The sequence below is a fragment of the Typopeltis vanoorti genome, chromosome 20, assembly GCF_054136105.1.
Source record: "Typopeltis vanoorti isolate ZY-2024b chromosome 20, IOZ_Tvanoo_1.0, whole genome shotgun sequence".
In the NCBI taxonomy this organism is placed as follows: Eukaryota; Metazoa; Arthropoda; class Arachnida; order Uropygi; family Thelyphonidae; genus Typopeltis; species Typopeltis vanoorti.
The window spans coordinates 90700960-91229354 of NC_143568.1; the positions used below are offsets into that span (position 1 = coordinate 90700960).

The 528395-nt window shown below is 35.4% G+C and overlaps 4 protein-coding genes across 7 annotated transcripts; 3 read left to right on the forward strand and 1 right to left on the reverse strand.

Moving 5' to 3' along the window:
• Window positions 1-4477: 4477 nt before the first annotated feature.
• On the forward strand, window positions 4478-209727 carry LOC150095640 (uncharacterized). 3 transcript variants are annotated; one of them, XM_090409716.1, is made up of 22 exons: window positions 4478-4546; window positions 14464-14539; window positions 24133-24270; window positions 29168-29211; window positions 38998-39061; window positions 41928-42041; window positions 55487-58114; window positions 71242-71431; window positions 80726-80817; window positions 84625-84720; window positions 87830-87964; window positions 99612-99733; window positions 110387-110571; window positions 127682-127725; window positions 135235-135273; window positions 149082-149140; window positions 156867-156984; window positions 173236-173404; window positions 187125-187225; window positions 189661-189792; window positions 200689-200764; window positions 208926-209727. In XM_090409716.1, the coding sequence occupies exons 2-22, from the start codon at window positions 14465-14467 to the stop codon at window positions 209000-209002; spliced, it is 4698 nt and encodes a 1565-aa protein (XP_090265842.1). In that variant the 5' UTR covers window positions 4478-4546; window position 14464; the 3' UTR covers window positions 209003-209727. The 3 variants fall into 3 exon arrangements, 2 of the variants coding, with proteins under 2 accessions (XP_090265842.1, XP_090265841.1); XM_090409715.1 differs by having other exon boundaries at window positions 4508-4637; XR_016550027.1 differs by lacking the exons at window positions 156867-156984; window positions 189661-189792; window positions 200689-200764; window positions 208926-209727 and having other exon boundaries at window positions 4508-4637; window positions 187125-187224.
• Window positions 209728-233317: 23590 nt separating this feature from the next.
• On the reverse strand, window positions 233318-324323 carry LOC150095641 (mediator of RNA polymerase II transcription subunit 19-like). The gene is made up of 6 exons (XM_090410283.1): window positions 323993-324323; window positions 315175-315331; window positions 277262-277361; window positions 260066-260174; window positions 245413-245516; window positions 233318-234523 (listed from the first exon to the last, which is right to left on the reverse strand). The coding sequence occupies exons 1-6, from the start codon at window positions 324168-324170 to the stop codon at window positions 234452-234454; spliced, it is 720 nt and encodes a 239-aa protein (XP_090266409.1). The 5' UTR covers window positions 324171-324323; the 3' UTR covers window positions 233318-234451.
• Window positions 324324-324618: 295 nt separating this feature from the next.
• On the forward strand, window positions 324619-478980 carry LOC150095642 (leucine-rich repeat and WD repeat-containing protein 1-like). 2 transcript variants are annotated; one of them, XM_090410281.1, is made up of 14 exons: window positions 324619-324754; window positions 329162-329384; window positions 332508-332624; window positions 344493-344645; window positions 351249-351512; window positions 366807-366933; window positions 374440-374546; window positions 397396-397591; window positions 408252-408327; window positions 426103-426240; window positions 441272-441369; window positions 445172-445339; window positions 465339-465505; window positions 478721-478980. In XM_090410281.1, the coding sequence occupies exons 1-14, from the start codon at window positions 324681-324683 to the stop codon at window positions 478823-478825; spliced, it is 2013 nt and encodes a 670-aa protein (XP_090266407.1). In that variant the 5' UTR covers window positions 324619-324680; the 3' UTR covers window positions 478826-478980. The 2 variants fall into 2 exon arrangements, with proteins under 2 accessions (XP_090266407.1, XP_090266408.1); XM_090410282.1 differs by lacking the exon at window positions 351249-351512.
• Window positions 478981-508251: 29271 nt separating this feature from the next.
• On the forward strand, window positions 508252-509497 carry bisc (TM2 domain-containing protein 1 biscotti). Its single transcript, XM_090410132.1, has one exon. It carries the CDS (start codon window positions 508380-508382, stop codon window positions 508983-508985), a length of 606 nt encoding a protein of 201 aa, XP_090266258.1. The 5' UTR covers window positions 508252-508379; the 3' UTR covers window positions 508986-509497.
• The last annotated feature ends 18898 nt before the right edge of the window (window positions 509498-528395 follow it).

The following is a 528395-nucleotide window of genomic DNA, read 5'->3' on the forward strand; positions in this document are numbered from 1 at the left end:
GAAACTCATAGATCTTAATCCTAGTTCTTAGAGTTTCGCTTACTGGCAGATGAACATCAAAGGATTTGTATCTCCTTCATTATTATTAAGGTTGCCAGAAAAATAGCCTTTTGGCTTTTATTCTATGTTACATTATGAAGGTATATTGACATTTTTATTAAAATGACGGGACGGCCGGGAAATATGGAAAAAAAAACGGTACGTATGGTCAGCCTATGTATAATCTTCTTCATCCGCCTCTCGTTATACACGAAACATTCGTAAGTAATCATCGTGGAGGAGAGTGGCGTCTGAGCTTCCTATGGCCGAAAGTCGCAGGCCAGGTTGGCCGAGTGGTCAGCGTGTCCGCTCTCCGGCGAAATGGCTGCAGGTTCGAATCCCGCCGTGGGCATGGATGTTTGTGATTGTCTTTGAAAATACTAGTGGTTGTGATCAGCGGTAGATGGTGTAGGTGAGGATGAAGGTAGTTGCGATTGGCAAAGTGGTGGAGACGGAGAGTGCTATAGAACAGCTGCCCTCTCTCGATGAGTCTTTAGACTCCCTGGCGGTGTTATATAATAATAATAACAATTATAATAATGTACTGAGAGCCTGTGTAGCTCAGCGGATGTGGCGTTTGCACACCACGGTGCTTGACCGCACAAAGGAAACTTCTTGGTTTCGAATCTAGTCAGCGACTAGAAGAAATTTTTCTAAGCCTTTCTTCGACTGGTTCCCGAGTTAGTCAATCTCTGGCACGAGCAAGCGGGTTTTTCTCACGGTAACTCGGGTTTTTCGTCCCGGGACCACGAGATGGCGGCACTCATTGAGTTGCCTCTCTTCACTGCGTGCGGCTTAATTAGTGATAGCCTTCGGACAGCTATCTCTGATTGGCTACCAGTGGAGATTGAACTGCCCACTCAGTCTCCAAAAGAAAAGTTAGATTGGTTCCCGAGTTAGTCAATCTCTGGCACGAGCAAGCGGGTTTTTCTCACGGTAACTCGGGTTTTTCGTCCCGTAAACCCAAGAAAATCGACCTTAGAACCCACATTATTTCAGACATTAAGCACAAGTGTTAGGGCTAGGGACCACGAGATGGTGGCACTCATTGAGTTGCCTCTCTTCACTGCGTGCGGCTTAATTAGTGATAGCCTTCGGACAGCTATCTCTGATTGGCTACCAGTGGAGATTGAACTGTCCACTCAGTCTCCAAAAGAAAAGTTAGATAGAGCTAAACGGCCTCGCCGACTTCCTATATATGGGAATAAAAAAGCGTTAGCTGATTTAGCTGATTATCTATTCATCTGAGCAGTAATGGGATTTACAACTTTAATCTCTCTGCTCTGAATTTACTTGAATTCGCGATATTAGTAAACTGCCATCACAAACAAATAAAAGAAATAGAAAACAAGGAAACGTGACATAAACATGTTACAATATATTGATGAAACTACACTGCACTACAGATACTTTTACTTCACTGAAAAACAATATAAAGTGCTTATAATATCAGTGTATTTTTAGAGTATTATAGGATGCTCATGATGCATAAATAATAATAATAATAGCAATAATAATCAGCCAGTGCCTTTTATTCTCTTATAGGAGGTAGGCTAGGACATTTAACCCTGTCTAGTTTTTGGAGACTAAGTGGGTATTTCAGTCTTCACCAGTAACCAATCAGAGATAGCTGGCCCATGACTATCAGATGATTGTAAGCGACCATTGATGGAGAGAAGGAGCAATTAAATCAAGTGTTGCAAACACTAATAGAATATGTTAATTTCTGAAATTATGTGGATTAAGGAGCAATTAAATCAAGTGTTGCAAACACTAATAGAATATGTTAATTTCTGAAATTATGTGGATTCTACGGTCGCCTTTTTTGATTTTACGAGACGAAAAACCAGAATTTCCGGGAGAAAAAAAAATAAACCCGGAAAATGACGAATGAAGTAATCTATAGATTTTGAAAAGGAATGTTTAGAAAATTAAAAATTGCAAGAGCAAAAAGTAGGAAAATGCTGTGAGAAAATGTTCAGGTATTTTTCAGTATTTACTACCCCTTTTAGGTCTTTAAATATTTGGAAAAAATTAGTGAAATTATTTGAAAAAACTAGTGATGCTTCTGATTCTGTATATATATTTCACTAGTTTCGGTTCCTTTTTTTGTCATTATGTTTTTTTTGCAAAAACCGATGCAATTATGTGAAATCTATTCAAAAACTAGTGAAACGCAGAAACTAGTATTGCTGCTGGTCGGTTTCCAAACCGACTTTTCAAAATCATATCGGCCTCCGGAATTAGTGTCTGCCTCCATATCACTGGGCAGCTGAAAGAAAGAACGTTCTAAGTTGTATTCTAATCGCCGACTAGCGGAATGTTTTTTTAAGCCTTTCTTCGTCTGTTTGCCGAATTAGTCGATCTCTAGAACGTGCAAATAGTTTTTTTTTTTCTCCTGAATAGCGTGTTTCGTTCCGTAATCTCAAGAAAATCGACTGGAGAAACAGCACTATTTGAAACATTAATACTCTGCGTTGGGGAAAACGAGATAGCAGCACTTATCTGCCTCTCTTCACGGATGGCTTTTTATAATTAGTGAGAGTCTTGGGCCAACTATTTCTGATTAGTTACTGCTGGAGACTCAAGTGTTCCTCAGTCTCTAAATGTTAGATAGGCCTAAAACGGCCTTGCCTACTCTTTACTGGTAGTGACAGGCGTTAACGGATTTATTTGTTATTTTCAAAACCTGTTGTTCATTTGATTCATCATTTTCCTTGTTTACTTGTTTTATTTATGCATCTAAGCCTTTCAAACTATATTCAACCATGGAAAAAAAACACACACACAGTAACGCCTGAGGATATAAGCAAGGTCTTCTCTGGCTATTAGGGACTGAGGGAGAAGCTCAATCTCCTCCGGTAACCAATTAACAATAGTTGCCCAAAGAAAATTACTAATTGTAAACAGCATTTGGGAAAGAAGCGGCTGCTGAAAGTGTCGCAATCTAGTGGTCCCTCACCTTAATATAAGATATTTATTATCTGAAATTGTTTGTGTTTTAGGTAGAATTTCTGGAGTTTATGGGACGTTTGAGGGGGAGCTCAATCTCCTCCTGCAACCAATTAGCAATAGTTGGTCCTAGACAATCTCTGATTGTAGTATAGCATCTGGTGAAGAGGCAGCTCAAAGTGCTGCAATTTTGTGGTCCCTAACCATAACATAATATAATTATTATCTGAAATAACATTTTTTGAATTTCTGAGGCAACAACAAAAACAAACAAACAAAAAAGAACAGTTGCCTCTGCAAGAGATTGACTAACTTGGGGAATCGGTCCAAGAAAGGCTTATAGAACGTTGCTCTAGTTCGGCGAGTAGGATTGATTAAATTTTTTCAGGCAGTCTTGGGCTATGGATTAAGATCAAAATCCACTGCAGACTAATCAAAATAATAGATTTTGATTAGTGTGCATCTACTCGCCAGGTAACAAAATCTACTTTTAATAACTGCTTTACCTAGTCTATCCGTAAACACTCTTACAACTTGAACGGCTCATGAGCCTTTAATCTATCAGTAAGATCACTGACGGCTTTTAGCACATATAAACCATATGTATAACGTGCACATGGTAGCCCTAAATGTTCAAAATGTTCCTTTTAGCCTTCACGCACGTCCTAAGTCCGTGATGTCACATATCGATGGCAACATGTACAACATCCAAGGAAACGTTGTCACTGCTCTCTATAAATTCATCTTCGGGCTGTCGATGCTGGGGTGTCGTTTCTTGGATGTTACTCTCTCAAGCTGCGACCACAATGTGAAGTCTAACGAATTCAGATTGAGACTTCTAGACGGCCATTCAGATAGTGATATGTGGTCGAGCACATTCCCTCCGACTACTGTTGTGTTGTAATCACCTTGTGTGCAGGGGAGTGATGTTGGACGATCCACTGTTATCATAGCCGTAGTTGCCTCGTTGTATTTCCAACCACTACTCGATTCCGAATGCATAGGAATCGCTTTCATATAACCTCTTTCGAAACATAAAAGCAAGTTTCAAAAGACGCAGTTTCAGAACTAACATTTGCTGCTTATATAATTTTCGTGCTTTTAACATCCTTGTGATGCTACCAAGATAAATGCTTTGATTTCAAGTTGTTTTCGAATATAACATTAAAAAAAAAACCTTTAGGCTCTTTCTTCTCTGTTGTATTTGTTAAATTATAACCGAGCGATATTCAATTTATAAATGAAAAATGTTTAATTTATAACTCGGCAAATGTTTAAAATTTGCGACTTCACAATAAACACTTATCGAAACACGAGGAGACGGGGACATATTGTAAAACTTTTGAAAACAACACAAAAAAACCTTAATAAACAAACATAGCACTCTTAGAATATTTTTTTTTCTCATAAACTCTATTTTGATATTTATAAACTTTTTGTTTCGAAATCATTGAATGAGTTTCTCTGGTTGCGCTTAGTTAAATCGCGCAATGTTGCTTCGTTCCCGCGTAGGTTTGGAGAGAGTAGCGTGAAATTAAGAAGTGTACGATAAAAGGTGCAGAAAATTATCTTTGGCTTATGACACTAATTTCTCAATGAAATCTTTTGTGCCGAGATTGTTTTGATGTCGCGATTTAAATAAAAATGTAAGTTGATATATTAACGACTAACCAAATTTTGATCACTATACAATGAAAATCAAACTCACTGATTCCCGCGATAGTGGTGATTGCTGACACATGATATTTTGCTGACCTCCACATGCTAATATAATATATTATATATTTGTTATTTTCATTGTCTTTATTTATTATTTTTGGCTTTCCTTTTTCATTTGTCAGAACTGTTGTTGGGATAACTGTGGTGTATATTGCAAATATGACTTTTGATTTAAAAAAAAAAGAACTAACGTTAAGTTGTGACTTATCTTAAGCATTTTATCAATCATTTAATGAGTGATTTGGGGAAATAATTTCAAGTTGTGTGTCAGTTTTGTTCAATCTAAAATACGTTACCCTAGTTTAGAATGTCAGCGAACATACATTAAACGGAAATATGCAATTCTTGTTAACTGATAAAATATACCAGTTAACGAAAATACTGATGTTAAGATTATTAAAACTCATTCTAAAATGATAAAATAAACTTTCGTCAGATCTTCTTGTTTGAAGAGACATGAATAAACTATTACATCTCTCATTGCATCTGATATTGTTTGATATTCATATTTTGATGTATATTTAAGATTATCATCATTACATTCCTGATAATGATGATAATCAAGGGCTGTACAGGACTTTGATAGTTCTGCATGATTATGTGATTATTATCTCCTGGCAATAATTAACACGCTATTTATAGAACTTCAGTATTGCCTGAGCTTGCATTTTGCTTTTCTAGGTCATTTCTAACAGCATCAATCCACCTAGAGCTTGGTCTTCCTATCAGTCTTTTTCAGCCATCTTGGCATCAAACACCTGTTTTACTAGCCTTTTCTCTTCCATTCTGTTTAAGTGACCATAGCACTTTAAATTAGCTATCTGTTCACTACTAGCTGATCTGTTTACTTCCTTAATATTTTTGCAAAACTCTTATCTGCTGTCTAGTTTTCGAACAACTGTTTTATATCTAACTCAACTTTCATATCCATAAGATAACTGGTTTGAAAATTGTCATGTATACTATCATCACCATACTATTTTTGCCATCTATGCTAAAAACGGTACCTAAATAACTGAAATATTTTACTTGTTCTAGGCATTCTCCATGCATGATGCAGTTGAAAATTTTCCATCTTCCTGCCTATTTTCAAGTAGAAACTAGAAAAAATTTGACTGTTTTCAAGGTTTTTGTATTTTACTGATTTTTTTCCTTACCAAATTTATTACAATGTTATTGTAACAGTTATTCCATCTGGCAGAATAATCCTGACCATTTGCACTAGATTTATCTAGGAGTTCAACATAAAATAAAGAGCTAAGTTGAATATCTCCAAGTTTGATTGCCACTTTCCTCCATAATGTGATCCATGTTGATGAAGAGTAAGAGTAGAGATTGTGTGCATCCTTTCTTTACACTTATCCACATTCCTGCACCTCCTTCAGTTCTAACTGCTAACTGACAATATAAATATAGACTGTGTTGCTCAATAAAATATTCATTCACACTATATAACTGTAATGTTTTGAACAGTTTTTCTCCTGGCACTTTATCATCTGCATTTTCTGGATCTCCAACTGATATATATACAGATGTCATATTCCAATCATTTCTCAACTGTTTGTCTTAATGTGAAAATCAGATCGTGACAATTCTTAGTTGGCATGAGCTGATCTTGTTCTTTACCAAGTTTTCTTCCACAGTATTTCTTAGTCTCAGCTGATTTTGCATGAACCTTATGTGAAACAGTTAGCAGGAAATTGCTCTCTAATTTTTTCGGTTTTATTTCCCTTTTAATAGATGGAAATTAAGCACTCTATTCCAATCATTTGGAATTTGATTTTCAGGATTATGCACTGCAGTGTTGCCGTTACAAAACTTTTATACCTCAGTGGTTGAGCATTTCTGGCAAGTATCATATTGCTGCTTTTCAATATTTCTGTTTTTGAAGGCATTTTCTACCTCAAATATTATTATATACTTCTAATTGCATTCCTCTGATATATTTTCTACCACACCTGCACTTCTTGTTTCATTTCGTTATCTTTCAAAATAATTACTCCTGACATCTGAGAGATCTTTAATAAATCTTCAGTTTTCATGTAACCTCTGATTCATTCATTAATCATCTTTGATTCATCTTTCTCCATTTCTAAGTTTTTTCAATGGCCTTTACAATGTTTTGCCACTTTCCTGATATTTATCTTCAGTAATCTTGCCAGTCTTTCATTAACTGACTTTTTTACTACTTTACATATTACTTTGTTTTTATTATTATTACGTGACGCCTCCAGGGAATCCAAAGACTCATCAAGGGAGGTCATCTACTCTACAACTGTCTCCACCTCACACCAACTACAACTACACCAACACCATCTACTGTCCACTACCACTAGTATTTCCACAATCACAAACATCCATGCCCACAGCAGGATTCGAACTTGCAGCCTTTTGGCAGGAGAGCAGATATGCTAACCACCCAGCCAACTAGCCTGGCATGTTACTTTGTTTTGTTACACTTTTCTCTATATTTTCTCAGGTCATCTTCTTTACTTGCTAGGAATTATTTTGATATGCTTTCTTTTTCACTACTGCCTCTTCAACTTGTTGACTCTGCCACATTGAATTAAATTTTTCTATCCTTGCAAACAATCTCACCAGTTTTCTCTGTGGCTGAATCAATGTTTTCTTCAGGCTGCCACTGAATCTTTAAGGTTTGGTTCTTGATTTTAAATGCTTTTATGTTTTCTCAAGTAATATTTTTATATTTGTGTCTATAGTTCATTTCTGAAAGCTATTCAACTTTGATTCTTTTTGAAACTTGTTTTTACATATTTTTCTTTTCAATATGCTATTGACTTTTAACTGATCTTAGCTCTGTGACAACATTGTATTTATTGATACAGAACCAACAAATGCACAAAAACATCTCAGTCTACTAGAGGCACAGGCTAAACTTATTGGTCTGCAGATCAACATCCAAAAGTCCAAAGTATTCTCAATAGGTTATGAAAACTTTATACTTTATATCAACAATAAACCCTTAGAAAGAGTAAAGGACTTTCAATATCTTGGATCGTACATCAGCAATACAAAAATGATATTAGAAAATGTAAACAGCTGGCTCTAGTCTTCCATAACAAACTCCGTCCCATCTGGAAATCATCATTAATGCTCTATCATTAAAGACAAAATTAAGACTATACCATGCAACCAGTAGATCCATCTTCTTGTATGGTTCTCAAACCTAGACAATAAGCACCAAAAAAAACTAAAAAAACTACAGATCTGATTAACTCCTTTGGAACTACATGTCTCAGACTGTCCTTGGATATACTTGGAATATACAATACTAAGGTTAAATCAGTGCAGAAGTCATATATTTTCATATATAAATAGAAAAAAAAGATATATCACCTTACTAAATACTCTGGATGAATGAGAATTGGGGGAAATTTTTCTTCTTGGTTATAATGTTCGTGTGAAGTAACTTCATGACTAGTCTACTTGTACATAGAGTCTGTTGACTTTACATCTGTTGCCTTAGTATTAATGGAAAACATTATAGGAAGGGTCACCAATTAGGAAAACTTTCCAAGACTATCTTTCATGTAGAATAATTAATTATTATTAATATAATAATAATTAATTATTAATTAATTAATTAATAAAAATTATAAGTTGATGCTTTTTTTTTTCCCACTTGTATATGGAAATAAGACTTCTGCATTGATTTAATCTTGGTTTCTTCTTGGGTCTGGCTCCAATTGATGCGACCTCAATACAAGTTATAACAGATTTGGATAGTGACCCTTTCCCCATAATGTTTTTTGCATTATAGGATAGTAAGGCAATTGTTGTTAAGTCTACAGCCTCTATATGTAAGTAGACTAGTCATGAAGTATCATATACAAAGCAAAAAGTAATATTGTGTTATTTAGTGTAAATCCTATCATAAGTGAATGTGGAATAGCAGAGAGGGAGGTGGTAGTGAAAGATTGAGAATGTCTGGAATAAGAATGCTAGGAGTGAATTAGATAGAAATGAATTATGGTAGAGTGCAGAGTGAACTAGTGTTCCACTTGTTCAAGGTGAGTGATGGACAACAAAAATATTGGATGATAGAACAGTGGAGGGGGGGGGGTGATAGAAAGTATAGTATTAGGGATTCTGTTGCTAAGCATGTTAAAGTTGAACAGGTATTGAAGTGTGCGTGTATTTTTGAGAAGGGTAATAGGAATTGTATCTAAAGCTGTGATGAACAAAGGAATCGACTGTTAAACAAATGATTTTTAAGGAGGTGTGAATTTGAGGTAACTAGCAGCAGAAGATCTGAGTGTTATTAGATAGTGGAGTGGAAGAGTATGTGAGAGTTGCAAATTCATTACTGATGTATGATCATTACATTAGATTCCTTACAGAAGTGTAATGATCATGAATGGTATAATAACCAGGATATGTAGGTAGAGAAGCCTTGGTCGTGTAGTTATATGGGTTAAATTTGCAGGGAGAGAGAGACCTTGAGTTTGTAGTTATATGGGATAAATTTAAAGGTGTGTGTCTGTGAGAGAGACTGTTGTTTGCTGGAGATGGACTGCACCTAACTGAGATTGGTAGTGTGAATTGCAAATGAGAATTAGATGGTGAGGCTGTGTGAGTATGGGATAAGGAACTGTGGGCAATACTAGCATTTACAAGATATTATTTATAAGACAGAAGAAATGGTGATAAATAAAAAAAAAATTATGTAGTAGGATTCGCAAAAGATTGGATATAATAAATTTAGTTTAATCCTTTATCCAAGTGTGAGCAAACAAAGTTTGCACCTGAAAATATCTTCAGGACTGGGGTAAGGTAGTACAACACCGGGAAACTCGTAGCAAAGGTGGACCAAGCTGACATCACTCCTAACTCAGTATCTCCCATAATGCAAAACACATCTCCTTGCAGATATGTGTAATGTTATGCATTAAAGGAAAGGGCCACTACCCAGACTAGTTTCGACCTTTATTGAGGTCTCTTCAGTGGGAGCCAGGCCCAGAAGTCGAGATACCAGGCAGAAGCAATGGCGAGGTCATCTTTACCTATTGGAGTTGCCAAAAGCTGTGTCACCTTTTTATTAAATTACTCTGGATTTAGTTTCTCTAAATCCAGAGGAAAGAGTGGATAATTCTGAAGAGTATCAAAAATTATATATATATATATATATATATATATATATTACTCTGTAAAATATACTGATCATCAGTGAATAAAATAAAATTCTTAGAAAACCAATCAAAATATAAATAGAGATAAATACACATAACAGGCATAACAAATTGTACATGATTTGCTGCTCTATCAATCCATGTGTATACCTCCATGCCTTGATGAATCACCTGATGAACCATTATTAGTTCATTGGATTAGCCCCCCCCCCCCCCAAGTGGTTATTTACAGAGCTGTCAAATATATACAGCTACTCTTTATTTCTTGGTTAATTATTTATATGCAGTATGTGAATATGTCCCTAGAGTTTGAAGAACAAATAGAATGGGAGTGAAATGGATGTGCAATCTCATTAAACAAGAGATCCATAAGATGATGATGTGGAAGGAATATCTTGAGAATAAAATTGAGAGGAGTTATGAAATATATAAGCTCAGGCCAGAAAAGTTTGGGTATTGTATGAAAAGCTAAGATGGATTATGGAAAGAAATTGGCTGCACAGGCTAAAGGCAACCCCCCCCCCCAAAAAAAATGTTATGTTGCAAGTAAAAGAAAGAACGACTGCAGAAGAATAACTTTACTGCATGCAGATGGTATCCTAATATCAGAAGGAGATAAGATATTCCAAATAATGAATGCTCACTTCACCAAAATCTATCGACTTAGTGTGTGTAACATAGTGCACAGTGCTGAAGAGATAGTGGGAGATTCTGATTCACGAGAAGGAGATTCTGGAGTTATTGTATAACTTGGATAAATAGATGAGATATCAGTGTGTGTGTACTAAAAGGATGTTCAGCCAAACTTGCATACAGAAATGGGTGGACAAACAAAGTATACTTTGCAAGGGGCGGCAGCATGGGTGTACTAAAGAGGGGTCATGTCTGAGAAATTTGCTCATATTATGTAATAATATTATGGATTAAGGGAATGAATACACTATGATACTATTGGACTTTGCTAAGGCATTTGATAGGATATCACAATAAAGGGTGTTGCAGAAACTAGAGAATATGGGATTGGAATCTAAATTATTGGCTTGGATAAGAGTGGATGGCTGATGGACAGGTGTCAAAAAGTAGTATATGAGGGATGTGAATCTTCCAGATTTAAGGTGACCAGTGGTGTGCTCCAGGGATCAGTCCTTGGACCATGTTTAATCTAGACATTACTGATATTGGAAAGTGGCTGACAGGAGATCTTCAGTTGTTTGCTGATGATGATGCAAAGATAGGCAGGGCAATCAGGGATGCTACTGATATGCAGCATTTACAGGGTGATTTGAATAGGCTGGAAGTGTAGGTAAACGAAAATGGTTGTCATATCAATGCTAGTAAGTGTGAAGTTATGTACTTTGGCATGATACAATATCCAACAACATATTATGGGATTATGCTTGGAGTAACTGAGGCCAGAGACCTTTGAGTTATGATGGATAGAAAGTTGAAGTTTAGAGATCATATATTCATATCACATATAAGGATTATGGAATGTAGATTATAAGGACAAATTGAGAGTTGGTGGACTGCAGACACTGATGGACAGCAGAAAGAAGGGTTATATGATATAGGTCTACAAACTTTTGAGAGGACATTATAGGATATCAGTTGATAACATTTTTCATTAAATGGAAGGTGGGAAGAGGGCAAGGGGCATCCATGGAAGTTTATGTGCTGTAAGAAAGAGGTAAGAAAGCTAGATTTTTATCTCGTGGAACCTTGAGTGAGTGCATCTAGTGCGAGTTTAAGAGAAGGTAACAGTTGGTGCAGGTGATATATGGCCTCCCTCAATGAGTGTTTGCTGCAGGTCTAATGATAACAATAATCATATTTTGCAAATAAATCCCTTTCCCTCTTCTCATTTTTTAAATATGTTCATGAATGCAAATATGCACGTTTCAGTTTACAGCATCAGTAATTAGCTCTGCTCACAACTTTATAGGACTCGCATATATAACATCCCAAATGTAAATTATTACTAATTCATTTGCCAGTAATGACTGTTTGTTTCTATTCAGGTTTTCTTTATTCTCCTTATATTTGCCATTCTCACATGACTCATTGATGGATCACATATTTACATCTTTTAATTATTCAGATAAGCAATCAAATAATTGTTTTCTAAAATATCCTAAAACAGACATATTCTCCTCCCTCCCTTCCCCAGAGATCACAATATCTGGTATGTCTGCTGATATGCAAACACAAAATTGCGGTAGGATGAAGTGGATTCTCTCACCCTGCCAGATAATAAGAATAACAGTGTATATAAAATAATGTATGCAAAATAATAATAAAAATAATATGTCACAATGTTTATAGAAGACATGAACACATAAAATTACTCTAGCAAGTAATAAAATTATTTATATGAGCAGTCCATGGAGTCAGAAGACTCATCGCAGGAAACTCATTCTGTTCATTAACACAATACCTATCATGCATCTTCTTAAACCTCTTTACTGTTGGGGCACTCACAACCACCTCTGGCAATCCATTCCACTCATTCATCACTCTCCAAGAAAAGAAAATTCTCCACACCCCTTACTAACCACACTCTCTTAGACGGCTTCCAAGTGTGATTCCTTGTTTTTTCCCCTACTCCTCATGTATTGAAAAATTTCTTCTGTGTCAATCCCTTTAGTTAGTAACATAAGTTTCTATCATATCCTCTTTCCTCTGCCTGCCAGCTAAACTCTGCAACCCACACACCCCTCAATCTATCTTCATAGGAAACATTCCACAGACCTGTCACCAGCTTGGTCACTCTTCTCTGAATCCTCTCCACAACCTTCTGATCCCCAAGAAATGCAGGTGACCAAATCTGTGTGCAGTAGTCAACATGTGGCCGAATCATAGCCTTATAAAGAGGGATAATATCCTCCCTATCTTTACTTTTCAGTATGCTCTTCAGCATCCAAGTAATTAATCCTTTGAGCTATTTTGCCAACTCTTGCAGTATAGCCTCTGAATTTCAAATCTCTATCCATCATTATCCCCAGATCCCTAGCTTCATCAATTTCCTGTAAATTTGTACCATCAGTATGATACGAAATGTGTAATCTTTTCATCTCAAAGAGCATTGCCTTATATTTTACAACATTGAATTGACAATCATTGTCCTTTGCCCACACTGCCAATTTATTTAAATCACCATTATCAACTATTGCCCTCCCTAGTTTTGCATCATCAGCAATTAACTGAATGTCTCCTTTCAAATTTCTATCCAAGTGAATCTCTTTCTGGCATTATACATATAGAGAAGTGAAACTTAAATAAAATTTCAAGAAGCAGCAGCAGCATTTATGTACCTACAGTACTGTTTTTTTTATTACAAAAGGAGTTTTACAACTCCCTCAAAATTTTGGAATAATAAATCACCTAGGATAAAAATATTCATACACGCTGGGAAGGTCACAAAAATCGTTGCTGTTATTCAAAAAGCTAAACAATTAAAGTGTAACTTGACTGTCCATATAGCAAGGATGAAAGACGATAGATGAACAGTCCTTATTACAGTTTGCATTCCTAGAGAGAGAATAAGTGATCAAGAAGACAGAGGTTGAGGTGGAGAGATGAGATCATAGAAAAGCAGTAAACAACTGAATGAGGATGGCCCATGAAAGAGGAGAAATCTGGGAGAAACTTTTTGTATGGTAGTTGAATTCTACGGGACTGATATGATCATCAAAATCCATGTATGCATGGATATAGCACATTGATTTTTCTTCTGCCATCATTCTTGACTCTACACTCAGTAATTAGGTGACCCTGTTTCATTCACAAGTCCATATACTGGTTGTAAATGAAAATGGAAAGAACAGTATTATCAGATGTAGCATTAAAAACCAAAATAAACTAAATATTATTTTAAATATTTCAAATTTACCTCTGTTTCTAGTGATTAGATATGATCGTGAGTTGTTATTATGCAGGATTAGTATTACAAATGTTCTTTACACTCTCATATTTTTATTTACAAAATAAAGCACAAAAGAAAAAAAGGAAAGACAGAAGTGAACCTTACGCCATTAAGAGAATTGTCTTGTGGTATTTCATTGTTTAAATCAAGCACTATTGGTCACTGAAGATATTATAATGTTAAGTGCATTTCTTTCAACGCATGGTTTACTTTTGTATAAGCAACTTTTCTTAATAAATTCCATATGCTCGGACAGACTAGGCCAAGGAATGGGAAGCTTTTCATTAAAGGCAAAATTTACTCGAAAGAGTTTTCCTAGATTAGCCTATTGTGGATGTGGAAATTATGTGTGTAATGAAGGTAATCAAAGTGATTCCTTTTTCACATAAGATGTCTGTACAGTAGGAAACAAAATGTAGCAAACAAAAAAGTGTTCACATTTACTGAAATTAAAGTCTATAGTTCCAGTACATAGTGTGTTCCCATAAGTAATTAATTGTAGTACACTAAAGTGATAGCATTAATGCATATAGCTTTTGCAGCCATAGGTAAGCCATAAGAAATTTGTTAATTTAGGATTCCATGGACAATTTTTTATTATTGCTTATTCTTTTCAGATGTTTTATTTTTTTAAAAATTAGTAATTAATAAAATGTAATACAGTTACTTTTTTTTTTTTAGAATGACTGAGGTTAAAGCAGATCTCTTTAAAAGTGTGAAGTTTTGTTTAATTGAAGATGGCGATAATACTGATATGGTGAGTTTATTTCAACATATGAAACTTAATTAGTAAGTAACTTTATATTATTGCTTTTCATACAGAAATAAATAATCCTTATCAATTTTATGGTTGATGCAAACCATATAGAATTTTCTGACCAGTAGGACTTACATAAACAGCGCAAAATATTGGTACATAATAACATTAAGAACAATTTGTGTAGCAGAATTCCAAAAACTGTAATTGCTATTTAGAGCACAGTACCTTTTTATGTATTTTTAGATACAATGGGATATTACTCCCCATACACAACTTGCTGATGTCTATCAGATAGCCAATCTCCAATTCAATGCATTAGTCTTAATATCCAGTCTCATCTGCTCTTGTGTGATTATCAACTTATGTGGTAATCTGTCAAAAGCCATTGCAAAATCTAAGTAGTCCATATGTGATCTAATCAGAACATTATACAATGGAATTAGAATCTTTTCACAACTTTGTATCCATCCCCTTTTTCCAATGAAGTTGTTTAAGTAGATTATTAAAACATAATCTCTCTTTAGCAAATCCATGTTGTTCATCAAAGATAATACCACTGTTGTCAACCTATTTGTGGATCTTGGTTCTCACTAGTCTAACACTTTAACCATAACAACTGACACACAGATAAGCCAGTTAATAAACATCGTTTTTTTATAATTTGGTTGGTTTGGTGTTGTAATACTGTTAAATTAAGTTATGAATATAGAGAGATGATTTGTAAGACAAGGGTGCACTTCATGTCCATTGTTATTCATCATCTATATGGATGATATATGAAGAAATTATGGCGAAAAGTGACATTAAACCTGATATCAAAATTAGAGATGCTAATTTTATAAATCCAGCTGCATCCGGAATGGAGAACTAGTAAAACATTTCAACTGCTGGATGCACAATTTTTAGTGTAGACATCAAATTAAATATATAAAGTCAAAGGAATAACCAAAGCTGATATATTGGTAAGCCAGTTGAATAAATTTATATGGAATATGAGAAAAATTAGCTAAAACACTAGAATAGCAGTATACAAGACTATGTTCAAACTAGCTTTAGCCTGTGGGTCTAAAACTGGATTAGAATAAAACAATTGATCAAGACTAGAAACCATAGGTATGAGAGGTCTGAGAAAAATCAGAGGATTGAGCAGATAGCATGAATGCCAAAGTCATATTAAAAATGAGGATATTAGAAAGGAACTTAATATTGTTAACACCTTCATGAATGCATCATTCATGAATTGCTAACAATATTAAGTTCCTTTCTAATTAGCAGAATCTAAGTAGTATGGTTGCTTAAATGGGGAAGAAAGGTTAGCAAAAGAAGAATTTTTTGCTATAACGGTAGAAAAAAAGACTCAGAGGAAGACTAAGATCTAATTGGATTGAATCAGTTGTAAGTGAGCTAGAAGGCAGAAATTATTATTATTATTATTATTAAACAAGACCTCATGGAGTCAAAGACTCATCTAGGAGGTCCTTTTATCTCGCACACTCATCATACCGGGTCTTAAACACATTCAAACTCCTTGCAGACACCACACTCTCAGGCAAGGCATTCCAATCATTCACAACTTTGCACGAAAAAAACCTGCCTCTCACTCCTCTACTCACACCCTCTTTATACAGTTTCCAGGGATGACCTCTGGTTCTCCCCTGATCTCCCACTATTCTCTGTAGAACTTCTCCACCATTGATCCTATAACAACCCCTTACCAACTTGTAGGTCTCTATCATATCTCCCCTCTTCCTTCTCTCCACTAGACTCTGCAAATTACATCTTTTCAATCTTTCCTCATACTCGACATTCCAGAGGTCAGAAACTACCTTAGTCAGTCGCCTTTGGACCCTTTCCAACATCTCTTCATCCTTCTGAAAACCAGGTGACCAAATCTGGGCACAATAGTCCATGTGTGGCCTAATCAAAGCCTTATACAATGGAACAAGAATCTCCCTACTTCTACACGTCAGTGTCCTCCTCATCATTCCCAGAAGTCTTTGTGTTGTCTTCACAATTTTGGCGATGTGTCCCCTAAATTTTAGATCCTTATCCACTATCACTCCCAGATCTCTTATTTCCTCTACTTCCAACAATATATTCTCACCAAGCATAAATTCTGCATCCCATCTTTGTTTTCCAAATTTTAAAACCTTATATTTTGCAACATTGAACTCACATCCCCATTTGCTTGCCCAATCACTCAATTTATTCAAGTCTTCTTGCAAGGCCACAACATCTTCACTACTCTTTATGGTTCGTCCCAACTTTGCATCATCTGCAAACAACTGAATATCTCCATCCAAATCTTCGCCAATATCATTAATATACAAGTTAAATAGTAATGGCCCTAAAACAGATCCCTGATGCACTCCACTAGTGACTTTCCTTTTCCTGGATATTGCACCCCCATACACAACTTGTTGATACCTATCAGATAGCCAGTCTCCAATCCAATGCACTAATCTAATATCCAACCCAGAAGGATACATGTGTATAAGAACCAAGCTACATGCTGTTGCACTCTATACCGGTAAATATAAGATCTGATAATTATTGGAGTGCTGACAAGTGATGGAATAGCCACAACATGATTGCTTGTTGCATACTGGAACATGCTTCCGCTATATGGCAAGAAATTGTGGTCGAATCGTGTAGTGCTGCATGATCATGTTTCCATTAGTCATGGTATCCTGTACACACATCTAAGGTTCATATCAAGAAGCTGATGAAAATGCCTTCTTCGATTCTAACATCTGTCTTGATAGCTTGTTTCTCAAATGAATAAATGCTTGAATTTCCTTATTTAAAAATTTTTGCATGTCTCAGTCTGATGTAAAAGTTGCAATAAAAAAATTTTTGTGGATATGAGCGATTGATTTCATGCTTTTTTTACTCCTGCAATTGAATTTCAAATTTCATCTTCAAATCGATTGTTTGATAATAATGTAGTGTTTTGTCTGTTATCTTGTTCAAAAATAAAATATATTTAGTGTAATACTTCTGAATTCTTAATTAGGTTTATAAATTTCAAATTCCTACATTTTCAGTTTTTAATCAATGTTATAAGGTCTCAGAATTATGCAGGTACTTTCTTACTCGCTTGTATATCTTTCTGAATAGTGCAAATTTTCATTTGTTATAGATTAAGTTGATGAGAATATAAATGAAAATCAGAATAATGATCAGGGAAATTGTTAGAATATTACTTTTTTTTTTTTTGTCAAACCTCACAACCTTTTTATGCAGCTTTCTTGTATAAGCATAGTTGATGGATGCACTTCTGTTATCTAGAAATATCATTTTTAAAAAAAAAGTTGTGATGTATGGAGATTGCTTGCTAACTTCTCAAAACTGAACTCCATAGCCGTAGTTTTGAACTTCAAACAGTCATAACTATGGTTCGTTATTTTTATAATGCACTATAAATATTCTTCTTGAACACCCTTTACCAAGTATGTGGCTGTTTTGTTCTTATTTTTGACCATTGAAAATTCCATAGCCATTATTATTATTATTATTTTTTTTTCAAACAGCGATAGCTATCTTAGTTTTGTAAGTTCAGTTTTTAATCGATGTTATAAGGTCTCAGAATTATGCAGGTACTTTCTTACTTGCCTGTATATCTTTCTGAATAGTGCAAAGTTTCATTTGTTGTAGATTAAGTTGATAAGAACATAAATGAAAATCAGAATAATGATCAGGGAAATGGGAATGGTCAGAATGAAGAGAGGAGTTCATTATAGCAGAGAGCGAGTAAAGAGTGATTGTGTTGATGGGAATGGGATGGCCTCAAAGAGTGGAGAATTGTTATTCTTGTACACCAATGTACAGAGTGTCTGAAATAAAGGGGCTAAGTTTGTAGCATTGATTGAATCAGTATGCCTAATGATAATTGGCATAAGTGAAACTTCATATTTATTCATATTTATGAATTTAGGGACACAAAACACACGTGTTGAAAAGATTATTTTACTGATTAATAATAAAATAATAACTTCACGTTTCAACCCCTGTATTGAGGTCATCATCAGAAAGATACATGTGTATAAGAACCAAGCTACATGCTGTTGCACTCTATGCAGGTAAATTACATCTACGTTGTTAACTAATCTTTTTTCTTAGCCTGCCCTCTAGTGATAAAAAATAAATAAAATACCAATAAAAACTACAATAAACTCTGCTAAAGTCCTCACGTACTAGGATTCGTCTGGAATTATACAGTTTATATTGTTATATTATGATTATCTTCTGGATTTGTACAGTACAGGTTGCTATTGATTGTTCAGGGAAAAAAAAAAAAACTTCACCAAGTCTTCTTGTATTGAGATTTTTCTTTGTGGTTGCTATGAAGGTTGCAGATGGGTCCTCCACATTCTTGGAATGGTTAGACCATCATTTTTATTCAGATTCAGATCATGTTTGAGCATTTCACATGCTTCTTTGAATTTTCACTTGAACCAAGTTTTGGTGTGGTGTAGGGACTTGGTACCTTTCCAATCAATTCTGTGCTATGTTTGGAGTGTGTTGTCAGAAAGTCCAGTTTTTCCAAAATGGAGGTATTTTATGTGTCATTTGTGTTCATCCTTTCTGATTGGGATGGTTTGCCCTGTTTCCCCTATGCATGGTATGTTACATGTGCAATCTATTTTGTAAACCCCTGGGTGGGCTAGGTGAGGCAGGGGATCCTTGGAAGAACTGAGTGGGTGTCTTAATTTTGTCTGGGGTTTAAAGGTGGTTTTGATGTTGTATTTGTGTAGTGTTCTGTCTATTTTTTCAGAAATGCCTCCAACATATGGTATAGCAATAGCATTCTTGAAATCTTTTTTGTTAATAGTGGTATCTTTGTGGAGGATCTTGTGAATGGTTTTTATACTGTATCCATTTTTTATAAAGGTATGTTTGATGGTCTCATATTAATGGTTAAGAGCTTGTTCATTTGAACAAATGGTTTGAGCTCTGTGTTTAAGGGTGCTTATGACTCCTAGTTTTTATGTTGGGTGGTGATAAGAAGTTTTGTGTATGTACTGGCCTGTGTGTGTGTAGGTTTGCAGTAAACTGAGAAGGAGAGACAGCCTGAAGGAAGATGTGTGACAAGTGTGTCTAGGAACAGAAGAGAGTTGTTTTTTTCTATTTCAGTGGTGAATTGGATGCATTTGTGTTGTTTGTTCAGGTGGCTAAGGAATGTATCTAGTGCTTCGCAGCTGTGGTGCCAAATGGCGAAAAAATATTGTTCGACATATCTGAGCCAAATTTTGGGCTTTAGGCACATCGATTCTAGAGCTCATTGCTCAAAGTCTTCCATATAAAAGTTCGCTATTGGAGGGGAAAGTGGTGAGCCCATGGCTGTACCCTCTTTTTGAAGGTAAAAATTGTTTTGCCACACGAAATATCTGGAGCGGAGCATGTGGGCAAAGAGGGCCATGATGTTGTGTGGAAATATGTTCTGTAAGAGTAAGATAGTATCATTGATTGGGACATTGGTGAAAAGGGAAGTTATGTCAAAGCTGACTAATAGATCTTGGTCATTGAGTGTAATGTTTTTAATTTTGTTTATGAATTGTTGTGTATTTTATATGTAGGAAGGGGAATGACCAACCAATTCCTTGAGTGTGGGCGCTAATTTTTTGGCTAAGTAGTAATTCGGACTGTCGACTCTTTCTGCAATTGGACGTAATGGCATGTCTGTTTTGTGTGCTTTTGGCAGGCCATAAATTCTGGGCAACTGGGATACTACGGTATTAATTTTTTAATTGTTTCTTCCAGCCACGTGTTAACTGATTTAAGTAGTTCAGTAGTTTTCTTTTTGTTGCATTGCGTGAGGTTGTAATTTACCATTTGGTAAGTGTTGTGGTCCGATATCAGATGGTTCATTTTTCAATGTAGGTTGTCCGATTTAAAACAACAGTGGCATTCCCTTTATGTGCTTTTGTGATAATAATGTCACGGTTATTTTTTAGGGATCTGAGGGCCAGTTTTTCCGCTTTGTTTAGGTTGCTGCTTAATTTTTTGGTTGAATTTAGTAAACAAGAAGTTTCCATGCGTATTTTGTCAGCTAAATTGGCGGGAAGGGATCTTAAACCTCTCTCGATATGATAATCCCAGAAGAATCCTAGTACGTGAGGATTTTAGCAGAGTTTATTGTAGTTTTTATTGGCAATTTTATTTAATTTTTATTTTTTATCACTAGAGGGCAGGCTAAGAAAAAAGATTAGCTAACAACGTAGATGTAATTTACCTATATAGAGTGCAACAGCATGTAGCTTGTTTCTTATACACATGTATCCTTCTGATGACCTCGATACAGGGATCAAAACGTCAAGTTATTATTTTATTATTAATCAGTAAAATAATCTTTTCACGTGTGTTTTGTGTCCCTAAATTCATAAATACTAGTGTTGATCACCGTGTAACCTTAAAAGAAATAAGTGAAACTTGGTTGACTGAGGATGATATATTGTCTGGACTTGAAATTGTAGGAAATAGAATTTTCGGAAAGGACAGGAAGATGAAAAGAGGAGGGGGAATATTGTTAATGATAGCAGAATTGTGTCCTTCAACAGTCGAAGTGGAAAATAGTTGTATATGTGTAGATTTTGAAGCTGTTTGATGTAAGTTGAGATCAATAGAATACTATATCTAATAGGATGCTGTTATAGGCCAAGGAATGTGGAGAGTATTGATTGTGAAATGTTAGACAAATTAGTTGGGCAAGTAAAAAGAAAGATGATCCTAATGGGAAATTTTAATCATAGGAATGTAGATTGGAAAGAAGAGATAGTATATAGTACCAAGGAGAATGAATTTGTTGTGTTTCTGGGATAACTGTCCAGAGCAGCATGTGATGGAAACAACACAAGGTTTCTTGGTGTTAGATTTGGTGATATCTTCACAGGATGTGGTTGTGAATGAGGATGTGAATGTGAATATAAACTTTTCCAGTCAAACTGGAAAAGTTTATATGTGGAACTATAAGGTGGGTGATTATGAGAAGCTCCCTGGTCAACTAGCATCAATACACTGGATCAATGAATTGTGTGGAAAAGATATGGACTGCATGAGAAATGATAAGGCAGTATCTGACACAAGCAATGCATAATCAAGAGTTAAGTGAATAGAGTAGGAGCGAGATGGATGAACAATGAAATCAAGTAAGCAGTGTTACAAAAGATGTTGTTATGGAGAATGTACAAGTCAGTTTATAGTGAACAGATGCATAATGAGTATAAACTGCAGGCCAGTAAAGTGACAAGCATGGTTAAAAAATAAAAAAGTAGAATATGAGAGGAGATTGGCTAGTCAGGTCAAAGCTTATCCAAGGGAATTTTTTTGCTGTGTGGCAAGCAAGAGAGAAAAAATAATTATAACAGGTTGACACTGGTTGATAGTTCTGGTAGCAGAGTAACCATAGCAAATGATATGGTGGAATTATTTAACAAACACTTTATCATGTGTATATTTTAATGGGGTGAATAATTCTATGCAACATGTAGAAGGTATGCAAGAATTAGGAGAATTAAAGGTGAAAGAATCAGAGGTGCATCAAGTGTTGCTTGGGTTAGATGTTACTAAGGCTGTGGGAATGGCTGAAATATCGTCACGTATTTTTAACTTGATCTGGTTATTTAATTCAAGTCTTGCAGTGGGATGGTTTCTGAGGAATGGAAAGAAGGTAAACTAGTACCTCTCCACAAACATGGCTCTAGGTGGATATGGTGGAATTATTTAACAAACACTTTATCATGTGTATATTTTAATGGGGTGAATAATTCTATGCAACATGTAGAAGGTATGCAAGAATTAGGAGAATTAAAGGTGAAAGAATCAGAGGTGCATCAAGTGTTGCTTGGGTTAGATGTTACTAAGGCTGTGGGAATGGCTGAAATATCGTCACGTATTTTTAACTTGATCTGGTTATTTAATTCAAGTCTTGCAGTGGGATGGTTTCTGAGGAATGGAAAGAAGGTAAACTAGTACCTCTCCACAAACATGGCTCTAGAACAGAAGTTTCCAATTATAAACCAGTCTGTATATATGCAGCTGTGATCATTATGTTGGAAAAATTAGTTAGATATAGAATACAGGGTTGGGTTGATCGACATAAAATTTTCTATGATGGTCAGCAAGAGTTTGTGAAGAGCAGGTCTTGTTTTAGCAATCTGCTTATGTTTTATGATAAGGTGATGAATGTGTTGGATAAGGGAAAATCATATACGGTGATATTCTTGATCTTTGCAACATTACCACATGATAAATTGATGTACAAGCTGCAGAGGATAAGGATAGATAATATATTGATTACATGGATTGGAGATTGGCTCTCTGTCTCAGAAAAGGAAGGTGACCTGTGGCATGCCTCACCTTTCTGTTTTTGGGTCCCCCTACTATTTAACTTGTTAATGATATTTCATGTGGATTTACTGGGATCTTGAAATGTTTGCTGATGGTGCAAAGTTAGGTAGAATTATCAGGAGTAGTGCTGATGTTAATGCTCTACAAGAAGATTTAAATAGACTTTTAGCTTGGACAAATGAGTAGGATTTGTAGTTTTAATATTAATAAATGCAAGGTGTTACACTTTGGGATACAGAGATGTAAGGCTATGTACTGTATTGGTGGAGCTGTACTTCAGATAGTGGATGAGATTCAGGATCTTGTAGTGATAGTAGACAGTGGACTGAAGTTCTGGGGAGATGCATCACATGCATTGCAAAGAGTGCTCATCGTATTGCTGCTATGATAAAAAGTGCATTGACATGTAGGGATAAGGAGGTGGTGATGCCTCTATATAAGGCATTGGTCAGACTACATATGGACTATTGTGCTCAGATTTAGTAACCTAGTTTTCATTGTGATGTGGAAACACTAGAGAGGATCCGAAGCCAAATGACTAAAGTGATATCAGGACTCTGGAGTGTTGGCTATGAAGAGCGTTTGAGAGAATGTGGATTACAGAGGGTGCTGGATGGGAGGAAAAGAGGAGATATGATAGAGACCTTCAAGTTAGTTGAGGAATTCTATCTGATTAATACAGAAGAAATTATAAAAAAGTGGTTGTTAAGATGGGAAGAACAAGAAATCATTCCTAGAAGTTGTATAAAGATGTGGTGAAGAACGATGTGAGAAGTAGATTTTTTACGTGGAGAGTTGTAGTGAGAGTAATGTATCACCTGAGGGTGTTGTGAGTGCAGGCAGTGTAAATAACTTCAAAGTTCATTATAATAGACATGCTGTTGGTTGACTTCATGGAGGTTACCAAATAATAATAATTATTATTATTTTATTCACATGCTGCATTACGAATATGATAGTTGTGTTGTATTGAAGTCTAGCTTTTGTACGGATATGGAGACTATGCTTTCAGTCTTGGGATGTGTTATTAGAGTAATTAGGAATTGAAAATGTACAGATCCCTGTGAGATATTGTTTTTTTAAAATAATGAAATAGGTGATACTTTTAATGTGCTATATGCAGAAGCGATGTAGTCTAGTATATATGTTGGTGTTTATAAAACTATATATTAACTATTGATTTTAAGGTATAAATGAACTTACTATGTATATTTTAAGAATTAATTTCATTTTTCTTTTAGGTACGGAAATTGCTGTTAGATGGTGGTGGAAAGCACTTTAATTACTTATCAGATATTGTTACTCATGTAATTGCGGATAATCCTGATAGTCCAGATGTTAGTGAAGCTTTGGAGTTGTTCGAAAAACCTGTTATAACTGTAGGTATAAAGAAGCCAAAGGCTTATGTTACTATTGGCATTATTTTACTTATTTTATTATTATCATTATATGGGTATCTACATGGAATTCGAAAACCCATCTTGGGGAAACCCACACTAACTTTTATACACACAAAACCTATCATACCTCTCCTTAAACTCATTCACTCCTCATTCCCTTTCACCTCATTTGCTTGCTATCTTGCTTTCACCACCTAGTGAGCATTGTTGCCACAAAAGTATAACTTCCCTAGTTGCAGAAAATGCTGACTAAACCTCTAGGTGGTAGATATCTTTCATTGCCTGGTTTCTGTCCCCCCCCCCCATCCTTCCCACATGCAATGAGAGTGATATCCTCAATGACATACCACCCTCACTGTAGGGGAACCCAGATCCTTCCCCCATTTGAGAGTATAGCAGTAAAATTGTTCCACAGACCAGCCACTAGTATGGGACTGAACCAGTTAGTAACAAATCTAGAGGCTTTTCATTCAGCTAGTGTCAGATTCTGCAGCCATGTATTTTGCTAGTTAGTAACTGGTGGGAGACCAAATACTGTTGCTGCAGAACTGTCGAGGCCACTTATGGACATGAGACCAAGTTCCCTCTGTGTATGTGGTATTTTTGTCAGTCTGTCACCTTTTACTGCATGCCCTGCATCTTTTTTATCTCTTTTTCATCAAGTGGATCACAACCAAAAGAAATGCAATTTTACTGAGAATCATAAAAATTCTCTTGCAAAAAAGAATTTTAAAAAACCATATAAAACAAAAAAATCCAACCAAAAATATCATAAAAAACATAAAATCTTACCAAAAAAAAAAAAGTTTTCATTTCACTTCACCTAATCAGTAATATAAATGACATGCACTACCACCTACAGTCATGTAAACCAGAATTACTATTCATATCTGAATCCCAACTGGCAACTTCAACAACCACTGTATGCCTCAACTTCCCAAACTACACATTACAGTTTCTGCCGCAAGGGCAGCACTTGTGCATTCATCAGAACCAATATACTATGCTAGAGATTACAAAACCTTGAATCCCCCACAGTTTGATCTACTTTGGCTCAAAATTTCCCTTCTAAATCAACCTTCCCTTTTCATAACTTTCCCAAACTCAGTTAACCACTCTGACCTCTTCAACTCTCTCTCTCTAAAGCTCTGCCTTCTTCAGTTGAAATATCCCAACCAAGAAAATAATAATTCTTCAAGTTCAGCATAGAAGGTATTAGTGATTAGTAAGCCTCATATTTCACAAATCCCTACAGGAAAGTTAAGATGGAACTTGCATTCCAACTTAATGCAAATCCAAAATGGTTGAATTTATGGTTATTCACTACTCTAGTAACAAAAGTGAGAATTGTTTTTTATTCAAGTGTAGAATAAAAAGTGTTTTTTCCAGTGGTATAGAGTTGACTTTTGTATGTGTTACTTTTTAAAAATAAAATTTTGTAATAGCTCACATTTTTGGTCACCCTGTAAATATATATATATATATATATATATATATATATATATATATACAGGGTGTTCGGGATAAATTTGACATATTTATAATTAATTATATTTTTCCGTAAGTTACATGTATTAACACACACTTCTCTTCATTTAAAAGTTTGGACCCTTCTTCATTCATATACAAGATGTCAGAAAGGATGGATAGCTGGAACCCACCTGAATCATGGAAGAGAATAACTTGTATCATGATGATTCGTGCCCGCCATCAAAATAAGGATATTACGACTGCTGCCCAATGCTCCCTGAATACAGTAAAAACAATCAGGCATGAACTAGAGACTTGCAATGGTGACTACGAGGATGTAGCAAGAAGAAAGATCCCTAGCAGACGATCTGATTGCGTTCGTACAGCAGAATTCCTCGCAAATCTGCAGGAACAGGTGTTGAAGAACCCTGGCATTGGAATTCGGGCTTTGTTCGTGGAGTTGCTAACTGTAGTCAAGCCCTGGATAACAAGGGTAGCCAATGGTAGGCCGTATGTATGGCAGCAGGATTCGGCCCCTTGCCACACCTCTGGGAAAAGTCAAAAATGGTTGTCTGAAAATTTCTACGACTTCACCAGTCCAAATGTTTGGCCTCCAAACTCCCCAGACCTTAACCCCATGGATTATTTTGTATGGGGCGCAGTTGAAAAAGACACCAATCGCACTTCCAGTAATACAAAAGCCCAGTTAATGGATAAAATTAAAACAGTTTTTGCGGCCCTTCCCAGGGAGACTGTAGCATCAGCTTGTTCGAGGTTCCGAAGCAGAATTGAAGCTGTGATCGATGCTAATGGTGGTTATTTTGAGTAAATCTTGTTGATAGTATTGTAATTAACTCTGCCTGTAATGTTTTTTTGTCAATTCATTAAATTTAATAGATACAAAGAAGATTTTCTTTTTCCTTACGAAACTGTCAAATTTATCCCGAACACCCTGTATATATATTCTTCTTCCTCCTACTCTTATGTTCTTTTTCTTCAGGCTACACATTGCAGTTCATTTAATCAGAGCACTTTTTCTCTTCTTAATATTTCTTTCTTAATTATGCTGCAAAGTAACTTGGACACAGTGAATATCATTAACAGTTACTTCTTAATGCAATATCCTTTTATGACCAAGTCATCACAGCCATTGTTTTTTTCAGATTTGCATTTACAACAAACTCCTAAGAGCCTGCGTAGCTCAGTGGAAGTGCTGTGTGCACACCATGGCGCTTGACCGCATGAAGGAAGAAGACTTTGGGCATGGATGTTTGTGATTGTCTGAAAACACTAGTGGTGGTGGGCAGTAGATGGTGTTGGTGTAGATGATGCTGATCGCTGTAGTTGGTGGATTGGAGATGGAAAGTTGTAGAGTAGGTGCTCTCTCGATGAGTCTTTATACTCCTTGGAGGTGTCACATAATAATGATAATAATATTTTTGAGTAAATTTTATAGAGAAGTGTCTGCACAATGTTAATTCTCTGTTTAGTCTTGAAGAAGAATATGTATATATATACATTTTTCTTTTGTTTGCATATCTGTTGTAGACATTTGTCACTTAGAAAAGCAAAAATAATTTTCCTTCAAACTGGTTCATTTCTGTGTTGGTTTACTACATTCTTTCCTGAAGAAACATGTTCAAATGAAAAATGTTGCATTCTTAGCTCTAGGAATTCCTGTCATGCATATTGTCTGCTAGCTGATTTAACTAAAAAATCCATTGTTTCTCTACAACAACGTTTCCCAAATTTTTCCTACGACGGAACACTTCACAAATCCTGAAATTTTCACAGAACACCTTGGTTATTTTGTAATGTATTAATTAATAATTAATTGTTAATTTAGCTGATTTTTTATTAATAATTGATCATTAATTATTAATTAATTAAACATAAACATCATTAAATTAATTTGTGCTGATTTTCATTGACATATCCCATTCTGATCACCAAAAATTTATAATATAAGTACTTATGAGTGAATTTTTCTCCTGTGTGCTGGTAGTTTTCCCCTCCTTTTGTACATTCTGGAGATCGCTTTGTAGGCTGGTGGTAGATGACTCACTCTCTGTAGCGTCACAAACACTTTCAATAAGAGATTTCTTAATACCAAAATTAAACAAAGTCCCTTGTCTCTTCTTTATATTAAAATTTAAATGTCCAGGCCTATTGCTTTTAAAAAATCACGGCACTACGGTTTCAAAACTTTCACTCTACAATACGAACTTGCGAAGAAAGTATTCAGTATTACTAAATTTGAGAACCAGATATAGACTACCTTGATCTTCAATTTTAGTGGAAAATTTTTCTTTATACTTCCTTGCTGATCGGTCACTAACATTTGCAACACAGATGTTATTTCTTTCAGTTTTGAGAACAGAGGATATGCCGCCCATTGTTATAATCGGCTTGCAGGCAATTTTTTTTGATCGGTCATAAACAGCAGTATTCTCTTTCCCAAATGTTGAAAGGTTTCGATGTGTGAAAATTAAGATAATTCATGAATACTTCCACGTTTAAAAATACATGGCTTGGTCACTAACATTTGCTACACAGATGTTATTAGGCGTTCTGGGTCTGAGCTTTTTGACATATTCACGAATATTATTCTCCTCAGAATATTTCCACTATAAAATATTTATTCATGAAAAATGCTTAGAAATCTAAAATGACAAATTCCAGGAGAACTTCTCGTGGAATACTTATCACCTTCCGCGGAACACAGTTTGGAAAACCCTGCTCTAATGAATACCTTCATTGTCATCCCTTTAAGTTTAGTTATAAAAGTCATTTGCATTGTCCAAAAAAAAAAAAAAAAAAGAGAGAGAGAAAGATTATGATGTATATGTTGATTTTGTTAGCAAAACCTGAATATTGAAGTATTTACACAATCCTACAAATCTTAACTACATTCATTATCTTCTACTAGAAATGCAACATTTCAGAAGGGAAAAAACCTGCCCCCCCCTCTCCAAACAGCATATGCCATGCGCCATGCATACATCAGTAATATGGATTAGTCAATGGAAATGGAGAAATAGGTTATGTGACTGGCTACAATGTTAGTGTAATTATCTGAGGTTGCCAGCCATGTACAACATATTGGAATTAAATTTATTTTTTATAATTTATACATTTCAGGCTGAGGTTTAGCACATTTATTAATATATTAAGGCACAGAAGTGTTAAGAAATAATAAATTAAGTGAAACGTTTTCAGTCTTGTATTTTTTTAAACATTATTTTGAATTGTGCATGCTCTCTCTCTTTTTTTTATTAGTTTGAATATAATGTGATTAACTTCATTTTAACAAATTTACATACATTTTGTTAGCACATGTATATGTAATTTTTCACCCTAATATGTACTCTTCTCCCTAAGTTTTACTATTGTTTTTTATTTTCAGAGTCATTGGGTGATTCTGTCTGCTAAGTGTGGTTTACTTTTACCGTATCCTTTTAATTATAATTTTTATTGAATGACAAGTTTGTATTCTGTTCAACTTAGCACTTTTTTTTATAGCAGTTAAATGAAAATGTTTGCATAATATAACTGTGATTGGGTTTATGATTAGAATGAAGAACATTATTAACATTAACTAAATTAAGTATAGGTTGAAACTACTAATGAAAATGATGCTAAATTTTTCATGGTTTTATATTGTGCTATTTATATATTTAAACATGAAATTGATAGTTCTATCAGATCTTAGAGATAAAATTATATGCTATATCCTAGCAATAATTAAATTTACGAAAACTGGCATAGTATGTTATGTACCTAATATGCTAGTAGATGACAATCATGAATTGAATAATGGGGACAGAAAAAAAAAAAAGATTAAATAACTACCGTTTGTAAATATTGATGAAGAATAGGAGTATCTTAAAAGAAGAGATGTGAAAGAGAACACATATTACTAGGTTTAATAGATTGAAAACACTGCAGCAAAAGAATTAAACACATTCCCTGCATTTCATCAATCACAGAGGCGTCATCTTGAGAATGACGAGAATTGTAATAAAGCATACAAACAACACAAAGCATTAAGTCCTACCAGTGCTCACATACAGTACCCCTTGATCACCCCTCTTGCCTCTGCTTTGTGCTGTTCACACTCCTGCTAATCACCTTTCTTTTATATTTCCTCTATATTCCCCCCCCCCAACTACTGTTTCAAGGTCTTACTTAGGTAATTACCCTCTTTTTTTTGCCACAGGAAGGAGAAAGAAGAGGGTAATTACCTAGAATACCATTTGTGTGTTTTTAGATTACGAGTTTGAATTAAAATAAACAGAAAATGTCAACATAATGATAAAATTCAATATTGGAAAAATAATTATGTATGGAAGAAATTAATATTTAACACTTGCAGAATTTTTAGCTAGGTAAAATGAAGTGCATTATAATATAAGCTATTAGAATTCAAATAAACAAATGAAAAATGCAGAAATGAGGAGTGTGACTTCCCAAAATTGCAAAAGTTTAAGATAGTTGTTCTTGTTGGGGTTCAGCCTGTGGGCTGAACTGATGGCTTTGCAACTTGCTTTGTATAATCTTTCAAGTAAAAAATAATTTCTGTGTAAGACTTTAGTTTTATTCCAGTGAATTCTATGTCTAGTGGATGATTCATGGCTAGCTAAACCAGACTTCTCGTGAAGTAGAATATAATCTTGATGTTTTTCAAGATGGATCTGAGTTGAACGATCCATCTGCTCACAGTAACAAAGGCAACACGAGCGAGGGATTCTGTAAACTCCAGGATGAAAAGAGGAGGATATTTCTCTTTTTGGAGAGTTTAAAAAAGGAATTTAATTTTTCGAAATGGATGGAAAGATACTTGTAGTCGATTTGGAAAAGAAGTCTCACAATTTTTTTCAACACTCACTTTACATATGGAATAGAATTCTAGAAACTTCAAGAGTAGGATTTTGCCATAAATAAAGAACTATGAATAAACAAAGAACTTTCCTTTATCAGAACAACTTTCACTAACAGATATAATTCAGGTACGATTCAGAGGATAATTGCAATGCTGAAATGAACCCTTGACATGTAAAGATAGTCATTTCACTTCTTTATAAGGTCTTGATTCTCGTAGACAGGCTTATACGTTGGTTATGCATTATTAAAACACTTAAGGAATTGAACAACGTAGTTAAGGATATAAATTAAATTAAACTTTAATAAATATTTTCCGATATTTCGGCAACGTCACGTTGCCATCTTCTAAAGGAACTTACAAAAAAAGTTACGTGCACGTAGGCACTACAACACAGAAACTGGAATGAAGAGATGAAGCTATTGTTCTCCTAACAGTCCTGATGGTGCCCTCTAGCGGGCTAAGTAGGTGTTCTTGGCCGTTGGGCTGAAGGTCTGCTGATGTAGGCCTCCCAAATTTGGGGCAGTCGCATACAACCAAATTTGTTGAGGTTTGGAGAATTTCTTAGGGCTGAGGCTGATTCCATAAAGAGTCTTTCAAATTTGTATTTGCTACGGTGTATCACTGTAGCTTTCTTCCACCGTATTCTGTGGCGTGTATCCAGAGCATGGTCCGAAATATCAGAATTTCAGTACACAAGGACTACATCCGTTTTCACAAATACAGTCATTCTGGGCTTGCAGACCATGCTCTGGATACATGCTCAGAATACGGTGGAAGAAAGCTACAGTGATACACCGTAGCAAATACAAATTTGAAAGACTCTTTATGGAATCAGCCTCTGCCCTAAGAAATTCTCCAAACCTCAACAAATTTGGTTGTATGCGACTGCCCCAAATTTGGGAGGCCTACATCAGCAGACCTTCAGCCCAACGGCCAAGAACACCTACTTAGCCCGCTAGAGGGCACCATCAGGACTGTTAGGAGAACAATAGTTTCATCTCTTCATTCCCAGTTTCTGTGTTGTAGTGCCTACGTGCACGTAACTTTTTTTGTAAGTTCCTTTAGAAGATGGCAATGTGACATTGCCGAAATATCGGAAAATATTTATTAAAGTTTAATTTAATTTATACCCTTAACTACGTTGTTCAATTCCTTAAGTGTTTTAATAATTATAAGGTCTTGATAAGACCTCACTTATTACTGCTGATTTATTGATGATTACTGTTAGCCAGTAATTGTCAATAGTGTTAATAAAACGAAAGATCTTTTAGAGTTCAATAAAGGGCGTATTGTGGGTGCCGGTTTGAAGCCACAATTTTGAAAACAGCAGAGCTGACTGGTTTCTCAAAAAGTGAGATAATCCAGGTGTTTAATCAGTGGAAAACCCACATTGCTTGTCTAAGAGACGTAACTGTTGTCCTAAGACAGTCTGTCAGGAACAACATTGGCATCGTCTGAGAATGCTTGCACGGACAAACAAAACTTTCTGTGTGCAGCAATTGACCAAAGCATTTAATGAAGGCTGTTCCTGAACCATATCTCAACGAACTATGTGCAGGGATGCACATAGTTCGTTGAGATATGGTTCAGGAACTAAGAGGATTACTACTGGTAGTCGCATGCCTGTATAAAATAAGTTTCTAATTCAGTGGCCAGAATATGTAGGAAGCATGTGAGGTCCAGGTTCTTTTCATGGTATGTTGTGACTCTGTGGAATAGCCTACAGTTGTATGTTGTTAGCATGTCTTTGAATGTGTTCAAGGAAAGGTATTTAAGTATGTATCTAAATATGTCCTCTTTCAATGAGTCCGTACTCTCTGGAGAATCATTTCTAATAATAATAATTTGTTGCACTCTTTTGATTAGAGATATTGAGATGCAACATGTGTCTTACCATTTATCATATTCTGATGGAGTGCTAGCACTTCATATGAGAGAGGAATGAAATTGTTACCCATCTAGCCAAGCCATATATGCTTATGCAGATGTTATCAAACTCAGATGACTCAAATTGCATGAAGTTTTTAACCATTTGATTATAAATTTTATTTTTATGTAGATTGCATGTATTTATATATAGATGCATTGCTTAACTTAATTTTTTTACATATACATGATTTACTAATTTCTTTCTTTCTGACTAGTTATTAATACCTTGTGTACTGCTATAACCTTTGCTATGGTGCAGCATGATCTTTGCTGTCTGGTCAAATAAGCCAACCAACCAACTGCAGTTAATATACTGCAGTTGGTTGGTTGTAGAATAATCCTTTTTAATGTTGCCTAAAAAAAAATCTGTTAATTATGTATGGTCAATGTAATGTTTGTGTTTTCTCTTCAAACGAATTGCCAGTTGCCTTTTTTTGTGTTCTGTTCTCAATCTTGCCAGCCTGGTTGACAGAATAGTTAGTGTACCCACTCTCCATCCAACAAGCTGTTGGTTTGAAACTAACTGTGGGCATCATGGATTTTTGTTATTGTCTTTAGGTGGGAGATGAATTTCATCATCTGGTATAAGACCACTGTCCCGCTTACTGAAGGCCTGAAGTGGCTTGAAAAAGTTTCATGTTTAGTCTCTAGTGCAGGGTTTCTTATCATGTAAAAAACAAAAATTACATAAAATTAATAAAAATAGGAAAAACATTAGCTCACTTGCAGTACTCATGTACTCTAGGTTTACAGCCTTTTGTGGGTAGGAATCACAAAAAAACAAAAATCTACAACAGATCACAATGCATGACAAGAGCTTGCTGCAATAATGCGGTACATGCTAGCTATTCATTAGGATGTCTTTATAGTCACAAAGTTAAATGTAGCATTTTTAATATTTACATAACTTGGAATTAATATTACATAAATGAAGTTTGGGAAATTATCATAGTCAAGTTATGCTGTTTTTCTTGATGCTCTATTTTTCATGAAATTATGTTTCGTTTCTGCATCAAAAATGTAACAATATTTCAACATGGTATCTTCCTGAAGAACTAATGTAAATAGGAATATCAGTGCCATATACCAGAAGCTGCAAAACTATAGCACTTCAGTGTTCTCTTTGTGTGTGTGTGGGGGGGGGGGTGCAAGTGGTTAAGAAGAAAGAAAGAAGGAATGTGTTGATATATTTTTGAACTGGAACGACATCGCCATCGTCTGAGAACTTGGGAAAATTTATAGTTCTTGGGGAAACCAGTATAACAAAGACATAAGGAGGGTTGAATGAAACAGGATGAGAAGTTGGTTTAGTATGTTTGAAGCTAGACAGTGAATGGATGTTGACTAGTACTTCATGTTTATTCATGCTGAAGGGAAAGTGGAGGCGATAGTCAGTTCAGCAGAATAGTATCCTTGAAAATTTTTGCCTATGGAAGAGGCAAAAACAGAAATCTAAGAGAAAGAAATTGTTGTGCTCATTACTTAAGAGTACTAGGTGATATGTCATCCATTCCCACAGCCTTATTTACATATTACCTAATCAAAACCTGATACACCTCTGATTCTTTCACTTCCAATTCTCATAATGCTTTCCTCTCTTCTACGAGGGTGGTCTGAAAAGTTCTCAACCATAGATGGCGGCACTATTGGCAAGATTTTTTTTTTTTTCTAAATTGGTACATCTGTCATAAGCATCCATGTGAAATTGCAAGTCATTCTATCGAGTAGTTTGTTTTATACAGCTGTCTGAAGCAAAAGTGTTGTCTGTATCCTTTGAAATGGATAAAATTGAGTATCGTGCGGTTATAAAATTCTTTATAAAAGAAGGTTTAACACCAAAAGAAATTCATCCAAAGTTCATAAAAGTTTATGGGCACTCCTCTCCTTCATTTTTGACAATTAAGAAATGGGCTGCTGAGTTTAAACATGGTCGTACCAGCCTTGAAGATGATCCACGTGAAGGACGTCCAAAACGTGTAACAACACAAGAAATCATTGATCAAGTGCATGATGTGGTATTGGATGGCCAGCGAGTCAAAGTGGGTGAAATTGCTGAGACTATAGGCATTTCAAAAGAACATGTAAGATATATTTTGCATGAAGAATTGCAAATGATAAAGTTTTGCGCAAGATCGGTGCAGCACTTGCTCACAGCAGATCAAAAACACACTGGCATGAAAATCTCTGAACAGTGCTTGAAGTGTTTTAACAAGAATAAAACTGATTTTGTGCATCGATTTATTAGTATGGATGAGACTTGGATTCACCATTACCCACCAGAATCCAAACAGCAGTCAAAACAGTGAACAGAAACCGGTTGTTCAGCGCCAAAGAATACAAAGTCGGTTCCATCAGCAGGAAAGGTCATGGCATTGGTGTTTTGGGATGCTAAAGGCATTTTGTTTATTAATTATCTTGAAAAGGGTAAAACAATAACCGAGGAATATTATTCCTATCTTTTAACCAGACTAGACGAAAATATTAGTGAGAAAAACCCGGTTTGCAGAAGAAAAAAATTATCATTCATCAGGACAATGCACTGCCCACAAAGGTGTTTTGGCAATGGGAAAATTAAAGAATCTGCACTATGAATTGTTGGAACATCCACCCTATTCCCCCAGATTTGGCTCCCTCTGACTTCTATTTCTTCCCAAAACTAAAAATCTTCCTCACTGGTCAGTGTTTTTCTTTGAATTAAGAGGTTATTGCAGCTATAGAGAGGGATATTTTGCAGATCTTACTGAGAACCACTGCAGGGACGGTATAATGGTGCTTGAGCATTGCTGGAATAAATGTATTAGTCTTAAGGGAGATTATGTTGAAAAATAAAAATAATTTTGAAATTATAAATTCGTATTTTCATTGATAGGCTAAGAACGTTTCAGACCACCCTTGTATATATTGCATGACATCATGTAATAAAGTCCTCGTTCAATAATTCCACTATATCCTTTGCAGTAGTCACTCTGCTGCCATGACTATCCACAAGTGTCAACCTGCTATAATTATTTTTCTTCTTGCTTCTCATGAAGTGGAAGAATTTCCTTGAATTAACGTTGTCCTGACCATCCAATCTCCTCTCATACTGCACCTTTTCTTTCTTTACCGTGCTAGTCATCTTCCTAGCCTTCTCTTTATACTCTTCGTGGATCTGATTGCCACTAACTGTTTTGTACCCCCTCCTTTTTTCTTTTCCAACACAGCTTGCTTGATTTCACTGTTTATCCATTTCACTCCTACTCTCTACTTGCTTAATCCTTGGTATGCAGTTATACACTGCATGTGTCAGATACTGCCTTATGAATTTCCATGCACTGTCAACATGTTTTTCACACAGCTCATCTAACCAACATATTGATGCTAGTTGACTACAAATCTTCCAGTAATCACCCATCTTATAATTTCACATATATCCCCATTTTGGCAGTAACCTTTTCCTAAACAAGTGCCTTGTGAACACTCACAGCAACTGGCGGCAGTGTCAATACCTCATTAACAGCTACATCTTGCCCAGTTATCACTAAATCCAAAACACTAAAGACTCTAGTTGCTTCGTTCAAATGCTACTTAAGATATTTATCTCTCAGAAATTCAACAAACTCACTTTTCTTGTTTTCATGGGAGGGATCAAAACCCCTCCTTTTCATTCTGTGTTCTAGTAATTAGTGTCCCATCAGGATCACTTTCTTTTTAGATGTTCAACCAGTTGGCCTACACATTTCACAATCAGTATTCTTTACTTTTCCTGGCCTATAACAGCATCCAATCAGATATACTAGCATGTAAATTTCACACCACATGGATTCAAAATCTGCCATGATTATCCACCAGTGTCAACCTGCTATAATTATTTTTCTTCTTGCTTCTCACAAAGTGGAAGAATTCCCTTGAATTAACGCTGTTCTGTACTATCAACTTCCATTTTGTGTTCACAGTTCAGAGGAACTGTGAACATAAAATGGAATTCAAATCATTAACAGCACCCACCCATTCCCCTCTCCTTCTGGAAAATTGTATATCTTTCCATTTCTATTCCCAACATCACATCATCCTCAGATAACTAAGGTTCACTTATACTTTCTTTGGGCACTGACTATCAATGCAACAACCTCAGCTCTGTTATTTCGAATATTCCTCATATTTGTATACAAACATAACAATCCCTGTGCATTTGAGGCCATCCTACCAGCACCCACATTCTCTACTCTAGCTACTATACCATACCTCTCTTTTTGGTCTGACCACTCTCATTTCCCTGATCCTGACTGATTGCCATTCATACTCGTCTCATCCTCACTTTATGCATTCAATCACTTCATGCTGCTGCAACCATATCTTCAACCTCATATCCATCTTCCTCCTGTCATATTTAGCTGTGCTATCCTGCTTCACAAGTGCCCATTGATTGTTAACTACATTAACTTCTTGATTCTATACCCTCTCAGCAGACAATAGCCTTTTTAAATGCCCAACACCAAACCCATTCTAATGAATCCATCAACTTTAAACTGTTCCAACTTTCAAAAGAAAGATTCTGGTATTGCGACCACATGTTTATTAAGATAAATAAAAATGAACAAACCCGTTAAGTTTCATATGTCGTTTGACTTACATCTTCAGGGGTTTTTATTTATCTTAATAAACATGTGGTCGCAATACTGGAATATTTCTTTTGAACTGCTAAACCACAGAAACCTACACCTACATTCCAACTTTCCTTCAAATTCACTCCACAGATCACAAACTGTGTGAACCCCCTTCACCCAACTCAACTATCTTGTATATCTTTGCAATGACTTTTCCAGCAACACTATTATCCTTTACCTTCCGAAACTAATAAAGTACACAAACCATTCTTTCTTGGTGGAACAATGAAAGAAATAACTGATGCTTTGCAGAGAAGGAAAGAGTAGGCATCAGAATTAGTTGTGGGTGCAAATGACTTAGTTGGTGAAAAACGGAATGTTGATAAAAACTTGAGGTTTATCAAAACATCCTAAGAAAGGATGCTTTGTGTACTTTATTAGTGATCACACCTGATCAAGTCCGTCATACAATGATTTACGATTGTTCTTTGACTCTTTCTTCATAATACTAACTTTCTCATTCATATCAAGTCATCTCTTTTTTAGGTGTTTAATCTCATCTTACAGATGCTTCATTTATTATTATTATGTGACACCTCCAGGGAGTCCAAAGACTCATCGAGGGGAGAGCACCTACTCTACAGCTTTCTGTCTCCACCAACTATAATGAACCGCAGCTACACCAATGCCATCTACTGCCCACCACCACCACTAGTATTTTCACAGACAGTCAAACATTCATGCCCATGGTGGAATTCAAACCCACAGCCTTTTGGCCTGGAGAGCAGATACGTTAACCACTCGGCCAACCAGGCCAGTCTTTTCCACTTCACTTTAGCTTCCATTTTTAAGTGCTCTAACCTCTCGATATACTCTTCATATACATTAATGCTTTTCTTCTTTTCATTCACTCTAATAGGCCAAAAATCTTTCAATTTTTCAATACATACATGATGCAATTTTCGCATCGCATCCACTGGGGGAAACCATGACAGAACTCGATCTTCATGCCAAAGCTTTCCCTGCTGCCAATTCACTTCTTTATGGATGCCATTTTCAGAAAGTAGAAGTAGCAGGAACAAACAGGTAGCAAAATCACAAATAAACAAAATTCAACAACAAACATTACTTAAGGACATTTGTATTCAGCATGAAAAAAATGAAGCATAATTATATGATAAAAGACCACACTATACACTATTTAAAAACACTTTTTTTTTAGAATAGCTGAAATATACCACTACGTTCACTAGCAACACATTTTACCAATTTGACATTTGATGTTATGAAGGCTATTCATCAATTTATGTCATATTGAAAGTTTATTTTTCACTTGGTTAGAGTATAATATCTCCTATAATGCAAAACACATATCTGCAAAGAGATGTGTTTTGCATTATAGGAGATACTGAGATAGGAGTGTTGTTAGCTTGCTCCACCTTTGCAACGAGTTGCCTGGTGTTGTACCACCTTACCCCAGTCTTGAAGATACTTTCAGGCGCAAACTTTGTTTGCTCACACTTGGAAAAAGGATTAAACTAATTTATGTCATAAACAGCAATTTCCTCTTTTTTCTATTTATTTTTTATTTTTATTTGAATGTTTTGAATTAATTCTGTCATCCAGATTAAAAGACGAATTTATAATACTGATTACTATTATTATGTATTATGTATTATGTTAATTTCTTTGGTGTAAAAATTGGTTTCTGTTATCATATCTAAGTTTAATTTCATGTATCTTTTAGAATTTAATTAATAAACTTTTTTTTTTTTTCTTCCAGTGTTGTATGCTTTTCACTATTTGCTGTTATATTTTCCTTTATTTTAAGAACAGACTGTCTGGATTTTCCCCAAGTAGAAATCAGCTGTTTTCGGGAATAGTAGTTTGTCCATCCCAGGTGAGAATCTTACTCTTCTTAGTTGCAAACGCTAGTTTTTAATCACATCTCATAATATGCTGTACTGCACGAATGTGTAGCAGTATTATTATTTTCATTTCTGGATGTATATGAAGAAACCTTGATATATATATATATATATATATATATATCCATTTTTTAAAGATTTTTCACAATCTTTTTAGTTAATTAAAAATAAAATAAAAAGGTAAAACTAAAAATGAAAAAAGTATAACTCTCATTATATATCGTAGTTGTGTTCTCAAGAATTGGCATGCATATCGAAAACACATAAGACACAGTAGGCTTGTAACATGGGATAATAGAGATTGTTCACAAACAAGTGTGATTTTGATTTTTCAAGATTAATTTAATTGAAAATGTACCTATTTTTCATACACATTAAGGCATAAGAATGGTACATAAAATATTCAGTACATATAAAACAAATAACTATTAAAGTACTTTATTTTCACAATTACTACATCTTAATCATATCTTTAGCTGGCATGCTGAAATTGAAGGCTGCTTTTTCAAGAACCTCTCAATGGAAACCTGATTTGCAGTTTTCAACTTCAGATTGTATACATCCTTGTAGCATTTAATGATGTTTTCAGTCTCCTGGTCAGAGTCATGTTCTTTGAAGAGAGCCATGGCACTATCTTTCAGCTTAAAAGCTTGAGAACCTTCATTCTGAGAGTTTTCTCATGTTCTATATCCACAGAACTTGACTCAGATTCCTTATGGATTTGCTTTTCCATAGCCAGAGGATCTTCATTATTCAGGGTGTAGAAGTTATTTACAGATAGAGATAATACAGCATAGACCATTAAGGCAATAGGGATGCTAAATGGACACTGAGCCATGAGTACAGTGGATGGAGGTACAAAACAAGGCTTGCATAGAATCACCATTCTGTACATTAAAGGCATCTCAGAATTCCTTTTTCCTATCTTAAAGAAGTTTAATATCTCCATCACTTTCGTATGTATTAATTCAATCAGCTTTATGATACTGTCTCCAAAAGTTATGGACTTAGTCCCATGCAACTGCTAGTTATTCTATTTTGGTCAAATAGGCCAATCTGTTTCTACATGCATTTCTGAGCATCAGTCCTACATTGCCTTAGAAATGCAACAAATCAGGTTTATCAGAACATGGGATTACTAATACTAGCCACAGGATCCTTTGGAATGACACCAAATGACTACATAGATTACTAAAATAAAGAGCCAAAAGGCTTCACGTTGGCAATGTAAAATTATATAAGTCAAGTGGATATTAGATCCAACACAAACTATGACAAATTAAATTAAGGGGATAAAAATCCCTTATTATTTTACAGCCAGTATGCAAAACTCTGAGATCGAAAACTACAATCTAAGAGTTTCATGCCGAAGAACTATTGGCAAATCCAAGCGTAAGTGAACACCTGGTAGTTTTTGAGAGTTTCGCATACTGGCTGTAAAATAATAAGGGATTTTTATCCCCTTAATTTAATTAACTTCACCACAAAATATAGCCATTTGGCTTTTTATAAACTATGACAGTTTCATAAGGTAAGTTGACCAGAGAGCTTATGGGAATACATTTCCTGGCATTCACTAGTTGCCTTAGTATGGGCCATATAGAAGACATAGGTGCTGCCAAGTATCTATATATTCGCCTTTTATTTGTCCATTTTGATAAGGTTTCACTGACCTGACAGCTGTTTCGAACTGGTTGGCTCTCTTCAGAGATCAGGTAGAAACCTTAAGAGAGCAAAAACTGTCGTTCAGTACTAAGGAATTTGAAATGTCATAGAGATGTATTTTTCATAAGCAAACTCTCGGTCAGTGCGTAAAAGTAATTACTAAAATAAAGAGCCAAAAGACTTCAGTTCGGCGATGTAAAATTATATAAGTCAAGTAGATATTAGATCCAACATTATTTCAAAGACAGACTGAGGTTGTCTTACACCCAATTATGATGTGCTTGTTGTGAATTGTTCTGACCCAAATTGTGGTGGCTTATGGGTTGGATAATGGATAAGTTAAAGATCAAATGGGGGAATGAAAGTACTGATACAAGTAATAAACTTTTTTTTTTTTTTTTTTTTAATGCCTTCTGGGTATGTGTCATGGTTTGAAGCTGAGCAGTACTCCAATCAGGAATAAAAAATAAGTAGAAATTGTGAAAATCATTCCATTTGGCATGCTTGTAGTTGTGAAAGACAAGACTGGGAAGTATTGTCAGAGACATTATAGATTTAAAAAAAAAAAATTGATATCAAATCTAAACTTTGAATGTTGACATTGACAGTATAGTTATAGAGATTGTTAATAAGAAAAAAAGATGAAGAGCATTGGTAGAATAGGTGGATAACATATGCATATTAATTTTTCCACTTTGTTGTATTTCTTTTATTGGTTTTATTAGGTGTTAATAATTTTCCCTTCTGGTTTTTTGACATAAATCTGATCTAGTTTGTGAATTTACATTATGAAAAGAATTGCATGCATATCTTTCCTCTTCCTTATTTTAGGTTCTTCTTTTTTTTGGGGGGGGGACCAGTAAATGCATGCCTTTTGAATAAATTGTCTTGGTATTAATTCCAAATTACTTGTATAGTCCATATGATGCAGAATGTAGAAATGCTAAACGTTTTACATTTAATTAGCTGACTGCTCCATTGTGTGTATATATTTAGTATTTGAATCTGTTAAAATACTTGCTTTGAAAGGTGAATGTAATGTATTTCAAATAATAATAACTAACTGAAGCTACATTATTTTTATTTATTGTTATTTTTTATATTAGCATGATTTTTCAGTTATGTCTTTTGACATTTCATTATTAAGTTATATAAAATTTTTATATTTTCTAGCTGAGTAGTACAGATGTAAAATCACTTTGGGCTATGATAACCTATTATGGAGGAAAATTCCAGCTAGAACTTGATGTATGCTGCACCCATCTGGTAGCAGCTAAACCCAGTGGAGTAAGTAACTGATGATTAATTTGATTTATTTATTGAAATTGAATTACAGGTCTGACATTTAAAATTTCAAGACTGTGTGTGGGTGAGAATCACCAACAGGAATAGTAATATTTAATTTTTAATTATGCTAATCAAATTTACTCAAACCAATTAATTCTGTACTATAACTTCTCAAAACAGTTAATTACATGTTTAGTTTCTCATTTTTTTTTCTGTTTTTTTTTTCTATTGAATACCAGCTGTTTGTAGAATTACACTTGGCAAGCCCTTAAAACTTCAAAAATGTTTTTTGGAATTGCAGTCCTAAATGAAATTATTTATAAATGAATATAACCCAAATAATAGCACATATTTTAAAATATAGTCAATATCTGTAAAAAAAAAAAAAAAAAAAAAAAAAAAAAGGGGGGGGGGGACAATTTTATAAGACTATTACACTTTTTTATAAAATCTTTATCAAGTAACTTTATTTTTATCCTCCTACATGTTTCGCCAATCTGTTTCTATTGGCATCCTCAGGGAATACAAATCAGTAAGCATAAAATGAAGGTTACAGACTAGGTTATAACCGATGAAAATCGGTTAAATTCGTAAATTTTTAAGATCACCGAAAGATCCTCACCCATTCTACAAATACTCTGGAGTATATAATATTCCTTGCTCATGTGGTATTAGTTACGTAGGTCAGACATCTAGAAGCTTTGAAATGAGAAAGAAAGAACACATAGGATATGTCAGAAATAACAGACAAGACATTTCAGGCCTTTCATGCCACTTTGCCTCTACCAACCATCACATTGAGTGGGATAAGAGCCTTATGCCATACATAGAAGATAACTACCATTCAAGAACCTTTAAAGAAGCAGCTACAGTCGTCCATAAAACTGAAAACCTAAACAAGAATCAAGGCCTAATTTTACCAGAAATTTGGAAAACTTTTATCAGATCATTAAATATCAAAGAAATGAACTTTCATAACAATTACGTCATGAGTCATCACGAATAAATCACGTTAACGAGACACGCACATTGTCACGCACAATACCAATTTTTTGTATGATTTAGAACCATCGGTTATAACCTAGTCTGTAACCTTCATTTTGTGCTTACTGATTTGTATTCCCTGAGGATGCCAATAGAAACAGATTGGCGAAACATGTAGGAGGATAAAAATAAAGCTACTTGATAAAGATTTTATAAAAAAGTGTAATAGTCTTATGAATAATTGTCAAGAAAAAATTCAACATAATGAACGGGGGCAATTTTAATTTAAAAAAATTATTTTGCAATTTGATACTATATTTATATTCGATGTTCTTTTGCCCAGGCAAGGCATTCAGCCCAGAGTCATGCCGTTAGAGGTAGGACTCTTGTAATATTTATACACTGAAGTGACATTGAATTAGGGTAGGAGAAACTATGCAAATTCTGTACCACGACTCCTGCATCTGTGTGCATATGTGGCCGAAACTGTGGTTATATTTAGCTGTCAGTTTGGCTTCCCAAAGCATTTGTCATGAGAAGCGTAATGGGAAAGGCATGGAATTGAGATGCATTTGACAGATGTCAGATCGTAGGTGCCCGACCAATGGGTGACTTGATCTCTGAAATTGTCAATGAACTTGGGTTTTCTTGTACGACAGTGTTCTAGGAATATGAAAATTCTAGCAAAAACACAAGACCCGGACAAACTGCAAAGAGCAACCAGCCTTGAATGATCACAGGCTTTGTTGTCTGACTCACATCGTACAGACTGATAGGGGCCAGAAATGATCTCAAATCACCTCCCACCTTAACGAGGGTTCCAGCTGGAAAGTCAGTGCAAGGTCCATGCAACATTCACTTCACCATCTCAGCTTTGGGAGCCGCCAACCTACAAGAGTCCCACTTCTAACAACATGAGACTGGGCCGAATGCTTTGCCTGGGCAAAAGAACATCGAAACTGGGATTGAAAATTGGCGACATATAGCCTGGAGTGATGAATCATTATTTAAACTTCATCGCCAATGGGAGGCTGAGGATATGGTGCCAGCCCCATGAAGCCATGGATCCTGCATGTTGTCAGGTCGTTGAGAGTTGTTGGTATGTGTAACAATGACTCAATGCATCCCTGTATGTTGAACCCATGGCTGACCATTTACACTCATTTATGTCCATCGTGCATCCCAGTGGAGATGGCATCTACCAGCAAACAGCTGTTCATCTCACAGGTCCAAGCAGGTACTGCTTCGTTCCAGGAATATTCTGTGGACTTTGAAATAATGAAGTGGCCACATAGAAGCCCTGATTTAAATCCCATCAAAAATCTTTTGAATACCATCGAGCAGAGTGTTCAGGCCTGTGTCTCATCACTGCCAAACTTGAGCGAATTGTGGACAGCTTTGGAGGATGCATGAGTTGCCATGCCTGCGAAACATTTTCGTAAGCTTGTGGAGTCCTTGTTTCATGTAGCAGCCATTATCAGGCCAAAGGTTCCAACACGTTACTAAGTAGTTATCCCTAATTCAATGGTACTTCAGTGTATTTATAAGGGTGTTTCAGCCAAAGGTCATTTAAATGATCAGCTGTGGAGAAAGACTACCATCAATAAATACTATCAGGGAAATGAAAGTACACTTAGCTAACAGGCATATTACTTGGCTACAGTGGTTAAATTCAGCCTGGGCTCTCTAGAGCCTGGCCCTGGAACTTTTTTATGCACCATACCCAGAACATTTTTCTGTTTTGTGACTTTTCTCCTTTTACGGTAATTAAACCTAACACAAAACAGACAGCAATGGCAGGTTATTAAGACGTGTATATGATTGTGCGGTATTAACAAAAGATCACACGACCGAAAGATAAAAGCATAGCTGACAATTGAGTTGAAATGCTAACTCTCTTGCCGAATTCCATATGTGAAACTGCTATAACAGCATTCACTGTAGATATATATTTCTTAGTTTTAACATGTTTACGAATTTTAAAACGTTCGATTGAATTTTATTGCTGCTTTGCAGCAAGCGTAACTCACACACACACACAACACATCTAATTAATAACGGTAGTTTTTAGTTAGATACTGTTTTGCCAGTGCAACATATGGTTTTGCTTAAGTCTATACAGCATAGTTTCTGTATGAGGGGACATGATTCATTAATTAGTGTTGTTTTTATCCCAATTGCATATTTTATCTCTAATTGCATATTTGTTAAGAAATATATTACACAGACTGCTCATACCTTATTCACTGACATAATAAAAGTACTTGTTTTTCTTGCCTCTGCAGTATAGTGGCTGTTGGGGAGGGCGTGTTGTTTACTGCTGCAAGCGAGTTACTTTTTGCGAGGTATATGCGAAACGTTTTAATTTCTTTTTTCAAAAAATAAAATCAGGGGTGAAAGTTATATGTGAGGGCGAGTTATATTCAAGTAAGTATGGTATTTCAACTATGGATAAGTACATTGGTACCATCTTTAAATGGAAAAATAGCTCGGATGACATTGATAATGCAAAACGAGTTTGTAATGACAGTTTGTGTGTAGTTTCTGGAGAGAAAGAGGTCTGTAACGAATCCAGAGAAACACAGAATTCCCATCAGTTGCAATGCGATAATATTAATATGCTGAAATTTTGCGAAACTTTTATATGCGAAACTTTTTAATTTCTTTTTTCAAAAAATAAAATCAGGGGTGAAAGTTATATGTGAGGGCGAGTTATATTCAAGTAAGTATGGTATTTCAACTATGGATAAGTACATTGGTACCATCTTTAAATGGAAAAATAGCTCGGATGACATTGATAATGCAAAACGAGTTTGTAATGACAGTTTGTGTGTAGTTTCTGGAGAGAAAGAGGTCTGTAACGAATCCAGAGAAACACAGAATTCCCATCAGTTGCAATGCGATAATATTAATATGCTGAACAAAAGGAAAGATTTGCTGACTTGTTGGACACTCGACCAGTGGATCGCATTCAAAGGTAAATACCAATTGGTTATTTTGTAGGAACATTTTTCCGTTTTGTGACTTTTCTTCCTTTACGGTAATTATGCTTACATTATTGTGTTATTATTCAACAATTGTTTACGATTTCGAATGTGTATATAAAGTCAATATCAACAGTCGCCTGATTATGAATGCGTGATGAAAGGGATGGGGAGGTTTGGAGTTTCCCTGGATAGCATCCAATGGTAAATGCAAGGGCCCCAGAACTTATTCATTTACAATTTAACCACTGCTTGGCTATGTCAAGCCTTTGGGCATAATTCAAGGAAGATGTGGTGGGATGTTTTGTATAAATAGCAAAGGTTTTCTGTTTAAAACCTTTGCTGTTTATACAAACTCGATTTTGTTAACAGAAGTTAAAACAACCAACCTATGTGGCCACTTCATTAACCAATGTCTATTGTGAAAATAAATGAATTGTAGCTCATTTGAATTCTGATAGTATATACCTAAGTTTATACTTCGTGTCAACCAGACTTTAGACAGCTAAAGCTTTTCATAGTTTATGAAAAGTAGGTGCACTCTGATGAGTACACCTGCCCACATACAAAAAGTATTTTCCCTGTCACATACAGATTCTTCACAAAATGTTGTCAACTCTTTTATACACAATGAATGTACATTATAACAAACTGTGGAAAAACTTGGCTTTAGTCTCATAGAAACAATTCCATTTTAAGCTTGTCATGACAACTCAAAATTTTCATGATAATGGATGGAATTTTCTAACAAAAGTTGTTGCAATTCACACCTGGAAATTTTCATTTGGGAAAAGCAGATGCATGTTTTGTTATGTTTTTTTAAACATTATCTACCCAGAACAACTGCAATATGTAATATCTGCATTTGCATGAAAAACTCCTTGAAACAATGGATTCAAGAAGTACAAGAAGGCTTTCCTATAGAACAGAAAATGTCAGTATTGATACAGATGAGAATATAGAAAATAAATTAACTTATGATGTATCAAGACTAAACAAATGTTTATACAGATGATATGGGAATTGGAAAAAGTTGAAGCATTTAGAGTATCACATAGAATAATAAAAAAAAAAGAAGCAAAATGAGAGTTAACAAAGTACTAAAGTATGTAAGATACCATTTGAATAATGATAATCAGATAAGTATAATTTAATATAAAAGGGATGTAATATAATATAATGATTCACTTGTAAGGTGTGAATATATAAAGGATGCAGTATGGTATGGTGATTCTGTAGGATATCTGTATTAAAATTCAAATATCTCACAAGTTTAAAAATACAGAAATGAATTAAAGTAAAAAAATTGGCAATGAGGTATTATTTTGTGGTTAGTTGAACATGTTTGTTTTTTGTATGTCGCAGGCAAGACATTTTGCAATGTTAATCTTTAGTTACTGAAATCTTACTTAGATGTGAAATAAATTTATTTAAATTAGTTATTAAAGCTGTTAATTATAATTTTATATGAACTGTCAAAGGTTTTATAATGTTAGTGTTGTTTGTATGTAAATGTGATGTTTATGACATCTTGTTAATAGCAAGAAAAGTGAAATTACTGCTATAATTCACATAAGCTCTCTTTATCTCAAAACAGAATAAAAATTCTGTTTTGAGATAAAGTTGGATCTTTAACATCCTCCATTTCTTATTCATTCCTTTAATGATTTTTTATGCTTAATGAAATCTTTTACATTCTTTTATTCTTGAGTTATGCATATTATGTACAGTAAGAGAAAAAGAGCTAACTTTATGAACAAATATATAAAATCCTATCATATATATTTTTGAATGGAGTTTAAGGAACAAGTTGAACTGTGAGCACCACATGGTTTTTGTGACATTCCATGAAATGTATCCTGGGTGGTCTAATGAATTTTTTATTTATTTTATTTTTAAACATTTTTATTTATTTTTATATAATCTTGGAAATTTATTTATCTCTCTAGAAACCAAACATGGAACTTTTTCAAGCCACTTCAAGCCTCCAATAAGCTAGACATTGCTCTCACACTAGATGATGAAATTCATCTCCCAATTAAATGCTTCCACAAATATCCATGTCCAACACGGATTTGAACCCACCTGTTGGTTGGAAAGCAGGCACATTAACCACTAGGCCAGCGAGGTCAAAAAATCCCACTGGAGTTGATCTAAGGAAATTGACTGCACTCATCATAATAAAGAAAAAAAAAATTCATAATTTTTGCTATTTTAATGATATGTCATAAACTGAAATGCCACTGTGAAGAATGCAATTTTTGCTCTATCAGTGTACATATGAAAACAAGGCATTCAATATCCAAATCTTTCATCTATTGTAAGTCCTGTGGCTTATGGTCTTATTCTGTTGAACCCTTTACCATACTTGTTTTACAATTGTTTAACCTGATTCCGAATGTCAAGTTGATATAAATAATGAAAGATCTTATCAATCAGAAACTGAGAATGAAGAACCTTCTATCCTTGAAATACATTATCATGGGCAAGTTATCATTAGTAGATCATGCTTCACAGAGTATTATGAGAGTAACTCAGCAAGCAAGTGTTACAAGCAAGAAGCAGAACAAATGAATTGGAAATGAATGGTTTTCAGTAATACATCACTAGGTTGTAGCACAGTCTAGAATGATGAGGATACATGTAGTAGATTTTATGTTTTATAGCTGTTTTTAGCAGTCTAAAATGGTGACTATGCTCGAGAAGTGTACAACTATCGATTAGCATGCTGTTGTATGTTTCTTGTGGGCAAAGGGACTTCCTACAGAGCACATTCATAAAGAGATATATCCTGTTTATAAAGAGATGTTTGTCACATGCAGCAGTAACTATCAAAAAGTTGTTTAATGGCAGAACCTTAAACAACGTTTTAAAAGTTTATGCTTACAGTCTTTGGGGGGATTCCCAGAGTATTGCTGCCTTTTTTTTCAGAAGTGTGAAAATGTGAATGCCATATCATACTGTGAAGTTTTTATTGAAGCTTTGGATGCAGTTTGTCTCAAGCAACCAGGCCTACTAATAAGAGGAGTGTTACGCTTGCATGCCAATGCTAGACCTCATACAGCTACAGGACTCCTTAAGAGAACTTACCTTACAGCCCTGACCTTGCCCCAGGTGACTTTCACCTGTGTGGCCTGCTGAAACAACACCATGGTGACAAACATTTTGCTGGTAATCAGGTTGAAAATCTGTGGAGTTGCTTGAGACAACAGATAAAAGGAATTCTTTGCTGCAGGTTTTGAAGGACTAAAGTAATGGGACAAGTGTGTAAATGTTGAAGGGATGATTGTGTAGTGAAATGTTTTTCCAAGGTTCATATTTCACTCGTATTTCTTTTATAAACATTTATAATTTACTGACGTTTTCTCATAAATAGAAAATTACAGTAATTATTAGAAGCCATACACATATTTTTTTTAGGACTCTTGTTTTTATAGTGAAGTTTTTCCTGTATCTGGGCACTTCAGTAAAAATAGCCAGAACTCGGGAGAAATATAATCTCTACGCTGCTTTCAAACCTCACTTCAAGTGGGCTTCTCTTCTCCACTCTCCTAAGGATCTGCATTCTTCTCTCTCTATTCCACGTATTAAGGTTCCTTGTTCTTGCAAATTATCATATTATGGTCATATTGGGAGACCTGCTAACATCTGCCTAGAAGAATGCAAAAAATATTTGGTTTATCAGACTATGCCTTGGATGCCTTACACAGAACCTTATATGTAGCTGTTACTTTTACTGTAATTTTATTTATATGAAGACACTATAACTTAACTTTCATTAATTATATATTGGGTTTTATCCTTTATCCACGTGTTAGCAAATGAAGTTTGCACCTGAAGTACTTTCAGGACTGGGGCAACTCGTGGTAAAGGTAGTATAAGTTCTTATCACTTGCCTTAGTACTAAAGGAATCGTTGGTTTTGCTAACACTTGGATAAAGGATAAAACCCAATATATAATTAGTAGCATAGCCAAGTAAAAAACTCCCATTGACTTTGTACATTTTAGTAATCATAGTCTTTGTGCCAATAAAACATAAACCAAACCAAACCATATACAGAATTAGAAATAAGAAACCCACCATGCTCTATTGCAGCAAACACAAACTTCAAAGACTCTTTTCAGAATCTGCAGCAGACTTAAAAAACAAGCTGAATCTTAATAATTTTAAATTTGGGAAACTAATTTTTAGGCCTCCCACCCAACATTTAGGGCTAGCCAACAGCACCCATAGAGGGCAACCCCTCATAAAATTTTAGTCTTTATTTATTCTATCTAATTTCTTCCACTTATTGTTACTTGTTTTATTACAATTTTAACATTGTATTCCTCATGATGTCATTATGACTGAGATGAAATATTGAAATCCATTAACCGTGTTGTTTAATATTTCTATTTGTGCTGTAAGTTATTCCATTAAAGTTAACATGAATTTAAATTAGCACCTAAGCCTTATTATTAGTTTAGTAATTATTATACATATAATGTATAATTACATTTATCATCATCATCAAATTCCTGCCATGTACCCTCAAGGGGTGTACAGGATACGATAGTACTACATGAAAAAAATTACATCATTACTAACTTCCTATCTACAATTTTCCTCCAAATCAGTCTCTTACTTGTCAAGACACCAACATTATAGATCTTATATTTTTATTGTCTAAGGCACTTTGTACCGTATCAATCCACCTATATCTTGGTCTTCCTCTGGGTCGTTTTGCTGCCAACCTAGCAGAGAAAACTTGTTTTGCTAATCTTTCTTCGCCCATTCTGTTTAAGTGACCATACCACCTGAGATTAGCCTTGCTAACGCATTCCTGGATGCTGACAATGTCAAGTTCTTTCCTAATATCCTCGTTTTTAATATGATATTGCCATTGATGCCATCTGTTCATGCCTATAATCTTTCTCTGGACTCTCTTATCTGCGGTCTCTAGTCTTTGGTCAAGTGTTTTACTTCTGACCCAGCTCTCAGATCCATAAGTTAAAACTGGTTTGAACACTGTCTTGTATACAGCTAATTTAGTGTTCCGACTAATTTCTCTCTTATTCCCTATGAATTTATTCAATTGACTTCCCACCATACCAGCTTTGCTGATTCTGTTGTCTATTTCTATATTTAATTTACCATCTTCATTAAAAATCGTGCCTAAGTAGCTGAAATGTTTACTTGTTCCACAGGTTCTCCATTCACAACACAGTTGACATTTTCAGTGATTCTGCCTATTTTCATTGTCTTTTTCTTTTTATTGCTGACCTTCATACCATATCTATTACAACAGTTATTCAATTTAGTCAGAGAATCTTGCAGACTTGTAGCGGATTTATTTAAAAGTATAACATCGTCCGCAAAGAGCTGACATTAACATCTCCAATTTTGATATCATGTTTAATACCACTTTCCTTCATAATGCGATCCATATAGATAATGAATAACAGAGAGGATAATGTACATCCTTGTCTCACACCAGATTTAACATTAAACCATCTTCCTGTACTTCCTTCAATTCTAACTGCTGACTTACAACTCAAATAAAGACTGAGTATTGCTTGATATAATGCCCCATTGACACTATATAACTGTAACGTATTGAATAGCTTCTCTCTTGGCACCTTGTCATCTGCTTTTTCCAAATCGACAAAACTTAAATACAGATCTTTCTTATATTCCCATGCTTTCTGGACTATTTGTCATATAGTGAAGATCTGATACTGATAGCCTCTATTTGGCCTGAATCCAGCTTGTTCTTCACCAATCTTTTCTTCCACAATTCTTCTCAACCGTTTCTCAAGTATACTTGCATAGATCTTGACAGGAACACTCAGTAGGGAAATACCTCTGTAATTCTCACATTCAGTTTTATTTCCTTTTTTATATATGGGTACTATTAGAGCTTTATTCCAATCATCGGGAATTCTTCCCTCTGTCCAGGCTTTCTGAACTATGCAGTGCAGCCACTGTAAGACTCTTATACCACCATACTTCAGCATTTCTGGTCGAATATCATCTACTCCTGCTGCCTTTCTACATTTCAAGCCTTTGATGGCTTTTTCTACTTCAAGTATGGATATGTATTCCTGACTGCATGCCTGGGCAGTGTTTTTTACCACTGTGCTGTCATCACTGCTTGTTTCATTTAGCAGTTTTTCAAAGTAATTACTCCATACTTCAAGGATATCTTTTTCTCCCATTTTCATGTCAGGTTTATCATCTCTAATTCCTTTTACAGCACTCTTACCTCCATTTCTAAGTTTCTTCTACAACCTCCAGAATATTTTGTCATCTTCTTGATATTTATTTTCTATATTCTTGCCAAAGTCCTCCCATGACTTTTGTTTAGCTAGTTTTACACAGTGTTTAGCATTCTTGCATTAATCTCTATATTCTCTAAGAGCACAAGCCGACTTATTTACCAGGAACTTTTGATATGCTTTCTTCTTTTCCTTCACTGCCAATTTAACTTCCTGTGTCCACCATGGAGTTCTGATTTTTCTATCCTTGCTGACAACCTCACCACATGCCTCTCTGGCAGAATCAATCAGGGATTTCATCAAGGCTTGCCACTGAATCTCCAAGGTTTGATTTCTGTTCTCAGACTCTTTCATTTTTTCTTCAATAATCTTTGTGTACTTTAGTCTACAGTTCACATCTGAGAGCTGCTCAACTTTTATTCGCTTTAAAACTTTCTTACATGTTATTCCTTTCAATGTGAAATTCAATTTTATCGTGCTCAAGACTAAATAGTGATCACTTCCAATTTCAAATCCTCTGTACACTCTGGTGTCCTGCACTAGGGAGAAAACATCACTATCAACAATAACATAGTCAATGAGACTTTTCTTATTCCTTGCCTCTTCTCTCCATGTGAATTTGAGCACATTTTTTGTTGGAACATGGTGTTAGTAATAACCAGTCCATGTCCTGAGCAGAAATCCAACAGATATTTGCCATTATTATTAGCTTTGCTCTTTTCTCCGAATTTTCCCAAAATATTTTTTGTATGTCTGACAATAATTTCCCACTCTGCTATTTAGATCCCCAACAGGAACCAACTTTTTCTTTTTCATTGTGTCAGTTGCTTTTTCTAAAGCATAAAAAATTCCTCCATTTCTACCTTAGTCGAACCTTCTGTGGGACCATAGGCACAAATAAGTCTCATTGTCCAGTTTCCCATTCTCATATTTGCCCACATTACTCTACTTGTAACTGACTGCCATTCAAGAAGATTAGCCTCGTATTTTGTGTTGAATACTATGTCTACTCCTTCTTTTCCTTGATTTTCATTGCCTGAATATAACATTTTGTATTTATTGCTCAGAAAGATTTCACCATTTTTTATCTTTTTTGTTTCAGTACCCCTATTATGTCGATCTGGTACTTATCTAATTTCTCAGCTAGCTCCATTTCTTTGCCATTCAGGCTTCTTATGTTGATAGTACCAATCTTTAACTCTGGTGATGTTGAGTTGGGGTTTGTTTTCAGATTTGTTCCAGTAGCTGACTTTTCGCTTTTCACCCTGGTTCCTTGGCGAAAACAACGGGGACCTTGTTTAACCGGGCGACGCCCCAGCCGGCATGAAATTTTGTCATGTTGTGCCATCATTTTTTATTTTGGTTTAACCAATAAGAATACAATTTGGTAAAATCCCAAATTGCAGCCCATCCTCGTTCGTTCAGTGTCCAAGTAGATACCCAACAGGGTGCACCACAAGAAGGTGAGGATTGGAAATTAGGTCAGAAGCCCTGGTCGGTTTTCCGCATTACTTTAAAGGCTATGTGGAGGTCTCCTCTCAGTTATACAGCTTTGACCCTTAAGCACCCGAATTACATTTATATATAATATAAATATAATATAATTTATACATAATTAAAAGAAAAGCTGTGTATTTCTGGATTATTATTTTTTAAGATTGTGAGAGAAATCTGAACATGTAATGCCTTGGGAGTAAGTAGAGGAATTGGTATGAAAGTATGTTTAAGGATGATCACTTAATGTATGTGCTTAAATCTTTTAATTCCACATTGAAAGAAACTGCTTTGTATTTTCTGAATTTATTAGAAATTTTAATTGTGAAAGTGTTAACACTGTTTTCATAACTTTAGAGAAAATTCACTGAAATAATTCAGTCTGTTTTTCTTGCAAGGAATTTTCTTTAAGCATTCAGGTTAGTAATTTATCCAGGGCATTCATGTTGGGATCTTAAAGGTTCAATAATGTAGAGGCAACGGAGTTCAGGTTAACATAATGACTGAACTGCTGTTCAGTCATTATGTCCTGTGATGGACCTTGTTACCAGGTATCTATATGGGTGCTTCAGGATTGCAGATGAGAATTTAAGAACAGTAATTACAGAAATTCTGTAACTGTTGGATACTTTATTAATAAATGTCTCGCTATAGTCATTTCTTAATTGTATTTAAAGGATATCTTCTACTCAAGAATAAATTACTCTCATTCCACTTCCATACATCAAGAAAGTATAAGAACATATTGCTAAAATTCTCAAGCTTCTCAACATTCATTTGGCTAGCATTTTGTCTGAGCAGGAAGATTTCTACTTTTTTTCTTTCTTGACCTAAAGATAAGCTTCTTCCATTAAACTTTCTAGTCATCTGCCATTCATTATGACGAATATGCCATTTCCACTTAACATAGGGTCCTTTGGAAGAATACAAAAATATGCATGAGTACTTAAGGAACAGTTTTATAAAGAAAGCTGTGAAGCATCATTACATGGTCCTAATTTGAACATAACTGATGGCATACATTTATCTCCTTATGTTAAATATTAGTTGTAAAATCTGCTAATCTTTTTTAATTTTTAAATCTAGGAATTCATTGATTATTTGCTGCTTTACTAAACTCATGGCACATCATTGAATTTTTTTCCATGTTGTATGTTATTCTGTTATATTTTTTGTATTGTTAATGCCTGTTATACATGGTTAAAATTTTACTGTGTAACAGAAAAGGTTACTGATCATATATATTGACCGAGTATATGATCACTTGTTAAAACAGTGATTTTCTGTTTGGGGAAAAAATGGTAGTTACACTAATGAATATTGATTGACTTTGACTATAAGCTACACAATGGCAATACTTCTATACAAACTTGGCTCGCCACTTTCTCAAGTGTTGATGTACTAGGTTTTTTGGAGTGTGTATTATGTTTCACCAGGTTTTAAAAAAAAAATATGTATAATGATGATATTCTTTGTAGGTTTTGTTCTTATTGTTCTATTACATCTATCTTCAGAAAGATGTCTAAATGCATGCACCCCAGGTACTTTGATTTAAAATGGTTGGTGTATCATGTCATCAAGGGCATCTTGTCCTTGATAAAAATTTACTTTATCTCATTGTCAGAGAGCAAATGATTTGCATGTGTGTGTTTGTGTGCGCACGCGTGCATTTAACACTACTCACATCCGTGTCTTTTTTTTTTTTTTCCATTATTCTTTTATAGGCAAAATATGACTGTGCTGTTCACAATCAAGACAAGATGAAGATTGTCACACCTGACTGGGTAATAGATTCTGTGAAAAACAGAATGCAATGTGATGAAGATCTTTATCATCCTCGTTTGTTGATTCTTCCAGAACCTGATATACCAAAACCACCAGAGATTTCTATTACATCTTCATCTCTCACTTTGAATGCTATTGCTCAAGCTGTAACATCATTAGGGAAAATCAATATAGTAGATGCACGAGGATTAGGGCAACCACTGATTCATCTTCCACAACAGTTTGCAACAAGATCTATTAAGATTCCAACTCTTCCAGAATCTAAGCCTTTTATTCATGAGGGCAAAGTGATTGGTGGAATACTTCTAGATAAGCAGGACATTCATAGTAATCAGCATTCATTTTCATCTCAAGATCAGACGTTACCTCCAACTTTTTCTTTGGCTCAACAAACACAGCCACAGCAACAGCAGCAATCTTCTTGTCAGATTCCATCACCGCAACAGCCACAACAGCAGCTGTATTCTCAGAGTCCAAATTTGCAACTTCAGCAGCAAATTTTGCAGCAAGCAGAGCAACAGAAGTTTTCATTGCAACAGCAGCAACAGATATTGCAACGCACTCAACAACAGGTACAGACTCCACAAATATTGCAACAGAGAATGCAGTGGCAACAGCAACATCAACAACAAAGGATGTCTTATTTGCAACAGCAGCAATTACAACAGCAACTGCTAATGCAGAGGTATAGGCTAATGCAGCAACAGCAGTTAAACCAACTTCGAAACAGACAACCACTACCTCAATCAGCACAACTTCAGCATTTGCCACAACAGCCTTCTCATTTGCAAAAGCAACAACCACAGCAACCATCACAGCCAACTCAGCAGCCATCACAGCAGCAGCAATCCCAGCCACCACCTCCTCCGTCACCCCACATACAACAGCCAGCTATTAAATTACAACAGCAATTGCATTTACAACAGCAATCTCAGTTGCAACAACAACAGCAGCAGCAGTTACAACAGCAATCTCAGTTACAACAACAGTCACAGTTGCAGGTTCATATCCAGCAGCAGGCAGCACAATTGCAACAGTCTCAGTTACAAAGTCATATTCAGCAATCACAGAAACAGACTCAACAACAATCCCATTTGCAACAGCAACACTTACAAGAGCAAAAACTACAGCAGTCCCAAATTTTACAAGCTCAATCACACATACAACACATTGCTCAGACAGCACAACAGCAGCAGCAAATAACATCTCAAACTCAGCCCCATGTACAACAGGTTACGCCCCAACCACAGTCTCGTGTACAGCAAGTGCCACCCCAGCCACAGTCTCATGTACAGCAAGTATCACCTCAGCAGCAACCACTTGTACAGCGATTTCCACCTCAACTACGTCAGGCTCTTCACACAATTCAACAACAAAAACAACTTCAGTTTCAACAGGTTGCTTTTCAACAGGGTCAACAACCAATGCATGGTCAGCCACCAGTTCAGAATTTGCCACATCAACAAGTTCTATTGCAACAGCAACAGTTGCGACAACAGCAGATTCAGCAGCAACAGCTTGCCATTCAGCAGTTACGGCAAAGACAGCTCCAACAACAACAGCTTCAACAACAACAACAACAACAACTTCAGCCTACTCAACCACAGCAACAAGTATCAACACCACCTAGTCCACAAATCCTGTCTGGTCAGCCATCAGTAGTAATGAAGCCTCCTCCTCAATATCCTTTCAATGAACGCCAGCAACAGCAGTTGACTGGTCAACCAAGACTTCAGTATCCAACACAAACAAGACCACCTTCACAACAACCACAGCAAAGATTGGCGTGGCAGCAGTTTTCACAGCAGTCCTCACAACAACAGAGATCTAGTGGACCTGTGCAGCAAGCCCAACCTCAAGTTCAATCTTCGCAGTGGGTACAGCAAGTTGTTCAACAAGCAGTACAAAAAGAAGAGGTTCCTTTAAGTCCTCAGCCACTTCAGCAGCAACAGATTATCTGGCAGCGTCAACAACAGGAACAGCAAAGAGAGACTATGACTCCTGCTCTACCTCAGTCTTCCCAAATTGGATGGCAACCGCAGCAGCAACAACAACAGCAGCAACAGCCAACAAGAGAAACAAGTCAGGTTCAACAGCCATTACTTCAGTGGCAACAAATGAAGCAGATAGAATTGCTCCAGAGAAGACAGCAACTTTTACAACAGCAGCAACAACAACAGCAGCAGCAGCAGCAATTCTCATCCCAACCTTCCCAACCTCCCCCTACCCCAACACCTCAATTTCCACAACAAGCAGATATTTCCCAGAATCATCCAAGAAGACAGTCACTTCATTCCTCTTCTCAGTCATTGGCTGTTCCTGCACAGTATCAACCCCAGACATCACCTTCTGTGCAACCACAGCAAACTCCTCCTCCTCCACCACCACCACCTCCTCCTCCTCCTCCTAATGTAACACCTGTGGTTCAGCCCACACTAGTCACTCCTAAAACAAAAACTGCTTTAGCCAATCTCCTTAATACCAGACTTCAAGGAACAGGGAAAACATCAGATCTTACTGAAGATGGTCAAATTAGAGTACAGCCACTCACAGGACAACCCCTTGTGGTGAGTATACATATATTTCTGGGATTTTTTTAATTGTTTAGGTGTAAAATATAATGATACGTCTTCCTTGGTCTTATGGATACTGCTTAAAATAATTAGTAATACTGTCTTAGTATCATCATATATGAAGTACCTTTTGATCTGTTTGTCTTATTTCATGCAGATTCCACATTATTCCTGAAGTTTATAATTTTTTTGTCAAAAGTCAGACTGTAGGATCTGATGAGACATTTCAGGATATCCTGAAATTTCAGTGAAATAACACTCTAATATCTGTACTGGCTTTTAATTTTCTTTTTAAATTTTATACTTTCCGATATTTCTGATTTTTGAGCCTCTGTAGCTCAGTCAGCATAGATGAAGGAAGCCCTTTGGTTGGAAAGTCCTGGATTCGATTCCCATCAGTGACATCAGGAACCTTTATCTGGTCTCTTTTGACTAAAGGTGAGTTAACTGGTCTCATATGGAGGTGGAGGGTTTTTCCTCCTGGTAACATGGGTTTTTTCATCCTTCAAAACAGGCAAACCAATCCTGTGAACACACTGGCCACGGTCATAAAATATACTATGGCAAGGAAGGCAACGAGAAACCACCTTGCTCATAATCATCTCCCCAGTATGGTAGCATATAGCTACCTCCACCAGCCATATGGCTGAGGGGAAATAGGATAGGATAGGACTTTCTGATAATCTTAGAGTGCTTAATAACAGATCTGTAATCATTATCTGCTAACAAAGTCCATAAAAATATTTTGCTAATAGAGTTGTGAACTGGACACAATTTAGTAACTAACAAAGATGTATACATGCTATAGTGGTTTAAAAATGTATAATTTGTATACAATGTGCAAGATTTTATTATATCAAATATTTTGAGTAAAATAATATATTCAAAAATAAATTTGAATATATCAAAAATATTTGATATATTCAAATTAAATGGATATTGAATCCAACATTATTTCAAAGCCGAATAGAGAAACTGCAAGAGTTTCATGCCGAATATAGATAGAAGTTATAAAAGTTTTGGTGGATCCAAGCGTAAGCAAACCTTTCATGACAGGGGCAACTCGTAGTAAAGGTTTGCCTCACCTTTACTATAAGATGCCTCTGTCCTGGAAGGTTTGCTTACGCTTGGATCCGCTGAAGCTTTTGTTGTTTCTATCTATATTCAGCATGAAACTCTTGCAGTTTCTGAAACTCCTGTAGTTTCTCTATTCGGCTTTGAAATAATTTTGCATCACCGAAGTGAAACCTTTTGGCTCTCTATTTTAGTAATATTTGATATAATAAAAAAATGTGGCAAAGCTTCTTTAACTGGAAGGGAGTTATCCTGTTTTATCCAGTGGTAGGCCAACATGTTAATAGCTTATTACAGAATATATATTACAACTAAAGATATAGTCATTGATTTTAATTTGGTATATTAGAAAGAATAAGTTACAAAAAAGTTAGATAAGAAGATAGAGCATACCCTGAATTTTAGGGTGTAAGGATGATGTCCTGTTCGGTATTGAATTTGATAAAGGTTCTCAAAATAGTTTCAAATTGGAAATAATGTGAAGATATGAACCAGTAAATAAGAAAATAAAATAACAACTGTTCAAACATACATAAATAGGATAAAGAATTCCTGCAGTCGATAACATGACCTTAGATTAGATAGGTCAGTTCTTAATAGCAATACATTCAGAGCAATATAATTTGCTTTCATTATGTCAAAAATTATGGATTCAAAAAGATAATTACAAAAAAAAAAAAAAAAAAAACTAGTAAGACATGAAATATAAGAACTGATTCAGAGCTATAAGAACATTTAGAGCAGTATAATTTGCTATCATTATCTTGGAAATCAGTAAGTAGCCTTTGTGATTTGAGGGGTGTTTTGATTGTATGGAATGTAAGTTTCAGTGATTTTTGTTAATATTGTTTTAATTTTTTTGTCTGTATTGTCTTTGCTGTCATATGTAAATAGTCTGCCATAGGGACATACACATGATCAAACCATGCATTAAATCCATTTACAACTACACTTACCACTCTCTTCTTTCTCAGGTTATGCATTCCATTTACCAATCAGTCTTTATGCAAAAAAATTCTCCTCACACTGTCTTTATACTGCTTCCAGGGATGGCTTCTTGTTCTACTCCTGTCTTACTGTAATCCATTAAAAATCTCCATGTTAAACTGGTAACAACTCTTTGCCAACTTATATGTTGCAATCATATCTGTTTTCATATTCACATGGCTCTACTCATGACTTATTTTTAACAGTATTAACAACACTGAACAAATGATTTTATAAAAAGATGTTTTATTAACATGCTTATATTTTGCTGAATTTCAGATCAGCATCATCAGAGCACAACACAGCATGTATACCTGACAAAGAGTAGTGAAACAATACAATACAAAGCATCTAAAGACCTATTTTGGTGTCTCTAATGTAAATAAAATAAAATAAATATAGCTATGTGGGAGTTGCTCTTAAGATAAGTCTCCCAAATTTTTGGCAAATTAATGCAACCATATTTGTTCAGGTTAGGAGAATTCTTCATAACAATGACTGACTCAAAAAAATACTGTAACGACTTCTAAATAGCACATTACTTTTCCTCCATCCAGTTAACAGATCTTCCTGTCTGTCCATAGTAGGCAAAGTCACAGTTGCAGAGAACTTCATGCATTCCAGGGTGTGCTAGAGGATGAAGTTTATCCTTAGGTGTGCAGATCAGAGTTGCTAAATTAACATGAGGTTTGAATGTGGTGTGAAAGCCATGTTTCATCAGTACTTTAGCTATCTTTTCTGATGTATCTCTGACATAGGGAATAGAAATGGTAATGTTGTGTTGCTGGGTATTAGAGGAGAAAGAAGTAACAGGGCTATGTAGTATTTTATCAGTTTTGTAAGAATTGTAACTGTTAGCCAAGAAAGTATGGTGCAGATATTTGAGTTCTGTGGACAGAGCTGTATCTTTAGAAGAAATGGTTCTGGCTGTGTGTGTGTGTGTAAGTGTTTTTAAAATGTCATACCATTGGACTGAATGATGATGTGATTGTGTATGTAGATATCTTCCTGTGTGTGTTGGTTTTCTGTAAATGGAAAAATAGAGTGATCCATCTGAAAGATGGATGACTAATGTGTCAAGAAAAGATAAACAGTTATTAGATTCTTTTTCTACTGTGAAGTGGATTTTGGGGTGTTGGCTGTTTAGGTAGGTGACGCACATCCAACGTGTCTTGTCCATGTGCCCAATTGGCAATCACATCATCAACATAGCATAACTACACTAGGGACTTGTATGTAGCTGTGGTAAGTACTTTGTTTTCAAAGTATTCCATGTAAAAGTTTGCTAAAGGGGGAGGAGGAGAACCCATAGCCGTACCATTAATTTGTTTATAGATTTTTCCTCTCCACATAAAGTAATCTGTATACATAGTAAATTTGAATAATTCAAAGTGATCAGGAGGAAATTTAGACTTGATCAAATGAGGAGTGTCTATAAGAGTGGCACATTGGTAAATAAAGAGGTGACATCAAAACTAACCATCATGTCTGAATTTTTAAGCATATGATTTTTAATTAGTGATTTGAAATGGACTGATTTTTTTTTTACAAAAGTAGAGGAGTTGCCAGTAAGGTCGCAAGAGACTTGGCTAACTGTTGGGTGAGTTTATATGTGGGACTATCTATACTATTGACTATAGGGCACATAGGGGGATATCAGATTTGTGGATTTTTGGTAATCAATAAATGCAAGGTGGTTTAACATGAATCAGTTTTATTTTATTAATTTTTTTTTTGATGATTTCTTTTGGCCAAGAAGTCACTTTTTCAATAATTTGCAGACTTAGTTGATAGCATAGATAGTCCCATATATAAACTTGTCCAATAGTTAGCCACGTCTCTTTTTTTTCATCTCCCCCTACTTTACTGGCAACTGCTCTACTTTTGTGAAAAATTCAGTCCATTTCGAATTACTAGTTAAAAATCATATCCTTAAAAATTCTGATATAATGGTTAGTTTTCATGTCACCTCTTTATTTACCAATGTGCCACTCTTATAGACACTCCTCATTTGATCAAGTCTAAATTTCCCCCTGATATCTTTGAATTATTCAAATTTACTATGTATACAGATTACTTTATGTGGAGAGGAAAAATCTATAAACAAATTAATGGTACGGCTATGGGTTCTCCTCCTCCCCCTTTAGCAAACTTTTACATGGAATACTTTGAAAACAAAGTACTTACCACAGCTACATACAAGCCTTTAGTGTGGCTATGCTATGTTGTTGATGTATTTGACAATTGGCCCCATCTACCTAAACAGCCAACACCTCAAAATCCACTTTATGGTAGAAAAAGAATCTAATAACTGTTTATCTTTTCTTGACACGTTAATCACCCACCTTTCAGATGGATCACTATCTTTTTCCATTTACAGAAAACCAACACACATAGGAAGATATCTACATAAACAATCACATCATCATCATCATCATCCAGTCCAACGGTATGACATTTTAAAAATACTTACACACACACAGCCAGAGCCATTTGTTCTAAAGATACAGCTCTGTCCACAGACCTCGGATATCTGTGCCATACTTTCTTGGCCAACGGCTACAATTCCTACAAAATAGATAAAATACTACATAGCCCTGTTACTTCTTTTTCCTCTAATACCCAGCAACACAACATTACCATTTCTATTCCCTATGTCAGAGATACATCAGAAAAGATAGCTAAAATACTGATGAAACATGGCCTTCACACCACATTCAAACCTCATGTTAAATTAGCAACTCTGATCTTCACACTTAAGGATAAATTTCACCCAATAGCACACTCTGGAATGTATGAAGTTCCCTCAAGTGTGACTTGGCCTACTATGGGCAGACAGGACGATCTGTTAACTGGAAGAACATAAAAAAATACATTCGCTTCCATTATTATGGCAAGTCAGGACTGGCAGACCATGCTTTGGACACCTCTTCACACAGGATTAGATGGAAGAAAATTAATGTGCTATTTAGAAGTCGTTACAGATCCAAAAAATTATTTTTTTGAGTCAGCCATGGCTATTTAGAATTCTCCTAACTTGAACAAATATGGTTGCATTGATTTACCAAAAATTTTGTAGAGTGTAATCTTAAGAGCAACTTCCACATAGCTGTATTTTTTTATTTTATTTTATTATTATTATTTTTTTTTAACATTAAAGGGCATCAAAATAGGACTTTAGATCTTTTGTCCATGACAGTTGTATTGTTTCACTTACTTATTGTCACACATACCTGTTGTGTTGTGCTCTGGTGATGCTAGCATCACCAGAGCACAACCTGATTTGAAATTCTGTGTAATATATGACCTGATTTGAAATTCTGTATAATATGAGCAAGTTAATAAAACATCTTTTTTTATAAAATAGTTCATTCAGTGTTGTTAATGCCATTAAAAGTAAGTCATGAATAACCATCAACACCTAAGCTTATCTGTTAGACACATGGCTTTACGAATTGCTTTCTCTCAATCTGTCTTCATATCTGACACTGACTTAGTGAATCATCTCTGGATTCTTCGTGGAAAATCAGATGACTAAATCAGTGACCTGTTGGGACCCCTTAACTTGAAATTTCTGTTAACCATCAATTTGAGACCTTTCACCTATTTGAAAAATTCCCCATTAATTTTATACTATGCATCCCCATCCTTGTCTACTAATTTCAAGACTTTTACACTTTACAACATGGAACTTGTAGCATTGCTCACTTCTGTACTTCCAACTTATTGCAACTCTTTGTAGATGAAGCAGTCATCTGCAACTAGTTATCTCTAGTTATGCCTGTCCCAAATCATTAATGGACAAGATCTAGTGAAGATTCCTGTGACACACTACTAATGACCTTCCTTGTTTTTTTGTGTGTGTGGGGGGGGGAAATAGCATTTCCAAGTACACAACCTAATACCTGGCGCTGATCCACTCAGTAATGTGTTATCCAATTCTGTCTGTTCTAATTTTGTTACCAGATTGTCATATGACAGTCTATCAAAGGCTTTCAAAAAATCCACGTATACCATTGTACTAGTATATTCATCTTCCTTGTTCAGTGAATTTGTCACCTTGTAGTACATAAGCAGAATTCTAAAATATGACTTCTCTTTAACAAATGCATGCTGATGATCACAGCGAATAATATTATCAGGCTAATTCTGAATGTTAGCCTTCTCCATCACTTTAACAATTCCACCCCTCCCCACACACACACACACACACACACACAGATTGGCCTATAATTTATAGATTCAGTCTTGTCAGCCTTCTCCCATTATGAAGTAGTAAGATTTTTTTATCCTTTTCCCACTCCTTAGAACTTTCCATGTTATAAGGCTCTTGTTAAACAGGTATGCCAAGCTAAAGTTCTCTGTTAACTTCATGAAGCATTCCTTTAACATGAAGTTTTCAATAAATTTACTCATTAGTCATGGAAATCCTTTTTTGAACAGCAGCCATTTCAGCCATAGCATAATGCAAAGATTTTACCTATTTGTCATCTGTATCCTATTTTTATTTATTTATTTGTTTATTTACTTTTTTTTTTTAGATTATTCGATTTTAGATTTTGTGGTTTGATATTTCAGTTTCATTGTTTTTTTTCTACAAATTCATTGCTACTCTTGCATTTTGTACACATCTCTGCTTAATCATGTAAAAATGCAAGAGTAGCAATGAATTTGTAGAAAAAAACAATGAAACTGAAATATCAAACCCAAAATCTAAAATTGAATAATCTAAAAAAAAAAACTTGGTGAATATCTTGGTGTTCAGAAAAGAGAATCTTCTCCTTTCTGTACACCAAGATATTTTGTTGTTTACATCTTTTACACTTTGCAAATTTTGAATATGCATATAGGTTATAAAACCGATTATTGCTTTTTATTATTATTAATGGCCAAAGCCTTTGTATGCAGTTGTACAAAATAAGAGGGGGCTTTTCCCGGTTGGGAAAATTCACTGTTCACCAGTATGCCTTTGGTAGAGACCCTTGATCTTATTAAGCCACATTTCTCACCAGATATATTTGAATTACTCAAATTCACCATTTATTCTGGTTACTTTTTATGGAAAGGAAAAATATATAGACAGTTGGGTGGGACTGCTATGGGTTCTCTTCTTTCTCCCCCACTAGCCAACTTCTACCTGGAACATTTTGAAAACCAAGCACTCAACACAACTCAGACTAATGATCTGACTGCGCTATGTTGATGATATGTTTGCCATTTGACCTCATGGTCCAGATGCATTGAATACATATTTAACATATCTCAACAGCATGCATCCAAAAATAAACTTCATCATAAAGTAACAAATGTCTCCCCTTTCAAGATACACTAGTGACAAGACTTCCTAGCGCTCAATTTCCATTTACAGGAAACCCTTACATGAGCAATCACACCACCACTACCCATCCAAATAGTACAGCATTTAACCAACATGAAATATAACAAAACTATCCCAATCTCATATATTAAGGGCACATCAGAAAAGATAGCTAAAGTTCTCTCCAAATGTTATCTCTATGCTACTTTCAAACTACTCATGTAGCTAGCTACTTTCATCCTCTTGCACATCCTTGAGAGTATAGAATTTCTTGTTCCTGTAGTTTGGCCTACTTTGGATAGACTGATAAATCAGTTAACATCTGCCTTGCAGAACATAAAAATCACATCTGTGATCCACTTTATGGTAAGTGGGGACTAATAGACTATGCTCTGGATACTTCTTCACATAGGATTACATTGAAGAAGACAAGTTTTACACAGAAGTCGCTATAGGTCCGAAAGACATTTTAGAATTGGCATCTGCTATGAAGCCCCCCCCCCCCAACCAATATGTATTTGTGGTTTATGCCAATAAAGAGTACAATTTGATATGTCCCCAAATTGTCAGCCTATCCTCATTCAATCAGTACCCAGTGGATACTTACCAACAGGGTATACTACTTGAAGGTGAGGATTGGACATTAGGTCAGAAGCAGTGGTGAGCTATGACAATTTTAACCAAGGGCTCACATCGTCGAGCAAAAAAAAAAAAAACCCTACACCAACTCCATCTCTTGCCGACTGCCACCACTAGTATTTCCAGAGACACTCACAAACATCCATTCCCACGGCGGGATGTTTGTGAACGCTAATGGATGTTCGTGGGATGTTTATAAGCAAAATAAATTTGTTTTCTAATTATATGAAGAGCCAAAGGTTTCAATTTGGCGACATAACTTATTTAAGTTAAAGGGATATTACATCCCATATTGTTTCTTAGCCAAATAAGAAACTCAAAGAGTTTCATGCCAAATATAGAAACTATACAAAGTTTGGCGATTCCAAGTGTAAGCAAATACCTGGATACTGCAGCAACTGACCCTTTAGGTAGTGCAAGCTGAGGCAACTCATGTCAAAGGTGGAGCAAGCCCCGATCACTATTCTTGATATTTACCCGTAATGTGAACTTAGTTCCTAGCAGCTCCTAGGAACAATAATACAGCTCCTAGGAGCTAAGTTCACATTATGGGTAAATATCAAGAATAGTGATCGGCGCTTGCTCCACCTTTGACATGAGTTGCCTCAGCTTGCACTACCTAAAGGATCAGTTGCTGCAGTATCCAGGTATTTGCTTACGCTTGGAATTGCCAAACTTTATATAGTTTCTATATTCGACATGAAACTATTTGAGTTTTTTATTCGGCTAAGAAACAATATGGGATGTAATATCCCTTTAACTTAAATAAATTTGTTTTGTTTGCGATAGAAGTTTTTATGACAAACAATCTATAAATAATACATAAATATTATCTAAACACAATAATATTGAAATACCTTATATTTCTCTTGTTTTTATACTTCAAGTGATAATCAACGGTACCAGTCAAGGGACATTATTTTATAGTCCTATTTATTTATATGAGACTACCAAAAGTGAATTCTTATTTGTTAAATGGTAGTAACAGTAACTATAATATTTTATTAATTATATGAAGAGCCAAAGGCGTCAATTCGGTGACATGAAAACTTATTTAAGTTAGGGATATTTCATCCCATATTGTTTCATAGCCGAATAAGAAAGTAAAAGAGTTTCATGCCAAATATAGAAACTATATAAAGTTCGGCGAGTCCAAGCATAAGCAAATACCTGGATAGTGCAACACCTGACCCATTTGGTAGTGCAACACTGAGGCAACTCATAGTAAGGGTGGAGCAAGCTCCGATCACTATTCTTGGTATTTACCCATAATGTGAAACCCAGCTCCTAGGAGCTGTATTACTGTTCCACATTATAAGAGCAGGGAAGATCACTACCCAGACCGGTTTCAATCTTTATCGAGGTCTCATCAGTGAGTAGGTAGACCTAGTAATACCAAGTTTGTAGCGAACAGAACTTACATACCCTATTATGAGAATTGCCAAGAAGATGTCCTAATAAATTATTAATTATCCACCCTTACTATGAGTTGCCTCAGTGTTGCACTACCCAAATGGGTCAGGTGTTGCACTATCCAGGTATTTGCTTACGCTTGGACTTGCCAAACTTTATATAGTTTCTATATTCGGCATGAAACTCTTTGAGTTTCTTATTCGGCTATGAAACAATATGGGATGAAATATCCCTTAACTTATATAATATTTTATTTAATAAAATCACTTTCGAAACTATGAGATGATTTTACATGAAAAAAAAAAAAAAACTCATTGTCTGGTGCACATTTACCCAGAAAAAACTCTCTCCTTTACAGGTTAACATTTACAAACAATTACTTTAAGGAAATACTTATGACAACACTGCCACACCTTATTTCCTCCTTCACGTCTTGTGTTCTTCTAGGAGGATCTCTAGCCGAGCAATGATTTTCTAGAAAAGATTTGACATAGGGATTCGGATTAAATTCATTCAAGGGTTTCCCATTTATAGATGTTGTCATTAAATCCGAAATATGTTATAGTGAGAGAAGATCTCTTCGTCGTTACAATGTTATTCATCACACTAAAAGCTCATTCGGCTTCAGCGCTGCAAACTGCAATTGTTGCCATAATCGCTTTGGCTTTTTTCGCCGTGCTGGGAATTTCGTTTTGTAACTTTCCAGTCAAAGCCATTTCCACTAAATCTCTAAAATCATTAATTTTAATATCATATTTCAAAATAAAATTTAAAGATCTTATCTTTTTTTTCCCCTTCTAACCATGGAAACGTAACTTCTTCCATACTCCATGTTTCAGGATAATAACATACATTTAAAATGTTTTTGAGTTCATCTTTCAAATCCTCATAATTTTCATTTTTAAGTTTAAAATTTCTTTGCTGCATTAATCTATCCATTAAAGACATTATAAGAGAGTTTAGTAATGTTTCTTGCGGTAGTTTGTGAAATCTGATTTTGCTTTCAATTGCTCTTCCTTCAAATTGTTTTGATTTTAACATGGTATTAATTTTAGATTCACAAGAACCTACAGAATTTTTAAAATCATTACTTGCATTAATTGTTCACATGATTAAGGAGTTACCCTTATAATACTTATATTGCGACTTTGTAGAACTTCTGACAGATATGATAATTCCTGTAGGATATCAATCATTAATGCAAGATCTTTTAAAAATTCAAATTGAGAAGTCGGTTTAAAAAGCACTTATATTTATCGTTTGATGCAAAATGCTTGCATAAAGCTGGGTAATTTCTTCACACAGCAAGAGCCATTCATAAACTGCAAGCTGGCCATCGTGGTCCAAATACGAGGCCAATCTTTAAATTTTCGATACCAAGGTCTTTTGCAATCATATTTAATTCTCATTGATGTTTTGGTGTTTAATGATGAAAAGCATATAATTTATCCATAAATATTTCAAAATGATTTATTTCTTTAATGTTTTTTATCGAATTGTCTAATGCTAATTGTAAACGATGAGCTACACAATGCCAAATCACAATGTCGGGAAATTTTTGTAAAAGTTTGATTGCAACACTTGATTTGTTTCCTGGCATTACACTAGCTCCATCAGAACAAAATGCAATAAGATGATTTTTTAAATTGTTATCAGAAAATCCATATGAATTTAAAGTAGCATTTTGCAGTGGTATTTTCTAGTTCTGCAAGATCTAAAAAAAGCTCAATTTGTATGTGAATAACTAAAAAAATTTTTTTTTCTATAATAGCAGACGAATTGACAACATTATTGATTCGTCTGCTTTTATAGAAATTTTGCATTTTTTTTTTCTATTATTTTGGAGAATATTTTAATTTTATTTCTTTAGAAATATGTTCAACTATTCTAATTCATGAGAATCTAGAATGCAATGATAATCCTAGAACAATACAGTTTTTAATTTGGAGTTCGATTAAATCTGGCAAATCAGACATAGGTCGATTTCTCTTCACCAAACTATAAACAGAATTAAACATTTTTGAAGTTATCAAAATTTCTTTTTCATTTAGTTTGTCAATTAAATTTGGTAATATAGATTTGCCATTCTTCATTTAGTTTTATGATTTTATTATGAGCAAATGATTCATTATGTTTGGATAACTTTTTACGCAAACATGCGGTTCTTGAGTCTGTAGTGTTTCCATTCGGTTCCATTTTCATTTCTACCCATTCCTTTGATGATAAAACAACTTTTTTCTCCTTCAACACTTAAGTTTTTATATTTTGAGCAAACACTACATCCTAATTTACCATTTTTAACTTCTAACCACTTATACACACTGCATTTAGAAATGCGATGCTTGCTTCTCGTTCCAACAATCAGGTAAATTATTTTCTTTTTCTCCTCCAACTTGTTGCATATTCATTGAATCAATGTATGTATTATCTTCAAATTTCATCTTCGAATTCATTTTCAACAGCAGTAGAATCATCAAAATCACTTTTTATTATTTTTTTTCCCAAAAAATTTTAATATAATAAATTTCACTGTCTTTTCATGTTTCACAGGTAAAAATACTTTTACAATTATAAAAATAAAATTAGCTGATTATACAGTTTTTAAATTTATTATTTTTAAATTTTAATCACAAACAACTATTATACATACTGACGAACACAGAACTAATGTCCAGTGGAACAGCCCACTGATAACAGTTTTACGAACATCTGATTGTCTAGTGGTTTTACCATACGATTGCATATTTATTTTCAAATTTTCGTTATAGAGAAGTTGAAACAATAATTCCAAATAATCTATACACTGCTGAATAGACTAATTTTTGTTAGGTTACCAAATGAGTTTGTGGCTTAATATATTTCAAAAAATTATGTTTTTTTTTAATATATATAAAAAGTAAAGAAGAAGAACAAGGGGCTCGCAAATTTCAGAAAAATTTAACAAAGGGCTCGTGCATGTCCCTTATAGCTCACCACTGGTCTGAAGTGCTGGCCAGTCTTTGTATTTTTTAAAGCTGATGTTGTAGGTTAGCTTCCAGTTATTTGCCTTTAACAAGCATACCTTAAAGGAATGCAAATGTGCCATTTGCACATTTTGCTTGTTTTACAAAGTTTCTTTTTTATTGTTTTACAGAGTAAATGGATTTAATTATTATTTAATTGCAAGATTGAAATCTTGTTCATTTAAATTTTTAGCATAACCTTAGTTGACTCTGCCAAATTAATGGTGTTTGCAATACAGATCTAATTTTACGAGAAAGTTATTTCATGCAAATATGCCCTATCTCTTAAAAAAGATGAATAAATTAATCTAAGCCTAATGAACAGAAGCCAATGTTTTTATATAACTGAATCGAATTAAAATAATTGTTTTAATGTTGCCTTCGTCATGCAACTCATGCTAGTAGTTGAGACTGTTTAGTGCTGTTTGTTACAGTATAACACTATGGTATGAAACAGTTAAAGTTATATATTATGCTTTTGGGATTTTAAAATTATTTTGAACTATTTAAAATGTTGAATTATAAACAAGTTGCATATTATTTCCGAGTGAAATTAATAAACTGTATAAAAGTAATGTGCACAATATCACTTCAGTATCAAACTATCCAACCAGACTTTTTTTTATTGATATGAAGAGATTTGAAATCCACCTGTGATCTTCAACTATAAAGTCTTGTTTATTTCATAGGCCACACCAGATAATGAAGTATCACCATATCAGCACTCGGTAAGGGGTGCTTCAGCACCGAGAAGAGCGAGCAAAGAAGATTTACATCATGTGTCTGGAATAGGTGGTATTCATATAATTCCTGACAGTTCTGTTATATCAACTTCAGTACCGCAAGTGCATTTCTATGGTCACGATCCCAATGTGCAGGGTATATTTTCTGACTTTCTTTTTGTTCTTAGCATAGGAAAATTAGAGACTAAAGCAAAGCAGATTTGTATTATTTATGACTAACTGCCTATAGGTAGGATCAGACCTAAAATTGTGTATGTGCGTGTGTGATAGAGATTGTGTGTGTGTTGGGGGGGGCAATAGGAATATTTTCCTTGGTTTTTGGCATTTCTTGTTTTATTAATATAATTGATTAGATTTATATAATAATTCAACAAATCCAAATAATCAAGTGTCTGTGTGGCTTTTGCCATAATGCATCCATTTTCACAATCTAGACCACTAGATGAAAAAGACCATTATATGTTTGTTTGTAATCACTGCGTTCAGAATTTTGGTGCATACATAATGGATGCATTTCTGTCAAATGCACCAATTTAATGTTAGTACATGTCGAATAGTAATGGATAATCACAAGCATTCATATCAAGTTAGTGCAATAACTTGAAACTTAATTCTGTTAGAATACAGGAAATGATTGTCAAGACCAAATATATACTTAATAAGACTAAACAGAAGTTATGTACAAGATAAAAATTTCGAGTAATAAATATAAAACTGTGAATAATAAATAACCAGGTTTTTAACTGATGTACATTTTGTATTTATACTAGATATATTTCCTTGACATGTTTCACTCTATATGGCTGTAAAAAACCAAAAAAAAAAAAATTTTTTTTTCCGCCCGCCACTAATTATCTATAAATTGAAAAGACTGGAATGGTATGAATGGTATTTGTTGGAAGTTTTTCCACTTGGTTATACTATAAATTAAAGATGCCAGGGTATATGAGGTTATTTCAGGCACAAACTTTGTTTGCTTATGTTTGGATAAAGGATTAAACCAAGAATATAATTTCTTGGCATATTTAATTTATGACTGGAATGGTAGTTTAATCATGAGTATCGTTAGGCTCATTACTTGCAGTCTCTATTCTTGTGTAAACTGTATATGATTGCTGGCATAGGAGAGGTCTTGAATGTTAACACGTATTAAAGACTTCCAAATATTGTGAAGGATTATTCCTTAGTTTTTATTTAGTGTACCTTTTGAGTGAATAACTTCCTTGAACAAGCTGTCAAAGTAATCCTTTCCTAAGAAGGACATGGAGAATGCTTGCCAATTTACTGTATGATGTGTGCTACGAGTTTGCTTTTATCTTCCCTTTTGTTTTCAACATCTCCTGTATGTTCTTTGTTTAGAGATTTCAAAACTTCTCCAGTCTAACAAATAAGCTTAGATGTTGAAGTTTATTCATGACTTTTTTTTTAATGGTATTAACAACGTCAAAGTATTTTATAAAAAAAGGCATTTTATTAACTTGCTTATATTGCTATAACTTGCTTATATTTGTTTCACTTACTCAATGTTGTATATACATGCTGTGTTGTGTTGTGTTCTGATGATGCTGATTTGAAATTAAGCAAGTTAATAAAACACCTTTTTTATAAAATAGTTAGTTTAGTGTTGTTAATACTGTTAAAAATAAGTCATGGAAAACTCCAGTTTAACCTATGTGCATCTTTCCACAAGAACATAGACTCTTGTATACACCTGGATGTTTATAAAATGGAACTTTGTCTTTAGGGGAACATAAAAAGCTTTGTTAAGTGTTGACTGGTTTAAAGGCTATTCTAGTGTCAACTGCCATTAGTTTTGGGCTATTTTTCTTGATGCAATGCCAGTGTATATATAATTAATTTTTGGGTTATTACAGGATGGTTCATCAGAAAGTAAAAGTTTCTTTAGTACCTTTTTTGTATCCTGATTAAATAGGATTAGAAGTTCTTGTTTCAAGTTTAAAGCTCTATTTTTTAAGTTTTTTTTTTTTTATTATACCTAATTTTTGTTGAAGGTGATGGAACAAGCTTGCTTATAGGTACATGCATGTGTGGGTTTCTTTCGTATAGACCTCTAATGATAATCTCCCAGTGATGTTTTTGTTGTCTAGGAATGGTAATTTTCTGTTCTTTTCTACTTCTAATGTGAATTTATTTTTAGATACTGATTATTCAGAAAATATACAAAATCTTGAAGGTCTTTGGGGTATGTTTCCAAATAATAAAGACGTTATCAATATATCTCCACCATACATGTGGTTTTAAGGTTTCTTGTGCTATAGCTAATTCTTCAAATTTTCCATCTACAAGTTGGCAATAAAGGTTAGCCCATAGGAAGACCATATATTTGGTAGTAAAATTTTTCTTTCCAAGTAAAGAATGAAGATTTGAGTCAATGATGGAAGAGACGTGATGTCCAGAGGAAATCGATTTTCAAGTAAATGTTGATTCTTCCATAGAGATGTTGGTGAATAATGAAACTACATCTAAACTAGCTAATATATTATTATTATTATTATGTGACACCTTCAGGGAGTCCAAGGACTCATCGAGGGAAGACACCTACTCTACAGCTCTCCATCACCACTCAATCCACCAACTGCAGTGAACTGCATCATCTACACCAATGCCATCTATTGCCCACCACCACCACTACTATTTTCATAGACAATCACGAACATCCATGCCCACGGTGGGATTCGAACCTGCAGCCTTTTGGCTGGAGATCGGATACGCTAACCACTTGGCCAACCAGGCTGGCAATATCTGATAGGGAAGCTTGAATGTTTGACTGTTTATCTACAAAATGCCTCAAGTTTTTCCAAGTAGGAGTTTAAACCTTCAGTATGAAGCTCGTGAAGATATATTGGAGAGCTTCTGCCAACAACTATTAGATATGAGGGATGTTGGTTTTACGTAATCATAAGATCACCTCCATGTTATCGGACTCTTCTATGTATTCAGTAATAGACCATAATCCTTGGTTGTCACAGATCTTGAGCCAGAGAAGGTCAAAATGAGGAGATTCTAAATTAGTCATTCTCTGGTAGGCTATGTCATATTTCACAAAGGCACAGGTACCACCCTTATGGTGAAAAGAATCAAAGTATGTAGTTTGGGCACTAGAGGTGGACAGTAGTAGATGTAGCTGTGAACTGGGTTTCTGTCAGAAATAACGTCTGGTCTGTAAGATTGCAAGTGATGGCGGACATCATTTATGTTTATTTTAATGATGTTAGTAAAGTGGATGTGAAAGTGAGTTTTCAGTGAATGTTTACACACTGAAAACCAATCACAGCACACAAACCATCTAGTATGGTTTGTATGCTGTGATTGTTTGTGAGTCTTCATAGGTTTGTTCATAAGTTTTATTAGATGGAAGGATATAGTGGGAATGTGCAGTGAGAGAAGATAGACTGTTGGACATGACTTCCATACAGAGAGAAACCAGTCTCTGTGCTATGGCATGGCCTCTTCAGTGCCCCCCCCCTTCCCCCCCACACACATATCACTATTCGGACTACCTCTCCAGGCACGACCTGGCAGGGTATGTGGCAGTGAAATTATGCACCAGTTGATTAGGAAGCCTCTTGACTTGTTACTGACAGGTTCGGGCCCATGCACTAGCTGGCAGCTGGCCTGCAGCACCAGGGTTTTAACTGCTGTACCCTTGAAATGGAGGAGTTTCTGGATCTCTAAATATGTTTGTGGGTGGAAACAACACTTCCCACTTGAAGTGTTGAAATTGTCAAGTAGTCCTGAACTTTCAAGCTACTGTGATGCTCTGTAATAGAAACACCTGCCTTGTTTCCAAAAGTTAGGGCTGAAGGAGTTCTGTCTTCTCCCTTTGGGGAATAAAAGACATTTGAGAATTTACTGTTTATTCCATTTTATAATTTACCCCAGTTTTTCAAAAATAGCATTTGCTACAGATTGTTAATTTGGATCATAACAAACATATAAATGGTTTCATTTTTGTATTTAACTAAAAATTCATAATTTTTCTCTCTGATTAATATATAGCAGTGACACCTTCCATTATTCTCTACCTTTTGTCTGTCACTGTTGGCACATTTCCTCTTAATAGGTTTATTGGCCTGATATAGTTAGGTCAAGTTGACTTCATCAACTTTTTTTTTCTCTAGCATAGGATGTTTAATCCTATCTTCATAGTCTGCTGCATATGTTATCAAGAGCTTGTGTTTATTTTTAAATTCCTAGTGTTGAGAGTGGTGAGCCATTAAATATATTGCTGGTGTGTAGAGTGCATAAACAATAAATTTGTGTTGAGGAAAAATCACTGACATGATGTTAGATAGTAATGACCTCCTGTGATTCCTTGGAGAATGAGCTTTTCTAGCCAAGTCATGAGGACATGGATGGAAAGTCCTGGGTTCGAAATCTAGAACAATAAGAACCTTTATAAGGGATTTTCAGCTGAGGTGAGTTAGCCAATCTCATACAGAGATGGCAGCCTTTTTCCTTTCCAGAAACTTTGGGTTTTTAATCCCACAAAACAGGAAAATTGGCCAGAAGAATATATGCTGTTAACAAACAGAAACGCAGCCTTCCTAGCCATAGTTGCTTCATGTAATTCCAAAGAATCAAACCAATCTGCTTAAAGAGCTGATGATAATGGTATAAATAGATATAATAAATTTAGTTTAATCCTTTATCCAAGTGTGAGCAAACAAAGTTTGCGCCTGAAAGTATCTTCAGGACTGGGTTAAGGAGGTACAACACCAGGGCAACTCGTTGGAAAGGTGGAGCAAGCTACCAACACTCCTATCTCAGTATCTCCTATAATGCAAAACACATCTCCTTGCGGATATGTCTAATGTTATGCATTAAGGAAAGGGCCACTACCCAGACTAGTTTCGACCTTTCTTGAGGTCTCTTCAGTGGGAGCCAGGCCCAAGTGGAGATATCAGGCAGAAGCATTAGCAAGTCATCTCCACCTATAGGAATTGCCAATTGGTGTGCCACCCTTTTTTAATAATTTACTCTGGATTTAGAGAAAGATGTTGAAAGTTTATTTTTCATTTGGTTAGAGTATAATAAATTTAGTTTAATCCTTTATCCAAGTGTGAGCAAACAAAGTTTGGTTGCCCTGGTGTTGTACCACCTTAACCCAGTCCTGAAGATACTTTCAGGCGCAAACTTTGTTTGCTCACATTTGGATAAAGAATTAAACTAAATTTATTATACTCTAACCAAGTGAAAAATAAACTTTCAGTATAAATAGATAGCAAATGGGAATTTGGCATATATTCTTGTTTACTTATGACCACTCTTTTGGGGAATGAAAAGGTCTTAGAGTATTTACTTATTTTTTATTCATTTTACCTAAGACTTCAGATTTAATTACATTTTTCTCATGTATTTGTTTCTTATTTCACAACTCTGGCTTGAAAAATTGTATGTTACATATGAGCATTCTCATATCTTGCCTTTTAAAGAAAACAGTACCTATGTTGCAAGGACAAGTGACATTAGCTCTTTTGTTAGAAGTACCTGAATTCAGTTTTGTCTAGGATGCAAGGAACCTTTATAAATGGTTTTCAGCTGAAGGTGTGAATTAACTGGCATCATTTAGGAGTGCGGTTTCAGAGTTATAATATTCTTTGAATTTGGTGGGGATTGTGGCCATTTGCTAAGGTGTGAATATGTTAAATTCAGTTAATGCCATCACCACTGAACTTGAACATATTTACAACACGTTAGCCAATGGTTGCAATCTCCACCAAATCGAAAGAGTGTTACAACCCATAAAACCACACTCTTCCTCCTCCAGAACAGAGACTACAACAAATCGATTATCATCCCATATATCTGTGGCACATTGAAAAAACTGAAAAATTTTATAAAGAAACAACCTTATAACCACTTAGAGACCATATCAAAAATTTACATCCCTTATTTGCTCCCCCAAAGACCTCCTACAGTCATTAGACCTGTCAGGTACCTACCAGGTTTTCTGCAGTTGTATGTCCCACTATGGGCAGGACAGCCAACATCAGAATTACTAAACACAAAGACTACATCCAGTTCCACTACTACAGCCACCCAGAGCTTGCCAACCATACCTAGGACACGACCCACTACAAAATACAATGGAAAAAATCACCTTATCCATGGAAGCATATTTAAATACAAAAGACTTTTCTTGAATTTATCTCAGCTTTAAGGAATTACCCAAACCTCAACAAAGTTGGTTGTATAATACTGCCTCAAATCTGGGAAGTACTTTTTTCTAAGAACTTCAGCTTTACAGCCAAGAACACATGGCCCAGCTCACTAGGGCACACTATTTAGGACTTTAGATTTATCTTGTTGTTCTGCTTCAGTCATACTTGTAGTGCCTACATCGACATGTCAATTTGTTCATTGTTTCCTGATGAACAATTTAACTTTGCTGAAATATTAATGGCAAATACTTGTTGGATTTCTTCTCAGGACATGGATTGGTTATTACTAACACCATGTTCCAACATAAAAATGTGCACAAATTCACATGGAGAGAAGACGCAAGGAATAAGAAAAGTCTCATTGGCTATGTTATTGTTGATAGTGATGTTTTCTTCCTGGTGCAGGACACCAGAGTGTACAGAGGATTTGAAATTGGAAGCGATCACTATTTAGTCTTGAGCAGGATAAAACTGAATTTCATATTGAAAAGAATGACATGTAAGAAAGTTTTAAAGTGAATAAAAGTTGAGCAGCTCTCAGATGTGAACTGTAGACTGAAATACACAAAGATTATTGAAGAAAAAAATGAAAGAGTTTGAGAACAGGAATCAAAGCTTGGAGATTCAGTGGCAAGCCTTGAAGAAAGCCCTGATTGATTCATCTAGAGTGGCATGTGGTGAAGTTGTCTGCAAGGAAAGAAAAATTAGAACTCATGGTGGACACAGGAAGTTAAAGAGGCAGTGAAGGAAAAGAAGAAAGCATATCAAAAGTTACTGGCAAATAAGTTAGCTTTTTCTCTTAGAGAATACAGAGACAAATGTAAGGAAGCTAAACACTATCTAAAACTAGCTAAACAAAAGTCATGGGAAGACTTTGGTAAGAACATAGAAAATAAATATCAAGAAGGTCGCAAGATATTCTGGAGGTTATTGAAGAAGCTTAGAAATGGAGGAAAGAGTGCTGTAAAAGGAATTAGAGATGATAAAGATGATGTGAAAACTGGAGAAAAAGATATCCTTGAAGTATGGAGTAATTACTTTGAAAAATTGCAAAATAAAACAAGCAGTGATTATAGCACAGTGGTAGAAAACACTGACCAGGCATGCAGTCAGGAATACATATCCGTACTTGAAGTAGAAAAAGCCACCAAAAGTCTGAAATGTGGAAAGGCAGCTGGAGTAGATAATATTCAACCAGAAATGCTGAAGTATGGAGATATAACAGTCTTACAGTGGCTGCACAGTTCAGCGAGCCTGGACAGAGGGACAAATTTCAGATGATTGGAGTAGAGCTCTCATAGTACCCATATATAAAAAGGGAAATAAAATTGAATGTGAAAATTAGATTGTTAATTTGGATCATAACAAACATATAAATGGTTTCATTTTTATGTTTGTTATGATCAAATTATGTTCCTTACCAGGAACACTCAGTAGAGGTATTTCTCTACTGAATGTTCCTGGTAAGATTTATGCCAGTATACTTGAGAAACGGTTGAGAAGATTGTGGAAGAAAAGCTTGATGAAGAACAAGCTGGATTCAGGCCAAATAGAGGCTGTCAGGATCAGATCTTCACTTTACGACAAACAGTCGAGAAAGCATGGGAATATAACAAAGATCTGTATTTAAGTTTTGTCGATTTGGAAAAGGCATATGACAAGGTGCCAAGAGAGAAGCTATTCAATATGCTGCAGTTATATGGTGACAATGGGGCATTATATCAAGCAATACTTAGTCTTTATTTGAGTTGTAAGTCAGCAGTTAGAATTGAAGGAAGTACAGGAAGATGGTTTAATGTTAAATCTGGTGTGAGACAAGGATGTACATTATCCCCTCTGTTATTCATTATCTATATGGATCACATTATGAAGGAAAGTGGTATTAAACGTGATATCAAAATTGGAGATGTTAATGTCAGCTCTTTGCTTTATGCAGATGATGTTATTCTTCTAAATAAATCCACTAAAAGTTTGCAATATTCCCTGACTAAATTGAATAACTGTTGTAATAGATATGGTATGAAGGTCAGCAATAAAAAGACAGAGACAATGAAAATAGGCAGAAGTATTGAAAATATCAACTGCATTGTGAATGGAGAACCTATAGAACAAGTAAAACATTTCAGCTACTTAGGCATGATTTTTAGTGAAGATGGTAAATTAAATATGGAAATAGACAACAGGATCAACAAAGCTGGTATGGTGGGAAGTCAATTGAATAAATTTATATGGAATAAGAGAAAAATTAGCTAAAACACTAAATTAGCTGTATACAAGACAGTGTTCAAACCTGTTTTAACTTATGGATCTGGGAGTGGGTTAGAAGTAAAACACTTGACCAAAGACTAGAGACTGCAGATATGAGAGCCTTGAAAAAGATTAAATAGTGAACAGATGGCATCAATGGCAATATTATATTAAAAATGAGGATATTAGGAAAGAACTTGACATTGTCAGCATCCAGGAATGTGTGAGCAGAGCTAATCTCAGGTGGTATGTTCACTTAAACAGAATGGGATTGGAAAGATTAGCAAAACAGGTGTTTTCTGCCAGGTTGGCAGGAAAAAGACCTAGAGAAAGACCAAGATATAGGTAGATTTATATGATAAAAAGTGCCTTAGAAGATAAAAATATAAGATCTGGCAATATTGAAGCCTTGACAGAAATAGATTGATTTGGAGGAAAATTGTAGATAGGGAGTTAGTAATGATGTAAATTTTTCATGTAGTACTATCATATCCTGTATACCTCTTGAGGATAAATATGAGGAATTTGATGATGATGATTAATATTTTTTAAAAAATTAAGAAAATTAACAATGTATACTATATGTTAAGTAACCACCAAAACTTAGATTGAGCATATTCAGATGTGGCAAAATGGCAAAGACATCATTCACATAGTATATCCAGAATGATGACAGAAGTTTGGAGGAAAATAATTAGTATTTTAGATACTAAAGGTAGTAATTTGCTAAAAAAAAAAAACTGGGAATAACCAGTTTTCGTGCTTATTTGTGGATTATGTGAAGAGTATAGTGTTTAGAATCTAAACGAAAGACAGCACAACTTAAAATAACTTCATTCAAATTCACATGAAATTCAATATTCATGGATTCAGATCTCTAGAATATGCCATTTTCCAATTTTATATTGTGCACCTTAGTTATGTCATTAACTGACTGTATTGTTTAATGTTGGGAAATAATCTAAAAAATCATCATTTTTATATTTATTATTCTTTAGTTCCTCCTGATCTTTGCCTTTTGGGATGTATCTTTTGCATAATGGATTATGATAAACTTGTTGAGGGAAACAAGCTAGTCATTTGGAAAAAAGTGAGTTTACTCTTTTTAACAGAAGTATTTTCTTATTTATTAAACTTTGTGAGATTATATGATGCCATTTAATTCATACTAAATACTAAACAGTAAATAACCACAATTTCCAGTTTTGTGTGGACATCTGCACAAAACTGGATATTGTTTTTATTACTTGCAATGACTTGAAATAGAGAATGTTATAAAAACAGCTGATAGATATGAGAAAAAAGAATGAAATTGGTTGAGTGTAGTAAAAAAAAAAAAAAAAAAAAAGAATGAATATAGACAAAAAAGAGAAGGGAGAGTTGTAAGAATTCCCTTAAGAAGGAAAATTAAATACCAGGAAGGAATGTTGATCTTTTTTGTTTTGTTATTACCAAAAGTTCCTATGGATAAGTTAATTCACTTTTAATAGTACATGAGTTTTGAGCTTTTGTGATTAAAACTTGAAAGGAGAACCATACATGTGCTTATATATATATATATATATATATATCCTTTGATGATAAAATGCTGTAAGGAGACATCCTCATCTGATTAAATTGAATGCAAAAAAATTTAATCTAAATTTCAATAGTATGTCATAGTGAAGCAGAAAATACATAGTCCAGAGAAAGAACCTGTGTGATTAATTGGAAAGGGAGAAACATTGATTTCAAAAATGGTTCAATAGAACAAGATTTGAAAGAAAAGAAAACACAATAATAATTTTCAGTCTTTTTTTTTTTAAATTTTTTATTTTTATAAACTGGAATAACTATGGCCTTCTGCCAGGATTCAGTGGTTCTTCTCCCCCTTATTTTTGAATTGGGGTATAGAGTATTGTTTATCCAACCTTGAAAACTTCTGATATAGCACCATGTCACCATGTTACCTTCACTTATCTGATACATAAATTGTATGAATGGTATGTAACCGTAAATCCTGAGTCACATTGATTATTGCATTCTTTGTTTCTTGATTTAATTATTTAAAATTTTATAAGTTATTGGATTAAATTTTTGTTAAATCTCTCTCTAAATTAATGTAATTTAGAGAGAAATTAAACAAAATTCAATCCAATAACTTATAAATTAAATCATTCCAGCTTTCTCTATATATTTTCCTCACACCTTTTATTTCTGTTTTTCTTTCTGTTGTTTCTATCTTATTTTCAGTTGATCTAGTTGATAAATACTTGAAAGCATTACTTTTATCTTCTATAATCCTAAGAATTACCTTATCCATTACTAAGACCTCTTTTATGATACTCTCTCTCTTTTTGCTTATGCTTTCAAATGTTGCCTGTTATATACCTCTTTTTTATTTTTTTGCTTTCATTATTTTCAACCATTGTGGAGGAAATCAAATTGGTGAGACTAATAGGAAGTGATGAATTTCTTCAGAACCTCTTAAAAACCTTGTGTCAAGAACCAGTTTTGTTCATTTATTGTTTATTGCTATATAGTCTATTACAGATTTATGTTCTCTTGCCATCCAAGTCAAGTATGTTTATGACAGTGTTTGTGGGAAAAATGGGTAAAGTTATTATAAACTGCATAAACAATTTGCCTTCTCCCATTTCTATTAACTGTTTGCTCCCATGTCTGAGGAATGAATTCATTTTACTAATTCCACTTTGAGCATTTAAGCCCCACCCCCATCCACTAGATAGTCGAACTTATTTACTTTATTTATTATTTCTTGCAGAAGGGAGTAAAAGCTTTCATTATTTTCTACATCACTGACAACCAAATACTCTCATTGTAATTTAATTCTAATTTGTTTTATTCTTTCATTCTAATCAATGCTATATTTGCTCTCTCATTACTGTAAAATTATATATAATTATTAATTAACTTTGAGCATCTCAACTTCTTGGTTTCAGATATTACTGCAAATTTTTTTTTGTTTTTAATATGCGAGTTCATTTTTGTGGCTCATGCCTTGAACATGGTACTAATAGTCATTATATCCTTATCTTTACATTTCATGTTCTTATTCAAAACTTTGTCTTCAACCTTTAAAGTTAGTTGTTTGATTTCTCTTTGATTGAGACCTGAAAGCCATTCCTCTCAAAATGCCACACAAATAACACACACACACAAAAAAAACTAGGTTTAATCCTTTATCTCAGTGTAAGCAAACAAAGTTTGCACATGAAATATCTTCATCACTGGGCTACTTGTATGTAGAGGCTAATGACTTCACACCAATTGCCTTAGTATCCCATAATACAAATCAATCACACGCCTTTTGGACATTTATAATGCATGGATTATGCAGTACTTCAACCATGTATCTCCTTTAGATAGTGGTCCTTGTTCTGCTACATGACCCCCCCCCCCCCCCGTAAATACCTCGCAACAGTTTAAATGTCTCAATCATGTCACCAGCCCTTCATCTTCTATCCACCAAACATTATTTCTTAAAAAGAATTGTTCACACATGTGTATTGTGTACTATCAGACATTTCTGATATTTATATAACATATTTTACATTTCTATAGAATTTATAATGTATCTATTACTTACACCCTTTATTATATTAATGATGTAATCATTAAGATAATATTTTACCATATGGTAATAGCCAACAAGGGTGACCTTGTGAGGGTGCTCCCTAAATAATCTTGCTGTACTAGCTTATACCTGTTTGTATGCTACTCTGTTTGGTGCAAATCCCCCCCACCCCATCCCTCCTGCAGTTTCAAATTAAGTTGATTTAAATGTTTGTCTTACCAACTAGAAAATGCCAACTCCTTTATCGCTAAATCATTTTTTCTTTCACTATATATATATATATATATATATATATATATATATCATCATCATCATCATCATGCATATCAAGGATTTAGACCTAGCATAGCCTGTTCCAGCCTCTTAGAAGTCATCGTCTAAGAGGACGTCCTGGTTTTCTTTTTCCTAATGGCTTGTACTTTAAGGCTTGTTTTGGTAATCTTTCTGTTTTCATTCTTTGAACGTGGTCCATCCATTTATGTTTATATTTTTTAATTTTTTCTATTACTGGTTCTTGGTTTAATTCTTGACCTATATATATATATATATATATATATATATATATATATATATTTATTTATTTTTTTAGCTAAAATATGATTGCAAATGACAAATTATAGTTCCCCATCAGAACTGAAGAAAGGTATTGATCATTTGTTTCTAGTTTCACAAGCTAAGAGTTATGTATACTATAATTAAAGTATTGAACAATTAATAAAGTTCAAAAAGAAAAAAGTAATATCAGAAAATATTTAATTTTCTGATGTTTTAGGATCCGCATTATTAATGCCAGTGTCATAGTTATCAAGTTGTAGCTTGTCTTAACATTCGTTCATGTAAGCCTAGAGAAGAGTGAGCAGTGTAGACAGAGCTGTTCAGTATCATGTGATAAAATCTTTAATCTGCTACACAATATCTTTTGACAGTAACAGTTTCACATGTAGCTGTGTGTTAAAGCTAAGGTTTTCAGTAAACTTAGGTTATCAAATATTGTAAACTGCATGCTTATTTCAAAAAAAACAACTTACCATTTAATAAATCCATGTTAGTATTTTTCTTGTCATTTGATTATTTTAGGTTCAAATGACAGTTTAATGTGGTAAAATTTTGAATTTGTTAAAAGTTTAAGTTCTACTTGATTTGTTAAAATCTTGTTCTTCTTTAAATATTTCTTTTTTTTTAATTTTTTCGTCAGCTGAATTTGTGTTTATAAGTCCAAAATTAAAAGTATTCAAGATTTTGAGTTCTTTACACAACTTTACGTACTCTCTATGCATTTTTCTATAGAATTATATTAAAACACTCCTTATTTTTATGCAGATAATTGAACTACATGGTGGAGAAGTTGATTCAAATTACAGTAACAAATGTACCCATGTTTTATGTGAGAATCAGCGAAATTCTGTTGTACAGCAGGTGAGTTTTTATAAAATGCTAAAGATCTTAATGTAGGAAAAAGACATAATGAACTCATTTAGAGTTCTAATTTTCTCTGTTCTCAAAATAAGTTAGCTTATCTTGAGACACACAGAAAATTTTATTGAGGTAGAGCATTCTTCTTTAAATAATAAGGCATGTTAGCCAGGAAAAATATATCTATTATTATTATTAATACATGACACCTCCAAGGAGTCCCAAGACTCATCAAGAGAGGGCACATATTCTACAACTCTGTCTCCACCACTCAATCCACCAACTACAGCAAACTGCAACTACCATCATCATCTACACCAACCGCCATCTACTGCCCACCACCACTAGTATTTTCACAGACAATCACATCCATCCGGTGAAATTCGAACCCACAGCCTTTTGGCTCAAGAGCAGATCCACTAACCTCTCAGCCAACCAGGCCAGTGTGGTTAGTGTATCTATTCTTCTTTCTTCTGTATTCTTAGCATATTCTTTCTTTTGTTTACCAGTGTCTGCAGTCCACAGACTCTCAATCTGTCTAATGGATATGTTAATCACTCAGCCACATTCCAAATCGTGCAATATAATTGTGTGAGTTGGAATATAATGGGTTCTGTGTATTTACAGATAAAATATGGCATAATATCCAAAGGCAACAATAGAAAAACTGGCGTTCCTCATGTTGTACTGACAGAATTCCAGTAACAACAACAACAAAAAAAAAAAAAAGTTCATGCAGCCGAATTATTATTATTGTCTTCAAAGAGATTACAAGACATCATGGGAGGCTTTCTCTTAAAGTTTAAAAACATTAACATTACTGCATCTTTCTGTCACAAGGAATTATACTTTGCTCCTTGGTTTATACTTGGAATATTTCCATGTCATCCCATGTTGTTCTGTTTAGCAGAACATTCATGTTGTAATGAAAAATAAAACAACCAGCACAAACAAATTAATCATTTATCCAAGTGTAAGCAAACAAAGATTGCATGTGAAGTATCTTCATGACTAGGCTACATGTATATTGAGGCCGTTGACTTCATATTGATTACTTCAGTGTCCAATAATGCAAAAGCACACTTTGTCATGGAAGTTTATATTGCTGTGCATTATGGGAAGAGCCACTACTAAGACTGGTTTCAACCTTGAGGTCTCATCAGTAGGAGCCAGCCCAAGGAAGATACCAAGTTAAATTAATACAGAAGTCATATTTTCCATATACATGTGGTAAATGGTGTATCACTTACTGTTAAAATACTCTAGATCAGAGATAATTGTAGAAAGTTTTTTCACTTGATTCCAAAAGAAATTTACTTTTCAATTTAAAATATATTGTTAGTTGTCTTAATGTATTTATATTGATTTGTCACTTTCAGAAATATTCAGTGTCATTACTTCAATAATAGTCAAAAGTCTGGGCAGTGATCCCTCCCATAATGTACAGTAATATGCACTTCCATAAGGAAATGTGCTTTGCATTAGGTGATACTAAAGCAATCAATATGACGTCCACAGCCTCTATATACAAGTAGCTTCGTCGTGAAGATACTTCACATGAAAACTTTGTTTGCATATGCTTGGATAAAGGATAAACAATAATATAATTTACTTTGTAACTCAGTGAAAAAACTTTCTGTGGCACATACAATAGCCCAGATCCTACTTCATTAACTGTTAGTGAAGGATCATGCAAATTCAATTTTGTAATCATCTTCAAATATATTTAAGTTATACAGTGAACTTTGTATTATCCAAACCTCACTTAGCTGAGTACTTCGTATAACTAAATTACAAATTTTAGAACAGCCAGATTCCATATTTTGCCACCAAAGGCATGATGCCCTGATATTGGTTGTGATTCATTAGGTGCATGTAATCTGCTTAAAGGAAAATTGATAATTGCAACTGTTCAGTTTTTAACACATTCGCAGCCAACTACGAGTATACACGTAGTTGGTAAACCAGCTACACAAGCCAGCTACGAGTATACTCGTATGATGCTTACCGCCGGCAACGAGATTACCGTACTGACCTTGAAGAAGTGAAATTGCTTGGCGTACGGGAACAGACTATGCCGAAGTAGCGTGGCAGCGAACGTGTTAACATAACTATTTTTTTAAATATTTGTTTTTAATTTCCATTCCTATATTAGAACATCCCAATTAAATTCTACTACAATTAGTTTAAAGGCAGGAAGACTGGATATGAAATTTTTGTTTATGCTCTTGATGTTAAATGTAAATCTGTTCTGTTTTAGTAAACATTCCATTTTCATAGACCTACTTTATCTATAAATCATGCTATCCTAAAAAACTTTTGAAAAATAACCAGTGACTCACAGCCACTGAGAAATATCTTATGTTTTTTTATTATGCTAACCATAAAAGACAAAAACTCAGGTTTTCCTCTTTTATAGTTAACAAGTTTTATATATAAGTTTTATAGTTAACAAGTTTCCCTTTATTAGTGCTTGCATAGAGGTTTCACAATTATATTGTGGGGCATTCGAAGGAAATGCATGTCAGCCTTGTCAGATAAGTAAATAGCATCTCTGCTTACCAAACAAGAGGCCATAGGTTTGAATTCCACTGTGGTATGGATGTTTTGAGAACATCTTAAGGTCATATATGTTTTTTTGTCAACCAGAGTGAGAGCACCCTGCTTATTAGAGGTTTGGAGTTGCTTGAAAAATTGCCATGTTTAGGCCTGAAGCAGGTGCTCCTTGTTTATTTATTCCTTAACCTACCAACCTTTTTCAGACAGAATTATCCTAGGAAGAAAAACATTCTCACTATAGCCCAGTCTTGTTTGTGTCACTCATCCATGCATTTCTTTGGTCAGTCCATATAGTGAAATTCATTCAAGTCATAGATGTAAACAATTACTAGGAAATTTGATTAAAAATGAATAATTCATCTCAGTTTTGATATAAATTATATCTTTTAGAAGTATAACTGTTTGGCAGCAAGAGTTACTGTGATCAGTTTTCATTAGAAGTTATAAAGGAAGTGTGAGTGTGTGTGTTTGTGTGTGAATTAAAAATATTTAATTAATATATATATTTCTTTCCCATCTTCTTCATTATTCATTCATGCATTAATTTATATAGGCAATGAGAGAAGGAAAGAGATGCATTACTGCATACTGGTTAAATGATATCTTGAAACATAAGAAGATGCGTCCACCATGGTTAGCCCTTCATTTTCCCCCTCCATTTTCAGAAGATAAGCCTTGTAAAAATCAGGTATGTATAATCTTTAAAAGCATCTGTGGAATAACTATAAACAACAAACCATGATAACCACAGTAATTAACTTTAATGAAAGTACAGATATTTTGTACTGAAAATAACAGTACATCATCACTGTGTAGAAACAAGCAAATCAGAGAATAAGAATACAAAGTACATACAACAATCGGGTTACCAATATCTTGCTGTGAACTAGAAATCACCATCATCATCAAATTCCTGACATGTACCCTCAAGGGGTGTACAGGATATGATAGTACTACATGAAAAATTTACATCATTACTTACTTACTATCTACAATTTTCTTCCAAATCAGTCTGTTACTTGTCAAGTAACAAACTGAACCAACATTATCAGATCTTATATTTCTATCTTCTAAGGCACTTTTTACTGTATCAATCCACCTATATCTTGGTCTTCCTCTGGGTCATTTTCCTGCCAACCTGACAGAGAACACTTGTTTTGCTAATCTTTCCTCGCCCATTCTGTTTAAGTGACCATACCACCTGAGATTAGCTCTGCTAACACATTCCTGGATGCTGACAATATCAAGTTCTTTTCTAATATCCTTGTTTTTAATATGATATTGCCATTGATGCCATCTGATCACGCCTCTAATCTTTCTCAGGACTCTCATATCTGCGGTCTCTAGTCTTTGGTCAAGTGTTTTACTCCTGATCCAGCTCTCAGATCCATAGGTTAAAACTGGTTTGAACACTGTCTTGTATACAGCTAATTTAGTGTTCCGACTAATTTCTCTCTTATTCCATATGAATTTATTCAATTGACTTCCTACCATACCAGCTTTGTTGATTCTGTTGTCTATTTCCATATTTAATTTACAATCTTCAGTAAAAATCGTGCCTAAGTAGCTGAAATGTTTTACTTGTTCCACAGGTTCCCCGTTCCCAACACGGTCGACATTTTCAACAATTCCACTTATTTTCATTGTCTTTGTCTTTTGAATGCTGACCTTCATAGCATATTTATTACAACAGTTATTCACTTTAGTCAGGGAATCTTGCAAACTTGTAGCGGATTTATTTAGAAGTATAACATCGTCCACATAAAGCAAAGAGCTGATATTGACATCTCCAATTTTGATATCAGATTTAATACCACTTTCCTTCATAATGTGATCCATATAGATAACAAATAACAGAGGGGATAAAGTACATCCTTGTCTCACAGCAGATTTAACATTAAACCACCTTCCTGTACTTCCTTCAATTCTAACTGCTGACTTACAAATCAAATAAAGACTAAGTATTGCTTGATATAATGCCCCATTGACACCATATAATTGTTGCGTATTGAATAGCTTCTCTCTTGGCACCTTGTCATATGCCTTTTCGAGATCGACAAAACTTAAATACAGATCTTTATTATATTCTCACGCTTTCTCCTATTTGTGGTAAAGTGAAGATCTGATCCTGACAGCCTCTATTTGGCCTGAATCCAGCTTGTTCTTCACCAAGCTTTTCTTCCACAATTCTTCTCAACCGTTTCTCAAGTATACTTGCATAGATCTTTGAAGGAACACTCAGTAGGGAAATTCCTATGTAATTCTCACATTCAGTTTTATTTCCCTTTTTATATATGGGTACTATTAGAGCTCTACTCCAATCATCGGGAATTCATCCCTCTGTCCACGCTCTCTGAACTATTCAGTGCAGCCACTGTAAGACTTTTATACTGCCATACTTCATTTCTGGTTGAATGCCATCTAGTCCTGCTGTCTTTCTGCATTTCAAGCCTTTGATGGCTTTACTACTTCAAGTATGGATATGTATTCCTGATTGTATGCCTGTTGAGTGTTTTTAACCACTGTGCTATCACTGCTTGTTTCATTTAGCAATTTTTCGAAGTAATTACTCCACACTTCAAGGATATCTTTTTCTCCAGTTTTCGTGTCACCTTTATCATCTCTAATTCCTTTTACAGCACTCTGTCCTCCATTTCTAAGCTTCTTCAACAACCTCCAGAATATATTACCACCTTCTTGATATTTATTTTCTATGTTGTTGCCAGTCATCCAATGACTTTTGTTTAGCTAGTTTTACACAGTGTTTCGCTTTCTTACATTTGTCTCTGTATTCTCTAAGAGCAAAAGCTGACTTATTTGACAGGAACTTTTGATATGATATGCCTTCTTCTTTTCTTTCACTGCCTCTTTAACTTTCTGTGTCCACCAAGGAGTTTTGATTTTTCTATCCTTGCAGACAACCTACATGCCTCTCTGGCTGAATTAATCAGGGTTTTCTTCAAGGCTTGCCACTGAATCTCCAAGGTTTGATTCCTGTTCTCAAACTCTTTCCTTTTTTCTTCAATAATTTTTGTGTATTTTAGTCTACAGTTCACATCTGAGAGCTGCTCAACTTTTATTCGCTTTAAAACTTTCTTATATGTTTTTCTATTCAATATGAAGTTCAATTTTATCCTGTTCAAGACTAAATGAACACTTCCAATTTCAAATCCTCTGTACACTGGTGTACTGCACCAGGGAGAAAACATCACTATCAACAATAACATAGTAAACGAGACTTTTCTTATTCCTTGCCACTTCTCTCCATGTGAATTTGAGCACATTTTTATGTTGGAACATGGTGTTAGTAATAACAAGTCCATGTCTTGAGCAGAAATCCAACAGTTATTTGCCATTATTATTAGCTTTGCTCTTTTCTCCAAATTTTTCCAAAATATTTTTGTATGTCTGACAATCATTTCCTACTCTGCTATTTAGATCCCCAACAAGGACCAACTTTTCCTTTTTCATTGTGTCAGTTGCTTTTTCTAAAGCATCAAAAAATTCCTCCAATTCTACTTTAGTAGAACCTTCTGTGGGACAATGCACAAATAAGTCTCATTGTTCAGTTCCCCATTCTTATATTCCCACATCACTCTACTTGAGACTGCCTGCCATTCAAGAAGATTAGCCTCGTATTTTGTGTTGAATACTATGGCTACTCCTTCTTTTCCTTGATTGTCATTTCCTGAATAGAACATTTTGTATTTGTTGCTCAGAAAGATCTCACCAGTTTTGGTCTTTTTTGTTTCAGTCACCCTTATTATTTCGATCTGGTACTTATCTAATTCTTCAGTTAGCTCCATTTCTTTGCCATTCAGGCTTCTTATGTTGATAGTACCGATCTTTAACTGTGGTGATGTTGAGTTGGGGTGTGCTTTCAGATTTGTTCCAGTAGCTGACTTTTCGCAGTTCTCCCTTATTCCCTGGCGAAAACAACAGGGGCCTTGTTTAACCGGGCGACGTCCCCAGCCAGCATGAAATTTTGTCATGTTGTGCCATCATTTTCTATATTGGTTTAAGCCAATAAGAATACAATTTGGTCAGATAAATCCCAAATTGCCAGCCCATCCTCATTCATTCAGTATCCAGATAGATACCCAACATGGTGCACCACGAGAAGGTGAGGATTGGACATTAGGTCAGAAGTCCTGGTTGGTTCTCTGCATTCCTTTAAAGGCTATGTGGAGGTCTCCTCTCAGATATACAGCTTTGACTGTTAAGCACCTCCTAAAACTAGAAATTAATATTAATAAATAATATTAAAACTATTTTTGATGTTTACATAAAATGAAAATCTACCAAACTTTTGGGGAAGAGAGACAAATATTCTGATTCAAGTTAGGCTGAGTGAAATGGCTTTACAACTTTCTTTGAAGAGGCGTTCATATTTAAAACTGCTTTTGTGGAAAAGCCGAGCTTCATCCCACTCGATGCTGTGTTTAATGTCAATACTATGCTGTGCCAGACCCTGACTTTTGAGGTCTCGTGTATTTAATGTAATTATGATGTTCACTAATTCTTTTTTCCACAGAACAGCCTGTCTGTCCAAAGTATGCCAAAATTTTAATCACAAGGGAGCTGCTAAACACCAACTAAGAATGGATGTGACAGTTTGTCTTTTGTAGATGGTAACAGATGAGAAATTTTGTTGATAGGAAAATATGTGGGAATAAAGTGATACTTATTCACAATTCTACGAATAGGTTCAGAGGTATCAGAAATATAAAGGATTGGAATCCTGCAGTCTGCTGAAGAATCTTTAGGTGTTGGAACATAGGAGTCAATTATCTGCTGGATTGATTTGATGAGGGTTGTAACTGTTTAATCACATTAAAGTTTTGATAATGAGAAATTCTTGTTGTAAGCTTGAGGGAAAGGAGCACACATTATGTGCTCTATCAATTAAAGACTTGATAATACCAATTTTTTGATTAGCAGACTTGGTAAATGGATCTGCCAATAAAAGGAGGTTTTTGATAAACACTGGTTTACAAAGTAACAGCGGCTGTGTGCATAAGAAGAATGTCTAAGAATGGTAAACTACCATCATTTTCTTTTTCAGTGGTGGTTGAATGCATGGGTGAAGGCTATTGATCCATTGGATTAAAGTGGTAAGTTCATTTTCAGAATGAGGTGAAACAGGAAAAACATCATCACCGTAATGAAACCAAAGAGAGGATTGGGAATGAAAGAATGAGAACAAGGTATTTTCCAGATGGTTCAGAGAACAGTTTGCCAAAGGTGGAGATAGCTGAAATATCCTGATTGTATCACAAATTCAGAAAGCTTCACAACATGAGGAGAAATCATCATATAGTAAACTAATAGTGTCAGATAATGGAATGTTAGTAAATAGTGAAACACTGTCAAAGTTGACTAACATATCCTACTCTTGCATTTGAATATTCTTGATTTTTTTGAGAAAATGTTTGGAATTCTTGATAAATGATCTCGATTGTCCAATATGGGCAGTTAATAAATGTGAAAGACATTTTGGGAAGGTGGGGAGAGTCGATACAATTCACAATGGGTCTTACTGGACGACCTTCCTTATGAATTTTTGGGAGAGCATATAAATGAGGAGTCCTTCCAAAATGGGTGCATAATTTATACAAAATATTTTTATCCTAGCTAACAACTTCATCAAGAAGTTTATTTAATTGTTTAATCTGTATTTCTCTAGGATTATAACTAATTTCTTGATAGGTGGAAGTATCCTGTAAAGGGCAATCTATCATTCTGTTCATAATCGGCCTTATTCATCCACTACGGCTTTTCCTTTATCCACTTTCGAAATAGATATATGATTCTTTTGTCTTAACGAAAGCAGTGAAAAGCAGATTTTAGTACTAGATGAATTACATGATGGTAATTTGTTTCTAAAGAGTAAAGCAGCAACTTCAAGTCATAGTTTATTAGCATCTTCGCTTTAAAATCCTGACAGATTGTGTTCGATATGCAAAAAATCAAGATACCAAAAAACTGATTATTCATCACTTTGTCTGTGAGACTGCAGAAATCAGTGGATTTCTGTAATTTTATTAAATGTGTACAGTATTATATTTGTATTATATTTTATGTTTTTTGTACATCATGGAATTGCTGAATTATAAAATATGAATTACCAACAAAAGAAAGACTCAAACTCATGCTTTAAGTAACTAAAGTTAGTGAATTTCATTTCCATGGTAGGTTCAATGCTAAATTTTCGTGAAAATTCAGTTATTAAAAAAAAAAAAAAAAAAAAATCACATACAGTCCATTAGAAAATGATTTGCTTTTTACTATATGGTAAAGATCAAAATCATTCATATGGTCATATTTCATACTGAGTAAACTACTTAATCTTATGAACTTTATACTTTACAGTTGCATTTATTCCTTATTAGGGGACATCCAGAAAGTAAGTTCCGTTTTAAAATATTTTCACTGCAGCGCTGCAATCACAATGGTGCGCGTGCATGCTGAGTTTGTTGATTCTTTGGCAAGGTGTTGGTGCCATTTTCAGACAATCTCGCAGTGCGATGACGCTTCTTGGTGTGTGTGTGTTTATAATGTCTAAGAAAATCAAATCACCCGTTACATGTGAAATTAGTTCAGTTATCCATTTCTTGATTGCAAGGAACATTAATGCAGCTGAAATTCATCGGCAAATTATTGAGGTTTATGGAGAACACGCAACTAGTGATTAATGGTAAGAAGATGTATAAGTCTTTTTAATGAAGGAAGAATAGGTGTGCACAATGATGAACAGAGTGGGTGACCCTTTAGTGACTGACAATTTGGTGCGTTCAGTTGAAGAGAAGATTCGACAGAATAGGGGATTCGCTGTGACTTTGCTCTTGCTGCAATTTCCAGAAGTTTCACATTCATGTCTTTATGAAATTGTGTTGGAGAAACTGAATTATTGGAATTGTGTGCATGCTGGGTACCAAAGTTGCTTACAGAACAAAACAAAGTGAATCAGCTGGGCAGTGCATTGGAATTCTTGACACGCTACCATGAGGATGGAAATGCCTTCCTGAGCAGACTTGTCACTGGGGACGAGACTTGGGTGTCGCACACAACCCCTGAATCCAAACAACTGTCTATGGAGTGGAGGCACACCTCATCACCAGTTAAGATGAAATTGAAGACAACAGTTTCCACTCGGAAAATCATGTGCATTGTGTTTTGGGACAGACAAGGAATTTTGCTTGTAGACTTCTTGGGTCAAGGCTCCACCATCAATGTGAGTATGTACTGCCAAACCCTTAAGAAACTGCGTTGTGCAATCCAGAATAAACGACTTGGCCTGCTTACCATGATAATGCCTGACCACACACAGTCGGCGTACCACAACAACTTCTCGCCACTTTCGGCTGGGAACAATTCCATCATCCTCCATATAGTCCTGACTTTGCACCAAGCGACTTTCACCTGTTCAAACATCTGAAATCTTTCCTTGGTGGCTGGCAGTTTCAAGATGATGACGAGGTCAAAGAAGCAGTCAATACATGGTTTGCATCACAGGCGGCAACGGCAACCTTCTACGATGAAGGTATACAACTCTTGGTGCCCAGTTATGATAAATGCCTGAACAATGGCAGAAATTATGTAGAAAAGTAGTGAAAGGTGCCTACTTTAATTTCTAATAAAGTTTTTTTTCTAAGTATATTTTTGTTTACTTTCTGAACGTCCATTAATTAATTATGTGAGTGTTATATGTAAAATATATTAATGCCATTATTACAATAACAGTAACACTTTCAAAAAAAAAAAAAATCTCAAAATTCTCTTGAAATTCCAGAGAATTTAAGATATTAGAACTAATTACTTAAAAAAAAAAAATCTTCTTAAATGTACGCCATCAGTAAAACAGTGGTAGAGTAAAACTGCATTTATGACTATGCTTTAATACGATAAGTAGAAAAGGCTAGAAACCTGAAATGAGATAAAGTAGCTGGAGTAGATGATATTCAATCTAAAATGTTAAATATTGAATTTACAAAGTTTTACATTTGTTATATTGTAATTTAGAAGAAGGCTAGCACAAAGTTCCAATTTCCAGTAACAGTATCATTGAACCAATTAAAAACATGGAAAATAAAATTAAATGTGACAATTATAGTGGAATTTTAATCTAAATTTTACTGATATAAAATTTAGATTAAAATTGGAGAACAAGCTGATTTATGCCAAATAGACTAGGTATTTTACTTTAAGAAAAAAAGCAAAGAATGTGTGAGAATATAACAAGGATATCTGTTTTTGTTGATCTTTAAACAAAGATATGAGATATTAATAAGGAAACACTATTCCAAACACAAACTGTGTGAATTATCTTAAAGTGATACATAGTCTTATCATTTCTGGGAGAGGGAGTTACAAGAAAATTGTTAGTAAGAGAGTAATAGTGAAAACTTAACTGTGTTGGTTTATTGTTACACAACAATAAACCAACACAGTTAAGTTTTCACTATTACTCTCTTATTAACAATTTCCTTTAAATGTTATCTGTTATTTATTAGGTGTGCAGTATTGTCCAATCTTCATTACAGTTTTTAAGGTGCTATATTCAGTGCCTAGATTTTTCTTCCTTTAGATTATTCCCCTTACTGTGCTTGCATCAAACATCTTTTCTCTCCCATTCTGTTTATTTTTTTTTATTTCAATCCCACAAGAAAATGGTCACAAAACCTGTAACACAACAGTTGCTTTTTTTAAGAGCTGAGAATTGTATTCATTGGGAAAAATGGTATGGAAATGCTCTGTCTAAAGAACAGTGGTAGCTGGTATAAAGAGGGAATGAGAAATTGATTCATTACTTTTGGATTTGAACTGTACGGAATTTGACCAGCATCTGCCCATGTCCTAACATGATTAGAGGAAATGGTGGTGGCCAGTTTTGTGGAGCAGTTCCCATGAAAATATCTATAAAAAAAGACATAATGCAAATGAGGAAGTGAGTGGTGGAAGTTGGATATAATGAGGAGCGTTGTTAGTGAGAATTTAGGATTTATGATGTATAGGAGTTTCGGTTCTTACTTCCCTACCTCCAATAACTTCAGACTACCATTAAACCCCTATATCTCATTTTTCTTCTTCCTGCCATTTTGACTCAAACAAAATAAACAGTTATTTGAGCAGAAGATAAATTTGAACATTTTCATTTAAGTGACTGTATCATCTTAGATGAGCTTTGCCTACACATTCTTGAATATTAATGTTAAATTCTTTTGTGCATTCAGGAATGGGTTAGTAGAGTTAATCTCAGGTGGTATGGCCACCACTTAAACAGAATGGGAATGGAAAGAATAGATAAAACAAGTGTTCATTGTGAGGATGGAGGAAAAAGACTTAGAGAAAGACTAAGATGTAGGTGGATTGATACAGTAAAAAGTGCCTTAGAAGACAAAATAAGATGTGATAATATTGGAATGTTGACAGGTAACAGGCCAATCTGGAAGAAGCTTGTTGATAGGAAGTTAGTAATTATGTAACTTTTCATGTATTACTGTCATAAGATCCTCTATCTCCCCCCCCCCCAGTGGTATATTTCAGGAATTTGATGATAATGATTTCTTTTGTGATATTTTCATTTTTAATATGGCTATTGTTTATATATTGTGTATTTTATTTCAGCTCTATAAAGAGATTTTTACTCACAGTGTTTTATTAATTACACAACAGTTCAATTCCAATTGGTGCAATGACTTTTAACTATTTCTTTTAGAATCCTGAAAATCACCGACTCAAGATCAAAATAAAAAAAATATACATTTTATGAAACTAAAACAATACATACACCTTAAATAAAATTAAATAACACAAAATAATTGGATCCAAGACCTTCTAAAATAAGTCTACATTTTAGAGATTTTTCTTATCAAAAAATATTAAAATCATTCTTTCATTCTCTGACAGATTCTATTATTGGATTGTTATACTTAATCATGTCTGTCAGACTAAACACCTTGTTTTCACAACAACAAAAAAAATGTTCATCACAGTCAGTTTCTTTGTTAGACCATTTCTGCAAATATAAAATTTTCTTCTTCTTTTCCATGGGATTCTTTTTTATCTCCCTTATGTAGCATACAATATTATTCCTCCTGTCTCACTGAAGTATAAATATTGTTACCTCTTGCAGTTCTATTTGATACACAATTTACTAAATTTTGTGCCAGAGAAAGAAGTTTTAACACTACTTCATAAACAACAGATCTAAGTTGAGATCTTCATGTTAAGCCACTTAACAGTTTCAAATTTCACCAATTGCTTTTTCCATCGTAATCTGGTATCCTTAAGAAAGAAGATGAAATTTTCCATTCAGTGTTTCCTCAAACATTCAATTAGAATGTTGGATTGCAATATCTTCTTTAATTTACTAAATACTTGTTGACAGTCTCAACTCCTCCAGTTTAGACTCACAGTTCTACAATTTTTGGAATCTTCTATTAATATTCTCCTGACTGTCACGTAAAACTTAAAAACTTCCTAAGAACGAAATTTTCTGGTTGCCCTTCCCAAATTTCCATTAGTTCTCTCTTCTTGTTTTTTTCCTCATTACTCTCTGTCAGCTGTCAGTCGCCTCTCAATCTCCTCAGCAAGCATGTGCACCCCCATGTAAATGGCAAGCGACAAATTAAGTATAATGGCTGACACATTGTCTCCATTAGCATAACAGGAATGTCTTTTCAAAACGCAACACTTTATTTTAAATTATAATAAAAAGGATTGAAAGTAACATAATTATCAGAATCTAGTAATTACATCGAAATTTCAAATGCTTTACATTTCATTTTGACAATAATATCAATAACAGACACATTGCAAGTGCCGATATACATGTTACGAAACCAAAACTAATAATATATTAGAATAGAGAAACGATTGTAAAAGATTCATAATTGTAAATTATGATTATTTTTACACTAATTAATTAATGATATTTGTTCACTTAGATTTATATTGGTACTCTATCTTTGTTTTATTTGTAACCAAGCTTTCAAATCTGCATTAAAATTGGTTTGAACACCACCTTATGAAATCAGCAATTTGTACAAACCGATTTTTTTTTTTTTTTTTTTTAAATTCTTTATTTAACTGGCTTCTGGCCACACAGGCCTTTTAATTTACCGTCTTTACTAAAACTGTGCCTAAATCTGAAATATCTTTGCTATTGATTCAGGTGTTTCCCGCCTACGTATTTTATTTGTCTTTTAAATCACCCAGCCAGCTTTGACATGTATACATGTCAAAGTTGCCATAAATGTGAACTACATATTAATACTAAAAGAAAGGATGGTAAATGTTGGTTTTCATAAAATTTGTCACAGCAAATATTTCATTTGAATGAAGACCCTTGAAGGTATAGCAGATTTATTTAAGAAGGATAATATTATCTGCATAAAGAACTAAGTTTAATATCTTCTATTTGAATGTCAGGTTGAATACCACCTTGCTTAATGATGTAATCCGTATAGATTATAAATAACATTAGAGTCGTTGTATAGCCCTGCATTAAAAACTGGCCATCTTTCTATATATTCCCTTTTAATTTCTGATTTTCAACTTATGTATAAGATATATATATATATATATATCACTCTGTATAAGGTCCCATTTACTGTTTATTTTTAACATGTTTTCCTTTTTGCTTTATTATATGCATTTTCAAGAAAAACAAAATTTAGTGATCCTTATTATATTTGTGATTTCTTGATTATTTGTCATAAGGTGTTTTAAATCTAGTCTTGGCAATCTCTGTTTTATCTAGCTTGTTAGTTTTTCACTTAACGTTTTAAACTGGCTCCTTGTCACACAGTTCTTTTAATTTATAATCATCACTAAAATTGTGCTTAAATCTGTAACCTTTCTCTATAGGTTCACTGAAATATACGTGATGTTTATTTTCCATTTTTTGTCTTTTTATTGCTGGTTTTCATAGAAAATGTGTTACAACAGTTAATTCATTTCCTAGAATAGGGAGTGAAGAAACTGTCATGATTCTCACATTTATTTTCCTTTTTTGTAAATTTATTTATAATCTGTATGAATATAGAAATGTTATATGTGCTACTCCTCAGAGTTTTAATTATTTCTAGCTTTTGTGTGGGATGGTTTATTCCATATTAAGCACAGAATGAAAGTGATCTTCCACCTAAATTCATTTACAAGCCTCCATGCCATAGTGTCAACAAAGCTGATAATGTTTAAAAGATTTTTTTTAAGGTATTTTTTTCATGCTTTCCTCTGAATTGTGACATATACTGTACCATATTATTTCTTCTAATTAACAGCTGATTTTTATATAATTTCTTAATTGGATGCTTTTCTTATGTCAACAGATAATTACCGTCACAAATTTTGAAGGGGAAGAAAGAATATGGTTAAAACAGATGGTAGTTACTACCGGTGCAAAGTATACTGGATATATGACACAGCATAATACAGTACTGATATGTAAAAGGTAAATTGCTTTCCTCTCTCTCTGCTTGCATACACATGTGCATCTTAGAATATATAAACAGTAATATGCTTGATTGAGATTATGCTATTTTTTAGAGCAGGGGTTCCCAACCTTTTTGTTTCCTAGAGCACATTCAAAATACAGTAGGGCAACGGGCACCATCTATTTTTCAAGCAAATTTTTTGAATTCTTTTGTTAAATGAATACATACAAAGTTTACATTACAATCAAATGTTTTATTACTTAAAAGTTTACATTATATAAAAATTTAAATATATATATGTAAGTTAGTGTGATCTTTGGCATTACATTTCATTGGCCAGTGCTTCATAATTAGGAGAATATGATGATATTTCAGTTCTTAAACTGGAATGAACAACTTCGAATGCGCGTCTACTTTACATTGTATGCATTTAATACTCATCATGTGTCATTAACGCATGCGTCATATAGCATGCCATGAATTGTTGCGTGATTATTTCAAACTATACAGCTCACAGTTGAACAGCGGTGGACACACACAAATTGGTCGACAGGCGCCATGGTGCCCGCGGGCATAGGGTTGGGAACCCCCTGCTTTAGAGGATTGTTGAGAGCTGCTCTCCATCAATCAGAAAAATATTAACCTCTTATTTGTTAATTAACCAAAATACAGTAAACTCCATATAACCAAATCTCAGTTAACTGAGTACCTCGTGTAACCAAATAACAACAGAGCTGCCTAGTTCTATGTTTTGCTGCCAGTGACACAACATCCCCAACATCAGTTATGATTCATTTGTTTTGTGCATGTAAGGTTACTCAAGAACAAATTGATAATTGCAACTTTTCACTTTTTATGTTAAAAAGTGATTTTAATTTTCATCCCTTTATTAGAAATGTTCCAGTTTAAACTATATTTCAATAAGGCATATTCCGGTAATTGGACCACATTTTTTTTGTTATTATTATTAAGCTAAAAGCACAATAAAGATATAAAAACTCGACAAGTTTTGTAAGTCGTTTGACTTGCATCTTCAGGGGTAAAAGGTAACTGAAAGTTAAAAAACAAAAAAGAGAAATTAATAGTTCATACTATGCAGTTGTAGTCGTCATTGTTTAAACTGAGCACTGCTTTGAATCTGCATTCTGATTTTTTAATTTGATAAACAGTCAGACTGCTATAGTTCGCCCACCGTATGTAGGTCTCTGCTTGGCGTCTTGCCAAGAATAGTCGATTCGTGCTGAAGGGGAGAAAGAAATGGAGGACGTACGAATTGGTTGCCAACACGCGAAAACACGTGCTTTGTAGGTAAAATTTTCCAACTGTTATACAAGCAACATAGTTAACTACAATAATCATAAAAGAGAAGTTAATTTTCCGACCTGTAATAATAAACAAACTCATCCCACAATACGGACTGATTACCCTATTATCGGAATGGATTCTCCTCTTTCTGACATCTCTAATCGGTGGGCGAACTATACAACTGTATAGTATGAACTATTAATTTCTCTTTTTTGTTGTTTTAACTTTCAGTTACCTTTTACCCCTGAAGATGTAAGTCAAACGACTTACGAAACTTGTCGGGTTTTATTTCTTTATTGTGCTTTTAGCTTTAATAATAATAATAAAAAAAAAAATGTGGTCCAATTACCGGAATATTCCTTATGAACTTCTAAACCACAGAAACCTCCACTTACTATATTTCAATAAGTTTAAAGGGATGAAGACTGGTCTGAAATATTTTTTGTTTCATTTATTCTTTTGATGTTAAATGTAATACTATTCTGTTGACTCTTTATTTCCAAACCAGAAAGCAAGTTTTGGTTTGGAAATAAAGTTTGCCAATTTTCCATTTTCAATCCATAGAATTAATATCAGTATAATTTTTGAAATAATTTTTTATATTGAATTTAATTTTACAGATTTTGGACTTTTCGGTCATCTTCATTTTTCTCCATCTGTTTTCTAAATGTACCTCTCCACTCTTGAAAGCATTATTTTTATTTTTATTTTAATTTAATTTTATTTTATTTTTTACCAGGAACAGTTGCAAAAATCACTCAAATGGAATGAATATATTCTTGAATAAATGGGAATAATAATAATTCTATTATTATTTTCTGGATCTTCATACTTTTTTTTTTTTTTTTTTTTTACTTTAGACACGACTGCATTATATTATCATTATTAACTATTTCGGTCTTAACTCTAAATATGTGTTTGTATATTACAATTGTTTTTAAATTTCATTTTTCTCATACTTTCATAAATAAAAGCAAGAGGAAGAAACCATTGTCGTTAATATTAATAAGCTAAGTAAATTTTGCCATTTAACTGAATTTAAACAGAATGAGAGAGGAAAGATTAGCAAAACAAGTGTTTCTGCCAGGTTGACAGGAAAAAGACCCAAAGGAATACCAAGATATAGGTGGATTGATACAGTAAAAAGTGCCTTAGAAGATAGAAATATATGATCTGATAATGTTGTAGTCTTGAAAGGTAACAGATTGATTTGGAGGAAAATTGTAGATAGGAAGTTAGTAGTGATGTAAATTTTTCATGGTAGTACTATCATATCCTGTACACCCCCTTGAGGGTACATGTCAGGAATTTGATGATGATGTAAATTTTGCCATGTTGTAGATTTACACATATGTCAAATGAAAACTATTAGTTGCATTTGAAGAATTATTTGTTTTTAGCACATAAAATTACAATAAAATGAACTTTTCTCTTTTTTAGTGAGCTGTTTGTTGTACATCATATGGTATTTGCTTAGAGATTAGTTTGGTCTATCAAATTTTACTCTTACCACTACTATACCTGCTGTGATTGTCTTCATATAAACAGCCTGCCAGTCTCATCACTGTCCAAACTTCTGATTCATTTTCTACCTACAACTGTCTTAGTATTTATTAAACATTGCACACTGCACCTTGATTTATTGACTGATAAGTGGGAGAAGTTTTATTTAAAGTGTATGTGTCTGTGGTCTTAATTATATGCACTTTGCTTGTGAGGTCATAGCAGTGTTGCAGGTACCACGGCAGCTGTTACTTAAATGCTTGTTGCACCTACATATTCAAATCATTTCCCTGTATTGCAGTTTTTGCATTCTTGAAAATATGAAATTTGATTGTTTTTTAAATTAAGCTTTTTTAAAAAAAAAAATTCTCAGAATTTCATAATTTTTTTAAAACAAAACATGAAAAATGAATTTTTTCCATATTATATTATTTCAAACAGGAGTACAGACATCGCTTTTGCAGATAATTTTGTTTTCCTGTGGGCATTATAACTTTGTTTTGTTTGTTTTTTAAATGAAATTTGTGATGTAGCTAAGAGCATTAGTATTGTGATAAAGAAATTTACATATCTGACACACGATGGTGCTACTTTAGCACATGCTTGTGCCATTTCCCAAACATCTTGGGAAATGGTACTGTATCATGTTACCAAGGTATCATTTTATCATTATTTAATAGCAGTATACTTCATAAGAATTGCAAAATGTGGCTCATAAACATTTTATTGTACAGTGATCACCAGAAATCTTGTTCAGTATACCTTAATGGATGTAAATTAGCAATTTCTGAGAGATTTTTAGTTACTAGATGAGGAGATGTTTTGTGTGCATTGCACTGATTGCATCTCCTTTTGATTGCTTCTGATTTCTATTCCTAACTTATTTTTTTTGTAATATTATTCTCCAGGCATTTGTAAAAAAAAAAAAAATTAAAAAAAAAACAATTAATCTTCTAATGCTTTTTATTTTTAAAGGCAGAGCTTTTATGGCCTTAACTAGCTTCCAGGCAGCCAGTTCCCACTCTTCATTGACAGACATTGCTGATAGCGAACTCATGCTATTACTGAATCAAGGCTCTGAACAAGTGCCACTATCTCATGTCCCTAAATCCTAACATATTATGTCTAAAATAATGAGGTCTGTGGTCAATATTGTGAAGTAAAATAAATGAGCAAACACAGATTATTGTTTTGAAATAAGTATTGGTTTAAAACTAACAGTTACTACACTTGCACAGCGCAAATGTTCATTTGGGCAAATTAACTAGTATGCTCTATTTTTTTTTTTTTTTTTTCCTTTTTCCACCATTTTATTCAGTCAAATAGATAGCCACTTTCATATTATGTAGAGTGGATTGCAATGTAGAATGATTAAACAGTTGAATATTGGTACTTACCTACCTGTAGTCCAATACAAATGCTGTGAAAAACCTCTTAAAAGCATTTTACTGGCATTTTGTTAGTTAAATGGAATAGCTAGTTGCATAGTATGATGTAATCCTCTACAACACAAAAGAAAAAAAAAATCATTGAGAGATTGCTGACAAAATACCTGAAGCAATCAATGTTTTACTGATATACATCACCCATTTTTCATACTCTCGTATGCTAATCTTTGGAATTCCTCCTCCAAATAGTGCAGAAATCATGGGAATATAAAGGAACACTATTTAAATTAAGGGGATATTAAATCCCACATTATTTCAAAGCCGAATAAGAAACTCAAAGATCGGAATCAAAGTTTCATGCCAAATATAGTAAACTATAAAAGATTCAGTAGATTGTAGCGTATGCTAAAGCACATAGTTCAACACTAGGGCAACTCGTAGCAAAGGTGGGTAAAGTTCTGATCACTATTCTTAGTATTTCCCATAATGTAAAACACATCTAGGAGATGTATGATGTTATACATTATGGTGGAAGGTCACTACCCTGACCGGTTTCAATTCGACCTTTATTGAGGTCTCATCAGTGAGTAGGTAGATCTAGATAATACTGAGGTTATAGCGAAAAGAACTTATGTACTTTGCTATATGAGTTTTCAAAAATGTGCACCCATAAATTACTTAAATAAAGAGCCCATATGCTTCACTTTGGCAATGTAACATTATTAAGTAATCTATGGGTGCACTTTTGGGTAGGATTTAGTATCCCCTTAATTTAAATAATGTTACATCGCTGAAGTGAAGTGAAGCCTATTGGCTCTTTATTTAAGTAATTTATGGGTGCACCTTTTTAACAACTCGTATAGCAAAGTATATAAGTTCTTTTCGCTATAACCTCAGTATTATATAGATCTACCTACTCATTGATGAGACCTCAATAAAGGTCGAAACTGGTCAGGGTAGTGACCTTCCACCATAATGTATAACATCATACATATGGGAAATACTAAGAATAGTGATCAGAACTTTACCCACCTTTGCTACGAGTAACATAGGAGGTTGAACTATGTGCTTTAGCTTACGCTGCAATCTGCCAAAACTTTTATAGTTTACTATATTCAGCTTTGAAATAATGTGGGATTTAATATCCCCTTACTTTAAATAATGGTACATCTCCGAAGTGAAGCCAATTGGCTCTTTACTTAAGTAATTTATGGGTGCACCTTTTTGACATCTCGTATAGCAAAGTACATTCATCCCTCGACTTACGTCCTTTCGAAGATACGTCCGTGAAGCCATAAGGGAATAAATAACATTTTCAACTATACTTTCGAACAAGACGCAAGCTAGCGTAAGGTAAAGAATGCATAGTTGCAACAGCTCTTTCAGCGGCAACCTCCCTCGGCAGTCAGCACGTGTCTTCAACAGTTCCTATGTTAATTTTGTGTTTGAGAAATGGGTTATTTGTGTATTTATCATTAGTTATTTCACGATGTTTTGTGCAATATGGCCCCTACATGCATAATTAAAACACCTAGTGAAGAATTGCAGAAAAAGATGCGAGCAATTGATCTTGAAACGGAGTTGCAAGTTATAAAGCAACATGAAGCTGGTAAGCCCGGCAATGTGATCGCACATGACTTCAGATGGTCTCATTCTACAGTGACGACCACATTGAAAAATAAGGATAAAATCGTAGAGGCTGTAAAAGGATCTGCTTCCATTAAATCGACAATAGTGACGAAGCAACGACAAGGTTCTATCGGTAATATGGAAAGCTACTTGCATCATGGATAGAGGAACTGAACCAAAAGAGCATACCCCTTAGCACTGTGACCAGAACTGCTAAGGCATTAAGTCTCTTCAACATGTTGAAAGAGAAAGCAGAACTCGATTATGACTACGAATTCAACACTTCTTCCGGTTGGTTCATGAGATTCAAGCAGCATTTTGTGCTGCATAATGTGAAAATGTATGGGAATCTGCAAGTACTGAGAAGGCTGCCAAGGAGTTTGTGGAAAAATTGGATAAAATTATTACTGAGGAGAATTATTTGTCACAGCAAATATTTAATATGGATGAGACGTCATTGTTTCGGAAAAAAAATGACCGAGCAGACATTCAGCTACAAAAAACTAAAATCTATAACCAATAGTTTCAAAGCTCTTAATGCCTGTGTTACGATTCTGTTATGGGTAATGGCTGGATATAAACTAAAACTATTTGTAATATGGCACAGTGAGAATCCACCAATCTTCAAAAACATCAGGATGCATACTCCCAATTCATTTTTAGAGCAATAAGAAGTTGTGGATGACTCAAAAATTGAGGATGCCTTTATTAACTGTTATGCGAGTGAAATAAAAAGCTATTGTGTGAAAGAAATTGTAAAATTTAAAATTTTATTCTAGATAATGCTCCAGATCATCTGTCCTATACGTCTTATAGTGATGATCCTCACCAACTTCAAGGTCATGTTTCTTCCTCCAAACACTGCTTCATTGATCCAATCAATGGATCAGGGAGGCTTGCAGTGTTTCTGGCTTATTATCTATGGAGAACTTTTTCACAAGCCATTTCTGCTACTGAAGAAAATGACCAGACTCTCATGCAATTCTGGAAAACATTCAATATTTATCATGCTATTAAAAATATTGCTGTGGCTTGGGACGAAGTGATCTCTCAATGTATGAGTGGCATATGGTAAAAGACATTAGAAAGGTTTGTGTATAATTTTTGAAGTTTGTAATAGTGGGCCTAGCAAGCAATCTGAATCCCGGAATGAATGATGACGACATAATTCAACTCATAGAAAGTTCCCCTGAAGAGTTGACCAACGAAGAATTGGTCAAACTGGAGGAACAACTGTTGCAGAAGAGATAAAATGAGAAAAGGAAGAGGGAAAAGAGAAACAGGAAGAGGTAGTTAAACAATTTGCAGTGAATGGTCTTGTAGAAATGTTCTTTGCAGTTAGTGATGTCCTCAAAATGGCTGAAGACATGGACCCCAATGTTGAACGCTACTTAATAATAGAAACGAAAGTACATGATGCATTTGCTTGCTATGAACAAATTTATGATGAAAAGGAGAGGAATAAGCAAAGCACATTGGACATTTTCATAAAAAAAAACAAAGGTTACACCAGAAGAACCACAGCTTGATCATTCATACAGGGAAGGTAATGAAGATGTGATTGTGGAGGAAGATTTGGATGATTGTTCTCCTGTTTTATCATGGCAGTAACACACAGCAAAGTTTTATAATAAGGTTTAAAAATTAAAATGACAGTATACTTATTACTGTTAAGTCCCCCTAACCCCTATAACTCTGTTGATTCAATGTATCGACTTGCATCCGATTTGACTTACGTCCTGCCCGATGGAATGGAACCTGGATATAAGTCGAGGGATGACTGTATATAAGTTCTTTTTGCTATAACCTCAGAATTATCTAGGTCTACCGAATCACTGATGAGACCTCAATAAAGGTCGAAACCGGTCTGGGTAGTGACCTTCCACCATAATGTATAACATCATACATCTCCTAGCAGATGTGTTTTACATTATGCGAAACACTAAGAATAGTGATCAAAACTTTACCCACCTTTGCCACGAGTTGCCCTAGTGTTGAACTATGTGCTTTAGCTTACGCTACAATCCGCTGAAACTTTTATAGTTTACTGTATTCGGCATGAAACTCTTTGATTCTGATCTTTGAGTTTCTAATTCGACTTTGAAATAATGTGGGATTTAATATCCCCTTAATTTAAATAATGTTACATCGCCGAAGTGAAGCCTATTGGCTCTTTATTTAAGTAATAAAGGAACACTATTTAAGTTTTATAGATCTGGAAAATGCATATGACAAGATGCCAAGAGGAAAGCTGTTTAAAACTCTCCAGTTATACTGTTAATGGGGCATTATATCAACCAATACATAGTCTCTATTGAGTTGTAAATCAGCAGTTAGAATTGAAGGGGGGGTACAGGAAGATGGTTTGATGTTGTCAGGTGTGCGACAAGAGTGTACATTATCTCCACTGTTATTCATATCTACATGGATCACATTATGAAGGGAAGTGGTATTAAACCTGATATGCAAAATGGAGATGTTAGTCTCAGCTGTTTACTTTATGCAGATAAGTCTGTAGGATTCCCAGACCAAATTGAATAAATGCTATAATAAATTAGGTATGAAAATCAGCATTAAAAAGACATAGACAATGAAAATAGGCAGAAACTGAATAATTTCATATGAAATAAGAGAGCGAGAGATTAGTGAAAATACTAAACTAGCTGTATACAAGACTGTGTTCAAACCAATTTTAACCTTATGGATATGAGAGCTGAGTTAGAAATAAATCTCTTGATCGAAGACTGGAGACCACAGATATGAGAGTCCTGAGAAAGATTAGGGGAGTGAACAGATGGCATCAATGGCAATATCATTTAAAAAATTGGATATTAAGAAAGAATTTGACATTGTTAGGAATGTGTTAGCAGAGATAATCTCAGGTGGTATGGTCACTTAAACAGAACGGGAGAGGAAAGATTAGCAAAGCAAGTGTTCTCTGCCAGGTTGGCATGAAAAAGATCCAGAGGAAGACCAAGATTTAGGTGGATTGACAGTAAAAAGTGCCTTAGAAGACAGAAATATAAGATCTGATAATATTGGAATGTTTACAGGTAACAGGCTAATCCGGAAGAAAATTGTTGATAAGAAGTTAGTGATGATGTAACTTTTCATATAGTACTATCATAAGATCCTGATATATGTCTGAAATTTTATGGTAACTTAAGCAGGGACATTTTTAAGACCAGTCATATTCAGCAATAGCAATTAACTTATATATATTCATATACATGGAGCTAGAAAAATATTAAATGATTTCCTATTTTAAAGTTCTTTCATAAATTAAAAGAAAGCTTAAAATTTTATTTTTATTTCTGGAAATTGAACTTTTTTTTTTTATTTATTAATGGTGCTCATCATCATTACCTGATATGTATACACAAAGGATGTACAAGATACAATGATGGTCTTACATAATTAAGTTAGCATTGTTACTCCTAACATTAGTTTTCCCTTCCAAATTAATATGCATTTGTCATATCTCCAGTATTGCCCAATCTCACAATTCAAACTTCTATAAATGCATCGACTCACATAGAACATGGTCTTCTATGGGATCTTTTTTTCCCTATCATCAAACACTTGCTTTGCTGACATTTCCTGTTATATCCTGTTTAAGGAATCATACCACTTTAAATGATTTCGCTCACAAATTCTCAAATGCTAACAATATTAAGTTTCTTTGAAATATCTTCATTTCTGCCATTGATGTCATCTGTTCACTCCCAACTTTCAACCTAAACTCTGATTGTATAAGTATAATATTTTTTTTCCCCCCTCTAAGTCTTTTTACTTTTCTATTCCCCAGACTGTCATCACCAGAATACAAGATTCTGCTATTGTATTTCTTGTGCAGTGCAATCTCTGGGCATCTTGACAGGGGAATCTGGTGATGTACATACACTGCTTTGGTCCTTGCTTCAGCAAAACAGGTTCCTGGATTGTTCAAGGAGCACATTTCGAGGGTTGCAAAGGTTACACAATCCATTGCTTCCAAGATAAGGCGCATACTGACAAGTAGAGATACTAGTCTCTACTTGTCAGTATGCTCTTTATCCTTGTGCTACTGTGTAAGGCATTATTCAAGAAGTGCACAAATTTTATCACACAATTTCTCCATTACGATGTGGAAACTGAAGAAGGTATGGAGATGAGAGTGACTAAGGCAATATCAGAATTCCAAACTGTGGGTTATTGGGAAAAGGTGAGGAGATGTAAATGCAGAGTTCAGCAGTTAGGTGGAAACAGAGGTGATATGATGAAAAAGATGATGTGAGGAGTAGATTTTTTTTTTTTAGAGAAAGTGGTGAGTGGAATGCATTGCCATAGAGTGTTGAATGAATTGAAGGTTCAGTATAATTGATATGTTGCTTGCTGAGGAAGACCTCTTATGATAAGCTTGACTCTGTTGAAGGTTTGGTGCTGATGATAATAAACTGAGGAGCACTGGAAATAGAGATTTGAATATTTTTATTTCTACAAACTGGGATTCTGAAATCAAGTGTTTTGTTTATTTTTTTATGCGCATTTTGATTTTATCCTAAAACATCACATGAACTTCTTGTGGTCACCTGATATATGGCACATTAAATTTAGTTATAGAATATTGTAACCTGAAAGACAGGCATTTGATTAAAATTATTAAATTGAGCTTGTATCATCCCAAAGAACATGAGACAAATAAAATTATGAAATACACAGCTGTTCTGTTAACTTTTGTTTTATTTCATGTTATTTGATGTCGGATCCTCACCAGTACTAATTCAGATACCTTATTTTTCAAATTACTTATTCATCAGATAACCCTATTTTTTTTTCAGCATAGTTTTATAATTTTCTATTTAGGATAGATGGAATAAAGGTGCAAAAAGCTCGAGAATGGAGAATACCAGTTGTTAATGTTCAGTGGCTTCATGATGTAATGTTTGGACATTATGATGCACTTAGGTTATCAATGGCACATAAATATCAACAGTATGAAGTAGAGGACCATTTCAAAGTAGACTATGCTCTTGTTCCACACTTCATGGGTATGTATGAGTTAATAAGACTAATTGCATTGGAGAATAACTAAGAATGATAACAATTTGACTGTTAAAATATTTTATGTTATTTCCTTTTAAATACTAGAAAAAATCTACAAACATTCCTCCTGTGCTTACAATAGGATCTAGTATGAATTTTAGTACGTTGAGTTTTAAAGATGCACTGGTAATTTTTAATAGAAATACTCAATTTGGCTATGAACTGCTTTAAATCATGTCCTTTCAAATTCTGAAAAATTGGTTCCCCATTTTTGGCTTCACATTGAGCATGATAATCAACTAGTACCTAAAACTGTCTTTAGGTACAGATGATTGCTAAAAATAGCTGTTTTTGGCAATTATCTGTTATTACCTAACAAAATTTGAACACAGTTTATTGTTTTAGTTAAGATAAAAAGCCAAATGGCTAGTTTTCTGGCACCTTAATATAGAAAATAAGGGGCTAAACATCCTTTGTTGTTTTATAGCCAGTAAGCGAAACTAAAGATCGATAACTACGATCTATAAGTTTCATGCCGAAAAACTATCGGCGAAGGTTTTTGCTCCACCTTTACTTCGAATTGCCTTCGCCGATAGTTTTTCAGCATGAAACTTATAGATCGTAGTTATCGATCTTTAGTTTCGCTTACTGGCTATAAAACAACAAAGGATGTTTATCCCCTTATTTTCTACAGGTTTATTGTTGTCAAATTCAGAACTTCACTCAGCTGTCCAAACTGGCCATTCATCTGGAGAAGCAGATACAGTTGTGGAGTTACATTATGAATTAATAAAATCGTACTTTAAAGAATACCATCAATAAAACAAAAAATAGCAAAATAAAATTTCACTGGATATTATTGATATGGTTCAGAAATGGAAAGCTTCTGAAATTTAGTTGTATGTATCAAAACATCATATTTCTGCTGTTTGTATTTGGAAAAAAGTGCATGAATCTGGCATAAAATATAAAATAACTACCAATGAAAAAAGTTCAAATAATGAACTTTTGGAAACGTACTTTATTCCACTCATTCTGGTTCTCACTGCAAACACAGTTGGGAGATAAATTTCATTGCCTAGTGTGACCTCCACCTCACTTATTGGAGGCCTAAAGTGGCTTGAAAAAGTTCCATGTTTGGTCTCTAGAATAGGATTTCTGGATTATGTGAAAAATAAATTTAAGATAAAAAAATATATAATTAATAAAAATAGGGCAAAAAAATCCTTAGTCCAACAAAAGTACAAAAGGCACTATAGATTTTCAAATAACCTTTCGTGGGTGGGAGGAACTTAAAAAATAAAATATAGTTTGAGTTTTTTAAAAGCTCTACCTTCATAATGTAGGTTGGTAATGTGAAGGGAGAATTAGTCTATTGCATGTTTAAATAATTGCTTGCCTGATAAAATAACCTGAATGTATTCAAGTGATAGGTACGAAATACAATGCCATATACTGTTATACTACTACCACCACCTCTGGAGATTTTTATTCTGGTTGTATTTAATTCCTCTGGAATCACTAGCAATACTTGCCCATCCTTCTTATCTTGTCTATCTTCCCTGAAATTGAACCCATCTCATTCTGTTCCTGTAAAGATATCCTCTTTTGTTTATCAGGTCTCATGAATGCCAATAAATTTTGGTCTGGCTCCATTTATCTTTGCTAAAAATATCTTGTTTTGCTGACCAAATTTGATATACAGCTTTCCCTTATCATACTTTTTATAAGCTGCATATTGTTTTTTCTTACTGTAAACAGTTGGTGAACAATGAAATTAGATTCGTAATAATGCTTCACGGTATAAACAGTGCATTTATTAAACTCACTAATATTTCATTAGTTTTCTACCCAACATACTGAGTAGTTGGGTAGAAAACTAATGGCACAGATATAATTGTGCTCATCAGAACACACTTATAATTGTGACAGGCACACGACACTGAACTAAGTAATTGTAAAAAACAGTTCAAATTGTAACTGAAAACACTAATGTCCTTAAGGTCAGATAACCATAAAGTTAATTTTGAGAAGTCAAGCTATCAGGTCTTAAAATGATAATCTCTCACATCTTTGGTAAATTAATGCAACTATACTTGTTGAGATTGAGAGAGTGCTTCATAGCTGATGCTGATTCTAAAAATAGTCTCTCAGACCTATAATGACTTATATGTAATATACATGTTTTCCTCCATCTGATCTTATGTGAAGGAGTTATCCAGAGCATGGTTTGCCAATCCCAAAGAATAAGTTCAAGTACACCAACAAAAGTCGAGTAGAATATAATTTCTTTTAATTAATTAGAATTTAGGATCCAATTAAAAGAAACAAAAGACTTTAGTTTAATCCTTTATCCAAGTGTGAGCAAACGAAGTTTGCTCCTGAAAATATCTTCAGGACTGTAGCAAGGTGGTGCAACTGTTGGCAACTCGGAGCAAAGGTGGACCAAGCTCTCATCACTCCTTGTCTCAGTATCTCCCACCATACAAAGCACATGTCCTTGTGGACATGTATAATGCTAGGCATTGAGGGAAGGACCACTACTCAGACTGGTTGCAACCTTTATTGAGGTCTCGTCAGTGGGAGGTAGACTCAGAGGTGGTGACACCAAGGCAGAAGCAATAGAGAGGTCATATTTACCTATATGAGTTGCCAACCGGTGTATCTAAATGCAGAGTAATTTAATAATAAGGTGGTACACCAGTTGGCAACTCATATAGGTAAATATGACCTCTCTATTGCTTCTGCCTTAGTGTCACCACCTCTGGGAGGCAGACCCAGTGGTGGTGACACTTTATTAAAGAGACCTCAATAAAGGTCGAAACTGGTTTGGATAGTGGCCCTTTCCTCAATGCATAGCATTATACATGTTCGCAAGGACAGGTGCTTGGCATGGTGGGAGATACTGAGACAAGGAGTGATGAGAGCTTGGTCCACCTTTGCTCCGAGTTGCCAACAGTTGCACCACCTTGCTACAGTCCTGAAGATATTTTCAGGCACAAACTTTGTTTGCTCACACTTGGATAAAGGATTAAACTAAATTTATTTTAGTTTAATCCTTATTATCAAGTGCAAAATGAACTTCCAACATCAAACAAAAGAGTTGAAAAGAAAATTTGGTTCGGGTCAAATTCTTAATTGACCAAAATTAAACATGGAAAGAGTTTTATGTTTGATTGAGTATAAAAGCAATTGTAATTAGTGATTTTACACATTAATAGATTCAGATGAGTACATGGCTTGAATTACAGTATTTTTATAGTTCTGTTCAGCACAAGTCCAAAATAAGGATTAGAATGTGCATCAAAGATCTGATAAACTGAAAGTATAAGTGGAACTTTGTGTCTTGATTCATATTTAAAATTTATTCATTTTTAAAAAAAAAACTTTTTTTAATAATGCTGAATATAATGCGGCATTGACAAAAGATTTTAGTTCAGATCTAAATGTGTAAATTCCAACAGTTATGCATTTATGGTGCTGTGAAAGAGTGCAAAAGTAAGATCCTTGTGACCTTATTAGATCAGTAAAGTGCTGGGATGGGGGTGGAAGTGGTCGTTATTCTTACCAAATGTCATCCCTCCAAAATAGTTTTGGAAGTGGAATAACTGAGTGCATTCAAGGTATTCTTATCGAAAAAGATATGACCATGTATAAGTAAGTAAGTAAGATGAGACTGAAAGAAGAAATACTGAGAATTGGTGTCCAGAACATAAGATCACAGACAGGAAAAGAAGACTTAACCAAAAAACTTTGAAAATCATTATAATAAAATTTGTGCAATATGAGAGAGCAAAGAAAAAGACAAAGGAATAAAGCTAACTTATAATCGCTTATTAACATACAGTGGAGTAGAAAAACATGAGTAACTGAGGGGGGGGGTTAAGATAATGATGCATAAAGATAGAATACATTCAATAATATATATATATATGTGTAGCATTTATCAGGGGGAGGGGTATAAATATCACTAGTGTATATAGTTCAGAGGAAGGGAACCAAAACTAGAAATAGAAAAATTTTATGAAGTTCTATAACATATAATAGACAAATGAATAAAATGTCTATATAATAATGATAATTTTAAATGGAAGAATTAGCAGTGTAACTATTTCAGGTACATGTCAAAGATTTGATTAAGAATAACTTATAAAAATGGAATAAACTTGCTACAGTTTTGTATTATGATTATTATACAAAGCAGTAGCAAATAATAATTTTAAATAACAAAAGATATTGTAAAAACTCGTAAAGAACTAAAAAAATAGACAATATATAATGTGAAAGGGAAAGAGGAAAATAATTTTGTAGTACTCTATTCTAAATACAGTAAAGAAAGAAAAATACTAAATGACTGGTGAAAGACCATAATGTGTACCAGTTTTCAAAAAAAAAAAAAAAAAAGAGGGGGGAGGAGAGACAAAGCCAATATCACATTTTCAATCTTTTCTATCAGACTAGCATCTACCCTATAACAGGGAAACATGTCTTCATTTAGCCTGTAGTAAAAGGTGATGAAAGTTTCAACTTGCTATTAACCAGTTACTTTGACCTGTTCTCACAGAAATCATGGAGATCAAGGCCAACCAATTAATTAGTGACCAACAATATGGATTTTGCCACTCATGATCTTGAGGGACACAAACCATAGAATGGTTTGGATGAACTCATGTGGCTGATGTTGACATTTCCAGAGAATTTATTAGGTTTGGCTGACATATATAGGCCTGCTTTCCCAAGTGCCATCTACCTTCTATTCTGTTCATTTACTATATATTCATGGATTGCTCTCCTCTCCTTGCAATTCTCCAATGCTGGAGTACGTGAGGATTCTGCATTTTCGTCTATTTTTCCTCTTGTTCCTCAAATGGCTGTTGTACTCAAATTCCAATGTGATGTGGAAACTCTGGAGAAGATAGTTCAGAGACAAGTAATTGAGGCAATAACAGGATTATGGAATGTTGGTTATGGGGAGAGATTGGGTAAATGTAAATTGCAGGGTTTGATAAACAGAAAAGCGGTGATTTGATAGAGACATAAGTTGGTGAAGGAATTTTATCAGATTAATATAGAAGGAATACACAGTGCAAAGTGAGAGTGGGAGAACAAGAGGCAATCGCTAGAAGTTGTGTAAAGGTGTGGTGTAAAAGGAAGTGAGGAGTATATTTTTTATAGAAGATAAGTGGAATATATGGTATGTGGCCTCCCTTGATGAGTCCTTGACTCCCTTGAGGTCTCTTAATAATAATAATAACAATGACAGATGTGTTGCTGACAGAGTGAGACCTCCCATAATGAGTTCGTTGACTTTATGAACGAATGTTATAATAATAAAATGTTTTTTTCATCGTAGACAGAATTCATTCAGCATATTTTCAGTAAAAGAACAAATATTTTAAAAATAAATAAATAAGGATTTCATTTTTAAATGTTAGGTTCAAGAATATGTGAAGAAAAAAAAAAGATCTTCAAGTAATGGGTTGTAGAAGCAGAGAATTTAAATAATTATGTGTACAGAGGGTCAGTTGGTATTCAATGCTTACTGCTATGTGGAATGCATTGATATTATTTGTTTTTAAGAATTATTAACATGTTTGCACAAGAAGATTATTTAATATATTGCCAGATATTTCAGTTTGAAAATAACAAACTATCATCAGTGGCTTGACAGGAAACAATCTTTTACAAGGTAGAATACAAACAATTTATCATTTAAAATTAGAAAGAGCTGCGTGATGTTACATTGTGATGTAACATCACACAGCTTGAAAATTATGTGAAATTAATAATTTCATGTCACAAGTTTCTCTCAAAAACATTATTTCTTTTTGAAAAATTAAATGATGATGAAACAAAAAGAGATTCTTATTGTTCATACGTGCAAAATTCTTTGTTTTATGTATGTATTGGGGGGGCACGAGGATATGTGTTTTGAACAGAGTAGGTCATGGCTGATTGTAGTTGTGTGTGGAGAATTGATATTTTTCTGAGTTACTCTGTAACACACCAGCATAAAACCAACCACAATACTTTATTAGACATAAGTTTAGATGAATGTGGAGCAGGAATTGTATAATTATTAGCAAAATTTGTCATTCTGAATAGGCTGATAATAACACTGGACAACAAAATTTTACAAAAGTCATGACCCCCCCCCCCCTCATGATTTGTGAGAGATCCGCAATAGTTTCTTATATCATAGAGTAATATGTACTTATCACATTTACTGGTAAATGTCTGCTTCTATGTCTGATGTCGCTTTGCACCTGTTGCTCGTATAGCTGCTCAGGATCATCTCTAGTGAGTGTCCAACAGTAGTCAGCCAACATGGAAATGGACCACTTTCCCTGGTATTTCATTTCTCCATCATTGTAATTTCTTGATGGAAACGCTCAGAGTGCTCATTGCTAATCATGCTGCAGTTGTCAGAGAAGAAATCCAAGTGGGAATGGAGGAAGTGTAGTTTTAAGGACATAAAGCAGCCAAGTTTGTGATAAAGAGACAACAAGTCCTCAACCAGTTCCTTGTAGTTCGCTGCATGACATTTCCAAGGATTATTAGTGAAATTTGTCATTCTGAAAAGGCTGATAATAACACTGGACAACAAAATTTTACAAAAGTAATGACCCTCCATAATTTGGGAGGGATCCACGATAGTTTCTTATATCATAGAGTAATATGAACTTATCACATATACTCAGTAGTGAGCTATAAGGGGCTTGCGTGAACCCTTTGTTAAATTTTCCTCAAATTTGCGAGCCCCTTATTCTTCTTCTTTACTCTTTATCTAAAAAAAAAAAAAAAAAAAAACATAATTTTTTGAAATATATTAAGCCACAAATTCATTCGGTAACCTAACAAAAATTAGTCTATTCGGCAGTGTATAGATTATTTGGAATTATTGTTTTAACTCCTTTATAACGAAAGTTTGAAAATAAGTATACAATCGTATGGAAAACCACTAGATAATCATATGTTCGTAAAACTGTCATGAGCGGGTTGTTCCACTGGACATTAGTTCTGTGTTCGTCAGTACACTGATGTATAACAGTTGTTTGTGTTTAAAATTTAAAAACTGTAGATTCAGCAAATTTTATTTTTATAAGTGTAAAAGCATTTTTACCTGTGAAACATGAAAAAACAGTGAAATTTATTATATTAAATTTTTTTTGGAAAAAAAAAATAATGAAAAGTGATTCTGCTGATTCTACTGCTGTTGAAAATGAAGTGGAAGATAAAGTTTGAAGATAATACGCACATTGATTCAATGAATATGCAACAAGTTGGAAGAGAAAAATAAAATAATTTACCTGATTGCTAGAACGAGAAGTAAGCATTGTATTTCAAAATGCAGTATAAGTGGTTAGAAGTTAAAAATGGTAAATTAGGATGTCGTATATGCTCAAAATATCAAAACTTAAGTGTTGAACGAGAAAAAAGTTGTTTTATCATGAAAGGAATGGGTAGAAATGAAAATGGAACCGAATGGAAACACTACAGGCTCAAGAACCGCATGTTTGCATAAAAAGTTATCCAAACATAATGAATCATTTGCTCATAATAAAATAATAAAAATAAATGAAGAATGTAGCAAATCTATATTACCATATTTAATTGACAAACTAAATGAAAGAGAAATTTTGATTTATCTTCTAAACTATAAACAGACTTAAAAATGCTTAATTCTGTTTATAGTTTGGTGAAGAGAAACCGACCAATGTCTGATTTGTCAGATTTAAACGAATTAAAAATGGTATTGATCTAGGATATCATTGAATTCTAGATTCTCATGAATTACAATAGTTGAACATATTTCTAAACAATTAAAATTAGAAGGGGTGCTTAAGGGTCAAAGCTGTATAACTGAGAGGAGACCTCCACATAGCCTTTAAAGGAATGCGGAGAACCGACCAGGGCTTCTGACCTAATGTCCAATCCTCACCTTCTCGTGATGCACCCTGTTGGGTATCTACTTGGATACTGAACGAACGAGGATGGGCTGGCAATTTGGGATTTAGCCGACCAAATTGTATTCTTATTGGTTAAACTAAAATTAAAAATGATGGTACGACATGACAAAATTTCATGCCGGCTGGGGCGTCGCCCAGTTAAACAAGGTCCCCGTTGTTTTCGCCAGGGAACCAGGGCGAACAGCGAAAAGTCAGCTACTGGAACAAATCTGAAAACAAACCCCAACTCAACATCACCAGAGTTAAAGATCGGTACTATCAACATAAGAAGCCTGAATGGTAAAGAAATGGGGCTAGCTGAGGAATTAGATAAGTACCAGATCGACATAATAGGGGTGACTGAAACAAAAAACACCAAAACTGGTGAGATCTTTCTGAGCAATAAATACAAAATGTTATATTCAGGTAATGACAATCTAGGAAAAGAAGGAGTAGCCATAGTATTCAACACAAAATACGAGGCTAATCTTCTTGAATGGCAGTCAGTCTCAAGTAGAGTAATGTGGGCAAATATGAGAATGGGGAACTGGACAATGAGCTTATTTGTGCCTATGGTCCCACAGAAGGTTCTACCAAGGTAGAAGTGGAGGAATTTTTTGAGGCTTTAGAAAAAGCCACTGACACAATGAAAAATGAAAAGTTGGTCCTTGTTGGGGATCTAAATAGCAGAGTAGGAAATGATTGTGAGACATACAAAAATATTTTGGGAAAATTTGGAGAAAAGAGCAAAGCTAATAATAATGGCAAATATCTGTTGGATTTCTGCTCAGGACGTGGACTGGTTATTACTAACACCATGTTCCAACATAAAAATGTGCACAAATTCACATGGAGAGAAGAGGCTAGGAATAAGAAAAGTCTCATTGACTATGTTATTGTTGATAGTGATGTTTTCTCCCTGGTGCAGGACACCAGAGTGTACAGAGGATTTGAAATTGGAAGTGATCACTATCTAGTCTTGAGCAAGATAAAATTGAATTTCATATTGAAAAGAATAACATGTAATAAAGTTTTAAAGCGAATAAAAGTTGAGCAGCTCTCAGATGTGAACTGTAGACTAAAATACAGTTCACATCTGAACTGTAATTAGTGAAGAAAAAAATGAAAGAGTTTGAGAACAGGAATCAAACCTTGGAGATTCAGTGGCAAACTCTGAAGAAAACATTGATTGATTGATTCTGCCAGAGAGGCATGTGGCGAAGTTGTCTGTAAGGATAAAAAGATTAGAACTCCCTGGTGGACACAGGAAGTTAAAGAGGCAGTGAAGGAAAAGAAGAAAGCATATCAAAAGTTCCTGTCAAATTAGTCAGCTTGTGCTCTTAGAGTATATATAGAGACAAATGCAAGAAAGCGAAATACTGTGTAAAACTAGCTAAACAAAAGTCATGGGAGGACTTTGGCAAGAATATAGAAAATAAATATCAAGAAGGTGGCAAAATATTCTGGAGGTTGTTGAAGAAGCTTAGGAATGGAAGAAAGAGTGCTGTAAAAGGAGTTAGAGATGATAAAGGTGACATGAAAATGGGAGAAAAAGATATCCTTGAAGTATGGAGTAATTACTTTGAAAAACTTCTAAATGAAACAAGCAGTGATGACAGCACAATGCTAAAAAACACTGACCAGGCATGCAGTCAGGAATACATATCCATACTTGAAGTAGAAAAAGCCATCAAAGGCTTGAAATGTGGAAAGGCAGCAGGAGTAGATGATATTCGACCAGAAATGTTGAAGTATGGTGGTATAAGAGTCTTACAGTGGCTCCACTGCATAGTTCAGAAGGCCTGGACAGAGGGACGAATTCCCGATGATTGGAGTAGAGCTCTCATAGTACCCATGTATAAAAAGAGAAATAAAACTGAATGTGAGAATTACAGAGGTATTTCCCTATTGAGTGTTCCTGGCAAGATCTATGCAAGTATACTTGAAAAACGGTTGAGAAGAATTGTGGAAGAAAAGATTGGTGAAGAACAAGCTGGATTCAGGCCAAATAGAGGCTGTCAGGATCAGATCTTCACTTTACGACAAATAGTCGAGAAAGCATGGGAATATAACAAAGATCTGTATTTAAGTTTTGTCGATTTGGAAACGGATATGACAAGGTGCCAAGAGAGTAGCTATTCAATACGCTGCAGTTATATGGTGTCAATGTGGCATTATATCAAGCAATACTTAGTCTTTATTTGAGTTGTAAATCAGCAGTTAGAATTGAAGGAAGTACAGGATGGTGGTTTAATGTTAAATCTGGTGTGAGACAAGGATGTACATTATCCCCTCTGTTATTCATTATCTATATGGATCACATTATGAAGGAAAGTGATATTAAATATGATATCAAAATTGGAGATGTTAATGTCAGCTCTTTGCTTTATGCGGAAGATGTTATACTTCTAAATAAATCCGCTACAAGTCTGCAAGATTCTCTGACTAAATTGAATAGCTGTTGTAATAGATATGGTATGAAGGTCAGCAATAAAAAGACAAAGACAATGAAAATAGGCAGAATCATCGAAAATGTCAACTGTGTTGTGAATGGAGAACCTGTGGAACAAGTAAAACATTTCAACTATTTAGGCACGATTTTTACTGAAGATGGTAAATTAAATATAGAAATAGACAACAGAATCAACAAAGCTGGTATGGTGGGAAGTCAACTGAATAAATTCATATGGAATAAGAGAGAAATTATTCACAACACTAAATTAACTGTATACAAGACAGTGTTCAAACCAGTTTTAACTTATGGATCTGAGAGCTGGGTCGGAAGTAAAACACTTGACCAAAGACTAGAGACCACAGATATGAGAGTCCTGAGAAAGATTATAGACGTGAACAGATGGCATCAATGGCAATATCATATTAAAAACGAGGATATTAGGAAAGAACTTGACATTGTCAGCATTCAGGAATGTATTAGCAGAGCTAATCTCAGGTGGTATGGTCACTTAAACAGAATGGGCGAGGAAAGATTTGCAAAACAAGTGTTCTCTGCCAGGTTGGCAGCAAAACGACCCAGAGGAAGACCAAGATATAGGTGGATTGATACGGTACAAAGTGCCTTAGATGATGGAAATATAAGATCTGATAATGTTGGAGTCTTGACAAGTAACAGACTGATTTGGAGGAAAATTGTAGATAGGAAATTAATAATGATGTAAATTTTTCATGTAGTACTATCATATCCTGTACCCCCCTTGAGGGTACATAGCAGGAATTTGATGATGATGATGATGATGATAAAATTAGAAATATTCTCCAAAATAATAGAAAAAAAAAGTGAAATTTCTATAATAGCAGACGAATCGATAATGTTGTCGATTCATCTGCTATTATAGAAAAAAAGTGTTTTAGTTATTCACATACAAGTTGAGCTCACTGAACCATGTATGATTTTTGTAGATCTTGCAGAACTAGAAAATACCTCCGCTGAATGTATACATACTACTTTAAATTCATATGGATTTTCTGATAACAATTTAAAAAATCATCTCATTGCATTTTGTTCTGATGGAGCTAGTGTGATGCCAGGAAACAAATCAGGTGTTGCAATCAAAATTCTACAAAAATTTCCCAAAGTGATTTGGCATTGCATAGCTCTTCATTTACAATTAGCATTAGACGATTCAATAAAAAACATTAAAGAAATAAATCATTTTGAATTTATGGATAAATTATATGCTTTTCTTCATCAATCACCAAAACATCAACGAGAATTAAATACGATTGCAAAAGACCTTGGTATCGAAATTTTAAAGATCGGCCTTGTGTTTGGACCACGTATGGCCAGCTTGCAGTTTATGAATGGCTCTTGCTTTTTTTTTCTTTTTTTGAATGGCAATGTGGAGAAATTACCGAGCTTTATGCAAGCATTTTGCATCGAACCATAAATATATCTGTCAGAAGCTCTACAAAGTCGCAATATAAGTATTATAAGGGTTAACTCCTTAATCATGCGAACAATTAATGCAAGTAATGATTTTAAAAATTCTGTAGGTTCTTGTGAATCTAAAATTGATACCATGTTAAAATCAAAACAATTTGAAGAAAGAGCAATTGAAAGCAAAATCAGATTTCACAAACTATCGCAAGAAACATTACTAAACTCTCTTATAATGTCTTTAAAGGATAGATTAATGCAGCAAAGAAATTTTAAACTTAAAAATGAAAATTATGAAGATTTGGAAGATGAAGAATTCAAAAACATTTTAAATGTATGTTATTATCCTGAAACATGGAGTATGGAAGAAGTTACGTTTCCATGGTTAGAAGGGAAAAAAAAAGATAAGATCTTTAAATTTTATTTTGAAATATGATATTAAAATTAATGATTTTAGAGATTTAGTGGAAATGGCTTTGACTAGAAAGTTACAAAACGAAATTCCCAGCACGGCGAAAAAAGCCAAAGCGATTATGGCAACAATTGCAGTTTGCAGCGCTGAAGCCGAATGAGCTTTTAGTGTGATGAATAACATTGTAACGACGAAGAGATCTTCTCTCACTATAACATATTTCGGATTTAATGACAATATGTATAAATGGGAAACCCTTGAATGAATTTAATCCGAATCCCTATGTCAAATCTTTTCTAGAAAATCGTCGCTCGGCTATAGATCCTCCTAGAAGAACACAAGGTGTGAAGGATGATATAAGGTGTGGCAGCTGTTGTCATAAGTATTTCCTTAAAGTAATTGTTTGTAAATGTTAACCTGTAGAAGAGAGAGTTTTTTCTGGGTAACAGCGAGTTTTGTTGTTTTTTTTTCATGTAAAATCGTCTCATAATTTCGAAAGTGATTTTATTAAATAAAATATTATAGTTACTGTTACTACCATTTTACAAATAAGAATTCACTTTTTGTAGTCTCATATAAATAAATATTACTAGAAAATAATGTTCCTTGATTGGTACCATTGATTATCACTTGAAGTATAAAAACAAAAGAGAAATATAACTTATTTTAATATTATTGTGTTTAGATAATATTTATGTACTATTTATAGATTGTTTGTCATAAAAACTTCTATCGTAAACAAAACAAATTTATTTTGTTTATAAACATCCTGCGAACATCCATTAGCGTTCACAAACATCCCGCCGTGGGAATGGATGTTTGTGATTGCCTCTGTAATTACGTTGATGGCGTTGGCATAGTTTTTTTTTTTTTCTCGACAATGCGAGCCCTTTGTTAAAATTTCCATGGCTCACCACTGCATATACTGGTAAATGTCCACTTCTAGGTCTGATGTTGCTTTGTGCCTATCACTTATATAGCTGCTCAGGATCATCTCTAGCGAGTGTCCAACACTAGTCATCACCAGATGAAACACATCCCAAGCTTTATTCTCATCACTCTATAGCAGGTTTGTCGAACATCTCATCAATGAAGAGCTCTCAGGTCTGAGAATCCACAAAAACCTTCCCCTTTAATTTTCAGACGTGAGAGCTCTTCATTGATGAGATGTTCGACAAACCTGTTATAGAGTGATGAGAATAAAGCTTGGGATGGGTTTCATCTGGTGACTACTGTTAGACACTCGCTAGAGATGATCCTGAGCAGCTATATAAGTGATAGGCACAAAGCGACATCAGACCTAGAAGTGGACATTTACCAATATATGCAGTGGTGAGCTTGAAAGCTGATCCAGTAGGTCCATGGCTTTTATGAATTTTTTTACCAGACCAAGTTTCACGTGTAGGAGTGGTAGCAGAATTTTTTGTTTCTGCCAGCTATGACCTTCAGAAATTTTCTCGCAGGGCAATTTCTGTTCACATAGTGCAAAGTCCTTGCTCGGCCATCCCATTCACACATAAAACAACAGTTCTTCGTATCCCAGCTGCAGACCCATCAACACAAACATGTAGATGATACACCATGGCCAACATATGGATCATCATTAGATGCTGAAGGCTCAGGAGAACCCAATATTGGTTCACTTCCTTCCTCATCATCATCCTCTGAATCGATGGAAAATTCTTTCAGAGGTTTGGGAACACGAAGTCCTTCTATGTGTGGAACTGGTCGGAGAGCAGATGGTATATTCGGGTACACTATTGTCCACTTTTGTTTCCTCATGACGCCTCCTGAAACAGGTGGCACCATGCAGAAATAGCAATCATTTGCATGATTGCTATTTCTAACCATAGGAACAGCAAACAGCATCAACACTTTACCACTTTTCAGCCACTTCAGAAGATTTCTAGCAGAGGTACTACAGCATATGTGTGGGGGCCCAGGCCTTGTCCTGGTCCCCAGTCTTACATCCGAAATAAAGCTGATACGCCTTTTTCACTAATGGAGTGATGGCCTTTTTCTCTCTTGCAAACATCACGTCCCTGCAAATGTAATAAAAGTTTGCACTATTAACACAGTATGAGGCATCACTACTGCTGGATTTTCGCTGTGGGAATCACTTGTGTAGTACTTGTGATGCAGGAATAAATGGGATCGTAGCCCAGGAAGTCGCACAAACACTTGCTCACCCTACGAGGCTTCACTTTATACTAATGATTGCATCATCTTATGACAGCAATGTCATTGCTCAACTGCATTGCATCAGCCAGTGATACAGTCACTCCTGGGGGGGGGGGGGGGGGTATGTATGATAACATCCATCTCTTCCTACCATTCCATAACAGCTGCAGCTTTGTGGCATGGGGTATTGTCGTCTTGATAGTAACATGGGTCCATTCCATAAAATCTCCACAGGGTAGACCCTGAAAATCTCCTGATTATCCAGAATATCAAGGTACTGAGCTGCCTTCATGGAACCACGGTCTACGACCAGTGGTCCCACTCCACACCAACGGAATGCACCCCTCACCATTACTCCTCCACCACCAAACTTTACTGTGGATACACACACTCTGTTAAAGTGCTCACCAGGCTGCCTCCACAGCCACACCCTGCCATCAGACTGGAAACAGGTGAACCTTGATTCATTGCTCCAGAGTACCATTTCTACTGTCAATTGTTCTGTTCACATGCTCTTGCACCAAGCCAGATGAGCCGCCTTGTTCATTGTTGTGATGTTTGGCTTTTATGCTGCTGCTCTTCCATGGAAACCCAGTAAATGGAGCTCTTTTTGTACAGTATAGTGCTCACCATGGTGTTACTGGCACTCTGGAACTCATCACAGATGGTCTGTGCCAATTGTAGCCAGTTTTTGTGTGCCACCCATTTTAACACCCTCCTGTCCCTGTCAGTCATTTTCAACAGCTGCCCTGGGTGTTTTCCTGCATTAGTGATGCCAGAACATTTCCATTTGCTGATCACATAGCTATTCGTTAATTTTGGATGCTCCAATTGATCAGAAATGGCACATATGGACATGACCACCATTGTGACAGCTCACGATGACACCTCTCTCTCGAAGTCACTAAGTTCACATTGTGTTGCCACACCACCTGTATTCAGCTGCTTCCTACTATCTTACACCAGTTTTTATGTTATTAACAAGCCTGGAATGTTCCATAACTTCAAATAACAGGGGTGTTCGAACAATTAGTGGTAGAGAGAGAGTGTGTGTGTGTGTGTGTGTGTGTGTGTGTGTGTGTGTGTGTGTGTGTGTGTGTGTGTGTGTGTGTGTGTGTGTGTTTCTAACACACACACACACACATTCTTTGCTAACAGGAAGAATTGCAAATATATAAAATTTTATATAGTAAATATCTAACAAAGACAGTGAAAAATGGAAATTTCATTAAATGACTAAGCTTCTTTGCATAATAGATGAACATGTAAAAAAATTATTGATACAATATAAATGTACTGCATCCATAGGTAATGTTCACCACTGTTAACAGAGGTGATATGCTGTTTCGTTGTGCAGCTTCCAAAAAAAAAAAAACAGTATGTATGTTACACTGCTTGGAAAGAAGTCAACAGACACCCCCATGGGCAATGTACATCAGGCCATGTAATGAGTCATGTGTTTACAGCAGTATAAATTGGAGAAATATGGTGCTCCCAAGTCACTGCAACTGTGTCCAGGTGAAATGGCTACAAGAAGGGAACTGTTAGAGTTTGAAAGAGGCATTGTGATAGGATGCCATGCTGTAAGCCTATTTGTTTGGCAAATTGGTTCAGGTCACTAGTCACTGATATCATACTTAGATGGAAGCACAGGAAGTCAACTGCAAGTGCTACCCACAGTAGACAACCCATCACACTCACTGAACGTGACTTTAGGGTGCTACAGAGCATAATATAATAATACTCACTGGCCAACACATTCAGTGCAGAGTTCCAGGCATTGACTGCAAATAAATCTGCAGAAAATTCGGAACTGAGGCTCACAACATGGGTTTTAATGGCAGGACTGCAATATGCAAATCCCACATTATCCGAACCAACATGCAGCATCTTCTTCAGTGGTGCAAATAGTATACAGTGGGACATGGAAGCTTGGAAAGCTGCGTTATGGAGCGACTAATTACACTACACCCTCTACCGAGAATATGAATGGTGTGGGTGTGGTGGATGCTCAGTGAACATCTCTTATAAGAATACATAACTCCAACTATGAAATTCAGAGGTGGGATGATATGGTCTTGGTTTGGCCTCGGACTGCTATTTGTTGTGCCACAAACGTTGAACTCTGAGAGGTATCTTAACATTCTGAACAGCAGCCTTATAATGCATGGTATCATAAGGTTGCTGCTGTTGTAATAACTCTATGGTTTGTGGACATGAATGTCACCACACTTAACTGGCCTCCACAGAGCTCTGATCTCAACCCTATTGAACATCTGTGGAATGAACTGGAGTATCTGGTGAGGTCAAGAGATGTCCGTCCTGCAACAATCCAGAACCTCATTACATGCCTACAGGAAGAATGGTCAGAAATTTCTGTTGATAGCTGTTGTACACTTGTGGACAGTATGCCAATAGGATTGCTGTGGTCATTACATCAAAAGGAGGTCCTGCATCTTATTAAGGTGGGTGCCATGGCTATTCATTCCTCACGCTGTGGTGTCCGTTGACTTCTTTTCTAGCAGTGTGTATATATATATATAAGCTACTTGATACCTCTAATTGATATTTGGTATTCTCTGGATATTATATGTGCTATTATATTATATAAACATATTCAGAACTGCTTAATTCTGAATCAAGCAGATATTGACCTTTTGTTATAATTTGCTTAATAGCTGCTTGGAGAACTCCGGTAAAAGTTTCAGAAGATACTTGGAAGGTAAGTTAAATACTGTTGAATATTTCTTTACAAACCTGAAGAATTATTCATGATACTATATTTTGTTTTGCATGTTGTGCAAGAAAAAATACAGTATTGTGGGATTAATTTATTTTTACCCAAATTTATTTATTATCGATGTGTGTGGTTGGGTAAGTGGCTTGGTATGTTAAAGTATTGCACGGTGAAATCCTCTTTCCCTTACTGAAAATCTTATTGCTTTTAAGACAAAACCTGTATTACGGAGACTGAATGCTTCTGCTAATTCATTTTGTCAGCAATTTCTTTGTATTTCATTATTTAATAGTGAGAATTATCAGGTTCATTTGACAGATCGTACAAGGGAATCTTTATGGTGAATTCACTTAACTAGAAAAAAGCTCTGTCTCTCAACCATTGCACTATAACAGATGATTCATTTTTCTTCTGGTGAATTTCTTATAATGCATTTTTCAAGTTTCAGTATCATCATTAGATAACTTTAAAACTAATCTTTCATTAACGAAAGGTGTAATATTGTCTCTGCTATGTGTCTCTGACCTCTATCATAATGCATTTTCTTCACCATTCTTCCTATCAGAGTTTTTTGTTTGGTGCTTGATCTGTATGTAACTCTAGTTTCCTTTATGTCGATTTTTTTTTGTTTGTTTGTTTTAATTTCTAATTTTAGGTGTATATTGAAGCTGTTGTATTGTTTATACACCTTGTGATAGTCACTTCTAACACAACATATAAATTTCATTTTATTAGTCTTTATGTTGCAGACTAAGTATGGTGTATGTTTTTTGCATTTTGTTTTTCTATTTTTAATCTTTTCATTTCTAGTAGGAATCACAACCAGCAGATAACTGTCACTAGTGAAAAATATACTGATTAGATAGAAGACAGTGTTTCTCTGTAAAAGTGCTGACATGCTTATGAATTTCATTATTTGAAGGGAAAAAAAATTGTGATTGTATAATTAATTCCTGAATGTACCCACAAGAAGCTATAATAGCTCAACAAAAATTTTCATTATTAGTTTATTACCAAGAGTTCCTTCCAGATTAGTTTACTTCGTAATATTTAACTGCATTAGCTATTAATTTCTGTTCTCTAATTGCTTTCCTCTATCATTTTTCATTCAAGCTTGATCATTCATCTCCCAGTCTATTTAAATGTCCATATTATGTTACTATAGATAGTTCTGTTATTTACTTCACTGTTTATAATGTCACGTTCTTTTTGAAAATAATACTAAGACATTTTCTGTCTAGAATGTGAATTCATGTGTTCTTGCCTGTACTTTTGCTGGCTTAAAGACTTTTCTGTTTCAGCTACTTAAGAGAACTGTACCAATAATTATTATTATATCCTATCTCCACAGGACCGCGCGGTTAGCCTAGTGGCTTTGCGCTTCGCAACCATATGTCTGGGGAAGGAGTGTCCCAGGTTCGATTCCCGTTGTAGACGTGAGGAATTTGAGGATCTTCCTCAGGCAGAGCCAAGTTAGCCGGTCTTGGGCGCGGTCAGTAGGGTTTTTTCCGCCAGTTTATCTGGCGTTTTTCATCCCGCAAACAGGCAAACTGGCCCCATGTACATACGCTTCTACAGTCAAGAATATATCCCACCCCCCAGCGGCAGACCAGGCAACAGGTCGGTTGGGAGCAGTACTAACAAGAAGTCGCATCTAAAAGTAACATGCGGACCCTGCATGGGAAGCGGGAATAACACATAGTAGAAGAAGATATCCTATCTCCACACGGGTCTGGAGACTCACACTAATGTTTATACTCACAAAACCTATCATACCTCTCCTTAAATTCATTTACTCTGAGGGCACTTGCAAATAATTCTGACAATCCATTCTACTCATTGACCACTTGCCATGTAAAAAATATAATCCACACATCCTTATTAACCGCATTCTTCTACATCTTCCATAGATGATTGCTGGTTTTCAACATAAACCTTAGTTCTCTATTTATCATACTATTGAAAATTTTCTGAAGAGTCTCTAGCCTCATCAATTTCCTGCAATTTAGTACCATCAGTGTGATATATCCTGCAGGGCAAAATATCCTGCAGGATATCTGCATCACCTTTATCAGCTGTTGCTCTTCCCAGTTTTTCATTGTCAGCAAACAACTTTTAAATTATTCTTTATGTCATTGATATATAAATTAAAGAGTAGCGGCTTCAGTATAGATCCCTGAGGTACTCCACTACTCACCCTCATTCTTCTAGATTTTCGACTCCACTATATGCAGGCCTGGTTGGCCAAGCGGTTAGCATATCCACTCTCCAGCCAAAAAGTTGCGGGTTTGAATCCCGACATGGATGTTTGTGATTGTCTGTGAAAATACTAATAGTGATGGTCGGCGGTAGATGGCATTGGTGTAGATGATGAAGGTAGTGCATTTGGTGTAGATGAGAAACTGTAGAGTAGGCGTCCTCCCTTGATGCGTCTTGGACTCTCTGGAGGTATTATAATAATAATATGCTACTCTCTAAGTCTATTTTCCAGTCAATCCCCTAACCATTTTAATAGCTTCATATCCATTTCCATGTGGTATTCTGTCAAATGTGTTTGCAAAGCCCAGCATAGGCTTTTCCTTTATCCAGCTCTGCTGTCACATTTATTATAAACTATGAACAAATTACTAAGACAGGACCTGTCGCTGGATGGATACCCAGTGTTTGATTTTGCCTTTAATCAACTTTTCCAATACTTTAAGCAGTTACTGATATATTAATTAGTCTGTAGTTTGTTCTTTCTCTCTTTTATTTTATATTCCCTATTTTCATATCAGGTTTATCATCATGTTTCCTATAGTGTGATCCATATACAGATTAAAAATTACAGTGGCATAATAAATATCCATCACCTTTCACATCCTTCATTTCTAATTGCTGGTTTTCAACATAAACCTAAATTCTTAAATCTAAATTGGACTCCTTATAAGTTGTATTGAAAAACTTTTTACTTGGCACTTTGTCTACCCCTATTTTGCCTTGCCTAAGTTTTTTTGCACCCAAGTTTTCTTCAGCAAATTTTCTTGAATCTCTTCTCATATATACTTGTATAAATTAATATTAGACACTTCAGATAAGATTCCTTTGTAATTCTCATTCAGTTTTTTTTTTTTTTTTTTTTTTTTTTTTTTTTTTTTTTTTTTTTTGTAGGTTGGCATATAATACAACTGCTTTAAATTTTTTTGTTTCTCCATATATAAATATTTCCTACCTCCAGTATTGAAATTTATTTTAGCTGCATGATTCATAGATGTTTCTTTACCAGTGTTTGAATGTTATGTGCATTATCGGTTGCAGCTCATCATCATCATCAAATTCCTGACATGTACCCTCAAGGAGTGTACAGGATATGATAGTACTACATGAAACATTTACATCATTACTAACTTCCTATCTACAATTTTCCTCCAAATCAGTCTGTTACTTGTCAAGACTCCAACATTATCAGATCTTATATTTCTATCGTCTAAGGCACTTTGTACCGTATCAATCTACCTATATCTTGGTCTTTCTCTGGGTCGTTTTCCTGCCAACCAGGCAGAGAACACTTGTTTTGCTAATCTTTCCTCACCCATTCTGTTTAAGTGACCATCCACCTGAGATTAGCTCTTCTAATGCATTCCTGGATGATAACAATGTCAAGTTCTTTCCTAATACCTTCGTTTTTAATATGATATTGCCATTGATGCCATCTGTTCACCCCTCTAATCTTTCTCAGAACTCTCATAGCTGCGGTCTCTAGTCTTTGATCAAGTGTTTTACTTCCGACCCAGCTCTTAGATCCATAAGTTAAAACTGGTTTGAACACTGTCTTGTATACAGCTAATTTAGTGTTCTGACTAATCTCTCTCTTATTCCATATAAATTTATTCAATTGACTTCTCACCATTACCAACTTTGCTGATTCTGTTGTCTATTTCTATATTCAATTTACCATCATTCAGTAAAAATCATGCCTAAGTAGCTGAAATGTTTTACTTGTTCGACAGGTTCTCCATTCACACACAGTTGACATTTTCAGTGATTCTGCTTATTTTCATTGTCTTTGTCTTTTTATTGCTGCCCTTCATACCATATCTATTACAACAGCTATTCAGTTTAGTCAGAGAATCTTGCAGACTTGTAGCAGATTTATTTAGAAGTATAACATCATCCGCATAAAGCAAAGAGCTGACATTAACATCTCCAATTTTGATATCATGTTTCAATACCACTTTCCTTCATAATGTGATCCATATAGAAAACAAATAACAGAGGAGATAATGTACATCCTTACAGCAGATTCACATTAAACCACCTTCATGTACTTCCTTCAATTCTAACTGCTGACTTACAACTCAAATAAAGACTAAGTATTGCTTAATATAATGCTCCATTGACACTATATAACTGTAGCGTATTGAATAGCTTCTCTCTCTTGGCACCTTGTTATATGCCTTTTGTAGATCGACAAAACTTAAATACAGATCTCTGTTATGTTCCCATGCTTTCTTGACTATTTGTCGTAAAGTGAAGATCTGATCCTGACAGCCTCTATTTGGCCTGAATCCAGCTTGTTCTTCACCAATCTTTTCTTCCACAATTCTTCTCAACCGTTTTTCAAATATACTTGCATAGATCTTGCCAGGAACACTCAGTAGGGAAATACCTCTGTAATTCTCACATTCAGTTTTATTTCCCTTTTTATATATGGGTACTATTAGAGCTCTACTCCAATCATCGGGAATTCGTCCCTCTGTCCAGGCTTTCTGAACTATGCAGTGCAGCCACTGTAAGACTCTTATACCACCATACTTCAGCATTTCTGGTCGAATATCATCTACTCCTGCTGCCTTTCCACATTTCAAGCCTTTGATGGCTTTTTCTACTTCAAGTATGGATATGTATTCCTGACTGCATGCCTGGTCAGTGTTTTTTAGTGCTGTCATCACTGCTTGTTTCATTTAGAAGTTTTTCAAAGTAATTACTCCATACTTCAAGGATATCTTTTTCTCCCATTTTCATGTCACCTTTATCATCCCTAACTCCTTTTACAGCACACTTTCCTCCATTCCTAAGCTTCTTCAACAACCTCCAGAATATTTTACCACCTTCTTGATATTTATTTTTTATATTCTTGCCAAAGTCCTCCCATGACTTTTGTATAGCTAGTTTTACACAGTGTTTAGCATTCTTGCATTTGTCTCTGTATTCTCTAAGAGCACAAGCTGACTTATTTGACAGAAACTTTTGATATGCTTTCTTCTTTTCCTTCACTGCCTCTTTAACTTCCTGTGTCCACCAGGGAATTCTGATTTTTTTATCCTTGCAGACAACCTCACCACATGTATCTCTGACAGAATCAATCATGGTTTTCTTCAGAGTTTGCCACTGAATCTCAAAGGTTTGATTCCTGTTCTCAAACTCTTTTATTTTTAATTCAATAATCTTTGTGTATTTTAGTCTACAGTTCACATCTGAGAGCTGCTCAACTTTTATTTGCTTTAAAACTTTCTTATATGTTCTTCTTTTCAATATGAAATTCAATTTTATCCTGCTCAAGACTAAATAGTGATCACTTCCAATTTCAAATCCTCTGTACACTCTGGTGTCCTGCAGCAGGGAGAAAACATCACTATCAACAATAACATAGTCAATGAGACTTTTCTTATTCCTTGCCTGTTCTCTCCATGTGAATTTGTGCACATTTTTATGTTGGAACATGGTGTTAGCAATAACCAGTCCATGTCCTGAGCAGAAATCGAACAGATATATGTCATTATTAGCTTTGCTCTTTTCTCCAAATTTTCCCAAAATATTTTTGTATGTCTCACAATTATTTCCTACTCTGCTATTCAGATCCCCAACAAGGACCAACTTTTCCTTTTTCATTGTGTTGTTTTTTCTAAAGTTGCTTTTTCTAAAGCCACAAAAAATTCCTCCACTTCTACCTTAGTAGAACCTTCTGTGGGACCATAGGCACAAATAAGTCTCATTGTTCAGTTCCCCATTCTTATATTTTCCCACATTACTCTACTTGAGACTGACTGCTATTCAAGAAGATTAGCCTCATATTTTGTGTTGAATATTATGGCAACTCCTTCTTTTCCTTGATTGTCATTTGCCTGAATATAACATTTTGTATTTATTGCTCAGAAAGATCTCACCAGTTTTTGTCTTTTTTGTTTCAGTCACCCCTATTATGTCGATCTGGTACTTATCTAATTCCTCAGCTAGCTCCATTTCTTTGCCATTCAGGCTTCTTATGTTGATAGTACCGATCTTTAACTCTGGAGATGTTGAGTTGGGGTGTGTTTTCAGATTTGTTCCAGTAGCTGACTTTTCACTGTTCACCCTGGTTCCCTGGCGAAAACAATGGGGGCCTTGTTTAACTGGGCGACGCCCCAGCCGGCATGAAATTTTGTCATGTCGTACCATCATTTTTTATTTTGGTTTAACCAGTAAGAATACAGTTTGGTCGGCTAAATCCCAAATTGCCAGCCTATCCTCATTCGTTCAATATCCAAGTAGATACCCAACAGGGTGTACAGCGAGAAGGTGAGGATTGAACATTAGGTCAGAAGACCTGGTTGGTTCTCCTCATTCCTTTAAAGGCTATGTGGAGGTCTCCTCTCAGTTATACAGCTTTGACCCTTAAGCACCCCTAATAGCTATTTTAAGATTCATTTATTCCATTGGCTATAGGTTACTTTCAATCAAATTGCAAAGGACAGCATAATAGGACATTCGTTCTTTTCTCTTTAACGTTATGAGCTTTGCCTTTTACATTATGTTGACTGCTGTAGATGATCTATTGATAGTGGCAGTTCGGCATGGCTGGTGATCATGGTGGAGACAGAGAGTTGTGGAAGTAAGTACCCTCCCTCGATGAGTCTTTAGACTCCTTGGACATGTCATGTAATAGTTAATAATAGTTTTTACTTGATTGTTAATGTTTTTTCTATGACATGTGTGCTCCAAAAATGAAAAATTCATGATAAATCCACATCTTAATAAATCATTATATATTTTATTCTTAGGGTGTCAGGTCAGTACACTTCTTCTTTTTCAGCCATTTTATTGTCCACACATAAGCTTTTCAGCCATTTGAATGCTTATTTCAGAGAACTTCTTGTATTTTCGTGTCACTTAAATATGATTATTACTGTGAAAAAAAAAAAAAAGTGAAATTAAACATTTGGATTGTTTATTATATGAACAAACTTTTTAATGTCATACATCAAAATGAAAAGACTTGAAAAATGTGAAACTAAAATAATTACTTTATTTACAGATTGAGTTAGATTGAAATTACATGCAGTCAATATGTCGACTGCAGTCTCTCATTGAAAGATCTTTTGCTTTATATTGCTCTCAAATCCTCAATTTTGTTATAATGGAATGTCTGTTAATTTTAACTACTGTGTTTGTATTTTGTTGATACTTGTAAACATTTACAGAATTATGCGATTATAAATAATTTATCATTTGCCTGTTCTTTTTTTTTTTTCTTAGAAATTTTTACCTGTTTTAAGTTCTTCTCATCTTAACCAGGTAATATTTTATTGTTTATCTTCATTGGTTAAGAAATTCATTTTCTATCAATCTTTAATAGATTATTTATAACATAAAAAACACTAGAAACACTAATATTCTAATCAGTTTGTTGGTGCTTAGAAATTTTTTGAAATTACATTTTTGTGTGTGTGTGTGTGTGTGTGTGTGTGTGTGTGTATGTGTGTGTGTGTGTGTGTGTGTGTGTGTGTTCATAGAATAATTTATGCAATGTAGCTTGGCAAAACTAAGGTGCTCACTTTAGATCTTAGCACTATAATCTTACCATTACACCAGAGTATGGTAATCATTGTTACAGCCCTTTTTTTTTTAATTTGGAATAACTTAAAAAATTGATAATCTCTCTTATTTAACATTATTACCTCTTAAATTTGCTCTGTCTGTTCATTTTTATAGACATGATAACTAATAATTAAGGAATTGACAGCGTACACTAGAAATATAAATTAAATAAACTTTAATATATACTTTCCGATATTTCGGCAAACTTCACGTTGCCATCTTCTTGGGAACTTATTACAAAGACACGTGCACACAAGTACAGCAAATGAGAACCGAAGCTAGGAAGCTAACGTTTTCCTAAAGTCCCCTGGCAGGCTATATTGGTATCAGGACTTTAGGAAAACGTTAGCTTCCTAGCTTCAGTTCTCATTTGCTATTATGTAGTACTTGTGTGCACATGTCTTTGTAATAAGTTCCCAAGAAGATGGCAACGTGACGTTTGCCGAAATATCGGAAAGTATATATTAAAGTTTATTTAATTTATATTTCTAGTGTACGCTGTCAATTCCTTAATTATTAGTTATCATGTATAACCAGCGTATAAGCCTCTCAACAAGAATAATTTTTATAGACAATTTAATAAAGATTGATATTTGAGATCCTTACAAACATTTACTGAGACACTTCATTGTTTTTATATGTGTATCCCACCCATGAAAATAAACTAATCATATATAAAATATTACTACGGTAGCCAAAGGAAATGATCCAAAAACTCTACATCAGAGGCAAAACCTTTCACTCTCCAGGTCTCCAGTAAGTGGCATAGTAGTCTTGGTGGTTTCACACCAGGTTGTGAATAATCTCTCAGCCAAATGCATTCATGCCACATTGAAATTCAAACCCATAGTTTTAAGAGCAGGGATGCTATCCACTTAGCCAATCAGTTAGTTTAGGATATTTACTGTAATGTCATGTGATTTTCATTTTAGTTTAAATCTATGCATTCATATGGAAAAAATTAGGAATAACTTTTAAAGTAATGGAAGAGCAGAGTAAAAATAATTATTCCACTCTACTCTACTTATAATTAATGAAATTTGTGTGTATGTACATAATTATATAATACACACACACACACACACACACAAAGATTTGTCATATCTCAGTTTGGTTTAAATTAGGTCATTTATTTAGTTGCAGAATCAGGATTAGGCAAGATTATAACTTGCCAATGACATTACATAAGTGAGCTATCTATAGTACACATGCCAAAAATTAATATAGGCTCAGTTTGCTGTGATGGTAAATTAGTTGTCATTCTGAAATCTTATAACACTTTTTCTTTTTTTAGAATTGTCTTGAATTATTTCACATTAATTTTTTTTTTTCTAATTTGAGAAAGGGTAATTTTATTTGCAATAAAAAAACATTATAAATTCTATGACTAAATTGCTATGATAGTAAATAAAATAAACTGAACTAAATAAAAAAAAAAAATTTTTTTTTTCATGTCAGTTTTTAAGCTTTTCCTCGTAACTTTAACAATGTGAATTTTGGTTTACTTGAACCTGAAGAACCATCCCTTCTTCCTGTAAAAGACTCATTTCCATCTTTTTCATTCATTGTATTGCACAAACTCCTGGCTTAATCAATAATTAATTAATTATGGATAAAGCTTAATTATGCATAATTAAACATCTCTATTGCACAATTAGTAGAGTGGGGGAATATTGTGCCCTTCAATTGAAAAAGACCTGCGTTTAATTCTCATCTTGACGAGAGGAAACTATATGGATTTTTCAATCAAAGGTAAGTTAGCTTATCTCATACTGAAGTAGGCAGAGATTTTTTTTCTCAGAAACTCTCGTTTTTCACCCCACATACAGGCAAATCAGCAATAGTACACATGCAGTTTGCAGGCAAAAACTACTGTTAGTGGTAATAGATTGCCACTGTCCATCATCTTATGGCAAAGTGTGTAGACAGTGGCATTATGTATGGAGTGGAGCATCCTCTCACGAAGAGTAGTTGGATGAGTCAAGATATCACAATAATAATAATAATATCTGTGTTCTGGGGATGTTGCATTGATTCATGTCATCAATGATGCATAACACAAACATTATATCATGCTCTCATGTGAGTATGCTATCTTGGAGGTTCTAGCAAGGACTGATAATTCAAAGTATTTTTGGGTCTCTGAGAATTCTTCATTAGAGTACAATTAATTGAATTGGCCAGGTTGAGTTCCACACACACACACAGCATTTCCATTTTAATCTCCATTTTTGTCCTCCACACTTATGGATATGCATGCCTTCTTATTGTCTTGTTTACTGGGGGTTTTACTATTACTAGCTAACTTATAACTTTTTTAAATTTCATGCATTTATTTTATTTAATATTTTAAATTTCATGCATTATAACAAAAAATAAATGCATTTTTTCATGCATTTATTTTTGTTATAATTATTATATACTACTGTATACGCATTTTGTTACTGCAGCTTAATTCACTTATAATAATGCAAATAAAAATCATCACAGTTAAAGCTGCATTAATCACTCTTCAAATTCACACTTGTGAATTCATTCAATAATGAATGAGAACTGGCAAGAAAAATTCCCTAAAATGCTAGATTCATGAGGAATTTTCCATATTTATTACTCTAGAAAAAATAAAATTTCCATTGTTATTTCTTTAATTTTTATTAATACTTAATGTTTTCCACAATACAAATAAACTGGTATTATTCTGAATGGACATAAATTGTAAAGCAAAAAACATCATAAACTGAAGCCCCTATCTCTCCCCCCCTCTCCCTCTGTATTTTGCTGTTCAAAACAGTAATAAATTGTATGATTGATTTGTAACATACAGTATACTGAGCTCCAACTCAAAATTCCATTCCATGAATTGCTAATTTCATTAGAATAAAATCTATTTCAGGATTAGTATGGATATTTTTGTACCTTACGTTTTTTATTTTTTTTAACTTAGAAAATTTTTTCAGAGTTAACTTTGTTGTTAATTTAAGCAAAGTTGTAGTCTCTAGAACAAAAAATAAAAAGACCATTGCATAATCAACATGTCAATCTTATTCTATACCTAAATTATTATTCTCAAAAAGTTCTTTTTATCTTGCACAAGTTAAACTCATTATATTCAGAAAGGAATGCTAAAGGAGTTATCCTGATAAAATTTGATTTCATCTAAAATATCATATGCAGTAACTATTTTTTTTCCTCATTAATGTAACTAATTCATCTTTGTGATAATAATCAACTCTTATGAAAAGTCCCAGCCAAAGTTCAATCAATATCAAAAGCTAAAGAACTTTGTTATAGCAAACCTTCCACTATATAACACTATTCCTTTGTGCTCTACAAGTTTACTTGTAGTGAGAGTTGACTATGTAAATACCCATTATAATGAAACTTACTGGAAAATTATTTCAATGTGCTTGGACAGGTTGCATAGAGCTATAAGGTATGACTTCAATGCTTTTTTTTAAAACATCAAATTAAAAATGAACAACAGTTACACTGAACTGTAATTTTTAATTGACATATATTTGTGGTCATCCTCTTACACTTTGCACAAGTCTCTAGTCATGTTTCTAATATCAAGAAATAACCTGTAGCAGTTACTTTGTTTTCAAAATTTATTTAGCTAACAATTTTGAGGTGGTAGATGAATTTTGTCCTGGTGTGAGACTATTATACTATTTTTTTATTGGAGACTTGAAGTGGTTACAAAAAAGTTCATGTTTTTTTTTTTTCTCTGATTATGTAACCCTTAGCCAACTCAGAGTATTAATGTACTATTGATTTATAATATCATTAGTATATTTTTACTGCATTGCGTTTAAATCTTAAATGCTGTTTCATAGTTTTGAAACACCAAATGTCACATTTCTCAGTGTTATTCAGATAGATAAAAAAACCTTCTGCTGATGCAGAAGGTAAAGAAGGTTTTCTAATGGGCACAACACACTGTGGAACAGTGCCAACACAAATGGATAAGATCATATCATTGAAGAAATCTTTAATAAAAAATGACCTCTTGCTTTTGAAAAATAGACTTAGTACTTCCTTCCATACGCTTACCTGCTTTCCATACACTCTTAATAATGAGTTCAGTTTTTAAGCAGAAAAAGGGGTCTGTGTACACTTCTGCTGAAAATGCACTCTTCATCCTAATCCTGAGTTAAGAATGGAACAAACTGTTATTCCAGTAGTAACTGAAGCCAAGTTCTTGGGACTTATCTTTGATAGACAATGTACATTCCTTACACATATTTGTGAACTAAGAGAAAAATGCAAGAGAGCATTAAACCTCCTTTGTACTCGATCCTCTACTGAATGGAGTGCAGATCGATCTTCCATTGCTTCATCTTTATCATGTGCTTATACATTCAGAGATGGATTACAAGTCTCAAGTCTGTAATTCTGCAAGGCAGAATACCTGCTATGGTTGGATCCCATCCATCATTAAGGTATGCTAGTGTCTTTTGCACATCGCCCACTGCAAGTCTTTATGTTGAAGCAAGTGAACCAGCTCTATCACTTAGATGGAAACAGTTGTCTCTTAACTATGCCCTAAAAGTCTTCTGGAGCATCCTCTGTCAACTAGTCTCTTTCTCTACACTAGGAGGCTCAATATCACACACAAATACACACATCAGACTGTGATACGTCATTTTACTATGCATGTTAAAGCAATTTTGGAAGCTTTTGGCATGAATGTCGATAATAACATTCCTCCATAGCAGGTTTGCACTCCCTCTTGCAACATCTCACTTTGTCAGCTACAGAAGTCTCATACTCCATCATTTGTCTACCTGCAATTGTTTAATGCACACACAGCAGCCCACTCTGATTTGTTGTCCATCTCTACTGATGGTTTAGTTCTCTGTTGGCTGTTCTGCTGTGTTTCCTGACATTATTATCTTCAACCAGGTCTCACATGTGCAGTAATTATACAGCAGAGTTGCATGCCATTCAGCTTGCACTAGTGCATATAAAAGGAAACTGCTACAAAAAGTGGGTAATTTATATAGACTCATTGAGTTCTTTACCAGCTATTTCCTCTCCCATGCATAATCTAGGGATTCAGTGCTCAACAGTTTTACAACTGTTGTACAAAATGAAGACCCTTAATTTTAATGTTTTATTGTGCTTGATTCTCAGCCACATTTTAAATAAATGACATGAGACTGCAGATGCAGCTGCTTGATAGACTTATATTTTTTCAGCATACTGTTTGACATTACCATTTACAGACTACAGAGTTTATAAGATCAAAGATAATTGCCCAGTAGCAGTCATAGTAGGAAGCAGTGACAAACAAATTGCAGGAAATTAAGCATTGGCGGTCTAGTTTAGCATCGAAAACAGAAAAGAGGAAGTTGTTTTTGTTAGATTCTGCATAGGTCACAGTCATCTTCCACATTTACTGAGTGCTGATGAGCCACCTATTTGTGAAAAATGCAGCATGCATCTCACCATTTGTTATATTGTGATGGAGTCCCAGCACTTCATGCAAAAAAGGAAATTTTTTACTTATCTGGACAAGCCCTGTGCACTCAGGTAAATGTTATCAGACTCATACAAACTATATGACATTTTAAAGTTTTTACAAAAAATTAATTTATACAAACATGTTTGATTATAAATTCTGTTTATTTGTAGCTACTGCATTCTTTAATTTTTTTACATACATATTTGCCAATTTATCTCTTTATGACTATTTATTTACACCTTGTGTGTAGTGCTGTAACCTTTGTTGTGATGCAGCATAACCTTTTCTGTCCTTGTGCCAATAAACCATAAATCAACCAAATCCCATGCACTGGTGATCTCTCCTTTCCAATTCTTCATCCATGGAACTGCTCCAAGTTGATTTCTAAGATGATTATTATAATCACCTACCTTATAATTCATGCAAATTCCTTTCTCCCCCTTCATACTTCAGCATGCCTGTTAATCCTTGAAATCAGAAATATGTGCTCATTCTCTCCAACTGCAGACAAGATAACATCTCCATTACAATCAGATCTTCTAATGCTAGGACCAAAACTCTTCAACCTTGTTTATTCTCTACTACATGTAGTAGACATTTCTCTGAAGAATTCCAGAAATTCTATTTTCTTATCATTATATGGCATTTAGATTTGAAGATGGGAAAGTTGTACTGTGAAGGAAATACATAAGAGGTAGGAATGTTCCAAAGGACAGAAGTAGAAGAGTGGATCAAGAAGAAGAAAATTTGTTTTAAGAATAGTTGGAAAATTATTAATGATAATTTGGATGAACTATGTCCATGGAAATACCCTAAGAATCTTTTCCAGAGATTTTGATGTTTTCAAAGATAGACTGGCAGGCAGAAGTATTTTTGCAATAAAGGATTACATTTTGCAAGCAATGAGTTTACCAATCGCCAGAACTCTAATGTGTCAAAATTGGCATTGCAGAAATAAACATTCTAGAAGTTTTGATGAAACACATGGTACAAGGTTTGTTAAATGAGAAATATAAGTGCAGCGTAGGGTCATCATGAAAACTGGATTGTTTTCAGTGAACCAGAGAAGATCATTAATATACAGAAGGAAGAGAGCTGGCAAAAGAGCTTTAGTTGCACAGTTTCAGACTATAGATTCATTAACTGTCACATGTAATTTGCATCCAGGCAGAAAGCTGGTAACTCTTGCAGAAGTCAGAAAACAGTTAATATGTTATGGCAGCTTGAATCTGTCAAATGCCAGAGTGAGATCAAATGCATCTACTTGAGTTCCTCTGAACTTTTCTGTGACATTTGTCCTGAAATGTATGACATGACCAAGGAATCTTCTTGCTTTATAAGTTGCAAGATTTTCAGGTAGTAGCAGCCACATGGCATTCATGATTTTTTTTCAGTTGTTTTTCATTTCCACCTATTTCCATTACAGAAGAAATTTAAGAAGAATATTTAGACAGTAATTTGATAGTAAAGATTTTGCCACTCTCTCCTGGAATAGTTGGATATAGGCTGATAACCAAGATGCAAGATAATTACCAGTAAAATTATCTTGCATAAAAAGGTGAGAAAAAAATTGTCAGTGAACTGGATCACAGATCTACAGAACAATTGGAGTAATGCCATGAGGATTAGGAAAATTTTTGGTATTCAGTTTTTTCTGGAATTTCCCATGATCATCAATGAACATTCAAGGAAAAGTTAAAACCCAGAAGATTGATCTTTTACTGGTTCTACTGCATTAGAACCATCCAGGTGCAAAAGAGGTGGAAGAAAAGTGGGACAAAAGTTACATCTAATTTGCAGTGGATATGAAAGCAGGAATGTCATTTATGCATGCCATTCATCCTTTCAGATTGCCCCCCCCCCCTTTTGCTCCCTTTCGAAATCACTGTTGGATATGTCACTGGTTTGCCTTGAGACTCTTTTGAGGTTTAGCATAAGCAGAAAAGAAAGATTTTGGAAGTCAACTGCAGTACACTTAATTCTCTCTTTAACATCCTTGCACTTCTCATGAACCAAAGGCTGAAATAAGGGGCATGTTTTTAAATTGGAATGGGGAATTTTGGATTGTTTCTTTGCCCATAAGAATTGTTTTAGTGATGCATTTGGTGCAAATATTTGGATCAGAAGACTATTCTGACCAAGGAAACAAATCATAGAAGTTGTGTGCACAGACTTATCTGTTCGTCGAACATGTTGTTTATTATTTTAACGGTATAAAAGAACACAGAAACTAAGTAAATAATTAATTTATTAACTTGATGCTGATATTTCGCTGGTATTATAACCAGCATCTTCAGAGCACAAAAACACTGTTTGTCACAATACGCGAGACTAAAACAACATGGTGTACTTAAACAAAATTGTAGCAGCAACACAAAGACTAGAGTCCTGATTTTGGCGCCCTCTATCTGAAAAAAAAAAAAACCTGCTATCATATATTACTAGAGTTCTAGAAAAGTGCTAGTTTTTTCTTAATATGACTGTCTCCCAGATCTTCGGCAAGTTAATACAGCCATATTTGTTGAGATTTGGAGTGTGTTTTAGGGCTTCTGTCGCCTCTAAGAACAATCTCTCTGATTTATATGGGTTTCTGTGTAGTACTTTTGTGTTTTTCCAGTTGATCCTGTGTGCAGGGGTATCCAGAGCATGGTCTGCTAGGCCCGACTTCCCATAATGATAATTCCGGACGTATCGTTTATGTTCGCTGATGCGGATATTCACAGTTCTTCCTGTTTGACCGTAGTAGGCTTGATTGCATGAGCAGGGTACTTGGTAGACTCCTGGATGTGATAAAGGAGGAATGCTGTCCTTGGGTGAGCGGATGAGGGTGGCTAATTTGCTACATGGTCTGAATGTAGTGCGTAGTTTATGTTTATTGAGAATTCTTGAGATCTTTTTGGATGTGCCTTTAATGTAAGGGATGGTGACTGTTTTGTTGTAGTTCTCTGTGGTGGATGGTGGGAGGGGTTTCTTAGGAGTGTTTAGTATTTTGTTTATTTTTTGTGGATTGTAGCCGTTGGCCAAGAAGGTGTGGCGTAAGTGAGTCAGTTCAGCAGTAAGAGCCTTGTCATTTGAACAGATTGCTCTCACTCTATGGGTTAGTGTTTTTAATCTGCCATATTGTTGAGAAGGATGATGGTGTGATTGTTTGTGTAAGTATCTGCCTGTATGTGTGGGTTTTCTGAAAACTGAAAATGATAAGGAACCATCTGGGAGACGTGTGATGAGTGTATCCAGGAAGGGCAGACAGTTGTTGGCTTCCAGTTCCATAGTAAAGTGGATTTTTGGATGTTGGCTATTTAAATGTGCTAAGAATGTTTTCAATGTCTCAGGGCCATGTGGCCAAATAGCAAGCACATCATCAACATAGCGTAGCCAAAGTGTTGGTTTGAGAGTGGCTGTATTGATTGCTTGTTTTTCCAGGTGTTCTATGTAAAAGTTGGGGGGGGGGAGGGAGCCCATGGCTGTCCCATCAATTTGTTTGTATATTTTCCCTTTCCATGTGAAATATCCTGCATGTATTGTGAATTTGAATAGTTCAAATATATCAGGGGGGAAGTGTGACTTCAGTAGATTGAGGGTTTCTATTAGTGGTACATTTGTGAATAGTGAAGTGATGTCAAAGCTTACTATTAAGTCTGAGCTTTTTAGGGTGAGGTGTTGTAAGATGCTTTTTAGGTGTGCTGAATTTTTGACAAAGGAGGGAGAATTGTTAGTGAGAGTGGCTAGTAGCTTCGCTAAATGTCTAGCCAGTTGGTATGTGGGACTATTTATACTGTGCACAATTGGGCATAGGGGTGTGCCTGGTTTGTGAATTTTTGGTGATCCATAGATCCTCGGTGTTTTAACATGGAAGGGTTTGAGTTTGTTAACTGTGTCTTTGGGCCAGGAAGTGACTTTTTTTAATAATTTTCGTGCCTTATTCTTTTGTGTGTTGGTGGGATTGCGATCTATAATTTTGTATGTTGACTGATCTTGTAATAGTGTGTGCATTTTGTTTTCGTATTCAGTTGTGTCCAACACCACGGTTGCATTTCCTTTGTCTGCTTTTGTTATGGTAATCTGGCTGTTGTTGTGTAGCTCTTTTATAGCAATGAATTCCTTATGTGGGATATTATTTTTGGGAGGCTTAGACTTGATTAGGATGTTGGCCACATCTAAACGTATGTTGTTAGCTATTGTTGGAGGCAGGTTGTAAATTCCTCGTTCGATGGACGCCATTATTTCGGCTTTTGGAACTTGCTTGGGAGTTATGGCAAAGTTGTGCCCTCGACTTAAAGCAGTCGTGGCTTCTTTGCTTAAGGTGAGTGACGATAGATTCACGACGACGAGGTCTTGTTGTAATTGCGGTCGTTGTATGGTGTTCCGTTGTTGTAGATTTTCGAACTTCTTTTGGTGCCGGTTTTTGACTCTGTCGAATTCTTTTTTTGCCGTTGCGTCGGTGATGTTCTCTAAGATCTGCCAAAGTTCCGCATTTAGAATATTATGCAGTGATTCTCGTAAGGCGCTGATGGTTGTATTTGCTTGTGCTAATTCCCGGCGAGTGGTGTTAATTTGTTCGCGTAAAAGCACTACACTCGCTCGTTTATAGATGCGTTGGGCTTTGGCCGAGTGGAACTTATTTTTGATTTTAAAACAGTTTGGTATTAATTTGGTGTCTCGGCACCTCTTTAAGAAGGCTAACCTGTTTAGTTGCCGCGCCAATTTCATGGGCTCCCCCCTTCCCCCCCAGCCAACTTTTACATAGAACACCTGGAAAAACAAGCAATCAATACAGCCACTCTCAAACCAACACTTTGGCTATGCTATGTTGATGATGTGCTTGCTATTTGGCCAAATGGCCCTGAGACATATAAAACATTCTTAGCACATTTAAATAGCCAACATCCAAAAATCCACTTTACTATGGAACTGGAAGCCAACAACTGTCTGCCCTTCCTGGATACACTCATCACACGTCTCCCAGATGGTTCCTTATCATTTTCAGTTTTCAGAAAACCCACACATACAGGCAGATACTTACACAAACAATCACACCATCATCCTTCTCAACAATATAGCATATTAAAAACGCTAACCCATAGAGTGAGAGCAATCTGTTCAAATGACAAGGCTCTTACTGCTGAACTGACTCACTTACGCCACACCTTCTTGGCCAACGGCTACAATCCACAAAAAATAAACAAAATACTAAACACTCCTAAGAAACCCCTCCCACCATCCACCACAGAGAACTACAACAAAACAGTCACCATCCCTTACATTAAAGGCACATCCGAAAAGATCTCAAGAATTCTCAATAAACATAAACTACGCACTACATTCAGACCATGTAGCAAATTAGCCACCCTCATCCGCTCACCCAAGGACAGCATTCCTCCTTTATCACATCCAGGAGTCTACCAAGTACCCTGCTCATGCAATCTAGCCTACTACGGTCAAACAGGAAGAACTGTGAATATCCGCATCAGCGAACATAAACGATACGTCCGGAATTATCATTATGGGAAGTCGGGCCTAGCAGACCATGCTCTGGATACCCCTGCATACAGGATCAACTGGAAAAACACAAAAGTACTACACAGAAACCCATATAAATCAGAGAGATTGTTCTTAGAGGCGACAGAAGCCCTAAAACACACTCCAAATCTCAACAAATATGGCTGTATTAACTTGCCGAAGATCTGGGAGACAGTCATATTAAGAAAAAACTAGCACTTTTCTAGGACTCTAGTAATATATGATAGCGGTTTTTTTTTTTTTTTTTTTTCAGATAGAGGGCGCCAAAATCAGGACTCTAGTCTTTGTGTTGCTGCTACAATTTTGTTTAAGTACACCATGTTGTTTTAGTCTCACGTATTGTGACAAACAGTGTTTTTGTGCTCTGAAGATGCTGGTTATAATACCAGCGAAATATCAGCATCAAGTTAATAAATTAATTATTTACTTAGTTTCTGTGTTCTTTTATACCGTTAAAATAATAAACAACATAGAAGTTGTTAAGATTATTATAACACTTGTCGTCATTCTTGTGCCAGACAACACATAATGATTGATAATGTTAGCATTTTGCTTCATGGGAGAAGGAATCTGTTTAATTTATAATTTACTGTGAAACAAAGCATCTCAAAAGATACTTCTGATTTTGAGTTGACTAAAGAAGAGAATTCTCAATAAAATTCCAGTTTTTTAAAACTGCATTAACTGAAATGATATACAGATTTCATACTATTGTTTTCTTAATACTGTACCCTCCATGGAGTTGCAAGGCTCATCTAAGGAGGTCAGTGCTAGTTAATACAAAGTTTATCATAACACTCCTTAAACTCATCAGTGGCTTGCACTTTTATCACCCTCTCAGGCAATGTATTCCATGCTCCTACCACTCTCCATGCAAAAAACTTACATCTTACTCTTTTACTCACCACTTTGTTTTTCAGATTTGCAACATAAAGTATTACTTTGAACCTGTAATGTTTTATCCTTATTTACACTTATAACAGAGGAATAAGCAAGGAGATCTGTTGATTATTAGCAGAGAATGTTTTGGGGTATTTCAGCAGCTGACTGTTAATGACTTTCTCCATTACTACAGAAAGAATTAAAGTGAGACCAATATAATGAATTTAATAATAAAGATTTGTTTCCTTCTCTGTAAATATTTGATATAAGCTAATTTTTAATCATCCATTAAGTGATATAGGAAAATATAAAACTTATTAACTCTGGAATACAACCCTTTAGAGCAATAAGAAAAATTTCATCATTACCAGGAAACTTGCATTTGGAATTGCACAAGATTAATTTTGATCTCTCTCTTTGTGTGTGTGTGTGTGTGGGGTGGGGGGGGGGAGACATTATGTTGCAAGTTTGTAACTTCTTAGATAACCATTAAGTAGATTAGAGTTAGATTGAAAGCTGAATAGGAAATAAATTTCCATGACATATAAAATGTGTGTATTGAAAATACATAGGATACATGTATCAATTGTAAACCTATATACTTATGTTAGTTTATATAGTATATGAGTTCTGTTGGTAAGCTAAGAGTTAGATTATCCAGAAATCCTGCTTTAGAGATCAAGCATGGAACTATTTATAAACTGTTTTGGGCCTCCAGCAAGCAGAATGATGGTCTCATGTTGGGCATTGAAATTCATAAACACCTTCTAACTGGAACCTGTTGGTTGAGGAACATGCCTTGAGAAATAATTTAATACCATAATATAATCACAAGAAATTTGCCATTCTGATCTCATTTTATTAGATATACAACAAGCCTGGACACTTAGATGCGTTCGATAATTTAGGATCCATGCTGTAGAGAACATATGTGGTATTTTTCATGCCAGTTTTGCTGTAAAGCAGCGCTTACTTATTCTGGATAACAAAAAATCATCTGCTGGATAAACTTTCACAAAAATCTCAGTGAGATTCTAATCACCTCCTATTAGTCCAGAGCAGAGATTTCATTTGCTTGGTTACTGAAATTGGCAAGCTTATATATCTGCAAAGCTGGAGATTATCATAAGGTCAGTAGAAACCTTTGAGAAATGGTTGGCATTAGTTGGGTGATATTTGACAACAGTAACAGATTGTATATCTAATACCATAAGAAGGATATATAGGATAGGAGTCAAATGGATGAATCCAAAAATTAGGCATGCATTGCAAACATAAAAATTTATTAGAAAATTATAATGATCAAGAAGTGAATAGTTTGCATGATGAGCTTAAAATACAAGTTAGGAACATTAGAAATATTGTGCAGCAAGTGAGACAGAAATATGTGGTGGGATTAGTGAAATAAACCAAAGGAAATGCAGTTGAAATTCAAATAATTTCTGTTAGCTAAAAATCCCCAATCCTTTCATTGGCAGATTACGTATGCTCGAAATAACGGATCTTCAGCATTTCAGCCTAGTTAATTTTTAAATAAATAATACTGGTTAATGATATTTATTTTATTTAATTAAAATGTTATAAAATTAACAGTGAAATTACATTTCATTGTTAAAATTCATATGATTCTTTATAGGAGAACAAAAAAAGAAAAAATAGCGAAAAGGGTGATAGTGTTGCACACAAACAACAGAGGTAAGTAAACAGTTTATTTTGCATATTTATGATTTTTTTTTTGTAATTGGAAACAAAAATATATAGAAAAACTATACATAATTACAGACCTATATCTTTCATTCTGGAAAGTGTTGTATAACACTTCCAGGTAAAATTTTGGAGTGCATTTTTATAATTATGCAGATTGCCAGTTTGTCAGTATGTATATTTTTCAAATTTTCCTCACCATTTGCATCTGTTAAGAATATTTCCTCTTTCATATGCTGAGGTATGCACACTAAATCTAATGTTCATGTAGTCTTCTCGCTATCATCCGACATTCAGATCTGCTGCAGTTATATACTTAGAACTGGATAAGTCAGGGTTGCAGCCCATACTATTTGCCAGAGAGAGCAGTTTCCTTTTGATGGACTTCTGATAAAAATTGAGAGGTCTTCAAACCAAACTGAAATTGTATTGATTGATCTGTTTATCATACATCAGAGAAGTTCTATTTAATTGTTCCTCTCACCGTTAGCTTTTTTAAGTAAAAATGAAGGTTGTATAAATCTTACATTGCTCTAGTCACATTGCACTAGTCATTTATTAGTAAACAAACTAACTTTGAATTTTTCATTTTATTCTTTTGACCATTCTAATCTAATTCAGTATGTAATTGCAGTAATGGTCTCCAGCTCTTTGCCTTGAAATGATCAGTGATATACATTAACAAGTTTCAGTTTGCTATCTGCTGTTTATTCAGTATAGAGAAAATTCTTGAATTACAAATATGAATTTTGTTTTTATTTAAAAATAAAATTGCATAGATTTACATGTACTGTAGGTTTACCTGTGATGGGTGGAGTCACATAAAATAATGTAATCAGATCATGTCATGCTGATCATCATATAATCTCATGCATTACATCATAATCAGCAGGTAGTGCACATTAATAACTCAAGAAAAAAGTAAAAGGCAAGAAATTTCAGGTGGTTAAATTATACTCAACAAGAAATTATATTCTTGATTAATCCTTTACCCAGGTGTAAGCAAACAAGTGCATGTGAGGTGTCTTCACAACTAGGCCACTTTTGTATAGAACCTGTTTATGCTACCCAGACCCCTGCGAAAGTCATATATTTCTTATGTATAGTAGTAGAAGGTTTATCACCTTATTACTAAAATACTCCAGATCAGAGATAGTTTGTGGACAGTTTTTTTACTTGGTTACAAACAACCAAGTTATACTTGCCAATAATTCATGTTTAATCCTTGATCTGATGTGATTTTCCCTTTTAGTCATTTCCGACCGTAGGTGACTTTGTAGGTATTGCCCACAAAGTATTCCAGGCGAGATTTTTTTACAGCGTAGTTCACCATTGCTCCCCGTTCCCCGCCCCGCCAATTTTATCTGGGCTCAGTACTGGCATATGGCTGGGACTTATTCATGGCTGTAATCCATGTGTGTTCACGGAGCCAGTTTGCCTGTTCTGGGGGACGAAAAACCCGAGTTTCCAGATGAAGAAACCCCCTACCTCCGTATGAGACCGGCTAACTCACCTTTAGTTGAAAGAGACCAGATAAAGGTTCCTCATGTCACTGATGGGAAGCGAACCCAGGTCTTTCTGACCAAGCTTCGTCTACTATACTGACTGAGCTACGGAGGCTCTGTTTAATCCTTGCCAAAGATTAAACAAGAATTATATTCTTGTTTAATCCTTGATTCAAATGTACACAAAGAAAGTTTGCACATGAATTATCTTTTCAAGTATGATGCAAGTGGTAGAAGTTCTATGTAATCACCCAAACTTAACTCTAACAGTTGTGGAAAGTATATTTACTTGGTTACAAAGTAAATTATACTTGACAAGAAATTATATTCCTGATCAGCCCTTTACTGAAGTCTAGCCCACACTCACAAGACTTCAGCCCTTTACTGAAGTCTTGTGAGCGTGAGCTAGACTAGGGACTTCCCATAGTGACTAGTGTCATATACATGTCCAAAAGAGAGTGTGTTGTGGGATATTGAGACTGTCGACTTTGCATCAGCTGCCATCTGTATTTGGACATGTATATCACTATACATTATAATCCCTCAGTCTAACTCATACCAACAAGATCTTAGTAAAGGTTGAAACCAAGCTGAGTAGTGATTCCCCCCCCCTGCTTAATGCATAGCATTATGCATCCAAAAGGAAGTGTGCTTTGCATTATGGGATAATAAAACACCCAATGCAAAGTCATCAGCCTCTATATACAAATAGTCTAGTCATGAAGATACATCACATTCAAGTTTTATTTGCTTACACTTGGATAAAGGAGTAAGCAAGAATATTTTGTAACCAAGTGAAAAAACTTGCCACCTATATAAGGTACCTGGTAATCATGATGCGAGATGAAGGATAGCATGCCCTTGGCAAATCATTGCTCATGTTCCTTATGCTATCCCATATGGGAGAAATGAGATTTTCATTATGGAAATCTGCTCGTGGTATGCTTAGAAAGATTAGTGGTGAGGAAAATCAGAAGTAGTCGAGATTATCTAGTAGACATATTTTTGGAATAATTGGTGATATCAAATGCACTGCATCTGCTTAGTCAGAGTAGATGAAAAAGTAAGATTATTTTTCAGTAAGTCAGAGCAGATTTTTAACATAAAACTTTCTTTTAAGTTGAACTTTGAGTTTTTCCAAAACATCTTTTGTAATAGCAATCATTAAAGAAAAGGAAATCAGTAAAGTTAAAATGGTTGTAGCATCAGGAGAATGATAGAGACAACAAACTTGACAAAATGATTCAGAGACTTTTAGTTGAAGAAAAATCAAAATGAGATTTTAATTTGAACAGTGATATCCTGTATCGGAATGAACTTATGCACAAATACTATAACATAAGCTTTATATAAACAGAGTCTTCTTGAGAAAACCTGAGATGCATAGTTATTGAAGTTGAGAATAAGATGTGACTTTGCAGAAAGGAGATGGAAATAAATATGAGGTTAGAGCTGAGGTCGTGATACTTAAAGTGTGTCTGAAATATTTTGAGTGGGTTATCTTTTTTCACATACAATCTGTTTTTCTTTACTTGACTTTTCATGGTTGTTTAGGGTAAGATTTGAAATTGGAAAGGAGTAGTAAAGCACAAAGAGAGAGAGAATGTGTAACATAACATGCACTAATGAATTCTTTGCTAAGTCATTACAAATGAAAATTTTGCCCAACTCTTCTGCAAATCATTCTCCACACTGCTCCCCCCCCAATTTAACTACCTGGGCTTTCTCCAAGCCCACCTACAGAATAGTGGCAGCAAGATTATTTACTAGCTGACTTGTGAGGCTCTTGAGGTATCATATTAGTTATAGTCCCATATACTCCCTGGTGGCCAGTCTGCAGAATAAACTTTTTAACGGTTTATCCTTAGAAATGTTTATTCTTGTGTTATGCCAAACATCACTCATATTGTTGGAACAAATGGGGTAAAAATAAACTGAGGCATTTGTTCTATTCCAATGTGGTTTTTACCATTTGCAGGACTCCTAGGAAGGTATAAGGTATTATACCTTATCCTCTCACCAACCCTCTTCTTACTATATATATCAATGACCTACTTCAGCTTACCTCCAACCCAATACACAGTTTTGCAGACAAGCACATTACTAAGTACTCCTCCCTTTCTTATGATAAACCTTACTCCACACAACTCGTCTCAACCTACAGAACATCAACCACTAGTTCCCTCAATTCTAATCTCCAAGCCATCCTCCAATGTGGTTCAGATAACCTAGTCAATTTCAATGCTAATAAGACCTAGTAGAGCCTTATTTCCCATATAAAAGAACCATTTTCTCCCAGTATTATTTTTGACAGCACCCAAATTTCCAGACAATTTGAGATTTTCCTTTGTGGAATTACCCTGACATCAAACCTCTCCTGGCATAAACACATAACAACCATTGCATCCTCATCTTCTAAAAAAATAGGATTTCTCTTTCGCTCAAGACGTTACTTCACCCCCTGAACAGCTGTTAACCTTATATAAATCACAAATCCGCCCAGCCATCAAGTACTGCTGTCATATATGGTGTGGGGGCCCCAAAAGCTCCCTCAAAATGCCCAACTCAATACAGAGGATAATGTCATTAATCAGACTTATCAATGACCCATCTCTTACTCCCCCCCACACACTTTCTCACAGATGATCAGTCTCTGCACTATGTGTATTCTACAAATATTTCCATGAAAAATGTTCATCTGAAATAGCATCAGTAATTCCCCCACTTAGTACTAAGCTCATTGTAACACGTGCAGCTGTTGCTCAATATCCCTTCACAGTGCACCTTGAAATCCACAGAACAAGTTTCTTCTGCTCGTCCTCCTTCATCCCTGCAACTGCTGTGCTGTGGCAGTCTTCCCCTTATTGTGTTCCCCAGGGAATACGATATACAGTCATTCAAATCAAATGTGAACAAGTACCTTCTCTCCCAACCACCCATACATGGTACTAACGTACTATAGGTTAATCAACCAACCTCTCATGTATGGGCTCAACATAAAAAAATACTTGGTGATGAAACTCATCTGCTACCTAGTATTGCACAGGGCTACAGAAATATGGCCTTTTCTCTGAGGGTTATAGATGCTCCATGCCTTGATTCTGACCTACATTGATTTACATTCGAAGATAATTTCCTCCACACAACAACAACAAAAATAAAAACACACAATACTTTATAAACAAAATTAAAAACATAACACTCGACAAAGACGACTTATTAGTCAGTTTCGACGTTTCTGCCCTTTTCACTAATGGCCCCATCAACGACACACACAATTCTCCTACTACAGAACAAATTTGCCGATATTACGGCCCTCTTTGCCCACATACTAAAGTCCAGTTACTTCGTGTGGCAAAACAAATTCTACCTACAAAAAGAAGGTACAGCCTTGGGCTCACCACTATCCCCCTCCAATCGCTAACTTCTACATGGAAATCTTTGAGCAAAGGGCTCTTGATTCCGCCACTCTAAGACCGACAGTCTGGCTTAGATACGTTGACGACGTGTTCGCGATCTGGCCGCACAGGCGACAAATGCTAAACACACTCCTCAGCCACCTGAACAAACAACACGAACGCATACAATTTACCATCGAAATCAAAAACCAAAATTCGCTCCCGTTCCTAGACACACTAGTCACACGTCTTCCTTCAGGCAGTCTATCCTTCACAGTCTACTGAAAACCGACACACACTGGCCAATACATACATGCTAATTCATACCACCACCTATCACAAAAATATGGAGTTATTAACACCCTTAAAAACAGAGCCACAACTATTTGCTCCAACTAGCAAGCCCTGAAACAAGAACTAAAAATCATTAGTGACACATTCATAAATAATGGCTATAACAAAAATACTGTTAATAAAATACTCTATAAAACTACAACAAAAACGAATCTAGATTACAGTAAAACCATAGCCATCCCATACATTAAAGGGTTATCAGAAAAAATCAACAGAATCCTACTATAACCTCTAATTATAACCTCAATGCCACCCTTAAACCATCCACTAAACTTAAAACCATATTCAACTCCTCTAAGGATCCTCTCCTCCCATTAGCACATCCTGGAGTCTATTGCATCCGCTGCACCTGTAACTTACCGTACATTGGTGAAACAGGACGGACATTCCTTATACGCAAGAAAGAACACATTAGACACATTAAATATAACCATTATGGTGAAGCAGGCCTCTCAGACCACGCACTCAACACCTTACACCAAATCAACTGGAAAAGCACCTGCTCCTTACACCGCACAAAAACCTGGTACGAAAGGAAATTTAAGGAATCCTGCGAAATCCTGATAAACCACCCAAACATCAACAACAAAGATGGCATGAAAATTCCAAGGATCTGGATGGCACACATTCAGCCTACCTAATATGAAAGATCCAGCATAAGTCAGGACTCTAGCCAATCCTTAGCTAGTATTAGAAACCATTCCATACCAACTGGCTGGAATGATGTTAATATATGTATATAGTAGACAACACTAATAATAGGACTCTAGCGTTGATGTATAATTTTTTTATTTTATTTTTTTATTTATTTATTTATTTTTTATTTTTTTATTTATATATATATATTTTTTTCCTCACCAGAGATCAGGCCAACAATTGTTGTAGCGGTTGGTCAGTGTCTTTAACAAACCAGTTTGATTGTAGTATAGCTTGTTTCCTGTGTATAGTTGTATGCTCCAGAAGATGACCTTGACATAAAGGTCGAAACGTCGAATGTAGATTTTAGTTATATTAAACTAAAGTGTTTATTCAAACACGGTAGTTGTCTCCATAATTTTCAAAAATGCGTTCGGATCACCGTGTAAGCCTAAAAGAAAGGATAATTTCCTCCAGTGTGTGGTTTAATGCCATTCGGCTGGGGGATACATCAAAGACTTAAGTCTCATCAGACTTGAAGGTGTAATAAGAGGATTTGATTGTCTGACTCTCTGGACATCACTAAAGTTCATCTGCATTCACATTGAGATCGTCTGAATGTAATTTCTTTTGACATTTAGATGTGGAAGAATTAACCTAGTTAGGCCTGTGAATTGTACGTTCTATTTCACCTGTCTCATGAATACGTATAAAGATTTTTCACATGCATCCATTCCAGAGTGGTGGGATTTTCATATCCTGTTGGTTGAAAGAATGAAAATAGTTGATCATTCAAGGGGACATCTTTAGTAATCTGGTACCTTTTCAGATTTTTAAATTAAATTCAAGGTCAGGCAATAATTAAGTAATGAATGAAAGCAATTATTTCTCTTTTTTATTATCAGGTTCATTAAAAATATTTTATCTGAATGACTTTCACAATATAATTGATAACATTTCTTCTCCCTAAGACCATTTAATTTTAAAAAAATCCGGGAAAATCCTCTAATTCTCTTCTCAGATTACATTCATAGATAGGATTTAAATCTAGTTGTATCATAAGTGATATATGATGATGCCATTCAAACATAAGGAGTGTAGTGCTCTCTTTTAATCTACTTGGAAAATATTGTATATGATATTTAATTAAAACATGTATAATAATAATTATTCTTAAACTGTTCATTTTTGGTCTAAGCTGTTAAAACAGAACTTTTATTGTTAAAAGACCATAAGATTTAATGATTACAAATACAAAGAGCCAACACGTTTCACTAGCTACTGTCTAGCATTTTCAAGGCTGTACTGATGTGAAAACAAATGCATCAAGTTACATGAAAACATACACTTTAGTAACTGTTAGGCTGTTATATTTAAATAATTATTGTTATTTAATTTAGAATGATTAAATTAAAATATAATTAAATTTTTCCACACATATATAGCATTTATTTGCCATAGGGCCTTCTGCCCTCGATTGTGGGAATAATATTAAAAAAAATCATGTGTATATTTGTTTTCATTCCATTTGGTCTTTAGTATCCTAATGATTTGGAAATTTTATATATATTTGAATGAAACAGTGAAAATGGTCAGAAGGTGTCAACTGAATCCATATTAGTAGTGAGTTAAAAAATGAAATTAATGATATTCAGCAAGTGCTATTTCTAGTTTACTTTTGGCACATTTTGAGATATCTGACTTTGCTAATATAACTTTGTAATACAGAAATACTTTTTTTTTTTTTTTTTTTTTTTTTTTTGAGAGGGCTTGAGAAGACATTATTGAAGTGACTTGTGACAATTTGATCTATTTTTGTATTAGGACACAGTCACCACCACTTGATGAAAACATTCCACTCACCACAGCATATCCTCCTTCAAATGGTGCAAAACCTCATGTTATGTTCACTGGAATGAAATGCATAAGTGTCTTAGCTAGGGTGAGTAAAGCAAATATTTTCATTTTATTTTCATGATTCGATATATCTTAGTTCCTTCTCCCTATGTCATCTGTTTTGACATTAACATATGGACACACATTCTAAATACTATTATTATTATTAATAATATCTGACCTCCATGGAGTCAAAGGACTAATTGCAGGAGATTTATACTCTTTCGTGCAGAAAGACTATCTACCCATGCCTTAAATCCATTCACAGTCTCTGCATTCACCATGCTTTCAAACAATGCATTCCACCCACCAACCACTCTCCATGCAAAGAACCTGCTTCTCACTCCCTCCTTATACAGCTTTCAGGGATAGCCTCTAGATCTCCCTTGCTTCTGTCATTGTCCTTATTATTGCCATGACCTATTGTCAAGCTCATCACACACATTCACAAACTATACTGTTTTGTCTTCACACATTTCTGCTAACATTTTATTCTAGATTTTTGCTCTCTCTGCCCCCAATTCATCATTGCTATACTTGGGCAACACGCATACCAACTTCCTACCACACTATTGTTTTTCACTCTTCTCAATAATCTCCTAATATCCAATCTTGCATTCTCCCTATGCCAAACTAAATCATATGCTCCAACCACAACCACTAATTCCCTCACATGCTTACTTCTGATATACAGTATCTCAATCACCCTGTTCATTCTCCATCCTGAAAAATATACCTTATGCACCCTCTCATTCACAACTCACCTTTTATGATAGAATTTCCATATAGTGATATTCTTGAGTCATTCTTTTTTTGCTACATCTACTTCTTTCTCTCCACTATCTTTCATTTTATTCTTTCACGCTCTTCTGTTCACATCTATTACACATTTAATTTCATTCTGTCATTCTGTACACACCTCATTCTTCAACACTTGCATTTCCACAATCATTCCTGCTATTGCATCATCAGTCAGGCACACTTCCCCTTTTTTAATCATTTCCATATTCACAATCACATTCTACATGCTCATATTCTCATGCTCTCTCTCTCTTCTGGCTATCCATCTTACATCCATCACTGCCTTTCATCTGGTATTATTCATTCCAGATTCCCTAATTTCATTCATATCACTGCAATCCATTGCCTTATCAGACTTTCTCCACACCTTCACTCTCTCTTACTTCTCTTATTTGATTTCTCAACAAAAATATCTGCCACATGTGCTCCCACATATATATTGCATTCCTGACAACGAACCATCTTGGTAAAATCTGCACCACTCAGTACACTTGTGTGTCTGAATGTGTCTGAATGACCTTATTCTTACTTCCATTTTTGCCTCTGTTCACTGTTATTCTGAAAACGTGCTTTACACCGATTAACTTCCAAATGCAAACACGCCTCACTCAAAACCAAACCAGATTAAAATTACTCTAAAGTTATGATATATCACTAACAATGAATATCTATATTTTTTTGCAGACTATATGTTGCAGAATTTCAAAATCTATCCAGGTGCTGACATTAGTAGTGACCATAACCTTGTCTTAATGAAAACAGAACTGAAACATAGGAAACAAATCCAAAGATACAAACCAATAAGATGGAACCTTGAAAAATTAAAGGGTAAAGAAGTAAAGAGAGGATACCAAGAGGCAACTGATCATAACATTCCAGAAAACATAAATAGTCAGAATAATATTGAAAACCAATGGAATATGATTAAAGAGTTAATTACAAATTCATCAAATCAATTATTGAAAAATGCAGAAAAAGAAAAAAGAAAACATTGGATAACCGATGAAATACTTGGCCTTATGGATGAAAGAAGAAAATATAAAAATGCTATTAAAGAAGATGTGGCCAAATACAAATATCTTAAAAATCAAATTACAAGAAAATGTAGACAAATCAAAAAAGAATACCTGGAAGAACAGTGTAATAACATAGATGAATTATTTAAAAAAGAAAACATAGAGAAAGCCTATAAAGAAGTTAACAAACTGACTTTCAAATTTAATAAGAACAGCAAAACCAATGCCATCAAAGATGAAAATGGAAAATTACTAATAGAATCTGAGGATATATTAACGGAATGGAAGAATTATCTTGAAAATCTCTATAATGGCAACGAACTTGATGTTGATGTCAGCATAGAAAATCAAAATGAAGATAATCTAGGACCCCCAATAATGCGAGAAGAATTTGATAAAGCACTGTCTGAAGTCAGTAAGGGAAAAAGTCCAGGTGTAGACAATATTCCCATAGAACTGCTACAAAATCTATGTGATGAGACAAAAACTTTACTCTATCAATTAATAGCCCAAATCTATGATAGAGGAGAAATACCAAAGGAGTTTATGAAGGCAACCATAATACCAATACCAAAAAAGAATAATGCAAACAAATGCAGCCAATTTAGAACAATAGCTGTAATCTCACATGTTAGCAAAATTCTGCTAAAAATTATTCAAAAATAGATTGTCTATTGGATGAAGACCAATTTGGATTCAGAAAGAATAAAGGAACAAGAGAGGCAATACTCTGTTTAAGAACAATAATAGAGAGACGATTAGACCTTAGTCAAAATACTTATATTTGCTTCCTTGATTTAGAGAAAGCGTTTGATAAAGTAAACCAGCAAATACTCCTAAATTGTCTAACTAATATCGGCATAGATTTGAGGGATAGGAAATTAATTTATCAAATTTACAAAAATAAATGGACGGATTAAAATCAATGATAAGGAGAAAATATAAGGAGTGGAGTATACTTTCACCACTTTTATTTAATTTATATATTGAAAAGGCCATTCAGGAAACTAAAGATAAAATAAATAGTGGCATAAAGATAAATGGTGAGCAAGTAATGTGTATGAGATTTGCTGATGACATAACCCTTGTAGCAGAAAACAGAAGAACGTTAAAAACAATGCTAGAATTGCTAAATAATAACCTTGAAAAATATAAAGTGAAAATCAACACAGATGAGACTAAAATCATTGTTACAGGCAAAATCTCTATCAATATAGAGCATATAGACATCAGCGGGAAACAAATAAAACAAGTGAAAAGCTTTAAATATTTAGGAAGCCTAATAACAGAAGATGATAGAATAAGAGAAGACATAAGATCAAGAATAAACATTGCAAAAGCCCAATTCTCTAAGATGAAAAGCATTTTAACAGGAAACCTCAACCTACAAGCGAAAAAAAAAAATTAGTAAAGACATTGATATGGAGCATTGCACTGTATGTATGTGAAACCTGTCAGAGAAGATGTAAGAAGATTGGAGGCTTTTAAAATGTGGTGCTGGCACCACATGAACAAAATAAAATGGACAGGAAAAAAATCAAACAAACACGTCCTGAGAGAGATAAACGAAACAAGAACTCTAATTAAATCGATCAAAATTAGAAGGGATAGGTGGTTTGGACATATACTTCGACATGATGGACTTGTGAAAAGAATAACTGAAGGCAAAATACAGGGGGATAAGAAGAAGGGGGTAGACCAAGGAAAAGTTTTCTTGACCAAGTCAAAGACAGCACAGGTTTGAGGAGTTACCAGGAGGTTAAGAAGAAAGCCAATGATAGAGCGGAATGGAGGAAATTGCTGCTGAGCTACCAGTCCCAAGACTGATGCAACTGATGATGATGATACGTTGCAGGAGACTGAACTGTTGGACATTACACAAAAATATATTTATGTAATGTTTCATAAGTGAAACATTGTTATGTATAAGATAGTTAATGTCTGAAAACATTATATGCTTTTCTACGATGTATTTCCATATATTATGCACTAAAATTATTTATATATTAATATAAATGAGAAATATAATTATAGTTATAAACAGTGCTTGAAAAATTTTGTGGTGGTCCATCAGTCAGACAAATGGCAAATAACTAATATCTCACGAGTCAGGTGTCAAACTCTAGGAGTACCACAGCTGCTTTATGTATGTAATATATATATATATATATCATAGTTGCATGTTCAATTCCAGACCTAGTCAGTTACAACAAGCTTTTTTTTTTTTTTTTTTAATGCTGTGGTGTAAATATGTAATGGTGAAATGTGATATGTACATAAACTTAGTTGGCAGTAGTAATTCTGGGATTTGATTCATGAGACCAAGGAACAAACTTTGGAACAAACTTTGGAACAAACATATCAGAAGAATTGAAGTTAGGCACTATCAACATAAGGGATATCTTTGGAAGGGAAATTGACTTGGCAGCCGAATCATAATTACAGTTATAAGCATGGCTTGAAAAATTTTGTGGTGGTCCACCAGTTGGGCAAATGACACATATCTCACTAGTCAGGTGTCAAACTCTAGGAGTACCACAGCTGCCTAGTATGTAATATATATCATAGTCGCATGTTCAATTCCAGACCTGATCAATTATAAGCCTTTTTTTTTTAATTCTGTGGCTTGAAGAAAGCATACCAAAAGTTCATAGACATAATTGGTGTTACTGAGATAAAGGATAAAACAGTCATGATAGTGCTAAATAATAATTATAGCATATTATATTTGGACAGTAGTTATCAGGGGAAGGAAGGAAGATATGTTTAACATTCAACACCAAACACAAGGTTTAAGTTCTTGATTATCAGGCGGTTTCAAGGAAAGTTATGCAGGCATATTTCAGAATGGATAATGAAACTGTTTGTGGTCCCATAGAAGGTTCTGCTAAGGAGCAAATGGAGAAATTTTTTGAATCCTTATTAGAGAAAACAGCTGAAATAATGAAAATAGAAACGTATTCTTTATTAATGACTCTCTGGTATATATCATTTTTTTTTGTGAAAATTTGGAGAAAAGGACAGGGCTGATAATGACAATAAGTGTCTACTGCATTTCTATTCAGGACATTGACAAATCATCACTAACATGTTTCATAAAGATATGCACTAATTCACCTGAAAAGAACATGCAAGAAAAAAAGAAACATCTTGTTGACAGTGCTGTTCATGATACAGGGCAACTGAAAGTAATCATCACTTAGTTTTATACAGGATAAAAATAAATATATGTTTTTTGATATGATATATTTATTTTTAGATATTTTTCTTTATATATGTATTTTATAACTTTAAAAAGTTTTAAAAAGAATTAGTCAGCTTTTAAGAATGAACTTTAGACCCAAATATACACATATTGTTAAAGGAAAAAAATTAACGAGTTTGAAAAGAAGAACCAAACCTTGGAGTTTTGATTGAAAACTCTGAAGAAACATTGATTGATTAAGCTAAAGAAGCACATGGTGAAGTTGTTTGGAAGGACAGAAAAATCAGAACTCCATGGTGGACACAAGTTAACAGAGCAGTCCTGAAAAAGAAGAAAGCATAGCATACCAAAAGTTCATAGAAAATATGTCAGCAGATGTCCTAAAAGATTGCAGAGAAAATTGTTAGAAAGCTAAGCTAAACAAAAGTCATGGGGAGACTTTGGTAAGAATTTGAAGACAAATATCTTAAGTTAGCAAAATAATCTGGAGGATAAAAATCTTTGAAGTAGAGGAAAGAGTACTGTGAAAGGAATCAGAGATGGTAAAGATAATTTAAAAACAAGATAAAAATATTCTTCATGTCTGGAGTAATTGCATTGAAAGATTACTAAAAGGAAAAAGGAATGGTAGAAAGTGTTCAACAGGAATACAAACAGGAGTAGATGATATTTGACCAGAAATACCAAAATATGGAGGTATAAAAGTTTTGGAGTGGCTAATTCAGAAAATTTGACAGAAGGTTATATTCTGGAGGATTGGAGCAGAGCTCTTATAGTGTCCATCTATAAAAAGGGAGGTGAAACAATGTGAGAATTACAGAGAAATTTTCCTACTAAGTTCCAAGAGAAATTTATGTGCACACTTGAGAAAAGGATAAGAAAACTTGTGGACAAGAAACTTGGAGAAGAACAAGTTAGATTCATTTATCAACAAATAATTGAGAAATCTTGGGAATACAACAAGGATCCTTGTCATATACCTGATTTTACATCCATCATCTTTCTATACTTCTCTCAATTCTAACTGCTGACTTAAAAAAAGTTAAATATAGAATAGATTTTAAAAATGCATATTAAGTTATTATCAGTGATATTAGAGCATGGGTAGTAATGGCTATAGATTGACTTTGATACTGACCAGTGGTGTGTGTATATACAGCAATCTCCTTATAAAGAAAGAAATTAAAAAATACAATATGTATTATTTCACACAAACAGTTCCATAAGCACTTAAATGTATTGTTCATTCCTCTTAGGTATGAGCACACCATTCTCAGAGGCACATTTCCATCCTTGAACACTATCAGTTTTGCACTAAATTTCAGATTACTTCCATGGCTTTCTCAGGTTGATATTCTTCCAAAGGAAGCTTATTTAGATTGGCCATTATCAGACCATCCAGTGTTCTGTGAGTTTTTTTTCTATCAGGTTTATCTAGCTGAATCCCTACTCAATAAGGCTTACAGAATTACCACTAATATTAAAAAAGGAACCAAGATTTATAATACCTGAGTGCAGTCCCCAAAAAATGACTCTAATAGAACATTAATTAAAAAAAAATCCTATGTCAACCTTCAAAACAATCAGATAGACAGGAATGCCAAGACTTCAGAACAGCAGTGATTCTCCCACACACATATATATATATATATATATATAATCAGTCACAGATAAAATAGCAAGGCTGCTTCATCTGAAAAATATAAAGGTTTCTTTTCCCCAATCAACAAGCTCTCTGATTACCTGAAACCTCCATATCCACCACTTAAGAAATTGTAAGTTTAGCTATAGGGGTGGTTTACAATACATAGGACAAGCAGGGAGGTCTCTAAACCTCTCTGCCTACTCTAGCAGTATGCCGATCAGGACACTTCAAAGACATTGGGAATGAAAGAAGACATAAATCAGATTTATTAAGAAATATAACATCTTCTGCATAAATCAGAAAGTTAACATTAACATCTCCAACTTTGATATCAGGTTTAATACCACTTTCTTTCATAATGTGATCCATATAGATAATGAATAACAGAGAGGATAATATACATCCTTGTCTCACACTAGTTTTAACATTGAACCGTCTTCCTGTACTTTCCTCAATTCTAACTGCTGATGTACAACTCAAATAAAGACTAGGTATTGCTTGATATAATGCCCCACTGCCATACGACTGTAGCATTTTGAATAGCTTCTCTCTTGGCACCTTGTCATATGCCTTTTCCAGATCTACAGTACTTAAATACAGATGTTTGTTATATTCCCATGATTACTCAACTATTTGTCTTAAAGTGAAAATCTGATCCTGACAGCCTCTATCTGGCTTGAATCCAGATTGTTCTTCACCAAGCTTCCCTTCCATAATCCTACTCAACCCTTTCTCTACTACAAGCTTTCTCTGTAGCAGCCACTACAAGACTTTTACACCCTTTGCCCAAAAAGAAACCAAACTTTTCAAAAATAGAAGAAACTAGTGGCACTACCTGTTATATCTTTTTGTTGTCGAAAGCGACAACCTTCATTAGTGTTGTGTCACCTGTTTATGACATTTGTTTCATTAGAAGCTGAGTTATAGTGCCAAGGGTGACAGTGTGTTTTGACTAACAGTTGGAAAATAAGTTTTAAACAAAGAGCTACGATTGACTTTTGTGTTAAACTTGGTAAAAGTTTTTCCGAAACTCATCAAATGCTTCAATAAGCATACAGTGATGAATACTTTTCCCCGTACTCAAGTTTATGAGTGGTTTAAGCGATTTCAAAGTGGTCCTGAGACGCTTGAGGATGACAAAAAGCCGGGCCATTCAAAAACTGAACTGAGCTAAGTTGACATCCAAAAAAGTGCACGATTTCATCAAAGAAAATCCGAAATCGTCTGCGAGATTGATTGAAGATGAGTTATGGATTCCAAAATCAACTGTGCACAACATTTTGACTGAGAGTTTGGGCCTTCATAAATTGAATTCGCGATTTGTTCCGCACAAGTTGACTGACGACCAAAAAATGTATCAAATTGAACACCGCAAGAACCTCATTAAAACCGCTCGTAAGGACTCAAAATGATCGTTACTGGTGACGAAACGTTCACTCTGGCACCAGAAGAGGGGCATCCGAAAAAAGTCACTTGGAGAAGTCAAAAGTGAAGACAATGCTGATTTGTTTCTACGATTCCAAGGGCATTATCCACAAACAATTCATTCCGCCTGGCCAAACGGTCAATGGTGAGTTTTATCTCGAACTTTTGAAGCGATTGATAGCAAGAATTCGTCACATATGGCATGAATATTGTGATGCAGGCAGCTGGTCATGATAATGCACCGTCTCGTTGTTCGAACATTGTGAGACGGTTTTTGAGCAAAAACCAAGTTTGTATATTGGATCACTCGCCGTATTCACCTGATTTAGCACCCTATGACTTCTTTCTCTTCCCCCGACTTCATTTGCTGTTGAAAGGAAAGCGATACGACATCATTGAAAACGGTTCAAGTGGCAGTAACCACGACCCTTAACAGTGTCCCAAAAACTGATATAAAAAAAACTCATTTAACGAATTAATTGACTGTGCCAAACACTGTATCGAAGCTGAGGAAGAATATATTGATTGAAATAAATTATTTGAATAATTATAATTGGCCTGTGTTTTATTTTCTATCAAAAGTTCGGTTTCTTTTTGGACAGAGGGTGTATACCACCATACTTGAATTCTGGTCGATTATCATCTACTCCTGCTGCCTTTCCACATTTTAGACTTTTGATGGATTTTTCTACTTCAAGTATGGATATGTATTCCTGTTGAGTGATTGTTGAATGTTTTTTTACCACTGTGCTATCGCTGCTTGTTTCATTTAACAATTTTTGAAGTAATTACTCCTTTCTTCAAGGATACCTTTTTCTCCTGTTTTCGTTTCACCTTTATCATCTCTAATTTCTTTTACAGCACTCTTTTTTCCATTTCTGAGTTTCTTCGACAACCTCCAGAATATCTTGCCACCTTCTTGATATTTATTTTCTATATTCTTGCCAAAGTCCTCCCATGACTTTTGTTTAGCTAGTTTTACACACTGTTTCGCTTTCTTACATTTGTCTCTGTATTCTCTAAGAGCACAAGCTGACTTATTTGCCAGGAACTTTTGATATGCTTTCTTCTTTTCCTTCACTGCCTCTTTAACTTCCTGTGTCCACCATGGAGTTCTGATTTTTCTATCCTTGCAGACTTATCTAACCACATGCCTCTCTTGCTGAATCAATCAGGGTTTTCTTCAAGGCTTGCCACTGAGTCTTCAAGGTTTGGTTACTCTTCTCAAAGTCTTTCATTTTTCTTCAATAGTCTTTGTGTATTTTAGTCTACAGTTCAAATCTGAGAGCTGCTCAACTTTTATTCGCTTTAAAGCTTTCTTACATGTTATGAAATTCAATTTTATCCTGCTCAAGACAAAATGGTGATCGCTTCCAATTTCAAAATCTCTGTACACTCTAGTGTCCTGCACCAAGGGGAAAACATCACTATCTACAATAACATTGTAAATGAGACTTTTCTTAATCCTTGCCACTTCTCTCCTTGTGAATTTGTGCACATTTTTATGTTGGAACAGTGTGTTAGTAATAACACCAGTCCATGTCCTGAGCAGAAATCCAACAGATATTTTTGTATGTCCGACAATCATTTCCTACTCTGCTATTTAGATCTCCAACAAGGACCAACTTTTCATTTTTCATTGTGTGAGTTGCTTTCTTTAAAGACTTAAAAAATTCTTCCACTTTAGTAGAACCTTCTGTGGGACCATAGGCACAAATAAGTCTCATTGTCCAGTTCACCAAGAAATTTCAAGTAGAGTGATGTGGCCAAATTCACTCAAGGGCTCACTTTAGTGAATACGGGCATGGCAAACCCGAGGTACCTGATGCTGGACCATGCCTTACTTCATGTAATATATATATCTGTTATATTATTCTGTAGACTGGTCCCTCCTCTTCTTTCTTTGCTTCTTTCTCCTCTCCTTGCTCCTTCCCCCTGATGCTATTAGAGTATTCGAGGGCTAGGGGTGAGTCTTTCCTATCTTGCTAAGTCATTTCGTCTGATGCAGCCACCGAAGGAGGCAAGCTAGCCTCAATAGGTGCCGGTCCCAAGCCCGGATAAATGCGAGGGTTGATGTCAGGAAGGGCATCCGGTCGTAAAACTTCAGTGCCAACTCAAACTATGATTATGAGTCGAAGAGAAAATGATATAAGGGCTAGGGCGTACCCCTTAAGCGACGCGCAGCCACATCGCCCTACAGCTGTGAGAAGTGGACGAGGGCTACCGCATCAAGGGCGGGTGCGGTTAAAGAAGCGAGCCCAGCAGGTGGAGAGGATGTTGCGAGTGGGAACACTGAATGTTGGAAGCATGACTGGAAGGGGAAGAGAGGTGGCAGACATGATATGAGGAAGAGGAAGTTGGACATTTTATGTGTGCAGGAGTCAAGGTGGAAAGGGAGAAAGGCAAAGGAACTGGGAGATGGATATAAATTGTTCTACTCTGGAGCGAATAACGAGGGAAGAAATGGTGTAGGAATTGTGGTGTGTGGCAGAATGAAGGGTGAAGTACTGGACGTGGGTAGAAGGAACGACAGGATCATGCGAATGAAATTGGGTCTTGGAGAAGAGCGGGTGGTCGTATTATGTGTATATGCCCCGCAAGTTGGTTGTACTGCAGAGGAAAAAGATGAGTTCTGGAACGTGTTAGATGAAGAAATGAGGGAATTGGAAGAAAATGAGATGGTGATTGTCGGAGGAGACTTGAACGGGCACATAGGAAGACAGAATAGAGACTGTGAAAGGGTGCATGGTGGCCACGGAGTGGGAATGATGAACCAGGAAGGAGAGAGGGTTGTGGACTTTGCAGTAGCGTTTGATCTGGCAATTGTGAACTCGTTTTTCTTCAAGAGGGAAGAACATTTGATAACATTTAGAAGTGGTAACAACAGCTCACAAATTGACTACATTTTGACTAGAAGAAAACATCTTAAGGTTGTGACAAATTGTAAGGTAATTCCAACAGATCAGGTAGCACAACAACACCGACTGCTGTGCGCAGACTTTAAATTAAGATCGAAGATAAGAACTTCTGGTTGCCATGAGATGAAGACAATTAAGTGGTTTCGCTTAAAAGAAGAGAGTGTGAGGAATCATTTTAGGGAGAGAGTGTTAGAGAGGATTTCGGATGGACTGGAAAGTGTACAAGATTGGTGGAAACATAATTCAAAAGTAATCCTGAGCTGTGCAATCGAGGTGCTTGGTGAGACATCTGGAAAGATTAGAGAGCAGAAGGAGGGTTGGTGGTGGAATAATGATGTACAAGTGGCAGTGACAGCTAAGAGGAAGGCAAAGCAGAAGTGGGATGAGTCAAGAGTGGAAGAGGACAGAGAGGTGTACAAAGAGAGAAAGCAAGAAGCCAAGAGAGTTGTGGCACAGGCGAAGGCCATGGCATATCAAGATCTGTATGATCAATTAGAAACAAAGGAAGGACAGAGAAAAATTTACCAACTAGCGAAATGTAGAAATAAAGCAGCTAAGGACATCTTACATGTGAGGCAGATCAAAGATGCTGAAGGAAGAGTATTATGGAGGGATGTGGACATAAGAAACAGATGGAAAATATACTTTGAGGGACTTCTGAATGAGGAAAATGCAAGGACTCACAGAGGAGATGGGCAGCCTTCTGAGGGGATGGTGCAGAACATCAGTAGAATGGAAGTGACGGAGGCCATGAAGAGGATGAGGAATGGAAAAGCGGTGGGCCCCGACAGAATTCCAGTGGAGGCATGGAAGGCACTGGGGGAAGAGGGAATTGACCTGCTGTGGGACCTGTTCATGAAAGTTTGCCAACAGGAAAATATACCCGAGGAATGGAGGGAGAGTACTCTTGTTCCCATCTACAAGGGTAAAGGGGATGCACAAGACTGTAAAAATTACAGAGGAATAAAGTTGATGTCCCACACAATGAAGATCCTAGAAAGGGTTCTTGATGGTAGATTGAGGGAGGAGGTGGAGATTGCAAAGGAACAATTTGGCTTCATGCCTGGAAGATCAACAACAGATGCTATCTTTGGGTTATGACAGATGATGGAAAAATATCGAGAGAAACAAAGGGAGCTACATCTGGTATTTATTGATCTGGAGAAAGCATACGATAGAGTGCCAAGGCAAGAAGTCTGGAGGTGTCTGAGGGAGAAGAAGGTGCCGGAGAAATATGTCAGGTTGGTGCAGGAAATGTACAGAAATGTGAAGACAAGTGTTCGGATCTGTTTGGGACAGACAGAAAGTTTTCAAGTAACAGTTGGCTTGCATCAAGGGTCAGCATTAAGTCCGTTTCTGTTTAATATTGTGATGGAGGTGGTAACAGAGGAGGTGAGAGAAGATGCACCTTGGACAATGTTGTATGCAGATGACATCTTGCTGTGTGTAGATTCAAGAGAAGAAGCGGAAACTAAACTGGAAAGATGGAGAAAAGTACTGGAAGAGAGAGGTATGAGACTGAGCAGAAGTAAGACAGAGTATATGTGTTGCGCAGTGGGCGGTGGCCAGGAGACAGACCTGGAGCCGGAAGGAAATGTCATCAGGAAGGTGAGAGACTTTAGATACTTAGGTTCGACAGTGGAAGAAGATGGAGGAGGTGAGAAGGAAGTGGGATGCAGGATACAAGCAGGTTGGAGGAACTGGAGGGAGATGGCTGGAGTGTTATGTGATAAGAGGGTGCCGATCAATCTGAAAGGCAAAATTTATAGGACAGTAGTGAGGCCAGCTATGACATATGCTATAGAAACTGTGGCCCTGAGGAAAAATAACATTAGCAGGATGGAAGTAGCAGAGATGAGAATGCTTAGGTGGATGTGCGGTGTGACCAGAAAAGATCATCTGAGAAATGACTATGTCAGGGGAACAGTGAAAGTTATGAACTTAGGAGCGAAAATACAGGAGGCAAGGTTGAGATGGTTTGGTCATGTGATGAGGAGGGAGGACGAATATGTGGGAAGAAGGGTCATGCAGATGGATGTGCAAGGAAGGCGGAAGCGTGGGCGGCCAAAGAAGAGATGGAGGGAGCTGGTAGAAGAGGACTTGAAGATGAAGAACTTGGATGTGGTGACAGCCCAAGACAGGAAGGTGTGGAGGAGACTCATAATAAACAGTGACCCCACTTAAGTGGGAGAAGCTGCAGAAGAAGAAGAAGTGATGTGGCCAAATATCACAACACTCTACTTGAAATTTTTTGCTATTCAAGAAGATTAGCCTTGTATTTAGTGTTGAATACTATCGCTACTAATTCTTTTCCTTAATTGTCATTGCTTGAATATAACATTTTGTATTTATTCTCACCAGTTTTTGTCCTTTTTGTTTCAGTCACCCCTATTATGTCGATCTGTTACTTATCCAATTCATCAGCTAGCTCCATTTCTTTGCCATTCAGGCTTCTTATGTAGATAGTACTGACCTTGAACTTTGATGATGTTGAGTTCTAGGATTTTTCAAGTAACTGACTTTTCACTGTTTGCCCTGGTTCCCTGGCGAAGACATTGGAGGCCTTCTTTAACTGGGCGATGCCCCACCCGGCATGAAATTCTGTCACGTTGTACCATCATTTTATGTTGTGGTTTAAGCCAATAAGAATACAATTTGGTTGACTAAATCCCAAATTGCCAGTCCATCCTCGTTCATTCAGTATCCACGTAGATACCTAACCGGGTGCACCACGAGAAGGTGAGGATTGGACATTAGGTCAGAACTTCTGGTCGGTTTTCCGCATTCCTTTAAAGGCTATATGGATGCCTCCTCTCAGTTATGCAGCTTTGATCCTTAAGCACCCCCCCCCCTCCACATATTTATTTATGCTCCCACATATATATATATATATATATATATTTTATATGTGTGTGTATATATATATATATACTGATTTTATATGTGTGTATGTATATATACACACACACACACACATATAAAATCAGTCACAGATAAAATAGCAAGGCTGCTTCATCTGCAAAATATGATGAAATTTGTTGAAAGTTTATTTTTCACTTGGTTAGAGTATAATAAATTTAGTTTCGAATTGCCAGTCCCCAGACTAGTTTCGAAAGGTCGAAACTAGTCTGGGTAGTGGCCCTTCCCTTAATGTATAACATTAGACATATCCACAAGGAGATGTGTTTTGCATTATAGGAGATACTGAGATAGGAGTGTTGGTAGCTTGCTCCACCTTTGCAAGGAGTTGCCCTGGTGTTGAACAAACTTACCCCAGTCCTGAAGATACTTTCAGGCGCAAACTTTGTTTGCTCACACTTGGATAAAGGATTAAACTAAATTTATTATATGCAAAATATGAAGATTTCCTTTCCCCAATCAACAAGATCTCTGATTATCTGAGACCTCCATATCCACCACTCAAGAAACCAGTTGTCTGTTAGTTTAGCTGTAGCTATGGTTTACAATACATAGACAGGCAGGGAGGTCTCTAAACCTCCCTGCCTGCTCTAACAGTATGCCAATCAAAACACTTCAAGGACATTGGGAATGAAAGAAGACAAATCAGGACTGACAGTGCATATAACTGAAACAAAACATCAAGTAGTATAGCAATGAACACAGATGCTCTACATAGATCAGTGTTCTCCAAAGTGGGGTACGCGAGTCGATACGTGGGGGTACGTCAAAAAAAGTTTTATATTGATAGGGAAAAAATTAAGTAATTAATTAAAGATAAAGAATATTACTTTCTTTCATCAATTAAAGATATATCTAATATAGACAAAGACGTTATAAAGATCCTTACAGGATCTTTATAACGTCTTTGTCTCATTAGTATATATATCATGTATCAATTTGCAAATAGCACACATTGGGTGACTTTGCACACATAATCGTCCGTGGCAAAGTTGTCATGTTTTTTAAAACTAGGGAGTAAATCTCTTACTTCTTATAATTGCCATTGTTTGTAGAGCATCCTAGTGTTGACAAGCCCAACTAGAGAAGGAAAATTGCTTAGTTATCCTGCTATCTGCAGATGACACCGCAGTTGTATTAATTATTTGACTATTAGTAGTATGTTTAACGATTTTTTAGTATATATTGTTTCTGTGCAATTCCAACACCTTTTTGTGCTTACTTTTACGTTTACACTAGAAATAGTGAATTAATATTATCAAAATTGCTTACATTTTTTAAAAGTGTTTGATATTATCAATAGTAAATGAATTATATTTAAATTTTACAAATTAACCCTCACAAAATGGATAAATGGATTATAACAATAGATTTTTGCTCAGTCAATTGGGGGTACGTGCTATTTATTTTTTCTGTCTTGGGGGTACGCGATCGAAAAAGTTTGGAGACCACTGCCATAGATTACTGTATTTTCTCAAGAGCATTCAAAGAATCAACTGCAATGATGAAACATCCTCTACAGTGTAACAAAAATCAAGGGATGATTTTACATCAGGTTTGGTCTTTACTAATTCATCACGACAAATCTCTTATTTGCTAGTATACAACAGTCCATGAACAATCATGAGCATCATAGCAAACTCACACTTTCCATTGTTTATTCATGTTCATATATTTTCACTAAGGTTGTTAACTGTTATTACCAGTTTCCTTAGTTTTTTTTAGCTTATTCACGTAATTATCCTCAACAAAATTATACAATTACCACAGTAATAAACTTCAATAAGTCTTTAAAGTTTATTATTGTAGTTATCATGTAAATTTGTTGTTTATAGTTATTCCACAGGTACCTTTAAAGATATGTAATTATCCTAATGAAACAAAAGAATGTCACAAAACTAGTTATGAAATTAATAAAATAGTTTCTTATTCTATGTGCTACTTTATTTTTGTGGAATAATACCAAAAATCATATTCCTGGCATGTCCTCTCTCCACATTGCCTGTGCAATGATTAATATCAAGGCAATTCAACTTTGAATGTACTTGAGTTATGCTTGCACCAGTTATTAAACAGAACTCTAATAATATAGGCAAACTATGTCACTTGCACTATGAAACTAAAAAAAGAAGTTTCATAGCATAAATGCTAGTTTGCCTATTTCACCATAATGTTTGTATTATATTAGGATGGATTTTATCATATAAAAATAACCTGCAAAGTAATATTTCGGTTTCTCGTATATCTTCAACTCATTGAATTATTTGTAAATTCACAATCTGTTCTTTTTAATTTATTAATAAACAGGTGGTTATATAAGTATGATAAGTTAGTAATTTAAATTCAATTGCTTCTATATTTTGATCAGGTTACATATCAACTTGGAGGCTGTATTGTTAATTCTCCCAAAGAATGTACTCACTTGGTAACAAGAAAATTTATGCGCACAGTAAAGTTCCTCTGTGCTATCAATGTAGCAAAATATGTGTTGACACCTGAGTGGTTAAATGAGAGTGCAAGACAAAACAGATTTGTTGGTAAGTGATTTTATACTAGATCATACTATAAAATTCAGTTAATACTCCTAACTAAAATAAGCATATAGTCCAGCAAATGTACACTTTATTTCATTCTTGAAACAGTAGGAGCACATTTACAAAAAAAAAAAAAAAGAAGAAGAAGATGCGCACATAAAATACTGAAAAAGGAAACAAGGAAACGGACAAACATTAACTTAACTTTTTGCACATGAGTAATTATTTGAGACCTTCAACTTTATTATCATTCTTGAAAACATGATGATGATGAAGTGTGCCCTAAGAGTCAAATTCATGAATGGTTTAAAAAATTTATAATTTCAAGGACCTATTGAATGTTTCTCTTCTCAGATTATTATGCATCTGAACTATTGTAGATTAAATACCAGTACTAAAGACCTACCTGAAAACCTTGTAAGCTTTGTAGGTATTTAATGTAATAAAAATTCTGTTGAATTCATGCAGTTCGTAATTGTAGATGATCCACTATGAATATTGATCAGCCTTTAATGTTATCTGCCTAAAAATAATTGTAGTCATATTATATAGTAAAGTATGTATTTACATACTTTGTCTGATGTTTCTGTGGTTTAGCAAATGTGTATTTGACTTAGACTACTTGCTTGTTTAATAACAATAATTAGTTTTTTAAAAAATACCAGTAAAAACAAGATATATTTCACGAGTCATTGAACCAGCATCATTAGGGGCATAGGACTTAACTAGAAAGAATAATTACACATGAAATATTTTTTTGCTGACTACAAGTCTTATATATATAACAAAGTGAGAAAAAAAAAACTTTGACAGTAGAACAAAGCTAGTTTGCATGATGTGATTAGCAAAATGCATGTCCTATTCCAGATCCACTGCTATTAGATTTTTGATAAATGAAGATCAAACCTGGTTAGAATTAAATCTTGGTTTTTGTTATACTATGTTGGGGAGTATTTCTGAGGCTTCTTGACATTCTCCTATATAACAGTCATGATGAATATATTATTTTCATTGTTTACCAAAATATTTGGTAGTTTCTGTTTCTAGTGTGAAAGGCTAATCCTGATTTATGGTTCCTTTTCTTTTCAGTATCCTCGACTAAAACTTTGTCTGGCCTACATAACAAATGCTGTGCAAGAGCAATGCATTTTATATGCTTTAGGTTTCTTAGGTTGATGTGGAGGTTTCATTGAATGCAAGAACCTAGAAATTGTTTGTATTGGGATAGAAGTCATTTTGATGCAGAATAAGATGATGGCAATTTTCAAATCTTGCTTATTAGAAGGAACTGTCAGAGGAGTGTCTAAAATGTTGTCAGTCATCTTCAATTTTTACCCATTGAAGGAGAGAACGTTACATAAATGAATACATTCATTTTGCATATAATTTTATGTAAAATTATTAGTGTGGGGAGTCCCAGAATGTAAGTTGTTCAAGAGTTTAGTATGGTTCCTTTGGACTTGGTGATCTGCACTTATAATTTTCAGTTTTTCAAACACTTCTCTAAAAGTTGCTGACAGAACAGATGATACATGCTCTGTTCATTATTACTTGTGCCTCATTTTTTTTTATGATTTGTATTATTAATGGTTTATCTGAGATTTGCATTATTTTATACTCTTTGTATCCTTACCCTTATTCTGAAGAAGCAGCCAATCATAAATTGTGAATCTAGTATGTTTGATTAATAACTAATAGCTAGTGTAATGTTAACAACTAATAAATTTCAATTTTAATCAAAAATAATCATATCGTCATAAAGTATTTTACAAAAGAAATAGGACCGAGTTGAAATTTGAGTTCAGAAAAAAAGAATATCTTGGACCCATAAAAGGAAAGAAAAATCAAGCAATTTTCTTCCACAAACCTTACATGTATTGGGGTATCAAAGAAGCCACTAAAGTAATTCTTTCACACAGTTCCTTCAAGAGGAACTGAGTATTATTTTATGTGATGTCTGAAATTATGCACCAATAATCACCTGAAGAGTCTCCAAAAAAAAAAACTATGACTCATGTTTTTTTTTTTTTTTTTTTTCATAATTGTTTGTACTTTTAACTGGTTTTAGTTTCAGATTAACTTTTTCTGTGCTCTGTGTGTGTGTGTTTGGTTCGAGAAAGTCATCATGTAGATGAACAGTTATTGTAAAATTTAATGAATAATAATAATAAATCTTTTTTTTTTATTTTAAATGCGTGTGTGTTGCCATGTTTGAGCAGTGTTTTTTAAACTTTTAAAGAGAGGCCCACTTTTTTTTTGTAAAAAATAAATAGATAGATAAATTCGTGCACTCCCTTTCTATACTTTCCTATAGTTTTCTTAACATGCAATTTATTCTAGTAAAGCAATATTCGTACAGTTTTTTTTTTTTTTGTTTTTTAGTTATACTTCAAATCAAAGTAAAAGAGCACACAGAGATATTTATTTTAAAAATTACCCTTTTAAATTTCTAACTCAGTATATTAATAACAATAAAATATTTAATGAGGTGGCTAAGGCCTCCCCCCCCCCAAAAAAAAAAAAAAGAAAAAAAAAGTGGTGTTGATGATATTGCCAATCATAATTCCTTGGAAGAAGAAACTGTGATGGGAGAGTTCTTTTCAAAAATTTCTCCACTGCCAGCAAAAAAAAAAACAGTTCATAGTATTTTAAATCTAATCAGAGAATGAGAAAGCAAACCCATTCACTGAGCATTGTATATCATACTTCTAAGAGAAACAGAAGTACGATTAAAAGAAAAAAAAACTGCAGAACAATTGTGCATTGGAGAATTTGATAATCTTAGACATTGAATGAAATCTAATTTTGATGGTGTTGCAACTACAATTGTAGATTGTAGTCATAACCACAGCGATAACTTACAATGTAATAATGTTAATAAATGTGGAAGTTGCAAGTAGTTTTAATACTATATTGTACTGAAATAAGTGGATGGAATATCAATTACATCTGAGAATCATGTTCAAAAACAAACAATAATATTGACCATTGCTTTGTGCCCCATCCCAGAAATGGTCTTGTGCCCCCACCTCCCATTGCCATAAAATGTTCTACAAAATCTAATGTGTCATTTGTTCTCTTTTTTTTTTCAGATATTTAGATTGTTGGATTCTGAATATATAGAGATTTGAGTAATTAATATTTACTTCAGAATCCAACATGATCTTCCATCACATAAGCTAGACTTGTAATTATTATTTAATGTAAATCACTTGTTTATAAATTAATATTCATGTAACTACCTTTAAGTTCTATTAATAATTAAATAATTAATCAAGGATATATAATAATATGAAAAGACTCTATATTAAAATATTATTAAGTTTATTTTATTTATTGCTATGTTAATATTATAAGAATTTGTATTCAACATTTTAACTGCATATTAATTGTAATGTAAATATTCCTTATTTGTTCCTGTATGAAGAGGTATAACGTTGTGCAATGCCTCAGTTTTATTATATTTTGTTTTAGTTGTCATGGAGACGTATGTAAGGTAGCAAGCGCAAGTTTAGAACAGAGCGTGGCAGATCGGTATTGAAGGGCTGGAAAAGGATTTTAATAGAAGTAGAGCATGAGAATAATTTCGGCAGGAAGATGGGATATATAAACGAAGAACAGACAAAACAATTCATTTGGGGAATCAGAGTGAGATAATAGCGAGTCGGCGAGTCAGTTAAGTAGCTTGCTAAGATCTACTAGTCGAGGAGCGAGTTAGCTAGTAAGTTGCAGAACGACAAATAAAGCAACGGAAGATAATAAAGTAGCAACTGGATGACTAGCGATAATTTAGTTGGGATTTTGACTCAAGACTGACCTTTCGGAGACACACAGAAACTTGAAGAATAGCACGGAGTAACTAAGAGAATAAATAGAGGCAGCAAAGTTAAATTTAAACGATAGCTGTGCTAAGAGATATAGTGCCTGAAAGATTAATTAAATGCTGGAAGAATAGGCAACCATGCATAAAAACTTCAAGTTAAAGAATTACTGCATGTTACCTTAGTTCATGAGTTATTGGTAGAATACTGAACTGGTCAAGTGATGTCAAAGATAGTACAAGTTTTGCCCCAAGCAAGAACCTTTTAACTGTGAATTGCGGCCATTAAATTATTCAGTTATTACTAAGAGGATTTGTTTTGTTTTTAATGAGTGCTGTTAATTGTTTTAAGTGAATACAGTTATAAATGGTATCCGTACATAAGTAGATGAACAAGGAAATTTACCGGTAAGAATTAACCAACTTTGTTACTCCTATGCAGAGATATGTGTGTGTTTCTTCCTAAAATATCCCTACATTAACAGTAACTTTTGCGGAGAATAGCTGGAGTGTGGATTTAAGAGTGTATACTTGTGAAGAAGCGTTGCCGTCCTTATATTGTATTTGAAACTTAAGTAACTATAAGATATTATTGTAGTTGGTTACTAAGGAACTTATGACATTGAACTTTTTTTCAAATGGTTCATTGAATTTTGTGAGAGCTGTATTTCAGACAACAGATTATCATTGCCTAAAATTATATGACTAAATTACCAGATGAGCCAAAATGTTTGTAATACCTTATTCAGTGACTTAAAAACTAAAGTGTATAATTTGTAAGCCTATATTAAATGTTTGTTTTGTTGATCTAAAGTTGTACTTTGCCTGAATCTCTTTTACTGCACCGTTCATAAAATAATCGAACCAAAGCGGGTGAAATAAATAAGTTAAATAAACTCAGCCTGTATACATAGTAACAACACATAAAAAGGAAATAGTTGAGAGTTGGTTTTACTTTAATTCTTTGACTAATTTAGATACAGAGTGGGTCAATCAATAAATACAAATTTTCTCTATATTTGGATTAGAAATCAACTAGCAACTTATTTTTTTTGTTTAAGAACATCGTAGTGACAAATTGACGGATCCAAGGTATAGGTTAAGACGAAATAGGATCCAACAAGATGTTCTCACTTTCACATGTGTTAAGGTACAGTTCAAATTTGGAAAATAACTGCTGCATTAAGGTTCCTCCAGGAGCCAGATAACAACAAAGTTAATTCAGAGAAGTTAAACTAAATTTTGTCTTAGAATTGCTATCTCTTAGAACTTAATGCAATCATTCTTATTGAGGTTAAAGGGGTGTTTTATATCAGATGCAGATAACAAAAAAGGTCTCTCAGACCTGCTTTCCATACAGATGATCGTCAAAAATATAGTCTTTATGTTCGTCAAGGCAAATATTAAGCTGAAATGCAAGTGCAAGGAATTTTATACACTATCTTTTCATGTGTACCTAGGATATAGAGAATGGGGATAGTTTTGTTGTGATCAGATGAGTACGGGAAAAGGAGGGGTAATGCAATATTTTGTCTTTTATAGGGATAACAGACATTGGCTGTAGCCATAAAATAAGCAAAATATTTTGTGAAGATAACATGTCTTATCCTTTTGCATGTCCTGAAGTGTATAAGATTTCTTCCTTGTGCATGCAGCTTATCCTACTTTGGACAAACTGGTACATGTTCTGGTAAATCTCTTAACATCTGCCTTGAAGAACATTAACACAATATATATTAGTGTTAGAACTGCAGACCATGCTCTGGATACTCCAACACGTAGAATTAAATGCAGGTAGTTGGGGCCCATTTATGAGCTGGTGAGCATGCAACATATATCCTTTCCCAGCCAAATTAATCCCCACCTTTCTATGGTATAGCCTGTTTCCACAAACAGGGTTCGCTTTGGTGAGGTATTGCTATAATTAAAACATCCCTTCCTTAGTTGGGAGGAATGCCATCTGCCATATAGATCTCTAGATGGTAGATGGCTTTCATCACCCAGTGAAACCACCCTGCTTTATTAGAGGCATGAAGGCAATTCCTTGTTTCGTTTCTAGAGAAGGGTTTCTTTCCCTTACTTTTCTCCTTGCAGGTGGAGACCTGCTGTCAGCATTCTTCACTCTGTTATTGTTTAACTAGAAAACCAGTTATTTGGGTGTACAGTAATGAAGTATTTTTCCCAGGCAGGGCTGAACCTGTTCGTAACATCTCAGGAAACCTCCTGATCAACTGGTGAATAATTCTGTTATTACCACATACTATTTAATTATTCAACTAGGGAACCACTACCTCTATTTGAGTGTACAGTAATTGGGTATTTTTTTCAGGCAGGACTGAACCTGTTGGTAACATCTCAGGAGATTTCCTGATCAACTGGTGAATAATCCTGCTACTGCTTACTCTGCTAAGTTAAATTACCCACAAAAGTCAACAAACCATATTAAAAAAAAATGCAAAAAAATGGCAATAACTACCAAAAAATTCAACAAAATAACAAAATTCCATGCACCCCCCCCTCTCCTACTTGACCATCCTAGTTGACCATCAATCCAATATACAGTTTTGTCGACAACAGTATACAGTATACTACATATCTTCTTCTCACTTGAAAAACCTTGTACAAAGCAAACCACCTCAACTTACAGAGCAACAACCTTTGCAAGCCTAAATTTTTATCTCCAAGCCATTCTTCAGTGAGGCTCAGATAACCTTGTCAATTTCAATGCCTGCAAAACACAGTTGTTTTCCCCCGTTGTTTTTGATAGGGAACCAGGGCGAACAGCGAAAAGTCAGCTACTGAAACAATCCCTAAAACACACCCGAACTCAATATCACCAGAATTGAAGATTGGTACTATCAACATAAGAAGCCTGAATGGCAAAGAAATGGAGCTAGCTGAGCAAATTAGATAAATACCAGATCGATATAATAGGGGTGACTGAAACAAAAAAGACAAAAACTGGTGAGACCTTTCTGAGCAATAAATACAAATTGCTATATTCAGGCAATGACAATCAAGGAAAAGGAGTAGCCATAGTATTCAACACCAAATATGAGGCTAATCTTATTGAATGGCAAGCAGTCTCAAGTAGAGTGATATGAGCAAATATGAGAATGGGGAACTGGACAATGAGACTAATTTGTGCCTATGGTCCCACAAAAGGCTCTACTAAGGTAGAAGTGGAAGAATTTTTTGAGGCTCTAGAGAAAGCAACTGACACAATGAAAATGGAAATGTTGGTCCTTGTTGGGGATCTAAATAGCAGAGTAGGAAATGATTGTGAGACATACAAAAATATTTGGGGAAAATTTGGAGAAAAGAGCAAAGCTAATAATAATGTCAAATACCTGTTGGATTTCTGCTCAGGACATGGACTGGTTATTACTAACACCATGTTCCAACATAAAAATGTGCACAAATTCACATGGAGAGAACAGGCAAGGAATAAGAAAAGTCTCATTGACTATGTTATTGTTGATAGTAATGTTTTCTCCCTGGTGCAGGACACCAGAGTGTACAGAGGATTTGAAATTGGAAGTGATCACTATTTAGTCTTGAGCAGGATAAAATTGAATTTCATATTGAAAAGAATAACATGTAAGAAAGTTTTAAAGCAAATAAAAGTTGAGCAGCTCTCAGATGTGAACTGTAGACTAAAATACACAAAGCTTATTGAAGAAAAAATGAAAGAGTTTGAAAACAGGAACCAAACCTTGGAGATTCAGTGGCAAACCTTGAAGAAAACCATGATTGATTCAGCCAGAGAGGCATGTGGTGAGGTTGTCTGCAAGGATAGAAAAATCAGAACTCTATGGTGGACACAAGAAGTAAAAGAGGCAGTGAAGGAAAAGAAGAAACCATATCAAAAGTTCCTGGCAAATAAGTCAGCTTGTGCTCTTAGAGAATACAGAGACAAATGTAAGAAAGCAAAACAGTGTGTAAAACTAGCTAAACAAAAGTAATGGGAGAACTTTGGCAAGAATATAGAAAATAAATATCAAGAAGGTGCGAAAATATTCTGGAGGTTGTTGAAGAAGCTCAGAAATGGAGGAAAGAGTGCTGTAAAAGGAATTAGAGATGATAAAGGTGACATGAAAACGGGAGAAAAAGATATCCTTGAAGTATGGAGTAATTACTTTGAAAAATTGCTAAATGAAACAAGCAGTGATAGCACAGTGGTAAAAAACACTTAACAGGCATACAGTCAGGAATACATATCCATACTTGAAGTAGAAAAAGCCATCAAAGGCTTGAAATGTGGAAAGGCAGCAGGAGTAGATGATATGAAATGCTGAAGTATGGTGGTATAAAAGTCTTACGGTGGCTGCACTGCATAGTTCAGAAAGTCTGGACAGTGGGATGAATTCCCGATGATTGGAGTAAAGCTCTAATAGTGCCCATATATAAAAAGGGAAATAAAACTGAATGTGAGAATTACAGAGGTATTTCCTTACTGAGTGTTCCTTCAAAGATCTATGCAAGTATACTTGAGAAACGGTTGAGAAGAATTGTGGAAGAAAAGCTTGGTGAAGAACATGCTGGATTCAGGCCAAATAGAGGCTGTCAGGATCAGATCTTCACTTTACGACAAATAGTCGAGAAAGCATGGGAATATAACAAAGATCTGTATTTAAGTTTTGTTGATCTGGAAAAGGCATATGACAAGGTGCCAAGAGAAGCTATTCAATACGCTACAGTTATATGGTGTCAATGGGGCATTATATCAAGCAATACTTAGTCTTTATTTCAGTTGCAAGCCAGCAGTAGTATTGAAGGAAGTACAGAAAGATGGTTTAATGTTAAATCTGGTTGAGACAAGGATGTACATTATCCCCTCTGTTATTCATTATCTATATGGATCACATTATGAAGGAAAGTGATATTAAATATGATATCAGAATTGGAGATGTTAATGTCTGCTCTTTGCTTTATGCGGATGATGTTATACTTCTAAATAAATCCACTACAAATTTGCAAGATTCCCTGACTAAATTGACAGCAATAAAAAGACAAAGACAATGAAAAAAGGTAGAATCGTTGAAAATGTCAACTGTGTTGTGAACGGAGAACCTGCGGAACAAGTAAAACATTTCAGCTACTTGGGCGTGATGTTTAGTGAAAATGATAAGTTCAGTATGGGAATAGACAACAAAATCAATAAAGCTGGTATGGTAGGAAGTCAACTGAATAAATTTATATGGAATAAGAGAGAAATTAGTCAGAAGACTAAATTAGCTGTATATATACAAGACAGTGTTCAAACCAGTTTTAACTTATGGATCTGCGAGCTGGGTCAGAAGTAAAACATTTGACCAAAGACTAGAGACCACAGATATGAGAGTGCTGAGAAAGATTAGAGGCATGAACAGATGGCAATATCATATTAAAAATGATGATATTAGGAAAGAATTTGCCACTGCCAGCATCCAGGAATGTGTTAGCAGAGTTAATCTCAGGTGGTATGGTCACTTAAACAGAATGGGCAAGGAAAGATTAGCAAAACAAGTGTTCTCTGCCAGGCTGGCAGGAAAATGACCCAGAGGAAGACCAAGATATAGGTGGATTGATACGGTACAAAGTGCCTTAGACGATAGAAATATAAGATCTGATAATGTTGGAGTCTTGACAGGTAACAGATTGATTTGGAGGAAAATTGTAGATAGGGAGTTAGTAATGATGTAAATTTTTCAAGTAGTACTATCATATCCTGTACACCCCTTGAGGGTACATGGCAGGAATTTGATGATGATGCAAAACACAGTTCTGCTTTATTTCCCACAAAAAAGATCAACATTCTCACAGTCTTACCTTTGACAACACCCAAATCACTAAGTAAGGTGAGGTTATCTCAACATCAAGATTCTTGGCATAAACACATGACAACCGTTGCTTCCTCTGCATCCAAGAAAAAAAAATAGAATTCCTCTTTTGCTCAAGGCATTACATTAACTCTGTACAAATTACATATCCATCCATCCATCTATCAAGTACGGCTCACTCATCTGGGAGAATACATGAATGAGGATACTCAGTATGGAAATGGGATGTATAGGGTGTAGTTGAGTCTGAAGAGATAGGGATAATTTGTGATAAAGGCAATTGGGAATGGTTAGGTGTGGGGAAATCACAACTTACAAATGGCATAGGCAGGACTGGTTATAGACCTAACAGTGAATTGTTGTGTTTATTTGCAAATGCCAGGATCATCAGAAATAAGGGAGATGAAATGATTTCGTTTATTGAGTTTATTCAGCCAAAAATTGTTGGAAAAATGCCCAAGAGCTCCCTAAAAATACTCAGTGCAATACAGAAAGCAACAATCAGACCGATTAACAACCCATCTCTTACTAACTCACTCCATCCACTCTTGTGCAGGTGTTTAATTTCCATTGCATGCATCTTTTATAAATATTTCCATAGTAAATGTTCATCAGAACTATCATAAATAATTTCCCTTCTCTCTCTCTCTCTCTCTCTGCCAAATCCTCTTAAATGCATGCAGATACCACCCAACATCCCTTCACAGTCCAACTCCATACTCATAAGTTTCTCCTCCTCTTCTTCCTTCATTCCTAGGGTTGCTGTACTCGATAACAGCCTTCCCTCCCATGTGTTTTCCCAAAGAATACAATGCACAGGCCGTCAAATCCAATGCAAACAGTTCCTCCTTTCCCAGATCTTTTCCTATACATGATATGGCACTAACATACTATAGGTTGATCAACCAACCTCTCGTGTATGGGCCCAAAATAAAATATAAAAATAATAATAATAAAAAAAATCCTAAGCTTTTCCACATTCCATAATGCCTTTTGCAAAAAGTGTGGGACTTGTGCATTTGTCAAGTCTGGTAACCCAATGCCAAAGGTTATCATACCTGGAATCCACTTTATAATGACCTGTTTCACTGTTTATCTCTGAAAGTTGATCACATGCAATCTAAATACTCTGTGAAGTAATCCTTGCTTGGAGACTTCAGCATCCATCATTTAGACTGGCTTCCCTTCTCTCATTTCACAGACCAGGCTGGAAGAGCAGTTGAAATGTTTGCTGTCACTAATGTTTTAACAGAATTTTTCATCAGTTCAACAGAATTCCAGATAACCGTCATCATTTTCACCACTCCACCCCCATAGTTTTTTCTCAATCATCTCTCTTTCAAATTTTTGACACAAGAATCGGTCAAACAGCATGAGTATCCTTCCACATGCCTTGGTCACTGAGCTGCAACTAAGACATGGAAGTATACTTGCTCTGTTTGACTTGTTCTTGTGTTAAATTTTGAATGTTGTAGCCAAGTCTTTTCTTTCCCTCCTGGAATGATGCTCATGTCAGCAAGTGAAATAAGAAGTTTTAATAAGTTGTAATTTCCCTTACATGTGCTAAACAATTTTTTCTTCAAGTATCATTGTGGTTTCCTTACATCATATTTTTCAGTCAGTGCTGGGGTGCCTGAGTACCCCAGAGCTTTTGGGCATTCTCCTACACTCTTATACATCATTGATCTTTTTTCTCTATGACATCTGATCCTATTTATAGCTTTGTTTGTAGATTGAGAATGTCTGGGATAAGTGCATTGAGCTCCTGGATACTATTATAAGTAGTACGAAACATTGTTGTGAACAATGTATTGCTTGTGAAGGATGACCACATTGCTTATTGAGACACTTTGACAATCTCATTTTGACCTCTTGTCTTCATGTACCCATTTGTTACTGACTTAAACTATTTATTTATAATTTTTGTGGGTATTTCTTTTACATCTCATATCATAATCATATCACTGAATTGCATAAAATTCATCATACAAATTTTGAGTTATCATATTTTTCTCTTTGTTCCTTAATTTATAGAAACCACCATAGTCACACTAAGACCACAAATAAGGTTAAATTTTCTGTATTTACTTTTTTTAAAAAGTCTATATATATATATATATATAGATAGATAGCCCTTAACCCTCTCATCTACAAGGCTGCACATGCCACTCAGTTTTCAGTGGGATTTTCCATATAAATCGAAGTGTGCCAAACCAGATTCTGACATACAGTGGACTATGGCATAACATCTTGCCAACTCCTCCTAAGATCTACAAATTTCAGCTCAGAGAAACTGATCTGTGTCTATTCGGCGAAGTTTCAGGTACCTTGGAACACACATATCTAACCTGTCCTGCAAACAAAGCGATGATCACCTATGTCCTGAGTACTGCCTCTAGCACCTGTAACTACGCACACAGCCCACCAAGAAGACCACTGGAATTTAGTCCATACAGAAGAAAACAGACACAGAATATGCAATTTCCTCTTCATCTACATCTTCTACCTAAAACACACAAGAAATAACCAGCACCCATCCATCACTGAATTAGCACAAACCCTCATGTATAGCTTACGTCGGAAACTACAATGCAGGCTTTCACTGGAACTTGATTACTACAAAGAAACATGAACTGTCGCAAAATTCATAGAGGAGTGGAATCCAACTGGTATCCTGTTCTGGATTGCCGATGACAATACACTTCATCTGAAAGATAACTAAGAATGAAACTGAACTGTAATGTTGATTCCTTTATTGCATTTTCTGTTGTATATCCGAAAGGAAAATCTTTCTTTCTCTGTAATATATATACTTATATACTTACAATATGTAAATAGTCCTTTTGTTACCTATCTTCTAATGTATATTTTATCAAGTTAAATAAATAAAATAAAATATCTATCTATATATATATATATCTGACCCACATGATAGGTTGCATGACTTATTAATATCAGTGCCGTATGTGGGCATCTTCATTGTTATCTAATCCCTAGAGGGCACCTTGATAGGATATTGGTTTCTTTTCATACAGTTTGAGTTGTATGAATAATTTCTATAACAATATTTAATATATTTTAATACAATCATTTTTTTTTAAATAAAAGTCAGTAAAAAAATGCAGTCACAGTTCAAAGCATTTTTTTTTTCTGTTCATGTCCTGAAGCTGCTCACATAAGTCAGTAATGATGAACAGGGAATTATGTATATGTCTGTGGCTTTTTAGAACAGTTAAGGTACCTTATGTGATGGAAAAACAATAGTTACCATAGTGAATACATAGGAAAATTTATCAGCAACGTAATTCAGATCAACAGTTAGCCAGGTATATCTACGTTGACGAAATTGGATGATTCTAAAGTACACGCATACTCTGGTCATATGATGTGTTAGGCTCCAGATCACCATCATGTAGTGAATTTCATTGTATGGCAAATTATGGCTTCTTTTTTAATGCATGTAATGATTTACTAATGTTTTTAGGAGTCATATATGTGCTTAAACGAATCACTTATTTATATCAGATATTCATATGAAAACTTTAGAATAATTCTCAAACCAAAAAGTTATTCTGAATAGCTTAGCTTAAGGGAACGTGCTAAATAGTTTGGTCATCAGTGTATACCATTAAAAGTTTTTCTATTTTGGCAATAAGATTGTTACATTTATGGATAACTCTAGTATTAATCATTTTAATCTCAGTTTGTATCAGGTTTACATATCTTCTTTTCACCGGAGCAATGGCACCCTTGTTTTGAATTTTATCTGCTATTATTAACAATAATAAAATAATAGTTATAAACAGTTTATAATTCACAGTGAAGCACAAAACACAGAGGAGTGCAGCAAGTAAAGACATTATAAATAAATTGAGTTCATATGGCAACATCATGTCACTAAAACTATCATGTGCGTGAATTGGCATAATGCGGAGTATTACTGAATGCAATTTTTGGTTTAATTTTGTAGTAAAAATTTCAATCAGTTCATTGCACTCAAGACTTCTTAATAGTATAACATGCATATAAATGTATATTTAGACAAATTGTTTTAATAAGATGTCTAATTTGGATCATATAGATGAAGATCCCTATATCTTATATGACCCAGAGGGAGAAAAACAGTTTGGGTTTAGTTTGAGGCAAACTCTTAACAGAACTTCAAGAAGTGGAATTTTCAAAGTAAGTGTTTTAATTTATAATGTTTCAAATAAGTGAAAAAATTCAAATTCACAAAATTATTTTTTGACAGAATGATATCTTAAACATTCATATTATTTTTATTATATATAGTGATAGACTGTAGGTGAGAGTAATAGCATGATAGAATGGGAAGGAGAAAAAAAATATTCTATGATTACTGTAGTGTAATTAATGAATGTTGTGGACCCATTAGTTTCAGATTATTGTTAACATTATGTTAATATGCTCAATAAGTATTGGTTATGTGCCAATATCATGCGTTTTAATATTGAGTAATAATGAGATAAATATGAATGCCAAATGTATAAACATTCATTACATTTATGAATATTCATTACAGTAATCCCTTATCCACAGGGATATGTTCCAAGACCTCCACCATGGATACCTGAAACTGTGGATAGTACCGAACCTGATATATATTATGTTTTTTCCTATACATGCATACATATGTATCTATGATAAAGTTTAATTGACACAGTAAAATTAGACACAGTAAGAGATTAACTACAATAATAAAATAGAACCATTATAACAATATACTGCAATAAAAGTTATATGAATTTGAATGGAATCTTAGCAATCCCATCATATGTTTATTATTATTTATTTATTATTTTATGAAGTCGAGAAATTTCACCTTTTCACTTAAAAGGAGGCACTTACAGCTTCTCTTTGGTATATCTGAATTGCCAGCATCACTACTCTTGTGCTATTAAGTAAAATAATGGTTACTTGAACACAAGCACTGTGATACCGCAACAGTCACTCTTATAACTGAGAACTACTCGGAACGATGCACAATTTAAAACTTATGAAATGTTGATTTCTAGAATTTTCCATTTTATATTTTCAGATGGCAACTAAGTGACTAATGGACAAGTAGTGCATATGGTACAGCGTGGATACGCTGGACAAGGGGTGATTCACATCCCATGTGAGACGCCGTGAGATTTCATCGCATTACTCAGAACGGCGTGCAATTTAAAAGTTATAAATGTTTATTTCTGGAATTTTCCATTTAATATTTTCGAACCAAGTATGACTGCAGAAAGCAAGTCTGCAGATAAGGAGAGGAGGACTATGGTATATCCAAACAGTACATTTTGTCAGGATGGTGATGGCCATTTTTGAAAAGCAATTTTGAAATTATTTTTGCTATAGTTTTCTCTCTGCCTAAACATTCAACGTTTCTTATATACAAACTACTGAAAACTCTTAACCAATGCACCATAATATTTGTGCCATTTTACAGGAAATTAACTGCTGCAAACTTCCACTGTGAAATAAATGCTTGCTGTGAAATTTGTTTATTGCATTGTTTTTTCAGTCTCAATTAATAAGCAGGCATCCACTACTATTTTAGGGATTTTTTGGTTATCATAGTGTTCATCAGAAAGGTGGACACTGTGATAATCAAAATTTATTTCTGCTTGAAATATCAATAGTAAATTTGATATTTTGGTGACTGTTAAAGAAGCAGTAAAAATTATTTAGTTCTTTCTAAGTGTTCAAATGACAAAAATATCTATATTTTGCCTCCAAAAAAATGGTTCGAGAGAGAGTACTGTTACTTCATGTATAAGTTGACAGTTGATAGAGACAAAGAGTCATGTTAGTCCATCTCTAGGTTTTTATAGCTGATATCTTAATTTAAAAAAAAAATAAGAAAAGAAATTCATTGTTTCATATTAATTACACCAAAGTTGAACTGCATCCAGTGAAAACCAGATTTTCTGTGTTACTTTTTCCATTAGGACACTAGTGAATAGAGATAGCATCTGCATTAGCCACATTATCTGAAGTAGAAATTTCTAACTCTGAATGCATTCAAATAAGATATTGGGTGAGGGGATTTCAGAGTTGGATTCTCTATGTCCAGTTTGATTTTTTTTTCCCTTTTTTTTTTTTTTTTTTTTTTTTTAAGTGCATGTCTAATTGTTTGGACAATAAATATGAAAGTGATAGGCAAATCATCTGCCTGTCATATGCAACATGAGATCAAACGGCATCTTGTGCTGCAGTTCTCTATTAATTTTTTCCATGAACCTGTTTAATTTTTATTATTTTAATGATTTACTTGGATAAAGATTTCATAACCAAAATCAAATACTATGCATTTTATAATTTACTTTTAACTAAATTTGTTTGTTGTGAAATCCTTACATTAGAAAAATAAGTTTACTTGGAGTTTTTAATCATCATAAATGCTCAGTATTTATTATTAACATAGAATTTCATGTCCATGTTTGAATAGTTGCATTATATATCATGAACTTCAGGTGCAAAAAAATATACTCCCAGATGATCATTAGAAATCTCATGCATATTATAAATTGCATTTTTAATGCTTTTTCAGAAATGGATAATGAGGATGAAAAATACTGAAAATATTTATTATTTTTTATTTTCAGGGTATGGTATTTTTTGTTACCCCTGGAGTTTTCCCTCCACCAGCTGTGTTAAAAGAAATTGTTGAGTGTGGAATGGGAACAGTAGTATTGAAAAGAAGACCTACTAACCGGCAGATTATTGCAATGGCACAGGTTTGTATAAAGACCAGTCTTGAGATATCTAGTGAAATTTTTTGTGTGTTTATCATCATGTTGCATTTTTTTTTATGCGACTTCCACCCATGAAAGGTGTATTTGTCAATCTATAGTACATTTGTACCATGGGTAGGCTGATATATTTTTACTTATGTTTTACATAGTCTGGAAACCCTGCTCTACAGACCAAACATGATTCAACCTCAGGCCTCCAATAAGCAGGAAGGTGGTCTCACACTGGAAAATGAAATTTGTTTCCCACCTAAAGACAATCACAAACATCCATGCCCACAATGGAATTTGAACCCCCAGTCTGTTGGTTGGAGAAACAGATACACTAACCACGTGGCTAACTAGGTCAGCATGTGCAATTACTTAAGTTGTATGTGAATAATGTGCTGTATTAAATATTTTAATAGTCTGGGCTCATTGTGCTTATCAAAGTTTTATACAATGGCACCACCAATTTTTACAAAGCTCTTGTGGGGAATGTCCTTTTCAGTATTGTAGCAGTTCTACAAGTGGTCTTCACAGCCTTGCAATATGCCCTCTGAACTTAAAATCTCTGCACCCTCCATTGTTATTTCATTCTCTTCAAAATTTCTGTAATGAGATATGAGCACAGAGATCCAGATGTGGTCTTATCAAAGTTTTATACAATGGCACCACCAATTTTTACAAAGCTCTTGTGGGGAATGTCCTTTTCAGTATTGTAGCAGTTCTACAAGTGGTCTTCACAGCCTTGCAATATGCTCTCTGAACTTAAAATTTCTATTTACAATTACCCCAAGGAAACCTTGCTTCCTCTTCTTTTCCATTATAATTTCACTAAGTAAATATGAAGTATCCTATCTGTGGATCCAAATTTTCAAACCCTACATTTAGGTGCATTCAACTGATGCTCTCATTTATTTGCTTACCTTTCCAGCTTATTCAAATCCTCTTGAGCAGCCTAAACAGCACTGTTATTAATATCTCTCCCAAGTTTCACATTATCATCATATGCAAACAATTGAATATCTTCCTGTACACCAGCCAAAGCATTATTGTCATAGATTGAACACTAATTGGTTTTCCAGTACCGAACCCTGTGGAATCTATTGGCAACCCGAAGTGGCATATGCCATGTTTGTTCTGCAGAGCAGGAATTCCAATTCCCCCCCTCCCTCCTTTCTTTGTACAATGTGAGTCATTTCCTTTAAGGTCATGTCACACATGCTTACAGACCCGTAACCGCTTCCATTTTGAGGATACATCAATTATAATGGTGGTGCTACATGCCAGCCTCCATTTAGTACACGGACCCAGTGTACTAAACGAACCTGTCAGTAACAAGTCAGGAGGCTTCCCAGTCAACTGGCACATCTTCTCTCACTGTATGTCCCACTCAATCCCTCCATCTAACCACAAATGAACTAATGATGAATCTTATTGACAGTGACACTGTGACAAAAAGGACTTTCCCTCATAAACTAACCCTAATAAAAAATGTACAATGCAACCAATCACAACATACAGTCCATTCCATAATCCCCTCAATAAAAACTCACTTTTTTCATTCACTTTACTTACATCCATGGCATTAACACCAACATAAATGACTATCACTAGTAGTCATCCATACTTGTTACTCTTGACAGATATCCAAATAGCATCTACTGTTGTCCATCTACTGGTGTAGATTTGGAGGAAAATTGTAGATAGGAAGTTAGTAATGATGTAATTTTTTCATGTAGTACTGTCATATCCTGTACACCGCTTGAGGGTACATGGCAGGAATTTGATGATGATGTTGTTGTCCACCTCCGGGGTGCTTAAGAGTCAAAGCTGTATAACTGAGAGGAGACCTCCACATAGCCTTTAAAGGAATGCGGAGAACCGACCAGGGCTTCTGACCTAATGTCGACAAAAGACAAAAACTGGTGAGATCTTTCTGAGCAATAAATACAAAATGTTATATTCAGGCAATGACAATCAAGTAAAAGAAGGAGTAGCCATAGTATTCAACACAAAATACGAGGCTAATCTTCTTGAATGGCAGTCAGTCTTAAGTAGAGTAATGTGGGCAAATATGAGAATGGGGAACTGGACAATGAGACTTATTTGTGCGTATGGTCCCACAGAAGGTTCTACTAAGGTAGAAGTGGAGGAATTTTTTGACGCTTTACACAATGAAAAAGGAAAAGTTGGTCCTTGTTGGGGATCTAAATAGCAGAGTAGGAAATGATTGTGAGACATACAAAAATATTTTGGGAAAATTTGGAGAAAAGAGCAAAGCTAATAATAATCGCAAATATCTGTTGGATTTCTGCTCAGGACATGGACTGGTTATTACTAACACCATGTTCCAACATAAAAATGTGCACAAATTCACATGGAGAGAAGAGGCTAGGAATAAGAAAAGTCTCATTGACTATGTTATTGTTGATAGTGATGTTTTCTCCCTGGTGCAGGACACCAGAGTGTACAGAGGATTTGAAATTGGAAGTGATCACTATTTAGTCTTGAGCAGGATAAAATTGAATTTCATATTGAAAAGAATAACATGTAAGAAAGTTTTAAAGCAAATAAAAGTTGAGCCGCTCTCAGATGTGAACTGTAGACTAAAATACAGAAAGATTATTGAAAAGAAAATGAAAGAGTTTGAGAACAGGAATCAAACCTTGGAGATTCAGTGGCAAACTCTGAAGAAAACCATGATTGATTCTGCCAGAGAGGCATGTGGTGAGGTTGTGTGCAAGGATAAAAAAATCAGAACTCCCTGGTGGACACAGGAAGTTAAAGAGGCAGTGAAGGAAAAGAAGAAAGCATATCAAAAGTTCCTGGCAAATAAGTCAGCTTTTACTCTTACAGAATACAGAGACAAATGTAAGAAAGCTAAACAGTGTGTAAAAGTAGCTAAACAAAAGTCATGGGAGGACTTTGGCAAGAATATAGAAAATAAATATCAAGAAGGTGGCAAAATATTCTGGAGGTTGTTGAAGAAGCTTAGGAATGGAGGAAAGAGTGCTGTAAAAGGAGTTAGAGATGATAAAGGTGACATGAAAACGGTAGAAAAAGATATCCTTGAAGTATGGAGTAATTACTTTGAAAAACTGCTAAATGAAACAAGCAGTGATGACAGCACAGTGATAAAAAACTCTGACCAGGAATGCAGTCAGGAATACATATCCATACTTGAAGTAGAAAAAGCCATCAAAGGCTTGAAATGTGGAAAGGCAGCAGGAGTAGATGATATTCCACCAGAAATGCTGAAGTATGGTAGTATAAAATTCTTACAGTGGCTGCACTGCATAGTTCAGAAAGCCTGGACAGAGGGACGAATTCCTGATGATTGGAGTAGAGCTCTAATAGTACCCATATATAAAAAGGGAAATAAAACTGAATGTGAGAATTACAGAGGTATTTCCCTACTGAGTGTTCCTGGCAAGATCTATGCAAGTATACTTGAGAAACAGTTGAGAAGAATTGTGGAAGAAAAGCTTGGTGAAGAACAAGCTGGATTCAGGCCAAATAGAGGCTGTCAGGATCAGATCTTCACTTTACGACAAATAGTCACGAAAGCATGGGAATATAACAAAGATCTGTATTTAAGTTTTGTCGATTTGGAAAAGGCATATCACAAGGTGCCAAGAGAGAAGCTATTCAATACGCTACAGTTATATGGTGTCAATGGGGGCATTACATCAAGCAATACTTAGTCTTTATTTGAGTTGTAAGTCAGCAGTTAGAATTGAAGGTAGTACAGGAAGATGGTTTAATGTTAAATCTGGTGTGAGACAAGGATGTACATTATCCCCTCTGTTATTCGTTATCTATATGGATCACATTATGAAGGAAAGTGGTATTAAACATGATATCAAAATTGGAGATGTTAATGTCAGCTCTTTGCTTTATGCGGATGATGTTATACTTCTAAATAAATCCGCTACAAGTCTGCAAGATTCTCTGACTAAATTCAATTGCTGTTGTAATAGATATGGTATGAAGGTCAGCAATAAAAAGACAAAGACAATGAAAATAGGCAGAATCATTGAAAATGTCAACTGTATTGTGAATGGAGAACCTGTGGAACAAGTAAAACAGTTCAGCTACTTAGGCACAATTTTTACTGAAGATGGTAAACTAAATATAGAAATAGACAACAGAATCAGCAAAGCTGGTATGGTGGGAAGTCAATTGAATAAATTCATATGGAATAAGAGAGAAATTAGTCGGAATACTAAATTAGCTGTATACAAGACAGTGTTCAAACCAGTTTTAACTTATGGATCTGAGAGCTGGGTCAGAAGTAAAACACTTGACCAAAGACTAGAGACCACAGATATGAGAGTCCTGAGAAAGATTAGAGGCATGAACAGATGGCATCAATGGCAATATCATATTAAAAATGAGGATATTAGGAAAGAACTTGACATTGTCAGCATCCAGGAATGTGTTAGCAGAGCTAATCTCAGGTGGTATGGTCACTTAAATAGAATGGGAGAGGAAAGATTAGCAAAACAAGTGTTCTCTGCCAGGTTGGCAGGAAAACGAACCAGAGGAAGACCAAGGTATAGGTGGATTGATACGGTACAAAGTGCCTTAGACGATAGAAATATAAGATCTGATAATGTTGGAGTCTTGACAAGTAACAGACTGATTTGGAGGAAAATTGTAGATAGTTAGTAATGATGTAATTTTTTCATGTAGTACTGTCATATCCTGTACACCCCTTGAGGGTACATGGCAGGAATTTGATGATGATGATGGGCTCATTGTGACCCATCTACATTCTAGCATGCACCTTCTCCTTGTGCATATTAGTCAGGCAATTCCATCTCCCTCCCTCTGTTCACTATCAGCTCTTTCAAACACACACAGCAGAATATTTGATTTTATACCTGCCTAGACAGATTATTCGGAACCACAATCACCAGTGGGATCTGCAGCTGTTTTCCAATCTCACCAGAATGTACTAACTATGGTGCTGTGCATTATTCTATTATCTTAATTTATATTAGCTATCGCACCCCCCCCTTCCACACATGCACACACACACACAAGAGGTCCTAAAAGCTATGACATGACAGTGCCATGTGTGAGCAAGTGATTAGAAGGAAGAAATGAATGTTGATAAATTACATAAGATTGAAACAGTACCCAACTTGCATTATTTATACTGATACATAAAGATCTCTTCAAGCATCTAGAAATCTAGCATACCAACTACATCCGCTGCTCTCCTGAATCCAACATTTGGTCTGTCAGATAAGAAGGCTTCATCTGGATATTCACCTATATTGGATCCCAAGCCACTTTGAAATCAAGGGAAATGATGCTTTACTTTAGATTACATGGATTACAAGCAAGTTATAAGACAAATTAATAACTCAAGCTATACCAGTTTTCTTGCTTGACTCTACATACAAGGTGTGTTCAAAAAAAAAAAAAGACCTAACTTGGCTATAAAGACTTCATTGCTCATTTTACAACATTTTAAATACTGTCTCCTTCAAAGTAGTTCCCTCTACTGGTAATACACCGTTCCAACGGTGTATTACCAGCATAAAATTTAAATCATCAGCATAAAATTTAAATTAAATTTTTGTTTCCTATGCTTGTTTCATTAAATTTTATACTGATGATGCCCTTGATATTTGAGTGAAAACTCTATAAAATAAAACATCTTTCACATAAGTTTTCAATTACCATTACTGTATTAATTATGTCTATTACATTCCTATTGTTCTTTACAATAAAAATAATTAAAAAAAAAACCATAGTTAATCCCACAGCACTAATATACTGATAGTTTACAACCTTTCATTGGTGAGTCACACAAAAAAATAAAAGATGGTGAATGAATGAAGAACCTCATGTGTTCTCTTCACATGCCAGAAATTACCATTAATACAATCCTGAGTAACGAAACAGATGTTGATTCTCTAACAGGGCTAAATGAAGGCATGACAATCTGAAATTAATGTGTCAAAGTAAATCATGTTATTGAGATAATGAAAAGCCATTTAGCTACAGTGGGTTGTTTGTGCTGTGAAAGTCAAACTTGAATTGAGAATGTTGTGTTTAACTTATTTAAAATTACACTAAAGAAAGTCAACACTTTATTCATACTTGAATGGATCTAAGAAATAGCACACACTTGAATTTTAGCCTTCTTTTACTTCTATAGTCTCTTTCCATCTACTGCTTGATATAGGCCCCCCCCCCTTAACTTTCCAGTTCTTTCGTATCCACTCAGTGCCTAATTTGGCCCACTTTTTATCTGGCAATCTGCTAAAAGTGGCAGTGCATCTCCATTTATGTGCTTTACAACACTTCACATCTTCTACTGCAGTCATCTCTCTGATTCTAGTGTTTCTTATTCAATCCCTTTTTGTAATGTGGAGCATTCTTCTCTCCAAGGTTCTTGGCCATGAGCAACCTGTCTTCCTGGTTACGTTAAAAGAAGTATTTAAAAACGTGTCATGAGAAAATAATGGAATTAGCATCAATGAAAAAAGTCTTAATTGCTTACATTTTGAAGATGACATTGTTCTTTTAGCCAAAAATAAAAAACCTCCGAAAATGCCAAATGACCTTGACAGAGAAAGCAGGAAAAAAGGTTTAAAGATTAATTAACTGAAACCAAACCGATGATTTTATTTTTATGTTGCTCCCACCCACAGAAGGTTGTTAGCAAACTTATAGTACATTTTATACCATTGGGGGACTACAGATTTTTTTTTCTTCTATTTTTTATCAATTATTTTATATATATTTTTTTGTATTTTTAATTTATTTTTTGCATAGTCCCAACAGAACCTTGCTCTAGAGACCACATATGGAACTTTTTCAAGCCACTTTAGGCTTCCAATAAGTGAAGCTGGTGGTCTCACAACAGGCAGTGAAATTCATCTCTCACCTAAAGACAATCACAAATATCCATGCCCATGGCAGAACCTTGAACTTACAGTTTGTTGGTTGGAGAGCAGGTATGCTAACCACTCAGCCAACCAGGATGGCATTTATTTATTATGAATTTTTGGTCCTAATCTGAAGTAGGTTCACTTTGTGGTCTTTTTCCAGTACCAGTTATTCCCAAATAACCAGCATTTACTGTAGTAAATTCCACATTACTCAAGCTTGTCTGATAGAAAACTGCATGTTGAAGGTATAAATTAATATATTATATTTTTCCTGGGTGCCCCCTGAATTATTTTTTTGCCGGCCTGTCTGGCTCAGTGGTTAATGTATTAACTCTCCAGCCAAAAGGCTGCAAGTTCGAATCCTGCTGTGGGCATGGATGTTTGTCATTGTTGGTGAAAATACTAGTGGTGGTGGTAGATGGCGTTGGTATAGTTATGGTTTGTGTAGTTGGTGGAGATGGGGAGCTGTAGAGTAAGCCCTCCCTCAATGAGTCTTTGGACTCCCTGGAGATGTCACGTCACCATCATCAAATTCCTGCCATGTATCCTCAAGGGGTGTAGTACTACATGAAAAAAATTACATCATTACTAACTTTCTATCTACAATTTTCCTCCAAATCAGTCTGTTACTTGTCAAGACTCCAACATTATCAGATCTTATATTTCTATCATCTAAGGCACTTTGTACCGTATCAATCCACCTATATCTTGGTCTTCCTCTGGGTCGTTTTGCTGCTAACCTGGCAGAGAACACATGTTTTGCTAATCTTTCTTCGCCCATTCTGTTTAAGTGACCATACCACTTAAACAAAATGCTAATCTCAGGTCTGCTAACGCAGACTTCAGATTAGCTCTGCTAACGCATTCCTGGATGCTGACAATGTCAAGTTCTTTCCTAATATCCTCGTTTTTAATATGATATTGCCATTGATGCCATCTGTTCACACTTATAATCTTTCTCAGGACTCTCATATCTGCGGTCTTTAGTCTTTGGTCAAGTGTTTTACTTCTAACCCAGCTCTCAGATCCATAAGTTAAAACTGGTTTGAACACTGTCTTGTACACAGCTAATTTAGTGTTATGACTAATTTCTCTCTTATTCCATATGAATTTATTCATTTGTCTTCCCACCATACCAGCTTTGATGATTCTGTTGTCTATTTCTATATTTAATTTCCCATCTTCACTAAAAATTGTGCCTAAGTAGCTGAAATGTTTTACTTGTTCCACAGGTTCTCCGTTCACAACACAGTTGACATTTTCAATGGTTCTGCCTATTTCCATTATCTTTGTCTTTTTATTGCTGACCTTCATACCATATCTATTACAACAGTTATTCAATTTAGTCAGAGAATCTTGCAGACTTGTAGTGGATTTAGTTAGAAGTATAACATCATCTGCATAAAGCAAAGAGCTGACATTAACATCTCCAATTTTGATATCATGTTTAATACCACTTTCCTTTAATGTGATCCATATAGATAATGAATAACAGAGGGGATAATGTACATCCTTGTCTCACACCAGATTTAACATTAAACCATCTTCCTGTACTTCCTTCAATTCTAACTGCTGACTTACAACCCAATTGACACCATATAACTGTAGCGTATTGAATAGTTTCTCTCTCTTGGCATCTTGTTATATGCCTTTTCCAAATCGACAAAACTTAAATACAGATCTTTATTATATTCCCATGCTTTCTCGACTATTTGTCATAAAGTGAAGATCTGATCCTGACAGCCTCTATTTGGCCTGAATCCAGCTTGTTCTTCACCAAGCTTTTCTTCCACAATTCTTCTCAACCGTTTCTCAAGTATACTTGCATACATCTTGCCAGGAACACTCAGTAGGGAAATTCCTATGTAATTCTCACATTCAGTTTTATTTCCCTTTTTATATGTGGGTACTATTAGAGCCCTACTCTAATCATCGGGAATTCGTCCCTCTGTTCAGGCTTTCTGAACTATGCAGTGCAGCCACTGTAAGACTCTTATACCACCATACTTCAGCATTTCTGGTTGATTATCATCTAGTCCTTTCCATATTTCAAGCCTTTGATGGCTTTTTCTACTTCAAGAATGGATATGTATTCTATTCCTGACTGCATGCCTGGTCAGTGTTTTTTACCACTGTGCTGTCATCACTGCTTGTTTCATTTAGCAGTTTTTCAAAGTAATTACTCCATACTTCAAGGATATCTTTTTCTCCCGTTTTCATGTCACCTTTATCATCTCTAACTCCTTTTACAGCACTCTTTCATCCATTTCTAAGCTTCTTCAACATCCTCCAGAATATCTTACCACTTTCTTGATATATATTTTCTATGGTCTTGCCAAAGTCCTCCCATGACTTTTGTTTAGCTAGTGTTTCGCTTTCTTACATTTGCCTCTGTATTCTCTAAGAACACAAGCTGACTTATTTGCCAGGAACTTTTGATATGCTTTCTTCTTTTCCTTCACTGCCTCTTTAACTTCCTGTGTCCACCATGAGTTCTAATTTTTCTATCCTTGCAGACAACTTCACCACATGCCTCTCTAGATGAATCAATCAGGGCTTTCTTCAAGGCTTGCCACTGAATCTCCAAGCTTTGATTCCTGTTCTCAAACTCTTTCATTTTTCCTTCAATAATCTTTGTGTATTTCAGTCTACAGTTCACATCTGAGGGCTGCTCAACTTTTATTCGCTTTAAAACTTTCTTACATGTCATTCTTTTCAATATGAAATTCAGTTTTATCCTGCTCAAGACTAAATAGTGATCACTTCCAATTTCAAATCCTCTGTACACTCTGGTGTCCTGCACCAGGGAGAAAACATCACTATCAACAATAACATAGTCAATGAGACTTTTCTTATTCCTTGCCTCTTCTCTCCATGTGAATTTGTGCACATTATTTTGTTGGAACATGGTGTTAGTAATAACCGGTTCACGTCCTGAGCAGAAATCCAACAGATATTTACATTATTATTAGCTTTGCTCTTTTCTCCAAATTTCCCCAAAATATTTTTTGTATGTGTGACAATCATTTCCTACTCTGCTATTTAGATCCCCAACAAGGACCAACTTTTCCTTTTTCATTGTATCAGTTGCTTTTTCTAAAGCCTCAATAAAATTCCTCCTCTTCTACCTTAGTAGAGCCTTCTGTGGCACCATAGGCACAAATAAGTCTCATTGTCCAGTTCCCCATTCTCATATTTGCCCACATTACTCTACTTGAGACTGACTGCCATTCAAGAAGATCAGCCTCATATTTTGTGTTGAATACTATGGCTACTCCTTCTTTTCCTTGATTGTCATTGCCTGAATATAACATTTTGTATTTATTGCTCAGGAAGATCTCACTAGTTTTTGTCTTTTTTGTTTCACTCACCCCTATGATTTCGATCTGGTTCTTATCTAATTCCTCAGCTAGCTGCATTTCTTTGCCATACAGGCTTCTTATGTTGATAGTATCGATCTTTAACTCTGGTGATGATGAGTTGGGGTGTGTTTTCAGATTTGTTCCAGTAGCTGACTTTTCGCTGTTTGCCCTAGTTCCCCTGGCAAAAACAACGGGGGGCCTTGTTTAACTGGGCGATGCCCCAGCCGGCGTGAAATTTTGTCATGTTGTACCATCATTTTTTTTTCATTTTTTATTTTGGTTTAACCAATAAGAATATAATTTGGTCAGCTAAATCCCAAATTGCCAGCCCATCCTTGTTCGTTCAGTATCCAAATAGATACCCAACAGGGTGCACCACGAGAAGGTGAGGATTGGACATTAGGTCAGAAGCCCTGGTCAGCTCTCTGCATTCCTTTAAAGGCTATGTGGAGGTCTCCTCTCAGATATACAGCTTTGACCCTTAAGCACGCAGGAGATGTCACGTAATAATAATAATAATATTAGCTTGTTTTTGATGTTTAAATCAATTCAGTGTAAAGCCATTTCGGTGATGTAGATTATTATTTTTTTTTTTTATATTTATTATTATTATTTTTTTATAGGCTGGAACAAAATTCCTTGTGATTACCTGTGATAACGATCTTCATTTATGTAAAGAATACCTTTCTAGGAAAATTGGTATGTGTGTTATGTTTTGTAAAATCAAATTTCCATGTAAATAAATTTCATACTGTGATAGTCCAATTTAATTAAGGCATTGCTAGTTTCTTGTTAACAGTTTTCTTCAAATTGGCAGCTTAACAGATCATTTCAAACTAGGTCTTTGATTTGATAAGTTCTTACATGTAGAGTTCCCAAAGCACGGTTAGAGGTATGCAAAATATCTTTAGGGAATGCATGGCACTTATTTAAAAAAAATTTAATTACTTTGCAGTTCTGTTTTATAATTAATTTTTTAATAATTAAAGGCTAAATGTATGTCTCTTGGCATGTATCAGCTGACCTTGGAGTTCAGTCGGACCACATTCAAATTGTGTGGTTCAAACTGTTTGTAGTAAAAGTTAAATTTAAATAATCCAAAAAATGGCAGAAGCACTCTGCTAAATTTCATTGTTCCCATTAAACTTGTTTTTATTGCTGAAAATTTAATCTCATAATTTTTGTGTTTCATAATTATGTATATTGGATTTGCATAACTAAAAATGTTTTTAATCATTAAATGGTTTCACATGTTTGTATTTTATTATAATTCAAATGTTATTTTAAAAAAAAAATTATAATTATGCATTACATAAATTAAGGGGATATTAAATTCCACATAGTTTTAAAACCGAATAAGAAACTCAAAGATTGGAATCAGAGAGTTTCTTGCCGAATATAGTAAACTATAAAGTATCGGCGGCACTAGCGTTAGCCAATGCAAGTGATCCTAGTACGTAGTACAATACCGGACGACTAGTTGCAAAGGTGGGGGAAGTTCAGATCGGTATTCTTAGGTATTTTCCATAATGTAAAAACACATTTCCTAGGAAATGTATGCTGTTATTACATTATGGAGGGTGGTCACTACCCAGACCGGTTTCAGCGTTTCTCAATTCACAGCCAAAAAAAATACTATTGGTGTTGGTGGGCAGTAGATAGTAATAGTCATTGTTAGAGGATTAAGTAGGGAAAAAACAGAATTGTGTAGTGGAGTTGTGCCTCTCACAATGAGTCTGGACTCCTTAGTGTCATGTATTAATAATAATAATTGGGGCTGAATATCTTGGATATTGTCAAAATGAGAAGATTATGTGAAACCAGTCTTTTGCCAAGATAATGATGAAATTAAAATGCTACAAAAGGTCAGAAGCTAAAAATTGATGATACAATTAGCCATGCAATCCAGAAGAAGAGCGGGCTAAGAAGGTAATTTGATTGGTAAGGAAGCCAGAAGTGTAGTATGAGCAGCATTAGCAGGCCAAGATAAATTTGAATTTCTGAGGGGAATGATATTAGTTGACAGAAATGGTAGACTTGTAATTAAGATACAGTTGCAGTTTGTAATAAGCAGTTCATCGGGCCATTTCTTATCTTATGTGAAATGACTGCAACTACATTGCAGTCCTTTCAAATGTTAAAGAAACACATTAATGGTCCTTAACTACTTGCCCAGATGTATGATGAGATGAATTGATTTAAAAAAAGGGGAAGGAGAATTTTCAATATTTGAATATTGTTACTCCAGCTGTCCTAAAAATTTTGCATGGCTTTTAGTTTTGAAACAACAGTCCTGATTGCATTCCTCCTGGATATTATTTTTTAAAAATATTGGATGACTGTTGCTTTTTTGTTCAATTAGTTTCTCAAATAACCAAAAAACTTCACTATTTTTTTTTAATTGAGTGTATCATTGTTTTCTTCAGGTTTTGCAATTCTATATTTGGGGTTTGTATTTTTGTTTATTATTATTATTGCATGGGCACTTCATGGAGTCCTAAGACTCATCGTGGGAGAACCAAAATATTAACACAATATCTATCATGCCACTCCTTGAAACATTAACAAAATACTCACAGCTGACTTGGGCAACCCATTCACCACTCTCCAAGTGAAAAATCAGGTCTCCTCTTGCCCTTACTAATCATGCTCCTACCCAACTTCCAGGGTTGACCTCCTGTTCTGTCTCCCTCTAGCCAAGTGCAGAAACATTTCCCCTGCATCAGCTCCTATAAAATCCTTTAAGTAACTTAAATATTTCTATTATATCTCCTATATAATAGAAATTATTTGCCTATCAACCAACTTTTACAATTCACATCCTCAATCTATCATCATAGGGAGGATTCCACAGACCCACCATGTTGGTCTTACTCTCAATCCTCTCCACCACTTCATCATCCCCAAGAAACCCAGGTGACCAGACCTTGGCACAGTAATCCAGATGTGGTCATATTAAGGCTTTATAAGAAGAATGATAACTCCCTTATCTCCGTTTGTTAATGTGTTCTTCAATAACCAAGCAATTCTGTGAGCTAGCTACCCTGGCTACTTTAGCAATGTACCCTCTAAACTTCAACTCTATATACCACAACCCCCAAATCCCTGGCTTCATCAATTTCCTGGAGTACAGTTCCTTCAGTGTGATACATAGCTTGTAATCTTTGTATCCCAAAATGCATAACTTTACACTTTTCCACATTAAATCGACATCCATTATTTTTGGCCCATACTGTCAGTCTAATCAAATCATCCTGCAAGCTCTCAACATTACTTTTAACTATTACCCTATCCAACTTTGCACCATCAGAAACAACTGAATATCTCCCTTCAACATATTTCCTATATCATCTATGTGCAAATTAAACAGCAGGTTCAACACAGAGTCCTGCAGCACACCACAAGTCACCTGCCTTCTGCTCTTCCATATATTACTTTTTTGGTATATGTCCATCAGCCACCCTTTTATCCATATCACTCATTTACTATTCATTCCCCATTTGTTGCAGTTTGCATAACAAAGTTTGTGATATCCTTTATATTTTGTCCTGTCAAACATCTTTGCAAAATCCAGCAGTATCATCATTTAGCCATTCCCTTTATTCAAATCAGTTGTCACTCTGTTATAAAAGTTGAGTATATTACTAAGGCATGGCTGATCACAAAGTAATGTCCCTCATAGAGTATCATATTCATATCTATCCATTCCTGAATTCTCTTTCTGACCAACTTTTCTAGTACTTTTAACACCACTTCTGAGATACTGATTGATCTATAATTTGCACCATAGACTTTGATTTTCTTTATACAAAGAAATTATTCCACTCTCTTTGGACTTTGCTACTACAGCTGAGACTTAAACAGCCTAGTCAAAGGCATTGCTAGTTCCCCTGCCAATATCCCATCGTATTTGCATTCAGATTCTGTGATATACTAAGTACCTCCAATTCTTCAATATCTGTACTCGAATCAGTCCATTACCTCTGTCATAACAGTAGTATCTTCACTTGGATACTCAGTAGGTCATAAATTTCATCTGCCTGCATTACCTCTCTATCATCTGTACTCATTAAAGTTATCCTTCCATAGTCCCTCCTACACTTGCCATATATAATGAAAACTCTTTGGGATTTCCTTTTTTGCCTGTTCAGGTAATTTCTTCTCATAATCTGATTTTGCCATTCCTTACTATGCAGGTCACCTTTCATATTACTCCTGCATAATCCTTGTACTGTTCATGAGTTAGATTGTCACCTTTCTCCTTATATATCCTCCATAACAATTTCTTTGTTTGCGGCTCATGCTTAATGATACTACTCACCCATCTGAATCCTACCCAATTTATCCTCCCAACCTTGGGTGTGGTACATTTTGCCACCCTTGTAATATTTATTGTTTGTATGTCTCAGTTTTTCTCAGTACTTTTGTTTATTTGTGTGATATCTTTATGCCAGTACTGCTTCATGTTGCTTCTTAAACGTATCATAATTACCTATCTTGTAGTTCCATATATTCCCCCCCCCTCAGTTGAATTTCCACATATTTTGCTAACTCCTAAGTCAAGGCCACATGATAACTTCCCCTAATCAGAGGCAATGTAGCCACCTTTGTTATGAAAAGTTCTTCTGATCCTGTAACAAGATCCAACATTTTCATACCCGAAGTCCCAGAGAGGAAACAGAAATTATCTCTCATTAGGTGTATAAATTCCATTTCCTTTCTGTCATAATCTTTCCTCTGATACAGTTTGGAAGGAGGAAAGATCATATGGCATGTCTTTCACATCATTCCTGGCCTATAGCAGCAGCCAATTTTATATTTTGTCCTGTTTGTCTCAATCACACCAGATTGATTCAAAAGAACTGTCATCTTTGTTTTCAAACTCTTGCACTTTTTTATAATCTTTTCCTCCCAAATTGCATAATTTGACACTTTTTCACATTAAACTAGCACCTGTTATCTTTTGCTCATATATTCAACCTATTTATATCATCATATAGGTTCTCTCTAACATCATCTTGATTAACTATTACCCTATCCAGTTTTGCATTTCAGGAAGGAAATTACTGAATATTTCCTTTCAAATGAAACATCAATGCATTATTAGTATTCCTATATCTTTTACTATTCCTCTCCCCAGACCCCCATTTGACACTGATCTTTATATTAGCCCCACACACCCAAGATCTATGATATGGCAGTGCCATGTATAAGCAAAATATTTCCTAGTTTCCTGCCCCAAGAATAGTCTTCCATTTTTTTTTTTGTGTCCATTCATGTTCAAATGCAGTCCATCTCACACATGTAGCTCTTCTAAATCTTCAGATATTTAAGACCTCTCTGAATATGCATTCTCACTATCATGTCATTCACGGTTGCTTCACTTTTCCTCAATTCTGCGTTATATCTGAGCAATATGTTTTCTGTCTTCCCTCTCACACTTCTGCAGCACAATTCCTAACATTAACCTCAGATCTTTCACCAATTGATTCACACTACCTCTCTTGTTGTTTATATAGCTGTCACATTCTCTGTTCTTCCATAAGACAAGAACTGCTGTAACATGCTATTCTGTGCATCACAAATCATTACTCTCCATACATTATACCCCTCACAGATCCATCTATTCCTTGCTCACCTGCATTTTTCTCTCGCTCACCTGCCTTCTTTTCCTCTATCTCTTGCTCCTGTACTCTCTCAAAAAAAAAAAAAAAAAAAAAAAAAAATGTACACACACACAGTCATCCCTCAACTTATGTCCATGATCCCATAAGGGAATAAATAGCATTTTAATATGGATGAGACGTCCTTGTTTTGGAAAAAAATGCTCAACCGGACATTCATCCACAAAAAGCTAAAATGTGTACCTAGTTTCAAATGCCCACATTATGATTCTGTTACGGGTATTGTGACCAGTGGGGGCCCAAGTGCCCCCCCCCCAAGGGAAAAAACATTAGAAAATCTTTTCCTAATTAAAATTCGTTTTTTTATTTATATTGTGTCGTGTCTTCTATTTCTACACTACTTATGAATTAGCGGTCACATAAGGTAGGAATACCCTATAGCTCTCAGGAATCACGGCCGCTGTGAATGAGGTGGTGCTCGGGCAGACCGAGCGCTATTTCGTTTGCCCAAGCCGGGCCAGAGGAGATACTGGGTTTCATGTATTGGCGATCACTGCAAATGCTCAGTCATAGGTCATATGCAATGCATAGTGTCTATTCTCAAATCATCTACTCAATATTCAATCCCCCCCCCCCCAGATTAAATCCTGAGTGCGTTACATTGTGGCTTGATATAAAACTGAAACCATTTGTGATATGGCACAGTGAGAATCTAAGAATCTTCAAAAACATTAGGAAGCATACTCCCAGTTCATTATCAGAGCAATAAGAAGTCGTGGATGACTCAAAAATTGTGAAATAAAAAAGCTATTGTGTGCAAGAAAATGTAGAATTTAAAATTTTATTAATTCTAGATAATGCTCCAGGTCATCCGTCTTATAGCGGTGATCTTCACCAAGTTCAGGGTCGTGTTTCTCCCTCCAAACACTACATTGATCCAACCAATGGATCAGGAAGTTCTTGCAGTGTTTAAGGCTTATTGTCTACGGAGAACTTTTTCACAAGCCATTTCTGCTACTTGAAGGAAATGACCAGACTCTTATGCAATTCTGGAAAACATTCAATATTTATCATGGTATTAAAAATATTGCTGTCACTTAGGACGAAGTGACCTCTCAATGTACGAGTGTCATATGGAAAAAAAGACATTAAAAATGTTTGTGCATGATTTTGGAAGTTTGTAATAGTGGGCCTAGCAAACAATATGAATCTCAAAGTGAATGATGACGATATAATTCAACTCTGAATGTTTCCCTGAAGAGTTGAACAACGAAGAATTGGCCAACAACTGTTGCAGAAGAGGGAAAAGAGAAACAGTAAGAGGTAGTTAAACAATTTACATTGAAGGGTCTTGCAGAAATGTTCTTTGCAGTTAGCGATGTTCTCAAAATGGCTGAAGACATGGACCCCAATGTTGAATGTTACTTAATAATAGAAACGTACATGATGTGTTTGCTTGCTATGGACAAATTTATGATGAAAAGAATATGAGGAATATGCAAAGCACATTGGACATTTTCATCAAAAAAACAAAGATTACACCAGAAGAGCCACAGCCTGATCATTCACACAGGGAAGGTAATGAGGATGTGATTGTGGAGGAAGATTTGGGTGATTATTTCCCTGTTTTATAGTGACAGTAACACACAGTACAGTTTTATAATAAGGTTTAAAAATTAAAATGACAGTATACTTATTACGGTTTTAAGTCCCTAACCTCTATAACTCTGTTGATTTAATGTTCCGACTTGCGTCCTGCCGGATGGAATGGAACCAGGACGTAAGTCGAGGGATGACTGTATATAATCTTTTTTTTTTCTTCCCCTGTAAGGGACAATTATGCTGAGGGGAAACAAAATATTTGGTTAGAAATAAAAACAAACTAGGATTCACTTGGACATAGTGTTATGATGAGAAAAACTCTCTAGAACAGAGTTTTAGATAATTTAATTTCAAATCTACAAAAAGTTTAGGTTGCTAAGTTTATGAAAAAGCTGTTTAAAGAGTTAAACACATTTTATAAAGAGAATACTTGGCCTTTCACCAACAAATATAGCTTGTGCATTCCTTATTATAAAAACAAACAACCTGGTTTTTTATTAAGCAATACCAGACAACATTAAAATGTACCGAAAACCCAAACCATTTTACAGTAGTATTTAGAAGTGGGGATAAATAAATATTCTCTATCATTGTGGAACATCCTATTTAGAGAAGCTAAATAGTGATGTGTATTTTGTGCCTGATTTGAACAGTATAGAGGAATTATTAGCTACCTTTAATGGTGCTAAGTTGTTCTCAAAACTTCAATTTTTTTTACAACGAGAAGGAAGAGACAGCTCCATTCACTGCTTCTAGTGAGTAGAATTAGAAGAGCAACTATTTTAAGGTGTCTCCATTATGTTATGCAAGAAATTTTTCATATTGCATGGAAGTAGTAAATGTTTCTGCTGACAAATATTCTTTCTACTTTTGGAAGATAAGACTGTTTTTTTCTTCAATTAAATTCTCTCTTGCTGAAGGAGGAATGGAAATCTGAGATAGCAACAGCATTTCATAAGTACAAACCTGGTTGGCATCTCACTGTTTAAAAGATAATACACACTTTACTGTGAAATTACCTACATGATTTCTTTTATTATGTATGATATTGTTTCATTGGAAATATATGTGGACATTTGAGTGAAGATGAATGTTATGAAAAATGATGCAAGTGAATGAAAATATATTTCCATTCCATAGTGCATAGGTTACAAACAGTTATTGACAAAATAGTTTAAAAAAGAGGAATAAACAGATATTTTAAACAAAAGTTCCCCCTCCCCTCTAAAACAGAAAAGTTCTAACGACAGCAATCAACACTATATCTGTTAATGTTGTGTTTCACCAGAAAAAAAAAAAAAAAAAAAACTTTTAGTGAAAATTTGCTTATTGTTGGTTGCCATATTTAGAGATATTATTTAGTATAATTCTGGGGGGAAAAAATTTGATACTTTTTTTTTACCAACAGAATTCTGTTGGTAATAAAATACATAAAAACATTTTGAAACATATGCACAATAAAAATAATTATTTTATGATAGCTTACTGCTGTTGTAATTTAATTATGTAGTACTGCCCTTCTTTTTTATATTCATGAAAAATATATGAGAAATTAGTAATTCTAGGACTTGATAATGTAATATATGCTGATGTACTTTAGAAATAATTCCTGTATTTTTTTTTTTTTTCCTTAGGAGTCCACAATGCTGAATTTATATTAACAGGCACTCTGAAGCAGCAGTTAGATTTCCAAGCTTTTGCCTATACCTGATTCTGTTTTTTTTTAAGCTACATATCAATGAGATGAAAGGGCTACATATGTAGCAACAACATCTTTAATAACAAAGTATGATGTAAATATTTTGAGATTGCACTGCTTCTTTATCATAAAAGCTGCATAATTAATTATCAAACTTAACTCATTTTATTGAAAGACTTAAGATACTTTAGAAAAATGACCTATAATGTAATATAATCCATTTTTCTTTTAAACATTAGAATTCATCCAGTCTGTATAATATTTTGATATTCATTAAAATCATTCCAATATAACAGTATATACTAGTACATTAATACTTTTATGTACTGATATATACTATTATACATCTTATAAATCAAAACTTATGCAGCACAAGAAACAGAACATTTAAATGATAACAGAACTTTTTGCTCTGTTATCATTTAAATGGCTTTATTTTCAGTGATTAAAGATTTGAAATTTAATAAATACCAAATTTGTTTGTATAAATAAGAGTAATGAATGATTATAAAATACTTTATTTCAGAATGTAAACTACAAAATATTAATATATTTGTGATGCCTTTGTAAAATAGTTGAAAAAAGCATATTTTCTTGTAGCAATAATGATTGTATCCAGAAAGAGAATATCGACATTCTTTGCCTTTATGAGAACATATATATATATACTGCAGATGTTATTTTTTGCATCTGTCTTTTTGTATATGGTTTGTATTTGAAAATAAAACATTTTGTGAAATGCAATATTGTATATATTGTGTAATAAAAAGGTATTATACGCAGACTAAATGAAATGTTTGATTTTATTAGTATGTCTTGGGGAAAGAGTATCACTAGACCTCCATATATAGTCAAAAATGACTCTTAAACATAATGTTCATCAAACCATTCCTTAAACCTGTTTAATATTTTTACACCCCTTGCATACTCACACCATTCCATTTATTTGCTGCTTTTAAATTCAAAAAATTTAAAACCACTCAAGTCCTCCTTATGTGACTTTTGGGGATTGCTTCTTATAATGCTTCTCTCTGACAAATCTTTCTGCATTAATCCAGTACAAATCTCTCACTAGCTGTTATATCACTCTTCTTCCTGTTCACTAGGCTCTGCCATCTGCAGAGCATAGTGGATAGGAACAAGAGAAGACTATACATTTATCCCTCACTTGGAAAGACCCAGATTAGAATCCTATGTAGGATGTAGAGAACTGATAAGGTCTATTTTCAGCTGAATGTGAGTTAGCCAGGTTAGTTTGCTATGGAAGTAACAAATTTTATTTCAGAAACTTACTTTTTTTACTTTACACAAAACATGCTGGCCTCATAGTTGTTTTGGTCATAATTCCAAGCAGGTCCTCAATCTGTTCTCATACCTAATACTACTGTACTTCTCCGAACCCTTCCAAAAATCTCATTTCTCCACAATCTCTGCACATTAATTCATATGTGACCTGATCGTCCTTGTAATACAGTGGAACTATAATCTCTTTATTTCTATCTTTTTCTTTTAGTGTTGCATGGCGGTTAGCATTCATTTTAGAAATTATGGACTTTACAACTGTGTTATAAAAAACTCTTTTAATTTCCCAACGTTTCGATCTTCATATTAAGATCATCATCTGGAGCATATATAGGACAAGCTGAGTTACATTACATACAGAAACAATGATTTGATCACAAGTTATTCTACTAGCATGATCTCTAGTGAAAAAAAAAAAAAAAAAATTAATTAGAAACTACATCAAGCTAAATTCTATTTATGATAACATGAATAATTGTAGATAGGAAGTTAGTAATGATGTAATTTTTTCGTGTAGTACTGTCATATCCTGTACACCCCTTGAGGGTACATGGCAGGAATTTGATGATGATGATGAATAAACATTCTTTCTTTCAGTAACATGAATGTTATAAATATAATTTAGCTTGATGTAGTGTCTATTTTTTTTTTTTTTTCAATAGAGGTCATGCCAGTAGAATAACTTGTGATCAAATCATTGTTTCTGTAGCTTACTGTATGTAATGTAACTCAGCTTGTCCTGTATATTTGTACATGCTCCAGATGATGATCTTAATATGAAGATCGAAACGTCAGGAAATTAAAAGAGCTCTTTATTTCTACATTTTAGTGTCTTTCTCTTCATGACCATGATCTGTTATCCTTACTGTGTGATCCCTAAATTTCAGTTTCCTTATCTCCAGTGCATCCCCACTAATTGAATGCATATCATTCTTTCCGAATTTCAAATCCATGTATGTTGCAAAAATTGAATTATCCTCGCATTCTATTGAAATTGCCCTTGAGAGCCATAACATCATTTGTATTATAAGTCAAATAACAATGGTTTTAAACAGATCCATAGCATATCTATAGACTCTTTGCTTCTGGGGTGCTGCTCTCTCAAAAAAAAAATCACGTGTCAGAATAAACTATTGTATAAACTGTATATCCCATTTTTCAATGTCTCTCTCTGTTGTAATATGGAAGTAAATTTTTAATATACCTCCTTAAAGTAATCTCTGCTCACCCTTTATGATAAGTCTGTATTATTAGCACAAACCTGGATTAAAGAAGAACCCTCACTTAATCACAACCTAACAAAAAATAACCTGTAATTTGAGTCTCAGTCTTTCTACCTTTGTGAAGTAGAAAATTTTATCCTCTCTCTCTTTTGGGACCTTTGGTTTTGCAAGGTTGTTATTAAATAGACGTGAAATATGGTGACAACTCCTAAAAACATTTCTCTTAAACATGCAATGAATAGTATATGAAATCTTACTGCCTTATTGACATTGTTTACTTAATTTCTTGTGTACCTTTTGCTCACTCACTACCATCCCCACCTCCTCCATCATTGTCCACACAACTCAAACTTGGTGCATGAAACACTGTGAAGATTTGTTTATCATATACTTCAAATAAAATTGCTTCAGCACTTATTCTGCCATTTCTGTCGGCTAATATCTTCCATGATTTACTGGTCATGTATAAAGTGAACTCCCTGTTTTTCCTAATTTCCAGAAAGTTGTAAATAGAGATTGCTTTATTCTTAATTTATGAATGTAAATCTGCTGAATACTTTTATTTCTGAAAGAGAGTATGAAACACCTTTTAGTTGCTAACTTTTTTCCAGATTAATTGGCGACTAATTACCACCTTAATCTATTAGCTGGCTTAAAGCCATTGATGATTTTTCACAGACATCTGGCAAGGAGAGTATGGCAGACAACTGCTGCCATTTCATTGTCATTAAACCTAATCCTATATATTACTATGAGAAATGGTGTGCAAGTTCTCTGGTCAATTTGAATTACTGTGTTATAAAACCAAGCCTTTTTTTGGGGGGGGGGGGAGACTACTTGCTTGTGAGAAAGGTCAAACCAACTTTGGAATCTGCTGAAATAATACCTAGAAGAGTCCCTTTAGTCAGCAACTAGACTCGAACTTATAACAGTATTTTTTTCTGGCAGTCTAGCCTTATGGAAGCAAATGTCATCTTCTCATGACTACACAGGGACCTACCACCTATTATCTTTTTTTTTTTTTTGGGGGGGGGGGGAGAAGTGTAGGGGATTTATCCCAGTGGCAGTCAAATTATCTCTTCTGCTTGCCATGCTTACCTTAATAGCCATTTAACTTTGATTTTATATGCCCAATTAATGCAGTAGTAGGTATTCACAGTGAACTATTAATCCTCTGGTCAAACCACCTGCTTTGATTCAAAAACCACTTTCATGGAAAAATGCATTTTAAACAAATTATCAGTATTTTGATAAGGCTGCTTGTATTATGTTTTTCATCTCTGCATACAAAGTTCCCCTAGTCATCGACTACAATGAAATAATCACTGAAATATGTTGAGGAAATTGAAGAGGATCGGCATTGGCAAGCTGCCCGTCCATACAAAAACCTCACAGAAACACTGTGACCGGACACTTGAAAAACATCAGGTAGTGCAACAAATCACAGTACATCTTGTTCTGTACTGACAGTGCTTAGAGAGTGGTGGGAGTCTCATAAAGCATTGCTTGTCCTGTAAGCACAACTCAAGGTTCTGGAGGTGGTGTCATGGTGTGGGACATGTTCTGTTGTACGGTTATGATATCTGGAAGGTCATGTGTACTCCAAGGAATATCTGAACATTGTTTCTGATCAAGTCCAGCAGTGTTGATTTTTATCCAGCAGGTGACAGTTGTTTCATGGATGATACAAACCACCCCAACAATGATATTTAAACTAAAAACCTGTTGGTTGTATAGTGGGCTATTCATTTGAGAACCAGGATTGTGGATTGCAAAGTTATGGCTGACAACGTTTTTATCAGTATTCTTTGTGGCAGCAGTGACCTACAAAATGAAACGTTTAAAAAAAAGCTGTAAAGCTATTTGCTTCATGCGGATATAAACTTTACCCTGTACCATAGTAAATAATGTTCCTTACAGAACCACAAAACGAGTTCACATAAACATTGCAAAGTTTATCTAAGTTTTACAATGAAAAAAATAGCACATGAAATTAACTGGTCATTTTCATTATTTCAAAAATAATGACCTAATTATCGGATATCATAATGGAGGCATTTCTCTTAAATCCTTGACAGAGTTTTGGATAAATTCTTTTGGATTTCCAGAATAGTTAAAAGTAATAATCAATGCCAGTATTTTTTGCTTGTTATAGATTGTTTCGTATTGATTAATAAAAAGAATAAAGAATCTACAATTACTGTATAGATAATTTAGTAGATCATGAGTAGTGCTGTCTATGAAGAATTTATTAAATCAAAATATGGTTTCAGTCAGCAAAGGTACATCAAAAAAAGTCCAATTGATTGTCACCTTTTCAGGTAACTTTTAGGTTATCTGCTTACTTTTAATAAGGTGTGAAAGAGTGTGCGACTTTGAAAAATATTAATTAAATCTGTTTATTTCTTGTCCTTTAGTAACACCTACAAAGGTTATAAATCCACTACTACTTCAGTATACCGTAGTTGAGCTAAGGTATATACAGTATATATGAAATTCGAAAGTTTCAGAATTTACCAGAGTGCTTATGAGAATGCATCCTTCTACATCGTAGTTGCCTTGGTTCACACTAGAAGTCATGAAATCTACTCAGGAAGCTGTATGTTTTGATCATAAGAACTCTTCATAGATGCTTAAATACGAGGTGGTATCAAAAAGTTTCGAGACTAGTTCTGTTTACGAGAAATTACTTGATTTATCTACGTTTACACACTATCACCTTCAAAATAGTCCCCTTGCATATCAATACAGCGTTCTTGCCACTTCTGGAATGTGTCCTGGAAGTCTTCTTTTCGAAGCATGTCAAGCACATTCTGCGATTCACGCTGGATCTCCGCAATGGTGTCAAAACGGTCACCTTTGAGCTGGATCTTCATGTTCAGGAAGAGGGCGAAGTCTGCAGGACCCAAATATGGCGAGTAGGGTGGGTGCGAAAGTGAAATCATGTTTCTGGCGAGAAACTCGCATGTGAGGAGAGCTCGGTGACAGGGTGCATTGTCGTCGAGGAGCATCCAGTTTTTTGTGCCACAGATCCGGTCGCTTTTGCTGAATGTCCTCCCTCAGAAGCCTTAAAACCTGGCAGTAGAACTCGCTATTGATGGTCTGGCCCCTTAGGATGAATTCTCGATGCGCAATGCCGCGAATGTCAAAAAAGACTTGGTCGAGCTGCGGACCTGCCTCGCCTTTTTTGGTCGTAGAGATGATGGGCTCTTCCACTATGAAGACTGTTACTTCGTCTCAGGGTCGTACCCATACACCCAAGTTTCGTCACCGGTAATAATCCTCGACATGAAGGATGGGTCATCCACGGCACGCTGATGGAGTTCTTGGCAGACTTTGATACGGTGTTCATTCTGCTTCTGGGTCAGCAGCCTGAGGACGAACTTGGCAGCAATACGCCGCATGTTCAAATCACACGTGAGGATTGCCTGGACTGTTCCATATGACACACCGACAATGGCAACAATGTTGTGGAGTGTTCTGCGATGATCCTCATGCACAAGCTGCCGAATGGTTTTGACATTTTTGGGAATTGAGCTCATTGAAGGTCTTCCTGATCTCTCATCGTCTTCCAGTGATGTTCTTCTGCTGTTGAAGCACGCGTGCCGCTCAAAACACCTCGAACGACTTGTAGCATCGCAGTAAACTTGCCGAATCATGTCAAATGTCTCTATGGCAGATTTGCCCAGTTTCATGCAGAATTTCACGTTTACTCTTTGTTCTAACTTGCTGTCCATGATGAAATCGCAGGTGGTCAGAATAGAATCAGTTGCACAGCTCCCGATGTACACAGGACGATGTCTTTTGGCACTCTGACTCATGAAGGTAGGTGCTTCCTGACTGTGCATGCAGCCTTGTGCTGCCATCTGTTGGCGTGTTACAAACCTAGTCTCAAAACCTTTTGATACCACTTCGTATATATGACAGTATACAGCCTAAAAGGCTTCAAATTTGGCTTATTTAAGATTTATTAGGAAGAATAGTATAAATACATCAATATTTTATAGATTTCTGACAGAGATTTTGCTATCGTAAGATTTCTGCCTAGTCTATACTAAAAACAATAAGAACAGTAAGATTGTCACATTTTTCTATTAAACAAGAAAGGTCCTATTTTTTCCCCACCATGTTGTTGGATTGCAAACTCCCTTTCACAAATATGAGAAATTGTTCTTTGGAATGCCAAGGAATAATTTATAACATTCAATTATTAATTACACCGTATATCCATAAATTTTTAGCACAAGAAAACAGGGAATCTAATATAGCATATTAAAAAGCTGTACTCTTGAGCTACATTCTCTCTCATTTTTGGCAACCCACGTGCACAAAAAAACATTTTGTGCACTACTTTTCAGCCTGAGATTTAATGTGTGCAGTAATCTCTACTCAACAGCAAAAGTCAAACTCATAATTTGATACGTTTAAAATTAGTGACATTTTTGTATGTTGCACGATCAATATTTCTATAGAGCAAATATTTAAATATTCTTGCCATATCTGAATATTTCACATGTTGTATTCAGCGTATCTTTATCTTTGGTTTTCATGTCTCCTCGATCATTTCTGAATGCTTTTTGCTACATTTCTCTCCATTTCTAAGCTTGTTTCAATAGCCTACAGAATTTTTTGCCACCTTCCTGACATTCATTTTCTGTGTTATTACCATAGTTTTCCACTGACTTTTGTTTACACAGTGCTTTGCTTTCTTACATTTTTCTCTGTTTTCTAAGATCCACAAGCCAAGTTATTTTCTAGGAACTTTCGATATGTTTTCTTTGACTGCCTCTTTATCTTCTTGTGTACAACATGGAATCAATGCAATTCATATCTGGCAAATCAAACAATGTGTTCTGAAAGGGCCTTGTCACTGAATCTTCAAGGTCAGTTCAAATGAACATGGCATCTTGACATTGAGTACAGTGCAAAATATGCAATTTTTTTTGTTACAATTCACTTCTGAAAGTTGATTAACTCTGATTCGATTAAAAACTTTCTTACACGCTCTACTTTTCAATTTTGTGCTGCTCAATACTAAATTGTGATAACCTCTCACATTTCAAATAAAATATATTCAGGTACTAGATAGATATACAGCTTTAAACAAAAGACAATGAATTAATATTTTTTTTAAAAAAAGCTATTGCCTATGGAGTGTGAAGTACTATTTCCTATGATGGCCAGAATTTTAGTTCATTTCTCATCAAGGCCTGAACAGTGTAGTAACACTTAACTGCTTCTTGTATAACTGTTCCATAAGATTATTACTTTTGTGAAGGACTTAATCTTCCAAATTATTCGATATTTGGTAGAGATAGCATCCTGAATATTCAGGCTCGTGGTATTGAATGTAATAAGATGGTGCCTTAACACTTTCATCAGATAATAATACTGTTAATTTTGAAAGATGTAGTCTTTTGTTAATGTTCTCGATGATTCTGGCTGCCGATATGTCATCCGATGAAAAAAAATTCCTCATTTAAAATCTAAGATTTTTCTCCATATCCCACAATACACACTTAACATATATGCATTTGTCTTACATTTCTACCCGTCTCAGTATACTGAGACGGGTAGAAATGTCACAGACAAAAAAACCACTGATGTGATACCCGACTACCATACCAATTTGGAAGTCTGTTCAGTTGAGTTTAACGTAGGGTCTGGATATCGAATACCATGCGAAACATGCAGCATGTCCCACCTTTTTTTTAGCAGAGTTACCAGATGCTCCCTGCATATTTGCATGACACGTAAGGTGTCGACATACTTTTGGCACCATGGTGCAGTTTACATTCAGCACCATATTTAGTAATAAGGAATAGGTTGATTAATCTTAGAATAATGCTGTAAAGGCATTTAGAACACAAAAGGACTGGTGTTTTGCAATTTATGACTTTATTTCCAGTCAAGTGTTCTAAATTTAATTTTTTAAAATTAATGTATTTGTAAATAAATATATTGATTTTGAATTTCCTGTCTCTAAATCTCTTAATTTATCATAATAACAATATCCCAGATACAAATCTGTGGTATTTACCATTTCTCTTATAATAAAAAGAAAGTGGAAACACACACATATAAAACAATATGATATGCTGTTCCTGTTATTCTATTGAAGTAGTGTTTTAATTTTAATATAACTGTGTGTAAAGGCATAGTGTTTTCACTTAAATATTTTGTGATCTGTCACTGCTGCCAGTAGAGTGTTCCACTTTTCTTTGTTCTCAGTAAATTAATTTTACTGCTTTATATTGCCCTGATAGTAAGATGTTTATTAGCCTGCACAGAACGCATATGTTGTTATTGCGGATCTTATGTTTTTGCATAATGCTTTATATATGGGAGCTACACTATACTGGCAAAATAATGTGAACACCTAAGGTGCCACGCAAATTTCAGATCCTACCACATGCAAATATTCAGGGAGTGTTAACACGTAAGTCTGGTAATAAAAGGTGGGATGTACTGCATATTTTGCACTGTACTCAATGTCAAGATGCCATGTTCATTTAAACTGACAAATTTTCAACATGAGATGTCACATCGGTGGTCTTTCAATCCACGACATTGCTACCCATCTCAGTATACCGAAATCTGCCGTTCCTTATGTAGCTCGTAGATGGAAAGTTCATGGTACTCCCACAGCAGGAAAACACCACGGGAGGCCACAGACACTCACTGTACGAGATCAGCGAGCTCTACCTCGGAATGTTCAAGAATCCTGTACATCACACTGGGTGGACGGACCTCACAGTCGACCTGGAAAATGCTGCAGGGACATCTGTTAGCACTAGAACTGTCCACAGAGTTGCATGCCTTAGGTTACACGTCATGCCATGTAACCTAAGGCATGTGGGTGATGTGAACAAGCTACACATCACCCACTCACCTCAACTCCAAATGACATTTGAACTGTTGTAGTTCACACTGTTACTGGATCATAGATGATTGGGAAACTGTGGAACGCTGAATCATGCTTCCAAGATCTTGCACATGTGTATTCTCCACTGCAACAAGTGATATTGTATTTGCAGTGAAGAATTTACCCAAGAATAGTATAAGCATCTTAAAAATGCTGCATTTACAATTTTTTAACGTAACATATTCTGTTAATTACGAACCTCAAGTTATTGTTAAAAATAAGATATGGGAGTTCCATTTCAGATTGCCATCAATATGAAGGCTCCAAAAAAAAATATATATATATATATATTTTTTTTTTTTTGAGTAATGAAAAGAAATGCATTTTCATTGTAAAATTAAAGAGAAAAGCTTGTTCTTCAACCATATGAGAAAATGGTTGAAGAACAAGCTGTATTCAGGCTAAATACAAGTTGTCAGGATCAGCTTTTCAATTTATGACAAATAGGTGAGAAATACAAGGATCTGTACTTAAAAAAAACTCCACATTTAAATTAAGTCAACAGTTAGAATTGAAGGAAATACAGAAAAATGGTTTGATGTAAAATCAGGTGTAAGACAACGATACACCATTATCTCCACTCTTATTCATCTATTTGGTTCAAATTATGAAAGTGGCATTAAATCTGGTATTAGAATTGGAGATATCAAACTTTGCTCTTTGCAGATGATGTTATACTTCTAAAAACATCCAGTGCAAGTCTCCAGGATTCTCTAACTAAATTCAATAACAATAAATTCAATTACAAATTTTGCATGAAAATCAACAATAAAAAGACCAAAACTATGAAAATAGGCAGGAACATAGAAAACTCCAGCTGCATTCTGAATGGAGAGTCTATACAACAAGTAAAATATTTCAGCTGTTTAGGCACAGTTTTTAGCAAAGATGGAGGTTAAATCTGGAAAAGATGACAGAATAAGCAAAGCTGGTATAGTGGGGAGCAAGCTGAATAAATGTATGTGGAATAAGGGAGAAATTAACCAAAACACCAAACTATCAGTATACAAGACATTGTTCAAACCAGTTTTAAATTATGGATCTGAGAGTTGGGTTAGAAATAAAGCAGTTGATCAAAGACTAGAGACCTCTGAAATGAGAGCAATGAAAAAGATTAGTGGAGTGAATCAAAGGCAGAATCATATTGAAAATGAAGATATTAGAAAGGAACTTGACATTATTAGCATTCAAGAATGTGTCAGCAGAGCTAAAAGGTGGTATTTGCATTTAAATAGAATATTTACAGATGTTTGAACCAAGCTCACAGGAAAAAGACCAAGGTCTGGATGGATTGATTCAGTCAGGAGTGCCTTAGAAGAACAAAATGTTAGATATGGTAATATTGGAGGGCTCACAAGTAGTACACTAATTTGGAGGAAAATTCTTAATAAGAGATTAATAATAATGTAAACTTAATAGTGCTATCATAGGTGTCTAAACACCCTTTTAGAGTGCATATCAGGAAATTGATGATAATTACACAGTAATTCTTGTAGTAAGCTTATATGTTGGTAAAACATGGCTATTAAATTATTTCAGGAAATTACATGTATACTATAATATTAACCGATGATATAATATTACAAAGAGTTGAAGAAGAAAGGAATTTACTAAAGACCATAAGAAGAAGAAAGCATAACTGGATAGGACATGTATTAAGAGGAGACAGCCTACTGAAAAGAATGATAGAAGGGAAAATTGAAGGAAAGCGACCAAGAGGAAGGAGACGACTAATGATGCACCAAGAGGAAGGAGACGACTAATGATGCTTGATGATATAATGAGCACAAGAGAATATCAGGAAATGAAGGAGGAAGCAAGAGACAGAAGAAATTGGAGGAAGAGAATCTGCTGAGTTATACCATTGGACCTGTCAAAAGACAGAACACTAATGATGATGACTATAATCTTAAAAGAAAACTTTAATACTTCCTATATTTTGGCAATGTCACATCACCATCCTCATGGGAATATAAAAACTATGACACGTGCACGCAAACACTAACAACGAGTAAATCAGGCAGAAGAGAGAAACTAACGTTGCTCCTAGAGTCCTAAAGGTGTCCTCCCCAGCTGGCTAAATTGGGTTATCGTGGCTGTTGGACTGACGTTCTCATGATGCAAGCTTCTCAAATTTGGGGGCAGTCTCATGCACCCAAATTTGTTGGGGTTTGGAAAGTGGAAAGTTTTTCAGAGCTGAGGCTGATTCCATGAACAATCTTTCATATTTATACTTGCTTGTGGTGTAGTAAAGTGGCTTTTTTCCAGTGTATTCTGTGGCGGGTATCCAGAACATGGTCAGCAAGTCCTGAGCGACTCTTTAGATTACACTAAATCTATCACCATTCTCTATATCTGGGGCACCTCTGAAATGTTAACCAAAATCTTAAAAAAATATGACCTAACTTCCTGTTACAAACCATATAAGAAATTGGCATCCCTTATTGGGATCCTCGGTCTTCTCTGTTTATAGAAAACCAACCCGTACAGGCAGATATATTCACCAGCAATCTCACAATCTGACTTCCCTCACAACAATATGGGGTTATAAAAACCCTACATAACAGGGCTAAATTAAAATGTTCAGATGACAATGCCCTAACCACTGAACTAAACCACATCCATAACACATTCTTAGCCAATGGCTACAACCCTCCCAAAAATCCAAAAAATATTGAAACCAGTTAACCACAAACCCCCCCCCCCCAACTTCACAATAAAGATTACACTAAATCTATCACCATTTCCTACATCTGGGGCACCTCTGAAAAGTTAACCAAAATCTTAAAAAAATATGACCTAACATCCTGTTACAAACCATATAAGAAATTGGCATCCCTTATTCGCTCTACCAAAGACCAGCCACTTCCCCTAGACCTACCTGGAGTATACCAGGTCTCTCTCTTGCTGCTGTAAAATGTCCTACTTTGGCCAAACAGGCAGGACAGCCTGGATACCCACTACAGAACACACTGGAAGAAAGCCACTTTACTACACCCCAGCAAGTATAAATACGAAAGATTGTTCATGGAATTCGCCGCAGCTCTGAAAAACTTTCCAAACCTCAACAAATTTGGATGCATGAGACTGTCCCAAATTTGGGAAGCTTGCATCATGAGAACATCAGCCCAATAGCCAAGAAAACCCAATTTAGACCGCTAGGGGGCACCTTTAGGACTCTAGGAACAACATTAGTTTCTCTCTTCTGCCTCATTTGCTCATTGTAGTGCCTGCGTGCACGTCATAGTTTTTATGTTCCCATGAAGATGCCGATGTGATATTGCTGAAATACAGGAGGTATTAAAGTTTTCTTTTAATTAATATAGTATAAGTTGTAATTTCCTGCAATAATTTAATAGTCAATTACACAGTATTAATATACATTTCCTGTGAATGAAAAGTAAATTAGAAATAAAACTGCACTAAACCATCACTGATCTTATTTCAGCTGTTAGTACAGGCAAAGATGCTTGTTTTATGACCACATAACCTACTAGCTGGATAGAGTAGACGTATAGAAGGCTGAAGTAATCTAAATACAACATTTGTTTGGATTCTTAGCAATGAAACTGACCTTTTTTATATATCTCCCAGAGACTCCATAGCTCGGTTGATATGGACGAAGGCCTTTGGTCGGAAATACCTGGGTTCAATTTCCATCCACAACATGAGGAACTTTATCTAGTCTCTTTCAACTAAAGGCGAGTTAGCCGGTCTTATACAGAGATAGAGGGGTTTTTTCAATCAGAAACTCAGGTTTTTGGTCCCTCAGAACAGGCAAACCAGCGCCATGAACACATGCACCTACAAACATAAGATACTCCTGGAATAAGGATTGACCGACCTATTCTGTGGGATTTTCAGTTTCAAATGCCTGCACAGTGAAGTGTGGATCTATGCGCAAGCGTAAATCAGGATATATCTCCCATGCAATAAAATAGATAACATACAAAATACTATTAGTTACTAGTCTACCCAAGGTGATCAATTCCTGGATGCACTAATAATGAATTGCAAAAAGAGGGAGCTTTAAGTTTCTGGTGCTTTCAAATACAGTATTATTTTTATAATACCAATATTATATTTCTTCCAACAAAGGGGAAGGGGGGAGCTATGATCATATTTTAAGATTTATAGATTGAGAAATGTGAATGAAGTATTCCAATAATTTTAAGATTTCTTTTCTCCATAAAATATGATATATAATGAATGTTGTACATCAGATTCCATGTCCATATAGTTGGCTCAACTATAGCAAACCCCATTATAACAAACGTGAAAAATTCTGACCAAGCTCCTAGCATTCTAGAATGTCACTACAGCATCATTGGCATGATGCTATTCCATAGTGAATTGTTTGCCAACACTATTTCTGTGGTCCCAACAAGTTTGCTATAGTGGCATTCAAATGTATCACAATGAAGTGCATAAATTTACTTTTGCTTGTAAAATATCAAGTTAATCAGACATTTTTTTTTTAATTCTCAGCAGAACTCAGAATAAATGTAGTTTACTACTTTCAAGAATTAACATAGTTACATAGTGTTTAGTATTATCTTACTTTGCACCTTCCCATCTCTAAGCACTAACAATATATCCAATATAACTTTCATAGCAAGTTATAGGGTTATCAAATATATTTCATAAGTTTTTTTTATGGACAATGAATTAGCACACAATGTAAAATATTGATAATACAAAAGTGGCCAAGAACTAATGTATATTAGAAATATTTAGAGTGTACATACTGTTAGCACTCTACCATTGTTGACATCACTGCAGAGAAAGGCCAAAAGTAATTTTCTTCAGTTCATTTAAACATTCTCCAGTGCATGGAGGATGTTTAAATGCACAACACAAGAAAAAGTTGAAGAAAAGTGTAAATAGTAACGTTTTAGTGAAAATTATTGAAATTATTTATTTACCTCTTAAAAAATGTCAAAAGAGATACTGCCAAGCATAAGATCAAGAACCTGAATGTCGCTGACTTAATCCACATGGTGTTTCTTGGGTTAGCAACGATGAATGCTAGAAAATAATAGCCAGGGAGCTGAGAAGACACCATAGCATAAAGAGAGGAGCGAGAGGAAAGTTAGGAAATGATATGAATCCATAATTTCATAAATTTAAAGAATAAAATGTGCATGGAAATAGTCTGTTAACAGCGATGCATGTTAATACATGTTGATATTTTCAAAGTACGAGGGACATCAGAAAATAACAGCCAGGGAGCTGAGAAGACACCATAGCATAAAGAGAGGAGCAAGAGGAAAGTTAGGAAATAATATGAATCCATAATTTCATAAATTTAAAGAATATAATGGAAGTTTTATAAAATGTGCATGGAAATGGTCTGTTAACAGCAATTAATACATGTTGATATTTTCAAAGTACGAGGGACATCCAGAAAGTAAGTTCCATTTTTAAGTATTTTCACAGCAGCACTGCGATCGCAATGGTGCATATGCATGCTGAGTTTGTTGATTCCTTAGCAAGGCGTTGGTGCCTTTTTCAGACATTCTCGCAGTGTATACGCTTCTTGGTGTGTGTGTGTGTGTGTTTATAATGTCTAAGAAAATCGAATCACCCAGTGCATGTGGAATTAGGTCAGTTATCTGTTTCTTGAATGCGAGGAATGTTAAAGCAGCTGAAATTCATCGGCAAATTATTGAGGTTTATGGAGAACATGCAATGAGTGATTCACCACCAGCTGGAAACAATTCCATCATCCCCCATATAGTCCTGACCTCGTGCCAAGCGACTTTCACATGTTCAAACATCCAAAATCTTTCCTTGGTGGCTGGCAGTTTCAAGACGACGAGGTCAAAAAAGCAGGTGGCAACCTTCGACGAAGGTATACAACTATTGGTGCCCCGTTATGATAAGTGCCTGAACAATGGCAGAAATTATAAAGTTTTTTTTTGCAAGTATATTTTTGTTTCTCCGACAGCCCATTGGAACTTACTTTCTGGACATCCCTCGTACTTCTTACAGGAAGTACGAGGGATGTCCAGTGCAGATAAAGCAAAAGAACAATTGCTATTCTTACTGTCATTTGTGATTGAAACAGAAGAAACTAAATTAATATATGTGCTTCCATTATGTTATGCAAGAACTCATATTCTTCATTTTGAACTGAAGCAGTGTTTTGAATATCCTCTTAACTACTGGAAGGTAGGACAAACTTGTTTATTCGATTAAATTCTCTCTTTTGTTGAAAGTGGAATGGATGACTAATTAACAATAAACTGAGAATTCAGTACAAGGATTGATATAACTGCTGCTCTGCTTAAACCACTCATGGAACCAATCATAATTTGTTGATTAGAGTGCAATTGATGGATTTATTATGATGTTTTTTCGTGGCCTATATATCTGTCATCAGTTTGTTAAATGCCCATTCATCTTTATTTGTATGTACAGTTTAAATTGAAAGAAAGTGCATGAGGGTGATTTAATATTTTTAATGCACAATAGTCCATGCGGTTAGCCAAGTGGCTTTGTGCTTCGCAACCATATGCCTGGGGAAGGAGTGTCCCGGGTTCAATTCCCATCAGAGATGTGAGGAACTTGAGGATCTTCCTCAGGCATAGCCAAGTTAGCTGGTCTTGGCCGTGGGCAGTAGAGTTTTTTCCATCAGTTTATCTGGCGTTTTTCCTGCAAGCAGGCAAACCGGCCCCGTGAACATACGCATCTACAGCCAAAAATATATCCCACCCCAGCAGCAGACTAGGCGACAGGTCAGTTGGGAGTGGTACTAACAAGAAGTCGCATCTAAGTAACACGCGGACCCTGCATAGGAAGCAGGAATAATGCATAGTGAAAGAAGAAGAATGCACAATATAATGACAGATCCCTAATGTTTGCTAAATGACCTGTGTATATGAGAGAGAGGGGAAAAAAAATTGATCTGATGGTCTACATTCATTCTTCTTTATGGCAGATATTTTTTAAATCTTCTAATCTTTCCTAACTTTATATATATATATATATATATATTATTGTTGTTTTTTCGTTTAGGAAAACATTGACCATTTTAGTTGTCTTATGCTATCTACTAAGGTGGAACTTTCAGAATTTTAGAATTACCATTCAGTTTTTTTGTACTGAAGATGGCTATGAAATATGGGCAAAAATTCTACAAACAAGTTTTAAATTGAGTTTTTTCCACTTTAATAGTTCTTTATTAATAGTCCACTCACTCCATTCCAATATATAGAAATAAACTGATAGACTTTACAGAGTCCATTTTAAAAAATGCACTACTTACAGCAAGCTTTTAGTGAAGAAGGTTAAATACATTAATAGAATATTTCTAAAACATTATAAGATAGCCCAGGTTATTCCTACTTGCTGTAAAATGAAAGAAAATTGTAAGTCACCAAAGGCCTGCTGGATTTACGACAGTTTTAGGTCTCTTAATTTATCAGCTGAAAAACTTTAGCCCGATTAAATAATGAAAATTATTCTATTAAGAATGCCAGAGAATATTTAGACTGAATTTTTAATACTATTCTTTGCATTTCATCAACTTCCTTGTGATACTGTAAAAATATTCATAATTTTAAATTATGAATATTTTTACAAATTGTTTATGTTAATATATTATTAGTTTTGGTTTCATAACATGTATATCAGCTAGTGATGTACCTGTTATTTATTGATATTATTATTATTATTGTTGTCAAAATTAAACGTAAAGTATTTGAAATTTTGATGTACTTACTAGATTCTAATAATTATGTTACTTTCAATCCTGTTATTGTAATTTAAAATTATCAAGTATTGTAGAAAAGACATTTTTGTTACGCTAACAGAGATAATGTGTCAGCCATTATACTTATCTTCTCGCTTGCCATTTACACAGAGTGCGCATGCTCGTCGAGAAGTTCGATGGATGATTGACAGCTGACAGGGAGAGCATTTGGTATTGGTATCAGAACAAGAGACCTAAGAATGCAGACCAGAGAAATTAGGAAGTTTTAAAGACAGCTAGGAGAATATTAATAGAAGATTCCGAAAAGGAATCATAGAACTGCGAGTCTTTAAATTGGAGGAGTTGAGACTCTCAACAAGTATTTAGTCAATAAAAGAAGATATTGCAATCGACGTTCTAAATGAATGTTCAAGGAAATGCTAAATGGAAAGTTTCATCTTCTGTCTTATGGACACTGGATTACTACGGAAAAAGCAATTGGTGAAATTTGAAACTGTAAAATGGCTTAACATGAAGAGCTCAATTTAGATATGTTGTTTATGAAGTAATAGAAGAAACTTCTTTTTCTGGTACAAAAATTTGTAAATTGCAAGAGGTAAGAATATTTATACTTCAATGAGACAGGAGGAATAATATTGTATGCTACATAAGGGTGATAAGAAAGGATCCTATAGAAAAGAAGAAAATGTTTATATTTTTGGAAAAGGCCTAACAAAGAAACTGACTCTGATGAACATTTTTGTTGTTGTCAAAACAAGATGTTTAGTCTAGTTGATGTGATTAAGTAAAAATTGACAAAGTACAAAGTAAAAAGATATATACTGTTTGATATATCAAAGAATAAATATACCTAATATTTTACTACATGCAATATTGAATATATATCAAGATAATGAAATAAAAATAAATGAAAAGTTGCCTGAAAAACAATCTATAAACCAAGGAGTAAGACAGGGATGCCCTCTGTCTCCAAGACTTTTCAATATTTATTAACCACGCTACCGGCCAAGACGTCTCTATACGTCAACATTATCGTGGATGCGAAGTGCATATTAAAATTCTAATACCTTTGATATTACATTGATATATATGATGGATACGAAGTGTATGAGGATGCGTATTTGATCCATAATGGCTGGTAAGTTGGTTAATGAAATATTAATATAGTGGAACACCTTAAACAATCAAGATATAGAAATTTTCCGGAATAACAAAATAAATACGCTATTATTTGCAGATGATCAGGTAATAATATCAGATAAGGAAGACAATTTACAAAGAGCAATATATAATTTAAACCATTATAGTAGAACAGTTTGGAATGAAATTTCCATAGATAAAACTAAAACAATGGCATTTTGAGGACAAACTCCAGTTAGAAGCAAAATAGTTATTAATAATAAAATAATAGAACAGATAAATACTTTCAGTTATCTTGGATGTGAAATATCATTTGAAGGAGAAAAGGACATAAAATGAAAAACTTCAAAATTTTTATAGATTATAGGCCTGATAAATAGAACACTCAACCCAAATACAGTACAAAAAGAAACACACTTGAAAATATACAATACTTTAGCAGTGCCCACATTATTATATGGCAGTGAAATTTGGGCAATAAACAAACAAGATAAACAAAGAATAAAAATAAGTGAAATGAGATTTATGAGAAGAACTGCAAAATACACATTATTAGATCAAAAAAGAATGAAGATATTTTAAAAGAACTAAAAACAAAATCAATAGAAGAAAAACTAAACAATTATAAACAAAAATGGATTGAACATGTAAATCGAATGGCCAACACCCGACATCCTAAACAAATACTAAAATATAAGTCAACTGGAAAGAAAAGGCAGGGTAGACCTCAAAAAAGGATATCGGATGGATAATGAGACCAGAACAGACCAATATGGTCTATACCCGTAATTAGTGTTATGATGATGTGATTAAGTATATGTCAAACAATCTGATAATAGAATGAGTCAGAGAATGAAGGAATGAATTTTTTGGATAAGAAAATCTCTAAAGGTAGATTTATTTTAGAAGGCCTAGGATCCACTATTTTGTAGTCATGTAATTTTATTTAAAGTGTATATATTGTTTTAGTTTTATTAAATGTGCATATTTTTTGGATTTGGTCTTGAGTCAGTGATTTTCCAGATTCTAACAGGGACAGTTAAAAGTCATTGCAGCAATCGGAATTGAACCCTTGTGTAAATACTAACACTCAGAGTAAAAAATCTTTATATATATATATAGAGAGAGAGAGAGAATATAAAAAAAATGGAAAAAGATAAAAGAATAAAAGAGAGAGTTGGAAATTATTGCTTTTAAGAAATAAAGAACAATATAAGGATAAATAGTTGTATTTTGTGAATTCCTTATTTGTTCAAGTTTCTATGGAGAAATTTATGTATCTCCACAGGTTGTAATTCTTTTTTTTTGAGTGAAAAAATTCTTTTTTAGATGGAAAGCTATTCTCTGTTTGTGGAACTGACAGTTGTCAAGTAAAAATGCTAGAACATTCTATATAGCTCTTTTCCGTTTCAGTGTTAAATAACTGAATTTCATTAAGTAAACTATTAATGTTTGGATGAAACAGAACTGCCTGAAGTAAGGCATATATTGAAGAACAGGTATGACTCATATTTTCTTATGTGACCACGTGCAAGGAAATTTGTTGCTACTGTTTCCCGTTAGAGAACTTCCATTAATTCTTAATTCTTGATTGATGACAAATATGTGTTGTGGACTTTCCAGAGCCAGATTTTACAAGTTTTCCGTTATGTCTGAATCTCTGCAGACATAATACCAGATATGTATTTGTATTTAATACCAGAAGACCCAATGTTTTAAGGTTTTGAATGTGTCTGTGTGTGCGAGAGAAAGAGGGAGTGAGAAGGGTCACTAATCTTTTAAATATCCAATTTTATTTTATATCGTGTGTGGGGGGGGGGAGTGCTTAAAAGGTCAAAGCTACATAACTGAGAGAAGATCTCCAAATGGCCTTTTAAGGAATGCGGACAACTGACTGGAGCTTCTGACCTAACATCCAATCCTCATCTTCTTGTGGTGCACCTTGTTATGTATCTACCCGTATAGCGAATAAATGAGGATGGGCTGGCAATTTGGGATTTAGCTGACCAAATTGTATTCTTATTGGCTTAAAAAAACAAGGTAAAATAATGGCACAATATGACGGAATTTCATGTTGGCTGGGATGTCACCAGGTTAAACAAGCCCCCCCCCCCATTGTTTTCATCAGGAAACCAGGGCAAACAGCATAAAGTCAGATACTGAATCCCAAAACATGTCCCAACTCAACATCAACTGAGTTCAAGATTGGTATTATCAACATAAGAAGCATCAATGGAAAAGAAATGGAATTAGCAGAAGAATTGGATAGGTATCAAATCGACATAATAGGCATGACTGAAACAAAGAAGATAAAAACAGTGCGATCTTTCTAAGCAGCATATAAAAAAATGTTATATTCAGGCAATAACAATCAGGGAAAAGAGGGAGTAGCTATAGTATTCAACACTGCATATGAGGATAATCTTAAATGTTAAGCAATATCAAGTAGAGTGATGTGGGCAAATATCAGAATGGAGAATGCATAATGAAATTTATTTGTACTTATAGTCCCACAGAAGGTTCTATCAAGGAAGAAATGGAGGAATTTTCTGAGGCATTAGAGAAAGCAGCTGGCTCAATTAAAAAGGAAAAGTTGGTCCTTCTTGAAGATCTAAACAGCAGAGTAGGAAATGATTACCAGACATATAGAAATATTTTGGGAAAATTTACAGAAAAGTGCAAAGCTAATAATAATGATACATGCCTGCTGGATTTCTGCTCAGGACATGGATTAGTTATTACTAACACGATCTTCCAACATAAAAATGTGCACATATTCACATGGAAAGAAGATGCAAGAAATGAGAAGTCTTAATGACTATGTTTAGGACACAAGAGTATACAGAGAATTTGAAATAGGAAGTGATCACAATCTGGCTATGAGTCAAGCAGCTCTCAGATGTGAACTGTAGGCTAAAATACACAAAGATTATTGAAGAAAAAATGAAAGAGTTTGAGAACAGGAACCAAACCTTGGAGATTCAGTGGCAAGCCCTTAAGAAAACAATGATTGATTCAGCCAGAGAGGCATGTGGTGAGGTTGTCTGCAAGAATAGAAAAATCAGAACTCCATGATGAACTCAGGAAGTTAAAGAGGCAGTCAGAAAAAGAAGAAAGCATATAGAAAGTCCCTGGCAAGTAAGTCAGCTTGTGCTCTTAGAGAATAGAGAAAAATGTAAGAAAGTGAAGCAATGTATAAAACTAGCTAAACAAAAGTCATGAGAAGACTTCGGTAACAGCACAAAAAATAAATATCAGGTAGGTGGCAAAATATTCTGAAGGCTGTTGAAAAAGCTCAGAAATGGAGAAAAGAGCACTGCAAAAGGAAACAGAGATGAAAAAGGTGACATGAAAACTGAAGATATTCTAGATGTCTGGTATAATTACTTTGAAGGACTACTAAATGAAACAAGCAGTGTTAGCATGGCGACAGAAAACTCCCAACAGGAATGTAGTCTGGAATACGTGTCCATATTTGAAGTAGAGAAAGTCATCAAAAACCTGAAATGTGGAAAGGCAGCTGGAGTAGATGAAATTTGGCCAAAAATGCTAAAATATGGAGCTATAAAAGTTTTACAGTGGCTGCATTGCATAATTAAGAAGGCCTGGTCAGAGGGATGAATTCCAGATGATTGGAGCAGAGTTTTCATAGTACCCATCTATAAAAAGAGAAATAAAACTGAATGTGAGAATTACAGAGGTGTTTTACTCCAGAGTTTTCCCGGGAAGATTTATGCAAGTATACTTGAGAAATGACTAAGAATAATTGTAGAAGGGAAGCTTCATGAAGAACAAGCTGGATTCAGGCCAGATGGAGACTGTCAGGATCAAATTTCACTTAAGCAAATAGTTGAGAAATTGTGGGAATATAACAAGGATATGTATTTAAGTTTTGTTGATCTGGAAAAGGCATATGACAAAGTGCCAAGAGGAAAGCTCTTCAAAATGCTATAGTTATATGGTGTAAATGGGGCATTATACAACAATACATAGTTTCTACTTAAACTGTAAGTCAACAGTTAGGATTGAAGGAGGTACAGGAAGATGGTTTGAGATGAAATCAGGTGTGCAACAAGGGTGCACATTATCTCCACAGTTATTATCTATATCATAGGTGGCCAACAGCAGGCCCGTGGGCTGCATGCAGACTGCAACATGATTTTATGCAGCCCGCAGCAGAATAAAAACTATATTAAATTATATGCATTATCAATTTAGCCATTAGTTTCGACTGCAGATTTTCTGATTGATATACTAATTATATTCATTATTTCTGATGACGGAAACAATTTATATTCTCAACACGGAATCAAAATTGCTTTAAAATGATTACTCAATTTATAAAATCTACTGTTTCTGTGTGCGAGTTGTAGTAGTGGGAGTGGTAGATTTCTATGTGCTCCAGAGCAACGCATCATTGAAAGTCACTTGCTCTGCTCTGGTTACAGTGACCAGTTTCAGAGACTCAGTTTCAAGTATTTTATATTGTTCTCCCAGTAGTAAAATGATTTAACAAATATAGTAATTCAATACATATAACTATTGTCTTGAAAAAATCAGAGTTTATTTTAGTTCTGTCTACAAGTGTGCTGCCCATGACACCACCACTCATCATATATTGGCCTTCATATAGAATGAAGTTGGCCACGCCTGATCTATATGGATGGCATTATGAAAGAAGGTGGTAATAAATTTGATATTAAAATTACCAATGTTAATCTTAACTCTTTACTGCATGCAGATGATATATTTCTGAATAAATCCAGTACAAGTCTGCAAGATTCCATGACTATATTGGATAGCTATTGTAATAGATATGGTATGAAAATCAGCAATAAAAAGACAAAGAAAATGAAAATTAGTAGAAACTGAAAACGAAAATGAAAACGTTGAAAATATCAACTGCATTGTGAATGGAGAATCTAAAAAACAAGTAAAGCATTTCAGCTACTCAGGCATGATTTTTAGTGAAGATGGTAAATTAAATATGGAAATAGACAACAGAATCAACAAAGCTGGTATGGTAGGAAGTCAACTGAATAAATTTATATGGAATAAGAGAGAAATTAGTCAAAACACTAAATTAGCTGTATACAAGACAGTGTTCAAACCAATTTTAACTTATGGATCCGAGAACTGGATTAGAAATAAATCTACTTGATCAGAGACTAGAGACCTCTGATATGAGAGCAATGAGAGAGATTAGTGGAGTGAACAGATGGCATCATGGCAGAATCACATTAAAAATTAGGATATTAGGAAGGAAGTTACCATTGTTATCATTCAGGAATGTGTTAGTAAAGCTAATGTCAAGTGGTATGGTCAGTTAAACAGAATGGGAGAGGAAAGATTAGCAAAACAAGTGTTCTTTGCAAGATTGGCAGGAAAAAGACCCAGAGGAAGACCAAGATATAGATAGATTGATACTGTAAAAAGCACCTTAAAAGATAGAAATATAAGATGTACTTATATTTACTATAAAATAAATCTGATGATACTGAAGAGTTGACAGACAATAGATTAATTTGGAGGAAAATTCTTGACAAGAAGTTAGTAATGATGTAACTTATCATGTAGTACTATCATAATTATCCTGTACAGCCCCTGAGAGTACATATCAGGAATGTGATGATGATAATATATATATCTTTTTAATATAAATTTTATTTTATTTGTTAATGAATATATTATTATTAGACACCTCCAGGGAGTCCAAGGACTCATTGAGGGAGGGCTTCTGCTCTGTCTCCACTATTCAATCACCAACTGACCGCAACTACATCAACTCTATCTACTGCCGACCACCACTGGTATTTCCACAGACAATCACAAATATCCATGCTCATGGCAGGATTCGAACTCACAGCCTTTTAGATGGAGAGCAGATACACTATCCACCTGGCTAAGCAGGCTGGCTATATAACAAAAGAAAACTTTGTTTTCATGTAATCACAGAATTAGTCAGTACAACAAACAGCCCTAAAAATTCATTTCAGTAAATTATGGAGACTACAACCATGTTAGGAATAATTACTTTAATTTTCCAACATTTCGCCCTTCATATTAACGTCATAATCTGAAGTACACACACACACACACATACAAAGACCTAAAAAAAGAACACTAAAATTAACAATATGCTGCTTTCAAAAATGATATCTATTTTTCTGGAATAAGTAAGGATGTTTTACAAATCTCATACATAACACATATTATCGACAAATTTTTTAAAGTTTTGTTTTCTCTTTTTTCCCTATGATAATGCTACTGAGATGTAACAAACCATCTCTGAACATCAAACACAAAATAAAACAAAGATGTGCTCAAACAGAAAACAGCATCAAAATTGTTGTAGCAATGTTCTGACTGCATAAATACTCTCATCATCAATCATTTTATATAAATGCATTTTTTAATGATTTTATAAATATTTTATTAAGTTTGCAATATTTTATGAAGAATCTGATAGGAAAAAATAGTTACCATTTTTGTGCATGGCATACCTGAATTATTAAAATGGTGGGTAAAATTTTAAATGTGGTGGGTAAATATCTATATTAGTAAAAACTAATATAGGTTTTAGGGACTGAAAATTTTGCATTGCATAAACTTTCTATCTAATTTTTTAAAATATGTATCCTTTGTAAATATTAATCCAAACAATTCTCATCTTCATCCTAACGCACTACTATTCAGAGTAACAGTTTTATAATGTCCAATTTTCTGAAATTCTGCAATATTTAAATGGCCTCAGTTCATGTCTCTCTCTCTCACACACACATTCTGAAGTAATAATTAAAAGTAAACCTGATTATATTATTTTTGCTGTCTTTCAACAGCAGCATTTATATCCTTTCACAGTTATAAAAACACATTCAGATGATTGCTATACAAGATAAATTGTCACTGTTGACCTAATATTAACTAACTTATAGATTACAATTTTAATCAGTGGTCAATGAAGGAAATCAGACAAGGGATTTAATTTTGCATGATACGAATGAGCAGAAAAATATTCAACAGAGCACAATCATTAGATGAACCTAGGTTGGTTACTAATTATAGTGTTCAGCTATCATGTACAAGGTACAGATGGAGCTGTACGGCTGTAAACCTTGCTCACCCCAGTCCTTTTTCTTTCTTTCTTACTAAATTTATAAAACTCTTGGAGCACCATTGGTATGAACAGGATTTGTAGTTCCTGTAGTTGACTCTGGACTGTGTTTCTATAAAAAATGAACAATTTTAGAAAATGCTATATACAGTAACTCTGCTCTGTAATTTATAAATTAATTTTAAACAATACATCAAAAAAAATTCTGAATTTAAAATATACAGTGCTAAGATGAAAAGCACATTTGATATCTAACTTATTGCATCTCTTGAAAAGAGTGGACAGTGGTTTTGTTTACACTGTGCCAAAAAAGTTAGTTACCGGACATTGTATAAGGAAATATGAACATGAAAACAGCAATAACTAATTTCCTTATGTAATTATTAGGATTGTGAGTAAAATTTAAAGTAAGATATAGATAAATAATTCTTAAACAATCTCTGTATCAGTATACTCAACTCTCACTGTAATCAAAAGCTCTTTAATTAGTTACAATTTTATTAGTTGGTGAAGGATCAGAAATTTTGTTAAAATGGAAAATATGTAGGTATCAGGTGAAACTTTCTAAGATTTGGCCAACAGGTTCAGAGATATCCAAAATGTATAGGTTTGTAATTCTTTGTTAAACCACAGTAATTCTGGGTGTAGAATTGTAAGAGTCTAAAATCCACTGAATATGATGAGGATTATAGTCACCGGACCCATTAATGCTTTCATTTTGAGAAGCTCATTCTTTTAAGATGAAGGAGAAGAACAAATGGCATGTGCTCTGTTTAAAGTTTTGACAACTCTAATTTTCTGAAAGACATTATACACAGAACTTTGATGTGTATATCTACCAGTGAAGGTAGGTTTCCAATATACACTGGTTGACAAGGTACCAAAAACTCTCCTTTTTACATCATGAAGTGAATTGCTGAATACACAAATGTAGACTTGATCTGATGTAGGAGGGTGGTCTTTGTTTTCAGAATGAGACCAAGTGCATCATCCACATGGGAGACCCAGAATGATGACTGAAGATGAATGGTGGAAAACAAAGTATCCTCCAGATGGTTTAAATAATAATTAGCCAAGGATGATTTAGAGTATTGTAGCAATACAGTGATATGCTGCTCTGCTACATATATATGAAATATGACTTCTGCCATTGAGTTAGCTGGAGTTCAGTGTTACTGCTGATCACTGGCTAGGGCTGAGGTTCAGCGTTGTGTTGTCTGAAAGAATCATATCAAAGTAGTCTGAAATGATTCTAGTTAAAGTGATCTTTTTTTGAATCACTTACAGTTTTCAGGAACCTTCTGTTCCTTTTTTTTCCAATCTTCAATCAAGGTCAAACTCAGTAGTCACTGTTCCTTAATGCATAACATTACACATGCCTTAGAAAGGAGGTCACGTGCATGCAAACTTTTGTTTACTCACACACAAGTAAAGAGTAAGAATGAAAATGGGTAAGGATCAAAATAAGAATGTCATTTCTGTTAATTACAAGAATTTGCATTCATCCTCAGCTAAAAACCTGCTGAAACCGTGTTATTTTGCTGTGTAGCCAATAAGCCTACACGTTAAGGGGAAGATGAATATGTAAATTAATACATTTGAGATATGTGTTTGGCAGAATCAAGATTCTGATAGACAAATTGTGGTTACTATAGCTCAATAAATTTCAGTCATCCATAAGAGCAAAGCATTGTGTTTGGATAGCTGAATTCAAGGTTCCTGCATCTACACCAAGAAAATTCAGGTAGGAATAATGAAGGGTTATACCCAAGTAACAGAGTATAGTGAGACAGTTCTAAAAAGTTCTTTACTTTTCTTCTGTACTAAGGAAGAAAGGAAGCAATAACAAAGCAGTAGAAACAAATGACATGAGGCAATATGGGAAGCTTTTCACTGCAATTTCCGTAAATTAATTTGTTGAGCCAATCAAATGGAATATTCCATAATCTACAACAGCGCTTCCCAAACTGTGGGCAGCGGCCCCTTGGGGCCGCACGTTTTGTTGAGGAGGCTGTGAAATAATGAAAACAAATTTAAAATGTTTTAAGACTAATTTTTTCATCTTAAAAGAAACGTATTTGATTTATATTATTTATTGTTTCTTTTTTATTTTTCAACAGAAAAAATCACACATTGGTGTTGGTTCACAAATTTTGCTTCCTGCATATTTTGGCGCTTAATGAATATTAGTAAATATATGCTTATTCATATAAGTTTCATTTCAAAGGTATCGATAAGAAGCCCAAAAAAGCTTACAAATGCAAAACCTTGAATATTATAATAATATATGTATTACGTCTGTATTACAATTTTTTTTTTCGATGGGAGGGACCGTGAAATGCTTTAATTTTTTTAAAAGGGGCCTTTATATCCATAAGTTTGGGAAGCACTGATCTATAACATGCAATGCCCTGTTTCAAAAGGACTGTAGCATAAATTTTATATAATTCAGTTGGTGCAGAAGCTACGACTGACAATAACAAATCTAAATGGAACATGTTCACAACGGAAATATTTCCATGGATAGATGATGACAATACATTTCTCAATCCTACTCGTATTGTAATGAGCATACCTTGCACACTTTTCAGAAGATACAATGAAACAATTGTCAAATATGCACAGCCGAAAATAATAATAGAATAACAGCACGACATCTCAACTTGAACACGTGGACGAAACTGCAATAATAGAACAATCCTCAAAATATCACAGATACCTCATCCAGGATGATGGAAGAAGTATCTGTAATATCTTACTGTATATAATCATTCAGTACATGATGAAAATCTACTCAAATAAGCATATTCTTAGACTAAAAATAAATATACAGATCATGATTTTAAAAAAAAAAAAAAATAATAATAATAATAAACGAAAAAAACACTTAAAATGTCTTACGTGATATTTGGCCATAAACTTAGTGCCACTAAAGGCATAGTACATCTTGGAAGAACACTGCTTTATTTTTAACTGACCAAGATTCCACATTTCTTCTTAAATCATAACTTGGTTAAAAAAGTAACCTAGACTCTAATAGGCTTCTACAGAGAACAAGGTAGACAGCTATGAAGCTGGCTCTAAACATGTCTAAAGATCTGAAAAGTGCATGTAGTCCATGTGTTCCAACATTATTTATCGCAGTCATCTGAAAGTGTGATCAAAGTAAGAAGGATCTTGGTGTGTAGGATTCCATGAGAAAAGGACAATTTGAAAACAATTTTTTCCATTATTTACTAAAGAATTTTCACACGATATATAGTTTCTGTATTTGGCTTTGAAATAATGTTGGATTTAATATCCACTTAATTTATACTATTTTTTCCAGTATAAAACCACAAACAAAGATGTCAAATAGAAACCGTTTTTATTTTGACTAGTTCTGTGTGTGAAATACTTTGTTTCACTTCATCAAGAAATAAAATGAATAAACTAAAAACTAGAAAGCAAGCAATAACAGTTAACATTTCTAGTGAAAAATATTTGAGGACTTTTAAACAATGGCAAGCATGCATTTGCTATTATGCTGGCTGCTAGTTTGTGGGTTGCTTTAACACTTCTATAAGACACAAACATCTATGAAAAGTTGGAATGAGATCCCAAGGATATTTCCATAATAAAACCAATAACTTAATAATAATAATAATAGTAAAAAAAAAAAAACATGCTGAACTGATTCGAAGAAAAAACGCCTTGAATCTAGACACCCTCTTGTTCCAAGAATATATGGAGTCCCTAAACTGCATAAACAAGACTTGTTATTAAGATCAATTGTTGATGCAAGATACTCTCCAACTTCTTTACTAAACATTTAGCAAGCTTACTGAAACCTTACATCAGGCAAACATTCTCTTATGTAAAAAACATCACACACTTCATAGAAAACATAAAAAAGATCACACTGGCTCCTACTGATATAATTGCATATTAAATCTTTTCACTAATGTTTAAAGAATAGAATAGAAACAATACAATTACTTCAAGATATCTTGAAGTAATTGTATTGCCAGACACAGTGGATATCTTTAAACACTGTATCAACAGTACTTTTTTCAAATTTGAAAAGGATTTTTTTTTTTTAACAGAAAGGACTAGCAATGTGCTCTCCCCCATTCTCCTATGTCAGTAGACCTATTCATGGATTGATTTGAAAAAATAGCCCTCCAACATCAAGGAACACAACCAAAAATTTGGCAAGATATGCTGACAATATTTTTATCATATGGCTTGGTACTATTACACAATGAGAAGATTTTATCGCCTTCCTGAATAACATTCATCCTTGGATTAAATTCAGAGTTTAATTAGAAAGAAATAGGTATTTACCCTTTCTGGATACACTGGTTGAGATATCAGAACAAAACACTCAAATTCTCAGTCTACAGGAAACTAACCAACACAAGACATTACCCTACATGCAACTTCTCATCACCACCTAGCACAAAAAATGGACATTATGCATTTCTTATGTGATAAAACCTACAGAATTTCCATCAAAATAGATAAAAGAAACCAAGATCTATAATATCTTAATTCTGTCCTTCAAAAAAACAGCTACAACAGAATATTAGTCAAAAAAATTCTATTCCAACCTCCAAAACAGTCAGAAAAACAAAAAATATAAAATTTAATTTAAAAAAAATACAAAGGAGCAGTGATTCTTCTATATATATATAATCAATCACATAAAATAGCAAGATTGCTTCATCAACAAAACTTAAAAGTTGCCTTCTATCCGATCAACAAAATCTCTGAACATCCCTCCTCCTAAACCTCCACAACTGTCACTCAAAAAACCAGGTGTCCACAAGATCAGTTGCAATTGTGGTCTACACTACATAGGACAGACTGGCAGATCTGGTGAGATACACCAATTGAAACACTTCAAGGACACTGAGAACAAAAGAAAGCATAAATCAGGGCCGGCAGAACATACAATGGAAACAAAACACCAAGTAGAATGCCAACTGAAATGTCCACGTTGATTATCATTTTTATTCAAGAGCATTCAAAGAATCAGATGAAATGATGAAGCAGCCTCTACAGTGTAACAAAAAGCAAGGAATGATTTTACATCAAGTCTGGTATTCCCTTAATCCATCACAACACACCTGTATATATCAGTAACCTGTTACAGCAATCCACAAACCAGCAGCCAGCATAATAGCAAATGCCTGCTTTCCATTGTTTAACGTTTGGAAGGGAGACAGGGTTTGAAAATACTGGAGCTGATGAAAGCATCACAGAATTTTTCCATAACCAAGGCAATCACTTTGTCTCCAAATGGGAAGAGTGATATAGTCCTGAGCTTGGAGGTGGATAAGCATGTAGAATTTTCACTTAAGAAGAGATATATATATGTAGAACTACAGAGCCATGACCAACAACATTAGGAGGCAGTGGATGGGAAATGACCAATATAATTTGATACAGTTTGAGGGAAAGAGTATCAAATGCATTCTCAGGATTGCTGGGGGGGGGGATCAGATTGATTGGTTGGTTTTTAGTAGTTTACTGGGACAAACTAACCAACCAACACCAAACTGCTTCTATGCTACTCATCAAAGGATAAAGGTGGCTGGTTTGTACCAATAAACCTGATATTTCCCCAGATGAGTAGCATAATAAAGTAGGGAAAAAAAATCAGAAATAGAATCAGTACACCTATGGGCACTATAAGGCCCAAGCAAGAGAAGGCAAGCATAAGGAAGGCAAAATGAGATGAGAGAAAATTAGACATGGGAAATTTCAAAGAGTTTTTTAGTGAATAAAAGGAAGAATAAGTATGAAAGTACAACTTTAATGAATATAATGTTAGGGAGAGAAATGCAGTCACTGCTGTAAGCATCAAGTAGATGAAATGGAGGTGTTTAGCATATTGGTTCATGTGCTGCAAGAAAGTGCTGAAGAACTGGCAGTCCTGATCAGGCTGCTTAAAGAGTGAAAAAGAAGGCAAGATGGTTCTGTTACATAAAGGATGCTCCAAGAAAGAGTAGCAAATTAGACACTAATTCAGATCTCCGAAGTGGCAATCAAGATACTGGAAAAGTTGATTAAGACCAGAATTTAAAAGTGGGTAGATAGGAATATGATATTTTTGGAGATAGCAGAGATATATCATGGATAAGTCTTGCCTTGGTAATCTACTCTCTCTCTCTCTCTGCCCCCCCCCCTTTTTTTTTCTTTTTTTTTTACAATAAACTGGATAAAGTTTATTTGGCTGCACTGTGATTGCAAAGAAAATACTAACAAAATAATGCATGGAACCCTATCATGTAAACTAGAACAGATGGGGACAGATACAAAGCTTGTGATATGAATAAGAAAGTGGCAGACATTACAAAGAAGTATATGGTGAAGCTGAATCAAGGAGAAGGAAGATGACTAGTGCACTAGGACCACTTTTTAATCTGCACAATAATGGAATGATTTCATGTGAAGTATCCAGCCGTTCATGTTAGTCAGAGATTTTCTCTCCTGGAAACTAAGATTTTTCATTCTGCTAAACAGGCAAATAAGCCAAACCAATTGCAATTTACAGACATAAGATACTGGTTTCACATTATCAAAAGAGGGTAGTGCTCCACAATGCTTTACACTTGGGCCACTGTTATTTAATATTTACGGCAGTGATTTTTAACCTTTTCGAAGTTGCGGAACACTTTTGATTATAAGAAAAATGTGGAGAACCCCAAAAGCATTAGGGTCATAAAGCTAACAATAAAAATAAGGATGGACCTGCCTTTTATAAAAATGGAACTTATTTTAATATGATACTTAAGCTTGTCGGCTTTTGCAGATTTCAGCAATATCAGGTCTAATATGTGATATAGCTACCCTCATCTCTTTGTCTATATTAGTAAGTCTTTCACGCTTTTTCATTTTTATATTGGTTAATACTGAGAAACTGAGCTCATACAAATATGATGTTAAAAACTATTAACAAAATTTTCAGTGCCCTTATGGAGAGAGCTGGGTATTTGGCTTGGACAAAAATCCAAAATTCCTCAAGAGTTATTTCAGAGAATTTAATTTTCAGAGTACGATCCGTTGACAAGGTAACTACCGTATTTTCGATAGATAATGCACACCCCAACATTTCCATTGCTCCTTTTGATGTATAAATAACGCGCATGCGCCAACTAGCGGTAGAGTTAGGAAGTACAGACAGAGGAATTCTTTAAAAGCACATGCATTGCTAGTAGCAGTGGTCGATTATTCCGTACATCCTGTTTTAAAATATTTTATAAAGTAAATCATTATTTGTTTATATTTTGTTATTAGATCTGAATTACCCATGGAAGACAGAAGTATTTCTCGGAGAAAATCCTACACAGCGCAGTTCAAGCTTGAAGTGGTAGAAGTAGCAAAGGAAAAAGGGAATCATGAAGCTGGTAGATTGTTCAGTATTGGAGAAAGTAGTGTTTGTGAATGGCAAAAGGCTGAAACAGTCCTGAAATGTTTACATACGAGGAAACATGCTATGAGGTTTAGAAGGTGCTTGTGGCCAACCATAGGGAAAAAACTGTTTGACTGGGTTGTTAGTGAAAGAGCTAAAAGGTATGGGTGTGTTGCAGGAATCGAAAAGAATTGCACAAAACAATAATATAAAGGATTTCAAGGCCTACCCATCTTGGATTTTTGGATTTCTGAAGAGAAACAATTTAAGTATGTGCTCCTCCACCAGTGTTGGACAAAATTTGCCGTATGACTGGGAAGCGAAAGTAGCTAAATTTCGTTCATTTATGAGGTTCCCGTAAGTTTTGACATGCCTAATTCTAGGACTGTGAATCTCAAGGGAGCAAAAGAGGTTTCAGTTGCTACAACAGGACACGAAAGGTCTAACTTTACTGTGGTTCTTTGCGTAACTGTAGATGGTTCCAAACTTCCATCGATGGTGATTTTCAAAAGAAAGACTGTTCCAAAAGGTTGCGATTCCAAAGATATTATTGCTACTGCTAATGATAAAGGTTGGATAAATTCCGAGATTATGAAATTTTGGTTGGAGAATGTGTAGCGAAAGAGAAAAATGGCATTTTTCAACCCAAAATCTTTGTTAGTGTTGGATTCGTGTAGGGCACACACGACAGCAGAAGTTAAAACAATTGTAGGTTTTCCAAATTGGCCGTCATTCCAGATGGTTTAACAAAAAAAAAACTTCAATTCCTTGATCTTTCAGTAAATAAACCATTCAAAGACAATTTGCAGGCTAAGTGGGAAGACTGGATGATGAATGGCATCCATGAATATAACAAAACAGGGCAGATGAAAAGAACATCATATAAAGATATAGTTATGTGGATTGTAGAAAGTTGGGCTGCTGTAAGTGAAAATTGTGTTAGAAATAGTTTCATTAAAGCACAAGGGAATGCAGTGGTGTCAAGTGACAATGATTATGAAGCTGAAGAAATACCAAACGAAATTTTTAATGCAATTGATTCTTTCAATATTGAATCTAATGAAGAAGTTTTTGGATTTGAATAGTGTAATGTTCCATAAATATTAAGTAATACTTCTACCTTAGTTTTGTTATTACATTTGATTTACCTCTCATACCTTTCTAATGTATACCACGTTCATTTTTAACGAATTTAGACTTTTTTCTATAGATAATCACGCGTTATCTATCGATAACGCGTGCATTATCTATAGAAAATTCTTCTTGTAATGAAAATTCACAACTTGATGTATTAACTGTGCCAAATGGATTTTGTATCCAGTTATAACTGTGTATTTAAAGAAGAAAAGTAACTTGAACTCTTTTCTTCCAATATTGTTGCATTTTTTCTCATCTCATTTTCCTTTTTCCCTCTTTTACTTTGCAATGCCGAGGGTTTTTATTGATCATCGGACCTAAACCATTCAGAGGATAAGGTGGTCAGCCATATGCCCTGGTATATCCTATGTCTGTAGTGGTGTTGAGTCTCAAGGCCGGTTTGCCTGTTTTGTGGTATGAAAAACCCCAGATAAACTGGGGAGAAAAACCCTACTGTCCCCGCCCAAGACCGGCTAACTTGACTATGGCTGTGAAAGATCCTTAAGTCAGCGACAGGAATCGAACCCAGGACACTCCTTTCTCAGGCATATTTCCCAGGGTTGCAGGTGCATAGCCACTCGGCTAACCATTCAGAGGATAAGGTGGTCAGCCATATGCCCTGGTATATCCTATGTCTGTAGTGGTGTTGAGTCTCAAGGCCGGTTTGCCTGTTTTGTGGTATGAAAAACCCCAGATAAACTGGGGAGAAAAACCCTACTGTCCCCGCCCAAGACCGGCTAACTTGACTATGGCTGTGAAAGATCCTTAAGTCAGCGACAGGAATCGAACCCAGGACACTCCTTTCTCAGGCATATTTCCCAGGGTTGCAGGTGCATAGCCACTCAGCTAACCATGTGGACCTGTTGCATTTTTACACATTAAAAATAGTACCTATAAACGATATTCTATTGGTTTAGAAGTCAATGCGCAAAGCAGTCTTCAGTTGTTAGGATCAGAGTAACGAATTACACTCAGAACTGCGTCGTGTGACATCTTTCACCAGTTCATGGAACACAAGTGTTCCGGGGATCACTGGTTAAGAACCACTGATCTATGGTAATGATACTCAGAACCATTTAAGGGGGGAAATATTCTTAATTCAGTTCTTATTAAGATGATGAATTTTGTGATATGGTATGCATTCATCAGAACTCCAATTGTTTGCTGATAATGCTAAAGTGAGTAGGGGAAAACAGTTAATAAAGGTGATGTAGAGATTTTGCAGGATGAGATAGAATGACAGTGTTGGTAAAGAATAATACTTGTCAGTTCAATATAGTAAAACAAAGGCTAGGATGAAATTATTACAAGCTGTGTATTACATTAATAAAACTAGACTGTAAGAAATGATGAGCTTTGGAGAAATGATGGGCAGAGTTGAAAAGGCACAATGACAAGTAGGTATAAGGAAATCATTATGGGCTATTATGTACAGATTTAGTTACTGCATTTCTTTGTGATGGTGAAGTGCTAGAGTAAATCCAGAGGTTAGTGAGCAAGATGGTGACAAGCTGCAGAATGCTTGCTTCTTATGATGACTGATTGAAGGTTTGTGGGTTGCAAAATTGGGCTAAATAACAGAGTAAGACAGAAACATAAGGTATTAAAGGAATTTTATAGGATAGATGCAGAAAAAAAAATTTCAACATATGACAAAGAGGAGAGAATATGGGATCATCCCTAGATGGGCAAGAGTGTAGTCAGCATGAATACAAGGACTAGAATTTTTTTTTTATTATTTGTTTGGGGAATAGCAAATAAGTGAATGCTATGTTGTGAATGTTGTTGACCACTCTGTTGTTGTTTTGCTCAAAATAATAATAAGTGCTCTGTTAGTGAATAAGTTAAGGAGAATTATGATGGGCATTGTGTGAATAATAATTAGTGCTGGCTTCTACAATAAGTCTCTGTACTTCAGGGAGAGACCAATGTAATAATACAGCTATCGATTTTCCTATTATCAATTTTCAGTAAGTTTCATTGAAGAAAGTAAAACATTTCTGAGCAAAGTTATCTATGGTCAAAAATGAAAGCATTTTTGAAGAATTTATAAAGTTCTATATTAATTTGTTTATACAAGTGAGGAGAATGACATGTATGATAAGTTATTTCGTGATAATGATTTCTTCCATTTTTATTTTCATCAGGCTAAGTTTATATGGCGCATTAACAACAACTAATGCCCACATTACTGAAAGTGACCAAGGAAAAATCTATTAAATCCATTATACTGGATGAATCTCTTATAGCTTATATCATAATGCATTAATTAAACATTTAAATTAAAACTTAATTCCATATCATAAACAACATTATCAACAAGATGTCATTAAACAAATTCATCTACAGTTAGAAGTGATTTTTACAGTATGACAGATATTTTATGGAAATAAACTTGAACAATGAATAGCTACTTTTCATATTGGTATAATGACTATCCAGTATAAATAATATAATAACTTTACCTTTTTCTTCTTCTTTTCTTTCTTCTTTTTTTTCCTTTCCTTTTCTTCATCATGGCGCTTTTGCTTCTTATGTTTCTTTTCATGTGTGCCCTCTGTACTAGTTTCTATCAGAAGAATAAAAACATTATATATCAGCTCTAATCTACAAAATATCTAGTAACAGTATAATCACAGTACTAATTTAAATTAGATGCTCAAATTTCAGCTTCATCCATCTCTCTACTTCTGGAACACTTTCTTTTTGTTCCAGAAGTAGAGAGATGGATGAATTATTGCTTATAATCCATGTATCAAATTAAAACATTTGCAATGAATGGCATTTTATGAAATTCAAAATACAGGTTTCCTTAAGAATGACTGGCATCATTCAAGTTACATGCCAATTTACCTGCATGGAATGTTCTGTAAAATTTCTTTATTTTCCTGGGTTGTCTTATTAACTTCAAGTCTATCATGGAGTTCCGATATTTTCATAGATAAATTCTTAATTTATCATTTTTATTTTTCAGCTTTTATTTTAGTATCAGCAGATGGATTTTTATTGTTAATGTCCTTTATAACATTTTGTATACTTGAGTCTGCATATGATTTACATTTGAAAGCTGTCAACTTTAATTCTTTTAAAACTTCTACAACATTCATATATATTTTTCTTTTCAATATGAGCCTCAATTTTATCCTGTTCAAAAAGAGAAGGCAATCACTACCCTTACTGAGATATTAAAGACTTGGAAAGTTCCAACATTTTTGATTAATGCCAATTTCAGAGTACTAAAAAAATGTTTTAAGATTATGGTGACAGTAGAGTTGAAGTTGAACTTTTGTTTAATAAAAACATTAGAATTAGAACATGGATGGAAGACTAATGCTGCTGTGTTTAATAATATCATTAAAATAACTTACATAGAATATTGCTATTAACTACAGTGAAGTTATAAACTGTAAGCAGAAATTATTAAAATAGGTTACATCTCAGCAATCAACAATACAGATGATTCTCATTATAGCAGCTAGTAGGGACCACAGAAATAGTTTGTCTTATGGATTGTTTGATATAGTGAATTTTTTGGAATACAGCAGGCACTGTGAATACAGCAGACTTTTCAGTGGTTTATTATAAGGTGTGAATGAGTTAGTTATAATGATATTTGATATATTAAGAGACAGGCAGATATCTGCCTCACATTATAATCTTTAAGTTAAAGAAAAAAAGGAATTAAAATTAATTATGAGAGAAGATATGAAATAATTTTTGAGTGAGGTGAAAAAGAAGAAGAGCAAAGATGAGCAGAGAACTCTGATTGTAAATGATTCAGAGAGTTAACTGTGTAGAAGAAACAACATGCAGCTTATTGATGTATGGGGTTATTTTGATGGCTGAAAAGATCAGTGCTTACTGTGTGGATTATACTTGAATAGTCTAGGTATCATCAAGTGCTTGGAGAAATTATTGTCAAAGAGTGAATGTGAATAGTCAGGGAAACTAAGCATGGATATGTGCATTACATTAAGAAATCAAATCTATGAATGTAATTACAGAGAAAGAAGAGAAAAAAATGATAGTATGTTAGGGATGGCTGAACAGCAAATGCAGGACAAGTTTAGTCAAAGAGTAAAAAATTGTGAATTGTGGAAATATGGTGTATGTATGTGCAGGACACAGGATAGGATTTGGTTCAAGATTCAACTCTAGCTTCCTATTTGAAATGCCATATGTAAGTTCTTTGAACACCCATCAGTCTAGTGGACAGCTCTGTCACATGCGTACACCAATGCCAGAAAATCAGGAAGAAAGGCAAGGACTGTTAGATGTAGTGAAACCAAAAATTATAGGCATTAGTGAGACCCAGTTGACAGAGGAGGATGTTAAATCTTGAATGAAGAGATTTCATTAAGAAATATTTCATTCAGGATTTAACAAGCTTTAACAAATCAACAAGGAGGACATACTTGTATATAAGTAGGATTGTAAATCACTTGAAAACTTGAAAACAATCTATCTTTACATAAATGACAGTATGTAAGAGAATGTAAATTACTTAAAAACCTTAAGACTAATGCATCTTGACATTGAGTGATTCTTTAAATTATACATGTTTTTGGTCATAAAATGTGTTTCTATATAAGTGATTCTATATAAGAAAATATTACCTATCTTTGTAATTTAACAATGGAAGAAATAATCCTTGTGAAATATATGTGTAAGAATATGAGTTCAAAGTGCACAAGCCAGACACTCAGATTAACAGCATAGCCTATGGCGGTCAAGTACACACAGAGTGCGCTGAGCTTCCGGGAAGACACTACGAGAAAAGATCAGAACCATGTGCAGAAAAATGTGACGCAAGGAGAAGGCCATTAAAGGTGTAATATAAAAGGGCTTGGCTCCCCCAAAGGGGCGCTCTCTTTTTTTGGTATTCCTGTTCGTGCTCTCCTGTTCAACATCGGCGCCTGTTGTTCGAGGGTCCCAGCTCGAGATATTCCGGGAGATGAGTATATGAATACAGTCACCAGAACGATGTGTTAGACGGGGATAAGCGGCGAAGTAGCGAGCCATATGTGGGCATTTCGCCAGTGTTCCGAGGAGATCTGCACTAGCTGACCGACTTGCAAGACCACGTGGACCAACTTGAGCTGAGCTGTTTCTCGTCCATATCGGAGAGGATAGATCGAATAATGAGTTCTAAGCCAAGCCTGTATGGAACAACTACTGGGACAAAGAATAAGTAAGCCGTAAAGGGAATTGAAAATTGAGTGACAGACCTGAAGAAGTCTCAGATATCCAGTAATGTACAAACCTTTAGTTTCTTTTGTTGTGGAAGCAAGGATTATTGTATATTAGTGAAAAGGAACATTCATGTGTAGGACTCTTATTATATAAGAAACAGGACTTTAGTATCTAGTCTAATAGCAACGTTCTAGCTCCAGGAACGTATTCTAATGTATTGTAAAGGTCAATTATGTTTGGTGTGTCGTTGTCTAATAGTATGCGAAGTTAATAGAGTTATTGCTTGAAAGGATCTGTAGATCAAAGTATAGATAAGAGCTAACAATTAATTTTGGTAGTATCGATTCATGACAAAATTCAGTTATATGAATTACAGTTGTATTAAGTTCTGTAGCTTAGGTAACTATTACCTTAGCTGAGTGTATATTTTGTGAATGTGTATTGTATGAGTTTAATTAATGTACCTTTGTAATTTTTATCTAACTAGTTGCCTGATAACGAATCCAATGCACCACTCATTTAATTAGAAACCAAGCGGAATTAAATTGTGTAGCGGAGACCATGACTGCAAACTAGTATTAGCATAGGAGACTTATTATACTAGTTATTTTGAGATTAAGTATTTTAATAGAAAGATAAACCGTGTGTCTGTCTGAGAGTTAACTCCTTGATTAAGAAGCTTTTCTAATCTACGGGTTCTGGATGGCGCAGCAATAACATAAATTTTCCAGAACCTGACAAGGAGGTAACTCCAGATATTTGTAACAAAGGAATTGGCTCTAGCCAAAGGCAATCCCCTTGCTTACCTAGCACGCACACGTGATCAATCTAAGTGGCAGCCATAGAACATAAATTTAAAGAGTCTCACACATATAATGTTAAATGAAACAAAATAAATGTAAAATAACATATTAACAAGGATACTGTTACAGAAATAGAATGCAGTAAGTACTGCTATGACTGCAAAAGAATTAAATCCAGAGTAGAAATCTCTGATGGTGGTAGCATGGGTAATAAAGGAAGAGTTTGAGCCTGTCTGGTATGAGCTAAAAGTTAAAAAGAGAGAATACACAACTGGCTGCTGCTATAAACCAAAATCATCTGAAGAAGACTGAATTGCACATACAAATAAATATCATGAATGCAAAAAGAACTATCTTCACAGGTGATTTCAACTAAGAGTATACAGACGAAGGAGAAAGCATGGAAGATTAGGAAAAGTTAATTTATAAAACTATGCAGAAATAGTTTACCTTGAGTAAAACATGATGGAAGGGACTTGTACAAGAACACCAGATCAGAATCTGTCTATAAATGAGTTGACCCTCACATTGCCAAATAGTGAGAGTGATCATATAGTTGTGACTTAGGAGATGACAATGTATATAAAATTCTGACTAAGAAGGAGTATGTGCCTTTTTATAAGGCAGATGATTATAATAAATTTAGAAAGCAGTGTGAGGCAGTACCATGACATGAGAAATTACATGGTAGAGGAATCAGCAGTGTATCCAAAGTAGTCAAAAGGTGCATGAGGGAAGGCAGAAATAAGAGAACTGAATGAATGGAAATTAGAAGAATGAATAACATTTTAAAACATTAGCTGTATAAATAAGAATTTTATGGATCCAATATCATGAATGAAGTGATGATGAGGTTCAAGAGCAGTACAAGAGCAGGCTAGAAAAGTTATGACCATGGTGAGCAAGGCAAAACTGGATTGAGGCCAAATGTATTCTGAGAGAATTTTATTGTCACATAGCAAGTAAAATGAAGAATGATCATGGAAGAATAATGTTAGTAAATGATGATGTTAGAAAAAAAAAACATTAGTTCTCCAAATGCAGAGGGGGGGGGGAGAAATGAACAAAAGGATAGTGGCTGATGAGTTACAAGTATTAAAGCTGCTACAAGAGCATGGCTCAAATATAACAGTTGAACTAGCTATAGGATATTAGTAAGGGTGCTGAAGGAACATGCAAAGGAGTTAAAAATTCACCTGAGCCAGTAGCACGACTTGAGTCTCAGCATATACACAATTTCTAATGAGTGGATGGAGAGTATGATAAAATGATGCAATGAATTATAGATGACTATAGCATCTCTAGTGTGATCAGCAAAGTACGGACTGGTTAGGAAGTGCATCTAGTGATGGGTTGATAACACACCTGTTAAAAGTAGAGCTTGTATTAACAATTACCTAATGTTTTATAATAGAGCGATAGGAGAGATGGATAAAATGTAAGGGATATACCATGATAACTCTGCCATGGGATCCTTAGGGGTCTCATGCCAGTCCCAAGCCTGGATAAAGGAGGAGGGTCGGTCAGATGAGTGTCGATGCTCTGACCATAAAGAAAAAACACGATTGTTATCTGATGCCTATACAATCAACACCTACAACATGCTGGCTCGGGCGTCACCCGGATAAACAAGGCCCGTGATACCAATCGAGCGATCGGGGTTGGATCGAAAAGTGAGATACCGAAAGGAAACAGAAACTAACAGAACTGTTATCAGTAGGAATGTGAGATGTGCGGACACTCTGGATGTCAGGAAAATTAGAACTACTTCGTGAGGAAACAAAGAGATATCGGTGGGATATACTAAGATTGGCAGAGATGAGATGGACATCATCTGGAGAGATCAATGGATGCGAAGTAATATGGTCAGGACATGACACCATGCACGAAGCAGGAGTTGGCTTCCTTCTTAGCAAAACAGCTCGAGAGGCACTGTTAGGCTACAAACCAGTTAATGAACGAATCATAGTAGCAAGATTTCAGGCAAAGCCATTCAACATATTCCAGATATATGCGCCCACATCTGACAGCACAGATGAGGATATTGACTTATTCTACAAAGATCTGACAGAGACAATACAAACAATACCAAAGCAAGATGTGCTAATTATTGAAGGAGATTGGAATGCCAAAGTTGGAATAGATAATGATGGTTGGGAAAGAGTCATGGAAAATATGGTTTCGGAGAAACCATAATTTCCCATGAAATGAAAAATTGTTAGAATTTGCTGTGGACCATGAGATGATGATCTGTAACACAAGATTCCAACAAAAGGAGTGTAGAAAATGGATGTAGCGATCAAATGATGGGAAAACCAAACATGATTGATATGATTATGATTAAAAGAAGATGGATGAGATCAGTACAGCAATGTCGAACTTTTCAAGGAGCAGATATAGACTCGGACCATAGTTTAGTGATTGCAAACATCAAGATGAAATTAAAAAAATATAAACCCCAACATCAGAATAGAAGAGATACAGCACGAATAAGTGAAGCAGAAATAGGAAGAAGGTACAGAACAGTGTTAGAAGAGAAACTTAAAAGTGTGGAGAAAGAAAAAAACTCAAATTTAAGAGTGAAAAGAGTAATGAAGGTGATAGAAGATGCAGTTGAAGAAACAGTACCAGAAGAAGAGATCAAGAAGAAATGGATTACACAAGAAACACTGAAGTTAGTACAGGAGAAAAGAATGTTGAAAATAAGAAGGGATACATCAGAACACATAGAAGAGCAATATAGAAGAAAGTGTAATGAGGTGAAAAAAAGCAGTCAGAATGGATAAGATGAAATGGTTAGAAGCCTAATGCAACAATATAGAACAGTACTATGGAGAGCATAAAACAAGGGAGGTATACAAAATGATCAGAACCATTAATAGAAAGTGGCAACCAAAACAGACCACAATTAAAGATGAAAAAGGCAAAGTATTGATGAATAAAGAAAAAATTGTACAGCGGTGGACAAGATACTGTAGTGAGTTATATGAAGAAAAACTAGATTCAGATAGCGTTGGGAAACACTGAAGAATTAAAGCAGATATCACCACCAGGTAATGAGCATGATATGGACATTTTAAGAGGAGATGTAGAAAAAGCAATAGGACGGCTAAAACACAACAAGAGTCCTGGTAACGATAACATTACTGGAGAAATGATTAAATATGGTGGTGAAAGTATGGTTACAGAAATGCACCAACTATGTAATATGGTATGGAAAGAAGGGAAAATGCCAGAGGACTGGGTGAAATCAATATTAGTAATAACATTATACAAGAAAGGAAATAAGCTAGAATGTAAAAATTATAGAACAATTGCCTTGATAAGTCACCTTGGTAAAGTGATTTTGTTGATTTTCAGAAAGCATTTGACAGTATTGACCAGAAAGTGACATTAGCAGTTATGGAATCCTATGGAATTGATAAAAAACTAATAGCTATATTAAAAGATGTTTATCAGAATGCAGCTGCAGCAGCTAGAATAGGTGATGATTTGGGGAAATGGTTTAAAACAAGCAGAGGTACTAGACAGGGAGACCCAATATCACCAAGCATTTTCATCGCACATTTAGAAAGAGCAATGGATAAAATGAAAGAAGATGCCAAAGGAATATCTGTACACGGAATGAGAATTAACAATCTGAGATTTGCAGATGACATTGTTATTATTGAAGAAGACGAAAGAGAACTACAAAAAACACTGAAACTGTTAAATAAGGAAGGGAAAAGATTTGGACTTGTTATGAACTTTGAAAAAACAAAGACAATGGTATTTGGTGAGAAGAACATGAAACAAAAGATACAAGTGGATGGAACTGATATAGAAAATGTAGAACAATTCACATATTTGGGAAGTAAACTGACATATGACTTGTACTGTAAAAAAGAAACAAAGATCAGGATTGCAAAGGGAAGAACAAATCTGAAGGCCATGAATAACATCTGGAAAAGTAAAGTGATCAGTCTGCAAACAAAACTAAGAGTATTGGAAACATGCATCTTCAGCGGTGTACTGTACGGATCTGAAACATGGGTAATAAATAAGGAATCAAGAAAAAGAATTTTGGCATTTGAAAGAACTTGTTACATGAAGAGTCTAAGAATAGGATGGGTACAGAAAATAACCAATGAAGAGCTCTATCAGAAGATACAACGAAAACAGAATCTAATGCAGAAGATTATAAAACGGAAGCTGCAATTATTTGGACACATCTGTAGAATGAGTGAGGACCGGAAGATAAAAACATTTATGTTTGGTATTTTGGATGGTTTAAACAGAAGAGGTAGCCCATACAGAGAGTGGATAGACCATATAAAAGACTGGTGTGGAATGGGTGTACAAAAACTGCGACACTGTGCACTGGACAAAGAAAGGTGGAAGAAGATAGTGAAACAGGCATCAGACCTCAACGGGCAGTGAGCCCATGGTTTGCGATGATGATGATGACATACCATGATGTACTTCTGTTATTCCTGACAAAATCCATAAGTTCACAGCATATTCCTTAGATGTATTTTAAGGGATATACTGTATCCAACTCTGCTGTTATTCCATTATAGAATTCTACATGTGAAGTTATTCTGCAAGGAAAAAGGTATGCAAAATAAACTTGCAATATGGATTGAAGAGTAATTGACTGGCAGGTATAAGGAAGTGACATATGTAGGTGCTGAGTCTAAGACAAGGAGGATTCGGTACTTGGGTCTTTATTGTTTAACTTGTCTATTAATGATATTAGGAAAAGGTCTTGGGCACAATATCAATTATCTGCTGATGATGTTAAGTCAAGAAGAGTGATAAGAGATGCAGTAAAATCCCTGCAGGATGATTTCAACAGACTGATTATATGGACATATGATTGTCAGTTCAATATTGCAAGTGTAAGGGTTATGTATTTTGGATGGCAGACATGTCAGGCAGAGTATTACATTAATGGGAATTTGCTGAGAGTAGTCAATGAAGCTAGGGATGTAGGAAAGGGTTATTGTGGACAGTGAGATACATTTTGAAGACCACACTGTTAAGGTGGCTGAGTCATCACGTCAGATGTTAAAAACTGTGCTGTTAAACTATAAAGCTAAAAAAACACTAAATTGTCAGAAAACAAGGAGATTATTCTTCCACTACAAGGTTCTGTTAAGACCACCTGAACCACTGTTTACAAACAGTCACCTAGTTTCCTAGGACATTGAGAAACAGTTCAAAAGATTCAGCAGTGAGTAACTAAGATAATAAGATAATAACGGGTCTAACAATATGCCACTTGATGCAAAAATGAAATGATATTTAAAAATAAACTTTCTTCTACAAATTGAAAAAATCCACACAAACTTCAACATTATGTCTTGAATATGGTTTGCATAGTAATGGAATTATGCATATGAGGACAGAAGAATATGATTCTCAAGTGTTAGTAATAGATGGAAATGAGCAAATGTCTGCTCGAAGATACGTCCACGATCCCATAAGGAAATAAATAATATTTTTGAATATACTTTCAAATAAAACACAAGCGAGCATAAAGTAAGAAGGTTTCTATTTAGCAACAATGCATCATGTGTAGTGGAAACCTCCCTCGGCAGTCAGCAATCAGTACATGTCTTCAACAGTTGCAATATTTTGCGCAGCATGGCCCCTACATGCCCAATCAAAAAGCCTAGTAAAGAATCACAGAAAATGAGGCAGGCAATTGATCTTGAAACAAAGCTGCAAGTCGTAAAGCAACATGAAGCTGTTAAGCCCGTCAGTATAATCGCACATGACTTTGGATGGTCTCATTCTACAGTGATAACCATTCTGAAAAATAAGGATAAAATCATAGAAGCTGTGAAAGGATCTGCTTCCATTAAATCAATGACAGTGATGAAGCAACAACACGGTCCTATTGGTGATATGGAAAAGTTGGAAGTTTATTTTCCACTTGGTTAGACTATAATAAATTTAGTTTAATCCTTTATTCAAGTGTAAGCAAACAAAGTTTGCACCTGAATTATCTTCAGGACTGATGCAACTCATAGTAAAGGTGGACCAAGCTCTCATCACTCCTTAGAGATGAGAGCTTGGTTGAAGCATTGTTGTGAAGATGAGAGCATTGTCCTGAAGATACTTCAGGCGCAAACTTTGTTTGCTTACACTTGGATAAAGGATTAAACTAAATTTATTATAGTCTAACCAAGTGGAAAAAACTTCCAACATCTTTCTCTAAATCCAGAGTAATTTAATAATAAGGTGGTACACCTTTTGGCAACTTGTATAAGTAAATATGACCTCTCCATTGCTTCTGCCTTAGTACCACCATTTCTGGGTCTGGCTCCCACTAACGAGACCTCAATAAAGGTCGAAACCGGTTCTGGGTAGTGGCCCTTCCCTTAATGCATAACATTATACATGTCCACAAGGAAATATGCTTTGCATTATGGGAGACACTGAGACAAGGAGTGATGAGATCTTGGTCCACCTTTACTACGAGTTGCCTCAGTCTTGAAGATATTTCAGGTGCAAACTTTGTTTGCTTACACTTGGATAAAGGATTAAACCAAATTTATGATATGGAAATTCATTTTCGAAATTATGGATTCTACAATCATGTTAGAATAACTCTTTTTATTATCCCAACATTTAGATCTTCATATCAAGATCATCATCTGGAGCATACATAAATATACAAGACAAGCTGCGTTACATTTCAAACTGAAAGCTAGAGAAACAATGATTTGATCACATGCTACTCACTGGCATGACCTCTAGTGAAAAAAATAAAAAAAAATAATAAAATTACATCAAGCTAGTACATGAATAAACATTCTTGCTTACAGATAGTTTTCCTTCTAGTCACAGCGATGTCCTATTTCTATTATTACAATTGTTATTTTTGATTTAAAAAATTATTCATAAATTATAACATGAATAAACATTCTTTCTTACAGATTTTTTCTTTAACAATGATGTCCTATTTTTTTAGAATTAACGTTATTATTTTAGGATCCTGGATTTTCTACAGTCCTATTTATAGTTGTTCTTAGAGAGGAAGGATTCGTGGGACGAATATATGCTTTCCGTATGTATGGGATTTTTAGACCATCATTATTGTTTAGATTAGGGTGGTTGATAATGATCTCCCAGGCTTCCTTAAATTTGCGTTCATACCAAGTTTTGGTGTGATGCAGACAACTAGTGCTTTTCCAGTCAATTCTATGTAAGGTGTTCAAGGGCATGATCAGAAAGGCCAGCTTCACCATAATTATTATATCTGATGTGTCGTTTATGTTATTTTTGTCCGATCGGAATTGTGCGTCCTGTTTCTCCTATGTATGGTATGTTGCAGGTGTAGTAAATACGGTATACTCCAGGGTGGGCCAGTGGAGGGAGTGGGTCTTTGGATGAGTTGAGTAAGCTTTTTAATTTTGCAGGAGGTTTAAAGGTGGCTTTGAGGTTGTATTTTTTTTTTTTTTTTTTTAGTACTCTGTTTATTTTGTCTGATGTCCCTTTAATGTAGGGAATGGTTATAGTTTTATTATAGTCTGGTTTGTCTTTGTTTTTTATTGAGGTCTTGCAGAGAATTTTGTTAATAGTGTTATGGCTGTATCCATTTTTTTTGAAACGTATTGCTGATCACTTTAAATTCGTCTTTCAATGCTTGTTCCCCGGAGCAGATCTTCAGAGCCCTGTTTTCGAGGGTATTGAAGACACCTAAAAAACAGGGCTCTGAAGATCTTCTCCAGTGAACAGGCACTGAAAGACAAATTTAAAGTGATCAGCAATACTTTTCAAAAAAATGGATACAGCCAAAACACTATTAACAAAATTCTCTACAAGACCTCAACAAAAAACAAAGACAAACCAGACTACAATAAAACTATAACCATTCCCTATATTAAAGGGACATCAGACAAAATAAACAGAGTATTACAAAAAAAAAAAAAAAATACAACCTCAAAGCTACCTTTAAACCTCCTGCAAAATTAAAAAGCTTACTCAACTCATCCAAAGACCCACTCCCTCTGCTGGCCCACCTTGGAGTATACCGTATTTACTACACCTGCAACATACCACACATAGGAGAAACAGGACGCACAATTCTGAACAGACAAAAATAACATAAACGACACATCACATATAATAATTATGGTGAAGCTGGCCTTTCTAATCATGCCCTGAACACCTTACATAGAATTGACTGGAAAAGCACTAGTTGTCTACATCACACCAAAACATGGTATGAACGCAAATTTAAGGAAGCCCGCGAGATCATTATCAACCACCCTAATCTAAACAATAATGATGGTCTAAAAATCCCATACATACGGAAAGCATATATTTGTCCCACGAATCCTTCCTCTCTAAGAACAACTATAAATAGGACTAGAAAATCCAGGATTCTAAATCTAAAATAACAACGTTAATACTAAAAAAATAGGACATCACTGTTAAAGAAAAATTCTGTAAGAAAGAATGTTTATTCATGTTATAATTTATGAATATTTTTTCAAATCAAAAATAACAATTTTAATAATAGAAATAGGGCATCACTGTCACTGGAAGGAAAATTATCTGTAAGCAAGAATGTTTATTCATGTAATCATAAATTAAATCTAGCTTGATGAAATTTTTTTTTTTTTTTCACTAGAGGTCATGCCAGTGAGTAGCATGTGATCAAATCATTGTTTCTCTAGCTTTCAGTTTGAAATGTAATGCAGCTTATCTTGTATATTTATGTATGCTCCAGATGATGATCTTGATATGAAGATCGAAACGTTGGGATAATAAAAAGAGTTATTCTAACATGGTTGTAGAATCCATAATTTCGAAAATGAATGCTGATCACCGTGTAACACTAAAAGAAATGATTATGATATGGAAAAGCTACTTGCATTCATGGACAGAGGACCTGAACCAAAAGTGCATATCCCTTAGCACTAGGACCATAACATCTAATGCACTAAGTCTCATTAAACATGTTGAAGGAGAAAGCGGGGCCCAATTATGAATACAAATTTAATGCTTCTTCCAGTTGGTTCATAAGATTCAAGCAGCATTTTGCGCTGTATAATGTGAAAATGTATGGTGAATCTGCAAGTGTGCATGAGAAAGCTGCCAAGGAGTTTGTGAAGAAATTGGATAAAATTATTACGAAGGAAAATTATTTGCCACAACCAATATTTAATATGGATGAAACTTCCTTGTTTTCGAAAAAATGCCCGAGTGGACATTCATCTATAAAAAGTTAAAATCTATGCCTGGTTTCAAAGCTCTTAAAGATCGTATTATGATTCTGTTAGGGGTAAACCGAAATCATTTGTGATATGGCACAGTGAGAATCCACAAGCCTTCAAAAACATTAGAAAGCATACTCTTCCAGTTCATTATCAGAGCAATAAGAAGTCATGGATGACTCAAAAATTGTTTGAGGATCAACTGTTATGTGATTAAAATGGAAAACTATTGTGTGAAAGAAAATGCAGAATTTAAAATTTTATTAATCCTAGATAATGCTCCAGGTCATCCACCTTACATCAGCGATCTTCACCCCAAGATCAAGGTCATGTTTCTCCCTTCAAACATTACTTCATTTATTCAACCAATGGATCAAGGAGTTCTTGCAGTGTTTAAGGCTTATTATCTGCAGAGAACTTTTTCACAAGACATTTCTGCCACTAAAGGAAATGATCACTCTCATGCAATTCTGGAAAGCATTCAATATTTATCATGCTATTAAAAATATTGCTGTGGCTTGGGATGAAGTGACCTGTCAACGTATGAGTGGCATATGGAAAAAGGCATTAAAAAGTTATGTACATGATTTTAGAAGTTTTGAAAAAAAAAAAATAAATAAAGACCTTTGTAAATTGAGTGAAGAAATAGTGGGCCTAGCAGACAATCTGAATCTCGAAGTGAATTATGATGACATAGTTCAACTCATAGAAAGTGCCCCCGAATAATGGACCAACGAACAATTGGTCGAACTGGAGGAATGTGTTGCAGAAGAGGAAGAACAAGAAAAGGAAGAGGGAAAAGAGAAACAAGAAGAGATAGTTAAACAATTCACAGTGAAAGGTTCTCAAAAATATTCTCAAAATGGCTGAAAGATGGACTCCAATGTCAAATGCTACTTATTTAGTAGAAAGGAAAGTACATGATGCATTTGTTTGCTATAAACAAATTTATGATGAAAAGAAGAACAGGAATAAGCAAAGCACATTGGACATTTTTCATCAAAAACACAAAGGCTACACCACAGCCTGGTCCTTCACATAGGTAGGTAATGAAGTTGTAATTCTGGAGAAAGATTTGGGTGTTTATTCTACTGTATTATAGTGGCAGTAACACACAGTACAGTTTTGTAAGGTTTAAATGACAGTACACTTATTACCATTAAGTTCCTAACCCCTATAACTCTGTTGATTTAATGTATTGACTTACATCTGACTGACTTACATCCTGCCAGATGAAATGGAACCCTGACGTAGGTCAAGGGATTAATGTTTCTATTATACAGTCATCTCTCATAAGGGGATCTTACAGTACAGACATAGGTGAGATTTTACAACTTGTGGCTAGTAGAGGTAAAACATAGGGTCTGAAAGTAAGGCAGGGTGGGGTGTCATTATGAAACGTGAAGTCCAGGTTCTCATGGCATATGGTGATGTGTGGAAGGGACTATGATTAGATGTGAGTGAATCTTTAGTAGTTTGTTTACAGAGCAATATAACAGGTAAATCTAAATCATACCTTCCTTGATGAATCCCTGGAAGAGCATTCAAAATAATAATATATTCAAGGATATAAAAAAGGATATAAAGAGGAAGACCCTAACTGCAATGGAAAGACAACATGAAAGATTGGACGGGCAAGAATCTTACAGAAGCAAGAGATAGAGAGGCATGGAAGCGGACTGTTCATCAGCTGCAACCTTCTTAAAGAGGAAGCCACAGGATTAGATTAGATTCAAGGATAGATAAAAATTCTTGAAACTCTTAAATGATTAATTTATTTGGTTAAGATCACAGACAAACTATTTGCTGCAAAAATGAAATAATATTTAAAAATAAACTTTTGACAAATTAAAAAAAACACACAAAATTCACTATAATGTCTTGAATACAAGTTGCCCAGTAAATAATACCTTGCTGGGAATCTTGAGAAGGTGTATCTCCAGCTTTATGCCTATGTTTTTTGTGCTTGTGCTTTTTTTTTTGTGGCTGTTGGCTCATCAGGCGATACTGTTCTGGTATCTAAAAAAAAAGTTCTAAATTACATATGCAGTTTCGAACAAATTATAAACATGTCTGGAAAGGAACAAAGTGATATGGAAACTAATTTTACTCTAAAGAACTGATGATCACTACTGTTTTGTAATAATAACATCAACTGAATTTAAATTTAGTGAATATGATTTGACCTGGAATATTCTGTATCCAAAGCTAGTTAGTTACCCGCAGTTTAGCTTCTCTAAATGACTGCAGAATAACCAATTCAAAACCAGTTCTAAAATGAAAGGAAAACAAATGTTTCAGCATAATCTCAGACTAAATATTTGGTGAGAAATCACACAAAACTCGGTTATTCCTGTGAAATAGTTAAGAATTACAAATTTACTTTAGAGGCTTACTATTTAGAATGAAGAATTATATGCATTATTACATATGTATAGTATAAACATTATCACATATGCATAGTACATTAATTAACATTACTGACACAATTACTCATAACTTATTTTAACGATATCACAACATCAAATGAACTAAATTATAAAAAAGATGTTTATTAATATATTTCGCTGGATTTCAAACCAGCATCTTCAGAGCACAAAACAACATGTTACAGTTTACATGTGACAATGAGTAAGTGAAACAATTCAAACTGAAACAGACAAAAGATTTTAAGGTCCTACTGGCACCCTCTAATGTAGTAAAAAAAAAATAAGTATTACAGCTGTGTAGGAGTTGATCTTAAGATAACAGTCTCACAAATTTTTGGCAATTTAATGTAATCATACTTGTTCTGGTTAGGAGAATGCTTCACAGCCATGGTTGTTTCTAAAAATAATCATTCTGATCTGTGATGACTTCTATATAGCACATTGGTTTTCTTCCATCTAATCCTGTGTGAAGGAGCATCCAAAGTGCTGCCAGTCCAGACTTGCCATAATAATAGTAGAACATAAAAAATACAGTGAATGTATTTTTTATGTTCTCCAAGGCATATGTTAACAGATCTTCCTGTCTGTCCATAACAGGTCATCACAGGGAACTTCACAGACTTCAGGATATGCTAAGAGATGATGATGATGATGATGATGAGATTGTTTAATGTGTCAAGAAAAGGCAGACAATTATTAGATTCTTTTTCTAGTGTGAAGTGAATTTCAGAGAGTTGGCTGTTCAGATAGGTAACAAAAGAATCCGAAGTGTCATGTGCATGGGACCAAATGGCAAACACATCATCAAAAGCATAACCACACTATGGCTTTTATGTAGCTGTGGTAAGCATTTTGTTTTCGAAGTGTTCCATGTAAAAGTTAGCTAAAGGGGGTGGGGGCCCTTGCAGTACTATTAATCTGTTTGTATATTTTTCATGTAAAGTAACCTGCATACATAGTAAATTTGAATAATTCGAAGATATCAGGGGGGAAATTAGACTATTAAATCTAGTATCGGTTAGTGATACAATAGTAAATAAACAAGTGACATTGAAACTAACCATTATGTCTCAATTTTAAAGACATTTTGGATTCTTTTGTTATCTACCTAAATAGCCAACACCCCAAAATTCACTTCATAGTAGAAAAAAGAATATAACTGTTTGCCTTTTCTTGATACATTAGTCACCTGCCTTTTAGAAGATTCACAATCTTTTTCCATTTCCAGTTGGGATGGTTTTCCAACCCAACAGCATGGTATTCTAAAAACACTTAACACAGAGTGAGGGCTATTTGTTCTAATGATGTAGCTCCTTATATAGAACTTAAATATCTTTGCTTTGCTATACTATCCTGACCGATGGCTACAGGTCCTACAAAACAGATAAAATACTATATGGCCCTCTTGCTTTCCCCCCTACTCAAACACACAAGAACAAAACACCACTATTCCTATTCCCTATGTCCAAGGTACATTTGAAAAGATAAGCCAAAGTACTAACAAAATATAACCTTTGCACCACATTCAAATCACATATTAAATTAGCAAACTCTGATCTGTTCTCTCTTAAGGATAAACTCCATCCCCTAGCATATCCCGGAGTCTAAGAAGTTCCCTGTTACTGTGACTACTATGGACAGACAGGAAGATTTGTTAACATCTGCCTTGGAGAACATAAGAAATACATTTGCTGTCATTATTATGGCATGTCTGGAATGGCAAACCATGCTTTGGAACCCCCTTCACACAGAATTAGATAGAAGAAAATCAGTGTGTTATATATAGAAGTTGTTATAGGTCAGAAAGATTGTTTTTAGAGTTTTGAGAGCCATGGCTATGAAGCCTTTCCTTTAGTGTTACACAGTGATCAGCATTCATTTCAGACAAATTATGGAGACTACAACAGTGTTAGAAATAATTAATTTCCTGACATTTCGACCTTCATATTAACACACACAGAAAATTTCAAACAGTATGAAGAGACAATGATTTGATCAACTGCTATTCTACTGGTCTGACCTCTAGTGGGAAAAAAAAAAAAACTACATCACTACATTATGTTATTAATAGAATATAGCTTTGATGTAGTTTTTTTTTTTCCCACTACAGGTCAGCCAATAGAACAATTTGATCCAATCATTGTCTCTTTGGCATACTGCATGAAATGTAATATAGCTTGTCTCTGTATATCTGTGTGTGTGTGTGTGTGTGTATTCCAGATGATGACTTTAATATGAAGGTTGAAATGTCGGGAAATGAAAGTAATTATTTCTAATACTGTTGTAGTCCCCATAATTTATCTGAAATGGTTATGAAGCATTCTCTTAACCTGAACAAGTATGGTTGCATTAAATTGCCAAAATTTGGAATGCTGTCATCTTAAGATCAACTGCTACACAGTTGTAATGTTTTTTTTACTACATTAGAGGGTCCAAATTAAAACTTTAGACTTTTATCCATCACTTGTTTGACTTGTTTCACTGACTCGTTGTTGCATGTAAACTGTAACATGTTGTTTTGTGCTCTGAAGATGCTATTCAGGATTAATAAAACATTTTTTTTTTATAATTTAATTTGTTTGGTGTTGTAATACCGTTAAAATAAGTTATGAATACCATTCCACACCAAAGCTTGTCTATTAGATTAACATCATATGAAGTCAGCATTCTTTCACAGCCACTGTCTATGATGGCTTAGGTGTAGTACATACATACAAACCTAATAATATTAAGAGGAAAAATATTAAGATATTAAAATATAATATTAAGAGGGAAAATACTAAATTCACTAATAAGGGGAGAGAGTTAATTTACTAATAAAACTGAGACGTAAAAAACAATTTAACATGTTCATGTCAGGGCGATCGTCACTCCCATTGTCACCCTAATTATCGAGCAGGGTGAGAGAAAGCAGTGTGTCCCATGGAAATTTTGCACTTGCACCAATTGTGATGGTTCTTTGTAACCAAATCTGCATATGAGAGAGGTGTTCATGTTAGGATGTACTAGAAAACATCCTAAAGTTTTAGGATGCACTAGAAAATAATAATTTAGTTGGTATATTTTAATTACTAAAACGTATGTGTGTGTGTGTATGTGTATATATATATATATATATATATATATATATATATATATATATATATATGAACCATCATTAATAAGCCATGTGAGGATGGGAAATATATTATTATCACGTGCCACCTTCAAGGAGTCTAAGGACTCATCATGGGAGAGCACGTCACTCCACTATAACTCGCATTCTCCCTTACATAATCCTTCAATTACACGACACTACTACCATCAACACACAGTGCCATCTACTACTGCCCACCACAACTAGTATACTTTGTCTGTAAATTATGTGTGTTCTCATGTATGCGGGATGAAAAACCTGAGTTTTCAGGATTAAAAAACCCAGCTACCTTCGTATGAGATCAGCTAACTAAACTTTCAATTGAAAAAGCCCATACAAAGACTCCTTTCATTAAAACAAGAACTGAACTCAATTCTTTTCCAATTGAAGGTCACAATGCACACCATCAGTCTTCCAATTGTGCTACAGAGGCTGGAGGTGGATGGAGCATTCAATACTGGCAAAAGAATTATTAATAATTAACAGTTGTGATATATGTATATACTATAAGTTGGTGGATGAATCAAATAGCATGTGATATTCTATGAATTCTAGACATGCATATGTGCATTTATGATGGCATAATTACAAAAAAACAAAATTTATGAGGTGGAGGAAGGAGATTTGCAGAATATAAATAACTAACAAATAATAAGCAACCAGAGAGCCAGTGTAGCTCAGTGAAAGTGGCGTTTACACTCCATGGTACTTGACTGCCTGAAGGGACACCTAGGTTCAAATCTAGTCACTGACTAGAGGAACATTTTCTAAGCCTTTCTTTGACCAGTTCCTGAATTAGTCGATCACTGGCATGGGCAAGTGGGTTTTTTTCTCTTGGAAACTCGTGTTTTTCATCCCATAAACTCAAGAAAATCAACTGTAGAACCCACACTATCTTGGACAATAAATATATGGTGTTAGGATTACGACCCACTTTTCCTTTAGTGGAAAAAAAAAAAAAAATTAGGACCCACAATAATGGTAGCACTTGTCAGCTGCCTCTGTTCACCAGATGCTAGATATTGTTAGTGATAGTCTTGGGCCAGCTATCTCTAATCTGCCTCCAACAGAGATTGAACTGCTCCCTCAGTCTCATTTATTTCTCTGTTTTATTTATTTTTCACTTGGTTTTCTAAGAATTTTATTTTGCTTACTGACGATACACTTTTCATGCAGTAATATGATATCTTAAAAATTCAATCACCATCAGAATTATACATCCTTTTGCGAATCCTACATTCATTACCCCTTTCTTTTTTTTTATCTGTGTCTGTGTGTCTCTTATGTCTTTTCAATAATAGATATCTCACATATGCTAGTATTTTGTTGTACATCAACCACTTCTTATACATAGTAGTATTAATTTTTATTCAGGAATAGATAAATTTTTACTACATCTGTTGTTTCTAAAGACTTGAATAAAAATGTTAGAATATGAGGAAAAACATTCCAACCTCTAGTCCAGAAGCAAGAAAAACAAGTAGTTTTAATGTATCACTAAAGACAGTGCAATGACACTTTGCAGTTTATAATTTGAAAACAACTATTGTAATTAGAAACAACTGGAATGACACCTCATAATAAGAAAAACACTCCCATCAAACAGACTATGCTAGTAAAACAGATTTATTGTAGCACTAAACATCATAGCTAATTAAATACAGTTCCAGGTGGAAAATATGTATAACAACTGTTTGATGCAGTCACTAAGTACAGAAAGCACACAATTTATGTAAAGCAAAAAAAAAGATGCATATGAAGATATATATACAGTTGACCCTTAAACAACGTGGGTGTTAGGGATGCCAACCTTCCGCGTAGTTGAAAATCCAAATATAACTTTTAGCTTCCGAAAAACTTAACTACTAATAGCCCATTGTTGACTGGAAGCCTTACCGATAACATAAACGGTCAACATATTTTGTATGTTATATGTATTATATAGTGTATTCTTACAATAAAGTAAGCTAGAGAAAGTAAAATGTTATTAAGCAAATCATAAGGAAAAGAAAATACATTTACAGTACTGTACTGTATTTATCAATACCATAAGTTTATGTTGTCTGTATACAAGGTGAATTGTCTGTCTGTTAGTATCTACATCAATATTTCAATATTGTCTTATATGATACAAACACAGTACATGTTATATGTATTACTAACACTAGATCAAAAATTAAAAGATCATGTGAAAAAGAAATTCATATTTATTTATAGGTATAATAATTCATGCACTGATAGTGCATGAATTATTATACCTAGCAGTATGATTGTTTTTGGTAGCCTAACCTATACTAATGAATGAATTGTTATAAAATTTTTATTTTATGCTAATTATTTAATTAATTTTAACTAATTAATAAGTTAATTTTATGCAGTTATGATTTAATACTGCACCTTTACTTTTGTTTACATTTCTCTCGACTGCAAATGGTGACATGTATGGTCTGTAAGTGTTTGTGTGCATAAGTTTTGATAAATTTTTAACTTTTTATAACAGATTTGGAGTCACAGGGGTAGCCGCCTTATCCTCATATTATGGATGGGAAGTCCAAGGATACTTGGAAGGATATGGGTGCTTAAGTGCCTGTTAAAGCTACTGATGCATAATGGATAATAGATTTGTGTACATTTTATGATAATAAATGATTAAATAGACTAGTATCTACATATAATTTATGCGTTCATGACATACCTAACTCTTCCTTAATTTTTTTGATATTGGTAAACTACACAGTTTGTCTGCGAGTTTTTTCAAACTATCACAAATCTCCAAAAAATGTTCCAATATATTTATTGAAAAAAATCTGCGTATAAGTGGATCTGCGAGTTCAAACCCATGTTTCACTTCAAAAATTCTAATTTTCAAATAAAACAATGAAAAAGTTGCAACTAACAAGCTGTATGGTCTTGTGGAGGCAGCATACATATGTTAAAGCTAGTTCCTGCTGGCAGTTTAAACATGTGCAGACAATGCTCAGAGCAAATTCACAAATAAGAAGGGTATTGCTTATATGAAGCCATTTCATCTGGGATTAAAATTTCCCAGAGCCATTATACAAGGCTCTGGGAAATTTTAGGCACATTGGCTTGAAATTGTGTAGGAATTCTTAATAAGGTCCATCATACACAAACTCTTGAACTAAGGGTTGTTGTATACTAAAATCAGTGTTTGTTATTACATTGCATGAAAATTGTTTACAATGAAGACAAGTGACAGTAGCAAGTTTAATCAAGTTATTTAGAGAAATGCCAGCTGCATTTTTAATACTCACATTTAATTTTTTCTGTATTTCTTTATTCCAATGATACTATTACTTACTGCTAAGTTAATTTTACAATTGGTCACATCTAATTACAAAGATGGAAGGGACAAAGGTGATGAACAGCTGCACTAATCAATAAATTAAAGAATTAAAGATACCAAGAAATTATATACTTGGCTTAATCCTTTATCCAAGCGTAAACAAACAAAGTTAGTGCATGAAGTATTTTCAGGAAAGCAAGGATATGTGCTTTGCATTATGGGATACTAAGGAAAGTGATGTGAAGTCATTAGTTTCTATATATGATCTGCCCCAGCCCTGAAAATACTTTATCCAAGTGTCAGCAAACAAAGTTTGCTGACATTTGGATAAAGGATTAAACCAAGTATATAATTTCTTGGTATCTTTAATTTATAGTATAACCAAGTGGAAAGACTTCCAACAGCTGTGCTAATCCCTGCACCTAAGATTCAGCTATCTCTTCCCTCTCTTTACAGAAGGAGACCAATTATAAAGTTGACTGACTGCTGAAGTTTTGGAGTTTATTTTTTATTTTTATTTTTTATTTTAATTTCGCACATATTTAGTTCACTATGAACTAAATATGTGCACATTAAGTGGAATTAATTTAGGTAAGTGACAATAATAAAGTAAATCTCTTCACCCTCCCCTCTCCTCTATGCAGTGCGAGTTATACCCTTCAAAAGCAAGCCTAACATACTTAAGAGACCCAGACCCACCTCTATTTTGAAGGTACAGCAGTTAAAATGGTGGTAGTGCAGGCCACCTGCCAGATAGTATATGGGCCCGAACCAATCAGTAATGAGTTGGGAGGCTTCCTGGTCAACTGGCACCTGATCCCATTACCACATACTCTGCACAGGTCATGCCTGGCAGAGTATGTGATACTGTCACACCTTGGCACTGTCAAGGCCATGGAATAGCAAGGAGACTAGTTACTCTATCTATGGGTGCCATGTTTACAAGTCTATAAGTCTATCTCTAACCACTGCACATCCCCACTATTTCATTTCATCTAATAATAAACCAAAAATGAAAAATTAAACAGATAAACAATGACGGCAACACTGCGAACATAATAAATCTCCCTCAACAGCCAGTTCATCGAACAATTCAATTCAAACCGAATATTCCAAACGTACCAAGATCCCTACCCAAAAAAAAAAAAAAAAAAAAAAAAAAAAATCGTTTCCACATCCACTTCACAAACATCTGCAGCATAAATTCCAATATAAATGACGTTCATCATCGTTTAAAGTCATACAAACCAGACCTCCTTTTCTTAACAGAAACCCAAATTAAAGCTACATCCACCACAGATTACCTTCAGTATCCAAATTATACTCTTCATGATTCATTTTGCAACAAAGGTGGCATCTATGCCTTTGTATGTTTACACTTTGTCAAATCTCTGGGATATCCAGAAAATCCCCTGCTTTTGACCTCCTCTGGCTGAGGGTTCGATTGCCCCACTCAGTATCATTCATCTGCTGCATTTAGCAGTTTCCAAACTCTGAAAACTACAAAGACCACTTCACCTTCCTCTCCATGAAACTTGACCATCTACAATTCAGCTACCTAAACAGCAAAGTCATCTTCCTAATTAACCTGAATGTTCACAACCCCAACCAGCTTCCCTCCTCCAACACTATAGATCAATCCAGACGTGACGCGGACGTTTCTGCTATAAGCAACAATCTAATGCAAATTCTGCAGCTACCTACCCAAATTCCAGATAATCCCCTCCACTCTCTCAATACCCTTGATCCTTTTATAACTAGTTCTCCTTCCAGTCACACTGTAAAAGTTACCTCTCCTCTTAGCAACTCAGCATTACAAAGTGGGATGATCTCTGGAACTACTACTCTTGCTTCTGCTCTTCTAACCCAAATTTCTGCACTAAGTGAATCAAAAAATCATCCTCAGTGGCATGAAGGCATTCATCCCTCATTCCACATAATGTTCCAAGCCCTAGTTTAACAAAAGATGTATGAAAGAAGTAGAAGAAAAAACTCCTTAAAAAAAAAAAAACCTTACCGCATGTGGTTTGCATCATGAAACTCAGCTTCATACTCAGTCTATGTGGAAGCAGGCAATAAATGCAATTCAACTAGCAGCAATTCAAATCCAACTTTATAAAAGCCACTAGTAAAAAACTTGTTTTTTTATCAAAACAGTAGCCATGCCTTCTGGTCCCCTCACAAAAGCCATTGGACACAACTTTTGCTCACCTGTGCTCCTACCTCATTCTCTCTCAACTAAAGAAAAAGTTTGACCTCCTAGCATCAAGCTTTTCCTCTGACTCTTGCATACATGACGAAACCAAATCACCTCCTCCCATATCAGCAACTGAATACCATATGCCACTTGTGGCCTTTCAGCAGAAAGACATAAGAAGAATATTAAACAACCTGAAGATTCATAAGAAAGATTCTGGTAATTGCACCACGTTTATTAAGCTAAATGACAATAAAACACAAACCAGACAAATTTCGTAAGTCGTTTGACTTACATCTTCAAGGGTCAAAGGTAACTAAAAGTTTAAACACAAGAAATGAGAAATTACTCAAAATAATTCATTATATCAGTTGTGGCCATCTAACTGTTATTAAAATTGAATATCCGAATGTAGATTCGGTGCAATGCTAAGTTAGAACAATGCTGAATGCTGCAACGTTCTGTTGTTCACGTTCACATTGTCCAAGGTCTGACTTGGGAATATTTTTTATCAATGCTTTTTAACTCTTGCATACATGACGAAACCAAATCACCTCCTCCCATATCAGCAACTGAATACCATATGCCACTTGTGGCCTTTCAGCAGAAAGACATAAGAAGAATATTAAACAACCTGAAGATTCATAAGAAAGATTCTGGTAATTGCACCACGTTTATTAAGCTAAATGACAATAAAACACAAACCCGACAAATTTCGTAAGTCGTTTGACTTACATCTTCAAGGGTCAAAGGTAACTAAAAGTTTAAACACAAGAAATGAGAAATTACTCAAAATAATTCATTATATCAGTTGTGGCCATCTAACTGTTATTAAAATTGAATATCCGAATGTAGATTCGGTGCAATGCTAAGTTAGAACAATGCTGAATGCTGCAACGTTCTGTTGTTCACGTTCACATTGTCCAAGGTCTGACTTGGGAATATTTTTTATCAATGCTGAACAAACTTGGTGTAGAATTAGGCCCTGGTTTTTGTTATACTGCGTTGGAAGTCTAAGCATGTTTGCAGCTTCCTTAAATTTCCTTATGTAACAATTTTTTTCAATGTAAGACATGTTTGTTTTTTGCCGGAATACATTATGGCCGTAGAAGTTGTATGGTATGCTTGGCCTGATTTGTGTTCTCTTCTTTTTTGTACGTCTTTTTGGTGTTCGTTCATGCGAATTTCCCCTCATCTTCCCATCTGGCCTACATAGCAGATGCCACAGGAACAATGAATTTTATATACACCTGGCTTTTTTAAAGGATGATGTGGAGGTTTTGGGGGATATAGAAATTTTGAAATTTTTTCCAGCGGTAGAAAAGCCACTTTGATATTATGTTTGTTTAGTAATTTGGCCATTTTGTCTGTAACATTCTTGATGTATGGAAGCATGTTCTTGAAATCTTGCTTTTGTGAGATGCTTGTAGGAAGTGTGTTGAGGATTCTTTTTATTGTCTTAGCTTCATAACCATTTTTTTTTTTTTTTGAGGATCTGTGTTAAATAATGAAATTCTTCATTTCTCTGTTTTTCTGTGCTGGAAATATTATAAGCTCTATCCCTCAAGGTTTTAATTAAACCTATTTTTTGCAAGGGATGGCGGTGTGAGGCCGCATTAAGAAATCATCCTGTGTTGGTGGGTTTTCTATAGATGGAGAAGGTTAATTTATTATCTTTTTTCATTCATTTCTATTAGGATATCAAGAAAGGGAAGTTTTTTATGTTCTTCTAGCCAAATTTTCGGTTTTTTATGATAATTGTTTAAAGCATTCTTTTCAAAATGTTCCATATATAGGTTTGCTAAAGTCGAGGAGCAGGGGGAGCCCATAGCCAGTCCTTCTTGTTCCCAAAATTTATTTTGATACATGAAAAAAGTATTTTTTATGCAGTGTTTATAAAGTTCTACAACGTCCAGAGGAAAGAGGTCCTCAAGGAGATTCACTGTTTCATCTCTAGGAACATTTGTAAACAGGATGATTGCATCCAAAACTGCTAACATGTCTGATGGTCCTATGCATATATCCTTTACCTTCTCAATAAAATGTGCACTGTTTTTAATAAAAGATGTTGTTTTTCCTACATGTGGTAAAATCATGTTGGCGAGATGTTTTGCCAGATTCGAGGTCGGAGAGTCTCTTCCATCCACTATTAGTCTTAAAGGAATACCTATCTTGTGTATTTTTGGAACACCATATATTCTTGGAACTAATGGGTGTTTTTGACTGAAGAGTTCTTTTTAGTTCTTCAGTCCAATTGGGTATCTTTTTTATTAGATCATTGGTTTTATTGTGAGCTCACCAGGTGGGATCTCTGTCTAAAGGTGTACAGGTATTAGTATCTTCAAGAAGAGTTTTCATTTTTTTGTTATAATCCTCTGAGTTCAAAACTACAGTTGCATTCCCTTTATCCGTCTTAATTATAATCTAAAATTAAACTAAAATCAGACAAAAATATTGTCTGATTTTAGTTCTTTGAGGGCTGTGTATTCCGTGTAAGATAGGTTTCTTGGTGGTAATTTGCTTCGTAATAGCAATGCTGCTCTGTATACAGATGAGCTCTGATGTATCACCAGGCAAATTTCATATTCCTTTCTCTATTTGAGCTATGATGTCAATTTTTGGTAAGTAGCGTGGCGTTAAAGCGAAGTTGAAACCTTACAGAAGTAGATTTTTTTCGGTTCTTGATAGGACTCTTGAAGAAAGGTTAATTACTACTTTGGAGTAATCTAAATGTTTTCTTTTCCGTGAAGTAGTACGTTAAATTTTTTAATTAATTATGTTTCTTTTGATCAGAAATCGCTGCAGCTTTGTTGTATGTGATATTGTCAATGTTGTTCCATAGGTTGGGCAGAAGCAATGTGGCTAATTTATTGTGTCGAATAAATGTATTTTGGCTTATCTGTGCTAGTTCTGATCTAGTGGTGTAATTCTTTCTCTCAAAATCGCTAGTTCCTTTCTTCGGTAAATTCTGTTAGCTTTGGTTGTATGGAATGCACGCTTGATTTGGATGAAATGGTACAATTTCATTGTCTCTACATCAGATTAAGAATATTAGATGGTTGACGAAATTCAGATGTTTAATGCGCAATTTTTCTAGTTGCGGATAAAGGGAATGCAACGGTAGTTTTGAATTCAGAGGATTATAACAAAAAAATTAAAACTCTTCTTGAAGATACTAATACCTATACACCTTTAGACAGAGATCCTACCTGGCGAGCTCACAATAAAACCAATGATCTAATAAAAAAAGATACCCAATTGACTGAAGAACTAAAAAGAACTCTACAGTCAAAACACCCATTAGTTCTAAGAATATACGGTGTTCCAAAAATACATAAGATAGGTATTCCTTTAAGACCAATAGTGGATGGAAGAGACTCTCCAACCTCAAATCTGGCAAAACATCTCACCAACAGATTTTACCACACGTAGGAAAAATAACATCTTTCATTAAGAACAGTGCACATTTTATTGAGAAGGTAAAGGATATATGCATAGAACCATCAGACATCTTAGCAAGTTTGGATGTAATCAACCTGTTTACAAATGTTCCTAGAGATGGTAAATTTCCTTGAGGACTTCTTTCCTCCGGACGTCGTAAAACTTTATAAACACTGCATAAAAAATACTTTTTTCATGTATCAAAATAAATTTTGGGAACAAAAAGAAGGACTGGCTATGGGCTCTTCCCTCACCTCTCCCTGGCTTTAGCAAACCTATATATGGAACATTTTGAAAAGAATGCTTTAAACAATTATCATAAAAAACCGAAAATTTGGCTACGCTATGTAGACGATATTTTCATCAATATGGCCAGGAAAAACAGAGGAACTAACTGCTTACAAAGATTACCCGAATAATATACACAACAACATAAAATTTACTCTGGAACAAGAAGAACATAAAAAACTTCCCTTTCTTGATATCCTAATAGAAGTGAAAAATGGTTATGAATCTAAGACATTAAAAGAATCCTCAACACACCTCCTACAAGCATCTCACAAAAGCAAGATTTCAAGAACGCAATCACGCTTCCATACATCAAGAATGTTACAGACGAAATGGCCAAATTACTAAACAAACATAACATCAAAGTGGCTTTTCTACCACTGGAAAAAATTTCAAGATTTCTACATCCCCCAAAACCTCCACATCATTCTTTAAAAAAGCCAGGTGTATATAAAATTCATTGTTCCTGTGGCATCTGCTATGTAGGCCAGATGGGAAGATCAGGGGGAAATTCGCATGAACGAACACCAAAAAGAAGAGAAATTACTCAAAAGGAAATTAGAAATTACTCAAAATAATTCATTATATACAGTTGTGGCAGTCTATCTGTTATTAAATTGAATATCAATTATTGAATAATCGAATGTAGATAAAAAAGAAGAGAACACAAATCAGGATTAGCATACAATACAACTTCCACCAGCCATAATGCACTCTGGCAAAAAACAAACATGTCTTACATTGAAAAAAATTGTTACATAAGGAAATTTAAGGAAGCTGCAAACATGCTTAGACTTCCAACGCAGTGTAACAAAAACCAGGACCTAATTCGACACCAAGTTTGGTCAGCATTGATAAAAAATATACCCAAGTCAGACCTCGGACAATGTGAACATGGACAACAGAACGTGTCAGCATCCAGCATTGTTAAACTTAGCATTGTACTGAATCTCCATTCGGATATTCAATTTAATAACAAGTTAGACGGCCACAACTGTATATAATGAATTATTTTGAGTAATTTCTCATTTCTTGTGTTTAAACTTTTAGTTACCTTTGACCCTTGAAGATGTAAGTCAAACGACTTACGAAATTTGTCGGGTTTGTTTTTTATTGTCATTTAGCTTAATAAACATGTGGTCCAATTACCAGAATCTTTCTTAAGAACTGCTAAACCACAGAAACCTTCGCATTCAACCTGAAGATTACAAAAGTCATCTAGTCCCGATGACGTCCTCCTACTGTGCTCAAATGTTGTGCTTCAGAGCTTACACCTGTCCTCTATTGTCTCTTCAATCTACTCAGCTGGCACCTATTCCAACACATTCCAAAACAGGGAGACAAAAGATTACCAACCAACTACCGAACTAACTGTCATCATCTCAATCCTCTCGAAAATAATCAATGGTCAACTTCACCACCTAGAATCTCATCAATTAATCAGCGACCACCAGTATGGATTCCACAATCCAGATCCACAGCTGATATCTTAGTCTGCATCACTGGATACGTACCATGGAAGGTTAGGAGAAATGTGTGCTTTTGCCCTTGATATTTCTAAGGCTTTCGATCACATTTGCATTGAGGAATGTTTTGCAACCTGCCCCCTTCCGTCTACTTGCCACCCTCTATAACTGGATAGTCAGTTTTTCTCTCTGGTTGCTCACTGCATGTCATGATGGACAGCAACCTCTCTTCATGCTTTGCCAACAATGCAGGAATACCTCAGGCCTCAGTTCTCTCACTTACCCTCTTTCTCTTACACATAAAGGATCTACTCTCAATCACTACAAACCTTACCTTGTTGATGACAGCACTCTCCCATTCATCTTACTTCTTTGACAAACCATGTAGTTTCATAACATCCATTATGTCAAGATCATCTGCAACCAGTGCCTTAAACACTGATCTCCATACCATCTCCTTCAGTGGGGCAAGGATTAACCTAGTCACCTTCAATACTGCAAAAATGCAGTCTTGCCTTTTCTCTTGCAAGAGGGATCTAAGCTCATCTTTTCTCATCCTCAGTAATAAACACCTCACCAGACAGGATGAACTTTCTCTCTCTCTCTCCTTAGACTGACATTTACCACAAAACTCTGCATGAATGCATCACATCAAAAGCATCCTCAGTTTCTATGAAACTAGGCATTCTTTTCCACTCAAGAAGCTATTTTACACCTGCCCAGCTAGTAACCCTATATCCCAAATCCAACCATCTTTGTGTGTACAGTACTGATGCTATTCAGAGAAGAGCAATTCAGATCATAGATGACCCTTTCCTCACAGGCTAACTTCAACTTTTACCTCACAGATGCAATGCTTTAGCTCTGTGTCTCTTCTATAAATACTTCCATGGTCGCTGCTCCAATGAATTGTCAAACATCATTCCTCCACTTGTTGTTAGGCCTGTTAAAACAAGAGCAGCTGCTGTCCAATATCCCTTTACGGTACAACTGCAAACTCATTGAACCTGCTTCCCCTCTTCCTCATTTATTCCATCTACCTCTGTCATCTGGAACAGCCTTCCTCATGATGTGTTTCCTAACAATATCAACCTCCAGCCCTTTAAGACGAATGTAAATAGGTTTCTACTTTCTAAACAGTCATCCACACCTCACACACACAGTACTGATGCACTATAGATTCTTGTACCTCTTGTGTGTGGGGGGGGGGGATAAAAAAAATTATATTAAGTTAATGTAACATTCTGAAATTTAAATGTTAATTCTGGATTTTCATTTTGGTAATTTCATACTCTTCTAGTTTCTTCTTTCTTATATGGCTCCCATTATTATTTGAATTTGTACTTTTTTGTGTTGTGTGCTTTACGTATGTGCCATGCCAATCCTCTGATTTCTGTTGTTAATTCCCAATTTCCTGGGAACTGGGAGGGGTGGTAGTTTCCCCCCCCCCCCTCCTTAAATTTACTATAGGGAACCATGTGCTCTATATTGCTCTGGTTCACAGGGGTTTGCTTTAGCCAGCATTTACTAAAATCGATCCTACACGTGCATTCTTGAAAGGAGGATATCAGCAAGATGAACAGAGCAAAAGCAGCTTTATTCACAGGTGATATACAGTATATACCATATATATATATATATATATATATATATATATATATATATATATATATATATATATATATATATATATATATATATATATATATATATATATATATATACTATATATACACAGATACCTGTCTACAGGTATCTGTATATCAACAGAAATCAGAGGCATCTATTGCAGAATTACTACAGCTGCCTTTATGCCAGTTTCACTATTCTATCTAAATGAAATACACAATTAAGCACTCAGAGAAATTCAAATTTTAAACTCAAATTAAAACAGTCAAGACTGTAGGTCCAAACATAGCAGCATTTTGGTCTATAGTCTATTCATGATGACAAGACAGTGAATATACACAAAAGAAATCATGAATATTGCCTCTGATCTCTCTCTCACTCTCTAGCTATTGCAGAATTACTGACAGCCTGACTATTGGAGAGAAGAAAAGCAAGCCAGATTCACATAACAGTAATTATGACACTAGAGCCTACAAAATTACATAAATTATACCAAATATCTGATTATTTGTAAATGTTGCATATGAATAATACTCTGGTTTTTTTTAAAATATTTTTGCGATTTTTAAATTTTTAGCATACAGCAGATGCTCGCTATAGTGAACCCCAAAGAGACCAGAGACACTGTTTTGTTATACTGCAAGGTTCACTATACCGAATTTAGGGAAAAACTAATGATCCCCCCCCCCCTTCTTTGAACCATGACAAATAAAACAAAATATTATTTTTATTTGTCATGGTTTTTTTTTTTTTTTTATAATGAACCAAAATATTTGGTTCATTATAAAAATTACAAGTAAGCAGCATTAATTTAAGCAGTGCTTGCAAATTTGCTTGCACAGTTACCCATGAAAAGTAAGTTTTGCCAGGTGGTGAGTAGTTGCAGACTGGACTAAATAGAATATTTTTTATTTAATAAAAAAAATTTATCCAATGTTAATTCTGGATTTTTATTTTTACAATTTCATACTCCTCTAGTTTGCTACAGTAAATATCCTTTAGAAAAGCACTGTGTAAGCTTGGTATGTCTTTTTAGGAGTTATAATGAGATACTACATAAAAATCTAAAATTTTAATTGGCTGTATTTATATTTATGTTTTAGAATAAATAAGATACAGAATATAAGTGAACACTTTTTAAGAGTAAAAAAGAGTTAGGATCAATTTTGGTAGAATTTAGTCCACAAATAAGGAAAAACTACACTGTACTTACAGGTCCTGGATGCAATCGAAAGCCTGATAATTGTGCACCAGTTAAAGGTATCAATTCCTTGCCTCCAATAGGTGGTTTTTCTATTAATGATCTAAGAGAACTAAATAGAAAAATATTACTTATATGAAAACACCATCTGTTAATATATTAAAGGCAGTTTTATCTTGCTAGTATATTAGTTCAATTACTGTTGTTGTTGTTTTTTAAGAACAATTTTAATGAGCTCTGAGGGAACCTGCCTGTTTAATTACCTTCACTGTTCTAAACCAGGGGTTGGCAACCTTTTCAAACTCGCAGGTCACATTAAACTTATTTTTAAGGATCGGGCCGCAAGCATTTAATCAAAAGAAAATAATGAGTTAAAAAATACTTAAGTTATCAATTTTCATTATATCAATCTTAAGAAACACAGAAATATTTAAAGTACGAGATATGAATCAAGCATGAAAATAAAACTCAATGAAAAATTATCACTTAAAATCAAAGTAATATAGTTTATGCATCAAATATGTGTGTGATTTTCCCTGCTTAATGTGACTTTTGTGATTATTTTCCCTTAGCCAAATTATCTAGATCCACTTTATAACCTGAGGTGCAAATTCGAATCGAAGCATACAAATACTCATCAGTCAGTCGAGAATAAATTTGTTTTTTCTAAAACTCATGGCAGAAAATACTCATTTGCAAATGTATGTGCTTCCATATGTGAGTATATCTTCTTTGTGAAACTGATTAATTCATCATACAGGCCACATGCTGTCTAAGTATGGTCAACCTTTTATGGGCCGCCAAAAATGCACGTTTGGGCCACATGCAGCCCACAGGTCGCTGACCCCTGTTCTAAACCATTGCAACTTTCTTAATTATATAAGTATTTTTAAAGGTTTCAGTCTGCTGTAGAATCAAATCTGAGAATATAGTAAAATGCACAGAGCAAAAATAATACTGGAGCTCTTATACAGTAGATAGGTTATTGGCAGTGCTTGATTAACAACTTTCATGTTCATAGCTTTATAAGCAGTTAAAATAAAATACAGAATAAGCTTCTAATATATAAAGTATAACTTCCTCTTCTAGAAGTTAAATTTATTTATTTTTTATTACTTTTAGTTTATGACCTTATTGTACCTCATATACTTATGTAAAGGAGAGCTTGGAATGATAAAAATAGTCTTAACCACCTTACCGGCCATTATGGATCAAATATGCATTCTCATACGCTTTGTATCCATCCTATATTTCAATGTAATATCAATGGTATTACAATTTTAATCTGCACTTCACATCCATGGTAACTTGGACATATAAGTCCTGGCCGGTAGCATGGTTAATTTACAATTATGAATCTTTATACAACTGTTTCTCTATGTTAGTATTTCATTACTTTCTGTTTGGTAACCACGTATAATTGCCACTTGCAATGTGCCTGATAAGAAATTGATCATCATCATCAAATACCTGACGTGTGCCCTGAAGGGGTGTTCAGGCTACTATGACAGTGCTACATGATCAAGTTTATATTATTATTAATCTCCTATCAACAATTTTCCTCAAAATTAGTTTATTACTTCTCAGCACTCCAATATTGACACATCTAACATTCATGCTTCTAAGGCACTAGTGACTGAACTAATCCATCTAGACCTTGGTCTTCCTCTAGGTATCTTTCCTGCCATCTTGGCATCGAACACAGGCTTTGCAAACCTTTTCTCACCCATTCTATTTAGTGGCCATACCACATCAGATTAGTTCTGATTACACATTCTTGAATGCAAACAATGTCAAGTGCCTTTCTAATATCTTTATTTTGAATATGATTCTGCATTGATGCCATCATTTCGCTCCCCTAATTTTTCTTAGAACTCTCGTATCTGTTCCCTCTAGTCTTTGATCAAGTGTTTTATTCCTAACTCAACTCTCAGATTCATATTTTAAAACTGGTTTGAACACTGTCTTGTATACTGTTAGTTTGGTGTTTCAGTTAATTTCTCTCTTATTCCATATAAATTTATTCAGCTGGCTACCCACCGTACCAGTTTTGCTTATTATGTTGTCTATTTCCAGATTTAACTTGCTATGCCTAAATAGCTGAAATATTTTACTTGTTCTATAGGATCTCCATTCAGAATGCAGTTGATGTCTTCAATGTTTCTGCTTATTTTCATAGTTTTGGTCTTTTAATTGCTGATTTTCATTTTCATGCCAAATTTGTTACAGCTGTTATTCAATTTAGTTGCAGAATCCTAGAGACTTGCATTAGATTATTATTATTATTACTGTATGGGCACCTCCATGGAGTACAAACTATCCACACAATCTATCATACTTCTCCTTGCACCCATTAACAGATAAGCACTCACAACTAACTCTGGCAAACCATTCCACTCATTCACAACTCTCCAAGCAAAAAATGTAGTCATCACAGCCCTACTAACCACACCTTTATTCAACTACTAGATGATCTTATTCTAGACTCTCCAGCCAAGTGCTGAAACATTTCCCTCTGAATTAATCCTATAAAACCCTTCAGGCAACTTAAATGTTTCTATCATATCCCTTCATTTTCTCCTATGAACCAACTTCTACAATTCACCCCCCCCCCCCAATCTATCGTCAGAGGGAACTCCACAGACCACTTACCAACTTGATTACATGATACTGAATCTTCTCCACCACTTCCTCATCCCCAAGAAACCTAGGAGACAAGACAGTAATCCAGATATAGACATATCAAGGCCTTATAAAGAGGAATAACAACTTCCTTATCTCTACTTGTTAATGTGTTCTTCAATAGCCAAGTAATTGTATGAGCTACCTTAGCAATATGTCCTCTAAATTTTAACTGTGTTAAAACTTAAAAGTCAGTATAGACAAAGCTCTTTGGTTGGAAAGACCTGAGTTCGATTCCCGTCAGTGATGTGAGGAACTTCATCTGGTCTCTTTTGCTGAAAGGCGAGTTAGCCAGTCTCATACAGAGGTAGGGGGTTTTTTCACCCAGAAACCTGGGTTTTTGGTCACCCAGAACAGGCAAACCGGCCCTGTGAATGCACATGGATTACAGTCATGAATACGTCCCAGCCATATGCCAGTCCCAAGCCTGGATAAAATTGGAGTGGGGAGCAATGGTGAACAACCCTATAAAAATCTCACCAGAAACACTTTATGGGCAAAAGCCTACAATGTTACCTAGGGTCAGAAACGAATGAAAGGGGAAAAAAACCACACCCACCCCTAAATCTCTAGTTTCATCTTTTTCCAGGAGTACAATGCCATCAATGTGATACACAGCTTGTAATCTATTTATCCAAAAATGCATAACTTTTCATTTCTCCACATTAAACTGACACTCATCTTTTGTTCATAATGACAGCTTAATTAAATAACCCTGCAAGCTCTCCACATTGCCTTGATTAACTATTACTCTACCTAATTTCACATCAAATGCAAACAACTGAATATTTCCTTTTAAATTATTTCCTACATCATTTAAGTACAAATTAAACAGCAATTGCCCTAGCATTGAACCTTCCAGTACACCACTAGTCACCTGTTTCTGCCTCGATTCTGTCGCTCCATATATCACTTTTTGATATCTGTCCAGCAGCTACCTTCTTATCTGCTTAACCAGTGTCATATCCAACCCCATTTCTTCTAATTTGCATAACAAAGTTCCATGTGGTATTCTACCAAATGCCTTTGCAAAATGTAGCAGAATCATCGTGTAGCCATTTCCTTTATCCAACTCTGCTGTTATTCTATTATAACAAGACAGTAAATTACTAAGGTATGACCAACCCTTCACAAAACCAATTTGACCCTCATACAGTATCATATTTTTATCCACCCATTCTTGAATTTTTGTTCCGATCAATTTTTCCAGTACTTTTACCACCACACCCGAGATACTGATTGGTCTGTAATTTGCTACTGCAGTTATTTTGCCTCTTTGGAACTCGCCCAGATCTGAGACTCAAATTAAAGAGCCTAGTCAGAGGCATTGTCAGTTCCTTGCACACTCTCACAAAATTTGAGCTGATATCCCATCTAATCCTACAGCTGTATTTACATGGAGATTCTGCAATATCTTCAAGAACCTCCAATTCTTCCACCTCTGTTCCCGCATCATCTATCATATAGTAACCTCACTAGGGTGACATACTTTTGCAAAACTGTCACTATTTTATCTGCTTCTGTCTCCTCATGACCATCATCACTCATTAAGATTAATCTTCCACAGCATTCTTCCTCTTACTTGTCACATAATGAAAGAACCCTGGGATTTCATTTGGCCTGTTCAGCAAGATTCTTCTCATAATCTGATTTTGCCTTCCTTGCCATGCTAGACACCATTCTTACCTGAGCCCTGTACTGTTCATGAATTTGCTGGGTCACCTTTCTCTTTATATACCCTCCACAGCATTTTCTTCTTCTGCAGCTTGTGCTTAATGATATCATTCATAATTCTAACTCCTATATGATTAACTCTCCTTAACTTAGGTACACAATTTAATATTGCTTCCTCTAGATGACCCTTAACTATCTCCTATGTGCTACTAACATCCTTACCCTGCAGTGTTTTATGCCATGGCACAGATTTAAGCTTCTTCCTAAGCTTGTCATTATCACCTGCCTTGTAGTTCCACATATACCCCTTCTTTACAGAATATTCTTCATGTTTTACAATCTCCCAAGTCAAGACCACATGGCCACTTTTGCCAATCAGAGGCAACGTGACCACTTTGGTTATGGATAGCTCTTCTGATCCTATGATCAGGTCCAATACTCTCCCTTCCCTAGTCCACCACATCACATGCTGCCTCATATAGACTGGAAGTATTCCTTCCAGTCTATATCTCCAAAGTTGAAATCCTTCCCATAATAATCACTTGACCTGTACTCATTGTACTAATTTGACAATGCATGTCTTCCAGATCATCTGTGGAACTTCCTGGCCTACAACTACAATCAACTGTATATTTTGTCTTAATCTCACACCAGACTGCTTCAAATGAACAGCCACTTTCCTGCCTATCTCTCATTCTTTTTGGCTGCAATTTATCCATTATCATCAGCAGTATTCACCCCCCCCCCAATCCTATATCTTCTCTATCTTCCCTGAAAATACTAAAGCCTTCACATTCTATCCATTTAACTACTTCATTTGCTGTTAGCCAAGTCTCACTAATGCCTATACTTTTGGTGAGGTTGCACTAACCAATGCCAAAAACTCCTCCCTCTTGTTCCTGATACTTCTGGCATTAGTATATAAAATCTGCACACATCCCTTTAGCCCACCCCTACACACACACACAACCTTTACTCTCTGAATTGACTACGCTATTCAATATTTTTGGTTAAGAGACTAACTGCACTTGGTCATTCTCACACTAACTTGCCTCATGGGTTCCTTCAAACAAACTCACTTGGTTCCCTCCTAACTGCATAAGTTTTCCTTAATTTATGCTTCTGCATGCTTGGTGAACAAAGCCTCTCTCTCTAGACACCTAATACCAAAACCATTTAGATGCAGTCCATCAGCATTGTACAAACCCTTCTTTCCATCAAACACTGACCACAGATCCACAAATCCTACATCATCCCTTCTGCACAACCTAGGTATAGCCTCATTAGCTAGCAATGCCCTCCTCCTCAGTTTGCTTCTATCATAGCATGGTAGGAGACTTACAGTCTCCTACCATGCTATGATAGAAGACAATGATCTTCACTTTCTCACTCTTCAGTTCTGCCTCTTCTAACAACTCCTTTATATCCTCCTTCATGCCTCTCAAATCATATGTGCCAACCAAGACAATCATTTCCTTCGACTTACCTTTTTTGCATCCAGACGGCATGACTAATATCGTGAATTTTTGCAGAAGGAAAACATGATTTTGTCACTCTTTCATTAAGTACCCTCCTGATCACCGAGTCTCTGTATATAAATTTCTCCTTAACTTGTTTTTCTTGTTTGTTGGCTCGATCTTTATTATTACTTCGGACAACTTGCTTCCTTCTCTTTTCAGCCCTGCTAATCTATTGCTGCTTCTGCAATTTTGCACTTTGTCCTGTGAAGGATAACATTCAAGTGCACTATTTCTTTATTAATGTCCATTTCATTCTGTTCTATTTTCATGGCCACACATTCGACATTAATAACATTTTCCATCCTACCATCAGTACTGTCCATGTATACTGCACTGCACAAAATATCATGAATTCAAATCACATCATAGGTGTATTTAGAAATATAACATCATCTGCATAAAGCAAAGAACTAAGTTTGGCATCTCCTATTCTAATATCAGGCCTAATGCCACTTTCTTTCGTAATGTGATTCATATAGATGATGAACAAGGGTGGTGATAACATGCATCCCCGTGTCACCACTGATTTTGCATCAAACCATCTTCTTGTATTTCCATCAATTCTAACTGCTGATTTATGACTTAAATATAGACTAGGTATTGCTCTGTATAATGCTCCATTTACCCAACATAATTGTTGTATTTTGAAAAGTTTTTCTCTGGGCCATGCCATATGACATTTCCAGATCTACAAAATTTAAGTACAAATCCTTGTCATATTCCTATGATTTCTCATCTATTTATCATAAAGTGACAATGTGATCTTGACAACCTCTATTTGGCCTGAACTCAGCTTGTTATTCTGCAAGTTTCTCTACTATAATCTTTCTCAACATCTTTTTGAGTATGCTTATATAAATTTTATCTGGAACACTTAGTAGAAAAATTCCTCTGTAATTCCCATTCAGCTTTATTCCTTTTTTTTTAGATGGCTATTACAGCTCTACTCCAATCATCTGGAATTTGACCTTCTCACAAGGCCCTCCGAATTATGTAGTGAAACACTGCAAAACTTTTATAACCTCCACATTTAAGCATTTCTAATTGAATATCATCTACTGCAGATGCCTTTCCGCATTTCAAGTTTTTGATGGTTTTTTCCTACCTCAAGTATCGATATATGCTCCTCTCTGCATTTCTGTTGAAAATGTTCTAGTATAGTTCTGTCACTGATTGTTTCATTAAACTTTCAAAGTAATTACTCCAGACATCTAGGATATCCACATCTTCAGGTTTCATGTCACATTTATCATCTTCGATTCATTTTACAGTACTCTTTCCTCTATTTCTAAGCTTTTTTTCAATAGCCTCCAGAACATTTTGCTGCCTCTCTAATATTTATTTTCAATATTCTTACCAACGTCTTCCCATAACTTGTTTAATTACTTTTAGACATAGTATAGCTCTCTTACAGTATTCTGTGCATTCTTTTAGTACATCTGCCAACTTATTTGCTAGGAACTTTTGGTATGCTTTCTTCTTTTCCAGAGAAGAAGAAAGCATACCAAAAGCTGCATCTTGAACTTACTGTGTTGACCATAACGTTCTTATTTTTTTATCCTTACAGACAACTGCACCACATACCTCCCTAGCTGACTCAATTTATGTCTTCTTCAGAGTTTGCCACTGAGACTCCAAGGGTTGGTTCTTGTTTTCAAACTACTTTAAATTTTCTTCATTAGTGTGAATTTAGGAATCTACAGTGTCCCTGTAAAAGCTGCTCAACTTTATTTCTTTTTAAAACTTCCTTACGTACTGTTCTTTTCAATGTGATATCCTATATGCTCGGTGATATTTATTTCCTACTCTGCTGACTAGATCTCCAACATGGACCACTTATTTCATTTTCTTTATGTCGGCTGTCTTTCCTAATGATGCAAAAAAATTCCTTCACATGCTTAGTACCAAGTAATGGTCACTTCCAGTTTCAAATCCTCCATACACTCTTGTGAAATTGTGACTGAACCAGAATAATGATATTACTATCAACAATGACGTAGTCAATGAGGATTTTCTTATTACTTGTGTTCTCTCATCATGAATTTGTGCGCATCTGTATGTTGTAACAGGGTGTTAGTAATGACTAATCTATGTCCTGAGCAGAAGCCCAGTAAATACTTATCATTATTATTAGCTTTGCCCCTTTTCTCCATATTTCCTTAAAACATTCCTATATTGGGGAGTGTTTGTGGATAGCTCCTGAACAGATAAGTGATATTTTGAGTAATAATTGGTGAATTTGCATAGTATTGTTTACTTTTAGTATTTTAGCATGTCTGGGTAATTTTTTGTGTGTTTTATGAGTATTTTAACAGTAAATTGATAGATACGATTATCTGTGCACATGGCTCCCATAAAGAGGAATACAAAGATGGCATCCAGGTCGCCATATTTGTCTAAAAATTTTAACTTAAAGGATTTGATTCAGTGCATTTGCAAAATGTATGCATGGAGGAGAGCAGTTGGGGTCTGGTTAAATAACGACAGTAGAGTGAATGTGTGCAAAATGTGTAAAGAATGTGAGGATTTAAAGTGTTTCAGGTCATGTGAGTGATATCGTTGTTGAAAGTGAGAATCTAGATAACAGTGATATGCGAGGTATGAATGGTGATATTTGCGAGGGAGTACCTGATAGCTGTGAGAGTGGCATTGAAAGTGAGAATGAAGGTAAACATACAGAACGATTGAATGAATCATCGGAGAATAAAAATGATGACACTGACGCAATGAGTGAGATCGCTCTATTACGCAGAGATATACAGAGGGCAAATCGGCAGCTGGAGCATTGGCCAAAATGTTTACCAAGCGTACTGACTAATAATCGGCAAAAGTATGATAGAAAAAATAAGGGTATGATAGGGAGTGTAAATAAAATGAAAGAGCGAGTGTTGTATGAAGATTCCTTAGTAAGAGGTGTGTTAGTTGAGAGTTTAACAAAATCGTACCAACCTGGGGCGAATGTTAAGAATGTAAGCGAGTCAATTAGAATGCAAAAGCAGCGGGTGAAAGAAATGATAGTGGTGGCAGGTACAAATGATTTGAAAGGAAACAAAATGGCTATGAGTGAGGATGTGAAAGAATTGCTTGAGGTAGCAAAAGAGAAGAGTGAGAGAGTTAGGATGGTGAGTCTGTTGCTGCGGTATGACAGCGAAGAGTATAGAAGGAGGGCCATAATTGCTAATGACTTTATGTGTGAATTATGTAGTATGAGTGGTGTGGAATTTGTGGATGTGTGGAATGAGTTCGATGGGCAAAAAGATTTATATAAAATGGATGGTTTACATTTGAATGGATTTGGTGTACAGAGACTTGAAAAGGTGTTGTCGAATGTAGTGGAAGTGAATGTGCAGAATCAGGGAAACTACAGTTATTAAGGGGGGGGGGGGAGTAGATATGCAGACTTTAGGGAGACAGTTGAGTGTGTGAATGTGTGTAATATGACCAAGCAAGTTGGAAAGACCATGAATCAGAATGGGATAGTTAGTATATGGCATCAAAATAGAGATTGGACAAATCGGCTTCTGAAGTTCATATATACTAATGTCAGAAGTATCAGGAACAAGAAGGAAGAATTTTTGGCCTTGGTTGGCACTTCCAGACCACAGGTTATTGGCATTAGTGAAACATGGCTGACAGAAGATGACACAGCTAGTGGGATTGAATGTAAGGGATATGGTGTGTTCAGGAGTAACAGGGAGAATAAAATGTGGGAGGAGTGTCATTGATGATAGCTGATGAGCTGCAGCCAAGGAGAATAAAAGTGGAACTGCAGGATAGAGAAAAGAGCACATTTGAGGCTATTTGGTGTGAGATTGAAACTAGCAGAACAAAATATACAGTTGGGTGCTGCTATAGACCAGGTGATGGAATAGATGGTGGAGATAGTATGCATAAGCAAATAGAAAAAATGAATGGAAGGAGGATAATTATTATGGGAGATTTCAACTATGGTAACATAGTTGAAATCTCCCATAATTGGAAGGAGGAAAGGACACATGGGAGGAAGGAATTGGATTTTATGCGGTTAATAAGGGATAACTAACTGCGACAGCATGTAATGGAAAATACTAGGGGTCAGAGAGTGCTTGACCTAGTAATTGCATCTGAGAATTTGGCTGTAATGAATATGACCACGTTGCCACCAACTGGTGAGAGTGATCATAGGATCTTGACTTGGGAGGTGGCTAAAGGTGTGGAATTTACAATTAAGACAGGGTATATGTGGAATTATCGAGCTGGTAAGTATGACAAGCTTAGGAGTTTGATTGGTTCAGTGCCATGGCATGTACAACTGCAAGGGCTAGAAGTTGATAGTGCATGGGAGGCGGTTAAGAAGTGTCTGCATGAAGCAATGGCTGACTGTATACCTAGAGTCCGAATAATAAATCAAGTAGGGGTTAAATGGATGAATAACACCATTAAGCTTGAGTTGCAAAAGGAAACAACTATTTGGGGAATTTAAGGAGAAAGGTGATCGGCAGGCACATGAACGGTATAAAGCGCAGGCCAGAAGGGTAACGAGTGCGGTAAGAAAAGCAAAAAAAGGATTATGAAAGAACATTGGCCATACAGGCTAAAGAGAATCCTAAACAGTTTTTTCGATATGTTGCAAGTAAAAGAAAAAATGTATATGGCAGAATGATTTTAAAGAATGCCGATGGTAAGGAGGTGACCGAATCAGTTGATATAGTTGAATTATTGAGCGAGCACTTTGCAAGAATATATCATCCAGGTGGTGACATTGCAGAAATGAATGACCCAATAGATTATATGGGAGTTGTGGTGAATGAAGTGGAGGTGAGTAGTCTATTTGCAAAACCTTGAGTTGAATACATCCGTGGGATTAAATAGTATACCAGCTCATGTCGTACGTGAAGCGGCTAAAGAATTGTCAGTACCCTTGACCATTTTGTTTAATTTGAGTTTCAGGTCTGGGTTAGTCCCGAGGGGGTGGAAAGAGGGGAAAATAGTTCCACTGCATAAAAGAGGTTCCAAGACTGCTGTTGTAAATTATCGACCGATTAGCATATCAGGAATCATTGTCAGGGTCTTGGAGATATTAGTCAAGAGAAGAATACAGGATTGGATAGATGAAAATGGGATACTGTATGGTGGACAACATGGTTTTGTGAAGGGTAGATCATGCCTCAGTAATTGCTCACGTTCTATAACACAGTGACGGCTGAACTGGATAAGGGTAATGGGTTTACAGTGATTCTACTGGAACTTGCTAAGGCCTTTGACAGGATACCACATGGAACTCTAATCAGTAAACTGGAGCAGATGGGGATGGATATAGGGTTGGTGAGATGGATAGGAGGGTGGTTGATGGAGAGATATCAGAGAGTGGTTTATTCAGGAGTTGAGTTTAAAAGACAGCTTGTGACTAGTGGAGTGCCGCAGGGTTCTGTTCTTGTCCCACTACTTTTCAATTTGTTCATTAACGATATAGGAAAGGATCTGAGAGCAAGTGTTCATTTGTTTGCTGATGATGCAAAGATGGGAGCAATTGTGAGCGCACAGGATGCCAAAATTTTGCAAGATGATTTGGATAGTTTGGAGAACTGGGCTAAGGAGAATGGATGTCAATTTAATGTGGCAAAATGTAAGGTTATGCAATTTGGGGTGAAAAGATTAGCAGCAGTATACCACGTTGGTGGAACTATACTCCAGGAGATTGACGAGGCCAGGGATTTGGGAGTGTTGGTGGATAGGGAGTTGAAGTTTAGGTGGCACATCGCAAAAGTGGCTAAATCAGCTCATCGAATCACTTGGTTGCTGAAAAATACTTTGATGAGCAGAGACAAAGAGGTTATTGTACCTCTGTATCGAGCCTTGATAAGACCCCAGCTAGACTACTGTGCTCAGATATGGGCACCAGGGTTTCTTCTTGATGGGGAGGAGGTGGAGAGGATCCGGAGACGAGTGACCAAGATGATAGCAGGTCTGTGGAATGAACCTTATGAGAACAGGTTGAAGATTTGTGGGTTGCAAAAATTGGTTGATAGGTGGAAAAGGGGTGATATGATCGAGACATTCAAATTACTGAAGGGTTTCTATAAGATTAATCCAGAAGATATTTTTGAGAATAGGACTGGTAGTGGGAGGACTAGGGGCCATACATGGAAGCTGGGCAAGAATGTGGTTAGCAGGGGTGTTAGAGCTAGGGTTTTTTACTTGGAGAGTGTTGAATGAGTGGAATAAGCTGCCAGAGTCTGTTGTGGGTGGTATGACCATGAATGAGTTCAAGGCGAGGTATGATAGATACTGTGTAAATGTCGAATAGTTGTTCTTGACATGATGTTAGGGCCTCCCTCGATAAGTCTATCGACTCCTTGGAGTTGCCCGAAATAATAATACTTGGTGATATTCATTTCCTACTCTGCTGACTAGATCTCCAACATGGACCACTTTTTCCATTTTCTTTATGTCAGCTATCTTTCCTAATGATGCAAAAAATTTCTTCACTTCTTCCTTGGAAGAACTTTCTATGGGACCACCGGCACAAATAAGTTCCATTGTCTATTTCCTCATTTTGAAGTGCGTCTACGTCATTCTACTTGAAACTGCCTTTCCAACCCAGAAGTTCATGTTTAGTGTTGATTACTGTCACTACTCCTTCCTTTTCTTGATCATTATAATCCAAATATAACATCCTGTACTTATCATTTAGCAAGATTTCAGCTGTTTTTGTCTTCTTTGTCTCAGTATTATGTCCATGTGATGTTTTTCCAGTTCTTCTGCAAGTTTGATTTCCTTTCTATTACTACATTCTTGATGGTTCCTATCTTCAGTTCTTCTGATGTTGGATTTATTCTTTTTCTAGATGCTGAGTTGGAGCTTGTTCCAGTAGCTGACTTTTCACTCTTTGCCTGGTTCCTGACAAAACAGCAGGAACCTTGTTTAATCAGGCAACACTCCAGTCAGCATAAAATTACATCATGTTGTACCATCATATGCATTTGTGCATATAATGTTAGATTTAAGTCAGTCATAGAGAGTACAATTTAGTCTTTCTCATAAGTCCCAAATTGTCAGCCCATTCTTGTTCATTGAGTGCCTACTAATGGAGTGTACCATGCGAGGATTTTTTCATTAGGTCAGAAGTTGCAGTCAGCTCTCCACAATCCTGAATAAGCTTTGCATTATGAAATACAAAGGCAATTGATGTGAGGTTATTAACCTCTATACACAAGTATCCAAGTTGTGAAGTTAGGATTATAAGGATCATAAGGATTATACTTGCTCATAAGGATATGTGCTTTGCATTTTGGGATACAAAGGCAACTGATGTGAAGTGATAAGCCTCTATACACAAGTTGTGAAGTTACTTCATGTGCAAACACTTGGATAAAGGGATGAAACCAAGAATATAATTTCTTGGCATCTTTTTATTTACTGTTCACTTGTTGACAGTCTCACTTATTCATTCAAAGGATTCCCTTTTTGGAATCCTCTATTAATATATTCTGACTGTCAAGTTTTCCTTAACCTCCTAAAACAAAGTTCTGGTCTGCATTCTTAAACTTCCATTCTCTCTCTCTCTGTTCTTGTTTCCTCATTACCCAGGTACTAAACTCTCTGTCAGCTATAAATCATCCATCAACCTTCTTACTTATTCAATCAAGCAGCAAGCGAGAAGTCAGTAATAGCTGACACGTTATTAATGGATTCAAGGCTTCTTAAATTAAAATTATTTCTCATAAGATCTCAGTTCGCTTTTTCTCTTCTTGGCTGATTTACTTTCCTGGTGAACATATCACATGATAAACCACAAAACTTGGTGTGCAGAAATATGCAAATACTTATGCTGAAAATCATCATGTTAAATATTTGTAAATAATAATCTTTACTAATAATAATATTCTTTCTTTGCAAAATTCTAATATATAGCTTTCATTATGCTTACAGTTTTAGATATATTATTGTTGTTCAGTTGTTTATAAACAATAAAAATGATGCTTAATTGCATTACTCGCTTTCCAATCAACATATACTTTTTTAAATATATCACAATCTGGTAACGTATTAGAAGAATATCTGCCTTAACTGCAACAGAAGGATATTATGTTTTTCCAGGATGCTAATATTGAAAATATCCATTGCTTAACAGCTGTAATTACATATGACAAAAATGTCTGAGGCAACGATTCAAAATTTATGCTCATTTTGAAGAATTTCAATTTTGTTTCCCTCATTCTCATGCACTAGGTTATGCATCCTGATTCTTAATTTCTGTAACTCAAAATTCAGGCAACTAGAGAGATTATATTTTCAAGATTAATGGAAAATGGAAAATTCAACTCAGACATAATAAAAATTAAAAAAAAAAAACATATCACAATTTAGCATTATGAAATTATAAAAATGTATTAATGGGTAGTAGTAAAAATAGTAAGCAAGAAAGAAACAGTAAATTAAATTGACACCAGACACTCACTGATTCATCTTCACTACATGTTTGACATGAAGGCTTTTTAATAGCAGAAAACTGTAAAAAAAGTAAACAAGAAAGCGAGAGTAAATTAAAGTGATTCACTCACTGATTCATCTTCACCAGGGTTGACACAAAGTCTTTGGAGTTATTAATGGAGGAATTTAATGTTGTTTGTTGCATACAGTGTAATTTTCCCCTATTAACTTCGTGTGTCTACATCCTTTATCAACCCTTGAAACTTGAACACTTTTTTTTTTTTTTTAAAGGGGCCAGTTTCCCTGGATTTATAAATTTTGGTTCAGCTTGTGAAATTTCAGCAGCTTCTTTCATCAGTTTTACATTGTGAAAGCAAACCATGGTGTCTTTGAATTTTTGACACCACCAAAAGAACAAAAGAATTGGCTTCAGGATCATCACTTTTTAAAGACACAAACATTTTAAGCTTTTTCTTGAGTAGAAATAGGAATGCTTTATTTGATGCCCAATAATACATGCTTTTTTAATTTTATTCAGCACTGTTCCTCTTGATGGTATTGTTAATAATTAGTGGATTTTTACATAGAGGATATTCATAGATATTATCATAATATTAATCCTACCATAGAGATGATCTTTTTTCAACAATTATTTTTAATTTATTTCCGAGTGTACCTATATATTTATTTATTTGCACAAGGGTTCACTCCAATTGGTGCAATGACCTCTTTTTTACTATTTCTTTCAGAATCCAAATAAATCACTGACTCAAGACCAAAATACAAAATAAATACATTTAATATAACGAAAAATATATATATATACACACGTCAAACAAATATTACATAACTAACTACAAATTAATTGGATCCAAGGCCTTTTTAAAAATAAACTTACACTTAACACTAGACTAAACATTTTTGCACAATGACAAAATGTTCATAGCCAGTTTCTCTCTTTGTCAAGGCCCTTTTCAGAAGATATATGACTTTATTCTTCATTTTCACAGGATCCTTTCTTATCACTCATGTGGCACACATTAAATCTTCCTGACTTAATTCTGTCTCTTTTTAGTAGAAATAATAGTTAGATCCGGTGTAAATGAAGAATAAAGTCATATATCTTCTGAAAAGGGCCTTGACAGAGAGAGAAACTGGCTATGAGTTTTCTCGAACATTCCTTTAGAATGTAAATAACAACTTCTTCTTTTATTCACAGTTCTATGATTCCCTTTTCGGAATCTACTACTAATCTTCCAATTAGCATTTCCTCGAACATTCCATTAGAACGTAAATAGCAATTTCTTCTTTTATTCACTAACACTTACTGACAGCCTTAAATCTTTAAAATTTCATAACTCTACGATTTCCTTTTTGGAATCTATTATAAATCTTCCAATTAGAGATTACAGTTTCCTCGAATATTCCTTTTAAAACGATCTATAGCAATATTTCCCTTTTATTTATCCACATACTTATTTCACATTAAAACTTCATAGTTCCACGATTCCTTTTTCGGAATATACTATTGATTTTCCTCCGACTGTCACATAAAAAACACAATTTACTCCCGAATCTAAATATCTGCCGGCTTGTGTTCTAATTTCCGAACGCTGTGTTGTTTTTCTCTTTGTTACTACGATACTGTTGTGTCCCAATTTATGATTATTATTCTATCTAGTGAAATTCTGCTTATCTATATTCAACTTTTATCGATGTATGAAATATCACTCCAAAATACAAATATTTAAGCTATTTCTCCCCTTAGTGTCCCTAATATTTATATTATACTGCACCTTTTGGGACATTTCGTTTGAGATATTAAATACAAAAACAAGGAGCAATTACTAAAATATGTCTGAATGTGAAACAATATTGCAGTTGTGACACTTTATCTTATTACTCGTTTAAATATTCTCCCCTCCCACGTGCGTTCATACGTTTTTCAAGTGGTGCATTGGGCAGCAATTTCAGATAACTGTTTTATCAATGAACAAAGGTTTATTAAACTCATTAGCATGGTACAATTCAATTTCTAATATAATTCAATTCAATACTAAGAAAATATTTACAAAATAACATTAGCTAATCACAAGTATATAGCTAAGATCCTATATGGGTATTACATCATGCCGCCATAACAAATTCAACACATACAATGATATGTATAATCCCAGATCTAATTAACACCTTAGTTAACCCTATATTAGTCTGAATATGCACTATATGCTGTAGCACATGGACATGTGTGATCAATTCACTCTATTTAACTATCCAAAACTATGTAAATTAAATTATCCTTTCACTGTACTAACACATAACTTTGACATTTAAAACTTTCCTATACGTTACAATACACATGCATAATTCTCAGGACACATGAATTACTTATATAATATTAATATTAACAAGCATACTTTCATTATAATCAGTCATGTACTAAAGTCCTAGTATAAATTTCCTTAGTCTCTTCAACAGTTCAGTAATAGAATAATGATTACAATTACAGACAATTTTCAGTTAACACGAGATTTTTACAGTACCTTTTTCTCGTGTTTTCTATATTGGCCTCTACCTTTTTCCGATTGAACTAGCCTGGTATGATCTCTCCTATAATCAGTCACTCCTAAATTCTTTTGGCATTAAACTGTGCTTATGCGATCTTTACTTTTCGTACTTGAATTAAGAACACACTTTAGAATCATCTATATCATGGCTGTAAAACTCACCACGTGGACACCGACTTCTTTACAGATTTCCTTTTTTTTTTTGTAGTTGTCACTGGATTATGAAACACATAGATAATACCTTCTTTCCTTCAGCTAAATGGCATTCCTCGTTTCTTACCATAGGAAATACGGAATCGAAATCCTGCTCACTACTTGTTCCCTTGTTGTGTCGGACGGAGATATAACTCCAACCCCACCACTCAGGAAAACCACATGAAAACCTATACAAAGGAGCTCGTGAAGAAACTATCTGGGAAAAAGTGCCTTGTGTGTGTGTGTGGGGGGGGGGGGGTTCTAACCCTTTTATACCTTGACCCCTACCAGCACCTTCTTTAATTTCTTTTCTCCACCCCTTACTGGATTCGACTTCACCGACCAATTATGGTGGCGTTTTTCTGCCAAACATCCTGAGGTCGGCGAGCACGCGACTCACACGTGACGATGTCAAAATCCGGGAATTGACCCTGAGCGATAGTCTATTGTTTTTCTTTTGCTAGCCTCTAAATTAATCCCCCTTCCAAATTTTCTAAGAATTTACTTAATATTTTAATCTCTAGCCTCTCACATACAATTTCTTATGACTAATCCTTTCTGTCTTACTTAGCTAATTTTTTTTTTTATCACAACTGCAATATATTCCTTCTTTTATTATTTAGTTCAACAAACATTTTTTGTTATATATTTTACTTGGATGCAAGAATATTTTTCTTTCTTTAAGTAATTTATGTATTAGCTCTTATACAGGGGTTTTATTTAATTTTCTCTTCATGTTACACCATGATAACTGAAAATTCCACAGAGTGAAGGTATCAGGGTGTAACAATACCGAACGTGTTCTTATCAGCTGTCAATCACACATCAAACTTCTTGGCAAGCACGCACACTCCTTGAAAATGGCAAGCTAGAAACTAAATATAATGGCTGACATGCTGTCTCCGTTAGCGACAAGAGAATGTCTTCATAAAACACAAAACTTAATATTTTAAACTACAATAAATTTGTTTAAAGTAACACAAGTATTCAAATCCGATAAGTACACATCGCAAGTGCCGCCAATGCATGTTACAAAACTAAAACTAATAAACATTCTAACATAAACAATATGTAAAAATATTCAGAATTTTAAATTATGATTATTTTTACAGTATGACATGCTCATTCATTAAGTCCAGTTACTAATTTTATATCCCCCCCCCCACTCTCATATCTAATGTAATCTTAGAACAGCATTCCTTTTCTTTGAAGATTTATTGCAGAGTTCACTGAACTGGACAAAAAACTGCCAACCAAAATCTGAAGATAAATATCACTGATAATGATAAAAAGGTTATTTTTGACCACAAGAACTATAGGAGAGATTGACTTCTATTTCGGTTTATATAGGTCAAATTTATTTCAAACTAAGTTAGAAAATACCGACAAGTTTTGCCAACTTTAGCTGTTTGGCTTCATCAGGGTAAAAAATAGATGTAAGACAACTTAAACGGTAAAACTGTTACACTAAAACTATAAATGAAGGAAGAACTGAATACAATTGTATTTTTACAAAAAACAGAAGAACGCATACATCATACGCATGGAGCGTGTATGATCTCATTTGTTGTTATGTAGGAACGTTCTGTAATTGGCAGCAAGATTTAATTCTGGCATGCTTAAAGATCTTATGAGGGTTTTCAAAATCTCAGGCTGAATTAATCCTTGGTTTCTATTTAGGTTTTGTTCTGAGTGGATCACTGTTATGGCTTCTTTTATGATTCGGGAGCAGAAATCCTCCTCTAAGTAGGGCATGGAGTTTTGTCCCATTCTATCCTGGAGAAATGAAAAGCTAACCCTGATTTGTCTTCTCTATTATTGTTTACATCTCCTACGTGTTCCCTTTTTCTGATTTCAAAACTTCTAAAGGTCTGACCAATATAGTTTAAGCCGCACAAACAGGGGATATTGTAGACTCCGGCATATTTGAAAAAAATAGATGTTAACATATAACAGTTTAAGTTGTCTTGCATCTATTTTTTATCCTGACGAAGCCAAACAGCTAAAGTTGGCGAAACTCATCGGTATTTTCTAACTTAGTTTGAAATAAATTTGACCTATATAAACCCAAATAGAAGTCAATCTCTCCTATAAATATCATTGCCCAATGCTAAGTTAAACTAATGCTATAAGGTTTCGAGGCATGGGAACACAAATTTCCAGGTACACAGAACTGCCACACATCACCCAAAATGAAATAAAATTGCATTAATGCAGCTTAACATACTGCAAACATTTTGAAAAAAAAAAAAAAAGTTCTGTCAGGAACAATATCATAAACCAGCTCACAGACTCAATTTGGGATTGTAATGCCTCGACTGTTAGAACTGCAGCCCTGGGTCTAGTCTTCCCAGTGGCAGAGTATTATTCACCAGTTTGGAGCCAAAGTCACCACATGACTCTCATGGATACACAGCTTAACATAACAATGAGAATTATTTCTGGTACCTTAAGATCTACACGTTTGCCTGCTCTTTATCACATCACTCTTCCATGCTTCAGAAGAGAAGATGCTACAATCAAAGAAATAAAAATAAAATCAGAAATATCATGAACCTTTTCCTATATATATCAAGTTATCTCTCCACCTCATCACCTTACCTCAAGATCTCCCATCTGGCTTGTGGAAATACCAAATGATGGTCATCAGGACTGGCGGAAAAGACTCTGGAATGAGCTTTTCAAACAAGTACCTGATTACAGATCCAACTATTAAAGCTCCAGGATTCAATTTACCTCAACACCTCTGGAACCAGCTAAAATACATCTGCTGGAAATTTTGCAAGTCACCCCTTTTGTGTCTGTGTCACTCAGTAGACTATGTATCATATCACTGATGGCTGCTCCACACACAATCCTTCTCTGGATGTCTCAGAAACTTGCATTTACTACCAGATAATGCTATCAATCTGTATATAGTTTTACTCATTAATTTCTTGTCTTTTTACCCATATTCTAAATAAATGCAATATCACATGTCAATAACTTGAGGTATTACCATACTACTTTTTATCTAATTTTCTATTAGTATGAAATGTTTCAGAGGGAGTATCTGAAATTTTAGATACTGTTTTTTTTTTTTTTTCACTGTTTTTACTATCCAAAATCTAGTCCTTTGTTGCGTTGTGTGCGCTGAAGAAGGCACTTCTAAAACTGGATTTCTTTTGCAATTTGATTATTCCAACCATTATCTTCTTTGGTTGGTGTTAAGAGAATAGTTGAAATTATTCTAAGCTTTATGGAAAGACTGCATGTTATATCAACGCAGTGGTGCACTTAGGATTTAATCTTGGAGGGGGCCGAGTTGAGTAGAAGATTTGAGAATACACACTATGCATTGCATACGACCAATGACTTAGCATCTTCAATGATCGCTAATTCGTAAGTAGTATAGAAATAGAAGACATGACACAACATAAATTTTAAAAAAATTAATTTTAATTAGGGAAAGATTTTTGGAAATTTTTGTAGTGTTTTTTTCCTTTTTCTTTGGGAGGGGGTTGTGCCAGGGCCCCTTTCCCCCCCTCTGGGTGTGCCACTGTATCAAAGTCATTTATATTTATGCCACAAACATTAATTTGGAGTGCTAGTTTTTTTTTTTTAAATCCTGATTGTCCTACCGCTACTACTGCTGTTGGTTGCCATTTGTAAAATAAGCTGTCTTTGAACTACTGGCTAATAATATCTTATTGGCATCAGCCTAAAAGTTGAGATTACTCACTAGTATTAAAAAAAAAAAAAAAAAAAAAAAAAAAAAAATCCCAGAAGCTGCACACTAATGAGCCCCAAGCAGTGGCCCAGTTTATATCAGAAATGCTGAATGATGATATCTTTTGTAGGCTGATACCATATTTTTGTCAAAATTAGTTCTGTCTGATCACACCCAAAATAATATTAATTTCTTTACTGATAATAATAATCATCACAGAATTGGTATTATTATTGAAAAGTATTTTATACGATTATCTTGGAGAAAAGCATAATTAAAAAAAGAGTGTAGCTATGTTGCATAAGCTTCAACTATTTTTTCTTCTTATTCCTTTCCTCCTCTTTTACCTTGCTGTGTCGAGGATTTTTCTACATTTAAGTGCTACCATATCGAGGATAAGGCTGTTAGTCCTATGCCTCCTGGTGTATCCTGTCTGTAGATGCACGTGTTCACGGGCTGGTTTGAATGTTCTGGGGGACGAAAAAAAACCCTACGTCAATATGAGACTGGCAATCTCACCTTTAATCGAAAGTATTGAAAGTCACTGATGGGAATCGAACCCAGGTCTTTCCAACCAAAGGGCTTTGTCTATACTGACTGAGGTATGGAGGCTTCAACTATTTAGTCTTCAATAAATTCACAGTAGGTAATCTTTTCAGCATCAAATTTTATTAGCAATGTTCTTTTTCTCTGCTTTCGTTTTTCAGAAAAAAAGTGTATGAGATTACTTTCTCATTATCAAACATAATTATTTTGTTAAAAATAATTAAGAATTACAACCTTAATACTGATACTGCTTAAGTTGTCTGTTATGCAAAGAGCTTAGCTGATGCATAATTTGTTTCATAATAGGTTATTTCAATTCATAATGGCAAAGGTGAAGCAGATACTGCAGCAAAAAGTCTTATAGATAATAATAAATTATTATAAATAAAAATGATTTTTGAAGGTTTTTTTTTTTTTTTGTAAAGACTACAAATGCATAAACTAGATAGAGCTCCAGAGAGTCAGGGACTCATCGAAGGAGACCATATATCACCTGCATCACTTTCATACTTTTTCTCAAATTCATTCATGCTGCTTGCACTCTCAGCCTCCAAAGGCAATCCATTCCAATTATGCGCCACTCTGGAGTGTTAACTACCAATTGTTCACTATACAGCCTTGAACCAGACTGAATTATGAATAAACAATAAAAAAATTAATTTAGAACTAACAGTGAACATACTCAGACATAAACATGGAATTAATTTATGAAATAACTGTTTTAGTCAAGTAATTAACTGAAATAAAGTTCTTTGAGAACAAAAAATATGCACAAGCATCTATAGGGAAAATTAACAAAAAAATTAGACAAATGAACTACAGTTATATGATAAAAGGACTATAAATATATATATATGTTTAGCCTATCTAATATCGCTATAATTAAAATTACAGCTACCCTACTACTACTAGTAAGCAGAAAGTGTTTGTGTGTGTGTGTCCCTAATATAATGTCTTGTTCACATCATATAAATATACTGCTTTGAAGAGCTTTTCTCTTGGCACCTTACACATGCCTTTCCAGATCTACGAAATTAAAATATAGATCCTTGTTATATTCTTATGATTTGGTACTTCAACTACTTATCCAAATGGTACAAAATCTCAAACAGACCAACTAATTGCTTCAACACAACCTGTTATTCCACAAGTTTCTCTTTTACAATTTTCTTAGCATCTTGTTAAGAATGCTGATCTGGAAATCTTACTGGAACAGTAAACAGGAAAATTATTCTACAATGTCACATTGATTTATATCATTTCATTTTTTTTTTTTTTACAGATGATTACTATAAGAGCTCTACTCCAGTCTGGAATCTGATCATGTAATAGGGCTTGATGCAGTATGCAAATCTCAAATCTCTGTTTACCTTTCCACATTTAAAATTTCTGGCAGCTGTTTTTTTTTTTTTTTTTTTTTTTTTTTTTTTTTTTTAATATCCAGTCTGAAATCTGAAATGTACACACGACCACAGGAGTTCTGGATATTTTCAACTGCTGGTGCATCACTAGTTATTCATTTAATAATTTTTCAAATCAATTACTCCATGACTTTAATTTAATACTTCAACACGTACTGTGAAGCAGTAGTGTGATCCACAGCTCTCTACTTGGACTACTGTTATTTAATTTAGGTTAATGATGTAGGAAATGATCGTAAAATGAATATCAACTTGTTTACTGATGATGCAAACCTGGGAAGGGCAGGAGTAAATAGCAATGTAGAGATCTGATTTAAATAGACTGACAATATGGACGAAGGATAATGGCTATCAGTTTAATTCATTTAACTGTAAAGTTACGTGCTTTGGGAATGAAAAGATTAGAATCTGTATATTACACTGATGGAACTGGAATGCAATATATTGATGATGCGATGCTAGAAATTCAGGAGAGTTGGTGGTCAGGAAACTGAAGTTCAAAAAGCATACTAAAAAAGAAACTCAGACTATTGCTTTAATGATGAACATTCTGACAAGTTGAGAAAAGGGGGCTACTATTCTTCTCTATACAGCTTTGATATAGCAAACTCTGGAACTAGTTACTGCACAGATTTGATCACCTTAGCTTCTTGGGGATGTAGACTTGTACGAGAGGATTCAAAAGTGACCAAAATGGTATATTAAGTATTTTCTGAGGATAGGGTGAAGTTTGAGATACAAAGTCTAGTATAAGTGTAAATGAGAGAGATAACAGAAACATAAAAGTTACCAGAGAATTTACTAAAATAAAGAACCAAAAGGCTTCAGTTCGGCGATGCAAAAATTACAAAAATTAAGTGGATATTAAATCCAGCATTATTTCATAGCCGAATACAGAAACTATAAAAATCTGAAAAACACACTCCAACTCAACATCACCAGAGTTAAAGATCAGTACTATCAACATAAGAAGTCTGAATGGCAAAGAAATGGAGCAAGCTGAGGAATTAGATATGTACCAGATTGACATAACAGGGGTATCTGAAACAAAAAAGACAAAAACTGGTGAGATCTTTCTTAGCATTAAATACAAAATATTATATTCAGGCAATGACAATCAAGGAAAAGCAGGAGTAGTCATAGTATTCAACACTAAATACGAAGCTAATCTTCTTGAATGGCAAGCAGTCTCAAGTAGAATGATGTGGGCAAATATGAGAATAGAGAATTGGACAATGAGACTTATTTGTGCCTATGGTCACACAGAAGGTTCCACTAAGGTAGAATTGGAAGAATTTTTTGAGGCTTTAGAGAAAGCAACTGACACAATGAAAATGGAAATGTTGGTGCTTGTTGGGGATCTAAATAGCAGAGTAAGAAATGATCGCCAGACATACAAAAATATTTTGGGAAAATTTGGAGAAAAGAGCAAAGCTAATAATAATGGCAAATACCTGTTGGATTTCTGCTCAGGACATGAACTGGTTTTTACTAACACCATGTTCCAACATAAAAATGTGCACAAATTCACATGAAGAGAAGAGGCAAGGAATAAGAAAAGTCTCATTGATTATGTTATTGTTGATAGTGATGTTTTCTCCCTGGTGCAGGACACCAGAGCATACAGAGGATTTGAAATTGGAAGTGATCACTTGAACAGGATAAAATTGAATTTCATATTGAAATGAATAACATGTAAGAAAGTTTTAAAGCGAATAAAAGTTGAGCAGCTCTAAGATGTGAACTGTAGACTAAAAGACACAAAGATTATTGAATTAAAAAGGAAAGAGTTTGAGAACAGGAATCAAACCTTGGAGATTCAATGGCAAGCCTTGAAGTTGAATTTGAAAAGCTTCTCTTGGCACCTTGTGCCAAGAGAGAAGCTATTCAATACACTACAGTTATATGGTGTTAATGGGGCATTATATCAAGCAATACTTCGTCTCTATTTGAGTTGTAAGTCAGCAGTTAGAATTGAAGGAAGTACAGGAAGATGGTTTAATGTTAAATCTGGTGTGAGAGAAGGATGTACATTATCCCCTCTGTTATTCATTATCGATATGGATCAAATTATGAAGCGGTATTAAACATTATATAAAAATTGGAGATATTAATATCAGCTATTTGCTTTATGCGGACGATGTTATACTTCTAAATAAATCCGCTACAAGTCTGCAAGATTCCCTGACTAAACTGAATAACCATCGTAATAGATATGGTATGAAGTTCAGCAATAAAAAGACAAAGACAATGAAAACATGCAGAATCATTGAAAATGTCAACTGTGTTGTGAACGGAGAACTTGTGGAACAAGCAAAACATTTCAGCTACTTAGGCACGATTTTTAGTGAAGATGGTAAATTAAATATGGAAATAGACAACAGAATCAACAAAGCTGGTATGGTAGGAAGACAATTGAATACATTCATATGGAATTTATTACCATATTTATAACAACAGTTATTCAACTTAGTCAGGGAATCATGAAGACTTGTAGCATTTTTATTTAGAAGTAAAACATCATCTGCATAAAGCAAAGAGCTCAGATTAACATCTGCAATTTTAATATCAATTTTAATACCACTTTCCCTCATAATATGATCCATATAGATAATGAATAACAGAGCGGATAATGCACATCCTTGTCTGACACCAGATTTAACATTAAATTTTCTTCCTGTATTTCCTTCAATTCTAACTGCTGACTTACAACTCAAATAAAGACTAAGTATTGCTTGATATAATACCCACTGATACCAGAGAACTGTAGCATTTTGAATAGCTTCTCTCTTGGCGCCTTGTGATGTGTTTTTACCAGACCTACAAAACTTAAATACAGATCTTTGTTATATTCCTGCGATTTCTCAACTATTTGTCGTAAGATGAAAATTTGATCCTGACAGCCTCTATTTGGCCTGAATCCAGCTTGTTCTTCACCAAGCTTCCCTTCTAGAATCCTTCTCAACCATTTCTCAGGTATACTGGCATAAATCTTACAAGGAACACTGAGTAGAGAAATACCTCTGTAATTCTCACCATTCAGTTCTATTTCCCTTTTTATGTATGGGTACTATGAGAGCTCTACTAAAATCATCTGGATTTCACCCCTGTGCAGCCACTCTAAGACTTTTATACCTCCATACTTGAGCATTTCTGGTTGAATATCATCTAACCTGCTGCCTTTATTCATTTCAGACTTTTGATGGCTTTTTCTACTTCAAGTATGGATATATATTCCTGATTGCATGCCTGGTCAGTGTTTTTTTTTTATCACTGTGCTGTCATCACTGCTAGTTTCATTTAGCAATTTTTCAAAGTAATTACTCCATACTCCAAGGATATCTTTTTCTCCAGTTTTCATATCACCTTTATCATCTCTTATTCCTTTTACAGCACACTTTTTCTTCCATTTCTGAGCTTCTTCAACACCCTCCAGAATAATCCAACCTCTTACCACCTTCTTGATATTTTTTTCTATGTTCTTACAAAAGTCTTCCTATGACTTTTGTTTAGCTAATTTTACACAGTGTTTAGCTTTCTTACATTTGTCTCTGTTCTCTAAGAGCACAAGCTGACTTATTTGCCAGGATCTTTTGATATTCTTTCTTCTTTTTCTTCACTGCCTCTTTAACTTCCTGTGTCCACCATGGAGTTCTGATTTTTCTATCCTTGCAAACAACCTCACCACATGACTCTTTGGCTGAATCAATCAATGTTTTCTTCAGAGCCTGCCACTGGAATCTCCAAGGTTTGATTCCTGTTCTCAAACTCTTTCATTTTTTCTTGAATAATGTTTGTATATTTGAGTCTACAGTTCACATCTGAGAGCTGCTCAACTTTTATTTGCTCATCATCATCATCATCATCATCATCATCAAATTCCTGCCATGTACCCTCAAGGGGTGTACAGGATATGACAGTACTACATGAAAAAATTACATCATTACTAACTTCCTATCTACAATTTTCCTCCAAATCAGCCTGTTACTTGTCAAGACTCCAACATCATCAGATCTTATATTTCTATCGTCTAAGGCACTTTGTACCGTATCAATCCACCTATATCTTGGTCTTCCTCTGGGTCGTTTTCCTGCCAACCTGGCAGAGAACACTTGTTTTGCTAATCTTTCCTCTCCCATTCTATTTAAGTGACCATACCATCTGAGATTAGCTCTGCTAACGCATTCCTGGATGCTGACAATGTCAAGTTCTTTCCTAATATCCTCATTTTTAATATGATATTGCCATTGATGCCATCTGTTCACGCCTCTAATCTTTCTCAGGACTCTCATATCTGCGGTCTCTAGTCTTTGGTCAAGTGTTTTACTTCTGACCCAGCTCTCAGATCCATAAGTTAAAATTGGTTTGAACACAGTTTTGTATACAGCTAATTTAGTGTTCCGACTAATTTCTTTCTTATTCCATATGAATTTATTCAATTGACTTCCCACGATACCAGCTTTGCTGATTCTGTTGTCTATTTCTATATTTAGTTTACCATCTTCAGTAAAAATTGTGCCTAAGTAGCTAAAATGTTTTACTTGTTCCACAGGTTCTCCATTCACAACACAGTTGACATTTTCAATGATTCTGCCTATTTTCATTGTCTTTGTCTTTTTATTGCTGACCTTCATACCATATCTATTACAACAGCTATTCAATTTAGTCAGAGAATCTTGCAGACTTGTAGCAGATTTATTTAGAAGTATAACATCATCCGCATAAAGCAAAGAGCTGACATTAACATCTCCAATTTTGATATCAGGTTTAATACCACATTCCTTCATAATGTGATCCATATAGATAATGAATAACAGAGGGGATAATGTACATCCTTGTCTCACACCAGATTTAACATTAAACCATCTTCCTGTACTTCCTTCAATTCTAACTGCTGACTCACAACTCAAATACAGACTAAGTATTGCTTGATATAATGCCCCATTGACACCATATAACTGCAGCGTATTGAATAGCTTCTCTCTTGGCACCTTGTCATATGCCTTTTCCAAATCAACAAAACTTAAATACAGATCTTTGTTATATTCCCATGCTTTCTCGACTATTTGTCGTAAAGTGAAGATCTGATCCTGACAGCCTCTATTTGGCCTGAATCCAGCTTGTTCTTCACCAAGCTTTTCTTCCACAATTCTTCTCAACCGTTTCTCAAGTATACTTGCATAGATCTTGCCAGGAACACTCAGTAGGGAAATACCTCTGTAATTCTCACATTCAGTTTTATTTCCCTTTTTATATATGGGTACTATGAGAGCTCTACTCCAATCATCAGGAATTCGTCCCTCTGTCCAGGCTTTCTGAACTATGCAGTGCAGCCACTGTAAGACTCTTATACCACCATACTTCAGCATTTCTGGTCGAATATCATCTACTCCTGCTGCCTTTCCACATTTCAAGCCTTTGATGGCTTTTTCTACTTCAAGTATGGATATGTATTCCTGACTGCATGCCTGGTCAGTGTTTTTTATCACTGTGCTGTCATCACTGCTTGTTTCATTTAGCAGTTTTTCAAAGTAATTACTCCATACTTCAAGGATATCTTTTTCTCCTGTTTTCATTTCACCTTTATCATCTCTAATTCCTTTTACAGCACTCTTTCCTCCATTCCTAAGCTTCTTCAACAACCTCCAGAATATTTTGCCACCTTCTTGATATTTATTTTCTATATTCTTGCCAAAGTCCTCCCATGACTTTTGTTTAGCTAGTTTTACACACTGTTTAGCTTTCTTACATTTGTCTCTGTATTCTGTAAGAGTAAAAGCTGACTTATTTGCCAGGAACTTTTGATATGCTTTCTTCTTTTCCTTCACTGCCTCTTTAACTTCCTGTGTCCACCAGGGAGTTCTGATTTTTTTATCTTTGCACACAACCTCACCACATGCCTCTCTGACAGAATCAATCAATGTTTCCTTCAGAGTTTGCCACTGAATCTCCAAGGTTTGATTCCTGTTCTCAAACTCTTTCATTTTCTTTTCAATAATATTTCTGTATTTTAGTCTACAGTTTACATCTGAGAGCTGCTCAACTTTTATTCGCTTTAAAACTTTCTTACATGTTATTCTTTTCAATATGAAATTCAATTTTATCCTGCTCAAGACTAAATAGTGATCACTTCCAATTTCAAATCCTCTGTACACTCTGGTGTCCTGCACCAGGGAGAAAACATCACTATCAACAATAACATAGTCAATGAGACTTTTCTTATTCCTAGCCTCTTCTCTCCATGTGAATTTGTGCACATTTTTATGTTGGAACATGGTGTTAGTAATAACCAGTCCATGTCCTGAGCAGAAATCCAACAGATATTTGCCATTATTACTAGCTTTGCTCTTTTCTCCAAATTTTCCCAAAATATTTTTGTATGTCTCACAATCATTTCCTACTCTGCTATTTAGATCCCCAACAAGGACCAACTTTTCCTTTTTCATTGTGTCAGTTGCTTTTTCTGAAGCCTCAAAAAATTCTCCCACTTCTATCTTAGTAGAGCCTTCTGTGGGACCATAGGCACAAATAAGTCTCATTGTCCAGTTCCCCATTCTCATATTTGCCCACATTACTCTACTTGAGACTGACTGCCATTCAAGAAGATTAGCCTCGTATTTTGTGTTGAATACTATGGCTACTCCTTCTTTTCCTTGATTGTTATTGCCTGAATATAACATTTTGTATTTATTGCTCAGAAAGATCTCACCAGTTTTGGTCTTTTTTGTTTCAGTCACCCCTATTATGTCGATCTGGTACTTATCTAATTCCTCAGCTAGCTCCATTTCTTTGCCATTCAGGCTTCTTACGTTGATAGTACTGATCTTTAACTCTGGTGATGTTGAGTTGGGGTTTGTTTTCAGATTTGTTCCAGTAGCTGACTTTTCGCTGTTCGCCCTGGTTCCCTGGCAAAAACAACGGGGGCCTTGTTTAACCGGGCGACGCCCCAGCCGGCATGAAATTTTGTCATGTTGTACCATCATTTTTTATTTTGGTTTAACCAATAAGAATACAATTTGGTCGGCTAAATCCCAAATTGCCAGCCCATCCTCGTTCGTTCAGTATCAAAGTAGATACCCAACAGGGTACACCACGAGAAGGTGAGGATTGGACATTAGGTCAGAAGCCCTGGTCGGTTCTCCGCATTCCTTTAAAGGCTATGTGGAGGTCTCCTCTCAGTTATACAGCTTTGACCCTTAAGCACCCCACTTTTATTTGCTTTAAAACTTTATTACATGTTCTTCTTTTCAATATGAAATTCAATTTTATCCTGCTCAAGACATAATGATGACTTTCCATTTCAAATCCTTTCTATACCCTAGTGTCCTGCACCAGAGAGAAAACATCACTATCGACAATAACAGAGTCAATGAGACTTTTCTTATTCCTTGCATCTTCTCTCCATGTGAATTTGTGCACATTTTTATGTTGAAACATGGTGTTAGTAATAACCAGTCCATGTCCTGAGCAGAAAACCAACAAATATTTGCCATTATTATTAGCTTTGCTCTTTTCTCAAAATTTTCCTAAAATATTTCTGTATGTCTGGCAATCATTTCCTACTGTGCTATTTAGATCCCCAACAAGGAACAACTTTTCATTTTTCACTGAGTGAGTTGCTTTCTTTAAAGCTTCAAAAAATTCCTCCACTTCTACCTTAGCAGAGCCTTCTGTGTTATCATAGGAACAAATAAGTCTCATTGTCCAGTTCCCCATTCTGATATTTGCCCATACGACTCTGAAATTTCCTGCCATTCAAGAAGATTAGCCTCGTATTTAGTGTTGAATACTATGGCTACTCCTTCTTTTCCTTGATTGTCATTGCCTGAATATAACATTTTGTGTTTATTGCTCAGAAAGATCTCACCAGTTTTAGCCTTCAGTCACCCCTATTATATCGATCTGGGACTTATCCATTTCCTCAGCTAGCTCCGTTTCTTTTGCATTCAGGTTTCTTATGTTGATAATACCGATATTGAACTCTGGTGATATTGAGTTAGGGTGTGTTTTATGGTTTGTTCCAGTAGCTGACTTTTCGCTGTTTGCCCTGGTTCCCTGGCAAAAACAACAGGAGACTTGTTTAACTGGTGATGCCCCAGCCAGCATGAAATTCTGTCATGTTGTACCGTCACTCAATATTGTGGTTTAAGCCAATAAGAATACAATTTAATCGGCTAAATCCAAAATTGCCACCCCTCCTCGTTCATTCAGTATCCAGGTAGATACCTAATAGGGTGCACCACGAGAAGGTGAGGATTGGACATTAGGTCAGAAGCCCTGGTCGGTTCTGCGCATTCCTTTTAAGGCTATGTGGAGGTCTCCTCTCAGTTATACAGCTTTAACCCTTAAGCGCCCCACAGAATAAAGATATCACTATGAAAACTGACATCACCAATAAGACTTTTATTTCCTGTGTATCTCTTCATGAGAATTTGTACACATCTTCATGTTGAAACATGGTTATGCATGGTGGGTAGGAAGGACTAGTCCATATCCTAAACAGAAGCCCAGCAGATACTAACCATTATTATTAGCTTTGCTTTTTTCTTCACATTTTCTCAATACATTTCTACATACTAAAGGGATTCATTTCCTAGTCTGCAGTTGAGGTCATCAACAAAAAAAAATTCATTTTATTTTATTGTCAGCTGCCATCTCCAATGATGGGGAAAAAAATCCTCTGCTTCTTCTGTATGGGATTTCAGGTGCAAATAAGTTATTGTACAAGTTCCTATTTTAAAATATGTCCATGTTACAATTTGAAACTGCAAGTTTCAAGATGAATGATGTGATCATCAAAGTCAACAAATTCAAACTCACTGGAAGAGAAGATGTCACCATTAATATTAGAAGCTTCACAGAAGAGTAATGGAGCTAGCAAAGACAGCAACAACAGGTATTTGTAAATAATATCACTACAAGATGTTATATACAAGTCCTGCACAACTTGATTGTCTTTGAGGGCCAAATCCAACTTGCATCACCTGACCAAGGGCCAGATCACTTTAGACGTAGAATCTTAGGCTATTCCACTGCAGATAAACTTAAGTAAATTTGTTAGTAGGTCTATAGTAAATACTAATTAATATGCATTTTTAAATTTTTTTGAGTTACAATTAAAATTATAATCAAAATTATTTACAAACTAATATAGCTGCAAAATTTCTCAATAAAAACCACTTAAACATAAACACAAAGTTTACTAATAATTTCACTGAGAATATCACACTTATTTTCAGTGAAATATCAGTGACTGAATATCACATTGTGACATTCAGAATGTCACAATGTGACGCATTGCATTTCTTTGTTGCCACTATTTTATCAAAGTTTGGTGTCATGTTTGAAGTGGCCATTCTTCATATGGCCTCTAAATTGATATCACTTAAAGATGAATGCTGTTTGGTTTTTTTCAAGTTCATGACTAAAAATGTTTGTTCACAAGTATATCTGCTCCCAAACATACAAAATATCTGGTAGGCAGTATCCCACAAACTTTTAAATTTATCCTGATCCAGAATACAATAAAACTCTTGTAAAGTACTCTCCCTGTGCTTGACCCGATAGTTTTCAGAACACTGGAGATCAATAACCTCCATCTGGAGTTCGACAGGTAGATTTCCTGCTTTGACAGAAAATGGATCCTCAATCACTTTTATGCGGACTTTGTCTTCATTACTCAATGGCATTCTTTACTGAAACTCCTCACTTAGAAGTGATATGTGCTTCTTATATTTTCCACCCACCATTGAATGATATTCTGATGGAATATTCTGTCGAGAAGTTAAGAAATGTGACATATCCCCTTTAGCAAGTTGATTTTCAAACAAACTTAATTTCATTTCGAATGCCTTTATAAGAGACATTAACTTAAAAACAAACTTATTTTTTCCTTGAAGCCATAAGTTAAGGTCATTCAAGTGACCCAAAATGTCACACAAGAAAAATAAATCTTGATTCAATTCTTCATCCATTATTTCTGGGAATTTTTCCATATCTTCTTGAGATTCCAAAAATTCAACTAGTTCATTTTTAGAGCGACAAAGCGTGACAAAACTTTACCGCGGCTCAACCAACGTACATCAGTGTGGTATGGTAGATCCCCGTACTCGGCATCATTTTCTTCTAGAAACGCCTGAAACATTCTGTGTTTAAAACCCCGAGCTCGAATATAGTTGACCAGAGCAAATACTACTTTAATCACATGATCAAACTGCAAAACCTTTGAACATAACACCTGCTGATGAATTAGGTAGTGAAATTTTGTCAATGGTTTACCTGCATATTGTTCAATAAACGTTACAGCACCAATATTTTTTCCACACATAAATGGGGCACCATCAGTGCAAACTGCTACTAAATTCTTGAAATTTAAGGATAGTTTTTCGGTTACACACATTTTCTACGATCTCCTTTCTTGTTGTTCTTCCTTTCATTGAACACAAACCAGCAAGCTCCTCTGTCACCTCAAAATTCTTATTAACACACCTCTTACATATATTAAAAGCTGTGCAGTATCTTTCACGAAAGTACTTTCATCCATAGCAAGCGAATAATAGACAAATTCACTAGCCAATTTTTGCAGGTTATCTTTAAGAACCTCGGCAATATCAGCCACCCTGCGCTGAACAGTCATACAGGACAGACTGATATTTTCAAAATTATTTTTCTTATCAGGACACAATTCGGAAACGGCAATCATCAGACACTTTTTTATCAACTCTCCCTCAGTAAATGATTTGCCAGCACAAACTATTTCTTGTGATATTTTTCAGCTTACCTTTGTGGCAACTTCATTTGCATATGTACTTTTTTAAAGCCTTGTTGCTCACAACTAAGGACTTTCAATAGCTTTGCTGCTTTTATTTGCTTTCCACTTGCATCCAACTTGCCAAGGTTAGGATGTTTCGATTCAAAATGATGTCTTAGATTGTACTCTTTCGGCACTGTAATAGATTCCCGGATATTTGTTTGTCCACTCAGGGTTAAATGCTCGATGTTCCGAATCTATTTTACGCTTTTTACTTAAGCTCATTGTGTCTAGATTGACAATATTAATTACAAAAACTAATGATGAAAAACTCACAATAATGCAGGTTATGATAACAGTTATGTAATGTATTGCTCCAGCTATAACCAACCATTACACTGCCAAAGCCAGTCAAGGCATGGCCAACTTTGTGTAATACGATTCATTCTCGTTCATAGACATCAAGTCGTTATCAGAGAGATGTAAATTTGAATTTCCCCGCAGCAACACTAGCGCTAACAAAACCTCAAAGTGATTGTAAAATTTGTTATTAAATACGATATTGGGAATAACTCCAAATGCAATTTATTGTCGAGTTGAAAGAAACATGATTGTGACATTAATCGCATGAACGTAAAACATGCTGGGTCTTAGTAAAAATTTTATTCAATGCTAGGAAAAAATCATCTACTTTCATATTCCCCCGTATGATAAATAATTCGATCAGACAGACAGGCCAAAATAAATAGCATTGCGGGCCGTATGTTGTGCAGGCCTGTTATATACCATCAGTAGTCATCTGGAAAGGAAGGAATCACTGTAGTATTTTTGTGTTATTGCTAAATGCTAGAGTGATTCCTGTCTTCCTTTTCCTGATGACCACTGATGTATATAACATCTTATAGAAGTATTATTTACAAATACTTGTTGTTGCCTTCTTTGCTAGCTCCATTTCTCTTCTGTGAAGTTTCTAATATTACTGGTGACATCACTTCCAGTGAGTTTGAATTTGTTCCAGTAGAAAAACCTGCCACCATCATCATCAAATTCCTGATATATATACCCTCAAGGGTTAAACAGGATATGATAGTACTACATGAAAAATTACATCGTTAATAACTTCCTATCTACAATTTTCCTCCAAATTAGTCTGTTACCTGTCAAGACTCCAACATTATCAGATCTTATATTTCTATCTTCTAAGGCACTTTTTATACTGTATCAGTCCACCTATATTTTGGTCTTCCTCTGGGTCTTTTTCCTGCCAACCTGGCAGAGAACACTTGTTTTGCTAATCTTTCCTCTCCAATTCTGTTCTTTTCCTCTCCAAGTGACCATACCAGATGAGATTAGCTCGGCTAACGCATTCCTGGATGCCGACAATGTCAAGTTCTTTCCTAATATCCTCATTTTTAATATGATATTGCCATTGATGCCATCTGTTCAAGCTCCTAATCTTTCTCAGGACTCTCATATCTGTGGCCTCTAGTCTTTGGTCAAGGGTTTTACTTCTGACCCAGCTCTCAGATCCATAAGTTAAAATTGGCATGAATACTGTTTTGTATACAGCTAATTTAGTGTTCTGGCTAATTTCTCTCTTATTCCGTTTAAATTTATTCAATTGACTTCCTACCATACCAGCTTTATTGATTCTGTTGTCTATTTCCATATTTAATTTAATATCTTCACTAAAAATCATGCCCGAAATGTTTTATTTGTTCTATAGGTTCGCCATTCACAATTCATATTTTCAATGTTTCTGCCTATTTTCATTGTTTTTGTCTTTTTAATACTGACCTTCATACCATATCTATTACAACAGTTATTCACTTTAGTCAGGGAATTTTGCAGACTTGTAGCGGATTTATTTAGAAGTATAATATCATCCACATAAAGCAAAGAGCTCAGATTAACATCTCCAATTTTGATATCAGATTTAATACTACCACTTTCCTTCATAATGTGATCCATATAGATGATGAATAACAGAGGGGATAATGTACATCCTTGTCTGACACCAGATTTAATATAAAACCATCTTCCTGTACTTCCTTGAATTCTAACTGGTGACTTACAACTCAAATAAAGACTAAGTATTGCTTGATATAATGCCCCACTGATACCAGAGAACTGCAGCGTTTTGAATAGCTTCTCTCTTGGCACCTTGTGATATGCTTTTACCCGACCTACAAAACTTAAATACAGATCTTTGTTATATTCCGTGATTTCTCAACTACTTGTCGTAAGGTGAAAATTTGATCCTGACAGTCTTTATTTGGCCTGAATCCAGTTTGTTCTTCACCAAGCTTTTCTTCCACAATTCTTCTGAACCATTTCTCAAGTATACTGGCATAAATCTTATCAGGAACACTGAGTAGAGAAATACCTCTGTAATTCTCACATTCGGTTTTATTCCCCTTTTTTATAATTGGTACTATGAGAGCTCTACTACAATCATCTGGGATTCACCCCTCTGTCCAGGCCCTCTGAACTGTGCAGTGCAGCCACTGTAAGACTTTTATACCTCCATACTTGAGCATTTCGAGTCGAATATCATCTACTCCTGCTGCAGTTTAGACTTTTGATGGCTTTTTCTACTTCAAGTATGAATATTATTCCTGACAGCATGCCTGGTCAGTATTTTTTACCACTGTGCTGTTATCACTACTAGTTTCATTTAGCAATTTTTCGAAATAATTACTCCATAATTCAAGATATCTTTTTCTCCTGTTTTCATGTCACCTTTATCATCTCTAATTCCTTTTAGAACATTTCTGAGCTTCTTCAACAACCTCCAGAATATCTTGCCACCTTTTTTATATTTATTTTCTATGTTCTTACCAAAGTTCTCCAATGACTTCTGTTTAGCTAGTTTTACACAGTGTTTAGCTTTCTTACATTTGTCTCTGTATTCTCTAAGAGCACAAGCTGACTTATTTGCGAGGAACTTTTGATATGCTCTCTTCTTTTCTTTCATTGACTCTTTAACTTCCTGTGTCCACCATGGAGTTCTGATTTTTTCATCCTTACAGACATATATATATATATATATATATATATATATATATATATATATATATATATATATATATATATATATATATATATATATATATATATATACATATACTAAGCAAGTAATGTGAAGTCATTAGTCTCTATATACAATTTGCCCAGGTGCGAAGTTACTTCACATGCAAACTTTGTTTGCTTATACTTGGATAAAGGATTAATCTAGTAATATTTTTGGCTACTTGTATATGGAAATATGACTTCTGTATTACTTCAACCTTGGTATCACTTCTGGATTTGGATCCCACTGATGCACTTTTGTGCAGAAGTGTTGCCACCCTGAGATATGAGTGGCTCTGCTCAGGTGCGGGTTTTTGCCTGTGTAAAACAGCCAGTTCAACCTGTCTCTAAGTTGGACCACAGCTGAGATTATGGCTCTGCTTGGTGGTGGGGGTGAGCCTGCCAATGGGCAGAGTCACTGCTGAGGGTTCCTCCTTGTGGCAGGGTGGGTCTGTCACTGAGTGGAACCACTACTGAGTAAAATGATCCTTCAGCTTGCACTTGCTGAGTTTAGGGGGATCACCTCAGTTTTTGGAGACCTCCCTTCACTTATATAGTGAAAAAAGTCTGGTTAGTGACACTTCCCATAATGTATAGCATTATACATGTCTTTAGGGATATGTGCTTTGCATTATGGGATACTGAGGATTAAACCAATAATATAATTTCTTGGCATCGTTAATTTATATAGTATAACCAAGTGGAAAACTTTCAACTGTTTCCCCTGATGAAGACAGCAGGGTCTTTTTTGTTTAACAAGGCGATGCCCTAGCTAGTATGGCATTTGATATCACACTTATACATGAAATTTTGCACACAATTTGTGGGTGATTTAAGCCAGCACAGAATACAATTTGGTCAGCTAATTCTAAAACTGCCAGTTCAGCCTTAGTATACAGCTGAATACTTACTAACTGGGTACACCATGGGAATGTGAAGATTGGAGAAGCCCTAGTCAGTCCTCTGCATTCCTTGGATTTTCTCCCAGTTATTTAGATTAGCCCCAACCCTCAATCTTGCAGAAAACTAACTGAAGTAGAGTAAAAAATTAACAGTAATTCCGACTTCTTCCACAATATCATTGCATTTCTGAAGTAGTTTTTCATGCATAGCAAACTGCTGGATAATATACAAAAATTTCTATTGTTCTGAACAGCTGTTTTACTTAGGCAAGAATAAGAATAACTGAAGATATTCTAAAAAGAAAATATTTTCCATGTTTATAAACTTGCTCATTGTATCATATTATAATAAATAGCTATTGATTTTTTGGGTAGCTTTCATTACTCATTAAACATCATGTAAAATATCACCATAAATTACAAAAACCTAATTCAGTATTTTTTCCCCCCTTTTCTTAAAGATCAAGCAAAATACCTGTTATCTTGGTGTCCTGGGGCATCAATATTTCCTGGTAAATTTGGCAAAAAGGCACTCAACTGATCTTTCATTTTCCTTCCACAGAATTTGTTATAGGAATGTTCTAGGTTATGAAAAGCCATAAGATTTGCTGCCCCAGTTAATGCACTTTCAGCTTTCAAAGGAATAAAAAAAAATTAATTAATTTAATAACAATATATTAACAGTCCTATACAAGCACTATTCATTTAACAAAGGTACCATGTTTTTGTATTTATTAGAGAATCCTTGATTCTAGTGACTTTGATTATACCATATGGTATTCTACAATTTGGTAAATTTGAATACACAAAATTTGCAAGTGTTTTAACTAAAGTTGTTAATATAAAAAAATATAAATATAAAAAAAGTACATACAAAACACATAAAAATATTACAATAAGACATTTCTCATATATTTCAGCCTCGCATCTCCCTCTCTCTCTCTCTCTGATACATCATCATCGTCTGGAAATTTAGATTTTGCATAAAGCTTCACAATTCTGTCTTTCATCTTCTTACCTGAGGATAATAGATAAGCCTTGTTTTTCTTAGATTTCTTGGAAATAAAATCTTTTCTGTCTTTGTTTGAGTTACAGAATAGCAGAGGGAAAAAAACAGATGTGAGACCAAATATTCATAGAAAAAATTTCTGCATGTTCATAAGTACAGGGATAAAATTGTCATAATCAATTTAAAATCAAATTCCTGGAACACAGATATCACTTTGTCCATCTATCAGTGAATGACTAACACCTCCTATGTAATGCACTTCAGGAAAAAAAGTGGCCAATATATTTTGCTTTGCAATTAGCATATAAGGAATATTTTTTGTTCTGCAGGCAAATTTACACAGGCCAACTAACAAAGGCTATCTGCTACAGGCAGCTGATACTTTCTTTCTCTCTCTCTAAATTACGGCCAAGTGAACTTCAAACAAAATCTACACTCCAGTGGTTGAATAGCGAGCTAATTTTCTCTCCTTTCAAACATGTACCATTTAGCAAATTAAGTCAAAGCATGTGATTTTTGACCTGAGAACCAGTATCCAGGAACTATATGGGGAGTAAACTTTAAATGATTTCAATCTTGGGAGCAAGGAAAGATCAGAAAAATGACATTGTTATAAAAAAAGGAATGGAGAATGATCTTACAAAATCAAAAGATTTTCTTTTGATATCAATGAAATGAGAAATAATGATTTGGAGAAAAGAGATGTTAGCAGTGCATGGAGATGATCAAGGGCTATTTGAAAAAAAAAAGCATTATCAGACTGTATATACCCCAAGTCAGGAGTTTCATGGATGAATAACATCATTAAGCACTGGCTGCAGAAAAAGTTGTGGAGAGAGAAAAATGTGATCAGCAAGTCCATGGTAAGAAAAACCAAAGAAATCTAAACAGTTCTTTTTTATATAGCAAGTAAATGGAAGAATAACTATGGAAGGTTTGATTTTAACTACAGTAGTATAAACTGGGGAGAGGAAGATGCATATAGCAATAAGGGAATGGAATTTCTAGAATTCTTGAGGGACAAATGTCTTAGGCAACATGTAATAGAGGGAACAAGAGTTTTGGATTTGGTTATAGCATCAGAAGAGTTGATAATAACTGAGATGACATCTCTCCCACCAGTTCAAGAGAGTGACCATATGGTTTTGACTTGGAAAATGAATAGACATGCAGGAGTATCAAAGAGATGGGAACGTTATGTGGAATTATAAGGCAGGTGATTATAATAGTCTAAGACGTCAACTTGGGGAAGTTTCATGGAGGGAGGAATTGGAAAGCCGGGATATCATTAGTGCGTGGGAAATTATGAAAGAATATTGGTTAGCAGCAATGGTAAGTTGTATACCACGAGTGAACAAGAGGATACAATTTGGAGTAAAGTGGATGACAAACAATATTAAACAATTGCATGCGAAAAAGAGGCTGTGGAAGAGATATAAGGAGACAGGAGAAGAGAAGATGCATGAAGAGTATAAGACACAGGCCAGAAGAGTGACTAGTATGGTAAGGAAGATGAAACTGGAATATGAGAGGTGATTAGCCCTAAGATCCAAAGAAAATCCTAGGGAATTTTTTAGATATGTGGCCAGTAGGAGGAGAAATGACTGTAGAAGAATGATATTGTGGGATAAAAATGGGAATAGAGTGACTGATGCAGCGGACATAGTAGAATTGTTCAATGAACACTTTATTGGAGTATTTCATCCTAGAGGAGTCAGTTTTAATGCTAGAGGGATAGGGCAGGTTCAAGGTTTAGAGGTACAGGAGGAGAGTGTGTTTCAAATACTGAGTGCTCTGGATGTTAGTAAAGCTGTGGGACTGGATGGTATTTCACCACGAGTTTTGAGAGAATGTGCTAGGGAACTGACAGTGCCTTTGACCTGGCTTTTCAATGAAAGTCTGGCTGCTGGAAAGGTGCCCATGGAATGGAAGGAAGGTAAGATAGTGCCATTACATGGGGGGGGGGGGGATAGCAGACTGGAAGTGTCTAATTATAGACCAGTTTGTGTGTCATCAGTAGTTAGTAAGATCTTGGAGAAAGTAGTGAAGGACAGCAATGGGCAGATAAGAGTAATGTTATCTGTGAGAGTCAACATGGATTTGTGAAGGGGTGCTCTTGTTTTAGCAATATGCTAGCCTTTTATGATAAAGTTACAAGAGCATTAGATGAGGTTACAAAAGCATTAGATGAGGGAAAGGCATATACTGCAATTTTCTTAGACTTAGCGAAGGTATTTGACAGGGTGCCACATGATAAGCTGATATTTAAGTTGCAGCACATGGGTCTGGATGTCAGATTGGTCAACTGGATTCAGGATTGGCTGTCCGATAAGTATCAGAGAGTTGTGTATGGTGGGGCAGTTTCAAGGAAGCAGAGGGTTACAAGTGGGGTCCCACAGGGCTCAGTACTGGGACCTATATTGTTTAACCTTTATATCAATGACATTGTCAGTGGATTGCAAGGGGATAATCAGTTTTTTGCAGATGATGCAAAGCTGAGAAGGATTATTAGTAATAGTGCAGATGCGGCAGCCCTGCAAGAGGATTTGAATAAGCTAGATAGATGGGCAAATGAATGGAGGTATCAGTTTAATGCAGCAAAAATGTAAGGTCTTGAGGTTTGGGACGTATCGATGGGACGCTGCATACTCTATGGGAGGAGTTAAACTGCAGGAAGTAGGAGAGACAAGAGATCTGGGGTTGATGATTGATAGAAACCTGAAATTTAGGGGACATATTGCAAAGGTGGCTAAGGTAACACAGAGGATTGCTGCAATAATGAAAAGGACACTGACCTGCAAAGATAAAACAGTTATCATTCCATTGTATAAGACCCTGATCAGACCACACTTGGACTATTGTTCTCAGATTTGGTCCCCAGGATTTGAAGGGGATAAATTAACTGTGGAAAGGGTACAAAGACAGATAACAAAGATGGTTTCAGGCCTGTACAATGATAGTTATGTGGATCAGCTGAAGGAATGTGGACTGTAGAGTTTGGTAGATAGAAGAAGGAGAGGTGATATGATTGAGACTTTTAAACTGTTGAGAGGGGGTTACAGGGTTGACACTGGGGAGTTCTTTCGCTTGGTTAAACAGTGGGAAGGAGTGATGACGAGGCCATCCCTGGAAGTTACGAAAGGAAACGTGAGTAAGAGGGTAAGGAGTGGTTTCTTTGCATGGAGGGTGGTTGAACTATGGAATGCACTGCCTGATGTAGTGGTGAGAGCGAGAACGGTCAATGAGTTCAAGGAGTGGTATGATAGACTTTGTGTTTCTTGGGGGGGGGCCTCCCCTCGATGAGTCTTGATAGACTTTGTGTTTCTTAGGAAAGACCTCCTACGATGAGTCTTTTGACTCCATGGAGGCCTGAATAATAATAATTTAACAAGTGCTGAGAGTAGGCAGGTAATAGAAGCAAATGAAATAGTTGAGTTACTGAGTAATCATTCTGCAAGGATGTACATCCAAAGTGGAGATACTGCATTGATAGATGTGACACTGATTGATGGGATAATAAGGCAGAATATTTAGAAGCACTTAGGATATTGCTGCCCACCAAATCAGAAAGAAGGAAATGAGTAAATATAACCAAAAAACTTGACCTTAACAAAAACAATATAGAAACACATTAAATAAAAAATTATAAAATAAATATTTTTGAAGAGGATGTTGATAAATTAAATCAAGCAATAACAGATATTATAGTAACATCTGCAAATACTTTTAATATATCAGCAAAGAATAAAAAATACAAACTTTCACAGGAAACCATAAACATGATGAAAAAGAGATAAGATATGAAACAAGATAAAAACTCTACTTCAAAAACAGAATACTCTGTGTTATGTAAAACCATAAGGAAAAGAGTAAGACATGAAATCAGAGCTAAAAACACTATAAAAATATCAACAAACAATATACAAAAAAAAATAAAAATTCTAAGAAGCCTGATGATTGGAAACAAACACTTAGTAGCAATAAAAGAAAAGAATAGTACAGTAACAAGAAATCCAAAAGGAATTATCAAAAGGCTGAAAGATTTCTTCTTTTCCATGCCTACCTCTTTAAAATTCTGAGTACACTATAGAGGTCTGATTTTTCTATTCTGGCAAACAACTTTGCCATATACTTTTCTAGCTGCAAAGAACTTTTATAAAGATGAATCTGATAGCACCATACAGAATAACAGAGGTAACTCCAATATTGAAAATAACTTTGAATTACCAATAACCTATGAAGAAGTACATGAAGCTATATACTAAATGAAAAATGGAAAAGCTCCAAGAGAACATGAAATCCAAATCGAGTTAATAAAGATTGCTAGTGAAAAATTAATAAAACATCTAACAAACCTTATCAACTTACGCATTGATACAAGGAAAATACCTACAATCTGGAATAATGCAATATGAATATTAATTTATAAAAAAGAAGATAAAGAAGAAGCCAAAAATTACAAACCAATTAGCTTATTATCAGTTCTATATAAAATACTTACAAAACATAATAACTACCAGAATAACACCTATTCTGGATTTAAAACAACTGGTAGAACAGGCTTGCTTCTGAAAAGGATATAATACAATCAACCATATACATAGACATTCCACCTCCTCTGTCAGTACACTGAGGCAAATCATGGAAAAAACAGAATATCGAAAACCTCTCTAAAAATTAGAGATGTCAAGTAATTATATTCTTGGTTTCATCCTTTATCCAAATGTAAGCATTACATGTGAAGTAACTTCACAACTGAGCTACTTGTATACAGAGGCTAATGACTTCACATCAATTGCCTTAGTATCCCATAATGCAATGCACATATTGAACATATACAATGCTATGTATTATGGGAAGGGCCACTACCTAGACCTTTATTGAGGTCTCATCAGTGGAAGCCAGACCCAGAAGTAATACCAAGGTTGAAGTAATATTTCTATATACAAGTAGTCAAGTCATAGCCATACTTTCTATCGTTCCTCCAGGCAACACTCCTCAGGCATTCTAACTTGCCCACCAGAGATCATCGTGTCTCCATGCATCACATAACTTGCATGGAGACACTCTGTTCCTTCCTTGCTCATCTGCATCCCTCACTCTCCTCTAACACTTTCTTTCTTTGTTCCCCTACTTATATTTTGTCCAGGTATCTCTCCATCCCTGGTTCCAGCACTCCCTTGCATTTTTCTCATTCCCTCTCTTCTGTTTCTATTCTCTCCTCTTCTATCATTCCCATAACTCTCTCTCACCCTACTTCGATTCATTCTGCATTCATTGTTTCCAGTTGCTTAATCTTTTCTTTCATGCTTCTGAACTCATTCCTGAGACATTCCACTTCCTCTATCACTGCATCTCTCTCTCTCTCTCTCTGCAAGCTACCCACTCTTGCTCGCCATTCATCCTCTCAGCTAAGACAGACCATCTAAGAAAACTTCACAATGATTCAAACTTACCACACTACCCACTTTTTCCACTTGTTATCTCACACAATCACACTACTCATCTCTCTAGGTCAGTATTCTCCTGCCTCTGATGCAATGCTGCTGAGGTCTATAATACTAATCTCTAGCTCACAAAGTTCTTCTCATTTCCTATATTTTCTGCGTGTATGTGCTTTCCGATCTCTCACCTGCCAAATATCCAACTTCTGGGATGCATACTTTGCTGTGAACGCAAAGCGAATGAAGTAGTGCTCGGGCGCTACTTCGTTTGCCCAAGCAGGGCCAGAGGAGATCACGGGTATCATGTATCGGCGATCACTGCAGATGCTCAGTCATAGCTCGTATGCAATGCATAGTGTATATTCTCAAATCGTTTACTCAACTCGCCCCCCCCCCCAAGATTAAATCTTGAGTGCGCCACTGACAGTAGCAGAATCTGTGTTACATTTGTATATATTAATCTTGCATACAAGAAATCACAAAATCTAACATCAGAGTGGTGTGTGTGTGGACAAGTCATTAAGGAGGAAGAAAGAGCTTGTTTCTTGAATGGCTGAAAGCTGTACTTGGGGAAAATTACATAAGAAAGACTGTTTCAAAAAACAGAGGAAGACAGGATAAAAGATGAAGATGAAAAATTGGTTCAACTAAGTGTGAAGATTAACTGTGAATGGATGTTGTGAAGGAATGGTGATTAACCCATGAAAATATCTGTAGAAAAGGCTTAAAGAGCAAAAACAGAACACCTATAAGAAAAAGATGAAGTGAGTCTACGTGAGAAGTCATCTATTAACCAGATTGTCCTCTTTGGCATAGCATCAAGTATTTTTAGAAAAGATTTTATTATTATTTATTATTATTATGTGACACCTCCAGGGAGTCCACAGACTCATCGAGGGAGGGCACCTACTCTACGTCTCTCTCTCTCTCTACTTCAATCTGCCAACTACAACTACACCAATGCTATCTACCATCCACGTTCACATTTTGGTGCACTAACTAATTTTGAAGGCAGTATTCAAAACAATCACTAACAAACACTGCATCTGTAGTATCTAGAGCACAAATATTTCCAGCAGAATGCTACAGACGTAATGTTTGTGCCAAGAAAGCCTACAGATGTAAATCCAGTCTTGATAACCATCATAAGTCAGCCCAAGAAGAGAAACCTGATCTTGGCCATGGATCTGAGTATTATCAAAGACTGGAAGTGAGGAGAGATCTTTCTTGCCAGAAATAACACAAGACTATGTTTTGGTAGCAATGAAGTTCACAAGGTTGTCCTAACCAGTTGAAACTAGATTGCCAATTTTCTTTATGAAAATGCAACAAATTACCTTTCTGCAGATTTCTCTATAAATGCTTGAGCACACCAAGGTTCTATGCTTGCTCTTGCACTAAATAACCTATCAGTAACCTCAAATCCCATCCACAGTTTTGTCGAGGACAGTACACTTTATTCGTCTTTTTCATTCAACAAACCTTGCAATGCTACCAAGCTAAAAGAGCTTCCATAATGAGTGCCCTAAACACAACCTCCAATACTTCAATACTATCAAAACACAATCTTGCCCTATTTCAATACAAGAAATACTGCACTTCATCTCGCAATAGCTTTGACAATGTCCAGATCTCCATGCCAGATCAGATATCTCTTCTTGTACTGACTTGCATCACTAACATCTTTCTCTCGGCATAAGTACATCACATTCATTGCCTCTTAGGCATCGAACTAAGACATTATTTCTCACCTATGCAACTCCTAATACTACCTAAAATCCCAAATCTGCCCTACCTCAAGAGGGATGGTGCAGCCAAAATCTCTAAAAATGCTTGATGCTAGATGAGAATAATACATTTAATTAGTAACCCTTCTCTAACAGATTCAATCCAACCATATACCCTTAGATATACTGTTTCCAATTTTGTGACTCTTTTACAGGTATTTTCATGCATTGTTTTTCCAAATTAGCAGATGCCATCCCTCCCTCAACTTTTCCTTAAATCTATAAAACACACAAAGAACTCTTGGGCAACATTCATCGTTGTCAAGTCCCAAATATAACAAACTTCTCACTCTTTCATATCTTCTACCTTCCTATTCTGGAGTCTTTCCTGCACAATTTTCCCCTATAAATTATAACCTTCGGTTATTCAAAAAAAAAAATTGACCACACAAGGGACTCATATGCTACACACACACGACATTGCAAGGAGGATTGATATTTTAAAATATGAGTCAGCCTTCAGGATATTTGTTCTGTTCGTCATATGATAGTGAATGGAGGATAATCTCATCAGCAAGTACGTGGATAGAAATATAAATATTTAAATTTAAAAACTTTAAGTTTTAGTTCCATACGTTGAATCTATATATCATTTATTTTTCTCGTAATAATAATCTAACACCATCACTGTTTATTAAACATGACATTTCCACAACCAAACTTTTAGTCACATTGTTCTTTTGGGTCATTTAAACATGGTTACGATGTAAACAATCACTATTACATTTAAAGAACTGTCAATCATCCCACATCCCTAAATTCCAAAATATTAATAACTGACCATCTCAATCGGATTGGAAAAAAAAAAATTAATATCAGTGCTATCCACTTTCATTAATTTCACCGGCTTAAAATGTAAGAAAGTGAAACAGAATATTTACGTTGTTTTGAAAAGTATTAATTAAATTGTATATGTGCACTTTGTTAATTTGCCTCCATCATATGATATAGTTTTCTACTATATTAGCTTTAACTTTAATCAGAAAACCTAGAACTCCAGTATGTTTTGAAAATAAATGTGTGCTGTCTTTCAGTCAGAATCTAACTGCTTACTTGGAGGTTCCTTCATAAGATAAAATGGCCCACTGTGAACTATAGCAGGTGTTTTGCCTAAAGATATGGTGGTTTTTAATGTTCCCGTAGAATCCTGACGAGGAACAACAGGAGAGCGAGCTCCTCTTGGACTCGATTTTGGGGAATATTGTTCAGCACGACGTACAACATCAGCCATTTTCGATATTACGATACAAAGCCGAACCAATTACACAGCACTGAATGAAAACTTGCTCCAACGGAGTAAGAACAGTAAGTCAGTGCACAACGCAGATTAAATGGTACACATAGCGTAACAGTGATAAAATAATAAGAGAGAGAGAAACGAGCAGTTATAAAACTAATATTTGTACGCGTCTTCTAAATATTTTATCAATCACGTGTATTACTAACATTATGAACCAGAAAGTTACAAAAAAAGAACTTCGCAACTGAAAGATGCAAATAGCTTTTAGTTTCGTAGGAGCGCCAAATTTTGACTGTTGATTCTAGTCGTGAAAAGAATGTGATTCAGAACTTTTAAAGATTTTAAAAGATTTGTTTTCATTGTTATGTTGTTTTCTTGCCAAAGGCTATTGAGAAAAAGTTAAAACGGGAATGAAATTAATGTTTTTAATATAAGTTTACAAATGCTAGTTGTAATATTGCTTAGAACTTTTTAAAGATATACATCAATATAGACATTACAATGCCTGTGTTAACAAAAAAATTGTTACTGGATCGAACGGGTTGCCTATCATTATCCGAAATAAAAGATTTATGGTTAGTTTTTGCATATATATATATATATATATATTCAATCGAACATGCATCTTAATTAAGTGTATATTTATATATTTATGTTTTTGATGATGGATAGAAGACGTTTCTTTTCCTTTTTATTATTATTTAGTATTCATGGGATCGGCATTGTTCATCAGTGGTATTCAGATTAATATTAATAATATTCTGATCAAGACATCGCAGTGGAGTACCTAAATCTCCACGTTTGTGACTTGCACTAATCATTATTCACATAGTGCCAACTATACTGTTCCTTAAACACACGCACAGACATTGCACTGAAAAATACACCCGGCCACCCTCTCATTCACCAAGGGGGGGGGGTCAGTCATTACATCTTTGCTAACCATACTCTTGCTGAACTTCTAGTGCAGTCCCGTTGCTCCCTCCCCACAGCCATGTATTAAAAAATTTCATCTATCTATCCTATAAAATCATGTTAATAACTTATATGTGTATGTGATATGTGATATTCTCTTTTCTGACTATCAACCAACTTCTGCAACCCATAAACACTCACATTCTGTCATCATAGGAGCATTCCAAGCTGAACATGATATGGAAGTTTTTGCTACAAGCAGTGATCTAATGCAAATCATACACTTGCCTACCTGAATTTCCAATAATCCCCTCCACTTTCCCAATACCCTTGATCTTTTTTTAACTAGTTCTCCTTCCAGACACACTGTAGAGGTTATCTCTCCTCTCAGTAACTCAGACCACAATCTTCTCATAAAATGCCCCCTTCTCTGACTACACTAAACATCAGGTCCTTTGGTGCTGTAAAGGTACTAATGGAATGGCCTCTAGAACTACTATTTTCCATGGCATGACTATTGCTTCCTCTGTTATAATAAAGTTAGTTTAATCATTTATCCAAGTGTTAGCGAACAAAGTTTGCACCTGAAAATATCTTCAGGACTGAGGTAAGGTAGTACAACACCAGGCAACTTGTAGCAAAGGTGGCCAAGCTACCATCACTCCTATCTCAGTATCTCCCATAATGCAAAACACATCTCCTTGTGGATATGTATAATGTTATGCATTAAGGGAAGGGCCACTACCCATACCGGTTTCGACCTTTGTATAGGTGAAGCGGGCTCTAAAAATAAGACGATCCCGAAAGATTGCCCAACTCAGTGTTGTTCCCCTCAGTGACAGGCTCATCCCCATCACCAAGAAGAACTTCTCAGCATTGGCTCTACCTGTTGGCAGGTTCACCCCGCCACAAAGCAGAGCCATAATCTCAGCGGTGGCCCACTCAGAGACAGGCAAAAACCCACCTCCAAGCGGAGCCTGTCAGAGCCGGATCTGTCCCGCACCGGTTTCGACCTTTATTGAGGTCTCTTCAGTGGGAGCCAGGCCCTGAAGTGGAGATACCAGGCAAAAGCAATGGAGAGGTTATCTTTACCTATAGGAGTTGCCATAAGGTGTGCCACCTTATTATTAAATTACTCTGGATTTAGAGAAAAATGTTGAAAGTTTATTTTGCACTTGGTTAGTCTATAATAAATTTAGTTTAATCTTTTATCCAAGTGTGAGAAAACAAAGTTTGCGCCTGAAAATATCTTCAGGACTGTGGTAAGGTAGTGCAACTCGTAGCAAAGGTGGCCAAGCTTATGAGAATATAACCTTCAGCATCAGAGCAGAGCTGCTTTGGTTTGTACTACTTAAAAGGCATGAACTCATTCCACAAGTCTTTTATTTATGTATTTAGATTTCATAGGCCTGACAGCTGTTTTGAACTTATGATTCTCACCAGAGACTAGGCAGAAACCTGAAGTGGGCAAAAATCCTCCTTCCAACCACAGCATCCTCATGTCAGAAATTGATATTTTTCATAAATGAACTCTCAGCAGGTACATAATTAAAATACTGAAATAAAGTAGCTAAAAGGCTTCATTCTGGCAAAAGTAAGATATTGATATAATCTGATAATCAGATTATATCAATATCTGATATATGTCACCATGCTTTGTATTGCTCATGAGTGTATTGATCATCTTTTCTTTATATTTACCCCACAATGTTTTATGTATTTATTTATTTATTTATTTTCCAAATTTATGAGATTGCTCATTCATTTACCTCTTCCATAGTTTATCTTCCTGCCTCTGGGTGTCCAGTGTGACACTGCTTCTTTCTAACAGTCCCTGACCATTTTCTATGTACTACCTACATTGTTCCCTTGCACTGCTCTCTTATGTATGTCATTGCTCCAAACTGCCTCCTAAGTTTGTCATAATCATTAGCTCTGTAGTTCCATATATCCTTAACTGAAAAATTTCACATAACTTCATGATCACTTTGCCTCCAGCTGGGAAAGTGATCATACCCTCTCCCTCCCACCCTCCTGGTGGGGAGTTATGCCTGCATTCCTTCTTTCTCTCCCTTCTTCCTTCACAGCATCAATCAATTTCCTTGATTTTTCACTTTTAGCATCTCACTCCAGAACCATTCAAATGAACTCCATCAGCCATATATAAGCCTTTTTGGCCATTAAATTATCTCCAAACATCTGAGGATTACCATTTTCATATAGAGTTGTTTGCAATACTGGCTCCTATTCTCACTTCACTCCTGTCATACTATAGCAGTAGGCTCACGGTCTTTACTCTCTCACTTTTTTATACCTGCCAAAACAAACAACTCTTTCACTTTCCCTCTTGACTTTATAACAGTTACACTAACATCACCGATCTTTTTGCACCCCAAAAATCATTTCAGTCATATTTCAAGCACACCTCTTATTATAGTCACCATAACATAATCTCTATTTATTCCCATTTTCTTGCTGTTTGATACTCTTTTCACTCACTTCTCCTTCTGATGTACAACATGCCATATGTTTCTTTCACTTTAGCTCCCATGAATGACTCCATGCAAGTGTGTTTTTCTCTCATCACTGCCACCCTACTTCAGTTGACCTCCAATACACAGTTTTGCAGATGACAGCACATTGCACTCCTCCCTTTCATTTAATAAACCTTACTCTACACAATTCACTTCAACCTACAGAACATCAACCACCACCTCTCTCAATTCTGATCTCCAAGCCATCTTCCAATGGGGTTCAGATAGCCTTGTCAATTTCAAATGCTAATAAAACCCAGTTCTGTCTTATTTCTCATCATTTTCTCCCAGTATTATTTTTGACAACACCCAAATTCCCAAACAAGATGAGATTTCTCTTGGAATTATCCTGACACCAAGCCTCTCCTTTCTTAAACACATCACAACCATTGCATCCTCAGCATCTAAAAAACTAGGATTTCTCTTTCGCTCAAAACGTTACTTCACCCCTGAACAGCTGTTAACTTTATACAAAATGCAAATCCACCCAGCTATTGAATATTGCTTACACATATGGGGTGAGGACCCTAAAAGCTCCATCAAAATGCTTGACTCAGTACCTCCCACTATTGCACAGGCATTTGGTTTCTGCAATATATGTATTCTATAAATATTTCCATGGGAAATGTTCATCTGAAATAGCATCAATAATTTCCCCATTTAGTACTAAGCTCATTGGAACACGTGCATCTGCTGCTCAACATCTTTTCACAATGCACTTTGAAACCCAACAGGTTTCTTTTCCTCCTCCTCCATCCCTGCGACCGCTGTATTGTGGAACAGTCTTCCCCCTGTTGGGTTTTCCAAAGAATACAATATACAGTCTTTTAAATCAAATGTAAACAAGTTCTTCCTTTCCCAACCCACTATCCATGTATGGTACTAATGTACCATAGGTTGATCCATCAACTTGTCATGTTATTATGGGCTCAACGTTAAAAAAAAAAAAAACTCTCTTCTTTCACATTACTTCTACCTCATCTTTCATACTCCCATTTATATCACTAATATTTGTTCACGCTCTTTCTTTTAGCACTGCCCACATTTCTGGCACTTATGAATCACAAACTGTATGTCTTTCGTAATGAGCACATTTTGTATGATAAAATGTGTGCATGCACACATTTTATCATACAAAATCCTTTCCATGTAATCATCCATATTAAATTATTAACTTGCTCTAATGATCTGGAATCCTTGCTCTGTTGATATTCTAGAATAAAGATTTCAGATTATCTAACCCAGACTTAAGAAATAAATTAGTCTTATGCAATCATAATCTTGAGAGGTAAAGCCTATCCGAAAATCATTCTTGTACAACTCTGGCTGATCTTAATAGAATATTGTTTATTGTAATATAGATCATACATTGATATCCAGTAGATAATAATTAACAGATCACTTGATTACTTAAATTTCATATTGCACATATGTAATTTCTGCAACTGATGATAAACTCTTTTGTTGTGATATACAGTATATCATTCTTTAAGTTTTTTTTTTTTTAATATATATATTTTTTGTTTTATATAGTCTGGCTAATAATGATCTTGTTAGCGTAGATGCTAGTCTGCTGATAGAAATGACAGGAATAAAAAGTTTAGATGTTTCTGGTAACAGACTCAGAACTATGCCTAATGTGTACTTACAATCATTGAAAAAACTGAATTGTGAAGACAATATGATAAAAGATGTCCACTTTCTCAAAAATTATCCAAATCTACAAGAGTTGTCCTTAACTGGAAATCCTTTGACAGTAAGTATTGTCTTTGAAATCAATACACTGCTGTTTTTTATTGCTGTTCTTTCTTTTGTGATATTTGAATTATGAAAACTAATACCATTGAGCTATTGTTATGGTAGTTATTGTGATATATAATAAAAAAAAATGTAAACTTGCAAAGATTTTGTACTATTACCAAAAATTTCAGGTTGCAAATACACTATTGTTTTACAACATCTAAGTATTATTATGCATTGTCACAAATAAAAAACACAACAGAATAGAGTTATAGGATGTTCAATAGTATAATACATGCAGTAGATAAACTTTTATGACACCAAGAGTTGGATTCTTGTTGTTTGTCCCATCATCTTTTCTTCACATATGCAGGGTTGGTAATAGTCTTGCTGGACATGTTCAATACACCCGTAATTAATTGACTAGGAAGCCAGCACCCTAGTTAATTGATTAGCAGTAAAGAGATATTCGATGAGTTGGCAGCTAGTACACAGGGCTGAACCTAATGGTAATACATCAAGTTTCCTGACTAGCAGGTTGATAATCATACTTGCTACTGCTTACTGTCAGGTTGTCTTTGAGGGAATTTCAAATATTGAATATCAAAAATGCATCAGAAAGTAACATAAATAGAACTAAAAACCAAAATCCCCATGCAAAAAAAAAAACTTCATACATTTATTTCACTAATGTACAGTGCCTCAATAATAATAGTAATAATAAAAACCATTAATGATGTAATGTGCACCACTATTTTTAGGTATCAGAATCCAATCTTATTTCTGACTGAACCTCAACTGTCATTCTCTACAACTATATTGTTCACTTCAAATATCCTAACTACATCATGCATGATGATGATACTTTGTGTAAGGAAGACAACAGAACATGTTCTTAGTTTGATACACACAAGAAGCATATCTTAAATTTCTTAAACAAAAGTGTTGTAATTGATTATGTGAGTACATGTATTTTGATATGGTCTTGCCTATTTTAATAAATAGTTTATGATTTCTAATATGAGAACTGGGCATTTTTGAAATTGTGCAAATATCAGAAATATCCAGGTCTCATTTTTTACCTCTCTATAAAAATAAGCATCATAAGGCTGGTATGCATTTTAGTAGTTTTATTTTCATTGAAATAAGTCTTTTCAATAAAAAGCAACCACTGTTTCTTCACATGGGTGTTTTGTAAACATTCAATTTATGAATGTTTACAAAACCCAAGCTACCATAAAGATTTCAGATCAAAAATTGCAAATGAAGATTATTTGTATAACTACATTTGCAATGGTACATGATTCTATGAGGCACTGATGGTTGAGGAACTTTGGCCCATGCGATATGATGTGCTTTACTTTTATTAGTTCTTATTCTTATCGAAATCATCAACATATGCTGAAAAGATGAGTATTTGGTATGTGGCTGACATAGCCAATTCATCAGAGTTGGGGATCGATAATTGTCAGTTGTGTACCAAGTTGTTTATTAACTAGTTTTATCCAGTTAATAACACAGGTTTCTATCCAGGGTATTTATTATTATGTTATCCGCAGTTAGCCTAGTAGCTTTGCGCTTCGTAACCATATGCCCGGGGAAGAAATGTCCTAGGTTTGATTCCCGTCGATGATGCGAGGAGTTTAAGGATCTTCCCCAGCTATAGTCAAGTTAGCCAGTCTTGAGCATGGGCAGCAGAGTTTTTTCTGCCAGTTTATCTGGTTTTTCATCCCGCAAGCGGGCAAACTGGTCCCGTGAACACACACGGATTACAGTCACGAATACTGACCCAGCCATAGGCCTGATTCATCAGATATGCTGCTTCCGAGCCGTATAAAATTTGGAGGGACTGAGATGGTGCCATACCTCCCCTTAAAGGGGATTCACGGCCATTGTATCATCATACGATAATTACTTATTATGATAATAAGTTTTCCAAATACAAAATAACTGAAAAGATAGCAAGCATCATTGTAATCATTTTATGCTACAGTATATGTAAAATGTTTGTACTTCTCGAGTGCTATACAGCCTTATGAATAAAACTTATAATCTAGAAGAGCCCAAAACCTTTACCTCAGAAAATAATAATAAAAAAAAACATTCACAAAAATTTCTTATCTTCAAAATCACTGGATTTGGTGAAAACAAGCAAACAAACAAAACCACTGAAGCCCCTCATTTAATAATCACTGTTTCTTCCTCTCTCAATAGTGTATTGTTGAAATCTATTTAGGTAACTCATACCTATTTTTTGAAAATAAATAAATAAATAATTGTGCATATGATTATGTTTCTTCTTTAATGCCATCTTTAAGCATGTATTAGTTCCTCTTCTGCTTCTTTGGAAATGCAGCATAAAGATAATTTTAAAGTTCCCTTTTTTTCTTCTGGAAACTCCTTTGCTTATGAGCACAACATTCATTTCTTCAGTGTTTAAAGCATTTCAACAGAATAAATTTGCTTCTCAATGTATTTAAAAGGAACTGGCCATTAATTTGGGAAAAACTATATAATCCTTTCTTAGTCATTTTATCCACATTTCATTTTAACATCCTTGGAAAGAAGATTCATCTGTTAGTTTTGGAAAAACTACTTGTCTTCTCTTGATGATCGTTTCCACCTTTCTGGATTGCAGAGGGGGGGGGGTCCTTTTCTTTACATTCTATTTCTCCTCAAAAACTCCAACTTCCAGAACAATACATTCTGTTTCTAGTCAGAAGCTTTTTTTTTTTTCCATCACTCAGTGTACTTCATCTTATTTGGAAATCTGTGCAAGCACACTACTGCCTGTCATGGTGAAATGACATGATAGTAAAAATGAAAACAAAATAATGTCAACAAGGCTGCAGTTCTATAATAATGAATAACCTTAGTCAGAAGGTTCAGTCCTTTTTTTTTTTTTTGGTCAAGTTTTATGAGTTCCAGAATTAAAAGGAAATTGAGGTGAGTCCTTTCTTTCTTGATACCAATAAATATTGTAATCCAATCAACATGCTATAGTTATACAAAAATTTCTTTTATACAAAGCATTAATAAAGAAATACTAATTGAAAGGAATTACAGCATTATATATTGTTAAACGTTTTACATATATAATGAAACTAAAATGTTGACACATTTGTTTTTATTTTAAAAGCAAGCAGACAGATATATAGCATTGTGTCTACTGCCAAAATTGAAATCAATGGATGCCAAAAATTGTTTACCAATGAAAGAAATGAACAGCAGGATAGAAGAAAAATTATGGCCTCAGGTAAATAATGTTTGCAATACTTAATTTAGTGAGTCAAAACTTGCCACACAGTTAATATATAATTACAGAAATAATCACTTTTATTAAGTAATCTCTGCTGAGCTTTTGGCTAAGTGACATGGCCTTTATCAAACAAAATATGAATAGAAATGAATAAAATGGTTATTAGAGAGCAGTTGGATTATATAACAGAGTATAAATAGCTACTGTAATCAACTAAATTTAATAATACTATTTCATATGATTTTAAATGAATTAATGTTAATAAATTAGATTATTCATATTTGGTCTTTGTATACTTAAAAAACACAAAACTTATTCTTAATTAAGACCATCTGTTTAATACAACTATGTATAAGAACGTCTACTAGTTTTGCTATCTAGTTTTGTCAAGACTAAAAAAGGGGAACAAAAAAATAATAAATGCAAAAAACGAACTAATACAGAACCATTTACAATGGTTAGTACACCAAATTTAACAGCTTCCGTGACAATGTGTGCATGTAGCGAGATGCTTCAGTTATTATTGTGAACATGCGTTAAATAGTTTTTAGCGTGCTGTAGTTCCGCTAAACTTAATGAATTAATCATATTTTTCCATGTATCTTTCAATACTGCTATTATATTAACTTCATATTGATAGTCTTATAGTTGAAGTACAAGGCCAATCTTCGCATTAAATTGTTATGTTGTTCATTATATTTTAAAATTTATGTAGAGCTTTATACCAAACAAAATTTATTATATTATTAATAAATGAAATATTAAGTAGCAACTTGTTTTAATTCATTTTATATTAATTTATTTTATTTAATAATTTGGTCCAGCCCTTGACTCGGAGACAGAATGATAATTTGACCCCTGAACTAGGAAAGGTTGCCCATGCCGGATTTAGATTATTCATATTTGGTCTTTGTATATTTAGAAAACACAAAACTTATTCTTAATTAAAATTAGACTAAAGAAAAAAAAAGGTGAACAAAAAAATAATAAATGCAAAAAATGAACTAATACAGAACCGTTTAACTGAACTGAAGCATCTTGCATGTAGCGAGATGCTTCAGTTATTATTGTGAGCATGCGTTACATAGTTTTTAGCGTACTGTAGTTCTGCTAAACTTAATGAATTAATCATATTTTTCCATGTATCTTTCAATACTGCTCCTTGATTTCAGTTGAGGTTGTTTCCTGTTTGTAGGACCACTGCTGCTTCTTTGAATATTCTGGATCTGTAATCATCCTCTATATATGGCATTGAGCTGTTTTCCCAGTCTATCACATGGTTAAAAGTTGAGAAGTGATGTGCCAAGCTTCAGGTATCCGCTCTGTTGTGATTAACATCCCCAATGTGTTCCTTCTGTCTAATTTCCAGGCTTCTTGAAGTTTGGCCAATGTAGGAAAGTCCACAAGTGCATGGTATTCTATAAACACCTGCATATTTGAAAAATAGAATGCTACCTTTAGGTGATCTTAAAAATTGTCTAATGGTTGTAGTAGGTTTGAACACATCTCTGATGTTGTAAGGCTTTAAAATTCTAGCTATTTTGGTGGAGACTGAACTAACATAGTGGATGACAACAGATGAAACGTACTGAGTAGCTGTTCTATGTTGTTGGAGGTTATTTTTATAAAGCAATTTGTTGATTATGTTCGAAGGATAACCATTTTGAGAAAGCATTTTCGATATTTGAGAAAGTTCTGTACGAACATCTTCTTCATCTATGACTATCTTTTGGGGCTCTATTCCGTAACATATGGATGATGATGATTGGAAGTAAAATGCAGATACCGTCCAGTATCTGTTGGCTTTTTATATGTAGTAAATTTAAAATTATCATTCTCTTGATTTCACATCCAATAACACCTCGCCTCTATGGTGCTCCCAAAGTGCATAAAGAAGTTCCACTACGTCCGATCGTTGATGGCAGATTCTCCCCCCCCACATATCTATTAGCAAAACACCTTGCCAACCTACTTAAAGGAAAAATCAGACAAACAGAGTCTTATTTGAAGAACTCTCAACACTTTGTTGAGAAACTCAAGAATGTTAGGCTTTCAAAAACAGACATAATGGCCAGTTAGGATGTGGTCTCCTTATTCACAAATGTTCCGGTTGAGGAGGTCATTAACACTGTAAGGGATCTCTTTCCTAGAGATATCACACAACTCTTCAATCACTGCCTGAAGTCTAATTTCTTTAAAGTCAACAACATCGTTTATCAACAATTAGATGGTCTGGCCATGGGGCAGTCCCCTGTAACCACCATGTACGGATTTGTTCATGGAAAAACTAGAGAATGAAATTCTAGCCAACATTGTTAAAAAACCATCAATCTAGTGGAGATACGTTGATGATGTTTTTATCATTTGGAAAGAAAAAATAGAAAGCTTACATGTGTTTTTAAATAAAATCAACTTGCTTCATAACAAAATCAAATTTACTTTGGAATTGGAAAACAGTCAACAACTACCTTTTTTAGACATTCTGGTCAAAAGACAAGAGAATGATAATTTTAAACTTACTGTATATAAAAAAGGGGTGCTTAAGGGTCAAAGCTGTATAACTGAGAGGAGACCTCCACATAGTTTTTAAAGAAATCCGGAGAACCAAACAGGGCTTCTGACCTAATGTCCAATCCTCACCTTCTCGTGGTGCACCCTGTTGGGTATCTACCTGGATACGGAACGAATGAGGATGGGCTGCAATTTGGGATTTAGCCGACCAAATTGTATTCTTATTGGTTAAACCAAAATAAAAAATGATGGTACAACATGACAAAATTTCATGCCGGCTGGGGCGTCGCCCGGTTAAACAAGGCCCCCGTTGTTTTCGCCAGGGAACCAGGGCGAACAGCGAAAAGTCAGCTACTGGAACAAATCTGAAAACAAACCCCAACTCAACATCACCAGAGTTAAAGATCGGTACTATCAACGTAAGAAGCCTGAATGGCAAAGAAATGGAGCTAGCTGAGGAATTAGATAAGTACCAGATCGACATAATAGGGGTTACTGAAACAAAAAAGACCAAAACTGGTGAGATCTTTCTGAGCAATAAATACAAATGTTATATTCAGGCAATAACAATCAAGGAAAAGAAGGAGTAGCCATAGTATTCAACACAAAATACGAGGCTAATCTTCTTGAATGGCAGTCAGTCTCAAGTAGAGTAATGTGGGCAAATATGAGAATGGGGAACTGGACAATGAGACTTATTTGTGCCTATGGTCCCACAGAAGGTTCTACTAAGATAGAAGTGGAGGAATTTTTTGAGGCTTTAGAAAAAGCAACTGACACAATGAAAAAGGAAAAGTTGGTCCTTGTTGGGGATCTAAATAGTAGAGTAGGAAATGATTGTGAGACATACAAAAATATTTTGGGAAAATTTGGAGAAAAGAGCAAAGCTAATAATAATGGCAAATATCTGTTGGATTTCTGCTCAGGACATGGACTGGTTATTACTAACACCATGTTCCAACATAAAAATGTGCACAAATTCACATGGAGAGAAGAGGCTAGGAATAAGAAAAGTCTCATTGACTATGTTATTGTTGATAGTGATGTTTTCTCCCTGGTGCAGGACACCAGAGTGTACAGAGGATTTGAAATTGGAAGTGATCACTATTTAGTCTTGAGCAGGATAAAATTGAATTTCATATTGAAAAGAATAACATGTAAGAAAGTTTTAAAGCGAATAAAAGTTGAGCAGCTCTCAGATGTAAACTGTAGACTAAAATACAGAAATATTATTGAAAAGAAAATGAAAGAGTTTGAGAACAGGAATCAAACCTTGGAGATTCAGTGGCAAACTCTGAAGGAAACATTGATTGATTCTGCCAGAGAGGCATGTGGTGAGGTTGTGTGCAAAGATAAAAAAATCAGAACTCCCTGGTGGACACAGGAAGTTAAAGAGGTAGTGAAGGAAAAGAAGAAAGCATATCAAAAGTTCCTGGCAAATAAGTCAGCTTTTACTCTTACAGAATACAGAGACAAATGTAAGAAAGCTAAACAGTGTGTAAAACTAGCTAAACAAAAGTCATGGGAGGACTTTGGCAAGAATATAGAAAATAAATATCAAGAAGGTGGCAAAATATTCTGGAGGTTGTTGAAGAAGCTTAGGAATGGAGGAAAGAGTGCTGTAAAAGGAATTAGAGATGATAAAGGTGACATGAAAACAGGAGAAAAAGATATCCTTGAAGTATGGAGTAATTACTTTGGAAAACTGCTAAATGAAACAAGCAGTGATGACAGCACAGTGATAAAAAACACTGACCAGGAATGCAGTCAGGAATACATATTCATACTTGAAGTAGAAAAAGCCGTCAAAGGCTTGAAATGTGGAAAAGCAGCAGGAGTAGATGATATTCGACCAGAAATGCTGAAGTATGGTGGTATAAGAGTCTTACAGTGGCTGCACTGCATAGTTCAGAAAGCCTGGACAGAGGGACGAATTCCCGATGATTGGAGTATAGCTCTCATAGTACCCATATATAAAAAGGGAAATAAAACTGAATGTGAGAATTACAGAGGTATTTCCCTACTGAGTGTTCCTGGCAAGATATATGCAAGTATACTTGAGAAACGGTTGAGAAGAATTGTGGAAGAAAAGCTTGGTGAAGAACAAGCTGGATTCAGGCCAAATAGAGGCTGTCAGGATCAGATCTTCACTTTACGACAAATAGTCGAGAAAGCATGGGAATATAACAAAGATCTGTATTTAAGTTTTGTCGATTTGGAAAAGGCATATGACAAGGTGCCAAGAGAGAAGCTATTCAATACGCTGCAGTTATATGGTGTCAATGGGGCATTATATCAAGCAATACTTAGTCTTTATTTGAGTTGTGAGTCAGCAGTTAGAATTGAAGGAAGTACAGGAAGATGATTTAATGTTAAATCTGGTGTGAGACAAGGATGTACATTATCCCCTCTGTTATTCATTATCTATATGGATCACATTATGAAGGAATGTGGTATTAAACCTGATATCAAAATTGGAGATGTTAATGTCAGCTCTTTGCTTTATGCGGATGATGTTATACTTCTAAATAAATCCGCTACAAGTCTGCAAGATTCTCTGACTAAATTGAATAGCTGTTGTAATAGATATGGTATGAAGGTCAGCAATAAAAAGACAAAGACAATGAAAATAGGCAGAATCATTGAAAATGTCAACTGTGTTGTGAATGGAGAACCTGTGGAACAAGTAAAACATTTCAGCTACTTAGGCACAATTTTTACTGAAGATGGTAAACTAAATATAGAAATAGACAACAGAATCAGCAAAGCTGGTATCGTGGGAAGTCAATTGAATAAATTCATATGGAATAAGAAAGAAATTAGTCGGAACACTAAATTAGCTGTATACAAGACTGTGTTCAAACCAATTTTAACTTATGGATCTGAGAGCTGGGTCAGAAGTAAAACACTTGACCAAAGACTAGAGACCGCAGATATGAGAGTCCTGAGAAAGATTAGAGGCGTGAACAGATGGCATCAATGGCAATATCATATTAAAAATGAGGATATTAGAAAAGAACTTGACATTGTCAGCATCCAGGAATGCGTTAGCAGAGCTAATCTCAGATGGTATGGTCACTTGAATAGAATGGGAGAGGAAAGATTAGCCAAACAAGTGTTCTCTGCCAGGTTGGCAGGAAAACGACCCAGAGGAAGACCAAGATATAGGTGGATTGATACGGTACAAAGTGCCTTAGACGATAGAAATATAAGATCTGATAATGTTGGAGTCTTGACAAGTAACAGACTGATTTGGAGGAAAATTGTAGATAGGAAGTTAGTAATGATGTAATTTTTTCATGTAGTACTGTCATATCCTGTACACCCCTTGAGGGTACATGGCAGGAATTTGATGATGATGATGATGATGTATATAAAAAGCCAACAGATACTGGACGGTATCTGCATTTTACTTCTAATCATCATCATATACAAAAATACAGCATCATCCATATGTTACGGAATAGAGCCCCAAAAGATACTCATAGATGAAGAAGATGTTCATACAGAACTTTCTCAAATATCGAAAATGCTTTCTCAAAATGGTTATCCTTCGAACATAATCAACAAATTGCTTTATAAAAATAACCTCCAACAACATAGAATAGCTACTCAGTACGCTTCATCTGTTGTCATCCCCTATGTTAGTTCGGTCTCCACCAAAATAGCTAGAATTTTAAAGCCTTACAACATCAGAGTTGTGTTCAAACCTACTACAACCATTAGACAATTTTTAAGATCACCTAAAGGTAGCATTCTATTTTTCAAATATGCAGGTGTTTATAGAATACCATGCACTTGTGGACTTTCCTACATTGGCCAAACTTCAAGAAGCCTGGAAATTAGCAGAAGGAACACGTTGGGGATGTTAATCACAACAGAGCGGATACCTGAGGCTTGGCACATCACTTCTCAACTTTTAACCATGCGATAGACTGGGAAAACAGCTTAATGCCATATATAGAGGATGATTACAGATCCAGAATATTCAAAGAAGCAGCAGTGGTCTACAAACAGGAAACAACCTCAACCGAAATCAAGGAGCAGTATTGAAAGATACATGGAAAAATCTGATTAATTCATTAAGTTTAGAGGTACTACAGTATGCTAAAAACTATGTAACGCGTGTTCACAATAATAAGCATCTGAAGCATCAGATGCTTATTATTGTGATGATAGCAATCTTCTCAATCGAGGAGAGCATCTCGCTACATGCACACATTGTCATGCGAGCTGTTAAATTTTGTGTACTAACTGTTGTAAACGGTTCTGTATTAGTTCGTTTTTTGCATTTATTATTTTTTTGTTCACCTTTTTAGTCTTGACAAAGCTAGACAGTAGGCTAGCAAAACTAGTAGATAGTTGCATTAAACAGATGGTCTTAATTAAGAATAAGTTTTGTGTGTTTTTGGTAAATAAATTAACTAATTAAGCATGTTATAATAAATTATATTGAAGAAGAAATTACATTGTTGTCATCATATTTTAGTCATTACAGTGAGTTATATGACATTGGCTACCTCAACCCAAGGTTGCTAGGTTGTAAGATAATAATTCAGTGCTATGATGTGTGCGTGTGTGTGTGTGGGGGGGGGGAGTTGTTGCTCCCATCCACAGAAGGTTATTTGCAAACCTATAGTACATTACTGTGGGTGGGCTATTTAATTTATTATTTTACATGGTCCAGAAATTCTGTTCTAGTGACCAAACATGGAACTTCTTGCCAGCAAAGGTTGGTTGATTGGTAGAGCCTCTGCAACTAATGGCTCACGCAAAAAGTTAAGCAAGTTTGAGCGTGGTTAGTAGTTGGAAGGGATCAATTGTTCGATGCTGTTGGCACACTCTCCCTCGATGAGTCTTTAGACTTCCTGCAGGTGCCACATAATAATAATAATGCCATTTCAGGCCTCCGGTAAGTGAGGGCAATGGTCTCACAATGGACTATAAAATTCATATCCCATCTAAAGAACAATCACAAACATCCATGCCCATAGCAGGATTTGAACCCTTAGCCTGTTGGTTGGAGAGTAGGTACACTAACCACTCAGCAAACCAGGCCATGTACACTCACTTCCCAATTTAGTAAATTATTATTAATTTAATAATTATCTAATTGTAATTATGACACCTCCAATTATGACATAATTAACATAAGCATGATATTAATTAACATTAATAGATCTTAATATTATAAGATCTATTAATATGCTATGCTGGCCTCATAGCATCTGTTGTTTTGGTAGTAATCTCAAATAACAACAACAACAACAGCCTCTTATTTTACCTAACTGTAAATATACATAATATACTTCTAGTGTGTCTGTTATAAAGTTAATAAGATTGCATTAAATTAAACAGTTATTGTTAATATATGTAACATTATTTGTACAATTGTTTTTAATGCTGTGCCATCAGGAATGATGGTCAAACGTCAAATTATCAAGTAACAAAATATTTGTATTTCACGAAGTATGTTTGGTAACGGATATTCATTACACCTTTCAATAATCTGTTGTATAACTCGAATATGGTCCATTGTACTGAAGCCACTTTGAAAGCCTGCCTGCCTGTTCTTTTGGTTGCTAGGTCTAGAGTCATACAAAGTCTATGAGCTAAGATTGTTGTAAACCACCGATAGTAGACTGATGGGTTGAAAAAGGTGAGGTAGAAGACGATGAACTACCGTCAAGTCTTCTACCCCACCTTTTTTATGTATCAGAATTAGTGTAGCCTTCTTCCATGGTACATTATTTTTCTTCAGGCATAAAGTAAATAGTTTTGCTAAGAGTTTGTAGATCGTTTCTCCACCTGCTTTTAGAAATTCAGCTATAACTCCATCCTCACCTACAGCTTTTCCATTTTGCACGCTTTGGATGTTCGTTCCACATAACTTCTTCTGGTAGTATCTTTGGTATTTCAGCTATTTCGTAGTTTCTTCTTCATTCCTGATATAATACTGAGTAAAATTCTTCAATTCTTTTTGCTATAGCATATCTGTCTCTGGTTATGGTCCCATCTTGTAGTTTCACTGCAGCCATCTGTTTATTGCTGTTTGGCTTTTGCATGGAGATTTAGCAATTGCTGATGTGACAGAGACTCGTTTAAAAATAGATGTAGATGAATAGGAGGTGCTTAGCATATTGAAAAATGTCATTGTGAACACAGCAGTAGGACTGGATGTCATGTCAGCCTATGTACTATGTAAATGTACAAGAGAATTGTCATTGCATCTGATGTAGTTGTTCAATCTATGTCTCAGCTCTGGCAGAGTTCCTGTGGAGTGGGAAAAGAGTTAGATAGTTCCATTGCGTAAAGACATCCTGCCTCCAGTTGGAGAGAGTGACCATGCAGTCTTGTTATATAGGGAGTTGCCAAACATGTGAATTCTCTGTCAAGAAAGAGTTTATGTTGAACTATAAAGCTGGTATTATAACAGACTTAGGAATAATCTGGGAGCAGTACCATGGCTTGAGAAACTACAAGGAAAGAATGTCAGTAGTGCATGGGAAGTAGTCAGAGATTTTTGAACAAATCATTATCAGACTACATACCCAGCTTAGGAAGATAAACCAAGTGGAGATTAAGTAGATGAGTAGAGATATAAAGCAAGACTGCAAAAAAATAATAATAATAATAACACTGTGGAGGGAATATAAAGAAAAAAGGTGATCAACCTACTCATGCAAGCAAGAATGGTGACTAATATGGTAAGAAAGGTCAAATCAGATTATGAAATAAAATTAGTTAAGCAGGCCAAAGTAAACCCAAAAGAGGTTTTTCGTTATGTAGCAAGTAAGAGGAAAAATTACTGTCGTAAACTATGACTTTAAACAATGCTCATTTAAGAAGTTGAAAGATGCAAAAGAAATAGTTGGGTCACTGAGTGATAATTTTGCAAAGGTGTATCATCTAGATGGAGATTTTGCATTTGCTGATGTGACAGAGACTCATTTAAAAATAGATGTAGATGAACAGGAGGTGCTTAGCATATTAAAAATGTCATTGTGAACACAGCAGTAGGACTGGATGTCATGTCAGCCCATGTACTATGTAAATGTGTAAGAGAATTGCCATTGCATCTGATGAAGTTCAATCTAAGTTCAATCTCTCTAAATCCCACTCCACAGGAACTCAGCTCTGGCAGAGTTCCTGTGGAGTGGAAAAAGAGTGAGATAGTTCCATTGCATAAAGGTGGCTCCTAGACTGAGGTAGCAAACTATAGACCAATTAATATATCTGCAGTGGTTGTTAAAGTATTGGAAAAGTTGGTTAAACATAAAATCCAACAGTGGGTGGTTAGGGATGCAATACTCTATAGTGGACAGCGCAGCTTTGTAAAAAGTAGATCCTATCTTAATAATTCATATTTTATAATAAAGTGATGGATAAAACACTATGATACTGCTGGACTTTACAAAAGTTGGATCAAATGGGAGTGAATATGAAGCTGGTAGTATGGATGGGGGGTGGGGCTGACAGACAAACACCAGAGAGTAGTATATGGTGGAATGGAATCTAGGAGAATGAGAGTGACTAGTGGAGTACCTCAGGATCTGTATTAAGACCTCTACTCTTTAATTTGTATATCAGTGATATAGGGAAAGATTTATTATTATTATACAAACACCTCCTGGAGTCTTGACTCTAGAAGGTGTTTGCTGATGATGCAAAACAGGAGAGCAATAGTTGATTAAGGTGATGTAGATATCCTACATCATCATCATCAATGTTTTCCATACCACCTACTGGCACATAAGGCTACAATGCGGGTTTTCCATCTGCCCCATCCCTTGCAGCTGCTCTTGCTTCTATCCAGCTCGCCCATCCTGCCTCTTTCATTTCAGATTCCACCATTCTTCTCCAAGTTAATATCCACATCAGACCACGCTAAATAACCATCGTCTGGGATCTCACAAGTCACATCTGTTGCCATGAGTATTTGTTTCTGTAATCAAATATTTTTTTACAGGGAGAGAGAGTGATAAGTCCTTTGTCCAACCCCCAAAGGGGGACTCAGCTATATCCCCAGGGACTGGGTCTCCATTTATTGCCTTGTACAATGCACAAGAGTGCTGTTAGGGTGTTCTACTACCCACCCCAACACAGGGAGTAGATATCCTACAGGATGATTTAAATAAATTGGCATTGTGGGCAGAGTATAATGGTTGTCAATTTAATGTTGCAGAAAGGTTGCATACAGTGTATCATATTGATGTTACTGTTTTGCAGGAAATTGATGAGGCTAGGAACTTGGGAATAATGGTGGACAGAGAGTTGAAGTTCAGAAGGCATATTTCTCAATGGATTACATGGATGTTGAAAAACATATTAACAATAAAGATAGAGTAGTTATTATCCCTCTTTATAAAGCTACGATTTGGCTGCAACTTGACTACTCTGCACAGATTTGGTCACCTGGGTTTCCTAGGGACCAGGAGGTTGTAGAGAAGATTAAGAGACGAGTAAGTAAACTGGTGACAGGTCTATGGAATGCTCCCTATGAGGGTAGGCTGAAGGTCTGTGGGTTACAAACTATATTGATTGGCAGAAAAGAGGAGACACAATAGAAACTTTTAAGATATTAAAGGGATTTTATAAAATTGATTGCATCAATTTTATCAAGGAAAATTTTCAGTATATGAGAAATAGCCAGAGAACTAGGGGTCATCAGTGGAAGTTGTGTAGAGTGTGGTTGGTAGGGAATGGGGGAAAGAGTGGACTGGAATTTTTGCATTGATAGTAGTGAATGAGTGAAATGGATTGCCAGAATTAGTTGTGAGTTCCCTGAATGAGCAAATCAGTGAATGAGTTAAAGGAGACATATGATATGTTTTGTGTATAATAGTTTGGGTATTCCACGATGAGTATCCGGACTCCATGGAGATACAGTATAATAAAAAAATATATAATAATATTTAAACATTAATGCTGCATTTTCATTTTTATGATTTCATACTCTTCTAGGTCATTCTTAAATTTTTTCCATTATCATTTTGCATTTGTAATTTTTTTTTCATATTGTTGTTTTGTATTTATGTTTGGTTTCTGCCAGTCATTTGTGTTCTATCGTAAATATAATTTCTCACCATTTTCCTTATTTATATACGGTTCCTTCCAGTCATGATGTCGTTTGCTAGGAAATTTAGTTTGTTTTCATGAAGGGTTTAAGCTTTTACTGTTTGTAACCATGAGCTTAAAGTCCCAGCCTAAGTCCCTTTAGTTCTCTAGGACTTAGGCCAGTACTTTTCTGTAGTTCATTATAGAACAACATTTCATTATAGTGGTGTTCACTATTGTGTGTCTGCTACCTAAAGTTTATAATTAATTTCGATTTTTTTTATTCTGAAATGTTAGGTAAACCATACTTGGGATGTGTATTTTTCAAACGAACTTAGGGATGGTTTAACTCAGGAAGAAGTGGAAAATCTCTCAAAACAGTTCATAAGACATCTCTATCGATCAGTTTCATCATATTGTGAAATTCCAGAAAAATTTAAGAGATTTAAAGTAGGTGATTAAATAATTTCTTATTTTTAATACTATTTCATAACATGTCATGAGACTTCTGTGGAATAATTATCATAATTCCTAGCAAGCTTAGAGTTAATCACTACACTTAAGTTATTTATAATTACTACAGTTAAAATACAAACTTGCCAGCTTTATTGCCTTGGCTTGTAAACCTTTCTTTTCACTGCAATATGCATTCAGATGCCACTGAGTTTTGGGATACCCTCAACAAGCTAATTGTGTGTGTTATATTTACAAACAGTTGCAAAACAATTTATAAATAAATAAATTTGGTTTCCCCCATAAAATGTAAAATTTTAAAATGTAGCTCATTTACAGCTTTTTTTTAGATCTGTTTTAGTTTGCATTCATAACAACTATAATTATTGTTAGCTAATTGCTAATTATAATAATTGCATTCTTTTCAGCATTATTACTACTTGAATGACACGTTGATAGTTACAGCAGTTATAATATCATCTGAATTGGAAGAAAAACACCTATGTTTCTGTTGACAAAAACCACTATACTTATAATATGTTGTCAGGAAAAGATGAAATAAATGATAATTATAAGGGATATCTGTATTATTATGCAGTATAAAGGAAATGGCTCAGCATAGACTATTTAAACAAAACAATTGGAAAATTTTGGTAAGCCGTTTTAAAGGCTAGAGTTTGAGTACCTGTAGATTTTAAAATGACTTCTAGAATAAGATATTAATACTATATCAATCTCTTTTGGTTTGATTGGAATTATTACAAAAGCAGCTACAAGATCATGTGGCTGATTTTTATGTTTTATAGGATGGAAAAAAACCTTCATTTCAGAAACGAGCTCTTGCCACCTTCAAGTCTGTTATGCATGCTCTCTTAGCCTTCATTTAAAAAGCCCTTCTAAAGGTTCCTTTCTTCTTAGATGGGATTTGAATCCAAGTCTTCTATCTGAAGAGCAAATGTTATATCATCCTCCTTGTGACTGGTAAATAAAGGATTTCTGATATGGCGATTCCTCTCTTATATATAATATTTCATGACTTTGAACTCACTGTCATCAAACCATTTATTTATTTTATTTTATTTATTTGTTTTTTTTTAATAGTCATATTGTAGATGAAATTATTCATGCAGTATCACTATGCAGTTGATGACCTGTATTATGAAATCATTCACACATTCATCACCTGAGGAATAACTGTTATAGTCATGAACTATGCATAGTTGGATAGGATTTGCATATATGCTTGTGAGATTATGCAGTCCACCTGCAACATTTCCTAACAAAAGACTCCCATCATCTGTGCCAAATCTTGCATGTTATCATCTCCAAAAACTCCAGTCCATTGCTGGTTAGGACAAAGTTTGATTCAGTTAAACTGTCTCCTGATACCATTGTGATTTTTTTAGTTACTGCAGAAAATAAGAGGATTCCTGAACAGACCACACATTGAAAACTGTTTATGCAGCTTTCATTGCACTGTTCTCATTGAAATATCACTCAGAATCTCTGTTAAAATTCTTGTCAAATAGTTTTGTTTTGCAAATAGTAAAATATTGCCAGGTGTCACTCAGTCTAGAATTATTTTTTGCCTCCTTTATCATTTACAGAGAAGTTGAGAATTATCCTTTTACAATTCTTAACTTTAGTCATTGTCATCACTGTTGGTGGATTCATCCACTCAGTTTGCTGGCCTTTAAAGCATAAGGTAGAGAATCTCACTGACAGTCACTAATATTACTAGCTTTTCCCCATGTTTCAAGATAAAAGCAATTATACCTGATGTTATAAGCAGATATCTTGTTACAACACACTGAATTGGTTAGTTTGGGTGGTTTTTCATCCAAACAGTTTGCCTGTTTGGATAAAAAAGCTGAGCTTCCAGGAGGAATTATCGTGCCACTCCATAGATAGGATTTCCAACTGAAGAGCTTCATCTATACCAACTGAACTGTGGAGATTATATATAATGTATAGGGACCATGTTATTAAGAAAAGTGGTATTAAACCTGACATTTACATAAGAAACATAGGAAACATTATGTAAACACATCTTTTAATTCTTCTATACAAGTCTTACAAGCATCTTTAGCCATATTAAATAATTACTGTGACAAATTGTGTATGAGAAACAACAAAGGTACCAAAACTATGAAAATAGAAAGCAGCAAATCTTAATGGCATTCTCAGTAACGAATATATATAGTGGGTTACATTTAAACTGTTTATTATTATTATTATTATTGCACACTCATCATGGGAGGTTCATTCAAATGACAACATATTTATCATACCAAATTTTAAAATCGTTAACACTCCTTGCATTAACAACACATTCTGGTAATGTGTTCCATTCATTGACAATTCTCCATGTAAAAAATCTACTCCTCACACCCTGCTTCAGCACACTCTTACATAACATCCAAGGCTAACCTCTGGTTTTTCCCATCTCACCTTCTACTCTTTTTATAATCTCATCTGGATTAACTCAATTAATCCTCTCAGTAACTTAAATGTTCCTATCATATCACCTCTTTTCCTCCTATTGACTAAATTCCATAATTCTCATTTTTTCAACCTCTCTCTCCATAGCCAGCAGTACAAATCCTGATATTGATTGACTTAGTCACTTGCTTCTGGACCCTCCAATGTCTCCACATCACACTGAAAACAAAGTGATCAGATATGAGCACAGTAGTCCAAGTTTGGTCTGATCAGTGCTTTATACAGTGCTGCAACCACTTCTTTATCACTATATGTTAGAGTACTTCTTATCATAGTAGCACTACAATGTTCAGCCTTTGCAACACTAGCAAATATGCCCTCTAAACTTCAGTCTACTGTCAACCATCACTCCCAAATCTCTAATCTCATCTATTTCCTATAGTACGGCATCATTAATATAGTAAACAGACTTATATTTCTGCACTCCAGAATGCAACACCTTGCAATTATTGATATTAAAGCTACAACCCCACTCCTTTGTCCAAGTAAAAAGTCTCTTCAAATCTTCTTGAAGGGAATTAACATCAGCAATGCTACTTATAATTCTTCCCAACTTTCCATCATCAGCAAAAGCTGAAGATCCCCAGTCAGTTCACATGATATATCATTTACAAACAAGTTAAACAGCAGGGGCCCAAGAACGGAACAGAACACTGGCACATGCCACTGGTTACCCTCCTTTTTTGAGACACTGCTTCTTCATATACAACCTGCTGGTTGTATATGAAGGAGCAGTGTCTCAGCAGTGTCCAATTTCCAATTCATCTAACCAATACATTATCTATTCCCAACCTCTTCAGCTTGTACACCAACTTATCATGTGGTAATCTATCAAATGCTTTTTTTTTTTGCATGTGGTAATCTATCAAAGCCTTTTTTTTTTTTTTTTTTTTTGTAAAGTCCAAGAATATCACTGTATATGATTCTCCCTTATCTAACACATCTGCCACCCCTATCATAAAATGCAAATAAATTGCTAAAACATGACCTACCCTTTACCAATCCATGCTGACCATCATAAAGAATGCTATGTCCATCAACCTGATACTGTATTCTATTCATAACCAATCTCTCCAACACCTTGACTACAATCACAGTTATACAGACTGGTGTATAATTGGAACTTCTGTCCTAGAACCGTTATTATTACATAACACCTCCAGGGAGACCAAAGACTAATCGAGGGAGGGCACCTACTCTACAACTCTATGTCTCCACCAACCGCAACTACCTTTATCATCTACACCAACGTCATCTACCTCCAACCACCACCACTAGTATTTTCACAGACAATCACAAAAACATCCATGCCCACGCGGGATTCGAACCCCCAGCCTTTTGGCTGGAGAGTGGATACACTAACTACTCAGCCAACCAGACCGCCCTGCTTTTGCAGTGGTACTATTTTGCCTTCTTTCCACTCCTTAGGAACCTTACCCACTGCAAGACTTTGATTAAATAACCAAGTCAAGGGAATAACCAACTGTTGTGCAAATTCCTGAAGAATACGTTGTGATATGTCATCCATTCCCACATCCTTATTAACATCTAACCCAACCAACACCTGATACACCTCTGATTCTTTCACTTCCAATTCTCCTAATACTTAATTCCCTTCTATATATTGCACCTCATCATTATGATATATATGCTAATAAAGTGCTCGTTCAATAATTCCACTATATCCTTTGCAACTGCCGTAATTATTCTTTCTCTTGCTTCCATTCCTACCTGTCTCATCCTCACTGTTATGCGTTCCATCACCTTGTGCTGCTGCAACCACATCTTCAACCTCATATCCATCTTCTTCCTGTCATGCAATTCATTTAGTTGTGCTATCCTGCTTCATAAGTAGACGCAGATCATTTACTACATTAATTTCTTGCTTCTCAGAAAATAATAACCTTTCTAAATGTCGAACACCAAACTCATTCAAATGCAATCCCTGAATTTTAAGCCATTCCAACTTTCTTTCAAATTCACTCCACAGATTTACAAATTTGTGAATCTCTGTTAACTCTGCTAATGCATTCCTGGATGCCGACAATTTCAAGTTCTTTCCTAATATCCTCGTTTTTAATATGATATTGCCATTTATGCCATCTGTTCATGCCTCTAATCTTTCTCAGGGCTCTCATATCTGCAGTCTCTAGTCTTATGGCTCTGAGAGGTGGGTCAGAAGTAAAACACTTGACCACACTTGACTGGTTTGAACACTGTCTTGTATACAGCTAATTTAGTGTTCCGACTAATTTCTCTCTTACTCCATATGAATTTATTCAATTGACTTCCTACCATACCAGCTTTGTTGATTCTGTTGTCTATTTCCATATTTAATTTACCATCTTCAGTAAAAATCGTGCCTAAGTAGCTGAAATGTTTTACTTGTTCTATAAGTTCTCCATTCACAATGCTTCTGCCTATTTTCATTATCTTTGTCTTGTTATTGCTGACCTTCATACCATATCTTATATGGTATTAATTTTATCTTGCTCAAGACTAATAGTGATCGCTTCCAATTTCAAATCCTCTGTACACTTTGGTGTCCTGCACCAGGGAGAAACCATCACTATCAACAATAACATAGTCAATGAGACTTATCTTATTCCTTGCCGCTTCTCTTCATGTGAATTTGTGCACATTTTTTTGTTGGAACATGGTATTAGTAATAATCAGTCCATGTCCTGGGCAGAAATCCTACAGGTATTTGCCATTATTATTAGCTTTGTTCTTTTCTCCAAATTTTCCCAAAATATTTTTGTATGTCTGACAATAATTTCCTACTCCGCTATTTAGATCCCCAACAAGGACCAACTTTTCTTTTTTCATTGTGTCAGTTGCTTTCTCTAAAGCATCAAAAAATTCCTCCACTTCTACTTTAGTAGAACCTTCTGTGGGACCATAGGCACAAATAAGTCTCATTGTCCAATTCCCCATTCTGATATTTGCCTACATCACTCTACTTGAGACTGCCTACCATTCAAGAAGATTAGCCTCGTATTTTGTGTCGAAAACTATGGCCACTCCTTCTTTTCCTTGATTGCATTTCCTGAATATAACATTTTGTATTTATTGTTCAGAAAGATCTCACCAGTTTTTGTCTTTTTTGTTTCAGTCACCCCTATTATATCGATCTGGTACTTATCTAATTCCTCAGCTTGCTCCATTTCTTTGCCATTCAGGCTTCTTATGTTGATAGTACCGATCTTTAACTCTGGTGATGTTGAGTCGGGGTGTGCTTTCAGATTTGTTCCAGTAGCTGACTTTTCGCTGTTTGCCCTGGTTCCCTGGCAAAAACAATGGGGGCTTTGTTTAACCAGGAGACGCCCCAGCCGGCATGAAATTTTGTCATGTTGTACCATCATTTTTTTATTTTGGTTTAACCAATCAGAATACAATTTGGTCGGCTAAATCCCCAATTGCCAGCCTATCCTCATTCGGTCAGTATCCAGGTAGATGCCCAACAGGGTGCACCACAAGAAGGTGAGGATTGGACATTAGGTCCGAAGTGTTGGTCTGTTCTCTGCATTCCTTTAAAGGCTATGTGGAATCTGGTTTTATAGAATCTGGATACGATTCTATAAAACCCGTTGAATACCATGGATAAGGAGTTCAATTTGGTCTCACTATTTCATCCACCTCGGCCAGTAGGGAGGTTAATTATGTGTGTGTTTAAAAGAAAATGCTATTTTTTACATTAAATTTTTTATTGTAATTTCCCTAATACAATTGCATTGTTAATATTATAAATTTTCACAGTTTTAAATTTTCACAAATTTTCTTTTTATATCTTTCATTTGGGAGGAAAATATTTTATTTGCATATTTGAATGTGTACCAAATGAGATAAATATTTTTTGTAATTAAATGAGAAACTAGACTTCTTCAAAATATTTAGATATACAGGTATACTGCATATCCAAGTGAACTGGAAAAATCATTGAAAACTATGGCTTTTCATTTTATTATTTAAACTCACTGTCTTATTGTCTTTCAGTAGTGATTGGTGCTACTAAAGCATAGTAATAATATTATTAGTCTTATTTTAAGTCAATTTTTGAAATCTTTGCTTTTTATTATTATTATTATTTTTTTATAGTTACAGTCCCTTGCATCTGAACTAGTAGCCACAAAATTCAGTAAATTTGATTGTACTCCAGTAGTCAATTATAAGAAATTAGACCAAACAGAACATCATTCTATAACTTCTGATAAGAAATTAAATAAACCATCAGATGTATTTTCAGCATTTGAGCAGAAATCTAAAATGCATCATAAGAGAACTTATAGTCCAAGGAAAGATAAAATTACTGATGATGTAAAAATTTCTATGCCCATTAAACGGAAAAAGGAAATTAAAAAGGTATTAGTAAACTTTTAGGGAGTATTAGTTTAAATATATCATAAATAAATAAATCTGTTCCTTAAAAGATTATTTAATATAATTTTTAGTATATTATGAACATTGTTTTAATCCATATCCTTTTGTTAGCTTAACTGATTCTTAATTCAGTCTTTGTGATATTTAGCTTATTTTGAGTAATCAGGAAGTGCAGCAGATTATCACTCTAGCAAACTCCAATGGACCACGGACATAGTTCATTATATGGCAAGGTTACTGAATTTAGTATAAAAATACTATCCCTCCCATGGAACGATAGAAATCATGGGAACAACACATAAGAAATCTTGAAAAATAGAACAGAAGAACAAAGAAAATCATGAGAAATAGAACAAAAAAACAAAGGAAATCATGAGAAATGAAAGAAATAGTGGGAAATAACACAATAGAAAATAGCAAGAAACAGGAACTTGTTAGAAATATGATAAAAGAAATCATGGAAAATTACACAAAAGAAATTGAGAAAAACTTAACAAGGGAAGTAATGAGAAACAGAACAAAGAAATCAAGACAAACATAACAAAAAATTGAGGTAAACAGAATAAAGGGAATGAAATTGCCAGAAATAGAACAAAAAGAAATGACAACAAATAAAAGAAATCATGGGAAATAACACAAAAGAAATTAAGAAAAACATAACAAAAAAAAATCACTAGAAAGAGAACAGAAGAAATTGAGAAAAACATGACAGAGGAAGTTGCTAGAAATAGAACAAAATAATTTTCAAGAAATAAAAGGAACCACTGGAAACAGAAGAAAGAAAATCATGGGAAATCATACATTTATGAAAGAACACAAAAAAATTGACAGGAGCCATACATAAAACACACAGAATGACATAAAAAAAATACCATTCCAAACAATAATAGGCAACAGAGGAACAACTAGAAGAGTATGAAATTATAAAAATGAAAATACAGAATTACTGTTTAAATTTTGAAATGTTACATTAGCCTAAATTATGTCACTTACCTGAAATCTTCATTATAAACTAAATATCTGCAGTCTGGTTAAGACATAATGTTTGTCTTTTGACATTTTAAAAATCACACTCTGATGGTAGGTATTTTAAGCTATAGTGAGGATGTCCTCCCTTTTTTTTTATGTAAATCTATACAGTGAGAAAAGTCTTGAATGATACGCCACTTCATCCTGAAAATTACTTTCATTCCATTAAGAAGAGGAGAGAGAAACTTCAAAAATTATCTCCTTAATAAAAGGTGAGATAAATGGCATAAAAAATCCATTACTGATGTTGGTCATGCAGTGTGTTTTCATTATTTTTGCTGATGTCTGCTTATCTACTTATGCGGATACAAAATATAAATTTCTCATCATCGTCATCAAATTCCTGATATATACACTCAGTGGGGCATACGGGATATTATGATAGTACTACATTTAAAGGCTGCATCATTACTAACTTCCTGTCAACAGTTTTCCTCTAAATTCTATTGTCTGTTAAGGGATCCAATACTGTTGAGTTTTGAATAGCATCTCTTGGCACCTTATCTTATCTTTTCCAGATCTGTAAAACTTAATTATAGATCCCTCTTATATTCCCATGATTTCTTAACTGTTTGGCATCAGGTGGAAATCTGATTCTTACAACCTCTTTTTGGCCTGAATGTAGCTTGTTCTTCTCCAGGTTTTCCTTCCACAATTTTTTTTAGCCTATTCTCAAGTATGCTTGCATAAATCTCACCAGGAATACTGGTAGGGAAATTCCTTTGTAATTCTCACATTGTTTTATTTCCCTTTTTTAATAGATGGATACTATGAGAGCTTTACTCTGTTCATCTGGAATTTGATTACCTAACCAAAGGTAATCAAAGGTCTTCTGAATTATTGCATTTTGCATGGAGAGTTGGGGATGATTGGAATGCATTGCCTGAGAGTATAGTGTCTGGAGAGAATTTGAATGTGTTTAAGGCTCAGTATGATGAGCTGTGTGTATGACAAAAGGGACCTCCTAGATGAGTCTGTGTATAATTATGCAGTGCAACCACTGTAAAACTTTAATACCTCCATATTTGAATTGATTTATATTTAAGCATTTCTGGTCAAATATCAGCTATTCCAACTGTCTCTACACATTTCAGATTTTGGTGGCTTTTTCTACCTCATATATTGATATATACTTTTGACTGCATTCTTCTTCTTGTACTACTACCACCATGCCATTACTGCTTGTTTCATTTAGCAATCTTTCAAAGTGATTACTCCTAAAATAATTACTCCTGACATTATTATTAACATCGGACCTCCACAGAGACAGAGACTCATTGTGGGAGGTACACACTATTGCACACAATGTTCATCCAATCGTGCCTTAAAATGAGTCTCACAACACACTCAGGCAATGCATTCCACTCACCAACCACTCTCCATTCAAAGAACTTGTTCCTCACTCCTCTGCTCATAACCTCCTTATACAGACTACAGCGATGGCCTCTTGTTCTTCCCCCTGTAAAATATTTGTTGATTATTTCTTTTTCTCTTTTTATATCTATCTATGTCTTTGCTTTAATTTTTGCTTTTGTTCCCCCCCCCTTTTTCTGCTGTTAGTTAGACCTTGTATAGTAAGCCTATCTAACGTAGTAGTTCCTAAACATTCACGCAATATCAATTAAGAAATTTATATTTTCATAACGACTGCAACACTTAATTGACCTTCTGTTGCTTGAAAGTTAGGGTGAGAAGATAAAATTAAATGAATACATTTGCACAATTTCTTTACTTGTAAGTCGTGGCCAGTTATTTTTCTACTATTCCCGCATGTTCACTAGATATTTCGGGATAGTGCATTGGCTAAGGAATAAGAACCGGGTAATTACAAAGCAAACATATTTATTTTCGATCTAAAAGAAATGGTACAGATCACATAAAAGTTGCTAAAAGAATAATTCAATCAAAAGCTCTTTAACTCACAAAACAATTTGCTATCTAAGCAACTGAACTTACAGTGCGTTCTCTTTCAGAAACCTTATTGTACTTTTACACAAAAGTGTTTCCTGTGACACAACTTATCTTACAAGCAAGCATATATATTCCAAGAGGGATTGTAACAACTTTCTTCTGCCACATTCAATACCTAATTATCACTAATTCTGATGCTATCACAAGCAACCTGTGAATTAAACTCACTTAACAATACATAATCTTCCCTTAATTCAGATTCAATTTAACCACCATTAACAAATAACCTCTCACAATCACTTACGATTTCGAGTTACATTCTCATAACATAATACAATTAAATAATGGCTTACTTGCTAACAATCACGAGTGGAAAGTCCGATTTACATTCTGCAACATACATCGAGACTGGAACGTCTTCCTTCTGGTCAGTCCTCGAAAGTTTTCCTTCATCAGACTCGCTGGGGTTCTGCCATAGCTACCCAGAGCTTAGAGAGAGAGAGAGAGAGAGCTGGTGGCGGAGAAACATCTGGCATCGGCGGTGGGAAGAACAATCCTCCTGGGCCAAGGGAAGGAGCTCCCGTAGAAGTCGAAGGTGAAAAGTCAAGAAAAATATCTTGAACCGAGCACTGTGTTTCCTTTTATTCCATTTTCAGTCCTTTGTTCTTAATTAAGAGTATCCCAGGATTAGCCAGAAGCAAGAAAAAAATTGACGTCATCGCTGGCTGCTTGACCTTACGATTTGGTTGGAATTTAGCGCTAATCTGGCTTAATTCCTATTAAGCTCTTACCAACAATTCAAAAATGCAGGTGCATTCTGATATCTATTTTTCTTTTATATTTTAGCATTTTATTAAGCACATTTTTTCTTTATAAATTCAAAAAAAAAAAAAAATTGAAAACCTTTAGTGAAAATTCACTTGAAAACTTAATTTCTCGCTAGATTTTACAAAGGTCACCCTTTCCTCAAAAAAAAATTTAACTCAGAGGTTCATTTTTTTTTGTTTTTGCTTCCCTCATTCTCTGTAGACGACCTTGACTAGTCCCTCTCACTTTCATTTTCAGAATTTGATTTACACATAATTGACGACATCATTTTTTATTCCCTTCCATATGTACTTTTCACTAATTTGATGCCACGTTTGATCAAATCCCTTATGTCTGTTTAAATCATGGAACTTGTAAATTATCCATGGAATCATGACTTTCGGAACATGAACCCTTTCTGCAAATTTTCCCAAGACTCTCTTCTTTGACAAGAGAAGTCCGTCTTCATCTAGGTGAAGTGTTTTGAGGAATACTCGGTTCTTGGGAAGTTGATCACCTCTCTTAATTTTTTCATATACACTCTTCAACTCAGGATCTCCCTTCTGAGCCTCTATAATATGAGGCTTACCCCAGGTTTGACGATCAGGAGGTTTATAAATGACTCTTCCCATAGTCTCAGCACTGCTTAGCTTGCCTGTGTTACTGTCTTCTCCTTTTACAGAGTCTATGAGATTAATGTAAGAGTCATTCACGTCAAGTCGGCACTTGTCTTTATCTCTCTTTCTTTGTCTATTCATAATATCTCTGCCTTTATTCACTGGCCTGGTTCCTTTGTCAACCTTTGCTGCCTGAGACCTTGGATTACTGCCACCATTTTGTGCATGTTCAACTCCCATCAGGGAAATATTCCTTTTATGGAAATCACAGGAGAAGTTGCACTTCTGCAGCAAATCCAATCCCAAAATAATTTGAACGCTCGGACGAGAGGATTTAGGAAGAATTAATAAATGTTGGGAAACATTCAATTCAAATTCAGCTAGCTTAATGCCTACTTTTATCTTTCTCTGAGTAATTTCAGTTTTTGAGATGCTTGTTAGCTTGACTGGCTTCCTCAGCTCTATCACGTCATTTGTGATACGGGTACTTATTCTCTTGAAGAACGACCCAGTTATTGCTGAGACGTGGGACCCACTATCCAGTAGGATATTACAAGGTGTCCCTTGTACCAAGTCTTGAATGACTGTCAGAGAACTATCAGGTCTCTTTCTGATGTAGTCCTTTCGCTTGCTCTGGTTATTTTGAGAATTTTTCTTAGTGAGCATAACATTTAATTCATATCTCATTCTTCTAGGAGGTGAATTTTTCTTCATAAAACAGTTATTGGCCAAATGCCCAACTTTGTTACAGTTGTAACATTTAGGTGGCTTTCTTCTGCCTTTCTCTTCACTATCCCCCCTATCCTGACCTGGATTAATTTTGGAGGTCATCATTTGGAACTCACCTAATTCCTTGATAATGGCGTCTAGTCGCTCCATTACTGGTTGATGTAACCTCTCTATCTCCTGCTTAATTAACAATCTTACTGACTTCATGTCAAAGGAATCAGTTAACTTAGGTTTGGTGGTCAATTTTTCTTCGCCCACAACCTTAATATGAGTCTTATTCTCTAGGTCTATGTCCTTTTCTTCCACTTCTCTTGGGGATTTTTCTTTCTTCAGCATATCAAGAATCTTTTTAGAGTTACAGGTGGAATCACCTACTTGTTTAATTGAGTGTACTTGTTTGGGGATAGATGCAGGATGCATATTGCCAAGCCTCTCTTCTCTGTCTCTGACTGCGAGGTAATACTCTTCCAAGTTCTTTATTTTCTTTTTATATGCTGTCTCTTTTAGTTCTTCCTTTAATCCCAAACGAAACTGATGAAAAACTTCCCCATCTAAATGCGGCTTTTCTTCCTCAGAAACACTCAGACTACTTGCAAGAGTTAGCAATCTATTATAGAAGTCTGTAACACTTTCTTTGTTTCCTTGTCCGCATTTCTGTAACTTCCAAAGATTGGGGCTTACGTTCCTCACTTTGGAATATTGGGATATCAAAGTATCCTTAAACTTTGAATATTCCAAAGTGTCTCTAAGAATAGGGGAAGCATTTAAAAAGATCTTTGCTTTACCAACCAATTTGTTTCTTAGGAGAATCAGTAACTAGAAGTCCCACCATCTCCCAATTTTTCTTAATTCTTCTACAAAACCAAAATAAGAATGAATGTCATCATTATTGACCCCAGAGAACGATGGAATAACAAGGTGAGGATTTACAGTCCTAAAAAAACTCCTTGTCATCCATCATTATGTCAGTGTTAGTTGGGATACAATCAGTAGTATCACAATTCATATAAATACAATTCAAATTGCAAAAATGCTACTTGCTAAACTTTACCTGTTCCTTAAGCCAAAAATATCCCAATCCACTTCACTTGAATTTTATTATGTGGATTTTATCCTGCCGACGGCTGCACCATTGTAAAATATTTGTTGGTTACTCCTTTTTCTTTATCTATCTATCTATCTATCTATCTATGTCTTTACTTAAATTTTTTCTTTTGTCCCCCCCCCCTTTTTCTGCTGTTAGTTAGACCTTGTGTAGTAAGCCTATCTAATGTAGCAGTTCCTAAACATTTGTGCAATATCAATTAAGAAATTATATTTTCATAATGACTGCACCACTTAATTGACCTTCTATTGCTTGAAAGTTAGGGCGAGAAGATAACAAAATTAAATTAATATGTTTGCACAATTTCTTTACTTGCAAGTCATGACCAGTGATTTTTCTACTATTTTCTACGCTAGATATTTCGGGATAGTGCATTGGCTAAGGAATAAGAACCAGATAATTACAAAACAAACACATATTTATTTTCGATCTAAAGGAAATGGTACAGATCACATAAAAGTTGCTAAAAGAATAATTCAATCAAAAGCTCTTTAACTCACAAAACAATTTGCTATGTAAGCAACAGAACTTACAGTGTGTTCTCTTTCAGAAACCTTATTGTACAGTCGTACCCTGACTTACGCGAATCCGGAGTTACGCAGTTTCTTAGATGTACGTATTCCCATCCCACTTCACGCCTCACCACTAGTCGTATCTTTCCGGCGCTGGCCGCATTCGCCAGTGTCGCACATGCTGTGAACAAGCACTGACGTGTTTCGTGCAGTCTCCATTCATACATGATTTTTATAGTCTACAAAGCTTGCAATTGTTTAATGTTATGTTCTTGATAAAAATTTTATCACATAAAAAATAATAATGTCGTCCAAAAGAAGCAAGTCAAATTCTTCTACATCTAGCAAGAAAAGAAAAACATTGACTTTGGAAACAAAACTCAACATTATCAAGGATTTTGAAGGTGGGATGAAAATTTGTGAGCTAGCAAAGAAGTTCAATCTACAGGAATCCACAGTAAGAACAATCATAAAAGAAAGGTTTACAGATTTTGGAGGAAATAGATTCTAACGAGGAACGAATTGTAGCCACAAGGCAAGGAATAAAAAAATCATTAGCTTGCTATGAAGAAATTTTGCGTGACAAGAAAAAGACATTATGCCATCAGATGAATCTATTAGATTTTATGAAACCATCAACATCAAAATAACTTTATTTTTTTTATGTACGAAAAACTACAATTATGATTATATTTCTTAAAAAATATAGGTGTTTTTGTAAACCTTTTTTCCCCAAATAACTAATATTTTGTATGTTTGTATATATAAATTACATGCAAAATTATACCCCAAGTTACGCAAATTCGACTTATGCGCTTTTTGTTGGTCCCACCTACCACGTAACTTCGGGGTATGACTGTACTTTTACACAAAAGTGTCTCCTGTGACACAACTTAGCCTACAAGCAAGCATATATATTCCAAGAGGGATTGTAACAACTTTCTTCCGCCACATAATACCTAATTATCACTAATTCTGATGCTATCACAAGCAGCCTGTGAATTAAACACACTTAACAATACATGATCTTCTTTAATTCAGATTCAATTTAACCACCAGTTAACAAATTACCTCTCACAATCACTTACAATTTCAAGTTACATTCTCATAACATAATAGAATTAAATAATGGCTTACTTGCTAACAATCACGAGTGGAAAGTCTGATTTACATTCTGCAACATACATCGAGACTGGAACATCTTCCGTCTGGTCAGTCCTCGAGAGTTTTCCTTTGTCAGACTCGCTGGGGTTCTGCCGGAGCTTAGAGAGAGCTAGTGGCAGAGAAACATCTGGCGTCAGCAGCAGGAAGAACAATCCTCCTAGACCAAGGGAAGGAGCTCCCATAGAAGTCGACCGAGCACTGCATTCCCTTTTATTCCATTTTCAGTCCTTTGTTCTTAATTAAGGGTATCCCAGGATTAACCAGACACAAGAAAAAAATTGACGTCACCGCTGGCCGCTTGACATTACGATTTGGATGGAATTTAGCGCTAATCCGGGCTTAATTTCAATCAAGCTCTTACCAATAAGTCAAAAATGCAGGTGCATTCTGACAGCAAATTTTTCTTTTATATTTTAGCATTTTATTAAGCACATTTTTTCTTTATAAATTCAAACAAAAAAACTGGAAAATCTTTAGTGAAAATTCACTTGAAAACTTAATTTCTTGCAATATTTTACACCCCGCTCTCTCCCATTCTATGAAAAATCTTTCATGTCAACCTGATAACAACCCCTGATTAGCTTATATATCTCAATCATATCCCCCCTTCCTTCCCCCTATTCACGAGGCTCTGCAATTTACATTTTCTCAATCTGTCCTCATACTTTACATTCCAAAGGCCACTGACCATCTTTGTGAATCTTCTCTGGATCCTTTCCAACATATCCTCATCACCATGAAAACCAAGCGACCAAATCTGTGCGCAATAATCCATATGACGCCTGATGAAAGCCTTATACAATTGCATTATAACCTCTATTTCTGCATGGCAGGGTCCTCTGCAAAAAAATTATGAGAGAAAAAAAAATGACTTGTTTCCAAAGCCATAACTGCCTTTTTTAAGGAAATTACAATATAGACTAATATATTAACTAAAATAAATTTGATTAATACCTCCAGTATTTTGGAAAAGTGAAATTGCCATCATCAGGGATCACAGTATAATATGAAATGTGCACATAGTCACTATTAAGTAATAAGGCTGAAGCATATTAACCAAAAGTAAGCCTGAAGTCCTAAATACCACCCCAATGGACTAAATTGAACATCCTTGGCTGTTGGGCTGAAGTACTGAGGATGAGAGCTTTCCAAATTTGGATCAGTTTTGTGCAACCAAGTTTGTCAAGGTTTTGGTAGTTTCTTATGGCAGAATCAGATTAAATAAAAAGTCTCTCATATTTATATTTGCTTCAGTGGAGTAGAGCAGCCTTCTTCCAGCATATTCTATGGCAGGAGTCCAAAGAATGATCAGCAAGACCTGAATGGCTGTAGTAGTGGAAACTGTTATAGACCTTGTGTTCAGCATTTCTGATGTTGGCTGTCCTGCCTGTTTGGCCATAGTAAGATAGTTTACAACCACAAAAGGCCTGGTAAACACCTGGCAGGTCTAGGGAGTATTATTTGTCAATGGTGGAGTGGATAAGGGATGCTAATTTTTTATATGGTCTGTAAGTGGTTGGAGGGTTGTATTTTTTTAGGATTTTAGTTAGTTTTTCAGGTATACCTGGGATATATGGAATGGTGATTGCCCTGGTGCAGTCTCTGTTTTGGAGAGGGGTGGGAGGGTTCATATTTTTGGAATATGATAGGAATTGTAGCCATTGGCTAAAACAATTTTATTTCATTGATGGATTTTCTGTAAACAGAGAATGCCACAGATCCATCATGCTGAGTGTAATTAAAGTGACTAGGAAGGAGACTGTTGTTATTTTCTTTTTCTAATGTGAAATGGATCCTGGGATGTTGATTGCTTAAATGTGTTAAAAATATGTTGAGAGCATCCAGGCTATGTGGACAAATGAAGACCACATCATCAACAAAGTGTAGTCAAGTCAGAGTGAGTTTATATGGAGTTTAGAGCTTTCTTTTCAAATGTTTCCATAAAGTAATTAGCTGGTGGGGAGAGAGGAGAGCTCTTGGCTGTTCCTTCTATTTCTTTATAGAATTTTACTTGCCAAACAAAACTGCCCACATTCATATTGAATTTAAACAAGGCACAAATATCAAGAGGAAATTCAGCTCAAATAAGATCTAAAGTGTCTTTAAGTGGAACATTGGTGAACAGAGAGAGAGAGAGAAGACATCAAAACTGACCATAATATTGGTGTGTTGGAGTGTGAGATTTTCTATACTGGCTTTAAAGTGGGCTGAACTTTTTGCATGAAGGGGTGTTGCCAGTATATTGGCAAAGCACTTGAGCTAAATATTTGTATGTGGGTGAATAATCAGTGGCATCTACATATGGGTGTAATGGCACATTTTGTTTTGGGATTTTAGCTAGACTTTCCCCCCATATATATATATATATATATATATATATATATATATATGGGGGGAAATATATATATATTTGGGGGGGTCTGAAATTATATGGTTTTAATTTATTAGTAACTTCAGCAGGCAAAGAGGTGACCTTTTTAAGGAGTCTGTGAAGTGATCTTATCTATGTATTAGTAGGGTCATAGTTTAAGGATGTAAAAAAGAGAGAGGTAGTAGAATAGCACTAGCTAAGAAAGTGATTACTGATTTAACTAAGATCAGGAAAGACAGGCATATCTCCAAAAAGACAAAAATTAAGCTTGTAGAAACCTTAGTTTTTTCGATCTTTCTCTATGCTTCTGAGTCTTGGACAGTGGCAAAAGATGATAGAAGAAGAATTGAGGCATTTGAGCTCTGGTGCTGGAGAAGAATGTTAAGAGTGTCTTGGACAGAAAAACGAACAAACAAAAGTATCCTGGAGGAACTGAATATCCATACAAGACTGACAAACATAATTGACAAGAGAATTGTGCAATATTTTTGACATATATGCAGATGGGAAGGCAGCTACCTGAAAAAAATAATCATCCAGGGTAAATCGTGTGGAAAAAGAATAAGAGGGACCTCCCCCCCCCCAACAGATGGATTGACCTGGGGCATGGGTCTCATGCTACCAAGCACATCCCTGGGTTGTGGATAGGGGAATGGCCTCTGGATACAGAGGTTAGCTGCGAATAAACAGAGAAACCTGTGAATAAGCAGTCGTGTACAATGGGACGGCATCTACCAACAGGAAGTGGTGAGATAGACAGTGGCATGGTTATCTCTATAAAAAGCCACCCATTTCCACTGACGGGAATGCGACATAGGTGTAACCGCCATTAAATAAGTTACAGCCCACTGGAAGTTGGGGCAGCAACAACTTTCATCCTGATCAGCGGAAGATCACCATAAGTGACAACGGTGTAAAGGATACTGTGGTAGGCGGATAATCATGAAGAATGAGAAACGGCTAGCACACTGAGCCTCTCTAGAAGGCTATTGCTGGACAAGGGGATACCATCTTGTTCTATTTTTCCCTAGTAAGATAGCAGTATGGATGGACATTCTAAAAGATAGTAAAGCGCACAATGGCTCAATACTTGTGCACGGCAGAGGAAGAAGCAAGGCTTCCCAGGTCGTAAACCAGTAAAATCCTTGTACAATTATTGGGATGTGGAATGTGAGAACCCTCCTACAAATTGGAAAATTTGAAGAGAGAAATGGATAGATTAAAAATAGCCATATTGGGAATTAGTGAAATGAGATGGACTGGAACTGGAGACTTTTGGAGTGGTGATTACAGAATCATTTATTCAGGTGATGAGACAGCAAAAAATGGAGTCGCGGTGGTTCTCAATAAGGAATGGGGAAGAAGAGTAATCAACTCAGCAAAATGTAGTAGCAGATTGATAATGGTAAAACTAGAAGTAAAACCAACAAATATTATAATAATACAAGCTTACATGCCTACTAGCGACCACAGTGATGATGAAGTTGAGAGAGTATATGTAGATATTGAGAATCTAATCAAACTGACCAAGAAGGAAGATAATCTTATTGTCATGGGGGATTGGAATGCAGTTATTGGTGAAGGCAAAGATGGTAGAGAGGTGGGAAAGTATAGACTTGGATGCCAAAATGAAAGAGGAGATAGACTTTTGGAGTTCTGCCACCAATTCAATCTGATCATTAATAATACCTGGTATGAGGTACCAAAAAGAAGAAGGTATACTTGGAAAATGCCAGGGGATATAGAAAGGTACCAAATAGATTATATTATGACAAGAAATAGATTTAAAAATCAAGTAAAATCATGCAAAAGTTACCTGGGAGCTGATGTTGATAGTGACCACAATTTGTTTTTATTGAAATGTAATCTGAAATTAAAAAAGTTGTCACAACCAAGGAAAAGGCCCAAATGGAACATAAGTAACCTGAAAACAGAGGAAAACCATAGAAACTATAAACAGCAAACTGATGAAAGCATTAAAACTGGAGAGAGGGAAAAGAAAAACATAGAGGAAAAAATGGACTCATTTGAAGGATACAATCATCAAAGCCGGCAATGACTGCATAGGATTAAGGAAGAAGCAAATAAAAAAACCATCGATCATCCAGGACATTCTAGATCTAATAGATGAAAGAAGAAAATACAAAACCTCCATAAAGGAAGAAAGCAAAGACAAATATAAACATATAAAAAATATGATAAATAGAAAGTGTAAAGAAGCAAAAGAACAATGGTTTACAGAGAAATGTAAAGAAATAGAATATCTAACAAAGACTGGAAGAATCGATAAAGCTTATAACATTATAAAAGGAATAAGTCAGCAAAACAAGACACGAAGTACAATTATCAAAAATAAACAGGGGAACATACTTATAGATAAGGAAGAAATTTCGGAAAGATGGAAGGAGTACTTAAAAGATCTATATAGTGGAAAAGATCTAGATGCCAAGGCTATAGAAGATGAAACAAGACTTGATATGGAAGAAATTGGTCCAACTATATTAAAAGATAAATTTGAATGGGCACTGAATGAATTGTCAGCCAACAAGGCACCAGGCACTGATAACATCCCTTCAGAATTAATAAAATACTCAGGAAACATAACTAAGTCATACCTTTTCAAGATCATAAAGGATATTTATGAAACAGGGATCATCCCCCAAAGATTTTACACAATGATCTATCATACCCATTCCTAAAGTAAATAATGCAAACAAGTGTGAAAATCATCAAACAATAAGCTTAATATCGCATGCTTCGAAAATACTACTCAAAATTATACAAAAAAGACTAACAAAGAAGGTTGAAGAATATGTTGGCAATGACCAGTTTGGATTCAGGAAACAGCAGGGGACAAGAGAAGCAATCCTATCTCTAAGAACAGTTATTGAAAGAAGATTGGAGAAGAATCAAAATACTCTGATAGTCTTTCTTGACTTGAAGAATATTTAAATATCTTGGAAGTCTTATCACAGAAGATGGAAGAAACCAATCAGATATTAAAGCACGAATAATCCTAGCCAAAAAAGCATTCTATAACAGAAGAAACATTTTTACCAGTAAAGGACTTAGCATCCAGCTCTAAAAAAGGCTAGTGAAAACATACATATGGAGCATTGCATTACATGGTTGTGAGGCCTGGACTCTAACAAAACAAGACATGAAAAAGTTGGAGGCATTTGAAATTTGGTGCTGGAGAAAAATGATGAAAATTAGTTGGACAGAAAAGAAAAGTAATGAAGAAGTTCTGAATATAGTTCGTGAAGAGCGGTCATTAATGAAACACATCAATAAGAGAAGAAAAAGCCTAATTGGACACCATGCCTCAAATAACATATTTGAGGCATGGGGGACTGATTACAGAAATAATGGAGGGGACTGTAGAAGGAAAGAGGCCATGAGGCAGACCAAGAATTTCATATATAAATAACATAATGATGCTAACTGACGCTAAGAGTTATGAAGAGATAAAAAGGAAGTCACAAGACAGGATGTTGTGATGTGCTGCTATATTTACTAATTTTCGGATTGATGCACCAAAGAAGAAGAGCTGGAGAAGAATGTTAAGAGTGTCTTGGACAGAAAAACAAACAAACAAAAGTATCCTGGAAGAACTGAATATCCACACAAGACTGACAAACATAATTGACAAGAGAATTTTGCAATATTTTGGACATATTTTGGACTGCCTTCCCATCTGCATTTGGACATATATGCAGATGGGAAGGCAGCTGCCTGAAAAAAATAATCATCCAGGGTAAACCATGTGGAAAAAGAATAAGAGGGAACCCCCAACAGATGGATTGACCAAATATCAAGAATCACCGGACTTAAACTAGAAGAAGCAATAAGATAAGCACAGGGGAGAAAGAAATGGCGAAGCATCATCAGGAAGGTCACGAGTCCTCAGACATGAGGAGCACAATCTGAAAGAGAGTCAAAGGAAAGGTAGGTTGAGCAATCTTTATGCAAAGAGGCAAGTTTTAGTGTGTAATCATGGTGGTTTAGAACTACTGTAGCATTCTCCTTATCAGATTTAGTAATTACTATTTTTTTATTATTATTATTATTCATTTCTAGTAGTGCTTCACATTCTTTATAGAAGTTTTTGCTAGTTTTGCATGTATCAGTACATTGGCAACATCCATTCTAATATCGTTAGCAATATAGATAGGAAGACTAAGAATTAGATGTTCAATCTGAATCCTAATTTCTTCTGTTGGAATTTTTTTATGTGCAAGTGTGTAGTTATAGCCGAGAGAGAGAAAGTGCACCAATTGCTTTCGATTTGAGGGTGAAGGAAGATAAGTTTATTACAGTGTTTATTTACTTGATGTTGTTGAGACCTGAGAGCAGGATGTTTTAGAAGATTAGCAAACTTGTTGATGTGCTGACTTTTTATTTTTTGAAATTCTTTGGTGGCTAAAGCATCAGAGACATCTGAAAGCACTGTCCAAAGGTCAGCATTGTGGCAAGTTCCTCTTCTAGTTCACAAATAGCTTTGTTGGTGTCAGTAAGTGGAATGCTAGTAGTGCTAATCTGTTCATGTAAATGAGTGAAGCTAGCACATCTCTCTCTCTATATATATATGTGGAGAACCTTTGATGGCCGGCATTTTAATTTAACAGTTTCCAAAGCCTATTGCCAATCAATGCCATGTGTGGGCAGAGGTCAAGAGAAGAATAATATTAACAATATGGATAATCATGCTACAGAATACATCTTAGTTAAATCCTCGTTACCTATGTTTAGGAGAGCTGTTTATTTAATCTGAGTTTATAGGAGTAGCATGATTATTCTTATACCTGACTCATTTGTAAAAGTATATTATTAATGTGTTTCAAAATTTTGATGTGATTTATTTTATTGAACACTGAATTTAAAGCTGTAAATGAATTCAAACTTGAAGCTTAAATTATTATTATTAATGCTATTTTTGAGTTTAACTTTTAATAACATGACAATCCTTATTTTTTCTAATTTTTATTCTTGTTTTTTATTTGTAAATTCTGATTGTAATTTTTTTTAAAGGACGATCATCCCCATTTTGAATATGAGCCACATATATTTTTGCGCTGTCATTCAAACGATAATAGTCCTATTAATTCTTCAGTTCAGATATGGAGGGCATGTTTTGAACCTGATATATCAAAACCAGGTAATTACTGTGTGTGTCTATTTGAATAATTTTATTTTTATTTTTTATGAAAGCTAGCTTTGCATCTGTAAATATGTTAACATGCTACATATCATATTTATGCTGCCTAGCATAAATGTGATAAGTGCATTTTGCAACTTTCATAACCACCAGTTAGATTTAGTTTGTCTTTCCAGTCATACATGCATACATAAGTTATTCCTGAGGCTCTGGTTGGATGCATTTTGTTTCAATTTACTATTTGGAATCTTTATGGAACACTTTTATTGTCAAAATTTAGAAAAAAATATTTAAAATTATTCTAATTAAAAAATAGAATAATTTAAAATTATTTCATTCTAGCTGTATGCAATTTGGTATTTAGGATCTCATCTAAAATTTTATTATTATTAACATCTCCGTGGAATAAGACTCATTGTAAGTTGCCTACACTAACCATTATTCACACAGTACCTATCATGTCTCTCCTTAAACTCATTCACTGTCATAGCACTCGCATGATGAGCAGTTCATTCTAGTCATTCACCATCTCCAAGCAAAATAACTAGTCGTCACCTTTACTAACCACACTCTTACCCAACTTCTAGGGATGAACTCTAGAAGTGTTTTCTCCCTGGGGAGAGAAAACAGAATTTTGTTTTTCAAAAATTCTGTGGAATATCCTGTTAAGATAACAAGTGTAAGCATAAGTCTGCATCCCTCGCTTATCTTTAGCTATTGTGACCACTCCATCTGCATCTACTTTTGAAGTGTTTACTTCACAATTGATAAGTTTTCATAGCAAAGTGCACTCACTTAGTTGCATAGATGAGGCACTGTTGCAATATACTTGTTATGTACACTAGTAGTAGTGTTCTATACTTTGTGTTCTATTATTCATTATATTTCACTTACCTCCTTGTCTCTTAATCCTTAAGGTATGATTTCCAGTTCAATTACCCAAACACTGAAATTATTCTTTAGTGATTTTGATATCCACAACTTCAACTGCCTTTATTTCTTCAATTCCATTGACCAAACTGTAAAAGAAGCTGAAATGTTTGCTGTGTGGAGTGACATAATGCCAGTTACCCATCTACCAACAAGAATAACCTTCTCTCAGTTTTCCTTTAACCATTTCTCCATCCATTTGCACTTCTGAGGTAATCTGTTGCTCACACAGACCATAATTTAGTACATATCACATCTCCTAGAAATCATGTTGGAGGCTTAATGGATTATATACAACACTCAGAAAGGATTAAAACAAAATTTTATACTTCCTATATTTCGTTTCAGTCACTGAGACATCTTCAGGGATTACAAAAAAACTAATGTAACATACACACAAATACCACACAATACTAAGCCCAACCACATGGGTGACACTAAAGTCCTAACTAGGAGGAGTGCCCTCTAAGGGCAGTTGTAGGTGACCTGGAATGTAGGGTGGGGATCTCTGGTGATAAGTGTTTCCCAAATCTTAGGAAGCTTAATGCAACCGTATTTATTAAGATTTGGTTGATTTCTGAGAGCTGCTGCTGATTCTATGAATAGTCTCTCTTTTTTGAATTTGCTGTAGTGGAGCATGGTGGTTTTTTCCCATGAGATTCTGTGGGTTGTATCCAAGACATGGTTGCAGATGTATGACTTGTGTTCCTCCAGGTGGATGGTTGCTGATCTGCCTGTCTGTCCAATGTACGCCAGCTTACAGGAACAGGGTACTTTATAAACTCTAGGCACTGAGAGAGGAGGGAGCTGATCTTTAGTTGAACGGATAAGGGTAGCAAGTTTGCAGTGGGGCTTAAATGCTGTGTGTAGGTTGTACCTTCTTAAAATCTTGGCTATTTTTTTTATTGTTTTTTTCTTGGCTATTTTTTCGGATATCCAAAAAAATAGCCAAGATTTTAAGAAAGTACAACCCACACACAGCATTTAAGCCCCACTACAAACTTGCTACCCTTATCTGTTCAACTAAAGATCAGCTCCCTCCTCTCTCATGTGGGGCTTAAATGCTGTGTATAGGTTGTACCTTCTTAAAATCTTGATTATTTTTTCTATTGTTTGGATATCCAAAAAAATATTGTGTGGTATTTGTGTGTATGTTACATTAGTTTTTTTGTAATCCTTGAAGATGTTTCAGTGACTGAAACGAAATATAGGAAGTATTAAATTTTGTTTTAATCCTTTCTGAGTACTGTATACAATCCATTAAGTCTCCAACATGATGTCCTCACAGCACTTAAGCCTCTACACACAAAGTGAGGAGAAAGGAAACATTCTTGCCTAACTCCCTTTCCAACCTGAAGTCAATCAGTTAATCCAACACCTGTTCTTACCATGCTTATTCCTAGATCTTAAATAATAATGAGTTCTTGTTGATCATTATGTAATGATTCATTATTTATAATTTCTGAATGGGTACTAGTTTCAGAATCATCTGATGCTAGAGATAAACCAAAACTAATAATATATTAGAATAGAGAAACAATTGTAAAAATATTAATAAATAAATCAGGATTATTTTTACATCATCCTATCACAACACCTCTTTCAAACTCTGTCAGTTCCTTTCTTGCAGCCATTTCACCCAAACACAGTTGCACTAACTTGGCAGCATCATATTCCTCCAATTTATACCGGATACAAACATGTGACTCATTTCGTGGCTTGATGTACCTTGCCCTTGGGGGGAGGGTCTGTTGACTTCTTTCCAAGCAGTGTATTTACCACACATCTGTGTCACCCCTCACAGAAATATGGTATTATTAAATGCCTACTCTCAAAAGCCCATATTGTCTGTTCTTCATTTTTGAAGTACTTCAGAAAGAAATTTCTACCATTAAACAAATTACCTCTCTCAATAGCTAAACCCAAAAATAATTGAAGAATTGCCAGCCATTTGTCTCCTACTTCTGCAATAAGAGATGACTCCCAAAAAAATTGCATCTCTTATGTTAGAGATACTTCTGAAGCTTCAAATGATGAATGGTTGCAAATCTCCCAGATTGTCCAAAGTAAGGCAAGCCACAGAGCAAGAGATCAGGTATAGACCTGGAAAACTGAGTGGAAAAAGCTTGTCATTAGGTGAGGAAAGGTAGATAGAAATCTTCCTAACTGGATGAAATGACACCACAATGTTGAGTAGTCTTAGAACTTTAGCAATGTGTTGAAATTCCTTTAATAAACAGATGTAGAATTCAAGAGATTAATGTGTTTCTCCTATCCTTCAGAAATTTCATCTTTTAACCATATTTAAAACTATTAATCAAATCAACTTCTTGTTGCTATCTATTAAAGATAGAGTACAATCTTTATTTTTATTGCCTGCAGAGTGACTCGCTCTCTTGAAGAGGGTCTGTCTTCCTAGAAATAATAAATGTAATAGCACCCCCCCCCTTCTCCTAAGTAGTATATATTGGGACTCTTACAAATGTAGGCATATTGGAAAAAGATATTGATGATTTTTTAAGTTATTATACTGATGATTCAGTGAAGAACTTTTTTTATTTATTTGGAAAGTAAATCACTAATTATAGTAATAATGTGCTTCCACATTGTATACAAAAATATAGTGGGTCATATATTGTCTAGTCTCCTTGAAAGTAGTGCTAGTCCAGAAGATTGCACTAATTGGTTTCCAGGGGACATCAAAGGTGGAACTACTGCTTGATTTGCATGAGCAGAAATTGCAGCATAATTAAGAGTTGTTATGTATTAGTTAATTTCACATTTCAAAAAAATGAATGGAACAGTGCAGTTTTTAATGAACCAGGTAGTGATAATGGTTACAGTAATGTTAATGAAGTATTTTTGAAGATTTTATTATATTTTTCTGTAAATACTATATATTCATATCTCCATAATTACACGATTATCTACAATTATCTTAAATTTAGTTAAAAATTTGGGCATTCATTTGTTCAACAGTTCCTGTTAATCGTGTGTTAAGGCGTAAGTGTTGTGTGGAACTCCTGTTGGAGACTTAATGTAGTGAAAACTGGGAAGGATTAAAGCAAATGGTTTATTCTTTCAATATTTCATCTCAGTCATGGAAACATCTTCAGGGATTTGTAAAAATTAAAGATAGAAACTAAAATAAAACCTATGTGGAAATAAATTTAATAGATGTAAAATTTTTGCCTTAGTACCAAAGGTGCATTATGTTGAGAGTGGAACACAGTTAAAATGTAAATAATAGAAGTTTAAAAAAACAATGCTGTCATAAGTAAGACAACAAATGGTTATCATATTTCTATTTAAAAAAATAAATAAATAAAATAAAAATATATAAATATAAATATACACATACAAATATAATAAAACAATAATTAGGGATTTATAGAAAATTGATACAACAGTATTTCTCATAAAGGAGATAACTGAAGGCCATCAGATCTGTTTAATTTCAGGTGATGTAGAAAGACTTCTCAACTCTCTTTGTATAACATTCTACAATAGAAACAACAGAAATCTACTTTTGCATGAAAGCTTGATTTTTTTTTTTTTTCTTTCCCAAAAGTACCCTATGTTTGGTTGAGATAGCAAGTTCAGCTAGGCTAGGCTAGGCTGCTCAGTTTCATGATACTGGATATAAGATTTATGTTCCTCGTGATGAATGGTTGCAAATCTCCCAGATTGTCCAAAGTAAGGCAACCACAGAGCAAGAGATCAGGTATAGACCTGGAAAACTGAGTGGAAAAAGCTTGTCATTAGGTGAGGAAAGGAAGATAGAAATCTTCCTAACTGAATGAAATGACACCACAATGTTGAGTAGTCTTAGAACTTTAGCAATGTTTTGAAATTCCTTTAAATAAACAGATGTGGAATTCAAGAGATCAAATCATTGTCTCTTTGGCATAGTAAAATGTAATATAGCTTATCTCTGTATATTCTAGATGATGACCTTAATATGAAGGTCTAAACATCAGGAAATTAAAATAATTATTTCTAATATGGTTGTAGTCTCCATAATTTGTCTGAAATGAATGTTGATTACTGTGTAACACTAAATGAAAAGTGCTTATCCTTGTTCTTATAATTCTTTGCATCATCTTTACCACTTTTTCAGTATATTCTCTGAATTTCAACCAATTAAATTGCCCTTTGTCTCCTCACTTTATAGTAGCACAGCCTCACTACCAGATCATGAACAGCATGACTTGACTCTTCAATCCAAGATGTAAATCCATACATTTCAATATTTATCTTATCTTATCTATTCACCATTCATGTGTTTTTGAAGGAATACTATTTGATTGCTTTGTCTGGATACTTTCACATTGTATATATGCATATACAATATAAAATATATGCATTTAACACTAAACATGAACAAAAAATGTAATTTCATTTGAGAGTCATCAAAAAATGTACTGTCTAATTGCAATTTGCACTATTTTATTTTATGTAATTTTGAAATAATGCACCTTAATACTATATGAATGATAATAATAATAAATTGTATTATACGCATTAAAATTAAAAGAATATGGTTAGTGTATTTGCATGGAGGCAGAATAAAATAAAATAATGCTTCTAAAATTTACTATTAACTCAGGAAATCAAAAGATTACAGCGAGTGATATTTTTTCAGTCTGTTTTGCGCCAGTTACTATGCACAGTAGTACAGTAAATAATTACCCACAATGCCCAGTTCTGTAAGTGCATCTGTGCAATGAAGTTGCTTTATTTTCATTTACAAAGTGATTTTTGGTTTATTTCAAAAAAATAATGAAAAATATTTATGATATATCTTATTTATGTTAACTATAAAAAAGTCTGTTAAATTTAATTTATCTAAGCCAAACATTTATAGTAAATGCTTATGCATTCGCCAACTGCATATCCATCTGAATTTTAATGTATTTCTGTGGAATTATTGATCTTTATTGCACTAATGTTTGCACTCACGTATTCCAAGAATGCAACCCTTGGATAAATCACAACCATACTGTCCACCTAACTGTGCTTTGCTTATGCAAAATAAAGCCTTTCAGTAGAAGTGACAAAGGAAACGTATTCTTTTTATTTTTTTTTAAAAAAAAAGGAGGAGGTTCCACTTACACTGACCCACACTCATCCCACCACCTGAGACTCAGAACTTCTGTGAATAGTGACATGTCTAAAAGAACCAAACTTGTTATTCCGTTTAATCCCAAATATGATTAAACTGAAAGAACAAAAACTGATTAAATTATATCCTGTTCTGCACATTGAAACACTTAATGCAAAATTGGGGGGGGAAAAATACAAAACAGCAGCACGCGCACACACACAGTACAGAAGAGCAGTTTCTTATCCATAAATAAATAAGATCTTGCAGAAGTGAAACAACAGGGTTGCATTCTGAACCTGTAACAATTCTAGCTTTGATGAGCAGATCTCAGAAAAACTTTCCTTCTTTATATTTACACAAAAGAGCTTATATGAAGCCAAAAGGTTGATATTAATTAAAGATGCCAAAAATTATATTCTTAGTTTAATCCTTTATTTAAGTGTAAGCAAACAAAGTTTGCACGTGAAGAATGTGCATACTTCGTTTGCATATGCTTGGATAAAGGATTAAACAAAGAATATAATTTCTTGGCGTCTTTAATTATAACTTAACTAAGTGGAAAAACTTTCAACAAAAGGTTGATATGTAGAGATCAGGTGATCATAGTAGTGTCCTCTCCACCACCACAAAAAAACAAACCGTGGTCTCTCAGATCATATAATCACAGGGAGACTGATGATTAAGTTACATCCTGTTCTGTACATTGAAACATTTCATGCAAAATTGGGTGGGGGTGGAGAAAAAAAAATACAAAACCAGCAACACACACACACACAGTACAGAAGAGCAGTTTCATATCCATAAATAAACAAGATCTTGCAGAAGTGAAACAACAGGGTTTCATTCTGAACCTGAACCATTAAATTCACAGAGAGACATGGTTTAACTGGTTGCAAACCACCATACATCCTTTTCCACTCAGAAGTATATAATATATTAATAATCCCTACAATGTTAACAGAAATTATCTTAATATGATTCTGAATCCATATGAATTCTGACACTGCAGGATTTCTGATTAAAAGGTCTAGATTTTGCAAAACACACAATTGAAATCAGCATAATCAATCAAACTTTGATGCTTGATGTAGAATTTGCCATTGTGTTTAGAGCAAGTTATGCAATTAAATCCCAGACAGTTCAACAGAGGAAAATTGTTGATAGAAAAGTAATCAAGTTTTGGTTAATTTTTAATCATGTCCACCTTTTTAAAGACATGTTTCTGGAATTGATGATGATGTAGCACTAATTAGAAATGAGCATAAGTTTCTATCTTATTTTACTAACTGTTAGTGAGATTTTAAAATTGGTTGAAAGTTCAGTGTTACTTTCCTAAAATTTTTCTAAGTAATCAAGACAATATGCTTTCTAATCTGTCCTTTATTTGATTACTTGTAGTAATTTCAAAATTTAAAAAAATGAAATAATGTGATTTTATAAACCTGTTTTTTTTTTGTTTTTTTTTTAAGGAACAACAACAAATATTGTTGCTACATGTGGTAGCAATATTATATGCCTTATTGACTGTTGTTTAGGAAGAGTAATTAAACGTTACAAGCATCACAGTGACACAGAAGTAAGTTACTACTTGCATTTTTGTATTCCTTTTAACAAAACATTTGCATCGTTATAAATACAAATTAATTTTTATCTAGATGCTTGCCAAAGCAAATATGCCATTATAATGAAGTGACATTATAATTATAAATTCTATCCCCATGTTATGAGGATCCATCCAAACTCTCTTATGCTGCTTTAAGTTAGGATAAGAAGCTGCTGCATATGGTTGAGTCTCATTATAGCAAACACATGAAGATCACAAAAATAGTTTGTTGTATTTGGATAGTTTGCTGCATTAATGATTAATTTTTGCTACAAATGTGGTTTTCATCCTGACTCACAATAAACAGTAATCCCAGCTGCCATAGAAGAATCTTTTTCGAGATTCATATTTGACCAAAAAAAAAAAAAAAAATGCCATTTCTGCTCATATATTTCAGTAGTGAGATAACTACTAGAAAATGACAAAACATCCTTTGCACCCCAGCCTGCACTTCAGAGATGTAGACAGACAGATCTTCACTGCTCTGATTATATCAGTCGCTTCTCAAATCAAGACTTGATCATGGATCTCAGGTGTATGCTTTCATCAGAAAATACACTGTAGTAGTTGGATCCAATCCACCATCAGGTAATCAGAATTATGGCTGAAGCATTTTGAACATTCAAATGTTACCTATTCCTCGTCTTTATGTCAAAGCAAATGAACCACCTTTGTCAATTTGGCATGAGCAGCAATCTTTACATGATGCAATTTGAATAAAAGCTGAGACAGCCTATCCATCATAGTCAATTATCTTTTGTTCATGTTAAGAAAATTTGCACAATACCTGTCACACTACCTTTCATTTTTGAATGAAAGTATTACTTCAAGTTCAAAACCTGGAGTGGAGAGTATACAGCACTGATGCACTAAAAATGCAACAACTGTGATACAGCTGTGTACCAACATATAACTTCTCCTTGTACAGATGATTAGTTCAATCTTTCATTCCTCCCTCGGTTTACTAGCAGCTCTTTCAAACACATGCAGCAGAATACTCTGAATTTATATTCTGCAGCTAGAGACTGATTCTATACTTACAGCTCAGAATCAGTCTAGTGGGATCTGCAGCTGCTTCCACAGACAGCATAATATCTAATCAGATTACACTAGAATGTAGCAACTACTGCTAAGTTATTAATGTTATTTAATACAAACAATAGAGCTTTCAGTAAATTACATTAAAAAAAAAACTGTATAGCTCAGTGGATGTGGCGTTTGCATACCACAGTGCTTGACTGCACGAAGGAAGACTTGGTTTCAAATCTAGTTGTAGACTAGAGGAAATTTTTCAAAGCCTTTTTTTCACTGGTTCCTGAGTTAGTCGATATCTGGTACGGGTAAGCGGGTTTTTTCTCACAGAAACTTGGGTTTTTCATCCCATAAACTCAAGAAAATCGACCGTAGAACCCGCATGTGTTATGATATGATAGTACTACATGAAAAATTTACATCATTACCAACTTCCTATCTACAATTTTCCTCCAAATCAGTCTATTGCTTGTCAAGACTCCAATATTATCATTATCAGATCTTATATTTCTATCGTCTAAGGCACATTGTACCGTATCACTCCACCTATATCTTGGACTTCCTCTGGGTCGTTTTCCTGCCAACCTGGCAGAGAACACTTGTTTTGCTAATCTTTCCTCGCCCATTCTGTTTAAGTGACCATACCACCTGAGATTAGCTCTGCTAATGCATTCCTAGATGCTGACAATGTCAATTCTTTCCTAATAATATCCTCGTTTTTAATATGATATTGCTATTGATGCCATCTGTTCACGCCTATAATCTTTCTCAGGACTCTCATATCTGCGGTCTCTAGTCTTTGGTCAAGTGTTTTACTTCTGACCCAGCTCTCATATCCATAAGTTAAAACTGGTTTGAACACTGTCTTGTATACAGCTAATTCAGTGTTCCGACTAATTTCTCTCTTATTCCATATAAATTTATTCAATTGACTTCCCACCATACCAGCTTTGCTGATTCTGTTGTCTATTTCTATATTTAATTTACCATCTTCAGTAAAAATCGTGCCTAAGTAGCTGAAATGTTTTACTTGTTCCACAGGTTCTCCATTCACAACAGAGTTGACATTTTCAATGATTCAGCCTATTTTCATTGTCTTTGTCTTTTTATTGCTGACCTTCATACCATATCTATTATTACAACAGCTATTCAATTTAGTCAGAGAATCTTGCAGACATGTAGCGGATTTATTTAGAAGTATAACATCATCCACATAAAGCAAAGAGCTGACATTAACATCTCCAATTTTGATATCATGTTTAATACCACTTTCCTTCATAATGTGATCCATATAGATAATGAATAACAGAGGGGATAATGTACATCCTTGTCTCACACCAGATTTAACATTAAACCATCTTCCTGTACTTCCTTCAATTTTAACTGCTGGCTTACAACTCAAATAAAGACTAAGTATTGCTTGATATAATGCCCCATTGACACCATATAACTGCAGCTTCTCTCTTGGCACCTTGTCATATGCCTTTTCCAAATCGACAAAACTTAAATACAGATCTTTGTTATATTCCCATGCTTTCTTGACTATTTGTCGTAAAGTGAAGATCTTTTTTTCAAAGTAATTATTCCATACTTCAAGGATATCTTTTTCTCCTGTTTTCATGTCACCTTTATCATCTCTAACTCCTTTTACAGCACTCTTTCCTCCATTTCTAAGCTTCTTCAACAACCTCCAGAATATCTTACCACCTTCTTGACATTTATTTTCTATGTTCTTGCCAAAGTCCTCCCATGACTTTTGTTTAGCTAGTTTTACACAATGTTTAGCTTTCTTACATTTGTCTCTGTATTCTCTAAGAGCACAAGCTGACTTATTTGCCAGGAACTTTTGATATGCTTTATTCTTTTCCTTCACTGCCTCTTTAACATCCTGTGTCCACCATGGAGTCCTGATTTTTCTATCCTTGCAGACAACCTCACCACCTGCCTCTCTGGCTGAATCAATCAGGGTTTTCTTCAAGGCTTGCCATTGAATCTCCAAGGTTTGGTTCCTGTTCTCAAACTCTTTCATTTTTTCTTCAATAATCTTTGTGTATTTTAGTCTACAGTTCACATCTGAGAGCTGCTCAACTTTTATTCGCTTTAAAAATTTCTTACATGTTATTCTTTTCAATATGAAATTCAATTTTATCCTGCTCAAGACTAAATAGTGATCGCTTCCAATTTCAAATTCTCTGTATGCTCTGGTGTCCTGCACCAGGGAGAAAACAGCACTATCAACAATAACATAGTCAATGAGACTTTTCTTATTCCTTGCCTCTTCTCTCCATGTGAATTTGTGCACATTTTTATGTTGGAACATGGTGTTAGTGATAACCAGTCCATGTCCTGAGTAAAAATCCAACAGGTATATGCCATTATTATTAGCTTTGCTCTTTTCTCCAAATTTTTGCAAAATATTTTTGTATGTCTGACAGTCATTTCCTACTCTGCTATTTAGATCCCCAACAAGGACCAACTTTTCCTTTTTCATTGTGTCAGTTGCTTTTTCTATAGCATCAAAAAATTCCTCTACTTCTACCTTAGTAGAACCTTCTGTGAGACCGTATGCACAAATAAAAAAGCTCATTGTCCAGTTCCCCATTCTGATATTTGCCCACATTACTCTATTTGAGACTGCCTGCCATTCAAGAAGATTAGCCTCGTATTTTGTGTTGAATACTATGGCTACTCCTTCTTTTCCTTGATTTCGATTTCCTGAATATAACATTTTGTATTTATTGTTCATAAAGATCTCACCAGTTTTTGCCTTTTTTGTTTCAGTCACCCCTATTATGTCGATCTGGTACTTATCTAATTCCTCAGCTCGCTCCATTTCTTTGCCATTCAGGCTTCTTATGTTGATAGTACCGATCTTTAACTCTGGTGATGTTGAGTTGTGGTGTGTTTTCAGATTTGTTCCCGTAACTGACTTTTCGCTGTTCACCCTGGTTCCCTGGCGAAAACAATGGGGACCTTGTTTAACCAGGCGACGCCCCAGCCGGCATGAAATTTTGTCATGTTGTACCATCGTTTTTTATTTTGGTTTAACAAATAAGAATACAATTTGGTAGGCTAAATCCCAAATTGCAGCCCATCCTCATTCGTTCCGTATCCAGGTAGATACCCAACAGGGTGCACCACGAGAAGGTGAGGATTGGACATTAGGTCAGAAGCCCTGTTTGGTTCTCCGGATTTCTTTAAAAACTATGTGGAGGTCTCCTCTCAGTTATACAGCTTTGACCCTTAAGCAAAAGTTAGATAGGCTAAACGGTCTTGCCTACTCCCTATAAGGGAATAAAAAGGCGTTAGCTGATTTTTATTTTATTTAAAAAAAAAAAAAACTACAAAATATGCATTATTTATACTAATTCAAGAAGCTCTCAGGCACACATAAAAGTCTGGTATATCAGTAATATCCTGTGCTCTCTCTCTCTGATTTAGCATTTGGTTTATCAGACCGAGACTCTATCTGGGTGGTCATCTGTGTTGTATCCCAAGCCATGTTGGTAAGAAGAAAGGCTGTAGATGCAGTACCTAGGTGAAGTCATTTCCTAAGATGCCATCTTCTGCTCATTCTCTACTTGGACTACAAGCAGATTATAAGACAAAAATTAATAATCTGGTAGTAAGCATCATGAAATAGAGAAAATAACAGAGAAGAAGTTGTTCTTGCTCAGCTGTGTATGGGCCTTTTCTTGCACATTTCTTCCTTTAGAAGGATGATGACATATTTATGCGTGAGTACTATTTTGTTGCATTAACCATCATACATATTTTAATGAATTTCCCCTCATTACATCAATGAGTATGCCATTATTTTAGCACTTTCAGTAATTTCCCAGAACCCTACACTCCTCAGATATACAATGCATTTTTAAATTTCTACAAAAGATTAATCTTTTATAGATTCGCATGTATTACTTTTAAAGAGCATTTTTTTATTTATTAATTTTACATTAACTGTGACTTAATCTTTCTTGTATATACATTTACCTTGACTTGTAATTTATACTTATAAAAATTTTACTTTTTTTTTTTCCCTGTTATGCCACATCATATCCCAAGTTGCTAGTGTGCCAGAAAATCAAGCCAAACAATAAACCTTACGTGAGCTCTGCGTACACATTCATAATATCAAGTCACTTCTTAATAACTTTATTTTAAATATATGTTCACTCCCCTAATCTTTTTTTTTTCAAAACTCTCATGAATGTATTCTGTATTCTTTGATCAACTGTTATATTTTGAACCAAACTCTCAGATCAGTAAGTTAAAATTGGGTTGAACATCTATATACAAGCCAGTTTTTGTGTTTTGATTAATTTCTCTCTCTCTCTCTCTTTCATACCATATTAATTTATTCATTTAACTTTCCGCCATTCCAACTTTAGATTATTTTGTCTGCTGATTTTCATACCAGATTTGTCACAGCAGTTATTCAGTTTAGTTAAGAAATTCTGCAGACTTGTTCTGGATATATTTAAGGGTATAACATCATCTACGTAAAGAGTTGATATTAACACCTCAAGTTTTAATATCAGATTTAATGCCACTTTTCTTCATAATGTGATCTACATAAATGATGAACAATAGTGGAGATGTATGCATTCTTATCATATACCTAGTTTTACATCAAACCATCCTCTACCTCCTTCAATTCTGACTGCTGATTTACAACTTAAATATAGACTATGAATTGCTCTGTATAATGTCCCATTTATATCATATAATTGTAGCATTTTGAATAGCTTTTCTCTTCACATCTTGCTGACATTATTAGTATGTATGACAAGTTCGTACAGAGTTCTGACATTAAAGTCAGTAATGCGGTGTCATTTTTCACTGATTGGAGTTTCGTATACGCGTTGATTTAGGCCTAATTTTACACGTGTTTGACTACTGTATGACTACTATTGTATTGCTGGTAAAGACAACAATTTAGGTGCTAGTTTCATTTTTCAAACTTGTTATTGGTTAACTTAAAAAAAATAAAAAAAATTGTTACTAGATGGAGGCTCAGCAGATCTGTTTAAGAAGGAATAATCACCATGTCAATGTACTAACTACTTTTAATGAATTACTTTTTACTGAAATTTTTGTAGATGTGACTTTAGTATGTGAAGGTAATAGACTTGAAGCACACAAAATAGTGTTGTCTGCCTGTAGTTCTTTCTTTTATGGCATATTTCTTGAAAACTCTTGTAAACATCCCGTTGTTATTCTCAATGATATAAAATACATGGATTTAAAAATAATAATAGATTTTATGTACAAGGGTGAAGTGATCATTTCGCAGGACCAACTTGCTGTGCTGCTTAGAAGTTGCACAGCAGGATACTTCCAGTATTGATATTCAGGAAAAGAGTGAACATGACTCAAGTAACCAGGCCTTGTTACTTGCTGAGGTGCAACTGAAAAAATGCAGCACAGAATTGCCACCAGTAATTAAGAAGAAAAGAGGAACATCTCGGAGTAGATATCTTCGTGGTTCTAACAGTAAAAGCATGAAGTCCAATGTGTCATCAAAAGTAAATGAATTAGACACACACACACCAGAAGATACCAACAGGTCAATAAAGTCATTCACAAGTGAAGGAAGGTTAGAACTGTCAGGAATTGATTATCTATTAAATGATATTTCTGTTTCTAATTGAAATATATATCCTAGTCCAACTCAGAACTCATTTTCATCTATCTATACAGAGTTCAGTGTTGGTAAAAGGATCACAACAAAGTGAAGATACAGTAATAGAAATTGAGGAATCACAGGTGGTGATTCCTCAATTTGCTCCAAGATCCAATATCAATCCCAGTAATAAATACGATGCATATTCTTAATACTGTTGAGTTAATTGAAACTCACTCAAATAACATAGAATCAGGGCTAAGTACAGATAGCCAAATATTAGTTCCTTGTTCTGTATCACCTGAATTATCTACTTCTTTTCAAGTTGCACAAAGTATGATAAAAGATATCGAACCTGGTGTCTCACTCTTATTACCTGGAGCTACAGTTTCACCTTGTGCCAGTTCTTTACATCAAGACAGTAGATCCATGATGATGATGATGTCTTGGGATACATCCAGGCCTACTGCTCTTATGCCAAACATTCATAAAATACATGATCAGCAGCTTCCATTACAGGATCAGAATGTTGCTCAAGAGAAGGAAAATGGATCAGTTAATTATCCTTGGATATCCTCGTCAGAACATCAGTGTGGGGACTGCTATAGATTTTGCACGACCAAAAATATCCAAAGACATAATATGAAACTATATGAAATGTCAGACAGGAATATATATTGGATGCTGACATGAAAGCAGAATTGATGATGAGGAGGCAAGAGATGAAATGAAAAGGATTACAGACATACACAGAAGAGTGAAAAAGAGTAGAAGGAAAGATGGCCATGTGAAAGATATATCGAATGATTTGAGAGTGACTCTCAATGGAGATTCCATTATTAGAGGTATGGTGAATGAGAAGATGCATAAGGTTTGTTTTCCTGGTGGTAGAATGGAGAGATTGAAGTGTTGGACATGAGGAATAAGAGAGCACAAGAGTTGGTGATTGTAGTAGGAACAAATGATTTGGATGGGAACAAGGAAAATGCCAGATTGGATTATTAAGGAGAGTAAAAGATAACAGTGTGGTAGGAAAGGTAGTCAGTGTATTGTCAAGGTATGATAGTGATGAATTGAGGAGGCGAGCAAAGACTATGAATGATATGTTAGTGCGGTTATGTGAGGAGAATGGAGTGTATTTTGTGAATGTGTGGGAGGAATTTGAGGGACGGATGGAATTGTATAAAGAAGATGGGCTGCATTTAAATGGTTTTGGTGTGAGTCGGCTAGAGAGATTGTTACTGGCAGGAGAGGTAATGACTGTAATGAATAGATCTGAGGTGGTGCAAAGTGATATGAAAGAGCAAAATAGCAGGGTAGGGAGAGGTATTTGTCAATGAAGTAAATTGGAGGTACAACACAAACAGGGAAACGGGAGGAGTCAGGGTGGACAGGGAGACACTTTATGAAACATGCGGATACTGAATTCAGAGGTGAATGTATAAGTGGGCAAACATAGATTGAGATGGCCTGGGATGAGTGGGGAGAGTTTAGGTGTGAGGAAAATTGTAGAATTAGTGGTAATATAGAGGAAGTGACTGGGGAAGGTATTGAAGAGTCGCATCATAGGAGTGATGTTCATAGGACTTGTAGAAGCAGTAATGATTTCTTATGTTTATTCACTAATGCTAGAAGTATTCGAAATAAGGGGAACGAAATTGTTGCTTTGCTTGAGTCTATTCGCCCCAAAATTGTTGGTATAAGTGAGACATGGTTAGATGACGATGACATCCTGACAGGAATAGAGATGAACGGATACGATATTTTTTGTGAAGATAGACAGGGAAGAAAGGGAGGAGGAGTACCGTTAATGGTAGCAGATGAGTTGTGTCCATCTAAGGTGGATTTGCAAGGTGCAAATAGTGGTCACGGTTTTGAGGCAGTATGGTGTGAGGTAGAAGTAAACAGGATGAAATATTTAGCTGGGTGTTGCTATAGACCTGGTAATATGGAGGGTATGAGAAGGAAATGTATAGGCAAATTGGCCTAGCTAGCAAGAAAAGTTATCATTATGGGCGACTTTAATTATGCTAATATAGACTGGAAGCAAGAGATTGCATCTGGGGGTAAAGAAAATGAATTTTTGCAGTTTTTGAAAGATAATTACCTTAGGCAGCACGTAACAGAGGGTACACAAGGATCAAGAGTATTGGATTTGATCATCTCATCAGATGATGTTATTATAAACGAGGTGTCAAATCTTCCACCAGTTGGTCAGAGTGACCACAAGGTGATCACTTGCAGGGTGACCAGTCATTTGAGAACGCTGTTAGAAAGGGATATATGTGGAATTATAAGACTGGTAATTACGCAAGTTCAGGAAACAGCTTGCGATAATAAATTGGAAAGTTGAACTGGATGGAAAGGATATCAGTGCTAGTTGGGCCATACTCAAGAACTATTTGGTGGAGGCAATATCAGAATATATTCCAAAGGTTAAGGGGGTAAATAGAGTAGATGTAAAATGTATGAATCAAGAGATAAGGTATGCAATCTGGAAGAAGAAGGTATTATGGAAGAAACACAAAATAGTATTTATAACAACCAATTGCATGGGAAGTACAAAGAGCAGACGAGGAAGATGACTAGCTTGATAAGGGTAGAAAAAATGCAGTATGAGCAGCAGTTAGCTAAAGCGGCCAAAAAAAATCCTAAGGAGTTTTTCTGATATGTGGCCAGTAGAAGAAAGAACGATTATGGTAGAATGGGATTGATTGGTGAAAATGGAGGAATGATAACTGCTGCAGAAGATATTGTTGAGATATTTAGTGAGCAATTTTTAAAGGTATTTCATTCTTGTGAATGTGGCATCATGTAGAACTTGAAAGCAGTGGGAAAGAAGGAGGAGGGAACTGTTTGTAAGTGAACAGGAGGTATATGAGGAATTGAATAGACTTGATGTAAATAAGGCTGTGAGACTTGATGCTATTTCACCATGTGTCTTGAGGGAATGTACCAGAGAGTTAACAACAGCTTTTGCATATCTTTTCAACATGAGTCTCTCACTGGGTCAAGTTCCAAGGGAGTGGAAAGAGGGTAAAATTGTTCCAATTCATAAGGGAGGTGATAAGAGTAAGGCTTTGAATTATAGACCAGTCTGTGTATCTGGAGTTGTGGTCAAGATATTAGAGAAGTTATTTAGGACTAAGATTCAGAATTGGGTTGACAACAGAAAAATACTCTTTGGCAGCCAGCATGGATTTACTAAAGGAAGATCATGCTTTAGCAATCTGCTTGCTTTTTATAATAAAGTGACAAATGCGTTGGATAAGGGTGTTGCATATACAGTGGTATATTTAGATTTTGCAAAGGCATTTGATAAATTGCCACATGACAAGCTGGTAATTAAATTAGAATGGATGGAGCTGAACAATAGATTGGTTCGCTGGATTGGAGATTGGCTGTCTGATAGGTATCAGTGAGTTGTCTATGGAGGAGCGATATCCCAGAAGAGGAAAGTTACTAGTGGTGTACCTCAAGGGTCTGTTTTGGGTCCATTGCTGTTTATTTTGTATGTAAATGATATTTGGAGAGGTCTGAATGGTGATATGCAGTTGTTTGCAGATGATGCAAAGTTGGGGAGAGCTATCAGGAGTAGTGGGGATGCTGTGGCTCTGCAAGAGGACTTGAATACACTGGCTGAATGAGTGGGGATGTCAATTCAATGTTTCAAAGTGTAAGGTTTGAAATTTGGGAAGCAGAGATGGGATGTAAAGTACACAATCGGTGGAAATATCTTGGAGGAGGTAGAGGAGATGAGAGATCTGGGATTGATTGTAGACAAGGACCTAAAATTTCGGGGACATGTTACTAAAATTGTGACAACAACAACAGAGTGGATAATGGGAATGATGCGGAGGACATTGACTTGTAGAAGTAAGGATGTTATGGTTCCTTTGTATAAGGCTTTGATCAGGCCACATATGGATTACTGTGCACAGATCTGGTCACCTGGTTTTCAAAAAGATGAAGATGCGTTGGAAAAAGTTCAGAGGCAATTGACTAAGGTGGTTTCTGGTCTCTGGAATGTAGAGTATGAAAACAGATTTACAAAATGCAATTTGCAGAAATTGGTGGATAGAAGGAGGAGGGGAGGATATCATTGAGACCTATATGCTTTTAAGAGGTTATTACCAGATTAATGTCAGGGAAGTTTTGCACTGAATGGGTGAGGATAGCAGAACAAGAGGTCATCCCTGGAAGCTGTGTAAGGAAGGTGTGAGCAAGGGAGTGAGGAGCGGGTTTTTTTGCATGGAGAGTGGTGAGTGATTGGAATGCATTGCCTGAGAGTGTGGTGAGTGCAGAGACAGTGAATATATTTAAGGCGCGGTATGATAAACTGTGTATATAACAATGGACCTCCCATGATGAGTCTTTGACTCCATGGAGGTTTTTATAATAATAATAATAATAATAATTTTTTTTCCAGCTTTATAAAACTTAAATATAGGTGTTTATTATGTTCCTATGATTTCTCATAAATTTCTTAAAATTACTTAAAATCTGATTCTGACAATTTGTTTGGTCTAAAAGAGTAAAATCAATATGGACTTACTCCTCGGAACATGCCAAAAATAATTCCCTTAAGTGAAAATCTGCTAATTAAAAAAATAATGAAGACATGTGCTACAAGATCTAGTGTTAAATAAGATGGATATCATGTTTTCCCCCATAAGAAGGTAAAATAGAGTTCCTAGAGGAAGTCCAATTTGATGATGTCCTGAATATTTTTCCTGATTAAGAAATTTTGGACACTAACCATCCGCAATTCTCCAGAAAGAAAAATCTAAAGCCAATGATCTCAAAACCTCACAACATCAAAAACCAGATGATACCACAAAAATTAATAATGAAAACATTTTTACAATGGAATTGTTGTGGATTCCATCAAAACATTTATGACATCAAGGCTCTCTTGCACAAGTATACACCAATCTGCCTTTGCTTGCAGGAAACATACTTGAAGGAGAGGGTGGGAGATGGATCTGTTAATAGAGAAGTTGCCATCTTTGTGCATAACAATAACCCCTTCCAGCAAGTTCTATTTAATAAAAGCATATGGGCAGTTTCCATCTGAGTCTCAATCAGATCTCTTATAATATTATGTTGCATCTACTTACCTCCTGCAAATAAGGATAACCTTGATGATCTCATATTGCAGTTACCATCCCTTTGCTTTTATTTGGGGATTTTTAAGATGCAACCCTGTGGAGTAGTGCCCAAACTAATATCAGAGCATATGCTTGACAACAATAATCTTTCCCTCTTGAATACAGGAAGAAATACCTTCTTCTATATGCCTACCCAAACATTCGCTTCCATTAAGTTAACTATCTGCTCACCCTTCCACTCTTTAAGGAAGAAACTTATTTGGAAGCCATCACTTCCTTGTGATATCCACTTTTTTGCATTGGCAATCATGTACTACATCATGGATATCATAGTGAAAAATCAAACAAGCTGACTGGCTCACCTTCCCTTCCCTAGCAGAATTTGATTCTGCAACAGTCAGCATCTCTCCTATCAGTGGGGCATTGAATCATGTGAAAGAGTGTATTACACAAGTTTCCACAATACCAATTCTTGAAACATCCAGTTGTTTTTCATTTTTTCCTAAACCAAGGTTAACTCTGATTGTACAGCAATTAAGGATGCACAGAAGAAAGCTTGGAGTATCTTTTGCAGATACCCCACAACAAACCTCATTGCTTTCAGATATGCCCAAGCAAGACACATCTGTCATCGGAGCCAAAAGGAATTCTGGATCTAATACATATTTTCCATAACAAGAGCAACCAACAGCAAAGCAGTGTGGGTTAAAATTTAGAATATGAAGAGCAAATATACCACCGGCCCACTTTCCATCCATAAACATAATGGATGTACAATTGCCAACAATATCAGGGGAGGTTTTTGCCAAAATTTCAGCAACATCTTATTCCCTGTAGTTTTTTGCTCAAAACTGCAGAGCAGAAAAATAACAAATTCTATTATTTTCAAGTGGCAAAGAAGACTACAACAAGCCATTCACAAAACAAGAAATGAAAGCTGCTTTGCTTAAATGTCACCCAGCTACTGTTGAACTAGATAGCATCCACCATGAGATGATCAGGTGTGCCAAGGATCAACTACTGTACTTATTCAACAGAATTTTCTGTGAGAAAATTTTCCCAGATACCTGGTAAATGGCATTTAATTGCCTTTCCTTAGCCAAGATAGAATTCAAAATCCCCAGTAAACTATTGATCAATGGCTCTGACCAGCTACTTGTGCAGGATTCTGGAAAAAAATTGTTAACTCTTGTCTTTTATAGTTTCTGGAGCAAACAACTTTTTTTTTCCAGAATTTAGTCTGGCTTCTGCAAATGTCATTCAACAACCAATCATCTAGTCTGATAGGAAGTATCCATTTGAAATGACTCCCTGAAATGCAAGCACTTAGTATCAGTTTTCTCTGATATGGAAAAAAGCATATGACACCGCTTTGTGATTTGGAATATTGAAAAACATACACAACTTTGGTCTCAGAAGGAATTTCTCTCTCTTTTTTTTTTATCAAAAACTTTTTGTCCAACCAAATCTTCCAAGTCCAAGTGGAAACACTCTTTCCCAACTATGTACCCAAGAGGAGGGAGTGCCACAAGGTTAAGTGTCACGTTCTTTGCAATCAACGTCAACTCAGTAACTGAACAACTTCCTCCAACTGTAAGTAATGCCATCTATGTGAATGAATTTACCATCTTCTGTCATTTGTGTAATATGAAGGTCATGGAAAGATAGTCAATGCAGCAAGACAGTTCATATGCATTTTTGCTGCAGATGTCATCTTCATCCTGACCTAGAACTCAGACTATGACAAACTTCAATCATTCTTGGGACTCTTGTTTGACAAGAAACTCAGTTTCCTTTTTCATATATGCCAGTTGCAAGATAAGTGCCATAAAGCAATGAATGTACTTCACCCTCTTATCTTCCACTTCTTAAAGTTCAGACAGATGTTCTTTGCTTCAATTGTACCATTCAGTAATGAGATCGAAACTTGATTATGGGTCTCAAGTCTGTGCTTCTTCTGGAGAAAGTACTCTGTGATGGCTGGACCCTATCCACCATCAAGCCATAAGAATTGCAACTGGAGCATTTTGATCTTCACTGACCCCTAGTCTGTATGTCGAAGCAAATGAACCAACTCTGTTTCATTGACATCAGCAGCTATCTCTTCTCTGCTATACACTATGAAAATAAAATCCATGCTAAAGCATCCCACGTGGTCAATTATTTTTTTGCCCATGGTGAGAGAATTTGTACAACACTCATCAAACTGCCATACACCCAGTGGTGAGCTATGGAAATATTAACAAAGGGCTCGAATCGTCGAGGGAAAAAAAAAAAAAACTACACCAACGCCATCTATCGCCGACCGCCACCACTAGTATTTCCAGAGACAATCGCAAACATCCATTTCCACGGTGGGATGTTTATAAACAAAATAAATTTATTTTGTTTGCGATAGAAGTTTTTATGACAAACAATCTATAAATAATACATAAATATTATCTAAACACAATAATATTGAAATACGTTATATTTCTCTTTTGTTTTTATACTTCAAGTGATAATCAACAGTACCAATCAAGGGACATTATTTTATAGTCCTATTTATTTATATGAGACTACCAAAATTGAATTCTTATTTGTAAAATGGTAGTAACAGTAACTATAATATTTTATTTAATAAAATCACTTTCGAAATTATGAGATGATTTTACATGAAAAAAAACAACAAAACTCGCTGTCTGGTGCACATTTACCCAGAAAAAACTCTCTCTCCTCTACAGGTTAACATTTACAAACAATTACTTTAAGGAAATACTTATGACAACAGCTGCAACACCTTATTTCCTCCTTCATGCCTTGTGTTCTTCTAGGAGGATCTCTAGCTGAGTGATGATTTTCTAGAAAAGATTTGACATAGGGATTCGGATTAAGTTTATTCAAGAGTTTCCCATTTATACATATTTTCATTAAATCCGAAATATGTTATAGTGAGAGAAGATCTCTTCATCGTTACGATGTGATTCATCACACTAAAAGCTCATTCAGCTTCAGCACTGCAAACTGCAATTGTTGCCATAATCGCTTTGGCTTTTTTCACCATGCTGGGAATTTCATTTTGTAACTTTCCAGTCAAAGCCATTTCCACTAAATCTCTAAAATCATTAATTTTAATTTCATATTTCAAAATAAAATTTAAAAATCTTATCTTTTTTTTTCCTTCTAACCATGGACACGTAACTTCTTCCATACTCCATGTTTCAGGATAACATACATTTAAAATGTTTTTGAGTTCTTCATCTTTCAAATCCTCATAATTTTCATTTTTAAGTTTAAAATTTCTTTGCTGCATTAATCTATCCTTTAAAGACATTATAAGAGAGTTCAGTAATGTTTCTCGTGGTAGTTTGTGAAATCTGATTTTGCTTTCAATTGCTATTCCTTCAAACTGTTTTGATTTTAACATGGTATCAATTTTAGATTCACAAGAACCTACAGAATTTTTAAAATCATTAATTGTTCACATGAATAAGGAGTTAGCCCTTATAATACTTATATTGCGACTTTGTAGAGCTTCTGACAGATATGATAATTCCTGTAGGATATCAATCATTAATGCTAGATCTTTTAAAAATTCAAATTGAGAAGTCGGTTTAAAAAGCCCTTATATTTATCATTCGATGCAAAAGCTTGCATAAAGCTAGGTAATTTCCCCACATAGCAAGAGCTGTTCGTAAACTGCAAGCTGCCCATCATGGTCCAAACACACAGCCAATCTTTAAAATTTCGATACCAAGGTCTTTTGCAATCGTATTTAATTCTCATTGATGTTTGGGTGATTGAAGATGATGAAAAGCATATAATTTATCCATAAATATTTCAAAATGATTTATTTCTTTAATGTTTTTTATCGAATCGTGTAATGCTAATTGTAAACAATGAGCTACGCAATGCCAAATCACAATGTTGGGATATTTTTGTAGAAGTTTGATTGCAACACCTGATTTGTTTCCTGGCATTACACTAGCTCCATCAGAACAAACTGCAATAAGATGATTTTTTAAATTGTTGTCAAAAAATCTATATGAATTTAAAGTATCATGTATACATTCTGCGGTGGTATTTTCTAGTTTTGCAAGATCTACAAAAATCATACATGGCTCAGTGAGCTCAACTTGTATGTGAATAACTAAAACACTTTTTTTCTATAATAACAGACGAATTGACAACATTATCGATTTGGCTGCTAAATTTTGCTTTTTTTTTTCTATTATTTTGGAGAATATTTCTAATTTTATTTGTTTAGAAATATGTTCAACTATTCTAATTCATGAGAATCTAGAATGCAATGATAATCCTAGAACAATATCATTTTTAATTTGGAGCTCGATTAAATCTGGCAAATCAGACATAGGTCGATTTCTCTTCACCAAACTATAAACAGAATTAAACATTTTTGAAGTTATCAATATTTCTTTTTCATTTAGTTTGTCAATGAAATTTGATAATATAGATTTGCTACATTCTTCATTTATTTTTATGATTTTATTATGAGCAAATGATTCATTATGTTTGGATAACTTTTTATGCAAACAGTTCTTGAGTCTGTAGTGTTTCCATTCGGTTCCATTTTCATTTCTACCATTCCTTTCATGATAAAACAACTTTTTTCTCCTTCAACACTTAAGTTTTTATATTTTGAGCAAACACGACATTCTAATTTACCAGTTTTAACTTCTAACCACTTATACACACTGCATTTAGAAATGCAATGCTTGCTTCTTGTTCCAGCAATCAGGTAAATTATTTTCTTTTTCTCCTCCAACTTGTTTCATATTCAATCAATCAATGTACATATTATCTTCAAACTTCATCTTCGACTTCATTTTCAATAGCAGTAGAATCAGCAGAATCACTTTTCATTATTTTTTTTCCCAAAAAAATTTAATATAATAAATTTCACTGTCTTTTCATGTTTCATGGATAAAAATACCTTTACAATTATAAAAATAAAATTTGCTGAATCTACAGTTTTTAAATTTATTATTATTTTTAAATTTTAAACACAAACAACTGTTATACATCAGTGTACTGATGAACACAGAACTAATGTCCACTGGAACAACCCTCTGATGACAGTTTTACGAACATCTGATTGTCTAGTGGTTTTACCATACGATTGCATATTTATTTTCAAACTTTCATTATAGAGGAGTTGAAACAATAATTCCAAATAATCTATACACTGCCGAATATACAAATTTTTGTTAGGTTACCGAAAGAGTTTGTCGCTTAATATATTTCAAAAAATTATGTTTTTTTTTTAAATAAAAAGTAAAGAAGAATAACAAGGGGCTTGCAAATTTGAGAAAAATTTAACAAAGGGCTCGCACAAGCCCCTTATAGCTTACCACTGCATACACCCCTTTTGTTTACAAGCAAAAGCTCTCTTACAAGCTCTAGTAAGAAAAGCCACGCAGTGTTTCTTTCTGCAGGCTATCCCAATATTTCACTCTCCTGTTGTCTACCAACAGCCCTTTTGAGCAACTAGAATACTGATTTTGTGCCTGTCTACACTGATGGTTCAAATTTAAAGGCTCTAGTGAGATCTTCTGCTGTCTTCTCAGACAGCATAATACCTGCTCAGATCCCACTGTAATGTAACAACTTCACTATCGGACTATATGCGATAGACCTTGCCTTAAACTACACACAATCAGAACACTACCAAAGGTGCATTATATATACAGATTCACAGAGCTGTCTACAGGCAGTAAGAGTTGCAGAAACATCCAGGGCTCTCTTGTATCCAACACATTCTCTCTCTCAATTATTGAAGCTACATGTGCTTCTGTTGGATCCCAAGCCACATTGAGATTAATGGAAATGAAGCTACAGATACTGCAACTAATTCAGCTTGTTTTTCAATCTTCCATCATCTGACTGTTCTGTTCACCGATTACAGACAGATCTTAAGAAAGAAACTTTTATCCACTTAAAATAAAATAAACTATATCAAAGCAAGCCTAAATTAAATTATAGCATTCTAGTCTATGCAGGAACTGTAAAGAGGAAGTTATTCTTACCCAGCTCTGTCTATGTCATAATTATCTTACTCCATCCTCTTGAAAGATGATGAATATGCCTGTGTAAGAGTTGTATGATTCCAGACTAACCATCATTCATATTTTAATCGATTATCCTCATTTCATCAGTGAACATGGTCTCAGTTTCACCAAGTGTCATTTTTGTTTTCAAATTTTCAGATCATTAGTATCTATCACTTTATATAGCATTTATGTACTGCATACATTTTTATTAATTGAACTTAATATGTATTAAGTTTTTAACACCTGTCTTTTTATTTATGTTTTTGTGAATTTCTTTACACTTAATTTTACACACCTTTTTACATTTTTTTTATACTTTTTTTTTTGTGATTCCCACTTACAAAATGTTATTAGCAAACCTTGTCCATAGGTGGGCTCAGAATTTTTTTCCCATTTTTATCAATTTTATATTATATCTTTTTTTTTAATAAGATTTTTTTTTTTTTTACAGTCTGGAACCCCTACACTCTAGAGACCAAACACGGAGCTTTTTCAAGTCACTTCAATCTTCCAATAAGTAGGGTAGTGGTCTCACACTGTGCGATGATATTCATCTCCCATCTAAAGACAATTGCAAACATCCATGCCCACAGCGGAATTTGAACCCGTAATAACCTGTTGGTTGGAGAGTACACTAACCACTCGGCCAACCAGTCTGGCAATTATTTATTTTCATACCTGTTTATGCTATTTTTTGTGTGTGTTTCTTATGTATTTATTACATTACATTAGGGGTCTTCAATGCATGGCTCGCAGGCCACAGATGGCCTGCAGAGCTCTTTGCCGTGACCCACCGGTTATTTTGAAAAAATAACTCCTTAACATTAAAATGCAATTAAATAAAAAATAATTTTAATGAAGCCACTAAGCTATGCTGCGTTATTTAGAATTGTAAGATGCTTTCCAGATTCACAAGGAAGGCTGTGCATTTGATACTAAGCTATATGTGAACATATTTATTTTTATAAAATCCTATAAAAATAAATATTAAATAGACATGCTTCTTCATTCATCTACCAGTGCCAAGCGGTACTTAAGTACTAGTACTAATGTCGCAGGTTGATGGCTGAAGCAGTAGTTCGTTCGAGTGACTGTCTAGTGCCTTCCAGATACATCTTGAAGGTTCTTGATACTTCGTTATTTTCATATAAATACAAGAGGATCTCATCCACAGTCAGTCAGTCGTGAACAGTGTGATATTCGTGTATAAGCGCACGCAGCTTCGTCATGTCAGCCATAGCCTATTGTGGTTTTATATTGCCAGACTTTTTTCATTAGTGTGAGACATATTCAGTGGATAATAACTGGTACACAGCCATTTTGGATCATTTTTTGGGTTCACCCTCCATCACTATGGTGTCTATGAGTAAAAAGCATAAATCAAGTGATTCTTGTCAGGTTTTTAATAAAAAGTGAACCAATTTGTACTTTTTTTGTGTCGATTGACGATAAGCCAGTGTGTTTAATTTGTTGTGAGTCAATTTCAAAAGAATACAATATAAAATGACACTATGAGACAAAGCATGCGTCCAATTTCGATCACCTTCAAGGGCGGCTTCATGTGGGCAAAGTGAACCGTCTCCAAATTGATTTAAAATGCCAGCAGGGTATGTTTAAAAGGCAGAGGGAAGAGAGCGAACCATGCATCAAAGTAAGTTATGTAATAGCTGAAAAAATTGCTAAAAAATCAAAAGCCTGCTTGGACGACAAGTTTGTGAAAGGGTGTCTCATCGCTGCTGGGGATATTCTGTGTCCAAATAATAAGGAAGTGTTTAAAAAATCGAGTTTGTCTGGGGTAATTGTAGCATGACGTATAGAACTTGCCAATGACATTGAAGGAACTTTAAAAAAAATGGTTGTCTGAATTTACGTCATATTCTTGCTTTAGATGAGAGCACAGATGTGAAGGATACAGCACAACTGGCTATCTTTGTCAGTGACATTGATCAACAGTTCACTGTGACAGAACTGCTAGCGCTCGTACCTATGAAGGGAATGACAAAAGGCACTGATATTCTTGAAGCCGCCAAGAAAACTCTCCATCTTTTCGACCTCAGCTTAACCAACCTCAAGGGTGTGGTAACTGATGGTGCCCCTGCTATGATGGGAAAGAACAAAGGATTTGTTGCTCTGCTACGGAAAGAACTGGAACTAGAAGTAAAAGATTTCATCCATTACCACTGTTTAATCCACCAAAGAATTTGTGTGCGAAAACTATTGGATTTGAGAATGTCATGAAAGTTATTGTGACTGTCATCAACATTATTAGGGCAAGAGGATTGAATCATTGTCAATTCCAAGAGTTTTTGACCCAAGAGTGTGAAGCGGAACATGGCGATGTGGTTTATTATAGTGATGTGCGTTGGTTTAGCAGAGGGAAGGTTCTTAAAAGAGTCTTTGACTTAAGGAGCAAAATACAGCAGTTCATGCAAACCAAGAAGAATCTGATTGCAGAATTTAACGATCCAAAGTGAATGACAGACTGTGCCTTTGTGACTGACATCTCGTTGCATATGAATGACTAAATACATGGCTACAATCCAAAGATCAACTGGTGCACACACTGTTTGATCACATCAAAGCTTTTGTGGCCAAGCTCAAACTTTGGGAAGTACAACTCGCAAAAAAAGACTTAATTCATTTTCAGCTTCTTGCCGAGTCCAACTGTTCGTCTCTTGATGAATACGCTACAATAGCCGTGTTGCGAAGTGAGCTCGAAGAGAGATTTAGTGATTTTCATAACTAACAGGCTTCTTTAGATTTATTTTCAATGCCATTCAGTGTCAATGCTGCCTAAATGCCAGGCTGAGTACAAATGGAGCAGCTTGAACTCCAAAATAACTCTTCTTTGGCAGAAAAATTATTCAATGTGCCCTTGCTTACATTTTACAAAGACTACATTTCTGAGGATGCATTCCCTAATCTTTGCCGGCATGCTTTGAAGATGTGCACTTTTGTTAGGAAGCACATACTTATATGAGCAGTCTTCTTCTCCAGAATGAAGCATGTGAAGTCCAAGACGAGAACTCAGATTACGGACCAACATCTCGAGAATACTCTGCGCATAGTGACTTCCAGCATTGATGCCAAGTTGCCCATTGACATTGTAAAAAATGAACGTTTTCTTCATTAAATTATCTATTTTTAAGTATTGATTATATTTACTTAACATGAACCCAACTCCTACGCTCTTAAAGCTGAGTTTGTTTATTTTTATAGGATTTTATGTCAAGTATCAAGTGCACAGCATTCCTTGTGAATCTGGAAAGCATCTTACAATTCTAAATACCGCAGTATAGCTTAGTGGCCCGCAGGCTTCATTGAAATTTTTAACGTGGCCTGCACTGCTGAAAGGTTGAAGACCCCTGTATTGCATACTGCTGTGACATGTATTTGCACAGTATGACATCTGTCCTTGTAGCACTAAATCCTAAACCAAACCAAACTCTACTTGAATTTGCATGTGATTCCAGAATTTAAAAATTTTTGTGCTTCGTGTTATACTGTGCTCCTAATTCTTTTCCTAGTTACTGTTGCATGAATGTAACATCTTTTAGTTATTATTTAGATGACTCTCAACTGTTTTGTTTCGGTAATACCAGTTATGTTGATGTGGTACTTCGCTAAGTCTTCCGCAGCTGCACTTTTCCATTAATACCTGTTATGCTAATGGTGCCAATCTTGAACTTTTGATGTTTGTATTTCTTCAATAACTGACTTTTCACTGTTTACCCTGGTTCTGTGATGAAAACAAGGGGGGGACCATGTTTAACCAGACAATGCTGCAGCTTGCATGACTCTTCATGTTGTACCATCACTTTCTTTTTGGTTTAAACTAGTACAGAATACACTTTGGTCCGCTAAATCCCAAATTGATACTTTTTATTTTGATTGTGCTTGTCTTGAACCCTTGATTTGAATTTGGATTTGTTTTAATATTTGACTTTTCACTCTTTACCTTGGTTCTGATGAAGATGAAACCATGGGGGACCTTGTTTAACTGTGCAATTCTGCAGCTTGCATGATTATCGTGTTGTACCAACATTTTCTTTTCAGCTAAAATTAATACAGAATACACATTGATCAGCTAAATCCCAAATTGCTATCCTCATTCTTTTAATATCCAGCTAGATGTCTACTAATGGGATGCATCACAAGAAGGTGAAGCATGGACATCATATTAGAAGACCCTGTCATTTCTCTGCATTCCGTAGATGTCTATGTGAAGTTCTTCTCCCAGCATTGATCCTTAAGCAGTTCCTATATTATTTATTCATCAGTTTTTTATATAGCTGTTTATTTATTTTAGAGCAGTCCTGTCCAGTTGTGTAAAATATGTTATTATATTAAGATTAAGATTAAATAATCTGGGTGCTTGTTCTCAAATAAATGCAGCATTTTTTTTTATCAGAGCCCACTTCTGTCCTCTGATAAGCAACATGATGGTTGGTCTCACATTGAGCACTGAGAATCATCTGCCATATAAAGACTTCTACAAACATTCATTCTATAGTAGGATTCTGATTTGCAGTCTGTTTTGTGCAAAGGCTATTCACTTAGCTACTTGTTTCTTGTAAATGTTTTAATGCTTTATTGAAAAAGATGAAAGAAATATCAGTATCAGTTGGTTTGTTTTACCTTGATAATTAGTTACTTCTTAAAGTATACACATTATTTTAATGTAACTTTCATATAACATCATTAAAAATTTTGCATTAATCGAATGCTAATTATAATTATTTACACTTAACTCTCACTATAGTGAACATCTCACTATAACAAACTACCACAAAGTCCCAGAGGTGCAGTACCATTCTAAAGTATTATTCTAAAAATTTGCCATAGCAAACTATCTGCTAGAACAACTATTCCTATGATGAGAGTTTTCTTAAAGTGAGAATCAACTGCATAATATTTTATTCAAAATTTTTTATTAATTCATATTATAGTGTTCATCATTTATAAATATGTGAAATTTAAAAACCTAAATGAATTACTTACAGGATCTGTATGCTCTTGCATGGACAATAGTTGAAACAGAAGAAAAAAGAAAGATAAGTCTGCTGGCTGTAGCAGGTCGTGATAAGGATATTCATCTCTTGCATCCATCTCAGTTAATATGTTATTGTACTTTCAGGGCTCATGCCAAAGCCATTAACAGTCTTCTCTTTCATCCATCATATTCATCTTGGCTTTTCAGTAAGTCATATGTATACAAATTAAAAATTTCTTTTTAATTTCCATATATATATATATCCGCACGGTTAGCCTAGTGGCTATGCGCTTTGCAACCATGTGCCTGGGGAAGGAGTGTAGACGACGTCAGGAGCTAAAGGATCTTCCTCAGCCTAGCCAAGTTAGCCGGTCTTGGGCGTAGACAGCAGGGTTTTTCATCCCGCAAGCAGGCAAACTGGCCCTGTGAACACACACAGATTACAGTCATGAATATCGCTCTTAGGGGATGCAGCAGAGGAGTGGCAAACCAGCTGTATTAATATGCCAGTAACCCCCTCATTATGAGGAGGCTTGACCCATCCTAGGATGGACGAGAGGGATATATATATCATCATCATCATCATCAAACTCCTGACATGCACCCTCAAGGGGGGGGTGTACAGGATATGATAGTACTACATGAAAAATTTACATCATTACTAACTTCCTATCTACAATTTTCCTCCAAATCAGTCTGTCACTTGTCAAGACTCATATATTATCATTATCAGATCTTATATTTCTATCGTCTAAGGCACATTGTACCATATCAATCAACCTATATCTTAGTCTTCCTCTGGGTCGTTTTCCTGCCAACCTGGCAGAGAACACTTGTTTTGCTAATCTTTCCTCGTCCATTCTGTTTAAGTGACCAGCTCTGCTAATGCATTCCTGGATGCTGACAATGTCAAGTTCTTTCCTAATATCCTCGTTTGTAATATGATATTGCCATTGATGCCATCTGTTCACGCCTCTAATCTTTCTCAGGACTCTCATATCTGCGGTCTCTAGTCTTTGGTCAAGTGTTTTACTTCTGACCCAGCTCTCAGATCCATAAGTTAAAACTGGTTTGAACACTGTCTTGTATACAGCTAATTTAGTGTTCTGACTAATATCTCTCTTATTCCATATGAATTTATTCAATTGACTTCCTACCATACCAGCTTTGTTGATTCTGTTGTCTATTTCCATATTTAATTTACCATCTTCACTAAAAATCGTGCCTAAGTAGCTGAAATGTTTTACTTGTTCCACAGGCTCCCCGTTCACAACACAGTTGACATTTTCATTAATTCTACCTATTTTCATTGTCTTTGTCTTTTTGATGCTCATCTTCATACCATATCTATTACAACAGTTATTCTCTTTAGTCAGGGACTCTTGCAAACTTGTAGCGGATTTATTTAGAAGTATAACATTATCTGCATAAAGCAAAGAGCTGACATTAACATCTCCAATTCTGATATCATGTTTAATACCACTTTCGTTCATAATGTGATCCATATAGATAATGAATAACAGAGGGGATAATGTACATCCTTGTCTCAAACCAGATTTAACATTAAACCATCTTCCTGTACGTCGTTCAATTCTAATTGCCGACTTACAACTCAAATACAGACTAAGTATTGCTTGATATAATGCCCCATTCACACCATATAACTGTAGTGTATTGAATAGCTTCTCTCTTGGCACCTTGTCATATGCCTTTTCCAGATCGACAAAACTTAAATACATATCTTTGTTATATTCCCATGCTTTCTCGACTATTTGTCATAAAGTGAAGATCTGATCTTGACACCCTCTATTTGGCCTGAATCCAGCTTGTTCTTCACCAAGCATTTCTTCCACAATTCTTCTCAACCATTTCTCAAGTATGCTTGCATAGATCTTGCCAGGAACATTCAGTAGGGAAATGCATCTGTAATTCTCACGTTGTTTTATTTCCTTTTTTATATATGGGTACTATTAGAGCTCTACTCCAATCATTGGGAATTCGTCCCTCTGTCCTTTCTGGACTATGCAGTGCAGCCACTGTCAGACTTTTATACCACCATACTTCAGCATTTCTGGTCGAATATCATCTATTCCTGCTGCCTTTCCACATTTCAAGCCTTTGATGGCTTTTTTTACTTCAAGTATGGATATGTATTCCTGACTGTATGCCTGTTCTGTGTTTTTTACCACTGTGCTATCACTGCTTGTTTCATTTAGCAATTTTTCGAAGTAATTACTCCATACTTCAAGGATATCTTTTTCTCCTGTTTTCATGTCACCTTTATCATCTCTAACTCCTTTTACAGCACTTTTTTCCATTTCTAAGCTTCTTCAACAATCTCCAGAATATCTTACCACCTTCTTGATATTTATTTTCTATGTTCTTGCCAAAATCCTCCCATAACTTGTGTTTAGCTAGTTTTACACGGTGTTTAGCTTTCTTATATTTGTCTCTGTATTCTCTAAGAGCAAAAGCTAGCTTATTAGCCAGGAACTTTTGATATGCTTTCTTCTTTTCCTTCACTGCCTCTTTAACTTCCTGTGTCCACCATGGAGTTCTGATTTTTCTATCCTTGCAGACAACCTCACTACATTCCTCTCTGGCTGAATCAATCAGGGCTTTCTTCAAGGCTTGCCACTGAATCTCCAAGGTTTGATGCCTGTTCTCAAACTCTTTCATTTTTTCTTCAATAATCTTTGTGTATTTTAATCTACAGTTCACATCTGGGATCTGTTCAACTTTATTCGCTTTAAAACTTTCTTATATGTTATTCTTTTCAATGTGAAATTCAGTTTTATCCTGCTCAAGACTAAATAGTGATCACTTCCAATTTCAAATCCTCTGTACACTGTGGTGTCCTGCACCAGGGGGAAAACATCACTATCAACAATAACATAGTCAATGAGACTTTTCTTATTCCTTGCCTCTTCTCTCCATGTGAATTTGTGCACATTTTTATGTTGGAACATGGTGTTAGTAATAACATGATGCATTTGAGCAGAAATCCAACAGGTATTTGCCATTATTATTTGCTTTGCTCTTTTCTCCAAATTTTACCAAAATATTTTTGTATGTCTGACAATCACTTCCTACTCTGCTGTTTAAATCCCCAACAAGGACCAACTTTTCCTTTTTCATTGTGTCAATGGCTTTCTCTGGAGCCTCAAAAATTCCTCTACTTCTACCTTAGTAGAGCCTTCTGTGGGACCATAGGCACAAATAAGTCTCATTGTCCAGTTCCCCATCACTCTACTTGAGACTGACTGCCATTCAAGAAGATTAGCTTCGTATTTTGTGTTGAATACTATGGCTACTCCTTCTTTTTCTGGATTGCGATTTCCTGAATATAACATTTTGTATTTATTGTTCAGAGAGATCTCACTAGTTTTTGTCTTTTTTGTTTCAGTCACCCCTATTATGTTGATCTGGTACTTATCTAATTCCTCAGCTAGCTCCATTTATTTGCCATTCAGGCTTCTAATGTTGATAGTAGCGATCTTTAACTCTGGTGATGTTGAGTTGGGGTTTGTTTTCAGATTTGTTCCAGTAGCTGACTTTTTGCTGTTCGCCCTGGTTCCCTGGCGAAAACAACGGGGGGCCTTGTTTAACCGGGAGACGCCCCAGCCGGCATGAAATTTTGTCATGTTGTACCATTATTTTCTATACTGATTTAAGCCAAGCAGAATACAATTTGGTCGGCTAAATCCCAATTTGCCAGCCTCATTTATTCAGTATCCAGGTAGATACCCGACAGGGCGCACCACGAGAAGGTGAGGATTGGACATTAGGTCAGAAGCCCTGGTCGGTTCTCCGCATTCCTTTAAAGGCTGTGTGGAGGTCTCCTCTCAGTTATGCTGCTTTGACCCTTAAGCACCCTGGGATATATATATATATATATGTTTATACCCAGTGCTTTCCAACTATAACACCCTTTCCATATTCATATATAATGTGGATATGAGATTTTCTGCCATCTTCATATTCACTGCCCAACACTTATAAACTCATTTCATGTAATGTTATCTTCTCCATTATTTGTATTTCACTGTGTAGAATAGTACAAATTTTTTAGTATTTAGTTATTTAATTTATTTATTCCTTAATTAATCTTAGTATTTTTATGTATATATAATACAAACATACACATAGGTATCTGGCTCTCCATTACTTATTACACTTGGAGTAGGAGAGCATGGCCTATTTTATGTCACTGTAAATGTTTATATTGCAAGTCTTCTCTTTATGTCTTTACACCTAATCTTTAGGTGTAAAGGCATAAAGATTAGACTGGAGTGTAACCATAAATCACTGTATTAAAGTACATATTTTGTGTATAGAAACAAAGAAAAAAAATTACCAAATAAACCAAACAACTATATACATATCGATAGTGGAATTAAAACAAGAGGAAAGAATGCGGGTTTTATGATTTATGATTTTGACTGGGATGAAAGATTATTAAAAATTAGACTATAAACTTTATGATGCCACATAAGTTATGCACCAAGAGAGAAAAGAAGAAGAAAATCATATATTTTATAAAGAACTATAAAATGTTCATTGTTAATATATTTTTGGCCCACTAACTTAATTTTAGAATAATATTACACTGTGTTTTTTTATGGACCAATTAATTTAATGATAAATTATGCCAAGTTTCACCATCTGAGCTGTTTGGCTTCTTCAGGGCATACAAAACGGTAAAGACAACTCAAAGTCGCTAATACATAGAACAAACATATAAAATATAACATAAATTAAAAAGACGCGTAACATAATATGCATGGAGCATGTGTTTTTCATTAGTTATTATTGTGTGTGCATGCTCTGTAGTTTGCAGTGAAATTAAATTCTGGCAAGCTTAGTGATCTTATTAGGGTTTTCCATATGTCATTCAGGATCATTCCTTGATTTCTGTTTAGGCTGCTTTCAGAATGAAGAACCACTATGGCTTCTTTGAAATTGTGACACCGGAAATCTTCTTCTAGATAAGACGTGGAACTTTTGTCCCATTCAATGGTGTGGCTTGTGTTGAAAAAGTGGAGGGCTAATCCAGAGCTATCCATTCTGTTGTTTTTAACATCCACTACGTATTCCTTTTTTCTTATTTCAAGACTTCTTGATTTCTGACCTATGTAGTTTTAACCACAGGAGAGGGATGTTGTATACGCCAGTGTATTTGAAGAAGGCATTGCTGTCTTTTGGTGACCTTAATATGTTTTTCTAGTTTCAGATTGGTTTGAAAGTTACTCTAATTTCAGAAGGTTCGAAGCATGTTGCAATCTTTTTTGACACTGTTCCTGCATAAGGGATGGCAATTGAGGATTTATATTTAGTTTTGGCAGATTGTTTTTGTGTGGGGTTGCTATGAAATATCTTTTTAATTAAATTTCTTGGATAGCCATTGTTTACCAGGGTCTGTGATATGTGAGTTAATTCATCCTGGAAGTTTTTTTCTTCTGATATGATGCTGGTGGCTCTATTTTTGAGCATGTGTATGATGCTAAGTTTTTGAGAAATGTGGTGAGTAGACGAGAAGTGAAGATAACGTCCAGTAGTTTATGGTAGACTTTAAGGTTGATATGCCCATCTACTTGTTTTTTTATTAGGGTATCTAAAAATGGTAGTTGTCTATCCTTCTCAAGTTCCAAGAATTTGATTTTCTGATGGAAGGAATTTATCTTTGTTAGAAAGTCAAAAAGCGCTGTTTTAATGTTTCTCCAAATTATAAAAACGTCATCAACATACCTCCACCAAACTAATGGCTTAGAGTCTAATTGGGAAAGGATGTCATTTTCTAGTTTCTCCATGAATAGATCTGTGCACAGAGGAGATGGGAGACTGCCCATAGCCAAGGCAGTTAGTTGTTTGTATATAGTGCCGTTCCATTTAAAGAAGTTAGATTTGAGGCAATGACTGAAGAGGTTAGCAGTATCTTGAGGATACAGATTGTGTAAAATGTTGATAACTTCTTCTCCCGGGATGTTGGTGAATAAAGATACCACGTCCAGTCTGGCAAGAATATCTGTTTCAAAAATAGAGATGTTTTTCAATTTAGCAATGAAGTGCTTTGAATTCTTTATGTAAGTATCAGAGTTTCAAATATGATCCTTTAGGTGACAGGCAAGGTAAGTTGGAGAATTTCATTCATCTACAATGTGACATAAAGGGACTCCACTTTTGTGAACTTTAGGAGAACCGTATAATCGCGGTGTCACTGGGTGCAACGACTTCAATCTCCGTTGTAGATCTGTAGACCAACTGTTCATATTTCTTAATGTTTTTTGTTTTTCCATGTAGGGTCTGAATCTAATATTTGATAAGTTAATGTATCTGAGAGTAACTCGGTGATCTTAGCTGTGTAGTCTTTGGTGTTAGGGATAGCCGTCAAGTTTCCTTTGTCTGCCTTTAAAATTATGATTTGTTTGTCCTTCAAGTTGAAGAAAGCTTTCTTTTCTGAAGGTGTTATATTTTGGTCTGGTGGTCTTGACGACAAAAGGATAACAGCACTCTTTAATATAAGATTATTGGCTATTGTTTCATACAAAGACGAGAGTGCTGTTTCTATGTTGCAAATATTCTAGTAGCAAGGCTTATACGTTGGTCATACATAACTGGTAATTAGCTTAAGGAATTAACAATGAATATAAAGGATATTAATTAAAGGCAACTTTAATGAATAACGTCAATATTTCAGCAATCTTCAGGAACATAAAAATATGGTATGTGCACACGCAGGCACTAACAAAAGCAAATGAGGAAGAAGCAAGAAACTAATATTGTTCCTAAAATCCTAACGGTGCCCTCTGGTGGGTTAATTGGGCTGTCTTGGCCATTGGACAGAAGTTCTCATAATGTAAGTCTCCCAAATTTTTGGGATAGTTTCATGCACCCAAATTTGTTGAGGTTTGGAACGTTTTTTAGAGCTGCTAATGATTCCTTGAATAATCTTTCGTACTTGAACTTGCTGCGGTGTATTATTTTCGTTTTCTTCCAATCAATTCTATGGCAAGTATATAAGGCATGGTCTTAGTCCTACTTTGACCAAACAGGCAGGACAGCAAATATCAGGATTTCAGAACACAAAGACTACATCCGGTTTCACCAGTATAGCCACTCTGGGCTGGCAGACCATGCCTTAGATACCCCCCATAGAATTCGTTGAAAGAAAACTAAAATAATACACCGCAGCAAGTTCAAGTATGAAAGATTATTCAAGGAATCATCAGCAGCTCTGAAAAACATTCCCAACCTCAACAAATTTGGGTGCATGAAACTACCCCAAATTTGGGAGACTTACATTATGAGAACTTCAGCCCAACAGCCAAGACAACCCAATTAGCCTGCCAGACGGCACCATTAGGACTTTAGGAACAATATTAGTTTCTTACCTTCTTCCTCATTTGCTTTTGTTAGTGCCTGCGTGCACATACCATATTTTTATGTTCCTTATGATGGCAACGTGACGTTGCCGAAATATTGAAGTTATTCACTAAAGTTACCTTTAATTAATATCCTTTATATGCGTTGTTAATTCCTTAAGCTAATTCCCAGTTATGTTGCAAATAATATCAACCTTTGGAATATGGTTAGGTGTGATAGCAAAATTGAATCCTTGTTTGCTGACTTCCAGTTGTGTTAGGAAATGGTCAGAGAGGTTAAAGATTCCTTTGTCCTCAGGCAGGCTGGGTTGAGAGTTATGACTTCTTTCCTATAACGTATTAAATTTTTCAATTTGACTTTTTTTGCTGATAAGAAAAACCTTGTTGAAACTATTATGTATCATGTTATCTAGAAGTGTCCATAAGTCTGTTTCTATGTTGTTCAAAATATCTTCATAAAGTCGGATCAGATCGTGATCAGATTTTCACTTTACAACAAATTGTAATTTGTCGTAAAGTGAAATAATGGGAACATAACAAAGATCTGTATTTAAATTTTATAGACTGCAAAAGGCATATGACAAGGTGGCAAGAGAAAAGTTATTCAAAAATCTACAGTTATATGGTGTAAATGGGACATTATATTGAGCAGTACATAGTCTCTATTTGAGTTGTAAGTCAGCAGTTAGAATTGAAGGAGGTACAGGAAGATGGTTTGATGTTAAATCAGGTTTTACAATGGTGCACATTATCTCAATTGTTTTTCATTATCTATATGGATCACATTATGAAGGAAGCGGTATTAACCTTAATATTAAAATTGGAGATGTTAATTTCAGCTCTTTAATGTATATATGTTGTTGATGTTGTTATACTTTTAAATAAATCCAATGCAAGTCTGCAAGATTCCCTAACTAAATTGAATAACTGTTGTAATGAATTCGGTATGAAAATCATTACGACAGTTATTGAAAATATCAACCACATTGTGAATGCAGCACCAGTAGAACAAGTAAAACATTCAGCTACTTAGACAATTTTTTGTGAAAATGGTTAAAAACAGAATCAACAAAGGTCGGTATGTTAGTAAGTCAACTGAATAAATTTATATGAAATAAGAGAGAAATTAGTCACAACACTAAATTAGCTGTATACAAGACAGTGTTCAAACCAATTTTAACTTATGGATCTGAGAGCTGGGTTACAAATAAAACACTTGACCAAAGACTAGAGACCACAGAAATGAGAGTGCTGAGAAAGATTAGGAGCATGAAACAGATGGCATCAAGGCAATACTATATTAAAAACAAGGATATTATAAAAGAAATTGGCATTGTTAAGATCCAGGAATGTGTTAACAAAGTTAATCTCAGGTTGTATGGTCACTTCAGAATGGGAGAGGAAAAATTAGCCAAACAAGTGTTCTCTGCCAGGTTGGAAGGAAAAAGACCAGAGGAAGACCGAGATATAGGTGAATTGATACAGTAAAAGTGCCTTAGAAGACAGAAACATAAAATTGTTGGAGTCTTAACAGATAATAGATTGATTTGGAGGAAAATTGCTGATAGGAAGTTAGTAATGATGTGAGTTTTTCATGTAGTACTATCATAATATCCTGTACATCACTTGAGATTACATGTCAGAATTTGATGATGATGATGATGGATAATGAATAACATTGAAGGTAATGTGCACCCTTGTGACACACCTAATTTAAAATCAAACCATCTTCCTATAACAACTTCAATTCTAACTGCTGACTTACAACTTAAATAGAGACTGTGTATGGCTTGATATAATGTCACATTTACACCATATAACTGTAGTGTTTTGAAGAGCTTTCCTCTTAGCATCTTGAAGTGAAAATCTGATCCTGACAACCTCTGTTTGGTTTGAATCCAACTTGTTGTTCTCCACCCTTCCTTCTCCACAAATTTTTTTAGTCATTGCTCAAATATACTTGCATAAATCTTACCAGGAACGCTCGATAGGGAAAAATTCTATAATTCTCACATTCAGTTTTATTTCCCTTTTCATAGATGGGTACAATGATTGCTCTATGTCAGTCATCTGGAATTCAACCCTCTGACCAGACCTTCTGAATTATGCAGTGCTGCCATTGTAGAACTTTTTTTTGAACATTTCTGGGCGAATTTCATGTACTCCAGATAGCTGCCTTTCCACATTTCAGGTTTTTGATGGCTTTTCTTACTTCAAGTATGAATATATATTCCTGTTGGGAATTTTCTACCATTTAGCAATCATTCAGAATAATTACTCCAAAATCTACAATATCTTTATCTTCAGTTTTCATGTTACCTTTATCATGTCTATTCCGTTTACAGTACTCCTATATCCATTTCTAAGTTTTGTGTAAAGTGAAGTTTTGCTTTGTTTTTTATTTATTTTGGTCAAGAAATTAAGTTTTTCACAAAAGAGGAGGAACTTCCAATAAGAGCCTAGCAGAATTCTTATCTCAGTTCTTAAGCACTCTTATTAAGTGCTGTGGAAGACTTATGTGTAAGAAAAGTCCTACACATTGTTTCGCAGTATGAGTGGTATACCAAAGAAAATTCGCTTTATCAAACTTTTCACAATAATTTACTATTTCTTTAACTGCTAGGAGTTAATTCTAGTGACAACCAACTGTAACATAACATTGATCATAATAAATTTAGTTTAATCCTTTATCCAAGTGTGAGCAAACAAAGTTTGCGCCTGAAAATATCTTCAGGACTGGGATAAGGTAGTACAACACCGGGCAACTCGTAGCAAAGGTGGACCAAGCTAACATCAATCCTATCTCAGTATCTCCCATAATGCAAAACACATCTCCTTGCGGATATGTATAATGTTATGCATTAAGGGAAGGGCCACTACCCAGACTAGTTTCGACCTTTATTGAGGTCTCTTCAGTGGGAGCCAGGCCCAGAAGTGGAGATACCAGGCAGAAGCAATGGCGAGGTCATCTTTACCTATAGGAGTTGCCAAAAGGTGTGCCACCTTTTTATTAAATTACTCTCGATTTAGAGAAATTAAGGGAAGGGCCACTACCCAGACTAGTTTCGACCTTTATTGAGGTCTCTTCAGTGGAAGTTTCAATTTCATAATATTGATCATTAATAATAAACAACATAAATTCATGAATATCCACTTTGTTCAGTGAAAAGCATTATTCATAAGAGAGCTATAATGTATAAAAATAATGTACATGAATGATCTTAGGTTGCAGTAAGGTAAGGTACAAGTGCATAATGTTAAATACAGAGAAAATTTTCTTTTGCATTTACATTCATACAAGTTCTGTCTATGTTAGTGTAGCCAGAACTGGTTTCCATCTGGATATATATATATAAACTGCAGTAATAAAAAAATAGTATCATTCTTTGTATTAACATGCAGAATTTATCTATGTAACAAGCTGTATTTCTTGTGCCATTTATAATGTGTTCTGCTTCATATAATAATGCTTCAACTATTTTAGGTGGCAGTGAAGATAAAAAAATACACCTGTGGGATATTGGAATTCCTTCTTTTCCAGATTATAAAACTAAGCATAAGTATGTTATTTTTATTACCATTATAAATGTATAATGCAACTTATTAACAAGAATTTTGAATAAGAATTTTATTAAATCTGATTCATTACATGTCAAATGTCACTATTATATAAAAACTGTAGTTCTAAAATACTTATTTCAAGTGTTTTAGATCTACATATTATGTACATATTAAAACCTTATTTTCTATTAATATACATTAATAGAAAATATTAAAGAAAATACTTCACCAGGTGCATAACATGAAAAGAGAAATACAAAAAAAATATACATTACAAGAGCTATAAATTAACTTGCAAATGTGTTGCTGACATTTGAAGCCATTCTGGATGCCATAATATTGTTGGACACGTTCACATTTGCATGATTTCATGTACGCCAAAGTTGGATAACTGAAGAGGGACAATCAGATAGGTTATAGCTAAGACTAGTATTAAGATTGATCGAATTGAGAACAATTTCTGTTGATTCCACAATTCTTCTCTTCGGTTCCTCGTAGCATTTAAAAATGTTTTCTGATTTGTTCCAGATCACTGGATGAATGACAAAATCATCTTAGGGTGAGCAGAATTAAGAACATGATTAGATTGTGCACTGGCTCTAGTTCTGCCATATATGATGTCTCTCACATGTTCTTCCATATACAACTCAATGGATTTCTCTGTCTGACCAAAATAAAGCACATTGCACCAAAGATGATAACTCCTGGATGCTTTAGGCTGTCATGTTTCGGTTTAGGTGTACCAAGTAAGGAACATAGTTTGGAAAGATGAGTAAAAGAAGTGTGGATTTTAAATTTCTTGAGAATTTTAACTAACTTTGGTGAAATGGAGCTGATATATATACGATAGAGATATACATGTGTGTGTAAGTCCTACAAGCACTTAGGCACATGTAAAATGCATAGCAGTTATTGAAATCATTTTGTCCATCTGTATTCATAGATATATAAAAGGGGTGCCTGGAAAGTTCTGATAAATACCTAGAACAAAAATGATATTTTTGAAAATATCATTTTTGTTCAAGAAAGAAAAAGAACAAATTATTACAATTTGATGAAACATGGGGATTAAAGAGTTTTAAGATATGTTCTTTCTTGTGGTTATATCAGTTGCTTTCATATCATTTTGTTCTAGGTGTTTATCAGTACTTTCCAGATCCTTCCCCCATATGTATGTATGTACACTGCTTGGAAAGAGTCGGTGGACACCCCATAGGCAAGATGCATCATGCCATGTAACAGGCAACTTGTTTGAAGCTGGCATAAATTGGAGGAATATAATGCTCCCAAGGCAGTGCTTGTGTGTTCAGGTGAAATGGCTGTGAGAAGGGAACTGATGGAGTTTGAAAGAGACATTGTGATAGGATTTCATGTTGCGGGCCTATCTGTTCATCAAATTTTTGACAAATTGAGCCATCCCAGGTCAACAATTAGTGCTACCTTACTGAGATGGAAGTGCAGGGAGTCAACTGCAAGTGCTACCCACAGTGGATGACCTACCATACTCGCTGAACATGACCGTAGGGTGCTACGAAGCATAATATGTAAAAACTGCCATTCATCGGCCGACACGTTGAAAGTGGCGTTACGGGCATTGACTGGAACACAAATCCACACAAAAACATTCAGAACCAAGGCTCACAACATGGGTTACCATGGTAGGTCCACAAGGAAGTACCTGAAGGAACATGCAGCGTCATCTTTATTGGTGAATAGAATATGTACAGTGGGACATGGAAGCTTGGAACGTCTCTTATCAGAGTCTATCCAACAATGAAGTTCAGAGGTGGCGGTGTGATGGGGTGGTCCTGTTTTTCCTGGTTTGGCCTCAGACCTCTGTTTGTTGTGGCATTGAATTCCAACAGGTATCTGAACATTCTAGACAATGCAATGCTTCCTACATTGTGGCATTTCTATGGAACTGACAATTGTCTCTTTCAGAGAGACAGTGCACTGTGTCATAAGGTTGCTGCTGTAACTGCGTGGTTTGTGGACATGAAAGTCATAACTGACTGGCCTCCATAGAGCCCTGATCTCAACTCTGTTGAACATCTGTCAGATGCACTGGAGCATTGGGTGAGGTCAAGGACATCTGTCCAACAACAGTCCAGGATCTCATTACATGCCTACAGGAAGAATGGTCCAAAATTCCTATTGATCACTATCATACACTTGTGGAAAATATGCTCCATAAGATTGCTGGAGGAGGTCCTACATCTTATTAATGTGGACACTCTGGCTGTTTGTTACTCATGCTATGGTGTCTGTTGATTTCTTTCGAAGCAGTGTGTGTAAGTCCTGCTAGTACTTAGGCATATATAAAATGCTTAGTAGTAGTTATTAGAATGGTTTCGTCCATCTATATTCATAGAAAATAAGTCCACTGTGGATGGACAGATTTTATTCAGTTTGTGATTTTTACTGAAATCTGTCTCACCATCTCAATTTTGTTTTAAATTGGACCATTTTTAGTGTCTGAGTTTGGAAAATTGTTAAAAAGTAATGAGAACTCTGGTATGGTTTAGTTGAATTAGAACTAAACACCATAGAAGATTTGGTATTTATGATCTTTACTAAGATTTGTCACGTAATCTAAATTTTGGTTCAAATCTTGTTAAAAGACAATAACGAGCACTATTTATGTAACCATCATTCATTCATTCATTCTTCACTCTATTACTCATAGTCAGTTTGTTCTTCATGCTGTTATAGTGTGTCATAGGTTGAAATTTTTTATTTCAAGTAACTGTTAATTAAATTATATCGAACTGAACACTGCTTTCTTTACACTTTTTTTAGGGTGATCGTCATCATTAGCAGCTGTTTTCAGTCCACTGCTGGACTAATGCCTCATGTTTCTTCTTTTTTTAACTGATCTCATCTCATCGTCCTTATCCCTCTTTTAACTTGTGGTGTCGAAGGTTTATTAATCATCGGACCTCAAACCGCTCACAGGATAAGCCCTATGTCCCGGTGTATCCTATGTCCGTCGTGTTGAGTTCTCAAAGCCGGTTTGCCTGCTTTCCAGGATGAAAAACCCCAGGATAAACTTGGGGGAAAACCCTGCTGTCCACGCCCAAGACCGGCTAACTTGACTGTGGCTGAGGAAGATCCTTCAGCTCCTCACGTCACCGACAGGAATCAAACCTAGGACACTCCTTCCTCAGGTATATGGTTGCGAAGCGCACAGCCACAAGGCTAGCCACGATCTTATAACTTTATAATTTAAAATGGCTAGATCTTTTTATTTCATTCTCATTTTATTTTGGTCTACCTTGCTTCCACTGTGCAGTTTTTGGTGTCCATTCTGTTGCCAGAATTCTCATCACTATTTTATCCTATGCCAGTGATTCTTAACTGGGGGATGCAGCCCCCTAGGGGGCCACGAAACATTTTTAGAAAGTTTGTAGTTTTTAAAATTTTAAAATCTCTTAAAATAATTATTTTTTGCTCTTTATTTTACTTTGTTTCAAACTTGTATCATTTTGTATTAGTAATCTGAATTATCCAGTTTAATGCAGTAGTTTCTTTTGTGGTTGTGCCACAAGTCGACTTCTTTTTGCTGCTGGCAACTGTCAGTCATGACACCTGCCTCCTGGATGTGTGATAGAAGTGATTATCTGAAGTTTTAACACATTAGTATGAATGCATAGAACTTAACGTTGTTAAGTGCTACTTGAGTGCAATTAATTTTTGAAACTTTCGGTGCTATAATACTGATTTGTTATTTCTGAAAATTTGCTCCTTATAAAATGAACAAACAAAGAACATTATTTGATTTCCTAAATATAAATACACCTGGTAGTTCAAAAAGAACACATGATAGTAGTGATAGTAATAATTCCATAGATGATGTAAACGAGTGTGAAACAGAAAATAATGCCAGTAGTAAATATAAAAAAATTGGTAAAAGTAAACAGAGGAAATATGATACAAGTTCTATAAAATTCTGATTTATTAGTGTAGAAATGGATGAAATTCAAAAATCACAATGTGTCGTTTGCAGTGTAGTCCTCAAATGAATGTCTGAAACCAAATAAATTAAGAAGGCATTTAGAAACAAACCTGCAGCAATATAAAGATAAGCCAGAAGAGTTTTTTATAAGAAAAAAGGAGGAACTGAAAAATCATAAGTCCTCCACGAATGTAATAATTGTTAGAAATAAATTGTTATTGTTATTATTATTATTATTGTTATTATTATTCAGGCCCCAAGGAGTCAAAAGACTCATCGAGGGAGTTCCTTCCTAAGACATAAAGTCTGTCAAGACTCATCGAGGGGGAGGTTCCCCCCCCTGAGAAACACAAAGTCTATCATACCACTCTTTAAACTCACTGACCGTTCTCGCTCCCACCACTCCATCAGGCAATGCATTCCACGGCTCAACCACCCTCCACACAAAGAAACCACTCCTTACCCTCTTGCTCATGGTTTCCTTTCGTAACTTCCAGGGATGGCCTCTTGTCATCACTCCTTCCCGCTGTTCAACCAAGCGAAAGAACTCCCCAGTGTCAACCCTGTAACCACCTCTCAACAGTTTAAAAGTCTCAATCATATCACCTCTCCTTCTTCTATCCACCAAACTCTGCAGTCCACATTCTCTCAGCCGATCCTCATAACTATCCTTGTACAGTCCTGAAACCATCTTTGTCATCCGTCTTTGTATCCTTTCCACAGTTAATTTATCCCCTTCAAATCCTGGGGACCAAATCTGAGAACAATAGTCCAAGTGTGGTGTGATCAGAGACTTATACAACGGAATGATAACCCTCTTATCTCTGCAGGTCAGTGTCCTTCTCATAATAGCAGCAATCCTCTGTGTTACCTTCACCACCTTTGCAATATGTTCCCCTAAACTTCAGGTTTCTATCAATCATCAACCCCAGATCTCTTGTCTCCCCTACTTCCTCCAGTATAACTCCTCCCATAGAGTATGCAGCATCCCATCGATGTTTCCCAAACCTCAAGACCTTACATTTTGCCACATTAAACTGAAACCCCCATTCATTTGCCCATCTATCTAGCTTATTTAAATCCTCTTGCAGGGCTACCACATCTGCACTGTTACTAATAATCCTTCCCAGCTTTGCATCATCCGCAAACAACTGAATATCCCCCTGCAATCCACTGGCTATGTCATTGATATAAAGGTTAAACAATATAGGTCCTAGTACTGAGCCCTGTGGGACCCCACTTGTAACCCTCTGCCTCCTGGAAACTGCTCCACCATACACAACTCTCTGATACCTATCAGACAGCCAATCCTGAATCCAGTTGACCAATCTGACATCCAGACCCATGTGCTGCAACTTAAATATCAGCTTATCATGTGGCACCCTGTCAAATGCCTTCGCCAAGTCTAAGAAAATTGCAGTATATGCCTTTCCCTCATCTAATGTTCTTGAAACTTTATTATAAAAGGCTAGCATATTGCTAAAACAAGAGCGTCCTTTCACAAATCCATGTTGATTCTCACAGATAACATTACCCTCATCTGCCCAATGCTGTATACGGTCCCTCACTACTTTCTCCAAGATCTTAACAACTACTGATGACACACAGACTGGCCTATAATTAGACACTTCCAGTCTGTTACCACCCTTATGCAATGGCACTATCTTACCTTCCTTCCATTCCCTGGGCACCTTTGCCAAAGCCAGACTCTCATTGAAAAGCCACGTTAAAGGCACTGTCAATTCCCTAGCACATTCTCTCAAAACTCGTGGTGAAATACCATCCAGTCCCACAGCTTTACTGACATCCAGAGTACTCAGTATCTGAAACACACTCTCCTCCTGTACCTCCAGACCTCAAACCAGTCCTATCCCTCTAGCATTAAAACTGACTCCTCTAGGATGAAATACTCCAATAAAGTGTTCATTGAACAATTCCACCATGTCCTCTGCATCAGTCACTCTATTCCCATTTTTATCCCACAATATCATTCTTCCACAGTCATTTCTCCTCCTACTGGCCACATAGCTAAAAAATTCCCTAGGATTTTCTTTGGATCTTAAGGCCAATCTCCTCTCTTATTCCAGTTTCGCTTTCCTTACCACACTAGTCACTCTTCTGGCCTGTGTCTTATATTCCTCATGCATCTCTTCACCTGTCTCCTTATATCTCTTCCATAGCCTCTTTTTCGCATGCAATTCCTGCTTAATATTGTTTGTCATCCACTTTACTCCAAATTGCATCCTCTTCTTCACTCGTGGTATACAACTTACCATTGCTGATAACAAATATTCTTTCACAATTTCCCACGCACTAGTGATATCCCGGCCTTCCAATTCCTGCCTCCATGAAACTTCCTGAAGTTGACGTCTAATACTATTATAATCACCTGCCTTATAATTCCACATAAGTTCCCGTCTCTTTGATACTCCTGCACGTCTATTCATTTTCCAAGTCAAAACCATATGGTCACTCTCTCCAACTGGTGGGAGAGATGTCGTCTCAGTTATTATCAACTCTTCTGATGCTATAACCAAATCCAAAACTCTTGTTCCCTCTGTTACATGTTGCCTAAGACATTTGTCCCTCAAGAATTCTAGAAATTCCATTCCCCTATTGCTACATGCATCTTCCTCTCTCCAACTACTGAAATTAAAATCTCCCATAACAATCATTCTTCTTGCACTTGCCAAACTTAGCTGTCTAAACATCTCCTGGTCCCCATCCTCTGTGCTCCTGGGTCTGTAGCAACACCCCACTAAATATCCTGTCTTGCCTACCTCTACCTCACACCATACGCTCTCAAAATCATTTGTCTCGCTTCCTTCCAAATTCTCCACTCTTAGAGGACATAGGTCATCACTTATCATAAGCAGTACCCCACCACCACGCTTTCCCCTCCTATCCTGACGAAAAATGCTATACCCAGCGACTTCTATATCTGTTTTTATATCCCCTTCTGTCAACCACGTCTCAGTGATCGCAATAATTTTTGGCCAGGCTGATGCTATCTGCGCCACCAATTCCTCTCCCTTATTCCGGCATTAGTATAAAGCATATAAATGCCATTGTTTCTATACCCAGCATTATCCCTTCTAGACTCCACTGGGCTCAGTGTTACCTGACATTGTCTCCCTTCTCCCAAGTATCCATTCCCACAAGAGGCGGACCCCTGCTATCATCCTCCCTGGGACACACTGACTCGTTCAGAACAGCAATCTCTCCAGATGCCTACGTCCTTCCTCATTTAAATGTAAACGGTCTCTCGCATACAATTCCTCTCTTTCCTCAAACGGACTCCAAGCATCCACATATACCAGTCCTCTCTTGTCACACATTCTCGCTATTATGCCATTCAATATCACCGCTCTTCTGCTCAGCTCATCATTATCATACCTAGACAACACGCACACTATTTTTCCTCTCTCTGTCTTCTTCCGTACAGTCTCAAGCAAAAATCTCATATCTCTCGCTGCCCGACTTACATTACCACTCAAGTCATTCGTTCCTACCATCACAATCATCTCATCCACCCTTTCACCTCTCTTAATTGCCATGGCCACCCTTTCTATTGTTCCTCCTGGTAGACACTCCTCACGCATCCTAACTTGAACACCACGGATCATTGAGTCGCCATACATTATACCTCTTACCATTCCCTAGCTCCTATTGTTTCCATTCTCTCCTCTTCTTTCATTCCCATACCTCTCTCTTCTACTGTTTCCATTCTCTCCTCTTCTAGCACTCCCATACATCTCTCTCATTCCCTCTCTCCTACTGTTTCCATTTTCTGCACTTCTAGCACTTCCATATCCCTCTCTCATTCTGTCTCTCCTACTACTGTTTCCATCCTCTCGTCTTCTAGCATTCCCATACCTCTCTCTCATTCCATCTCTCCTACTGTTTCCATTCTCTCCTCTTCTAGCACTTCCATATATCTCTCTCATTCCGTCTCTCCTACTGTTTCCATCCTCTTGTCTGCTAGCATTCCCATACCTCTCTCTCATTCCCTCTCTTCTACTGTTTCCATTCTCTCCTCTTCTAGTACCCCAATACCTCTCACTCATACTCCCTAAATTCTCTCTCTCTCCTACTCTGATTCGCCTTGCATTTATCTCTTCCATTCTCCTAATCTTATCTTTCATACTTCTGCTCTCATTCACAAGACATTCCACCTCCTCTTTCAACTCATCTATCTCCCTCTGCAGGTCAGTCACTCTTAATCTAAATTCACTCTCCCAAACAAAACCATCTCCTAAACTTTCACAGTCACTCACACCTTCCACACTATCAACTATTATTTTCTCATTCTCTCCTATCACACTACTTGTCTTCCTACATTCATTCCCCGTTCCTGGAGCAACAAAGTCGGATATCGATATATCTAATGTACTTATTTCCTCCAACTGCCTGCATTTTGCGCACATACGCTCTCCACTCTCGTTAACAAGCCACATATGTAATTCCCGAGACGCATACATGCCGCAAGAACTGCATGCCACAAAGTCCCTTATAATATTGCTAATAATTGAGTTCTTAAATGGTGGAGGACTTGGCGTTATGCCACTTGCAACTGCTGCTGAATCCACCATCATTCCTTACTGCCGAGTAGCGTAATCTTTAATAATTATTCAATTAATAAATAAGAGGGAAAAAAAGTACAAACATCAGAACATTTAAGTACTAAATATAATTAAATAAAATGAAATATAACTAAATACAGTAACTTAGCTTCGTTTTGTCTTCCACCGTTACGCGTTCGATTCCGACAGTACCAAAATATATTATATCGCGACAGCAACTAACTTCCAAAAAACAACCACTGAAGTACACTCGTATTCAGAGAAACAATTTAGCACTCAAAAACGGGGAAAAAAGTGGACTATTCACCGATTAAAAATCACTTTCTTCTGCACAGCTCAAATTCACCGCCACGTGCTACCAAATCATTAATAAAAGCTTCATAAAGAAGAAAAGTTTGGTCCAATTTTGGTTACATATCTGGAGGGAATATCTGCACCTGTTTACCATTGCCATTCAAAATTTGTTGCCTTTTGATTAACACAATTGAAGCAAGAATAGACACATTAGTAGTGTTCAACAACAGAGGTCTCATTAAAATACATTTAAATAAAGTTGATTACTGATTTCTATTTTTTGTCATTATAATCAGTAAGTAAAACCACCATTTTTTTTTTTAAGTTTAATTATTATTATTATTATTATTATTATGTTACTACAAACTAGGGGGCCGCAAAAATATTTTAGAATACTTAGGGGGAGCCGTGACTACTAAAAGGTTAAGAACCACTGTCCTATGCCACTTACTGTATTATATTATTAGTACAATATCTGTTTCCTTTCTTCGTTTCTTTATCCAATTATTATCTCACAACATATTTCCATAAATGGTTCCTCCCATGTGTTGCTGTTATTTTCATCTTTTCAATTTTCTTTTAATAAGGCTCCAAATTTCATTATAGTATTCTGTTGTGAGAGTATACCATGGTTATAAAAACTTTTCTCTTTAAACAGTTTGGTAAATTCCCTTGAAATATTTGTTAAAAGCTTCCCATCCTGTTGTGATATTTCTTTGAGATTTTTGAAATTTATCACCCCAGGTGTTTTATTAATTCATCATCTCATTAAATCTGTTTGTAATTTATTTCTCTTTATTATTTTCAAAATATTTGGAACATACATTTTCTTGGTTTTTCCATATTTATCTGTAGGCATACCTCCAACCTTTCAATTATAAATTATTTAGAATTTTACCAAATACTCCTTGAAAAAATGAACATTGATTAGCTAGGCCTAAAGCATTATAGAGCAAATTGTATTTATCTACTTTTAAGCCACATTAGGAAATAGCATTGTTACTTCATTTAATTCATCTCTAACCATGTTCCCGTACTTTTGATGCTATTGCTGTCAGTATATATCAGTAGAAATTGTAGGTTATGCAGGTATTCTCCATCCATAATTAACTCTCCTTCCTCCTTAGTTTTCATAGCATATTCAAAGTTTGTAAAAGGTTTTGGTGAAATGCAGTCTACTTCTGTGATTCCTTCTTTTTATTTCTCTTTGTATTTCTTTCCTAATTATATTTTATTACTGCTGACTCTTTTTCATATATGCGCACGTGTGTGTGTTAAATATTTACATTTTTCTTTTGATGTAAATTTGCACAGTATACGAGAATAACAAATATAAATATGAAATGAAACTCTGTTATTTTATTTATCCTCTATATGCATGAAAAAGGTTCTTTGTTTGGTTTCTAGATTTCTGGAGTATGTAAAAAAATACAAAAAAAGTATTATTATTATGATTATTATTATGAGACACCTCTGTTGTTGGACAGATGTCCTGGACCTCACCCAATGCTCCAGTTCATTTGACAGATGTTCAACAGAGTTGAGATCAGGGCTCTATGGAGGCCAGTCAGTTATGACTTTCATGTCCACAAACCATGTAATTACAGCAGCAACCACTCACTGTGGGAGGGCACTCTACTCCACTCCACTACACACATAATTGTCTCCCCTACTACTACTAAATTCTCCTACAACACACATCTACCACCTATCACCACCAACAGTATTTTTTGTTTGTAAATTGCAAACAAAATTTTTCTCCCGAGTTTCTGGGAGAAAAAACCCTTCTACAATTGGCTAACTCACCTTCAAATGAAAAAGCCCATATAAAGATTTCTCTTGTATCAATGAGAATCAAACTTAGACCTTTTCCAATAAAAGGGTGCAATATACTGTCGTTCTTCCAACTGCACCTATTTATTTATTTATTCTTATGGCAAAAGCAGCTACAGGTCAATGTCCAGACCAGAAAGCCAAGCCACGGCCTCATCTGTCACCATGTGGATGTCCTGGAGGCCACCACCATAAAATTGGCACCTTGGGCAGTCATTCACAACATGAGTGATCGTCTGGGCCGCAGGGGAACAGTCACCATAAGGGTGGTCTGATAATCATCATTTATGTAGCAGGTAGTCACGTCTGCCCTGATTAGTTCTGATCCTGTTGATAGATGACCAAATCTTCCTAGGAAGGGCAAAACCAGGCTGCAGAGCACAGGGATCTTCAGCCAGGAAACCATTTGTTGGAAGATTGTTGGACCATTGTTCTCTCCATATGTCAGGTGTTGATGGTAAGGCAGCTGAAGAGAGTTCATCCATGGACCAGAAAGGGTTTCGTGATTTTAGGCGAATACTAGGTGGATTTATGAGAGTCTGGTGTGCAAGGGCAGGTTGCTCATTAAAAAAAATGCCAGCACAGGTGTGTCTCAGTTATGATCTGCTTAAGTGATCTGGTAAACACATGGCAAGCTAAGTGAAGAAATATTCTTTTTAGGTGAAGAAAGGGTCATTGAAATTTTCATGTTAGGAAAAATGACAAGAATATGTTGAAAAACCTCAGAATTTTGGCAGCATGTTTCAGTATTCCTTTAATATAAGGAAGAGGAATCCAAGAGATTTTTTCCTGAAACCACAGAGATAGGGAGCCTAAAAGTGTTAAATGATTTGATAATAAAAAAAACTCATCAAAACCATTTTTTAGAAAAACTGATTTTATGTAATTCGACTCTTGAAGTAATAAGTCCTCTGTAAAACATTGAATTATGAGCACAGTGTAATAAGGTAGTCCTTGATGATTTTTTTCTAGGATAGTGACATGGTGTAGCATGGATATAACAGTCAATATGAGTCTTTCCAAATACTGAAAATTGCAAATTACCATTAGTAAAGAATCAACAAATCCAAAAAGGCCAACCTATTGTTTTTCTCCTCCTTAAGAGTGAACTGTATCTTAGAATGAATTGTCTTTGTTTTAAGAGACAAAAAAAGTCCTAAATCCGATCCATTCTATGCAGCAAATATGTTGTGTCCACATATCTCTATCACATCTTAGGTTTTGGAGAAATGTCATTAAAGAGATGATATTCAAAGCACGCAAGTGTGAGAGAAAAAGGACTTCCCATAGTTGTACCTTCAATCTGCTTATATAATTTATCTTGAATAATAACCAGAATGGATAACAAAAGGGAAAATCTTGTCTAAGCAAATCAGTGGTATCCATAATGGAATGTTGCTGAAAAGAGAGATTATATCTATGCTAATCATAATACAGTGATCCCTTGCAATTTGACAGTTGAATTTCGTGGGCTGGCGCATGCGTGTGCATGGAATTGTGTGATGTCATTTGTCATTTCTTGTTGGTGTTTGCTCATGTTGTTTGTGCTCATTTTCAATTCTGCATTTTTCAGAAAGTAAAAATTTTGTGCATCTGCAGTTATTATTATTTTTTTGGGGTCCAAAGAGAAGTAAACAAAGGAATAATTCAGGAAAGAAGCACACTTGGTTGAGCATAATGATCTGTAATTGTTCTACCTTTCTGGTAGAACAATTACAGATCTAGCTCAAGAGTATGGCATTGCTAGGTCAACTGTGGCAACTTTTTGGCAACAGAGAGAGAGAGAGGGAGAGAGAGAGAGAGAAGATTATGGGTGCTAAGGTATCTGCTGGTGCAGTGAAGATTTCTGACAAGAATAGATCTTCAATCAATGAAGGGATGGAAAAGCTGCTTATCACCTGGATTAGAGAAAGACAGATGAAGGAAGATCTGGTAACTCAGGCAATGATCTGTGAGAAGGCTAGGTTAATTTTTGAAGAATTGCAGAAGAAAACTCCAGGATGTGCCTCAGATCAAACTGAAGAATTCAAAGCAAGTCGAGGCTGGTTTCACAGATTCCAAGATAGAACAGGCATCCATAGTGTTCTCAGACAGGGGGAAGCTGCTAGTGCAGATAAAGAGGCTGCAGAAAAGTTTGTGAAAAAATGAAGATTTAATCAGGAAGGAAGGCTACCTACTACAGCAAATTTTCAACAGGGATGAAACTGGGTTATATTGGAAGCACTTCCCAAATTGAACTTACATCCAGCAAGAAGAAGTGAAGCTCCCAGGACATACACCTATGAAAGATAGGCTTACCTTGTTATTGGCAGCAAATGCAAACGGAGACTTTAAACTAAAGCTACTTCTGGTCTACCACTCAGAAAATCCTTGGTGCTTTGGGAAGAAAATCATTAAGTCCAAACTGCCAGTGATGTGGAAATCCAATGCAAAAGCCTGGGTAGACCAGCAAGTTTTCAAAGATTGGATTTTTGAGGTATTTGCTCCGAGCATGAAGAAGTTCCTCACTGACAACAATTTCCCTTTGAAAGCACTGCTGATCCTTAACAATGCTAGTGCCCACCCTGAAGACTTAGAGGACATTCTTGAAATGGACTTTGACTAAATCAAAATCCAGTTCTTGACTCCAAACACGACGTCACTGATCCAACCCATGGATCAAGAAGTGATTCCGTGTTTTAAAAAAACTTTACACCAAGGCTTTACAAAACTTTACAACAGACTTTGTTCTCATGGCTTTTCGACATGACTCACTCTTCTGACATGACGAAAAGCCATGAGAACAAAGCCTTGGTGTAAAGTTTTTTTAAAACACAATCACTTTTTGATCCATGGGTTGGATCGGTGATGTCGTGTTTGGATAGAGTGACACAGAGAACCCTTCGTGCATCGTGAAAGAAACTCATTCCTAATTTTTCTCAGAATGACAACAGTGCAGACCGAGTGGCTGGAGAATCAGAAGCAGCTGCAGCCATGCGAGAGATCATTTTGACGGCAGAGAATCTCGACATAGAAGAGGTTGATGATGCTGATGTAGAAGAGCTTGTGGAGGATCACGATGACGAACTGACCATGGAAGAACTCAGAACACTCAGCGAACAGCAAACAAAGGAGAGAGAAAGAGGAATTTCTCCTGAAGAAGAGGATAGCAGGGATAAAGGGCCGATGCCAACAGCTGCCATTAAAAAAAAGTCTTATTCTATTGGGAGATGGTGCAGTCTGTTTGTTTGGAATGGCACCCCAACACTGCTGATGTGAGTAGAATGACAGACTTGTTCAACAACACTATCATGTATCACTTCAAAACCATCTTGAAAAAGAGAGAGACAGTCCACCCTTGATCAATTCCTCATTCTTGTTCAAGCAAAGAGGAGACGAGAAGAGGTAGAACAAGATAAAGAAGACTCCCTTCCAGCATCTAAGGCTCAATAGATTGTATATGTATTGTGTATACAATAGTATATTTTGTAATTTAGTGTTATACAATAGTAAAATACGTAAAGTAAAGTAAATAATATAGTGTATTTCTCTCCCACTCCCCCCATTAGGGAGAGAAATACACTATATTATTTATGGGGGTCCTACAACGAATTAATCTGTTTTCCATAGACTTATATGGGAGATATTGTCCCGCAATTTGACATTAGTTCGGCGACAGATTAGTGTCAAATTGCGAGGCACTGCTGTATCTGAAGCGCTTAAAAGAAGATCGCAGCTTTTATTTTTAAAGTTCAGAGAGTCTTAATATGTTCAAATTTCTCTGTGAAGGTAGATAGTAATGTTGACAGTACGGAGGAACTTTATCCATGGGACAGCCAATACATTCAGTGATAGATCTTAAAGAAATGCCAGGTTTGTGGGACCATATAATCTAGGAGGATGAGCATAGAAATCTTGAGTGTTTTCTTGAATTCTTCATCCCAACTGGAATTTTATTGACTATTTGTTGTCTTTCTTGAGCTATTATGGTGTTTTTTTTTTTAAATTCTTCTATCACTTGCATTTTAATTGTCTTCTGTTACTCATTATATCGAACATGCCTTCAGTAACCTAAAGTGAAAATTATACATCCATTAAATATTTTTCCACATAAGTCTTTAGTCTTTAATTTTTTGTAACTAATGATTTCAAATTATTTAGTTCATGTGCTATTTAGAAGCAGTGGTGTGTAGTTTATAGATACAGACTGAATGTGACAGTCAGAACTTATATAATGCTGTTGGATTGCACTTAAATGGATTTGGAGTTGAGTATCTTTTGAGAAAGCATTGTTCACTGAGAGTGTGGAAGTGCAAAGTCAGGAAAACTAGAACTAGTGTGTGTGCATGCGTGCACATACAGGCACCCATAAGGCAAATGAGCTTGAGAATGACAAAAAAAAAAAAAAAAAAAAAAAAAGCAGAATGTGGCCTTTTGAAGTAACAGAATTAAATTGGATAGGTAATACAAGGTGTAAAGGATTGCAGGCCAGATACTGCAGTGTACCTATACTAATTTCAAAATTATCAGGAATAATAGAGATAAGTCTTTTGTTATTTGGTTGTTGCAGCCTCCCCAAAAGTTATAGGCATTAAAATGAGACTTGGTTGAGAGCAGTTGATGTAGTTATTGGAATAGAATGTGAGGGGTATAGTATTTCAGGGAGGATAGAGAGAATAGGATTTGGGGGAAGGATATCGCTGATGATAGCAGAGGAATTGTAGCCAAAAAGAGTAAATTATCAGGAAGACAGAAATATGGAACGCAGTTCATTGAGTTACTGAGTGACCACTTTAAACGGTCTGTCATCCAAGTAAAGGTACAGTTGTGCTCTATTCCCACTGAAGCGAGAATAGAGATGAATTGAAAGTTGATCGAAGACAGAATTCAGGAAATTTGTAAAAAATTTCTCATTTTTTATAATAGAGTAAATTACCTGCCTTCCACTTTGTGAAAGGAACAGCAGTGCTGGATTTTGCAAAACTGACAGGATTGCACATGGAACTCTCTTACACAAATTGGAATAAATATGAAGCTAGTGATATGAATACAAGGCTGGCTAATGGACAAATACCATAGATTAATATATGAAGAAGCAGAATCCAGAAGAAAACAGGTGACTATAGTGTGACACAAGACTGTTCTTTGGCTTCTGTTGAATTTGTACATAAATGATAGGAAATGATTTTGACAGTATGGGTAAAGATAATAGATGCCAGTTTAATGTGGGAAAGTGTCAAGATATACATTTTGGGAAAGATTACATGTATACTGTGTATACTCCAGGAAATTGATGAAGCTAGAGATTTGGGAGTGTTGATGTATAGGGGTTGAAGACTATTTATTGAAGAACACACAGAGATAAGGATATATCATTCCTCTTTTATAGGGCTTGATACTGCCATGTCTGGATTATTGTGTGCAGGTCTGCTCATCTTTGTTTCTTGGGGAGAAGAATGCATGAAGAGGATCCTGAGACAAGTGACAAGATGGTCAGTGCATAAGTTGGTTGATAGGCTGAAAAGAGAAATGTTCAAGTTAGTAAAAGGGTTTTATAGGATTGATGCAGAGGAAATTTTTCATCATTTGGCTGGAGCAGACAGAACTGGGATTACAGCTGGAGCAGTCATCTCTGGAAATTAGTAAGAGTATGGTTAGTGAGGATGTGAGGACCATATTTTTTGCTAGGAGAGTGGTGAATGAATGAAATGTGTTTGCCAAAGTTAAGTTATGAGTTGTTGAATTGGTGAATATGTAAAAGGAGAAATACAATAGATATTGTGTAGATAATATGGATCTCCTCCCTGATTAGATACCAATAGGAAATATAATACCAATGGTACGAACCTTAGATGCATTACAGATTTTGGCATTACCAAGAAGAAAATTTTTAGGCAAAATGGTGCAGCTGATAGGATTACTTTTAAATAATTTAGGAATAAATAGCATTTTTAATCTCATCCCTTCATTTTTCCTTCCAGTATTTTTATTTAATTCAGGATTTCATGTATATTAGCAAATGAAAATATAGGTGATTTTGTTTCATCTGCACAAATATAAAATTTTCAAAACTTACTAATCTTGATATAATACATATTCTTAATAGTGAACCTCAGAATAACATTCAAGTATTTTTTGTTATGTCTTAGTTAGTTAGGTATCTTGGTAAATGGTTAGACATTCATTTTTTATTAATTTTGAAAGCAAAATTACAAGGAAAAGCTAAGAGATTTTCTCACATTTTTGGGGTGAATTGGGGTGAATCATACTCTTGGTTATGCAACACTTAAATCTCTGATGCTTCTAGAATTTTCTAATGCTGCAGGAAACTGAACATCGTCCTAACCTCTGGAGAGAAAGAAAAAGGTGACCAGCATGCCCATTAGCAGTATAAGGCACAATCAAGAAGGGTGACCTGTATGGTAAAGAAGGTCAAAACTAATTATGAGAGGAAGCTACCTGAAGTGTCCAAAAGAAATCCTAAGGAGTTCTTTTGCTATGTGACAAGTAAAAGGAGGAATGACTATGGAATGGCTTTAAAAAATATTGAAAGTAGGGAAGTAACAGAAGCAAATCTTGGTTGTGATATTGCAATGCCAATTGAGACACTAACATGGGAGAATAGAGATTGAAGAAATAGGTACTTAGGATATATTGCAGAATCTTAATGCGAACATGGCCATAGGATTAGATGGCATTTTGGCCCATGTGTTACAAAAATGTACCAGAGAATTAACACCTCCTCTGACTTTTATTTGCTTACTTTGGAGTAAAGGATTAAATCAAGAATATAATTTCTTGTCTAATTAATGTATTTCGTAACCAAGCAGACTATCTACAAATATAGTGAGCATTCATAGCTTAGCTGCTATTTGTAATTCTGGAATATTTTGGTGCCCTTTGATAACCTTTTAACATTAACTTATCCTTGATATATTCTGAATTTGTTGAATTTACTAATATGTAGATAATAAATAGTCATTTTAAAAGGTGTTTTTTATTAAATACATTTAAACCAGTATTCTTTGTTGTCAGTATTTGAAATATAATTGTTACTTTTATCATTATAAACAACTGCCATATTGAATTTCACTAATTAAAAAAAATTTTTTTTTTTCTCCTTAATTAAGGAAATTGATAACACTGGAGCCACATTATCCTATTTTAAATATGTTGTTTTCTCTACCTCATAATTTGCTTCTGGCAGCTTGCAATGGAGGACTTTTAGCATGGGATGTAAATAGCATGAATTGGAACAGAATTACAAAGTAAGTTGATTATTTTATTACTGGTTTCTAGAAAAATTCATCAAAAGGGATTACAGTCAACTCTTATTATGTTTTATCTTATTTCTTATGTTGCTATAACAAAACCACCACTGGAAAGTACCAACCAAAGCCTTACAGGTAAAATGTTATGCTGTGCTAAAAGAAGTTCACTATAACAAACTATATCTGTGAGTTTGCTATAGTGAGAGCTAGCTATATATTAAAAGGAAATGATGAAGTTGTTTTTAAATATGCTGCTTCATGAAATTGACAGATTTTCAAATAAAAGAAGCAGGTCCTCTTTGTATAGGTAACAGGTTTCTTCTCATTCTCTCTCTCTCTCTGTGTGTGTGCGTGCGTGCGTGCGTGCATGCATGCACACATGCAATTATTCACAAAAGCAAATCATGACAAGTGCAGACAGTCATAGTATCAACATTGTGAAGAATGTTACTGAAGTATGTTTGGGGCTAGAGTAAGTGATTTAAATATAGTAATATGTAAGAAAAATCAGAAAAATTCTGAAGTGTTTAGTTTAGTGGTAACAATTGATCTATACTGCAATTATTCAAATATAGGATTATTATTTTTTTTTTTCACTTATATCGAAGTTGAGTTAAACAGCTAAATTTATTAATATAATGGCCAGATTTGATAGCAAGGAATCCATGGTCAGAGTAATGACAGTTAATTGAATTCTAAGTTAGTTATATTTCGTGGACATGTTACTAAAATTGTGAAGACAACACAACGGATAATGGGAATGATGCAGAGGACACTGACTTGTAGAAGTAAGGATGTTATGGTTCCTTTGTATAAGGCTTTGATCAGGCCACATATGGATTACTGTGCACAGATCTGGTCACCTGGTTTTCAAAAAGATGAAGATGTGTTGGAAAACGTTCAGAGGCAATTGACTAAGGTGGTTTCTGGTCTCTGGAATGTAGAGTATGAAGACAGATTTGCAAAATGCAATTTGCAGAAATTGGTGGATAGAAGGAGGAGGGGGGGGAATGTGATTGAGACATATAAGCTTTTAAGACGTTATTACCAGATTAATGTCTGGGAGGTTTTGCACAGAATGGGTGAAGATAGCAGGAGAACAAGAGGTCATCCTGTATAAGGAGGATGTGAGCAAGGGAGTGAGGCGCAGGTTTTTTGCATGCAGAGTGGTGAGTGATTGGAATGCATTGCCTGAGAGTGTGGTGAGCAGAGACAGTGAATATATTTAAGGTGCAGTATGATAAACTGTGTGTATAACAGTAGACCTCCCATGATGAGTCTTTGACTCCATGGAGGTTTTTATAATAATAATAATATGCTGCTCATGATTGTGGGTTTATTAATTAATGGAATCATTTCATTAAAAATTGGAAATCTTGGTGGCAGTAGTATCCACCTAAATACTGGTGGATCTGTTGAGTAAGGCTGTAAAACCCATAACATTTTTAAAAGACTTGAAACAACATCCAAGTAATAATAGGAAGGATATTTTGCATTAACAGCAGAGGATAAACAACATTAAAGGGTACCTTGAATGGTATCATGTTCTTATATACAGTACTAATGCACAAAGCTTAAAGAATAATCTTATGTAGTTTGAAATATTAACCAGAGAAATTATGCTGCATGTCGTGGGGATTTGTCTTGGCTGAATGATGATATTCTTTATATCACAGTACGTAATGGTAATTATAATGGTGTCAGAAGAAACTGAATGGAAAAAAGATAGCATATTACTGCTCATCAGAAAAGAATTAGACAATCAGTTTGATGATATAATGAATTCCTCTTTAGGACTAGAATTTGAGAGGGAGTGTGCTGTCCTGCATAATAAGTATGTGGAATAAGTAGTGATAATATTACGGCTGGTTTCTTAAAGAGATAAGAAAAAGTGAAGTATTATTAGTGTGGATATTTTAATGTGGAAGATATTGAGTGGAAAATGAAAAAGCTGACTGATAGTGCAACCTGTAGTAAATTTTTGAAGCAACTTTGTGATATTTATTTAAAGCAACATGTACAAGAACCTAGAGAGGACAGGATCTTGGATTTTATAATAATATCAGAGGAATTAGTGATTGACCATATTAATTACTTAAATCCTTTTGTGACAGTGATCATTTGACCTTGGAAGACAATCAACGCTATGCAGGAAACTGATAATTTAAAAGTATTAAGGGATAAATTTCAAAACACCTAAATTTGATACTATATTAAGAGAATTAAGAATAATTAACTGGACAATATTATTGATAGAAGAGACAGTAATGAACAATGGATATTACTAAGGGATATTTTTCATAATTCATCATCATCAAATTCCTGACATTTACCCTCAAGGGGATGTACAGGATATGATTGTACTACATGAAAAATTTACATCATTACTGATGTTGTGTCCTGAATGGACTAAGAAAGGTTTTAACATGAATTATTCAGGACACAACTTTAGTTAAACATAGGCAGAGAATGTGGCATGCTGGCTATAGAATAGAAAGGTAAAATTATGTATATAACTCTAGATAAGGTGCAAGAAATTGTATAACAAATTAAAGAAAAATTTGTAATAACCTAACCTGTAATACATGTGGGTCAGACAAAGAAATTAATTAAAGCTGTTAAACTTGTTTAAGAACCCCATTTCGTGTATTATAAAGTAGCAAAGCCTGTAAGCCAGAATCCAAGGGTCACCTTTAACCGTCCTGTGTTACGTATACCAAAAGGGGGGGGGGGAGGTAGTTATAGGAAAAAGAAACTAGAGCGCCTTCCAAGAAAAACACAACAAGCGCACGTGCGATGTGATAGAAGGAGCTGGACACCATGACATAAACCCACGTGACCGCGTTGGCGGGCATCGCGATAGCCGAGAAACGTCGAGAAGAGAAAGAGAACAAAAAGGTCAAGCAAACCCCACTCGTGGCTTTTTTTGGGGTTCCAGTTTCCTGACCATCGGACATAGGTCCAGTCCGACCGACGGAGAAGTTCAAGGCTGGCCGTGGAAGGCATTGGTTCGTCTGTCGCAGCGTTGAAGAGAGTCTAGCTATTTCCTAAAACTAGGATAGCTGAGCGATGTCGTGCGACGGAAGAACCGAGTAGATGCCGTCCGTTCTGGCTATGCTCCTGAGCCATATCGCCCTTCCCGCCGAAAATCTCGCCACATAGTTATCGAAGGTGATCAGACAAAAAGCAAAAATGAAGAAGCCTTGATGACCAGACAAGGCAAGAAGAAAGACAGAGTATCAATTAGGGGATGGTAAAGTAGACTTTTGTGTTATATTTTCCAGTTACGAAAGAACATTTGTGAAGTGGACTCATGTACGGAACTTTAAGAACTGTCTACAACTTGGCACAGGCCCATTTGTCGAGAATTGTCTGTCTAGCAAGGCCATGTTTATTCTGTATGAATTAGTAGTAATGTGTAAAATGATTTAACTAATGACCACATGAATGTAGAAAGTGTGATAGGTATTAATGAGATAATGTTAAGTGCTTATAGAAGTAGTCAAAGCAAGTTTGTTTATATGTTTTGTATAATAGTATTGTATCAAGGATCTCACTTGAGAATAATTCAAATTAATTAGTAGTAATGCTTCCTTGTATAATTTCTCTATTTAATAAACGTTTTTTAGTACCTGCCTGATCTGTTTTAGTACATGAGTTCAAATAGCCACTCATAAAAGTATTGACGAACTTAACGGTAGAAATCCACGTGTATGATTAAACAAGGCAGGCCACGACTGCATGTAAGAGTTTAGTGAACAGAGATTAGATTATATTATAGTTTAATTATTGTATATCATTCTGAGAGAGCCATCCTGGGTAAGAGTCACATCTATCCTCGGTATTGGCTAGCGCAGTTATAATAAATTTGTCAATGCTTATCAGGTGGACTGTCTCAGAAGATGTGTTAATGGTCACGTCCCACACAAGGACAAGGCCCTAAACACTAAGTAACCTGCATGTGGTTAAACTATAGAAATGACTGCACAATTAAAAAGGGGAAAGAATATAAGTAGAGAACAGAATAAGTATAGGTTGTTTTAAAAGGAAAGGATATATAAGACTAAGAGTAAGAAATAACGAAATAATTAATAAGTAGAAAGATTAACAAAGAAATAATAAGAATAACAAGATAACATAAATAAGATATAACACTAACTTCCTACCTACAATTTTCTGCCAAATCAATCTGTTACCTGTCAAAGCTACAACATTATCAACATCAGATCTTATATTTATATACCTATCTTCTAAGGCACTTTTTACTGTATCAATCTACCTGTATCCTGGTCTTCCTCTGGGTCTTTTTCCTGCCAACCTGGCAGAGAACACTTCCTAATCTTTCCTCGCCCATTCTGTTTAAGTGACCATACCACCTGAGATTAGCTCTGCTAACGCATTCCTGGATGCTGATGATGTCAAGTTCTTTCCTAATATCCTTGTTTTTAATATGATATTGCCATTGATGCCATCTGTTCATACTGACCCAGTTCTCGGATCCATAAGTTAAAATTCGTTTGAACACTGTCTTGATTACAGCTAATTTAGTGTTTTGACTAATTTCTCTCTTATTCCATATAAATTTATTCAGTTGACTTCCTACCATACCAGTTTTGTTGATTCTGTTACCTATTTCCATATTTAATTTACCATCTTCACTAAAAATCGTGCCTAAGTAGCTGAAATGTTTTACTTGTTCTATAAGTTCTCCATTCACAATGCTGCTGATGTTTTCAATGCTTCTGTCTATTTTCATTATCTTTGTCTTGTTATTGCTGACCTTCATACCATATCTATCACAACAGTTATTCAATTTAGTCAGGGAATCTTGCAGGCTTTTAACGGATTTATTTAGAAGTATAACATCATCTGCATAAAGCAAGGAGCTGACATTAACATCTCCAATTTTGATATCATCTTTAATACCACTTTCCTTCATAATCTGATCCATATAGATAATGAATAACAGAGGGGATAATGTGCATCCTTGTCTCACACCAGATTTAACATTAAACCATCTTCCTGTACTTCCTTCAATTTTAACTACTAATTTACAACTCAAATAAAGACTAAGTATTGCTTGATATAATGATCCACCCACTGACAGCGTATAACTGTAGTGTTTTGAATAGCTTCTCTCTCTCTCTTGGCACCTTGTCATATGCTTTTTCCAGATCTATAAAACTTAAATACAGATCTTTGTTATATTCCCATGACTTTTCAACTATTTGTCGTAAAGTGAATATCTGATCCTGACAGCCTCTATTGGACCTGAATCCAGCTTGTTCCTCACCAAGCTTCTCTTCCACAATCCTTCTCAACCGTTTCTCAAGTATGCTGGCATGAATCTTACCAGGAACACTCAGTAAGGAAATACCTCTGTGATTCTCACAATCAGTTTTATTTCCCTTTTTATATGGGTACTATGAGAGCACTACTCCAATCATCTGGAATTCGTCCTTCTGTTCAGGCCCTCTGAACTATGCAGTGTAGCCACTGTAAAACTTTTATACTTCCATGCTTGAGCATTTCTGGTCTGATATCATCTATCCCAGCTGCCTTTCCACATTTCAGACCTTTGATGGCTTTTTCTACTTCAAGCATGGATATGTATTCCTGATTGCATGCCTGGTCAGTGTTTTTTTATCAATGTGCTGTCATCACTGCCAGTTTCATTTAGCAATTTTTCGAAGTAATTACTCCATACTTCAAGGATATCTTTTTCTCCAGTTTTCATATCACCTTTGTCATCTCTAATTACTTTTACAGCACTCTTTCCTCCATTTCTGAGCTTCTTCAACAACCTCCAGAATATCTTGCCACCTTCTTGATATTTATTTTCTATGTTCTTACCAGTCTTCCCATGACTTTTGTTTAGATAGTTTTACACAGTGTTTAGCTTTCTTACATTTGTCTCTGTATTCTCTAACAGCACAAGCTGACTTATTTGCCAGGAACTTTTGATATGCTTTCTTCTTTTCCTTCACTGCCTCTTTATCTTCCTGTGTCCACCAGGGAGTTCTGATTTTTCTATCCTTGCAGACAACCTCACAACATGCCTCTCTGGCTGAATCAATCATTGTTTTCTTAAGGACTTGCCAGTGAATCTCCAGGGTTTGGCTCCTGTTCTCAAACTCTTTCATTTTTTCTTGAATAATGTTTGTATATTTTAGTCTGCAGTTTCACATCTGAGAGCTGCTCAACTTTTATTCGTTTTAAAACTTTCTTACATGTTATTCTTTTCAATATGAAATTCAATTTTATCCTGCTCAAGACTAAATAGTGATCAATTCCAATTTTAAATCCTCTGTACACTCTAGTGTCCTGCACCAGAGAGAAAACATCACTATCAACAATGATATAGTCAATGAGACTTTTCTTATTCCTTGTGTCTTCTCTCCATGTGAATTTGTGCACCTTTTTATGGTGGAACATGGTGTTAGTAATAACCAGTCCATGTCCTGAGCAGAAATCCAATAAGTATTTGTCATTATTATTAGCTTTGTTCTTTTCTCCAAATTTTCCCAAAATATTTTTGTATGTCTGACAATCATTTCCTACTCTGCTATTTAGATCCCCCACAAGGGCCAATTTTTCATTATGTCAGTTGCTTTTTCTAAAGCCTCAAAAAATTCCTCCACCTTTTGAGAACCTTCTGTGGGACCATAGGCACAAATAAGTCTCTTTGTCCAGTTCCCCCATTCTGATATTTGCCCACATCACTCGACTTGAAATTGCCTGCCATTCACGATTAGCCTCATATTTTGTGTTGAATACTATGGCTACTCCTTCTTTTCCTTGATTGTTATTACCTCAATATAACATTTTGTATTTATTGCTCAGAAAGAGCTCACCAGTTTTGGTCTTTTTTTTTTTGTTTCAGTCACCCCTATTATGTCGATCTGGTTATCTAATTCCTCAGCTAGCTCCATTATCTAATTCTTCAGCTAGCTCCATTTCTTTACCATTCAAGCTTCTTATGTTGATAGTACCGATCTTCAATTCTTGTGATATTGAGTTGGGGTATGTTTTAGGATTTGTTCCAGTAGCTGACTTTTCGCTGTTCACCCTGGTGAAAACAACGGGGGCTTTGTTTAACCAGGTGACGCCCCAGCCAGCATGAAATTCTATTATGTTGTACCATCATTTAATATTGGATTTAGGCCAATAAGAATACAATTTGGTCGGCTAAATCCCAAATTGCCAGCCCATCCTCGTTCGTTCAGTATCCAGGTAGATACCTAACAGGGTGCACCACGAGAAGGTGAGGATTGGACATTTGGTCAGAAGCCCTGGTCGATTCTCCACATTCCTTTAAAGGCTATGTGGAGGTCTCCTCTCAGTTATACAGCTTTGATCCTTAAGCACCCCTTTTTTCATAATTTAATGTTTAAATTTATTCCCTAGGAGTAAATTTTGTAATAAACTTGAAGTTAGCTGGATGAATAATCTAGTTCTTAAAGAAATGTTGTACAAAAAAGCTATGGAAAGAGTATCAAGCTAATATAAGTATCAACTAGCATACATTGTTAATTAAAGATTGTCAAGCAAAATTTCAATTACAGTAGCTAGGAATGCTAAAATAAATAAAAATAAACATTTATATATGTGTTAAAAAAAGTAATAATAATAGAAAAGAATTAAGCATAACTGAAACAATTTTGAATGCACCAGTTTTGGTTGCAGAAGAATTTAATGAGTATATTGCAAGTAATGAATAGTAGTCATTAGAAGAGAAAATACTCTTAAAGATGACATAATATGGAAGAAAATATTTCTTATCTTAAATCACTTGGTTTTATTATGTTTAAGTTAGGGATGATTTCTTTCCTTGGCAGAAGATGTATGTCATGAGTGAGTAATCCACTTTTGATCTTCTTCAGTAAATTACTGGGATTAGGAACATTTCCTTCTGATTGGAAGTCTTCAAGGGTTATAAGGGTAGGCTATTGCATGAAGTGAAGAATTATAGACCAGAAAGTAATGGAAGACAAAAGAATGAGAAAATAAATTAGGAATCATATCCAGGATATTCTCAACAGGAATCGCTTGTTGAGCATAACACTAAATGATTTTGTTGAAGGGGGAGTGGTGGTTATGACAAATTTGCTTGCTTTTTTTTTGTTTGTTTTTTAATAATGAAGTCACAAGAGAAGTAGATCAGGGTAATGGATGTGATGTAATTTATTTGTATTTTAACAAAACTGTTGATAATTGTTTATTCATAAGGTATTTTTTTTTTTAATATTAGTATTATAATAAACTACAACATGCGAAGCATTTTTTTGAATTATTAAATAAATTTTTAAATTTTTATATGAATCCAATATACATACAGTAGAAAAAAAAATTATGATATTTAAAATTTTAAAATAAGCTTTAATTATACATAATAAATAATGGAAAAACTCACGTAGAAATATTATTTAATAGTAAAATTTTCGCCTGTGTGTCACAGGCATCTTCAGTACAATTAAGCTCAAAATTAAACACTAACTGACAATTCCAAAAAGCGCCACCTAAGTAGCTGGTATAAGATAACTAAAAAGGTCAATAACTTTCCTAAAAAAAAAAAAAAAAAAAAAAAAAAAATTAATACAATAAAAAGTTAGGAAAGATTAGCTGATTTGTAAAGTACTATCTCCCATAAAGGGGATAGACGTAAGCCGTCGGATCTGTTTAAGTTAGGAGAATGGAGTAGAGTTTCACATGCTTCTTTATAAAGGCGTTCCATGAGAAACTGACTTTTGTGAAGAACTCGTCTTTCTCCAATGAACTCTGTGTCTAGTGAAGATGGCATGTTCTGCAAGTCCAGACTTTTCAGGTTTAAAGTATTCAATATAAGATTGGTGTTCTTCTAGCCGAATGGAGGCAGATCTTCCCGTTTGTCCGAAATAACATAATCCACAAGAGCACGGAATCTGGTAGACACCTGGATGATTAAGATGTGGAAGCTTGTCCTTTGGAGAAGCGAGAAAGGTGGAGATTTTTCTAAACGGTCGAAAGGCAACAAAAATATTCAGTGGTTTTAAAATTTTTGCTATACGTTCACTGATGCCTTGTATATAAGGGATAGTAATGCGCGTTATTTCCTCTGTGTTTGAAGAGGGAGACATATTAAATCTACTCAAAGTTCTTTTAATGAAGCAATTCTTATAGCCATTAGATAGAAAGGAAGAAGTTATATATCGTATTTCTTTCTGTAAAAGATCGTCTGTAGAACAAAAGGAGTGGGCTCGATGAACCAGTGTTTTAATAGTTCCTGATTTTGACTGGGATGGTGATGAGATATAATGGAAAAACTCACGTAGAAATATTATTTAATAGTAAAATTTTCGCCTGTGTGTCACAGGCATCTTCAGTACAATTAAGCTCAAAATTAAACACTAACTGACAATTCTAAAAAGCGCCACCTAAAAAAAAAAATAAAATAATTTACTATTAAATAATATTTCTACGTGAGTTTTTCCGTTATTTATTATGTATAGTTATGTCTACTCACGGTTTACCTCTTTTAAAACTTATTGCTAGACTTCAATGAGAGTCTATTTCCAGACAATCTGCTAGATACGGTAAAGTATTGGTAAAGAAGGCCAAATGCATTAACAGATTAATATTCCTTAAACGATGTAAGATGGCCCAGGTTATTCCAACCTGTTGTAAAATAAAAGAAGTTTTTAGGTCCCCAAAAGCTCATCGGATCTACTTCAAAGCTAGTAAGTCTCTTTTAAATATTCAGCTACACGAAGCTAAAAAATCTCTTGCCATCTTAAATAGAGAAATTATGGATATAAAAATTGCTCTGGAATCTATTTTGACTGTTGAAACTTTTACTACTGTAATGCGCATATCTTCGAGTTCTTACTTAAAGGTTTTCAATGATTCTCGTGACAAGCTAAAACGCAAATTTGAATCACTAGTCAGCTTACCTGGATCCAGTAATAATACTATTGATATAGATAAAGTAGTCATAAATGTTTCCGGACGTCCACTAACAGACTGTGAACGTTTTGTTTTATCAAAAGAATATGATTTCGCTGTTACGCCAAATAAGGTGCCTATTATGGATTTTTTTCATAACATAGACAGGGGTATTCGATCCTTATCCCAAAAAACAGCCAACAGATTACGTTTTGAATGTGCACAAATTCTTTTTCATGCCAAGCCTCCTCGTCCTAATCTTTCTTACTCTGAATTTAAAGCATTGAAATCACTGAAGAATAACAATAATTTAATAATTAAAAAAGCTGATAAGGGGAAGGCTGTAGTGATTCAAGATAGGAAGGAATATGAGAGAAAAATGTCTCTTTTACTTCGCGACTATTCAACTTATAGGCCTCTTACATCGGATCCTACCCGGAGTCAATTGAAGAGACTTAATTCTCTTATAGATAATGTATCTACATGGAATGAAGATCAAAAGAAAAAACTTAAAACCTTCTTTGGTCGTCCACCTAGATTGTATGGTCTTCCAAAAGTTCATAAACCAGGCATTCCGTTAAGACCAGTCGTAGATTGTATAGGTTGCCCCACTTACAAAATCTCAAAATTTTTATCTAATTTACTCTCCTCTTCAACTAGAAGAACTGATACTTATATAAAAAATACTTTGGATTTCAAAAATAAAATTTCAGATCTTCATTTGGACGTTTCTGATATCATGATCAGTTTAGATGTTGTTTCTTTATTTACAAATGTGCCTCTTTCGGAAAGTATTGAATTACTACAACAGGAATTTCCTTCGGACATTGTAAACTTATTTGATTTTGTAATAAATTCTGGTTATTTTTCTTTTAAAAATAAGTTGTATCAACAAATTGAAGGAACAGCAATGGGTAATCCTCTCTCTCCTGCTATCTCCAATTTCTTTATGGAATATTTTGAACAACGTATCTTTGACAATATTTCTCCCAGACCTACTCATTGGTTCAGATATGTCGATGACATTTTTGCTGTATGGAATGGCTCTTCTGATGAACTTCAACAATTTCTCAATAAGTTAAACGCATTGCATCCTAGGATTAAGTTTACCCTAGAAGTAGAATCAAATAAGCAGTTAGCCTTTTTAGATCTTCTAATTTTTCGCCAACCAGATGGTAACCTACATTTCTCAGTTTATAGAAAGAAGACTCATACAGGCCATTATATCCATGCGGAATCTCATCACCATCCCAGTCAAAAGGCAGGAACTATTAAAACACTGGTTCATCGGGCCCACTCCTTTTGTTCTACAGACGATCTTTTACAGAAAGAAATACGATATATAACTTCTTCCTTTCTATCTAATGGCTATAAGAATTGCTTCATTAAAAGAACTTTGAGTAGATTTAATATGTCTCCCTCTTCAAACACAGAGGAAATAACGCGCATTACTATCCCTTATATACAAGGCATCAGTGAACGTATAGCAAAAATTTTAAAACCACTGAATATTTTTGTTGCCTTTCGACCGTTTAGAAAAATCTCCACCTTTCTCGCTTCTCCAAAGGACAAGCTTCCACATCTTAATCATCCAGGTGTCTACCAGATTCCGTGCTCTTGTGGATTATGTTATTTCGGACAAACGGGAAGATCTGCCTCCATTCGGCTAGAAGAACACCAATCTTATATTGAATACTTTAAACCTGAAAAGTCTGGACTTGCAGAACATGCCATCTTCACTAGACACAGAGTTCATTGGAGAAAGACGAGTTCTTCACAAAAGTCAGTTTCTCATGGAACGCCTTTATAAAGAAGCATGTGAAACTCTACTCCATTCTCCTAACTTAAACAGATCCGACGGCTTACGTCTATCCCCTTTATGGGAGATAGTACTTTACAAATCAGCTAATCTTTCCTAACTTTTTATTGTATTAATTTTTTTTTTTTTTTTTTTTTTTTTTTAGGAAAGTTATTGACCTTTTTAGTTATCTTACACCAGCTACTTAGGTGGCGCTTTTTGGAATTGTCAGTTAGTGTTTAATTTTGAGCTTAATTGTACTGAAGATGCCTGTGACACACAGGCGAAAATTTTACTATTAAATAATATTTCTACGTGAGTTTTTCCGTTATTTATTATGTATAGTTATGTCTACTCACGGTTTACCTCTTTTAAAACTTATAAACTTTAATGGTACGAATGAATGCCAGCCTGGTTGACTGAGTGGTTAACATATCTGCTCTCCAATCAAAAGACTGCAGGCACAAATCCCACTGTGGACATGGATGTATGTGATTGTCTCTGAAAAATAATAGTAATGGTGGTGGACAGTAGGTACCATTGGTGTAGTTGGTGGATTGAGTGGTGGAGATGGAGAGCTGTAGAGTAGGAGCCCTCCCTCGATGAGTCCCCCCCACCCCCCCCCCCCCCCACCCCCCCCCCCCCCCACCCCCCCCCCCCCCCACCCCCCCCCCCCCCCACCCCCCCCCCCCCCCACCCCCCCCCCCCCCCACCCCCCCCCCCCCCCACCCCCCCCCCCCCCCACCCCCCCCCCCCCCCACCCCCCCCCCCCCCCACCCCCCCCCCCCCCCACCCCCCCCCCCCCCCACCCCCCCCCCCCCCCACCCCCCCCCCCCCCCACCCCCCCCCCCCCCCACCCCCCCCCCCCCCCACCCCCCCCCCCCCCCACCCCCCCCCCCCCCCACCCCCCCCCCCCCCCACCCCCCCCCCCCCCCACCCCCCCCCCCCCCCACCCCCCCCCCCCCCCACCCCCCCCCCCCCCCACCCCCCCCCCCCCCCACCCCCCCCCCCCCCCACCCCCCCCCCCCCCCACCCCCCCCCCCCCCCACCCCCCCCCCCCCCCACCCCCCCCCCCCCCCACCCCCCCCCCCCCCCACCCCCCCCCCCCATTCAGTTATTTGCCGATGATGCAAAGTTGGATACAGCAATAGTTAATACACATGATGTCAAAATTTTACAGGATGATTTAAATAGATTGGCAGACTGGGCTAAGGAGAATGGATGTCAGTTTAATATGACAAAGTGTAAGCTTATGCATTTTTGGGGCGAAAAGATTATCATCAGTATACCACATTGGTGGAACTGTACTCCAAGAAATTGATGAAGCCAGAGACTTGGGAATGTTAGTGGATAGAAAGTTAAAGTTTAGGGAGCACATAGTGAAAGTTGCTAAAGCAGGTCATCAGATCACTTAGTTATTGAAGAATACTTTGACGAGCAGAGACAAGCAGGTTATTGTTCCTCTTTATTGAGCCTTGATAAGACCCCCATCTTGACTACTGTGCACAGATCTGGATGCCAGGGTTTCTTGGTGATGGGGAGAAGGCAGAGAGGATCCAGAGGTGAGTGACTAAGATGGTAGGTGTATGGAATGAACCTTACGAGAACAGGTTGAAGATTTGTGGGTTACAGAAACTGGCTGATAGACAGAAAAGGGGCGATATGATTGAGACACTAAAATTACTAAAGGGTTTTTACAAGATTAATTCAGAGGATTTTTCAGAACAGGTTTGGTGGTGGTGGAGAACTAGGGGCCAGCCATGGAAACTGAGTAGAGAGTGTAGTTAGCAATGGTGTTAGAACTAGGTTTTTTTACTTAGAGAGTGGTGAATGAGTTTAATAAGCTGCCAGAGTCTGTTGTGGGTGCCATGACTGTGAATGAGTTCAAAGCAAAGCATGATAGATGCTGTGCAAATGCTGAATCATTCTTGACATGGTGTTTAAGGCCTCTCTCTATGAGTCTAAGGACTCCTTGGAGTTGCCTGTAATAATAATATATTGTTCAGTTGTTTTTTTTGTTGTTGTTGTTTTGTTTGTTTTTTTTCCCTCTCCCAACATTAAGTTAGTTGGGCTTAGACTGTGGCTGCAGGGTTGGTTTTCCTCAGATGCTCTACTCTTCCCTTTCCCAACATAAAATCCACTATGAGCATATTTATTCTTAGTTGGACATACCATACATCTTCTGGTGGAAAGCAGTAATAATAATTGAAGGTATACAGTTACATGGCACTGTACCAAAAAGTTGACACTAACCCATTCAAGGATTGGTTAACGGAAGGTTTGGTTATTTGAAAGTTGGATAATTGAGAGATCACTATGATAATAATAATTGCTACACCTGAGACTAGAATTCTTCACAAATCTGATGGTACATACCATGATATCACAGTAATGGCTGAACATACATACCAGTTTTTCCAGTCCACACTATAGAAACAAACTGCTTAGTACAACAAGAACAATTGTATGAATGATTTTCACTAAGCTCTTACTTTTAAAACACACACTACACACTGCTAGGAGCTCTAAGTAGAACTTCTTTTTTTATTAGAGTTACAACACGTATTCATCGTATTTAGTAATAAAGGAATTTTTCATTACTAAGGGTTTTTTGGGTTTTTTTTAACAAAAATGCAGTTTGTTTAGTTTTTCTCTTTCATTGTGGTATTAAATAGCAGCATATATAAACATTGTGGAGCCAGCTCTGTCTTATAAGCTGATGTTTAATTAACAGTGCTATATTGCTGGGGGAGAGAGGGATGGAAAAGCTTAGGTTTGAAGCATGTGTAACATATCAAGGATTAATTAACAGAACTTTTCAATTGAAATTCAATGAGCTGAAAAATCTTATAAAGGGGGAGTTTGTCTAACTGCAAAAACAAACAAACTGATTAGAAAAACATATGCAATTGATAGGCATAACTGACCACGAAAATAAGATAAACTCTCCTCTTCTGTAATAATTGGGTTTAGAAAATAAATCCAAGTTATGTGACTAACAGACCATTGATACTAGATTAACAGAATATTGGCTAATTGGGGGGGGGGGGTATTAAAAACATTCAATAGCTTTGCTTAAAATATAACTTGTGGAATGGGTTCTTCTTCAAAAATAGGATTTATTTTTATTTCTAAACCTTGAACCTAATGAAGTATTTTTACATGAAAAATATTGAATACATTTCAAGTTGATATACAGAATTATAGTTTGACTTATTTAAAGATGTTTTTTTTTTTTTTATTTAAAAATGTTATAACTTAGTAACCAACAGTTTATAATTTAAAAAAAAAAAATGTTTTTTGGTTTAGAGAACCTTCCATACAGTTTGAGCTACCCCAGGATCCTTGTGATAGTGATAACAGCACTGTAGTAGATGGCATTGCATTTGTGACAGATGACTGTCTAGGTAAGTATGATTGAAGTATGATTTTAGTCACACCAATAGGATAAAAATTCTCATTATTCAAATTCTATATATTTACAGTACTAACTGCAGAAACTGTTTTAAACTTTATTGCATTTGTAGTCAGTAGTGTAATGTGCCAGGCACACATTCTCCCTATCCCTCCTCCAGCTATATAATGATAATTGGTAGAAATCTGAGCAAGTTTTTGTAATACAGCAATCCCTCTATTAGTGCGCCTAATGCATTCTTTAAAACAGGCGCATTAATCGAAATCGCACTAATTGAATATAATAACCTATGGGAAAAAGTATAATTCGTTCCTCAAATTTCTTTTTTAAACCTTAATTTTTTTATAAAAGAATTAGGTTATGTCTCAGGGCCTAGTTAAAGGAAAACCACGTAGCTGAAAGACAATAAAACATATTCAGAATATATTTATTTTTATTTATTCGTATGATGATATAACAGCCGTGAGGCCCCTTTTATGAGGAAGTATGGCACCATCTCAGTTCCCCCCAAATTTTATCCGGAGCAGCATAGGCCTGACGAATCAGGCCTATGGCTGGGTCTTAGGTATTCCTGACTGTAATCCGTGTGTTCACAGGGCCGGTTTGCCTGCTTGCGGGAGGAAAAACCCAGATAAACTGGGGAGAAAAACCCTGCTGTCCACGCCCAAGACTGGCTAACTTAGCTATGTCTGAGAAATATCCTTAAACTCCTCACGTCGGCGACGAGAATCGAATCTTTCCCAGGCATATGGTTGCGAAGCTCATAACCACTAGATAACTGTGAAGACTTTCAGAATATAAATTTTATTATTCTACTTAACAAAGAATTGAGCTAATGTAGTTTGGCAGGCATTTTGTTTCTTTTTTTCATACAACCAACAATATGGCCCTATTGCTTCTTCTACTCTTCTGCAAATTTTACTGCTTCTCTCTTCATCAGGGTCAGCCTCTAATTCTTAAAAAACTTCAATTGTACGAAAACTATTTTCAAATTGTTTCTGTGAAACCTCTTTTGGCTGACTATCAATGGTTAAATTTTCTTCATATTCTTCAGGATCTTCCCGCTTTGCATCTAAATTTAGCAGGTTGGAATCACTCAATTTTTTAGAATGAGATTTAATTAACTCTTGAACGTTATCATTGAAGGGGAGAAAGAAATGAAGGATGTACGAATCGGTCGCCAACACGCGAAATCACATGCTTTATAGATAAAATTTCCCAACTGTTATACAAGCAAAATAGTTACCACTTTAAAACTACAATGGTCATAAAACAGAAGTTAATTTTCTGACATGTAATAATAAACAACTCATCCCAGAAGGCGGATTGATTACCCTATTATCGGAATGGATTCTCCTTTTTGTGGCATGCGCAGAACTGTTGAAGGGTCTCGAATCTGTGAGCGTACTATAGCAGACAACAAATTTTGGCGGTAAAAATTTGGAACATAGTATATATAGTGTACATGGAAGTAGTGTAGTATGCCATTAAAAATAACTTTGTAAAATGTTTGAAATCGGTAACTAAATTATTTCATTCTGGTGAGTGATTTTTTTAAATAGTTAGCCATAAAAATATAGATAGAAAATTTTTAAAATCTGTAACATTTATTTTAAAATGTATAAATATAGGTGCACTAATGGAATTTGGAAATCGAAAAAAAATTATGCACTAATCAGGGGTGCACTAATTGAGGGATTACTGTATGTGGGATGAACTGTCACTGTAGGTGAAACACAGGAGCCTGACTCAGATTGAGTTTTAAAGCAAAAAAAAGTAATTTAATTAAAAGTAATCATGAGCTGTGATCTGAGACTTTGAGATGAAACATAGATGACTGAAATATACAAATATGATGCAAGACAAAATGAAGGAGTTGGAAAATAAGAACCATACCTTCGAGACTCATTGGCAAATGCTGAAGAAAATAGGCAGTCATGGAAAAGAAGGAAACATATCAAAAGTTCAGTATATATTGTGTGAGAATTCAGAGATAAATGTAAGAAAGCAAAGCATTATGTAAAAGTAGCTCAACAGAAGTCATGGACTCCAAAACATTTCTCCAGATGTTCTGGAGCATGTTAAAAAAAAAAAAAAAAAAAAAAAAAAAAAAAAAAAAATCAAGGAAAGATTTCTGTAAAAGGAATCAGAGATGATAAAAGTTGACATGAAAACTGAATATAAAGATATTCTAGCTGTTTGGAGCAATTACTTTGAAAGATAATTAAATGAAACAAGCAATATCAGAACAGTTGTATTAAATGTTCAAGAGGAATGCAATTAAAAGTATCTAAGGTAGCAAATTCCATTAAAAACCTGAAATGTTGAATGGCAGCTAGAGTAGATGATACTTAACCAGAAATGCACAAATATATTATTATTATTAAGAGAGACCTCCAGGCAGTCAGGGACTCATCGAAGGAGGCCACATACAACACACACCAGCTATCATACTTATTCTTGAATTCATTCACAGTGCTTGCACTCACAACATCCAATGGCAATCCATTCCAATCATGCACCACCCTCTGAGAGAAAAATCTAGCCCTCACCCCTTCTTAGAGGCATTCATTCTCAGCTTCCATGAATGCCTTCTTGTCCTTTTTCCAACTCTTCATAAAATAAAATAATCCATCAACTGAAATCCTGTATGAGCCTTTCAGAAGTTTGTAAGTCTCAATCATATCACCCCTCTTTCTCCCATTTGCTAGTGTCTGCAATCTACAAATTCTTAATCTGTCTTCATAATCAATATTCCACAATCCTGATATCATTTTTAGCCCTCTCCTTCGCACTCTCTCCACTGTATCAGAATCACAACGGAAACCAGGAGACCAGACCTGTGCACAATAGTCAAAGTGAAGTCCTATCAAGACCTTGTAAAGAGGCAAAATGACATGCTTATAATTACATGTGAAAGTTTGTTTCAGCATTGCAATTATTTTTTGAGTTGTATATGAAATCTTTGCTACATGGCCCCTGAACTTCCTATCTACTAACACTGATCCCTAGCTTGATCAGTTTTTCTAGCATGATCCCACCAATATAATATGACATTGGATATCTAATCATGCCAAAGTGAATGACTTTACATTTACTGACATTGAATTGACATTCATTTTCCCGTGCCCACGATTCCAGCCTATTCAAATCATTCTACAAGTACTGCATATCAGCAGCATTCCTCATATCTGTAACATGCTAACTATCTGTAACATTAGAGCATTCAAACCAATTTTAACTTGTGGATCAGAATGCTGGGTGAAAAGTATGAGGGAAATCAGTAAGTTAGAAATGGTTATAAAAAATAAAACAAGTGAAATATGAACCTTGTAAAACATTTATTTCTCTACAAAATCAATCCCCGTTGACATTTATATATTTGTCCCATCACTTTATCAGTTTCAGAACCAGCAGCATAGAATTCTTTGCCTGTTGTTTCAGACAATTCCACACCTCATTTTCAATCTCCTGATTATCAGTAAAATGTTTGCCACCAAGGTGCCATTTCAAAGGGCCACACAGGTGAAAATTGCTTGGGGATGAGGTCAGGACTGTAAGGTTGAAGGAATTGCCACTGAAGTTCTTGAATTGACCTTTGCATGTCAGCTGACTTCTGGTACAGCATCATGTAATTTTACTTCAGTTATCTGACACTTCATTAACAAATAAATGGTAGATTGTTGTAATAGACATATGATAACGATGAGTGTTTTTTTTTTTTATGCAGTGTATATTTCTTAATAAGTTCTGTAAATAGTTTAAGATCTGTTTTTTTTTTTTTTTTCCTTCAGCTCTAAAAGTTGCTGCTGGAGGCAGAATTTACTTGTGGAATTTAAAGTATACCCTACAGAAAAGAAACTTGTTTGATCTAAAATGTCAAAAACTTGCTATTTCTATCGAAAAAAGGTTTGGATGGAGTAAATGTGATACTTGTTTCCTTGGTCTTAATTCTTCTCCAGGTAAAAATATATAAACACTAACTTAGTCTGTTTAGTTTTAAAATTTTTACCAATTTAAAACAAAGTTTTGTTTATATTATCTAGTTTTAATGGATAAAAAAGGTGGATAGTGTTTTGATCACCATCCCATAAACTTACTATTTTTAAATTTTACTTCATTACATTCCTATTTCATAAAAAGATTTCCTCTGTTAAAGAATAGAGAAATCTTTTAGTCTTAAATAATTAGTGCAAACTTTTCTCATGATCCCAAGTCTTAGTCCCAAACTCAAAACGATGCTGAATTTTAAAATATAATAAACGTAAAAAAAACTCATTTATAATTCTTGATTGTAGTGAAAAGGGAATCCCCAAATAACACACATTCTGACTCCCAAAGTTGTGTTATTTGGGGTTCCCTGGTACACTACAAATCAGTATAATATTCACCACCATCAAGAATTATCAATGAGTTTTTTTTTTACATTTATTATATTTTAAAATTCAGAATCTTTTTGAGTTTGGGACTCAGGGGGGCTTGAAATCATGAAGTGGAATGAAAAGGATTATGTTTGTTCTTCAGAACAAGATTTCCAATTTATCTCACCCTTAACCCATTTAAGATACTAATCTTTTAGGTTGCAATGAAAACATAAATAAAATATATGGTACAGAATTCCAAAAGAAAACAGATAAGATTCCTTGTTTCCTTTTTTTTTTTTTTTTTTAATGTCTTCATATTTTGAAATATGATAATATGTTAGTCACCTGTAGTTTTAACTTTAAACTGAAAAAGATTTAAAATACATGGACCCCCATAGATACAGTAGTGCAATCGATCTGAAAAGAATGAACTGATTGCAAATTGTAAACACGATTAAAGTATAATAATAATTGCTGAAAAAGAAAGTAGAGCCATCTTAAGAGAAATCATGGAAGTTAACTTGCCACTGACAACTTCATCAACAACATAGACCTGATCAGAGAAACCAAAAAGCAAATTGATATCAACAGCCTATAATCCCACCATGTTATGGTATCCTCAATATTCACAAACAGGATATCAGATATCCTGTTACATTCAGTCATTGATTGACATCATTTTAACATATTATACTTAACAAGAAATTATATTCTTATTTTAATCTTTTACTGAATGTTTGCAGTTGATCACCAGCCTCTATATACAAGAATAGTTGTGAAGCTGCATCAAAACTTCGATTACTTTAGCATATTTCTTATCAGAATATTTGTCAGCTTTACCAAAGGCATGCACAGGTCATACTGCTTCATGCAGATTACTTGTCTACATTGGGATCATTATATACAACTGATATGTAATAAGCTCTTATTATATGTTGATCTGGCCAACAATGTTTAGTGTATCTGCTCTCCAATCAACAGGCTGTGAGTTTGAATCCCACTATGGGCATGGATGTTTGTGATTGTCTTTAGGCAGGAGATGAATTTCATTGCCTAGTGCAAGACCACCCACTTATTGGAGGCCTGAAGTTTCTTGAAAATTGTCTATTTTTTATTCACTAGAGTAGGGTTTCTGGACTGTTTAAAAATAAATTTAAAAAATACAAAAAATATATAAAATTAATAAAAATAGAAAAATAAAACCCTTAGACCACTCATGGTACTGATGTACTATTAGTACAGGTTTATAAACAAACTTTTACAGGTGGGAATCACATAATATGCAAATGTACCACATTCAGCCCCACCGAAATTGCTAACAGGCTAGTTTCTCTCGATGTTCAGGAATTCTTTGAACATTGCATCAGAACTGTATTTTTAAATAGAAAAAAAAACATTATATTCAAACCCATGGCTCACTGGTGATTGATTGTTTCCATTTATATTATACCGAAACCACCAGGGCTACAAGACTCTTGCTGGCCTCTGTGCTATGCATGTTGAAAAACCCAAAATTACATGAGGGAAAAGGTGCTATCACTTCCATATGAGACCAGCTGACTCACACTTTTTATTGAGATCTTATACATGTCCCTCTCATACTACAAACAGGAATTAAATCACCAATTAAAAACCAAAGAACATCGTTTTTATGAGCTATGCTATAGAGGCAATCTCTATAGCATAGCTCATAAAAACCTTCTGGTTCAGTACTTTGAGGAGAAGGCTATCTTTAGCTGCCATAACTCAGAAGAGGTACTGTTTGTTCATTACATAATAGTGCTTTCATTTTCTGTCCATACATATCTGATATTATCAGAAGATTGGTTTCTGATATTCCACATAAACTAATTTGCATTTCTAGATGTTGTAATAAAATTGAAATATAAGTAGTTTTTTGTATACTGATAGATATTTTTGTCTTTTCATCCAGTGATGAAAATTACAAAATTGATAGGCATTTTTATCTTCTCATCACTTTCCAGTACACAAAAAAAAGCATAATGATTTAATAAAAATGAATCAAGACAATTATAAATGATGTATTGTCTCCTAAACGAAAACTCCAGAGCTATTCAGCACTCTCTCCAGTCCAGAGGAATAAAATAAAACAAACGAAAAAAAACTAACTTCCAAATTATCTCTACCATGCAGTAGGCTATTTGCCTTGCACAAAGAAGCTATCTTTCCACAGTAATTAGCAGAATGTACCCTGGGTTTTATTCTGCAAGCATCTTAGAGTTTACAACTGGTACACCAATGGAATGTATATGGGTCAAACAGGCCAATTCCTGGAAATGAGACAAAATGAATATGAATGAATATGTCCACAAAAAGAACACACACACATCTGAATTTTCAATACATGATAATTGCAGAAACAGAAAAAATAAAGCAGATGTCCTAAGTTCAAGTGGTGAAAAGTATTTTCCTTTACTCTAAAGCACTTGTACTGGTTTCAGAGTCCCTCTTGAAAGCCACTGCATTGCAGTTTCATGGTAGGGCAGTTATAATCAACTGTTCACATATGTTCAAATAGATTTTAAGCTCTGCATGTGTAATGGCTAAACAAAAATTATTAAATATTATTAATCTCATATTTAATATTGTTTCATTAAAAAAATTAATATATCTCAGTAGCATTACCTACCTTTGTTTTGGACATTTTGTATTGACAGAAGTGTAAATAATTCTATATAAGTTTTTTTTTTAATGTGACTCCCATCTACAAAAAAGTAGTAAACCTATAGCCCATTAGCAATGTGGGTGCACTAATGTTTGTTCATTTTTTACATAATCCAGATACAGGAATTTTTGAAGCCACTTCAGCCATACATTAAGTGGGAGCAGTGGTCTCACGCTAGGAAATAAAATTCATCTTCCACCTAAAGACATTCACAATATCAGGTAGAGTGATGTGGGAAGATATCAGAATGGGGAACTGGTCAATGAGACATATTTGTTCCTACAGTCCCACAGAAGGTTCTACTTAGAAGTGGAGAAAATTTTTTAGGTGTTTGTTGGAGATCTAAATAGCAGAGTAAGAAATGATTGTCAGACATACAGAAATATTTTGGGAAAATTTGGAAAAAAGAGTAAAGCTAATAATAATGACAAATACCTGTTGGATTCTGTTCAGGATATGGACCTGTTATTACTAACACGATGATTCCAACATAAAAATGTGCACAAATTCATGTGGAAAGAAGAAGCAAGGAATAAGAAAAGTCTCATTGACTATGATATTGTTGATAGTGATGTTTTCTCACTGATGCAGGACACTAGAGTGTACAGAGGATTTGAAGTTGGAGTGATCGCAATTTATTCTTGAGCAGGATAAAATTGAATTTCATATTAAAAAGAAGAACATGTAAGAAAGTTTTAAAGGAATAAAAGTTGAGCAGCTCTCAGGTATGAAATGTACACTAAAATACACAAACATTATTGAAGAAAAAAATGAAAGAGTTTGAGAACAGGAGCCAAACTTTGGAGATTCACTGGTAAGCCCTTAAGAAAATATTGATTGATTCAGCCAGAGAGGCATGTTGTGAGGTTGTCTGCAAGGATAGAAAATTCAGAACTCCATGGTGGACACAGGAAGTTAAGGAGGCAGCGAAGGAAAAGAAGAAAGCATATCGAAAGTTCCTAGTGAATAAGTCAGCTTGTGCTCTTAGAGAGATAAATGTAAAAAAAAACTAATCAAAAGTCATAGGAAGACTTTGGTAAGAACATAGAAAATAAATATCAGAAATGTGGCAAAATATTCTGGAGGCTGGTGAAAAAGCTCAGCAATGGAGGAAAGAGTGCTGTAAAAGGAATTAGAGATGATAAATGTGACATGAAAACTGGAGAAAAAGATATCTTTGATGTATGGAGTAATTATTTCAAAAAATTGGTAGATGAAACAAGCAGTGCACAGTGGTAAAAAAATACTCAAAAGGCATGTGACACACCGACAAACACATCCAAATGAACTTTTTCCCCAGAGCGAACAAAGACGCCAACTCCGAAGACAACTGGAAGAAAAACGCCAAATGGAGACAACAGTTGGATCATAGACTACAAACAAACCAAACTAGTGCAAAAATCAGGTGATGCCACTATGTAGCCACCAAGGAGACCACTGTGCATCACTGCATAGGAAACGTGAAAACCCTTGTGGTCAAATCTATGCCTCACAGAACCTTGCATATCCACTTCACCAACATCCGTGGCCTCAACACTCCAACCTTAATAGTGTCTACTACCATCTGCAGTCCACCAAAACCACTTACTCTTTTTAACATAAACTCAAATCTCAACTTTCCCCAGCACTATCCATCTCAACCTTCTAAACTATACACCATTTAACTCCTTTTGACCCAAGGGTGATGTCTGTACATATCCGCTCTGACATACCCTGCCAGAGAACACTTTACCTAGAATCGCCCAACTTTGACCTTCTTTGGTTGAAAATATCCCTCCCCCACTCAGTCAAATTCATCTGCTGTTTCTATTGCTCTCCTAATACCACCAACCACTCTGAGCTTAATTTCCTCTCCTTAAAAGTTGATTTTCTTCAGTCCCACTCTTCTAACAGTGAAATCATCCTCCTAAGTAATTTTAATGTCCATAACACCAACTGGCTTTCATCTTCCACTTGTACAGATCCTGTAGGCCAGTGTTTCCCAAAGTGGGGCCTACGTCCCACGGGGGGGGATTAGAAAATGATGTTGCATTCATCACCGATACACCCAAAAAAATTCACCATCGTCGATGTTGCAACCTACTTTCCGAGAATAAAAGCTGACATCACTAGTAGAATAGTCAACATAAATACAGTATCAAGAAGAACTCTCAGAAAAGCAAAATGATGAGTCTATTAGAAATTTATTTAACATAAAAGGAACAATGGCATGGCTTTCTGACGAGACAGAAACATCATCATCATCATCATCATCAAATTCCTGCCATGTACCCTCAAGGGGCATACAGGATATGACAGTACTACATGAAAAAATTACATCATTACTAACTTCCTATCTACAATTTTCCTCCAAATCAGTCTGTTACCTGTCAAGACTCCAACATTATCAGATCTTATATTTCTATCATCTAAGGCACTTTGTACCGTATCAATCCACCTATATCTTGGTCTTCCTCTGGGTCGTTTTCCTGCCAACCTGGCAGAGAACACTTGTTTTGCTAATCTTTCCTCTCCCATTCTATTTAAATGACCATACCACCTGAGATTAGCTCTGCTAACACATTCCTGGATGCTGACAATGTGAAGTTCTTTCCTAATATCCTCATTTTTAATATGATATTGCCATTGATGCCATCTGTTCATGCCTCTAATCTTTCTCAGGACTCTCATATCTGTGGTCTCTAGTCTTTGGTCAAGTGTTTTACTTCTGACCCAGCTCTCAGATCCATAAGTTAAAACTGGTTTGAACACTGTCTTGTATACAGCTAATTTAGTGTTCCGACTAATTTCTCTCTTATTCCATATGAATTTATTCAATTGACTTCCCACCATACCAGCTTTGCTGATTTTGTTGTCTATTTCTATATTTAATTTACCATTTTCAGTAAAAATCGTGCCTAAGTAGCTGAAATGTTTTACTTGTTCCACAGGTTCTCCATTCACAACACAGTTGACATTTTCAATGATTCTGCCAATTTCATTGTCTTTGTCTTTTTATTGCTGACCTTCATACCATATCTATTACAACAGCTATTCAATTTAGTCAGAGAATTTTGCAGACTTGTAGCGGATTTATTTAGAAGTATAACATCATCCGCATAAAGCAAAGAGCTGACATTAACATCTCCTATTTTGATATCAGGTTTTATGCCACTTTCCTTCATAATGTGATCCATATAGATAATGAATAACAGAGAGGATAATGTACAGTCTTGTCTCACACCAGATTTAACATTAAACCATCTTCCTGTACTTATTTCAATTCTAACTGCTGACTTACAACTCAAATAAAGACTAAGTATTGCTTGATATAATGCCCCATTGACACCATATAACTGCAGCGTATTGAATAGCTTCTCTCTTGGCACCTTGTCATATGCCTTTTCCAAATCGACAAAACTTAAATACAGATCTTTGTTATATTCCCATGCTTTCTCGACTATTTGTCGTAAAGTGAAGATTTGATCCTGACAGCCTCTATTTGGCCTGAATCCAGCTTGTTCTCCAGCTTGTTCTTCACCAAGCTTTTCTTCCACAATTCTTCTCAACCTTTTCTCAAGTATACTTGCATAGATCTTGCCAGGAACACTCAGTAGGGAAATACCTCTGTAATTCTCACATTCAGTTTTATTTCCCTTTTTATATATGGGTACTATGAGAGCTCTACTCCAATCATCAGGAATTCATCCCTCTGTCCAGGCTTTCTGAACTATGCAGTGCAGCCACTGTAAGACTTATGCCACCATACTTCAGCATTTCTGGTCGAATATCATCTACTCCTGCTGCCTTTCCACATTTCAAGCTTTTGATGGCTTTTTCTACTTCAAGTATGGATATGTATTCCTGACTGCATGGCTGGTCAGTGTTTTTTATCACTGTGCTATCATCACTGCTTGTTTCATTTAGCAGTTTTTCAAAGTAGTTACTCCATACTTCAAGGATATCTTTTTCTCCTGTTTTCATGTCACCTTTATCATCTCTAACTCCTTTTACAGCACTCTTTCCTCCATTCCTAAGCTTCTTCAACAACCTCCAGAACATTTTGCCACCTTCTTGATATTTATTTTCTATATTCTTGCGAAAGTCCTCCCATGACTTTTGTTTAGCTAGTTTTACACACTGTTTAGCTTTCTTACATTTGTCTCTGTATTCTGTAAGAGTAAAAGCTGACTTATTTGCCAGGAACTTTTGATATGCTTTCTTCTTTTCCTTCACTGCCTCTTTAACTTCCTGTGTCCACCAGGGAGTTCTGATTTTTTTATCCTTGCACACAACCTCACCACATGCCTCTCTGGCAGAATCAATCAATGTTTCCTTCAGAGTTTGCCACTGAATCTCCAAGGTTTGATTCCTGTTCTCAAACTCTTTCATTTTCTTTTCAATAATCTTTGTGTATTTTAATCTACAGTTCACATCCGAGAGCTGCTCAACTTTTATTCGCTTTAAAACTTTCTTACATGTCATTCTTTTCAATATGAAATTCAATTTTATCCTGCTCAAGACTAAATAGTGATCGCTTCCAATTTCAAATCCTCTGTACACTCTGGTGTCCTGCACCAGGGAGAAAACATCACTATCAACAATAACATAGTCAATGAGACTTTTCTTATTCCTAGCCTCTTCTCTCCATGTGAATTTGTGCACATTTTTATGTTGGAACATGGTGTTAGTAATAACCAGTCCATGTCCTGAGCAGAAATCCAACAGATATTTGCCATTATTATTAGCTTTGCTCTTTTCTCCAAATTTTCCCAAAATATTTTTGTATGTCTGACAATCATTTCCTACTCTGCTATTTAGATCCCCAACAAGGACCAACTTTTCCTTTTTCATTGTGTCAGTTGCTTTTTCTAAAGCGTCAAAAAATTCCTCCACTTCTACCTTAGTAGAACCTTCTGTGGGACCATAGGCACAAATAAGTCTCATTGTCCAGTTCCCCATTCTCATATTTGCCCACATTACTCTACTTGAGACTGACTGCCATTCAAGAAGATTAGCCTCGTATTTTGTGTTGAATACTATGGCTACTCCTTCTTTTCCTTGATTGTCATTGCCTGAATATAACATTTTGTATTTATTGCTCAGAAAGATCTCACCAGTTTTTGTCTTTTTTGTTTCAGTCACCCCTATTATGTCGATCTGGTACTTATCTAATTCCTCAGCTAGCTCCATTTCTTTGCCATGCAGGCTTCTTACATTGATAGTACCGATCTTTAACTCTGGTGATGTTGAGTTGGGGTTTGTTTTCAGATTTGTTCCAGTAGCTGACTTTTCGCTGTTCGCCCTGGTTCCCTGGCAAAAACAACGAGGGCCTTATTTAACCGGGCGACGCCGCAGCCGGCATGAAATTTTGTCATGTTGTACCATCATTTTTTATTTTGGTTTAACCAATAAGAATACAATTTGGTCGGCTAAATCCCAAATTGCCAGCCCATCCTCGTTCGTTCATTATCAAAGTAGATACCCAACAGGGTGCACCATGAGAAGGTAAGGATTGGACATTGGGTCAGAAGCCCTGGTCGGTTCTCCGCATTCCTTTAAAGGCTATGCGGAGGTCTCCTCTCAGTTATACAGCTTTGACTCTTAAGCACCCCGAAATTCAACTAGTTTTGCAAAAAAAAATACTGTTGCCCTTCCCATTGTCATATTTAGTTGAATGTGGTTTTAGTGCTGTAAATGACTTGTTACTGAAAAAAAGAAATCATCTGGATATCACAAACCATGGGGATTTCAGATTGAAAATGACTAAATTAGTACCTCAAATAAAAACTCTTTGCTTCAGACATCAAGCTCAAGGATCGCATTAACTTCGATTTTCTTTCCCCGAGTTCAGTTCAATTTATGTTTTATAATGTACAAAGTGTAATATAAAATTTATATTCATTGAAGAAAGTCAAATTAAAAACAGTTTTACCTTTGTTCCTTTTTTATTTAAAGTACCTATTTTTATTATACTTTTTCCGAACTTGGCTATTATGCTGGGGGGGGGGGCATCAAAATCTTTGAGGCGTTGAGGTGGGGCATTATCCAAAAAACGTTGGGAAGCACTGCTGTAGGCAGAGATGCTGAAACATTTGCCATCACTAACGACCTTACACAAATTGCTCACAAGCCGACCAGAATAATAGGTAATCTGAACCACTCCCCAAATACCCTAGATTTCTTCCTTACCAATGACCCTTTCAAATATGCAGTGAATGTAGTGAGCCCACAGGATAATTCTGACCACAACCTAGTGGTCATTCATTTCCTTCCCCATGCAACAACACTTACACAGTCACTCTCACACAAGAGTAGTTTGGCATCATCATCATCAAATTCCTGATATATACCCTCAAGGGGTGTTTTATAACAGTGCCAAATGGGACAGCCTCCAAGACTACAAGGCTTCATTCTTATGGTTGGTCTATTGTTTCTGGTCTTCCAATCCAAGCATATGCACCGAACATATCACCGTAGTAATCCTCACTGGCATGAAAACATACATTCCCACACTTCCCTATCTAAACCCTGGTTCTCCAAAAGATGTGCCAAGGCTGTACAAACGAAAAATCAGGCATACCACAACTGGCTCAAATCAAGAACTCCATCTTCCTTCAATGCCTATACTGAAGCCCTAAACAGATGCAAGAAAATTATCAGTGCTTCCAAAACATAATTTGAACGGGCAAAAAGCAGGAAACTTGCAGCCGTGCATTTTGGTCTCTTGCCAAAGCAATTGCTCGTAACTTTTGCCCTACACAATTTCCACACCTATCATACCCAGGTGGCTCAGTTGCAACATCACCCACAGAAAAAGCTAATCTCCTGGCTTCACACTTTGCCTTCAATGCATGTATAACTGACAATGGCAAACGCCCTCCAGTCATTCCAACTGCCCAACATACAATGCCCCCTGTATCCTTTAGTCAGAAAGAATCATAAACCTGATATCTAAATTAGACACAAAAAAGTCTCCTGGTCCTGATAGCATTCCTCCAATTGTCCTGAAGGTCTGTGCACCAGAACTGATTCCTATCTGTACACACTATCTTACTCCACTGGTGTATATATATATCCCAAAGCCTGGAAATTGGCCTATATTCAACCTTTTCCTAAAAAGGGTGACAAATCTACCATCTAACTACTGCCCTATCTCACTCACCTCAGTCCTCCCTAAAATGATGGAGAAAACCATCAATTCTGAACTCCTACTCTACCTTGAAGGTACCCAGCTATTAAGCGACCACCAGTATAGATTCCATTGATGCTGATCAACAGGAGATCTACTCTTATATATCATCCTTCTCTGGACAAATGTCATACAACCAAGTAGTTGCACTTGATCAGTGCTGATCAACAGGTGATCTACTCTTATATATCACCCATTTCTGGACAAATGCCATGGAGAAATTTGGTGAATCCTGAGTAGGTGCACTTGATATCTCTAAAGCCTTTGACCAGGTCTGGCACAAAGGCTTACTAAGAAAACTTCCATCATTTGGACTGTCTCAGAACTTCTGCAGTTGGATTGCCAGCTTTCTGCCTGGATGCACACTATGTGTGATAGTAGATGGCTCCCTATCCTCTCACCATCCAACTAATGCTGGGGTCCCACAAGGTAGGTTCAGTTCTCTAAATGACCCTGTTCCTTCTGTATATCAATGACCTACTTCAGTTGACCTCCAACCAATACACACTTTTGCAGATGAAAGCACATTACACTCCTCCCTTTCATTTGACAAACCCTACTCTACACAGTTCACTTCAACCCACAGAACATCAACCACCACTGCCCTTAATTCTGACCTCCAAGCCATCCTCCAATGGGACCCAGATAACCTCAGCAACTTCAACGCTAGTAAAACCCAGTTCTGTCTTATTTCTCACAAAAAAGAACCATTTTCCTCCAGTATTATTTTTGATAATTGTTATTGGTGTTTTGGATTCAATTTAATGGACTTAAGTGTGTAATTTTGGTATATTATTGGAGCTTTATTAGCGTGGTTAGTGTACTAAAGTATTTTATAACATAATCTATGTCGGGAAGTCGCCGCTAGATGAATTCGTAATGTGTAGTGTTCGTGCAAGCTCCAGATAAGATAAGTATCATTTTCAGTTATCGATACAAATTACTTAATATTGTGTAGTTTTGTTTTGTTTGCCTTGCGTATTTTAGTGCGTCTATTTTTGGTGTGTTGTAACGTATAATTTGACAAAACACGTTGCAAATAAATATGGCACCTGTGCGAAGGAAAATGACGGCCAGTAATGAAGGTTCGCCATCGTTATCAAAGAACGGTAGCATAAAAGAAATGAGTCAGTGTACTAGCTGTGAAATGTACGCTTTGCAGAGTGCGGTCGGAGTGTGGTTAGATGATAATAAAGGATTGAATGTGTGTAGAAAATGTAGGGAGAATGAGGAATTGAAGTGTATTTCGGATCGTGAGTGTGATATTTTTGTCAACCTTCAGAATGAAGGAAATAGGGATATGACAAGAAACGGCAAGGTTGTACATGAAAATTGTGAGAGTGTGAATGTAGAAAGTGTGAATGATAGTATAAATGGTTTCTCAGAGAACAAAAAAGATGAGATAGATGCATTGAGTGAGATCGCGTTGTTGAATAGTGCGATAGAAAGAGCAAAACAGCAGTTAGAGTGCATGAACAAAAGTAGACTGAATGAACCAACCAATAATAAAAGGTATGACAGGAAAAATAGACGTATGAATGTGAACATGAACAAAATGAAGGATAGAGTGCTGTATGGAGACTCGTTAGTACGAGGTGTGTTAGTAGAGGATTTGACAAAATCGTACCAACCTGGTGCGACCATAAAGGACGTAACTGCGTCTATTAGAGAGCAAAAGGAAAGGGTGAAAGAAATGATTGTCGTGGCAGGTACGAATGATTTGAAAGGAGATAAAATGGAAATGATAGAAGACCTGAATGAATTGTTTGAGGTAGCAAAAGAAAAGAGTGAGAGAGTTAGAATGATTAGTCTTTTGCCACAGTATGACAGTGAAATGTTTAAAAGGAGGGCTATAATTGTGAATGACTTTATGCGTGGGTTATGTATGACGAGTGGTGTGGAATTTGTGGATGTGTGGAGTGAGTTTGATGGGCGAAAGGATCTATATAAGATGGATGGCTTGCATTTGAATGGTTACGGTGTAAGAAGACTTGAGAAAGTGTTGCTGAATGTAGTGGATGTGCAAATTCAGGGAAACTAGAATTGTTAGGGGGGGGGGAGTAGAGATACAGTCCTTATGGAGGCAGTTGAATGTAAGAATGAATATAATATGCCAGAGCAAATAAGGACAACAAATCTGAGTGGGATAGTTAATATAAGGCATCAAGGTAGGGTTGGGGCTAATGGGGGTCTTAAATTCATGTACACTAATACTAGGAGTATTAGGAACAAGAAGGAAGAGTTTTTGGCTATGGTTGGCACTTCCAGACCACAGGTTATAGGTATTAGTGAAACATGGCTGACTGTAGATGATATAACTAGTGGGATTGAATGTGATGGGTATAGTGTGTTCAGGAATGACAGAGAGAATAAAATGGGGGGAGGAGTATTGTTGATGATAGCTGATGAGCTCCAGCCAAGGAGAATAGAAGTTGAATTGCAGGATAGAGAAAAGAGCACATTTGAGGCCATTTGGTGTGAGATTGTGGCTAGCAGAACTAAATATACAATTGGGTGCTGCTATAGACCAGGTGATGGAAAAGATGGTGGTGACAGTATGCACAAGCAAATAGAAGAAATGGGTGGAAGGAGGGTGATTATTATGGGAGATTTCAACTATGGTCGCATTGATTAGAGTGAGGAGAGGACACACGGGAGGAAAGAACTGGATTTTATGCGGTTATTAAGGGATAACTATCTGCGACAGCATGTAATGGAAAATACTAGGGGTCAGAGAGTGCTTGACCTAGTAATTACATCTGAGGATTTGGCTGTAACAAATATGACCACATTGCCACCAATCGGTGAGAGTGATCATAGGGTCTTAACTTGGGAGGTGGCTAAAGGTGTAGAATTTTCAATTAAGACAGGGTACATGTGGAATTATCGGGCTGGAAAGTATGACAAGCTTAGGAGTTTGATTGGTTCAGTGCCATGGCATGTACAACTGCAAGGACTAGAAGTTGATAGTGCATGGGAGGTAGTTAAGAAGTGCTTGCATGAAGCAATGGCTGACTGTATACCTAGAGTCCGAATAATAAATCAAGTAGGGGTTAAATGGATGAATAACACCATTAAGCTTGAGTTGCAAAAAAAGAAACAACTATGGAGGGAATTTAAGGAGAAGGGTGACCGGTAGGCACATGAACGGTATAAAGCGCAGGCCAGAAGGGTGACGAGTGTGGTAAGAAAAGCAAAAAAGGATTACGAAAGAACATTGGCCATGCAGGCTAAAGAGAATCCTAAACAGTCTTTTAGATATGTAGCAAGTAAAAGGAAAAATGTACATGGCAGATTGATTTTAAAGAATGCCGATGGTAGGGAGGTAACTGAATCAGTTGAGATAGTTGAGTTACTGAGTGAGCACTTTGCAAAAGTATATCATCCAGGTGGTGACACTGCAGAAACGAATAAACCAGTAGATTATACGGGAATTGTGGTTAATGAAGTGGAGGTGAGTAGTCTATTGCATAACCTCAATGTCAATACATCTGTGGGATTGGATGGTATACCAGCTCGTGTTGTACGAGAAGCAGCTAAAGAATTGTCAGTACCCTTGACCATTTTGTTTAATTTGAGTCTCGGGTCTGGGTTAGTCCCGAGCGGGTGGAAAGAGGGGAAAATAGTTCCACTGCATAAAGGTGGTTCCAAGACTGCTGTTGTAAATTACCGACCGATTAGCATATCAGGAATCATTGTCAAGGTCTTAGAGAAATTAGTCAAGAAAAGAATACAGGATTGGATAGATGAAAATGGGATATTGTATGGGGGACAACATGGTTTTGTGAAGGGTAGATCATGCCTCAGTAACTTGCTCACGTTTTATAACACAGTGACGGCTGAACTGGATAGGGGTAATGGGTTTACAGTGATACTACTGGACCTTGCCAAGGCCTTTGATAGGATACCACATGGAACCCTAATCAGTAAACTGGAGCAGATGGGTATAGATATAGGGTTGGTGAGATGGATAAGAGGGTGGTTGAAGGAGAGATATCAAAGAGTGGTTTATTCAGGAGTGGAGTCTAAAAGACGTCTTGTGACTAGTGGAGTGCCACAGGGCTCTGTTCTTGGACCACTGCTTTTCAATTTGTTCATCAATGATATTGGAAAGGATCTGAGAGGAAGTGTTCACTTGTTTGCTGATGATGCAAAGTTGGGTAGAGCAATTGTGAGTGCACAAGATGTCAAAATTTTACAGGATGATTTGGATAGTTTGGAGGACTGGGCTAGGAAAAATGGATGTCAATTTAATGTGGCAAAGTGTAAGGTTATGCACTTTGGGGTGAAAAGAATAGCAGCAGTATATCGCATTGGTGGAATCATACTCCAGGAGATTGATGAGGCCAGGGATTTGGGAGTGTTAGTGGATAGGGAGTTGAAGTTTAGGGGGCACATTGCAAAAGTGACTAAAACAGCTCACCAAATCACTTGGCTTCTGAAAAATACTTTAACATGCAGAGACGAACAAGTTGTTGTTCCTCTGTATCGAGCCTTGATAAGACCCCATCTGGACTTCTGTGCCCAGCTATGGGCACCAGGGTTTCTTCGTGATGGGGAGGAAGTGGAGAGGGTCCAGAGACGAGTGACCAAGATGATAGCAGGTCTGTGGAATGAACCTTATGAGAATAGGTTGAAGATTTGTGGGTTGCAGAAATTGGACGATAGGCGAAGGAGGGGTGATATGATTGAGACATTCAAATTACTGAAGGGTTTTTATAAGATTGATCCAGAAGATATTTTTGAAAATATGACTGGTGGTGGGAGGACTAGGGGCCATGCATGGAAGCTGGGCAAGAGCATGGTTGACAAGGGTGTTAGAGCTAGGTTCTTTGCTTGGAGAGTGGTAAATGAGTGGAATAAGCTTCCAGAGTCTGTTGTAGGTGCTACGACCGTGAATGAGTTCAAGGCAAGGTATGATAGATACCGTGTGAATGTTGAATAGTTGTTCTTGACATGATGTTAGGGCCTCCCTCGATGAGTCTGTCGACTCCTTGGAGTTTCCCAGAACAATAATAATAATAATAATAATAATAACACTCAAATTCCCAAACAAGATGAAATTTCTCTTCTTGTAATTATCCTGACATCAGGCCTCTCCTGGCATAAAAACATCACAGCCATTGCATCCTCAGCTTCCAAAAAAAACTAGGATTTCTCTTTCACTGAAGATCTTACATCATCTCTAAACAGCTGCTAACCTTATACAAATCACAAAATCGCCACGCTATCGAATACTGTTCTCACATTTGGCGTAGAGCTCCTAAAAGCTCCCTCAAAATCCTTTCACAGTACACGATGAAACCACAGCAAAGTTTCTTTTCCTCCTCCTTCATCCTCGCTACTGCTGTACTGTGGAACAATCTTCCACCGTGATGTATTTCCCAAGGAATACAATATACAGGCTTTTAAATCAAATGTAAACAAGTTTTTCCTTTCCCAACCCACTACCCATGTACAGTACTAATGTACTATAGGTTGATCAGCCAATCTCTCATGTATGGGCTCAACATAAAAATAAAAAAATACTTGGTGATGAAACTCATCTGCTACCTAGTATTGTACAAGGCTACAGAAATTTGGCCTTTTCTCTGAGGGCTGTAGATGCTCCAGACAGAAAGCTGGCAATCCATCTGCAGAAGTCCTGAGACAGTCCAAATGATAGAAGTTTGCTTAGTAAGCCTTGGTGCTAGACCCAGTCAAAGGCTTTAGAGATATCAAGTGCAACTACTTGGGATTCACCAAATTTCTCCATGGCATTTGTCCAGAGATGGGTGATATATGAGAGCAGGTCACCTGTTGATCGGCATTGACAGAATCTGTACTGGTGGTTGCTTAATAGCTGGGTACCTTCAAGGTAGAGTAGAAGTTGCGAATTGATGGTTTTCTCCATCACTTTAGATAGGACTGAGGTGTGTGAGATAGGACAGTAGTTAGATGGCAGTGATCTGTCATCCTTTTTTAGGAATGGGTTGAATGCAGGCAAATTTCCAGGGCTTTGGTATATATACCAGTAGAGTAAGAGAATAGGTATAGACGGCATAGGATGAGAGTCAGTTATGCTGCACAGACTTTCAGGACAATTGGAGGAATGCCATCAGGGCCAGGAGGGTTTTTTTTTTTTTTTGTGTCTAATTTAGACAACAGGTTTATGATCTCTTTCTGGCAAAAGGATACGGGGGGCATTGTATGTTGGGCAGTTGGAGTGGCTGGAGGACGTTTGCCATTGTCAGTTATACGTGCACTGGAGGCAAAGTGTGAAGCCAGGAGATTAGCTTTTTCTGTGGGTGATGTTACAATTGAGCCAGCTTGTCAATTGCTTTGGCAAGAGACCAAAAGGCATGGCTGCTGCTTGGACAGGCTGCAAGTTTCCTGCTTTTTGCCCATTCAAATTCTGTTTTGGAATCGGTGATAATTTTCTTGCATCTGTTTCCGGCTTCAGTATAGGCACTGAAGGAGGATGGAGTTCTTGATTTGAGCCAGTTGCGGTATGCCTGATTTTTCGTTTGTACAGCCTTGTCACATCTTTTGGAGAACCAGGGTTTAGATAGGGGGACGGCAGTTCAGAAGACCAAATTCCATCAGAACTCTGGAAAGAAGGAAAGCAAACAACTTTAAAATTCCTTACCACAATTATGACTGAGATGAAAAGCCAAACGGCTATTTTTTTCTGGCGAGGTTGATAAGTTAAGGGGATAAAAATCCCTTATTGTTTTTCAGCCAGTAAGTGAAACTAGTTTCGCTTACTGGCTGAAAAACAATAAGGGATTTTTATCCCCCTTAACTTATTCCTTACCACACTTTTCAACAAAATCATTAAATCAGGAGAAATACTATTAGATTGGAGAACAGGAATTATCATACCAATTTACAAGAAAGGTGATAAGAAAAATTGTAAAAACTACAGTCCAATCATACTCAGCCCAGCCATGCTTACAGAATATTTACAAGAGTCTTACGGAACAGAATCAAGAGCACATATGAGATTATTCTTAATGAAGAACGGGCAGGCTTTAGAAAGAATCGCTTCACATTGGATCAGATCTTCATAATACAAAGACTAGCAGAATTATAAATAACAAAAATATCTATTACTGTTTTATAGATTTTAAACAGACATTCGACTCAATAAACAGAGTAACCTTATTAAGAATATTAAAACAGAAACAAATTGATGAACATGCCCTAAACTTCTTAGAAAAATATTATAGTCTCACAGAAGCAATAATTAAATTCAATAATATAACAACAGATAAAATAAATGTCAGTAAAGGAGTAGATTAGGGATGTCCCATCTTCCCATAACTTTTTAACATCTACCTAGAGATAGATGTTAAAAAGGTATGGGAGGTAGTTAAAGAGGTAGACAATAATCAGACCATAGAAGGAGAAAAAGGGGTCAACTTAAATGGTTATAACCTTAATAACATAAAATACACAAATCACATTGTAATGATAGCAGACACATGGTGAACCTAATAACCAAACTAAACAATACGGCTAAAGAATACAGCATGACTATAAATACAGACCAAACAAAAATCTTGATAATTGGAAAAAACAAAGAAAAACTAAACTTCTCCTTGAATGGATCAACAATTGAACAGGTAAAACAATTAAACTATTTAGGAACAGTAATAACAGAACACCTAAATACCATGACCACTATTAAACATAGAATATCAACTGCATGGCCATCATTAATAAGCTAGGTAAAATCTGGAAAAATAATAAAATCTCCAAACCTCTGAAAATAAATTTATATAATGCAATTATAATACCCACTGTGCTATATGCTTCAGAAACTTGGACACTCAAGAAGACAGAGAGACAAAAACTGGAGGCTTTCGAGATGAAATGTCTCAGAAAAATAAATAAAACAAAATGGACAGAAAAGAAAACAAATGAAAGAGCTAAAATATACAGACTCATTAATCGAAAAGATCAAAAGAAGACAACTTCAGTGGTACGGACATGTCGAGAGAATGCCATCAAAAAGACTACCCAACCTTGCTTTGTATGCAAAAATAAAAGAAAAAAGGAAGATTAAGAACTAAATGGATTACAACAATAAAGGTCAACTCTGGATTACAAACATATAGACAGCTCACCAGCCACACAAGAAACCGAGACTCCTGGAGGTTGTTGTGGAAACATGGAAGACTCAACTCATCCTTGATGGAAGAGTAAGTAAGAGGATTACTTGGGTGATATGTTCGGTGCATATGTTTGTATTGGAAGACTGGAAACAATAGTCCAACCAGTCTCGGAGACAACCCTACCCAGACCGGTTTCGACCTTTATTGAGGTCTCTTCATTGGGAACCAGACCCAGAGGTGATACTAAGGTTGAAAGACAGAAGTCAGGCACAAACTTTGTTTGCTTACACTTGGTTTAATCCTTTATCCAAGTGTAAGCAAACAAAGTTTGTGCCTGAAGTATTTTCAGGAGTAGGGCAATGAGGGGTTTCTAATGCTGTTGTGTGATTGGCCTAAGAGCAGTAGAATGAAAGCACTCTGTACCATCTACTCTCATTCATTCCGTTCTCACTGCACATAACTGTCCATTCTTTTTATGTATTGCTCTGATAATGCGATGGGATACTCATCACAAAATATTAGTTTTATATTAAATACTTTATATTTCTTTATGTAATTTATGTTCTTGACTTGACATATACACTCATCCCTGTGAGTAGTTTTAGACAGCTGGCAAATAGTCTGGACTGAACATCAGACTGGACAAAATACAATATTATTTTATTTAATAATAATAATAATAATAATAAAGTAACTCTCTAAACAAAGCCTTTTTTAAGAAAATGCAGATTCAACACCACTAATCACTCAGTGAAACTTCTGTTGATTTACTGGGACATATTAAAAAAATTAGAGGGTCTTGGGCGAGTACATTGTTTGCTTGGCAAATAAGATTTTGCATAATTTCAAGTCCTGTTTATGTGTATAGTAAGTTGCATAGGACTGATCAGACCACCCTTAGACTATTATTCTCAGATTTGGTTCCCAGGATTTGAAGGGGATAAATTAACTGCGGAAAGGGTACAAAGGCAGATAACAAAGATGGTTTCAGAACTGTACAATATTAGTTATGAGGATTGGCTGAGGGAATGTGGACTGCAGAGTTTGGTGGGTAGAAGAAGGAGAGGTGATATGATTGAGACTTTTAAATTGTTGAGAGGTGGTTACAGGGTTGACACTGGGGAGTTCTTTTGCTTGGTTGAACAGCTGGAAGGAGTGATGACAAGAGGCCATCCCTGGTAGTTAAGAAAGGAAACCATGAGCAAGAGGGTGAGGAGTGGTTTCTTTGCATGGAGGGTGGTTGAACCATGGAATGCATTGCCTGATAGAGTGGTGAGAGCAAGAACAGTCAATGAGTTTAAGGAGTGGTATGATAGACTTTGTGTTTCTTAGGAAGGACCTCCCACGATGAGTCTTTTGATTCCATGGAGGCCTGGATAATAATAATAAAGTTCATCATCTCTTAAATTTCTATTATTAGGTAGTTAAAGTTATAGATAAAAGGTAGAATTAATACAATAGTTTATTTTAAATACTTATTTTCTTCTGCTATAAACACAAGTTGTGACTACTCAGGATGCCCTTGTTTTGAAATTTGTGAATGTAAATTGCATAAGTGAATGATTTTTTATGTATTCTGACTTAAAATCTTTTTTAATGTTTTATGTTTTAAAACTTTTACTTTTATTTTATTTGTTATAGAAGGTCACTTACTTTGTTGTGGTGATGACAAAGGACAGCTCTGGCTGTATGCAACTGATGTTAGTTCTAAGTATTCTACAATATTATTGCCTCCAGCTAAAGTGATAAGCTGGCCTACACTACACTTTGAATTAGAAGAAATGAAAGATAATGTTAATTTTAATGAGGTAGGCCTGCATTATATTTTAAATTTAATCCAAGTAGTTTTATATGATATAAGACATTTGACTTTTGATATTAGTTATTTGTTTTACCATTTCTTTAGTACCATCATGGATCATGCAGGATGCTAACCAGTACCTGCTACATATAAGTTGCCTAGTCATCAGTATAGGATTAAAACAAGAATATAATTTTTTGTCTGTTATAATTTACAAGCTTTTCAAGGAAGACTAAGAGTTTGTCAGATGTGTCGATGTGCTGACAGTAAAAAGAAAACATGATTAAAATCTGATGCCAAAGTACAAAAAAAAAGACTCATGCTGGCTCGGACGTCGCCCGATCAAACAAGGTCTGCATCCCCAATCGAGTAATCAGGGTTGGATCGAAAAATCAGTTACTGAAAACAGAGAAAAAAAAATCAACCTCAGGCCTGTAAAGGATGGAATATCAGTTGGCACATGGAATGTCCGTACACTCTGGGCAACTGGAAAATTGCAGTTGCTTCAGGAAGAAATGAAGAAATACAGATGTGATATATTGGATATTTCAGAAATGAGATGGACATTGTCAGGGGAATCAAATGGTGGAAGAGTTCTCTGGTCAGGAAATGAAAGTAAGCATGAAGCAGGCGTAGGTTTCCTGCTAAGTAACAAGGCCTGTCAGGCAATGATTGGATACAAACCAGTTAGTGAAAGGATAATGGTTGCAAGATTCAGTGCCCAACCATTTAATATCACAACCATTCCAATATATGCACCCACTGCAGAGAGTGCAGATGAAAACATTGAGAAATTTTACAGGGATCTACAACTAGTAATTAATGAGGTGCCGAAGCAGGATATACTCATCATTGGAGGAGACTGGAATGCAAAGATTGGCAAAAATAACACAGGATGGGAAAAGGTTATGGGAAAATTTGGATATGGAGAAAGAAATGAATGTGGAGAGATGCTTCTGGAATTTGCCACGAATAACAACCTGACGATTTGCAATACCAAATTCCAACAAAAAGATTGTCGTAAATGGACGTGGCGCTTCTTCGATGGCAAACACAGTAATATGATCGACCTGATATTAATAGACCAGAAATGGAGAACCTCAGTTTAACAGCGCAGATCATTCCAAGGAGCTGATATTGATTCGGACTACAGTTTAGTGATTGCGAATATAAGACTAAAACTGAAACAGAAGTACAAAGGAAAGTTCCAAAAAGCTAGAGACATCTCAAAACTAAATGAAGACAGGCTAAGAACAGCATATCAGAACATATTGGAAACTAAGCTTAAGACCCCAAGTGAAAAACAAAATATAAATACAAGAGCAGAACGACTGACTACAGTGCTAAAAAAAAGCAGTAGAAGAAGAAGTAATTCCTGAAAGAGAAAAGATCAACAAGAAATGGATAACTCAGGAAACCCTAAAATTGGTACAAGAGAAAAGAGAACTGAAACTTAAAAGAGATAATTCAGAGGCAGCAGATGAGTTATACCGTCAAAAAATGCAATGAAGTACGGAAAGCAGCAAGATCTGATAAAGCCAAATGGTTGGCGGACTAGTGCAAAGACATTGAACAGTACTATGGAGAACACAAAACTAGAGAGGTCTGCAAACTTATAAGAAATGCCAATAGGAAGTGGCAAACAAGATCAGTAGCAGTCAAAGATGAAAATGGTATAAAGTATTGATGGACAATACAGAAATCATACATAGATGGACAAGATATTCCAGCGAACTATATAAAAATCAACTAAATGATACTGCAACAGAAGTAATCAAAGAACTAAAAGCAATCTCTCCACCAGCAGAGATCTTTGAAAATTACATCTTGGAAGAGGAGGTGAATAAGGCTATAAAACATCTCAAGAACAACAAGAGTCCTGGAAATGATAACATAATAGGCGAGATGCTAAAATATGGGGGAGAATCAGTTGTAAAAGAAATACATCAGATACTATGTAATGAAATATGTAGATCAGGATATGTCCCCGAAGAGTGGAAAAAATCGGTCTTGGTTGTTCTTCATAAGAAAGGCAGTGCTTTAGAATGCACCAATTACAGAACTATTGCATTAATGAGTCATCTTGGCAAAGTGCTGATGAAAATACTAACAGAACACCTGAAGGGGCACATGGAAGCACATCTTCCGAATGACCAAGCCGGATTTCGACAAGATCGAAGTACAGTGCAACAAATACTCGCACTAAGACTAATAGCAGAGAAAGCTCGAAGAAAGAACAAAACGATATATTGCTGTTTCGTGGACTTCCAAAAAGCATTTGATAATATTGACCAAAATATAACATGGGCTGTCTTGGAATCCTATGGTGGTGACAATAAATTGATCCGCTTGCTGAAAGATATAAACAGCCAAGCACAAGCAAAAATCAAGATAGCAGGTGAGAACTGGAGATTGGTTTGGCACGAGACAAGGGGACCCAATATCACCAATCATCTTCATCCCACATCTGGGAAGAACACTAGATAAGATTAAAGAAGAAGGTGGAGGTATTTCAATGAATGACATGAGAATAAACTACCTCTGCTTTGCAGATGACATCGTCCTGATTGAAGAAGCAGCAAGGCTGGAACAGACATTACAAACACTATACACAGAAGGAAAAAGATATGGACTAAATGTCAACTTTGAAAAAACTAAAACAATGATATTCGGACAACAGGAGTTACTGAACAGAGTTACGATACACAGATTTCAACTGGAAAATGTGGAACACTTCACATATCTTGGATGCCACATGACGCATGACTTGAACCCCCCAAAAAGAGATAAAAATTAGAATAGCCAGAGCAACAACTATTTTAAAAGCCATGAACAAAATATGGAAGAGCCGAGTTATAAAGATGCAAACTAAACTGCGCATTGTAGAAACCTTTATCTTCAGCAGCATGCTCTATGGATACGAGGTCTGGATACTCCTGAGAGAATCTGAAAGGAGGATATTGGAATTTGAGAGGAAGTGCTATAGAAAGATCTTGAGAATTAGCTGGATACAGAAAGTGAACAATGAGGAAATCTATAGACGAATACAACCAAAAGAAAACCTGATCCAGAAAATAATCAAAAGGAAACTACGTCTATTTGGCCATATATGTAGAATGAACGATGAGAGAAAATTAATAACGTTGCTGTTTGGAATGATTGAAGGAAAGAACAAAAGAGGAAGACCAAACAGAGAATGGGGCGATGACATCGTCAAATGGTGCGGAAACTCTATACACAAACTGAGTCATCTAGCACAAAACAGAATGCAATAGAAAAATCATATCAAGATGGTAGCAGACACCTACGGGCATTGGACCCATGGTTGTTGATGATAATGATGATGAATTTACAAGTCTCTTTCATGTTTTCTTCTGAGAATTAGTGGGGTTCATAATCTAGAGGATTGTAAGTGGTGCAGTCTCTGAGCAACACATTCATTTTCAAATTGTATTCATTGGCATTGATGACCACAATAAATACAAACTTCCAAAACACTTTCTTTTTTGAAAGAAAGTGTTTTGGAAGTTTGTATTTAAATCAGTAGCAGATTTAAAAAATCAACCAAATCTTAGTAAATTTAGTTGTGTGAAATTTCTCAAGATTTGAGAAATAATAATTCTTAGACCTCTCACCCAACATCCAAAACTAGCAACCAGCACCCATAGAAGGTGATTTCCCCCACTCCTCAGACTTTAGGATTTTAGTGTAACTTATTGTAACTGTAACTTTCACTTATTGTTTGTATGTTTTTGCATTTGTTATTATAATTTTTAGTATTCCAAATTATATCTCTGCGACAGAGACAAAATAGTGGAAACTATTAAACCTGTTTTTATTTCCATTAAACCCAAAGATGAGTTTAAACCAGCACCTAAACCTAAATACATGAGATCCTGCTCTACAGACTGTACATAATACTTTTTTTTTCCAATTCACTTCAGGCCTTCACTAAGCCTGTAGTTTGGAGTGTGGGGTACACAATCCATTCAGGCAACTAGGCCAGTAATTCTGGCAGGTTAATTGCCAATCTGAGACTTTATCACCCTTTGTATTTATGAAAAATAACAAATCGCATCTCTCAAAACGTAGTTTCACATTTGCTTTCTGTGTGTTGATCACCTTGGCTCTCTAAATCACCTTTTTCTGCTTTGAAATAGAAGTACAACTTGTGCATCCAAAATGAAAATTTGAAGAAAAGGAAAATGCATGCATTTTATACGAGGTTTCAGTTACAGTTATTAAGAACAAAAATTGTAGAACATTGCATTTAGATATTTGAATATTATTGTCTATCACACGCAGCCTTGAATTTACAATCAATCCTAGACTTACAACAGAGGTCTGTTCTGACAATCCTGTTGTAAATTGAAAATCACTATATTGACCTCAAGAATATGTTAAAAATTAATATGCCTGAATGATAAAATGTATAGGTCTGTTTTGTTATTTTAAACTAATCCGCTACAAGTCTGCAAGATTCTCTGACTAAATTGAATAGCTGTTGTAATAGATATGGTATGAAGGTCAGCAATAAAAAGACAAAGACAATGAAATTGGCAGAATCATTGAAAATGTCAACTGTGTTGTGAATGGAGAACCTGTGGAACAAGTAAAACATTTCAGCTATTTAGGCACGATTTTTACTGAAGATAGTAAATTAAATATAGAAATAGACAACAGAATCAGCAAAGCTGGTATGGTGGGAAGTCAATTGAATAAATTCATATGGAATAAGAGAGAAATTAGTCGGAACACTAAATTAGCTGTATACAAGACAGTGTTCAAACCAGTTTTAACTTATGGATCTGAGAGCTGGGTCAGAAGTAAAACACTTGACCAAAGACTAGAGACCACAGATATGAGAGTCCTGAGAAAGATTATAGGCGTGAACAGATGGCATCAATGGCAGTATCATATTAAAAACGAGGATATTAGGAAAGAACTTGACATTGTCAGCATCCAGGAATGTGTTAGCAGAGCTAATCTCAGGTGGTATGGTCACTTAAATAGAATGGGCGAGGAAAGATTAGCAAAACAAGTGTTCTCTGCCAGGTTGGCAGCAAAATGACCCAGAGGAAGACCAAGATATAGGTGGATTGATACGATACAAAGTGCTTTAGACAATAGAAATATAAGATCTGATAATGTTGGAGTGTTGACAAGTAACAGACTGATTTGGAGGAAAATTGTAGATAGGAAATTAATAATGATGTAATTTTTTTTCATGTAGTACTATCATATCCTGTACACCCCTTGAGGGTACATGGCAGGAATTTGATGATGATGATGATGAACTAATTTTCCTATTTGTTCAAAGTGAAATAATACCATGGACAAATTATAATATAAAATTACTATATGTGGTACTGCATTGTAATGTATAATGTTTCTGTGTGCTTACTAGTAAAATAATGACCTGGAAACTCATGGAGCAAGTTCAAAGCTGTTGCTTTATTAATTGATCATTTCATCAGAGAAAGCAGGGAAGACTAGGTAATCAACAAATTCTTCAAATTCAATTTGCAACAAAGTGTTCTAAACATGGTTCACCAGATGCATATTTCATGGAGGGTCTGTGTTCATCTTCAGGGGATGAGGTGACAGAAAGAGTCAGCATCTTTAAAAATTTATACATTACATTACATCCACCTCAATCTTCACAGGTTGCCTTTTCTCTTGTTTTCTGCACAAATTTCTTTGAGTTGGGGCTATTTTCTTCAAACAAATTGCCTTATAAAGAGAGGCAAATGCCTCTGCCAATTTTTTTCACTATAAATATTTTAAAGTTTTTGAGGGCTTGATTTCTTTTTTTTTTTAGTTTTTTTCTCTTCTTCTTTAACTTTCTGTGCTTCTAGATCAATGAGGTCTTCATTTGAGACTTTCCACCAGCTGCTCTACATCTGCATTGTCAATCAAAGATAATGATGTTTGGTAAAGAGCATTATCTTTTCAACAGTCTCTTGTAAGACTTTGTCATTGTTGAATTATGCAAATATATGAACATGCATTTTCAGCAGCGTCTTCCAAACTCCATTCTTATACTCTGCTGTCACCTCACTCTGCGCTGCATCTTCAAAATATTATATTCCTCCCAAGAGTCTCTGAGAGTTTTTTTTGTCCTCAGTATCAACAATAGGCTGAACAAAAATATTAAATAATATATGCCTTGAAGGCAGCAGTAACACTCTTCTCTGTGGTTTGAAGGTGTAAAATGGTATTTGGTGAACATGATAATAGAATGGCCATCATAAGTACAAGTATTTGGTAAACATGATAATAGGATGGCCATCATAAGTACAAGTATTCGTAAGTCACATATAAGTCGAGGACTGACTGTATAAAAAAATTCCATGTATGTGTGAGTGTAGAAAAGTAATACAGTGAACTCTGTATTATCCAAACCTCAATTAACCAAGTACCTTGCATAACTAAATTACAAATTTCAGAACAGCCTAGTTCCTGGTTTTGCCACCAGAGGCATGATGCCCCTGATACCGGTTGTCATTAGATTGTTTTGCATATGTAGGCTGTTTAAGGACAAACAGATAATTGCAATGCTTCATTTTTTAGCATGATATCCATCTCTATATTAGAAGTGTTCCAGTTAAACTATATTGCAGGAAATTTAAAGGCATTAAGACTAATGTGAAAATATTTTTTTATTTTGTATATGCTTTTGATGTTAAATGCTTGATGTTATTATGGGGATACAATAATGAAGACAGCCCAGGCCTGCAACTGACAGACATATAACTTTCAAATCTAGAAGGTGGGAATCAGAGACAATCCCTGACTTATGCTTTATCACCACTGACACTGAAGGAACCTCTCACCTCAACCTCTCAATTACTTCCTCCTTTTTACCATGGTCAGCACAGACTCTGCTTGATTACTATAGAGCATATAATCCCCAGAATAAACAGTTTCCCAAGACCTCAATGGAATCTCAGGAAAACTGGCCAAATTTCACTGAATTCATTGAAAACATTATTAATATCACCTGTCTGGTGCAACCTTTTCAACCAGCAACTAACAACTGACTCAGAACTGGCATGGATCAGGAGAATTCGACTGTCTAATTATAACAAAGTATTGTAATGGCTATTGAGAGGTGTTGCCACCATGTGATCCCTGCCCATTGTTATCATCATCATCAAATTCCTGATATATACCCCCAAGGGTGTATAGGATATAATGGTACTGCATGAAAAATTTACATCATTACTAACTTCCTATCTACAATTTTCCTCCAAATCAGTCTGTTACCTGTCAAGACTCCAACATTATCAGATCTTACATTTCTATCCTCTATAGCACTTTTTACTGTATCAATCCACCTATATCTTGGTCTTCTTCTGGGTCTTTTTCCTGCCAACCTGGCAGAGAACACTTATTTTGATGATCTTTCTTCTCCCATTCTGTTTAAGTGACCATACCACCTGAGATTAGCTCTGCTAACACATTCCTGGATGCTGACAGTGGCAAGTTCTTTCCTAATATCCTCATTTTTAATATGAACAGATGCCATTGTTGCCATCTGTTCATGCCCCTAATCTTTCTCAGGACTCTCATAGCTACGGTTTCCAGTCTTTGGTTAAGTGTTTTATTTCTGACCAGCTCTCAAATCCATAAGTTAAAATTGGCTTGAATGCTGTCTTATATACAGCTAATTTAGTGTTTTGGCTAATTTCTCTCTTATTCCATATAAATTTATTCAGTTCACTGCTTACCATACCAGCTTTGTTGATTCTGTTGTCTGTTTCCATATTTAATTTATTATCTTCACTAAAAATCATGCCTAAGTAGCTGAAATGTTTTACTTGTTCTATAGGTTCTCCATTCATAATGCAGTTGATATTTTCAATGTTTCTGCCTATTTTCATTGTCTTTGTCTTTTTAATGCTAACGTTCATACTACATCTACTACAACAGTTATTCAATTTTGTCAGGGAATCTTGAAGACTTGTAGCAGATTTATTTAGAAGTGTAACATCATCTGCATAATTGTTATGAATGTTTAAATGAAAGAATATGAATCAAGAATGTGGGTGAAAGACAGGAGTAAACATGACTTATTGAGGTGGATGATGATAGACGTTGGATGGAGCTTTGGTTCTGCTGTTTGAAAAAAGCCCATGTTGAAAATTCCTGTCTGAAGGGTAAGTCCAGCATGTTTCCCCCTATTGAGGATCCCATGAGGAATTCCCGAGTAGCTCCTTCTAGAAATGTAGAGTTGGTCACCCATCACAGGCAACTAAGACCACCAACAATGACATTGTTATAGCTGGGAGAAGAGTGCCCATAAATGCTCTCACTATGCCTCTATGCACACAATCGTAGGATTTACCTTCTGACTCTAACAATGGTGGACTCGATAGCACAGCCCACCACAATTAATAGATTCTGCCAAATATGGTCCTGATAGGGCTAGTCTGTGAGCATAGTGTTAGATATAAGTTAGTATAAGGTAGGTTAGGAAAGGATCAATGATCAAGTGCTTGGCAAAATAGTTATCAGAAAAAGGTGAGTGTTCGACTGGCTGAATCCGCAGCAGCCCTGACCTTCCATTAGCAGTGTCAAACTCTAGTACTACACATATTGCTCAAGTTTTATAACAGGCTATATTGGGCTAGATGCATGACCTTTACATGCATTGAGAACTGAATGCCTTTAGGTTCTAAATGTGGGATGATGACTGAACACCTCTAAGAAATAATCCTGTCTAGCCACTGCAACAATGCTGTTCTTGCCTCGTGCATTAAAAGACATCACTAGCCAGAGTTGCTTTTGTACTGTTATGGGGCAATTGCTCTGGTAATAAGGCCACTGTTTCCTACACTGCCCCAGTCAGGTGTGACAAGTGGGCACCAATTGTCTGCACACAACCTATGTACTGGTCTGGGTGTCATGCTTAGAAGAGCTGCCACCATACTGTGATCTACTGAGACTCATCTACCCTCTTGGATGATTAGAGAAGGGCTTACTGACATGAAGAAATGAACAATCTCAACTTTACCAAATCAAGTTGTAAAGTCTGGTTCATCGACTAGGAGGCACCAGCACTCCGATCAGAACTAAAGAAAAAGTAAATCTAAACTGTATTGCAAAAATCTTAGCACAAAAAGCTAAATCCAAAAAATGTTTTCTCACCATATCATATCCTACATCTACAGCAAACTTCAGTCCAATAACTGTAGATGAAATTGATGCAGCCTCAAACTAAAAGAGGTAAAATCCCTGGCATTGAGGACATCCTTCCAGATTTTCTTATCTTGTTTTTAAAGCAGAAACTTGGTTATCTAATTTCTGCTCCTCGATAATAAATAATGAATGACTCCCGAAACTTTGTCATGAATCAAAGATAATATTGCCAAAATCCAACAAGTCAACTGATGATCCTAACAACTACTGCCCCATAGCATTATTCCTTACAAACTTTTTGAAAGGATTATCCTTTCTAGGATTTCTCCAAAAATAGAAGCCATCTTTTGCATTGAACAGATAGGTTTAGACCTGTCTGAAGCTGCTGTGACCAACCCTCACATCCCATATAGAATCTGAATACCAAAAGGGTTTAAAAATAGGTACTGCCCTCATAGACCTAGCATAGCTTATGACACCATATGGAAGAACGGCTTACTGTATAAAACAGCCAAAATCACAAACTGTCAAAAACTAAACCTATTTAGAATAAATGCTCTTCAATAAGAAAATGAAATTTGACCTTAATTCACAAAAAAGCAGAACATTTATCCTACAGGATGGACTACCACAAGGATCTGTTCAACCTGTACACAAGTGACATCCCTCCAGCAGCCAGTCTAAATTTATATGTGCTGATGACATAGCAATCACCACACAAACCAGTACCTTCCAAGGCCTTAAGAAAACACTGAGCAAAAATCTGAGGTCACTGCAAAACTGCTTTGAAACCTGAGGACTGTCCCCTAACCCCAGCAGAATTGTTGTTTCAGCTTTCAACCTAAATAACCACAAGGCTCATAGAAAACCAAAAATAAACTTCTGCAGCAGGACTCTAATTCATTAAAGCAACCCTTGCTACTTTGGTGTCACACTTGATTGTAGCCTTACATACTGACAACATATGGAAAAAAAATAAGTTAAAGATATCTGTCAGGAACATCATAAATAAGCTCACAGGCACAACTTGTGGTTGTAATGCTTTAACTCTTAGAGAAACTTCCATACTGTAATCAGTATGGAAGTTTCTCTTATTTTGTATTGCCATTAACAATAATTGTAAGATAAAAAAACTAGAAATATTAAAAATATACTGTATACATTATGATTTTTTATCATTAACAAAAATGGTCATCAAAACAATACTGGTACAGTATCAATATTGTATTTGTCTGGAAAAAGTAATTTCAGAATTTTTTTATATTATTTTATTTTATTTTAGGTTAATCTGTCTAATTACACTTAACTAAAGATGCATTTTTTTTTTTTTGCAAAGAATTTTATTCCGAATACTCATGAAAGTTATTTGTTAGACCCAAATTAATCACATATTTGTTGAGAATTTAGGATTGGGTGTTGGTTTAAACTCATTATTAGTCTTAATTAAATGAATAGAGAACAGAGAAACAATTAAACATAAGTTTAATGGATCATATATTTCATCCCTATCACAGAGACATCATCAGGGATGCAATCTTAAAATTGTAAAAGCATACACATAAACACTCAAAACAATAAGTTGAAAAAGTTAGACTAAAATCCTCAAGTCCTATGAGGGGTACCCTTGATGGGTGTTGTTGGCTCTTTAGCAGGATACAGGCCTAAGAATTAAAGTTTCCCAAATGTTGGAAAGTTTAACACAACTATATTTATTAAGATTAGGTTGGTTTTTCAAATCTGCTGCTGATTCTAAGAAAAGTCATTGAAGTCATTGAAGTCATTTCCAAATGTTGGAAAGTTTAACACAACTATATTTATTAAGATTAGGTTGGTTTTTCAAATCTGCTGCTGATTCTAAGAAAAGTCATTGAAGTTTATATTGCATTGAAGCATAATAGTTTTTTTTTTCTATTTGATTCTATGCAAGGCTCCCAAGGCATGGTCAGCTAGATCCTGCTGATCATAGTTATGGCAACAAATGCATTTCTTGTGTTCTTTTAGGTGGATGTTGGCAGATCTCCTAGTATGACCATAATAAGATAATTTGCAAGAACAAGGGACTTTATAAACACCTGGAACAGAAAGGGGAGAGAGTGGATCCTTAGAAGAGCAGATAAGTGCAGCTAACTTCAGATAAGATTTGAAAGCAGTGCAAAGTTTATATTTCTTTAGAGTTCTGGCTTTGTTTTTCTGAGGTGCCTTGGATATACAAAATAGTAATAGCATTTACTGTAGTCTGTATGTTGAGAGAAATGTGAGAATATTGAAGGGTCAATCAGTTTGTTAATCTTTTTGACACTCTAACCATTGGACAAGAAGGTCTAGTAAATAAAGAGGAGTTTAGTTGAAAGAGAAGCCTGGGCGGAACTGAGGTTGGAGGATCTGTTGACAAGGGTTTTCATAACGCTATATTGCTGAGAGCGGGAATGATTGGAAAATTTATGCATATGTCGACCTGGAGTAGGTTTTCTGTAGGAAAAAGAAAGAAAGAATGCCATTGGTAAGATCAGTAATTAGAATATCTAGAAAAGCAGGCTGTTATTATTTTCTTTTTCTGTAGTAAACTGGATTCTGGGGTGCTGGCTGTTGAGGGTAGAGGAGGAAGCAGTCTAATGTGTCTAAGCCATATTAGCTAGATAGAAGATTTGTGAATGGCATTATCAATGGCATGTTGAGAAATATATTTATTCATTTATAAACTTTTTTCATCTAAACAAATGACCAGTGGCAGATTATCCATTAAGGCAATGAGGCACGTGCCTAGGGGCCTCAAGCTTTTTTGGGGGGGGGGGGGGGGGCAAAGACATTTTCCTATAGTGTTTTAAAATAGATTAATGTTTTCAGTAAACATCATCAAAATTATTAAGTTTTAATACGTATTTTGAACAGCGTGCACTATCTATGCTTTAAATAATGTAATTATGTAATTACATTAATTACATTTAAATTATGTAATTAATGCAATACCAATTTCAGCGCTAGTTGACAAGCTTCGTATTTTGAACAGCGTGCGCTATCTACGCTTTAAATTAAACCGCATTACCAATGTCAGCGCATGCCGCTGTTGACAGCTTCGAGGTCACGAAACTGATTGCATTGCCGAGATAGGAAGTTTTGCCTGGTGTTGCTCGTTAACTTCATTTGTTATTGAATTGTGTAAGAGTGAGGTGTTTGTTTCAAAAATAACTTTTTAGTGTGACTTTTCATGTTTTCATTATTTGAGTGTAGTGCAAGTAAAAAAAAACTTTGTAAAATTGTAAATAAAACTGATAAAAAAATAAAAATAAAAAGTTTTATTTATCATCCTTTAACCCTTTAACAGGCAGAAAAATCCAGAAGTTCAAAAACTTCAAAAGTACAAAATTTCATTTATTTGCCACCTAACTTTTATTTTTTTATTATTATTATTTTTTGAGAAGGGCCCCAAATATAATTTGCCTAGGGGGCCCCAACTATCCTTAATCCACCACTACAAATGGCACTTAATTGGTGAAGATAAATTAAGTTGGCAAATACTGAGAGTTGTCAGCAGTAACTTTTGTGCATGGTGTGGGAAAAACTACCCATTTCTTTGATTTATTTGACTATCACTGCCAATTACAAAAGATGGACATGATATGTTCTTTGCACCTCAGTATCCTTTTTATGTACATATTTGTTTGATGCTATAGGTGTTCTGTATTAATTTTAAGAAAGTAATATTTCATATTACAAACAATAGTAAGTGTTGAAGTGCCTTTTTTTTTCTGCCAGTAATTTATGAATTAACATTTTTTGGATTAAAATTCACATATTTAACACACAATGGTGTCACTTTAGCTTATGCTCATGTATTGTAGAAAAGCATCATTCTTGGTTGAAGGGATAGCTCTATTATGCAGATGATGCTTCCCAAGCTATTTGAATTCACACAGAGTTCACTGTATTTTGTGTTGTCTATTTGTTGGAAATCATTGGTTTAAGGAGATGATAACACAATTATAATCAACAACAGTTACATTAATGATATATATATATATTGTGTGTGTGTGTGTGTAATTTAAGTATTCCTTGTTTTAACAGTATTTGTATTTTGCAGGTTATTGTGAATTCTGTTGCTATCTCTTCAAACGCCAACTATATTATTGCTTGTACAAACCATAACCTTCTTTGTATATGGAAGGCAGTTGTTTTACCAACCTAAATAATTTTCTCTAATAAATTTTTTTTTGTTCATAAAGTTTTAAAAAGCTGTCATGATTTTTTTATAAACTTCTTTCTTGCACAACATGAGCAGTTCAACAACAACAACAACAACAAAAAATATATATTGAAAACAGACCACTTAAAATAGTTTAAAATTATACTGTGTGTGCATATATACACTGCCTGGAAACAAGCCAACGGACACCCCTATAGGCAGGGGGCGTCGTGCCATGTAATAAGTCACATGTTTGTAACCACTATAAATTGGAGGAATATAATGCTCCTAAGTCAGTGCAATTGTTTCTGGGTAAAATGGTTGTGAGAAGGTAACTGATAAAGTTTGAAAGAGGCACTGTAATAGAATGCCATGTTGCAGGCTTATCTGTTCAGCAAATTATTGACAAATTGGACCATCTCAAATCAACATTCAGTGATACTATACTAGATGGATGCACAGGAAGTCAATTGCAAGTGCTACCTGTGATGGACGACATAGGATGCTATGAAGGATAATATGTGAAAACTGCCATTCATTCATTGGCCAACACATTGAATCTGGAATTCTGGGCATTGACTGGAACATGAATCTGCACAAACGCATTCAGAACCAAAGCTCACAACATGGATTTCCATGGTATGACTGCAATATGCAAACAACCACATTATCCAAACCAACATGCAGTGTTATCTTCGATGGTGCAATGAACGTGTGTAGTTGGACATGAAAACTTGAAAAGCTGTGTTATGAAGTGAGGAATCACAGTACACCCTCTACCAAGCAGATGGATGGGTGTGGCTGTGGTGAATGCCTGGCGAACATCTCTTACCAGAGTGCATAACCCTAACTGTGAAATTCGGAGGTAGCAGTATGATGGTATGGTCCCGTTTTTCCTAGTTAGGTCTCAAACATCTGTTTGTATTGTGTAAACATTGAACTCAGAGGTGTCTGAACATTCTGAAAAATGCAATCCCTCCAACTTTGTGGCTTTTCTATGGAACTGCCCATTGTCTCTTTCAGCAAAACAATGCACTGTGTCATAAGGGTGCTGCAATTGTGTGGTTTGTGAACATAAACATCACCACACTCGATTGGCCTACACAGAGATCTGATCTTAATCCTATTGTATATATATCATATGAAAGCTTCTATATACGAGTTGACCAGTCCTGAAAATAGTTCAGGCGCAGACTTTGCTTACACTCGGATAAAGGATTAAGCCAAGAATATAATTTCTTGTCATCTTTAATTTATAATATAACCAAGTGGAAAAACTTCAAACATCTTCCTTTTTTACTGAGAAGAAATCCAACTCCTACCTCATAATTTATGCTATTGCCAGACCAGATGATTCTTCTACTTCTCATCTCTCCCAACTATGTTAGTTGCATCTCCACTAATCCAAAGATGTCGCATCAGTATGCTCTGTCTCCTTGCAAAGCAAGTCTAGGTTTCCAGGATACCATAAAGTATGGATATTCCATGTTCCTACTAATAGCTGTCTTTTGCTGATTTTAATGTTATTGTATATATCTTTTGATAGCAGACTTGTTGCTCCAACCCTGATTTTGCTCAATCACATTTCATTTTTACAGTCAGCACATCAACACTTATCTGACCAAACTTAATGATTCTCTTAGCTAAAGGTGGTCCTAACAATGGGAACAGATGCTATTTGCAGCTGCCTACAATGGATCAGATGCTGCTGCTGTTTCATGTTGGTCCATGAGAGGTATTTAATTTCTCTCCTACCACTCTTATCTAAGAGACATTTGCCTATCTGTCATACGGGGACATGCCATCTGAAGATTTCAGGTTTACTGTGCACAGATGTTGCTTGGTTTTCAAATGGATGATGGTGAGTTGATAGAGAGGGTTCAGAAATTGTTGACTAAGTTTCTGGTGTCTGGAATGTGGAATATGAGGATAGATTGAGAGAAAGAAAATGCAGAGAAGTTGGGGGGGGGGGGGGGAGAACGTGATCAAGACATATAAGTTGGTAAGAGGCAATTACCAGATTAAAATGGATGAGATTTTTCATAAAATGGCTGGAGACGGGAGGGGGGGCTAACAAGAGGCCATCCCTGGAAGCTGTATAAGAAGGATTTAAGCAGGAAAGTAACGAGTATATTTTTTGCATAAAGGGTGGTTGGTGATTGGAATGCATTGCCTGAAAGTATGGTGAGTGCAGAGAACTGTGAATTACCCTCATATTGATGCCAAAGGGTAAGTTCCTTTTGAAAGCATTTAGTGATAATTAATTCATTCAATTTTGCATTGTCATATTTATGAATATTTGTTTGATTTAAGTTTTAAAAGAGGTAAACCGTGAGTAGACATATCGGTACACAATAAATAACGGAAAAAACTCACGTAGAAAGATTATTTATTAGTATAATTTTCGCCTGTGTGTCACAGGCATCTTCAGTACATTAAGCTCAAAATTAAACACTAACTGACAATTCCAAAAAGTGCCACCTAAGTAGCTGGTGTAAGATAACTAAAAAGGTCAATAACTTTCCTAAAAAAAAATAAATAAATAAATAAATAAAAAAAAAAATAATAATAATAATAATACAATAAAAAGTTAGGAAAGATTAGCTGATTTGTAAAGTACTATCTCCCATAAAGGGGATAGACGTAAGCCGTCGGATCTGTTTAAGTTAGGAGAATGAAGTAGAGTTTCACATGTTTCTTTATAAAGGCGTTCCATGAGAAACTGACTTTTGTGAAGAACTCTTGTCTTTCTCCAATGAACTCTGTGTCTAGTGAAGATGGCATGTTCAGAAAGTCCAGACTTTTCAGGTTTAAAGTATTCAATATAAGATTGGTGTTCTTCTAGCCGAATAGAGGCAGATCTTCCCGTTTGTCCGAAATAAGATAATCCACAAGAGCACGGAATCTGGTAGACACCTGGATGATTAGGATGTGGAAGCTTGTCCTTAGGAGAAGTGAGAAAGAAAGAACTACAATACATAACTTCTTCCTTTCTATCTAATGGTTATAAGAATTGCTTCATTAAAAGAACTTTGAGTAGTTTTAATATGTCTTCCTCTTCAAACACAGAGGAAATAACGCGCATTACTATCCCTTATGTACAAGGCATCAGTGAACGTATAGCAAAAGTTTTAAAACCACTGAATATTTTTGTTGCCTTTCGACCGTTTAGAAAAATCTCCACCTTTCTCACTTCTCCTAAGGACAAGCTTCCACATCTTAATCATCCAGGTGTCTACCAGATTCCATGCTCTTGTGGATTATCTTATTTCGGACAAACGGGAAGATCTGCCTCTATTCGGCTAGAAGAACACCAATCTTATATTGAATACTTTAAACCTGAAAAGTCTGGACTTTCTGAACATGCCATCTTCACTAGACACAGAGTTCATTGGAGAAAGACAAGAGTTCTTCACAAAAGTCAGTTTCTCATGGAACGCCTTTATAAAGAAACATGTGAAACTCTACTTCATTCTCCTAACTTAAACAGATCCGACGGCTTACGTCTATCCCCTTTATGGGAGATAGTACTTTACAAATCAGCTAATCTTTCCTAACTTTTTATTGTATTAATTTTTTTTTTTTTTTTTTTTTTTTTTTTAGGAAAGTTATTGACCTTTTTAGTTATCTTACACCAGCTACTTAGGTGGCGCTTTTTGGAATTGTCAGTTAGTGTTTAATTTTGAGCTTAATGTACTGAAGATGCCTGTGACACACAGGCGAAAATTATACTAATAAATAATCTTTCTACGTGAGTTTTTTCCGTTATTTATTGTGTACCGATTTGTTTGATTTGTTAACTGTAAGGGTATATTAATAAATTAACTGGATATTACTGTAATAGATTATATCTATTCATAAATGCTTGATTAATTTTACTTAATGCATATAAGTCATGCTCATTTCTGCCTTTGTATCAGTCATAAATGAATAAAAATGACTAAACTATAGATTGACTGGGCATCACAGTGAAAATTTTCCGTTGTGCCCAGAATGTTGTTGAGGCAGCTTTCAGTATAACTTTGTTATTCCTCATTGGTAGAACCTCCATATCCCAATCAGTATAGACAAAGCCCTTTGGTCAGAAAGACCTGGGGTTCGATTCCTGTCCATGATATGAGGAACTTTTATCTGGTCTCTTTTCGACTAAAGGTAGAAGGTATTTTCACTCAGAAACTCAGGTTTTTCATCCTTCAGAACAGGCAAACTGGCCCATGAACACACAGATCTACAATCATAAAATACATACTTAATCCCTCAGTAGGAGGGCTCAACCAGTCCTAAGGGATAGTGGAGGAATGGGGGGAACCCCCCCCCCCCATATGAATAAATAAATAAAAATTCCTCACTGGTCATGTATGTCTTGCTGGATTTGAAAATTAGAGAATCTTGATAAGTAATGGAGGTGTGTATTACCCTTATATCTATAGCATGATTGATGGAAGCACTGTCTTTGTTTTATTATGGATTTTCGGCCAAGTGACCTATTCCAGTCTCATTGCATTGCTTTATTGGTCTTCCAATTCTTCTATTTTCCATTTATCTTCTATCAGTATAATATTTTGGCAGTTTGCTGCTGTTCTTTTAATTTAGAATTTCTTTATTTCTTTTATGGTCTCACTTAATGTATCCAGCTGTTCTGAAAAAATTCATTTTTCACTTTTCTTTTTTTATAGTCCATGTTTTGCTTCCATATAATAAAGCTAGTTGAAACAGACATTACATAGTCTGATACTACTATGTTTTATTATCGAGAAGAATATGTCAGTGATCTTTTTTATCTTCATATGAAAAACTGCATCTTAGGTATCTGATAGTATTCCTTGTTCTAATGCTTTATTATCAATCACTGTTTTATTCCTTACTGAGTTTTTTTTATTTGAAAGCCATTATTTTTCTTATATGCACTCTTTGCACCACTGAAGATTGACACTGCATGTTGGTTTGGGTAATGTGGATCTTGCATATTGCTGTACTGCCATGGAACCAGTGTTGTGAGCCTCAGTTCTGGATGATTTTGTGCAGATTCAGGTTCCAGTCGATATCTGGAACTCTTCATTCAATGTGTCAGCCGATTGATGACAGTTTTTTACATATTATCCTTCGTAGCACCCTATGGTCACATTCAGTGAGTGTGGCAGATCATCAATTGGTAGCACTTGCAGTTGACCCCTGCACTTCCATTTCAGTATGGTATGGTATGGTATCACTGATTGTTGACCTGAAATTGCCCAATTTTTCAACAGTTTGCTGATCAGATATGCCAGCAATATAGCATCTAATTGCATATTCTGTCAGTCCCCTTCTTGCAGCCATTTTACTAGGACACAGTTGTACTGACTTTGGAGCATCATATTCTTCAATTTTCTACCGGCTATAAACATGTAACTCATTACTGGATGGGTGTTGATTTCTTTCCAAGCGGTGTATACAAATTAGAGTTTAGGCCCAGAGATGACTGCACCTGTCTGCCATAAACTTCCCTGAAAGACTCAATTCATTGCAAATGTAAGCTTGCTATCATCTATATCTAATTGGTTGAGACAGCTACCACTATTTCAATCAATTAGGGAATAAATGTGTTCCACCTTTAGGAATAAAAGATGTTAGAGATTAAATAAATAAAATCATTCACTTATGTTTATATGCATATTCAGTATGAAATTATTGGAAACAGTGCATATTCACATAAAATTCAACATTACATTATCAATGATGGAGTGAAACAGCAAGTTCAAATACTGTAATATAGAAATAAATAAACTAGAGAACAACTTTTTAAAAGCATTTCTTTGGCTGATTCCTTAACTAGTGCAAAAGTGAGGATTCTCTCCCAGGAAATGTTTTAACCCATCTCAAAAATATCAACTGTCAGACTATTACAAACTAATATGAGTTTTATTATTTTGTGAAGAGATGGCAGCATTTGTCTGTTTTTCACTTTCTATTGAAAGCCTTAATTTATAGACAGCATTCCCTCCCTATCACTGAATACACTGAATGGAGATTTGGTGCCTGTCTACAAAAACTTGTTACAAGGAACAAGCAAACTTTGAGAAATAAAAGCAATTAGAAATTTACTTATTTAAAATTCAAAATAAATTTAAATATGACAAGGAAAGTTAACAGGAACTATTCCCATAAAGGGAATAAACAACATTTGCACAATCAGTTCATTCCTCACAAGCCTATTTGCATGTCCTTTCAAAGGTATAGAAAATGTTTCGTAACCAAATGTGTAAGAAGGAATTTGAAAGAATGCAAGGTAAGCTGCTTTCATAGGTGAGCTGCTAACTGAAATTTATAAATGTCAGAATTTCTAAACAAAAAGAGCCTGTGTAGCTCAGTGGAATTGGTGTTTGCACCCATAGTGCTTGGCCACCTGAAGAAAGACCCAAGTTCAATTCTAGCCACTGATCAGAGGAACTGTGTCTAAGCCTTTTTTCCACTGGTCCTCGTTGGTCGATCTGATTTCGGATAAATAATATACTGTTAGGGTTAGATACTATGAGATGACAAAACTTGTCTCAACTCTTTGCTGTAGCGTTGTATAATTAGAAATAGCCTTAGGTAGTCACGGATTGGCAGCCAGTGGAGATTGAACTTTCCCCCTCAGTCTCCAAACGTTAGCTATAAACAGTTTTGCCTACTCCCTGTAGGGACAGAAGGCATTAGCAGATTTATATGTATTTAGATGTTTCACCCTCTTTCTGGATGCTTTTTATAATTAGTGATAGCCTTGGGCAGTATCTGATAAGCTACTGCTAGATATTGAACTGTCTCTTCAGTCTTCAAAAGTAAGATAGGACTAATACAGCCTTACCTGCTCCCTATAGGAAATAAAACGCATTAGCAAATTTATATAGAGAGGAAAAGGAAGGGTAATAATTCCTAATTCAAAAAGATTCTGTAGAAGGCAGAATGTGCTAAGCATGATTTTTAGAGATGAAAGATTAGCTTTTTTTTTAAAAAAAATACTTCTCAATAATTGACTCATTTTTTTCTGGATTATTATTTTAATGAGAGTATTTTTAACTAAGGATTGTGTGGGTTTTAAAGTTTTGTTTTTGTTCTACTGCATACTGTATGATTTGACATGGGACCAATGCACAGAACAATGGCTGGTGACTTCAAGGTGCAAGATTTTGTACACTGACTTTGTGTGAAATGTATGCACTTCAATAGAGTGGGAGATTTCCAGTGAGACAGGAAACTGGTGAGTGGTTGTGTCGTAAGTATTTGAGATCAAGTGGAATGAGAAAAACAGTGATGAATAATGAAATTCAAGAAAATACAGTTTTTAGCAGCAAAGTTGATGTTGCATACAGTAAGACTGTTAGCAAGAATAAATTTATGAGAATAACCAGATGATAATTGCAAAGAGCTGTTACAAGGATTTGTCTCTACATAACAAAACGTGAGATGTGGTCTGAGAAATGCCTACAAAATGATATGACAAAAAAAAAAGCGGGGAGAAAAAGCAGAGTATGACAAACCAAAAGGAGGAGAATAAAGACCAAATTTTGTAGAGTACAGTACAGTGATTCATTGATAGGAATGAAAAAAGAAATCTTGTTTCTCAGGAGCCAATATTAAGGATATTAATGATGCTGTGTAAGGATGCAAAGAATAAACAAAGATGTTTATTTTGACTAGTATGAATGAACTAGCAGGAGAAAAGTGTGTAATGTGAGACTGAAAGTTTTGCTTGCAAAGTGAGAAAGCAAAGGTTGGATTGTTGCTATGGTATGATAGAGGTGGAAAACAAATGGCTGTGGTTGCGAATGATGCTGTGCAGGAAGAATGGTGTAGAGTTTGTGGATATGTAGAGAAAGAAGCTTTTGATGGGAGGGTGGATTTATATAAAGAAAATGGTTTGCATTCAAAAGGTTTTGGAATCAGGAGTCTTGAGAAACTATTGTTCATTGAGAGTTCAAAAATTAGAATGCTTACATTAGGGATACAGATGAGTAGAGGATTAGGCAACATAGAGGAAAGTAAAGAAGAGATGGATCACATAATGCTGAACGTAGCTCCCTGGGTCTTGATCTTTAGCTCTCTGGATCTTTAGCATACCAATCAAATCAAGGTGTAAAGGAGGTTCCGAAATGAACGGATATTGCAGTATATGTACACACTGCTTGAAAAGAAGTCAAGGGACATTCCCATGGGCAAAATGCATTGTACCATATAACGAATCACATGTCTGTAGCTAGTATAAATTGTAGAACTTCGATGCACCCAAGTCAGTGCAACTGTGTATGGGTCAAATGGCTATGAGAAGGGAATTAATGGAGGTTCAAAGAGGCGTTGTGAAAGCATGTTGCAGGCCTATCTGTTTGGCGAATTAGGCCCTCCTAAATCAACTATCAGTGGTGGCTCATCCATCAGGGCTGCAGCCCCTGCAGTATAAAATGAAAGTTCCTGTTTTATTATCACCGTTCTTAAATTTTTATATATTTATCTAAAATCATTATTTTCTTGTTTGTAATACAATACAATACCGCTCGATAGTGTTTTATATAATTCATTTTGTAGTAATAGTTGTATTTTGCAATGGCCAGTGTGCTGTGTGGGCTAGGGCTAGCATCAGTACTGGCTAGTATAATCAGAGCTGGAGCTGCATTCAATGCAGACCACACCAGACTGCTACCTAGTGAGGGTAACGCATGATTTCCGTGCAGTTTGGACTGGTAGCATTGCACCCCCCCCCCACCAGTGCAAACTCTTACGAGCCACCACTGAATGATATTATACCGAGATGGAAGTGCTGAGATTTGTAAACTGCAAGATATACAGGGTGTTCGGGATAAATTTGACAGTTTCGTAAGGAAAAAGAAAATCTTCTTTGTATCTATTAAATTTAATGAATTGACAAAAAAACATTACAGGCAGAGTTAATTACAATACTATCAACAAGATTTACTCAAAATAACCACCATTAGCATCGATCACAGCTTCAATTCTGCTTCGGAACCTCGAACAAGCTGATGCTACAGTCTCCCTGGGAAGGGCCGCAAAAACTGTTTTAATTTTATCCATTAACTGGGCTTTTGTATTACTGGAAGTGCGATTGGTGTCTTTTTCAACTGCGCCCCATACAAAATAATCCATGGGGTTAAGGTCTGGGGAGTTTGGAGGCCAAACATTTGGACTGGTGAAGTCGTAGAAATTTTCAGACAACCATTTTTGACTTTTCCCAGAGGTGTGGCAAGGGGCTGAATCCTGCTGCCATACATACGGCCTACCATTGCCTACCCTTGTTATCCAGGGCTTGACTACAGTTAGCAACTCCACGAACAAAGCCCGAATTCCAATGCCAGGGTTCTTCAACACCTGTTCCTGCAGATTTGCGAGGAATTCTGCTGTATGAACGCAATCAGATCGTCTGCTAGGGATCTTTCTTCTTGCTACATCCTCGTAGTCACCATTGCAAGTCTCTAGTTCATGCCTGATTGTTTTTACTGTATTCAGGGAGCATTGGGCAGCTGTCGTAATATCCTTATTTTGATGGCGGGCACGAATCATCATGATACAAGTTATTCTCTTCCATGATTCAGGTGGGTTCCAGCTATCCATCCTTTCTGACATCTTGTATGTGAATGAAGAAGGGTCCAAACTTTTAAATGAAGAGAAGTGTGTGTTAATACATGTAACTTACGGAAAAATATAATTAATTATAAATATGTCAAATTTATCCCGAACACCCTGTATACTGAGATTTGTAAACTGCAAGTGCTACCTACAGTGGATGACTCACCAAAAGTGACGGGAGGGTACTACGAAGAAAAATTTGTAAAAACCGGCATTTGTCGGTCAACACGTTGAATCACCCTCTACCAAGCAGGTATACGGGTGTGAGTGTGGTGGATGCCGTGTGAATGTCTCTTACCAAAGTGCATAACCATCAATGAAATGCAGAGGCGGTGGTGTTATGGTATGGTCCTGTCTTTTTCTGGTTTGGCTTAGGACCTTTGTTTGTAGTAACACAACTCTGAGAGGAATCTGAACATTCTGGACAATGCAATGCTTCCTGCTTTCTGGCTTTTCTACGGAACTGACTATTGTCCTTTTTAGCAAGGCTGCACCATATCATAAGGTTGCTGCTGCAATTGCATGGTTTGTGAACATGTACATCACCACTCTTGACTGGCCTTCACAGAGCCCTGATCTCAACCCTGTAGAACCTCTGTGAATGAATTGGAGCATCCAGTGAGGTCAAGACACATCCGCCCCGACAGTCTAGAATCTTATTAGATGCCTACTGGAAGAATCATCCAAAATTCCCCTTGATCGCTATCATACGCTTGTGGAAAATATTCCCCACAGGATTACTGTAGTCATTGCAGCAAAAGGAGATCCTACATGTTAATAAGGTGGGCACCATGGTTGTTTGCTTCTCACACTATAGTGTCTGCTGACTTCTTTCCAAACAATGTTCTAATTCCAGAAGCATTCAGAATAACGGTGAATAGCTTTTGCCGTTGATTAGCTCGGCCAAAATTATTATCATTACTGGAACTTCGTTGACTGAGGATGTTATTATTATTATTAAGAGAGCTGCAGAGAAAGGACTGATCAAGGGAGGCCATATACTATCTGCAACAGCTGTTATACTTGTTCATTCATTTACACTAATTGTACACACACCACATCATATGGCAAGGCATTTCATCTACACACCACTCTGAATGATGCATCTAGCCCACACCCCTTATTTACAGCATTCATTCTCAACTCCCAAAGATGCTCTTGTGGTCTTTTCCCACCCTCTATAAAATTTAAAAAATTCTATTTCTTGAAATACTGTATGAATTTTTCAAAGGTTTTATGTCTTAAACATATGACTTCTGTTTCGTAGACTCTCTCTCTCTCTCTGCTGTACCAGAATCACCACTGAAACCAGGAGACCAGACTTTATGAAGGATTTGTAAAAAGGCAAAACGACTTCCTTTATCAAAGATCATCTCAACTTTACAATTATCCTCTTAGTTGTATTTGCAATCCATCGCTACTCAGTCCCACACATTTCTTCCATTCAATGCCCTTTTCGTTGATGTAATTTGCAATCAAATTAAAATTTTCTTCAGCTGTTCTTGTCAGAGGTTTACAAAAAAGAAATTCTGTGCGAGTTGTATTGTCAAAATCGTATCTCACAAAACATTAAATTGGCATTGTCCGATATGTCTACTTTCATCGACTTGCAAGGAAAAAAAATTGCACTCTTTTGAGTGATCTACAACAGTTTCTTTTATCTGCCATCTCCATGATTCTCTGCTTCACTGTTATTTGATAGCTTCAGCATATTTACTTGGCTTTCCTGTTTTTTATCACATATTCCAGATGTTAACATTTTCATTGCTGGAACTATTAATTTTTCGGCAACTGTGAGGATAACCAGTTTCAGCAATTAATTTTGATATTTCATAAGAAGCCATTACAAGGTTTTCAGACTGAGCTCCCTGAGAAAAATTCGAAAACATAGTCTTCTTGGTAGCTATTAGTTCTCTTTATTTATAAAGAAATCTATTGGCTTATTACTGTAGTTCGGATGTTTCATTTCCAAATGTCGCTTCAACTTTGAAGATCTCGTGGACTCGTTTGAGTTCTGCACAACAAATAACACATAATGGTTTGTCATCAGCACCCTTGAAACTGAATTATATGTAATCCTCAGAATACTGTCAGGTCCAGTACATCTTTTCTGTAAGAGTAGTAGACAACACATCGTGCGGCCATTTGTTAGTGCTGTTCTCAGAAATCGTGCCCGGCTGCACATCATTCGATTGTTCATTGGTGCTAATCGAAGAGTTTGTAACCAGAGCATTGTTTGTTTGTTGTTTTATTACCCATTTATCCATCGTTAAATGGGTAATGGCAAGCTAGATAAAGAAAGAATGAAATAAATTATTTAGAAACAATTATAATAATTACGGTTGTTCAGCCGAACCCACCGGACAAGGTACACGTAATCAGTAAATACAAAAAACAAAAATACGCTCTCTCTCGATGCTTAACTCAAACTGAACAAGCAGAGTGAGTACGTGGCTGGGGAGTAAAACATACGGCATACCGCCAAACGATTCGACTGGTGGCGTGGTTGCTGCAGCGCAGCCTCGCCATTAGTTGAGCTACTCTACCGCGAACAAAGCGAATGTGAAATCACAACTCGGACGGAGCGCGTTTTTCGTCTCTATTAATTAATTATTTATTCATTAGTCCCAATTAAACTCTATTTACTTATATTTAGAGTGACCCACCATTTGGGAAACGCTGTGTTAAAGGATTTCTGTCTGCATGTTTTTTTTTTTTTTTTTTTTTTTTGAATTTCGTAACTTTTTCGTTGTCAAAATAGTCCCGTGCGAGGATGTCAGTTAAGAAGAATGCCAGTGCGAATGTCATTAAATATATACCGTTCACTACATAGTTTTATTCTAGATTCTGCAATCTTCTTATAGGAAGATGTGTTTCTCTGCTGGGTATTGCTTGTCATTCGCCTTTTGTGTGATGTACTTTCAGACTTTATGAAAGTGACATTATCTTATGCCAAAAAAAAGAAAAGAAAAAAACGTGACAGCGGAAATAATAACCAAAATACACATAACAACAATAACAAAAATTAGCTAATGCCTTTTTGTTCCCGTAAGTAGGCGAGGCCGTTTTAGCCTTATCTAACTAACATAACAACAATAATTGAAGAAAAAATGATTTTATGTATATATTAAAAAAAAAAAAATTCTCAAAAAATTAGTATAAAATACTAATCAACTAACACATAGCGCCATCATGTTATAGGTCGTGATAGAAAAAAAGAAAATTACCATACCAAATACGATGATATCAGTTGTTTTAATATCATTTTTGTTCTAGGTGTTTATCAGAACTTTCCAGATACCCCCCTCGTGTTTCTTTCAACCTAGTGGTTGGTGGGGTAGCAATATTACTTTACTAGTGAATTATTCAAGATACCGGCCACTGAATTAGAATCCTTTATGCAGATGTATGTAAACGCCACTTATATGCAAGATACTTGGATTTCTAAATAGAAATCAGGCAATGTTTAGACTGTTTAGAATAGCTATAAATGAAAATGCCAACGTATTGACATTTGAAGGCGTTCCGTGTATCACTTCTTTTTGAACATGTGTTCATAATCTTAGGAACGCCAGAGTTGGATTGCTGCACAGTGACAATCAGAAAGATTATAGCTGAGGTTAGTGTTGAGATGTACTTGATTCCACAATTCTTCTTTCGAGTTCGTCATAGCATCTAAAGAAGATCTCTGATTTGATCCAAATGATTGGAGTGATAAGAGTTTTCGTCATTAGTGTCAGCAGATTGAGTACGTGATTAAACAGTACTCTGGCGCTAGTCCTGCCATATGCGATGGTTCTCATATGCTCTTCCAGAAGAAATTCAATGGATTTTTCAGTCTGACCAAAATTGGAGCTTGGGCGGAGGAGTGAAAGAAGTCCGGATTTTATTTTTTTTGAAAACTTAAGAGATACGGAGCTGAGATACGATATATATATATATATATATATATATAGCTTTTATATAATTTCTATCTTCAATATGGCGAGGTGGACTGAATAGTAGCTTTTTAACTGTCTGTTTAGAATAACCATTTTTCTGAAAGTTTATAAGAAATTGTAGTTCTTTGTTGATATCCTCTTTGTCACAGAAGGGGGAGGAGCTCGTTTGCCAATGTAGAAATAATGCCTAGTTTGTGAGGTGGATAGCCAGCCTGGTTGGCATATCCACTCTCCAGCCAAAAGGCTGTGGGTTCGAATCCTGCCATGGACATGGATGCTTGTGATTATCTGTGAAAATATTAGTGGTGCTGGTGGGCAGTACATGATGTTTGTGTAGTTGTGGTTCGTGCTTGGTGAATTGAGTGGTGGAGACAAAGTTGTAGAGTAGGTGCCCTCCTTCAAGTATTAATAATGATGATGAGATTGTGCATGAAATTGGTGTGAGTTTCCTGTAAATGGTGATCTTCAATTTTTCAGATACACGAGTGAGTGAGTTTGACATCTATGAACCGGAGAAAGCTGTCAATCTCTAATTCCGAAGTAAATTGAATTTTCAGGTGTTGACTGTTGAAATGGTTTAGGAACTCCTTTAAGAAATCAAGTCTATAACTCCAGAATAAGAAAATATCATCTACACACAACCTAGGTTATCTTCCATAACCTAGACTTTAATGGGAATGAATAGAGAGCTTTTTTCTTATACACACCCACAGTGAATCACTGCCTTTTTGTATTTCCACTCACACAATAGACATGACATTTAAAATCTTCAAGCTCACTGAACAATATAATTTTGACCTCAGGAAAATTGTTATGTCCCCACTTTGGCTCCTCGAATACAAGTATATTGTACGAACTTCGCATGATATATATATATATATATATATATATATCAGTAACAAGATCGGTACTACGACAAGAATTGGAACAAAAACAGTGAAATGGAGACAATGCGTGGACAATCAATGATGCTTATAAAAAGACTAGTGCCGAAATGAAATGTAACTAATAACCATCGTGGAAATTAAAATAACACCATGAGCCAGGGGAAGAATTGATCCTCAGAAAATCATTTCCGGGGTGGAATTATACAGTGCCGGCGCTAGGGGCTTTGTCGCCCGCATGCAATTTCTATCTAAGCGCCCCTGTAACGATCAGGGCATGTGTGGTTCTTCTACGATATTGAAAATTTTAATTATTTGAAATTTTTTAAATAAATTTTGACAGAACCGCCACACGTGGTTCGCTAAATGTAACGAACCTGGGGTGTTGACTAGGCAGGATAATCATTAAAAACCCGAATATTCAAAAAAATTCTTAAAAGTTAAAGCAAAGTTTGATAAAGCCACTTCACTTTAATCGTTGAATATAATGATACAGGGATTATAGCCTTCTCACCGATCCGAATCGCTAACAAAATTTATTTGAACTAAAGTTTAAAAAATTCTTGCATTTAAGAAGTTACTAAATTCTTAATAACTTGTAAAATTTTTTTAATAATTTTTATAATGGAACTATCTTTTAGGAAAATAAAAGAAACTCAAGATAAATGAGAAAATAATAAAAGAATTTAGAAATAATTAGAACATTTAATATAAGTATTCAAAAAATAATATATTTACACAATAACAGAGATTAACAGAAAATAAATTTACAGAATAACAGAAAATAAATTAAATTACATAAATATACTTGAAATTTTTTTAATTACAATTTTAGCGTTTTTGATTTCATATTCACAAAATTAGAAATAATGGTCTTAACGTCTAATTCCGCACATATATCATTTTCAATAGTTATTAATGCCAAACTAACAAGCCTCATTATTATTATTATTATTATTATTATTATTTTAACGGTGTCTCCATGGAGTCAAAAGCCTCATCGCGGGAGACCTCACATTGACACACTAACCATTATTTACATAATACCTGTCATACCGCTCCTTAAATTCATTCACAGTTGAATCCCATTCACAACCCTCCAAGTAAAAAATCTAGTCCTAACACCCTTGTTAACCACACTCTTACACAATCTCCAGGGATGGCCCCTCGTTCTCTCACATCCTGCATTGGTCTTAAGAATATCATCAGTATCAATCCTGTAAAATCCCTTTAACAATTTAAATACCTCTATCATATCTCCTCGCCTACGTCTATCAGCTAGTTTTTGGAGCCCACAGATCAATCTATCCTCATATGGAACATCCCACAGACCTGCAACAATCTTTGTAATAACCTGCCTCTGAATCCTCTCCACCACTTCCGCATCGCCAAGAAATCCTGGCGACCAGATCTGTGCACAATAGTCCAAATACGGCCTTATTAATGTCTTATAGAGTTATGTGCAACATAACTCTATAAGGCATTAACAATAACTTCCCTATCCCAGCTTGTTAGTGTGTTCCTCAACAACCATGTAATTTGATGTGATGTTTTGGCAATCTTTGCAATATGCCCTTTAAACTTAAGTTCTCTGTCCACAATAACTCCCAAATCTCTTGTCTCATCAACTTCCTGCAGTTCAGTTCCGTTAATATAGTAAACAGCATGCGATGTCATCCTCCCGAAGTGCATCACCTTACACTTAGCCACGTTGAACTGACAGCCATTTACCTCAGTCCATACCGTCAGTCTATTTAAGTCATCCTATAAAATATCCACATCATTTGAATTGATTATCGCTCTTCCCAATTTTGCATCATCAGCAAACAAGTGGATACTTCCATTCAAGGTATTTCCAATATCATTGATGTACAAATTAAACAATTTTTGTGACATACTTGTTCTTAAGTGGGTTTTAATCAATTTCAACTTGGCAAAGGAACGTTCGCCGCTCGCTACACTAACAGTTAAGGTTAATAGTATTCTTAAAGCAATTGAAAAGTTAGGGAAAGATAAATTATTGGACACCATAAAATTAAGAATATCGAAAGGATTTTGAATATTTAAATTAAGCTTCCGAAAAATATCTCGGAAAGCACATAACTCGTCATATAGTTATATTGCATTTACGTCTTTATTGTCGCCGTCCTTCAAGAGAATCTAAATCGTCACAATTTTTTCGTAAATCTTCGTTATTAATTTATAGTAATCTATACAATAAATTTAAATTATCATAATATATTTTTAGTTGTTCAAAACGTTCTATTAACGAACACATTGCGACGTCTAGAAGTGTATAAAACACATTCACTCTAAATTTATCTTCTGCGATTGTGGCGTTTCGTCATGATGCTCGTAGTCAAATTGTTCTTCTTTCGTAGTCGAACTTCTGTAGCAGTTTTAAATTCTTGTTCTCCATGCAGTGCGATTTAAACGACACTTACTCTTTATTGCATGGTTTTATTAGGAGTAAACAGTAGCGTGCTGTTAACTAAATAACTCAATTTAATAAGGCTGTCGAAGAGGAATTCTCCTCTTCACTCAGTTCTTTTGCCATTTTTAGAACTTCTTTAAAATTTATATCTGATCGATACTCTTGTAAGAATATTTTTAAGTTTTACTCACAGGCTTTATTCTGTTAAATAAATCATGCCAAATAATAAGAAAGCAAATAAATTTGTAGTCCTTTATTTTTGCACATAATGTTTGTGCTTCATGCTGAGTTTCTTTATTAAAATTTCAAAAAGTGCATCGTAAATTTCTCCTAACTGATATCGTAGAGGGCGGATTGCATTAATTTTACTTTCCTATCGCTTTTCTGATGGCTGTTTCAATGTTAAATTTTTTACGAACTTTAAAAGGATTGCCCAACGTTTGTAAGAGAATGAAAAGAAATTGTATATTTCTTGAATAATTGCAAAGAAACTAATTGTATCTGCATTCACTTTGGCTGCATCGTTAATGATTTAATTTAGAGTATGAGCAGCACATGGCACGTAAAAAGCTCGAGGATATTTGTTCAAAAGCAAATTTTGGAGCCCATATTTTTTCCCTTTCATATTTGCCCCAATGTCATACTCTTGACCTTGCATGTCTTCAATGGGAATTTTCCATTTTTCCAGTTGTTCCATTATTGTTGCGCATAAATCACGTCCTGTGGAATGTGATATATCTTCAAAACCAAACTTTTCCCTGATCTTGACAATTCTATTGTCACAGGAAATAAAGCGAATAATAATGGTCATTTGTTCTGTTTTACTTGCACCAGGTGTGCAGTCTAAAATTATGGAATAATATTTAGATTTTCGAATTGATAATAAAATTGTATCCCTGATTGCATTACTTAAAGTTTCCAATATTTCATTTTGATTGTCTTTACTCAAACAGTGTACTCTATTGTTTCGTTGTAGGGCCCTTTCAACATGATTTTCCATAACGGGATCAAACTTCGCAAACAGTTCGACTAATTTTAAAAAATTGCCGTTATTCCCTTCATATAATTTATCAGATGATCCGCGAAAAGCTAAATTTTGACTACTAAGGAATTTTATAATTTCAATCAAGCGTTCTAAAACACTCGTCCATGGTCAACCCCTTCTGTTTGCTTCAGTTCCTTCTTATTATGCCTCGTCTGAGACCTTGCATGAAGTTTGGCAAACCCCCCCCCAAAGAATCGGTATGATTCTTTCATCTTAAGTTTCAAGTTCAGCACGCCTTTTGTTCTGCTCCGCTTTCTTTTAATTGTAAGTTCCCGGCCATCAGAAACTTATTTAAACCTTTCTGACTGACTTAACAGATGTTTACACTCAGAGCCTGCAAGCCTTTCGCATACAAACAAATTTTAATAACAATCTTTCTAATGCCGTCATGTAGATCTATTACATGCAGCTTCGGCGATAAAAACATTGCCTTTGTTGATAACACTCTAGCGTATTCTTATTAAAGCAGTATATAGAGTTAACTTCCAGAGTGTTATTTACAATAACATCTAAAACAAACTATACAGAGACAAACAAAATTTATTTTTACGATATTCACATGGGACTTAACCTAAGTAAACAATCGAATGTAATGTGCTTTGGAATATTTAAGCTATAATCGAATTTTTAGAGTACCGTATGACTGGTAACGTAGCAACATAGGTTTTGTACGAAAATTCGTTTCTGCGCATAAAAGCCGTTCATCGTTTCACTTTAGATTCTGCAGGCAAGCATTTAGCCTGCTCTCATGCAAAATTGTAAACAGCAAACAATATGAAATTTTTTACATTTTTATTCGGTATATCTGGCCTTATTTATTTTAATATTGATCATTCTAAGAATTTTTTGTTTTTATGATAAAAATTTTGTTTCTTAAAAATAAACTTATGAACTGTGTCCCGGCGGCGGCGCTTCCTTCGTAGCGGCGCCTGCATGTATCGTATGCTCGCTTTCGACGGACTGTGCATAAATGTCAAAAAAGCCGCGAAAAACTTTCTGCTAACTTTTTTGGTAAAAGGCTGATAGTATTCAACTTCACTGATTCTATAAAGCTCCATTGATCAACAGGACACGATAGAGCCAACTGCCATAAACGTAGAACACATGCAGTCGCTCAGCGCCCACATAGAAATTTAAAAAAAAAAAAAAGAATTCCATACACTATAATGGCGTGTGAAGAGGCTCTACATCGTTACACTGCAATTTTCAGTGGTCATGTAAAGCCCAATGAATTGCTTTACAGGGTCTGTGAAGCGATATCAAACGATGTGCATTTGTCATCATTAACAAAAGCTTGTGGACTGCATTTATTTCGTAAAAATTCATGGTAACTATCGTCTGTTTTTGTCTGTTCGGATCTTCACGCTCACAAATTCCATAGAGTCCAATGGCGAGACGAGTTAAGCAGCCTTCTGAATGACTTCAGAACGGTAAACTGGTCTTCTGCATAGCACACAAAATTTGTATATCGCTTCAGTATTCCGCTTTCCAGCATTCAAATAGTGTCTTGAACTTTTGGTAATAGTGTATGTACGGAGGCTGTTCAATAAGTTATAAGACTATATTTATACAGAAAACAGATTACCTTTAATCGTCATCATTTACATGGACTTTTTCGAAGTAACTACCGTGAGACACGATGCATTTGTCCCAACGTTGCATAGACTTCTTAAACATATGTGAAAGTCCGTTTTTTGAGAGTTCTTTCAAAACCGCCTCTGCAGCTTTTACAAATGCTTTGTTGCTTTCGAAATGGCGGCCTCTTAGTGGTTTCTTCAGCTGAGGAAACAGCCAGAAATCGCACGGTGCGAGATCAGGACTGTATGGAGGGTGTGGTAGAATATCTATGTTGTTCGTCTGCAAAACGTCCACTACACAACCAGCAATATGTGGCCTTGCATTATCGTGGTGCAATAAGAAGCCATTCTTCAGCAATGGACGCTTCCTTTTGACGTGCTGTACCATTGTCTGTAAAACATCCGCATAGTATGAGCCGTTTACAGTATTCCTGGGTTCTACAGCGTGTTGGTAAACAATGCCTTCGCAGTCAAAAAACATTATGGTCATAACTTTTTACACTTTTTGTTTTCTTGAGGGTAGGCGAAGACAGATGCTTCCATTCACTGCTTTGTTGTTTCATTATAGGGTCATAGTGATACAACCAAGCTTCATCTGCTGTAATGATGCGATTTAAGAAGTTGTCGCCTTCTTGTTCCAGTCTTTCTTTCCATTCTGTGCACACATCCACTCGATGCTGCATTTGCTCTGGTGTCAAGAGTTTGGGACTCCATCGGGCGCAAACACGTTTCAGTCCCAAATGTTCAGCCATGATTGAGTGACACTTCCCACAGAAATATTCAAGACAACATTCAGCTGGCGTGCTGTAATTCTGCGATCCACCTTGATGATAATCATTGCTGTGTTTATCATTGTCTCTGTAATGGACGTTGAAGGTCTTCCTTCACGTTTAAGATCTTCCACATTTTGCCTTCCTTCCTTAAAAGTTTTATGCAAGCGAATAACACTTGCCCTCGACGTGAAAAGCTTCACGTATCATGTTAAAAGTGTCCGATGCTGATTTTTGCAAACGCACACAAAATTTAATCGCATAACGCTATTCCAAGGACGCTTCCATTTCGACGACTGGTCGTGGCTCGTAGGTGCGCCGAAACAAGCTTGCGTTTAGTTACGTGACACTCTGGCACATCAGCCCATATACGCCACCTATCCACCTCTTTTGTTAATACAGACAGCAATATTTCTTTATTCCACAGAAATTAATATTGGGATGAGTGGTTTCGCGACAGTAAAATTAGTCTTATTACTTATTGAACAGCCCTCGTAATATGTAATGTTATTCCCACGTTCTCAAAGCAAATTCAGATTTACACAATGACCTTTTTTTCTCCCCCATCACAACTGTATTCCTTTAATGAACTTCTGTCATAAATATTTCCCAATATTTACAATCTAAATTTATTTTAACACAGTGCTTTTTTCATTTAACATTTGATTGCGTATAAGACTCAAAATTTCTGGTTTTTAATCTGTAAATTCGCAATTGGTTAAATTCCCTGGATTCAGCGAGAAGCCTCACGGTGAGCGAAACAATAAAATCAATTTTATTTATTCTATTTAAAAAGCAATAAAATAAATTTCTTTATTATATTATAAACTAAATTAGTTGTTTTTTATATTTTAATTAATGGATTATTTAAAAAAGAAATGCTTTATTCTTCCCGCCTTCTAAACGTACAATTTACTAATGTTGTATACTGTATATTTCGCAAATAATTTCTGATGAGATCGTTATTAAAAGTAAATAATGAAATTTGAAAAAAATCGCTATGTTGAAAACGGAAGAGTATTCAAATAGTTTAATTTACAAAGTAGCCTGTGCAAATAAAACTTTGAAATTACTATAAAATTTGCAGGACAACAGTTGCAAACACAAAGATTACAGAGACGCCTGTTGTTGAGGCAAAGTAAACGGAGATGGACACATGACTATGTTCACCTAAATAGATAGACGCAATGGCAGAGCTGGATAAGAACAGATTTGGCAAGAAAATCGTTCAGTCAGAAATGCCAGCCATCTCCCCTTCCCATTTACTCTTGCGCTCCATTCAATAACTGGATTGTGTTGTGAGTGGTGGTGGTGGTAATGATCTGGCGCATGCCTCCGTCCAACTCTTCTGTCCAGTGTAGCAAGCAAAACGCTCATCAGATATCAATATCTTTCTGTTGCTTACAGGGGCGAATGCTGCTCTTGAAATTCACGCTTGCTTTTGTTATCATTCAGGAAGTGAGAAGTCTGATTGAAGTCTGATTAGCGGAATAATGAATTACTGACCATTTAAAACTATATATATAGAAATTTATGTACATTTAATTATACAAATACAACATTTATTTTACAAATGATATTCTATCTTTTTCAATTTATCTTCTTGAATACAAATTCTACCCTACGGTTCTTCTTTATGAACTGGTCAATAACATCGTCATAAATAGTTGGTTGTAACTTAATTTTCCCAAGCAACATGCACACTTGTAAAGATTGGCTGAAGCTCACTGGCTAGAGCTACGTTGACTGTGTATGACCTGTGTTTAAGCAACAGAGTGAGATGACGTAAAATAGCTATGCGCGGCATGAAATCACAGTGCTGCTGCTGCGAGGACCTGGAAGCTCCTACAACCTAGCAGGCCAAGGTAGCTTTCATTAGACGAGCAAGCATCGGCCTTCGATACATAACGCAAAACTCAATTATTGCCGCGCAAGCTTAAAACGTCTTCTGTCTACAAAAGTAAAAGCCTCAGTGGAATGTTTATAAATGCATGCATTTATTAACAAATGAATATGACTTCTTTCTCAATTAATGAGCTTGCGCAGCAAGCATGGAGAATTCACCTCTGATTGCTTAAGCAGTCTTGCTGTTCGATGCCGAACACAGCAAGACTGCTTTATTTGAAGTTGTCATTCCTGTTAGTTTACAGTCTATAATGTAGTTCTATTTTAATCCCTTAACATACAAAGACGTCTGTGACACGTCTTTTGTTTATTGCACCAAAATTGATTTTGAATTTTGGTTTCACATATAAATACAACCGATTATTATTATTATTATTATTATTATTATTATTATTATTATTATTATTATTATTATTATTTGACACCTCCAGGGAGTCCAAAGACTCGTCAAGGGAGAGTGTGCCAACAGCATCGAACGATTGGTCCCCTTCCAACTACTATAGATGCTAGACAATCTTGTGCCTATTTCCTTTCATCCGAGAAAAGTTGCCAACGGCGTGTATCAGCTTTTTCGTTTGCGTTTGCACAAATTCATCATTATTTGAAAAATAATGATGAATTTATGTTATGCCAAAAATTGGCAGAAAAACGACCGCTTTCTGATTTTTAATTGGTACGTTAAGGGGTTAATACTTCATCTTCGTACCCCAATAAAAGTCTGATATTACATCATTTTAGTATTTTTTCTATGCAATGTCGATGTCCTTCCCATCCAACAACTGATGCCATTGAGCAGAGCTCAACAGCTCAACATATTCCTCAGTTGGTAATAAATTCCTACTTTGTTGTTCAGCATGTAATCTTTTCTGAATGGTACATTCTTAAATTTAGCTTCTTTCCAAGTAAGTACTACTGATGACTGTCATGGAAGGATAGTTGCATCTTTAACTAAAATTCACTCTAACCGTATAAACCGATCTAGCACTGTTTGCCTTCAATTTCCTTCAGTCACATACTACTTGAGGATGTTGTTTGATAACAGCTGAATAAATTCAGCTTCGTTCTCATGAGATATCACATCTACCAAATAAATGCTCGGATAATTAAAATCCCCCATTATGATATTCGTTTCTCAACCATTATCTTTATTTATTAATGTATATTTTTTTGTCACTAGCAACCGTTCCACTAGGTCTGTAACAACACTCCAATATGTACTTGGCCGCGTTAGACTCTGCCTCAATATAAGTATCAATATAGGGGACAAAATGCAAGGGTTATATTATTTTTCAGAGAGCTGCTAGGCAGCAGAATGGAGAAGGTTATTTGCTAATGAAAGCAGAAGAAACGAAACCCAAAAGAGTAGCAGTACATCAGAGGACAGTAATGCAGAGTGCAGATCATTTGAGGTGTTCTGGTGTTAGATATCATTGGATGCATGTAGTTCGCATGCATTGGAAAATTCGCGCAATGAGTGCATCCAGATTAATCAGGAATTTCTACCATGGAAATCTATCAGGTAATATTGGATCTGTTCATAGCATTAGTGGACATAACAGTAACCGATCTAGTCATGTTGCCTTTATTTGGGAATGTGATTATGTGCTCTTGACATGCAAGATTATCAGATATGTAATATTTTCTGGTAAGAATGGGTGTATGAGGAATAGCAAAGCAGGAGTTTATGACAAGCTGAGTAGTCATGTTTCAAATATACCATAACATAGAAATTTGAGGTGGCTATACGGTGGTTCGTGACAGATTTTCACGGTGGTGTTGGAAAAAAGCAGTATCAGACTTTATATTCTGAATCAGGAGAATAAATGACATAGGAGACTGAGTAATGAATAGCAGCATTTACAAAAAAAAAAAAAAAGTTGTGAGTGGAATAGAAAGAAAAATTATCAGCATGCTCATGAGCTAAGAATGGGAAAGCACGTTGGATGGACTATACGTCCAAAGAAGACGAAAGCTGATTACGTAAGGAAGCTTGCTGAGCGCTAAAGGAATCATAAATGGTTCTGTTGCTATGTGGCGAGTAGTATATATATTCAAGATTAGGATCACCATAACCTGCTAGACACACTTCAGAATCTTGAAAAGCTCCAAATCATGTATGGAACTGTCAGTGGTGAGTGCAATTGAACTGGCTACCCACAGATTTCTCATCGTTTACATTGAACGAATTCTGCCGTCTCCCTTTTTCTTAATTTAGGAGTCAGACCTTTCTTGATCTCCTCAAAGTAGTCTAAATTACTACAGGAAATTAAAGTTCGAAAAATTTCCTACCTTTGACATGTGATTCTTGCGCACTGCACTGTTATATCCCATTGTTTAAATCCAATACCACGTATCAATTTAAGGTTGTAGAGACATTCTGTTTAGATAATCTAAATTAAATTATGAAAATTATTAATATATATTTGATTTGCAGTTAATATCGTGTACATGCTAAAAATAGATAAATAAATAAAACGGGTATGAAAGAACAAATAGGAAAGGAATTAAAAAGAGTTAAAATTTGAATAAAAATTACTCGCACCTATTAAATGTTTTATTTTTGATACCTCAAACTAGGTGTTGGTGTTTATCAGATGAAATTCGTGACAGAAGTGTAGAAGCCTATTCTATCCCAATGGCTTTAACAGGCCTTTAAGGCCCACAACCTTCCAAGCATGCTTGGATTTCGTAACCGAAATACGAGGATAGAATGGTCACTCCTATGCCTCAAGGTATTCTTGGCTGTATCCCTGTGTGTTCACGAGGCTGGTTTGCGGGATGAAAAACACCAGATAATCTGGCGGAAAAAACCCTACTGCCCACGCCCAAGACCGGCTAATTTAGCTATGGCTAAGGAAGTTCCTTCAGCTCCTCACGTCTCCGACGGGAATCGAACCTAGGACACTCCTTCCCCAGGCATATGGTTGCGAAGCGCAAAGCTACTAGGCTAACCGCGCGGACAATAGAAGCCTATTGCCTCTGTCATTTCAACATCCCAGTCCATATTTTTCCACCACTCTACCATCTTTTTCTTTTCCAATGATTGCATTCCAATCGCCGATGACAATGAGACGTGTTCACTTTTGGCAAGTTTTATGAAATACTCGATATTAGCATATATTTTTTTCCACATCCTCAACACTGTGGTCACTGGTTGGTATGTATGTCGACAAGTGACCACAGGTAGGCATGTATGCTTGTGTTATTATTATTATATTTGTTTTGCTTTGAGCTTTGACATTATTAGTCTGCTGGTATATTTTACTGAGGTGAATACACTTCTTCCCAATTCTTATTGAGGACTATTGCCACTCTATTTTTTTTTTTTTTGATGTCGCATCTTCCAAAAAAAAAAAAAGAAATTCTATAGTCACCACTCCAGAAGTCTCCAATTTCATTCCATTACATCTCACTATTTCCTAGTATGGTTATTTTTAATCTATCCATTTCTCTCTTTATATTTTCTAACTTCCCAATTTATAGGAGGGCCTCACCTTTCATGTCCCAATGATTGGTCAAGGATTTCAGCAGTTTACCACCTGAGAATACTTGTTTTCCTTCTGCGTTGCACAAGTATTGTGCCTGGCGTCAGTAGCATGATGGCGGTGACTAGCATGAATCCAACTAGAGCAAGTGTCTACTAGTTGGATATATTGTGTACTTTATTATCTCTTAGAACATCTATCCATACCGCTATCATATCAGGGGAAAATAGAACAAAGTGTTTTCTTGTGACCTTCGTTTTCCAGCAATAAGCTTCTAAAAAGGCATCTAGCCTTCAAAGCCATTATAAAAATTAAATCCTTTATAACGCGTTAAAAGGATTTAATCAATTATTTTAAGGGAACATGCATACTTGACATATTTATAGGTACTTATAAGACTTACACATGTAGAAAAAATAGAGAATTTATTCTAAAACGTGTACTTCATGCGCTCTATCATGGTCATCATCAATGAGAAAGACTGGCAACAAGTTGTTTTTTTTATTCACTTTTATTTTAATTATATTTAATTAATTTAATTTTCAATTAATTTTAATTCATTAATTATATGTAGTAGAGCCTGTGTAGCTCAGTGGATGTGGCATTTGCATACCACGGCACTTGACCGCACGAAGGAAGACTTCTTGGTTTCGAATCTAGTCGGCCACTAGAAGAAAATTTTCTAAGCCTTTTTACGACCGGTTCCTGAATTAGTCGATCTCTGGCACGGGAAGGCGGGTTTTTTCTCCCGGAAACTCGGGTTTTTTGTCTCGTAAACTCAAGAAAATCGACCGTAGAACCCACATTATTTCAGACATTAAATAAGAGTGTTAGGGTTAGCGACCACGAGATGGTGGCTTGTTGAGCCGTCTCTCTTCACTGCATGATGCTTAATTAGCGATAGCCTTGAGCCAACTATCTATGATTGGCTGCCAGTGGAGATTGAACTACCCACTCAGTCTCCAAAAAGTTAGATAGGGCTAAATGGCCTCGCCTACTCCCTATATACGGGAATAAAAAGCGTTAGCCGATTTTTGATTTAATTATATGTAATATTACATATAAAAGTAATATATAAATATTATGAAAATTAAATAGCAACCACTTCCTAAAACATTGAGAGCTTACAGTCTGAGCGATTAACGTTCGGGTGATTTCATAGTTTCACATGTCTGCTGAAATTGACAATCAAATTTGAAAAGTAATTTTTATCAACTTTTCATAATAATAATTTTAAAAAATAATTAAGGTTATGTAATCTGCAGAAACTTTTTATAATTCTTCCTTTGAACTCTAATAGTGTAATCCTATCAACTCATATGCGACCGAGAAATGAGCTAGTAAGCACGTGCAACATGGTACATTGTAATTATTCATGTTTTACACCTATTTGCCAGTATGTATCCGTGATGAAGTTCATGTTACATTCAGTGAAATATATAGGAATTTTCGAATAAAATTCTGTATTTTTTAACATACGGAGCCATACTACTTACTTACTGTACTCTTCCATCAGGGACGGGTTGAATCTTCCATGTTTCTCCAACAACTTCCAGGAGTCTCGATTTCTTGTGTCGCTGGTGAGCTGTCTATATGTTTGTAATCCAGAGTTGACCTTTATTGTTGTAATCCATTTAGTTCTTGGTCTTCCTTTTTTCTTTTATTCTTGCATACAGAGCAAGGTTGGGTAGTACAGAGCTTGGGGGAGATAGTACTCCTACCAGGTGCATCCCTTGGATAGCGGATGAGGGAAGCCCCAACGGGTTGCTCTGAATAAAGAATAAGGAGCTGTGGACCAAAGGGTGTGGCAGAGGAAAGTCAAGATTGCCACACTAAAATGCCAATAACTTCCATGTATTACATGATAACCAAAGCCATATAATATCTATAAAACTGGCGTTATGTACCCGAAATGCTGCTTCACATACATCTCAAAGTCTTACTTAAAACCATTTATAAAATATGAATATATCATCATAAACTCTCTGTAGATTTAGCAACATTTTCGTTTCAACTATATCAACAAAATATTCCTGTTAACACCAAACGGAGTAGGCGATGCTATTTTGCCTAACGAATAAAGTGGAAAATTGCTGACAGCTAGCGCCATCTTTTGTCATCACAGATACCAAGCCCTAATGCCTTGGCTACCAATGATTTTTGAGACAAGAATTATCTGAAATAGAGTTTTCCAAGGAGATAAAACCCCTACTTGTCCATTTCTGAGATTGACTAACTCCGGAACCTGTCGAAGAAATGCTTATAAATTGTTCCTTTAGTTGGCGAAGAATCGAACTTATAATGGTCTTTATTTAGGTGGTTTTGCATTATTGATACAATTTCCACATGCTTTTTTTCTCTTTTTTTTTTCAGCGTGACCCTTCGCCCTTAGTAACTTTAATTTCAAAAGCTCATTTTTTTTTAAAATTGTTTGCGATGACAAGATGAATCTTAACTCTCATCATCATCATCATCATCATCATGCATATCAAGGATTTAGGCCTAGCGTGGCCAGTTCTGCCTTTAGATGCAGTGTTGAATCGTTTAAGAGGACGTCCTGGTTTTCTTTTTCCTAATGGCTTGTACTTCAAGGCTTGTTTTGATAATCTTTCTATTTTCATTCTTTGAACGTGTTCCATCCATTTATGTTTATATTTTTTAATTTTTTCTATTACTGGTTCTTGATTTAATTCTTTCATAATTTCTTCGTTTCTTTTGTGATCAAATAGAGTATACTTTGCAGTTTTTCTCATCAACTTCATTTCTGCTGTTATTAATCTTTGTTTGTCTTTTTGTTTTATTGCCCAGATTTCACTTCCATACAACAAGACTGGTAGGGCTAATGTATTGTATACTTTTAGTCTGGTTTGGTTTAAATGCAAAGTTAATTACACCTGTTATTTTTAAATATTTTGCAATTTTTAGGTTTATATCTTTTTCATTTTCATATGTGATCATACATCCTAGGTAGTTAAATGAATTCACCTGTTCTACGATCTTGTTATCTGTTACTATTTTAGTTCTTACTTTATCTTGTCCTTTAAAGGCCATAGTTTTTGATTTTTCTGTTGATATTATTATTATTATTATTATTATTATTATTATTATTATTATTATTATTATTATTATTATTCCTGATACTTCCAAGGAGTCCGAAGACTCATCGCGGGAGGATACCTACAACTGTCTCAACCACTATGTCGAACCTCTACTACGAATCATCTCCATCAACGCCATCTACCGCCCACCACAACTAGTATTTTTTGTCTGTAAATTGCGTGTGTTCTGAAGGGCCGATTTATCTATATGCAGGATGAAAAACCCGAGTTTACGGGAGAAAAAACCCTGCTACCACCGTATGAGATCGGCTAATTCACCTTCGATTGAAATCGTCCAGATAAAGATTCCTCCCGTCGCGACGAGAATCGAACTTAGGCCTATTCCAATCGAAGGGCGCAATGTACCGTTGATGGTATTATAATAATGATAATTGTATTATTATACCATTATCTTTGGCTATCTCATTTAGATCTAAAATAGCTTTCTGTAAGTTATCTTCAGAATTTGTAATTATTATTTGGTCGTCGGCAAAAAGGAAAGTGTTTAAGTTTACTGTTGGAGAACGTTTAATACCTTGATTGTAATTTTTGTTCCATTTTATTATGAATCTTAGCTCTATTTTGTATAATTAAAAAAAATAATAATACAGACTTTGCGAGCAATTTTTGAGGATGCCATTGCGCCATCTACGCAAAAACATTAGAAGCATGTCGCGCGTGTCTGTTCTGCAGCTGATTGTAATGTTATTGAGATATTGTAGTATCATAAATCTTAAAAGAATGAACTGCGTTTGTGTCATGTAATTAATGATAGATAACGATGCACTGCGGGTCGTGTGGAAATTTTGTCTGTATGGTATGAAATGGAAAATTTTAGGAGTAAGCTGAAGAATTACTTGCCTTCTGTGAATAGTCATGCCCTCCTTATGTTCAAAACATTGTTATGTGCATTATTGATAGCCTGTAACTTTGAAAATGTGTTAACATCTTTTGAAGCTAACTGTTCCAAGTTACTTATGGGACAGTTCGTTTGTTCTGATCCAGAAATTGATTCCGTTACGCAACAGCCTAAAGGATGTTCAAAACAGAACAAGGCAAAAGTAAACTGTACTACGGCGGACGGAATTATATGCTTACCTGGTACTGGAATAAATGAAACAATGTTTTCTATGGAAATTCCATGTCAATATACAAATGGATATTCGTTTGAAACAGCTCTCCTACTCTCAATTTTTCTAGGAATGTTTGGAGTTGACAGGTTTTATCTTGGATACCCGGCAATTGGATTGGTAAAGTTATGTACTTTAGGTTTTATGTTTCTTGGTCAATTGGTGGACATTATTTTAATAGCTTTGCAGATTGTTGGACCTGCAGATGGTTCTCACTATGTTATAAATTATTTTGGACCAAGACTAATATACCTCAGAGCAGACAATAATACATATGTTGTTCCGCAAGATGATTGGTGATATTAAGCATTTCGATTAGATTTTATATATTGTTTGTGAACATTTATTACTCAAAAATAAATAAATAAATAATAAAATAAATAAATAAAAATTTTATGTATAATTGGTGCGAATAACCGGGCATTAAGAGATTGGCATTAACACATGGAAATCCAGCATTGTTTCTAAGTTTTGTTAAATTCTTAATTCTAGTTTTTAGAAATTATGTAGCGGATTTTAAATTGTAGGTATCGTGTTCATTTTAACAGATGATTTATGAAATTAGAGTATCAAATGCTGTGGATAATCTATGATTATAGTTATGTAAATAATCCAAAACTTTCATGTGTTGGGCCATGAAGAAGTTTTGTTATTTAAATATGTGCCATAATTTTTAGAGAAAAATGAATAAATTATCTGGTCAGTATAGCATTTTTAGGTTCATAAATATAATGAACTATTCAATTAGTAAGGATCTTAATTAGAAATTCAAATTTTCTTATTAAAAATGGACTATATATATTTGTTCCTCAGTTTTTGTATTGCTTTTTCCCTCCTATTAAGCATTAACTGTTGTCAGTATGCATTATACATATATATAAAGTACATTAGTTCATTACCTGATTCTTGAAAATAAACATCTTGATTAATTTGATTAACCCTTAACTTCAAAATAATGACCATTGCTTTTTTATTTTTAATTTGGGAACACTCCTTGCAGAATTCTATTTTGTAAAACAAAGATAGATCAGTGATGAAGCCTAACAAAACTTCATCAAAGATGAAGTTTGTTAGGCTTGAGGTTGTAGTCCAAATGCATATTTAGAGGTGTAGAGAATGTGAATGAATGGTTGAAGTCAGTTCACTAGAAAAGTGCCCACATGCATATAGAAAAGACATAAGAGTAGCAATAGCAGACTGTAAACTGAAGATAAATTCTTTAATAAGACACATTTTTAATGAGAAAAACAGGACTACTTTTGTCTGATTCCTTTTACATATCAATCAATAAATGTTGTTGCAAAAAATTATATGGACACATGAGGTTTCACAAACCTCAACTTGACACTAAATGTTGATAAACAGATATAGGTCTTTGTCTTTGGACCTATTTCTACCAAAATGACAGTCAGTTTGTGTAGTGAAGTTAGTTGTATTGATCTCTCTTCAAATTAGAATCAGCTGAACTGATTTTCAACTAATAACACCAACATTTTAAGATCATTCAAGCCATATAACACTACCCTTTTTAAGTTGTAATATTTTCATTTTTTTAATAACATTCAGTGCATCTTGTTTACAAATAATTAATCAAAATCATCCAGAGACTAAAAATATAGAACATATAAAAAAAGTTAACTAATCTGTTTCCAAATGTTCATCTGTATTAACTTGATATTGCATAAATGTAATTCCATAAGCAAAAAGAAATAGATATTGGTGTTTTAATCTTCCTGGCAAAAATAATCAAAAAAATTATTTATAGTGTTGAGGTATAAAATAGCCATTGTGCAATATTTGCTGTTGTTTATTTTAAGTTTTCTTTCTAATTAATTGGTTAAAATACAAATATTGAACTAATAATTGTCCTTTTTTTCATTTTATTTTTATTAAAAAAAAGATGAGCCACATTGAGCTTAGGTAGAGGTAACTGAGTTACCAGTGAGGCATTATAATACATAATTATAACAAAGATACATGAAACATATGACAACTGCTAGCATGAATTAGTATGAAATAGTGTGCATAATTGGCTTAAACTTTTGGGAAACAGTTACTTGTGACGGCAGTTTATTATGTACTATCAAGAGAAATTTTCTTCATGCAGTAGTAGCTTCTAATGTTGGTTTATTACATTCTTACAAGCATTGATAAATTTTAATTTTGGCCAGAATATAGCAAATGACAGCAAATTTTTGTTAATATTGTTAATAGCAGACTATTAACAATAATGATCCCCCCCCCTCTCTCCCAGTGTTGTAATTAATTTATCTTCTTGGTTTGCTTTCATCTCCAGATTGAAGATGCATGATTATGCTTATGAATTTTTGTTCATCTCCAAGGTTTCTAGTTTATTATTAACAAATCTTCTTGTCATTGACACATTGTATATTTCACTCAGCAAAATGTCTATCATATTGAGCCTTTATCTCATTCACACTCTTAGCTACTCACAGCATGCTCCAACAGTGCATTCTTCATCCAGCACCTTTCATGTAAACAGTTTCCAGGGATGGATCCCTTTCATTCTTCCCCTTTTGCCCTCTTTTCTTATTATTATTGTGACACCTCCAAGGAGTCCAAAGACTCATCGAGGGAGGGTACCTACTCTACAACTCTCCATCTCCACCACTCAGTCCACCAACGCCATTTACTGGCCACCACCAGTAGTATTTTCATAGACAATCACAAACATCCATACCTTCAGTGGGATTCAAACCTGCAGCCTTTTGGCTGGAGAGTGGATACGCTAACCACTCGGCCAACTCAACTGGCAAATTATTGTGATGGTTTGTCCTGTCTGTCCAAAATACTGGATCCCACATTAACAGGGGATGCTGTAGACACTTGGAAAAGAGAGAAGATCCTGGAAGTCCTTAATTTGTCTAAGAAAAGTGGACATTTTGTCCAATGGTATGTATATGTTCCGATTTTGTGTTTTTCATAAGTGAGTCCAGTTTATCTGTTATACTTTTATTAAATATAGGGAAGGGATATAAAGTGTATTCATAGTCTGTTTGAATGGGTGTGGGGATTATTTTCAATGGGTTGGCAAGGTTTGTTTGTTGTTACCATTCTGTTCAAAACGTGTAAGTAGAGCCTGTTGTTCTAGGTACAATGCAGGTCCTGAGGATAAATTTTTTTCTTCCCCTGAAGGCTAAAGTTTTGAAAATCCTAAATTTTTTGGACAGGGTGAATACATACATGCCACTTCATGTCTTTTTACAGACAGGATAAACCACTATAATAAGATGTATAATCCCTCTGTATTAATCCTATAAAATTTCCTCATAATCCTAAGTATTTCTATCATATCCCCCTTTTCCTGTCTATCCACTAAACTTGCAATTTATATTTTCTCAACTATTCCTCATAATCATTATTTCAGAGTCCTTATATGGTCTCAGTTACTCATCTCTGAATCCTCATAGGAACCTGTGACTAGATTTGGCCATCTTCTTATCATAGCTTCTTTGTAACTTGTGCCCTTTGAACTTCAAGGTCTCTGTTCATAATCTGCTTCAGTTCCCAAATCACATCATCTCATGAAGCATAATACCACTAATACAATACCTGACCTTTGCTCTAGAGTGCGGCTCCTTGCACTTTGCATTGAAGGGTGTTGCACTTATTAAAACGGCAACTGTGCCCATCCACTAAAATATTACTGAACAAGATAAGCGGTTTAAATGACGCTAATTACTTTCCTTTTCTGGGATACTGCATCCTTCCCATCTCCATATACAACTTACTGGTAATTTTCAGCTAACCAGACTCCTCTCTAACTGCTAGATGACTAACTGTTATCTAACTGCTAACTAACCTAACAGCTGTCTGTCATACCTTTGCAAAATCCAAAAATATCACCATATACAAGTCTCGCATACCTATCAAATTTGTCCCTTTTTCATAAAATGTAATTTGTAATAAAATGTAAAGCAAGACATATCCATTGAAAATGCATGCTGACTGTCATAAGGAAAATCCTATTTCTATTAATACTACATTCCATTCCTTACCTTTCTCAACAATACTGTAATTCCCTCCCTTTCTCATCCATCCCTTAGGATGAGTTGAGTCCCTTAATGAGGGATTTACAATGAATTAATGCAGCCGGCTCATCACTCTTCTACTGCATCCCTTAAAGACAAGTATTCATGGCTGTAGATCCATGTGTGTTTATGGGGCCAGTTTGCCTGTTCTGAGGGATGAAAAAAAAAAAAAAAACTCTACCTCCATATGAGACTAGCTAATTCACCTTTAGTCGAAAGAGACCAGATAAAGGTTCTTTATGTCATGGACAGGAATCAAACTCCAGTCTTTCTGACCAAAGGGCTTCATCTATACCAAATGAGCTACAGAGGCTCATACTGTCATTCTAATCTAATCCTGTGGCCTCCTCTTTAAGAGGGTTGCAGATGATGAACAGTCCGCTTCCATGCCTCTACCTCTTTCTTCTGTAAGATTCTTGCCCGTCCAATCTTTGATGTTGTCTTTCCATTGCAGTTGGGGTCTTCCTCTCTTTCCCTCCACCATCCCCTGCAATACTATTCTGGGAAGCTCTCCAGAAGAACCCCCTCATCAAATGTCCTGCAAACACTATTTTTCTTCTTTGGATACTAGCCATATAGTCTCTTTTCATGTTGAATCTTTTAAGAACCTCTTTATTGCTCACTCTTTCAGTCCAGCTGATGCGATCCATTTTTCTCAAGCACCACATTTAAAATGCATTCAATCAGTCGCTCATCTCCTTATTGATTGTCCAGGACTCGCATCCATACATCCCCACACTCCAGATTATTGTCTTAAGCATTCTTACTTTCAACTGTTTGTTCAGATTTCTGTTTCCTAATATGTGGTATATTTGGAAAAATGCTGCTTTTGCTTTTTTAATTCTGTTCTTAATTTCATAATTAGATCTATTGTCTTCTGTTATCCAACTCCCAAGGTATTCAAAACTTTTTACATTTTCTATTCTTTGTCTGTTCCAAGTGATTTCCATCCCATCATTTCCTTTCCTTGAAATCTTCATCACTTTTGTCTTCTGAATGTTTATTTTCATTTTATATCTGTAATTTCCAACCCTGTTCAGTCTGTTCAAAATTCTTTGCAAGCCTTCCTCTGTTTCACTCATAAGTACAATGTCATCTACATATCTTATTATTTATCAGGTGTCCATTTATCTTTATTCCATCCTTCAGATCTTCCAAGGCGTCCCTCATCATCGAATCGCTATAGACATTAAAAAGGAGTGGGACATCTTACACCCATGTCTCATACCCTTTCTTATAGAGATCCATTCAGTTTCCTCTCCTTCAAATCTGACCTTGGCTTCTTGAGTTTTGTATATTCTGAACAAAATTCCCATAATATTTTTATCTATTCCTATTTTATGCAAAATAGGAATAGATAAAATCATCAAATAAAACAGAGTGATTAACGTTATCAAAAGCTTTTTCATAGTCCACAAAGCATAGATATAAATCTTTATTGCACTTGATCATTCTTTCCCTAATATCCGTAGTGTTGTGATTGGTTCCCCTGTTTCTCCTGAAACCAAACTGTGCTTCATTTAATTCCCTCTCTATCATCTGTTCCATTCTTCTATATATTATGTTGATTAGGACTTTTGCAACGTGGCTAATCAAGCTGATACTTCTGTGCTTGTTGCAATCCATTGTTCCTGTAGTCTTGGGAATATCCACCTTCAGACTTCTATTAAAGATAATGGATAGAAGTTTTATTCTTTCCTTTCCCAATGCCCTCAGTAACTCTCCTTGAATATCACCCATTCCTGAACTTTCCTATCCTTTTTTCTTTTAATGGCTGCTTCGGTTTCCCATTCCTTAATTTCTGGGGCATCATCATTTTCTATCTGATCACATTCTTATTATCTTCATCTCCATAAAGTTCTTTAACATACTTCTTTCATCTTATCATTTTTTTCTAACAAAATCTTTCCTCTTTCATCCTTCAAAGCACTGCTTTTCATCCTTCTCTTCTTCCCTGAAATCAAGTTCAAGCCTTCATAGACCTTTCTCATATCCTTTGCTATATCATTTTCCTCTATTTCCTTGCAGACCTGATTGAGCCAGTCTTCCTTTGCCTTTTTAGCCAGAATTTTTACTTGTTTATTGATCTCTTTATACCTGACTTACACTTAATCATTGTTCTTATTCTTCCATTTTCTTCTTTCGTCCGTTTTTTCTATCACCTCCTCAGTAATGGCCTCATACTGTCATTACAACTGCAAATATAAAGACTAGTATGTAATTGGAAATATGTTTTAGTACCACTTTTATGCAGTGACACTAAACACAGAATAACATCCAGCATCACAGTTTTATCACCTGGCCTATTGAATCTTGTTCATTCACTTCTAGTCCCCCTTTTGCCTCTTGAGTAGTGCACAGTATCATTCATTTCGAAGTGCTGATTAAATAATTCCTCTTCAGTGATCATTTTGTTGCCATCACTTCTCATAATTATTCTTCCTTTGGCTTTCTGCTTAGTAGAACTCCCTTGGATTTGCTTTGTCTTGATTGACAAGTGTCCTCTCATGTTGTACTTTTTATTTTGTTACCCTACTTGTCACTTTACTAGTTACCACTTTATACTTCTCATTCATCTGGTGATGATTGCCTGCTGCATTGTATTTCCTTTACAAAAGTTTATTTTTTACATTGCTTTCCTTAAATTTTCTGTTCATCCATTTTGCTCCTATCTAATATATTCATCCTTTTATATATTTACATATGAACTACCATTCGCATGCTCTGCCAACTGGTTTTTCTTGCAGTTCATCATCCTAGGTCAGTACCTCATGATCACTCCTGCCAACCAGTGGCATTGTTGACATCTCATTCACAGCATCTTCTAAGATTGTAACCAAATCCAGTACTTTAAACCATCATAGTTTCCATCACATTGCCAATAGTAGTTAACTCTCAGAGATTTTAGAAATTTAGCCCTTTTACTTTTTTGCACTATTATTATTACACAGGCATCTCTTGAGTGCAAAAACTCATCATAGGAGGCTGACATGTTATTTCTACTTTCCAGTCCATATTCCCATAATTGAAATCTCCCCAATTAGGATCACCATCCTCTTTGTAACTTAACTACCCAATTTTTGTAAACATTTCATTGCATCAGTTCTCAGGCTTGTAAGATATATATATATATTCATCCTATTAGATATATATTCTTTTATTCAATCTCACACCAGTGTGCTTTCTTATATCTCATTTTTCATTTTTGCCTGTAAATCAAATTCTCTTACATTTTCATTTTTGGAAGTGAGTAACTGGGTACTTCATACAGTTGTTTGTTTTTATGTTTTTTTTTTTGTAGTATTTCACGTTAAATTTTTTCTTGATATGAATCCAATTTTGTTCTCAGTTATTCTTTCTTTTAACTTGTGGTTAGTATTTTGTCCAGGTATGTTTATTACATTATTTTTGCTTCCATTTCTTGTTTACAAAACTTTCATCACAGCTGTTACTTTTTTTACTGAAATTATTTTTTTTTTATCAGATTTGGAGTCAGAAGTATTTATTGTTACATGTATAGGGGATGTTATTAGAATAATTGCTATGTATGCCTTTCATTAAACAATATGTTGGTAACTTTTTCTTCAAGACGCTCCAAATAAATTTCCAAAGTTGTTGGCCCATTCCAGAAGCATTTTACAAACTTCCAGGTTACTACAGGATTTAAACCTATATCAATTAGAGATTGAAGATTTATATCTACTGTTTCACCATTACATGATATTTTTGAGATCTGTTATATTATACCATAATGCTTTAATTATTAATTTTTTTTGTCTAAATTTTTTTAAAATTTATTTCTCTTAAGATGATCATTTTTTCACATTGATATTTGGTTACATTTAAAATTAAACTCTGGCATACAAAATTATTTAATTTTTTTTTTTCAATAACTTAAGAATGAGACACGTTCACATTTAAAAAGGTGTCACTAAAGTATTTGCATAAGTGCATAGCCTCATAGTAACACTTCTGTGACATAGATCTGCAGTAGAAAGGCCATTATACAAGGGCTGTTCAATAAGTAATGAGACTAATTTTACTGTCGCGAAACCACTCATCACAATATTAATTTCTGTGGAATAAAGAAATGTTGCTGTCTGTATTAACAAAAGAGGTTGATAGATGGCATATATGGGCTGATGTGCCAGAGTGTCACGTGACTAAACGCAAGTTGTTGAAAGTTTATTTTTCACTTGGTTAGAGTATAATAAAATTAGTTTAATCCTTTATCCAAGTGTGAGCAAACAAAGTTTGCGCCTGAAAGTATCTTCAGGACTCAGGTAAGGTGGTACAACACCAGGGCAACTTGTTGCAAAGGTGGAGCAAGATACTAACACTCCTATCTCAGTATCTCCTATAATGCAAAACACATTTCCTTGCGGATATGTCTAATGTTATGCATTAAGGGAAGGACCACTACCCAGACTAGTTTCGACCTTTATTGAGGTCTCTTCAGTGGGAGCCAGGCCCAAGTGGAGTTAGCAGGTCATCTCTACCTATAGAGTTTCCAAATGGTATGCCACCCTTTTTTTAATAAATTACTCTGGATTTAGAGAAAGATGTTGAAAGTTTATTTTTCACTTGGTTAGAGTGTAATAAAATTAGTTTAATCCTTTATCCAAGTGTGAGCAAACAAAGTTTGCGCCTGAAAGTATCTTCAGGACTCAGGTAAGGTGGTACAACACCAGGGCAACTTGTTGCAAAGGTGGAGCAAGTACATGAAATAAATACCAGTCAGGACTAAGAAGCATTACCATTTACTGATATGCCGTGGTAATGACTTAGTGGTGATAGCACATGAAAATGGGCTGCCCACCAATTTCCAAAAAAGTCACTGTTATTTACTTCCTCTGGGAAATGAAAAGGCATTAGAGTATTTGCTAATAAAAATATGTTGGAGAATATTTAAATTTTATTCTTAGCATTATTATGTGAATAACTGATAATGTTAACTTTTTTTCTGTCACCAGTAGGATTTTTATTATTATTTACACAATTAATACACAGTCAAAACAAGATATCATTGAAACAAAAGTTTAAGTGGTAATAATAATAATAATTATTATTGTTATCTGACATATTGTGTACATGTAATGTGTTGTTTTTGAAGAAACGATCCAAATAAGAATTATCGTGATCATCCTTTCAGGGATTTAGGCTTAGTAACCTGTCCTAGTCTCATTCCATTTTTTCCTTTGGTCATCCCTGACTTCTCTGTCATCCAATTGAGTAGCATATTATTATTATTATCTGACCTCAATGGAGTCAGAGACTCATCGTGGACGATATATACTATCACACACAAAGTTCATCCAACCGTGCCTTAAATTGATTCAATGTGTCTACATTCATAACACACTCAGGCAATGCATTCCACTCACCAAACACTCTCCAAGCAAAGAACCTGCTCCAGGAATGGCCTCTTGTACTACCCCCTCCCCCTTCTCCCATTCTATGAAAAATCTCTTCCATGTCAACCAGATAACAATCCCTGACTAACATGTATGTCTCAATCATATCCTCCCCCCCTCCTATTTACGAGGCTTTGCAGTTTATATTCTCTCAATCTGTCCTCGTACTCCAAAGACCACTGACTTACCAACTTTGTGGATATTCTGTGGACCCTTTCTAACATATCCTTGTCACCATGAAAACAATAATTCATATGGGACCTGATCAAAGCCTTATATAATGGCATCATTGCCTCTGTATTTTTGCATGTCAGGGTCCTCTGCATCATTGCCATGATCTGAATGTGACCTCTTCACAACTTGTGCAGTGTTGTCCCTGAATTTCAAGTCCTTGTCCACCACCACCACCACTCCCAGATCTCTCATCTTCTCTACTTCCCTTATGCAGATGCAGTCATGCCATCTATTCAACTCCTACTGTTAGTCCATAACATCTGCTTGATTCTGCATTGCTCTCTCCAATTTTGCATCATCTTCAAACAGCTGCATATCACCAGATAAACCCATCCCAATATCATTAATATACAAACTGAACAATCGTCCCAAAACTGATCCCCGCAGCATACCACTAGCGACCTTCCTCTTTTGTGACACTGCACCCCCATATACAACTTTCTGATACCTGTCAGAAAGTTGTATATGTCAGTCACTGATCCAACTCAGAATTTTGTTATCCATTTCAATTTATTTAACAGCTTGTCATTTGGCAGTCTGAAAAGCTTTTGCATAATCTAACTATACCACTGTATATGCATCTCCATTGCCCAAGACATCTGTCATTTTGTTATAGTCATAAGTAAGTTAGTAAAACATGATCTCCCTTTAACAAACCCATGCTTCTAGCCACAGAGAATACTGCTGTTATCAACCCATTTCTGTATCCTACTTCTCACCAATTTTTCTAGTACCTTCAGTACAACTCCGGATATACAGATTGGCCTTTAATTTGTGGCCACAGCCTTATCAGAACCTTTATGCAGTGCAATAATTTTACCTTCTTTTCACTCCCTTGGAATCTCTGCTGTTGTAAGACTTTAAACCAGGTATGCCAATGCTACTACCAATTCCCTGGAATGATGTGCTTGGGAATACCTGTGCAACAGATGTAAACGTTGTCTCACCAAATTCATATCGCCTTATTGACATCAAGGTTATTTATTTTCTCAAATACTTCCTGCTCACTAACAACTAAGCCATCTTCTCCTATGTCTACATTTAAGTTTTACATGATTTTACCTTGATGAGGATGAAAAACTTAAAAATTTATCACTGAATACGTCACCAATGTCTTCTGCAGCAGTTACCATTCTACCATTTTCAATGATTATCATTATATTACCATAATCATACTTCCTTCTACTTACCACATATTTGAAAAGCCCTCTAGTTTTTTTCTTTGCCTGATTTGCTAATTTCTGATTTTACTGTATTTTGTTGTCCTTACCAAGTCACTTTTCTTTGAATACCTCAACAATGTCTTTATACTCTTCAATCGTGATAATCAGTTATCACCATTCATCTTGTACTGCTTCCAAAATGCTTTTTCTTCTAGATTTCATCCTTAAGCCCCTCATTCATCCATTTTATGCCTATCTTATTCAGCCTTTTGACTTTCAGAATACATTGATGCAGTTATGTATTTCTTTATCACTTCCCAAGCAGCATTTATTTCCTTACTGCTCAACTCCTCATTCCATGCTATAGCTCCAAGCTGTCTCCTAGGCTTGTCATGATCACCAGCCTTGTGCTTCCACATATGAGAGTGGTGTGAAAAGTTCTCTGCCTAACAATAAAAAAACGAATTTATAATTTCAAAATTATTTTTATTTTTCAACATAATCTCCCTTAAGACTAATACATTTATTCCAGTGCCATTATTGCATCCCTGTAGTGGTTCTCAGTAAGATCTGAATAAATACCCCTCTACAGTTGCAATCACCTCTTGATTTGAAGAAAAACGCTGACCAGCGAGAAAGAGATGGAAGCCAAATCTGAAGAATAGGGTGGATGTTGCAACAATTCATAGATCCCTTAATTTTGCCATTGCCAAAACACCTTTGTGGGCAGGTGCATTGTCCTGATGAAAGATGATTTTTTTTCTTCTGCAAACCAGGTCTTTTCTCATGAATATTTTTGTCTAGTCTGGTTAAAAGAACAGAATAATATTCCCCGTTATTGTTTTACCCTTTTCAGCATCCCAAAACACCGATGCCATGACCTTTCCTGCTGATGGAACCGACTTTGTCTTGTTTGGTGCTAAACAACCGGCTTCTGTCCACTGTTTTGACTGTTTGAATTCTGGTGTGTAATGGTGAATCTAAGTCTCATCCAGAAATAAATCAATGTACAAAATCAGTTTTATTCTTGTTAAAACACTCCAAGCACTGTTCAGAGATTTTCACGAGAGTGCACTTTTGATCTGCTGTGAGCAAGCGAGGCACCCACCTTGTGCAAAGCTTTTTTGTTTACAATTCTTTATGCAAAATATATCCTGCACTTTCTTTTGAAATGCCTATAGTCTCAGCAATTTCATGCACTTTGACTTGCCGGTCATCCAATACCATATCGTACACTTGATCAATGATTTCTGGTGTTGTTACACTTTTTGGATGTCCTTCACATGGATCATTTTCATGATTGGTACGGCCCCATTTAAACTCGGCAGCCTATATTGTAATTGTTGAAAACAAAGCAGAAGAGTGCCCATAAACTTATGAACTTTGAATGAATTTCTTTGGCTGTTAAACCTTCTTTTACAAAGAATTTTATAACCACACGATACTCTATTTTATCTATTTCAAGGGATACAGACAACACTTTTGCTTCAGACAGCTGTATAAAACAAACTACTTGATGCAGTGACTTGCAATTTCACATGGATGCTTAAGACAGATGTATCAACTTAGAAAAAAAAAATCTTGCCAATAGTGTTGCCATCTATGGTCAAGGCAGAGAACTTTTCGGGCTACCCTTGTATATCCTTTCCTGACAGAAGTCTGCATATGGCTAGCCACATCTTAGCGATTACTTCATGATCACTCACCAACTGGAGAAAAACTCAAAACCCCACTTACAATTGCATCCTCTGATGAAATGATCAAATCTGAAACTTTTAATCATTGCATGCTCTCCTTTAAATGCTGCCTGAGATAGTTGTCTCAAGAAATTCATTTTCCCTTATTCCTAAATGCTATCTCTTAATGCAATGTATTCTGCCATAATTAAAGTCGCCCATAATAATTACCCTTCCTTTGTTCAGTATTCCACTCTCTACATTTCCTGGCCTATAACAACATCCAACTGAATATGTCTTCCTATCAACCTTCACCACACTATCTCATGACCATTTCCGTTATTTCCCTCTTTCATGGCTACTTTATGTGGATATAATTCCCTTGCTATCATCAGCAGCACTCCTCCTCCTCCCTTCTTGTCCTTTCAATCCTCACAAAAAAAACACTATACCCCTCCATTTTTATTCCCATTAGGATATCATCTTCATTCAGTCATATTTCACTTATTCCAATGATTTTGGGATGAATAAAATCAGTGAAATCATTTCATTTTCCCTTATTTCTGATAATTTGTGAATAAATATAGCAGTTCACTTTTAGGTGTTTAACCATTCTTATCCAAGCCACTTGTGTATATATTTATAACCATTCCTACCCCACCACCCTTGCGCACTCACCTTTATCACCGCTTACCACATATATCTGCTCAGTCATTGACTACCCACTCGCATCCCAATTTATTCCTCTATGCTGATTATCCCCATGCATACATACATTCACTATTACTTCCAACGTCCATGTCTTCCTGTTTACCCAGGCTCTCCCATTTCCCTGTTCCTCTTGCATTCCCATTCTCTCTGCATCTATCATGCTACTACTACTGTTTCATTGCCAAGCACTTCTGTCTCTTCAGTACTATTCTTCTGATTTCATGTTTGCATCACACAGCTTGCTTGTATCAGAGTATCTTTTTGGGTAGTCTTGAACTGTCCATTACTTCACCAATACTGAGTTCTTCAATTTTTTTTTTTTTTTTTTTTTTTCCCCCAGAGAGTGTAGCTTGCTCTCCTGTGTGGGAATTGCATTTCTCCAGTTGCTATGCTTTTCATCTTGTGCAATTTTTATGACCCATAATTCATTCACTTCCATCAATAAGTCTTGCCAACATTTTATACTCTTACTCTTGTATGCTTTTGAACTTGGTTAGGTTGGAAAATATTATTGATCATCCCTAATTATCTTAGAATTTTAAAAGTTTGATATTTTGATATCAATGTCAGCTCTTTTTGTACATGTAATAGCATATCTGAGATATTCAAAGCAGTTAATTTGTTCTAAAATTTTATTTTCAGTCATTACTTGAGATGGTCCTTTAAACCCCATGCTTATTGATTTTCAAATATTTTAGCAATTATGTTTAAAGAGTATATTGATCTCTGGAGTTCCTCTTCACTTCTTGCTATGATTGTTTTGTCATCTGCAAACAAAAGAATATTAAATATAGTTCCACAAACCAGTTTTGCTGGTTTTTATATATATTTTTATATTAATATATATGTATACATACATACATACATACACTGCTTGGAAAGAAGTCAATGGATACCCCTATGAGCAAGATGCATTATTGTGTTGTGTAGTAAGTCGTGTTTGTAGCTAGTATGAATTAGATGAATATGATGCTCTCAAGTAAGTGCAACTGTGTCTGGATGAAATGGCTATAAGAAGGGAACTGACGGAGTTTGAAAGAGGCATGATAAGATGCCATGTTGCAGGACGATCTGTTCAGCAAATTGTTGACAAATCATGCCATCCCAGGTAAACAGTAATATGATACTGATATGGAAGTGCAGGGAATCAACAGCAAGTGCTAACAACCACACTCACTGAATATCACCCTAGGGTACTACCAGGGATAATAGGTAAAAACCACCCACCATTCATTGTCCGACATATTGAATACAGAGTTCTGGGCATTGACTGGTTGGCCGAGTTGATAACTTATATCTGCTCTCCAGCCAAAAGGATGCGGGTTCGAATCCCGCCGCAGGCAAGGTTTGTGATTATCTGTGGAAATATCTGGTGGTTGGCGGTAGATGGCATTGGTGAAATTGCGGTCAGTTGGTGATTGAATGGTGAAGATAGAGTAGAGCAGGTGCCCTCCTTCAATGAGTCTTTGGACTCCCTGGAGGTGTCAAATACTGTAATAATTTCTAGGCTAGGCATTTCGCTTGCGAGTTTTTTCAAATTGCTGCACATCTCCAAAAAAAATTTCCAATATATTTATTGAAAAATATCCACATATAAGCGGATCTGCGCAGTTCAAACCCGTGTTATTCAAGGGTCAAATGTATGTAGATATACAAGGCATGTTCAAAAAAAAAAGACCGAACTTTTGCTATGAAGACTTTATTGCTCATTTTACATCTTAAGCACTTTCCCCCTTCAAAGTAGTCCCCCCTCTACAGGTGATATACTGTTCCCAAAGTTTCCTTTATTGTTGGAATGCTTCCTGGAACGCACTTTCTGTAAAGGCGAGCAGTTCTCTTATCGCAATTTCCCGAATCGGCTCTGTTTCCTCTAAGGATACGACGTCCATTCAAAGTGATTTTAAGTTTTTGAAACAAAAATGTCTGTTGTGGCTATGTCCAAAGATCAGGGGCGGATGGGACACAACGGATGTCTGTTTTGCCATATAACTGCAGATGAGGAGCGACGTGTGAGCCGGGGCATTGTGGGCAACATCCAAGTCTGGTTTTCCCATAATTCAGGACACTTACTGCACACAGCATCCCTCAACTCTCATAATCCAACTCTCAGTTCATAGCTTAAAATGGCTAATTTCTCTCTTATTTCATATAAATAAATTTATTTATCTGACTACCGAACCCTACCAGCATCTGTTGTCTATTTCCAGATTTGACCAGCCATCTTCACTAAAAACTGTACCTAAATAGCTGAAATGTTTTATGGGATCTCCATTCAGAATGCAACTATGCAACTCAAGTTTTCTTTGCTCCTGCCTATTTTCATCGTCTTCCTCTTTTTATTGTTGATTTTCATGCCAAATGTGTTATGGTTGTTATCTAATTTAGTTAGTGAATCCTGGAGACTTGCACTAGATGTCTTTAGGAGTACACTATCATCTGCGAGTTAAGTTTGACATTTCTAGTTGTAATAACAGGCTTGATGCCACTTTGTTTCAAATGTGCATCCTCGTCTTATCCATGGTTTTACATCAAACCATCTTCCTGAATTTCCTTCAATTCTAACTGCTCACAGATAACTTAAATATAGACTATGTATTGCACTGTATAATCTTCCATTCACGCCAAATGATTGTAGTGTTCTAAAAAGGCTTTTCTCTGGGCGCCTTGTATGCCTTTTCCAGATCTACAAAACTTAAGTACAGATCCTTATCATATTCCCACGATTTCTCAACTATTTGTCTTAAAGTGAAAATCTGATCTTTGCAACCTCTATTTGGCCTGAACCCAGCTTTTTCTTCTCAAAGTTTCTCTTCCACAATTTCAAGTATTATTGCATGAATCATACCTGGAACACTTTGTAGACAATGTCCCCTGTAATTATTACATTCATTTTATTCTCTTTTTTTATAGATGGGTACTATGAGAGCTCTATTCCAATCTTTGGAAATTATTATTATTATTATTATTCAGGCCTCCATGGAGTCAAAAGACTCATCTTGGGATCTGACCAGTCCCTCTGAATTATGCAATGTAGCCACTGTAAAACGTTTATACCTCCATCCTTAATAATTTCTGGTCGAATATCATCTACTCGAGCTGCCTTTCCACATTTCAAGTTTTTGATGATTTTTTTTTTTTTTACTTCGAGTATTGATATGTACATTTCTTTGCATTCCTCTTGAAATTTTCTAGCATGGAGCTGTCACTACTTGGTTTGTTTAACATTCTTTAAAAGTAATACCTCCACACATGTAGGATATCCTTATCTTCGGTTTTCATATCATCTTGACAATTGGAGAATTTGTAGACTGCATACACTAGCAAAGAGGGGTGATATGATTGAAACTTACCAATTTCTGAAAGGGTCATACAGGATTAACTGTCGGAATTTTTTTATTTCATGGAGGATCGGGAAAGTACAAGAGGGCATCCTTGGAAGCTGAGAATGAATGCTGCTAAGAAGGGGTCGATGGCTAGATTTTTCTCTCATAGGGTGGTGCGTGATTGGAATGAATTGTCATTGGATGTGAATGCAAGAAGTGTGAATGAATTCAAGAACTGGTATGACAGCTGGTGCGAATAGTATGGCCTCCCTGGATGAGTTTCTGACTCCATGGAGGTCTCTCTTAATAATAATATTAATAATGACAGAACATACCAAGTTAGATTCTAGTTTTCTACTAAGAGAACGAACTATGTTTTACCTGCTTAAGATACTACATCAATAGTCAGGCATTATTATTTATCGTATGGCATGTACATATAAAATTCTTTTATATTCACGAAGCAAGGCTTCCTGTCGTTGCAGTTTCGGAGGAGCAATATGGTTCAAAGTGGAGAGCCATTGTAAGGGTGTACTCCTAATGCAATCCGTTATTAAACGCAAAGTGGAGTAAGGTTGAGCATCTAGTTTATTGACATAGTGACTATTGTGCCAGACAGGGCACCATACTCTGCTGCACTGTAAACTAGACCCATGGCGGGGCACCGCAGAATTGTGGCACTTGAGCCCCACATAGTACCACAAAGTTTCTGAACTATGTTATTTCTGGTGCGAACTTTAGCAGCGATATTAATCATGTGCTGTTTATATGACAGCTCTATCCAGAGTTATTCTCAGATATTTAGGTGTCGGATTAAAGGAAATTAATGTGGGGCGCAATTCTAGCTCGCCTCCTCGTGGTGTACCCTGGGCCACGCTAAAGAGCTACAGCAACTGGCGGCTAGACCATTGTGCACTAGTGCAATCTCCTGACCATATTTACACATGGAAGTCAGGCATTTTTCTCATCGGATAAAAATAAATAAACCTCTCACCAATCTTAGATTTTCAACATCTTATCTAAGAAAAAATACCATACAAGTAGTACAATAGTTACACGATATTACTAGCTGTTATTAGAAACATGAGATCGCGCTGGTTGTGAGCAGTGATGTCATTGCCGAAGCCACTCATCTGTAGCCGTAAACTGTACTACTGGTTAAGTTCATGGTGGCCCCAATTGCCTATAGAGTTTTCCCAAAAAAGTAGCAGATGATTTTCAGAGTTATAAAAAGAAAATAAATATTTTATAATTATATACAGAAATATTTCGTGCATTCATGTTAACAGTCGTCTGTATGATAATTATGATTTATTGGGTTATCATGAATAGAATGTTCAAAAGTTAAATTTTTTATATTGATAACTTATCGTTTTAATTTGTTGCTCTGTCTTTTATCTTTCTCACTGTTCTGCGAGTGCACCACCAATGAAGACGGTATATTGCACTACTTTTCACAGCATACTCTGGTATTAACATATATGCTGCCTGTGTATCGAAAATATGGCAGGCGAGGGAAAATACGTGTAGGATTGAACTCTAGAAAATGTGAAAGATGGATATAGAAGTAAGAGACGGGATAGTATGTTTGGAATGAGTGATTTAATTGAGGGAATTTAGACAGTGTGACTAGTGGAAGAGAAGTAAAGAACACAGTGAAGAGTAGATGAATGATGACGAAAGGTTTAACTGGAGACGTGAAGTAGTTGTGAGATCAGTGGTGCATGAATTTGCGCATGCAGGTGAAAGTATAATGCGTGAAGGGAAATAGATCTAGCGAGAGAGAGAAACGGCATTTAATAAGAAAGTGAAAGGCGAGTACTCGATTAAGGAGCACAAAGGAACAGAGGCTTCATATAAGTTAATTTATATAAGAATGAACGGCGAAATGAGTGAAAGCAAGTGATAGAAGTGATGAGTAAGGAAAACAGAATAGAAGAAGACAAAGAAAAAGGGGAAATAACGGAAGATTGTAAAGAATGAGGGATAATCAGTGTAACAATGAGTGACAATTGCGAAATGAAATTTAATAGGTCTAAGTGTGGGGATCAAAATTCTAGTAGAATGCTGTATGTGTGTATCTAGGATAAATAGTGGTTTAACTGTATAAAATCCACTGATATGATAGCGATCGTTTCTACAAATGATCCCATGAAGATATATTTGACACAGTTGTTAGATATGGTGATACAGAGGAGGTGAAAATAGGAGAGTGCATTTAGTTGTGTCAGTATGGTAATATTCCATAGATCATGCTGTCGTGGCGGCTTGAAATGATAGCCACACAACAAAGTCTTCAAGGCCAATGTATTATGCCTGTTAATTTTGTGCGTACTTGTTGACAGCCTGTTTTGAGGGACGATAGTTCCAAGTTTGCCATTAATACACAACTTTACAATGAGTACAACTAACTCACCTTCAATTGGAAAGTCCTTATAAGGTGTTTTTTTGCCTTCCTAGAGAGAATCGGTGGAAGCAAAGAATGACATAACAGTGATAATTTTTGATTTTAGAGTTACAATATATTATCACTATCATAAATGACTATCGGTTTCGTAACCGATGCGACAGTATATAACAGATGGCCTACATTTGAACACCATATGAATAATGGTGTTGAAGTTTGGTAGCATACGCATGCAACCAATCAATGCAGAGATTAACTGCGATTATTTTAAATAATTTTACACACTTAATTGACCAGATTAACAATGTTTATTCTGAGAGACAATTCCTGTATTGGTGTGCATTTTCAAGTGATAAGAATATGCAAAATGGACACAACAGAGTTTTGTACTTCAGTTATTACTCTGTAAATATATCAATATATTTTAGTGTAATATAGGATGTGCCTGTATACCTCTGGAAATGACATTTGCATCTATTGTCCAAAAGCCGTTCGGAAAAATTGTTTTAAGTTTGATCTTAGTCACATCTAGAGGGATTTTTTCTAATTCTTTCTTCCAGATGCTCCCTAGTTCTTCGATTTCTTCACGTGCAAATAAGGTTACAAAACGTCCATCGACTGTATACCACTCACACTATTAATGATAATAATATTGTACGTGTTGGAATTTAGACCATTAGGTGGTCTAAATTACAAAGTTGATTGCTGTACGTATTCTGAAAACCTTCCA

Coding starts and splice junctions, on each gene's coding strand:
- LOC150095640 (XM_090409716.1), top strand. CDS start 14,465: ATGACTGAGGTTAAAGCAGATCTCTTTAAAAGTGTGAAGTTTTGTTTA. Junction 99,734..110,386: donor ACAGTACTGATATGTAAAAG/GTAAATTGCTTT, acceptor TTTTCTATTTAG/GATAGATGGAATAAAGGTGC. Junction 135,274..149,081: donor GTTCTTCTCATCTTAACCAG/GTAATATTTTAT, acceptor GATTCTTTATAG/GAGAACAAAAAAAGAAAAAA.
- LOC150095641 (XM_090410283.1), bottom strand. CDS start 324,170: ATGGCTGATGTTGTACGTCGTGCTGAACAATATTCCCCAAAATCGAGT. Junction 277,362..315,174: donor CCAGGACACCAAGATAACAG/GTATTTTGCTTG, acceptor TTTTCTATTTAG/TTCTCTTAGATCATTAATAG. Junction 260,175..277,261: donor TTCGATTGCATCCAGGACCT/GTAAGTACAGTG, acceptor CTTTTTTTTTAG/ATACCAGAACAGTATCGCCT.
- LOC150095642 (XM_090410281.1), top strand. CDS start 324,681: ATGCCTGTGTTAACAAAAAAATTGTTACTGGATCGAACGGGTTGCCTA. Junction 441,370..445,171: donor TGTGACAGATGACTGTCTAG/GTAAGTATGATT, acceptor TTTTTCCTTCAG/CTCTAAAAGTTGCTGCTGGA. Junction 445,340..465,338: donor TGGTCTTAATTCTTCTCCAG/GTAAAAATATAT, acceptor TATTTGTTATAG/AAGGTCACTTACTTTGTTGT.
- bisc (XM_090410132.1), top strand. CDS start 508,380: ATGGAAAATTTTAGGAGTAAGCTGAAGAATTACTTGCCTTCTGTGAAT.